General features: G+C 40.7%; 2 protein-coding genes across 2 annotated transcripts; one reads left to right on the forward strand and one right to left on the reverse strand.

Moving 5' to 3' along the window:
- Window positions 1-2,063: 2,063 nt before the first annotated feature.
- LOC126469911 (O-glucosyltransferase rumi homolog) lies at window positions 2,064-136,535 on the forward strand. The gene is made up of 6 exons (XM_050097275.1): window positions 2,064-2,440; window positions 34,656-34,824; window positions 48,873-49,074; window positions 65,078-65,356; window positions 87,325-87,557; window positions 136,327-136,535. Exons 1-6 carry the CDS (start codon window positions 2,305-2,307, stop codon window positions 136,514-136,516), a joined length of 1,209 nt encoding a protein of 402 aa, XP_049953232.1. The 5' UTR covers window positions 2,064-2,304; the 3' UTR covers window positions 136,517-136,535.
- Window positions 136,536-173,125: 36,590 nt separating this feature from the next.
- LOC126470744 (mucin-5AC-like) lies at window positions 173,126-466,766 on the reverse strand. The gene is made up of 18 exons (XM_050098750.1): window positions 466,235-466,766; window positions 461,854-462,152; window positions 374,725-374,770; window positions 347,574-348,854; window positions 346,096-346,267; window positions 344,552-344,740; window positions 331,512-331,621; window positions 321,854-322,544; window positions 310,549-310,715; window positions 290,573-290,647; window positions 276,319-279,330; window positions 266,043-266,207; window positions 236,699-236,927; window positions 234,786-235,603; window positions 223,154-223,506; window positions 206,076-206,319; window positions 197,497-197,599; window positions 173,126-180,924 (listed from the first exon to the last, which is right to left on the reverse strand). Exons 2-18 carry the CDS (start codon window positions 461,889-461,891, stop codon window positions 179,399-179,401), a joined length of 9,219 nt encoding a protein of 3,072 aa, XP_049954707.1. The 5' UTR covers window positions 461,892-462,152; window positions 466,235-466,766; the 3' UTR covers window positions 173,126-179,398.
- Between the last annotated feature and the right edge of the window lie 109,950 nt (window positions 466,767-576,716).

The raw sequence follows: 576,716 nt of genomic DNA on the forward strand, positions 1-576,716 counted from the left end.
AGTACAGTCAACTGTGGGCAAACCAAGTGCTAGGTGCACAAAGATAGTGCCGTTACAGCCCCCAACATTAAAAAAAAGGGGGGACTGCCACATTAAATTAATTACTAAACAAGAAGAATGAGCAGTTTACAATGGGAGTAGCTTCCCATAGCAATTTAAAAAACCTTCGCCAGTTAAAAACAAATGGTACCAAACTGACATAGAATAACTAAGAATGAGAAAAACAGCACTTACATAAAAGAGTTACTAGATTACGTTTATGTAAGTTAACGAGTGCCGACCTCCACTGACTGCTTAGGACTTTAGAATGAAGTAAACAGCAGTTACATGAAACAGCTAACAGATTACAGGTACATAAATTGACGAGATGCGACCTCCTCAGTAAAGGTGGTATCGGCCGTGTGGCGCGTAGAAGCACAGCTCCAAAGGCACTATGGCCAAGAGTCCCATAAGATGGCATACCACGCTGTCCCTGACGCTGTAACAGACTAAAGGCGTGTCTAAGTCGCGACCACCACTACACAACAACTCTCCCGCAGTTATGACACTCAGCGAGAAGACTAAAGACGAATAATCATTATAGTACAGACAAACTGTGGGTATCACAAAAGATGATGGAATAGAAAAATAATCGCAGAAGTACTACCGAGCATGGACTACCAAACCTAAACAGCAAGAAATTTTCTACTCAATTCGACTCCTCTCCGATTTACAAAAGCACCAGGAGCGAGAAGGGTGCGTCAGTGAGTCTCTTACACGGCCGAAACAATCACGCTCACTGTAAAAGAGAAATGTATCCTTTCAGACAAGAAGTAGGTTTCTCAGAGCCAAAATTCACATTAGGCGGACAAGCAATGTGGGAGCTTAGTTCCATGGCCAGAAAACAGCTACCATGCGCGACCAGATTACCACATGGCAAATTACTCAATTTCGGAAGACCTGAGTGGGCTCTACACTAAGAAAGCCATTGTACACTTCCCCTTAAGCAGTCGGCACGATGATAGTTTTACGCGATCGACTTTCTAGTCTTAATTGACTCTCGAGACAGGTGTACGTACTGGAGTGCCCCTGGCGTTTAATTCACGTACTTAATCTCGTCTGCTTCGAGTGACCACTTTAGTTTACACATCAGCGCCAAAACTGAGTGTGCTGTGATAACTGTCTGCTGTGCAGCTAAGCCTCTGAATGGTGAAAGTTTTTCATAAAAAATCGAAATATAGTAACAAAATGCAGGAACAGGCAATGATAATAGTGTTTATTAATGACCAAAGCAGAACTGACAGTGGAAGTTCCTCTCAAAGGTCGTGTAGTAAATGCTTTACACGTCTAAGAACTGACAGAATAGGAAAAGTGTCATCCTAACATTTCAGAATATATATATTTATTTTCTCGAAAATATGTATTTGCAAACACATTAATCGGTATCAATAACGCAGTAAATAGAGCCTTTTTGGTTTATCCTTTGTATTTTGTTTTCTTCCTAAGTACCCAAAAACATCGAACATTATTTTTCTCGTCAAATAATTCTGACTTTATCACTGTTGAAATAATTTTCATTAAAGCACGTTTATCGATTTACGGTCAAATTTATGCGTGGTGTAGGCTTTCTCCCTGTAAAAACAAAATACCATTTTTGGTTTCAGTTATTTGGTATGTCTAGAAGGAGAAGGAAGAAAATACCAGGAGCTTATTAACTTTAAAGTGTGCCACAAAACAAAGCAAACAACGAAATAAGAATTAAGAAGACACGAAAGAACAAGATCAATTTCTATAACAGGAACCAGATGGACTACGATGGGTTAACTTCTGAGACAAGGCGCGTGTTGCCGTACGTATAGTCGTACTGTGGGAGATTAGTAAACACAGCGGCTTTGAAGCTATCACATGCTGCACACTACATCAATGAACGGAAGAGAGATCGCATAACACTTTCATAATAAAAAGAACGTCATGTCATGTATTCAAGAGCGTTTTATAAAATAAAAATGCTAATTTAAATGAAAGTAGGTAACTGCGTCAAAGATATTATACCACCCTCTGGCGGCTTCTCTGTGCATACTGCATATACTATGGGAGAGGGAATTTTGTCGTGTGCTACGGTTGTTACTTTGTTGTCAAATGTTGTATGTCAACAGTAATGTGACTGGGTGGTCTCGCGTTTGGTTATTTCTTGCAGGTTATTGCGTGTGATAACGTTGGTTTATTCCCGTTATTATATCATAACGGGACTGTGTCGTGTTGTGGCGGAGTGTTTGTCGCTTTGGTGTTAAACGAAATACTACGAGAGAACGTTATTTCTTTGATATGAATTGGGTTTTCATGCTGTATCTGCTATTTACCACCGTTCATGTTGTTTCACTAGATACAAATGGCTACTGTTCGTCTGACAGATTTGACGACGATGACAAATGCACGAAATTACCATCCTCCAAGGTTAAAGGTATGGTATTTTAGTACTTTAAAGTACTTTATTTTGAGCTGTTTGCCAGGATATGAGCATTATTGTAGAAGTTGTATGCTTCCAGTACCACACATTTTTAAGATATGTGTAGTAAATTTCGTCCGTAACATAAATTGATAAACTGCTTCAAAAGTTTCGGCGTTTTATTTAATCTTGGGTTGTTGCTGTGAGATGGACGTCTCGGTACTTAACTTTGTACGTTTTAATAACTTTTGCAACGATAATAACAAGAAAATGCAATTTGAACACTTGTCTACCTTTATACCTCATTTTGTGTCTTAAATAAAAAAAATTGTTATTTGATCCAAATTGAGAAGCAAAGAAAACGACTGCCGTTCAGGAGAAAAAGTATGTTTTTGTTATCACTGTAAGCCGTCGAAATATTTGTGATAATCCCGTTGCATATTCTATAGCAATGTTGTTGTCAACATGACTGCCAGTTACGCGAAAAAAAATTAAGTGATTGTAAACTCTATAAAAATCTTTAGCCTTGCGACACACTCTTTTGTACTAGTAAGAAACTATAGCTACAACATCATAATATATTTACTTAGCACTTTCTCAACTGTATTTGTACATTATTCTCAGTAAACCATAACGATACAAAGTACCTTTTACTTGCATCATTTCACCGCCTGTGTATTGTACTGTCATTTCATAAACAAAAGGAACAATTTTCTGCATTCGTCCATAAGTACTATAATTTTTCTTGTTTTGTATTCGAGGGGAAACGGCAATGTGTAAGTTACGGAAGTGCACAAAATTGTGATCTTAGTGTTCACACTGAAGTTGTGCCACCTGTCTTGGTGTACCTTTATTTGATTCTCTTTAATGCTCTTTTGCCAGTCAGTCAAATCTTCCATTAATTGTAAAGTTGACATTCAGACCTCAGTCTCCTGCCCATATACGGTGGACAAGTATTACTCATATATAAGTGGCTCTTAAAAATAAACTACACAAAAATTTTTGTGTAATCACAGGTTCAACATTACATCTGGTTTCCTCTACAAACATACAAGTGCTGCATAGTGGAGGACATGTGGGGCTATTATACCTCATCACCATTTGTGCTTTATTCATGATACTGGGAAAAAACAGTTGCTCACATTCTTTTAAATGTTTCCATGTTTCAGTGATGTTTGCCATTGTGGTACTTTCATAATTTGTGTGATGAAATAAAATGTTCATAATGTTGCTCAGTGGTGCCATATTCCCTAAATTTTAGTGGTACATAGTTCCTTTCTTTTAGTGTCTTGGAATTTGTTGTGCATTTCTATAATCCTGTGGGACTGACAAAGTAAACCACCCATAGATCTTTGTCTAGTAAAAGACCTTGGTTAAATTCATGGTACTCCCTGGGTGTTTTCATTAATAGGTCTGTAAGGGTAGTGCACACAGTCTCGTAAGGCCTCTTAATGAACTACTTAGGCCTGAGTAAGTAGGGGTAGCTCCATTGTTTGAAAAGCTGACATCTACATGTTGCCATTAGCACAGGATCCCCTTTTTTTGTTGAAAAACTACAGACGCCCTTCCTTTGCTCATGTCTTGAATGGCATTAATAACAACATGTTTTTGTGATTCATTGTGAAATATACACACTTTTTAAAGAAATATCTCAGTGCTTGTGCAGTTCTCTTTCTTAATGTAAAGACAGATCACCACAGGTTTTTATTTGTTTTTATTATTATGAGGGGATCTTCAGATATTTGTGCAATAAAACGCAGTATTACTTGTTTCGCTCTGCCAGCAAGAGAATGACTTCAAAAGTTCTCCATCTGACTGTACCACACCACCAGGCTACGAGGATCTAAAGATGGTCTTGTTGACAGAGTGAAACTGGTAATAAAAAGCAGACAATAAGCAATCTGAGGTGGTTTGCCTCTCCAGTAATTCCTGACTCTTGCTGTGTTTCCTGCGGGTGGTGCTTCTGTTTGCTAAATTTTCTTATTATTTTAGTTACTGTGTCATCTTCATTTTCAATGAAATGTAATGTGTATCAAACAAAAGTTTTTTTTGTCATCATGTTTTTTATTTCTCACTTGTTTGAAAGACATTTCTGTTGGCTGTAGTTTCGTCCATTTAAATATATATATTATCACTTTCTGGTTATCATTTGTTTTAAACACACATTTTTTTCTATAATACTTACATGAATATCATCGTTTTAAGGCTTGGTAGCATTTACTACATTCAACTTAAAATTATCAATAACATATCAAATGAAAGAGTAACCAAAACAGTTTTCATTACAAGTGTTCAATGTGAGTACCATTCACCATACAGCACACATTAAGTCGCTAGGCAAGTTCATCCCTAACACTGATCAGTGTTGCAACAACTGCTTCAGTCCCGTTTGTTTAATTGGGTTGATCAGCAGGTAGTGGAAGCACATATGCATGATCCTTTATGAACAACCAAAGGTATCGCAGGATGTCGGATTGAATGAATGTGGAGGCCATGCAAAACAGACTGTGTCATCCAGCCCATGGCAGCCAATCTGGTGGTCGGGTACTATGCCATTTAACCAGTCGTGTACTCAGTTATGTGAGTCAGGTGTGCACACCATCTTGCTGCCAAATAAGGTTCTGTGGTTCAGCTTCTTCCAATTGAGAAAAGAGCCACCAGCTACAGTTGCTTCACCCTTAAACTTTCTGTCAAGATATGACACAAATAACATTCAATTTAGGGGTGTCTCGTTGCAACTGTACCATGTTAAGGGGATTTGTATTATGTGTGTTTACATTTCCACTTAGGTGAAGTGTCAATCACTGAAGATGACATGATTCAGATAATCTTCATCATCGTGTAGCAACATTTCATTTGCAAAATTGGCACACTAACCATAGTCTGTAGGTTTAGAGCTTTAACAACTGTAAACGATAAGGACATAGTTATAAACGTCTCCATAAGTTTCCACAGTCACGTCACCGGAATTGCAAATTCAGGACTAGCTTTCGTAACTGATTTCATAAGACTGACTCACTTGTTCAGCATGCCCTTCAGCCACTCTTTGTCATCCCACACTGTTTCCTTTGCAGAGACAGAAGGTCTCTTCAAGCTCCGCCATGCGAGTCTGAGGGTTAGAATAGGCCCGAGGTATTCCTGCCTGTCATAAGACGCAACTAAAAGGAGTTTCCCACTTTTTGGCCCTTAACGCTTTTTGGGACAGGTATTCAATGCCCACTTAACTTGGCTTCCCCATCTTCAGGACAAGCAGTGGCGGCACCTTAATATTATTTGATGCCTGAGCTACACCAACTGGGGTACTGATCTTCTTACACTACTGCAGCTGTACAAAGCCCTCTTACAGTCTCATATTGACTCTGATTCAGCATTGCCCTCCACACTATGCTTGCTGGACCCTATCCACCACTGTGGAATTTGGCTCGCGACCGGAGCCTTCCGAATGAGCCTCGTGAATAACATCCTTTTGGAAGCTGGCTTTCTTCCGTTGCGGCTCTGGTGGCAACTATTGCTTGCAAATTATACCGCTGACATTCATAGTTTGCCCCGACATCTGAATTACCGTCTCCTTTTTTCTAACACGGCAATCCATCTACCGCAACGGTGGCCCAGAACTGGGAATCCCCTCGCTGTCCATGTCTGTTCGCTTCTTAATGAACTTGACATTTTCCCCCTACCACCTTTCCTGCAGGTCCATTTCCGTACAGCTCCATGGTCCATACCTTGGCCATGACTTCAGCTAGACCTATCGCAAGGCCGAAAAGACTCCGTTCCACGTTAGGCCCTCTGTCGGCAATTACTCTCTCTTCTCGGCGAGTTCCAGGACTCAGAAATAGTCTACAACGAGGGATCAATGGTCGACAGTCTTGCTGGTTTCACTTACGTTCACAATGTACGTACTGAACAGTGCTCCTTGACAGATGGCTGCAGTGCTTTCACTACAGAGTTGATAGCCATCTATTGTACCCTCGAGCATATCCGCTCTTGTGCCAGTGAGTCCTTTTTCATCTGTAGTGACTCCTTTAGCAGCCTACAAGCTCTCAACCAGTGGTTCCCTCAACACCCTTTTGTAATGACTATCCAGGAGTATCTTTATGCCCTCAGGGACAGTGGACATTCAGTGACCTGTATTTGGATCCCAGGAATCTCGACATACCAAGCAGTGAACTTGCTGACAGCCTAGCAAAAAAAGACTACCGATAAACCAACTCTGGAGACCAGCCTGCTGGAGACTGATCTCTGATTGGTCTTCTGCTGCAAAGTTTTTGCAATCTGGGATACTGAATGGCACACCCTCAGTATCCCAAACAAACTCCATGTTATCAAGGAGACAACGAATGTGTGGCAGTCATCCATACAATCCACTTGCAGGGACTCTGTTGTCCTTTGCCAGCTCCGCATCAGCCATACTTGGCTAACACATGGTCATCTCCTCCGTCGCGAGGACCCACCTTGCTATCGTCGTGACTCCTGTATAACTGTTGTCTGCCTCTTGCTGGATCGCCCAATTTTAGCCACTCTGTGGCGGACTTTTAACCTTCCCAGCACTCTACCTACAGTGTGGGCAACAATGCCTCAACGGCCGATTTAGTTTTACGTTTTATTCATGAGGAGGGGTTTTTATCATACCATGTAAGATTGGGTGCCTGGCCTACTCTCCGAGGCCTCCACCCTCCCTTCCTTTTACGTCTTTGTTGCTCTTATTTTGCATTTTGTTTGCCTTGTTGTTTGTCTGTTCCCTATGTGTGTTCTTCTCGCATTGTCTTTTATGCTGGTGATTTTAGTATGTTGCAGAGTGACTGGCTCATCATTTTTTATCCTTGTGATCAGCCAGCCCAAGCCATCTGCTATGTCATTTTATTGCCTTCCTCTACCTTTCCATTTAGTGTATGTTTCCCCCTTTTTTTTCGCTTCTTTCATTTTCTCTTTTGGTGTGGTTCCCTGTCGGGTTTACCTCCTTTTACTTCCCTCAACTCCTTTGAGTTTGTTTTACCTTGAGACTTGTTTTCTTGAGGAACAAAGGACTGATGACCCTGTAGTTTGGTCCCTTTATACCCCAAACCAATCAATCTCTTCAAGCTGATGATACCATCTACAGATGTTATCACTTGGAGGATTACAGTGGAATGTAAAATGGAATGCATGTTGCACCATAACTACAGATTCAGACCTTACAAACTGTTGTTGTTGTTGTTGTGGTCTTCAGTCCTGAGACTGGTTTGATGCAGCTTTCCATGCTACTCTATCCTGTGCAAGCTTCTTCATCTCCCAGTACCTACTGCAACCTACATCCTTCTGAATCTGCTTAGTGTAGTCATCTCTTGGTCTCCCCCTATGATTTTTACCCTCCACGCTGCCCTCCAATACTAAATTGGTGATCCCTTGATGCCTCAGAACATGTCCTACCAACCGATCCCTTCTTCTGGTCAAGTTGTGCCACAAACTTCTCTTCTCCCCAATCCTATTCAATACTTCATCATTAGTTATGTGATCTACCCATCTAATCTTCAGCATTCTTCTGTAGCACCACATTTCAAAAGCTTCTATTCTCTTCTTGTCCAAACTATTTACCGTCCATGTTTCACTTCCATACATGGCTACACTCCATACAAATACTTCCAGAAATAACTTCCTGACACTTAAATCTATACTCGATGTTAACAAATTTCTCTTCTTCAGAAACGCTTTCCTTGCCATTGCCAGTCTACATTTTATATCCTCTCTACTTCGTCCATCATCAGTTATTTTGCTCCCCTAATAGCAAAACTCCTTTACTACTTTAAGTGTCTCATTTCCTAATCTAATACCCTCAGCATCACCCGACTTAACTCGACTACATTCCATTATCCTCGTTTTGCTTTTGTTGATGTTCATCTTATATCCTCCCTTCAAGACACCATCCATTCCGTTCAACTGCTCTTCCAAGTCCTTTGCTGTCTCTGACAGGATTACAATGTCATCGGCGAACCTCAAAGTTTTTATTTCTTCTCCATGGATTTTAATACCTACTCCAAATTTTTCTTTTGTTTCCTTTACTGCTTGCTCAATATAGAGATTGAATAACATCGGGGAGAGGCTACAACCCTGTATTACTCCCTTCCCTACCACTGCTTCCCTTTCATGTCCCTCAACTCTTATAACTGCCATCTGGTTTCTGTACAAGTTGTAAATAGCCTTTCGCTCCCTGTATTTTACCCCTGCCACCTTTAGAATTTGAAAGAGAGTATTCCAGTCAACATTGTCAAAAGCTTTCTCTAAGTCTACAAACGCTAGAAACGTAGGTTTGCCTTTCCTTAATCTTTCTTCTAAGATAAGTCGTAAGGTCAGTATTGCCTCACGTGTTCCAGTATTTCTACAGAATCCAAACTGATCTTCCCCGAGGTCGGCTTCTACTAGTTTTTCCATTCGTCTGTAAAGAATTCGTGTTAGTACTTTGCAGCTGTGGCTTATTAAACTGATGGTTAAAGCTGCATGCCCTCGGGGAAAATTACGGCCGTAGTTTCCCCTTGCTTTCAGCCGTTCGCAGTACCAGCACAGCAAGGCCGTTTTGGTTATTGTTATAAGGCCAGATCAGTCAATCATCCAGACTGTTGCCCTTGCAACTACTGAAAAGGCTGCTGCCCCTCTTCAGGAACCACACGTTTGTCTGGCCTCTCAACAGATACCCCTCCGTTGTGGTTGTACCTACGGTACGGCTATCTGTATCGCTGAGGCACGCAAGCCTCCCCACCAACGGCAAGGTCCATGGTTCATGGGGGCACAAAAAGCTTTCTTTTCACAAGTATCTCTTTTTGCTACTAGCACTTGCTAACAGAATAACAGAATACACAGGAAACAGTGCATGCACTCCGGCACGATGATACAAACAAAACTGTTTTAGTTGTTTTTTCATTTGAGCTCCCTGCCGCCATTGGATAAGCAACAGCCAGCAGCAAGTCATACTCTTAGCACACTTATTTGTTTCATAGTTTAATTCTTAATTTCTTTGCGTGTTTTTGGGTACTTGTATAGTTTAATTCGCAAATTCCGGGCGTATTATAGTAGTTGAGAGTTTTAATACCTGTATAGTGTAAATTTACATAGTCATCAGTCATCTGTTTGTTTTGAACGGCTTTTGAGATAAAAGAGAGGGGAAAATTTTTTTAGGTATGGATAGGGACTGCGCCTGTTGTGTACAGATTCAGGGGGAATTGATCACCATCTGACCAGCTGGAAGCTGTGTTGCCCGTGGTCGACAGGCTCCAGGCTGTTGTCCTGAGCGGCGGTGACATTGGGACACCCGAGGCAAGCATTTTGGCGCCTCTGGAACCTGTAGCATCACCTGGGATCTCTGATGCCACTGCACCCTCGGATTTGGGCATCTCTGCCACTCGACACGTGTCGGGGTTGCAAATCCCTAGGCGGAAGGTGAAAGTTGTTGCTGGCCGCAGAGCTGTACCCTTACACCTCTGTAACAAGTTTGAGTTACTGCCCACTGCTGGAAGTACTTCTGATCCAGCAAGAGTGGCCTCACCTGTTGCGGCAGTGGCCGGTCTTCCTAAGAGGTCCGGACAAGCACAGAGGGTGGGATTGCTTGTCATTGGGAGCTCCAATGTTAGGAGGGTGATGGAGCCCCTTAGGGATATGGGAGCTAAGGGTGGGAAGAAAGCCAATGTGCACTCCGTGTGCATACCCCGGGAGTGATCCAAGATGTGGAAAGGGTCCTTCTGGATGCCATGAAGGGTAAAGGGTGCAGCCAACTGCAGGTGGTGGCTCATGTTGGCACTAATGATGTGTGTCGCTATGGATCAGAAGAGATTCTCTCTGGTTTCCGTTGGATATCTGAGTTGGTTAAGACTGCCAGTCTTGTTAGCGAGATGAAGGCAGAGCTCACCATCTGCAGCATCGTCGGCAGGACCGACTGCGGACATGTGGTACAGAGCCGAGTGGAGAGTCTCAGACATTTCTGCGACTGTGTAGGCTGCAGATTCCTCGACTTGTGTCATAGGGTGGTGGGGTTTTGGGTTCCGCAAAATAGGTCAAGTGTCCACAACACACAGGAGGTGGCTACACGGGTAGTAGGGGCTGTGTGGCGTGGACTGGGTGGTTTTTTAGGTTAGACAGTCTTGGGAAAGACCAAAAAGGGCTCCAGTCTCAAAGGGTACATGGCAAAGAAACGACGAGAATTGACCAAGCAACAGTCGGTATTGTAGTTGTAAATTGTTGTAGCTGTGCTGGAAAAGTACCAGAGCTTCAAGTGGTGATAGAAAGCACTGAAACTGAAATTGTTATAGGAACAGAAAGCACTGAAGCTGAAATTGTTATAGGAACAGAAAGCTGGCTAAAGCTGGAGATAAATTCTACCGAAATTTTTACGGAGGCACAAACGGTGTTCAGAAAGGACAGATGAAATAAAGTAGGTGGTGGTGTGTTTGTGTATGTTGGTAGTAGTTTATCTTGTAGTGAAGTTGAAATAGATAGTTCCTGTGAATTGCTATGGATAGAGGTTATACTCAACAGCTGTACCAAAATAATAATTGGCTCCTTCTACCGCCCCCCGACTCAGATGATATAATAGCTGAATGGTTCAAAGAAAACTTGAATCTCATTATAAATAAGTACCCCACTCATACAGTAATAATTGGTGGAGACTTTAATCTACCCTCGATTTGTTGGCGAAAATACATGTTCAAAGCTGATGGTAGACAGAAAACATTTTCCAAAATTGTACGAAATGCTTTCCCTGAGAATCACTTTGAACAATTAGTTCATGAGCCCACATGAATTGTAAATGGTTGCGAAAACACACATGACCTCTTAGCCACAAGTAATCCTGATCTAATAGAGAGCGTTATGATGGATACAGGGATTAATGAACACAAGGTCATTGCAGCGAGGCTCAAAACCGTATCAACCAAAACCACTAAAAATAAACGCAAAATATATCTATTTAAAACAGCAGATAAAAATTCACTTGATGCCTTCCTAAGAGAGAGTCTCCATTACTTACAAGCTAATTATGTAAGTGTAGACCAGATATGGCTCAAATTCAAAGATATAGTATCGACAGCAATAGATAGATTCATACCGCATGAGTTAATAAGAGATGGGACTGATCCACCACGGTACACAAAACACGTTAGAACACTGTTGCAGAAGCAAAATTCAGAAGAACTCAAAATTCCCAAGCTTGGCTAAGTTTCACAGAAGCTCGAAATTTAGTGCAGACATTAAAGGGAGATGCTTTTAATAGTTTCCACAATGAAACATTGTCTCAGAATATGGTAGAAAAGCCAAAGAGGTTCTGGTCATATGTAAAGTACACCAGTGGCAAAAAACAGTCAATAGTGTCACTGCGCAATAACGATGGAAATGTTACCGATGATGGTGCCTTAAAGCGGAGCTACTAAATACAGTTCTGTGTAATTCCTTCATGAAAGAAGACAAAGTAAATATTCCAGAATTCGAAACCAGAACAGCTGTTAGCATGAGTGACATAAAAGTAGATATCTTAGGTGTTGCGAAACAACTCAAATCACTTAAGAAAGACAAGTGTTCCAGTCCAGATGGTATACCAATCAGGTTCCTTTCAGAGTATGCAGACACAATAGTGCCTTTCTTAGCAACCATATACAATCGCTCACTTGACAAAAGGTCTGTTCCTAAAGACTGAAAAGTAGCACAGGTCACACCAATATTCATGAAAGGAAATAGGAGTAACCAACTGAATTACAGACCCATATCACTGACCTCAAGTTGCTGTAGGATTTTGGAGCATATACTGTACTCGAACATTATGAATCACCTTGAAGAAAATTACTTATTGATACATAACCAACATGGATTCAGATAATATCATTCTTGTGCAACACAGCGAGCTCTTTATTCCCATGAAGTAATGACTGTCGACAAGGGATCTCAGATCGATTCCATATTCCTAGATTTCCAGAAGGCTTTTGATACTGTTCCTCACAAGCTACTATTAATCAAATTGCGTGCATATGGAGTATCGGCTCAGTTGTGTGACTGGATTCGTGATTTCCTCTCAGAGAGGTCACCGTTCGTAGTAATAGACGGTAAATCATCGAGTAGAACAGAAGTGATATCTGGTGTTCCGCAAGGTAGTGTCATAGGCCCTTTGCTGTTCCTGATATACATAAATGATCTAGGTGATAATCTGAGCAGCCCCCTTAGATTGTTTGCAGATGACATTGTAATTTACTGTCTAGTAAAATCATCAGACAATCAATTGCAATTACAAAATGATCTAGAGAGAATTTCTGTATGGTGTGAAAAGTGGCCATTGACACTAAACAAAGAAAAGTGCGAGGTCATCCACATGGGTACTAAAAGAAATCTGATAAATTTTGTGTATACGATAAATTGCACAAAACTAAGTGCTGTCAATTTGACTAAATACTTAGGAATTACAATTACGAGCAACTTTAATTGGAAAGACACATAGAAAATATTGTGGGGAAGGTGAAACAAAGACTGTGCTTTGTTGGCAGTACACTTAGAAGATGCGACAAACCAACTAAAGAGACAGCCTACGTTACACTTGTCCATCCTCTGCTGGAATATTGCTGTGTAGTGTGGGATCCTTACCAGGTAGGATTGACGGAGGACATCGAAAAAGTACAAAGAAGGGCAGCTCGTTTCATGTTATCGCGCAATAGAGGTGAGAGTGTCACTGATATGATACGGGAGTTGAGGTGGCAGTCACTGAAACAAAGGCGGTTTTCTGTGCGGTGATATCTGTTTACGAAATTTCAATCAACAACTTTCTCTTCCGAATGTGAAAATATTTTGTTGACACCCACCTACATAGGGAGAAATGATCATCATAATAGAAATAAGAGAAAGCAGAGCTCGAACAGAAAGGTTTAGGTGTTCCTTTTTCCCACACGCCATTTGAGAGCAGAATGGTAGGGAAGTAGTATGAAAATGGTTCGATGAACCCTCTGCCAGGCACTTAAGTGTGGATTGCAGAGTAACCATGTAGATGTAGATTATTTCTAATTGTAAGCTGAATGTAATAAATGCTGCAAATCCTCCACACCCTGATACTCATTTTGAAATGCCTGGTACATGTGGCCTATTTGTGTGTACCTGTATAATCTTCATTTTCTAAGCTGCTGAATTTATACCTTAATTAATCCTCATATTATTCCATATTCTTCCAAAGTTTGATCTTACCAGTTCCTTTTCCTATTGCTTTTTTGTGGAAGAATGTGTGAAGGACAAACATGTTGCTCTTCATGGCCATTGTACAGATATATAATCTGTCTCCAGCATCATAGCTAAAGTTTCCCACTGAAGACTAGACCTTTAGCTTTATCCTACTTCTGTATTAAAACTTCCACTTACCACCAGGTAAGAACAGGACAGAAACTTCAAAAATGTGATGCCACAGAACAGTACTGAATGTTAAGTGAATTATCTTGTAACTGAAGTACAGTTATTGAATCAAATCAAGGAGTAAAGAAATTAATCTTGCTATTTGGATTTATATAGTCTTGATACCAAAATTTATGCCTTTTGATCTCTTTCCTCAGTTACAATGTTTATAGTTCCCTTATACTACAGCTACACAACCTTTGCACTTTAAGATCACGTGTGTTCATTTTGTACTGATTTGCTACTATGTGGGGGACTTCAAAAGGTAAGTTACACAATAAGGAATATACGTATTGAGATGCCAATGTCAAAATACCTAGACTCGTGAACAGAGGTCGACAAGAGGTTCGTGAACTAACACCACTTATTGCCCGAACCGCCCGTTTCTGAGACAAAAATATCCTTTTAGAATGAGAAGAGTTAACCCAAAATATAATACCATATGACAGTAGCAAATGAAAATAACCAAAGTAGACTAATTTTCGTGTCGAACGATCACTCACTTCTGATACCGTTCGAATAGTAAAAATAGCAGTATTAAGTCTTTGAACAAGATCCTGAACGTTGGCTTTCCACAACAGCTTACTATCTATCTGAACACCTAGAAATTTGAACTGTCCAGTTTCACTAATCATATGCCCATTCTGTGAAATTAAAATGTCAGGTTTTGTTGAATTGTATGTTAGAAAATGTAAAAACTGAGTCTTACTGTGATTTAGTGTTAGTTTATTTTCTACAAGCCATGAACTGAGGTCATTTACTGCACTATTTGAAACCGAGCCAATGTTGCACACAACATCTTTTACTACCAAGCTAGTGTCATCAGCAAACAGAAATATTTTGGAGTTGCCCGTAATACTAGAGGGCATATCATTTATATAAATAAGGAACAGGAGTGGCCCCAACACTGATCCCTGGGGCACCCCCCACTTGACAGTATACCACTCAGACCCCACATCACAGCCGTTATTAACATTGTGAATAATGACCTTTTGCTGCCTGTTGCTAAAGTAAGAGGTGAACCAATTATGAGCTACTCCCCGTATTCTGTAATGGTCCAACATCTGGAACAATATTTTGTGATCAACACAATTAAATGCCTTAGTTAAATCAAAAAATATGCCAAGCATTCGAAACCTTTTGTTTAACGCAGAGAAAAGAGAATATAGCATTTTCAGTTGTTAAACGACTTCTAAAGCCGAACTGTACATTTGATAACAAATCGTGTGATATAAAATGATCAATTATCCTTACATACATAGCCTTTTCAATAACTTTTGCAAATACTGATGGCATAGAAATAGATCTAAAATTATCTACATTATCCCTTTTGCCCTTTTTATAAAGCGGCTTTACTATTGAGTACTTTAATCGCTCAGGAAACTGACCATTCCCAAAGGAAAAATTACAAATATGGCTAAATACAGGGCTAACATGTGCAGCACAGTACTTTAATATTCTGCTAGACAGTCCATCATAACCATGAGAGTCCTTGTCTTCAGTGATTTAATTATTGACTCAATCTCCTCTTGTCTGTGTCACAGAGGAGTATTTCAGACATCAATCTCGGAAAGGCATTTGCCAAGAGAGTTACATGATTTCCTGTAGAAACTAAATGTTTATTTAATTCACCAGCAATGCTCAGAAAATGATTGTTAAATACTGTACATATATCTGATTTATCAGTAACAGAAATATTTTTACTGCGAACTGTGCTGCTGACCAGACACTTCCTCACAACTGACCATATGGTTTTAATTTTAGCCTGTGAATTAGCTATTCTATTTGCATACCACATACTCTTTGCCTTCATGATAACATTTTGAAGCACCTTACAATACTGTTTGGAATGGGCTACTGTAGCTTTATTGTGACTACTTCTAACATTTTGATATAATTCCTGCTTTGTTCTACATGATATCCTTACCCCACTAGTCAGCCACCTGGGCTGCCCATTACTGCTAGTACCATGTTTAGAATGTTCTAATGGAAAGCAACTCTCAAAGAGCATGAGAAATGTGTTAAGGAAAGCATTGTATTTATCATCTATGTTATCGTCACTATAAACATCCTGCTACTCTTGTTCCTTGACAAGGTTAAAAACTCTCTGTTGCTGTTGGATTAACTTTCCTACATAGTTTGTAATTAAATATGACCTTGGTTTGAGTACAAAAGCCTTTTAGTGTTAAAATTTGTGCATCGTGGTCTGAAAGGCCAGTCACACTTTCACTAACACAATGCCCATCTAGCAATGAAGAATGAATAAAAATATTGTTTATGGCTGTGCTACTGTTCCCCTGCACCCTAGTTGGAAAAAATACAGTTTGCATCAGATCGCATGAATTTAAGAGATCTACCAACTTCCTTTTTCTTGCACCATCTTATACAAAATTTATATTGAAGTCACCAGTTTCTGGTACTTCCTACAAAGTGAATCAATAACCCTCTCTAGCTTGAGCAGAAATGCTCTGAAGTCGGAGTTAGGGGACCTATAAACAACAACAATTAGAAGTTTAGTTTCACTAAATTCAACTACCGCTGCACAACATTCAAATATCTGCTTGGTGCAGTGTCGTGATACGTCTATGGACTCAAATGGAATACTGTTTTTTATGTGCAGAGCCACTCGCCCACCCCACAAGGAACTCCTTGAGAAACAGCCGGCTAATCTGTAGCCTGGTAAAGGAAGCCTCTGAATTGTTCGATTATTTAAGTGGTGCTCTGATATACCAATAATTTCATGCTCAACATCTATAAGCAGTTCATCTACATCTACATTGATACTCCGCAAGCCACCCAACGGTGTGTGGCGGAGGGCACTTTACGTGCCACTGTTATTACCTCCCTTTCCTGTTCCAGTCGCGTATGGTTTGCGGGAAGAACGACTGTCTGAAAGCCTCCGTGCGCGCTCTAATCTCTCTAATTTTACATTCGTGATCTCCTCGGGAGGTATAAGTAGGGGGAAGCAATATATTCGATACCTCATCCAGAAACGCACCCTCTCGAAACCTGGCGAGCAAGCTACACCGCGATGCAGAGCGCCTCTCTTGCAGAGTCTGCCACTTGAGTTTATTAAACATCTCCGTAACGCTTTCACGGTTACCAAATAACCCTGCGACGAAACGCGCCGCTCTTCTTTGGATCTTCTCTATCTCCTCCGTCAGACCGATCTGGTACGGATCCCACACTGATGAGCAATACTCAAGTATAGGTCGAACGAGTGTTTTGTAAGCCACCTCCTTTGTTGATGGACTACATTTTCAAAGGACTCTCCCAATGAATCTCAACCTGGTACCCGCCTTACCAACAATTAATTTTATATGATCATTCCACTTCAAATCGTTCCGCACGCATACTCCCAGATATTTTACAGAAGTAACTGCTACCAGTGTTTGTTCCGCTCTCATATAATCATACAATAAAGGATCCTTCTTTCTATGTATTCGCAATACATTACATTTGTCTATGTTAAGGGTCAGTTGCCACTCCCTGCACCAAGTGCCTATCCGCTGCAGATCTTCCTGCATTTCGCTACAATTTTCTAATGCTGCAACTTCTCTGTATACTACAGCATCATCCGCGAAAAGCCGCATGGAACTTCCGACACTATATACTAAGTCATTTATATATATTGTGAAAAGCAATGGTCCCATAACACTCCCCTGTGGCACGCCAGAGGTTACTTTAACGTCTGTAGACGTCTCTCCATTGATAACAACATGCTGTGTTCTGTTTGCTAAAAACTCTTCAATCCAGCCACACAGCTGGTCTGATATTCCGTAGGCTCTTACTTTGTTTATCAGGCGACAGTGCGGAACTGTATCGAACGCCTTCCGGAAGTCAAGAAAAATAGCATCTACCTGGGAGCCTGTATCTAATATTTTCTGGGTCTCATGAACAAATAAAGCGAGTTGGGTCTCACACGATCGCTGTTTCCGGAATCCATGTCGATTCCTACATAGTAGATTCTGGGTTTCCAGAAATGACATGATACTCGAGCAAAAAACATGTTCTAAAATTCTACAAGAGATCGACGTATCAGATATAGGTCTATAGTTTTGCGCATCTGCTCGACGACCCTTCTTGAAGACTGGGACTATCTGTGCTCTTTTCCAATCATTTGGAACTCTCCGTTCCTCTAGAGACTTGCGGTACACGGCTGTTAGAAGGGGGGCAAGTTCTTTCGCGTACTCTGTGTAGAATCGAATTGGTATCCCGTCAGGTCCAGTGGACTTTCCTCTATTGAGTGATTCCAGTTGCTTTTCTATTCCTTGGACACTTATTTCGATGTCAGCCATTTTTTCGTTTGTGCGAGGATTTAGAGAAGGAACTGCAGTGCGGTCTTCCTCTGTGAAACAGCTTTGGAAAAAGGTGTTTAGTATTTCAGCTTTACGCGTGTCATCTTCTGTTTCAATGCCATCATCCCGGAGTGTCTGGATATGCTGTTTCTAGCCACTTACTGATTTAACGTAAGACCAGAACTTCCTAGGATTTTCTGTCAAGTCGGTACATAGAATTTTACTTTCGAATTCAATGAACGCTTCACGCATAGCCCTCCTTACGCTAACTTTGACATCGTTTAGCTTCTGTTTGTCTGAGAGATTTTGGCTGCGTTTAAACTTGGAGTGGAGCTGTCTTTGCTTTCGCAGTAGTTTCCTAACATTGTTGTTGTACCACGGTGGGTTTTTCCCGTCCCTCACAGTTTTACTCGGCACGTACCTGTCTAAAACGCATTTTACGATTGCCTTGAACTTTTTCCATAAACACTCAACATTGTCAGTGTCGGAACAGAAATTTTCGTTTTGATCTGTTAGGTAGTCTGAAATCTGCCTTCTATTACTCTTGCTAAACAGATAAACCTTCCTCCCTTTTTTTATATTCCTATTAACTTCCATATTCAGGGATGCTGCAACGGCCTTATGATCACTGATTCCCTGTTCTGTACATACAGAGTCGAAAAGTTCGGGTCTGTTTGTTATCAGTAGGTCCAAGATGTTATCTCCACGAGTCGGTTCTCTGTTTAATTGCTCGAGGTAATTTTCGGATAGTGCACTCAGTATAATGTCACTCGATGCTCTGTCCCTACCACCCGTCCTAAACATCTGAGTGTCCCAGTCTATATCTGGTAAATTGAAATCTCCACCTAAGACTATAACATGCTGGGAAAATTTATGTGAAATGTATTCCAAATTTTCTCTCAGTTGTTCTGCCACTAATGCTGCTGAGTTGGGAGGTCGCTAAAAGGAGCCAATTATTAACCTAGTTCGGTTGTTTAGTGTAACCTCCACCCATAATAATTCACAGGAACTATCCACTTCTACTTCACTACAGGATAAACTACTACTAACAGCGACGAACACTCCACCACCGGTTGCATGCAATCTATCCTTTCTAAACACCGTCTGTACCTTTGTAAAAATTTCGGCAGAATTTATCTCTGGCTTAAGCCAGCTTTCTGTACCTATAACGATTTCAGCTTCGGTGCTTTCTATCAGCGCTTGAAGTTCCGGTACTTTACCAACGCAGCTTCGACAGTTGACAATTACAATACCGATTGCTGCTTGGTCCCCGCATGTCCTGACTTTGCCCCGCACCCGTTGAGGCTGTTGCCCTTTCTGTACTTCCCCAAGGCCATCTAACCTAAAAAACCGCCCAGCCCACGCCACACAACCCCTGCTACCCGTGTAGCCGCTTGTTGCGTGTAGTGGACTCCTGATCTATCCAGCGGAACCCGAAACCCCACCACCCTATGGCGCAAGTCGAGGAATCTGCAGCCCACACGGTCGCAGAACCGTCTCAGCCTCTGATTCAGACCCTCAACTCGGCACTGTACCAAAGGTCCGCAGTCAGTCCTGTCGACGATGCTGCAGATGGTGAGCTCTGCTTTCATCCCGCTAGCAAGACTGGCAGTCTTCACCAAATCAGATAGCCGCCGGAAGCCAGAGAGGATTTCCTCTGATCCATAGCGACACACATCATTGGTGCCGACATGAGCGACCACCTGCAGATGGGTGCACCCTGTACCCTTCATGGCATCCGGAAGCACCCTTTCCACATCTGGAATGACTCCCCCCGGTATGCACACGGAGTGCACATTGGTTTTCTTCCCCTCTCTTGCTGCCATTTCCCTAAGGGGCCCCATTACGCGCCTGACGTTGGAGCTCCCAACTACCAGTAAGCCCACCCTCTGCAACTGCCCGGATCTTGCAGACTGAGGGGCAACCTCTGGAACAGGACAAGCAGCCATGTCAGGCCGAAGATCAGTATCAGCCTGAGACAGAGCCTGAAACCGGTTCGTCAGACAAACTGGAGAGGCTTTCCGTTCAGCCCTCCGGAATGTCTTTCGCCCCCTGCCACACCTTGAAACGACCTCCCACTCTACCACAGGTGAGGGATCAGCCTCAATGCGGGCAGTATCCCGGGCAACCACAGTCTTAGTCCGATCAGGGGATGCGTGGGACGAGCTGGCCGTCCCCGACAAACCCCCATCCGGACCCCCACAGTGATGCCCATTGGCAACAGCATCAAGCTGTGTGACCGAAGCCAACACTGCCTGAAGCTGTGAGCGAAGGGATGCCAACTCAGCCTGCATCCGAACACAGCAGTTGCAGTTCCTATCCATGCTAAAAACTGTTTTGCAAAGAACGTCTGAACTAATCTACAGAGAGCGCAAACAAATCGACAAAATTTAAACGGTTATTAAAATACAAGATTGCCTAGTAAATGCAGTAATGCTGCTACTTGCGCACTGCTGACACTGCTCGGCGGCGGAAGGAGACTAAGCGAAATTACACTATTCAGGTACTAAAACGCGATGCTACACTCTCAGATACTATAATACGCCCGAAATTTATGAATTAAGCAATGCAAGTACCAAAAACACGCAAAGAAATTAAGAATTAAACTATGTAACAAATGAGTGAGCTAGGAGTATACGACTTGCTGCTTATCCAACGGCGGCAGGGAGCACACTGTGACCAACCGACACTGGCCGTTCAAAACAAAAACAGTAGACAGACTACGCGAATTTACACTATTCAGGTACTAAAACGCGATGCTACAACTCTCAAATACTATAATACGCCCGAAACTTATGAATTAAACAATGCAAGTACAAAAACACGCAAAGAAATTAAGAATTAAACTATGTAACAAATGAGTGAGCTAGGAGTATACGACTTGCTGCTCAGCTGCTTATCCAACGGCGGCAGGGAGCACACTGACTGTGACCAACCGACACTGGCCGTTCAAAACAAAAACAGTAGACAAACGACTACGCGAATTTACACTAACTTTATCTCTAATACCTCTTATATTTTGATGAAATATGCTAATTCCTTCTCTACTTGGAAACATTACACCCTCGGTAGGTGAGCCTTTAGTTAGAGGAACTTCCTTTAAGCAGGTATACCTATCAGTTGACTTCAATCTAAAAAAGGTGCACCTCTAATGCCAACTACTACAGGAATTTTTCCATGAGTGACACCACCACCACCACCACCACCACCATCACCCACTACACTGTCACCTATAAGCTTAGCCAGCATCCCCTTCCTATACCTATTGAGGTGCAGGCCATGCCTAGTGAAACCTGATCTACTGATAGACCCAACTGGCACCACTGAGATGTGACCCATGCTCTCTGCCATCAGCGCCCTCCGCAGCCCCACGTTAATGCGCCTAACAGCTGCATTAAGGTGAGGTCGATCATGACACTGAAACAGTTGCACGAAGTGCACATTAGTCCACCAGTTTGAGTAGCTATCTTTACCAGGTCACCACCTAAATCATATTCCCTGTCCCTATCGAGACTGTTCCCTGCTCCACCCACTATCACTACCTGATCCTCCTTTGTAAAATTCTTACATAACTCCCCTATGCTGTCAGTCACTTGAGCCAACCCTGCACTAGGCTTCACAATGCTGGTGACCTGGTACTCACTCCCCAACACTTCCTGCAACTGCTGGCCCACACCTCAACCGTGAGAACTACCTAGCAGCAGAACCTTCTTCTTTCTGCTAGACTTTGCGACTAACCTAGGCCTCCTAATTGCTGAGGACTGCTGCATGTTCCCTACATCTACAGCTATAGGAGGCTCCTCTCCATTCAACTCTGACAGTTGGTCATATCTATTGCATGTACGCAAAGTAAAACTGTCTGAATACCTCTTCCTAGCTGCCTTCTTGCCAACTGCCAGTTCCCATTCCCCACCACCCTACACCCTCCTCAACCTATCTAGTTCCTCCTTTGAGCATTGTAACTGCACCTGAAGGGCACAGATCTTACTCTCCTGCTCCTCTGTCAATTTATTTCTACTACAGATTCTGCATTCCCAGGAGAGGATCTCACTAAAATGACCACTGGCTTCCCCACTACATTCCCCCCAATGAAAATACTTTGAGCAAATCCCACACCGTAACCCACTACTCACAAACCTATGACAGAGCCCACACTTCTCACTCATGGTAAAATTTTGCAGTTACTGAAAAAACTATACGTCTATGTTACCAAAGTTCAGTTACATCAGTAGAACTATTTAAGAACTAACAATAATGGTCTCAAAATTCTCTGCCTATTAAGAAAGCAACTACTCATGTTAATACACTACACAACAGCTAATACCAGTACCAACAAAATTTCACAAAATTATTAGCTGAAACCAGCTATACAGTGTTAGTATAGAGTACATGTTTTGGGTTTCCTGCACACACGGGTCTGTTGCGATACAGTTAACAGGTGCTTCACAGTGTGGGTCTGAAATGGCTCGGGAACTGGAAATGTACTCCAAAGTAGGAGTAGGTGGGACAGTGCAGTTCTTGTGGGCAAAAGTCTAAATTGCACACAGATGCACCAGTGATGAGTATGTTCATGCAGTGGTTCTCAAATGACTCCATGACCAAGGAGCAGATTTCTATCATCAAGGAACTGAATGCTCTGCAGAACTATCTGACTGTTGGTTACAGAGACTTGGTGATGATGTTGAAAAATAGTGTCATATATTTGTGTCACTTTGAAATGTAGTGCAGCATTCAATAACAGTTGTATCACTTGTCATAATAATGTGCAAGTTACATTTTGGAGTCCCCTCATATTTATGTAAATTGTAATTTAACACTCTTGCATCTTTCTGGTGTCAGTAGGTTACCATTGGCTTATGTAACACAGTGTTAGTATTATTAATTTATTTATCCAAGGATCAGTTTACAATAATATAGGATTTTTCATCTTACTAAAATTACAATTTAACTACTAAATTCTGTGTGCACGTTTGTGCGTAAGAGGTGTAACATCACATTTTAGTAACTGTAAAGTGTAGATTTGTGCAGTTTGTAGCACAGTTGTCATTTCTGTTGAACAGGCAGCTACATAGTTCAATAAGACATCAGCTTCCATCGTTGGCGTGTCAGGAAGGTAGAAAGTTTCATATTTAGCTTTCTTTGTGTGCTTTTATAGTTAATTCATGAAGACTTTGGCTTAGAGCTTAATGTGTAACAGTCTTTTCATTTTGCCTGTCTGTAACTCAGTGTATCATCTTTATGGTGAATAGCAATCTATCCTTCCCATAATTGTTCACATTCCAACGTTGACTTTCCATTGTTCGGTTACTGTTGTTATGGTGGATAGGATGTGTGTACGCCGTGTGTGGACGCAGGAAAATCTGGCCGCAGTTCCTGAACAGCTGAAGACACTTTCAGCTACCATCAGCAGTCTTCAGACTGCTGCCTCAGGGTGAAGCGGGGGCAAAGAATCTGGCACATTACATGGGACACCTCAGGTGTCACTTGTTTTCCACACGGGCTCAGCTGCTGAGCCACCTTGCAGTGTACCTAACACAGTGGATCTTCCCCCCCCCCCCCCCCCTGCAGGGTGAGTGGCTGGTGGTAGAATGTTCATGTCTCTTGGGGGTGGAGGGCCAATGTGGAGGATGGCAGGCTGTCCTCGCCCATTAACTATGTGAAAGGACAGGTGTCAATTACTTCAACATTGTCTGAGCAGGCGCACTAACAAAGGGAGGGGGAGGTTGGTAGTTATCGGGAGCTCCAATGGTAGGTGCATTATGGAGCCTCCTAGGGAAATAAGTGTCCAGGGCTGGAAAGAAATTCAGTGTGCACTCGGTATGTCTGCCAGGGGGCATCATCCGAGCTGTGGAGGCAGCCTGTTGCTACTGGGTGTTCAGGGTGTAGATGTTTGTGAGTTATGGCTCAGATCGGCACCAGTACTGTTTGTCACTTGGGTTCTGAGGTCATCCTCAGTTCATACGGCCTGCTGGCAGAAATGGTGAAGGACTACTGGCCTTGCACACAGGTTGCAAATGGAGCTCACAATTTGCAGCAACATTCACAGAATTGATCGGGGTCCTCGGGTTTGAAGCCGAGTGGATGGTCTCGAGCAAAGGCACCGTTGATTCTGTGTCGGTCTTGGCTGCAGATATCTGGAAATGTATTATCATGTGAAGAATCGGATTTCTCCCGTTGACAGGTCAGGATTGCACTACACAACGAAACCCCCCAGGGGATCCACAACTCTTTTGTGGATACGTGCGTAGCGAGCACGGGGCCCCGAGCTAATGTGGCCTTCCTTCCTTTCCGGGCTGCATACCTTCCTTTTCCGCATCCTTCCCCATCCCCTGTCTTCACCCCCCCCCCCCCCCCCCCCCTCACCTCTGGCTCTTTCTTTGACTTTCTCCCCCTCTGGGAGTATGGTTTGCGCCTACGTCCGGAGACGGACGCTTGTAAATGTACCGCATTCTTCTTCTTCCTTGCTTGTATGTCTTCTTCCTTCCTTTGTCCTTCTCTTTTCCTTACCTCTTCTCTTTACCCTTTTCTCCGCTGCGGCGTTTGAGACCCCCTCTTCTTTCCTTTCCCTTTCTCTTTCTTCCTCCCTGTGCGTGTCTGAAGGCCGACCCACGCACTTCCATGCGTAGCCGGTGACGGGGTAACGCGTAATTCCCCGCCCCGGGTAGACAGGTAGGACACGTACGTACCCCCTGGTAAAGGCCAGGCCCAGGGAGGGGTGATTACCTGAGCTGATACCTTCCGAAAGTGCCGATTGGTCCCTCCGTCCGTTTGTCGGGAGGTGTGACCTGAGGTGTGAACAATCACCTAAGGCGGGTGTGCCCTCGGTGAGGGCCCCCACAAGGGAGGAGCGCGCCATCGGAGACGCCGGTAATCATGGGGGATTCTTCCGCAATGGTTTCCTCACCTTTCACTATGTCTGCTCACAAACGTAAGTTCACTGAGTCTCAGCCACAGACGGTTCTTCCATCGTTGCCACAGTTCCTTGTTGTTTCTCGGTCTGACGAAGGTCACGACTTTTCCACGGTCAACCCTTTCATTATTCAGAAAGGTGTCGACGCAATTGCGGGTCCTGTAAAGTCTTGTTCCAGATTACGGAATGGTACCCTGTTGTTAGAAACACACAGTGCCCTCCAGGCTCAAAAATTGCTGCGTACTTCTCTGCTCCACACCTTCCCTGTCCGGGTGGAACCGCACCGTACCTTAAATTCCTCGCGTGGAGTCGTTTATACACGCTCCCTCGATGGATTGTCTGACGAAGAAATTCAGCACTACCTGTCTGACCAGGGCGTCACCGCTGTTCATCGGGTTATGAAAAGGGTTGACTCAAACGTCATTCCAACCCGCACTGTCTTCTTGACATTTGACAAAGTTCAACTCCCATCAAAAATCAAAGCAGGCTATGAGATAATTTCCGTTCGCCCTTATGTCCCAAACCCTACGCGTTGCTATCGATGTCAGCGGTTTAATCACACCAGCCAGTCCTGTTCCAATCCGGCCAAATGTGTTACGTGTGGCAAGGATGCCCATGAGGGTGCTTGTCCACCTCCATCCCCTCACTGCATCAACTGTATGGGTGACCACGCTGCTTCCTCTCGAGATTGCCCCGTTTTTAAGGATGAAAAGCTCATCCAGGAAATAAGAGTGAAGGAAAAGGTGTCGACCTTTGCTGCTCGAAAGTTATTCGCCAGTCGACAGCCCACCGTGCCTCAGAAAGGAAAATACAGCACTGTCCTTGCTTCTCCTCGGCCAACAAAGGAGGCGGCCACGCAGACTTGCGACCTCACATTTAGTACCACGGTCGTCAGATCGGCCAGCGCAAAGATCGCCCGTTCAACCTCACCACTTTCGCCTGCCCACTCTATGGCTCACCCTTCGTCGGGTTCTGCTAAATCTCGAGCCCAAAAGTCAGACGCCAAGTCTTCGAAAAAAGAGCATTCTCGTGAAGAGTTTTTACGTACTGCAACTTCACAACCATCGGTTCCTCCTTCCTCTAAACATCATACCTCCAAGAAGGCTACGAAGAAACACAGTTCCTCTCCTTCTCCGCCGAGGCGTGTCCCAACTACAGCACCACCTGGCGGAAATCGCCCTCGGCCATCTTCCGTGTCGCCGAGGCGCACTGCTGGTGGCCGGTCAACTGGCCGATCGTTGGTGGCAGGAGCTGCTCCTGACCAACCTATGGATCAGGATCTTCTGCCTTCGACTGAATGCCATTCCATGCTGTCGGTCGCAAGCTCTGAGCAGTCGTTGAGTTGACAGCACCCTTGGTCACGTTTCTCCATTTTCTGTTCACCCTATGTCCATTATCCACTGGAATATCCGCGGCATTCGCGCCAATCGGGATGAATTGTCGATCCTCTTACGAACCTACTCGCCGGTCATCTTCTGTCTTCAGGAAACAAAGCTGCGTCCCCATGACCGCTTTGTTCTCCCTCATTTTCAGTCTGTCCGATATGACCTCCCCTCTGTTGAAGGCACTCCAGCCCATGGAGGACTCATGATTCTGCTCCATGATACTCTCCATTATCACCCAATCCCCTTAAACAGTTCCTTCCAAGCTGTCGCCGTCCGTCTTTCCCTTTCTGGATACACGTTCTCTCTATGTACGGTATACATTCCATCGTCTACACCACTGGCACGAGCTGATCTCCTTCATCTTCTTGATCAGCTTCCACCCCCCTATTTGCTGGTTGGGGACTTCAATGCCCACCACCCGCTTTGGGGATCTCCACATCCTTGTCCACGTGGCTCACTATTGCTAGACGTCTTCCACCAAGCGGATCTAGTCTGCCTCAACACTGGGGTCCCCACATTTTTGTCTGCCTCCACGGCAAATTTCTGTCATTTGGACCTTTCGGTCGGTACTGTTCCGCTAGCCCGGCGCTTCGAATGGTTCGCCCTTGATGATACACACTCGAGTGATCACTTTCCATGTGTCCTTCGACTGCAGCCTCAACTGCCATATATGCGCTCGCGACGCTGGAAGTTTGCCCAAGCCGATTGGACACTTTTTTCGTCTCTAGCGACATTCGATGACCGTCGCTTTCCCAGCGTCGACGATGAGGTCACACATTTTACCGACGTTATTCTCACAGCTGCGGAACGTTCAATACCACGCACCTCCGAATTGCCCCGGCGCCCCCCAGTTCCTAGGTGGAACGAGGCATGCCGTGACGCAATACGTGAGCGGCGACGTGCTCTTCGCATTTTCCGTCACCATCCAACCTTGGCCAACTGTATCCGATATAAGCAGCTCCGTGCGTGATGCCGTCGCATCATCCGCGATAGCAAGAAGGCAAGCTGGCAATTCTTTATTAGCTCATTTAACACCTTCACTCCCTCCTCGGAAGTTTGGAGTCGGCTTCGACGGTTCTCAGGCGCGCCTAGTTTCTCCCCGGTCTCTGGGCTCACTGTCGCGCATGATACCTTAGTGGACCCCGTCGCAATTTCTAACTCATTGGGTCAGCACTTTGCTGAGATTTCGAGCTCTTCAAATTACCCGCCAGCGTTTCTCCCGAAGAAACGTGCAGCGGAAGTGCGACATCTTGCTTTCTCCTCTCAAAATCGCGAAAGCTACAATACTGTTTTCTCCATGCGCGAACTCCAACATGCACTCTCTTCTTCTCGCTCCTCCGCCCCAGGACCGGATGGTATCCATGTCCAAATGTTGCTGCATTTATCAACCCATAGCCTGCGCTACCTCCTTCGCCTTTATAATCGAATTTGGACCGACAGTACCTTTCCCAGGCGATGGCGGGAAGCTATTGTCGTTCCCGTTCCGAAACCTGGAAAGGACAAACATCTCCCCTCTAGCTATCGCCCCATTTCTCTCACGAGTAGTGTCTGTAAGGTTTTGGAGCGTATGGTGAATTACCGTTTAGCTTGGTGGCTGGAATCCCGCAGTCTTTTAACACCAGCCCAATGCGGATTCCGACAACATCGTTCTGCCGTTGACCATCTTGTTGCTCTCTCCACTTACATCATGAACAATTTCCTCCGGAAACGCCAAACGGTAGCAATATTTTTTGATCTGGAGAGAGCATACGATACCTGTTGGAGGACAGGCATCCTCCGCACACTGTTCTCTTGGGGCTTTCGAGGCCGGCTGCCCCTTTTTCTTCGCGAATTTATGGCAGAGCGCACATTTAGGGTGCGGGTTAACACTACTCTATCCCGTACTTTCTCCCAAGAAAACGGGGTACCCCAGGGCTCCGTGCTGAGTGTTGTACTGTTTGCCATTGCCATTAATCCAATTATGGATTGTCTCCTTCCTGATGTCTCGGGCTCCCTCTTTGTGGACGATTTTGCGATCTACTACAGCTCTCAACGGACCAGCCTTCTTGAAAGACGTCTTCAAGGATGTCTCGATCGCCTCCACTCGTGGAGCATCGAAACCGGCTTCCGTTTCTCACCCAGTAAGACCGTTTGTGTTAATTTTTGGCGACGTAAGGAGTTTCTTCCGCCCTCCTTACATCTAGGTCCTGTCAACCTTCCGTTTTCCGACGTCGCTAAATTCTTGGGTCTTATGTTTGACAGAAAACTGTGCTGGTCCTCCCACGTTTCCTATCTTTCGGCTCGCTGTCTGCGTTCCCTTAACACCCTCCGTGTCCTGCATGGCACGTCTTGGGGAGCGGACCGAGTGGTCCTTCTCCGCCTCTATCGCGCCTTAGTGCGCTCGAAATTGGATTATGGAAGCATAGTCTACTCCTCTGCTCGGCCGTCTATTCTTCGGCGTCTCGACTCTATCCACCACCGTGGATTACGTTTAGTCTCTGGAGCTTTTTACACCAGCCCTGTGGAAAGCCTTTATGCTGAGACTGCTGAACCTCCGCTATCCAATCGGCGGGCAGTCCTTCTGAGTCGTTATGCTAGCCATTTGTCTTCCATGCCTGCTAATCCAGCCCATGACCTTTTTTTCGACGCCTCCCTTGATGTCGGGTATGCAGGCCGCTCCTCCTCCCTACTACCCCCGGGAGTCCGCTTCCGTCAACTGCTCCATTCTCTTTCCTTCCGCTTTCCTAAAACCTTCTTGACAACTTGGGGTACAGCACCGCCTTGGCTCCGTCCCCGGATCGACTTGCTCAGAGACCTATGTCAATTTCCCAAGGATGGTACCCCTACACTTGTTTACCGTCGGGCATTTGCTGCTCTATGTGCACAAATGACGGAAGCCACATTTATTTACACCGATGGCTCGAAAACATCGTTAGGTGTAGGGAGTGCCTATATTGTTGGCGACACCCCAAATCACTTTCGGCTTCCCGACCAGTGTTCGGTTTATACTGCGGAGCTTTACGCTATTCTCCAGGCTGTCCACTACATCCGCCGCCATCAGCGGATACAGTACGTAATCTGCTCAGATTCTCTCAGCTCTCTCCTAAGTCTCCAAGCTCTTTACCCTGTGCACCCTCTGGTCCACCGGATTCAGGACTGTCTGCGCTTCCTCCACCTGGGGGGCGTCTCAGTGGCGTTCCTCTGGCTCCCAGGACACGCTGGTATCTGTGGAAATGAGGCGGCCGATATAGCGGCCAAGGCTGCAGTCTCTCTTCCTCGGCCAGCTATTCAGTCTCTTCCGTTTACCGATCTACGGTGCGGTTTATGTCGCCAAGTTGCTTATTTATGGCATGCGCATTGGTCAACACTTCCCCATAATAAATTGCGGGAAGTGAAAGCCCTTCCTTGCGCATGGACCTCTTCCTCCCGATCGCGTCGTCGGGAGGAGGTAATTTTAGCTAGACTCCGGATAGGGCACTGTCTTTTTAGTCATCGACATCTTTTAAGCGGTGATCCTCCCCCACTCTGTCCCCACTGCTCTCAGCCGTGGACGGTCAGACACCTTTTAATTGAATGCCCCTATTTTAATCCGTTACGCTCCCGTCTACAGCTATCGCCTGATCTATCGTCGATTTTAGCAGATGACACGCGCTCAGCTGACCGCGTTCTACAGTTTATTAGTGACAGTGAAATGACGTCAGTCATTTGAAGCCTTTTTTTTGGGGGACAACCAACCCCTTTCTATAGTGGATTTTTAAGCATTCCTTCTGCCTTTAGTTTCTCAAATTTTATGACTTTGTTCCCATTGCTGCTGATTTTAAATTTCGTTTTTTTCCTGTTTTCTACGTCACGGGCTGGGCGCTAATGACCATAGAAGTTTTGCGCCCTAAAACCACAAAAAAAAAAAAAAAAAAAAAAAAAAAAAAAAATACACAACGGAAGTAAGTACTTATGTAACAGAGTACTTGTGGAATGCACATAGGTTTTTTTAGGCTATGGAGTAGTTTGAGGTCCTCTGATGAATGTACGTGAATCAATATGCAGAGAGCGAGATCAGACTGCATACAAAGTAGACACTTAGAGTGAAAGAATTTTAACAGTAAGTTGTTGAATTATTCCTAACAAAGCTAGTGAATTTACTGTCCTCCAGAGAAGTTGTCATGTCGAAATTATTCTCAGAACTGAGAGTGGTTTGAACCCAAAGTAAAAAGCTCTGAAATATTTATCAAGGCATGGATTTTATGTCAAAAAAGACCCAAGGAAATCCAGTATCTGCAGCAGTCCTACTTTCAGTGCTGGGTCTTTCTCTGCTGCATCAGTGAAGAAGAAATGTGCTCAGATGAAAGAATATTGTTTACATCAGGCCTGTGTTAGTTTTGTGCTAGTTTTACATCCAGATACCACACATGAACTTTCATGATCAATACTGATCACTGCTACACTCCATAGAAGAGTAGATTTTCTTCCCTCCCCAGAATTACTAATGTGTGAAAGGACACTGAGGATCCCACAACTGACAACATTTTGAAAGGGATTTCATTCAGGAGAGCAATGGTAGGGTGTGGGGTCACGAAGGGACTAGCATCTGATTGATACTCATCATATCCATAGTCCAATTAATTGAACATATTTATTCTTACCGCAATACATGTGTACACACTCGCAGTCGAGGCCCCAGCTGCCTACTGGCTTAAGTCTGGCACAGATGTCACTAGCAGTGATGCTTTGTGTCAGGCAGTCATAAAGTGTACACGAGTGGGCCTTCAGCTCCGAAATCCCATATCGATGATGTTTCGTTGAATGGTATTCACACTGACACTTGTTGATGGGCCAGCATTGAAATTTGCAGCAATTTGTGGAGGGGTTGCACTTTTGTCATGCTGAACGATTCTCTTCCGTCGTTGTTGGTCCCATTCTTGCAGGATCTTTTTCTGGCCGCAGCGATGTCAGAGGTTTGATGTTTTACTGGCTTCCTGATATTCACGGTACATTTGTGAAATGGTCGTACGGGAAAATTCCTACTTCATCACTACCTCAGATATGCTGTGTCTCATTGCTCATGCGCCAACTGTAATTCCACGTTCGAGCTCACGTAAATCTTCATAACTTTCCATTGTAGCAGCAGTAACCGATCTAACTACTTCACCAGTCGCTTGTTGTCTGATATAGGTATTGCCGATCACAACACCGTATTCTGCCTGTTTACATATCTCTGAATTTGAATACACATGCCTATACCAGTTTCTTTTATAGATCAGTGTATATTATTATTGTTCATGTTAAAGCCAAGTTATATGGGCATTTTTGTAAAAGTCACCACTTGAGTCGTTTTTTAAATATCCCCTGTTAACATCTTGCCTTCATCAGATAACAAATTATAAGAAACAGCTTCTTTGATGTATGGGCTTTTTGCTGTTAAAATTAATTTTCTGTTAATTCCTGTTTATAACCTTAGTATCTTCTTTCATGAACATAATGATTTCCAGCATATACAGGGCATAAACCGTGAGAATATCAAATCTAGTGAATAGGCTTTTGCAAGATGTACCTTGGTTTTACCTTGGCTGTGGTCAAGGCCCTCTTTTGCTTTATAAAAACCCTTTCCACATTAGTGTGGCACATCCCACCCCACAGTACTTCATAAGACAAGGAAGGACATATTAATCCAAAATATAGAACCATTATGGCTTCAGAATTAAGGTATAGTGGTAATCTCCTTAATACATATAGACTGGATGCTATTTTTTTACAGACACGGTCAATTTACTGCACCCATGAAAGTCATTTGTCTATGTAGAAACCCAAAAATTTACATTCCAAACGGGATTTTGACACAATTTCATCCTTCAAAATGTTGTGCCTATTTGGATGACTTGGCTTAAAGTGAATAATATTTGTTTTTCAATGTTTACTTTTAAGTTATCTCTTTCAAAGTGAGTTCTAGCCTTTTCAAAAAAGTGTTGAATTTCTTCGATTAGGCTGAGCTCACTGTCTGCACAACAGGCACCAGATGTGTCAGCGCCACACACAGTGGTGAAATGCTTATTTTCAAAAGAACTTGGGTTATTATTTACATAACACATGAATAGCAGTGGACCTAAATTGGAGCCCTGAGGAACAGCAAAACATATATTTCTGATTCTTGACCGTTTCCAGTATTTTTCTGTTATCATGTATATTTCCTGTCCACTGTCATCAGTATATCATATATAATTTCTGTAGAGTGTCATCAGTAAAGCTTGGGAGTTTTTATTTCTTCTTTGTAAAGTTTTTATTCCTTTTTTCCAAATTTCTCTTTTATTTCCTCCAATGTTTGCTTTATGTATAGATTGAATGGATTATTGGGTGGGCTGTAATCCTGTTTCAGTCTCTTTTTAACTACTACCTTCCTTTCATGTACTGACACCCTTAGAACTGCAGTTTGGTTTCTATGACTGTGCAAGTCACCATTGGCGTGTGGCAAAACTCTTCTTGGAGTCCGACGGTATTTCGCCCATCTTATGTGTTTTGGTTACCTCACTGATCAGCTTTGACATTACTGGTTGTCTAAAAGTTCTTAATAATTCCAAGTGAATGTCATCCACTCCAAGTGCCTCATTCTGACTTAGGTCCTTCAGTGCTCTGTCAGTTCTTGTCACAACAGTATCTCCCACCCCCCCAATCTAATTTTCATCTACAACACTTCCCTTTCCATAATATTGTTTTAAAGTTTCTTCCTTTTATGTATTTCTTCTATATATTCCTTTTGGCATTCCATTGATTGCTTAGTACGGACTTACTATCTGAGCTCTTGATATTCATACAGCTGTTTCTTTTTTCACGAAAGGTTTCTGTAATCTCTCCATATGCAGCACCTATCTTTGTCATGGTTGTACATGCTCTACAGCTTTACATTTCTTATCTAGTAATTGTTTTGTTATTTTGCACTTTTTATCACCCTCAGTTTTTAGATTTCTGTATTCATTTTCCACGATTCATCTGTTGCATTTTTGTATTTCCTCCTTTCTTCTATTAAATTCAGTATCTTGTATACTATGCAAGGGTATCTACTGTACCTTGTCTTTTTGCCAATGTAATCCTCTGGTGCTTTCATTGTTTCATCTATAAAAATTGCCCATTTGTCTTCTACTGTATTCTGTTCCAGTGTTTTAGTCAATAGTTGCCTAGTGCTCCCTTTGAAACTCACAACAGTCTCCATCTCTTTCGACTTAACTAGGTCCCATCTCCTTAATTGCCCACTTTTCTGCAGTCCTGTTTTAATCTGCATTTAATAAATGATAAATTATGGCCAGAGTCCACCTGTACTCCTGGAAATGTTTTGCATTTTGAAAATCTGGTTTCTAAATATTATCTGTATTACCATTATGTAAATCTGAAACCATATGATGTGTCCAGGTCTCTTCCATGTTTAGTCTTCTTTGGTGATTCCTAAACAAAAATCTTGCAGTGATAAATTGTGCTCTGTGCTAAATTATACTGGGTGGCTTCCCTTCTCATTACTTTCCCCCAGTCCCAGATCTCTTCATCATTTCCAGAGTTAGTGTATGTGTATACTTGCACTACTATGGTGGACATTGGCTTTGTATTTTACCCAAGAGGAAGGTATTATCTTTAAACCATACAGTAGAGCTGCATATTTCAGGAAGTCAGTATCTGTAGTTTCCTCTTGCTTTCGACTGTTTTGCAGTACTGGTAGAATAAAACCATGTTGTATAATATTATGGTGTCAAATCAGTCAACCATCTAGATTGTTGCTCTTATATCGAATGAAAAGGCCACTGTCCCACTTCAGAAACCATAAAAAACAAGTGTGTTCTCTCCATCCACAGTACAGCTATCTGTGTTGTTGAGGCATGCAAGCCAATGCGTGTGGAAAGATTCGTGGTTCGTGTGAGTATATATAACCTACACAATATTTCTGGGCTGTGACAAAAAGTCGAGAAAGAAAATTCTCTTTTTGCTATCCATATTTCAGAGTTATTATGCTAGTTCCACACACTTTTCTGTTTTGAGGATGGGAACCAGGTGATAAGAATTTATTGTTTCAGAAATCATATAATGTTGTGCACACTATCCAGTTTGATTATTTGTAATGGCTGTGACTCTATCCTATTGATATTATTGTAGAGGAAATTTCACACTAGAAACAACACATAATTATGTTAATGTTCTCAATCCTGCTCTTTAGACATAGCATCTACCTTGTAAAAGTCAAAATATGAGATGTGCTATAATGAAGTATTCCATCAAAACTAAAGAAATGTCTTCTTTGCTTTCAGATAACAGTGAGAGTTTCAGTCACTATAAGACACTGATAAGTGATGCAGTAAAGAACTATGTTCCTTGTAAACAGGAAAACTGCAGTTGCTACTTAACAGTCATTGATGGTGATTTGAAGAGTTTTGCTGGAGGTATTTCAAAGCAGATGATCGATTCTATTGCAGATCGGTGAGTATTATTAACCCCTTTCTGTTCTTTATGTGCAGGATTTTGCGTGTTACAGGTTTTTGTTTGACAGCCGCACTACCATTTTTCCATCAGACTTTCTCATATTTGGTGTATTAATTGTGTTATCACATTGTCTATCATTCTTGCACTGTGATGTGTCCAGTTACTTATAAGCTGCTGAGATGAGTTTGGCACCACTTGCATGTGTACAAACATGTCTGAATTTAGGTTTGTGGAGAGCAACTAATGAAAGAATAAGCCCCATAAAACTAAAAAATAACTTTACTGTGAAATAAAAAGGAAACAGCAACTAAAATGAAGGCTATCTGTTTGAAGGAACACGTGTGAAATCAAAGCCTGTTGCTTGGTAACAGCCCATTCTCTGTTTTTCTACTACACAGATTCTAACGTGCTTTTAATTCTCCTCGTGTGCTGTCCAGAAGACACTGTTGCTCCAGCTCGACTTGCTATTTGATGGTAGCACTTTTGAGGTCATCCACTGTGTGGCGACTCTTGAATTCTGCAGGCACTGTTCGTAGAGTGTGTGTGGTGTGCACTCGAACAAGTGTCTCAAAAGACAAACAAATTAACTGAAATGTTAACTGTAAGGGTGAACAATAATTTGGAGGATCCTGTATTTATGTTCAACAGCCCTCAGTGTACCCTCAAGAGCGATGAGAAGCATTCAACATCTATGCATATTACCGATCCAAAATGTGACTGACACACCTCTCTGCTGAACCAGTTAGACTGCATGCCTGAGATATGCATTAGTACTTTGCTGACTCTTCTCCCTTCAGTGGTGATCATGAAGTATCAGACAAGTCTTGCATTTGTCAGTGAAGAGAACCAAATGCTGATGAACCAGGTTAAGTTACAGATACATCCTTGCCCAAAGTTTTCCTACACTACAGTCCTTAGGGGGAGGAGGGGTGGCTTGTAATGGACATCTAAAGACCAAACTGATCATTGGCTGCATATTGTCTGGGCTGTTATAGCCCTCTCAGTTGCCTCCATACTAGTAGTGCACAATTGTGTTGCATGCTGTATTGCCCCATTCACAGTTAGTCTCAGCACAGTCTGCTGAACTACTCTTAGAATAGGTACGTAGTGATTTCCTGTGGCCAGAAGACTACTGAAAAAGAGATTTCTGTGGCTGGGTTGCTTTGTTTACTTCTGTGCCTTATGATCTCTAGCTAGTCACCCTCCTTAAAAACTTTATAGTGGTAGTTCTAATAACATGTTCATTTCCTAATGTTGCTGCCCCAGTCTAGTTGCCATGTATCAGTTTTATTATTATTGACATCAGTTGCTGTTCAGAGTTATATATATGACCCACTGATGTAACTGAATCATTGTGAATTCTTTACATTTATTCTTTTCTTTGTAATTATGAGAAGCACTCATTAAGGAATTTCTACAATTTTTTTCTGAAAGCGGGTTGGTTTTTTTAGGATACCAATATACCATATTATTCCCCCATCTTTTGGCTACAAAATCATATTTTTTCAGTGAAATCTCCATTCGATGCAATGGCCTTACACCACCTTGCTAAGATGGCCTGTATGCCCACACAGTACCCTGTACGCCCACATAGTAGTCTGTATGCACGCACAGTACCTTGTATGCCTGCATAGTTCCAGTTTACTGGTCAACATTGGAGCTGACGTCTTGGTGCGTAAGTAACCTCCCCATCATCCACGTACTGCTCCCCATGGAGTGCATCCTTTATTAGGCCAAACAGATGGCAGTTGGGAGGTGCACTTTTGTGGTGATGAACATGTTGAAGTTGTTCTGAGATTGCAGGAGTCACAGCTGTATGCGGCTGGTCGGCATGCAGGAGGTTTGACAGGTTTGCACGATCTAGTTGTGATGATGACAGATACCTTGACCAGTGATTCACCGTGTTTTCGTTCACTGCCAGGTGTCCGTAAACATTCTGTGAGCACCTACGAATATCTGTAATGCTGTAGTTTTCTGCCAAAAGAAACTCGATGACAGCACTCTGCTTGGAATGCACCTCCATTACAGATGCCATTTTGAAAGCTGTATATAGTGCTGCCATCTATCGAAACTTTTGTGAAACTGTATGGGTGAAGCAGGAGTATTCCACAATGTTCCACAGCATATTATGCATTTTTTCAACCAAAATTGGCTGAGAAAAAAATTTATTACATTACTTATTGAACACCCTTTGTATAATGTGACATAAATATTAGTACAAAACAGGAAACAGTTTAGAGTTTCTGTTGTATTATGTGTGCCAGTGTTCTTCATGCAGTTGAAATATTAAGATAATAGTGTATGCAACACCTATAGGCTACATGTAGAGTGTTTTAAAAACTTACTAGCTATAAATAATTCTGTATACTTGAGGCACTGAGGCCATGCATGAAGTGTGACACATTGTTTGTTTAAGTACAGGATTAGTGTGTTTCAAGGGCGACTTTTAAAATTTGGAGAATTATTGGGTTCTGATCCATTGTTACACTGACAGGAGTAGTGTTTTCTGTAGTAAATTGGATTCTTTTTGGAATTGCATGCAATATTAAAATGGAGGAAGGGCCTCCATAGTCCAGCTTTGCAAGGTATTCATTTACTATCAGCTGAAGAGTTGAAAAGAGCATTTCTGCTGTGTGGCTTTTAAAGATTTCAGTGAGGAATTATTTGAGTGTGTGTTTTGGGCAGTTGCATTATCACCCCAAAACCTTGTGCACAATTTATTTGAAGAAACACATAGGTTTATCTGAGTGCCCAGTGACAGATGAAGTAAACCTGTCCTGTGCTTGGAGTCTGATTGCGTTGTAGCACCATTGTCATATACCAGTGCACTCCTGGGATCCTATTGGAAGTGTTTAAGATCTTAAACAAGTTTTTGAGTCACTAGGGCCTTTTAACAGATGACTGCTATACAATCTAATTAATAGAAGACTTTCGGTTCAAGTTTTTGTCAATAACTCCTTGATACGTTTAATATGGTGTCGTCAGAATTAATATTCAACGTGGTTACATGTGGCTATACAATTTGTCTCTTATGTGAAGTGGCCTGGAATTTTTTTCCCCTGATGATGCTCATCCAATAAAACTGGTGGCATTGAGGGGGGGGGGGGGGGGGACTTGGGTGTGTCTCCCTATGTGGTTTGGAAGAGTAGGGAAGTGGCCAAAGGCTGGGCTCTATAGAATCTTGTTACACCATGACCTGTGTTAGCGCAAAACAACCTAGTCACTAGCATTTCAGCAACCGCATCGCAATCCATCTGGTTTTCCTCTCTCCCCCTGCGGGTTCGGGGGCTAGAATAGGTCCGAGGCATTCTTGCCTGTCGTAAGAGGCGACTAAAAGGAGTCTCACACTTTTCAGCCTTTGTGTGATGGTCCCTTGTAGGGTTTGACCTCCATTTTTCAAAATTTTCCTGAAGAGCGAGCCAATTGGGGAAGGACGCCTTGCATGGTGCATAGTCTCCATCGTGCGCTGAGACAGCTCGCACCCTTCCTTGACGTGGATCTGCAATTCCGCTCATTCTCCAGCTGTTGGGTGAGGTCACCCTCCTGGGTGTGTTTTGTTCATGTACCCTGTCAGTTGTAGCCCCCTGACCACACAGCGATCGCTCTGCTGATGCCTGCGCAGTTAACTCCCCGTGTATGCCGAGGAGTAGACGCCCATCACCCTGGGGCATCGGGACTCCCAGCAATGGCCTTCCTGCTAGGCGGCCTTTACTGCGGCAGGTTGGTGCCTGTGGGGATGGCCCCTAGTCACAGTGGGTGGAATCAGTATGGATGACACCCCATGAAGCGTAGTACGTCATCTCCTGCTGGTGGTCAAACACCAGCAGTCTCTAAGCAGTCAAGGCCTAACTTCAGTGCTCAGAAATACGACGCCAGCCAAATCGTCATCCCCTCCCCCCACACCTCGGCCAAACCGTGGGAGGAACACCAGGCTAAGGATGGCAGCAAAGCTTATTCACCCCGGTACCTCGTATGTACGAGAGTTGATGGAGAATCTTTCTTGTCAATGAAACCTCAGTTTTTTGTGGAACATTTAGAGGTCAAGTTTGGGGAGGTGGAGGACTTGTCCAAAATGCGGTCCGGGTTGGTCTCGATCAAAACAGCATCCTCTGCCCAGTCACGGGCACAACTTGCCTCTGGCAAGCTGGGGGATGTTTCTGTTTCCACCATGCCCCATAAGAGCTTAAATATGGTCCAGGGTATCATATTTTACAGGGACCTTCTTTTGCAGTCTGCTGATGAGCTGCACTCCAATTTAGAACAGCGAGGTGTCCATTTCGTCCAGCGCATACACCAGGGTCCGAGGGATAATCAGGTTGCCACTGGTGCTTTCATCTTGGCCTTCGAGGGTGACACATTACCCGAGAAGGTCAAGGTGATGGTCTACTGCTGTGACGCAAAGCCATATATCCCTCCCCCGATGTGGTGCTTCAAGTGCTGGAAGTTCGACCGTATGTCTTCCCGCTGAACTTCCAGCGTCACCTGTCAGGATTGTAGATGTCCTTCACATCCCAATACACCGTGTGCCCCACCTCCCATCTGTGTCAATTGTGCCTTGCTCGCCAGACTGCAAGATTCTCCAGAAAGAAAGAAAAATAATGGAATACAAGACCCTGGACTGACTGACCTACACAGAGGCTAAGAGAAAATATGAGAGGCTTCATTCTGTGCATATGACGTCAACCTACACCACCATTACGACAGCGGTTCTACCACCTTCCGTTCCCCCGCTTACAGTTGGCTCTCAGAGCCATCAGACTCCACCTGCCCCCTTGATGATGGGAGGGGGGGGGGCACTTCCCTCCCTGTTGCTCCTTGTTGCTCCTGCACAACCTACTTCAGGAGCACCCCCCCCCCCCAAATCCCTCCTCCCCCCGCCCCCCCCCCCCCTCCAACCCACACCCACCCCACCCCCCAACCATCTCAGCAAAGTCTTCTTTGGCTCCTCTCACCAGGAAGGGATCCCGTGGGTCACTCCCTTCCCAGGTTCCTACCAGTGGCAAAGCTGACACCCGCCAGTGGCTGAAGCAACCACAGGTAGCTGGTTGTAGGGCTTCACGGTCTTCCTCAGTCCCTGAGACTGAATCAGTGAAGCCCTCCCAGCCCGACAAACCTAAGGAGCAGCAAGAGAAACCTAAAAAGAAAGTCCCCCAAGAACAAAAGCATTGCGGTGGCACCCACACCACCCTTACAAGCTCTGTATCTGAGGATGAGGTGGAGATTCTGGCATCCAATGAGAATCTAGATCTTGCTGGGCCCTCAGAGATAATGGCTGTTGATCGCACAGGTACTCATCCGATGGCAGCAAGTGACCCCGAGATGTAAACTGCCTCATTGAGTGTTTCATGCTTCCCAGTCTCATGATCATGTAATCCTCCAGGTGAATTGCCACAGTTTTTTCCACCACCTGGCTGAGCTACAGCAACTGTTAAGCTTTACACCTGCTTTCTGCATTACCGTCTAGGAAACCTGGTTCCCGGCAATGCGGACCCCTGCCCTCTGTGGCTATAAGAGGTATTACAGGAACCGTAGCGACTATAATAAAGTGTCAGGTGGAGTTTGCGTCTATGTTCTGAACTCTGTATGTAGTGAACCTGTGCCCCTTCTCTCGTGAAGCTGTGGCTGTCAGCATAAGGACGACACAGGAAATCACTGTCTGCAATGTATATATTCCTCCAGATGGTGCAGTACCCCTGAACATATTAGCTGCACTGATTGGTCAAGTCCCTAAACCTTTCCTACTTTTGGGAGATTTTAATGCGCATAACCCCTTGTGGGGTGGTGCCATGCTTACTGGCCGAGGTAGGGAGGTCAAGATTTACTGTCACAACTCGACGTCTGCCTCTTAAATACAGGTGCCCCACACATTTCAGTGTGGCACACGGCACATATTCAGCCATTGATCTCTTGGTTTGCAGTCCTGGTCTTCTCCCATCTATGCACTGGAGAGCGCATGATGACCTGTGTGGTAGTGACTGCTTCCCCATCTTCCTGTCACTCCCCCGACTTCATGCCTATAGACGCCTACCCAGATGGGCTTTAAACAAGGCAGACTGGGTAGCCTTCACCTCTGCTGTCACCACTGAATCTCCCCCACATGATGCAGGTCACTACAATTATCGTTTCTGCAGCGGAAAACACGATCCCTCATTCTTTAGGGTGCCCCCAGCAAATGATAGTCCCTTGGTGGTCGCCAGAAGTTGCTGAGGCAATTAAAGAGTGTCGGCGGGCTCTACAGTGACATAAGTGATACCCTTCCCTAGAGCACCTAATAGCCTTTATGCGGCTCTGTGCCCACTTTCGTCAGCTTATAAAACAACGGAAACAGGAGTGTCGGGAGAGGTACGTGTTGACCATTGGGTGCGATACGTCACCTTCCCATGTCTGGACGAAGATCAGACATCTTTTTGGGTACAAGACCCCAACAGGTGTCCCTGGCATTAACATCAATGGCATGTTGTCTACTGACACAATCGCAATTGCCGATAACTTTGCTGAGCACTATGCTCGAGCCTCTGCATCGGAGAACTACTCCCCAGCCTTTCGCACCCTCAAAGGGTGGATGGAAAGGAAAGTCCTCTTGTTCACTACAGGCCACAGTGAACCCTATAACGCTCCATTTACAAAGTGGGAGCTCGTCCCGGTCAAAACCCACTTGACGCGGATAGCTATCGGCTCATCAGCCTCACCAACTTTCTTTGTAAGCTGCTGGGGCGTATGGTGTTGGCGGTTGGGTTGGGTCCTGGCGTCACGTGGCCTACTGGCTGTATGTCAGGGCAGCTTCCGCCAGGGTCGCTGTACCACCGATAATCTTGTGTCCCTCGAGTCTTCCATCTGAACAGCCTTTTCCAGGCGCCAACATCTGGTTACCTTCTTTTTTGACTTATATAAAGCATATGACACGATCTGGCAACATCATATCCTTGCCACATTGTATGAGTGGGGTCTCCAGGGCCTGCTTCCAATTTTTATCCAAAACTTCCTGTTGCTCTGTACTTTCTTTGTCCAAGTCGGTGCCTCCCATAGTTCCCCCCGTATTCAGGAGAATGGCATTCCGCAGGACTCCGTGCTGAGTGTCTCTCTATTTTTAGTGGCTATTAACTGTCTAGCAGCAGCTGTAGGGCTGCCAGTCTCACCTTCTCTGAATGCAGATGACTTCTGCATCTCATACTGCTCCTTCAGCACTGGTGTTGCTGAGTGGTGCCTACAGTGAGCCATTCACAAGGTGCAATCATGGGTTCTCTCCCAAGGCTTCCAGTTTTCAGCCGCAAAGTTGTGTGTCATGCATTTTTGTCGGCGTGGCACCATTCATCCAGAACCAGAACTTTACCTTAATGACAATCCAGTCACTGCAGTGGAGACATATTGATTCTTAGGACTGGTATTCGACGCCCGATTGACTTGGCTACCTCACCTTCGTCAGCTTAAGCGGAAGTGCTGGCAGCACCTCAATGCCCTCCACTGCCTGAGTAACACCAACTGGGGTGCAGATCACTCTACGCTGCTGCAGTACCCCTGAACATATTAGCTGCACTGATGGATCAAGTCCCTAAACCTTTCCTACTTTTGGGAGATTTTAATGCGCATAACCTTGACTACGGAAGTCTGGTTTATGGTTCGGCGACGCCTTCAGCGTTGCATTTACTCAACCCAGTGTACCACTGTGGCGTTCGCCTAGCGACGGGAGCTTTTAGAACTAGTTCAGTGACCAGTTTGTTGGTGGAGGCCGGTGTCCCTCCATTGAACATTAGGCATGCACAACTGCTTGCCAGTTATATTGCACACATTCGTTGTTCTCCTGCGCATCCGAATTACTGTCTCCTTTTCCCAACCATGGCGGTTCATGTCCCGCATCGGCGGCCCAGGTCGGGGCTTATGACCAGTTCGAATCCGGTCCCTTCTGTCTGAACTGGAATCCTTCCTGTTACCACCTCTCCTCGAGATCCATTCACATACACTTCCATGGTGTACACCTAGGCCGCAAATTCTTGTGGACCTTTTGCATGGCCCTATGGATGCCGTTAACCCTGCAGCTCTCCGCCACCACTTCCTCTCGATTCTCAACATGTACCGGGGCCATGAAGTGGTTTACACCGATGGCTTGATGGCTGACGGTCACGTAGGCTTTGCGTATGTTCTTGGAGGACATATTGAACAGCACTCCTTGCCAGATGGCTGCAGTGTTTTGACTGCAGAGCTGGTGGCCATATCTCATGCTCTTGAGCACATCTGCTCATGTCCTGGGGAGTCATTTCTTCTGTGTACTGACTCGTTGAGCAGCCTACAAGCTGTTGACCAGTGCTACCCTCGTCATCCTTTGGTAGCAGCCATTCAGGATTCCGTATATGCCCTGGAACGGTCCCATCGTTCAGTGGTGTTCGTGTGGACCCCAGGACATGTCGGAATCCCAGGCAATGAACTTGCTGACAGGCTGGCCAAATGGGCTACACAGAAACTGCTGTTGGAGATGGGCATCTTCGAAACTGACCTGTGTTCTGTCTTACTCCACAGGATTTTTCAACTTTGGGAGACGGAGTGGCTTAACAGTACGCGCAACAAACTGCATGTCATTAAGGAGATTACAAATGTGCGGAAGTCTCCCATGCGGTCCTCTCGCTGGGAATTAATTGTCCTCTGCCGGCTCTGCATTGGCCATACGTGGCTAATGCATGGTTACCTCCTCCATCATGAGGTCCCACCTCGGTGTCGCTGTGGTTCACAAATGACGGTCATCCACCTCTTACTGGACTGCTCACTTTTAGCCGCTCTGTGGCAGTCTTTTAACTTTCCCAGCACCCTACCTTCAGTGTTGGGCGACAATGCCTCAACAGCAGCTTAAGTTTTATGTTGTATTTGTGAGGGTGGGTTTTATGATTTGATACAAGTTTTAACACTTGTCCTTTGTCCCTCTGTGTCCTCCACCCTAGTGCTTTTAGGGTGAACAATTTAATGTGTTGCAGAGTGGCTGGCTCCTCCTTTTTATTCTCATGGTCAGCCAGCCTTGCGTATCTCTGTGGTTTTCTTGTCCAATTTTGTCAATTTTAGTGTTTGTTGCCCTTCTGTCATTCTTGTGGTTTTCTCCTTTCTTCCAGCTGTGTTTTGTACGTCTCGATAATTTTACTCCCATTCTTGTGGAATTATTTTAATCGGAACGAGGGATCGATGACCTAGCAGTTTGGTCCCTTCCCCCCCTCTTTTAAACAAACAAACCAACCAACCATTTTCCTCTATTCCCAGAATCAAACAGCCTGAACTCTTGGAAGCAACCACAATTCCACACAAAGCATTTATTAATATACCTCCCTCGGAGATGCATTAAGGGACTATTCACTTAGTGGTTTCAGAAAAGTAACATCTGCACACAACTTCAAGCAAACTGTATTCGAAAATATCAAGGCAAGCACTCTGAAAAGCATTAATTTAGTCAGCTTTCAGGATTGGCTGTTGTTGATAGTACCTAAGCATTCACTTAATATGTTGACTGATAATTTGGACTAGATTATCCCCAGAAAAATAAAGTAAGTTATGTACTGTACCATAATGGCCAAATTTTGTAATTATAGTATACATGATAATCACTTTGATTTTTGGAAGAGTTTCTGAGATTGCCCTTTAAACATTCACTCAACAAATTTTATGAGCATGAAACAGAAACATAGCACCAGTTGCTATTTTTTTCTAGCTATACTAGGCCTTTCACTACATTTTCCTATCAAAATTGAGGTCTATGAACCTAATGCTGTAGTTAATAAATGATCCATACCATACTAAATTAAAAGAAGGTGTAGGGCTCTCTCCCTGTCTGGTAGAAGTCATTAATGAACTCTACAAGGTTCAGTTCTTGTATATATATTAATGAGAATTTAAATAAAAAGAAAGCATCTTGTTAAACTACACAGTTCAGCACTTTCTGCCACTGGTGCCATTAAACGTCTCAGAGAAATAAATTGGTAAAATAAATTATTTGCATTCAGTAATTCCCACTGTAATTATATTCTAGTGAAAACTCATCTCAAAAACAGAACATATTCTTTGCACAGAACTATGCAGCAAGAATATTATTGAGTGTCATCTTGTAGACAGTTTTTAAGTAGACCTTTTTGCTACTACTTCACATTTTTATAAAGTAGAGAGAGAGAGAGAGAGAGTGAGTGAGTGAGAGGTGGGGGGAGGAGGGGGGGGGGGGGAGAGAGAGAGAGAGAGAGAGAGAGAGAGAGAGAGAGAGAGAGAGAGAGAGAGGGGGGGGGGGGATCTGATGATTATAATGATAATGATGAAAACTATTTGATTTAAGTGTTCCATTGACCAACTACATAAATATGTTGTGAAGCAACTGTCTTTTCATACCACGAACCATATGATCAAGTAAAAACTCAATGGAAACTTTTTTGTCTCTTGTACCGATGACTTCCAACGACAGCGAAGAAACAATGAGAGAGTGTTGGGGTTCCATGCTAACAGGCATTGTAATATGCAAGTTGCGGAGTGCAGGGCGTAATTGCCAGTGTAGACCTTTGCAACAAAGCAAAACAGCACAGTCAAAACAGCCAATAGTTTATACAAGGGGCACTCAATAATTAATGCAACACTTTTTTTCCGTCAGTCAATTTCTATCGAAAAAATGCAGAATTTACTGTCGGACCTCGTGGAATATTCCCACTTCAGCCCCGATAATTTCATGAAGTTGTGGAAAGTGGTGGCACTATACACAGTCTTCAAAATGGCGTCTGTAATGGGGGTGTATTCCAGACAGAGAACTATAATTGAGTTTCTTTTGGCAGGAAACCAGAGCATTGCAGATATTCATAGGCACGTGCAGAATGTCTACAGAGACCTGGCAGTGAACAAAAGCACAGTGAGTCACTGGCCAAAGTGTCTGTCACTGTCACAACGAGGTCGTGCAAACTTGTCCGATCTCCCACGTACTGGTCAGCTGCACACAGCTGTGACACCTCAGTGTAGAAACCTGTGAACACTCTTATTCGAGGTGATCGACAGATCACAATCAAACAACTTGCTGCACAACTGGATGTCTCTGTCGGTATTGCCGACACACTTGTCCACCAATTTGGGTAGTGAAAGGTGTGTGCCCACTAAGTTCCTCGCCATCCAACAGAAGACCATAAAGAGCAACAAAGGACCATTTGTGAGGAATTGCTTGCACGTTATGAGACCGACCGTGACAATTTTTTGTGGAACATTGTTGCTAGTGATGAAACGGGTTCATCACTTTGAACCGGAAACAAAACGGCAATTAATCGAGTGGTGCCGCACTACCACTCCTCTGAAGAAAAAGTTCAAATCCACACCCTCAGCTGGTAAAATCGTGGTGACGGTCTTCTGGAACTTTGAAGGGGTTATTCTCTTTGATGTCTGGTGCAATGATCAACTCTGATGTGTGTTGTGCTACACTGAGGGAATTGAAGAAATGACTTCAGCACGTTCGTCACCACAGAAATGCAAATGAACATCTCCTCCACGACAACACGAGGCCTCACACCAGTCTGCACATCCGATGTACTAAGTCCGAGGCTGCCCTTCATTGAGTGTGTCTCCCAAATTTCGTTGAGCCATCGGAACACTAATATACTCCCACACCTAGTTGGAACACCGTCTGTTGTTCTGAATGTTTCACAATAAAATGAACTGAGGGTGATTGACTTGCCATCTTCTTCATACTGGAAAGTTTTGTATTTATTTTTATATTGCCTAATCTTTAACCATTTACTCTTAATGCACATTTTATTCAATTTCGACTGAAGATGTTTCGTATCCTCAAATTACTTTGGAAGTTTGAGGGCATATTATTTTTTTTTGGTCGGTATGACGTCTGACAAAGATATTTAGTATACATCAAGTCACGAAACAAACGAAATCATATGTTTTCATCGTGTTAACGATGTCGAATTTTGTACCAGAAAGTGATGATTTGCGGAAAGCATCAATTTTTTGTTTCCGTTTGAAAAAAAGTGCTGCAGAGTCGCATCGAATGCTTGTCAAGGCATACGGTGATTGTGCTCTATCAGAAGCAACGTGCAAAAGATGGTTTCAATGGTTCAGAAATAATGATTTTGATGTAAGAAATGAAGAACGTGGAAGACCACCAAAAAAGTTCAAAGATGCCGAATTGCAAGCAATATTGGATGAAGATGATACTTGGAGTCAGAAGCAAATGGCAGCAATGCTAAATTTTGCACAACAAACAATTTCTGACCATTTGAAAGCTATTGGAAAGATCCAAAAGTGTGGAAAATGGGTGCCACATGAATTGAATGAAAGACAGATGGAAAACCGAAAAACCATTTGTCAAATTTTGCTTCAAAGACATGAAAGAAAATCAATTTTGCATCGAATTGTTACTGGCGATGAAAAATGGATTTATTTTAAGAATCCTAAATGGGAAAAATCATGGGTTAATCTGGGACAGCCATCAACATCGACTGCAAAACCAGATCGATTCGGCAAGAAGACAGTGCTCTGTGTTTGGTGGGATCAGAAAGGTGTGGTGTATCATGATCTTCTAAAACCAGGTGAAACTGTGAATGCTAATCGCCACAGACAACAAATGATCAATTTGAACTATGCATTGATCGAAAAAAGACCAGAATGGGCCAGAAGACATGGCAAAGTAATTTTTTTTACATGACAAAGCAGCTGCACACAAAGCAAAACTGGTTCAGGATACAATCAAAACACTTGGCTGGGAGCTGCTACCCCACCCGCCATATTCACCAGACTTGGCCCCTTCCGACTACCATTTGTTTTCATCAATGGGACACGCATTGGCTGAGGAACACTTTGATTCCTGTGAAGAAGTCGAAAATTGGGTGTCTGATTGGTTTGCTTCAAAAGACAAACATTTCTATTGGCGTGGTGTCCACAAATTGCCAGAAAGGTGGTCACAATGTGGTAAATGTAAACTCCAGAGTACGGTTATTGGTATTAATTTATGAGCAGCCGTGAAAATCCGTATAATTTCCAAACCCTTCAATGTTAGCATTCGGCAGTTAGTGAACAGAGGATGGAAATGTTGCAAGTTAGAGAAATTTATTAAAAATAAATCTAATGGAATGAATGATACAGAGGGTAATTCAACCTGCTGTGCACTGCTGTGGCATGTTTTGGATGGACTGCTGCAAAGTTTTATTGCTCCATGTTAGTCTTCCCATTAACACCTAACTGTGTGGCTGAGTTCCTGTAGCAAACAGTGATCTTGTATCAGTTCATTTCTTTAGAATTCTTTGCAGTGAAGTGAAATGAAATATCTGGTCCAGATTTCATTTTCCGTTGTTTCCAAGCAACACTCACTATTAAACCACTTTAAAGAATTTAACGTGTACTAATGAAGCACTCTTTCTCGTAAAGCTTTTGTTGTTTATGGATTTGTATTTCAAAAGTCTTCTCTTCCTAAGCAGGCACACTGGAGTCCCATTTGAGAAGAGCAGGGTTTAAATCCATGCCCAGTCACACATATTTAGTTTTTTAGTAGTTTCATTAAATAGCATAAGGCAAATGCTGAGGATATAGTAAGTTTTTCTCACTATCCTTTCATATACACATGTTTTTCATCTCTAATGATCTTACCACCAAAGGGATATTACAATCTGTTTGTCTTCTTTTTTTCCCCTAAGCAGGCATAAAATGTCATCAGATCATCTGCTAGTGATTTGTCTGTATACACACACATTTAAAATTTAAAATAACAGTATGAGGTAGAGTATCATCTTGTTTTGTCAAATCTGAATGATAACTCATATTGTGTTCTTATTTAGTTTTCTTAATTGTCTTAGGATTAGCATAGCTTTCTTAATTGTATTAGGATTAGCAGCCCACTAGGAATGGGGATTCCTTATCTTGCAGGTACTTCTGAAGAATGTTGGCTCTATAACAATTACAAAAGTCCCATTGTCCTACTGATTCTCTCCCGTTTCTAAATCGTCAAATTTTTATTGCATCCATACTTCAGTGCTCTGTAATCTATGCCATGAATTTAGCAAATAAATGAGTTATAATTTCCTCTTAATTTTTATAATTTTGCTTTTCAGGGGCACAAGGTACCAAGTGATAAACCATCATTTGTATCGTGAGGAAACGTGCATGTTTCCAGCTCGCTGTGCAGGTGTGGAACATTTTCTTCTGGAGCTACTTCCAAAAATCCCAGATGTTGAATTTGTTCTGAACACCCGAGATTGGCCACAAATAAGCAAGAATTTTGGTGTGCCGAAGCCAGTGTTTTCTTTTAGCAAGGTTTATTTATATTTAAAATTATAGTGGTTGATAGGAGTAAATGTGAAAAAGTTTATATTGGGTGTACTAATTGTAAGTAGAGTGCTCATAGCTGTGCTCTTGACCCATTATACTGAAATTTATTTATGAGTTTTCACAAAAAAATTACCTCTATTTTTACAACACTTTTGTTATGGTACGCAATTTTGTTACTTTTTGATTTGGATATGTCATAGTTCCTGAATATGAGCGAGTGAGTGTTTGTTGCAGAACTAGGAACAGTCATCACGGAGACTTCTTTTTCTCTCAGCTTTTTGTGTGGAGTTCTTCAGAATTCTGCATCTATGTGACTACTCCGCAGTTCACACTTAAGTGCCTGGCAGAGGGTTCATTCAGCCATTTTCACACTACTGCTCTACTGTTCCACTCTTGAACAGCACACAGAAAAAAATGACACTTAAATCTTTCTGTCCAAGCTCTGATTTTCAGCAAAATATTTTCACATTCAGAAGAGAAAGTTGTAGATTGAAATTTTGTGAATAGATCTTGCTGCAACAAAAAACGCCTTTGTTTTAATGATTGCTACCCCAATTCACATATTGTACCCATGACACACTCTCCCCTATTTCGTGATAATGCAAAACTAGCTGCCCTCCTTTGAAAATTTTGATGTCCTCCATCAATCCTATTTGGTAAGGATCCCATACCACATAGCAGTACTCTATCAGAAGTCTACTTAGTGGATTTGTTACAGCTTCTAACTGTTCTGCCAATAAAACAAAGTCTTTAGTTCGCCTCCTCACAACATTATCTATGTGATCATTCCAGTTTTAGTTGTTCATAATCGTTATCCTTGGGTATTTAGTTGAATTAACAGCCTTTACATTTATGTGATTTATCATGTAACTGAAATTTAATGGATTCCTTCTAGTACTCACACATTTCAGTATTTAGGGTCAATTGACGCTTTTTGCACTATACATATATTTTGTGTAAATCGTTTTGCAATTAGCTTTGCTCTTCTGATGACTTTACTCAATGGTAATTGACAGCATCATCGCAAACACTCTAATAATGTGGCTACTCAATTTGTCTCCTAAATCACTTATATAGCTTAGGAATAGCAGAGGACATAGAACACTTGGGGAACACCAGATATCATTTATGTTTTAATCGATGACTTTACGTCAGTTACTATGAACTGTGACCTATTTGACAGGAAATCACAAATCCAGTCGCACAATTAAGTTGATACTCCTTAGGCACACAATTTGATTGGAAGCTGCTTGTGAGGAACAGTATCAAAAGCCAGAATGAGATTTTCACTCTGCAGCGGAGTGTGCGCTGATATGAAACTTCCTGGCAGATTAAAACTGTGTGCCCGACCGAGACTCGAACTCGGGACCTGGAGCTCAATTTTTGGCTCATTCCTTTCAAGATCATTCCTCCAGTAATTGCATCCACTGGCATCACAGTTCGTTGTGGGCAGTATGCTGACCACGCCGTACCAGTCCACCCTCCAGCCAGAGGACCACCCCCCAGGCAGATGGCACAGTTCGGTCTCTCAATAAACCCAATTCCTTCTTTTGAAGGGAGGGAGCAAGGAGGCTTCTTTGGCGTGCCCGCAGGTCCCGAGTTCGAGTCTCGGTCGGGCACACAGTTTTAATCTGCCAGGAAGTTTCAGTATCAAAAGCATTCTGAAAATATAGAAATATCGAATTAATTGGAGATCCCCTCTCAATAGCACTCATTTCATGAGAATAAAGAACTAGCTGTGTTGCACAAAAACAAAATTTTCTGAATCTGTGCTGACTATTTATCAATAGATAGTTTTCTTTGAGATATTTATTTGTGGCTCTGAACACAATAAGAGACACAGTGTTAAGAAATCCACTGTTTATTCAGTCATCGTGTGAAAGTGTAAACATAAGTAGACAATACAGATACTGGACACACATCAACACACATCATTGCCAGTACACAGCAATATAAAGAGCATTTGCCCACCAGGGACCACTAGCTATCAGCTGCAGGCAGTTGAAGTGCCAGACTGCATCAGCGGCCTGTGGTGGGGCTCTGGAGTAGCCAAACCCCGCAGTGCGCAAACTGTCTGGTGTGCACTGTGGTAGTGGCACTGAGGGTGTAGTAATGTGCAGGTTACTACACCCTCTCCTTCCCTGGGGGTTTGGGAGGAGGGAAGAGCAACTAGATGCCTGTGCCTCCACAATGTGCTGATAGTTGAGACATCCATAATGTCTGAAGCAGTTTTCCTGGGCTTGCACAGTTCTGGGACTGTGTTAACCAGTGAGCAATGACGGAAGTGGAGGTAGCATGAACCTGCACCTTCCTCCCCCTCCAGAAAAGCAGGCACACTACCCCAACACCCTGTAGGCAGAGGCAGAACAGTGGCATACTCATCTCCAGGTGCTGTGTGCTGGGGAGTCACAGTGTCTGGAGGAAGGACAGGCGGTGCCAACAGGAAGGTGGCAAGTACCAGCATCAGTGTGGATGGTGGCTGCATCAGTGTGGCAGCATTTGTGTTGATTCAGAAGATGCCTGTCAGTGTGGGAGGTGCTGCACTAGTGCAGGAGGTGCCTGGAGGTCCCCGCATCAGTGCAGGAGGTGCCTGAATTGGGATGGGAGGTGCCTGTGTCAGTACAGGAGGCTCCTAGGTCTGGGTAGGAAGTGCCTGCATTGTTGCAGGAGCTACCTGCATCGGTGCAGGAGGTGCCTACATCTGTATAAGAGGTGCCTGTGTAGGTGCAGGAGGCACCTGGAGGCGCACACGTCAGTGCAGGTGGTGCGTGTGTGTGTGTGTGTGTGTGTGTGTGTGTGTGTGTGTGTGTGGTAGGAGGTGCCTGTATCTTTGCAGGAAGCTGTGGGTTCAGGTAGGAGGCACCCGCATTGGTGCAAGAGGTGCCTGCATAGGTGCAGGAGTTACCCACTTTCATGCAGGCAACACCTGTGGGCACGCCAAAGAAGCCTCCTTGCTCCCTCCCTTCAAAAGAAGGAATTGGGTTTATTGAGAGACCGAACTGTGCCATCTGCCTGGGGGGTGGTCCTCTGGCTGGAGGGTGGACTGGCATGGCGTGGTCAGCATACTGCCCACAACGAACTGTGATGCCAGTGGATGCAATTACTGGAGGAATGATCTTGAAAGGAATGAGCCAAAAATTGAGCTCCAGTGTCCAAAATCACTGTACAAGCTAGGCCTGTGACAAAAAATGTTTGACAGTGCCGTGACAATCACTTCTGCTACTGTAGATCAGCAGCAAACAACATAGAAAACTTGAAAACAGTGTCAACAACCAAAAAATGCCTAAGGAAGGTCCAGCAAAGTCAATATGGATTCTGTTGCACAGTAGTATGGATGTCAGCCAAGGGGAAAAAACAGTGTGCATAACCACTTGTTGATTTGAACACTTGCAGAAGTCTGCAAAATGGCATTCCACGTCGCAATCAGGTGTTTAAGTGCTGAGTCTGCAGCTACTGGAGATGCAGTCCTAGAGCTGGTGAACATCAGTATTCTGTTTTTCTTTTGCGTCAAGGTGAAAACACAGTATCTTATGATGAGCAAACCACAGATCGGACAGCCTGGGTAGCCAAGACAATACGTTCGTATTAGTGTGCCACAGTGTAGGGCAGAGAGACAAAGAATATGTTGCAATAACAGAAAATCTGAAAGTAACGAAAGTGTTAACCAAAACAAATTCTCACTATGAGGATAATTAACAACCAAACAGGTGCTAGGACAGATAGGATAGGCTACAGTGTTGGAAGCCGTGGTGGCTCTAAAATTACCAAGAGTGAGAATATGTTGTTTAGTGTAGCTTGTCAGGCAGTGTTGACAGGAGCCGACATTTGGGAGCACAGCCATGCATACAACTGAAAGTAGAAGGGCGGAATAGCTGCTGCAGTATACACAACTAGCTCTCTCATGTCGCACAAAGCCAGTGGGGCATGACAGAAGTGCCGCACAGTGCCCTCGTTGCTGCCAACTGGGTTGTCCGTTGCGGCAAGGTTTCCTGGTGTGAATGGCAGCAACTTCCTCTTCAGCTGGCGGGCTTGTTGACGACAACTGTGGCATCCCCTCCCACTTCGATTCGATGTCTCACTCCATGGAAAATGGCATTGTAGGACAGATCCCGACAGTAAAGGATGCGCTGATAAAATAATTCATCAAATGTGAGGCAGGGGATTGCATCCCTGATCACAGAGTCTGCATAGAAGTCGGTGGAAACTGTAGGTAGAAAATGACACAGAGACTGATGTGGCTGCTTGTGGCACGGGCAAAAATTACAGGTGAGCAGCAGTGACGCGGGTGCACACGCAATGATAAGAAGACGACAAACTACACGTGACAACAAAGGAAAGTGAAGATTGCCCCTGCCAAGGGGCTAATCGACACGACAACAAAGAGACGGGGCCTGTTCCGTTCCAGAAAAGGGGGCCGAGTGGCACAAAAGCTAAGAAGGATCAGGATGGGAAAAGGAGTTGGACATGGGGCATATGGTGGTGTTAGGAGACTGAAAAGACTGTTTCCAGTCACCAGTGGAGGTTTTATTTTGCCAAAAGCGAATGCCTAAGGGATACACTAAACTCGAACTCAATACGGCAACAGGAGGCTGCCGCTGTTAAATTTAGAAGCATTACGCCCCGAAAGGGAGGAACTAGTGGACACATCCCGTCAGAGACCCAGCTGGCAGATGAGAGAGCATTCTCACCAACCCATCCAGTGTGCCCCATGTGATTGGCCCCCAGCCCTCCTATGGGTGGGCAGAGGGTGCTTCAGTGGGCGTCCCTCTGTCAGCGGTACTCGACACTGTGTCCATAGTCAGTGGTGCTACTGGGGGTCGATGTTCATGTGGGCCGAATGTGGGTGTTACACAAAATATTCAGTACTGTGCTGGCTCAGACTCAGCCACTGTCTTACCAGAGATGCAGTACCTTATGTCACGTGAAAGACAATTAAAATGAAAAATTTGAAAACCCATTTTTCCTCTGAATAAAACTGCTCACCATGCACATTTCTTCCCCCTTCTGAGAGAGCCATTTTATGGATTCCAAAAATGATTTACAAATTATAAAACTGAATGCAAATTTAAATGGCTCCCACAGAAAGTCCTGCCTACATTTATGGTAATATGGGCCCTTAGAAATATCGGGGGGATTGAATTATAGCAAATCGTTTAAAAGGGGCATAGTTTACGAATCGTATAATTCATTAAACTGATTTGGTTTTGACATTTGTGAAAGTCATGTGTAGTATGGCTACATAAACTCTTTACAAAATTTTAAAAAATTACAGAGAAATGCCCTTGAATTGGGTCTTGAAGTGGGCTCGATGACGCGATGCCATCATTGTGAGGGTGGTGTCAGGAGGTCGACTGTTGTCAGAGCCGGTGGATGGCATGAGAGTGTGGTCAAGGCGGTGAATGAGACAGTGGCTGAGCAGCACACTACAGGGTTCTGGGGCTGCGATGTAGGGCTGCAGTCAAAACCGGCAGGGCTTGTGCTACTGTAGGGGGTCGACAGGCTCAGTGAGTAAGCCTCACAGATTATGGGCAATTGTAATACTCGAGGACAGGGCTCACTCAGTGAAAAACCCTCGGAAGAATTCAGGGTGTAGGGCCATTTAAAAAGGAGCTGTAGCACAATTATTATTGACATAAATGCCATGGAATGGTCTTTGTTTGACAAAGAAAGGCCATGTCTGTGATTCCAGTTTACAAAAATGTATAATCATCTACATTTCTTAATAAAAATTGTCAGATAACCCTCGTGCCTGATATGCACAACTTTTAATGTTCAAATACAAAATTCTTTGATACACAATTATTCACTATAGTGACTCTGTGTGACCCTGTGCCAAGACACAAAATTTGACCATTTAAAGGCAACATCAGCGTAACAACACAAACCACTATTTTGTAAATCCTAACATAAAGGAGGGCCATGCCTGAAGCGTGCCAAAGGAGGGCCATGCCTGAAGCGTGCCAAAGGAGGGCCATGCCTGAAGCGTGCCAAAGGAGGGCCGTGCCTGAAGCGTGCCAAAGGAGGGCCGTGCCTGAAGCGTGCCAAAGGAGGGCCGTGCCTGAAGCGTGCCAAAGGAGGGCCGTGCCTGAAGCGTGCCAAAGGAGGGCCGTGCCTGAAGCGTGCCTAGATATTAACAATGATGTTCGCCTGATGGCTACTGCTCGGGTACTGGTTGAGGTCATGGCTTAAAACATTCATGATAGCCAGGGGTATACGAGATCCGTACAATGAGGCAAACAAGGATTAGAGGTAGAGGGACAGTTGTAGCACTGGGAATAATCCCTCAGTGTGTGTTATCTTTGTCGTTCTGTTCAGTGACATACACTATTACATGATCGAGAGTGATTTGTGCATGTTCTTTAGCTAATAATTTGTAACTGAATCTAAAAATCATGTCTTAGAATTGTTGGGTAACCCTGGCAAGCTTTCTAGCCATGTTAAAACAGTAGGTACAGTACTTCAGCTAGCAGTACATAAACGGTTTATAACTAGAATTGTGGGAGTAAGTTAAATGAGCAGAAAGCTTAACTTTGGGGATAACTGTGTCACAAGAAGAAACGTTAAACAACAATCCATTGTTAGCTATAACAACCCGATAGGTCTGAGACTTGAGTGTAGACTAATACCAGATCTAAACTACTGAGATAGGCTGTGGCACAAAGTGCAACAAACTATTTCAGACAGGGCGAACCAGTGTTCGAGTAGTGTAAGGGCAGTAAAATGGCAAATAGGGGTTTTAGTCTCTTCTAGTAATAGAGCGATTTCACAATTCCTTATCCCAGTAATTAAGTCATTTATAGAACACGTGATAATTAATGTTGGTACAAGACCGAAAGTCATTAAGAGATATCACTGCTTGTGTTTGATCATCTTTACTAATGACTAGGACATCCTGGGTTTGCCAGAGGATGTGTTTGCAAGAATATGAGGGCTATTCAGAAAGTAGGGATCGAATCCATCTAACGCCGCTAGGCGCACAACGATCGTGTATGTTGTGGTATATGCATGCTCGGCAGCTCAGTCAGCATCCATCGGTGACAGCAGGAACGTCTCTGCGTGTCTGGTTTTTTCGATATTCAAATTTGAAATGTGCGCTGCCATCGAAAATCCTGCTAGTTGTGAGGTGCGATCTGTGATACAGTTTTTGTTGGCAAAAAACCTAAAACCTACAGAAATTTATCGTGAACTGTGCGAAATGTGCGAAAACAACATAATGAGAGAATGTTATGTCTGGAAATGGTGCATTCAGTTTAAAAATGGCCAAACCAACGTTCGTGATGAAGAGAAGAGTGGACGCCCGAGTTTTGTGACTGACGGTCTTGTCGCTAAAGTTGATGAAACGATTCGTGAAAACCATCGCTTCACAATAACAGAGTTTTCGCTTTCTTTTCCACAAGTTTCACAGACTTTGTTGTTTGAAATTGTCACTCAAAAGCTAAGCTACCACAAGTGTTGTGTTAAAGTCTCAGGCGGCAGAATTTTATGTTGAAGGTCTTTCAAAGCTTGTCCACCACTATGATAAGTGCCTCAATGTGTTTGGTGACTATGTGGAAAAGTGACTTAGTTTTTTTTAATGCCAAAACGTTCCGTACTTTCTGAATAGCCCTCGTATTTCAACAGGTAATAAGTGAGGCCTAAGGTTTTGTTGTAAACTTATATGAATAATAGCGTGCAGTGTAGTAGCATGTAATTGGGTTGCGTGGGTGTTATACGATAGAATTTGTAGTGCCTTAGTTACTTCTGGGGTAGCTGATGGTCTTGATTTGGGTTTCTTGAGCGACAATCGGCATCTTGGTGTTTTCTTCCAGTCTTGTACACTATGGTAATGTCATACTCTTGAAGACGTAGTGCCCGCCTGGCGAGTCGTCCTGTTGGATCCTTTAGACCCATCAACCAACAAAGTGAATGATGGTTTGTAACAACTGTGAATGACCTTCCATATAGATACTGTCGAAATTTGTACATGTACCAGATCACAGCAAGACATTCTCTTTCTGTAGTTGAGTAGTTTCTCTCGGCTTTTGTAAGTGTCCTAAAAGCATACGCTATAACCTTCTCTTTTCCATCCGAAATTTGAACCAGAACAGCACCAATCCCATACCCACTGGCATCTGTATGTAGTTCTGTAGGTGCTCTCTCATCATACAGACCAAGTACAGAGTCAGTCGTCAGAGCTTTTCGCAGCACATCGAAAGAATCTTGTTGAGCACCACCCCAGATAAATTTGGCATCAGCTTTTATCAACTGTTCGAGTGGCCTGGCTTTTATACAAAAGTCTTTGATAAAACGATGGTAATAAGAACATCATCTGAGGAAGCTTCTCACATCTCTAATACGTTAGGAAACTCCGTTATAGATCTCACCTTTTCTGGGTTTGGCTGCACACCTTCGTTTGACACAAGGTGTCCAAGTATTTTGATTTCTTTTGCTCCAAAGAGACACTTTCTTGGATTAAGTTTCAGTCTGCCTTGTTGGAGACACTTAAGAACGGTCCTCAGTCTTTTTATGTGTTAATCAAATGTCTCTGAGAATACATTACACAAACCGAACGGTGTTACCTTAAACTCATACAGGCTCTCAGGGCTGATGAATGCAGTTTTCTCATGATCAGCTTCATCTACTCTGATTTGCCAGTATCCTGAGTACATATCCATGGTTGAGAAAAACTTAGTCCCCTTCAGACAATCTAGTGTATCATCAATTCGTGGAAGAGAGTAAACGTCCTTTTTAGTTATCCTATTAAGCTTCCTGTAATCAACACAAAAGCACCAGCTGCCATCCTTCTTCCTGACGAGAACCACTGGTGATGACCATGGGCTCTACGAAGGCTGAATGATGTCATTCTTCATCATTTTATCTTCCTCGTCATGAATTATTTGACATTCCGTTGCTGACACACGGTATGTTCTCTGGCTTATTGATTGATGGTATCCGGTGCTAATCCAGTGCTTCTCCATTGACTTGTCTAATTTGCTCTCCACCTGTGGATTGAAGCATTCAGAGAATTCTTGAAGAATGGCAAGTAGCTTCTTCTGTTGTTCCTTAGTAAGATCTGGTGATAGTCAAGCTAGAAGATCTTGTCTCGTGTTGGTAGCCCACAGACTCGGCATGAGAAGTTTCTATGATGCTCAGCTGTTCGGCAATTAACGGCTCAGCGTTTGCTACACACATGCACCTTGGAAGGATCTACGATTCTCAGAGACAGTTAACTATCCACAATTCACCGAATCCGTTCTTAAATGTGACGACAGAGGCTGGGATGACCAAGTTATTCTTCAGTGGTATGCTTCTCTTCCATTCCACTACAAGATCCATGTGTTGATGCATGGCATGACACATGACAGGTAACTTTCTAGAGCTGACTGCAGGAATGATCACTTCATCCAGCACACAGTCTCCACACACTCGGATGCGCATCTTCCTGTCCACAATATCTCATCTCGTCTAGCATAATCTTTGAGCGACCACAATCCATAATTGCCTGAGAAACTTTCATAAAGTCCCATCCAAGAATGACGTCATGACTACAGTCTTGTAAGACGATGAATTCTAAGGGCTGTGCATGGCCACTTATACCAACACGAATGACAAATCTTCCTGTAGGTTTTACATATTTCCCACTATCTGTCTTCAGCAGAGATGTTTTGTTGTCGACAAATACGGTTTTCTGCAACTGGCGACAGTACTTCTACGAAATGACTGAATATGATGCTCCAGAGTCCACAAGAGCTTGGGCTGGTCAGCCATTCCATGAGGATATCGACCTAGTTTCCTATCATTTTTGTAGTGATCAGTGGCAGAGGATTTTTCTTTTCGGCGGCCTCACCTCCAAGGAAGGTCGCACCCTTTAGTTTTCCAGGTTGCAGTGGCTAGGTGATCGGCTGGAGCTTCTAAATGGTGGTTGAGACCTCGATCGACGAATTGGGGAGCATCCTCTCCAGCGAATGGCATGCGGCGATGGTGACCTACATTGTCCTGCACCCACATCTTCTTGTTCATCTCCATCATCCCGGTCTGCTGTCTTCGGGCGCGGACGTCATCAAATATCTGCCGCCTTTCTTGACAATAGCGCACCACATGTCCCAGTCGTCCCCAGTGGAAACATACTGGTTGGTTATCCTGGGTCCTCCAGACGTCAGTCTTCCGTGGTGCCCAAACAGGTTCCTCATGTGGCATTGTAGGAACGTAACTTCACCTGGGTCTCAACTTTTTAAAATGGAAGTGAAGGACGAGAGATTGGGTTCAATGTCTGTTCCACTTCCTCCCTTATGACCTCTTGAAGCATCTTGGTTGTTTGCTTGCCGTGCAATCCAGGTGCCTTCTGAACTTCCTCTCTCACTATCTGATGAAGAACACTTGTGAAATCAGTTCCTTCCTCCATCACAGACATCGATACGGTGTTTGGAAGCCGTTCAAACTTCTTATGTGTAATTCTTTTTTGATGCATTGTCTCAATATACTGGCATCATTTTATGAATTCGTCTGCTGTCGAAACCTCCTTTAGGAGTAGAGCTTGATACATGTCCTCAGCAACACCCTTCATGAAATGAAATGTTCAACCTCATCTTCCTCCTTCATTCTAGGATCCTCTATTTTACACAGCTCCAAGACGTCTTGAATGTAGGATGATGTAGTTTCTCCTGGACGCTATGCCCTGTACTTTAATTTATCTTCAGCCTTGCACTTTTGTCATTGTGTGTCGCCGAAATACTTGCACAGTTCCACCTGGAATACTTCCCAGCTTGTGAACTTCTCCTCGTTGTTCTCATACCATTGCTTGGCAGTGGCCTCCAAGTAGAAAAATACGTTAGCCAAACACATAGTGTCATCCCATTTGTTAAATTTGGCTATTCACTCATATACCTTCAGCCACTTGTTTGGATCTTGACCATCATCACCAGAGAACCCGGAGGATGTCTCACGTGGTGGCACTGTGGTAGATTGCGATCTGTTGAATATGGCTCGAACTCGGATTTCTCGCCACATAAATAGTGGCTCTGTCGTGACCTGATGGGAGCCACTGTGTTGTCAATAATGTGTGCCATCACAAGTTCCAGTACCCAGCATCTCCACCTGAATAATGTTATGTAGAAGAAGGTGTAATTAGATGAATGACGAACACTAACTTCACTTAATGAAGGTTTATTCAGCACTTGGCCATACAAGAGCGCAGAGCAAACTGCCTGCTTCCAGAACACATACGGTATACGTACAATTACAGAACATTCCAGTACAACGATTCTTGACATGTGTGGATACTTCCAGAATCTACTCGAACCGAACATAGAAATTAAAATTTTATACTTCAGGTGAGTTTTGAACTCATGACCCTCCATGCAACAGTCTAGTATAATAACCACTACACCACAGCTACTCAGCTTCTTCTGTCTTTGGACTTCTGGAGGATTTCACTTTTTTAAACATTTTTTCCCTCACCTTTTTTGGCTTTTTAAATTCTAGTCCCAATTTTGGGTTTGACTTCCACTTTGCAAATTTTACAGAAGTGCTGTTTGGGAAAGGATACCTTACGGTGGTACATTAACTCTCCACTGTGTGCTGTTATCTTTTGCACCTACCAATCAAGTGGATCTACCTCTGCACCAAAATCCAGCACAGTAGCCAGTCCATTGTGGTGGGGTTGTCATGAACCCTCTCAGTGGTAGCCCAGTGACTACGCAGGGTTCGCACTTCAGATGCCTGAGCTGTAACCTCCCCATGTCAGCCAAGGAGTAGGTGCCTGTCCACTTCGGGGTACCAGGACTCTGGGAAATGGCTACTGTGCTAGGTGGTCTTTGCCTTGGCAGGGTGGCGTCCACGTGTAGAGCCTCTGATTGGAGTGTGTGGCATAGGGCCGGATGATCCACAATGAAACGGATCAAACTTAATGGTGGCTGTGCCAACACAGCCGTGATGGCCGTGCCGACACAGCCATCTCGTCAGTCAAGAATAGTGATTTTAATGCAGAAGTTTACAATCCTATGGCATTTCCGTCTTTGCCTCAAGCCGAGAGCCGGGTAAGCAGAATTGGAAGTGGACAGTTTGCTGAGTTCTTGGTTTGTGCCCAAAGTGACGGTGAATCTTTTGCAATGACAAAGCCACTTTTTCTCATTGAAAATTCCAAAGAACAGTTTGGATAGCTTGCGGCAATAGAAAAAACGAGAAATGGATCTTTGTCGATCAAAACATCGCACTCCAACTGATCGTGGGCACTTCGGGCCTGTGTGAAGTTGAGAGATACACCAGTCACTATTTCTCCTCATAACAAGCTCAATAAAATTCGGGGTCTTGTCTTACATTGAGACCTAATGCTACAAACTGACAAAGAGCTGCATAGTAATCTGGTGTGGTGTAGAGTCCGTTTTGCTTGCCGCATCCAGAAGGGACCCAAGGATAATAAGAGTGGACAATGGAGCTTTTATCCTAGTCTTCGACAGCAACATTTTACCTAAGAAAGTTAGGGTCACAGTTTATAGGTGTGATGTCATGCCTTATTTTCCTCCTCCGATGAGATTTTTAGAGTGCCAAGGGTTTGGACACATGTCCTCACACTGTTCTAATGAGGCTATCTGTAGGGCTTGTGAACGGGCATCTGATGAGGGCAGCCCTTGTGGCCAATCCCCTCAATGTGTCAACTGTCCGGAACCGCAATCTTTTCATTCACCGCAATGCTAAGTGTTCAAGAGGGAGCAGAAAATTTAAGAATATAAAACACTTGACTGCATGTCTTATCAAGACACAAAGAAAAAGTTTGAAAGACTTCATCTGACTGATATGGTCTCAAATTTTGTGACTGTTGTGTCACTGTCCATACCTCACAAGATTACAAGGTCTTGCACAACACCTCCTGGCCCTGGTCATATTCCAGGACATGCCGTACAGTTGGGAGAAGGAATGTTGGCTCCCTCGCCCCCTACACCTATAACACTAGCAGTTCCACCACCATTGGTGTGGCCAGAGATGCCTGGTCATCCTCTGGCATTGTCAGGGACAAGGACACGGGTCAAGGTGACCCCCATCCCCCTCTCCAGACAAGAACCAGCAGCAACAGGCTGTGGACCGATGAAAACTATGGTCCTCTTCGCTCCCAGAAGATAAAATGGGGAAATCCTTGCAGAAATCGAAGTCTCACAAGGGTAAGAAGGATAAGCAGAAAGATAAACTACTTTCTAAGGTTTCAGATGTTCCACTCCCCAACCCTGGAGAGTTAGAGCCTATGCACACTGATGATGGATCACGCAGTCAGGTGGACCACAACCTGGTAGTGAAGTAATCACTCCCATCTCTTCCATTTGCCACTTTCTCAGACCTGACTCCAATGCTCCTTCAATGGAACTGTAATGGCTACTGTCACCATCTGATGCAACTCTGTTATTTATCAGATACTTACTCTGTATTGGCATAGCACTTTAGGAAACACGGTTTACGGCAGCCCAACTCTGTGCTCTGAACAACTGCGAACCATACTGTACCAATCCTGTTAATGTCGAGAGAGTATCTGGTGGGGTCTGTACTCTCATATGCTGTGATATTTTCAGTGAGTAGGTGCCCCCTTACCACTGCACTAGAGGCCGTGGCCATTAGTGTCTACTGTCAGTTGGGATGACAATATGTAATGTTTATTTACCCCCATATGGACCTTTCAATTATCATGAGCTGCTAGTGCATTACATGCTGTCTATTGGACTTATTTACAACCGTCTTGTGATACTTGGCTATTTTGTGGACATTAATTTGGACTTTATTCCTTTCAGTTTACGTTTGGGTTCCACACCAACGCATCTATTTCATTAATGCGATGCTGTCTTTATTCGAGTCGTGTTGTGACTTCTGTGTGGAAACCAAGAGCGCGGTTCGTAGTCGTGTACCTCTCATTCAATACACTGTCAGTGTTCTGTAGCACTAACATTTGAATTATTAAGTAAATCTCCAGAGTGCATTAATGGTCAAGAGGCCTTCAGAAGTCTTTATTTCTGTTTAGATCAAGAAGAGTCAGGCTCTGTTATATACTTTGATGTATTTGACCATAATTGGTGTTGAATAATACCTGTGTTGTTGAGGGAGCAGACTTAAAACATACAAAATGAGGTGTAGATGGAATCGTGCTTGCTCCTGTGTCGAGAAAGAGGTGTGTGATAAAATGCACGTCTCTTACTGCATGTGAGGCAAGTGTAGGTGCACAGCAACTGGGTACGGAAGAACTAAGTGCACCTTCAGATGTGGGAATCAGACTAGGAGGGGGTTGTGGGAGTGAATAAAGTTGAACAATTCAGAACTGCACTAAAATTACAGTATATCAACCCCTTCACTTTGCACAGTGGAGCACCTGCAAATACATATCTGCATGTGCAGTGAACTTGAATCTCCTAACAAAGTGAACTTGGTTGCCAGAAAATGAACTGATGCAGTAGTTTGCAGTGCAAAAGTGTGATGTAGAGGGTCTGTACAAGGCCTGTTCAGAAAACAACCTAACTTTTAGTATTCAGCTTATAGATGTTTAAACCATGTCTCCTTCAGAACACTCCTGTTTTCTATTCACACTCTTAGCCTAGTAGAATTTCTACTTTATCATGCACTCCTGGAAAGCTTACGCTGGACTGTCCTTCAGTGCCCATCACAGATGTTTCTTAATGTCATGAGTGGTGTCAAAACTGTATCTCTTCAGCACTGATTTTAATTTTTCAAACTGGAAAAAGTCACTTGGAGTGAGATTTAGTCAATTTGAGTGTATAGGGGAAGACAGTCATCTGATTTCTGATACTGAACTCACATGTAAACAAATCTGAGTGGGGAAGCACATTATGGTGAAGTAAATAAAATTGTTTTGCCAGAACTGTGGACTCTTTTTGCTAATTTTGTCGAGCAACCTTTTAAAAATGCTTACATAGTAATGATAGGTGACTGACTGGGGAAAAAAAATTGAAATGCATAATTCCATTAACCCCCCCCCCCCCCCCAAAAATAAGAAAACAGTAATAAACACTATAAGCATCACTCAGTCATTATATTTAGGCTGTTGCATTTTCTTTGATGTGGAGATCTTTCGCCAACCCGCACTGATGACTGAACTACTCTCTCGATGCTGTAGCAGCAACCCCACACTCTTCTCCTTTGATGACCCTATACAAAAATGTTTTACCATTGTCAGTCTGTTCGATGCATTCCTTGAAAGTATCACTCAATGTTTCTTCTGCTCTGCAGTCATCAACTGCGAACGTTCACTGCAACTCATTCACAGTTCACATTTTTTTACTTAAAATCCAATAACATGAACAGATTGAGATTTCAGGTTCTCTGACAGGTAGAAGATGGTATATGTTTGCCAGATCCTTGGTTTTGTGAATGCAAGTGGCACCAGTCTAAGTCTTGGCTTTCCTGGTTGAGGGTCATCTTTGAGTTATTATTTGAGAGAACCGTACTTAAAGATTGTGGTCAACCTAGATGATCATCACTGTAAGCTTACTTCAGAAGTTCAAATGTTACTGAAAATGTTTGCTTCACTTTTTCACAAAATTTCTTGTTGCATTGCTAGATTTGTAAATGAAACATTACAAGAATAACAACAAACACTCTACCATATTTTACTCAAATAGCAATAGTTTGTAAACTCAAATAGCAATAGAGACATCAACAGTGTGGTTTCTTGGGCTACTGCGATGGATGCTACCACCGGCAGATTTCTAGGACATGTAATTCCTCCACAAAAAAATTTTGGTATTTTCAACAAATCTTTTATGCTTATATAGTTACTAAAAACCATTGTCATTTTGATTTCATTGAATCATTTCGCAGTCCAGTAGCCAAATTTTGCTTATTTTCCACACATTAGTCATCAATGTGAAATTTCATTAGTGCCACTGATAATCTTATCAGTTAACTTGCCCCAAAATAAATATTTGTGCCAGTTTGAGTACAAAACTGTAGTTATTTGAAAGAAAATATCTTAGTTGGAAATAGATAACATAAACAGTCGCTTAAAACATGTTTGCAGACCAGCCAGTATTATGACATAATGTATCCTGCATGGGCGTTTTGGGAAGGTGGACCAGCAATACACTTGTATCCAAGAGGCCTAGGAAGATGGGATCTTCATCGGGAATCTTTGGTGAAAGCTGCTGCTAAATGGCCTTGGGAAAAGAAGAAACCAATTGGCTTCTTTCGTGGTTCACGAACTAGCCACGAAAGAGATGAGTTAATTATGTTATCACGTGAACGTCCTGATTTAGTAGATGCACAGTATACAAAAAATCAAGCTTGGAAGTCAGAAGCTGTAAGTATTTTTCTTTATTTCTAACATATAATTTGTGTTTTCAGTATCTTGCACATGTTTCCTTTGGCTCCATTGTAAGAGTGTAGCGGCAGGAAAGTTATGTTGGGTTGCATATAATAATCTTTCCTCAGCGCTAAAAATGTCTGAAACACATTTGATTAAAACATTTCAGAAATGTGAACCATAACAAAAAAGTCAGACAACAGAAAAAGCATATTTTATTTACCCATTATTAGATTACAAAAGGAAACAAACATTACAAGAATTTTATGTTCCATTGAGCCTGCAGCGTAATACATCAGTGTAAGACATAATGAGCATTCATTTTCATTATCATAAGAATTGGACAGAGCATTGTCAGCCATTTTAATGATGAGTAAAACAAGAAAATTTTTCAAGACGAAGAATCAAACATTGATTTTCTGCTTGTTATGAGCTAGCACATTAGTCATTAGGCTAGACTGAATCAAGTGCTCATTGTCACTGAGTGTTCCCTCTTAGGTAAATTAGCACAGAACAAGAATTTTGTGAACTAATAACTTCAGTCTTGGGTTATCAGACAGGTTGTAAACCACAGTTCCTTGCAGTAGGCTACTCCCACATAAGGTAGCTTCTGCAGATATTAGACGAGGATATTTCTGAGTGACAGCAAGGTTTGAGCTCAAATTCCATGTATAAATTTTACCAGAGTTGTTAGTCACTCTGTACGAGATTTAGTAGTGTAATTATGAAAAGGTGAAAGAAGTTCTGCTACAAGAATGTTTTTTTGAAGGGTTGACATTTGATTTCTTGATTTTTTTCCTTCGGGTCTTCTGAATTTTCTGACCCAGAGCTCCTCTTTAAAGGAATGAATTAACTTTTGCATGATTACCAGAATAAAGACCTTTTTTTTTAAGGGGAGGGGGCTCAAAAACAAGATTTGCAGTAGTATTTCATTTGTTTATTAACTTTTGGAGGGGGGGGGGAAGTTGCTTATAATGACATCAAATTTGAACGGAATAATATTGAAGAGGGGCAAAACGTTATTTTGGGGGGGGGGGGGGGGGGGGGGGGACCGTAAATGCACTGTAAGCATCATAATGTGAATGGGTTCTGGCTACAAGTGACAGATGAATCGCAATACAGTGGCTAAGGTGTGAGTTGCACACTAAACCAAACGTATTGTACAGGTGTGCATGACTGCACAACTAAGGTACATGTTGGAGGGTACCCTGTACCACTATGTGTCATTTCCGTTCCTGGTCCACTCGCAAATAGAGCAAGGGAAAAACAACTGTCTATATGCCTTCATATGAGCCCCAATTGCTTGTATCGTACCATTGTGGTGCTTATGCACAGTGTATGTTGGCACCAGTAGAATCATTTGGCAGTCAGCTTCAAATGCCAGTTCTCTAAATTTTCTCAATAGTGTTTCTCGAAAAGAACGTCGCCTTTTCTCCAGGGATTCCTGTTTGAGTTCACATTCAGCAGCTGTCGGACTGTTAGGAAAGTCCATCTACTATAGCTAGTCCGCAGCTCGTGGTCGTGCGGTAGCGTTCTCGCTTCCCACGCCCGGGTTCCCGGGTTCGATTCCCGGCGGGGTCAGGGATTTTCTCTGCCTCGTGATGACTGGGTGTTGTGTGCTGTCCTTAGGTTAGTTAGTTCTAAGTTCTAGGGGACTGATGACCTAAGATGTTAAGTCCCATAGTGCTCAGAGCCATTTGAACCATTTTACTATAGCTAGGTCATACCGCATCGATGGGAAAAGTCAGCTTTTAATTGACCTGAGGCCAATGACCGCATAAAAGGCAACAGTTAAATCGGCTTTTAATTGTTGTGAGACTGGCACAAGAAATTAAGAAACAGCTTGTTCCACAACAGATCAGTGTGTCTCAGGGGTCATATTCAGAATGCACGGCACAATGCATGTCTTCATTTCAGCTATGTTTGTAATTGTAGCACTGGACATAGCATCTCCCAGATAATCCCACAGCCAGAAGTCACGCGGCTTAAGATCAGATGATGTGGAAGGCCAGGCTGTAAGGAAATGATGGCTGGTAATCCTAGTATTTCCAAAATGCCTCTGCAGTAGCTGCTTCACTGGCTGTGTAATGTGTGGTGGAGTGCCATCTTGCATAGAAATGAACCTATCCAGATATCCGTGCTGATGAAGGGTTGGAATGATGGTGTGGACACTCATAGTGTTTGCCAGTGACAGGGCAGGTAACAAAAACCACAGAGCCCACCTCCTCATAAAAATATGGCTCTATTATAAACGATACCATAAACCTGCACCGCGCAGTTCTCTTTGCAGAATGAAGCAGTATCGGTCGATGTGCCAGCAGTTTTTCCATTGCCCTTATTGTGTACTTCTGTGTATTGACATGTCCATGGAGATGGGAATGGGCTTTATATGTGAACAATAAATTCTAGAGCCAATGTTTGTCTTACTGTTAGGTCAGCACGAAGCAACTCTCAAACATGAGTAATTTTGTATGGCTAGCAATGCAGAATGTTTTGTAGAATTTTATGCACTGTGCTCACTGGCATGTCATAAGTTTGGGCGATTCCCTGTGCACTACACCTTTGCACACCACCATTCAACTCCTCCTGTAATGCCGTGGCACATCTTCTACTGATGTCAGATCAGTTGTTTCCCCCTCTTCCACGCTGCACTTCAAAACAACTTGTCTTTTCAAATTTTGTAATCATTTTCTCCAGACTCTTAGTATACATTGGACCAATGCCTTTTTTCATACCTTTGAGTGTCAGGAACTTGTGCAGAGCTATCAGTTCACACTCACAGTTCATGTAAAAGATCTATACCAGCAGCACACAATCCTGCATTGACACAGTCATGCCAAGCATCTCAGGCACAAACTGAGGAACAGTCAGTACTCTGCACCTTTTATTTTGCATATTCTGTCACTTAAGCACCACCTAGTAGTAAAATTTTCGTTTTTTTTTTTCTTTTTTTTCCTGTAATATTTTCCCCTTCTTTGATAATATTCCGTTCAAATTTTATGTCAGTCTGAGCCGTGTTCATTTTTTACAGTGTTTTGGAACTGGTATTTAAATTATAATCACCCTGTACAGTCATTACATTGAATTTCCCTGCATAATGTTATATTTATCATTCATAGCTACTATACTGTAACGTTACAGGTGGCAGTTTCACAGTAAAAACTAAAACTTGAAGTATTTACTGTGAAACTGCCACTGAAAACATTACAGTATAGTAGCTATGAATGATAAATATAACATTATGTAGGGAAATTCAATGTAATGGATGTACAGGGTGATTATAATTTAAATTCCAGTTCCAATACACTGTAAAAAATGAACACGGCTCAGACTGACATCAAATTTGAACGGAACATTATCAAACTCATGTAGAAAACAAAAGGATGGTGCCCCAAGAAGGCCTTCAACTTTAATTTGATAATCTGGGGCTTACTGACTAAATATTTCAGTCCTCCTGAAACCTTATTGAAGATGGGACCTGCAGGATAGTACACGCGATTCTGTACAGTGGCTAAGAAAAATTGGTTTTGTCTTGCGTTCCTTAAGTGGACACTATGGTTCCTTTTCAGTGAGTCTACAGTTTGTTTCTGTGAGCATGATGCAAACTTTTGAGAATGATGGAAAAGGGCAAATATATAAATTCAAGATAAGGCACCCTAGTCTGGAAATAAATAGTCAAAAGTTGTGGTTCTATGGGGTTGTGGAATAAGCAGAGGCACTTTACTTGTATTTATGAACAAATAGAAGGGTTGGGAAGTTGACATGTTGTATTGGGTCAAGTGCCTGTATAGAAGAGTTCAAACTCTCACTGTGTGTCTCAGAGTGTTCAAAGTGTTCAGTGAATTGGAGGAAGTGGTACCACAGTATAATGACAAAAAATGACAACCAACTGTATAGACTTCTAACTTGTATAAAATGGCAGTGCTTGCTTGAATGGTAGAACATTTGAATATAACACTCACTTCCCTGATCATTTGTCAGGAGATTGTCAAAAATATGTGAGTACATTACTGCTATTTTTAAAGAATTAACATGCTGTCAGAATGAAACATAGTTGTGCACTTTTAATAATTTTATCATACACAAAGCATCTAATCTTGACTGTTGTGATGAAGTTCTGTCAAAACTGAAATCTAACAGATGTTTTTACTTAAGTTGGTCCAACAGTCCCTGTTAAAATATTCGTCTGTATAGTATAAGAAGCTGCCTATCAAAATGTTTTTCAAACTCTGTTTAAACTGTGCTTTATCTTGAGTGATTTGTTTGTTCAGATAATTTCTTTAGTTCATTTACTTAAATTTTTGTTGGAAATCTAGTTTTGTAGCAGTGACAGACGCATTGCAGCTTAACACTTTCACATACAGATGTTTTTACATCATTCCAAAGAGTCTTAACTGCAAAACTAAACCAGTTTCAATTGGTAAGGCAGCAGTTTACAGTGAAGGTGCAATCTTGTCCGTCTAGATGTATTTATCTTATGGCACGTATTAGATAATATGGTTACTTGGTAAAGACAATTTTGTATTGTTAAAGACAATATTTTCAACAAAATAAGCATTCAGCATGGGAAAGTTTTTGAAGAAATTAATATTGTTGGATTGTAAGTCATGATTTAGCACCATGTCACCATGTACAGTGCCATGAATGATAATTTGTAAATCTTTATATTCGGTTGCTGCATAAGTTTAGCTTTTTTGTTTAGCATGTTGGTATTCTGGTTGCCATGGATTTATTTATTGATTATCATTTTTTATTTGTAGTTCACTGTTATTATTTGAAGTGACATATTGTCATTTTGTCACTTGGAGATAGTAAGTGCTGTGGATGCTAGAAAATGTAGTGGCAAGTGGAGAAATTGGAACATTTCTAACATATTCTTCTGTTTGAGTTCAATAGGAGGGTGACCATGCTTGCTCGTCATCAGTTGACTCATGAACAACACTGACCATTCCTGTCCTGTTGACTATTCCTGTCTTGTATCATTACTGGTGATGACAAGTGGTGTCTTTATGCTAACATAAGGAAAAGAAAGGAATGGTTCAGCTCAAACAAATCAGCAACTCCCCGTACAATGACCTGCTTGCATCCACATTTGCAATGTTATGCATCTGGCGGGACAGCGATGGTGTGGTGTACTGTGAATTGCTTCCTGAGGTGTAACCAACACTGCTGATGTTTATTGTCAACAAATGAGATGTCTTTCAGATGCAGTCCAAGAGCAGTGACCAGAAAGACTGCGTGAAGTGATGCTTCGCCATGATTATGACCACCTGCATCTGCTAGACAGACAAAAAACACCATACAAGAGTTAGGCGGGGAAGTTACTCTGCACTCGCCTTATTCACATGATTTTGTGCCCTCAGTTTTTTATACTTTCCATTCTCTATCAAACAGCCTTCAAGGCACTTCCTTTCCAGATGAAAATGGCTCGAGAAGTTCTTATCCTCAAAACCACGTGATTGCTACAGTCATGGAATTGAAATTTACCCCAGCATTGGCAGACTGTTGTAAATAGTGAAGGAGAATATATTATTGATGACTAAAGTCTCTCTTATGTGTATCTGTTGTGTTTATTAAACATATAGAAAAATGCTACAAACTTATGCACCAACCTAATATAAGTCCATTTGGTGTCCCTTCTCCATTTTATGTAACATATGAAGATCTGATTAAGTTTGTTTGTTAATTCTGTAATCTGGGCTGTTCCTTGGGCTCACAGTCAGGCAAATTGAACAACCTTCTTTATATTTCTGGTTGCGATCTTAACTTTGATACCTGAGGATTTATAATCATGTTATATTTCTTCTCACTAGCTGAGACGTGTACCATATTGACCCAATTATAAGACAAGGTTTTTTCCCAATTTGTCATTCCAAAACTACAGAGTCATATTCGCAGATTTAACTATTACTGCTGTGGTTAACATTTTTAATCTTGTTTAATAGAGTATACAGAGGTCATGTTACTTTTGAAGGTGAAGCTGTGGGTATTGAGCTCACATGCAGATTTATTTTGTTGAATTTGAAAGGATAGGGCTGGGCAATTGGTCTTGTAACAGGCTCAAGATTTCCCAGTATGCCAGAGCACTCAGTACAGTATCAATGTTGCTGGAACATTCACATGACATTTAACACACGCAGTCACACAGCACTAGTGCAAGGGATACTATGAACTAGTCACTACAACAATGTATTGCTCTGCTTAAAATTTGACTACATTGTGAAACACAGGAGGAAATAGCACCAAATTGTATGTTAGCAACTCTTGTTGTATTTTATCACGTTTGCAATAAAAGGTCTCATACATGTATGGATACCCTGTATAAACATAATGCTGCTTTTTAAGTAAATATAACATTCAAAAACAGAAATGTTGCCCTTCAAAAACGTTACTTGATTCTGAACCCTGATCAGTATTTTATTTGATTATGCGAGACTAGAATGATTCACTAAGTGAGTTGCAAATGACAAATTCAGTCGCTGTTCACATATCAGAATACTGGGTAAAAACATTACCAGCCTTTAATCAGCTTTAGAACATGATGCTGACATTCAGATGCAACAAGAAGGAAAATTTATCGAGAATGAAATGTCTAACATGCAAAATAGATCATGTTAAACTGACTGTAATTGTTGTCGCGAGAATAAATTGCAGCAGCTAGACCTGTCGTGCAGATAGTATCAACAGACGTGAGTAGATGGCGGGATGGGCACAATTTCAGGTATTGGACTGAATTGTGATTGCGATCTTTTATTTATGTTTTAGTTGCTGTGTTGTTATGTATGATTTGCAGTCCATGTTTCACAGTTGCTCAAGCAAAGCACTGCAAAAGAGTTTAAGGGAGAACAGTGATACCAGCTTGGCTGTGAGAACTAGATGAGTGCGGGGAGGAATGTAGTGAGTGATGTGTTGCCAACTATGGGAATCTATACAGCATACTTTGGGTTTTTAGGAACATCTATCATGTTTAAATTGCAGTTTGCCTCAATCCATTTGTAGTTGGAATTGAATTATCTGTAAAATTGGATGAATGCCCAACAACAGTTTTCATTTCTGCAGGAGATGGTAAAAGGATAGATTTGGGCCAGTGGCATACGTATGTGTTTCATGCTACAACATTGTCTACACTCACCATGATGTATGACGGGAACAAAAGGGGGCATGTCAGCTGCTGGTTATACAGGGTGTTACAAAAAGGTACGGACAAACTTTCAGGAAACATTCCTCACACACAAATAAAGAAAAGATGTTATGTGGACATGTGTCCGGAAACGCTTAATTTCCATGTTAGAGCTCATTTTATTTCGTCAGTATGTACTTACTTCCTCGATTCACCGCCAGTTGGCCCAATTGAAGGAAGGTAATGTTGACTTCGGTGCTTGTGTTGACATGCGACTCATTGCTCTACAGTACTAGCATCAAGCTCATCAGTACGTAGCATCAACAGGTTAGTGTTCATCACGAACGTGGTTATGCAGTCAGTGCAATGTTTACAAATGCGGAGTTGGCAGATGCCCATTTGATGTATGGATTAGATCGGGGCTATAGCCGTGGCGCGGTACGTTTGTATAGATACAGATTTCCAGAACGAAGGTGTCCCGACAGGAAGACGTTCGAAGCAATTGATCGGTGTCTTAGGGAGCACGGAACATTCCAGCCTATGACTCGCAACTGGGGAAGACCTAGAACGACGAGGACACCTGCAATGGACGAGGCAATTCTTCGCGCGGTTGACGATAACCCTAATGTCAGCGTCAGAGAAGTTGCTGCTGTACAAGGTAACATTGACCACGTCACTGTATGGAGAGTGCTACGGGAGAACCAGTTGTTTCCGTACCATGTACAGTGTGTGCAGGCACTATCAGCAGCTGATTGGCCTCCACGGGTACACTTCTGTGAATCGTTCATCCAACAATGTGTCAATCCTCATTTCAGTGCAAATGTTCTCTTTACGGATGAGGCTTCATTCCAACGTGATCAAATTGTAAATTTTCACAATCAACATGTGTGGGCTGACGAGAATCTGCATGTCATCAACACAGATTTTCTGTGAACGTTTGGGCAGGCATTGTTGGTGATGTCTTGATTGGGCCCCATGTTCTTCCACCTATGCTCAATGGAGCACGTTATCGTGATTTCATACGGGATACTCTACCTGTGCTGCTAGAACATGTGCCTTTACAAGTACGACAGAACATGTGGTTCATGCACGATGGAGCTCCTGCACATTTCAGTCGAAGTGTTCATACGCTTCTCAACAACAGATTCGGTGACCAATGGATTAGTAGAGGCGGACCAATTCCATGGCCTCCACGCTCTCCTGATCTCAACCCTCTTGACTTTTATTTATGGGGGCATTTGAAAGCTCTTGTCTACGCAATCCCGGTACCAAATGTAGAGACTCTTCGTGCTCGTGTTGTGATACAATACGCCATTCTCCAGGACTGCATCAGCGCATCAGGGATTCCATGCGACGGAGGGTGGATGCATGTATCCTCGCTAATGGAGGACATTTAGAACATTTCCTGTAACAAAGTGTTTGAAGTCACGCTGGTACGGTCTGTTGCTGTGTGTTTCCATTCCATGATTAATGTGATTTGAAGAGAATGAATAAAATTAGCTCTAACATGGAAAGTAAGCATTTCCGGACGCATGTCCACATAACATATTTTCTTTCTTTGTGTGTGACGAATGTTTCCTGAAAGTTTGGCCGTACCTTTTTGTAACACCCTGTACACAGCCAATGAGAGAGTGACGGGTAGATGATACTTTCGGAAGCAAGAGACAGTATAACATTATCTTTCCAGAACAGAAGTAAAATCCAATATGTATTTGGATCAAAAAATCTGTTATCAGGTCCCACCATAACCACAACCTCAGAAATGACAACATATTCGGATGAAACTGCCAAATATTTATGACAACAAAGATTTAAATTTAACAGCTGTACTACGAGGGGTGATGATTAAAAATAGTGATATCTCAGATGACAGGATTAATAAGTGAACATATAGAAAAGAAAATGGTTTGCTAATTAATGTAAACCATTTCTTTTCATTTATTTTATTTCTCCTTATATTATCAGAATGTAGACAAGTCAATAAATGACATTAATTTAGAATAGACATAATGTTAACTTTTTAGGCAGATGCCTTATGCCATTGAAACAGTTTTAATTTTGATAGGTCAGAAAATGTTAAAAATAAATTTTTCACAAGAAGCCTCTTGAAGAAAAGGGGTCTTCTTATAATCACGGTCATCTTATACTAGAGTAAATGTGGTACATTCACTAAAAACTATGCAGTAAAAAAACAGTGAGCAGCTAATAGAAGAAATTAAAAATATCAAGACCCCCATTGAGCCCAACTAGTATCATATGACATACACCTATACACAAACATGCCCATTACACAATCACTCAAAAGTCATCAGGTGAAACGTCATAAAACATAAACTATCATTGCCTGAAAGTGTTGAATTCATGGACGCTCTTGACCTAGTACTAAACTACAACTATTTTACATTTAATAATAAAATGTACATGCAACATAAAGGTGTGTGTGTGTGTGTGTGTGTGTGTGTGTGTGTGTGTGTGTGGGGTCGTGTGTGTGTGTGTGTGTGTGTGTGTGCGCGCGCGCGCGCTGAAGCAAAAGCTCTTGCAATAAAATCACACTCTATGGATAAAATTATTAACTATGTTGATAATACATTGCTCTGGGTAGATGGTACACAAATGATTTAACAACATTCTTGATATACCCAATAAAGAGGACAGAAGTATGAAGTTCACTTGTGAATGTGAAGCAATCGTAGCATCAGCTTCCTAGACTTAAACATCAGTAAAATAAAAATTTACACACCTTCTAATTCCACAGAAAAACATCAGATGACACCAACACACACAGTTCATCTTGCAACCTCACGACACATATACATGCTGCATACAGAGCACTAGTTAACAGAGCCAACAGGATACCATTTGATAAATATGTGAAGCTGAATGAACTTGGTACAATCAAATAAATAGCTGCAGCAAATGGATATGGTGAAACTCTTTTTGAGAACCTCTTATAGAAAAGAAGAAACAGTAATAAACCAACTGCTACACAGAAAAGTAGAAGAAACCGCTGCTTTCATACCATTCACAAGCAAAGCTCTGCTACAAAATAGCAAACGTTTTCAGACTGCTAAACTTAACATTGCCTTCACAACACAACACTGGGACACAACATAAACACACAAAAACAGGCACCTGTAAAATAATATATAAAACATGCAAAGCCCTCTATGTAGGCTAAACTGGGAGAGACTCCCAAACAAGATACAGTGAACAAATAAATGCTTACCATATAAACAGTTAAAATAAATCAGCAATAGCCACACACATTAACGACAGTGGCCTCCCATGATATTGTGAATGATATTCAAATTTTAGGTAAAAAGGAAAAGGGATACCAAATGGACTTATCAGAAATATTCATTCATGGTACTGCGGGAGTTGCTGCCGTCAGGGAGGAAACTTCACAGTACACCATGAAGTGTTGTGCTTTGGAGAGAACAGAGTTGATAGTTCAGATACTCTGTGGTTTAAATAAATTTCCTCATTTTTGTAGTAGTGATTTTTTTTTTGGAGTTTGTTGGTTGAAAACTAACAAAAAAGTTTATTGAAGCGTTCTAGCTGGTGTGCATCATTTGATTAAATCTAAAGAACTGGAATTTCTATAAAGTGGTGACCATACAAGTGAGTAAAAACAGTAAAATGGACATGTAGAACCAATCAGTATCATCAGCTTGAGACATAACTGCAGGGCAGTTGAGAAAGGAGTCGACAGCCTTCTGGGACAATTTTCAGAGTCAAATCACAGACCCGCAATTTGCAGTGTCAGAGTGAGGGTGCCCGATGACCAGTCTGTGATCACCACACTTTGGCTTGCAATGCTGGCATTTGAACAGAATGAAGTAACAGACAAACACGTGAAATGGTGAATGCATTAGATGCCAGGGCGGCTACACACACACACACACACACACACACACACACACACACACACACACTCTCTCTCTCTCTCTCTCTCTCTCTCTCTCTCTCTCTCTCTCTTCATACTCGAACCACCAGAAGAGCAGTATGCATGTTTGGGGCTCGGCACATTCAGCAAGTTTTGCATAACTGGCAAATGGGGGACAGGTCTCCCTCCAAGTATTGGTGGCACTTGCATGGCATTGTTGGAGATGTAGAATTACCAGATGGGATGCTGTGGCACATAAGGTTAGTATGGCTACTAGGCAGTAAAAACAGTAGTTGTCATTTGAGAAAACTATGGTTTTTACTGTGCTGATAGCATTAGTGGACACAGTTTGTGCAACATTAAATATCTCACATACAGCGAGTGTTGCATTAGTTGCTGATGAATTCAAAACATGAGAGGTGGCAGCTTTCCAGAGAGGGCAACAGTCGGGTGTAAGTAAGCAGCTGCATGAACTGCAGAGACAGGTGTCCTGTTTATTAGAGGACGATAAGAGCTCACCCAGGCAGTACATAAGGAGTGACAGTGGGATGAAATGGAGCAGTTTTCAGCAGCAGGTCTGTTGGTATCACAGGCAAAATGGCAACGGAGCTGTGAGATGCATGGCACCACGCACCTACCCAAATGGCATTGGCAGCCAGCAGTGGGCGCAGCAGGCTGCAAGACTTGACAGAAGCGCTTATAGCAAGGAAGTGAGTAACTTATCTCACTTACCTAGCCCGTCCCGAATGTAGTACATCAGAGACGTGAGGGCAACCACTACTGTCTCATAGATTGTGGGTTGGACCTTAGTGTACTGCCAGTAGGAAGCTACATAGCAAAGGACAGGTCCCCTCAAGTACACCTCATGGCAGCAAATAAGTTACCAATAGCCACACAGGTTAAGTGTACAATAAAAGAATTCTGATTGGATTTTTATTATAGCAGAAGTATCGGATGCCATACTATGTGTTGATTTTCTGTACCACATAGAAGTGGAGGTCAATATTAGTGGCACACAGATTTGCAAAGGCAGTGAGGTGGTTATGAGCAGGGTGAAGCACCATGCAGGCTGCAAACCGTGCAAGTGAATTGGTACCTTCAGGGTGGAGCAGTGCCAAAGTGTCACGTGTACAACAAGTGTACACTACACAGTGCACCATATTCAAACAACACTGAGTCAGCCGCTGTCACAGGACCATGGAAGTTAACAACAGATTGTTTTGTAATAGTGAAGGCAGAGTTCAAAGACTTACTGCAAGTGGGCGTGTTACACAGGTCCGACAACCGGTGGACCTCACCATTGCATTTGGCGAAGAAAAAGTGCGGTATGTGGAGTACTAGTGGTGATTGTGGGGCACTTCAAACCAGTACAGTCCCAGATCGCTACCTGATGCCCAATATCAGGGATTCTACCAACTTAATGGCAGGGATGACAACATTTGGTGTAATTGACTGCAAAAAGGCAGACCATCAGATTTGGTTGCAAAAGATCACATACCAAAGACAGTGGTGATAAAACCTTTTAGTTTCTTTGAATACATGCAGATACCTTTTGACGTGAAGAATGCAGCGCAGATACAGCAGTGGTTTATCGAGATACTACGAGGATTACAGATGATATATTAGTATTCTTGAAGTTGGCACGATTGCATGAACACCACCTTAAGGCTGTAGTCAAGCACATAAATAAACATCGAGTTGTGATTAATGAGATAAAATTTATGCTCTGGTGGCACCAAGTAACATGTTTTGTCAGGATTATCTGTTCTGGAATAATGACTGCAGCATGCCAGGAAATGTTTTATACGTGCCGTTACACAGCTATGATCTATCTTATTCGCTGGGATATGTTTTCCACAGTTATCTGTGACTGAAAGAACTTCCTTTTTTGATATACAATAGTAAATTCGACCCCAGCTGATGTGTAATATACCAAGAAAATACTTATTGCAAACAATGTATTTTCCTCATTGAGGATTATAGTGGTAGGTGTAAGATTTTGATGTTCCACTGCCATCACTGCGATGGGATCGAATAGCTCTGTTTACTTTCACTGAACCCTAAAGATAAATGTTCTGTTTCAAATAATCCCCCAGTTTCCAAAATGAATAGCATACAATTTTACTTCGTTCATTAGGAAATTTCTCAGGACACCGTGTGGGGCAATGGCAATCACAATATTTTAGCAGGTTCCTTCCATTCTGACTGATACACTTCACCACTATTTTGCAAATGTTCTTAATATTCTTCTTTCGTTTATGTTTGTGCCTTCTCCACTTTCTTCCTCTTCCATCATTTTCAGTTAGCTTAGACTGTGAATATATGTTGGGATATTCTGCAACTGGTGAAGATGCTCCTTCAGATACCAAAACAAATAAAAACAAAGTAAGCTTGGTACAGAACTCAATACCTGACAGTAATGATATTTATCAAGTAATAAAATGCAATTATTGATTTATGAGAATGCAGTGGAAGCAGATTATTATGATCATGCACATACCATCAGTAGAATCATGAGCAAAATCTCTACTTCTTGCACTGCAAACTTTATGTTTACTGCTACTGAGTTTGAAAAGAGTATCTGTAAAAAATACAAATTGTGTAAGGTCAAGCCTCAGTTGTACAATCATTTTTTGAAGTGCTCTCCTAAACGACAACAACAAAATAAATAAGTGACAAGATACACTTTAAATCAGTTTGTTAGTGTATAAAGCATAACCTCAAAATGAACAAAGATGTGTTTTCATTCTATGAAGTAATATAACTAGTAATAATTTTGGTTGACTTACCTAGGACCGAAACAGATGATGTGTTAGACAGTGAATTAGGAACATAATCTTCCTTGGTAGACATGCTATTGAACACACAAAATGCACAAAAAGATTGGGCTTGGATCACTATGGCAATGAGAGTTTCTTATAGCCCGCTTCACATAGGATGGCGCTTCCATGCATAGAGGCAGAGCAATAGGAAGGCGTGGAGGGGATAAGGTTTGCGAATGCGTGGCAGTGGCAGAGAGCGGGCAAACAAAGTCCGTGTTGTCGAACTGTGTTGCTGCGGACAACAATCATGTTCATTTGCCTTTGGTACATCATATTATATGTTCAAATCTCTGAGGGAGTAATACATTGTAAAACTGATTTTAATCATTCGTCTACATGAGAGAAATCTTACTTGTGAGTCTTGAGGTTGTGTACACTGCTCCACAGCAATTTACTGTGTGATGTCAGAAGGCGAGAACAGATGATACAGCTTTGTGAAGATGTCAGGAACAATTTTTCTCAAAATGACAATTGTCTAATGACAAGATCATTGGAAATAGTTGCAATGATTGCCATTTATTGTGATTTGGACTGTATTATAATGGAAAATGTAATACATAGCAAAATAAACTTCAAACTCAAACCGAAATCATTATCTCTGTTTGACAACTGGTTCTGCCTCATATAATTTTTTAAATCTATGTAACACACATATGTAGGTGTGTTTCACTGCTGTTCAGTGTAAATCACTATGAATGAAAGAAAATTACTGGTAGCAAACACAAGTGGAAAAGACTATCTTAAAAATTGTCAGTATGTTATCATATTGTTCAGTGTCAACAGGCATTATAAGTTTAAACTAACTCATTCTACATTACAGTGGGAGAACGCATTTATGATCCATTGAACAAGCTAACAATTAACCATCTTCTGTGAATAGCTCGATGGAATGCTGACCGATAATGTCGAGAACCACCAATATTGCAACAGGTAACCCTCCCTTTCATTTTAAGGCATTTTCCAATTTGCGCCATGAAAATGATAGGGGTTTACGTGTCAAAATATGGGAGCTTTTGACGAATTTGTGCAGCCGCCTTCTCACAAGTAACACAACAGGCTGGGAAAAGCTTAACTTCCCCTTGTACAATGTGTTGAACATTATGGTCTGAATGCTTCTCAGGCTACATATTCCTAATCAATAAAAGTTAGGAAGTTCTACAGTACAGTGTATGCAATTGATATGTTGTCAAAAATGTTTTTAAACCATGAGTCTTTTAAAACCAAGATAGATCATTACTTTGCTTTGTTTCAAAGTTTAATCATAATATCATCTGCTATCTGAGTCCATGTCCAAACCATGTGATCCTAAATTTAGTATGATACGTTCAAGGCTTTTATGCATCTTCACCTCCATGTGAAAGTCTTATTTTTGAAACTTTTCAGCGTGACACACACAGTGTGCCCACACTGAAGTGGGATGTTGTGTGTTGCTTCATGCCCAAGCCTTTCAGTGTGTGTTATCTTGAATGTTTTGTTTTCTCACCCATGTCGCTCATAACCTGTGCGCAAATTAATTCTATCAGATTATTCTGACAGTAATATGTGGGTAAACGCTAAACTGTGTGACCACATTCTCATGCAAGAAAGTCAAAATTATACAGTCTGTCATGTGGCTTTTATAAATTAACGAGCTGCGGGAGTTCACCATGAGTCTGGCTTATATTGCCCAGAATATTTTTATTTTTCTGCCAGAGCTCAGTATCCCCTCTCCTGGTGCTTGTACTTAGTCATTTCTCTGTAACATCTGAATAATAACTGGCATGGTAATTATAATGACCGACTTCTAAGCTAGATGTGGCAAGAATTGTTCAGTGAATCACTTCTTTAAAGTGACAGCGTTCATTTTCGAATGGTGGTCGCTATTGTTTTTCTTACAACTAAATACAAGTTTACTCTCGGGAAACAAATCAGAAGAAGAGGCAGCATGCGGAATAAGTATCTGAGAACCTTTTTGTAAGGGAACTTTAAAACTGCCAGTACCATCACTCATTTTCCAGCAGGTATTCATGGAATGATTCAAATCCACACATGTTTCATCAAGGTAATACACAGTGGAACTAGTTCCTCCTCTTGTATCGTGCATCTTTATAATGGACATGCTTTGTGCTGCTTCTATGTAACTTCTGTCAATTAAAAACTCTCTTCTTAACATGTTTAAAACCACTGTATTTTAAAATTCTCTACATTGATGAAGCATTACCTTGCTCAGGCATAATTGTAACAAGTTTTGTGATGTTTGGTATTCCCTTCTTATATACATTTCAAACATGGAGCGCTTTAAAACATCATTGTCAAAACCATATAGTTGTATTCAGGTTTCTTACAATTTTGATTATTTTCAGGTGGCATGAAAACAAATTTTCCTGAGGTTTCTACAGTTCTGACACTTTTGTTTGCTATTCTCTGTACAGTTCTCTTGCCGATATGTGCTTCTGCAGTTCATTCATGAGTCTCCAGAATGTCAAAAATAGAAGTATCGCTTTCAGACTCACATTTGAAGAAGTTATAAATGTGGTATATAAACCACCTCGACTGCTTGTGAACACTCCCTGTTCTGCACTCATAGGCAGCACACCGCACCTGGTACACATGGCGCTCGGGGACCACAGCTCAGCTACGCCACCTGAGAATGGGCTTGTAAAAGTCCGAAACCGATCCTGTGAAAATAAAGTAATTTACAACTGAAGCGGTATTTTCAATCTCTGCTTGTGAAGCATCTACATCTACATGATTACTCTGCAATTCACAATTAAGTGCCTGGAAGAGCGTTCATAGAACCTGTTCAAACTATTTCTGTACTGTTCTCCCCTAGAACAGCGCCCAAGAAACACAAATGCTTTTATCTTTCCTTGTGAGCTCTAATTTCTCTTATTTTATTATGATTAACATTCCTCCTTATGTAGACGGGCGCCAACAAAGTATTTTCGCAGTGTGAGGAGAAAGTTGGCAACTGAAAGTTCATAAGAAAATCCTGCCACAATAAAAATGCCTTTATTTTGATGATTGCCACCCCAATTCGCGTATCATATCCACGACAGTCTCTCCCCTATTTTGCGAAAATACAAAACTAACTGCCCTTCTCTGAAATTTTTCGATCAATTCTATCTGCTGATAGAAATACTTGAGATGAGGGCAGGAAAGCATAGTGTAAGTAGTCTCTTTAGTAGACCTGCTGCATTTTCTAAGCGTTCCACCAATAAATCACAGTCTTTGATTTGCTTTCCAGACAACATTATCCATATGATAGTTGCATTTTAAGTTCTTCGTAGTTGTAATCACTAAGTATTTAGTTGAATTTACAGCCTTTAGAATCGTCTGTTTTATCCTGTAAACCAAATTTAGTGGATTCCTTTCAGTACTCATGTGGATGACTTCAGACTTTTCATTATTTAGAGTCAATTGCCACTCTTCTCACCATACAGATATCTTGTCTTAGTCGTTCTCCAATTTGTTTTGATCTCTGTTGACTTTATAAGATGGTAAATCACAGCATCATCTGCAAACAGTTTGAGAGGGCTGCTCAGATTTTCTCCTAAACCGTTTACTGGATTGGGTAGAGAGAAGCACCTGTAACACTTCCTTGCAAACACAAGATATCACTTCTATCACATTCGATGATTTTCCGTTGATTACTACATACAGTGGTCTTTCTGACAGGAAATCATGAAACCAGTCACACGACTAATATGATACTTCATAAGCATGCAATTTAATTAAAGTTGCTTCTGAGGAACTTCACGTTTATTGCTGTCACATGACATTTTCGTTTAAAAATCACACCAAGATGTTTTGATACACATTCACAGCTATACTGCTACAAGAAAGTAACATTGACATATGAGTAAATAATTTGGTTGCTCTGTGAATGAAACTGCATTGTCGCAAAATATGGCAACAGCGCACTATCCCCTGAACTTAGCTCACAAACAGATTTCCCACACTGTATCCTCTCACACTCCTACCCTCTCACTACCCCCAAGAACACGCTACAAAGGAGCATGCCCCTATTCACGAAATACCATCCCCACTGTAGTGACTGAACCATATCCTTCACCGGGTCTTTGACTATCTGTCATGCATGGAAATCATTCCCATTCCTCCTAGAGTGGTATTCTGCTGCCCACCTGACCTATATGATATCTTGGTCAGTCCCTGTGTCACAACCACTCTTGTCCCTTTTTACACAGATTTTATCCTCATGGAAGACCCACATGAGAGACCTGTCCAAATTGTCCACCTAGCACATTCTACTCTAGTTCTGTCATGGGCTTATCTGATCCCGTAAGAGGCAGGGCCTCCTACAAAAGTAGCCGTGTCGTATACCAACTCTGCTGCAATTTTGCACAGCATTTTACATTGATTTGACTACCAAATGACAAGCCACTCAAACAAATGGCCCACTAAACTGTGGCCGTGTACAGAGTTGACCGCCTGATGGCGGAATACGTTGTCGAGAACGACAAACTCGATTCCGACAGCCGCTTTGCAACTCAGGCCATTTGGATTCTTTCCCCTGGCACCGACTTTTCATAACTGCATACTTGGGAGCTATCTTTGGAACACATCCTTCATTCCTGTAATCCTCTTGGCTTCAATCTCAGCTAACCCCCCAGCACCTGCACTCTCTTCCCCGTGGTCTCCTCTTCCACAATTCTGTCACCACTTTCCAACCCAAGCTCCTGCACCATTGTCAGTGCGCACTGCACAGACTCGCTGGTTCTGCTGTGTGTGTGTGCACCACATTCCTATCCTGTGCACCTACTGCCTCCCTCTGATCTTTCAGCCACTCTTCGCTAACTTTCCCTCTTGCTCCCTGCCTCCCTTTCCATCCCTTGTCCTCTCAACTCAACATAACCCTACATCACCCAGTCTACGTGCCAAATCACGGTATCGACAAATTTGTGTGTGTGTGTGTGTGTGTGTGTGTGTGTGTGTGTTTGTTTGTTTGTTTGTTTATGTTTTCCCTAGCTTGAAAAAGAATTCTTATGAAAGCTAACGAAGTTTGCTTGCTGTTGTCTTAACTCTTAAATTATATACATTGTGCCAGAACTTTCCATACCATATTAAGCAAAGGTCATTTGATAGATCACTGATAACCCTTATTTCAGATTCTTTTCCCCAGCTGAAGTATCAGAAAACTACTTCTAGGGATGCTCAGACTAGTTTAGATGATACTGTATCTCCTGGGCTGATTACTCCGTCAGTTCTGAATGCCCCACTGACCTGATGAAAGCTAATGATAGCTGTAACTTTGACATATATATTTATTTTCTTTGGACTCTTCGAGATGACTAGAACATATGTCCACCCTTCTCAGCCAAATTGGACATGAGGTCTGTGTGTGTGTACTGTGCATATGCTTTTCAATAAACCAAGCTTTTCACTATTTTTGTATGATATTGTGGTCACAGTTCAGTTGTACTGCAAACTCACGGATAAGCATGATATGTCTGCCTGTGGAAATTTACATATCTATTTGCTCATTATTAGTGACCAGAAAACGTAGCATCTATCTTTGGCAAAATTCACATCTGCTTTTGCAAAATTCACGTCTATTTTTGTCGAAATTCATATTTATTTTCTTTGTTTGTAAATGATTTGATGCACAAATTTAAAAGGTTGTCACGTTACGTGAGTGTAGACAAGCAAATTATTAGTTCTTTGAAATTGACTGTTAAAAAAAAAGTGCTCATTGGAAACTTTTTGACTGGAATGTTTGCTTTTGCAAAAACTTAAACACATTTTTCTTCTGAAACGGCCTTTGTTTTCTTCATTTGGCTGTATTCAAGCTTTCAAAAATAATTGTTCAGTTAAAAGGCAGCAGCATTTTCCCTCCAGTTAAGTGAAAGCGTCTCCAATATAAGTTTGGTCTGTATCACAGTTTTCCTCTTTCAGCTACGTAGTAACATCTTCATCATCAATTCCTTCTCCTCCTGGAAGGTTGTGGAACATACAAAGTAATTGATAATTCTGAATTGACTGGCTCATTACTGTCACCCACTACTGGATCCAACTTGACATCAATGGATGGCCACAATTTTCTCCAGCTCTTCACCATGGTAGCGCTCTCTGCTTTGTTCCATGTTTTGACTGCTTGGAAAACAACATCACATATGTTAGTTGCTTTCCATGTTTTCAGCATTGTCTCGATTGTGTCATTTTCACTTTTGTTCAGCAAGGAGACGAGAAGTGAATGTCGGTAATGACGTTTAATTTATTCCAAAATTCCCTGTTCCGTGGGCTGAATTAGGGCTGTCACATTGGGTAGGAGAAAGAGTGCTTGCATATCATGGGACTTCAGAGAAACATCTGAAGGATGACTGCGAGCATTGTCAGTTATAAGGATAGCTTTCAGTGGAAGCTTTTTCTTCTTTAGCTCTTTTCTCACTGCTGGTACAAACATTTCATGGAACCAACAACAGAATATTTGTCTGTCCATCCACACTTCCTTCTGGGTGCAATACTGCACTGGTAGAGTTTATGTCAGTGTGTTGAAAACAACGTGGATGTTGGGATTTTCCAATCACCATAAGCGGTAGTTTATAACTCCCATTTGCACTACAACATGCCATTAATGTTATGCACTGTTTCTGTTACTTGTAACCATGAGCTTCCTTCTCGTTCTTGGTGTCTAATGTTTTTGAAGGAAGCATTACTTGTTTTTAGTTTTATTTTTCACTGGAGTTATTTGTGTATCACCTATTCATGCATTTGTTACATTCTTAACATTAGTTTTATGTCTGTCTTGTTATAGTACTTACCAGAGTTCTGACACCCACTGCTCTTTGACCATTTGTATAGTTATCAATAACTGTGTAAGACTGAATGATAATCCTTCACTCAAAATTAGACATGGTTTTCCAAGTGTTCTTCAACATTCAAGTTATTGTCAGTAGTGATGTAAGCAAGTAACACAATCTATTTGCAGGATAAAATATTTCTCAAAAACAATAAAAAATATAGTATGGCTATTGCAACAAATGAGAGTTCAGGATGTGGAGACACCTGAATACATAACAGTGACTGGGGCGTAGCAGCATAGTTGGGCTGCCATAGGACGAGGCATGTTTTCTAAAATGGAAGCCAAATTCACAGCTGTGGTTTGGCGCTAGTAAAGCTCGCTGTCCCAGAGCAGGATATAGTTTTTGAGAAAAAGGTGACCAAATCTGTGTTTATCGCATAGCAAATGCTGGTAAGCAGCGTCACATTCTAAAGAGCAGCGTGCCAGCATCCAAACTGACGTATAAGCTTGGCGGTAACCAGCATCAGCATTAGAGAGCTTGAGTAGTCCCACAGAATAGTCATGTGATTTCTTGTGATGGGTGAGTTGCTGTGTACAGTGCCTTCTCACCAGACAGGCTACAACTACACCAAGTGGTGTATCATTGGTGAATTTATAGTATACTACCATCAGCTATGCTCTTTACAAACATTCAGAATGGATTAAGTTTGTTCAGTGATTTTTTATTTGAGGACTGGTGTAATAGAACTCCAGAACTAGAAAGAGCTGGATTAAATTTTATTGTATGTTCATGCATATAGAAAGAAGCTTGTAACACAACTTACATGACAAAACTTCATTTCACTTCCATAGTGCATACAGGAGGTCTGTGGCATAACCTATGAAGCTTTGGAATGATCTGTCTAAGAGACGTTTTCTGCAGTTCTGTTGGAAGATAATATGTGAAAATTTCTAATTAACTTTCAGATTATTAGAAGTGTATCTTTATTTCATTGTATTTGTGCTGGAATAAGTAACTAGTTTCTTTCAGTTCCTGTATTGTGCAACTACTGTCTAATTTGGAAGAAGCAGGTGCACAGTTTGTCATATTCATCTTGACTGCAAGCATAGTTTCCTATATGTCTTTCTAATTGTTTCTGTGTTATATTTAATTGGACATGTCAATTCAGTTGATTAAAAAATTACCTAGAATGGTAATGACATATAAATGAAACAACAATCAGATCATTATTCACAGAAAAAGTGTCTACTTACTAACGGCAGCAGGGAGAGATACATAGGAAAATATCCCCTGCATGACTTCTTGTTTGTACTGTCTGTGCTTCTGTCTATTAATTATGAATTTGATGCTATGTAGTTACTTTTATAAAGTGAGGCTGCTTCTTTTTCCTTCAGGACACCCTGTACGCAGAGCCAGCTGAAGAAGTATCACTAGAAAGACATTGTGAATACAAGTATCTATTTAATTTCCGGGGAGTTGCAGCCAGTTTTCGATTGAAACATCTCTTCTTATGTAAGAGTTTAGTGTTTCATGTTGGTGACAACTGGATTGAGTTCTTTTACCCAGCTCTGAAGCCGTGGGTACATTATATACCAGTTAGTAGTACAGCGTCAAGAGAAGATATCAGGTGAGTGCTGTTTCATATATTTCCTTTTATTCAGTTTATTCACATTCAACACTTTCTGGATGTGTGCCACCTCTAATTGACATAAACAGAACATTAAATTTCAACCTTGAGTGCAAGTGTGTGTTCATGGCTGTGAAGTGTGGGTGCTGTCATTTTGCTCTTAGGGTGCTTAAGATTGTGTATTCGTACACATTTCTATCATGTCACTGTTCATATGGAAGCTGTTGTAGTCCTTGGCTGCATTAGATTGTTACAAAGTGTTGTAAAAACATTACTCAGATTATTTCTTTCACTAGAATGTTCTTCTGTTGAGCGAGTTATTGATGATTTTGTTGATAATGTTGAATAGTCAGTTGCAATGGATGAGCTATTTTAGTCACAATGATGACCTGTGGTGTATACAGTATTGTGGCTAGATGTTACATTTTCATGATGTTCGACACTGTCATCACGTTGTTTTATCATAGAAAATAACAGTTCCTTGTAATAGGCTGTCTGACAAGAAAAGTGAAGCACCCAAGATAAGATAAGATAAGATAAGATAAGATGCTTTATTGCCAAATAACATGTTTTTATACAGTCATTCGATTGAGAACATTGGTGACTCGTCAGTCTTTAACCTAAGTTGTTACAGTATTTTATATACTACAGGAAATACGTCATACGTACATTGCTTATTATAATGAAAATACAACATTATATTTTAAATCTTTTCGTAACTCATCGAATCATTACTATAGCCTTCACACACCTATGTGAAGTATGGATGTACTGAACGGGATACAAACCGCCATATAATTCTATATATAAACATGAATATACAGTGAACATGTATACTTTGTTTGTATCTATATGGCTTCGAAAGTATACCATTTGTACTTGCATCTTTACTCCCTATTCCTATTTATAAATTCTTCTAAACTATAATATTGCTTTTTATTCATTTAGAAATTCTTCTAGACTATAATAACCTTTGCTTTTTAGGTATGTGCCAATGGTATCCAATGTGGATTCCCCAAATATTGACCTTATCTTATTTCTGCTCTTCAGAGCCATGTAATATGGAGTATTTTCATATACGAGTCGGTGACAAGGTAGCATGTATTTCAATTTATGTCTAGTTTCATAGGCATGTGTGAATGTATTTCCTTCAAACAGATGTGAGTTTTTTCTGTTCAAAGAGAAGTATTTCATATATGAAGATGGAAGGGATTGTCATGAAGTCCAGGCTTTTGAATAGTGGTTTGCATGAATGTCTACTATTGGTTCCTGTCATTGCTCTAATTTTTTTTTTTTTTTTGTAGTTTGAAGATTCGAAGGAAGTTTGTCTTTTCAGCACCCCAAAATATTATTCCATATCTTATAAGTGTTATGAAATACGCGTGGTATACAGTTTTCTTCACTGTTAAATCCATTAATTTGTGTAGTACCCTCATTGCATAAACTAAACTATTTAATCTCTTCAGTAAACTGTCCACATGGTCGGTCCATTGCAAGTTTTTATTTAAAGTTATCCCAAGAAATTTTACAGAATGAACTGTGGTAAGTTCTTTACCTGAATATTCTATTTGTGATATACATTCAGTAGTTTGTTTGGTCCTGAAGTGTATGATTTGGGGTTTTTTCAAGATTTAATTTCATAACATTATCTTTTATCCATTGTTCAAGTTCTTGTAGAGTTTGTTTCGTGGTCCTTACTAATTCGTCAGTGTTTTTGCAGCAGACTACAGCAGTTGAGTCATCTGCGTAAAGTATTGTATCTGTATTTACTTTGCTAGGCATGTCATTTATGTAATATAAGAACAGAAGTGGTCCTAATATCGAGCCCTGGGGCACGCCTGCTTGAATTTCTTTCCAGCTAGAGCAAGTTTTCTTTCCCTTTTGATGTATCACCACTATTTGGTATCTGTTTTTTGAGATAAGATGAAAACCATCTTATAGATTTTCCATGGAAGCCATAGGTACCCAATGTTTGGACCAGTAGCTTATGGTTTACTGTGTCAAACGCCTTTGAGAGGTCACAGAAAATACCAGATACACTTTGTTTGTTGTCAAGGCATTTACTTACTTTGGAGATTAGTTGATTTATAGCTTTTAAAGTGTTTCGTCCCTTCCTAAACCCATATTGGTTATTGAGAATAATATTACCTTCCTTATTGTACTTTTCTAATTGATTACATACTATTCGTTCAACTATTTTAGAGAAAACTGGGAGTATAGACACTGGGCAGAAATTTACTAAATCATCTTGTTTTCCCTTTTTGTAGACTGGACGGACTTCAGCATATTTCAGTCTGTCTGGAAAGCAGCCCTCATCAAATGATTGGTTTATTATTTTACAGAGTTGACTCCACAGGTTGAGGGAATATGACAGTATGAGCCCACTTATCGGTATGACATTACACCCCCTTTGGCCTAGATGTGTGGACTGCTTTGGTTAGGATGTCATAAAACTGTTGTCTCCTCTCCTGCTGCGAGTTGGCCCACAACTGTTGTAGCTGATCCTGGATATTTGGCACTGAGATGAAGTTTACACCTGAGGTCGCCACACATGTGTCCTATTTGGGACAGATCTGGAGATCTTGCTGGTGTCCTATTTGGGACAGATCTGGAGATCTTGCTGGCATTGGGATAGCCTCAGCATCATGCAGACAGTTCATAGAGTCATGTGACATGTGTAGACAAGCATTGTTGTGTTGAAAAATGGTACCACTATACTGTCACACACAGGAAACCTTTGATCTGCCATTGTGCCATTAGAGTTCCCTCAATAACTACCAATTGTGACTTGAAGTCGTACCTGATTGCTCCTCACACTGTGATGCCAGGAGTAACATCACCATGTCTTTCCAAAGTGTTGGAAGAGTGGGACCTCTCCCCAGGTTTCCGCCATACTCATTGACGGTGGTCGTCCGGAGAAGTGCAGAACTGTGATTCGTGGCTGAACAAAATGCAACTCTGTGCGTCGTCAGTCGTTACTTCCTGGTCACAGCACCATACCGAAAACAGCAGTTTGTGTTGTAATGTTAACAGCAGTCTACATACGGGATGGTAATTCCCTAGTCCAGGTGCTGTTAGTCTGACCAATGATGGAGAATGACACGGAATGTTGCAGGGAGTCCATTACTAGTTCTCAGAAGGCAAGTGCACTTATGAAGGGGTTACAAACTTGGATATTGCAAGATTTGACGAACCAGCCAAATGGAGATCAACAATGAGGCTCCTGTCAGACAATTTCGTGTGCTGATAAAGCTGTCTCACATTTGTTTGCAGCATCTCCCTGTCCTTTGTAGTGATCACTCAACATCTGATGCTGTTTGGCATTCCCACGCCAGGCACACTGAAAACACAACCCAGGTAAAAAATGCAGAATAAATTAATTGAAATGCACATAAACAGAAACTCCTCCTTCCAGTAATTTTTTTTTACAAGAACTGTTTGTAGTAGCTCTCGGTAATCGCTGATTTTACACAAGTTCATATGCAGGCAGATGGCCCTAATAATGGACAAAATTAAAGTCTGAGTTCACTATGAAGTGGAACAGCTACAGTGTAAGACAATGGCACCAGCTAATACCAATGTCTTCTGCAATCTCCAGGTGTATAGGCCACTTCATGGCATTGTCTGAGGTATCACTGGCAGCTCCACATTCAGCAGTGACCTTTTCCTTAGCGAAATCTCTGATTGATGGACTGCTACTGTGGCCACTGCCTGGCCCAGAAAATTCAAAGAAAAAGAGTTGTTAAATAGCTGAGACTGCCATTCTGTGGTAGTGTGCTGACATAAATACTGTTGTTGCACACGGATACGGCACAACCTGTTATTGGGCGTTTGATGAGATGCGGAAAAATAGTGCCTTTAATCACAGCGCTGTGGCTGTGGAAAGTGTGCTATGCTGGCAATGGACCTGAGACCTCTCTTGGTGGCTGCCTTTTGTGTGTGTGTGTGTGTGTGTGTGTGTGTGAACTCTAATGCAATCTGATGGGTGTTCTACCTGTCCTAGAGAATTGCAACTCTTAATAATTTACATGCACACTAATGGCATGTGCATGTACAAAGATAAGTTGGCATTTGGCTGTTTTTAGTGGGTACTTCACTTATCTTTTTTCAGGCCATGTATAAATTTTCCAGCTGTAGTTTCAAACACAGGGATAATATACAGTGTAATATTGTTTGTTTGGACATGAAGTGCGAGCTTTGTTTTAATACTTTAATGTGTGATCTGTAATGTAACTAACATACAGTTGAATGATTAATCGGGAATGTGTGATCTGTAATGTAACTAACATACAGTTGAATGATTAATCGGGAAGTAAGTTTCCTTGTGCTGTAAATAGAAAGAAAACATTATGGCCAGGAAACATTTATTTTAAGAGATGTTGACATACTTTTCAGTGCACTTACCATGGTAACAGAAAATTATCATACTATGGTAACGACTTGTGTATTTATGTGCCATATAAGTCTGTCACCTAGGCTTCACACTGGCTTTTCATAACTGAGAAAATGTTGATGGACAGTACTTTCTGCAATTCTTAGAACAGATGGAAACTGATGGTAGCAAGATATGCACGGTGAAATGTTGACAAAACAGTGCATCAGGTGGAGAGGAGGTGGGGGAAGTTGGGGTAGGAATAAGATTGTAGCAGGTATTGCTGTGAATTTAATTCACATGGAACTAGAATGAATATAAACTGTCCCTTGCAAAAGCAATCTGGACTTCTTTTGCTACTGCCAGGAGAGACTTATGTCCTGTACTTTAAAAATCATTAGAATTGTATTAATACCTTCAGCTGCTAACAGGCGTTGATATATATCAACGGGGACAGGTGAAAATGTGTGCCTCGACCGGGACTCGAACCCAGGATCTCCTGCTTACATGGCAGATGATCTATCCATCTGAGCCACCGAGGGCACAGAGGATAGCGTGACTGCAGGGACTATCTCGCGCACGCCTCTCTCGAGATCCACATTCTCTCCTTGTATGTCCACACACGACATTCGTAGTTGATATATATGAATGCCTTTTAGCAGCTGAAGGTATTAATACAATTCTAATTTCTTTCTAGATGGTTGCAGGTCATCAATGGTGTCTGTTCTTTCAGACATGTCCGAAAAAACAGACACCATATCCATATAAGTATTAAAAATCATTTGTTAAAACTTTTAAGCTGCTACTGTAATTATTTTATGGTTGAGCTTCAGAACCTTCCTGGCTTATTTGTAGCTTTCATCTTTGCCTTTTTAAAGGAGATCTTGGAGGGTTTGTTTTTAAACTATGAAAGACCTCAGTGTTGTAGCAAATGAGAAAGTCCAGGCAGTCATTAATGTTGAAGCATTTCAACTTTTAGATAATCAACTTGTGCAGATTAATTAGTGTTGCACAGACTTGGGGCCTTCTGCATATAGTCCGGGTCCAGATCCAGATCCATAGTGATTACGGATAATGCTGGAGAACTGGGAATGCCAGGTGACCATCACCTGGGATGTTGTCTTGGAATGGGACACCACATCTGCTGTTGTTGATCATTGGGCTGGGTGAGATGGGGTGCTCTCCTTAAAAGATGTCACTGCTTCTTCTTCTTCTTCTTCTTCTTCTTCATCTTCATCTTCTTGTACCAATGGACACTGCAACAGATACAGCAAAGGGACAGTGAGGGTGTCCGTGCAAGAATTCTACTGGGCTTCTATAGTGGTTCAGCGTTGGTCAGTAAGAGGATAAAAAGAAAGCAATCGAGAATCGATAGGTGTGGATGTCAAACAGTTTTTCCATCTGTGTTTCTACACACAAAACATTCAGCCATGCCATTAGACATAGAGTGAAACAGAGGTGCGATAAGAGTTTGATTCCATTCTGGGTGCAAAACAACTAAAAACTGGTGAATGAAAACTGTGATGTATTATTGGTGATAAGCTCTTTGGTCTCCTTCCATAGAAAAAACAGTGGCGAGGCCTTAGTGATATTCCCCTTTGTGGTTTGTTACATTTTTATGACTTACGGGAAATGAGAATACACATCTATTAAAATCGACCATGTGACCCTGTAGAATGTCACCACAAAAACTGTATGCACTCATCCCACAGTCGGTTACGTGTAGGTGATGGCTGGTAGGTTTAGGGTTGTGCTGGTTGTGCCTCTGACAAGTTTGGCAATGTTGAACCACAAGCCTATTATCCTCATTAACCTGTGGCCAGTACACATCACTGGGCCAGATACTTCCTTCTGGAAGTGCTCCCGGTGGACTGATGCAGGAGTTGCAATATATGAGAGCACAGAACTTCCTGAATCACTGCTTGACATTGGAAATCATCTTGATTTGACAAAAGGACAACTTTGAAAAGATGAAGTATCGCAAAAAGTGATGAGGAGGCTCCTCAAAGACTGCTGAAAGAAGGGCCTGTGGCCTGTTGCTAGTATGAACTGCCAAACCTGTCTCGAGAGTGGATCATTATGTGTGGCTGCTGCGGCATCTCTGGAAATTCTTCCACTGACTTTCCCTATTGTGAATCAATTTGAAAACAAACAATTATCTTATCATCAAATTCCTCATCAGCATCCATAAATAGCCATAACAGCATGTCCCCTGGGCCAGTGTACGATCGTGAGTTGAATAGTGGTAATTTGATAAGAAAAGTACCCAGCATTATAAACTCTGAGTTATCTGTTCAGACAACTTTGATTTAGGGTCAAATGCAGACAGTAGTAGCTTATGATCTGTGACCAGATGGAATTGGGCCATACAGGAAAATTCTGAATTTCTGGATACTTAAAATAATTGCCAATGTCTCCTTCTCTATCTGCATATAATTTTATTATGCCATCATGAGTGTCTTGGGGGTGAACCTGAAAGTAGTTCCAAACCATTTGGGTACTTATGTGATAGAATGGCCCTGTCATTTGTGGCCACCAAGAGAGATAAATGAGGCTGACACAAAATCAGGCAAGGAGCAGTTTAGAGACATTGCTTCAGCTTAAACAGTGCTTGGGGACAGTCTGCAGACCACTGGGAAGGGGCCCCTTGTTTCCAAAATAGATTAAAAACAGATGGGCCTCAGTTGAAATTTCAGGGATAAATCCAGCATAATATCTAACCTTGCCCATAAAAATCAGCATGTCCTTTACATTTTTTGGTGTAGGAATATGGGAAATTGCTGACACATTCTCTGACATCCGTTGAAGGCCATCCTCGCTAACAATATATCCTATTTACTGTAATGGACTGCTGAAAGGAGGACTGTTTCAATGAGTTATACTTTAACCCAGCTTGCAAAAGAAACGAAAGTACTCACAGTAGACTTGACAGATGCTCCTCCTGAATCCGTCCTGTGACTGCAATATTATCCAGATATGTGACACATTGTAGAATGCTTAACAATAGTTTGTTCTAAAAATTTCTGAAATATTGCTGGAATGCTAGCTATCCCGAAAGATAACTTGTTGTAGTGATAGATGCATTATGGAGTATTTAATACCAGAATGGCTGTGGAGGACTCACTCAGAGGAAGTTGAAAACAAGGTTCCGATAGATTGATTTTAGATAAATACTGACCCCTGTCAATTTTGAAAATAATTCACCAGGACATGGAAGGGGTATGCGTTCACAGTCAGCTGAGTGTTTACCATGTTTTTGAAGTCCCCACAAAGACGTAATGCATAACATTGTTTGTGATCAATAGAAGCCATTCCCAGGCCCATTGAAAATGAGACCATAACAAATACATAAAAAATCCATTTCTGCATATGAAAATAGTATTGTGAATTACTTCGACTGACTGTTGTATAGAAAACCCAAAGGCTATATATCCATCCAGGTCAAAAATATTTTCCACTAAGCATTCTGCTACTCCAGAAAAAGGGAGGGTGCAGTTACTTGTCAATACTTTTAATTCCAGAACTATCTAGCATAGTATTGGAATTTCATGATGAACGTAATCCCGCAGCATAGTTGATACTGAATTTAAGGGTAGAGACCCCAGTTGGAGAGACATAGACTGATTAATAATTAAGACCCAGGTCCTTGTATCAAAAAGGGAAAAAATGGTAATACTATGAACCACTGCTTACAGCATAAGATGGTGTGGTGCTATACTTGACTCTGTGATGTCATTTATTTCCATCAGCGCACTCGATTGCAACCATGTGCCCAATGACCGTGGGAAGAATACTGCTGAAAGACACCATTAGAATGTGAATAACTACATACAGCATGTATAGAAAAACAATTCAGACAACTGGGCAGTCCATAAAATTATATTGAGGCCAGGTGGAGACCATGCAGCTTTCAAAGCTGCCGACCCAATCTGTCTGCTCGTAGTACTGGTCATTCAATATAAATGAAATGGAAGTGAACACATGTGAAAATAGGTTCGTTAATTCAACACCAAACCTAACTTCAATCAACCATAATGAATCAGACAGAGGAACAGGAGTGAAGACAAAGACCACGAGAAAATTTACTGGAACGTCAGAATCATTCAAACAAATACCCTCCAATTTGTATATCTTTGCAGGGTCTCATATCTGGCTTTGTATGACATTCACTAATTCTCATAGAATTGTCATCTTTAATCAGTTTATCTGACATAACTTCTGAAGTACTATAAATACAGTGAAGGCCTTACTACTCATAGCTGGCATAAAATTTTGTATTGAAAAGTGTCTGCGGACGTTTTTTTTTGTGGGGCTATTGGCTGTATGTGTAACCCTTGTGTTCATAGCAATATTATGAAAAGCATAGGTTGCTACTCACCATATAGAAGAGATGTGCACAGCAAAAAGAATGCTATACATTTACGCTTTTAGCCAAAAGGCCTTCTTTCGAAAGAGAAAAACCACATAAATTCACACAAGCACGACTCTCACACTCATGACCACTGCCTCAGGTTGTGGCCAGACTGCACACTGAAACTGTGCCTGATGGGAGCAGCAATCTGGAGTATGTCTTGGGGGTAAATAGTAGGCATGGGTCAGGGAGGGGAAATGAGAGCAGGATAGAGATTTTTTGGGGGGGGGGGGGGGGCAGGTGTATTGTTGCTTGTGGGAGCTTGTAGACGCATGATGGGGACAGGGTAGAGCTGCTAGGTACAGTAGGGAGGTATGAAGGTAGTGGAGGGGGGGAAGCGAAAAAGAGAGAAGTGGGGAAGGGGAATAAGACTAGTCAGTACACTGGTGGAAAAGATGTCTGTGTAGTGTTGGAGTGGGAGCAGGGGTAGGGATAGGCAGGTTTAAGATCAGGAAATAGTGAAGGTTGAGGCCTGGGGGTTATGGGAATGTAAGATATGTTATAGGGAGAGTTCCCATCTGTGTAAATGAGAAAGCTGCTATTGGTAGAAAGCATCCAGATGTTGCAGGCTGTGAAGCAGTCACTGAAGTGCAGCACATCATGTTTGTTGGCACATTTGGCAAGTGGGTGGTCCAGCTGTCTCTTGGCCACAGTTTGTTGATGGCCATTCAAGCAGACAGACAGCTTGTTATTGATGAAGGTTTCTCGGGTCTTCAGCCGGGTGGTAGCGTTGATATCTCACGACGTTTTGGGAAGTGTCATACTACCCATCTTCTGGCGAAGTGTCGAGATTTGCAGAGAGCGGGCTATTTATATGCGCGGTCACACCCCTCCACTAGACCTCGGGTGGTTGTGGTGGACCAGCGGCGTGCGCGTGGTGGTGGGGATGGCGGGCTCCCCCGGCGACCGCGTTCGGTTCTCGGTGTAAGCATTCTGCCTGCGTCTGCGGCGAAGGACATTGACGGGCGCGCTCCCGACGGATTGCCGCTATCGCAGGGTTCCATGCTGCGCTGAGTTGGTATCCCTCGTCTCTGTTGACCAGATTCTCGTCAATCCTTATTTCTATGGATTCTTTGATAACGCTTTCCCAAAAGCCAGATGCTTGGCAGAGTACCTTCATGTTTTCGAAGTTGAAGGTGTGTTCTTCATTGATGCTGTGTTCTGCTATGGCTGATTTTTCTGTGTGGCCTAGTCATACACATCTGATATGTTCTTTGCAGCGTTTAGATATGCAGTTCTGTGTTTGCCCAATGTATTGCTTTCCGCATTCACATGGTGTACTGTATACTCCTGGTGTGTTAAGGTTCAGCGCGTCTTTGGAAGAACCTAGGAGCTCCCTCGTCTTCGGTGGTGGTTGGAGAATGGTTTTGATCTTGTTCCTTCATTATTTTCTTCAGGGGTTTTCACTGCAGAAGGAATGGTCTAGGAATAGTTATATCAGAGAGAAGAATGTGGGACATGAGATGCTGCATCAACCATCTGCCCTGTCACATAGCCATATGTTGTGCACGGACAAGACCATTGATACAGTATGGCTCGTAAGGCAGAGTGTGTGTGGTTTGGAAGGGGACAGGAAAGTAGAGAAAGAAAAGGAGGATACTGAGTAAAATAATGTGTTAGGGACCAGTAAACAAAGGAAAACGGAAATATGTCCTGGAACGAAAGAAAAACTGTTTGACAAAATCAAACTGTGGAAAGTCCAGGACAGAATAACAACAATATTGTGAGAAGAATGAATTGTTACTCACCATATGGTGGAGCTATTGAGTCACATACAGACACAATGAAAAGACTATACATTTAAGCTTTCAGCTAAAAGGCCTCCTCCTGAAATAGAACACACACACACACACACACACACACACACACAAAAAAGCACAACTTGCCCATACATGACTGTGCTCTCTGGCAGCTGTGCCCGAACTGCAGACTGAAGCTGCACCTGACTGGAGTAGCAATCTGGTGTGGGTGCTAGGGGCAAGGAGAAAGCACAGAACAGGGAGGGGGAGGGATAGCAGGGTAGGGGTAAGGGAGTGTGTAGTGCTACTTAGGGTGAGAGCATGCAGGGCCATGGTAGGGATGCTAGATACAGTCCAGAGGTTCGGGTTGGGGGGGGGGGGGCAGAAAAGGAGAAAAGTAGAGAAGAGGAGAAAGACTAGTTGGCGTGTTGGTAGAATAGAGGGCCATGTAGTGCTGGTGTGGGAGCAGGGAAGGGAACAAGTAGGTGGAGGACACGGAATGGTGGAGGTTGAGGCCAGGGGGGTTAGGGGAACATAGCATAAGTTGTCATCATATTACCAATTGGTGGCTGCAAACCCTCCTTCTGCAGTGATTTATATCTTTTTAAATTCTCTCTGTCCATAGCCCTCACCAACCTAACCCTGCAAAATCATGTAAATCAGGCTCAAACCAACTTGCAATATCTCCTCTCCATTTGTAAAATTATCCTGCTCTGCACTCCCAAATTCCAGCATCCCATCTCTCACAATGAAACTCATGCGCTCCAGGAACTAGAGGAGCAAGCAAAATGCCACCTCAAAAAACTCTCCAATCTGTTCACCTCCTCCTCCTGCCGCGGACTACCACTATCCATCACCTCTACAACAGACTCGAGACCTCCCTCACATCCCATCATACCTGACAAACCATGCCTCACATTTACTACACCCTCAGAAAGTCTCTCTCACCACCATACACAATCTAGAATGTAAACAGACCCAGAATACAGTCGTGAACCCTTTCTCCAAGAACCTCAGTCCCTCAGAAGTATCAGTCCTTTCCAAAGGCCTTATGTTTTGCTCCACTCCCCAATGCAATAATGCTGGACTTGTTATACATCTTCTCTCCCTCTCCTGGTCTCTACAGTGAAAACACTTTTGGCTGCCAACCCTACCATTTAGGCTCGACACAAAATCTATATTGAACCATGCCTGACTCAGTGCACTCTTCCAACCATCTAACTGTGATCCCTGCCCCTGCCCCCAATTCACCATCTGTTAATATTCAGTAGTTTCTTAACATTGAAACTTGCCTCACCAGGGTCCCCCCCCCCCCCCTCCCACCCTGCCCACCAATCCCCGCTCTCCTACCTTTTGCATGATTTCTAAAGTCCATAAACCCAACCACCCAGGACACCCCATTGTTGCCGGCGACTTTGTCCCCACAAACAGAATCTCTGCTCTCGTGGACCAACACCTTCGGCCTATTGCCCATAACCTATTCTCCTATGTAAAGGACATCAATCATTTCCCCCATTACCCATTGACTCTCCACAGTTCTTTTTCCTTTACCACACAGCTCGCTGCTCGTCACTGTTGATGCCAGTCCACGTGGCTCTGCACTAACATCCCCAATCCTCATGGCCTTGCCGCTATTGACTATTCCTTTCCCGATACCTGATTGACTCCAAACCTAGAACCTCCTTGTTGGTCACCATGACCAACTATATTCTCACTCACCATTACTTCTCCTCTGAAGGCAAACCTACAAACAAATCCGTGGTACAGTTGTGGGAAATCGCATGGCACCACCCTACACCAACCTATTCATGGACAGTCTTAAGAAATCCTTCCTAACCACGCAGAATCCAAAACCCCTATCTTGTTGAGATTCATTGATGAAATCCTCATGACCAGGACACACCCTATCCACATTCCTCCAGAACCTCAACACTATCTCCTCCATTCACTTCACCTTGTCCTCCTCGTGAAATATGGGAGAGAGTGTCACAGAAATGATACAGGATTTGGGCTGAAAATCATTAAAAGAAAGGCATTTTTCGTTGCGATGGAATCTTCTCACAAAATCCCAATCACCAACTTTCTCCTCTGAATGCGAAAATATTTTGTTGACACCAACCTACATAGGGAGGAACGATCACTACGATAAAATAAGGGAAATCAGAGCACGTACGGAAAGATATAGGTGTTCATTCTTTCCGCGCGCTGTACGAGATTAGAATAATAGAGAATTGTGAAGGTGGTTCGATGAACCCTCTGCCAGGCACTTGAATGTGATTTGCAGAGTATCCATGTAGATGTAGTTGTAGTTGTAGTTGTAGAACCCAACAAGCCACCTTCTTCGATGTTGACCCCCATCTCAAGGATGGCTACATCAGTACCTCCCCCCATATGAAGCCTACCAATCACCAGCAGTACCTCCACTTCAACAGCTACCACCCATTCCATACCAAGAAGTCCTTGCCATACAGCCTAGTCACTTGTGATCATCACTTCTTTAGTGATGAGCAGTCCCTCACCAAATATGCTGAGGGTCTCTCTGAGGTCTTCACAGACCAAAATTACCCTCCCAACCTTATACAGAAGCAGATCTGCTGTGCCCTGTCTCTCCAGCCACCTATCCCCTCCCACAGTTTGGCTATAAGGGAGCACCCCTCTCATGACCCAATACCACCCATAACTGGAGCAACTTAATCACATTATCCACCAGAGTTTTAGCTACGTCTCATTGTGTCGTGAAATGAGGAATATCCTACCCACTATCCTTATTATCCCAGTCATAAAGGTATTCCACTGGCCACCGAACCTATGCAATTTCCTAGTCCATCCTTACTCCATCCCTGCTCCACACATCTTGCCTCTTGGCTCATATTCCTGCAACAGAAGTAGCTGCAAACCTGCTCCATACAGCCTCCCACCACCACCACCACCTTTTCCAGTCTGTTAACAGGCATCCTGTAAGCCATTAAAGGCAGGGCTGCTTGCAAAAACAGCCATGTAATTTAAAAACTTAGCTGCAGCCACTGTGTTGCATTCTACATGGGTATGACAGTCAACAAGCTGCCTCTCCGCTTGAATAGCCACCAACAAACTGTTACCAAGAGACAGCTGGACCTCCCACTTGCTGCATAAGCCACCAAACATGACACGTGCATGCGCGCGAGCATGTGTGCTCTCGCATGCAAGACCTTTTGACTGAAAGCTTAGCAATCTTTTCATTGATTCCTTCCTGGACTTTCCGTTGTGTGCTTTATGTTACTACATGTACATAGCAATATTTGACGACCTTTAGCTCACCAACTGAGTCAGTCATTATGGTTCCCCATCTGATGGTTAGGTGAGAATTCCAGCAACTGTTTGTCAGACTCACTTGCATCCTTGCCGCAGCTGAGAGGCTATTACTTGCTAGGACCCTCCAACAGGTACATCACCAGCTTACTGCGGGGCTTCATTTACATCATAGTTATTTGGCAAAAAAAAAAAAAAAAAAAAAAAAAAAAAAGTATTTCCAGTTCTTTGCACTGACAGTGTTGTTGCTCATATGTGCCCGAACAACTTGAATTGCATTCTGTCTGATTTGCATGGAGCCCACATAATGTAGCTGTCTTGCAGGTCCTCTGAACTCTTTGCTGTATAGTCGTGTGACTTTACTGAATGGATACCACAAGAGATCACTAGAGAACACTGTTCTGTGTGGCAATCAGTGATGTAAAATAGCATCATGATATTGCAAATACTGGGAAACATGTTATTAGAGATGAGACAGCCCTTAATGCTTGTAAATGCAACTTAATTATAATATGTGAAATTTAAAAAGTGTTACCAGACTCATTAGAATTTGAAACTACTCACTCTGTCACAAAAATCGTACAGTAATCCATAGGCAAAATTAAATATCATTACGAACAATATCTGGTCTCCTTAATTTCTATAACAAGTTGAAGTATTTTTGCTCTCTGAAAGGCTTTTACACTCCTTCTAAATGTCATTCCTTTGGCAAGTGGTTCTGCATAAACTGGTTGTTGAACTAATACTTAAAACAAATGTGATTAACAGAGCAAGCGCTCTAAGAGAACCTCAACATTAATAAAGTATTGCCAGTAATTCACTATACTCATGATTCGTGAATAATGACTTGTAAACTTGTCTTAACTTTAACCTCTTAAGATATTGATTTCTTTCTTTCTTTTTTCAAATTATATTTCAAAAAAGATATATTTTTATTAATGAAAAACATCCTATAATGAATGATATCATATATAGACATATAAAGATACGTTATAAAGCTCAAAATAATGAGTTACAAAATTTTGAAGATCACCAATAATAAAATCCTAAGTATACACATGCACCGGACTTTAACTAAAATATCCTGAAACTTGAAGTAATTTCTTAGTTTCTGTGTTGTTATGAAGTCTAACCATATAATTCACTACGGTTTCCTGTGAACATAAATGTTGTAGGCTCTGGCTGGAGCACAGTGGATGTAGGCCCTATTTATCTTGTGCCTCAGTTGAGTACTTTCACTCAACTGACAAACTGTCATCACTTTCAGTCTCTAACACTCAACTGACAAACTGTCATCACTTTCAGTCTCTAACACTCAACTGACAAACTGTCATCACTTTCAGTCTCTAATGAAGTAACGTCACATTTTTATTCACTTTCTGAGCTGCTAAATTCAATGTCAAACTCACGATCACTATAGCCATCCTTTTATGAAAGCATTGCCTAAACATGAATATAGGATAGAGACTGAAAGTGCATATTTTGTTGTCAAGTATCCAAAGCTGCACACAGTAAAGATGATATCTAGTGGCAACCACCTCAACAAAAACATGACAGCCAGGCTACAAATGTAGGACCACATACTCTCTAGTTGCCGAACATTAAACTATCAGTGCTGTAATCGACATAAGCGGGGTTTTATATATTCGAAGGTCTGCTCTTAAGTAGGCCGAGTATACTCGGGCTTTTAAGTTTCTGTCAGAATTTAAAAATGGGTTAACTTGCGGTTTTATGTTAAAGGGTTAAATAACATGACGAACCTGTTTGTTCTGGATACGGACTGAGACCCAGCACCTATAGCCATTGCTAACTGAGCAAAGCTTTCATGACTGATGGGGTCTCAATCACAGCAATAATTGTCATTGCTGGCTAGACATCAAGAGACATGAAATATCAAAGTTTTTACTAGTATCAGTTAGCAAATCTGAACTTGGAAATAAGTGACAAAATTTTTTTTACTGAATCCTATTAACTAACCACGAAAGACATTTAATATACACTGCCATTTGTGAAAAGTGCAACACCGAGAAGGAATTACCTGAATAGCGCCACACTTGGTGGAAGTCGCAACAGGTGTGCAAGCAATACATGATAGGTTTTGCAGAGAGATGGGGTACACACAGGCCGAGCAGAGCCCTCTCGTGTCGATCCGACAGGGTCAGTGTTGCGCGTAGTGTAGTTCGTGCAGAGCTGTCACACAAGGTGGAAACAATACAGTGAGTGCCAGTGTGCCTCATCAACGTCAAAGGGAGCCATACCAGCATGTGAGTGAGTTCGAACGGGGCAGAATAATGATCGGTCTCCAGGAAACGTCATCATACCTTGGCAATTCGGCTTGCACAGGGCATGCTGCTACGACATTGATGCATGTGTGGAAGCAGTGGATAGAAGTAGGTCGTACGCAGCGACGAACGGGAACTGAACCACGGAGCATGACCACAGCACAGGATGGCCGTCATCTTGCCCACATGGCCATTACGGACCATACAGTGTCATCCACAGTGTTGGCTCGTCGCTGGAGCACTGCAACAGATGTGAACTTGTTTACATCGACGGTTCGTCACCGTCTGCTGCAGGTTGGACTGGTTGCACGTATGCCATTATGTTGGCTTCCATTGTCCAGAAACCATAAGCTCCTCTGACTGCAGTGAGAACGTGAACACTATCACTGGGGTGCTGAGTGGCAACATGTAATCTTTTCGGATGAGTCCTGCTTCAATGTGTCCTACATTGATGGCGGCATACGTGTCTGGCAGTACTGTGGTAAGTGCAACCTGGAGGGCTGCATTGTGGAGCGGCATAGCAGACAAACACCAGATGTGATGGTTTGGGGTGCCATTGGCTACAGCAACCAGTACCTAATGGAGGCTGTGGAGCCTGAGGTACTCCCCCTCCTTCACGCATCTCCACATCTCCGCATCCACATCACGCATCTCCGCATCTTCCAACAGGACAATGCCCAGCCACATATTGCGAGGAATGTACAGGCCTTCTTCGAAGAGTGACGCTTACCATTGCTTCCCTGGTGTGCATGTTTGCCAGATATGTCGCCCATCGAACATGTCTGGGATATGGTCGGTCGGCACCTCGTGTGTCACGATCCTCCAGTAACTGGTGTCATGGATTTGTGGGCTTGGATACAAACACTGTAGAGGGAAATCCCTCATAACATATTGAGAACCTTATTGACTTAATGCCACAGCATATAGCAGCTATAATTGCAGTGCATGGTGGCCACATGACATCCTGAACAGTAGGGCTCAAAGGACATGTACAGATTTGAAAAGGTAATCATTTGTTACTTGTCATGTACCTAACCTGTGATATTAAAGAAATTGAATTCATGTGTTTCCTTCTTGGTGTTGCAATTTCCACAAATGGTAGTGTACTTTCATTCACAAGTATCAAAGTGTGCACATGCTTAAATCTGAAATGCCATGATGTAAAGTTTTGTGATGGGGATTCATACCCAGCATGTAATTGGATTGTTATCTAAGTAAAATCGGATGTTAGATATCATATTTTTTTCACCGGCAGTTAGATGTTTGAATCTGAAAAGACTATATAGTTCTTTTTACTTGACAGGGAATCAAACCTAGCACTTACCACTGTTGTTTTCTATCCATTAATAGACATTAAGTATCAACTGTTTGCTCACCACCAAGTGGCCTATTATTATTATTGTTGGCAAGCACATGAAGAGACATTAAAAATGAAAATTATTTTTCACTAGTAGTCCAGTGTGCACATGGCTAGCACCAACAACCAAAGCAATGATGTTTGAACCAGTTCATGATGCGTGGGAAGGGATGTCTCAGAAAACTGCTTCATTCAGTAACTTGTTGCCTCTGTTCGCTGGTTGCTAAATGTTGCTGTAGAGGAGGATGGAAACTCGAAACGGTACTGAATCTGTTGCATTATTAGGGAGAGACATTTGTTTATGATACATGCACATTTTGTTTCCCTTTTGGTCACTTTTCTTGAGCATTTAAATTACTGAACAAAAGGAGACTCATTTATCTTATCTTAAAAAAAAGTGTAATGTAACTTAAGTCACAGTAATGTAACTTAAGTCACAAATGTATGAGTAACAATGACTAAGATATTTAATTTAAAGTGGAGGAGCAGAATATACATGTAAGTCAATCAGTCAACCTATTTCACTTTCTTCGATTTTTTGATAGACCCTTTATTTTTAATTATTTTATAACCATTGATCAAGAAGACAGTGGCCAACATCAAAACAATTTTTTTTTCACATAGAACATGACATTAGTGCAGGTGAAGGGATAAAACAGAAACCATGTAGTTTTTTACACCAAGAAGAAGGCATCATATTAATTTGTGTTTTCTTTATTTACATGCCAGCAGGACACCAATACCGACAAAAGCATAAAAGATGTAACAATTTTTTAATGACAAGCAGAAGGCACAAGACACAAAGACAGAGAGTGTTGAAAGGCTGTGGTGTAGACACAAAGTAAAGTGAGGCCACTACTTCCTTAGTTACACAATCATGAATACATAAAATGCTACTGTTGTTGTTGCCCTCCGTAACTAATGACTCTTACCACGAATGGGAATTTATGAAAGTGAGAATTTGCTAACCCATTACCAGCAGAGCAGAAATTCACTGCCATAACCTCTACACCGTTCTACCAGTCACATACACAGGTATTACCAAACAGTATGGTCTGTCCATTGCTTCAGGTTATAGTGGTCTGGTGGTAAACAATGTTAGGAAGGATTTTGAAGTTGCAACTTTACCTGTGGTTCTTTGAATCTTGGTAATTGGGCTATGCACTGCTCTGGCTAAAAAGGATGGCCTGATGAAGTCATTGGGTTGGGCTGCACATGTCTGCTTTTGTGCCCAGCAGCTCACTTGCTGCAAATAATAATGTGCAGCTGCGATCTTGCATTCAGTTGGTTTGTGCATTGCCTAGAATTGCAAATTAATAAAGTAATCAAAAATATTAAATAAAAGATAAGTGAATAATTGATAAAGGGTTCTATTATAACATACGAAATTGTTTGGGAATTATATTCAATAATGTTTATGCAAGTAACTCATCTCAAATCAATAGAAAGTTGTCCTACGGTTACCAGTTATAATACAGACAGATAGATAATCTTACAAAATGCAGTGAAGTTGCATTAAGTGCATTACAAGAATGTTAGCAGAATCCCAAGCATAAGAGTCATCCAAGACACACAAAAAATTGGGTCCATCTTGTGAGGACAATACACAAATTATTTGGCAGCTCAAATTAATTCAGAGTTCATTATGATAATTTACACATTAGCATACGAGAGGTAAAGAGGAGGAACTCATACTCTGTCTAGTCTCAATTCTGTAATACAAATGGAAAAGTGAAAGTTTTGCACTTGAACAGTCAGATCTTGTGAAAACTAAAGTTCCTTCAAAAATTAAACTTTTATAGAGGGTGTTCTGTCATTGTCTGCTTCTCCATTAGCTGAAAGCCTCCCCCACAAAAAAGTAATAATAATAATAATACATAATTCTTATGTTCTACAGATAAGATTTGACTCAACTTGACCGCTTTCCACAATGAACTAATATATCATACAAATAATTAAATAAAAGATTGTTATAAACATTCAGTCATACTTAGACCTTTTACAATAAATATAAATAATAATTTAGTCATAAATAAACCAGCATTCTTGAACATGTCTGCTCGGTAGAATCGTCTTTTGGCACCCTTTTCAATAGTGGTGTCAACTAACATATGCAAATGACAACTTTTAAACTACTATGGTTTTTAATATTGATTGTAATCATGTTTACATGAAGTCAATGGCAAAAATAGTAACATATTCCTTAAATAACTACTTTTGTGTGTCAAGATAGGAGGTATTCATGCTATATTCAATTGATGTGCTATTGTGGAGGATATAATGTTCTGACAAAAATTTGCATAATCAAAAAGATATAAATATATAGCTAATCAATAAATAAATTAGACACAGATGAGTATCTTCCATGTATGATAGCTATAGTGCTGAGCTATCTTTCAAGACATTGTTTGTTAAAATCTCAAGAAGCATTTAAAAGTTGTTAATGTCAGTGTTTACAGTGACAGTATTTAGTCACTGTAAAAATCTTAACTTTTGTAGTTTTTAAGGTACTGAAAATGATGTTGTATCATTGGATGCGCCTCATTTTTTTCTGAGATTGCAGAGGCATTCAGATTTGATTTATTGTGGAACTGTGATTTATTATTGGATTTCTAATAGTTGTAAGTAGCTATATTTCAGACTGCCTTAAACTCCACTATTTCTGGTGCATCTACTGCACACAGGCAGTGCGAGCAGCTGCCATCTGAATTCCCTCCTCTGGGATTTAACCATTTCCAGCTCTGTGCTGACCCCATTTGTACCTGGGCTGACTCGCACTGGCCGCTCAGTTGGGCAAAACAAGCTGTTTCCTGGGTCCGCCTGCTAGTGTTCAGCCGCACAAATTTTCGTCATCTTGCACCAATTTTAGGTGGCAGGATCAATTGCCTAGATATGTGTAATGTTACAAAGTCTACTCATTGTATTGCATTTCATCTGTATACTAAAATTATATGTCTAATGGAAGTAGAATCAGAATTTCCCCCTTTCCTTCACACCACTAATGGTAGTCAAATGCAAAAATATTTTTGTGATAAATTTTTAGGCTGGATATCCACTACTGAATGCTTTTGTGCCCCAGAGTCCACCCCAACATGGGGCACAGGTACTGGCTACAGCCACAGGCCCCCTAGCAGCAGGGACTGCTTGTGATCTATGGCTTATGTTGCTGCTCTCATTTCGGACAGTATAATGCTCTTCATAGTAGCTGTGTGAGTTTCGATGGGAAAATACTTAGCTATACCGAGTGAAAGCAGTACAGTGCATCTTAGATGGAAACGCAGACACACCATCTGACTTTCAATTCTGTGAGCAGAATTATGAAGAATAAAAGTTGACTGAAAGTGACACAGTAGGTATTCTGCTAAATTTTATCAGACCTGTTTGTTTTGGAGGTGGTAAGTGTGAGAACTTAATAGGTGCTAACACAAGTGTCATAAACTTTCAGCACTGGGGTGGCAAAGTTTCTCACATACCAGTTGTTCAGACAGGATATGACATGATAATGATTGAACAATATAATTTACCAACACGATTGCAATGTGTCAGCAAATGCAGTTGAATTCTACACTTATCATGTCTATCTAAGTTTGTTGTAATGAAAGAACATGGTAAACTGTTTGTTTCAATCACAGTCATGAAATTATTCAAGTACATCACACAGTAATCGGATTGTGTATTCATAAGGAAAACGTCTCTCTTCTGATGCAGATGGAAGACATAAAGCTAGGAACAAGCATGCAGTGTTGATATTCCATATGTTTGTATCTCCAGATTTACCTCAGTGTGTTCATTGCATCCATAAGTTTTCTCTGAGATGACGATTCTCTAAATGACGAACAACTCACAGATTACTGTCATTAATGGTCCCTGTGAGTCTTTTCAGAATCTATCTCATGAAGTGAAACAGTATTTCCAAAAGATACACCTACAGTGTATTGAACCAAGGCTGTGAGATGGCTTATGATGCAGAACTTCTCTTAAGATTTCATTAATATTGTAACATTCCACAAACACAGTGTCAAAATTCCAACCATTCAACTTTTATTTTCCTTCAACATGGAAGGATATACTAAGACAATGAGTAAAATAGTAATCAGTACCAACACATTTAACCATAGAGTACCTTAAGTTACAGTCATACAGTGAAGCATATATTACTCACATAAACAAGATTTTGCCCAAGGGCTGATACAACATGTGATCTCATTGTCAATACCTTGCCAAAACACATACATTGGACAGAAATGAATCTCATAGCTCTAACGACAAAAAGCAGAGCCCGGCATTGCAGGCAGTAGAGCACTTCGTCTGATAAAGATGCAAAAGGATGGAAAAGAGAAACCAGATGTTTATGATCAGTAATTAAATGAAATTTAGAACCATAGAGGAAAACATGAAATTTTTTGAGTGCATACATGATAGCAATAGCTTGTTTCTCTACGTGTGAGTTGTGCTGTTGTGCCCGATTCAGTGTTTTGGAAGTGTGCACGATAGGGCATTCAGAACTGTCCACATATTTGTGCGTGAGAACAGCCTCAAGGCCTTACTGGTAGGCATCTGGACAAAACAAGATGTTGGCCTGGTTGGAAGGTAACCGAGCTAGGTGCTGAGTGAAAATTTGACTTCGACATGGTAAAAGCACACACTCAGGTGGGCAACCAGTGACAAGGAACATCTTCACATGAGAGAGCATGAAGGAACTGAACCACTGTGCACGCATCAGGGAGAAATTTATGGTAGTATGCAATCTTTCCAAGAAAGGCTTGCAACTCCTTGACATTGGTAGATGCAGCAAAGCCACAATGGCATTGACATGCTAGTGTAAAGTCTTAATGCCAGCACACAAAACTTCATAACCAAGATAGACAATAGACTGCTGAAAAAAAATTGTGATTTGACCAAGTTACATTTCAAGCCAGTGGCCTGCAGCACTGTGAACAGGGAACGAGGGTTTCGCAAGTGTGGATATGTTGAGGAACCAGAGACCCCAGTATCATCCAAGTAGTTAAAGCATCCTGGCATGGAGGCTGTGAGTCACTCCAAAAATCGTTGGAAAATTGCAGGGGCTCTAGTGGCACCAAATGACAGACACTGACATCGCTCTAACCGGAATGGGGTATTCAGTACGAGGATACATTTGGAATCATCATCCAGAGGCAGCTGCATGTAGACTTCTGACAAGTCTATTTTGGAAACACTGGAAACATATTGCCCCCTGGAAAGCCATGCTAAGAGTCCATCCTGACAGTGTAAGGGATAAATATCAATAATAGACTGTGAATTTATAGACTTATCATCACAGAGCAAAGGTTGCCTAACATTAGGTTCTGTGACAGTTACCAACGGAGTAGACCATTCATTCGAGGTGACAGGCTTGACAACACCCAAGGATGTAAACCAGTGTAGTTCTAATTTGATTGGCTCCCGTAATGGTACTGAGATTGACGGGAGAGCACCATCGGTTTCATTGTGATGTGAGCCTCAAAATCGGTTGCACCCCCTAAACCTTCTGAAAACAGTGAGTAAAATTCCAAGCAGAGTGCATCCAGTTGTTGGGAAGGAAGTTGATCTCATACCATATGCACTTCATCAGAAACAGAGAATCCAAAAATTTTGAAGGCATCTAATCCAAATACATTTTCGGTGTTGGCATCATCCACCACTCGAAAGTTCAAAGGACAAACAACTGCTTTATACACTACAGGAATAAAGAACTGTCCCAAAATTGGTATCTGTTGTTTGTTATAACTTACCAACCTCTGAGAGACTGGTGTCAACACCATTGACCCAAGATCCACATAGGTTTGAGAATTTAACAACGTCACTGCCACACCCATATCTACTTGCATTTTTAACATCTTTACTGTGGAATGTACTTCAGTATAAAGTTTGTTAGGGCTGCTGTCACTTGGTAAACACTGTTCACAATCATGTTCATGTCTGGTGAATTAGGTTGAGAGTTGCACACAGAAACAATATATCCCTTTTTTTAATAATAATAAAAAAAAAAAAAAAAAAGGCGGTTGCATGTCACCCAGCGCTTTGGGTACGGAGCCTACTGATATTGAGCAAAACAGTAAGGGCAAGACAGGAGAGGAGCACGCAGGCACTGTCGTGATGCAAACCCCCCCCCCCCTTTCTCCCTCCTCCCATGTGGTATCCAATGTCAGCTGACAAGGAGAAGTGATGGTGGCTACTTCATACTGAGCTTCTATCTAATTTCCTGCTCCCTTAAATACCCTGATGAGCTTCAGTAACATACTGGCAACAATGGCTAAGCCCATGAAGTTGTTCTGCCTGAGACCTTTACGGCTGTTGTGGCCACTTTTGACAGTGATAGAACTTGGCACAAGCCACAATAATTTGAGTATGTTTGCAGTGATAAAGTGCAACTGACATATTTCCGTGCAGTACTTGCTGCCAATGTGCAGCAGCCTATTAGGCCGGTCATGGAGGCATGCACTGTTTAATTAAGCACACTCACTGTATAGGGTTACAAAAGAGAGACTGGCAGGTTCCTGAAGAGGAGCTAGCTGACACAAAAGGTGATTAACACGAGGAGAAATCCATGACAGAAAGAAAGCCTTACTCATGTTGGGGTCGGAGACACAAAAAGCTCGCAAACATTGCTGAAAGTGTTTTACATATGCTTCCCAGTCTTTCACAGTATCATCAGACAGAGGAATCGGTGGGGATTGCATCAGTGGCGGTGAACCATTGTGCGTTGACGGTGCTGCCTAATTGTTTAGTGCCATGGAGAGCACCTTCTGCCGGTTGGTGAGATCTCACTGCTGTTCGGCAAGAAAATTAAGAATTTCTTCCAGTGACATGTTGGCCATAGTGAACTGCGAAACAAAATTTGCCGAGTAGAATACCTCACTTGTTGTCAAAATATTGTACTGTTGTCGAAACACAGTATCAGAAAGTCCACCAACCATCTTTTATTCCCCTACCACATGAAAGGATATACTGAGACATTGACTAAAATAGTAAGCACTACCAACACATTTAACCAAAAAGTACATTCAGTCACAGTCATACAGTGAAGCATACATTAGTCACATAAACATGAGTCTGCCCAAGGGCCCGGCATGACTGCTTACGTCAGGCAGTTTTGCACAAGGTACAGCACTTGCTGCACCAATGTGCAGCGGCCTATTCAGACCAGCTGTCGAGGTATGCACTGTTTAATTAAGCAGACTCACTGTATAGGGTTACAACAGTTACTGAATTTCATTCTGGCCATTTGCAGATTGAAAAATGAGAAAAGGGCATACAAACAGCAGCATTTCTCCCACGAGATTCGAACTGATGTGTAAATAGCCAGTGCGTTAGAAGTCAAGTGTGTTACCGCTAAGATTTCAATCTACCGTTAATATGTTGGTGAAAGTACATTTTTGAAGTCAGTGGTAGGTATAAAATGCTGTCTGAAATCGTACTGAATACCTTCTCAGAAAATTATTTTGAATAACTAGTGCAAGAGCCCACTCAAAGTGTAAATTGTTGCCAAAACATATTTAACCTCGTAGCAACAAATAATCCTGACCAAATAAGGAGCATCATGACAGGTACAACGATTAGTGACCTCGAGGTTGTTGCAGCTAAACTGAATATAATAATAAAATAAACGCGAAATACATCTATTTAGAAAAGGAGATAAAAAATTATCTTGGCACCTTCCAATCTGACTGTTTAAGGATGGACCAGATGTGGTTTAAATTCAAAGAAATATTAGCAATGGCGATTGAGAGATATACCAAATAAATTAATAAGAGATGGTACTGATCCACCATGGTACACAAAACAGGTCAGAACCTGGGAACCAGCACTGGCAGTACTAAGGCATCGTCGGCCGTCCGAGTCAACACAGATGTAGAATCAAAGTATTTGCGGCCGCACTTTTCCCACGTCGCCAATGAGAAGCCCGGGGGCACTGGATGTTGCTGTGTTCTATGATTCGTCTGCGATGACGTTATAGCCTCAACCCTTGGCGCCTTTGCTTTTCTAGCGAGTCAGCGTATGTTCGCGAGCCATTGCAGCAACATGTCAGTAAGCACCGGAAGATGACGAGTGGCTGTCTCGTCGAAATATTGTGCAGCATACACAACATTATCTGACGCGACACTCGTGAACCAATGAAGCAGGTCAAAACACAATTGCAGAAGCAACAAGAAAAGCGTGCCAAATTTAAAAGAATGCAAAATCCCCATGTTTGGCCAAATTTTACAGAGGCTCGCAATTTAGCGCAAAATTCAATGCGAGATGCTTTTAACTCTGACTCAAAATGTGACAGAAAACCCAGAGAAATTCTGGTCATTGTGTAAAATACACCAGTGACAAGACGCTATCAATACCTTCACTGCGCGATGGTGATGTTATTGATGACAGCACCACTGGACCAGATTTCAGTTACATAAGAACCTAAAGGCTGTAAACTCAACTAAGTACTTAGGAATTACGATTATGAATAACTTAAATTGGAATGATCACATAGATAATGTTGTGAGTGTGTACATACACATACGGTCTCTAAGAAATTTATTATATTGGAACTGAAAAGAAATCTGCAGCAAACCGATGTTAGGGATATTGGTCTGTAATTTTGCTGGTCCGTTCTTTTATCCTTCTTATTTACAGGAGTCATCTGTGCTTTTTTCCACTTGCTTGGGACTTTGCGCTGAATGAGATATTCACGATAAATGCAAGCTACATAAGGGGCCAATGCCGTAGAATGCTTTTTGTAAAACCAAATTGGTATTCTTTGTTTCCAGCTCTTTCATTTGTTTCTCTATGGCAGGGATGCTTATTACTGTGTTGTCCATACAGGATTCTGTACGATGGTCAAACAACGGTATGTTTGTACAATTGTCCTGCATTAGTGATTTCTTAACTGCGAAATTTAATACTTCGGCTTCCCTTATGTTATCTCTTAGTGACGCACTAGAATGGTCAACGAGTAACTGAGTGGAAGCCTTGGATGCACTTAGTTATTTTAGAAAGGACGAGAATTTTCTCGTGTTTCTGGACAGAACTTTTGCTAAGGTATTACTAAGGTAGTTTAATGCTTCGCGCATAGATCTCTCTACTAACCCTTGCCTGTCGTTATTTGCGCATTCTCTTTTGAACCGAGAGTGCAACAGCCTTTGCTTCCTCAGCATTTCCAAATTTCATTGTTAAACCACGATGGGTCTTTTCCATCCTTAATGCACTTACTGGGCACATTCTTCTCCAGAGTGTGATTTACCATATGTTTAAACTTTGCCCATAATTGCTGTACGTCCATCGTACTGGAACTAAATGGCATTTCATTGCCTAAGTGAGATGATAACAACGGCTATCTGCTCTTCTTGGGAGAAACTCTCTCTTCGCCTTCTTGAATGGTTTATTAACTTTTGTAACCGTAGTAACTAGATATCATGATCACTAATCCCCATCTGTACTGATGCCGTCAGCAAGATGCATCCTGTTTGTAGCTACAATTTCTAAGATATTTTGATTGCATATGGGCTGCCAAACTAATGGCTCTAGACATTTTTCAGAAAACTTGTTTGGAAGTAATTCGCAAGACTGACTGTGTATATCCACTGCAATGAATCCATAGATGTCCCAATCTATACTCGGTAGATTAAAGTCGACTCCAACTAGTATAAAGTGATCTGGGTATTTACGTACTACTGACTGTCCACTTCCTTTGCATGACTCTAAAACTGTCACAATGGAACAGGGCAGCTGGTAAAAACATCCAACAATCAACTTGGTTTCATCTAGATCTCCTATATGCAACCAGATAACTTCACTGTCACACTCAATTTTGACTTCAACAGAGACAATATCTTTGTCAATTGCAAATAACACTCTCCCTCCTACGGCATCTAATATATCTTTCCGATATACGTTCCATGAGTCTCTAAATATCTTGGAACTTTTTACTTCAGGTTTCAGCCGGCTCTCGGTCCCTAGAATAATTTTGTGCACAGGAACTTTTCTGGAGGGCAGTAAATTTGGGAACTTTACTATGAATACTTCGACAATTTACTGATAAAATTTTGACAGTCGAAGCGTCTTTACTCTGAATGTGGTCAGATTTTGCTATCTGCATTTCATCTAACAAGTGTTCATCAGAGAATGTCAACCTACCTCTTAGCCTAAAAACCCGCTATGTGCACTCCACAACTAGTCTGCTACCTGAGTAGCTGCTTCCTTTGTGTAGTGCACCACTGACCTATTAAGGGAAGTCCTGCAATTCTCCACCCGGTCATTCAGATCCAAAAATCTGCACTCGAGAGATTCACAGAGTTGACAAAATTTCTAGTTGAGAACCGCTACACGGCTCCAAACCAAAGGACTCGATTGACTCTGGGTTCAATCTCCGCTTGCACCCAGCATGCGAGGCCAGCAGTCTTCACCACCGCTGCAAGCTGTCTGTGTGAACTTAGGGTGACCTCATAACCGAAGCAACAGGCATCGTCGGTGCTGACGTGAGCCATATCTTGCAGACAAAGGCACCATGCACTCTCGATAGCCGCACACGAGGTCGTCTCCACATAACTAACAAATCCCTTCCCACATGTGGCTGCTCGGACCCTGCTGAAGGTATTGCCACCTGTTCACTAACAGGGCGAATGGGCAAGGCCAGACGACCATTCTCCACATCAGCCCTCCACTTCGAGCTACACGAATATGTTATCACCCGTCACTCAGCCTGCTGTAAAGGCGGATCCACCACATCGGGTACACTACGAGATGTCTCGGCAGTAGAGCCCGTGGGTGAAAGAAGTGACACCTGAGATGTCCCATGCAATGCACCAGATTCTCCACTGTCGCTACACCCCACGCAGCAGCCTTAAGGTGGCAGGCCGTAGCCAAAAGCCCATTCAGCTGTTTGCAAACTGTGGCCAGCTATTCCTGCGTGTCCACACAACGTGCACACGTCGTACCCACCCTAGCAAGACTAACTGCAGAAGCAAACTATAAAAAGCAGATAGGAACCTAGATATGCAACTTCCTACCCTCCAGACATGTCACCAATGGACACTGATGCCCTAATGAGTTGTGTATCTGTCTGTTCGGAAGAAATGATAACTGTGCTACAGATTGCTTAATTTGCACTTGTAGTTAAAAATGCGAGATTAAACCACCTCAGTGGGAAAAACTTGAGCGAAATTTAAGAAAGACACTACTAAGAAACCACAGGAAAAGCTAAATAAGTGACTCACTGCTCTGGCGATGTGAATGCACGACAGCTGAGGTCTGACTAACTGCAGCAGAAGAGGATCTGACTAACTGCAAACTTTACACTGAGATGACAAAAGGCTTGGTATACCTGCAAATATTGTGTCGGACCTTCTTTTGCCTGGCGTAGTGTAGCAACTCGATGTGACATGGACTCAGTAAATCGTTGGAAATCCCATGCAAAAATATTGAGCCATACCACCTCTGTAGCTGTCCATAGTTGCGAAAGTGTTGCTGGTGCTGGATGTTGTGTACGAACTGACCTCTCGATTATGTCCCATAAATGTTTGATGGGATTCGTGTTGGGCAACCTGGGTGGCCAAATCATTCGCTCGAATTGTCCAGAATGTTCTTCAGATTAGTTGCGAACAGTTGTGGCTAGGTGACACGACATCATTGTTCGGGAGGATGAAGTCCGTGAATGGCTCCAAACAGTCTCAGAGCAGCCGAACATAACCATTTCCAGTCAGTGATTGGTTCAGCTGGAACAGAGGACCCAGTGCATATCAAGTAAACACAACCCAAACCATTATGTAGCCACCGTCAGCTTACACATTGCCTTAATGACAACTTGGGTCCGTGGCTTCGTGGGGTCTGCACCATACTCGAACCCTGCCATCATCTCTTACCAACTGAAATGGCGACTCCTCTGACCAGGCCACGGTTTTCCAGTCATGTAGGGTTCAGCCGAAATGGTCATAAGTCCAGGAGAGGCGCTACAGGTGATGTCGTGTGAATGGCGAAGGCACTCATGTCGGTTGTTTGCTGTCATAGCACATTAACGCCACATTTCATCACACTGTCCAAACGGATATGTTCGTCGTATGTCCCACAGTGATTTCTGTGGTTATTTCATGCAGTGTTGCTTGTCTGTTAGCACTGACAGCTCTACACAAACACAACTGCTCTTGGTCATTAAGTGAAGGCTGTCGGCCACTGCCTTGTCCTTGGTGAGAGGTAATGCCTCGTCTAGGCCATAATCACATTAGAAACCTTTTCACATGAATCCCAGAGTACAAATGATAACTTCGTGAATGCACTACCCTTTTATACCTTGTGTGCCCAATATTATCGTCATCTGTGTTAGTGCATATCACTGTCCTGTGTCTTTTGCCATCTCATCACTGTCTCATGACTCTTTTCAACTCATCACTGTCCCATGACTTTTTTTATCTCAGTGTACGTTGTGAATTCTTTATCTTAGCCATCACTAGTAGACAAGGGAGCAATGTGTGCTGCAGTGGGATGTTATCTATGCAATAATGTGTTCGCCCCTCAAGTGGAAGATTGCGATATTTTTCGGCTCTAATCCCACTGGAGACAAAATGTTTACATCTTCTGTGAAAGAGCCACTAGCAAGCCGATTGAGAAACAGCAAAGAAATCCTAAGATAAATTCTCTCTCGTAAGTTTTGTCACTACCAATTCTGTACCATGTAGATCTAAATGTGAAGTACTTGCTGAACTGCACAATTGTTAGTGCCTGATTTTCTTACTTCCGTCAGTTGTATTGACTCAATTGTGGCATTGAATGATTTATTAACTGAATGTTGTGCCGGCCGGAGTGGCCGAGCTGTTCTAGGCGCTTCAGTCTGGAACCGCGCGACCGCTACGGTCGCAGGTTCGAAACCTGCCTCGGGCATGGATGTGTGTGATGTCCTTAGGTTAGTTAGGTTTAAGTAGTTCTAGGGGACTGATGACCTCAGATGTTAAGTCCCATAGTGCTCAGAGCCATTTTTGAACTGAATGCTCTTATGCAGCAGGAGAACATAACCGTGACACTCGGCAAGAGCTGAAACGTCTGAGGGTGTTAGCAGTGCCAAAGTTTCTCGAGAATATCTTCCTGTTGATCACTGCTCTGCAAACTGTTGAAATGTGTGGGAATCGATGCCCGAGAAAAATGGGTCGTTTTGTTGACACCCTTTATGCCACTCCCTGAGGCCTTTTCATGTCAGTTCCTAGTGGCAGAGTGTCCGAACGTTTTCCTCGGCCACCGATAAGAAAACCGTGTGGTTTCGGTGCCAGATGTCCTGTTCTGACCTCTGTTGCAGATGTGTCAGAAGGGGTGAAATGTGGGTAAAAGAGGCTCTGATGACCTCGCCCTTGTGTGAGACGTCCACAGTGGTGTCGGGCAGATCTGTGTTGAATTTTGGTATGAATATGGCGTCATTAACCTACCTTACATCTCGCATGAACGTCTGAGCTGCGGCTCATTTCCACATGTTGACACCTTGCCGTTTGAAGCATTGTTGAGTCCGAGGGTGACATCTCGGGTCACCGCACTTTTGCACTATTGCGGAAGAAGGTTTTTAAACAGACCCATAACAAAAAGTTTGTTGTGTCATTTACAGTTAAAACAAATGCACAAATAATTATTAATGAATCATGAGTACAGTGAATTACTGGTAATACCCAGTTAATGTTGAGGTTCCCTTAGAGCGCTTGCTGCTGTTAATAACTTTTTTTTTTTTAGTTCAAGTAGTTTATGCAAAACCACTCACCTAGGGAATGACATTTAACAGGTGTGAGGAAAACATTTGAGAGAGCAAAAATATTTAAAACTGTCATAGAAACGGAGGAGTCCAGTACTTGTCTCAAAATCTCTTATTCATAACAATATTTAATTTTGCCTAAAGATTACTGTATGATTTTTGTGACAGAGTGGGTTGTCTCAGATTATAATAAATCTGGTAATGCTTTTTAAATGAAATGTATTCTGATAAAGTTAAGTTTGCAATCGTCTCATCTTTAATAACATGTTTCCTAGTATTTACATATCACGGCATTATTTTACATTCGGATTGATTGTCATACAGAATGCACCCATGCTGCTACAGAAGACGAGTGGCGAGCAGATAAAGTTAGAGAGTGGATAAAGCTAGAGAGTGAACTTGGACATCAGGGACAAGCTACTTATCACAGCTTGTCAGCTGTCAAACAAAGAAAAGGTTCCTTTGCAAAACGTTGTTTAATGTGTATTAATTTTCCATTTTTTGTAGCTGAACAACTGTATCACAAAGAGTTTAGAGGACCTGCAAGACAGCTATATTGTGTGAGCAGCATGCACATCAGGTGGAACACAATTCAGGACATTCAGGTGCTTTTGAGCATGATACTACATCTATTTTGTACTGGCCAAGTCACAATGTGGCACAAGGCAGATTGTGTGTGTGTGTGTGTGTGTGTGTGTGTGTGTGTGTGTGTGTGTGTGTGTTTGTGTGTGTGTGAGAGAGAGAGAGAGAGAGAGAGAGAGAGAGAGACACTTATTTTTAAAAACCTCTGTGGATACAGATAATGGAAGGAATAGTAACCACTCACTATTAGTTGAGGCAGTGAGTCTTCAACAGGCGCATAAACAAGATTTAAAACTTTGCTAAGGCTGCTAAAAACACACGCACGCACACACACACACACACACACACACACACACACACACACACACAGATATGCATGGCTAAATTGTCCAGGCCAGCTGCATTGTCCTGGCACTACCGCCTGATTGGGGGTGAGGTGTTAAAAGGAGCAAAGGGGTATGGAGTGGGTAAGTGGGTAAGAGAGGCAGTATGCCACACGAAGTGGAGGATTGGGTTAGATGGGGAGGGAAGGGATGTGGGAGAGGTGGGAGAGGTAGAACAGAGGAAGAGGGAGATGATGGGGTGAAAATTGTGAGTGTAGATTAATGGAGTAAAGTGAAAGTTACGGGGGCAGGGACTTGTGGAGGTTGCCACCAGGAAGAGTGCAGGCTCGAAAGATGTGTTATAATGACAATATCCATCTATATAACTCAAAGAAGTTGGTATTAAGTAGGAGGATCCAGGTGACATGGGTTGTGAAGTATCCGCAGAAGTTGAGCGTGGTATGCTCACCAACATGTTCAGTCACATTTCGGCAATGGAGATGATGGACAGCTAGTTGGTTATATTAGATTAATACTCATTCCATAAATCATAAATACAACACTTTGTAATCATGTGGGATGTGTCTGTTTAACAAAAGGTTTCTTTACATACCGTAACTCAATTTTTTTTTTTTTTTTTTTTTTTTTTTTTTTTTTTTTTTTTTTGTTGTAAGAATACTAATTTATACCTAGAAGTTCATATATTGAGTAGAAGGAGTTGCCATTCAGAAATTTTTTAAATTTGTTTTTAAGTGTTAGTTGGCTATCTGTCAGACTTTTGATGCTATTTGCTAAGTGACCAAAGATATTTGCGGCAGCATATTCACCCCCTTTCTGTACCAAACTTAGATTTAACCCAAAGTAGTGAAGCTCAGCCTTTCTCCTAGTGTTGTAGCTCTGCAAATTGCTATTGCCTTTGAATTGTGTTGGGTTGTTATTATTATTATTATTATTATTACTACTACTACTACTTTTATTTTATGGCCTTCGTTGGACCACTCTAGTCACTTATACAAAAGTTTATCCAGGTTTTGTTATTCTGTTATACAATACAGTTCAAAAATAATACAATAAGACAATTCAATAGTGTAGTGATTATACAGGGGTTATTATAATTTATTATTATATGAAGGGTGATGTTTTGCACTTCTGTCTGCCCAATACTTCTCCATTTTTCAGAATATTTTTTTTTTTTTTTTTTTTTTTTTTTTTTTTTTTTTTTTTTTTTTTTTTTTTTTTTAGAAGATCACTCTTTGTGTAGCCCTGTTATTGATCTTTGTTTTTAGTCTGGTTTGTGTGTCTTGCAGTATTCTTGTTTTCTCTGTTCTGTTTTTTGTAATTTGGAGTTCTCTTATAAATTCATTAATTTCTGTGATCCATTTAATGTTGCTCTTATTATTCCACAATTTTTCTACTATTCCCTTATTAATTCTGTTTTCTGGTGTTCTCATCAGATCTCCAGAGAATGAGATGCACTTGTTCCTGTTTGTGCTCATTATTAGTTCTGATTTCTTGTACACTGTTTCATTTGAAGGTATTCTCCAGTGCTCATTGTTTATTTATGCACGTCCTAATTATTCTTTGTCTATATTTAGTATTTTGTCAGTTTCTGCTGTATTAACTGTTTTCAAGAGGGTTTCAGCTGCTCAAATTAGTTTTGGGTGTGTAACTATTTTATAATGTTTTAGTTTTGCATCTGTGGATAGGCTTTCTTGTTGTATGTGTTTTTGGTAATGTAATTTGCTTTTTTCAGTTTTTTATTCTATTTTGCCATGATGGTTTCTCATTTAGATTGCAAGTTATGATTTCACTCAAATATTTAAACTTATCAACAATTTTTATTTCTTGTTCTCCTATTGTAATTTTCTTTCCAAGCGGTAGGTCAGTTAGCATAATATTTGTTTTTTCAAATGACACTCTGAGACCATTTTTCTGTGGTATTTTGTCTAGTGATTTAACCTGTTGCCTCGTTTCTTGAACGTTGTTGACTAGGAGAACAAGATCATCACCAAACCCCAAGCAGTTGAAGCTTATATTATTTTTAGCACTTCCAATTCTTATGTTCTTTGGGTTATCCTTGTACCATTTCTCATTATGTATTCCAGTGCACAGTTGAGCAGTAATGGTGGTAGGCAGTCACCTTGTCTTAAGTCTGATTTTATAAGGAATAGTTCAGAAATTTCTTCTCAAAACATTGCTTTTGATTTGGTGTTGGTTATAATAAGTCCTTGTAATTTAATTAGTTTTGGGTGGAGTCTCAGATTCCTTAAGAATTTTAGCACTGAAGGTCTACGCCTTCTTAAAATCTACAAATGTTATTGCAAGATGTTTGTTCCATTTCATGTAGTATGCCATAATCAGTTTGAAACTAATGATTTGCTCTGCACAGATTCTTTTTATTTATTTATTTATTTATTTATTGTTCCATGGGACCAAATTAAGGAGAAGTCTCCATGGTCATGGAATGAGTCAATACATGAAATTATAACACGATAGTAGAAACAGATAAAATGAAATATAAGTAACATATTCAGGCGACAATTCGTAAGTTTAAATAAAGAAAATCAACAATGTAACACTGGAATTTGCTTAATTTTTCAGCTCTTCTAGGAGCTCCTCGACAGAATAGGAGGAGTGAGCCATGAGGAAACTCTTCAGTTTGGACTTAAAAGAGTTTGGGCTACTGCTAAGATTTTTGAGTTCTTGTGGAAGCTTATTGAAAATTGATGCAGCAGAATACTGCACTCCTTTCTGCACAAGAGTCAAAGAAGTGCATTCCACATGCAGATTTGTTTTCTGCCTAGTATTAACTGAGTGAAAGCTGCTAACTCTTGGGAATAAGCTAATATTGCTAACAACAAACGACATTAAAGGAAATGTATACTGTGAGGGAAATGTCAGAATTCCTAGACTGTTGAATAGGGGTTGACAAGGGGTTCTCGAACTTAAACCACACATAGCTCGAACAGCCCATTTTTGAGCCAAAAATACCCTTTTTGAATCAGAAGAATTACTCCAAAAAATAATACCATATGACATAAGCGTATGAAAATATGCGAAGTAGACTACTTTTCGTGTTGAACTGTCACTTATTTCAGATACTGTTCTAATGGTAAATAAAGCAGCATTTAGTTTCTGAACAAGATCCTGAACATGGACTTTCCACAACAGCTTGCTATCTATCCGAACACCTAGGTACTTGAACTGTTCCGTCTCACTTATAATATGCCCATTCTGTCTGATCAAAATACCGGTTCTTGTTGAATTGTGAGTTAGAAACTGTAAAACTGAGTCTTACTGTGATTTAGCATCAAATTATTTTCCACAAGCCACGAACTTATTTCATGAACTACATTATTTGATACTGTTTCAATATTACACACAAGATCCTTCACTACCAAACTGGTGTCATCAGCAAACAGAAATATTTTTGAATCACCTGTAATACTAGAAGGCATATCATTTATATAAATAAGAAACAGCAGTGGCCCCAGCACCGACCCTTGGGGAACGCCCCACTTAACAGTGCCCCATTGGGACTGAACATCACTACAACTCTCAATATTGCAGAGAATAACCTTCTCCTTTCTGTTCTTAAAGTAAGAGGCGAACCAATTGTAAGCTACTCCCCTTACTCCATAATGGTCCAACTTCTGCAGTCATATTTTGTGGTCAACACAGTCAAAAGCCTTCGTTAAATCAAAGAAATCTTTCATTTAATCCGTCCAAAACCTCACAGAGAAAAGAGAATATAGCATTTTCAGTTGTTAAACCATTTCTAAAACCAAACTATACATTTGACAGCAAATTATGTGATTTTAAATGCTCCAGTAACCTTGTATATACAACCCTCTCGATAACTTTAGCAAACACCGATGGCATAGAAATAGGTCTATAATTGTCAACATTATCCCTGTCTCCCTTTTTATAAAGTGGCTTCACTACCGAGTACTCTAATCGGTCAGGAAACCGACCACTCCTAAAGGAAAAGTTACAGATATGGCTAAGTACTGGGCTAACATACATAGAACAATACCTCAGATACCCCATCATATCCCTGAGAGTTCTTGGTCTTTAGTGATTTAATTATTAACTCAATCTCCCTCTTGTCAGTATCATGGAGGAGCATTTCAGGTAACAGTCTCGGAATACTTTTTTCTACAAGCGCTATATGATTCTCTGTTGGGACTAGGTTTCTATTTAGTTCACCTGCTATATTCAGAAAGCGATTATTAAATACTGTACATATATGCGATTATCAGTAACACGGACATTCCCACTACGCACTGATTCTATATCCTCAACCTGTCTCTGCAGACCAGCCACTTCCTTTACGACTGACCATATGGTTTTAATTTTATCCTGAGACTTAGCTATTCTGTCTGCATACCACATACTTTTTGCCTTCCTAATAACTTTTTTAAGCACCTTACACTACTGTTTGTAATGGGCTGCTGCATTTAGATTTTGACTATTTCTAACGTTTTGATATAATTGCCACTTTGTTCTACAGGATATTCTTATCCCTCTAGTCAGCCACCCAGGCTGCCTGTTTGTGCTAGTACCCCGTTTTGAATGTTCTAACGTTCTGAAACCTCCTTGGTATTCCCCTAACTTCTGTTCTAGTTGTTACTTGATTCTTCCATATAGAATATTGGATAAAACCTCATATGTGCAGTGTAGGAGAGAGATTCCTGTGTAGTTGTCTGCTTGCTCTTATGCCCCTTCTTGTGTAGTGGGCATATGATGGCCACAGTCCACTGTCCAGAGAATTGTTTTGTTACCTAAGTTTTTGTTAATAGCCTTGTGTAAGGGGGTTATTAATAACAAATTTCATAAGTGAATATATGTATTGCAAAGCTACTGTGAATATCCCTAGTTCCTTAAATAAGTGTGTGCAATATGACTTGGCTGAGCTCTAGCTGTTATTCTGATTACACACTTTTGTGCAATGAATTTTTTTTTCGTTAATGATGAATTAACCCAAAATATGATGTCATACAAAAGCAGTGAATGAAAATTGGTGTAGTAAACCAATTTATGTGTATGTTTATTGCCAAAGTTTGCAATAACTCTAATAGCATAAGTAGTTGAACTCGATTGTTTCAGCAGATCGTCAGTGTGTTGCTTCCAATTCAATCTCTCATCACTGCACACACCCAAAAATTTGGAATGTTCTGCCTCAGCTATAGACTTCTGTTCGAGCTATATTTATTAAAAATGTTGTGTGGTATATTGTACACAAATGTATGTACCGCATTTTTTAAAAATTTGTTGAGAGTCCGTTTACAGAGAACCACTTAATAATTTTCTGGAAGACATTCTTTACAATTTTGTCAGCTAATTTTTGTTTTTTGGGTGTGATTACTGAAGTTGTATCATCAACAAAAACAACTAGCTTCACATCTTTCTGAATATAGAGTAGCAAGTCATTAACATATATTAAGAACAATAAGGGACCCAAGATTGAACTTTATGGTGCCTCGTTCTTGATACTTCCCCAGTGTGAGGAATCTGTCAATTTTTGCACATTATGTGAATTGTTTATTCCAACTTTCTGTAATCTTCCAGTTAAATATGAATTAAACACTGTCTGCTTAAAAGACTGTGTGAGAGCTAAGGTGGAGTTGAGGCATCCCAACCTCTGATAGGGAAGGATATGCCTATGTATGACTGGAATAAAATTATTAAAAGACTCTCAGTTTACTTCTTGCATTACATCTGGGTACAATCTTGAATTTTCAATGAAATCCTTCCTTGCCTTCATTATACACGAACAGTAGTTGCAGCTGCTGTTGGTGTGAATATTTATAGCTCATAGATGGCTTTTGATTGGCCAGCATATATCATCATTCTATTCTGCTGACAGAGATTGTATCTGTCTCTGCACTGGTGGTGCCAGAAGTCTTGTAAGAACATAAACAATTCAGCAAATGTCTCTGAATCTTATCAGTGTCGAGAGATCGCTTCTGTGTGTCTCTACATCTACATCTACATCTACATCTACACCTACATCCATACTCCGCAAGCCACCTGATGGTGTGTGGCGGAGGGTACCCTGAGTACTTCTATCGGTTCTCACTTCTATTCCAGTCTCGTATTGTTCGTGGAAAGAAGGATTGTCGGTGTGCTTCTGTGTGGGCTCTAATCTCTCTGAGTTTATCCTCATGGTCTCTTCGCGAGATATACGTAGGAGGAAGCAATATACTGCTTGACTCTTCGGTGAAGGTATGTTCTCGAAACTTCAACAAAAGCCCGTACCGAGCTACTGAGCGTCTCTCCTGCAGTCTTCCACTGGAATTTATCTATCATCTCCGTAACGCTTTCACGATTACTAAATGATCCTGTAACGAAGCGCGCTGCTCTCCGTTGGATCTTCTCTATCTCTTCTATCAACCCTATCTGGTACGGATCCCACACTGTTGAGCAGTATTCAAGCAGTGGGCGAACAAGCGTACTGTAACCTACTTTCTTTGTTTTCGGATTGCATTTCCTTAGGATTCTTCCAATGAATCTCAGTCTGGCATCTGCTTTACCGACGATCAACTTTTTATGATCATTCCATTTTAAATCACTCCTAATGCGTACTCCCAGATAATTTATGGAATTAACAGCTTCCAGTTGCTGACCTGCTATTTTGTGGCTAAATGATAAGGCAGCTATCTTTCTATGTATTCGCAGCACATTACACTTGTCTACATTGAGATTCAATTGCCATTCCCTGCACCATGCGTCAATTCGCTGCAGATCCTCCTGCATTTCAGTACAATTTTCCACTGTTACAACCTCTGGATACACCACAGCATCATCTGCAAAAAGTCTCAGTGAACTTCCAATGTCATCCACAAGGTCATTTATGTATATTGTTAATAGCAACGGTTCTATGACACTCCCCTGAGGCACACCTGAAATCACTCTTACTTCGGAAGACTTCTCTCCGTAGAGAATGACATGCTGCGTTCTGTTATCTAGGAACTCTTCAATCCAATCACACAATTGGTCTGATAGTCCATACGCTCTGACTTTGTTCATTAAACGACTGTGGGAAACTGTATCGAACGCCTTGCGGAAGTCCAGAAACACGGCATCTACCTGTGAACCCGTGTCTATGGCTCTCTGAGTCTCGTGGACGAATAGCGCGAGCTGGGTTTCACACAACCGTCTTTTTCGAAACCCATGCTGATTCCTACAGAGTAGATTTCTAGTCTCCAGAAAAGTCATTATACTCGAACATAATACGTGTTCCAAAATTCTACAACTGATCGACGTTAGAGATATAGGTCTATAGTTCTGCACATCTGTTCGACGTCCCTTCTTGAAAACGGGGATGACCTGTGCCCTTTTCCAATCCTTTGGAACGCTACGCTCTTCTAGAGACCTACGGTACACCGCTGCAAGAAGAGGGGCAAGGTCCTTCGCGTACTCTGTGTAAAATCGAACTGGTATCCCATCAGGTCCAGCGGCCTTTCCTCTTTTGAGCGATTTTAATTGTTTCTGTATCCCTCTGTCACCTATTTCGATATCTACCATTTTGTCATGTGTGCGACAATCTAGAGAAGGAACTACAGTGCAATCTTCCTCTGTGAAACAGCTTTGGAAAAAGACATTTAGTATTTTGGCCTTTAGTCTGTCATCCTCTGTTTCAGTACCATTTTGGTCACAGAGTGTCTGGACATTTTGTTTTGAGCCTCCTACCGCTTTGACATAAGACCAAAATTTCTTAGGGTTTTCTGCCAAGTCAGTACATAGAACTTTACTTTCGAATTCATTGAACACCTCTCGCATGCACTCCTCACACTACATTTCGCATTGAGTAATTTTTGTTTGTCTGCAAGGCTTTGGCTATGTTTATGTTTGCTGTGAAGTTCCCTTTGCTTCCGCAGCAGTTTCCTAACTCGGTTGTTGTACCACGGTGGCTCTTTTCCATCTCTTACGATCTTGCTTGGCACATACTCATCTAACGCATATTGTACGATGGTTTTGAACTTTGTCCACTGATCCTCAACACTATCTGTACTTGAGACAAAACTTTTGTGTTGAGCCGTCAGGTACTCTGTAATCTGCTTTTTGTCACTTTTGCTAAACAGAAAAATCTTCCTACCTTTTTTAATGTTTCTATTTATGGCTGAAATCATCGATGCACTAACCGCTTTATGACCGCTGATTCCCTGTTCTGCGTTAACTGTTTCAAATAGTTCAGGTCTGTTTGTCACCAGAAGGTCTAATGTGTTATCGCCACGAGTCGGTTCTCTGTTTAACTGCTCAAGGTAGTTTTCAGATAAAGCACTTTAAAAAATTTCACTGGATTCTTTGTCCCTGCCACCTGTTATGAAAGTTTGAGTCTCCCAGTCTATATCTGGCAAATTAAAATCTCCCCCAGAACTATAACATGGTGGGGAAATCTACTCTCTCTGAGAATGTAACCTCTGTCCGAGTGAAAATTATTCTTGCACATTCTAATTCTACTGCTTCTTTAGTAACAGAATGCTAGCATGAGAAAGCGTGCGTCAAGATTTTGGTTGGTTGGTTGGTTTTGGGGAAGGAGACCAGACAGCGAGGTCATCGGTCCAAGATTTTGGTTTTATTAAACATTAACGTGTGTTTATTTGTGGGACTGTGTTCAGAAACTGCTTATTTCTTAAGTCTTTCCTGTTTAATGTGCCTTTGGTTCTCTGCGCAGCTGCTGTTAGTGGTACAATTAGACTGACAAATGTAGTTACTTCTGCACACACAAGGAATCTTGTAACTTTCAGGGATGCCGAGATCGAGACTGTCACTAACCGGGTGCTGCATCTCCTTTTTCACAGGTGTTTGGGAAGTGGCTTCTATGCTGCTTCTTCCCATTAACTTACCTATTTTTCTAGATGTAGTGCAACAGAAAGAAAAAAAGCACGTAGGAAGATAGTCACATGACAGTTCAACATTTCCGCATTTTCATTCCTTGGAGAGTGCTAAGTTTACATTTCAAACCCCACAGTGATTATTTCATAACGCGTGCTTCTGATGAATAATCTCGAAACTGAGATGGTATGTGTCAGAAACTGTTGTAGCTGTATATTAATGTATTTAAAACATCTCTCTTCTGGACTTGGTGGTGAAAATTCTGTGTGCCAATATATGAATCGGTGTTGGTTGCCCTGCAGTATACGGAGTTGCTGAGATGTCCATCTGATATTCATTAAATGGAAAGATCTAAAAGTAGAAACTTTCCTTCTCTTTCTGTTTCAACAGTGAACTGGATGTTTAAATGCATGCTATTCACATGATTGACAAACTGCTCCAGAGCTTTGGTGCCATGTCATCAGACCATAAAATATCGTTAACATATTGTTCACTCCAGTCGATTTTATGTTATGTTTAACTATAGAAAACTTGAGCTCAATCTCTCTGTCTTGGCAGTGTTGCAGAAAATCCAAATTGCTCCACACCTCATCAAGGTGGTTAGGGAAAATCTTGCACTGGATATTCCATGGGGATAGGATCTCATTTAGCAAGGTGTGTAGGAGCTGGTCTGGCACAACGATAGTCTAGATATTGTATGGATTAGGTGGGAGAAGTTGGGAAGGATTATCCTTATTTCAAAGCACCGTGAAAGGTAGTCGAAGTGCTAACAAAGGATGTGGTTCACTTCTGCACAATGTAGGATGTAACTGCAGTAATAATAGAAAATCATGCAAAATTTATAGGTGAGTATGTTAAAAGAAACTTGGATTGTAAATCACAAGTTTATTTCATTTTACACACACAGATTTATCAACTTAAGCTTTGCATGTGATATTAATGTTTTAATCCGCTATGTTAGTTAACTTTGCGTACTCTTTCATTAATGCCATACAGAATAATGTTTTAAGGTGTTATTTACATCAAGTTGCAAAAGTATTATTATTATTATTATTATTATTATTATTATTACTAATGGTGCATACAAGCATAGTTCCTGTAAGCAAATGTTAAAGCATTTCAGTATATTAAGAACAGCCTCACAGTGTGTTTACATCTTTATGGAGTTTATCATTAATAACTGCTGACAGTTCAAAAACAACAACAGCACGCATAACACTGGGAATCAAAATTTCCCTTGTCTGTTAGAGAAATGGGGGAAATTATGTAGTTATGCAAGTATTTCAGTACATCCAAAGTGAATTAAGGACACAGAGTACTTTTTAATGGTCAAGAAACCATTCTTGTAACATTCTTAAATTCTATAGTGTTTCCTGATTACAATATACATTATTGGATTTAGAATGAAAACTAACCACTATATACCATATTTTAGAGTTAATTTCAATTACAAAAGACTCACAAGACAACCGTTAAGTTTTTGTTTCCAGCAATTCTGTGTGCGATATATTGTGTTTGTTGGTTTCAAGTATCTGTAAATGATCATCTTTACTCCTCTTTACTACTGGAGTGGTTTGTTTACATCGTACTGGAATTTTGTTATACAGATTTTTCTTTTCGTAAATATTCACTAGTATGCTGTAAATACTAACAGTGCCACACATCAGTGAACTTGATAAAAGAAAATTAAGGGGTAATCAGTTTACAAACAGAGCAGTCCATAATATTGAGATCAACCCTTGTATCAGTTATTCAGGAAACAAACACGCACATGGCTTATCTCCCCTCTGTGTACTTCTGAAAATGTGGCAGTGGAGAGAGGGATCCAGATGGCCCGGGTTGTGAAGCAGTCATTGAAATCAAGCATTTTATGCTTGGCTGCATGTTGTGCCAGTGGATGCTCAACTTTTTTCTTGGCCATAATTTTGCTGTGGCATTCATTCTGATTGACAGCTGGTTTGTTGTTCAGGGATTACATGCCAAATATTACCATGGACTGGAACAACTAAGCCATATCCTATTCCAGGGTATAGAGTATCCATCATGGTGCGGAATGAAGGACATCTTATCAAAGATGCTTCCCACCTCTCCAAAAGTAGTATTCCCTCACCAACCCAACCTGCATGATATCCTGGCTTGTCACAATGGCACTCTCACTCCCATTTCTACTCCCAACCCCTTCCCACAGGGATATGCTCACTGTAGAAGACCCAGGTTCAGTGATGTCCAGTCCACCCACCCAGCAGTTCCTACTCGAGTCACCTCACATATTTCTTCTACCCCTTTAGAGGCAGGGCCACCTCTGAAAACAGCCATGTCATAAACTAGGCCTGTTCAGGAGGTGGCTCATGCTCACTTGCCACCTGGGTAGTGATTGCTCATGGAAAAATGTGCCTATCAAATGTCATTATGTTGCGTGGGCCAAGTCCAAACTGTACTGTCTTCAGAGGAATGACTGTGTGTTACATTCGTTATAGTCTTAGACACCAGTGTATATACCCATACATAATAGTGCAGTGCTTTTAGTGGAGAGTACCTCTTCATAAATCTATGAGAAGAAGTGTTGTGACTGGGTTAGGAACTTCAAAGTGAAGGTCAGACACACCATCATAAGTCTACAAGACATCAGTGCAAGATAGCTACCTACAGTTATATCTTTTAGATATATAGTGCTACAGGCAGTTGCTTGTTAAATTTTGTAGTAAAATTAGTCTTATAGAATCATTAAAAAAATTTCCTCATTATAAATTTCCACAGCTTCACAGGTTTGCAACTATGATTAATAATTAGAATCCTTTGACATCCAGTGTTTTTATGTTTAACACGTGGATACAATAATCATGAGATATAAGTGGATGTCAATTTAAACTTCATCTGAAAATAACTTTCAGCACAAGGGGTTTTTGGCCCTGTAGACCATGCGCTGCATCAACGATCTGCTTCCACCGCCTTCTATCTCTCCCAGCCTCTCTCCATCCTGCGGAAATTCCTAATGCTGCGATATCCTTCTCTATGTCATCTTTCCACCTTGTACGAGGTCGGCCCAATGGTCTTGTTGCCTGGAGAGTTCCTTCAAATGCTTTCTTGGTGATTCTGTTGTTTTCCATTCTGGCCACATGTCCAGTCCATTGCAGTCTCCTACTTTTCAATTTCTGGATGATAGTGGGTTGCTTCATTAACTGATAAATTTCATTGTTCTTTCGAATTCTCCATACGCCATTCTCCAACACAGGTCCCAAGATTTTTCTCATTACTTTTCTTTCGAAAACATTCAGTTTTTCTCTTTCATTCTTTGTAAGTGCCCAGCTTTCTGAACCGTACAGTACTATGGGGCAGATAATAGTGTTGTATATCTTCATCTTTGTGGTGACTGACAAAGCTTTATTTTTGAGTGGGTTGCTTAGAGAGTACAGACATTTTGACCCCAAGGCTATTCTTTCTTTTATATCCATTGTTATGATCCAAGGTATTTAAACTGGAGAACTTCTCTGATTTTAGAATGTTGGTCAATTTCAAATTAAGGATTTGGGTTTATGACTCGACCTATTTCCATATTTCGGTTTTCTCTTGGTTAATCAAAAGCCCGATTTTGCTGGCACTGTGCCTGGGAGATCTGTATATATCTTTCAGTTCTTCTTCAGTTTCACTCAGTCGTATAGTAAACGTATATCATCTCCATAAGCCAGGAGTTTTACTTCACTGTGTTCCAATCAGAGACCATTGTATAGATGTAAATTACTCTGCCGAACCACTTTCTCTAATGCAAGGTTGAAGAGGACACGTGAAAGAGCATCTCCCTGTCGTAAGCCTCTTTTAATTGGAAAGGTGGGGGATATGGATCCTCTGAACTTCACTACTGCCTGGGAGCCATCCATGCACAGTTGTATCATCCTAATGATTTTACTGGGTATACTAAATTCTCGTAATGTGTTGTAGAGGCTACTTCTGTGGATGCTGTCATAGGCTCGCTGGAAGTCAATGAAGAGACAGTGGACGTTTTTGTTAAATTAACAGTATTTCTCAAAGATCTGTCGTATAGTAAACAAATTATCAGTTGTGGAATGGTTTGTTTGAAATCCAGCGTGGTAATCTTGAATAATGTTTTCTGCGTAAGTTTTTCCAGAATGGTCGTTGACAGGATTTCATATGTTATGTTCAGCAAACTGATTCCTCTAGTTTTCCAATCTTCAGGCAGTGTTTCAGTTTTCCAGATCATTGTGATAAGGTTATAAATTTCTTTGTGTAGTTTGCTTCTACCCTCTTTTAACATCTCTGCTGATATCTGGTCCTGGCCTGCTGCCTTGTAGTTTTTGAGCTTTTGAATGGAGTGGGTCACTTCCTGTTCTGTGATTCCACATTCGTCATTATTAATGCTGTCACTCTGACATAGCGTAATTGAAGGTTATGTGCAGATCAGTGCAATTTAACATTTCTGAGAAATACTCTTTCCATCTTTCTAGGATACCTTTCAGCTGCATTAGCATATTTTGATATTTATCTTTTATGAATAGGTCTTCACTTTGATAACCTCTCTTACTTTTCTTTGTATACTGAAACAACTTCTTTGAGTTTCCATTCCTGCTTCTATAGATTCTAGGACTCCAGTTAGATATTTCCTTTTCTCTGTTCGTAGAACTCTTGCTGTTTCTCGTCTAACCGCATTGAACATCTCCCTCCTGTCCTCACTCCCCTTATCATGCAGCCATAGCATCCTGGCTTCTTTCCTCCGTTCTACTGCTCTCTGACACTTTTCGTTGAACCATTTCTGTTTCTTCATTTTCTTTTTCTTGTCCAGTGTTTTTTTTTTCCTGCATCTGTTACTGCAGTCTTTATTCTTTCCCAAGCCTTCTTGATACTATATTCCTCCTCAGCTTCTTGCAATGCTGTAAACCGGTTATTTATTTCAATCACATAGGCTTCTTTAGCAGACAGTTCCTTTAGTCGTGTGATGTCTAAATTAGGTTTTGGTGTGGCTTTTGGTTGTTGATTCCAAATCATCTTAATTTTCATCTTTTCTGCCACTAGGAAATGATCTGAGCCAATTTCAGCTCCTCTGTACATTCTGACATCTCTCATAAATGAAGTGAAACGTTGATCTGTCATAACATGGTCAATCTGATTTACTGTTTTGCCATCTGGAGAGCACCTTGTACCTTTATGTATATCTATTTGAGGGAACATCGTCGAGCAAATTCTCATATTCTTTGACAGTGCAGAGTTGATCATTTTTAATCCATTTTCATTTGTGGTTGAGTGCTTGCTATGGTTTCCTATTGTGGGGATGAACATATCCTCTTTAATGGAAAAATAAGTACAGTTCATTAAGATAATTCTCATATTTCTTGTTGGAATACTTTCGACTACTCTCTCTAATTCTTCATAGTACTTATCTTTCTCATCCTTAGTGCATGGACATTTATGAATGTTATATTGTACCACTGGTGTTTGATTGTTATGTAAGACATTCTATTGTTAATGGAATGGAATTCCGTTAGTCGATTAAGAATCCTTTTCTTAACAGCAAAACCAGTACCAAATCCATGATGTTTTTCATCTCCCCCATAAAAAATGACACAATTGTTCTCCGTGTGTATCTCTTTTCCAAGCCACCTAACTTCCTGTAGAGCTACAATATCTGTCTTGTATGTTTTTAGTTCAGATATCAAAGCTGCTGCTGCAGCTGGTTTATTAAGACTATGAACGTTCCATGTCCCAAATGTGAAGCAGTGTTTCTTGTTTTTATCACGCAAATTCCAGTTCCATAGCCTATGTCTGTTTCCTGTGAATCCATTATCCGAGGCAAATCGTTGATGTGAACCAGTAAGTGTAGAATCCCCTGGCCGCATTATGAGCACTGTGCAGGTTAAGCTTGGTGATGGGGCTGCACTTCACAGCTTCCAAGCTTGCTAAGTAACATTTTGGATTACCATTTTCTAGGCAGATTGCCTTTCCCAGGCTCCAAGCTCTGCCTGCCCAGTGGAGATGCCTTCCGCCTCTTCTACCATTGAAATGCTATAAAAAAAAAAAAAAAAATAAAAAAAAAAATTCTCTTCCAGCATCCAAGCCGTTGACTTCCTCTTCACTGGTTTTGGTCGACCCTGAGTATTTTATTTCCCCAGTGCCCACCATATCTGGTGAGCATTCCCCTATCTGCTACCTGGGGAGGTGCCCGATGGGGGACCAGCAACCCCTCACGGGAGGACTAATATTTTACAAGGACTAATATTAGTGTTCACAAAATAGATTCATTGACATTAGTTTATCCTTCCAAGCTGCCTTATTCTGATTCCTCTTACCCTTCCCCCACTTTCTTCCCATTCCCCCACCATTGCTCACTGTGAGCCAGTTATTCACTCACTGCTGAGAAGTGAGTGAAAGCCAGCTCACCCAAGCAGACCAGTAAACAGGCCTGTCGTATACGAACCCTGCTGCAATCACTGCATGACATTTTATGTTGGTAAGATAACCAACATGATGTCCACCAGCACAAATGTCCACCAACAAAATGCATTTGAGAACAAAGTTGACCACACAGTGGTACAACATGAAGCCAAGCACAACATGCTCAATTTCAATGACTGCTTCACCACCCACACCACCTGAATCCTTCACTCCATCATCAGCTTTTCTGAATTACGCAGATGGGAGTTATCCTTGCAACATGTTCTTCGCTCCTTTAACCCTCCTGTTCTCAATCTTTGTTATCCCACTGCCCCCACATCTCCAACCAACAGTTTCTCCTTCCTCTGTCCTGTCACCTCCCTCCACCAATCCATGTTTGTCACCTCCATTATGCACTACATTTCACCGGCTCCATTGTCCATATGTCACATGCCTAGCCTGTGCACCTCTCACCCCTCCCTCCTGCATTCATAGCCAGCAAACACAAGGGGGCAGATTAATGAAGTTTTGTTGGTGGGGACAGTTGCCTAGAAGAGGAAGAAGGCCCAGGGGTCCTCTCCTTGACTGTTGAATAGAAAATTATAATTGTAAAGCATGCTGCTATGGCAGATCGGGAAGCCCTGCTAGTATTTAGTGCCCACAATTCAAACACAGAGGAAGCACAGGTCACTAGTACAGGTAGTATATTCTCTCAGGTACGCAAAGTAAGATGGCTTGGGGAATACTGAATTAAATCACTAAATCCACTGACCAAGACTCTAAATTCGCATGCTTAACTTTACAAAAATTACCATTTGATTTTAATTTAGTTTCAACTCTCGAAGGGGGTGATTGTCCCCTCCACCCCCCCCCCCCCCCCCCATTTAACCGGCCCTTGGCGGACACCTGCTGCCTTCCTCTGAGGTGCTAGCTACCCACCCTCAACCCCTCTGCCTGCCTCCCACCAATCTCTTACTCTACCCACCCCACACTAGTCCACGTGCCAAAATGCAATCCCAGCATTGCGTGTTCAGCCAGCACGATGTAAGACTCTGTGTGGGGGCTGTGGGTGTGGGGGAGGGTGGTGGTGGCTTGGGTGTGCATGCTCTAGTTCAAGTTCGACACAGGATGTATACTGAAAGTTAGTAAGTTTTCTTTCTCTTTTCTCTGTGACTGTCGATGGCTCAATGCACCTGCTATTCGGTGAGGGGTCTCTTTTACTCCTAAATTATAAATATAAATTGTGTAATAGGTGAATACAAATTATAACAATACATACGAATGATCAACATGTATCCATATTTTCACTTGGAAAACAAGGTCTGGAGAACTTGAAAATAACTAAATCCTTAACTCAGTGGTAGTATGTTACGGTCACAAATATTATGCTGGACTTTGTTTTACATCTTTATTTAGCTAAATATAATTTTTTGTTTGTTTTTAAACAAGAGAGACTTTTCTGTCTTTCAGAAATCTTCTGGAATTTGCAGAGAGTGAGCCAGATTTAATGAAAAATATAGCAGAGAGGGGTCACCAGTTCATAGTGAACAATCTAAGAATGAAAGATGTACTGTGTTACTGGAAAGCTTTAATGAAAAAGTATGCAAAATTATTGACATTTCAACCAAAGAGAAATAAGTCTCTGAAGGAAATAAAATGAATGTGTATTTTCTTGCTGATATCTTTGCAATTTTTGTAATATGTTCTCCAAATAGGGGAAGCCCTGAGCAGCAGACAAGCATGTAGAATATGCATTGCTTTTGTGTGTGTATGTGTGGGGGGGGGGGGGGGGACACGTAGGTGCAAGCACACACACATTTATTTTAGCTCCAGTGAAAGTCTTTGTCTGAAATCTAATAAGCATTGCCACCTATTTTTATTTGCCTATCCAATGCTCAGTGCATTCTCTATTTGGTGAGTGACAAGTATTTGATGAGTAGTCATCTATCCTGTTATACATTTGATCTTCCATCCTAGATGTATTTTTTTGCAATTTTTGCTCTTCCTGTCTTGCAGTTTTTGTAATGCAATGTTAAGTGTCTAGCATATTTTATTGTAGTAGTAGCTTGTTACTTTTTGTGTAACAAGTTTAACATATCTACATGTTCCTATGTATAAGTTACTTTGATAGGTGTGTGACATTCAATTTGCAGTTTTACATAAACTAGCTTGAAAGATATACATATTACTGTCCACTGTGTATCCTTTATTATTTATGTAATAGAGTTAAACTGTATCATTCTTATTAGTCTAGTTGTTGGCCAACTAATACATACTTTAAAAAAATGAATTTTCTCACAATGAAGTGGATATAATAGTTTTCCACTGTGTCCATGAAATGAATTGCTCTCTTGGGGTAATTGCATAATTTTTATCCACATTATACACTATTGTTCAGAGACACATACACATTCTTTCATGTCCATTTTTCCAAAAACAATCAAGAAATGAGTGATGAGAATAGAAAGTAGATTTAGTATTGATAGATGTCTGCAGGTTTTTAAAACTTAACTTAAACTCTGAATAAAATCTTAGAGGAATTAGTGTTTATAGTCAGTTGTCAGTAGGCTGAGTATTAAGTAACTGATGTTTAATACTGATAATTTATGTAAATGTGTTTATTGTTTCTTTAAACTGGACTAGAAGTTCTGCTCTCACTTAGTTATTCATTGACAGCACAGTTGCACACCACTACACAGAAATGACATTTTCTAAATATATGTTATCGTTCTCTTGTATCAAATAGAATGCATTATAAATACAAGGTGTTTAAAAAAGAATGGTGCAGTTTTAAAAATTAATAATAAGTAGATTTATTATTTTATGTGGTCAGACCTTACAGCATGACCAGTGGCAGCTGTCCAAGTTTTTGATGCATTAATCACAATCCTTCAATATGTGCACACCTGGTCACAGGACATGCGTTTACACAATAATTAAATTCTCCCCATGGGTCATTCTCACGAAAAAGGGGTCTTTTGACAAACAAGTTTTTTAAAAATAAAATGTATTAAAAATGTTTATTTAAAAAAAAATCATAGAATAATACTTATGTTATGAAACTGCATAATTTCTCCAGTTCAATAAATCATCTTGTGGCAGAAAAAAAATTATAAAGATTTTCCATGTTCACAGCCATGATAGTGTAGTTCGATGGACATGATATTTTGGTCTACAGACATGACTATAAATTAGATAATCACTTGCACCTCCTTTGTTAAATAAAAATGAGCTTTAACTTCAGTTACACACTTATTAGTCTATATATACATAACCACAGCTGAGCTTTGATTTAAGCAATATTAGGCCATTAAGTTATTTTCCATTTCATTTATACACAGCTTAATTCATTATACATTACGTTAACTACATTTACATTTGTTTAAATAAATAGTTTCCAGTTAAATCTGCTTTTAATGTAACATATTTTTTCCAATGCTTATAAATTTTTAGACCCAAGTAGTAACATAAACCTTATAAGAGTCACATAAAATTAAAATTAATTGGAAGAAGAAACATTATTCTAAATTGTACTTGTCAGTATTTACTAGCAAATATTGTTGCTTGTTATTCATAACAGGCAGTTCTAATTTTCTGACTATGTCTGCTCTATCCACAGTATAATAGTGATCAGATTCTGGCACAAAATGATTGTTCTTTAGTCTACGAAGGTGTTTAATACTATACTCATTGTCACTAAATTTTGAATCAGTCATAGCTGCGTATTGATTTATCTTCATTTTTGCAGCCAATTTAATAATTACAAAGTCACTGACTTTAAATTGGGATTCCAGCGAACATACATCATTCTGGGGAGGGTCCTCATTTGTGTCAGAATAAGTGTCACTCTAGCCCAGTTTCTTTCTTGTTTTAGGATCAGAGACACTTGGTTGAGGGAGATCAGTTTTATAAAATGTAAATTTGGCAAGTGTTTTAAAGTAATTACCGTAAATAATATTAAAATTATTTTATTAGTCATGTGTTCCTATGCATATGTCACAATTTTAACATTACAGTATCATCAGAGTAATAAATATATAAAAAGGGATACTTCTTGTAGTTTTTAATTTAATTTGCCCTGTAGTATAATATGAACAGTGAATATTAACAGCACATTTTTCTTGTCCAGATAGTTGACTTTTTTTCTGAACTTCAGGCTATTTCCTGTTTGCTCAAAGTTCCTTTTAACACAGGAAATTTCTTGGGAAGCATCTTTTCAATCTGAGTTATATCATGATCTTCAATTCTGTAAAGGATAATTCCAGGACAAGATTTTTCAAATTCTTGTAAATGTCAATATTTGTAATATTCGCACTGCAGGCAACCAAATTGTCAGCCATTCTTTTTAAACAACCTCCAACACCATCTGGGATTTCTTTACTGTGGTCTTTCTCATAATAATGCCAATGCAAACTTTCAGTACTGAGTGCCTGCACTGTCACTTAAAAAATGGACATTTTTTATTGCTGGAACTATTTGTTGTTTCTTTAATATTGATGGTTGAAAATGAGCACGTATTGCAAGTGGGTCGTGTTATAGATTACTACAGAAAGTACAGAATGACTGACACTGTGCTGAATTTTCAGTTTTAGAGTAGTAATACTGAACACAGGTGTGTAATGTAATCTGGTTTGTTGAACCTTCAAAGTGAACTGATTGTATTTCATTAGAATATTTACAGTTATAATTTTTAGAGAAATCATGGTGAAGTAAAATCTCATGCACAGACAAACTGTTTTTAATCACTCTGACTATGTTATATTGCTGTTTTATATTATGTTCCTGCTGCATAAATGAGGGCAACAAATATTTTTTTTTCTTTGTTACAAATTCTTTCTTTCCAGCACATGACTCACTGTTGTTATCCTGTTCCATAAATTCTATTACATCATTATGTGCATCACTCATTGTAGTAAACTGTGAAGTTGCTGAAGGCAGTTTATCATTTTTCATTACCTTAAGTGAAGAAAAACTTCCAACACCCTTCATTAGTAGAGGTGGTAGAGTCAGACTGGAGCACTGTACTCCATGGAGTACCCCAGGGATCCGTCCTTGGTCCATTGCTGTTTCTGATATACGTAAATGACCTACCTTTTTCATGCAATACATGCAAGTTCACCATGTTTGCTGACGACACCAGCATTTTGATTAGTAACAAACAGCTCACTGATGTAGAGGTTGATGCCAACAAATTACTTACAGTACTATTAACCTGGTTCCAGGTGAACTCGCTCACAGTAAACCTGAGCAAAACAAATTATATCCATTTCAGCCTTGACCACAAACTCCCCCAGGAGATTACTGTTTTAAATAACAATAATCAGATAGAAAGGGCACACTGCACCAAATTCTTAGGCCTCCACATAGACAATAGGCTCAACTGGGACCACCATATCCTTGAGACTGTAAAAAGGCTGTCCTCAGCAACTTTTGCCATTAGGACAATCTCACAATTTGGAGACATAAATGTCACGAAGTCCACATACTTTACATACTTCCACTCCATTATGTGTTATGGCATCATCTTCTGGGGCAATTCACCCTCATCTAAAAAAATCTTCCTCATGCTGAAAAAAGTAGTCCATATAGTGTGCAGAGTACCCACGAGAACCTCCTCCCTTACGTTATTTAAAAAACTTGGAATACTTTCCACAACCTGCCAGTATATTTTTTCCCTAATGAGTTTCTTGGTTGACAATCCCGCCCACTATGAAACCAATGAAAGCTTCCATTATCACAATACAAGAAAGAAGGCTGACCTCCACTTTGAACTAAAAAGTTTAACTCGGGTACAGGGAGGAGTGCATTACTCCAGTGTCAAAATATTTAACTTATTACCGAGCTTTCAACAGAGAAAAGTAGTCATTGTATGTATTTATATTTACTGTTGTTTGTTTATGTTCTTTTTGTTCCTATTTGTAAGCATATACTTACTGTGACAAATAGGCTTTTGCAATGTGATAAACTTTGCATAATGTATTATTCCTATGACTTTATTTTAGTACATTATTATTTTTACAAGTCTTATGTAATTTATGTCTAGTTCTGCTCTTGTAAACTAATTGATACCATGGTCTGTGAACATATATTACTCAAGTTGTTCTACATCCTAGCATCATACGCATAACAGGATCTATGGAATTTGTAGATAAAATAAATAAAAATAAAACTTATATTTTTGATAATTTTTCCACTAACTACTTTTATAAAGTTTAAAGGCATGGATTTCTTAAAATCTTTTTGAACTTGATTCATTATAGCTTCACCTAATAATAATACTCTTGTAATGAACACTTTTTTCCCCTTGTACAATTTTCTTCACAGTTTTCTTTGGAGTATTTTCTTTCTTCTTGAGAAGCCTGTGATACTTCTTCTCAACCTCTCCATTTTCTTTTTATATTTATTTTTCTCTTTCTTTGGCATTGTTATTTTACTTTTCAGACCATGTACATTTCTTCTTCTTACTTTCTTTTCCACATCTCTCCTTACAAACATTCCTTCTTTGCTTGATTCAGGAGAAGCTCAACTTACTTTTTCACTTGGTCTAGGAAGATCATGCTCATATGGTTCTGGACTGTAAGGTGGGATTTATATATTCTTGAGCATCTCTAGACACCCCCCCCCCCCCCCCTCCCTGTTGTTTTATCAGGATTTTCTGGTCTTCTTTTCTCTCTATTTGTCATGTCAGATTTTTTTCTTAGCAGTATTTTACTTTCTGTGTCTTTTTCTTCTGTTCCTCGTGTTTTTGTGGTCATTTTTAATCCTTTCCCTTGCTCTCCTCATACTAAAGTGCTTTCACTCTCTTCTTTTATTAGTTTTACTCTTATTTATTCCTGAAAGTAGACTGATTCTCTGTTAAACTTTTGAGCTAAAATATTTTTTCATTTAGTAAGTATCATATCCCATTCAAGCAATACGTTTACATAATACCCTAAAGACTAAAATTATGAAAGTTTGTGAATTGTAACTATAAGTATCTTTTTACCCCTATGAATAGCACCAAATAAAACAATCACAATAGTGTACACTTTATTGTTTTGTGAGATACCTATCTAAAATATACACAAGCATACATCCACTTGAATATTTTCTGTGACTTTTTTACTTGGTAATATATAATAAAATAATGCATTCCTACGTCGTATGGGAAGTTAAATAAAGCCTAGCAAAAAAAGTAGCTCATACAGTTAGGCTTATTTAGTTATAGTATAGGTTTATATCGTCTTAAACTCAGAAATTAGGATTTGTAAAATAAGAAAATGTGCAAAGTTTTATGACCTGACTTAAATGTTTGTCATATCCATAGACATGAATGTCATGTCTGTGGAGACACATCATGTCCATGGATGTGACATCTACGGACATGACAGATTTTATAAAATGTTGAATTTAAATTGGTACATTAAATTTATAGATAAAATGTTATATAATTAATTTAAATTAATCAACATATACCTTTCATGTGTACGTAATTACAGGTTATTTTACATCTAAATGTAAAGTGGTAGTGGGCACGGATATAACACGATGAAGTTAACCATGCACAAAAATTTACCTCAACAGTAGCGTTTCCTCTCACAAGTAAGTCAGCAACTACATACAGTAATGTCTGCTTGCTAGTCTTCATCGATATTATGAAAAATACTACTGCTGCCCTTTGTTGTGATTTATAGCAATTGACATCTGTGTCTGTGGACATGACATAAAATTTGAGGACATGAGTTTAGAATACTTTAAAATGTAGTCCCTTTTGCAAACCTCATTTACAGCTATGTTAATGTCTAATGTTTATACTTTTAGAAAATATTATTTTAACACTTGTAACATTTAAGAAATTTATTTTAAACTCATCGCAGCTGTGCAAACAGAAGCTGGGAACAGTCCATGGATGTGACATGTCACATTATGTGGTCAGTTTTTAAAAGTAAATTAAAATTAAATCATGAATTTTTTGTCAGTATAGTACCTTATGATATTTGTTTTAATAACTTTTATATATATTTAATAGCCAGTAAAGATTTCTATATCACATTTGTGCTGGGACAAGAAAGATCTGTTTTTGTGAGAATGACCCACATACATGGTGTGGCATGTCCTCCGTGATTGTCTTCATGGCATTCTTTATCCAATCACACACTTTCTCAAGGAACAGGAGCATTGGCAATACATAAACTCAGTCTTTCACAAACCCCCACAGAGAGAAATCACAGGTAGTTAAATCCAGCGAATGGGGTTGTCAAGGGAGAAGCTTGTTGTCTGCTGTTGCAGCATGTTCAGTCAAGTGTTGGTGAAGAACACGATTAAGAAGCTCTTGTGCATTCGTGTGAAATCAGGGTGGAGCACTGTCCAGTTGCAAAATTTAATCATCACAGGGTAACAACCAGGTTTCCAACATGTCTAGAAATGAGTTAACTGTCACAATTTGTTGTTCTGAGAAAAATGGGCTGTGCACTTTTTCCGCATGACACTGCACAGAAAACTTTCACATTGGAAGAGGCACATTGATGCTCCATCAGCATTTTCTTGCTTCCCCAGATATGAATGTGTATGTTTACCTTGTCAATTACTTGGAAAGTGGCTAAATCACAGAAAGTGAGTATTCCTACAAAATGAGTGTCCTCCATTTTTAACTGCAGCTCTTCAAAAAAGTCACGTCTTTTCACATTGTCTACTGGTATAAAGGCCTGCACTAATCCCACTTTGTACAGTTTAAAATATAGCCACTTACGCAACAACTTCCACACCGTAATCTCTGGCATGAACAGTTCCATGCTTGCTTTACTTAGTGACTTGCAAGGACTTCAGACAAATGCCTCGCACACTCTTTCAGTGTTTGCATCAGATACATTAGTTCAGCCAGGACTCTACCCCTTACAAAAGCATCTGGTTTCCCTGAACTGTCGATACCATATACCTATGTTATTCTAGTGTGGTGGGTCTTTCATAAAACGTGCAGGAAAGTCATACTTGACTGTAATCACCGACAGGGACATCTCAAAATGGAGTGGCCATATAAAGTAATAAATTAATTTATTCCAGAATGAGATTTTCACTCTGCAGGGGAGTGTGCACTGATATGAAACTTCCTGGCAGATTAAAACTATGTGCCGGACCGAGACTCAAACTCGGGACCTTTGCCTTTCGCGGGCAAGTTTGGAAGGTTGGAGGTGAGGTACTGGCAGAAGTAAAGCTGTGAAGACGGGGCGTGAATCGTGCTTGGGTAGCTCAGTTGGTAGAGGACTTGCCTGCGAAAGGCAAAGGTCCCGAGTTCGAGTCTCGGTCCGGCACATAGTTTTAATCTGCCAGGAAGTTTCAATCAATTTATTATTAATTTTTAAAATTGTACCATTCATTTATAAACTCTCTTTATTTATATGCTTATTTGAAGCACTACAGCTCCTTCCCCTTCTCCCCCATATGCACGCACAGTAATAAAACTGATACATACATACATACATTAATCCTTGTTCCATAGATCATGTATACAACATTTCGTAATGATGTGGAATGTGTCCCTTTAACATAAGTTTTCTTTACTCAAAATAATTAATTAATTAATTTTTTGATAGAAGCTTCATTGGCAGAACACATCTCTGCCCAGTTGAAGAGTTCTAATTCTCTTCTGAATCTTGTAATTTCTCTGTCAAGGCACAGTGAGCAGTGCTCTTTAAAAATGTGGATTATGTTGCATTGAAAAGCAGTGCTATATCTTTACATTATTAAAAAAAAAAAACATTTCTTATGTAGTCTCACTTGCTGAAACCCTTTCTAAGAAGTAACAATGTTTATTCAAGACATGCACTGGAACAATTTTTCTGAAGAAATCGAACACATAATGTGTCCTTGAACTTCTTTTGAAGTTAACTATATAATTTTAATCCTTCATAGAATTAGAATATATTATGTTATTTATTTTTACTCATGTGTTAATTATACGTGATATACATTAAACAGTAGTTATTTACTGAACTTCAAATAATCCCTTATGCTGATAAAATTATACATTAGATGAAATCTATTTCAGTTTCAGTCTAACATAGGGGTTATTCTTCTGAAATTGTTAAATAATATTAGTTTATAATTCAAAAATAAACATTACATCAATAAATACACAAATAATATTGAGGTTTCCAATATGTTTTACATCGATCAGTATAAAATAACTTTTTCACAGTTTGTGGTTTTGATGATCCTAATTTTGTTGTGAATCATCTTGCATAATATTGCCGACAAATTTGTATGCATTTTTGTGATCACACAAAACTATTCTGAGTGGGTAATATGGGTTTTGAGATGCCGTAATGTTTAATGCTGTGCTGTGTATACTTGAATGGCACTTTGACTCTGGAGCTACTCCATACATAAAATCAATAATTTTTCTTTTTTATGGCTCAAGTTAGTTTTAAGAAATGCATACTCCTATCCATACCATGTAAATTTGGCAATATTGACATTATCAAATGCTTACTTTAGTCAGCAATACAGTTATAACATCCCCCCCCCCCCCCTGAACCAATTAATGCTACTACTGTTACAGGAGTTGATTGTATCATAGATGCAGTCTGATTTGCAAAACTTGAATTATATCATAAGTTAGAAACAATGTTTTTACACTATATGTAACTCTCTCAGTGATCTTAGAAAAAAAGGCGGAATTATAATTGGAGTACTGTTTTCAGTTGTAGATGTATCACCTTTCATTAACATAACTATACAGGGTGGATTTTTTTTAAGTGTCTCATATTCTTATAGGAGACAGCACTGGTCAAAATTAGAAAAAGTCCTATAATCAGACGTCATGTTACTTGTCAAAAATGGACAATATTCAGTGATGTAGACAACCTTCCTGTTGACATTCATTGATCGTTTGTTACTGGTTGTGTTTGTCTCTGTACTTACTACACTGACTGTGATGCTGTTGACAGACATAGCACTTATAATTGTCTTCTACAACAGTTATTCAACATGTACTGTTTTGAAGTTGTATTGGCTTTAGAACAAAATTAGTGGTTTTCGGGAATGTTAAAAACATGCACAATGAAATGGATTCTTGTTATTATGCAGGAAGTGGCAGACGTGATATGCTGCAATGATTTAGCCAACAACATTAATAGATAGACACATGTCATGTATAATGAATGACATCCACAAAACTGCATTCCATCCAAAAAAATATTCAGTAGGTTGTTCCTGTGACTTTCAGACATAATGTCATCACATGATAAGGATGAAGAATCACAGTAGGCTTTGCATAATTTGCATGCCGTGTAGGCAGGAGAATGTGTTGCAACAAATGGATTATGATCCTCAAGCAAGTGTGCAAAGAATTGGAGTTGCTGAAAGCATAAACCAGACTTGCGTGGTCAGTTTTCCATGTCTGCAAACACTTACGCCACAATACCACCATTCCAAGTTATATTTTTGCTCGTGGATTGTAAGATGATGCAATGAAGATCTGCAATCCACAGCTTGCATTTTAGTTCTGGATGAGATGGGTTTCACATAGAGTTTGCAGTTAATGCAGAGCAAATCCTTCAGCAGTTGTGGATGCTAGACATCAGATTTAGTGTCAATGTTTGAGCAGGAATTTTGGGTGACAGACTCATAGACACACAGATTTTATCAGACAAACTAGCAGTCACTGCGTATTGCAAATTTCTGTGTGACAAATTACCCCAACTATTGGAGAATGTTACTCTTGCAAAAGACAACCAGTGTAGTTTTTGTGCAACAGGGTACAAACCCATTTTTCGCACCTCGTATCTCAGGATCTAACAAAGTGTAAAGAATGGCAGATTGGTTTAGGTGGTTCAGTAGCGTGGCCTCCTAATTTGCATGACCATCCCTTGGAATTTTAGCTCCCTTGGAATTTTAGCTGTCTCGACATTTAAAGGAACTGATGTATTCCACACCCTTCCGTTATGGGAGCTTGAGTCCGGGCATTTGACCAAATTTGAGGGCAGTCAGGTATGTTTGAACATGTTTGTGATTCAGAGGGATGTGTAAGAATAGAAAACAATCACTAGATTGTGGACCTTTAGGTTAAAACTTACTCTTTTCCTGGGTTCCCAGTTGTAAATAAATTTGTTTTTGTGCTTTTCATGATTAATTAAACTTAAAACCATTAATTTTATAACTGAAAACAGCATATTTCAATGTCAACACATATTTTTACTAATTTTAGCTTTAGAATCCTAGATTTAATGTAAAGTAAAATTCTTACATTTTCAAAAGATTAGAACAGCATACAAGGATCAAAAATTGGGAGGACTGAACGTGATTTAAAAAAAAAAAAAATCTGTAGCTCACAGAATCATGGTCAACTGCTTGTTTCCGCAAAGAAAGATTTTTGTAGGCCCCTGACATAATCAGTATCATTAAATCACGTAGGCTGCAATGGGCGGGTCACGTAGCTCGAATGGATGATGGCAAGGCAGTGCGCAGAGCACCTAGAGGGAAAACAGCCTGTGGGGAGACCGAGGTGTAGATGGGAGAACAATGTGAAGGCTGATTTGAGGAGCCTAGGTATTGAAGGTGAATGGAAGGAAATAGCCCAAGACAGGGACAAGGGACAGATGGTGAAAATACGTTGCTTGAACTGACCACAGATGGAAAAAAGAAGAAAAACACACATACACAAAGGGAGAGCCATTGTAGTAAAAAAAACCTCACCTCTTTCCTAGCTTATACACGGATTCTCACTGTAGGAAATCGAACCAACTGTCAAATTTTTTATCCACCTGCTAAACTAAACTAGTTTGTGGTGTATCGATAGACGTATAAAGTGTAACATTTCATTGTTCAAAATGTATTCTAGTTTCAGTGTATGATAGTTCATCAGAAGAAAATGCTGAAAACAGCTAATCCAAAGTCTAGTCATATAAGACTGTGGCTGCCATAGTTTCTGCACTATACAATAAATGAAAAAGTTATATTTTACTAAGCACACAACAAAGACATTAGTTTGGATATGAAGTTTTTCAAGGTGGATCCTTGCATAAGTAGTTCTCTGTTGACTTGCTACATCAAATACGAATAAAATTCCAAGCTTTCGATGATTGCCTCCATCATCACCGTCGTGGGGTAAAAATGACTGTTATGAACTGGAGAGGTTCGTACTTTTGTACCCACGGTGTGGCATGTGATTGGCTGTATTATGTCATGGTGCCAACACAGAAATCCATAGATTTTGTTTGTGCTCTCTATCCAGTATTGCTTGCAGTGCCATCCCCCATATCAGGTGTTAAATTGTGGGAAGTTTTCCTCTGTGATTTTCTTTATCAAGTGCATGCTTCCATGCATTGCTACATGTGTAGCCGGTGTCTCTACTGAAGTTGTTTTCACAAAGTCTAATTTCAACTGCTTCCCTGATCACATAGTTCCAGTAGGCCAATGCGTGAGCAAGTATTCTTGTTTGTTCAAACAAAATTTGTGCTCATATAACAGGCTGTTCTCTGCCGCTACTGATTTATCCAAATAACTGTATTTAAGGTGCCATGGATGCTCAACACAGTATCAGTCCGTATAGAGTCACCCACATGATTTTGCCAGACTCTCGGGCCAAGATTATCCTTGATTGGTAACAATTGTTCTGAACTTTGCTCCAGCTCCACATAAGCTACCAGTGGCCAAGATTACCAGTGGAGTGCAACAAGTGGTTCGGCACCTCCCTGAAGAAGTGCAGATGAGGTAAGGCTTGCTACCAGCTGGATTTTAGTGACACACAAGCCCTGCTAATGAGTGGAGAAACATGGACTGAGATCATTGGAGGAGGATGAAGAGGTAGTTATCTTACCAGCTGACTAGCGGAATGTTACAATTATCATACAAAAGTGGGTCTGTTACTGGAATACAGCACATACTGAATTCTCCATTGGGTTTCCACATCAGCACTTATCAGGAAGAGGGGTGAACATTAAGAATTTAAGGCCAAGGCCATCCAGGCTGTACGGCTGCCTAAGATACACAAAGGTGGCATTCCACTGAGAGCCATTTAATAAAGTTATCAGCTCTCCTACGTACAGGCTGGCAAAGTACTTAACTAAATAATTGACACCTATAGTTAGTCATTGTAAACACACATTAAAACTCTCAAACATTTGTTGATACCATAAAGCAGGTGAGGATAGAGCTGAATGAAGTCATGGTCAGTCTCAATATGGTCTCCCTGTTTACGAAGTTGCCATGGAAGACACACTAAAATTGAAACTTCCTGGCAGATTAAAACTGTGTGCCCGACCGAGACTCGAACTTGGGACCTTTGCCTTTCGCGGGCAAGTGCTCTACCATCTGAGCTACCGAAGCACGACCCACGCCCGGTACTCACAGCTTTACATCTGCCAGTATCTCGTCTCCTACCTTTCAAACTTTACAGAAGCTCTCCTGCGAACCTTGCAGAACTAGCACTCCTGAAAGAAAGGATATAGCGGAGACATGGCTTAGCCACAGCCTGGGGGTTGTTTCCAGAATGAGATTTTCACTCTGCAGCGGAGTGTGCGCTGATATGAAACTTCCTGGCAGATTAAAACTGTGTGCCCGACCGAGACTCGAACTCGGGACCTTTGCCTTTCGCGGGCAAGTGCTCTACCATCTGAGCTACCGAAGCACGACCCATGCCCGGTGCTCACAGCTTTACATCTGCCAGTATCTCGTCTCCCACCTTCCAACACTAAAATTGTTGGTTACTCATTTCTCTCCTGAAATTTTGAAATTATTTTGGCAGACTTTGACATCCACTTACTTCCTGCGTGGTGGAAATTATTACGAAATGACTGATGGAACAGCCATGACTTCACCAATGTCCCCAGATGTTGCTAACTTTTTCATGGAGGATTTTGTAAAACGAACATTTTACAGTGCTCCCTTCCGGCCTTCCAGCTTCTTCAGATATGTTAATGATACATTTTTAATTGGCCGCATGGAAGTGAAGCACTGCAGCAGTTGATTTACCATTTGAATGTAATACAACCTAACATAAGATTTGCTGTGGAGATGGAGAAGGCCAGGAAGTTACCTTTTTTACGTGTGCTGGTCGAAGTGAAGTTAGATGGGTGACTTGACCATTCTTTGTACAGGAAACCAACACATACAGACCTGTGTCACAATGGGCATAGCTTTCACCATCCAGCTTAGATGAGAGCTATGCTGAACACCTTGGTACACAGATCCAGGTTTTCGGACAAGGTCCACATCGACTGTGAGATTAATCATCTAGTGATGGTGTTCAGAAGCAATATTAGATCAACACTGTCAAGGAAACCGTGATGCGACGACATTCAAATGAGCCAAGAGAATCAACGCACACTGTAAATTTCCCTTCTGCAGTGCAACAACTAGCAAGATAGGTAGAGTTATAAACAGACAAGGAATCAGACCAGCCTTCTGGCCAACCAGAAAATTTAAAGAATGTTGCGACCAGTCAAGGATAATCTTGGTTTGAGAGTGCTGGGAATTTACAGAATTCCTTGTAAGTGTGGCAAAAGTTATGTGGGTCAGTTTACACGGTCTGTTGCCAATTGCTGCATCGAGCATCAGCATCACCTTAAATATAGCTATTTGGATAAATCGGCAGTGGCAGAGCACAGCCTGTTATATATGCACAATATTTTGTTTGAAGAAACGAGAATACTTGCTCACTCATTGATCTATTGGGACTTTGTGATCAGGGAAGCAGTTGAAATTAGACTTTGTGAAAACAACTTCAATAGAGACAGTGGCTATAAACTTGGCAATGCATGGAAGCATGAACTTGATAAAGAAAATGCATAAAGGAAGACTTTTTACAGCTTACTGCCTGATGCAAGGAATGGTGCTGCAAGCAACACTGAATAGAGCTTGCAAACAAAATCTATGGATGTAGAGGATGCCACTTCAGTACACACAATTTCTATGGATGGAGAGAGCACAACCTCAGTAGATAGTTAGTTTTAGCCCACAATGCTGATGGAGGCAATCATTGAAAGCTTGGAATTTTATCTGAATGTGATGTGGCAAGAAGCTGAGAACTTTTTATGCAAAGAGGTTAGCGGTTACATTTTGATTCTTATAAGTTTTTCTTGCCATTTTGGAATTGTGAATTTGTTCCCACATCTTTTGACACCAGAGACTTTCTGAAGCATATTGTTTTGTAAATATTGTTTAAAATTATACTAAATGCTACTGGGACTCTTATTGTTCACATGTGTTATAATTACTAAGTCGCTGAGTTCGATAATGTCAATCACTAATTAAGAAATGTGAAACTGCCGCACCTATAGGACAAAGCATAAACGGTTTAAAATGATGCACCAAGTTTTGACTTTTTTTTAAAGTTTTGAGTTGTAACAATAATATGTTCAGTGACAGGATGGTTGGAAAAATAAAAATTGCTAAACTGTATTGTATGTTTTTATTTTACTAATATTAAGTACTTGTGTCCCCGAGCAATACCAAATACTTTTTATATGCACTTCTATGCAGCATCTTGTTTCTTTCTCGTATTATGTTTTGAGTGGTGAAAAGCGGTACTTAACTCAGCATGCAAATGGAGCATTACATAAGATAAATGTTGAACGAAAATCAAAACTGAAGCAAATACCTTTAACAAAGATGTCTGATGAATCCACCAAAAAGAACCAATACTGCAGTGACTTGCGTCATGCTATTATAACAACAAACATCCCTTTTCTAAAACTAGAAAATCTGTTCTCAAAGGTTTTTCTTTAGAAATACGGCCACCAGTCTGTTCTTGCAGACTCAACATTGAGTAAAAATTATGTGAATTCAACTTACATGGACACATTGCATGGAATTCAAGAAGATCCATCCAGGACTTATTTCATTTCTTCAAAGCAACTGCCAAAGACTAACCAGCAAACACTGGCACATTGTCAACAATGGGCTGTAGGTACTATATCCAAATGGCGTGGATGAAAACAAGATGATTCTGGCCTTCACAGATGTCACTGCACATATTGTTGCAGTGTTTCAATTGCTTCAAGTATTGTACCTTTTGATGATATATCAGAGCACGTAAGGCTAAAATTCACTAAGGTAAGTAAGTCGATCCAAACAGTAAAGTAAGTTTTGTTAAAGCACAATCAAGGATACAAGCATACAAATAAAAACTCCCAGCTGTCTCCTTGCCACATGAACCTGCAGCAAAACAACTGCTCAAAGTTCCCTCGATTCAAAGGGACTTGGATTGTATTAGAGCCAGCTACAAATTTATGGCAATAATTATTTCAGAATTAGAAGGCTCAGGGAGACCTATCAATGAGAACATTTCTTAACTGGATAAAATGAAAAAGAAAATTAATGAAGTGGGAGAAAAAATATGGGAAAAATACAAAGGGTTTTGCAGAAGAACACTGCTGTGAAGGACTTATGCACAGTAGCATGCATACTTAGCAGAAAAATCCAGCTACTCTGCTTGCAGCATTCTTGTCCAACATGTGCCGAAAGTGAAGTATGCCCCTGTCACATCCATTGCTGTAGGATGTTCTTTTTTAGCATATAAAGTAATACTGACTGACAAGTGCCATAGTTTTTCTCTGGAAAACTTAGAAAAGGTTTTAGTGATTTAAGGTTGAATATTAAGTACACTTGTTTTTGTTCTACTGATCTGTGTTTATTAAAAACTAGTTTTCGTCTTATTTGGCCATCTTCAGGAAACAACTGACTAGCATCTGCAAGGGACACTAGTTCTTATGTAACCAAAGATTATAGGCAAAGATACAATCCCTTACATAGTGTTGTGCCTCAAACTTGTTTTCTTAACATTGAAATTACACTTTATGCAATGGAAAATGTAAAGCACTATAAATAATTGAATTACACAATATTACAGGTTAAATGGTTACAATGTTTTTTGTGGTCTTGGCATCGGCTGAGAAACTGTTAAACTGAGTACACTTCATTTATGTTGTGCAACACACGTTTTTTAACATTGTAAACTAAACTTTAGGTAATGGATAGTGTTATACTCAGTAATTAGAATACATAATTGTACAGTATTACAGGTTGTGTGGTTATAGTGATATAATTTATGAAGTCATGACATTGGTTAAGAACCATCTTACTGAGCACTAGTAACGTATGTTGAGCAACAAAACATGTTTTACATTGTAAATGACATTTATATGTGATCGGCACTATTAAACATAGTACATGGTTAAAATATACAATATTAAAATGTTACAAGTTATATTGCTGAAGTTATTTACTGGGAAGCCAACTATGGTCTGAATGTTTGAAACCACTGGTTTCTCTGGCATTTATTAAATTACGTAATACACGTATTTAAATATATGGCTATATTTGTTTTATACTGTATATTTATCTTGGAAAAACTAGAAGGTTTGGGATCAGTTGGAACATTAAAGTAGTGTGTTTGTTGTGTTGTGCAACTGCAACTGCGTATTTTCATTTTCCTTGTTTTTAATGAATAAGAATGTGCTCATGTGTCAACATTGTGTATTTGATGCTATGTTTAGTTTTTCTGCATGATACTTTTTAGGGCCTATTTTAGGTTTCATGTAATTTAAATGAGATACTGAAAGAGCTTATTTTAGGCACTTAAAATGCACTTCTGACAACCTTAAACTTTGTGGTCTTGCAGTGTCAACAGACAGATGGCTATCATAGGACAGAATGGTGTACATCTCAACAAGCATTTGCTTCCTGGGATATGTTTATAGAAAATTTTTCTCCTAGTTCTGACTAGTTCCCTCTTCTGTATGAATATTACACTCTTGTTAACACCTTGTGTAAGATACATTCTGTTGGGTGTATTGTGGCCATTTCATTATCCAGTGTACGTTCAATATTGTGTAATTTAAAAGCACCACACTTGTCATTTGTGTGTGTTTATAAGCCTCAAGACATGGTCTCAATATTAGTTGAGGACAAATTAGTGTACCTTTCTTTCCATAATAAGCCATGGGTATAATATTTGTTACTAGTTAATGTTCTGTTAAACCTATGACAGTATGCAGACGACAGAGTGTATTTGTGACTTAAGTGTGTGTAATATGTATTTCACCTACCTGGTTCGTAAGCCTGTGCCTCTTAAGCATTGTGGATTTCCTACGTCAATCTTCTTCCTGTTGCTATTGAAGGTGGATCATTGTTTTTAAATTATGTACACAACACTGTGGATTTTAATTGTCACTTCTCGTTTATTATCACACAGTTCATTATAATGACCAGTTTAGTAAATTACTGAACATCCAAATCTTTGCGTAGGTCAATAAGCTACACAGACTCATAGACTGTTCAAGAAGTTCACAAGTGGTAGTAATGAACAGAAGGGCAGCACACTTTGAAAACTTGCTGTGCCATTTTCCATACTGACACATTTCAATTGTACACATTACACAGTAGTGAACTTTTTTGCTGGTCGAATTTTAGCCACCGACTTTCATAGAGATGTTAACCAAGCACTAACTTGATGTGGAATACAGATGTGTGGTTGAGGCAGGTCATAGAAAGACTGGCATGGTGATATGTTTGAACTGGGTAATCATGTTTTGGTTTATAATGCTGCAAGGTGACTGCTTTACTAGTGGTGGTGTTCTCTTGATTCAAACCATAATTTGATTTAGCTACATGATATGTGATTACGATTGTGTAAAATTTCCAGGTTCATAATTTTGCTAATTTAGGATATTTCTTAATCGGTGAATGACTAAAGGCACTAATCAATTCAGGAAAATCAGGGCAACGGAAGTATGTCAAATCTGGGAAATAAACAGGCTTAAGGGCTCAAATAACAAGTATTTTAGTGTGTGGCATGAATTTAATTACAGATAATTTCTTAATTAAGGAGTTCTCTGAAAAGTTGAAGTGGTTGCTGTAATGAATGAAATTATGGCTATCCAACTAACTACATCAATGTCCTCATATTTACTGATTAGCTCATGACGTTTTTCCAGCTACATAGCATAACTTTTAGTTACTGAGTTATTTCAAATAAAAACGTTTTATGTAAATAAGAATTTTGCATTTCTGTATATCAAATACAAAGACCCCAATTTGAGTATCACCAAGGTGGCACTGAATGTAATTAGCTTGTGTGTAAGTGAAGAAAAGTGTGTGTTCTGCTGGCATTGCAATCAATTTCATGATGTGTTATCTAATATTAAAAATAACAGAGAAAACTGGTCATAAATTTACAAATTGTTGTAAAGAAACTGCCATACTGATGTGTGTACAAGAGAGAATCAACTCCACAAACAAAGGCAAAGAATCTGAAGAAATTTACTTTAAATGTAAGAAGTTTGACATATTTTGAGACAGGAAATGTATCTCGTGTAATATAATTATGAAGGTTATGGAAAGAAACAAGGATCACAGTGTTTGTTGACCATCAACTTCATTATACAGCCACAAAACTGCACATGAAGCAGCAGTGGACAGAACCGGGTAACGTTTCCAGTCATCAGCAGTCCAATGTCAGTGTTGACAGGCCCAGGTGAAGCATAAACCTTTGTCTAATGCAATCATCAAGGGTACACGAGTGGGCCTTCGGCTGCAAAAGCCCATATTGATGATGTTTTGTTGAATGGTTCGCATGCTGACACTTGATGACTGCCCAGCACTGAAATCTGCAGCAATTTGCAGAAGGGTTGCACTTCTGTCACGCTGAACGATTCTTTTCAGTTGTCGTCGGTCCCGTCCTTGCAGGATATTTTTCCGGCTGCAGTGATGTCGAAGATTTGATGTTTTACCGGATTCCTGTTGTTCATGGTACACTTGTGACATGGTCATTCGGGAAAATTCCCACATCGTAGATGCTGTGTCCCATAGCTTGTATGCCAACTATAACACCACATTCAAACTCACTTTAAATCTTGATAACCTGCCATTGTAGCAGCAGTAACCAATCTAACAACTGCACCAGACAGTTGTCTTATATAGGTGTTGTCGACCCAGTGCTGTATTCTGCCTGTTTTAATATCTCTGTATTTGAATATGCATGCCTATACCAGTTTCTTTCGCACTTCAGTGTATTTTGAAACACCACATTGCTATTTCTAAGACCTTTCTGATTTGATAATGTGCTGGCCATTAAAACTGCAGCACCACAAGGATAGCAAGTGACAAAATTTTACTTATTGTGATGGCAGAGGTCATGGCACACATCCAGTGGTGCCAGTTGAGTCTGTCAATAGATCGGGTTTCACTAGGCATGGCCTGCACCTCAGTATGTATGGGAAGGGGAGGCTGGCAAAGCTTAGTGGTGACAGTGTAGTGGGGGAGGCGGGGGGATCACTCACGGGAAAATTCCTGTAGTAGTTGGTGTTAGAACTGCACCTTTTTTAGACTGAAGTCAGCTGATAGGCATCCCTTCTTAAAGGAAGTCCCTCTGACAAAGGAATCACCTTCAAAGGAGGTCAGGTATCCAAGTTGTGAAGGAATTAGCATATTTCATCAAAAGATAAGAGGTATTAGAGAGAAAATTGGTGAACTGCTTATAGATGTTGACTCTGACATTACTGGTATATTGGAGCACCACTTAAGTCCCCTTACTCAGACTTCAGAGTATTTCTGCTCAAGGTAGAGTGTTCTTGGTTCACTTTATAGGAAGTACCAAAAATTAGTTATAGGTGGTGGCCTTGATATTAATTTTGTATGTGATTGTGGAAGAAAAAGCATGCTGGAAGATCTTCTAAATTCATATGATCTGATGCAGACTGTGTTTCTTGCAGCTAGGGTGAAGGGGAAAAATAGCACATCTGTTGCTAAAAAAAAACCTGACTTTGATTTTCATCATGGATCCCATGTGTCAGTAAATGTTGTTCCAGCCATTCGACATAATTGGACCATGGTTCGACCTGCCTGATCTGCTGTAGAGTTTCCGTCAAGGTCTGAAGAAATTCCTCAAAGGAGGCCATTTCATCCATAAATGAAAGTTTAATCCTCGTCGCCGATAACTGTAATGTCCTGCGGTTGGTAGGAAAGATCTAAGAATAAAGTCTGAACACTGTTTTTTAACTAAAACACCTTCTTGGCGTGCACTAATTTCCACACTCAAGAACAACAAGAAACGCAATAATTCTTGTGATGGCAAAAGCCAGATAAGAGTACAAGACAATGAAAAGAAATAATAACCAAAATACTATGCCACCCAATTACAAAGTGGCATGACGCCCAATAAGATACAACTTTCTAATGAAGGCTACGACGAGTGTCTACAAGGGCCGAAGTTGTCCTAGCTGTAGGTACACACTGCCGGTCTTACTTTGCTGGCATGCTTATAACACTGATTCGGCGGAGTGCTACACGTGGTCCCATTAGTTCCAATTGGTGGATCTCTGTCACATGGCTTTTCACGAAGTAGTGCCATGTTTATGCGGAAAGTCTGTTGATGTTCAGATCCACTGGCAATGTTTCGAACAGAGCTCTTGAAGGCAGGTTGGCAGCCCACCTCGCTTGTCTGTTGTGCAGCCCCTCTATCTGATAAGGGGCCACTATGATAGTTTTATTTACTGTAATTTGCTATCAAATGTACAGTTCGGTTTTAGAAGTGGTTTAACTACTGAAAATGCTATATTCTCTTTACTGTATGAATTAAACAAAAGGTTTTCAACACTAGGCATCTTTTTTTAAATAACTGAGGCATTTGATTGTGTTGGTCACAAAATAGTGCCCCAGAAGTTGGACCATTATGGAATATGGGGAATAGCTCACAATTAGTTCGCTTCTTACTTTAACAACAGACAGCAAAAGATCATTATCCACAGTGTTGAGAATGGCTATGATGTTATGTCTGAGTGGGCACGATCAAGTAGCAGGCGTCCCAATGTTCAGAACTGGAGCCACTCCTGTTCCTTATGTATATAAATGATATGCTCTCTAGTATTGCAGGTGATTCTAAAATATTTCTGTTTGCTTATGATCCTAGCTTGGTAGTAAAGGATGTGGTTCGCAACATTGGCACTGTTTCAAATTGTGCAGTTCATGACAAGTTTATAGCAGGTAGAAAATAAATTAATGCTAAATAACAGTAAGACTCAGTTTTTACAGTTTCTAACACACGATTCAACAAAACCCAGTGTTTTAATTTCACAGAAAGGGCATATGATTTGTGAAGTTGAACAGTTCAAATTTCTAGGTGCTCATGTAGATAGTAAATTGTCATGGAAAGCCCACATTCAGGAGCTTGTTCAAAGACTTAATGCTGCCATTTATACTATTGAAAAGGTATCTGAAGTAAGTGATAGCTTGACACAAAAAGTAGTCTTCTTTGCTTATTTTCACTCGCTTATGACTTATGGTATTATGTTTTGGTGTAACTCTTCCCATTCTCAGAGGATATTTTTGGCTCAGAAACGGGCAGTTTGTTGACCCCTGTTCACTAGTCCGGGTACGGTATTCTGACATTGGCCGGTCAATATATATATTCTTTACTGTCATTTCTTGTTAACAATATCAGCTTGTTGCCAATAATTAAAAGGTTTCACTCACTTAATACCAGGCAGAAATTCAATTTTCATTTGGATCGCACTTCCTTGACTCTTGTGCAGTATACTGCTGAATCTATTTTCAATAAGCTACCACAAGAATTCAGAAGTCTTAACATTAATCCACGCACTTTCAAGTCGAAACTGAAGAGTTTCCTCACGGGTTGCTCCTATTCTGTTGAGGAGTTCCTTGAAAAATTAAGCTGATTCCTGTGTTATATTGTTGACTGTGTTTATATAAACTTATGGTTTATCTTTTTTGGGTTCATAAACATTTTATTTTATCTGTTATTAGTTTTATGTTATAATTTCATGTACTGACACGTTCCTTGACCTTGGAGATTTGCTCCTCAGTTTGGTCCTACAGAACCAGACATGTAAAATAAAACACGAAATACAGGGCCATTCAAGGTACCACTCTACAGAGCACCGTGATTCTGCTCTTTGCACCAGCTCCATCAGAGCTCTGTGAGCGGGAGTGTGGACCACTCGGCTGTTCGTGTGACAGTGACACGAATGCTTATTTCCCCGACTGAAAATACATTCCATTCCAAAGTTATTTGCTCCGTATCGCAATCAGCCAATGACGACAGAGGCTACAATCGGCCAAAGAAAACATTCTGATATGAGTGGCGTACTGTATTATTTTGGTTCGTGTGGTTTAAATACAGATCATACGAGGTGTGGCTCTGAAGTTTTAAGAATGTATCCGCTACTGCTTACTGGTTTGGCAGGCAGGTATGCAGAGGGTGTGGAGTGAGTCATTGCCTTGTCCTTGAACGCCCACTGACAGGAAACTGCATTTCCTTAATTCAGTTCATTGTGGCAGCTGGTTGAGTGCGGGTCTGTTAGGGCTTGCTGCCGGATTCTGTCTGTGTGAAAATGGACGGAAAAAATGGAGCAATCACTTTGTGTGAAATTTTGTTTTAAAACCGGGAACTCAGATTCCGAGACTTACGAACTATTAAAAACAGCTTTTGGAGATAATTGTATGAGCCAGTAAATGTTTTTGTCTGTTTCAACAGATTTAAAAATGGGCACGAATCATTTGAATATGAACCACGGTCCGGCTGTCCTTCCACCGCAAAAACGAATGCAAATGTTGTGAAAGTTCGCGACTTAGTGCGCTTGATTACAATTAGGGAGATGGCTGATGAACTTAATTTAAGTTTCTATGAAGTTTAGTCCATTTTAAATGAAGACCAGAACATGCATTGAGTGTTCACAAAACTCATTCCAAAAGTGTTGTCAAGTGAAAAGAGACAATACCGACTTGAAGTGTGGCAAGAACAGATTAATCGGACTAAAAATGACACGTATTTGTTAAATAGGATAATTGCAGCTGACAAATCTTGGGTATATGGATATGATACTGAAACCAAAGTGCAGTCTTCAGAGTGGAAGACTCAAGGTTCACCACAACCGAAAAAAGCACGGCAAAGTTGGTTGAAGGTAAAGACAATGTTGGTGCTTATTTTTTATTCTACTGCTATTGGGCATCATGAATAAGTAAGAAGGTGCTTAAAACATGTGTAGGCCTGTGCAGGGATAGTGCCATGCAAACAACAAGGGGTGCAAGCCCCCTTCATGAAAAAGAATAACCACACCATAACACCACCGCCTCCGAATTTTTCTGTTGGCACTATACACACTGGCAGATGACCTCCATCAGGCATTCGCCATACCCGCACCCTGCCATCGGATGACCACATTGTGTATTGTCATTTGTCACTCCACATAACGTTTTTCCACTGTTCAATCGTCCAATGTTTACACTCCTTACACCAAGCAAGCCGTTGTTTGGCATTTATCAGCATGATGTGTGGCCTATGGGCAGCCGCTTGACCATGAAATCCAAGTTCTCTCATCTCCCGCCTAACTGTCATAGTACTTGCAGTGGATCATGATGCAGTTTGGAATTCCTGTGTGATTGTATGGATAGATGTCAGCCTATTACACATTACGACCCTCTTCAACTGTCGGCAGTCTCTGTCAGTCAACAGACGAGGTCGGCCTGTACACTTTTCTGCTGTACGCGTCCCTTCTCTTTTCCACTTCACTATCACGTCGGAAACAGTGGAACTAGGGATGTTTAGAAGTGTGGAAATCTCGCATACAGACATATGACTTAAGTGACAACCAATCACCTGACCACGTTCGAAGTCCGTAAGTTCTGCGGAGCACCCCATTCTGCTTTCTCAAGATGTCTAATGACAACTGACGTTGCTGATATGGAGTACCTGGCAGTAGGTGGCAGCACAATGCACCTAATATGTGAAACATATGTTTTGGGGGTATCTGGATACTTTTGATCACATAGTGTGTGTGTGTAGTGTTCTGCAATGTATGTATGAAGATTTTTGTCCACCGTCATCACTTATGGCAACATTAGTTCATTTGCCAGTGTCAGCAAGGCATAGAGAACACAATGTCGATTTTTGACGGCCCTCAAAACACATGAAAACACACTGGTGTGCAAAAAGAGAGGCACAGAAAGCATTCAATATGACGTACTGTAATGTTGTCTGTGTATGTATGACAGTAACATATTAGATTGTTTAAGCACATGCTTACCACGTATTCCCTTGTTATTAACGTATTAGTTTCCTTGTTTTTTGAAAATGCTTGCCACATATCCCATTTCTTTTTTTAGGAGCCATGCAGAGTGTGAAGCTTACACATGCTCAAAATGCAGGAATTAAGATCCCACTTGGAAAATTTGCACACAAAAGAAATGTTAATAAAACTGGAGTTTGTATATGGCAAGTAAGGAAACATATTTACAGTGTGAAGCTTCCTGGCAGATTAAAACTGTGTGCCAGACAGAGACTCAAACTTTCATGGGCAAGTACTCTTATCAGCTGAGCTACCCAAGCACGACTCATGCCCCGTCCCCACAGCTTTACTTCTGCCAATACCTGTCTCCTACCTCCCAAACTTCACAGATAATGCAGCAGATGGAGGTTTAGTTGTAGGTCGAGATAATTGCCCCATACATATCTCGTACTCTTATCAGGTCTGGGGAAGAGTCAGATGAAGCATCAGGTAGAACCATATTGACATGATCGGACGATTTACCACTTGATTTTACTTGCTGTTGCTGCTTTATAGTAGCTTTTCGCAGTTTTGTGGGTTTTGCTGGAGTAGGAGCAGTAATGGTTGTGCTAGGCTTCTGAATAGCCTCAACCATTGGAGGTGCCAGGGGGTCGCCCAAGTTGCCACTTTACCTATGTCTGCTGTTCTAGTGGGGGCTAAGGGCTCTGAAACACTTGCTGCCTTGCAAGTGCACTTACAGATGCAGGCTTTAGTGCCAATACTCACCGCCACCGTGCACGTAGAGGCATCAGCTTTTGGAGTAGGCTTCTGAAGTGTGGATGCAAAAGATATAGCAGATGTGGGAGGCTGTATGGACTTGTAGATCTTTTTGGCCTCACCATGGGGGATACACTTGGTTGTTTTTATATCCTGTACTTAGGATCTACTAGAAATATTCTGCAGTCCCTACTCCAAAGAATGGTGGTTTCCAGAACAATTGATACATTTGGCTGGAGGTGAGCAACCACTCCTTCACAAATGGCCTTACCGCAGTAGCCACACGTTGCGTCTCCTTTACACCCTAGGGTTGTATGCCCAAAACATTGGCATGTAAAACAGCGTATTGGGTTTGGTAAATAAGGCCTCACACTAAGGTGTAGGAAGCCAGCCTTAACATGCTCAGGAAGTTTTGTGCTACTGAATGTCAGGATAAAGGAGTCAGATTTGATATCATTCCCATCAACCACTTCATGATATGTTGCACTTCAACTACACTCCTGGAAATGGAAAAAAGAACACATTGACACCGGTGTGTCAGACCCACCATACTTGCTCCGGACACTGCGAGAGGGCTGTACAAGCAATGATCACACGCACGGCACAGCGGACACACCAGGAACCGCGGTGTTGGCCGTCGAATGGCGCTAGCTGCGCAGCATTTGTGCACCGCCGCCGTCAGTGTCAGCCAGTTTGCCGTGGCATACGGAGCTCCATCGCAGTCTTTAACACTGGTAGCATGCCGCGACAGCGTGGACGTGAACCGTATGTGCAGTTGACGGACTTTGAGCGAGGGCGTATAGTGGGCATGCGGGAGGCCGGGTGGACGTACCGCCGAATTGCTCAACACGTGGGGCGTGAGGTCTCCACAGTACATCGATGTTGTCGCCAGTGGTCGGCGGAAGGTGCACGTGCCCGTCGACCTGGGACCGGACAGCAGCGACGCACGGATGCACGCCAAGACTGTAGGATCCTACGCAGTGCCGTAGGGGACCGCACCGCCACTTCCCAGCAAATTAGGGACACTGTTGCTCCTGGGGTATCGGCGAGGACCATTCGCAACCGTCTCCATGAAGCTGGGCTACGGTCCCGCACACCGTTAGGCTGTCTTCCGCTCACGCCCCAACATCGTGCAGCCCGCCTCCAGTGGTGTCGCGACAGGCGTGAATGGAGGGACGAATGGAGACGTGTCGTCTTCAGCGATGAGAGTCGCTTCTGCCTTGGTGCCAATGATGGTCGTATGCGTGTTTGGCGCCGTGCAGGTGAGCGCCACAATCAGGACTGCATACGACCGAGGCACACAGGGCCAACACCCGGCATCATGGTGTGGGGAGCGATCTCCTACACTGGCCGTACACCACTGGTGATCATCGAGGGGACGCTGAATAGTGCACGGTACATCCAAACCGTCATCGAACCCATCGTTCTACCATTCCTAGACCGGCAAGGGAACTTGCTGTTCCAACAGGACAATGCACGTCCGCATGTATCCCGTGCCACCCAACGTGCTCTAGAAGGTGTAAGTCAACTACCCTGGCCAACAAGATCTCTGGATCTGTCCCCCATTGAGCATGTTTGGGACTGGATGAAGCGTCGTCTCACGCGGTCTGCACGTCCAGCACGAACGCTGGTCCAACTGAGGCGCCAGGTGGAAATGGCATGGCAAGCCGTTCCACAGGACTACATCCAGCATCTCTACGATCGTCTCCATGGGAGAATAGCAGCCTGCATTGGTGGATATACACTGTACTAGTGCCGACATTGTGCATGCTCTGTTGCCTGTGTCTATGTGCCTGTGGTTCTGTCAGTGTGATCATGTGATGTATCTGACCCCAGGAATGTGTCAATAAAGTTTCCCCTTCCTGGGACAATGAATTCACGGTGTTCTTATTTCAATTTCCAGGAGTGTATATCTGCTGCAGCCCACTCATGTTGCAATTCCTCCTTGGGAAAGTCTACTAGATCCCTGTATGTGACAACACCTTTGCTATAATTCAAGGTATTTTACAGTTCAGTGCCTATTGCATACTCCCCAATGCATTTACCAGTTTGGAGGTTAGCAGCTTGCTGGGAGTTTGAAGGGGGCCCATTGCACAAGCGTTTTACTGATTTTAAGGAGTCACAGATTCCCTCCAGACCCTTTTGTATATACAAGGGCGAAACCTTCTCAAAACTACCCTCCTTCCGTTTCACTATGAGAAACACATTCTGAGGACCAGCATGAATTGTGTCACTAGAGACTGTACTTTTTGAACAAATTCCGGAGTCAGGAGGACTGACTACACGAGCCCTCTTCTTAGACTGGGTGTTAGTGACTTCCAGCAGCCCACCCTACCCACTGGGAGGAGGAAAGACTTCCAGCAGCCCACCCTACCCACTGGGAGGAGGAAAAGACTATTTCGGTCCCACAAGCAACTAAGGAAATAACGAGTTCACTCAGACAGAGCCCCGCATGCCTGACTAAGCCTTATACAACTGAGGTGTGTAAGGTTACCCAAAAGTTGCCTGCTAACGACTGTTCCGTCTCAACAGCCACACACCCCATCAGCGTGCAGCACACTTTAAGATTTATTTCACCCTCACGATTTGGGCAGTCAACAATGTTTCACCACTACGCCGCACAGTGGTCGCTGAGGCATGCCCAGAGCTTACGGTGACAGAGGACTGGCAGTGTTCACCAGTCCCTAGCTCAGGAACCAGAGTTGCCAGGCCCGTACAAAGCAGGGCCATGCCAAACCGAATTGCTGATCTAATACATTTCCTGTTAAGCAGGTGGTCATAATGTGTAAGCTCACGAGTGTATGTTATAGTGATTATTTTCAATAATTTGCAGTGCCTGTACAGGTTGTTATTAAATGATACTGCACACCATTTTTATTATGCACATCAGCTGCTATAGACTTCCCATTCTAAGAGTTATTTTGATGATAATCTTTGCATGACAGGAAGATTAGAAAAAGGAGCATTACTGATGAAATACCCTGAGTGAATGGTGTGCTTAGTAATGCCAGTGAGTCATCCCTTATATGTAAACCTTGTATGGCATTCCTCAACACCACACAAGAAGCTGCAGTGAGGCAGGCCTTCTGTGAATATGGATGCCAATTTGAGTCTGACCTGATCTCTATGCACAGATTATTGTATTATATTTCTTCCAAGTCCTTTGACACTGAGGTTCCCATCACATTTACATCTGTGGTGTACTATTGACGGCCTGATGGAAAAGTCTGGTTCTCAGTATGAATCACATTCGACAGTTGAAATACAAAAAAATTATTACCATATTTACCCAAGTAAGAGACGATCCTGATTATAAGATTACTCCCATTTTTTTAAGAGGCTCCTTGAGAAAAATTTATTTTTAACATATTCTGATTAATCAACATTACAAACTTTATTCATGTAAGGGTCTGCCTAAACCGTGAACATTACATTTTTATCTTCATTGCCTTTTTTTTGTTTACTTAGCCTGTCTTGTGTGGTATCACTATTTTTAATAATCATGTTCAGCATCCTAACAGGACTGCTGTGAAACTCATATCTTCGTTGTTACAAATATTTGGCTGTTTCTACCAACTATGTCACTATTTCTGAGAACGTGGTTCCAGCGGCAGATTTAGCTTCTATGCTGACATGAGACTTCTTGCTTCCAAACATATCATCTGCCTGTCTGTCTCTCACTGGCTGTGTAGATCCAGTAACTGACCCACCCCCTATCATTCCCGTGATACTTTACAGTCAGTATTAACAACATTGCTGTATAAAACATAGCTATGCCACTGGCCCCAATTGTCCAATTTTAAAGTCATTTCGATTTAAGAGTCTAACACATTCAGGCAAACTGCAGTTTGAACGTGGTATACATTCATTAAGGTGTCAAATCAAATATTAAAAGAAACAGAGATGAAACAGGACTGAACTCTTAATTTCATTCAACATACAGTGGAGCTTTGATTTTACATTTTCTGATTTTACGTTTTTCACAATTCTAACCCGTAAGTTTGTAACCCTTGTGAAAAACCAATAAAAGCAATGCAAAAAATTCTTCTTAGTAAAGTTTACCTCTATTCTAAATTCTTACTCCCATTTTCCTCTTATTGGCATTTGATGTGAATGAACGAGTTATAAGTGGCACAAAAAAACATGGCTGTGGCCAAGCGGTTCTAGGCGCTACAGTGTGGAACCGCGCGACTGCTAGGGTCGCAGGTTTGAATCCTGCATTGGGCATGGATGTGTGTGATGTCCTTAGGTTAGTTAGGTTTAAGTAGTTCTAAGCTCTAGGGGACTGATGACCTCAGATGTTAAGTTCCATAGTGCTCAGAGCCATTTGAACCATGCTTCCTTGTTCCACTTATAACACAGTCTCATCTTTTTGCATGTATTTCCGATGCACTGTATTCAGCGACAATATAAACTGTCAACCTTTTAAATTCAAACACTGAATCTCAAAGAACATGCTTGGTCATAATCAAGGAAATGTTGCCCATTTCTGGCTACTGAACTCTTATTGGCTGGTGATTTGTTAAATCACCCAATAGCCAACACAGCCACCACACCACACTAACACACAAAATGAGCTCATCTACTGATTGTGGTGGAGGGGGGAGGCCCTCCAGTGATGGGAATGCAGGTAGGTGTGAAAGCATTTTGTGCAGTGCTGAAAATATACTTTTCGTGCAGATGATGTGCTATGACAGAGACGACACATGGAAATAGAACAAGGGTTTTGTGATAGCACATTTTAAGGACTTTTGTGTTCAAATTTGACATGATACAGGTGTAACAACTACATACACTACTCGTGTATAAACTTTACACCACACACATCACACACCGTAGATTGTAAAGATTGGCAACAGTGATAGAGGGCATGAAGCAAAACTGTAGTACCTGGGCTTTCTTTCAGATTTACAATTCACACAGTGTACAGAAATTCACTGAGCCGACTTCTAGTGAGTTTATAATGACAATTGGAGAAGTAAACTCATTTCTCATGTCTTTGTTATCGCATCATGCCTAAAATAACACTTTAATGGTGGTGAGCAAATGAAGTTCTGCTCATAACAACAACATTGAACAATAACAGCAATTCTGATAAAGTACATCATTAAGCAGGTGACTGCATTTCTACTTACAGTTTAACCACTTAGCTGCTGTAATGTTCATTAATTTTTGCTTTTTTGTGGGTGAGCACAAAGGATGATCTCTCAAAAATATATGGTTTGAAAATACACTCCTGGAAATGGAAAAAAGAACACATTGACTCCGGTGTGTCAGACCCACCATACTTGCTCCGGACACTGCGAGAGGGCTGTACAAGCAATGATCACACGCACAGCACAGCGGACACACCAGGAACCGCGGTGTTGGCCGTCGAATGGCGCTAGCTGCGCAGCATTTGTGCACCGCCGCCGTCAGTGTCAGCCAGTTTGCCGTGGCATACGGAGCTCCATCGCAGTCTTTAACACTGGTAGCATGCCGCGACAGCGTGGACGTGAACCGTATGTGCAGTTGACGGACTTTGAGCGAGGGCGTATAGTGGGCATGCGGGAGACCGGGTAGACGTACCGCCGAATTGCTCAACACGTGGGGCGTGAGGTCTCCACAGTACATCGATGTTGTCACCAGTGGTCGGCGGAAGGTGCACGTGCCCGTCGACCTGGGACCGGACCGCAGCGACGCACGGATGCACGCCAAGACCGTAGGATCCTACGCAGTGCCGTAGGGGACCGCACCGCCACTTCCCAGCAAATTAGGGACACTGTTGCTCCTGGGGTATCGGCGAGGACCATTCGCAACCGTCTCCATGAAGCTGGGCTACGGTCCCGCACACCGTTAGGCCGTCTTCCGCTCACGCCCCAACATCGTGCAGCCCGCCTCCAGTGGTGTCGCGACAGGCGTGAATGGAGGGACGAATGGAGACGTGTCGTCTTCAGCGATGAGAGTCGCTTCTGCCTTGGTGCCAATGATGGTCGTATGAGTGTTTGGCGCCGTGCAGGTGAGCGCCACAATCAGGACTGCATACGACCGAGGCACACAAGGCCAACACCCGGCATCATGGTGTGGGGAGCGATCTCCTACACTGGCCGTACACCACTGGTGATCGTCGAGGGCACACTGAATAGTGCACGGTACATCCAAACCGTCATCGAACCCATCGTTCTACCATTCCTAGACCGGCAAGGGAACTTGCTGTTCCAACAGGACAATGCACGTCCGCATGTATCCCGTGCCACCCAACGTGCTCTAGAAGGTGTAAGTCAACTACCCTGGCCAGCAAGATCTCCGGATCTGTCCCCCTTTGAGCATATTTGGGACTGGATGAAGCGTCGTCTCACGCGGTCTGCACGTCCAGCACGAACGCTGGTCCAACTGAGGCGCCAGGTGGAAATGGCATGGCAAGCCGTTCCACAGGACTACACCCAGCATCTCTACGATCGTCTCCATGGGAGAATAGCAGCCTGCATTGCTGCGAAAGGTGGATATACACTGTACTAGTGCCGACATTGTGCATGCTCTGTTGCCTGTGTCTATGTGCCTGTGGTTCTGTCAGTGTGATCATGTGATGTATCTGACCCCAGGAATGTGTCAATAAAGTTTCCCCTTCCTGGGACAATGAATTCACGGTGTTCTTATTTCAATTTCCAGGAGTGTATAATGTGTGGTCATAGCATGTAAGAAAACAGCTAGATTATATTGTACTCAATTTTTTGATGAAGTTTTACTTGCTGTTACACATCTACTACTTTTTAAGAACTGATGAAATACATTACCACAAACTACTGTATAAACATTGTATTGTACATTTAATTTCCTTCACTTACAAGGGAATGATCAGACTTGTCATTCTGAAACAAGTATTGTTTTGTTTTTTTTTTAGCACTGTTATTTAACTGTGCAAAAGGTCTGTATGCAAAATTGTGCTGCTGACATGAACTGGAAGTCACCTAATAAAAATCACGAACATGGCTGTGTTTCCTCCTTGGCGCTTGCAGTGACGGCTTGCCACCCCTGGAAATGGCGAGTCGCGAGCGTTGTGCGCATTGTCGGGAAGTGAGGCCGTCTTATCGCGGCGTTCACTAAAGAGGAATATCGCTGCACGGTTTTGGATTAGTCGCTTCAAAAGATCACATAAAATTGCGGCAAGAAAAATAACAAAATTTGTATTGAGAAACAGGTTGGAAAATGAAGTGACACAAATCGAAATGATAGAAGCTTTTCTTACAAATGCAAAAAAATAAGATCGCTAGTTTTAGTGAATCGTACGTGTACAATCTTGTATGAATATCAAGAGCTCAGATGGAAACCCAGTTCTAAGCAAAGAAGGGAAAGCAGAAAGCTGGAGGGAGTATATAGAGGGCCTATACAAGGGCAATGTACTTGAAGACAATATTATGGAAATGGAAGAGGATGTAGATGAAGATGAAATGGGAGATACGATACTGTGTGAAGAGTTTGACAGAGCACTGAAAGACCTGAGTCGAAACAAGGCCCCGGGAGTAGACAACATTCCATTAGAGCTACTGACGGCCTTGGGAGAGCAAGTCCTGACAAAACTCTACCATCTGGTGAGCAAGATGTATGAGACAGGCGAAATACCCTCAGACTTCAAGAAGAAGAAGAAGAATATAATAATTCCGATCCCAAAGAAAGCAGGTGCTGACAGATAAGAAAATTACCGAACAATCAGTTTAATAAGTCACGGATGCAAAATATTAACGCGTATTCTCTACAGACGAATGGAAAAACTGGTAGAAGCTGACCTCGGGGAAGATCAGTTTGGATTCCATAGAAATGTTGGAACATGTGAGGCAATACTGACCCTACGACTTATCTTAGAAGCTAGATTAAGGAAAGGCAAACCTACGTTTCTAGCATTTGTAGACTTAGAGAAAGATTTTGACAATGTTGACTGGAATACTCTCTTTCAAATTCTGAAGGTGGCAGGGGTAAAATACAGGGAGTGAAAGGCTATTTACAATTTGTACAGAAACCAGATGGCGGTTATAAGAGTCGAGGGGCATGAAAGGGAAGCAGTGGTTGGGAAAGGAGTGAGACAGGGTTGTAGCCTTTCCCCGATGTTATTCAATCTGTATATTGAGCAAGCAGTGAAGGAAACAAAAGAAAAATTCGGATTAGGTATTAAAATTCATGGAGAAGAAGTAAAAACTTTGAGGTTCGCCGATGACATTGTAATTCTGTCAGAGACAGCAAAGGACTTGGAAGAGCAGTTGAACGGAATGGACAATGTCTTGAAAGGAGGATATAAGATGAACATCAACAAAAGCAAAACGAGGATAACGGAATGTAGTCAAATTAAGTCGGGTGATGCTGAGGTAATTAGATTAGGAAATGAGACACTTAAAGTAGTAAAGGAGTTTTGCTATTTGGGGAGCAAAATAACTGATGATGGTCGAAGTAGAGAGGATATAAAATGTAGACTGTCAATGGCAAGGAAAGCGTTTCTGAAGAAGAGAAATTTGTTAACATCGAGTATAGATTTAAGTGTCAGGATGTCGTTTCTGAAAGTATTTGTATGGAGCGTAGCCATGTATGGAAATGAAACATGGGCAATAACTAGTTTGGACAAGAAGAGAATAGAAGCTTTCATACACTATAATGCCCATAATTAGTCTGGATGGTTCATTGCTGCCTAAACTATATGTGTGTCTTCAAGACCCAACTGGACGTTTTGGACCACGTGTCAAAAGAACAATGTTCTACGCAAACACTCTTGTGGTAGACGCATCGAAGTCTGGAAAAATGAGAAATGAAAACGTTACACTTTTCATGTGTCATGCTTTTCTTCCGCTCTGCGGGAACAAATCTCTTCTCCTTCTAGATTCGTGGTCAGGTCATAAAAGGTCTGATTCATTAAAAGCTGTATTTCGAGCCCACCCTGACAAAGTAGTATTGATACTTCAGATTCCACCCGGCACGACGAATGTAATTCAACCTTTAGACAGAGAATTTTTCCATCAGTGGAAGTCATTTTGCAGAAAACTAACAGAGAAAATTATTGTGTGCAGATCACTACAATTTCCTGTCTATCAACGTGACAATATTCAAGCTGCAATCAGTAGTACATTATCAATTTTCTTCCCCACAGTTTCAGAATTTGATTAAATATGCGTGGCACTCCTCGAAATATACTGATACTAGGCCTGATTCATTCCTAACACCAGCCTAGTTTTGTCTACGGACATCTAACAATGTCTGTGATTCGCAGGGCTGCCAGATGTTGTCTTTGCTTGTATGTTCTTGGTGCACAAGAAACCTATGTTTTGAACATTGTATCAATATTTCTCATTTTTGCGGTAATTACAAGAAATAAATTTTGGATGTGTTATAAACTGTATATTTATTTGTGTCTATTTCATAGCTATTTGGAAAGAATGTTGTAGATAACATGTCAGCCATATTTGTCAAAGAATGTTTAATTATCATACGATCGCTTTCACTGGGGGAATCAGCTCTCTCACTGCTGTGGCAAGAGAGCGGCGCGTAGCTAACGCCACCTTGTCCCTAGATGGCGTTGATATAACATAGCGAGAGAGATCAGGGTTGTACAAGAGGCAGTTATAAGTGCGGAAACCATGCGACAATAATGTCTTACTTCAGAAAATTGTTTACAGACTTCCAGGTCATGTCAGCGGCTAAAATTCTGCATACAGACTTCTTGCAATGTTAACTCACAGTGGTAAAAAAAGCAACACAGGTTTCAACATGAAAAGTCTGACCATTCCCTTGTTAGAAAGATTTTATACAAAGTACTGGAGAGGATTGGGATTTTTAATCATATATGCCATTTACATGTGTGCTCATATTTCTGGGAGGAGGAGGGTGTTTAACATTTTCATTGAATCTACATTTTCCTCAGTTCTGCGTTTTTTAAGTCTGGACCACAAGAAAACATAGAATAGGGGTTCCACTGTATTCTTCTCAACTACAGAGTGCAATATTTAACTCAAGACTAGGCTGGACAGTCTAAAATTTGGTAATATTAGTAGAATAATTGTTGCATCTGATGATAGCCTAAACTATACGAAGCTCAAACAGAACCATTCCACTAGTATTCTGCTCTTGTATTTTGAAAACAGGGACAAATTTGGAAATTAAAATAACTTAGACAATCAATATTACATGAGTGTGTCATTTTTCAGTGGCTGAAATTTCCTTTGGTTCTTTCTTGGTGTAGAAATTCATGACATACATGTAGTATTCTCCAATTGTCACTGTTTCAGACAAATTGCAGGGAGATAGATGAACAAAAGTATATGGTAAATCACACTGAAAGTCAAATACTGTATATAATTACCTAAGGCTGCAGAACCATACCGATATCATAAACTTAGAAACAGTATACCATAACTACAAAATGCTGCATTGTCTTCTCTGTCTGTTGTTGACACATTACTGGCATATATTGGGGTCTCTTAGGATGACCCTCATGAACTTCGCACCTAGTATCTTCAGTATAATATGAAACGAGTTTGCAGGAACATGGCATTTTCAACGCTGCTAAATTTGATGAAATTATTAGTTGGTGGAGGCATGAAGATTTCGGAGATCTTGTTCAAGAAATATACAAAAAAGAAGACAATTTTCCAATAGCAAGTGATCACAGTTCTGCTAGCAAATAAGACAATCATTCAGAGGAAGAACTTCAGGGCAGTTGTGGTGGGGACCTTTCTCTTTCTCCAGAATGTATTAAAAGTGTTAGTTCAAATCAAATGTGTTCTGAGTGGCGATAAAGAAAAATTTAGATCCCAACAATGAATGTCAATTTTGCAGACTTTCTTTTTGTGTCTATCAACTGTAGTTTTTATGTGCAAGTTTAAACCCTACAATTTTGTTTTGTGTGAACATTTAATTGCTACAGACATACTACAGTTTGTCAGAATGTAGATTCAGTTGTGTAACAATTCCTTTACGTGTACTACTTAAAAAAATTGCACTAAAGTACTTGATTCTGTGTGATAAAAAGTAAAAAACTGCAGGCGTTATTTAGTGCAATAAAATCAATAACAAGTATTTAAGTAACATAAGTGTAAAAATAATTCTCATATAACTTAAATGAAAAATTTCAAATGATTTGCATCCTACATCTTGGGTTAAACATAGGATTCCCAGGGACCCCACCTCATAGTATAAATTATAGAAAATCACATTATGTGTTAAGGTATACAAGAAATGAATAACCTGCACAATTTACAGTCATCAGAGAATATAAGCAACTCTGTTCTTTGGGCTATTTCTGGTTATTAACAGTCAACCAAATTTAGTTTCATTCTGCTGCCAGAAATAATGTGTGCGCACTTTTAAACACAAATAAAAACATTTCTTACATTTTCCTTCCCCCCTTTTGGACTCATACACAGAAACTACCAAAATCTAAAGCAATAACATCACAAAAGAAATAAAGTATATAAATCCTGATAGTACATGGATTACAAACACGAGAAAATTAATTTCTTTCAAGAAAGATTAGAGAAGTATCAAAAGGTGCATGTGTTTTATTGAAAGTAAAAATAAATGAACATTTTTCAAGTTTTTGTAAAAATATTCCTACAACATTGATATCTCTATTTATTTTCATAAATATTTTGCATGGATTAAAATGTTCTCACTTTGTACATTAAATAATACAATTTCCAAGCAATAAACAGAGATCAAATGTATGACCCCAACACTGTTATCAGTTCTTGTAATTACTAATTTAATTGAAAAAATGTATAAGAAACACATTTAAAATATTAACACACAATTATTTGCATCTGGGCACTCCAAAATCTAAACTTTTATTTATATATATATATATATGTATATATATATATACATATATATATAAGTATATACATATGCACACAATTATACATACAAATATTACAGTCTGAGTAAAATAGTTTTATCACTCTGAAAAATGACTGGCAGGTAATAAATAAATACTATCTACAAATGCCCAGTTCCATAAATTAAAACACAGTTTCTACACTGTTCCCAATGTACAATGTGGATAAACACATTTAGCTTGGACTTGCAGTTACCCGAAATACAAAACACCGTACATTATCTAGGCTTCAAATTTGGCGAGGCATGTTCCACAAATCTTATATTTACAGAATTTTCATAGGAACCAATAATTATATCAATTACATTTATGCACACATGGAATTGCTGCAGTGTACAACAACATTCATACAATTATATCAGATTATTAAGTGTGAACCAGAAAAAAATATATTTCATTGTACAGCCAATTTCTCTAAGCACTTGAGTGAGCTTGCAAAATGATATCTCATGCAAGTGATCTCAGTCTTCTGCCAACAGAAAGGGGACTCACTTACACTGAAGTAATTGAAAGAAGGCTGATGACTAATGATCAATTAAAAGTCTTAAACTTCTAGAAGTGGGATGGCTGTGCATTATACAGTACTAATTTCTAAATCACACTCGCCTATTTAAGCAGTGCATTTGTGTCCCGTTATCTGCTTTATATGCAGCCACAAACAAAATTAAATGTTGCAGGGACAAATAATTTTAGAATCAACAGAGGTTTGGTTAGGAGGATGCACCATTTTCATTCTAGCTATACAGCCTGTTAATCAAGTTAGTTATGTGAAGTGGTCTCTACTACCACAATAAGTGTGTTAAAGCACTTACAAATATGATGGCATTACCAACAATGAATTTCAACTAAAAACTGAAAAAGTTTGCAAAGTGAGAACACTCAGAGAAATTTATTATTTATGATAAATATTTCTGCACTACAGCACATATTAAACAAACTATTTGGAGAAACACAACACTTTTACTACATAATGAAAGGCCAATGCCCTCCACTACTTACTACCCAGGAAGGGAAAAGTGTTCTACATATAAACAGGCTCATCTCCCATCATACTGACAAACTGAACTACCGCAGAATTATGAGCAGCAAATAATTAGTCAAAATACTACACAATAACCTGTCTTAAATATTTGTGATCACAAAGTTTATAATAGAGACATAATCATTTCACTATGAAACAACACAACAGTGCATTAAAAATGGTGCAACCTTCTCCTTACCACAGAAAATTAAGTGTGCCTCTCATTGAAAAATCATTAACTACATACAACAAATAATGTAAAAATGACCACATATTATATTACCTCATGGATTACTTCTTGTGCAGTATGTAACACTGGGTACTTAAACACATGTAGTAGCAGTTCTCTACATGATATACAAACAAATGTACAAGGTAAAAACAGTGTCATCAGTCTCCAAACATTTACCTCAGATTTTACATCGGTGGTCTGGTAATCCTGAATATCAATCACTTAACTGGCTACTACTGATTTCAATATGTGTAATCAGAAAATACATTTTCTTGAAAGCAAAGAAAGAATTTAATACATAAACTTAAGTAACAATATTACACAGCAAAAATCACAACACTTTTGCATCACATTATTATATAATAAATATTAGCTCCTGTTCAGAACCAGAGAACATAATTTCAGGAGCAGTAAGTGTTACATATAAATCATTCTGGCTCCTCTGCCAATGCCTCATATACTTTTGTACTTAAAAGATTCCAGACATTTTGCAGCATTTTCTTTTATTTAAGAAATAAAATAAGAAAGTATTCCAAGAATAATTACAAAGAGAGGAGAACATAAGTAGCTAAATTTACTGGGGAAGGAGGGGGGGGGGGGGGGGGGGAGATCTATAAAATCGGCAACCACAGTAAATAAACAGACTAAAAAAATGTGAACGGCATAAATTGTGATTGGCATTTGGATTACTCCACTTTCTTAAAGAGTGAATGTGGTGTACTAATAGTATCTACATTCCTGCAAAAGACTGCTGAATACTGAGAAGAAGATGCTGTCAAGCCTGTTACACTGATGAAGTTTTACATTTACGTGAACTGAATGTTGCAGTGCTACAAATACAACTACAGAGGAATATCTAAAAATGAGTTAGGACATCAAATTTGTTCCCCATGAGTGACACAGTATATCATAAGCACACAAAGGCAAAACCAACAGGTTCTAAGCCAAACAATGCTATTAATTTAAAACTGGATAAATTCATCTCTTGTACACTTTCCCTCATTTAAAATTATGTCACTATAGATGTTTTTAACAATTAGTGTGACTATACACTCTGGACATGAAACGGTGAAAGCAAAAATTCACCAGCTGTCTCTGGATTTAAGTAAGTTAGTGAAGATAAAATAAAATACATTTTTGACATATGAGTACAGGTACTAGTCATCCCTATGAAACTATGGCAAAACGCTGTATGTTTAGTTTTAATGCAATAAAGGAGACAAATATTTAATGAGTATGGACAAAGGTTTGGGTCTAAATGTTTGACTGCCATAGTTAAATAACACAATGCAAGCCATCTTGATACCTTCAAAGTGCAACATGTTTTAAGGATGAACTTGAAACCTTTCTCCATAATATATTTAAACAATGCTGCAATAACTGTCAAAAAAATTTCAGTTACTAAGGAAACACCCAGTGGAGACAGAAGTAATATTTTTGAAACTTTTCCCTTGCCCATAATGAATATAATGTAACAGAACATGTCTGATGGTTTTGATATACAAAAGGAATGTTCAAATTTCATGTTCCATTGACATCTAGGCCTTTAGAAGTAGAGAAATAGATCATATTGGGCAAGTGGAAAGAAATTCATCACAGTCGCATTTAAAAAACTACCTTGACATTTGTTTGAAGTGATTTAACGTAAAAAATACAAAACCTCAATGAGGATGAACAGAAAGGGATTTAAGCTTCACTTCTCCTGAGTACATGTCCAGAGTCTTCACCAAAGGAACTGTAATAATTTGTTTTCGATTTGAGGGAATCATCTTCAAAAATAATCATTAAATATCTTAAAGATAAGCAACTATCATCACAGCAATGATCCAAAGAATTCGCCATCAGTTGCATAGCCACTTAGTTAGGAGAAAGGAACCACTATTATAAGTTCATTTGAATGTTTTCACTACTCTAACTATGTTTGACATGATCAAGAATGTGGAACACGTACTTTAATTTTTTATATAACTTTTATTTGTCTAGATCACAAGTTTATAAAATGATATTACTGGTCCTGGTTGTGATAGTAATCATATTAGATACAAGGTTGAGATTTGGGCAGTGTACATCTCTGATGTATTGAGTAAGATCAAATTTTAATGAAAATTTTTTGTCAGTCTCCACAAACCAAAGTCTAGCTCTCTGTTTTGTCTGACACACTTAATCCATACGAGTTATGTTTACCATAGGGCTTCCTCTCACAATCTTGTGAGACAAACATCTTTTCTCTTTAACATGTGAAGTATTTCTATCACAGTGTTTGTGTGCTTGTGGTTCAGGATTACATGCAGCATTTGCTGTGTGACCTCACTGATTTTTGCATAACCCTACACTTAACACTAGTGGATGATTAATTATTCTATAAAATCATAACATCACACCGTAAAACGTAACCATGGTTGCTTACATTTTACATTGCGCTGGTTTATGTTGAGAAAGCAATTTAATATCTACCAGCATTAAATCGAGCAGTATAAAAGATCAACGAGGTCGCGCAGAATAAACAAGGGCACAGCTAAAGCTATGCTTTGCATGTTCTTATTGATCTTTGCATAATGCTTGATTTAACACTGGTAGATATTTAATTACTCTGTCAAAGCACACCATCACACTGTAAATTGTAAACAACCATGATTATGTTTTACAGTGTGGTGGTATGAACTGATAAAGCAATTAAACATCCACTGGTGTTAAACTTAGGGTTATACAAAATTCGACGTTGTCACACAGTATAAACCAGGGCACAGTAGAGGTAGCATGTAACCCTTAACCTGAAGCATATGAGCAATATGACAGAAACACTTCACAAGAGAACAGATGTGTGTGACAGAAGGTTGTGAGAGTAAGCCCTGTGGTGAACATAACTCATCTGGATCTGGGTTAAGTCAACCAGAAGAAACTTAAAACACCATCTTACTCGACACATCAGAGAAGTGCACTGCCCAAATTTCAATACTGTATGTAAGATCCGATGATGACTGCTAGCACAATCAAAACCACTAATGCTTTATAAATTGTGATCTAGACAAATAAAAGATATATTTATTTTCTCTACTCTACATTACAAAAAAGAACAATATTCAGTACTTTACAATATTAATTAGATTGCAGTTGAGATAAATAATCTATGCCTTTGAAAGCATAGAAAAACGTATACATGTTCAATTTACTTAATAAAAGATGGGTTCTTCTTAGCTTGGGCTATAATGTTCTGTCCTTTGAATAGCCACTTTTGCATGATAGAACAGGCTGACTATGCTGTACAGTGATTTAACTAATATGGACAAATAACTGATATATGCATAGAGTTAGTTTTTTTACCTTAAGGACAGTCTGCTTAATTCTCTTGTGTATCATTTGACACCATATTATTCTTTCTGTGATAGAGCTACAAAATGATTTTTTATAACTGATATGAATGTATGAGTATTCACCTTAAAGAAAATATCTGAGTGGCTTTATTTGAAAACAACATATAGGCCACAAATTACAGTATGCTGAAGGGGAGGGGTAGAGTACTGCACTGCAGCACCACCCTCATGTTGTATGTCCAAAATGTGACTATTGGATGGCACATGTATGTACTCCTCATTATAATTGTCTTAAACTCAGAGCAAAAACCAAGGAATGTGATGACACACAGCTTCCAACTCTATATTCCATCTGATGTTCCTGTAACCTGTAGGCAAACTTTCTCTAGATACAGAAACTATTCTCTATTGCATGCAATATGGACATTTTGTATGAATCTCATAAAACCTCAGCACTAATATTCTGCCTAAGAACAAAGAAGACAAAAACTGATCCAGAAGTGTCATCTACATCTACCTACACAGTCATTTGTATCTGTACTAGCACTGCAACAAAACAGTTATGGTAACAGTGTCTTACTGGAAGTTCAGGAATCACTCCACATGAAACTATTGATAATGACTAGATTACATTCTGGAAACAAATATAAAACATGTTTCTCACCCACTGCAAGAACACCGGTAATACTTAAGTTTTAAAACCAACTTATTATTAACTGCCATTCACATAAGAAATAACAATGCTACAAAATGCCAAACAGTGAGCAGATTCGCAAACATGGGTTCCAGCATTAATGTGTGCAGTTTAATGTTCACCCATGTGTTTACCTCTCTCTCTCTCTCTCTCTCTCTATCAAACACACAAACTTCCCTGTTGAATCAAACAAATCTAAGTAAACAGTGTAATACCATACTTTCTACACAAATATGGCCAGCATAGATGACGACATTATTTGAAACGTTAGCCATAATATGTTTTCAGAAATTAAATATTGTTCAGTAATGTACAAATTGCCAATAAAATAAAAACAACAAAACCTGCAGGTTTTCATTGCTGGAGCATAATATTTATGCAAAAGATTGGTTTTACACTTTAGAGCTGTTAAACGAAGCTTGACTGACTGCCTGTCACAGACTTCCTCACAGATCATAGGTGGTCAATTTTCACTAATAAAATAAATACTGATTTATGTTTTAGAATAGTGAAGAATTTGTGCTTAAATGACATTTTTATAGAAGAACGTACATTATAATGAATTTATTCTAAAATAATGACTCAACTTAGCAAAAAGTTGACCAATTTGAGCTGAGAATGGAAGTCAGTGGTGCATTTGCAAAGGTCAGCAAAGGCTGTGTCATGCTTTGCAAAGGTCAGGATGTCAATATACTTCTTACAGCCTCATCTAAAGCAGCATCACCATTTCCACTGCTGTCTTCTTCGATACCACCACCATTAGTAATAACAATGGTAGAGTTCCTATTTATGAAAGGATCTGTTTCACCACTATACTCAATGGACACTGGAGAATTAACACAAGAATTCACAACTGATCCTGTAGTCCTTTTTTGACACTTAAGAAGCTTTGTACTTCTCTCTTCCGAAAATAATTTATCTTCAGCAACTTTCCTAGAATATTTGTGATCTATTTCTTCAGAGTTTACATCTACCGGCAGGTTGAGTACACTCACATCACTCACGGCACCAACACTCGCAGATGGTAATTCGTAGCCGTCTTCTGAGCGTTGCAGATTCAGTATGCTATCGATAGCACTTTGTACTTGAGCATTTAAAGCATCATTTTCTTCCTCCTCCTCCTCCTCCTCCTCCTCCTCTTCCTCCTCATCATCTTCGTCATCGTCGTCATCATCATCGTCTTCATCATCATCATCATCATCATCGTCATCATCATCGTCCTCATCATCATTTTCCTGTTCACTTTCACAAAAACTCCTATTTCCACGTACCACATTAGACAGTCCTTTAATACGTTCACTGACAAAATGAGTATCATGTTTGTGGCGTTTTCTTTTGTGCACAAAAGTTGTGGTACTGTCAGTGGTATCACAGATATCTCGCCTGTCTTTCTTTTGCACTTCAACATCACTACTTAAATTGTTCACAACACACTGGCTCAAATACTTCAATGGCTCACTCTCCCCAGCCACTCTTTCTCTAGAGCACCTACTTTTGAGACCCCCCGACACCACTCCTAACTTTTTCTCCCAGTTTGGATCTTCTGGAATTTCAGTATCTGAAGTAACAGATTTAGGAATATTGTGGTTATAGAGATCACAGAGTTCACCATTTGATGCACTATCACAGGACTTTTGCACTGTGTCCATATTTTCAGAGTTAGGTTCACATTTTAACGCATCTGTAGAAATGTTCTGAACACTATCGTGAGTCCTGTTGTACTCAGGAGTCCTACAATTCAACGGATCTAAATTTTTTAATCCGTGTGACACGTCATCATCAGCTTCCATTTTAATGTGGCGGCAACAACTGTCGACATTCTCATTTTCTTCAGATTTTACAACAACAGAGGTCTCCTGAAGTGTACACGAAGATTGAGAGGTGGGACAAAATACTCCTAGCTCCTTTTGTATTTCTTCCCATTCATCATAATTCTGATCTACCTTCGGAACAAGTGCTGATGTAGACTGTTCCACTGGCATCGCTTCATCACTGTCTATATCGAAGTCCAACTTTTCCTTCTTTATGACAGTGAATTTGTCTTCTTCCAACTCTCTCTTTATTGATTCATTTTTCATGACATCCTGGATGACTACTCGCACATCTCTAATGTCAGCTAAATCGGAATTCAGATACCTGCAGCTCTGGCAATCAACTGCAGGCTCAGTTTTCAAAGCTGTTACATCTGCTGTCACTGGTTCTTCTGAAAAGAAGTAAAATTTTATTATCTACCCAGAATTTTTTTGAACAAACATAATATTTTCATTGGTACTATCATGTACACAAAATGTGAATACAAGACAAAAGTTTGTATTAGCAGCTGCCTATGGGATTTGTGGAAGAAACACACGCTTCAGTTACAGTCAGTGTAAAATATTACATATTTTATTAATATTGGAACTGCGATTTAACATGGATAGTGAAAAGGATTTTTTGGACCAATTTCTGTTGTAACTGGGCTTCTGGAAGAAACACTGAAACAAACATTTGGTTTATTCTGTTCAAAATTACTTTAGAATTGACAGCTACAAAGGGAGAAGTGAGGGGAGGCTCATGCAAGAGGAACAGCAACACTCACGAGACCAATATCCACACAGCAACCGTGTAGTGTTGCCAAACTCCCACCCCCACCATTACAATATTGCATTATGCACTATGCTTCAAGCTGTAGGTAGTTTGATGCCTTACAGGATAGTTTGTTGTGTGCTAAGATTGTTTTGTTTGTTTTCATTTCTTACAGTTGCGGGGCCATTAGCATTGCATGCTGTGATCACTGAATGATGTCAGAGGCAAGTCTGTAAAATGTTGTTAGGAGAAAATCTCAACACTGCTTTCCTGGACAGGGGATTGCTGCACAAGGTCAGCCGAGAGAGATGTTTTGTGCATTATGTTCCTGCACTGGCAGCAATTATTCTTAATGATGTTCCTAGCTAATCTGTTGCTGATATGTAGTGATGTCAAAGTAAATGATAATCTTAAAATGGTGGAGCTTACAGAACTAATCTCTCTCCACAAGCAATGGTTCACAAGATATGAAACTGACAAGCTGACAAACACACACGGACACACAGTCATTAGGCTGCCACTTCATCACTGCCATTTCGACCCAGCAGAATTGATATGGACCTAAATTGAAGGTCATGTTGCAATAATAATCATTTAAGAAATACTCTGTCTACAATCCAAGCACTCACCAACAAAGCTATTAGAAAAGTCACCACTGAAGAATAGAAGAAAGCAGTCCATCATACGAGGGCGGTTCAGAAAGTAACCTCCGATTGGTCACAGTGCGGGTTGTGGGGGGAGTAGCGACGCCATCTGTGCGTTCACGCGCTCAACAGGTCAGTCGGCATCAAGCCGTGGTCGAGTGAACGTCGTACCTGCGCTAGTTTAGTTTTTGTGGCAGTTTGAAATGTGTGCTGCAATAGAAAACCCCGCCAAATGTGAAGTGCGTGCTGTCATAAGGTTTTTTACAGCCAAAGGATATTCTGCAGCAGCTATTCATCGTGAGCTTTGTGCCGTGTACGGACCAAGAGTTATGAGTGAAGGAGTTGTCCGTGAATGGGTATGTTTATTTAAAAGTGGACAAGAAAACGTTCATGATGAAGAGAGGAGTGGTAGACCATCATTGGTGACTGACGAACTCGTTCAGACAGTTGATGCAAAAGTTCGTGAAAATTGACGTTTCTCAATGTCGGAGTTGTCTACTGGTTTTCCACAGATTTCTAAGACTCTCTTGTACGAGATAGTGACAGCAAGATTGGGTTACCGTAAGTTCTGTGCACGATGGGTGCCCAAAATTCTTACCGACCACCACAAAACTCAAAGAATGGCCTCTGCATTAGACTTTCTGTCACGTTATGAGGACGAAGGAGAACCATTGTTAAACAGAATCGTGACCGGTGACAAAACCTGGATTAAGTACGTGAACCCTGAGACAAAAGAACAATCAAAGATGTGGGCACATTCAAATTCGCCTACCAAACCAAGAAAAGCCTCGCAAGATTTTTCTGCCAGAAAACTGATGGCAACGGTGTTTTGGGATGCCAAAGGGGTGTTGTTGGTTGAATTCATGGAACGTGGTACGACCATTAATCAAGACGTGTACTGTGAAACAATAAAAAAGTTACGACGGGCTATACAGAACAAACGCCGTGGTATGCTGACTTCCGGTATCGTTTTTTTGCATGATAACGCCCGTCCTCACTCTGCTCGCAGAACAACGGCCCTTCTTGAGTCCTTCAAGTGGGACGTTATCAACCATCCACCTTACAGCCCAGACCTGGTGCCAAGTGATTATCACCTCTTCATGCATTTGAAGAAATGGCTCGGGTCACAGCGGTTTGATGACGACGAAGAGCTCAAAGATGTGGTCACAGGCTGGCTCCAGGCACAAGCGGGTGATTTTTATGCAGAAGGAATTTCAAAGCTTGTGAAGAGATACGATAAGTGCCTCAATCGCTATGGAGACTATGTAGAAAAATAGTGCAAATATGTAGTTGTAAGATGTATATATTAAAATATTTTTATTTAACTTGGTGTATTTTTTTAAATCAACCGGAGGTTACTTTCTGAACGGCCCTCGTACATAGCACATCCATGTAAAAAATATGTCAGAATGAAGCTATTTTAGAAAAGTCCATAAAATAAATTATCATATCATTTAACAAAAACAGTGACAGCGGTCTTTTCAAGCACTGAGTTTTTTTCACTGTCATTGCAGAAAAAGATGCACAGTTGGATTAAGAAGAATATTTGTTGGATGGTTGGGGGCCAAAGGTGCTATGCTTGATGAAGCACCAGCACTGCCGCCAACCCGTCCCGATCGCCACACCATACCATACCATACCGTGATCATGGCAATGGGCCAAACACCAGGGGAAGAAGACAAAGAAAACAGGAAACAAAATCATAAAAAAGACCAGACAAAATGTGGAAAAGAGGAGAAGAACGTGGCTTGTGTGGAAGCAAGGCCAAAAGCCTCCCAAACAAATGCCAATGTTAACCGAGGGACTCCAATTAACATAGGACAGACATAGCCATAAGACCGTCATCCACTAACATCCGAAACAAGAAAGATGGGAGGGCATTATTAGTGCGAAGGGCCAAAAGGCAAAGGCAGTCTAGCAAAATATGGATCTTCATGACAGGGGCCCTGCAACTACAAGGGGAGCGGAGGGCAGGCCTCATTACGGAGTAAAAAATCAGGGATCAACCTGGTATGACTGATACAAAGAAGACAGAGGATGGTATATTCCCACTGGGAGAGGGGGCGGGGGGGGGGGGGGGGGTTGTGGGGGGGGGGGAGTGGGGGGGGGAGAATGGCATGTGGTGGGAGTCCCCACGATCACATAAAGATTATCAGACAGTGGGGTGGGCCACAACTGAGGTCACAGATTGAAGAGACCAAGGGAAGTCTGGAAAAAACACTGGGCAACTGCCTGAAAACCACTCATCGAGCCCATGCATACCAAAACCTGGGTGAAGGAGGACTGTTTAATAAAGTAGACGGCCTAATAGATTGTCATCAGTTTTGCAGTAAACATCCCACACATGGAAGGCAAGAGATAGTGTTCTGTGCCAACAGAAGACATGAAGGCATATCCCACATGATCAGCAGATTGAGAGCTGTCACTGTAAAAAAACAAATAGCATCCCAAATCTCCTGTAAGAGTGGGTGGAACAAACAACAGAACCACTGCGGCAATGGAGACTTTTGGACACTGGAACAGATCCATCAGAATTCTGGACCAAGGAAATAACCAAGGAGGGGGAGTGGGGGTGTTTCAGAGAGAACATGGGAAACAGGACAAAGAAGGAAGGTGGCAATTGCAGCAGAGAGAAGCAAGGCAGAGCCCAACCAGTAAAGCCACCCGAGGTCGGGCAGTGGGTGGGTGACATTTGAAAGCCGCAAAAAGAGGTGCGTACAGGGAAAGAATGGATAGCGATGGTATTGGAAACAAGGAGCTCGGCCTACCAAACTGAAAGAGGGCAGGGAGGGATCCCAACATTAGTCAGAAAACTATCGACAGGGGAAGCGCGGAAAGTTCTGGTGACAAAACGGATAAGTAGATAAATGGTCCCGAGATTCGATCAGAGCAGATGGGTCACCATCCATACAAATACACTACTGGCCATTAAAATTGCTACACCACAAAGATGACGTGCTACAGACACAAAATATAACCGACAGGAAGAAGATGCTGTGATGTGCAAATGATAAACTTTTCAGAGCATTCAAACAAGGTTGGCGCCAGTGGCGACACCTACAACGTGCTGACATGAGCAAAGTTTCCAACCGATTTCTCATACACAAACAGCAGTTGACTGCCGTTGCCTGGTGAAACGTTGTTGTGATGCCTTGTGTAAGGAGGAGAAATGTGTACCATCACGTTTCCGACTTTGATAAAGGTCGTATTGTAGCCTATCGCGATTGCGGTTTATCATATCGCGACATTGCTACTCGCATTGGTCGAGATCCAATGACTGTTAGCAGATATGGAATCAGTGGGTTCAGGAGGGTAATACGGAACGCCGTGCTGGATCCCAACGGCCTCATATCACTAGCAGTCGAGATGACAGGCATCTCATCCGCATGATCCGCATTGCTGTAACGGATCGTGCAGCCACGTCTCGATCCCTGAGTCAACAGATGGGGACGTTTGCAAGACAACAATCATCTGCACGAACAGTTCAACGACGTTTGCAGCAGCATGGACTAACAGCTCGGAGACCATGGCTGCGGTTACCCTTGACACTGCATCACAGACAGGAGCGCCTGCGATAGTGTACTTGACGACGAACCTAGGTGCACGAATGGCAAAACATCATTTTCTCGGATGAATCCAGGTTCTGTTTACAGCATCATGATGGTCGCATCCGTGTTTAGTGACATCACGGTGAACGCACATTGGAAGCGTGTATTCATCATCACCATACTGGCGTATCACCTGGCGTGATGGTTTGGGGTGCCAATGGTTACACATCTCGGTCACCTCTTGTTCACATTGACGGCACTTTGAACAGTGGACGTTACATTTCAGATGTGTTAAGACCCGTGGGTCTACCCTTCATTCGATCCCTGCAAAATCCTACATTTCAGCAGGATAATGCACGACCGCATGTTGCATGTCCTGTACGGGCCTTTCTGGACACAGAAAATGTTCGACCGTTGCCCTGGCCAGCACATTCTCCAGATCTCTCACCAATTGAAAACGTCTGGTCAATGGTGGCCGAGCAACTGGCTCGTCACAATACGCCAGTCACTACTCTTGATGAACTGTGGTATCGTGCTGAAGCTGCATGGGCAGCTGTACCTGTACACGCCATCCAAGCTCTGTTTGACTCAATGCCCAGGCGTCACTCAAATTGCGCGAAAATGTAATCACATGTCAGTTCTAGTACAATATATTTGTCCAATGAATACCTGTTTATCATCTGCATTTCTTCTTGGTGTAGCAATTTTAATGGCCAGTAGTGTAACTTAAAGGGGATGTTGGTCAGACTGATTGGCCAGTAATTATCTAGGGATGACAGATTTTTACTGGGCTTAAGAACAGGAACCATAATACTGTCCCTTCACTGAGATGGAAAAACGCCTTGCAGCCAAGCACGGTTGAACACCCGGAGGAGATACTGTCGTTGTGGAAGACTGAGGCATTGAAGCAACTGGTTATGAAGGGTATTGGGGGCCAGGGGCTGAATTGTGAGAAGAGGAGAAGGCTAGAAGAAGGGTTCTGCACGACCAGGGATAAAACATAAGTGCGAAGCTTCAGCCCGCTGTTCCTGGAGGAGGAAGGGAGCTGGATAGGAGGCTGATACCGATGCCGTCACAAAATGGGCCGCAAGGTACTGCGCAAGAACTGATGGACCCTATAAAGGTCATCCAGAAAGACAAACCCTTGGATGGAAGACTGCCACTGGAGCTATGGAGGGTACATAGTGCAGTCCACAACTGTTACAAAGGGACAGAAGAACCCGAGGAGGAAACAAAGCGTTGACAATACACCAACTTGCTCTGTTTGGTTAAGTAATGGGCACTGACACAAAGACATTTAAAGGTAAGAAGATTGGTGGAGGATGGATGCCACTTAAGGCATTGCAAGGCCCAACGGTGATCACAGATGGTGATGGCTAAGGCAGTGCTCCACCACAGGATCAGCCGGAAGTGAAAGGAGCCCACTGAGAGGGGGGTAGGAAGTTAGGGCAGTGGGTGTAGGTGGTCTGTCAGGAAGGGGTGTAGGTGGTCTGTCAGGAAGGAGACAGAGATTGTAAACAATGACCAGAGTTCAAGAGAACCTGGACAAAAATTGCTTCCAATATTATATGAAGGGGGAAGCCATGTACCAACAACGTCTGTATAGGCCAACATGCAGACACCACCCGAAGACCTCAAATGGCCAACATGCTTCTGACAGAAAGTGCGGAACCCACGAACGATTGGAGAGTGAGCATCAGCAAAACAAGATTCCTGGAGGACGACACAAGCAATGGTCACCATCCACCACTAACAAGGAATATGTACATGTATAAACAGGAGGTCTGATTCAGGTTGCAAGGGGGCAGATGATACCTCCGGGGGCACCACAGGGCCTTGTCCAAGGACTTTTGTTTTTGTGTTTCTTCTTCTCTTCCTCCTCCTCCTCTTTTGTAGGTCAAGGAGGGCAGGGCCTGGAGAGAGAACAGGCTTCAGCAAGATCTGGAACTGGGAGAAAGAGTGGGTAACCTTGGGTCACAAGGACTGTGGGTCCCACAGCTGGCTTATGGCAGCAGGCCTCCAGTCAGAGAGATGTTGGGGGTGGTGGCTCCTTAGAGGGGCACCCATCACCGGCAGATGCTGAAAAAGGGGAACTTCTCCAACGAGGTAAGGGGAGTGGTACCTGGAGGGGATGGTGTGAGAGCCGCAGAAGAGTGAGACAGGAGAGGGGGCAGGACTAGGGTACTGAAGAGGCTGAAAAGATGTGACAGAGACAAAAGTTAGATACCACAGACACAATATGAAGATGGCCATATATCTGATGAGCCTCAGTGTAGGATAAACGATCAAGGGGCTTTTATTTCCTGTATCTCTTCTCCTTCTTATAAACCAGACAATCTGGCAAGCGTAATGAGTGATGGTCGTGACAATTAATACAGAAGACAAGGGTTTCCCTCATGGAGCGGGTGTCCACATTCACTGCATAGTGTGTGCAAAACAATCAAAAACATTTTATGGGTGACGGGACATACAGCTTCACATCACACAGGTTAACACACAAGGAAAAGGGGGGAGATTTTCTAGATTTTTTCCCCAGATTTCCCGGTTAAAAACACAGTTTTTTCCCGGGTGCAAATAAACTATACCCTGGATGAAAGGGCATTTTTTTTCTGTGTTAAGAAACAAGATTCTTATCAATCCTTTACATGGTAAAGGTTTTCTACACCAGCGTAGAACTTTCTGGAACTTTAGGAAATTAAACCCAGCAAAAAACAACACATTTCGGAAACATCTTTAATGCGCAGCAACATGTACACTACATATTTTAGTATTATGAAGGTATAAATGCAAATTCTGCCAAGTACAGTATGGTAGTTTCTGAATCACTGAAATTGAGATTCTGATGCGCTTTTCTCAGATAATCATAGTTCATGTCATGATATTGCCAGCCAATGACAGCAAATATTCAGAACATTGGACATGTGATGTACTCTGCCAATAGCAACTTCACTTTAGTAGCGTGAACACACAACTAGGAAAAATTAATGGTTTCAATTTATATACATATATACAGTGTAGCTAAAAGAAAAGCTAAGCTTTTGCATTAAATATTGGTCATCAAAATTTGTTTGCTGTTTTTTCTGAGAATGCGATCAGGCAGGATCCTAACAGCACATCTTACATTGCATCATCAGCTGAATATCTCTGACAAACACGATTACAAATTTCACTACTGTGCACCAAACATTTTGTGGGTTACCTGGTTGAATAAATGTTACAGCAAGCATTTTTCCATAGAAAAGTCAATTACATGTGAAAGTGTACAGCCGACTTCCTTCCCCATCCTTCCCTAATCCGATGGGACCAATAACCTCACTGTTTGGTTTCCTCCCTTTAATCAACCAACCAACTGTGTGAAATTTCTCAAGAACTGAACTCGAACCTTTTTTTAAGGATAATTTTTGCATCATTACTGCATAATTTGTAATCTATGAAAGAACTAAAATAAACATGAAAAACTGACCTTGAAGCTTGGTATTTTATAGCATGTGTTGCCGTTTAAGATGTATCAAATAGCAATACACCACAAAAATTTTAAAGAATGGCATAAATGGTTCGTGTTCTGCGCCCAAAATTGTTTCTAAGTGGCTGGTCCTCAAGGTATTTAAGTTTTAAGTTTTGAATGACATTCAAACACACTGTGATTTAAGAAACTCACCGCACATTCTCACACATAGTGTAATTCATCTTGCATAAATAGAAATTTACTTTGAAAGTAACACTTCTCAAACCGCCATTCGCTACATTTTCCCATGACATATCAGGACAGTAAACATTTTTGACATCACACTCATTGAAAACAGTTATGAAGTATTGCACAGTCTTCGTTCTAAAGCCTTTGATACTTGTGTGTGCACTGTTTTTTGTTCAGGGTGTATAGGTGGAAAAGGAAAAAACATTCCCGGGTTTTTCCTGATTTCCCGGTTAAAAAATACACTTTCTCCCGGGCCAAAATACGCTTTTTCCGTGTTAAGTGACAATATACCTTCCCTCGGGATCGTAAAACTGATCAATCCTTTGAATGGTTAAGGTTTTATACACCGATGTAGAACCTCCCGCCACTTTAGGAAACGAACATCAGAAAAAAAATGTGTTTTGGAAAGATCTCTGATGTGCAGCAACATGTATGCTGCATATTTTTGTATTACGAAAGTATATAGTCGAATTTCAATAAACACAGAACGTTAGTTTCCAAAGCATTGAAATCGTGAGGTGCTTTTGTTAGCCAATCATAGCTCATGTCATTTGATCTCGCCAGCCAATGATAGAAGATATTTATTGCGTTTACATGGGGCTCTGAAAACTGTATTTAGTAAATTGATCTCCAAGTACCGATTCTGCGTGGTCATGTAAACATTTCAAAACCGATTTGGAAATCCACTTCTGGTTGTCTGTTCTCCAATCCTGCAGTCGATTTTCGCTCCCATGTAAACACAACTGGTTTTGAAACGTGCTTGGGCTCTCAGGCTTCATTTTATTTTTAAAAATGTTCAGGTAATATGGACAGAGTTGCTTTTTGTAGAGTGAACAATAAGCAAAAATTTAGATTCACTATTTACAACTAGTCTAATTGAAGAGAAATAGCGATTGTGCTGACTAAATAGCTGTTTTACAGGTGCCGTAGTTAACTGCGCGAGCAAATCAACTTCAGACCTTAACGTACAAACACGACAGTGAAAAACAGTTTCTGAAACTTGGTTTTCGTCTTTCGGAAGATGAGTCGCATGTAAAAATAGTGATTCAGAGCACAGGACACGTGATGTAGTCAGCCTATAGTAACATCACTGTTAAGTTGTTCGAACACACAAATAGGAAAAGTTGATGGTTTAAATTAATGTACATAGTGTAGCAACAAGAAAAGCTAAGCTTTCACATATAACATTTGTCTTTTTATGCATGTGTTGCAGTTTGATACATCACACAACTGTGCAAGTATTTCGGTGACACACAATGAGAGAATTGCGAGGCTGAAGATAAATTGAAGTGCTGGGCACTGTGTCCAGGAGAAACTACAGCATCATACATTCAAGACGTCTTGGAGCTGTGTAAAATAGTGGATCCTAGAATGAAGGAGGAAGATAGAAGATAAGGTTGCACATCTCATGATGGGTTTTGCTGAGGATATGTATCAAGCTCTACTCCTGAAGGAAGTTTCAACAGCAGACGAATTCATAAAATGGTGCCAGTATATCGAGACAATGCATCAAAAAAAGAATTACACGCAAGAAGTTTGACTTCCAAACATTGTATCGATGTATGTGATGGAGGAAGCAACTGATTTCACAAGTGTTCTTCGTCAGATAGTGAGAGAGGAAGTTCAGAAGGCACTTGGACTGCACGGTGAGCAAAAAACAGAGATGCTTCAAGAGGTCATAAAGGAGGAAGTAGAAAAAAAAATTGAACCCAATCTCTTGTCCTTCATTTCCCTTTAAAACAGTGAAAAAGTTGAGACCCAGGCGGAGTTACGTTCCTACAATGCCACACGAGGAACCTGTTTGGGCACCAAAGAAGACTGACATCTAGAGGACCTAGGATAACCAACCAGTATGTTTCCACTGTGGACGACTGGGACATGTGGTGCACTGTTCTCGAGAAAGGCGGCGGATATTTGATGACGGCCGTGCCAGAAGATCTTAGCTGACGTCAACTCTGGGATGACGAAGATGAACAATAAGATGTGAGTGCAGAATGATGTAGGTCACCATCGCCACAAGCCAGCCACTAGAGAAGACGTTCCCCAACACGCCAATCAAAGTCTCCATCGCCGTTTAGGAGCTCCAGCCGATCACCTAGCTGCTGCAACCAGGAAAACTAAAGGGTGCGACCTTCCTTGGAGGTGAGGCTGCTGAAAAGAAATATCCTCTGCCGTCAATCACTACAAAAATGATAGAAAACTATGTTGATACCCTCATGGAGGGCCAAACAGCCCAAGCTCTTGCGGACTCTGGATCATCATACTCAGTCATTTCGGAGAAGTACCATCACCAGTTGCAGAAAACTGTATTTGTCAACAACAAAATATCTCTACTGAAGGTGGCTAAAAGGAAATACGATGGGACTTTTTGAAAGCTTCTCAGTCAATTATAGATTGTGGTCGCTCGAAGATTATGCTAGATGAGATGAGAAACCGTGGATAGGAACAGGCGGATCCAAGGGTGTGGAAACTATTTGTGCTGGATGAAGTGATCACTCCTGCAGTCAGCACTAGAAAGGTAACTGTTACATGTCATGCCATCCATAAACCCATGGATCTTGTAGTGGAATGTAAGAGAAGCATTTCACTGAAGAATAACTTGTTCATCCCAGCCTCTGTCATCTCGCTTAAGAACGGATTTGGTGAGTTTTGGGTAGGTAACTGTCGCCAAAAACAGCAGATCCTTCCAAGGCGCATGTGCATAGCAAATGCTGAGCCATTAATTGAAAAACGGCTGAGTGTCATAGAAACCTCCCATGCCGAGTCTGTTGGCAAAATTAGCGCAACCACTACGAGACAAGATCTTCTAGCTCGACTACCACCAGATCTCGCTAAGGACCAACAGGACAAGCTACTTGCCACTCTTCAAGAATTCTCTGAATGCTTCAATCCACAGGTGAAGAGCAAACTAGACAAATCGAAGGTGAAGCACCAGACTAGCACTGGAGACCATCAACCAATAACCCAGACAGCATACCGTGTGTCAGCACCGGAACGTCGAATAATTCGCGATGAGGTAGAGAAAATGATGAAGAATCACATCATTCAGCGTTCGCAGAGCCCATGGTAGTCACCAGTGGTCCTTATCAGGAAGAAGGATGGCAGTTGGCGCTTTTGTGTTGATTACATGAAGTTTAATAAGATAGCTAAAAAGGACATTTACTCTCTTCCACAAATTGATGATACTTTAGATTGTCTGAAGGGGGCTAAGTTTTTCTCAACCATGAACATGTACAGGGGATACTGGCAAATCGAAGTAGATAAGGCTGATCGTGAGAAAACTGCATTCAGCACCCCTGAGGGCCTGTATGAGTTTAAGGTAATGCCGTTTGGTTTGTGTAATGCACCAGGAACTTTTGAATGGATGATGGATAATCTTCTAAGTCACCTGAAGTGAACAATGTGTCTTTGTTATTTAGATGACATTATAGTGTCCTCCAGAGACATTTGATGAACATATAAAAAGAGTGAGGGCCGTTATTAAGTGACTCCAACAAGGCGGACTGAAACTTTAGCCAAGAAAGTGTCTCTTTGGAGCAAAATAAATCAAAGTACTTCGACAACTTGTGTCAAACAAAGGTGTGCGGCCAGATCCTGAAAAGGTGAGATCTATAACAAAATTCCTGATTCCTAAAAGTATTAGAGATGTGAGAAGCTTCCTCGGGTAATGTTCTTATTACCGTCGTTTTATCAAAGACTTCTGAATCAAAGGCAGGCCACTTCAAGAGTTGTTAAAAGCTGATGCTAAATTTATCTGAGGTGCTGCTCAACAAAATTCTTTCGATGTGCTGCGAAAAGCTCTGATGACTGACCCTGTACTTGGTCTGTATGATGAGAGAGCACCTACAGAACTACACACAGATGCCAGTGGGTATGGGATTGGTGCTGTTCTGGTGCAAATTTCAGATGGAAAAGAGAAAGTTATAGCCTATGCTTCTAGGACACTTACAAAAGCCGAGAAAAACTACTCAACTACAGAAAGAGAATGATCTGGGCCATGTGCAAATTTCAACAGTATCTCCAAAGAAGGCCATTCACAGTTGTTACAGACCATCATTTACTTTGTTGGTTGACAGGTCTTAAGGATCCAACAGGACAACTCACCAGGTGGGCACTACGTCTTCATGAGTATGACATTACCATAGTGTACAAAAGTGGAAGAAAACACCAAGATGCCGACTATCTCTCAAGAAACCCTGTGCATGACTATCAAGACTTCGATGAAGATAGTGACCATCTCGCTGCACTCCAGGATCTCTCTGCTGAGCAGAAGGACGCTAAGATCTCAAATTATGCTTGCCTTAAATCGGTCAGAGGATATGAAAGGACAATTTAAGGTAATTAATGGATTACTTTGCAAGAAAATCTTTGATCCATTTGGAAAGACGTGGCTAGCAGTGATTCCTAAACACGTGCACTTAGATGTTATACAGAAATTCCATGACACCTGAGGCCGGACATCTAGGATTTATCAAGACATACGATATAACCCGCAAGAAATTTTTCTGGCCAGGTTTATTTAGGAGTGTCCATCACTATTTGTCGCACTGTCGAGAGTCCCTGAGGAGAAAGGCAGTTCCTCAGAAACCACCTGGCTCACACCAATTCCACCAGCCGAAACGCCTTTCCAGTGTGTTAGGATTGACCTCCTCGGATGATTTTCAATGTCTGCTAGTGGCAATAGACGGATTATTGTTTGCACTGATTACCTGACATGCTATGCCATTACAAAAGCCGTGGAAACAGGAGGAGGAGGATATTAGTGTTTAACGTCCCGTCGACAACGAGGTCATTAGAGACTGAGCGCAAGCTCGGGTGAGGGAAGGATGGGGACGGAAATCGGCCGTGCCCTTTCAAAGGAACCATCCCGGCATTTGCCTGAAGCGATTTAGGGAAATCACGGAAAACCTAAATCAGGATGGCCGGAGACGGGATTGAACCGTCGTCCTCCCGAAAGCGAGTCCAGTGTGCTAACCACTGCGCCACCTCGCTCGGTGCCGTGGAAACCGCCAAAGCGTTCGAGGCAGCCAAATTCATCATGGAAGACATTGTATTAAAACACAGTGCCCCAAGGTCATTAATTACGGATCGAGGGAAAGTTTTTCAGTCGAATCTTGTGACACAGATAAACCGTTGGTGCAACGTTACTCATCACACGACGACTGCCTACCATCTGCAAACTAAAGGGCTTACTGAACGCCTTAATAAGACCTTGGCCGACATGCTATCAATGTTCTTCAATGTTGAGAAGAGCAATAGGGTGAGATGCTACCTTTTGTGATGTTTGCCTATAACACTGCCAAACAAGACACCACAGGATTTACGCCATTTGTCCTGGTGCATGTGCTTGAGGTGACTATGATGATGGACTCTGTATTTCCGTTACATCCTGATGACGTGGATGATGACTACGTAGGCCAGGTGTTAACCAGAGCTGAGGAGGCTCGGCAGTTAGCTTGACTCTGCACGCTGCAGCCTCAAGGAAATGATCACCGAAGGTACGACACAAACCACTGGCCTGTTATCTACTGGCCTGGTGACCTCGTCTGGATCTTCACTCCTGTTCGGAAGGTTGGTCTCTCTGAGAAGTTGTTCAGGCGCTACTTTGGACCTTATAAGGTTGTAAGACAGTTCTCTGATGTTACTTATGAAGCTGAAGATTTCGACCCCGACACAAGACGACGAAAGGTCAGAGATACAGTCCACGTCCTTCGAATGAAGCCCTATAAGGATCCTGCAACCCACGATAAATTCGTAGCTCCAGCGAAAGGCAACAAGCGGAAAGGTAACTAAGAGCATAGTAGCAAAAGAACTTCTAAGAAAATCACCGCCAGGGCGAGAATCAGTCATCAGGAGTCAGAGTATGCAGGACCGATGACTCGTTCCCGGACTAGGAGGACGTAACACCGAGATGCTGTTCTCTTAAGGAGGGAGCAATGTCACAGAAGAAGCTGATCAGCTCTGTGGTGTAGTCGTTATGGTACTAAACTGTTGCATGGATGGTCGCGAGTTCAAAATTCACCTGGACAAAACAAGTTTAGAAGTATCCACAAATGTTAAGGATCATTGTATATATATACTCTGTGTGTTCTGGCCAAAGGCAGTTCGCTCTGTGCTCTTGCATGTGCAAGAGCTGAAAAAACATTTGTTAAGTGAAGTTTGTGTTCGTCATTCATCTAATTACACTTTCTTATACGTGACAATATTTTAGCCTTCCATAATTATGTAAAGATTTTAATTCTCTTCATTGCTACCGGCCACAGAAATCCGTTTTGTTCTTGAGGGCTGTAAACCAAGAGGAAACAGCAAACGTAAACACGGTTCACGTTGAGACTACCCCTCATCCCACAACAACTCAGATTGCTTTGTGCATGCACAAATCTGGCAGCTTGGGTATGTCAGAAAAATGTTTCCAGGTACAATCTGGCTGCTTGTTGATACTGTCGATACCACTCGTGTCTAGTTATCTCGATACAGCTAACAGTCGCACTTGAAGTAGCCAGACGCGGGACAAGGTACTGTTCATACGCGACTGAACTGCGCATGCGCAGACGCCCACTGGCAACTGCTCAAATGAACCTAAAGTTAACCGCTGTGCCATAACGCCCATCAGAAACAGTATGTTGTTATGAAGTATTGCATAGTCTTCGTCATAAAGCCTTTGACACATTTTGCTGTTGGCAGACACTTGTGTGTGTGCTGTGTTTTGTTGCTGTAAAAGGCGCATTTCCTTTGCAACTTAAGTTATATCTATTTCTTTTCCTCGTATATGTTTTATTGCTGCAGTATTATATTGCGGTAACGGGCTAAAGTGTAATTCTTTGTTAGAGTATCAGTTCTTACCAGTAAAAGCTACAAAATTTAACTGAAAACTAAACCAATGAAAAATTCCCGGAATTCTTAAAAATTCCCAGGTTTTTCCCAGTTTTCTCCCAGATGAAAAGTGTCTCAGGTTCTTCCCGGATTTCCCAGAGCATATACATCCTGTTTGTTGTTGTAAATGGCACATTTCTTTTGCAACTAAAGCTCTATTTTGGTGTTGTTATCTTGTTTTTGTTTTATTGCTGCAGTATTATTCTGCAGTAGCAGGATAAAGTAAAATCCTTCGCTGAAGTATCAGTTCTTACCAATTAAAATTACAAAAATTCAGTGGAAAACTGAAGCAACAAAAAATACCTGGAATTAAAAAAATCCCAAATTTTTCCAAGATGAAAAAAATTCTGGGTTCTTCCTGGATTTCATGGTTGTCCCAGCGAATATACGCCTTGTGTAAAATGAATCATAGTCTGCAAGGAAAAAATGGGAAACATTGCTTGCGATAAAAACAATGAACTTAACCTGTGTGTGATGACAACTGAGACCAGCCATGTGAAGTCTGAATGCTTTCAATTCATTCCAAAAATGCTGACTGTGTCTAAAAGCAGCACAAGTGGACACTTCCAAGTGGCTCCGAACCTGGGATGGGACCCGACCATTGGGTGTTTCGGACTGTTTGATGCTGGACTAATGGATGTCTACTTACTGCTCAAAGTTAGGTAAAATAAATCTACTGACAAAGCTTTCTGCAACTTGCAGCAAATCCTTACTGTTACACACAAAGATAAATTTAACAGTGGGCTGTTTTTAGATTTATTTATACCTTTGAGCTGATCGATAATCATCTTCCGCTGCTTAGGAAATTATACAAACATGGTATTCATGGCACTATCCATAACTTGTCTGTCATATCTTTCTGCCAAGCAACAGTCGTTAGAAAATATGTCATGAAAGTAAAAGTTATGTTTCAGAATAGAGGAAAGTTAGTTCTGGAGTATCTAAAGACTCCGTCTTTGATCCTAATAATGCTCTTAATTTTTATAAATGATTTACCATAACACCTGTCAGCAACACAGGCAGTGTTGTTAGCAGATGAGTTATTAAAGTAAAGGCATAATGAAAATGATTTGCAGTTGGAGGTCTGTGACAACAGAAGACGCAGCAAGATGATTTAGAAGCAGTTGGGGAGTAGTAAATGAGAAGAAATTGGTATGGGTGAGATTTAGCAATTTGAATGTTTCTGCTCTGTTTTGAAGTGAGCAATAATAGCTGTGTGGGTGAAACTATGTGAGTGAGTGGTGACTGTGTTCTTTGTGTGTGTGTGTGTGTGTGTGTGTGTGTGTGTGTGTGTGTGTGTGTGAGAGAGAGAGAGAGAGAGAGAGAGAGAGAGAGAGAGAGAGAGAGAGAGGGTGAGGGTGAGGAAATTATCTATCCCTTCCTAAAGAATAAAAACTATTGTTTCCTACAATATGTAATCTAACTCATAATGTTTATAGATTGCTTAATACCTTTTGCCCTCTGTTCCTCTTCCTTTAGCTTCTCCAGAATATTATGTTCCTCTGCCACAAACATCCGATCAATCATTATCAATTCTGATGTGTTTACTTCACGCTGAAAAAGCAAACAGTATGAAATTCATAAGATGCATGGAGGGAAATGGAATACAGACACTTAAAATGCTGTTATATCATTACACATCCAACTTCTCATGCATGACAACACATACATATCTGAACCAACATGAGTCGTACAGATATAGTGTAATCCACAAGGGAAAATTGAATAAAATACTTACATAATTATAGAGATGTAAGAAAATGTGAATATAGTGCACAAAATTCTGATTTCGATCATTGTGTGACCATTATTTGTGCTAGTATTAAAGCCCTGTGGACTTATAAACACAAGCAGTAAAACTGTAATATCTGTACATATCAAACAAACATACTAGTCAGACCGAAGGTACAAAATCAACTGGGCTAGGGCTTTAACAATAGCACTGATGATAGTCACACAGTGATTGAAATCGACTGGCAACTGTAAAATATTTACCAAAAACCTAACTTTGGAAGTAGCACTGTTTCATTTATACAAAAATGACAACAAATAACTTAACATTCCTCAGTATTTGGCTCTCCATTTCCTTCTTGTCTGATCTTATCATGGCTACCAGCCTATCTGCACAGATTCCATTTGTGTACTCCCAGCCTCAAGGCAACACAGTGCAAACTTATACTGATCCCCCCACTGTACCTGACAACGCTACATGTGACCCCAATATAAGAGGCAACACAGTGAGCTCAGGGGCCCTGAGGGCAGCAAATGGACAACTGCTGGACCCTCCCACTTTACCCACAGTAATGTCAATCACTAATATATTTTATCAAAGTTTAACTTCTGTACTGATTCAAGCCAGAGAAATTATATCAATGATGTGAAAGGCATCACAAGCTATAGATAACACATCAGCATGGGCTGCTCTTCCTCCACAGACATTTAGACACCTTACTGAAAGTGTCGGGAGCAGAGTTCAAGATGTCATAAAGGCGAAGAGTTGACACACCTCATATTAACATTCACCAATAGGTGCCCTGATACTTACAATCAGATAATACGATTTAAACAGGAATGAGTAACTGGAAGGAACACAGATTTATCTATATCATTATGAAATTAGCACTTCCACAGACTTTCCAGTGTTGGAAAAATGCAACAAAATTTTATCAGGAAATTATTCCCAAACACCAAAACAGTCTTGTATTTATCAAAACCGACTACAGACAGCCAGTCGCAGATCAAGATTTTGATAAGTCTACAGTAGAAATCTCACTCTTTAATTATCCAAGGTTAGAATGGCAGTTTCAGCTTCAAATAGTCCTAAGGTTACGGAGATGAGCAAATTTCTACATTCAATTCAATCTATGTTGGATTTGCTCTAACAGTTTTACTGACATTAAATGTTTTATTATAACTGCCACTCCAGTTTAGTAGCAAGTCTTTCTGATGCTTGGTTTCACAAAAAACAGTCTCCTATGCTGTCTTGACAGCTTTACTAGCCGTCTTCTTTCTACTGTGGCAACCCCTGACATCTGTATTTACAAAACTCCAGCTGTTTTCTGCTCTACTTTTCAATTATGCATCAGCATTCAAAATGTTTCCTATAAATATCATGTCCAGGAAAGTCACAAAGTTAAAACTAAAAATCATAGTGTCTTCATTTCAAAGGAAATTAGATGTAATGAAATGTAGAAAGATACTGACAATGCCAAGAAACTGTTCTGTTGCTGGCGAGCAGTAGATGTATGAGCCTTTTGGATCTCAAAATTATGGCTACGACAAAGGTACTGCACGAAAAATGACGTCATGAAAAAGAAAATTATTGCCAAATGAAGCATGGATTAACAGGTAAAAAAACAACATATTACACGGCATAGAAGTTATAATTCTTGGGTGTTCTTGGGTGAAAATTTATCAGTTGATAACATAGCAGCTGTTCTGTTTTGTGAAGGCTTCAACATTTAGTGGAGAAAGATGGACAAATAGTATAGCACTTATGGAATGGGTTAAATATTAAAATGCTACCTACAAAATTTCACACCTAATAAAAACAGTAAAGAGCTACTGAGTGTACTAACAGAAGCTGATAGTCATTGGTAGAACTGCCAAACCAAAATCTCTGAGAAAAACCACTAATGTCCCCATGTTTACTACAACAATCGCAGAAACACAGGAGTATCTGTAGAGGTTTTTGTGGTTGGTTTCATAATGAGGATTTCCTAAACACCGAAAATACCTCATGTCTATAGGGTTTCAAGCAAAGCTCTTCGCTTGCTGCACTCAATGAGACAACAACTAAGAAGAATCTACTATCTAACGTATCAGTCCTAATTCAGGCCATGAGCTAAAGAGTTACTGAAACACTGCCATTGGAAAATTGCTACTTCTGAATCACAGTCACAACACACCATTGCAAAACAGATACATGCCAGCATCACAAAGCACACTATATACTGGGTAGTTGAAGCTCAAAGTATAGTGTGGGAAAATACCTTAAAATTATCATGGAAAAACTTGCTAAATGTTTTGGAAAAAACAGAAACTGATAAAACTTCTTTCAAACTTAATAATGGTGCAGAACTCTTGCTCAATGACAGTGAGCGTTAGAGATGGCTATCAAAGTTGTTGGTAGCAAAATACAGGTCGACGAAGAGTCTGGTGATGTAAGTGCTACAGAGCAGCTTGTTTTGTCAATGAAATGTTTTAAAGCATTTGTAACTGTCATGGCATTTGTGGAGCTGTGGCCCAGTTTGTCAGCCCCACACAAAGGGAAACAAAAAGTTTTTTAATACTATTGTGTGAATGTATATACAACGATGAGCCAAAACATTATGATTATCTGCTCCATTTGTCAATCTACCATACATTCGACAAGTCCCCGATGAGTTCCAGAGATTTGTAGCACCAGATGTCTATGCACAGGTCACGCAATTCCTGTAAATTACGGGGCAGTGACTCGTGGGCACCCAATAACATCCCAGATGTGTTCTATCGGTTTCTGATGGGGGGGGTTTCATCGATGAAAGTTCGCTATAATGCTCCTCAAATCACTGTAGCACAATTCTGACCTGGTGATGAAGACAGTTACAATGTAGGAAGATGCCGTGGCTGCCAGGATGGACATCAAACATGAAGGTACATAGGTGGTCACAATAATGTTTACAAAGTCCACAGCTGTCTCCGTGTCTTCGATTACTGCTACAGATACAGTAGAAGCTCACGTGAATGTCCTCCATACATAACATTATCGGCTCGTGCCCGTAGCACAAGGCACGTTTCAAACATGATCCACTCGCATAATGGTGTAACTGGACACAACCATTGAACTGATACAGCAAGAAATGTGATTCGTCCAATTGGGTATCATATTTACACTGATGCACAGTCTAATGTTGATGATCCTGTGCCCACTGAAATTGTAACTGATGACGGATCGAGTTGATGTAGGAAAGTGTAGGGGTCGTCTGCTGCAGAGCCCCACATTCGACAATGTACACCAAATGGTGTGCTCTGAAAAACTTGTGCCTGCACTGACACTGTACTCAGTAGTGTGGATGTCCGACAGCTTGTTACCTATTCATGGTTCTACCATCCTTTAACCACTTTTCGCACATGCTTATGACAGTAATACGCAAACAGGCAACCAGTGCAACCATTTCCAATATGCCACTTTTCGTACACTCAGTCATAACAATATGTCCTTTGTAAAAGTCACTTATCAAAATGTTATGGCTCATTGGTGTCTGTATGTTACAGTGGATCTGTATACAATTTAACATTTGTTCATTACTACCATTACATATATACATATCAGTTCTTTCAGAAAATGATGTTTTATGCTTCAATTATGTACAGATGTCAATTGCACACTGTACCTTCCAAATTCAAAGTCTTTGTATCACGTGAGGTTGTTCATGACCTGAGCATCTTCGATAGTTGGCGTTCTACAGTATTTCACTTGAAGAAAATCCTTTCCCTGGTAAATGAAGTGTTTCTAGCTTGTATGTTCTACACGGAAACTACATCTAGCCCAGATGCTTGTTCCTCTGTTTTCTTTTCCTTCCTAGGTGAACTTTTGGAATATTAATTTTAACAATGTTGATTTACATAGTACTGCTGCTGAATTAATCAGTTAGTCAACTTAAAGAAAATGAGCCATTTATATAACATATAACTAATATTATGAGGTTACAATGAAATTGCAATGGCATATTAGAAATCAAGCCACTCAAAGTGACCACAAGTTAATTATTTTTCACAGATTAGTGCAACGTAATTGAATTAGCTGTGATGATATCACAGAATGCAAGACAGAAACATTGGAGAGCATTATAGCAATACCTGCTTAGTGTTACAGGTTGTTACACAATATTGTCCATTAGCCCTACCTTTAGGAATTGTCATAAACACGAATGCTATGATTATCCATTTCATTTCAAGAAATAAACAATGTAACGAGTAGTTGTGAGGTAAAGCTACAATACTACTATTTCCAAGGGAATAGTCTCACAGTATGAGAACTAATCTTACATTTATGGGCCAGATACAAGAATTAAAATATTGAGCATTTGATAAAGCAAGAATTCATTCCAATACCTGCCATACTCCCATCTTCTGTTCAACAAGAAAAACAAAAATTGTTGCTGCTCTTATCATAAGTATGACTGAGTCATTTAGATGAACTACTTATAATGGAATGGTCCAATAAGACATGTTGAAACCTACCCTGAAATTTGTTACACAGGAAGAAAACAATGAAAGAAATGTACTGCCAAAATTTTAGCTGCTAAGAGGCACTGCAAGTATTTTGTAAAAATGTTGAAGTTACACATTTTTGCCATGTGAATAACAGCTTACAACAGCGGTTTGCACAGCCCTGCCCACCTAGCGCGCAACTCGGTGAATCACTCATGCAGCACCAACACAGCGGAATTATCTGGAGTTGACAGACACCAATGTTAAGCATCTCAAGCCTGGTATACTATGGAGCGAATGGAAGAGAATCCATGCAAATAAACATTTGCAGAAAATTCACAACAATGCACTTGTATATGGGTAGAATTGTTTATACTAGAGGGAACAGAACAGAATAAGAGGTAGCGAACATTGCCTATGAATGCTGTGTTGTTAGTTTTTGGAGCTAATATTTGGCATACAGGATACAAATCTATCTTGTTACAGCCACAATGCAAAACTTTGCTATTTAGTGAGGATTATTTTGCAAGGCGAGCACACTGTTCTTGACGGAGTATGCAAAATGGCGCAGGGAAGAAAGAATTAAAGTGTCTCAATTTGTATGGAAGTGTGACATGTGGAGATCATGCACTTTACATGGACTTCCATTTCCATCTCTCCTTATCACTGGTCCAAAATTTTCCTTGTATGCCGGCTGGCATTTTTCCCTTGCTTCTCATCAGCACTGGGGGGAAATTTATAAACAGAACACTAATTACCAGCATAGAGCACCATCTCAAGAAGTGACAAAGCTAGCATTTCCATTACATGTGCAAGGTCTACTGGTTATTAAAAATAATAATAATAATAATAATAATAATAATAATAATTTTAACAAAAATGGTCTAGTGGCAAAGCACGCACTTCATGATCCATAGAGTGCGGGATCAAATCCTGTTTAGACCACAACTTTTTTCCCTATGATTTTTAACCAAGCATTCACCTCTCACAGATGTAGGAGTGGCCACGAAAGACATGTGGTTTGGACTCCACGTTACACTCCAGGTCTCCATATTCCGATAGGTAACTGGGGAAAGTTAAGGACACGTAACTAGCTGCAGTGGGGTCCACTTGAAAGATCTGCAAGTAAATCTGATAAAAGAGGTTACCAGAGGAAATAAAATCACGGCAGTGTTTGATGTCACAGAAGACTTCCATAATTGAGGACTTGTAATTTGTTGAAATGAAATGTGTCTCGCAGTACTACATTTTATAACAATTCCTGTAGACCATTCTTTATAATAATGTCTGAATGTTGTACATTTGACTGTCAGTGAAACAGTTCTTTGTTTATTCCCTGTAGTCGTCACAAAAATGCGAAGTGTGTATTGAATGAGAAAAACGAACATTTTTCTTGCACCAGGCACACCGAACAAAGGAAAAATTAATGCAGTCAGGCACTTTGCATATCGCACTGCATATCAGGCCTACTTGATCAGATTCGTAAAGCGTAGTGAAGGAAACTGGTAATGCACAAATGACTGGAGCTTAAGAATACTGTTCCGCCGATAAACCTGAAACGAGGGAGAGGTATCGGAAATTATGTTGTCTGATAATTTACTGAAAAATGCTTTCCATTGTTGAAAAAATTCTTTATTGATGGGTTGAATCCCACTAGTAGTTCCAGGTGGAATCCACATTACATCTACACATTTTTCGTCTTCCTCCACAAAAACAGAGGCGTCGTTATGTCCAGACCATGAATCCAACAAAAGCAATGAATTAGTTTCTCCAGCTGGTAGAAATACGTTTCAAATGAAATGTTGAAAATTATTCTTTCCCATTTTTCCAGATTTTGATATGCAGATTACAAGATTTTTGCAACTAAACAGTCCATTTTTTTATTTTTGGTCCTTATTTGCCCTGCAGTTCTAGAGACAGATATACAGCTGCGGAGACAGCAAACCACTCATACTTATCAGTGGCATTATCGTATATGAATGTGTCATTGTATTCATTGATTGGGCAACTGACTCCGCCTTTTTTTCATCCTGAAATGATAAAGTGCAGTGTGTATGCAATTCTTTCATGAAACCTGACTGATCAGCATTATAAACAGCAGTCGCAAGGATAACTGGCAGCTGTTCTACATGTTTATGAGACTTAAACTTGGTAATTTTGTGATTTCCTGTTCTGTGTGATTTCTTGAAACTGCGTAGCCAGGTCAACAAAGTCTGGAAATTAGTAATGTTCATGTCAGATGCAATTTGAAGGGCCCAGTCTCGTACGTCTCTATCGGTAATGATGCGTAGGCTCTCACGAGTAGTTCTAAATCTTTTGCACAGCTTTTCATTCAGCTGACTTTGGGTTTCTGTTTGGCGCATATTTCTTACTTAATGTAATTCATTCTTCCAGATGTACAGTGGACGCACAGATTTTACGAAATGAAAACTCCTTTGCACACTGCTTAACTTCAAGTGTTTTTTCCCCTCCATCGTTTAATCAATATTTCACTGCCTTTTCTTCGTCGCTGAGAGCTGTTGCAGTATATGTTTATTTTAAGGCTTGGGAAGTATTCTTCTTCAGAACTGTTACTGGCACTACTGACGTCATCTGAAACTACAACTCATGGAATTGTCACAGTTATTTTCTATTTCTCTTAACGTATCCACACTTTCGAACAAAATGTCGATATCATTTGGATGAATGTCAAGGAAATCAATTAACAAATGACACATAAGTATGTCCTCAGGAGAAGTAAGTGATTTCGGCTGGAAACCATGCTCTTCACATTTCATCATTGAGAACGTTAACTGGATTCCACATTACTGTGGAACTAGGAGGGGGGGGGGGGGGGGGAGACAGGCATGTCTCACGAAAGCACAATAAATATTAATTCAGCTTTATCTGTAATTCCAATACTTACTAATACTGCAAAAGGCAATTGATGATTTGTAATAGATGTTACCTGGGTGGCTCATTCGAGAGAATAGTGACTGGGTACTGTAGTGTCAGAGAAACTATCAACGAACGGCAACCTGAAATTTCCTTTCCAAATTACGATCGGGTAGTGTCGTGTTTTCTGTTGACAAATGTACCTGTGTAATAACTTTCAGGGTAGGTTTCAACATGTGTTACTGGACCATTCCCTTGTCAGTCGAATCTATACCACGAGCGACTACCATCATCATTTCAGATATTAGTTACGTTAGGAATGGGAAATATGACAAAGACTGTAACTGGAAGACACTAGAAAGTAGAAAGGTTAAAAGTTCAATGTCTGATCATCAAGGGAGGGAGACAGGGTGATGTGTGTGTGGGAGGGGGGATGAGGGTGGGAGTGGCTTGTTACACAGCTTCCTTAAGGAGATACAGGGAATTGGTTGGATTTAGGAAAATGGTCAGCTGGATATATGATCCACACACCTTCCGATTACAAGTCTAGCAATTTTACTTAAGTCAACTCATTACATCCTAACATTTTCTTCAAAATCAGTGCAATTAGACTGCAGAAACTTGCCTGACTTGCTACATTCCTCAAAGGGTGTAATCTTGAGATGTCACTTTCACCTCAATGTAATGTTATTTTAAAGTGCAAATCACAAATACAACATTTCTTCTAGTTTCTTGTAACTTTCAAGCATGGTATCCTAAAATTACGAATGCAATAGCCTGACAGTGCAAATAATGAGGATGACTTAATGACCAATTAATTAAACAGAAAATACAAAAATTCCTTTCATAAACAGCAGTACAATTTCACAGAACTATTTCCTACAAGTTAAGAAGGGAAACACAAATTCCTTCTCCTCATTTAGAAATATAATACATGTCCATCAATTGTTCACATGCTTACCATGCTCTCCATCAACAGCAAATAGTTGTATTTATTCATCATTTGCCGAAATTTATCTAACAGATGTTTCGCAGTTGCTTCAAATATTTCATCAGCTTTCTCCAAATCTTTCTGGCTCAAGACCTTTTCATTATACACGTGATACCGAATAAGGCGCTTACATGCATCGCGAGAACTTGAAAAAGGTGTCTGCACATCAGGCATTGAAGCTTCAGTTTGATCAGTTTTCAGCTGATGTTCAATGCTGTCAATCAAGAGTTGAAAAATAAATTAACAATCTATACATGCAGTTCACATCATTTGTTTCACAAATATACATTTTATTTAACAAATATTATAACAGTATATTTTCACAGAAAAATTATTTACACAATTTAATTTGAAACATGACCCTCCAATGATTTCACAATGGCTTTGACGTTTGCCTCAATTTTTATCATAGAAAAACAAAAAATTAGCTTTAAAGTGTTATTGGTCAGATCCTACTCTATGATTATTTAATGTTCCATTATGTAAAAAGTTGGTTCACATATACAGGATGTCTCTTCTTAAAGAGACATCAGCGCATTTTCTCTGGTGTTTTGGCAGATATTTGCAATGTTTAGCCACAGTCAGTCCAAACAAATAACACTCATCACATTTCATATGACACCCTGTGCCAACAAAAAGCTTCAGTTTGTTTCCTACTGCAAAGAAAATTATTTTCAAAGTGAAATTATAAGTTCCCATTAGATAGAGTGGGCTTAATGTTAGTCTTGTGCGACATTAATTTTATCGACATGTATCCAGCACGAGGAATAACCAGTACTCCAGTAACGACTCATGTGCAGTCCTGGCGCATGCTGACTCCTACTGCCATGCAGAAGCACTGCTCAGTTGCTGCCAGATTACTGGTTATTATTCTTGTTTTGCTGCCCCTGTTAATAGATACTGATAAAACAAATAAGGCACTAGGCCAATTTGGGACCACTCTATTGAATGGGCACATAAAATTCCACTATAAAAATAATTTTATTCGTAACAGGAAACAAATCTACACTTTCCATCAACAGTGGATGTTGCATGAAAAATGCAATGTGCAGCATTTATTTGGACTGACCCTAGCTACACAATGGGGGGAAAAATACTGCAGATATCTGCATAAATACCAGAGGAAATGTGCATGATGACTCTTAGGGAGGGACGCCCAGTATAAGTTGACCCAAAGAGCCTCCCACATTTTAATTTACTATCTACCAATAACTTATAATCATTTCAATCAACACGGACTCAAAAGGACTAAATTATACAAGGGCCTGCTCTCTCCTTTTCAGTAGGGGGGAAAAATAAATAAATAAATAAATAAATAAAAAATAAAAAAGTGAGAGCCAGGTTGCCATCAGATCAATGGCGGGCTGCAAGTTGTCCAAACTCTGTGCATCCCTGTTCTGCGTAATTCCACATCAGTTCAATGCAGGATACTAACATTTTCTACTTGACAATCTCGGATTTCTTTCACGTTTTGGTGGTTTCACTGATCCAAATATGAAATAGAAAACTACCAATTTGTAGAGGTATATGAGAATTGTGGAGAAAATTATAGGTTTGCAAAGTTTGGAAATTGTGTGAAATTTACTAGTCTGTCTATACATAAATGACTAGAATTCTGGTTCTAATCCGGATACAGCAATGCAACTTATATCATTGAAAAATTAAGCAGTAGAGCTTCACGCTGATTGCAATTCATAAGGAATGTCATACAAAAATAGGGTTTACATTACTGTGGCGGTATTATGAACCATTTACAGAGTAGCTTCAATGTAAATGCAATAAAACTGGTTACATCTCTTTTCACATGTCTCCAGTAATTAAAATATTAATGTTCGACTGATCTGACAAAGGGAAATGGTATGTCCTACCAGTTGGTGTCACTGGATCCAGTCTTCTGAGAATGTCACATCATCTTATAACACAAATGCCTAGTATGGCAGGAAACACAACTGATGAAGATGGTCCATGTAGATGCAAGATGCTGTTCTGTTTCTTCATAAGTTTGTAAGACCTGTGCAACCCATCAATGACTGTCATACATAGCTGCAACATATCCATGTATGTTTGTTAATTTGTTAACAGCATTTCTTTCCAAATAGGAATCAGTGATTGTTCTCTGCCCACGAAAGAATGCAATATTTACATTTGGATCTTTGAAATATGCATACAATTCTGTAAGATTGTGCAACCCTGGCTACTTATGTATCCTAACTCAATTTTCTTTCACATACACACAGTCTTTCCTTTTTGGCATCACACAGCCTCACATCATGATCACATGTAGCTGAACAGTCTTTTCACAATATGTCTTACCTGGCTTTGAATTTGGCATCACTAAAATACCACGTTCTGCTACTAACTGTTTTGGTCTTTGCACCATGTGATCTGAAGTGGAAAATTCTTTCATAGTTTTCCATATACTCCAGCTCCTTCGAAGTGATGTCAAAATCTGTATTGTCATACATACATACATACATACATACAGATATTGTGAAACTTATCTTTCCGCTGGGCTACGATTTTTCTTTCTCCATTTTTTCACGCTCTTCTTTTTGCAGTTGTGCCACATAAGTATGCTCCAATGCTGAGGCAACCTTTTTCAGTTTTTGATTTGGGTACTTTTACTCACACAGCACCCTCTTTTTCTTCACAGGAGATTCTCCTAAGAACTGAGTGCTAGTATTTAAAGAGTCTAGTGCCAGATCCGATGCTATTTCAACTTTAGATAAAGTCTTCTCTGGAAGTACTTAGCATGGCTCAGACAACATTGCAGGGGTTTACAGACCTATTTGCTTTCTACATTTGCTGAAAATTTTTCCGCACAGCAATACATCAGGACACTATTTTACCATCCACTCCTTAATATTCCTCAAATTCTTGTGTACTCTTGCATGACCTCCCTTTTTAAACGAATTTCAACAGTAGGAGGATTTTGAAATGAAATCCATTTTTTACAAAGTACTATTAAATATTACTTTACAGCACATCTACACTGCAGTTTGAGTAAAAAATCCACATCCATGAAACAAGTAATGATGACTGACTGAAATAAAAGTCTTTCTGGTTGCTCATAGCAAGAAATTTTCACCAATTTCCCAGAATAGCGACTGCTATTGGTTGCTGTTCTTGGAAACAACTATGTACATAGCCACTTACTGCATTTTGTCAGTATAGTGATGTAGATGGAATACGTTTTTGGTCATGATGCCTTTGGCGTGCCACCATGACATTTGCCATGTATTTAGTAGCATACCAAGGTTATAAACTGAAGGTTTTTTTTAATTTTATTATTTTTTATTTAGATAATCAAGATCAAAATTTAAGGTCAGTGACCTTGAATGTGAAGATTCAATAAACCCATTGCTGTATCTGGATTAGAAACAGAATTACAGTCACTTATGTTGAGATAGACACATGCAAGTTTTCACAAAATTTCTAGACTTTGCAGATCTGTACATTTCTTCACAATTTTCATACACCTCCACAAATTGACATTTTTCCATATCTTATCTGGATCATCAAATGCGATCAACATTAAAAGGTGAAGCAAATAAGCAGATTATCAGAATGGGAAAAAAACTGCTGGCACATAATTCAAAAACGTAAGTAATATTGATGTAGGCTAATTCTCCAAAAGCAGCAAGAATGTGAAATAAAAATTCAGAGAGACAGTAAACTAGTGCATGATGGCACATTTCCAGTGAATTTACAAGTACATTGCAGGACATGGTCCTATTTGTATCGGAAGACACAAGAAACTCAGCAACAACTGTTATTGAGTTCTGAAGCATAAACTGAGATAAAGTAAAATTAACACAATAAATAAACTGCACACACAGGTAGTTAGGAAATAATTTTTTAGTAAAACAGAAATGCTTAAGTCTAAACATATAATCATATTATCCTGAAAGACAAAATGACAAATGCAGCAACACAATCACACACCTCTAAATGTCGTTAACAAGTTAAACTACAAGTGCCAAAGAAAATCAGAGAAATAGTAAGAGGAAACATGCACAGGTGAGAGGGAGCATTATGAGCATCTGCTTAACAGCATGATGGTCCACCTTCGGCATGCAATAAAGCAGTGGCTCTGCATGAGGTATGTAGCTCCAGATGTCTAAACACAGGTCACATAGGATCAGTGTACAAGTTTATGCCATTTTTACAATACCATGATTTTATTTTATTAGCATAAAAAACACTACACTATATTACATTGCAATACAAAATAACAAGACTGGTACACAGCTCAGCGATGTAATCATCATCTTTGTCAATGACCTCCTGCCAGTGCTCAGTCAGGAATTCTGTGACTCTCCTGTAGAATAGTAGTGGTTTTGAATTGAAGAAATCAGTTAACTAGCTACTAAGAGAGACTTCATCATAAAGCACTTGACCCTAAACATTGTTAAAGTGAGACCAGAAAAGATGATAATCAGAAGAGGTTAAGTCTGATGAACATGGAGGGTGAGGAAATTGTTCCCAACCAAGTTCAGCAATCAGACCTGAGGTGGTTCTGGTCGTATAAAGGCATGCATTATCCTGGAGTAACAACACAGATTTATTGGATATACTTTTTTCGATAGCAACGACGAGATGTCTTAGCGGTTCAGTATACATAGCAGCCTTTACCACTACATTTCTGGCTAACAATTTGTGATGAAAAATGCCAGTTTGATCCCCAAAATGCACAACATCATTTTTTGAGGGTGTGCACCACCCCTCGTAGGGGATGTTGCTTTTTTCACTGGGTTGAGCCACTCTTCCCTCCTCTTTAAGTTCACATACGAGAACTTTCTCATAGCCTGTAACAATGTTCCTGACGAATGGCTCGCATTTACGACAAGTCGACAGGCCAACAGAGATGAATGTATGGTTATTCACCAATTTTTGTTAGAGTTGCTTAAACCGTGTACCAAATTTTGGCAACTTACCCAATGAATGCAAATGGCACAAAAAGGCTGTGTGATTGTATTCCACAATTTCTGCCAATTCCCACATTGTTTGGCGAGGTTTATTATGAATAAACTGATTTAGGCAGTTTTCACCAAAAGATAAGGTCTTCCGCAACGCAGTACATCACACAAGACCTATTTTCCACATTGGGAAGAGAAAACCATTTCTGCACCATCCTCTCAGCAAATGCTTCCCTCCTGTACACACCACAAATTATTCTCATCCTCGATTACACTCAAAACAGTATTTTGTATCACAAGTGTTCTTTTTTTTTCTTTACTTGACACTCATTGATTAGCCTTGAAAATGGCCAAAATGAGCTGTTAATAACACACAAGTTCCTGTTGAAAATAATCAAATGCCAAATAGAAGAAAATCAATCAAATAATCACAAGTAAATAGCACAAACTTAAGCACCAACCCAATAATTCCTGCAAATTACGGATTGGTGGTTTGAGGATGAGGAGCTGGTGTCAAATAGCATTCCAGATGTGTTCCGTAGGGGTCATATAAGGCAAATTCAATCGACACTAATTCACAATTGTATCCCTCAAATCACTGAATCAAAGTTCTGGTCTCGCGAATCGGACAGCCTGCCGGAAGATGCCATCACCAACATAGAAGACATCAAGTATGCGGGTACTGCAGGTAGCTCACATAATAATTTCCAGGTACCCAACTGTCACAGTGCCTTCATTTACTACCACAGGGCCCACAAAGCTCAGGTAAATGTCCCACCCACACCACAATACTGGTCCCACTGGACTGCACTTGTGGCATAGTGCACACTCTAAGCATCCATTTGCCCAGATGATTACGTTTCTGGACACAACCATTAAACTGGTGTAAGCAAAATGTGATTCATCCAATCAGGCAACACGTTTCCAACAACCCACGGTTCAATCTCGACAATCCTATGCCGACTGTAAATGTAGCTGATGACTGTCGGATCTAGAAGGGAGAGCACAGAGGTTGTCTGCTGCAGAGGTTGACATTCGACAAGGTGTGCCAAATGGTGTGCACCTTAACACTTGAGTGTGTATCAGCATTGCACTCTGTCACTGGATCTGCGATACATCACTGCCTATTTTGTTTTACAGAGTGGTCAAGCCAGCAACCTTCACATTCCATGACGAGGCATGAATGTCCGACACCCTGTCACCTACTCACAGTTTTGCCATCCTCCAATCACTTACCACTGATATTCATGACAGTGACACGTAAACAGTAGACCAGCTTTGACATTTCTGAGTTGCTCATTCCTAGGTGCTGTGCCACAACAATTTCCTTTTCGTCAAAGTTGCTTGTATCAGTCGAATTCCCAATTTGTCTCTGCTCTACTTATATACTTTCCTTACCACTTCACATTCCCACTATGCCACCAGACATCATTCAGTATTGACTTGAGCAGAAGTAATAATGTTTTGGTTCATCAGTGTAAAATGAGTTCAGGCTATTTCAAGGTTTAACCAAATTGCCTGTCATCTCCCTTCTTTACAACATTCTCTGAAGTGGAGTAAACAAAGTGCAACTTGTAATGTGTTCCTGAAATATTCAGTGTCAAAAGTTCCTAATTCAGCAATTACACAGATAATTTTCCTGGCATCACAGACTGATGACGACATAAAAATAAGTTTCAAAGACTTCTATTTCCAAGAGACAAAGGATGATCACTGAATAAAATCACATACTAATCAAAACTACTATCTCCATTTTATACTATATTATTATTACGTGACTTTTACACCAATGACACTGTTTCTACCAGATTTTATGGAAACTTTGTACACACACACACACACACACACACACACACACACACACACACACACACACACACATTTGTAGGCGTATCTTTTCTTCTCAATGGCATCATAAATAATCACTTATGATGCAATATGATAACAATGAGTGATAGTATGCCACTGATAAGCCAAGCCTGTCCTTTAGGTGACCCCACAGCCAGAAATCATCCGGGTTCAAATGCAATCTCGGTGGCCACGCAATTTGGAATGATTGGCCAATGATTTGGTTTTCTCCACATGGATTACAGAGTAATCGACTGACCACCTCACAAGCAATATGTTGATACTCGCGAAAAGCAGCAGCACTACTGCTGTTGTTTTGATACAACAGCTTTATGAGTAAAGCCCTGCTCACCTTGTGCATACCCATGTTCACTGTCTGTAACTGTAATGCACACTGATGCTCGTGTTTTAACTATGTCGCTGAACCAGTACTGGTACCTGAAGTCAAGCCATGACACAAACACTGCTAACAATGCAAATCCTGCAGCACACAGTCTGAACATCATTCCCATTGAGTTGGGTCCCCACATGGTAAATAGTTTTCTGTCTACACTGATACAAGAAGCGAAAGTTTAATTATAAACACCCTGTGTGTAATGAGTCAAAATTTATCAATAAATGAAGATGATGACCCAAATGAAGAGCATCCTAAACTCAACCTGAGATGAAAATACACTGACCAAGTACATAACACTGTATCGGCAATTAATGATACGTGAAACAGCTAAAACCTAAGGCATATTTGTAGGGCACTCAGAAGACGCAAAAAATCTCAGCAATGTCTGGGCTGTGTTGCGAACAGATCTGTTACTGTAGATGAGAAGTTCGCCACTTCACACCAGAAACAAGACTGCAATCTAAGCAGGGGAAGGATTTCGATGGCCCTCCAACACAAATGGCAGTCTTATTTCATTCATCAGGAAAATTACGGTCAGAGACGAAAACGGGATTCCTTTTACTGATTACCTTTCATAGAATTAAAAAATACACAGCAAATATTACACAGACATTCATGACAAACTGGATGAAAAATACATGAAAGGATTGGAAATCAAAGGAATCAGCGCAATGGACCTGCCGACAAGGGTGTTTTCACAAAGGAAAAAAATACAGCATTTGAAGCATGAATTGTTGGGATATCCACTCTGTTCACTACATTTGGTACCCACTTATTTCCATCTACTCCCACATTTAAAGAAATCTGTGTACGGGATTGAGTCCAATTGAGGGTTTATTGTAACCACGTACGGGCATTTGCAGAACTTCCAGAATTACATTTTAGGGATGGAATCGACTCCCAGTAAAAGCACTGTACGAAGTCTCTTTTAGATGAATGTTATAAGTTGAAAAGTAAATTGATTTTTGTCCAGAAACACACAGTCTTTTGGTGGCAAGCTGGGAAATTTTCACATTGTCTATATATCTCATCCAGGAACTGCTCAATCCTACTAGGCTGTTTTTTATGATTATTAAAACTGCCCATTTTATATAAAGCACCTATACCAAGTGACATGTCTTGGCACACACATTTCCTATTACCCAAATGAAAAGCTCTGTTTAACAAACTGTCTATTCCTAGAGTTAACCTTTCTTTAATCTTAACTAGATCCTCTCTCTGGTGTCTTTTCTTTTCTTTCTTTCATTGTATTTAATATAAAATTTAAGAGTAATGTAATTACAGGAATCTACCCTTGTGACAGAGAGCACTTTTGTCACCATTGTGACTAGAATAGTTTGCCATGTTGCGACTAGCGTGTTGTTGGAAATTGTAGTTGTTTTTGGGCTGCAGTTTTCTATATATTAAGTGCCTGTGCTTTACATATAACTTTATTCAGCCCATTTTCCTTATGATCTCACTTCAATACACTCAAATCCAGTACTTGCACATAGTAAGAGACACTGCTAATACTTGTGGAAGTATAACTACTGCTTAAACAATGTACAAGATGTTGACGTATGAGAAAGAGGAGGAGGAGGAGGAGGAGGAGATAAATACAATTCATCCATTACAATTCTTATTTGTCGTCAACAGCATAATTTGTATCTTACTAAATATCTTGGACATACTGTAAATAGTTTATGAAATGAAACTGAGACACAATGCAACTATTCAGTTGCATTAATAATAAATATTCCAGCATTACAGAAGGCTTGTAGGGACATGTTGCTCCAAAACAACAACAAATGTGGTTCTGATTGCATTTCTACCAGCCAAAGGTTTTCATGCAGATAGCCTGATTTGATCAGAAATTATGCTTCACAGTGACAAGTAAAAGATTTAGCTTTTCCTTTGTTTTCTTTCTAGTATATTTCTTAAATTTCATGTTTGTTCTTCTGTTTAAGAGGTTTAATCTCACATTTTGTAACTGTAAGAGAATATTCAGGCAGTCTATAGCGCATTAGTTATTCATTTATTTGTTTTGAAGAGCCAGGGATCATTCATTTCAGTCTAATAAGCTTATCAGGCAGGCCACAACTGTCACCTGGTACACACCTGCAGAGCAGCAAGTTACATATTTTGCTTTTACTGTGTTTTTTTAGCCTATACTTTTAAATTTTCTGCACATTACTCTATTAATAAGGTTCAATCTTGCATTTTGTAACAGTAAAATGTAGAATCAGGAAGTCAGCAGCACAGTTGTCATTTCTTCTGAACAGCTAGCTACACAGCTCATAAGGTGCCAGCCTCCACTGATGACATGTCAGGAGGGTAGAATGAATATCTAGGTTTCTGCCTGTGCTTTTATAGTCAAGTCTCAAGTTTAATTTGCGAACAGCTGAATGTGCTTTTGGTTATATCAGTAGTCTCCCAGCTGTTGCCTGGGGGGTGCAGCAGTGGCAGAGCATCTGGCACATCACTTCGGACGCCTCAGGTGTCACTTGTTTGGCCCATGGGCTCTGCTACCGAGGTACCTCCTAGTGTACCCAACAGTGGATCCACCCTCACAGCAGGATGAGTGACACTTGGTAATACGTTCGCACCACTTGAGGTAGAGGACCAATATGGAGACTGACTGTCTCTCCTCTACTACTTGCCCTGTGAGTGAACAGATGGCTGTTCCTACAGCAGGGCCTGAACAGGCAAACTGTGGCACAGATTTGCTACGTACAGGGAGTTCCTATATTAGGTGCATTATAGAGGATATGAGTTTTCAGAGATGGAAAAAGTGGATGTGCACTTAGGACATCTGGCTGCAAGCCCCATCTGATGTGAGATGTGGCATCTGATGTGAGATGTGGTGGAGGTCTTGTCTGTGGCCATTGAGCATGCAGAGAGCAGTTGTCTGCAAGTCGTGGGTCACATCAATCCCTACGACATCTAAATCTACATCTACATGACTACTCTGCAATTCACATTTAAGTGCTTGGCAGAGGGTCCGTCGAACCACAATCATACTATCTCTCTACCATTCCACTCCCGAGCAGCGCGCGGGAAAAACGAACACCTAAACCTTTCTGTTCGAGCTCTGATTTCTCTTATTTTATTTTGATGATCATTCCTACCTATGTAGGTTGGGCTCAACAAAATATTTTCGCATTCGAAAGAGAAAGTTGGTGACTGAAATTTCGTGTATAGACCTCGCCGCGACGAAAAACATCTTTGCTGTAATAACTTCCATCCCAATTCGCGTATCATATCTGCCACACTCTCTCCCCTACTATGCGATAATACAAAACAAGCTGCCCTTTTTTGCACCCTTTCGATGTCCTCCGTCAATCCCATCTGGTAAGGATCCCACACCGCGCAGCAATATTCTAACAGAGGACGAACGAGTGTAGTGTAAGCTGTCTCTTTAGTGGACCTGTTGCATCTTCTAAGTATCCTGCCAATGAAACGCAACCTTTGGCTCGCCTTCCCCACAATATTATCTATGTGGTCTTTCCAACTGAAGTTGTTCGTAATTTTAACACCCAGGTACTTAGTTGAATTGACAGCCTTGAGAATTGTACTATTTATTGAGTAATCGAATTCCAACGGATTTCTTTTGGAACTCATGTGGATCACCTCACACTTTTTGTTATTTAGTGTTAACTGCCACCTGCCACACCATACAGCAATCTTTTCTAAATCACTTTGCAACTGATACTGGTCTTCGGATGACCTTACTAGACGGTAAATTACAGCATCATCTGCGAACAACCTAAGAGAACTGCTCAGATTGTCACCCAGGTCATTTATATAGATCAGGAACAGCAGAGGTCCCAGGACGCTTCCCTGGGGAACACCTGATATCACTTCAGTTTTACTCGATGATTTGCCGTCTATTACTACGAACTGCGACCTTCCTAACAGGAAATCACGAATCCAGTTGCACAACTGAGACGATACCCCATAAGCCCGCAGCTTGATTAGTAGTCGCTTGTGAGGAACAGTGTCAAAAGCCTAATCGGTATACAATCTGGACCTGAAGACTTGCCCGTATCAAGCGATTTGAGTTGCTTCGCAACCCCTAAGGTATCAACTTCTAAGAAACTCATGCTAGCAGCTGTTCGTATTTCAAATTCTGGAATATTCCATTCATCTTCCCTGGTGAAGGAATTTCGGAAAACTGCGTTCAATAACTCCGCTTTAGCGGCACAGCCGTCGGTAACAGTACGATTGGCACTGCGCAGCAAAGGTATTGACTGCGTCTTGCCGCTTGTTTACTTTACATACGACCAGAATTTCTTTGGATTTTCTACCAAATTTCCAGACAATGTTTCGTTGTGGAACCTATTAAAGGCATCTCACATTGAAGTCCGTGCCAAATTTCGCACGTCTGTAAATTTTAGCCAATCTTCAGGATTTCGCGTTCTTCTGAACTTCGTATGCTTTTCCCGTTGCCTCTGCAACAGAGTTCGGACCTGTTTTGTGTACCACAGGAGATCAGTTCCATCTCTTACCAATTTATGAGGTATGAATCTCTCAATTGCTGTTGCTACTATCTCTTTGAATTTGAACCACATCTCGTCTACATTTGCATAGTCAGTTCGGAAGGAATGGAGATTGTCTCTTAGGAAGGCTTCTAGTGACACTTTATCCGCTTTTTTAAATAAAATTATTTTGCGTTTGTTTCTGGTGGATTTGGAAGAAACGGTATTGAGCCCTAGCTACAACGACCTTGTGATCACTAATCCCAGTATCAGTCTTGATGCTCTCTATCAGCCCTGGATTGTTTGTGGCTAAGAGGTCAAGTGTGTTTTCGCAACCACTTACAATTCACGTGGGTTCGTGGACTAACTGCTCAAAATAATTTTCAGAGAAAGCATTTAGGACAATCTCGGAAGATGTTTTCTGACTACCACCGGTTATGAACAAGTATTTTTGCCAACATATCGAGGGAAGGTTGAAGTCACCACCAACTATAACTGTATGAGTGGGGTATTTATTTGTTACGAGACTCAAATTTTCTCTGAACTGTTCCGCAACTATATCATTGGAGTCTGGGGGTCGGTAGAAGGAGCCAATTATTAACTTAGTTCGGCTGTTAAGTATAACCTCCACCCATACCAATTTGCACGGAGTATCTACTTCGACTTCACTACAATATAAACCACTACTGACAGACACAAACACTCCACCACCAATTCTGCTTAATCTATCTTTCCTGAGACTTCGTAAAAATTTCTGCAGAACTTATTTCAGGCTTTAGCCAGCTTTCTGTACCTATAACGATTCCAGCTTCTGTGCTTTCTATTAGCACTTGAAGGTCGGGGACTTTCCCAGCACAACTACAACAATTTACAACTACAATTCCGACTGTTCCTTGATCCAAGCACCTGTCGCTCGGGTTCTGGGGCCGTCCTCATTTCATATAGGGAGCTGGTGGAAGTGGTGAAGGCTACTGGCCTCGCATGCAGGGTAGAAGTAGAGATCACAATTACAGCATTGTTCACAGAACTGATCGAGGTCTTTGGTTTGGAGCCGAACAGAGGATCTCAACCAAAGAATTTGCCGATTCTGTGGTGATCATGGCATTACCAGGTGGGGAATTGAAGGCCTCCCCTTGGTACGGCAGGTAGGCTCTACACAAATGAAGCAGCTACTTGAGTAGCAGAGTACTTGTGTAGTAGACATGGGGATTTTTTAGGCTAGGCAGTAGGTTTGAGGTATTCTGATGAACATACGCCAGATGACATGCAGACAGCAAAACCACCAGATTGCATTCAGAGTAATGACACTTTGACTGTCAAAATTTTATCAGTAAACTGTTGAAGTATGTGTAACGAAGTTCCTGAATTTACCGCCCTAAAGGAAATTATTCTTGCGACTGAGAGTTAACTGAAACCCGAAGTATAAAGTTTTGAGATATTCAGAGATTCATTGAACTATTGAGGTCAAATTTGAGCCTGACAGTGAAGTACCTGGTTGGGTATTAAATGGTCTAGGTGAAATTGAGTTAATTGTGGAATGCCATCCAATTCTATTGTGACAGCTTTAGAGTCATTTTAAAAAAGTCTACAGTCAGTGCTGCAGAAATACCCAGATCATACAATATTAGCTGGAGGCAAATTTAACCTACCATTATAGACTGGGGAATTTACAGATTCATTGCAGGAGGTACATACAGACAGTCTTACGATGTACTTCTGAACACGCTTTCCAAAAACTGTCTGTAACAGCTAGTGAGACAGCTCACGCAATGAAAATATTTTAGACCTTTTAACTATGTACCGGCCAGACATTATTGACGGTATCATTATATAGAGAGGGAATAGTGACCTTGATATCATAGCAACAGTGGTTAGTAAAGTTAATAATTCAATCCAGAGGGCTAGGAGAGTATTTCTGCTACAAAGAGCACATAACCAGTAATTAGCATCCCACTTCGACAATGAATTGGTATCATTTACTTCCAGTATAATGGACTTCAAGAAAGTGTGGACAAAGTTTACAGGATTGTAAATCCTTCTCTGAAGAAGAATGCGCCGAATAAGTGATTAAACATGTTTCGATCCACCCTGGTTTAAGAACAAAATTCAGAAAATGCTTAGGAGGCTGTTGCACTCTCAGTTCAAAAGGGAATGCGCAAATGCTGACAGGCACAAGATAGTAAAAATTCATGCGGCTGTACGAAGATCAGCGTGGGAAGCATATACAACTACCACTATCATACCTTAGCAAAAGATCTTAATGAGAACCTGACAAAATTCTGGTCCTATGAAAAATCAATTAAAACATATTAGAAGATAGTGAAAGGAAAGCCAAAGTTTTAAATTTCATATTTAAGAAATCGTTCACACAGAAGAATCATCAAACATAATGTCACTTGACCATTGCACAGACTCCCATGTGGAGGACATAGGAATAAGCCTCCCTGGCATACAGAAACAACTCAAAGGGTTAAAAGCAAACAAATAACCAGATCTGAAAGGAACTGCAATTCAGTTTCACAAAGAGCACTCTAAGGCATTGGCTCATTACTTGGCTTCCATTTAGCACAAATCTCTCACTCAGCACAAAGTCCCAGGCAGTTGGAAAAAGGTGCAAGTGACTGCTGTATAAAAGAAGGGTAAGAAAAAGGGACCCACAAAATTACAGACTCATTTCCTTAACATCACTTTGCACAGAACTTTTAACACACTCTCAGTTCCACTATAATAAATTTCCTTGTGGTAGAAAAGCTTCTGTCCAAATTTCAGCATGGATCTAGAAAGCACTGCTCATGCAAAATTAAACTTACCCTTTTCTCACATAACCTTTAAATGAATAATGGGGGTGCAAGGGAGTGGGATGGGAAAAAGATAGGAAGGCAATAATGACTTCCAGCCATGCATCACATTGCGGCAACGCAACAAGAATTGAAAATTTGTGCCAGTCCAGGATTCAAACCCAGATGCTCTGCTTCTCTGGAACAACTGCCTTAACTGCCTCAGCCATCTGGACATGCTTCCCATCAGACCTTAATTCCTAACTTCTTGCTCGCCGCACCAAAGCGACCCCTATTCATTAACATCTCATATCTATGATATTCTATGAACCAAGGATGAGGGGCAACAGACTGATTCTATATTCCTAGACTTCTGAAACGCATTTGACATGGTGTCTCACTGCAGACTATCAACAAAGGTTCAAGCATACAGAATAGGCTCACAGATATATGAGTGGCTTGAAGACTTATTAAGTAACAGAACCCAGTATGTTGTCCTCAATAGCGAGTGTTCATCAGAAACAAGGGTATCATCACAAGGGCCCCAGAGAAGTGCAATAGGATAGCTGTCACATTCCACATACGTACATGATCTGGCAGTTAGGGTGAGCAGCAATGTGCATCGCTTTGATAATGATGCTGTGGTGTATGGGAAGGTGTCATCATTGAGTGACTGTAGGAGGATACAAGATGATTAGATAAAATTTCTAGATGGTTTGATGTATGACAGCTCACTCCGAATTTAGGACAATGTAAGTTAATGCAGATAACTAGGGTAAACAATCCCATAATATTCAACTACTGCATTAGTAGCAATTAAATACCTAGATGTAACATTACAATGTAATATGAAATGGAAAAAGCACGTAAGGACTGGACTAGGGAATGTGAATGGTCTATCTCATTTCATTGCGAAAATTTTGGGAAAGTGTAGCTCATCTTCTTTAAGATGGCATATAAAACACAAGTGCGACCCATTCTTGGTACTGCTGGAGTATTTGGGATGCCCACCAGGTTGTACTGAAGGAAGACATTGAAGAAATTCAGAGGCAGGCTGCAAGATTTGTTACCAATAGGTCTGAGGTATTACAGAGGTGCTTCATGAACTCAAATTGGAATCCCTGGAGGGAAGGTGATGTTTTTTTCGAGGAAAGCTAGTCTGAAAATTTTGAGACCTGGTATTTGAAGCTGAGTGCAGAATGATTCTGCCCCCGACATATATTTTGCATTAGGATCCTGAAGACAATCAAAATTAGGGCTCTTACAGAGGCATATACACAGTTGTCTTTCGCTCATTATATCTGTTACTGGAATAGGAAAGGAAATGACTAGTAATGGTACAGGGTACCCTTCACCACATACTGTAAATTGGCTAGCGGAGTATATACGTTGACGTAAATGTGCTGAACTACTTATGTGATAACCATACATTTGTAAACAAATGAAAGAAATCTATTGATGAAAGAACTACTGTTAAAACTCCCATACCACTCTCCTTCCCTGAACACACAATATTTAATGAGTACTATTTACAGTACATAATACACTACATAAAATTATTCACCACTGTGTTTACCTGCTAGGAGTTTGCTTTATAGACCTTCAATGTAATTCTTCTATTTCTTGATGAACAACTTCCAAGAAGTGTCTGTAGACCTGGGTGTGTATTGTTATGCAAAACATAGGAGCAACCCGCAGCAAAAAATAGCTGTTTTTGAGAATTTTTCTGCACAACTAGTGCATGTGGCCACAATTATACACTTCAATAACAAATGCCCCACATACCAATTTGTATCATGAAGATCCCTCAGTGAATGCAATGAATAATAATTTGTTTCACACTGGAGCACACTTGGTAACATATATTTCATCCCAGAACCGAAAAAAACTCTTCACTCAGTTAACTGACACTTCAATGCAAATTCAAAGTTTTTGTGAATCAATGGAGGCAGTTTGTAGTGAATACCTGATGCCCCTGTAATTTCTTCAAGTTGATCAACAATCTTTGGCTACCCATCACACTGCACTGATTTTTCAACACTTTTTTTGGCATGTGTATCATTGACTCATTCTTTATGCTGACAAGAGCCCCAGCATAGATTGTAAAACAGTCAGACCATAATGTTTATATTCTGTTGCACACCATTTGTTCATCTACAATCACTTTCTCTGAGACCAAAAGGCTACACTTCATGCAGTTATCAGTTTCACACCGTTTTGTCACAAATGACACCTGTGTCAACAGGACATTCCATTTCACACATACTTCCTCCCTCCACATTAAATTTGTTGCAAAGAACGTGAAAAACATAAGCTGCTTTCTCTCGAAGTCATCTAACATTCTCACCTAAGTTACGCCTTTCACAGTGCAGCAAATATATATATTATTTTGGTAACTAACCTGAATATGTTATGGTATGACATACAACATGCTTTAAAAGGAAGCTGTCTCTCTAGGGTTGATATATTACACACAACCAGAAGAAAGTAACAGGGAGTAATAAGTCGAAATGACAGATTTTTGTGCAGATTACACACACACACACACACACACACACACACACACACACACACACACACACAAGTTGCTCAAATAACTAACAGGAATTTCATTCACACATTATTTTAACTAAAATAAGAAAGTACTCACAGGTCGCTTCTGCTTATAGACCGCAACGGACTTGTAGCAGAACGTTTAGTACCACGTGGTGGAGACGCAGGAGAGGAATTCGCTTGGGGCTTTGGTCCACCAGCACATGATACTGCATGAGACTTGCTGCCATTTGTAAACACAGTATTTGGTACGGATTTTAGTGCTGCTGACGTGTGATTAGGTAGAATTTTACTACTAGAGGTAAGCGCAGATTTATTGTTGTTTAATGGCAGAAATGTGTTTGATGTACACTGCTGGCCATTCGGTGATCCATTACAAGATGTTCTGTTACTCATATGCGCAGAAGTTTGAGGAAATTCTTCTGGTGGCATGCATGTCTGTGTTCCAACCTGCAAAAAAAAGTTATCAACATAAAAATGTTTTCAGAAAATGTATTAATATATGAAGGAAGACTTAATCTCTAATCCTCAACTGATAACAACAACAACAACAACAACAACAACTTACTCTGGCAATATATAAAAAGCCCTTTACAAAAATTAAAAAGGGCTAGTGGGAAATAGCGATAACATTCAAATTTGAAAGGTACATTTGCCTTGACCACACAAGTTCTTTGAACCATTTATATTATTGTTACATCATATTTATTAGTTGTAAGTCATATGCAGACATTTAAAAAAACCTGAGAAGGGCAAAACCATCACAGTGAATTATGTTCAACAAGCAATCAAAAATTATGTTGTACTTCTATCTAAGAAGTTTTTACTCCATATCTTACGTAAAGCATTTTGTTAGAACAAAAATCATACAGATCATGCAATACAACTTATGGCAAACATATAATACACATTCAAGCAAAATTTTCAAAGAAGTCAGCTTCTCAGTTTTGAAACTTGGGAGCACTGACAGTATTATTCCTAACTTGCAAGAAACAAATTACACTACAAAAAGTCTTAATGTCCATGATTTTTAACAGTTTTATGATGCTGCCTCCCATGATTCAGTTGCCAGAGGTTCAGTGCATGGCAGGAGGAAAGATTTGTGGAATGAATTATTTGTGGGGGAACAGAGAAAGATAAAGCAATTATTAGTCGCGTGTATGCAAGCACCAACAAACTGTTACTGTTGACGTTTTGTTCATATGGTGATTAGCCTTTGAATCTTTTCACACTTCCCCTGCGATTCATTGGGAGCATACCCTGTGACACATCAATCAGTAAGGCAAAGAAGCCCATACAGAGCTCCACAATACATGAGAATACATCTGTTACTGTCGCAGTGCCAAAGTAACACAACATTTAGTCATTACTGTTGGGAGTGCCAATTTAACATAAAATATAGTCAGTAACAAAGATAAAGAGACATTATCTTTCATACCTCTTGTAGACTGCAAGTGTGTGACATCATTCACACTAGTTCTCTGTTTACACACATTTCACTATGAATGCTAGCACACTGTTTTCTTTACACTAGTACTCAATGAGATCAGATGCAGCAAGAGTTAAGCTGCATCATGTACCTGATCCACAGCCATGGAAAATTATGCCCTCTTGGTGAAATACCACTATCAAATAGTTTTTTTCTTTTCTCGAAATAGCAGTTCCACAGTTAAACTTTCTGCTTTTATTATATTTATTCCTATTACACTCTTTGGGGTTAGTTTTGAGGTCGCAGCCCCATTCAAAAGTGCTCATTCTTTTTATCAGCCAAACTGTCAAGGTGGAACCCGGAATCATCTAAACTCGACTCGAACAGACCTCGGAAAGCCCAGTGTTTCCTACCTATCATCAATCCTCTGCCTTTGGATGCAGATATGGAGGGGCATGTGGTCACATCTCACTACCAGCCCAATGTCAGTTTTCATGACCAGAGAAACTACTTCTCAATCAAGTACCTCCTCAACTGGTCTCACAAGGGCTGAGTGCACCCCAATGGCCAACAGCAGTCGGCAGACCCAGATGGTCATTCATATAAGTGGTAGCCAAGCCTGACAGCACTTAACTTTGGGGATCCGACGGGAACTGGTGTTACCTCTGTGGAAAGGCTGTTGGCGGGACATCAAAGGTCATGAATAAATTTCTCCTTTCAAAAGAATGGTGATAATGAAGTATAAAATAACATATTCAAGACAAAAGGCTAAAATACACTGAAGTGCCAAAGAAGCTGGTATAGGCATGCGTATTCAAATACAGAGATATGTAAACAGGCAGAAAATGGCGCTGCGGTCGGCAATGCTTATATAAGATAACAAGTGTCTGGTGCAGTAGTTAGATCGGTTACTGCTGCTACAATGGTAGGTTATCAAGATTTTAGTGACTTTGAACGTGCTGTTATAGTCGGCGCACGAGCAATAGGACACAGTATCTCTGAGGTAACGATGAAGTGGGGATTTTTCCCATATGACCATTTCACAAGTGTATCGTGAATATCAGGAATCCAGTAAAATATCAAATCTCTGACATCACTGCAGCTGAAAAAAGATCCTGCAAGAACGGGAACGACGACAACGGATGAGAACTGTTCGATGTGACAGAAGTATAACCCTTCTGGAAATTGCTACAGGTTTCAATGCTGGATCATCAACAAGTGTCAGCATGTGACTCATTCAACGAAACATGATCAATATGGGCTTTCAGAACTGAAGGCCCACTCGTGTACCTTTGATGACTGCATAACACAAAGCTTTACACCTCGCCTGGGCCCATCAACACCGACACTGGACTGTTGATGACTGAAAACATGTTGCCTGGTCAGATGAGGCTCATTTCAAATTCTATTGAGCGGATGGACGTGTACGGGTATGGAGACAACCTCATGAATCCATGGACCCTGCATGTCAGCAGGGGACTGTTCAAGCTGGTGGAGACACTGTAATGGTGTGGGGCATGTGCAGTTGGAGTGATATGGGACTCCTCATATGTCTAGACATGACTCTGACATGTAACACATATGTAAGCATCCTGTCTGATCACCTGCATCCGTTCGTGTCCATTGTGCATACCAACAGACTTGAGCAATTCCGGGAGGATAACGCGACACCTCACATGTCCAAAATTGCTACAGAGTTCACCCCTTCATACTCTTACGAATGTATGAACACTCCAGCAGGATTCATGGTGTCAGTTGCCTACAACACTACATCAGACATTAGTCAAATCCATGCCACGTCGGGTTGCAGCACTTCTGGGTGCTCGCGGGGGACCTACACGATATTAGGCAGGTGTACCAATTTCTTTGGCTCTTCCGTGTATAAACCATGCTCGATCTGTGAATTGCAAGATACTTTTCTAGTGTCATTTAGTTTTGTACACCGTTTGTAATTTTATATCTGCAGTTGTTTTACTTTAGACATTATTACATTGTCATCTTGTGACACCACACATAGACTACCAAATTTCCAAATTTCTTCATAACATGTTTTAATTCAGTGTACTTTAGTCACCCATAGACTCTGCACACGACACAAGTAAATGACTGGTTGCTCTTCAACTATTCTGGTATCCTAAGCACTGTTTTGTTTTATCAGATGTACTGTAAAATATTAATTAGATATGGTTATGCTTAGCATACCTTCCATTTATTTTTAACAGATCTGAAAATGTTTAGTACTTGAACGATTTAAAAAATTTGGGGCATTAGACTGCAGCAAACAGAGATTTCAATCTTTTTCTAAGCACGGAATCTTTTAAAAAAACTGTCTTTAACCTCACTTTGGTATAACTACAATTATGTTTACTACAATACACGTGCATCTTATCCTTATTTTTTGACAGACAACTGTGAAATCAGTGCCTACATTGTTAGCTGTGTGATATGCATGTACATTTTTGCAGATTCTGAATATCTTCCTGTTTGCTTCGAAGTAAATCTGTATAAAGGGCAGGCAAACTTTGTACACAGTTTCTGAATGAGACTGTACGAGCAATCATTTTTGTTCACTTTAAGCAGTCCATTTACTGTTACTTGTTAGGCACGGTTCTCACTGAGGCAATACGATACGCATTGTGACTAGTGATACAATGCAGAAGCAACCAGCATTGGTGGAGTGCATACAAAAGTAACTGAAATGACTGAACTGGTTCACAATGGGATGACAGCGATACGACATGGACACACATCCGTATCATATCGCCCGGCAAAACAGGGAATGCCAGTTGCTCTGTGCAACTGTATTGTACGATACAAATTTAGGGTCATCAAATGTGCCTAGAGAAATTGTTTTATGCAAATGAAGCAAGCTACATCCGTCTCTCTTCTCAGTCTCTCAGCAAATCTTAAAAACCATGGTTTTTTGACTTTCATGTTTTCTCCATTCTGCCGGCTCTCTCATTCAATCTAAGGAAACTACTTGGTAAAAAACTTATTTTTTCACATCTTATAGTGCCACACCACATCTTTTTGCTATTGCCCAAAGTTATTGTGATACTTCACAAATATGTAACCTACAGTGCATATTTTGAAAGGTTTGCAGTGAAGACAGAGGTTGTCTGCGTCAAGGTCGGCAGCTAAGTGCCACACGCAAGACTACTGCCGCTTGCTATGCGGAGTGTGAAGCTGCCTCGTGTTTCTCATTTTCGTATGCAGCCGCTATAAGCTGAAGCTGTAAATGAAAAACTTACTGAAATATTGAAATAAAAAGACACAAACAGTCACCAGTTGAGCTAAATTCCGATTCTTCCGGTTCTTAAAACACGTTGTCTACCGCTCTCAGAATTCACCACCCACTGCTACACTATCAATGGTGACTGATCTCACTTCAAATCCAGTGTTTCTTCTGAATACTCTTCAAGCTTAATCGTGTACTACTTTGTCAAATTGAGCAGTTGTAGATATACTATCCTGGCTATATTAATTTGTTACTATTATTTATAAATCTATCACATCAAATAAAGTGCCATACTAGGTGGTCTTAACAAAAACAAACTTTTCATGGTGGCATGTTACACATCATTCAACACGATCACCAACTTACCTTATTGTAATGAGTAGCTTCTCAGTAGGAGTAGCTGACATTAGTTGCGCCAAAAAGTGGAAACTGCCTGGACTCATTTTGGAGAATTCGTGTTCATGCTGAGAAGCCTCATGAGAGACCACAGCCAAACTATGTTTGATACTTATAGCATTGTACTGGTGCATCCAGCACATCCTTTCTTTTTCAGTTTTATGAGCATTAAAAAATGATAAGTCATAATAATGTCCTCTTCAGAAGAGCTCATGATTGCAACTGAAACTGAAACGTGATTCGTGCAGTCTTGTCACTTGTCATATCGCGAGTCCCATCACGTATCTTATCATATCACATATTGTATCGTCCCAGTGGGAACACAAATATCTCAACGGTAAGCATCGTGTTGTGTGACCTTTATCGCAATGTGTCGTATTGCATGTTGTATCGCCTCAGTGAGAGCCGCACCTTTAAATTGGATAGAAACTGAAATCACAGTGGCACAGCATTTCCACATTTCTTGTCTAAACAATGTGTCTTACAATTACTGCTAGCCTACTGGCATTCTACTCTGGCAACCAGACTTCAAAAACCTTGCATACGAAATCACAGTTCATGTCAAGTAGTTGGTTGGCCAATTTTAATAGCTATTCTTATCTTCTTCTCATTAGTAAAGTTTCTGTTTAGTAGCCATACATAGTTTGAAACTAATGGAGACGCCAATGTCATTTAGTGGTTCTGTCACACTGATCTGTTGTGCTGTCCAAGTCATACATAATGGCTGTATGCTGTGTTAGATGTCTCTTTAGGGGTACTCATCTTGCCAACAAATACATAAAAAAGCCATTATTATGCAAAGCACTACAAATAGTAAATAATGGTGGTAAAATTTAGATTTCTTTTAATATAAATTGCAATAGTTAACACATTTTTATCCTTTCTTTGATTCTAGCTTTATCCTACTGTATACTCAAAGTGAAGTATTGTTATATTATTATTATTATTATTATTAATGATGTGCATACGGAACTAGTGCTACATGAAATAGATTATAAAAAAGCAAAGTTTTCAGGGCCAAGGCATGGATAATGATCTGCACATGGCTGTGGACGTTTATAAGGGACTACTTCTGATGTAGATAGCTAATGTGATCCCAGTCACCAAGAAGCTGAAGGCATGTGATAATCACATGCACATTAAGGAGTTTTGTCCAACGTGTATATACATTTTATCCTTTTTCCTTCCTTGATTTTCTGTGCCTGTTCCCTAAGAGTTGTCACTGACACAGCAACAGCACTTTACACAGCCCTAGTGCAGGTAATCTACATTAATATTTCAAAATAAAGTATGTCTTCAGCAACTATCTTCTGTAGTGTCACCCTAAGTCTTAGGCCTAGCAGGGTCTTATGTCTGTTAGTTGTCACTATTTTCAACTGTGAATACATTTTATGTATTTCACAATGGTTGTAGTCACCACAGTACCAGTTCCTTCAGACAGGCATGCATGTCTGAAGGAACATTGCATTGTATACCTGAACAACACAGGCACTACAATATTGTGCTATCTTCACTCTAACATGGGTCTTTCCTAAAGTAGTTTAAAAACCATGATCAGTTGTATTAATAAATGTTGTCAGTGCAACAGCTACATTAATTTTCCATAAAATTCCCAGCTCATGACAATTTCCAACACTGTATTTGTGAAGCAAGCAACCGATTGTCACAGAAATATATCACTCAGTGTGAAGCTGTAGCTTCATTGAAAAGGCTGTGGAAATTAGGCTGCGTGCTGACACACTCAGTAATGTGTAGCCTGTATCTCAATTAAAGATGCCATGCAAATTAGAAACCTTGTTAATGGGAGGCTGCATAAGAATATGCCCCATACTATACATCATGACGACGACAAAGATGTTGCAGATGACATATGATTGTTGGTGCCAATGTTATCACAGTGGGCACTACTATACCACTTGCACCTGTGTGTCTCCATTATTTCTTTGATAACTTTTATCGTCACAAAAATAAGGATCGGCATTGTTGACAGTTTTGACTTTTATGGAGAATTTGTGTGAAATGCATGACAACATTTATTTACAACAACTGAACATTCAGTCTACTTACGACAGACTGTTCTCATCTGTAGAGATTTCCTTACCAAGCCCAAATATTATGTCAATGAATTACACAACATTACAAAGTATTTATTATAAGACATAAAAATAAAGATTATTATGAAATGACCCCCATTTTATTGTTTAGTAATACTGTCATATTCTGTTAGACAAAATATAAATGATGACAACACAAATCACATATGGAGAAATGGCAATCCATTCAATGCCAGGGCTACACCAGCGATAGTAACTAACAGCCAAAACCACTATTTGAAAAATTTAAGTGAAAACTGTCACTTGTAAACAGGTAAATCAGAAGTTTTGTTGCTTTTGCTTGAACACATCAGTCAGCATTACTGAATGAGTAACTGTGACATTTGAAATAAAATCAGAAAATGTAATACAAAACTTCCAGACAACATTTCCAAAAGCAAACTCCCAAAGAACATTTCTGATATATGAAAGTGAGTTAAAGACAGCAACAACATAGAAAGACTAACAGATTTTCAAATTTTCCTCTGAGAACAAGTAGAATATCATGAAAATGATCACATGAGAAAATTGAACATTCAGAAAACTCTCTAATCCTCTTATCACAATGGGCCCAGGATACTAAAGGTACCTCATTATAAGACCTACACAATCAATTTCCTTGATATTCTAACTGACATACATTAAACTTTTTTTTCCATTTCATGGCTGGTAAAGGCTACATCTCTGGTCTGAGAGATTATAACGTCTAGTCTAGATGAGAGGGGATATGAATCAGTAGTAGTAGTAGTAGTAGTAGTAGTAGTAGTAGTTGTTAGAATTACACTACAGATTTAAAATCTGAAACAGACTAGTGGGCAAACTGAAATTAAATTAAAAGTATTGGAAGAAGAATTCTACATTTTGAGTTTCCATCAAATTTCACAAGTCAATTTAGGCAATTTTGTGTTTCTGGGGATTTTGACAAATAATAGTACACAAACGACAAAGTACTTAGATGTACAATTAGTACTCTTTGATTGTCTTCACTGCCAAGGCAATGAAACACTTATCCTTTCTCTCCAAATGGTGTGATCTGCTTTCGTTATTACTATTCAAAGTTTCATTATTTGATGGTAGCTTGGCAACTGAGACGAAACTGCAATGTACACTGCAGCTTCAAACATCACACATACAGAGTGAGCATAAAGTCTTTTCCTGATTACTAAAATTTATTCGTAAGTAACTATGTTAGACACAGGTATGTGATTAGTCGCAAATGGTAGTTTTCAAAGTTATTTTTTATGGATATGCTTCCACATGTGCTCTGTTTGTTACCCACAGATCATCTAGGCAATAATAATAAATTTATCTCCATATTGTTGCAACATCTATTCCATCACTGCCTATACAAGATTCCCATATTTATGGTGGAATGAATATTTTCACACAACCCCACAAAAAGAATGTCAAGAAATGTTACAGCTGGTGAATTTGCTAGCCACGAAGTTAAACAGTCTCTACTGATAACTGTCAGGAAAGGTTTCATCCGAGAATTGGTGAATGAATAACCCTCAGTGTGGTAGGGCACCATCTAGTTAAAACACAACCCATAGTTGAAATTCACAAAGCTGAGGTGCAACGTTAAGTTCTCACACACCCAGGTAAAACAGTTTCTGAGAGTTCAGCAACCATTCGCAACAAATCACATAGCTGTATCTAGCATAGCTCATTAGAAGTAATTTTTTGTAATCGGGGAAAAGACTTTATGCACAGCATGTAGATAATTTTCCTTGTATTTTTTTAACATTAATACATTTTGTACTACTTAAAACTCCTATTTAGAGATATTTAATATTGTTAAAAATGTGACGACGACATTCTCAAAACCATAAACATTTCAATACCATCACAAAACAAAAAGTACAAGTACTAACCATTATAACTATACGGCACTACACAGAAGTATCGCCTGAGTTTCAAAAGATGTACAGAAAATTGGCATGTATCAGCGTACAGAGCATCTTTCCAAATTTCAATTAATGATAAATGCCATGGCGTAGGTGCGAAGTGCATCACTAACGGGCAGGTGTGTTAGAATACAGCGTATAATGGAATGATGTGTATGGTTAGTGTCCTCATGCTGTGTGAGTAAATTGTGGAGGTTCAGTGATGATTTCATTCCAAATATCAGATAAAAGTTCTACCAGACAAAACAATCTCTGGGTGGTACAACACATTCAATGAAACTGGCTGCTTATGTAATGTGAAGAAAACAGGCCAGCATGGACAGCCAGCAAAGAAGATGGGAGTGTATGCAGGAATCATTCATCAGGAGCCCAAAGAAACTGATGGCAGGCTTGAGTAAGGAACTACCCCCCAATTAACTGCCTGGCACATTCAACAGAAGTGTGTGTGTGTGTGTGTGTGTGTGTGTGTGTGTGTGTGTGAAACCATATTGGCTGCAGTTGTTACATGTGTTAACTACTCAAGACAATGAGGTTCTTTCTTTTGCAATAACTTGCAGCAGCTACTGTACAAAGTTTGTTGTGCACAGTAGTCAGTTTCCGGCAAAGATGCACCATTTTGAGTATTTAGACAGATGAAGTGTCATAATGTGCATGTTTGGAACACAGAAGATCAACACAAGATTGTGGAACACATTCACGAGTTAACTAAAGTTAACATCTATTGTCACATTTCCTCTTGAAAATATAATGGACAATTTTTCTTTGCAGAGAAAACTGACTGATTTTGTGTACCTGCAGATGCTGCAGCAATGGCTTATACCACAATTACAACAAGACAGTGGATACTTTATACATATATTCTGTACGTCTCTTAGATTTCACGTATTTGTCGTCTGAAATCCTGCAGGTACTTATAAATAACCCTGCATTTTCCACTTTTGTGTACTACCTCTTGTTAAGAAAATAATTTTACTGTCTTGAACTGTTTATGAAATGCTAGGATTATCAACGAAAGTTACTGGATCTTGTATCACCAGTTAAATTTCAGAGTCCATACAAGAAACTTGCGCCAGGAAATAATTGGTTATGCAACATTGTACATTAAGAAAACAGAATAGCACATACAACTCCAATACTTTCATTGTCCTTTCCACACAACAATAATAAACTGTCCTTTTTGGCACAAGGATGGCTACCACCGATACATACAAAATTTTTCAATCACTCCTGTATGCTTCATCACATACTACATGCGAAGTACTGAAAGCACTAAAATAAACTCTGGCAGATTGTTTTCCTGCTGCATACATACTTTGTTCACAGCACAAAGAAATATAGAATAGGAATTAATATTCAGCATACTACGTAAAAAATATTCAATGACAAGTTATAATAATTCATTCTTCACACGTCAAGTAGTGTAACACAGACTGTAGTTGAAATTTAACATGAAGTAATAGTATTACAGCAGCAGCGAAAACAACAAAAGTTTGCAATGCATGAACATCATTATTTTGTGTAATTCAAAGTAAATTTTTAATGACCGTGATTATTTACAGATGTGAAGTGAACAATAAAGTAGATATCATGATTTCACCAGTTATCCAGATAAATTAAATATAAAAGCAACTACACACCAAATAAGCATTTGCTTTATTACATAACACTTTTCTAGAGTACAGCACTTCTACGCAATAAAAATGGAAAGAGCATATATAAAAACAGATATCACTATAGAAATTCTGCATATCATCTTAAATCATGCATTTCACTACCAAAACAAGCATATACAAACTGTTAATACTCATGCATGCACCTGTGCAAGTCTACACCGCCATCACCAACACCACAAGCACAAAGATATCAGAAGTTTTGTAATAAGATGTTCACAAACAACAAAGGGTGGAGATGATAACAGATATTATCTTGCCACCACAGAAAATTCACATTAATATTAAGTGGCATGAATATGTTTGAAATGAATTGGCTATTTATCATTTAATTGAGTACAGAAATGTAAATCACTGATAAATACATAATAAATTAATGTGAATGAAGTTTAAAACCACGTGCATCTTGTATCATTTATTTAATAATTAAACAAAGGGAGTGGGGCAGAAATATATTGCTATAACTCAAAACAGGATACCCTCAGCAAAATCAAAAAGGGGGAAAAATACAATTTAAGCAGTTTGAAACTGAATGAATACACGAGTATTCTGCATATTGTACATATTATTTCATTACTGTCACTAAAGTAGCTGTAATAGTAGAGGAAGTACAAATATGAAGAGGAGGAGGAGGAGGAGGTGGAGGTGGAGCAACAGCAACAGCAACAGCCACCTATAGTCGTCGTCGTCAACAACAACAACAACAACAACAACAGAAGATTTAAAGGTACTAAATTACTACCACAGGCTCCAGCCTGCACTTAAATCTTAACAAGCATCTGAAGACCAAATGTTTCTTCAATACATCTTAGCTCTGTCTCTGTGTTATAAAAAATATAATGGTTGACTACATAGAGCCTGAGGATACAATGAAATGTAAAGGGAAATACTACCCAAATGAAGGCAATTATTACAAACACCCATTCAAGATGCTACACAGACCTCTAAGATTTCTACTGCTATGAATACACAAATTTGATGAGTAAGATTATATACCTGTACTTGGATTGGTGACGTTCCTTTTTCAGAAACTGCTGACGATTTTGTTCCGTGCAGTACTGGCACAACAGATTGCTGAAGCTGCTGCTGTTGCTGCTGCTGTTGTAAATGAGGTTGCTGATTGGCAGGGTGATTATGAGGGAGGTTTGGATGGTGGTGATGGTGATGGTGGTGGTGGTGATAATGATGGTGGTGGTGATGGTTGTGATGGTGATGATGGCTGTGACGAGGCAGCTGGGGTTGTAACGTGCCGGATGAATTTGACTGCTGCAAATGCAACTTTGACTCTGCATCTGTTACTTTGCCACTAGTAATGTGAGAACTGATTTGTGCTGATACATCTACCAGCAACAGATGCTGCTGCTGTTGCTGCTGTTTTTGAGGATGTTGTTGCTGTTGCTGCTGTTTCTGTTGATGATGCTGCTGTTGCTGCTGCTGCTGGTGTTGTTGTTGTTGTTGTTGTTGTTGCTGCTGCTGCTGTTGTTGTTGTTTCTGAGGATGGTAGTAATTAAGCTGCTGTGGTTGCTGTGTTGCTGTGTGGCGCACTGTCTCCAGCGCTGTATTTGCAGAATTGTGTGATTGATTAAAGCCATTAACGGTACTGTTAACACCACGATTAACACATCTGCACTGTCTGTCTGTCATAACAATACTGTCACATGAACATATGGAAACTAGGGCAGGAGAACTGATATTAACACTTATCATGGCAGAGCCACCAGTGGTACTTGCACTGGTGGCAGTAAATTTCATAGTAGCATTAGCAACAGTGGTGGCTGATGAGATGGTGTTTGGAGGGATGTTAATGGCAGCAGCTGTAGCAGTGGGTATGGTTGAGGTACTTGTAGTACTAGTGTTGGTGTTGGGGGTGCAAGTAGAAGCAGAAAGAGAAGCAGGATTATTATTAATATTATTATTGTTAGTAGTAGTAGTAGTAGTAGTAGTAGTAGCAGCAGTTGTTGTAGTAGTAGTAGTACTTGTTGTTGTTGTTGTAGCAGCAGCAGCAACAGCAGGAGCAGCAGGAGTAGTAGTAGTAGTAGTAGTAGTAGTAGTAGCAGCAGCAGTAGCAGTAGCAGTAGTAGTGGTTGTGGTGGTAGTAGTAGTAGTAGGAGCAGCGGCAGCAACAGCAGTAGTAGTAGTAGGAGCAGCGGCAGCAACAGCAGTAGTAGTAGTAGTAGTAGTAGTAGTAGTAGGAGCAGCAGCAGTATCAGCAACAGCGGCAGTAACAGCAACATTACTTCTAGCAGTGGTGACTGTCGCTGCTGTGGTGATGGTGGTGGTGGTTGTTGTTGTATTAGTGGTGGTGGTGGTGGTGGTGGTGGTGGTGGTGGTGGTAGCGGCAATAGTGGTAACTGTTGCAGCGGGAATAAGGTCACCTGCGGTGGTACCTTTAGCCATGACAATGGTAGTGGAAATAGAGGCAGGTGTACCAGTAGCAGTGTTTACAGTATTTGATACAGCTAGATTATTAGTAGTAACTGCTAGAGAGCTGGGAGAGGAGTCTGGAGTAGGTGGAGGTGTAGTAGTAATTGTTGTAAGAGCAGCAGCGGCGGCAGCGGCGGCGGCAGCAGCAGCAGCGGCGGCAGCAGCAGCAGCAGCAACAGCAACAGCAGATGCAGAAGTGGTAACTGTGGTTGTTACAGCATTATTAACAAATACTTTATCATCATTTATGTTTGAATTGAAATTAGTTAATTTATTGGCAATCACATGAGGGCTTGTGACCACACTGTTGCCAGCACTATTGGTGGTATCTACAATAGTGGTCACTGGAGTCACAGTGGGTAAATTGCTAGTTGCTGTAGCCGAGGCAGTTGTATTAATGTTTATGGTAGAGCAGGTGACTGTAGAAGCGAGGGTAGTTGAGGTTACGGTGTTCGCAGATGTTGAAACAACTGTGTTAGTATTACCAACAGCAGCAGCAGCAAAACCAGCAGCAGCAGCATAAGCATTAGCGGTGAATGTAAAATCAGTGGTAAAACAGTTACTAACACCAAGATTGGGAGAGGCAGCAAGTGAGTTAAGAACAGTTACACCGCTCGGATTTTTTGGAGGAGTCGACGGGGTGAGAGGTATAATCTGATTTCCAATCTGATGGTGATACCTTACAGCTGGTAACTGTGTGCTTTGTGGGGTTACCTGTAGGGAAATAATTGAAATGAATATGCATATTATGCCTCTTTCCTGTAAAAGGTAAACAGCCACAATAACAACAACAACCACAAATAAAAACCTGTAAGTACTTGTGAAACATAAAACATACTGATTACAAATATGCTGACATGTCACAACCAGACAGCCCAGTAATGGAAATGAATGCTTACTCCAAGATTAAGGACACATTTATTTTAAACATTTTACAGGAAATTACAGAAAAAAAGTAGTCTAACAAAATTGTATGAAATCCTTGGACTGTCTTTCTAAGCTTCCTCTTTCAAAACTGACTGTAAACATTATTTATCCACTCCCAGTATTCATTTAATGACTTCAAAATAATAATAATAATGACGATGATGATGATAATAATAATATAATAAGTCTTGCTTTTCCTAAGTAACAACAATACTTTATGGTGGTGAAGCTATCACAACCATAACAAAGTACAGCATCATGAAATAAGACAAAATGCTATATTAGCTGAAGTTCTTAACTTCTACTTATAATGACACAGACAATTAACACACAATTTTTTTTACCAGATTAAGCTGACTAATCATCACTGTATTACAATGTTAATGGCATTCTGGTCCGAGCTGCCGGAGATGGTGGTTATATGTGCACGAGGTGTGTTTGCTTGTGTGAATAAATGCCTGTGTGTTTATTTTTCTGAAGAAGGCTTTGGCCAAAAGCTGAATATGTAACAGTCTTTTCATTGCGCCTGTCTCCTACTTAACGTGTCATCTTTAAGTAAGTAGCAAGCTACACTACTGGCCACTAAAATTGCTACACCACGAAGATGACGTGCTACAGATGTGAAATTTAACCAACAGGAAGAAGATGCTGTGATATGGAAATGATTAGCTTTTCAGAGCATTCAAACAAGGTTGGCGCCGGTGGCAACACCTACAACGTGCTGACATGAGCAAAGTTTCCAATTGATTTCTCATACACAAACAGCAGTTGACCACCGTTGCCTGGTGAAACGTCGTCGTGATGCCTTGTGTCAGGAGGAGAAATTCATACCATCACGTTTCCGACTTTGATAAAGGTCGGATTGAAGTCTATCGCAATTGTGGTTTATTGTATCACGACATTGCTGATCGAATTGGTCGAGATCCAATGACTGTTAGCAGAATATGGAATCGGTGGGTTCAGGAGGGTAATCCGGAATGCCGTGCTACATCCCAACGGCCTCGTATCACTAGCAGTCGAGATTACAGGCATCTTATCCGCATGACTGTAACGGATCGTGCAGCCACGACTCGATCCCTGAGTCAACAGATGGGAACGTTTGCAAGACAACAACCATCTGCACGAACAGTTCAATGACGTTTGCAGCAGCATGGACTATCAGCTCGGAGACCATGGCTGCGGTTACCCTTCATGCTGCATTATAGACACGAGGGCCTGCGATGGTGTACTCAACGACGAACCTGGGTTCACGAATGGCTTTGTCATTTTTTGGATGAATCCAGGTTCTGTTCACAGCATCATGATGGTCGCATCCATGTTTAGAGACATCGCGGTGAACACACATTGGAAGGGTGTATTCGTCATCACCATACTGGCATATCACGCGGCGTGATAGTATGGGGTGCCATTGGTTACACGTCTCGGTCACCTGTTGTTCGCATTGACGGCACTTTGAACAGTGGACGTTACATTTCAGATGTGTTACGACCCATGGCTCTACCCTTCATTCGATCCCTGCAAAATCCTACATTTCAGCAGGATAATGCACGACCGCATGTTGCAGGTCCTGTACGGGCCTTACTGGATACAGAAAATGTTCGACTGCTGCCCTGGCCAGCACATTCTCCAGAGCTCTCACCAATCGAAAACGTCTAGTCAATGGTGGCCGAGCAACTGGATCATCACAATATTCCAGTCACTACTCTTGATGAACTGTGGTATCGTATTGAAGCTGCACGGGCAGCTGTACCTGTACACACCATCCAAGCTCTGTTTGACTCAATGCCCAAGCATATCAAGGCCGTTATTACGGCTAGAGGTGGTTGTTTTGGGTACTGATTTCTCAGGATCTATGCACCCAAATTGTGTGAGAATGTAATCACATGTCAGTTCTAATATAATATATTTGTCCAATGAATATTCGTTTATCATCTGTATTTCTTCTTGGTGTAGCACTTTTAATGGCCAGTAGTGTATATTTTACCTTATATTGTTGAGATTCCAAGCTGGCATTTCTAAAATTTAAGTAACTAACAAAGTATTTTCTATCTACAAATACAAAAACTTCCGTTTGGCATAATTTGCTTTTCTAAGCACCAGACTAAGGTTATGCCATAAATTAAAGACGCCATTTTTGTTTATATACGTTACTGTTTTCAAACTGTGACATATTATTAACACGATTAATTGCTTAAAAAATTATGGATTGACTACAGACAACCATGTAGTGACGACAGTGAGTAGTGGACAGCCGCACAAAAAAGAGCTTTAAAATAACAGCTCAGCTTACGAACTCATGCTCCCAAGTATGTTCTCACAAATGCCACAGAGGCAGTAACATTGTGATACCATCGTAGCACAACAAAAGCCCCACTCAGACCACAATGCCAGGATAATGTTGTGTGTGTACACACATCCATTCTGAAGAATAAAAGCTAGTAAGCCGAGCCGCTAAGCTCAAGTTGTCATTTTACATGTCTTCCTACTGTTCAACTGTTGTTTTTACTTATTTAACTGCTTGTATTCCACCCATCTTTTTGCAGTTTTGTACAAATTACTTTTATTGTACATCACACTTTATTCTTGGAGAGGCTTTTTATGCTATACAGTTTCTATCCCACAAATTAGATATAAAACAAGTCTTTTCTGTTTGTTCTTTCAAGGCCCCACATGTTAATTTCTTGTTTCATGGATTATTTGCATGATATATCATAAAAATGGGGAATGAGTCAGTTTACATTCACATCATAATTTATAGGTTTACTTACACACACACACACACACACACACACACACACACACACACAGGGAGGGAGGGAGGGGGAGGGGGAGGGGGAGAGGGAGAGGGAGAGGGAGAGGGAGAGAGAGAGAGAGAGAGAGAGAGAGAGAGAGAGAGAGGTATGTGAGTTAGTAATTCATACCCTTACACATTGCAATAAGAGAAATTTTCAGTTGTTTTTGAAATTTTACTTTGCTGTCACTGGGTATGTTATCAAAAATTTCAGATGCAGCATTGTGCACCCCTTTCGTGCTACAAATAACCTTAACGTGGAGTAATGAATGTGTTTTCCTCCTGATAATGCAATTATGTACATTATTGCTCCTTTTTCTGAACTGCAGCAAATTATACACAACATACTTCATGAGGGAATAAATATACTGTGAAGCAGCAATCAGAATGTCGAACTCCTTAAACAGATTTTGAGAAGAGGATCATGGGTGAACACCACACAATATTTTTACAGCACATTTTTGAGTAATGAAGACTTCCTTACCCCAAAACATTATTCCAGATGACATTGTTGAATGAAAATATGTCAACGTACTCATTTGTTTCTCTCATAGAATTATTCTAAGTGCAAATGTGGCTGAACTAAATTGTTTTAAGAGTTTCAACATGTGTTTTTTCCACTTTAATATGGACACCTAAGAATTCTGAAGCTTCCACCCTATTTATTATTGCCTCACCATGTGTTACAGTTATCATTGGTGTAGTACCCCTATATGTGCAGGACTTAATATGTTGTGTCTTTTTTAACACTGAGGGTGAGACTATTCACAGAAAGTCACTCAATGATACTTTTAAGAACACTGTTTCTGTATGTATGGTTGGATTGATTACAATACTAGTGTCATCTGCAAAAAGAACTAATTCTGCTTCTTGTATATTAGACAGAAGATTGTTTACATTATGAGGAATAATAGTGGACCTACAATTAAGCCTTGGGGCACTCCATACATTATTGCTCCCCAGTCAGAATAATGTCCCCAGACTACACTGCTTGAATCACTATTGTCCATTCGTTGGCTATACTATCAATCCCTTAAAGCTTCAATCGCAGAAAATACCAGCTGGTGCTATTTTATTTTTTAATGCTTGTAAAATTTGGTGAGTGAAGATGTAAATGGCATTCTCAGTAGAGCAACTCTTCAGAAACCCAAATTGTGATTTGCTGAGGATATTACCGTAGCTCAAGTGAGATACTAGTCCAGAAATTTTGAAAAATGTCAGCAGCAAAACAGGTCAGTAGTTACTGACATCTCTCCCATCATCTTTTTAAAATAGGGATTTGACAATGGCATATTTCAGTCTCCCTGGAATATTTGATTTTTTTTTTTTTTTTTTTTTATTTAAACAACAGGAAATGAAAACAAATATAGATTACCATATTTGAATATCTACTTTATATGTTACATTATAGATTTATTTCAAGTATTCTCCAGAGGACTAGCATGTTTCTAAATGCAATCAGCTTCAGAAAAAGCCCAATGTAAGCAAGCATTGCCGGAAGTTTAGGAACTGTCCACAGAAAGAGCAAGTGTGAAGCACCATAATTATAAAAACGTCCAATAATACCAAAAATTTTCTACTGTACTTTTTTACAATGTGTTTCCAATACAGCTGCCTAAAAATGGAATGTTTATTATGAGTGGAATGACATCAAATGCACAAGGACCCATAGCATGCCACATTGTACCATCCACTCAGAGCTTATTCCTTTGACACAAGTGAACATAAATGCGCAGCAATTACTTGTACTGGTATCATTACATCCTTATTAAATGAGAAATAATGACGGTGTTCTTCAACAAAGCAGTGTAAAGTCCCTTGTTTAGATATCTGTTAAAATATTGTAGCATATTTCTTCAGACCGATCACAAGCATAACTGTATCCCATGCTGAATTTTAACTCCTGTGGCATTAATATGAGCTCTAGATACGAGGACCACCAAACTACAAAGTCTTCAACAAGCACTGTGTAATACATCGGCTCACCCATTTATTCTGTGTTTATTACCACTGTTTGGTCTGCTGGTAGCACTCGCATGTGAAGCACCAGGAGGCTTGTTTGCATTCTTAGTTTAATTCCTAAATTATTTCCACACTTTTTGGGAGGTTGTTAAGTTTGTGTGTGTGTGTGGGGGGGGGGGGGGGTCGTGCACAGAGACGGAGGAGCAGCTCGCCACAGTCTACAAACGGCTGAAGACACTTATGGCCATCTGAGGGCTGCTGCTTTTAGGTGTGGTGACAGTGGAGAAACTGGCACATCACATGGGACAAGTCAGGTATCACTTGTTTTGCCCACAGGCTCTGCTGTCAAGGCACTTTCCAGCGTACCCAATGTGGGGGATCCGCACTAACCACAGGGTGAGTGGTGGCTTGTTACACAGCTGTGTTGCTCAAGGCAAATACTTAATCTGGAGGCTGGCCATCTGCTCTTAGCCATTAACCATGTGAGTGGACAAATGGCTGCTACTTCTGCAGGGTCTGAGCAGGCACATGGGGAGAGGTTTACTAGTTATCGGGAGCTCCAATGTTAGGTGCATTATGGAGCCTCTTAGTATTCCAATGTGTACTCTGTGTGTATGTCGGGAGGCAAGGACCCTCCATTGCTTAATAAAAAAAATTCAGAAAATGCAGAGTAAACAGAGATGGTTGACCTCTAGGTTCAAAAAAGAGCACACAAATATTGACAGGCAAAAGTTAGCAGGAATCAGTTCATGTATAAGAACAGCAATGTCTGAAGCAAACAAAAACTTCCACCGAGATACATTAGCAAAATATCTTGCTGATAATCCAAGAAAATTCTGGTCATACATAAAATCACTAAGTGGGTCAAATGTATCTAACCAGTCACTTGTCGACCAGTTTGGGATGGCAATAGATGAGAGCAAAAGGAAAGCTGAACTTTTAAATTTTACATTCGAGAAATCATTAACCTGAGAGGATCGTAAAATGTACCATTGTTTGACTGTCATACAAACCACTGCAGGGAGTACATAGAAACTGACACCTGTAGCACAGAGAAGCAACTGAAAGAGTCGAAAACAAATACACTGATCATCCAGAACATTATGACCACCTACTTAATAGCTGTATGTCCACCTCCTTTGACATGGATAACGGCGACGCGTCTTGGCAAGGAAGCAATGAGACGTTGATAGGTTGCTGGAGGGAGTTGGTGCATCTGCATGTACAAGTCACCTAATCCCTGTAAATTCCAGGGAGAGGGGTGATGAGCTTTGATGCCACGTTCAACCACATCCCAGACCTGTTTGATCGGGTTCAGATCTGGAGAGTCAGCACACCAACTGGAGCTCACCACTGTGTTCCTCAAAACACTTCATCACACTCCTGGTCTTGTGACGTGGCACATTATCTTACAGAAAAATGCCACTGCTGTTGGGAAACATGATCGCCATGAAAAGGTGTACGTCGTCTGTAATCAGTGTATGATACTCCTTGCCCATCATGGTGCCTTGCACGAGTTCCACTCGACCCACAGATTCCGACATGAATGTTCCCCAGAGCTTAATAGAGCCGCTGCTAGGTTGTCTCTGCCCTCATGTGTCACGGAGCTGCTCCCCTGGATGACAACGGATTCGCACTGTCCCATTGGTATGACGTATCAGGATTCATCAGACTGTACAACACACTGCCACTGCGCCAATGTCCAGTGCGGATGGTGATATGCTCATTTGAGTTGTGGATGGTGATGTCTTTGATGTTAACATTGCCACATGCAAGGGTCATTGTCTGTGGATTCCCTTTGTTAGGAGCATTTGGTGCAATGTGTGTTCAGACACTCGCACTTTGCCCAGCATTAAAGTCTGATGTTAGTTCCGCCACAGTTCACTGCCTGTCCTGTTTTAACAGTCTGCCCTGCCTACAACACCAGACATACGTAGGTCTGCCGCCCAACCCCAGGATGTCTGGACGTGGTTTCACTTTGGTTTCATCACAAGCTAAAAACACTCAAACACAGCATTCCTCAAACACCTGACAAGCCATGCAGTTTCTAAAATGCTTGTGTTGAGCCTCCAGGTCATAATGTTCCGGCTGATCAGTGTAAGCCACCAGGTGCAGAAGTAATCCAAATTCGATTTTACAGAGGGTATTCTACGGCACTGGTCCCTTAGCCTGCATTTATTATGACTCTCTCAGTGACTCCTCTACATAAGAAAGGTAAAATAACTGACACGCACAATTACAGACCAATATGCATAACAATGATTTGGAGCAGAATTCTTGAACACATTCTGTGTCTGAATGTATTAAATTTCCTTGAACTCAGCTTGCCATTTTCTCATATGATATCCAACAAACCACAGACGGAAGGCAACAGGCAGTTTCCATATTACTACATTTCCGGAAAGCATGGTGCCACACTGCCAATTGAAGATGAAAGTTCAAACTTATTGTTTAGGTTCCAAGATTTGTGGGTGGCTTGACAATTTCTTGGGTAATACAACCCAGTACATTGTCCTCAACAGCGAGTGATCATCAGAGAAAAGGGTATCGTCAGGTGTGGCCCCAGGAAGTGTGATAGGACCACTTTTTTTCTTTGTAAACATAAATGACCCGATGGACAGAGTGAGCAGCAATTTGATGCTGTTTGCTGACGATGCTGTGATGTATGGAAAAATATTGTCATTGAGTGACAGCAGAAATTCACGAGATGACTTAGACAAAATTTCTAGTTAGTGTGGCGAATGGTAGCTTGCTTTAAATTTAGAAAAATGTAGGTTAATGCACAGAAGAGTAAGAAAAATAGTCCTGTAACATTTGATACAGGATAGCAGGGTGTAGCTTGACACAGTCACTTCGATTAAATATCCAGACGGTATACAGAGAGCTGGTGCGACATCCTGTTCAGTACTGTACAAGTGTTTGGGACCCCACCATGTCAGTTTTAAAGAAGACATTGTAACAATTCGCAAGTATTATGGAGATGTTTCATGAACTCAAATGAGAATCCCTGAAGGGATGACAATGCTCCTCAAGCTAGGCACTATTCCACAGATTTAGCGAACTGGCATTCGAGGCTGACTGCATACAATTCTCCTGCCACCAATGTACATTTCACGTTAGGACCACGACAATAAGATGTGAGAAAGTAGGGCTCTTACAGAGTCTTTGAAACAGTAGTTTCTCCCTAGCTCTATTTATGAGTGGAATAGTAGAGGAAATGACTAGTATTGGTACAAGATACCATCTGCCATGCACTGTACGTTGGTTTGTGGAGTATGTATGTAGATGTAAATTTACCCTATTTTCTATAGTTGATCTTTATTTTAAAGTAACATGTTAAGTTCAAAAACATTTTGTATTATATTTCTGGAAAAGTGTATCCCTCATATGGATGTAGAGGAATTATGGTCAAAGTTTAAGCAAACTAAATTGTGGTCTGGAGAGTTATGTGCCTAGTAAGTGGATGGAAAAGACCCACCATCGTTTAATAATGAATTTCGAATAATACCGAGGAAGTGGAGGCTGTTGCACACTTGGTTAAAAAGGGAATGCACAAATGATAATAAGCAAATGTAAGTAGAGATTCAGGGATCTGTGAAAAGATCTATGTGCAAAGCATACATCAACTACCACTCTCACACCTTAAGTGGGTCTAAGGCTTCCATTCAGTCCTTTGTTGATCAACCTGGTGTGGTAGTTGAAGATAAGGAAATGAAAGACGAAGTTTTAAATTTCACATTCCAGAAATCGTTCACACACGAGAATTGTAAAAATATACCATCATTTGACCATTGGAACGACTCCCGTATCAGAACGGAATCCCAGTTCGATTTTACAAAGAGTACTCTACGGCATTGGCTCCTTATCTAGCTTGCATTTATCATGAATCTCTCGCCCAGCACAAAGTCCCAAATGACTTGGAAAAGCTGCAGGTGACTCCAGTATATAAGAAGGATAAAAGAACAAACCCTCAAAATTACAGACCAATATCCCTAACTTCAGTTTGCTGCAGAATCATTGAACATATTCTCAGTTCAAATATAACAAACTTTCTGAGAGACTGAGAAGCTTATGTCCACAAATCAGTAGAGCTTTAGAAAGCATCGCTCATGTGTATCTTAGCTTGCCCTTTTCTCACATGATATACTATGAATCTTTGATGAAGGGCAAGGGGCAGATTGCATATTTCTAGATTTCCGGACAGCATTTGACACGGTGCCCCATTGCAGGCTGTTAACAAAGGTACGAGCATATGGAATAAGTTCACAGATGTGCCAGTGGCTCGATGGCTCCTTGAGTAATAGAACCCAGTATGTTGTCCTCCATGGTGAGCGTTCATCAAGAAACAAGGGTGTCGTCAGGAGAGCTCTCCACGTAAATGTGATATGACCTTTGTTGTTCTTTACATATGTAAATGATTTGGCAGACAGTGTGGGCAGCAATCTGCAGTTGTTTGCTGATGATGCTGTGGTGTACAGTAAGGTGTTGAAGTCGAGTGATGGTAGGAAGATACAAGATGACTTAGACAAAATTTCCAGTTGGTGTGATGACTGGCAGCTAGCCTTGAATGTGGAAAAATTTTAATTAATGCACACGAGTAGGAAGATCAAACCTGTAATGTTCAGATACAGTATTGCTTGTGTTCTGTTTGACACAGTCAAGTCGTTCTAATATGTGGGCATAACATTGCAAAGCGATATGAGATGAAACGAGCGTGTGAGAACTGTGGTAGGGAAGGCAAATGGTCAGCTTCGTTTTATTGGAAGAAAATTTAGGAAAAATCGGTTCATCCATAAAGGAAACCGCATATAGGACATTGGTGCAACCTATTCTTGGGTGTTTGGGATCCATACCAGGTCGGACTGAAGGAAGACGTTGAAGCAATTCAGAGGTGGCTGCTAGATTTGTTACTGGTACGTTTGAACAACACGTAAGTGTTACGGAGATCCTTCGGCAACTCAAATGTGAATCCCTGGAGGGAAGGCGACGTTCCTTTCAAGAAACACTGTTGAGAAAATTTAGAGACCTGGGATTTGAAGCTGAATGCTGAACGATTCAACTGCTGCCAACATACATTGCACATAAGGACCGTGAAAATAAGATACGAGAAATTAGGAGTCATATGAAGACTTATAGACACTTGTTTTTCCCCCCACACACTATCTGTGAGTGGAACAGGAAAGGAAATGACTAGTAGTGATACAGGGTACCCTCCATCACGCACTGTGCCATGGCTTGTGAAGTACTGATGTAGATGTTGATGTAGACAACTGTATCCTATTCAAACTGCAATGTATTTAATTGCTAAACAATTTCATTCTTGCTACACTACTTGCTTGCAGAATAAAGACTGATAAATTGCTCCACAGCTGTTTTAGCTGTCTGTAACTATTACATCTTTGTTCAAAATCATCATTCTTTTGCAGAGAAGGGATAGGGTAGAGAGCTGAATAAAAGGAAATGAAAATAAATAAGTAAATAATACCCATGCAAACTTAACACTGCTTATGGTCTGGCATAACCACAATGTGAATTTTGCAGTCATTACCACAGTATGTCACTTTTCTAACATTCTTCCCTATAAAAAAATTTTTATGTGTGATCAACCCCTCCCTCCCCCCCCCCCCCCCCCCCTCTCTCTCTCTCTCTCTCTCTCTCTCTCTCTCTGTGTGTGTGTGTGTGTGTGTGTGTGTGTGTGTGTGTGTGGGCGCGCGCCATGCATGCACACTGACAGGAAAGCCAGCATGTGAATTTATATATTTATATCTTCCTTTACACGTGTATTCCGCAAGTCACTATATAGTGCATCACAGAGGTTACCTCATACAAACATTATAAACTTTCTATCCTATTCCATTTGCACATAGAGCAATGGGAAAATGATTGTCAATAGTCTCAGTACATATCCTAATCACTAATTTTATTCTCACAATTCTAACACAAGTAATGCTATGTAAACAACACAACTGTAGCACAGTCCTACTCCAATATCAATTATTTAAATTTACCCCAATGATGTCTCCTTTCTTCGAGATGTTTTTATATTAGTTTCCTGAGCACCTCAGTCACTCTGTCAGATGAGCTATACTGACCCGTCAGAGTCCTAACAGCTTTGCCTGAGTTTGTCCAGTTATGAGTGCTTGATAAGGATTATAAACACAAGAGCAGCAGAGTAGCAAAAGGAAACAAAGAAGGAAGGACGGAAGGAAGGAAAATTAAAGTGTAACAACCAGTCATTTACAAGTTCATTTCAGATGGAAACAAGTTTAGATTGGGTAAAGGATGTAGAAGGAAACTGGCTGGGTAATTTTTAAAGGAGCCCTATTTGTCATAAGTGATTTAGAAAAAGTAGGGAAACCTAAATCTGAATGGAAGGAAGGAGATTTAAACCACTGGTCTCTCCAGTGTGAGTCAAGTGTGCTAACCATTGCACCACCTCACCTGTCACTACTCTATGAATAGGCTACATATGTGTCTCGCTTGTGGTTTCATTTACATACACACCATATTTTCCAAGAAACCATAAAGAGTTGCTATGATGAAGACAGTGAAATAAATTATGGTATCCTAAATCGTTTTCACTCTTCCTTTATTTAAAGTAGTAATTTAATGTTTCAAACTGACGTCAGCACTGCTTGTCAAGGTTATACTAAACAATGTTGCATAACAGTAGCAGAAGCCAACTTTCTAGCACAACAATCAAAGATCGAAGACTGTTCGTCAATAAACTCTTTTAGGTATATCGTTGTGTTAATTTGTAGCACACATGAATAGCCCATACATACATATTTAACATCTTAAATACCAAAAATTTCCAGGATGTCATCCATTGGTCAAATTGTAGACACTAAAAGAAATTTAGCAGCAGCTTATAGTAATTCAGAGCATGAAACACCAATACAGTTCCAGTTACTGTGGACAAACTGTAGCAACTGAACAAGTTACACGAATCAAATAATCAGTGAATTTTGGAGCCACAAGCTTCTTCGTTAGGAACTAAAAGAGAAATTGAAGAATGTGACAGATATAGTTCACAGGATTTTACTCTAATTTTCCATCCAGTTACCATTCCCCTCATTCTACAAGTATTCCCAACACATCTAACTGGGCCATCCCCACACATTTTTTTCCGCTTTCATCTTTTAGTTCCCAAAGAAGGAACCCTTCATAAGATGTATATAGTTAACTGCTGTACTCCGATGACAATGTCAATCCATCTGTTGAAGTATATCTGATAAATTAATGTGATCTGTCTCTCAGAATACATCATCCACTTTTCATTTCTCACTTTGTCTTTCAGAAAATAGAGATAAAAAGCTATATGACGAGAACTGCACATGTTGTCACCAAGTTAGTTAGCATCACATACACATATCAATGGCTTGTCAGCATTAGTTTCAACATTGCTTTTTGTGTATGGCTTTTTGAAGAAGAGATGCCTAGGGAAAAAATTAAGAACACACAGAATTATCAATGGAGCACACTGTTGAAAACTGACAACGAATGAATGTTACAGCCATAAAACAACAATTACAAGTTTGCAAGCCATTAATTTGAATTGTTCCTATCTGACAATTCCTCTTTTACATTTAATACAGAATAATGTGTGTGTTTCAACAGCTACAACAAAAACTAATGTACAATAAATGTTATTAAGAATGAAACTGCAAGCATCGGTGACTGAAAAGGTACGAAGATTGCAGTTTAACGTCCCACTGATGTCGAGGTAATTAGTAGCAAGGCACATGCCCGGATTTGGTATGGATAGGACAGAGAAATCGGCTTTGTCCTTGCCCTTTCAAAGGAACCATCCTGGTAGTCCCTCACAAGATTTAGTGAAAGTGTGGAAAGCCTAAACCTGGATGTCCAGATCGGGACTTGAAATGCCCTCCTCCAATATGTAAGTTTACTCCCATGCCCTGCCATAACACAACACAACACAACTAGGTGGGGTGATTGGCATACAATACGAAGCATTAAAACTCTTTGGCAACTAAGATAGCAATCTGATATTAGCCCCAGTCCTCATAAAATACATTCACTCGTAACAGATAAAGTCTAGCTGCCTACAGCATCAATCTACAGTACCTCGACAAAAAACTGTATATATGTAGCAAGGGCAATGGTGGTTCTAAGAGTTGTAAATTTGAAAATATCTGCAACTAAAGACATGTCAAACTCTCGCTCTTATTTAAACTTGGCTGATTCACAATGACTGAACAAAAGTTGTATAGCTGGATGACAATCAAGACTTTTACTTCACTTGTCCCTAAATTGTGAGAAAACTCAGTGACTACAGAATATTCTTCTGTAATGGACTGGACTGCTAGCACTGCTGCTTGAGAAAGCGATTTTCTAACGTTTTCCACGGAGATACACTGTTCAAGTAGTACACTAGAATGACAAGAACCTTTGGGAGACCGACTTTTCGACACACGAAAATCTCTCATTTTGGCAAGTGGCTAACTACCCTTTCTCCTTGGCCTGAAGAGTATGCTGTGTGAAGATAGCCCTCATGCAGTACTGGAAAAATGATATTATCACATGCCTCCCACATCTAACAAAACGTGAGTTCTTGTGCTAGTAAGAGGTTTATTTTAAAAATAATTTCATAGTTGCAGAAAGTAAAAAGCTGTTGATTCAGCTGGTGATGCAGTTTGCACTTACAATTTGTGAAACACATCTTGAGCATGACATTTATTCTCATCTTCATCTTACACAAAGTATCTTGCAATAATTCAAATCTTTGGATTGGTTCTAAGCATGTAAGCATGCAAGGCATTGCTGTTTTATAAACCAAATCTCTTTTTTTACTGATATAAAAGTTCAATATCAAAAGGCTACCAACCGACTGACGAATTTTATACATCTACTAATATTTGGCACAAATCTCACACACCATTAATCAGGCTTTTGCTAAATTAGAAACCTACCACTTGCATCAGTCATTCACAAAACCAATAAACCCTACATGAGAACAGATAGCTTTACCCTTGTGATTACAACCAGAAAATTATTGAAACCCCACGTCATGCCATTTCTTTAAATACATAACAGCCCTGATTTGATATATCAACAGTGTTCAACACTACACTGTCTTATTAGAAAATACAGTCAGGCCTGATGTTACTGTGATGAAACGATTGTCAGGAAATCAAAAGGTCAAGGGATGCAATCCTAATCAGACAATAGATTTTTCTCAGTATATCTTCTCCTCTAAACTATGTGAAGATTCACTAGGAATGAGATGGGGTTCAAATTCTACGTTGAACTATAGGCAGGTAGGATTACCAGGGCATGTTAGAAACTTGCAATTCGCCTGAGTGGCGTACAAGTGAAAGACTTACATCAGGCCCTTAAGCCAAACAAAAGATTATTATTATTGTAAAATACAGGTTCCCATTTTTTTAAAAATATATGAAAATTAAGGAAGACAACTACACAAACTTTTTTTTGCAAATGTAGCTTTTTCCCCTTGGAAATTATTCCCACAACTAAACCTGAGTGTGAGGACAATTTACAGAGATGAATAAAACAATTTTACTGGAGACAGAAATTCACAATTCACCAAAAACTTAAAAATTTTTTATTACCTACTCCAGTCCCTTAAATAGCACAAAATGCATATATTATATCTATAGATTTATTTAGTCCTATTCAAGAATTCATTTGTGGTATAGAAGGAGTTGTCAAGGAGATCTGATTTCAATTTGTTTTTTAAACTATTACTGCTGTCTGACATTTTATTTCATATGGTAATTTATCGAAAAGTTTTACAGCAGCATATATTACTCCTTTTTTGTGGCAAAAATAGGTTAAGAAGAGGATAGTGTAAGTTTTCTTTCTTATGGTATTATAATCATTAATATCACAGTTGTTTTTAAACTGGTCCATGTTGTTGAGAACTAATTTCATTACTGAAAAAATTTCCTGTGAGGCTGTTCTAAGAATTCCTAACCTTTTAAACAGATGCCTACACGATGTGCAACTATGAGCCCCACAAATAATTCTAACCACTTTCTTTTGAACAGTGAATACTTTTTGCCTATTTGTTGAGTTGCCCTGAAATATTATTCCGTATGACATCATACAACGAGGGTATGCAAGTATGTTGGCTTACTAATTTCTATATCCTCAAAATTCACAATTATTCTGATTGCAAAAGTTGCTGAACCTAGACACTTCAGGAGGTACAAAATATTAATTTTCTAATTAAGATTCTCATCTATATGCGTACCCAAAAATTTAATATGCTCTACACCGGCGGCTACTGACTTCTGATGATGTGTTATATTTATTGAAGGAACTGTACTCCTTGCAACAGAAAATGGGATGTACTGTGTTTTTTCAAAGTTCAGAGCAAGCCCATTCACATAAAACCAATTAATAACTTTTTGAAAGACATTTTTGCATCATTTTCAATTGGAGCTTGTTTTACTGGGTTAATAATGGTGCTTGTATCATCAGCAAACAGTGTCAATTTAGCTTCTTGTTTCAGATAAGAAGGGAGGTCAGTCATTCACGTATATCAAGTACAGAAGGGGACCCATGATTGAACCCTGTGGAACACCCAATGTAAACCTCTACATCTACATGGATACTCTGCAAATCACATTTAACTGCCTGGCAGAAGCTTCATTGAACCACCATCACAATAATTCTCTAATTATTCCAATCTTGTACAGAGTGTAGAAAAAACGAACACCTATATCTTTTGGTGTGAGCTCTGATTTCCCTTATTTTATTAGTGCGATTTGGCATCAACAAAATATTTTCGCATGCGGTGGAGAAAGTTGGTTATTGAAGTTTCATGAGAAGATTCCACCACAGTGAAAAATGCCTTACTTTAATGATGTCCACCCCAAATCCTTTATCATTTCAGTGACACTCTCCCCTCTGTTTCGTGATAATACAAAACATGCTGCCCTTCTTTGAACTTTCTCAATGTACTCTGTCAATTCTATTTGGTAAGGATCCCACATCGCACATCAGTATTCTATAGTAGGATGGACAAGCATAGTGTAGGCAGTCCCTTTAGTAGATCTATTACATTTTCTAAGCGTCCTGCCAATAAAATGCAGTCATTGGTTAGCCTTCCCCACAACATTTTCTGTGTGTTCCTTTCAATTTAAGTTGTTTGTAATTGTAATTCCTAGGTATTTAGTTGAATTTATGGCCTTTAGATTTGACTGTTTTATCATGTAACCAAAGCTAATGGATTCCTTTTACCTCTCATGTGGATGACCTCACATTTTTCGTTATTTAGGGTCAACTGCCAATTTTTGCACCATACACATATCTTTCCTAAATCATTTCGCCATTTGTTATGATCTTCTGAAGACTTTACTAGTCAATAAATGACAGCATCATCTGCAAACAACCTAAGACAGCTGCGCAGATTGCCTTTTAAATAATTTATATAGATGGGAAACATCAGAGGGCCTATAACATTACCTTGGGGGAATGGCAGAAATCATTTCTGTTTTACTCATTGACTTTCCGTCAGTTATTACGAACCGTGACCTCCCTGACAGAAAATAAAAAATCCAGTCACATAACTGAGACAATATTCCATAAGTATGCAATTTCACTACAAGCTGCTTGTGCGGTACAAGCCTTCAACAAACCTAGAAATATGGAACCAATTTAAAATCCCTCATCAGTAGCACACAACACTTAATGTGAGTAAAGAGCTAGTTGCGTTTGACAAGAATGATGTTTTCTAGATTCATGTTGACTGTGTATCAATTAACCAATATCTTTGAGGTAATTCTTAATGTTCGAACGCAACATATATGTTCCAAAATCCTGCCACATATCAACATTAATGATACGGGCCTATAATTTAGTGGATTACTCCCACTACCTTTCTCGAATATCGGTGCGAACTGCACAACTTTCCAGTCTTTCATTGAGCAGACAGTCGTACGTGATTGTCAAGTATGGAGCTATAGTATCGGCATACTGTAAAAGTAACCTAACCGGTATACAGTCTGGACCAAAAGACTTTCTTTTGTTAAGTGACTTAAGCTGCTTCACAACTCTGAGGATATCTACTTCTACGTAACTCACGTCGGCAGCTGGTCTCGATTCGAATTCTGGCATACTTACTTCATCTCCTTCTGTGAAGGAATTTTGGAAGGCTGCATTTAGTAACTTTACTATGGCAGTACTGTCATCAATAGTACTTCCACTGCTGCCATGCAGATAAGGCACCAATCGTGTCTCACTGCTAGCATATTTCACATACGATCAGAATCTCTTCGGATTTTCTGCCAGGTTTCGATACAAAGTTTTGTGGCGAAAACTATTATAAGCATGTCGCACTGAAGTCTGCGCTAAATTTCGAGCTCCTGTACAAGATGGCCAATCTCGGAGATTTTGCGTCCCTTTAAATTTGGCAATGAAGTGGCAAACTTCCTTAAATCGCTTAAACCTTATGAAGAAACTTTTTGCTTCCTGTTCTGTAGATATGACTTAAACCATTCATATGCTGGTCCATTTATACCACAGAATTGCAATTTCTGTAACATAATGTCACGGTTCACACGGTCAAATGCTTTGGATAAGTCACAGAAAATTCCTATCAGTGACATTTTAGTATTTAAAGACTATTACGTGGACAGTAAAACTGTATATTCCTGTCTCAGAGGAACAGCAGTTTTGAAATTCGAATTGCTATTTACTAAGTATCACACTACTGTCGAGACGGCTAACCACTCTCGAGAACGTTACTTTCTCGACGGTTTCTGAAAATGTCATAAGCGAGGATACAGATGCTGTAAGCAAAGATACGGTAATTATTGACATCTGTGGTGTCCCCTTTTTTGTAAAGAGGCTCAAAAATGGCATATTTTAATGTGTTTGGAAAACGCATTGAGTTACTGATGCATTGCGTATGTGACTCACAACCTGCAACTGCTCCACATTGTTTTAATATCCTGTTAGAGATGTCATCTACTCCAACAGACCATATATTTTTTACTGATTTAATGATTTTCCTTATTCCACAAGAGGTTGCCAGGTGAAAATTAATTTAAGATTTCTCAAAATTGACTCTTCCATGTACTGCTTGGCTTTTTCTTTTGAACTATTCTCACCAATTATTTTCATCTACACTTAAAGAAATGGTTGTTAAATACATTAGCTATTTGTGTACTGTTGGTTCAGGTTCTCCTCCTCCCCCTTCCCTATGGTCACCCCCCCCCCCCCTTTCTCCGTCCATCTTCTCTTCCCCCTCCTTCTGACCTCGAGTCTCGTTTATTGTTACTGTGAGCGAAACCTCGACTGGGAATTTATGTCGCTTAAAATGCGTGGGTAAATCCATTAGGATCATTGGTATACAGGGTATGAGACAGATCTCCTGCTACTGGGTCTGTAAGGGTAGTAGTTTCAATGATGGTATTTTGCATATTTTTAATCAGCAAGTGGGTAGGGTAACAAAATTTTGGACAATTCACATTCTGCAGTAGTATTCTAATAATAAGCTGACAAGCTACAAATGCAACGTCCCTGTTTTCTATTAAAACCGACTGCAAGGAAGAAAACGTAACAGCACACAGTTGTATACCCAATATTTGTTTAAAATAATACATATGGAGAAGGAACATATATGGGAGAAACAATTTCACTAATGATTTAAATATCCTGCTATCAAATCTAAAACTGTCTTTGAGAAAGAAACCAAAGCCACACATTTTTACACACAACATAACAGAGGATTTTCTTTCTTGCAGTCATTTTTAACAGAAAACCTGTACAATGTTGTTTCAACAAATGTATATATGTTAGGCCCATCCAGACATTTATTATTATGTTAAAATCTGAAGTAAATATTACAGTAACTAGCAAACCCGGCAACACTTCACAATTGCTAAATAAGTATGGGAATCCTCCCCCTTCTCTCTCTGTTTGTAACCTCCTCCTCCTTATCTCTGTCAATTTCCTCCTCCGTTCGTTTCAGTCCATGTCCTCCCATTCCTTTCTGTCCATTTCCTCCCCCCTCCCACATCTATGATCATTTCCTCCTTCCCTGCCCCTCTGTCCATCTCCTCTTCCACACTATCTCCGAACTCGTGCCCCATTTACTGTTATCGAAAATGAAACCTTAATCAGGAGTTAAAAATCTCTTAACCCTCGAGTGGGCACCTCATTTTTCACGACATGAGTGTGCACGTGGCACACGGTGTGCGTGTATAAAGAATGGCCGTCTTTATATTACCGAGATAAATATATAGGAGCAAAATTACAGTTTAATCTTACTTTAGTTGAACAGTGGTAAAATAAACTTACATAATGTGAACTAAAGCACTGTTTAATTAAAAAATAATGAAATAAATTTCCACTATATCACTCTGTTGCCACGGACACGTGTTACTGCCTAGTAATGACCCACTCAAAGCACTAAATGGCGCAGTTGTATCAGGTCACAAAAAAACTACTCGATCACTTACTAATTATCTCGTTGTGGAATTGGGCTGTCGGTCATTTTCTCGCACAGATCGTAAATCTTTTCTCACATAGTTCGCTGTTTATTTTACATTACCACTGCTCACTCGGGCGTACGATGACAGAATTTATCACTGTGTTAGCCGAAGCAATAATTAAGGAATAGGTGTGGGCTCACAATTGTGAAATGACAGTGGAAAAGTGCAAAACAACAGTGTGTAGTTGGCCCACTTTATACACAAGGTCACCTGCTCAAGGGTTAAAATGAATGAGAAAATTGTTGGTATTGCTGATGTACGGGATACAAGAGAGACCTCTGCAGCTGCTGGATCTGCTTCAATGACAGGATTTTTCACAGTTTTAGTCTGCGAATGTATAGTATTAAAACATTTCAGATGATTCAGACTTCATAACTGAGCCCATAAAAACTACTTTCCTATTCTCTGTTAAAACCAACTGAGGGGAAGAAAACAAAGCAGTACAATTTTGTTTCAAATTGTATACAAAGAGGAAGAGTATATCTGTGAGAAACCATTTGTCTAATGGTTAAAGGCCCGGCTATCGCAGTTAAAACAGACTGTTAAAAAGTTAACGAAACCACATTTTCACAGGACAGCATTTTCCTTCTTGCAGCTGGCATTAAAAGAAAACCTGCAAACTGTCATTTTCTCTTGGAGAGGTCACAGTTTGTAGTAACTAACGTTGAGTAAAACGGAAGTGACTTCCGGCATTCCCTGAAGCAGTGTTATATGCCCTCTCCTGTTCCTTATCTATATAAATGATTTAGGAGACAATCTGTGCAGCCATTTTACGTCATTTGCAGACAATGCTGTCATTTATCGTCTAGTAAAGTCGTCAGAAGATCGAAATCAATTGCAAAATGATTTAGATAAGATATCTCTATGAAGAGAAAATTGGCAATTGACCCTAAATAATGAAAAGTATGGGGTCATCCACATGACTGCTAAAAGAAATATCTGTTAAACTTCTGTTACATGATAAATCAGTCAAATCTATAAGCTGTAAATTTTACTAAATACCCAGGAATTACAATTACGAACAACTTAAATTGGAAAGAAAATGTAGAAAATGTTGTGGGGAAGGTTAACTGAAGACTGCTTTACTGGCAGAACACTTAGAAGGATTCTACATATCTACTAAAGAGAGTGTCCACACTAAGCCTGTGCTTCCTCTTTTGGAATACTGCTGCGCTGTACGGCAACCTCACCAGATGAGATTAACGGTGTACATTGAGAAAGTTCAAAGACGGGCAGCACATTTTGTATTATCGAGAAATAGGGGAGAGAGAGCATCACAGACACGATATAAGATATGGGGTGGCCACCATTAAAAGAAAGGCATTTCTTGTTGCGGTGGGATCTTCTCATGAAATTTTGATCACCACCTTTCTCCTCTGATTGTGAAAATATTTTGTTTATGCTGACCTACATACAGAAAAAAGATCACCGTAACGAAACGAGGGAACTCTGAGCTGGTACAAAAAAAAAAAAGTATAGATTTTTTTTTTTCCGCACACTGTTTGAGGATGTAATAATAGAGAATTAGAGTGAAGGTGGTTCGATGAACCCTCTGCTGGGCACTTAACTGTTGTTTGCAGAGTAGCCAGGTAGATGCAGAAAAAAATATATATAGCCTATGTCAGTATAAATTCTTGTTAGAGCATCACGTAAAAATTCGAAGTAACTTGGTCAAGAATGGCAAGATTTTTGCTAAAACCATTTCTCCTTTACATATTACATTTATATTAAAAAATAGGCAGCATATACCCATCTTAAACATTCACAAGAGTATCGTGAAAAATCTGAATTAATCAGTCAAGAAGTTCTCAAGCTCTTTGGTAACAACATTAACCCTTATCTCTATATACACTATGTGATCAAAAGTATTTGGACATGTGGCTGAAAACGACTCACAATTTCGTGGTGCCATCCATTGGTAATGCTGGAATTCAATACAGTGTTGGCCCACCCTTAGCCTTGATGACAGCTTTCACTCTTGCACACATACGTTCAATCAGGTGCTGGAAGGTTTCTTGGGGAATGGCAGCCCATTCTTCATGGAGTGCTGCACTGAGGAGAGGTATCGATGTCAGTAGGTGAGGCCAGGCACCAAGTCGGCATTCCAAAACATCCCAAATGTTTCTATAGGATTCAGGTCAGGACTTTGAGCAGCCAGGTCCATTACAGGCATGTTATTGTCGTGTAACAACTTCACCACAGGCCGTGCATTATGAACAGGTGTTCGACCGTGTTGAAAGATTAAATTGCCATCCCCGAATTGCTCTTCAACAGTGGGAAGCAAGAAGGTGCTTAAAACATCTATGTAGGTCAGTGCTGTGATAGTGCCATGCAAAAAAAACAAGGGGTGCAAGCACTCTCCATGAAAAACACGACCACACTATAACATCACCATGCCCAAATTTTACTGTTGGCACTAAACAAACTGGCAGATGACGTTCACCGGGCCTTCACCATATCTACACCCTGCCATTTGATCACCACACTGTGTACCGTGATTCGTCACACCAAATTTCCCACTGTTCAATCATCCAATTTTTATGCTCCTTGCACCAAGCGAGGTGTCGTTTGGCATTTTCCGGCGTGATGTGTGGATTATGAGCAGCCGCTCAACCATGGAAGCCAAGTTCTCTCACATCCCACTTGACTGTCATAGTACTTGCAGTGGATCCTGATGCAGTTTGGAATTCCTGTTTGATGGTCTGGATAGATGTGTGCTATTACACATCATGACCCTTTTCAACTATTGGCGGTCTCTGTCAGTCAACAGACAAAGTTGGCCTGTACACTTTTGAGCTGTACGTGTCCCTTCACGTTTCCACTTCACTACCACGTCGGAAACAGTGGACCTAGGGGTGTTTGGAGTGTGCAGATCTCACGTACAGACATATGACAAGTGACACCCAATCACCTGACCACATTCGAAGTCCATGAGTTCTATGGAGCACCCCATTCTGCTCTCTCACTATGTCTAATGACTACTGAGGTAGCTGATATGCAGTAGCTGGCAGCACACTGCAACTAATATGAAAAACTTATGTTTTTGGGAGTGTCTGGATACTTTTGACCATGTAGTGTACATCCTATGTCCATCCAAATGTTTATTGGAGTAATGCATAAAAATTTGAAGTTCACTGCCCAATAATTTTTCGAGATTTTTGGTAACAATGTCTTGTATTTATATAGGTAGGTAGGTAGGTGTGTGTGTGTGTGTGTGTGTGTGTGTGTGTGTGTGTGTGTGTGTGTGTGTGTGTGTGAGAGAGAGAGAGAGAGAGAGAGAGAGAGAGAGAGAGAGAGAGAGAGAGAAAATATTTGCTCTATATCTGTACAAATGTTTATTAGTGAAGTGAGTGAAATTTGAATTAAGTTGGTCAAGAACTTTAGATTTTTGCTAAAAATACTGCATACGTGCTCTAATAAAAATTTAAACTGACATAGGCAACACATTTTTTTAAACAACAATTTGCAGGTACTCCATTAATACTGAGTGCAAGAAAGAAAATGCTGTGCTGTGAAAATGTGCTGTTTCTTTAAGTTTTTCACAGTAAGTTTTAACTATAATATCAGGGCATTTAAGCCATTAGACAAATGGTTTCTTCCAAATATATTATTCCTCTTTATATACAATTTTAAACAAAATTGTATATACAACAATGTGCTGTTTAGTTTTCTTCCTTGCAGTTGGTTTTAACAGAAAATAGCAAAGTAGTTTTTATAGCTTATGATTAGAATACTACTACAAAATCTGAATCGTCTGAAAAGGTTTTAATGCTACCCATTTGCAGGATTAAAACAATGCACAAGAACTTTTCAAGATTTTTAGTAACAATGACTTGTTTTTATACTGTAGTATTATTGTTGTATACGCATTTACATGTAACTATACTGGGATACATTTTTGCTAGACACCATAGTTTTCGCAAAAGTTGAGCACTGACAAACTGTAAAATTAATGTTTGCATAATTTTTACCTAACAATTTTGTAAATTTTAACAGCATAAAATAAACAATTACAACATTGTACTCATCAGGCCTTCTGACCATGAAACTGCTGTGCTTGTACGGTTTGAGTTTAGATCAAACAGTCAACATAATTAGTTTCAGTGCAACGTTCACAAAAGTCATATTTCTTTCATTACTGTCACGGGCATAGTTAAATTAATAATGTTAATGAAATAGTCGACTATGCTTGTGGTGTAAGAACCCAATCAATAGCGACCAAAAAAAAAGGTTGAATACGGGAATGGTTTGCGCAGTTCAGAAATTCTTGGGCACTGGTAGGAAGGAGTGCCACGAACAACATACTAGAAATCATGATTGATGAGGGATGAGTGTGGGGTTGGAGGTGCATTTGAAGGTCACTTTTATGCATTTTTCTTTAGTAACTCTAAAACTGTGGCCTCCAGAGAAAACGTATCCCACAACAACATTCAACCACATTAAATTTCCTACAAAAAGATCGTGTTCATTTCTTCTGCAGAACTCATAGTTTGTGCATAGAAAGTGAGAAAATATGAAAATTTTGCATGTGGTTTTCGAAGGCCAGACATAACATTGTGGCTGCATAAAATGACATTTGTTGGGGCAACTGAATCAGGCTGTATATTAAATATGTAGCCTAGTATCCAAATATTTATTAGACTATCGTGTAAAAATTAGAAGTAAATAGGACTAGAACTTTTCATGAATTTTGGTAAAAAAGGTAACAACAACTTTTATTTATATAGTAGTATACAATACTTTTTTTTTTTTTTTTTTTTTTTTTTTTTTTTTTCTAGCCAATTTTGGTTGAAAACTTGGACTTCGTTGTGGGACATTGAGTAATATTCCTGCTTCAGCCCCTATAGTATCATGAAAGTTCCCACACGTGGCAGCGCTACATGGAGCCTTCAAAATGGCATCTACGGTATAATGGAGCTGCATTCCAAGCAAACAGCTGTCACCGAGTTTGTTTTGGTGGAAAACCAGAGCATCACAGATATTCACTAGTGTTTGCAGAATGTCTACGGAGACCTAGGAGAGAACAAAAGCATGGTGAATCGTTGGGTGAGGTGCCTGTCATCATCAAAACAAGGTTGAGCAGATCTACCGATCTCTCATGTACTGCCCACCCACACACAGCTGTGACTCCTGTAACATTGTAATATGCGAACACTCCATTCGAGGTGATCAATGGATCACATCTAAATGCCTTATTGCTGAACTGGATGTCTCTGTTGATAGTGCTGACACACTCATCCACCAGTTGGGTTACTCAAAGTTTTGTGCCCACTGGGCTCTTCACTTCCTAACTGAAGACCATAAAAAGCAACAAAGAAGCATCTGTGCGGAATTGCTTGCATGTTACAAGTCTGATTATTATGATTTGTTTCAAACATTGTCACAGGTGATGAAACATGGGTTCATCACTACGAACTGGAAACAAAACGGAAATCCGTGGAGTGACACTACACCACCTCTCCTCCGAAGAAAAAGTTGAAAGCCACACCCACAGCTGGTGAAGTCATGACGACGGTCTTCTGGGACTCTGAAGGGTTATTCTGTTTGTTGTCCTCCTCCATGGTGCAACAATCAATGCTGCAGTGTACTGTGCTACCCTCCAGAAATTCAAGAGATGACTGCAGTGTGTTCACAGTCACAAAAATGTCAATGATTTTTCTTCTTCACTATGACAATGCAAGGCCTCACACAAGTCTTAGCTCCCAGGAGTAGCCCACAAAACTTCACTGGACTATTCTTCCTCATTCACTCTACAGCCACCTTATGACTGCCATCTTTTACACCCAACGAAGGATGCACATTGCAGGAAACAATACATGTATGATGGGGACATTATTCGTGCAGCACGATGTTAGCTCTGATGTCAACTGGTAGAGTGGTACAATGAGGGCATACAGGCCCTCTCAGAAAGGTAGTGTAAGGCCATTGCCCTGAACAGAGATTGTGTTGAAAAATGGTGTTTTGTAGGCAAAAGAGTAGGGGACAGCATGGTGTAAAGGAATACTGAATAAAACCAGCCTGCTTTCAGAGGAAAAATGTGTTGCATTACTTATTGAAAACTCCTTAAATAGATATAGATTATAATGATCCCTAAGCTGCGTATCCAATCATGTGCCTGGTGAGGGTTCTGTTGGAAATTATCTTCAATTTGGAGGAAAAATGTTGCACATATAAAATCAATGTTTTAATGGAGAAAGAACAACGTAATAACCACATCAAGAAATAACACTGCCACTGGTACACAATTTTGGAGAGGTATGTCACAGTGCAAACAAATGCAACACTTGTCAGCAGTGCAAACTGAGACAGCATCAAATTATTCCCATCATCAATAGCCCACCCCGTATCCACTTACATCATCATTAGAGATCTATTGTGAACTAGTTATTAGTGACACCAGTGTCTTTTTTTTGTGCCAATCTATGAAATTAAATGAACTTAGTAGTAGGGACATCATCTTTAACTTGTCAGTTTTCACTCAAATATCCACAGAACAAACAGCTGGCAGTGAAGTCTACTCAACATTTGGTTAGGCAGTTACTGCTTCAACCACACCACAAGTAGCATTCTCACAGGTTATGGTTTCTCACAGTAATGAAAGATGTGCCTGCATCTCACTATTAGCACCATTACATTGCACTCACTATGTAATAAGAAGAATTAATATCTGTCTACTAGCCAATAATTTCTGTATAAATTTCACAAATTAATAATAACAATGATCAGAAATTCATTTTGTTTTCTTCACATTTGGTTTTCACATTTAAAACGAGACTGTTGCACATGGAGCACAGTGCACCTCCCTAATCAATAGGGTAGGAGAGGAAATTGACCAAGTACTGGCTAAGAAATCATTGCATAAATTACATTCTATAATTCAGGGAAATTATGTAAGAATACTTTCAAATTAAGTAAGAATGCTCTGAATTTAACTTTTAAGTGGAGAATTTCAAATTATTTTTGTAAGGTTTCAACATGTAATAAAAGTGGGCTTTACTGACGTTTCGCCAGCACGAGTGGCTGACATTGTCAAAGCTTCACGCTCCATTGCCGGTGGTGAACTGGAGCCGAGCTCGCAGTCGCAGACTATATGTACCTGGCGCACCAATGTCCGAAGGCTTCTCCACGGTCATTTCCGGTGTGGTTCTCCTCTTGCTACCTGCGACAGTCGTTCGCTGCAGTACGGGAAGCCAGGATCCGTTTACCTTAAGGCTTTCTTTTTGGATCTGTTCGCGTGTTTTTGTATTTCTACAGCTTCTCTGAACAAGTGCGTGTGATGGTGCTTCTCTACAGCCAGAACTTCCGTGTTGGCGAATTTTATTACATGGTCAGTCTCACTCAGTGCGTGCTCTGCCATGGCTGATTTCTCCACTTGCCCCAACCTGCAATGTCGCTTATGTTCTTTGACCCTGGTGTTGATCGATCATCCAGTTATTCCGACAAACTTTTCTGCATGTGCATGGTATATGGTATATTCCCAACATTGCAAGTGGGTCCCTTTTCTCCTTTGCCGATCTAAGACACTCTTTGATCTTCCTTGTCGGTTTGAAAATCATCTTTAAGCTGTGTTTGCGCAATATACGGCCGATTCTGTCCGTCACTCTGGGAATGTATGGCAGAAAGGCCATACCCGACATTTCTTTTTCCAATTCCTTACTTCGCCGAGTGTTTGGCTCTGTTACACTTCTAATATAACTTGTGGAGTACCCATTGCTCCTCAGAACACTTTCCAGATGTTGCATTTCGCGTCTGAGCTGCTGCGGCTCACATATTCGTCCTGCTCGCATTACGAGCGTATTAATCATGCCTCTTTTCTGGCTTGGGTGGTGGTTTGATAGTTTGTGCCGGTTCGTGTGTGTCGGTTTTCGAAGACGCTGTGTCCCAGGTGTGCTGGTCACATGGGATGGTGAAAACCTGGGACACAGCGTGTATCGAAAACCGACACGGACCGATACCTGCACAAACTATCAAACCACCACCCGAGCCAGAAAAGAGGCATGATTAATTCGCTCGTAACGCAAGCAGGACGAATATGTGAGCCACAGCACCTCAGATGCGAAATGCAACACCTGGAAAGTTGTTCTGAGGAGCAATAGGTACTCCACAAGTTATATTAGAAGTGTAACAGAGTCAAACACTCGGAAAAGTAAGGAATCAGAAAAAGAAATGTCGGGTACGGCCTTTCTGCCATACATTCCCAGAGTGACAGACAGAATCGGCCGAATATTGTGCAAACACAGCGTAAAGATGATTTTCAAACCGACAAGGAAGATCAAAGAGTGCCTTAGATTGGCAAAGGAGAAAAGGGACCCACTTGCAATGTCGAGAATATACCGTATACCATGCACATGCAGAAAAGTTTATGTCGGAATGACTGGACGATCAATGAACACCGGGATCTAAAAACATAAGCGATATTGCACGTTGGGACAGGTGGAGAAATTGGCCGTGGCAGAGCACACACTGAGTGAGACTGACCATGTAATAAAAATCGCCGACACGGAAGTTCTGGCTGTAGAAATACAAAAACAAGCTAACAGTTTCAAAAAAAAAAAAAAAAAAAGAGGAAAGTCTTAAGGTAAATGGATCCTGGCTTCCCATACTGCAGCGAATGCCCGTCGCAGGTAGCAAGAGGAGAACCGCACCGGAAATCGTGGAGAAGCCCTCGGACGTTGGCGAACCAGGTACATATAGTCTGCGGCTGTGAGCTCGGCTCCAGTTCACCACCAGCAATGGAGGGTGAAGCTCTGACAATGCCAGCCACTCATGCTGGCGAAACGTTAGTAAAATCATTAGATGAACGTTGGCTGAAGAACCCGAGACAGAAGCCAATAGGCAGTTTGTCAACAAGTGGCCACGAAAGTCTTAAGGTTTTTGTAAAAATGGGTTTTATGAGAGAAAAGAGATTTAAATACACGTTCAACCTGTCTCAAAATACTTTCAAAGCTTACTTGGAAAGCACCTAGCCTGAAATGAGTGACTGTGGTACTGGGGAAGGTATAAAGCAGACAGATGCCACATATAGTGACCAAAAGGATCTTGAGAAATAGCTTTTTATTATACCCCAACCTTCATGCAATGAAATTTTTTGTAGCTAGTTGTCTGCCTGTGGAGTCATTTCATTTGAAGTTAGTACACCTACACCTACAGGATTGCTTGCAATAACCACTTCGTTGATTACCACACGCTGTGACATAGTCGCAGATTAAACCAGTGATCCAGGAAGTGTAGAATAAATTTATTTTATTTCCGTCAATGATCTTTGTTTTATAACATGTCCTAAAAAATCCTAATATAATTATGTCATAGTGGCATTTTCATACTGTATTACGATATGTTATAAAACAGATCTCAAGATGGGCAGTGCAAACTAAAAGTAGTAGTTTAAGGACCAAAGTTTTATCATTCATCATTGATGGAAATAAAAGATGTTTATTCTTTGCTCATTATTTGTGTGTGTGTGTGTGTGTGTGTGTGTGTGTGTGTGTGTGTGTGTGTGTGTGTGTGTGTGTGTGAGAGAGAGAGAGAGAGAGAGAGAGAGAGAGAGAGAGAGAGAGAGAGAGAGAGAGAGAGATGGGGGAGGGGCAGCAGGGGGAAGTGGAGGGCAGGGCAAGGGGTGGTGGGGCAGAGCACTACAGCTAAACATATTACAACTTTACTTACAAACTGCAAGCCTTGTGCATGTTGCCCAGGAATAGTAGGAACAAGTATCCCAGTTGCTAAAATTCTCTGCTGCTCCTCAAATAATTGTTGCAACACGTGGTCATTTGGAATAAGTGTCTTCTTTGTTATATAAGACTGGATCTGCATCTGTATTGCTTTCAAATGCTGAACAAAGAAAACAAAAACAACTAATGATGGTTCATTAATATAATTAAATTTCTAAGCAATTCATGTTTGTTTATAGACAGGACAATAGTTTTGTCTAACACAACTGAAATTAATGTGTTTTGATTCCCCCTCTTTTCTTTGTGTTTGACAGCACTCAATAAAACGTAATATATGCATTGAAATGAAAGAAAAGTCCTTCAGGTGCTTTAAAGTGGGTAGTTTTTCCTCAATGGCTGCACAAAAGGAAATTCCAATCCAAGCTGAGAATAGTGTTTTACTACAACTTTCTTATACCTGAGCAGAACATGTGCCGACACGCATTGTGAGTCAATAAAATGTGGACTGTCTAATAATTTAATTAATCAGTGACTCTGTCCTTTCTAGTCTTCTTAGCTAAGCATGTTGAAAACTGCTTGGGTGTGTAATTCACGGTGAACACACTGACAGTGTATTTTATTCAAACAATTCCAAAACATACATTTACCATGGAAGACACTAAGCACGTGTAATGATTAGAATGCCAATATTTCCAAGTTACAAAACATTACAGTCGGCTGCAGTTACATAAATGTAATTGTTGTTATCTAAAGCCACTGCTGACGTTTCATCCTATTTGACAACAAATGTCTGTAGAGTTTGCTTCTCTGTTCCCATTCCTCTCCCACTCTGTTCTCCAACTTAACTTTTCTTCTATATAGGTGACTTTGGTGGGCAAGAGGTGTCAAAAATTAATTTTCCCTCCTTTTCTGCCTCTTGATCCAGTGTTTGGAGCAACTTTCCTTTCTTCACATCCACCACATCTTACATTACATGTTTCCTATATATCTCTTCTTCGTAACACAGGAGGTTTAAAGGTTTGTAAGTACAGAAGCTTGGTCATGCATGCAGGTCACATACAACAAAAATATAAGTGGATCATCATGCCATAAACTCAATTTACAGAGTATATATTCCACACTTTGACGTTACTTTACACTTCCATCCATCAACTCATGAGTTGCAAATGACAGCTCATTGTTGCATGAATGGAGGGGGGGGGGGGGGGGGGGCTGTAACAGCCAGCCAGCCTTGCAAAAGAGGCAAAAGGAGGCAGTGCAACATCACACTCCTCCTAAATGGTCACAACTCTACTAATAGATACAACACATAATGTGACACTCAAAATCCAAAATAATATTTCGAGGGTAAAGTTTCTATACTTCATGATGGTTTTTAATGCTTTCCCCTGCCAACTTTTCAAAAATGTAACTTTTACAGGTCCCATGCAGGCTCTCTTACATACCTCACAATACTAACATCACTATGAGATAGGACATACAATAGAATGAATGAATCTTTCACTTACTACTGGTGCGAATACTGTAATAAAACTTCTTGATAGAACAACACTGTGCACCAGATCAAAATCAGGACTGAAACAAACCCAGACAGTTTTGTTGCTCATGAAAGGCAAAGCTATGAATTTAGGTGCCAGTACGCTGTACGGTTTCTGTCTGTCATGAAGTTTAGTGGTGGAAAATGCCGTAACCATGGCCTACAGTTATTTCTATGGAGAAACCTTTTATTCCAGAGTAGAGGCTGCACTGAAGTGAATTTTTCTGCCAGATTAAGACAGCAGCCTATGCTGAAGAACTTCTGTGGATTTTGAAAAAATAAGAATGTCAAACAGCATACTGCAGGTATCAAGTGGTTGGTGTGCCATTCTTTGAACATGTCAGTTAATGATAAAACAGCCCACGAAAACCAGCACCAAGTACCAGAATAGCACTCAGATAAAATTATTTAATAAAGTTCTTCTCAGTACATGCTGTCTATAATGTTCAAGGTTTACTCAAGAGAAAAAAGGTTACAACAAAAATTCTATACAGAAGTGCTTTACACTATGGTGACAGAAATATCCACAGGGAAAATGTAAATAGTTATATCAAAATGAAGCTGGTAGGCAATGAATTTCAAAGAAAAGAAATTGTAATGAGGAAGAGGGGAAAAAAAACACTCTCTCAACAGCTTTCATATAGCCTTTAAAATATCCATACAAAAAACTGAAAAGTGTTGCAGCTGTTGGATTGCCGCCGCCGCTGCTGCTGCTGCTGCTGCTGCTGCTACTGCTACTGCTACTACTGTTTTAGTCCTGGGTTTTTATATAATTTTTATCACTATCATCATTATGTGTGTATTCCTACTGACAGTGCAACATTTAAGAAATGTGACATAAATCTAAAGAAAAAGTAAAACGTCACAATCGCAGCTGTATGGATAACATAGCATGTAGGCAAGGAGGCCACTTCTTTTTTAATCAAACCATGAGATATACTGTGTTAAAACATGTCATACCACACGCTTCAGGCCTAGTGCTTGAGGACAATACCCCACCCATTACAGAGGTGGAATACCAAAACTGTGGATGCACAGAATTGCACTATGTTGATTTTACTGGGTGCAGCATGTTGACCATTTCTTATAGTCGCACATCCTCTTTAACAACTCAGAAGTCAGGCTGTTAGGGGCATGATATCTGTGTGTGTGTGTGTGTGTGTGTGTGTGTGTGTGTGTGTGTGTGTGTGTGTGTGTGTGAGAGAGAGAGAGAGAGAGAGAGAGAGAGAGAGAGAGAGAGAGAGAGAGGGGGGGGGGGGGGGGGGAGGTAACCTACTCACTTACTTCCACCAATTCACAGATTTTCTTGATAAATGTCGGTTGATGCTATGAATGGTACGAGGGTAATCCCAAAAGTATGGTCTCCTATTTTTTTTATAAGTACATAGACCTGTTTATTTCTAAAATGGTTTCCATCAGTTTACAGCTTGAACATTTAGCTATTTTCAACATAATCACCATTTCTGATGAAGCATTTTTGTAGACGCTGTGGCAATTTTTGTATGCCCATGTAATACTAGCTCGCCGCCATGCTGTTCAGAAAGTTATGAACCTCTTCTTTCACTTCATCGTCAGAGCTGAATCACTTTCCGGCCAAATGTTCCTTTAACTTAGGGAACAGGTGATAGTCACTGGGCGCCAAGTCAGGATTATAGGGTGTGGTGGGTGATTATGTTCCACTGAAACTGTTGCAGGAGAGCAATTGTTTGCCGAGCTATGTGTGGGCGAGCGTTGTCATGGAGAATGTGTATGCCCTTGCTCAACATTCCTTTTCTCCGGTTCTGAAATGCCTGTTTGAGTTTTTTCAGAGTTTCACAGTACCTGTCAGCGTTAATTGTGGTCCCAGCGATTCAGCTCCGACGATGAGGTGTAAGAAGAGGTTCATAACTTTCTCAACAGCATGGTGGCGAGCTGGTATGATATGGGCATACAAAAACTGCCACAGCATCTACAAAAATGCATCGACAGAAATAGCGATTATGTCCAAAAATAGCTAAATGTTCAAGCTGTAAATTGATGTAAACCATTGTAGAAATAAACAGGTCTTATAAAAAACTAGGAGACATTACTTTTTGGGATTACCCTCATATTAGGAACATACTGGGTGCAAATGTTATAGGACACTGTGGGAAATGGAACAAACAGATAGGGAAATTTAAGGTACTTTGCTGCTACTGCTATTATACTCCCCTCCCACCAGTTATGTTAAAAAGAAAGCTGTATCGAAGTATACTGTTCATGGAACAAATCATTACTTACAAGAGGTAGTCAAAATTTTAATTATCACCTCAAAAATAAAAAATTACGTAATTAATCTTCTGTTTGTAGGCACGTCTGCAATCCTGGAACACTGTATGGTGGTGGCTTGTGGACTATCTATGTAGATGAAGATAAGCAGAAATCTCTATTTCACAGTAACATAACATACTGTTAGAGATGACAAAAGAAAATGGTGCAGTCCACTGATAACGCAAAGTATCATGAGGGCGGTAATTCATTAATGGCAACAACTGCAACATTTCTGTTGCTGCCAAAAACTAATTAACACATGATAATCCACATTATCAATGGGTTGCATAAATCTCTCTCTCTCTCTGCCCCCTCTAGCAGAGTGCTACGGTACTGTGGTGCAGTGATTTCAGTATGCACCCTGACTGCAGAAAGCCAGAAAGAAACAACAAATAAATAACATGACTCTTTTAGGTGCTAATACTTTATGACTACCTCTCATATATTGTTCACTGAATGTTGGTTAAAAAGCATGAACAATAACATTAATTTGCAACAGTATACACATATGATGAGTATACTACAAAATGTATACCAAACTGCCATGGTGAATGCCTGTAAAATAACTACACTGTGTAGAATAACCTGTAACGTAACCATCACCACCTAGCAAGAGTTTCATGAATTATCATGGTTATTTGTGCGAAACATGTCCCATTACCATTAGTTGCTAAGAATTTCCTTGCTCAATGACTGTTTACAGAATAAAGTGTGTAATTAGCAAATTTCTTTTTGTGTTTTGTGCCCGAGTTTTTGTGAATTTAATTTTCTTCCAAATAACTATAGCATACCGCGACTCTGAAACCAAAAATAACATGAATTCAGTGTGCAACCGTTTAGGTAAAAATTTTGAACTTGAGTTTGGAGTGAAGGAACTTGGTGCACCCAAACCTGATCCAAACATTAATCAAGAACCAAAACAATGAAAATACACACACACACACACACACACACACACACACACACACACACACACACACACACTCAGAGAGAGAGAGAGAGAGAGAGAGAGAGAGAGAGAGAGAGAGAGAGAGAGAGGGGGGGGGGGGATCTCCGCAATTCGTCACAAGTCTTTCAAATCTGTGCAAACTGGTAGCAGATACATCACAGAAAGACAAGCACAAGACACTACTTGGATGACATGGTTTGCTATGAAAATGTTTGCCTTTAAAATTGTAAGAGTGAACATTCCTTGATGAGCTAAACATATTATTTAATCCCGTATACATCCTATGTAATGACCAAAGTGTTAAATGACAGAAATGCAATCTTATACATGGTTGTACTGACTCAACACTGCCGCTCAACTTCCACACATGGAACTTAAAAGGGAAATAATATTGTTACACTATGAAATCTGTACCACGCGTCACACAGGGGTTTCAGAGCACAAATGAAGATTCAAATACATATATGAGTGAGTATATGTTATCTGTAAAAAGAGTTTAGAGCAGTGCAGGAATTTATGCTTAGTCCGTAATTCATTAATCTCTGTATGTACTCTCATTAAGTTTACAGCTGAATGACAGTTATTCAGTATCAGTGCAAACAAAATGTACACACTCGTGCCAAGGGAAGTATGACAGAGACACCTTTCAATAATCATTACTCACACTTTCCAACACACACACACACACACACACACACACACACACAAAGCTTCTGTGTGTTAAAATCTAATGTTAACACTTGTCATGTGTGCCAATCAATTCCGCTTGACCAACGATCGACTCCAGCAACATCGTTGGTAGGTAACTTGGGGACACATGATGGAGGTTTTCTTAAGCAGCATGCTACAGAGAGAGTTGCTGAATGAGGTGTGAGGTGGTGCGGGAGGCTGTGATGCTGGCAATGCCTTTTTGGCGGTACGGAGTAAGCACAACTTACAGCCACTATGCAAGCAAGGTGCACGAGATGAGATGCCTTGTTTTTGTGAGATGGAGTGTGCGGATGGCCTTGTGAGGTACAGGGCTTTCTGTAGCACCTTTGGATGACAATTAATATGGTGAGGTGGAACACTGAACTGGGGTTGCGGCTCATAAATATTATACAGTGCCTTTGCTGCAGCCATTGAATTTTTGATTTTGTGTTCTGGATATTCCAAGGTTCTAATTGACAGTTTTAATCTCACCTTATAGCCTGGTGAAGTGGTTGAGGGTACATTTTTTTGCTAATATTTGAAATTCAGAAAGAAGCTGTTTTGGCAGTGAGGACATATTTAGCCACCAAGTCTAAATGTGTAAAAATGGATATATGATTGTTCTAATTCCCTATGTTATTGTCCATCGGGCACATTGCAGCCGATCATAAGTGCACTTCAGTTAAGTGTTATTTCACTTCCCTGTTTGTTGTAGAATCCTGATTACACTCTGTGGTTTGGTTCCCATACTTGCATGAGATTGTTTGTAATTGCAAGTGCCCTGGGGCACGTTTGACCAGTCTTGACTACGCGACGGAACAGTGCATTGTCTGGTTGCACTTCTATAATGGTAGTACCCAAATCCCCCAGGATTCTTTGTATTTCTTTAATGTTATTGGAACTACTTGTCAATGATTAGAAGTTTTGATCAATGCCAGTATATAATTATTAGATTGCTATTTGTGTCTTTTGTGAACTGTAAAGTATTACTTAAATGATGGTCTAGGGATGTATTCTGATGATGAAAATTTTGGGTCAATGGATTGAATTTCTGGCAGTAACTTCAAACTACAGACAGAGGTTCCATGAAAGTTGTTTAATGTTACAATGTCTTATGTGGTTTGCTGTACAAGAAGTAAAATGAAACTGTCCTTTTTCTATTAAGGAAGGAGGAAAAGGTCACCACAGGACAATAGTTTTCTTTGATTGTTTTATTGCCTTTTACACTAGTGTTAATATTACTGGGGTTTGGTCCAGTGAGTCACCTTTAAATGAAAGATGTTACTGAGCTGAAGTTTTACTAATATGTGTTTTAAATACCAAGAAATGAAAGTTTTATTGTAATAAAGTTTGTGTTAATAACTCTAATACCTCTAGAGAAGGCCCAGCAGCACTCACCAAAGGAACCCTGTCTCCTAATCAACCTGCTCAAGTGGCCTACAGGTTTTAACAGAATGCCTATTTCACCTTTGACTGCTACAGACGTGTTCTCTGCATTCTGTGCTGAGTGTGGCTTTGTTGTTTCTGTACAGCTCCCCTAACGCTGCTACCTGTGCTGTGAGACAGTGTTCTGGCCACTATGAAATACTTACTGTCTGATTTTAAGAAAACTAGTCAGTGAAAAAGATTGATTTTTGCTCATCTTACAGCCTGATACCTTTGCCCAATAAAGGACTTGATTTCTTTTCAGTGTTTGTCATAATTACTGTGCTGCAGCAAACTAAGTTCAAGCACACTACGAAATTTTAAAGAGTTTGCAGAGGTAAAAACACATGTGCAGATTTTGTGTATGGTTGATTTTAGCTCACACATTGTTGTGTATGAAATGTATATAATATATCAAAATTTTATTTAAGATTGAGAAAAAAATGGTATCTCATTTTGTTCTTGAGATATTGGTTTTTATACCTGGTGGATGGTCACATGCAGCATGCCCCAGTCCATCCTGTGGTCATAAAACTGTCATACTTCATAAACAGTTCAAGATACTGAAATTAGTTTTTTTTTCAAATTATAGCATGGAAAGAGACATGTATATTATATGATAAATGCTTTAAACTTTTATTAGCAAGATAAGGAATTAACTCGTCCACAGCAGTGCGAGGGTTGGCGGATCGGGGCGCATAAATATCTCTGTAGTGCTTGAGGAAAACTCACAGCCTTCACTTAAACATGTCTTCAGGAACAGGGGGAGTGGCAGAGCATTACGAGTTAACTCATCCACAGCAGCAAATGAGCTCAAAAAGAATGTGGTGACTGAGGAGCTGTTTGACTGGAATGTTTGCTTTTGCAAAATCATCCTATAGTTGTTTCCCCACCCCCCTCAACCCCAATTGGTCTTCTCTCATTTTGTTCTTTCGGGTTTATTTAAGCTTGCAACAAATGATTGTTTATGTTAAGCATCAGCAGCATTTTCCTACAGGTGAAGTGTGCTTCAGCAGTTTAAGGTGTTTCTAGACTTCTTTCCTGGCCCAATTTAATAATTACGAATTTGGCAGAATATTGATTGCAACCTTTCATGGTCATTCACACCTGCCCAAGCCCTACTTGACAATGCTTCAGACAGGACTGACAAGGCACTTAGTGCAGAAGTAGAACCAAAAATAACTGTATTTGCATGATAGGGGAAGATTTCCGGCATGGTCAAAATATGATGACAGATTTTGTTTTCCAGTAGCTTTAATGTGGACAATATGAACTTGCAGTTGGTTGTAAGCCTAAACAAACTACACTTATGATCACCAGGGAGGATTTTCATAGGGATTGCTGATCCCTTCTGGTGTTGTGAGGGTCGTAATCGAATTCCATGATGGACCAGCAGCTATACAGTTGCTTGCACAGCTTGGCAATATAGTAAATGACATAGTTTAGGCTCAAACTCTACCGATACCAGACACGACAATAGTTCATAACACCTGCCACCTAAAATTGCCTTCTTAAAGTGTCTGCATTCACTATGTCACCATAGGAACTCCCAAAATTGTATTTCGTAAATCGATTTTCCAATTCCGCTTCTGGTGGGTCATGTAATCACTACAATATCAATTCTGGCAGTGCAGTTCTAGTTGTTGGATTTCAACTTCAAAATCTATTTTTTCTTCCCTGCAAACAAGCAAATGTTTCTGAAACATGCTTGGATTGTCAGGATACATTTTACCACTAACAATTTTCAGCTAATGCAGATGAAGGGAACTTTCTGTGCAGTGAAGGAGAAGTAGAAATACTAGACTAAGCATGAAATTGTCTACCTCCAATATTCAACTGAAGAGAATCAGCCATTGTGCCGACTAAATCAGAAACCAGAAAAGCTGAGCCAAAATATTTGACCAGTTTTGTAAAATCATTTCATTCCTTAACATGTAAAAAATAAAGCAAAAAGCATTAAGTTGCGTCACATGGAAACATAGTGATTATAACAATTTTTGAAATGTAGCTAGTAGATAAATGTACATGCTCCTTTGTTCTGAGATGCTAGGATGGATGAGTCGTAGATTGCATTATGCGGTATGTATAAGAGGCCATTCAACCACTCATAACTAACACAGCATTCAAGAACATCGAGCACACTGATACGCCATTTTGCAAATGTGTTCTTATATGCAATACCAATAACTGAAAATTGTTTACATTTTCAAAACCTATATAGAAAAAATAAAGCTACTTCAAACTATCTCTGATAAAATATTTCATCTGGACACATTTCACTATGAAATAGCATTTATTACATGATTTTGTGTTTCTGAATTTTGAGGCTGAATTAACATCTATATTCACATTTATTGCAAAATGTGAATTTTTAAGGTCCCTAATATTGTGTAATCACATATGGCACATATTCCAGCACAAGTCTAACTTTTCCTCTCAATCTTTTACCTCTGCTCTCATGACACTATTTAATACTGGGCTGATGGCTGTGCATGTGTTTGGTTGTTTGAACATGAGCATAAGAGAAGATTTTCAGAAATCATGCCAAAAGAAAACTGAAATTAATATGAGAAAAATTTCAGTTCCATAGAGTGTTACTGACATTATCTCCTGCATGTAATACTACTTTTACAGTTTTCAGTTGGAATGCATTTGAGATCAAATCTTCATAATTTTTACAACTATGTACAATAGCTACCCTTAAATAAATATTAAGGCTCGGTTCTCTTCCAGTATTCAGGGCTGATGTGTCAGTCTCAACCTTTGAGAAGGAATATGTAAGTGTTAACAGGGTCAACTCGTGAAGCTAACACAAAAAAATTCAGCCATAACGTAACACCACCACCACCAAATTCAGCAGATTTCTAACTAAAGTTCTCTCCTTGGAGGCTAACTAAAGGATATCAATAGGATGTGGTAATAAGGGAGCTGATAAAGAGGAAACTGGTCCAAACTAAACCATAAAGCAAAATGTTATGAGCTAATACTCAGTAAGAGGAAAAATAGATTAATGTTATTAAGAATTTTAGTGAGAGATTAATGACTCTAAAGCACCTTAGGAACACACATTGTCATTAACTACAATTTCAGAAACAATTTATAAGACACTATCACAGTAAAATGCGAAAAATGTTACATCAAGAGGCTGTTAGAGAAACATTCACAAGTGAAACAAAAATAATGTGGTGATATAAAAGCTAAAGACATTTAGAGTTCATACAAATACATTTAGTGAAATCAATTTTGTGTGGATGACATGCTGTTTTTTCTTAATTAGATAACATGAGAAAGTAAATGAAACTAAACACTGTGGCACAACATGAAGTGTTGTGTCAAAATTTTCTTATTTCTACTTCATATAAATAATAATCTTGAATTTACCTTCTGATTCTGAGGAGTGAGTTGAATGGTGTGCACTTTCTGAATGATGCTTCCAGGCAAAAGACCGTGACTCCCTGTAGTTCCCGCTGCTTGTATCTGAAGACCATGTGATGATCCCGGATGAACCGCAATGGAGTTAGAGGGAATTGGCACTAGATGAGGCACACTAGGATTCATATTATTCAGAGATAACTGATTGTTCAGTGTTTGCTGTGGGTTTCCAATAGAACATGCTGTAGGATTTGCATTTTGTGTTGCTGGTGCCTGCTGATGTTCATCTTGTACAGTCACAAATTTAACAGGGCTCTGTCCACCAGTAGAGTTAGTTGTCTGCTGGGAGTTATTAACCTGCACCACTGCACGCTGATTATCGCCTTGCTTCCTTTGAGCAATTTCAGATGTGCTTGTTATTCCATTACTTATAACAGTAACTGAGCTAGAAGAAACCTGTAAAATTTCAGGCTGATTGCTTATCATCAGACTATTCGTTGATAAACTCGTCTGTACAATGGACGGAACTTGATGTGATGATGAATTTCTCATTTCCTGACTTGAAGTAAAATGACTGTTACCTTTATTTACATTTGTTGCAGGAATTATGTTTGTCTGTTGTAATATATTTTTATTTACATTAGACATAACACTGGCAGGAGGCAAATTTCTATGAATTATGTTGGAGGAAGGAGTAATATTGCTTTGCTGACAAAGCGCAGCTGAATGGTGTGACGATTCTGGCTGCACCACCGAGCCGGGGGACGCCAATGTTGATACTACTGCTGCTCTGATGTTCGACGTAACACTGAACTGTGGTGAGGAAACAACATATGAAGGTGAAGATGAAGATGAAACAGGTTCTGCAGAGAGTTTTTGAAAATTCTGACCCGGCACAAGAAGGTGACTACCACACGGTTTCACTGCAGATCGTTCTTGAACCACACACCTGCTGGAATCCACTGACAGGAGAACACGGTTCCCATTTTCCACATGTTGAGCAGTGTTCCTCACACAATTTGTTGATGACAGTGTATTATTGCTTGAAATTCCTGCTGATGACACACACGTGACATTTTTTGGTGGTGTTCGTTCATACCTCTTCTTCTTCTTCTTGGCAGCACTCATAGTAGGCGACACACTAGGAATACTATTATACTGCACCGATTTTGTAAATTTATTCAAAACAAAGTTATTGTTCGTATGAGATGTACTTTCCAGCACTGTATTCTGAAATCCTTGCAATGAACTGGAACTGCTTGAATTAGAATTTTGCACTCCTATTGAGACAGTCTGCGTTTCAATAGATTCCTGTGATGGGCCCTTTTTTATAGGCTGACTACTAGTCTGCTCTGTTTGAGAAGCTGTCTGTTGACTGATTAAACCAATCACAGATGGAGGACTTCCAAGGGAAAGTGAAGAATTTGAATCACTCGAACACCTTCGTAAGCCAGTGTTTAACTGCTGGAGGAGAACAGATGGTTGAGGAATAAATTTTGCACTGCTTATAACTGCTGCAGCGGCAGATGTCGATTTTGGCTGACTAGCATTTGTGAAATTTTCCACAGGATTTCCACCAATCAAAATTGTTCCCGTACCAGCATTGAATGACAAGCTAGATGTAGAGCTCCCAATAACTTTGCTGATTGCATTTTGTGTTAACTGTAAATGTGACATATTAATTAAACCTGTCTGTTGGCCTTGTGTTTGTTGAAGGCACTGTAGCAGTTGTGGTCCTGTAATTACAGACGGCAAGCCACTCTGGTGGTGTGCTATTACCAAAGGTTCAGCTCCAGTATATGTCAACGGTCCTCCATAGCTGGAATTTGTTGTAGCTGCATTTGAAGTGATTGGTGGAATAGTTGCCATCAATGGTGTTGCAGATGAGACTAAACCTTGTAAACTGTGAAATGCATGGAGACCTAAAATAGTTGGTGCATTATCTACTGAAGGATAAGTTTTTGGAGCACTGCATGTGTTTTGAGAGCTAGCTGATGAAGAAACTGGCAAGAAGGTGGACTGTCTATCTGAAACTCTTGTAGTAGACTGTTGGCTATTTTGAAGTTGTGCCTGTGGGCCTATTAATGCATTTCCTGATGAAGTTGAAACTACATCTACATTTTCTGTTTGTGTCGTGGCAGCATTCCCTGTTGCAACACGTTCTACACTAGTGCTCGTACTGTGGCTGACAGAACTAAAGATTCCGGGAGGATTTGCACTTACAGCTTTATCACATGTAGCAGATAGTGTCTGTTTGGATGTTTCTCCATCTGTACATTTTGAGGGCTCTAGTGGCAGACAACTTCTTGATGCTGGTATGACAGAATGTGATATGAAACCTGAAGGTGGAATGGCTGGGTTCCCACCAATTAAAATGCTGACACTTTCATTTTGTGAATTTCTGCTAGATACATTACTGGGAGCCACTGCCGTACACAAAACCTGTGTCGATTTTCCAACTGGCTGTGAACTAGGTGCCGAACTTGCTTCTCGAGTCACAGTAGTTAAAGTATTTGTTGATGTAGTAACTGCTGGAATTACAGTACTGACAGCATCTGCAACAATTACATTCATATTGCTTGGAAGAGAATTAACTAATTTATCACTAATAGCAGACTGATCTGTTACCGAGACTCCTACAAAAATATCCTCAAGTTCATTTCCACTGGATTTGTTTTGTATTGCATCACACGTCACTGGATTTGAAGCACTGGTTATTGCTGCTACTTCTATATTGCCTCCAACTTCAGAGGTGATGTCCCTACTTTGCTGGTTTCTTAGAGACAGGTCAGAATACAAACCACTCACACAACTATCATTCTGTTTTGCTGGTAATTGATACTTTTCAGACTGTGATGTTTGTGTGTTCTGAGAGGTACTTGAACTGTAGCTCGCAGTCACGAAGTGAACAGGATTTACTTGAGATGTGGGCAAGCTTGAGGATGAAACAGAGCTAGGTTGTGCCATAACAGTATTTGTTCCTGTGGACACAAGATGTGGTGAGCCCGATGGAGAGTTCTGCTGTGGAAAAATACAATGGTATATATTAATGTATGATTCATCATTAAGTAGTTCAAACTCTACTTTGGCTTGCCTTAATATCTAAGCTACATGACATACAGGTGGAGTAATAAAACAGTACACTGGATAACCAACATGATGTAGTGATATTCCTGTATTTTCCAAGTTCAAGAATATGGGGATACTTACTGTGCTGCTGTGATGTCCATTATGAGCCAAAGATAGTTCATTTATTAACTTTCTAAGTATCTCAACAAAATGGATAAATCACCATAAGAGAAATGAATGCTACAAAACTTCTGCAGTTGTGTAATTTCGAATGCAACAGTGTTATGCCTTGCCGACAAAGAAGTCATTAGCAATGGAATACAATCTCATATACGACAAGGATGGAGAAGAGAATCAGGTGCACCCTTTTGAAAATTAGCGTCATAGAATTCACCTTATTTGACATAAGGAAACAACAGAAAAACTAAATCTGGGTTTCTGTATGGGGATTTGAAGCCGACTACTCTTGAATGCAAGTTGAGTGTGTTAACCACTGCCTTTGCTCAATGAAACATTCAGGATGGATTATAATCGTGTACATGAAGACAGATCACTATTTACCATGCATAATTAAGAAGTAATTTAGTATCAAAGTTCAATACAGAGCTTGCAGATAACCTCCTATATCCGGTAGAACATACTGAAAATATAGTGATCAGCATTAATTGCAATATTTCTATGTACACAGCTTCCCAATAACTTAAGTGGCAAAACTTAAATTACAAACTGTGCATGTAAACATTTACTAACCAATTATTTGAGAACTCATGATAAATACAGCATGGTTGAATTTGTTTATAATTCCTTTTCAGTAACCTATATGATAAGAATATTTTACTGAAAATTAAAACTGCAAGCCAGGTCAGTAGCTCCACTAAATGTCTGGAATTATCAATGTAATAACCAAGAGATTCTCTAGTGTACCTCAAATTCTAACACACTGCAGTGATTTTGTGCTTTTAATTCAAATATCTACAAAACAATCAACACTGAATGTTGATATTATAACCAAAATAAGTTGCTTGAAACTTCTTTAATTGGACTCATCACAGCTTTCAGAAAAATATCCACTGTAATTATTCAAAATTTGTCCGTGTAAAAGCCAGTAAAACAACAAAAAACTAAATTAATTACAAAAGCAATGACTGTCGGAGTCTAACTCCACGTTTCTGTACATTTAAGGATAAAGATAAGGATGGTAATACTGCAATAATAACAGCTTTTAACGAAATTCTAAACTATAATATACACAGTTCAGTCACATTAATGTGACCACAGCATATGTTCGATGTCAAAGTGTAATAACCACTCTCAGATGGTGTGTGTCAGCACTAGCAGTGGAGCACTTTGTGGGCAGGTAGAGGGGGGAGGGGTGACACTGAAAACAGTGCAGTCATTGTCATAATGCAGAAAGGGAGTGATTTATGCAACATTCAAATCTGCATGATCATTGGCTTTCAAGTAAAGGTTGGAAGTATTTCCAAAACAGCTAGCTAAATTTGTTAACTGTTTAAGCACTATGTTGATTAAAGTATACTGAGCAGGGGAAAATGGTGCTGTCCAAAACTGGCACTGATGCAACTGTGGTGCATCATGAGCCTTAGATGGCAGGGGTGAATGACGACTGCTGAAATGTGTACGGGCGAATAACTGTGCAGCTGTTAAGCAACTGACCGTCTAGATGAACCAAGGAGCTACCAAGAGTGTCTCGTCAATGCCCACTACTGCATATGGGCCTCTGCAGCAGCTGCTTGGCTCATGCACCCATGTTAACTGTGGTTCATCAGCAATTAAGGCTGAAATTTGCACACCAATACTGCATTTGGATGTCCAATAAGTGGCAACATGTGGCCTATTCAGATGAATCACGTTTCAAGTTCCATGAGACAGACGGCTGTTGGCGTGTATGATGTGAAACGTCTGAAAGTGAACATCCTGCACATGTTATGGTGTGGGGTATGCTATCATGGCATTGCTTGAGTGATCTTGTCATTCTGAAAGGCACAATGGATCAACCCAAGTATGCATGTATCTTTGGGGACCATGTCCACTCCCACATGCAGTTTGCTTCACCTTGGCATAATGACATCTATCAGCAGCAAAATGCAATGGGTAACACAGCTCGCACTGAACATCCGTGGTTTGAAGAGCACCAGGATGAATTTACAGTACTCCCATGACCACAAAAATCCCCAGATTTAAACCCAATCAAGAATATGTAGGACCACCTTGATTTGATTGCTCATGACACAGATCCTAAATCGAAAAACATAGTGCAGCTGGCCATGGCTCTACGTCCCTATTGGTACCTTCCAGAACCTCAATGACACTCTTCCTGCACATCTTGCAGCTGTCCACAGTGCAAAAGGTGGTTACTCAGGATTTGGACCAGTGGCCACATTAATAGGACAAGAAAAGGGAAGGTGGGGGAGAGGGGGGGAGGGGGAAGTCAGGGGGAGGGGGGAAGGCAGGGGGAGGAGGGAGGGGGGAAGGCAGGGGGAGGGGGGAGGGGGGAAGGCAGGGGGAGGGGGGAAGGCAGGGGGAGGGGGGAGGGGGGAAGGCAGGGGGAGGGGGGAGGGGGGAAGGCAGGGGGAGGGGGGAGGGGGGAAGGCAGGGGGAGGGGGGAGGGGGGAAGGCAGGGGGAGGGGGGAGGGGGGAAGGCAGGGGGAGGGGGGAGGGGGGAAGGCAGGGGGAGGGGGGAAGGCAGGGGGAGGGGGGGAAGGCAGGGGGAGGGGGGGAAGGCAGGGGGAGGGGGGGAAGGCAGGGGGAGGGGGGGAAGGCAGGGGGAGGGGGGGAAGGCAGGGGGAGGGGGGGAAGGCAGGGGGAGGGGGGGAAGGCAGGGGGAGGGGGAGGGGGGGAAGGCAGGGGGAGGGGGGGGAAGGCAGTGGGAGGGGCGAAATACAGGGGGGAAGGGGGAAAGGCAGGGGGGAAGGGGGAAAGGCAGGGGGGAAGGGAGAAAGGCAGGGGGGAAGGGAGAAAGGCAGGGGGGAAGGGGGAAAGGCAGGGGTGGAGGGAGGGAGGGAGGGGGGAGGGGGGAGGGGGAGGGGGAGGGGAGGAGAGGGGGAGGGAGAGGGGGGGAGAGGGAGGGAGGGGAGGAGAGGGGGAGGGAGAGGGGGAGAGAGGGAGGGAGGGGGGAAAGGGGGGGAGAGGGGGAGGGGGAGGGAGGGGGAGGGGGGAGAGGGAGAGAGGGAGAGAGAGAGAGAGAGAGAGAGAGAGAGAGAGAGAGAGAGAGAATGAAACAACTGTCGACATCTCAAACTGGGGATGGTCGTAACACTGTAGTACAACTGTTTTAAAGGTAAAATAGATTCTTAAGTAAGAAACTTGGTAAACTATCATTACATTAAAAAACAAAATGTTACTTTTTATTTAATATTATCCATTGCAGATGTGAGGTAATGGTTGTTATGTTTTTACAGTAATAATTGCTAGCATTCACCCATAATTTTTGTTCTACACACAACTCAAGATAGCGTTCAAGAGAGAATGCTCCCTTCATCAAGCTGTAAAACTCACCTCACGGGGTTAAAATGCTTAAGAGTCTACCAACCCAACTGCAGCAGTCACAAAATAAAATGGAATAAAAATACATTGGATCGTGTCCTCATCTCACATTAAAACTGACGACTTCTCTCAGTTGTCATCCCATCTCATACCGCACACTGCACCAGGCCATGTACTATTGATATGCTGTGGGCTGTAGTCCACGACAACTCCTGGAGCTCTCCACAAGTGTCAGCTTGACAGTAGGGGAGCCCACAGCAGATCAGCATGACGTGGCCTGGTGCAGTGTGTGGTGTGCGATGGGATGACCACTGAGAGAAGTCATCAATTTTAACACTGTGGACATGTATACACGCACAGCTCGAGTTTTCCTACAGTGCTGCGGACATCTGTACGCGTCCGAACTGCCGATCTCTTGCTGCTGCGGACTCGATACTTCCATACTTCTGTGAATAAAAAGGTTTCAGGTACTTATTGTACGGCACATATGCCTCTTTGTGTGCTATTATCTGCAAAAAAACTAGTTTCAATATCTCAAATCGTTTATGAAGTATGACAATTTTTATAACCACAGGATTCCCAACGCAAAGGAATGAAACTGGGCATGCTGCACGTTACCATCTGCCAGATATAAAAATCGATACCTCGAGAATGAAACAAGACATTTCACACTCAATCTTTAATAAAATTTTTGTATCTTATCTACATTTCACATACAGAAATGTGCGGGCTAAGATCGACAATATACAAAATCTATGCAATGCGTTTTTACCTCTGCAATCTCTTTAAAATTACGTGCACTACTGTACTTAGTTTGATGCAGCACAGGAACGATGGCCTATCATGAAAAATAATTCAGTCCTTTATCAAGTGAAGAAATCAGACTGTAAGAGGTGCAAAATGTTTTCACCTAATAGTTTTCTTAAAATCAGACGATTCGTATTTCATATCGGCCAGAATGCCATACCTCAGCACAGGCACTAGCTTTTGGCGAGTAGTACAGCCATAACAAAACCCGCAATCAGCACGGAATGTAGAGAGCATGCCTTAAGCAGCACAAGGTTTAATGTGAGACGAGGGCACACAGTCCAACATGTTTTTATTCAATTCTGCAAACACTGAAATTGCATTGTTGACTTTTTAGCATTTTCACCTCATGAGCTAAGTTTTATTTATGTATTTAACCTGATCTGATTAGCACTATTAGGTCCTGCCTAACATCAGATCAGGATATTACACATACAGTGCCATTTTTACATCATAATTACCCAACAAATAACAATTTTAATATGACAAATATTATTAAAATGATTTGAGTGTCTCTAGTGACAACGTGAATAAGTAATACTGACTATGAACTAATGAAGTTAATACTGGCAGTACTCTACTACTGCTGCTGCTACTAACATTGATGATGATGACAATGACGACGACAACAACTACAACAACAACAACAACAACAACAATTATACTGGCAGATATAAAAATAATATATATTGTGTACAAAATAGATCTTTTCTGATATAGTGAGTTCTGGGCAAACAATTTAAGGAGACTGTACCAGCTAAGAATACTGGGAAATGAGGAAGATCTGGTTGGAAAGAAGGATGAACAGCGGCAACGAGTGCTTACAGCAAATTGGTAGACACTATTGTTGCTTCAGTAAATATCTCTCTAACTGTCTTCTGAAGCTGGAGATGTTATTCAGTTCTCTAATATAATGAAGGGGGTTATTCCAGATTCAAGTTCCTGCTACAGAGAAGGACTTCAAGAAAGTGGTTGAACAATGGAGTGGGACAGAAAGGATTTTACTGTGATGTGAAAAAGTGTTCTCAAGACAAGAACATTAAGGTCAAGGATAGATATGAGGGACAGTGTACGTTGACAATACAGATGGTATGGAAATCTTTACGCAGTCAGGATACTTGATGATGAGAGCAAAGTCTCTCGAAACACATTGTTGAGTTGTGTGTGGGACAAAAATTATGATTGAAAACTACCAATTATTATTGCAAAATGTTTCTGCTCTATTGCATGCTATGGTAATATTTACACACACGATAATTTTAACAAGTACATATGTATATTAGGAGATGAGTATCAATAGCAAAATACTGAACAAGATTCAGAAACAATGTGCTCCTTATGAACAAGTTCAGACATGAACAACAACAACAAAAATCTTATGTTTAGGTAAAAAGATGTCTACCACAGAGACTAACTTATAATCAGTAGGTAATAAACACTACACAATAGTATGATGAAAGAGAACTATTTTCCATAGAGAAAAGTGTTGAGTAGCAGATTTACTCATATTATGCGCACACACACACACACACACACACACACACACACACACACACACACCCTGCTCTCTCTACCTATCCAGCTTATGACATCAGAACAACACATTCCATGACATATTTAATGAAATATGTACATACAGAAGCCTTTCCTCTGTTCTAACATTTAACAATTTTAGCAGCACTGCTACTTTTGCTCCGATTCTGTACAGTTCACGGAAGTAACGACTGCTTTATTTATGAAGGTGGTGCTCAAACACTGCTGGCCCACACAATGTAACAATGTTTTGCTTGAAAATATTATTAATAAAAGACGAGGAGCAGTGCTGAGAGTAAGTATATGTAACATGAGGAAGGGAGGATAATAAAATTTATAAGGCTCAATACACATTCATTTGTACAGCCATGGTAAATGAGAACGTAATATTACAATGGAATCATCATCATCATCATCTACTGTGCACACTTAAAATGAAATTCATTAGTTCAGGGATGCAATTAGCAATTACAACTGATTTATGCACAATACGTGTAGTGTACAGTTGCTTTGGACAAACATTAATACAGTTTCAATGTTGCAAAAAAATCCGTTAACTCCAGATCAGATTACAATGCCAGTGACATATACATATACTTTATTAAGAAAAGTCTCCTGATGCTCTACTTAGCGTACTCTACATGATGTAAGGCGTGTGTGTGTGTGTGTGTGTGTGTGTGTGCGCTCATCCTCAATGGGCAACACTGCAAATACATTCCGTCAGAAAACAACAGGAGAACTGAGTGTTTCCAAAAGCGATTAAGGAAATGCTGACACTTTCAAAACCTCCCAGAGATTTTACAGCAAATAAATATACCAAGGTAACTGCGAATAATGTTACTATAAAGTGAAAGTGTCACGGTAACACTGAAATCAAACACTGAATTCCTCTGGTAGGCCAAAGCAGTTACGCAACAGGAAATGCCCAAATATAATGCATACTCTGCAAATCAATGGTCATACTATCTTGTCGACTATTGTAGACAACTTACAATGTTGTTCAGGGACAGGAACTCGGGATAGAATCATTTACCACAATGCTCTCTAGCAGACAATTATCAGAAAAAAGAACATACATCACCACTTAGAATTGCACAAAAGAATGTTTCTGTTAGTCTGTGGAGTAGTGGAAGGAGGTTTTATGGACTGAAAAGTTACAGTATGTTGTCACTCTCGGATGGATATGTCGACATAGTGAGTATACAGCAATGGATATTATCTGTGTGTTGCAGCAGAAATGAAATTCAGTAAATTGATGAGCTGAAGGTTTTTTGCTTGGCTTTAATTATTATTTCTGACTGACAGCAAAACTGGTGCCAATGCTGCTGGCCACAGTTTAAACTATAGCAAGGTCCTTCAACTGTGGCAACGTTCTCTGTGTTAATACAATGCATTAGTCCACAGAGCAAAGGACCATTGCATCACAGTTCTGCAGCATACCCGAGAACTCCAACAATTACATTATTAATTTTATTTTCTTATTTATAACACATATAGTTCCATAATTACAAAAAGTTAGAACCACTGCAGAAGTCTGTAAACAGAGAACAATAGGTAACTCTTACGTGAGAATCAAGCTCAAGAGCTGTTGTAAATGTGGCAATTATCAAGGCCACTTCCCTACACATCTCAGCAGATGAGGGTGGGACTGAGGAAGTATCACTACCTTTGTTCAAAACAATCTTTTAAGCTTTAGGGTGATCATAGGGAAAGGTCAAAAAATGGCCTTTCATAAAATCATTACTCTATAAGTGATAAAAAAAGGTAGAAATTGCAAAATGCTGTCATAATCAGATTTATTTGTGTGCTGAACCACCCACTTGTTAGTTGAAATAATTTTTGATGAACTATCATCCCTATATTTTCATATCTTTTGATCCCAACTTCTTTTTATTCCTGAAATGAAAAGCTACCTGATCAAAACTATATTGTCTTAGCACCGATTACAATGCAGAACTAGGTAAGATTAGGGCTTTCAAAAGCATCTGCCACAATTTAAGCCTGTTACGGGAATAACACGTTAACTTTAGTTTTTTAAGTTCTTGTTATACATTTACTGCACACATCACATTTAACATATTAGATTTTCTCCATAGCCCTGTGACCATAAGTAAAACAATCCAGGAAAATACTTCTGCCACCAAACATGCAAAATGCTAATCTTCCTTAGGCTTTCAAACTATGATGTTTCTTCAATTTTCTGTTTACCGTGTTTTGCTGATAAAGTTGGCATTACTGATGGAAGAAACCAGTCTGTATTAGTTTCCACCTATTCTTTACAACAATGAAAAAGAGGTTTCATAAATTCTCACTCACAGCTGAACAAATACTTGTGTTGTTGATAATGACAATAATGTCTCCATGTGAGTGAACCTGCTTTGTCAGCAGTAGCCCACAAATAATTCACCCATCTCCTTTCCATTGTAATGTATTGTAACTTGAGCACTGCAGTGGCACATGTTCAACATATCATACGCAAGCCTAGTTTTATGAATTGTTTGATTCCCACCATCTTGCCAATTGTGATTTACATCACAATTGAGAACGAACTGATCTTTCCGCATTACAAGAAATTGTTACAGGAACAGGCAACTACCTACTTAGAGCTACACTTGCATCAGATGGAGTTGTAATAGATATTTATGGAAATTGCATCACTAGAAGACACTGATTGAAGATACGGCAAAAATCACTATTATTACTCAATTTACAGTATCAGGTACAGGACTTGCTACTAATAATTTGCAGTGGCAGACACATAGGCTCAGTATTATAATTATGCAATGAAGGATACAATCCAAAACTTTCACTATACAGAAATAATCAATTCGCATACGAAGTCCTGTTCACATTCTGACCTTGATCACACAAATAGATAAGTAATTTATTAAATAAATAGATATGAAACTAAAGGAACGAAACAATGAACACAAAGCTGTATTACATTAAAATGAAATGTACAAAGGAAGTTTATTTAAGGTGGAAACAGGTTTATCTGTACCCATGGAAATACAGAATATATGTCAAATGTAACATAACAGCTTTAGTTATTTTACATTCAATCTAAATGGAAATAATGCGTATCAAATGACGAAGGAACAAGTACCCATGAGCATGCATGTATGTATTTATTTATATTTTTTACATAAAAATGTACACAGTGATGTGAAAATGTAATATGCATTTATAAACTATGTCATTGTCACTTACTTTGAGCCAATTCAAAATTGAAACTTCTATTTCCTATATCCTACTATCTATGAATTCAATCAGAAGATCAAAAGTTAGTGTCTACAAAGCATTACGAAAGATAAAAAAAGAGAAAGAAAGGTCCAACTTTACAAAGAGCAAGTGTAGATATTTGCTAAGGTTCAATCAGACTATTAGAAAAATAAGCTTTCACATTACTGCGAAATCATACAAACCTATTTATTACATGCTTTCTACAAATTTAATAATTAAAATCAAGTTTCAGACAGCAAAACATCAGCACTGTGGAATAAACAACACTATGCAGTTATCTGATTACGTTATGACTTGGACAGACTAGTGCTCGAAGGGAGTGTGAAATAGCTCCAGATGTACTTGTTTCAGACCCAAATAAACATTCTGTATAGACACCAAAGCTCACAATGTTTTTATAGGTTAGCATTTACAGTCACATGATAAGTTCAATGTTTAATGGGATGTTAACAAATCATGCACCACATCAGCAAATCAGTTACAACCCATGCAAAATTCCTTTAGTGTACTGCAAAATGCATTCCCACAATACCTCATTGATGGGCCACAATCCTGCTCTTAGCAAATTGATTTAAAAGTAAACATACATTCTTAAGTCAATGTTTGTCATAAACAGACAGTTAACAGCCCTTTGTATTCATTCAGCCATACTTTTCAAAAATTTAAGTACAATACCACTCTTGAATATTAAATTGAAAATATGTACATCAATCTTTCTGAGCAAAGGGTTTGACAGCAGTTATATCACAATTATTTTGGACCAGTTTCTGCAATAGTTCAACATAATCTCTTCATAATTTTCAGAACTTTTGGAAAAGTTTATCAGTCATTGATGGAGATTACAGAGAAATGATGCTACATGCAACAACTGTAGGCATTCTATCTCAGTTTTTACTGTCAATTTCTGACATGTGATGCATATTCATATTTCACTTCACAATATAACACCACCTTGTCAGACACACCTTTTTCACGTATTTCTACATAGTACACTGTATTTCTACATAGTACACTCATTACATGCATTATAACCAATCCACTTACAAAACAAATTACCTAGGCAACTTAACTTCAAGCTTAATCACTTATGTAAACTCTTTCATTAATTCAGAAGTTCAAGGAAACAAGCAACACAACATTTATCTACATCTACATAGATAGTTCTGCAAGCCCCCATAAGGTGTGCAGCAGAGGGTGAAGTTATATCACCAGCCTCATTCGTGTGAAAATCCTTAGTTTGAAGTATCTTGTTTCTGTGTGGTATCAGATTCAGTTTCTTCTGTTTACTCCACATTGTTGGCAGTAACATAAAGCTTATCAACATTTTCTCCCACAAATAACTTTTACTCATAGCCAATGAAAATTCCTCTAATAAATAAAATTAATTAATTCAGTTTGCACTAGACTCAAATGAGCTTCTCACACTCAAGCACCACATTTTTTAACTGCTACAGTAGGGACTGCAGATTGAAATGATTGTCTCCCTCAGCCCCTACCTCTGAAAACTCTCATTAGTTTAATGGACAATAAAGTCTTAAAGTGACTTATGAAGGGAGATAGTGGGAACCACACAATTTCATATGCCTATGTATCTGTCAATTAGACTCAATCGTATTCTGTTACCACCAAAAGATAAGTTTTGTTTGTAGTTTTGAAATGTATGAAGTATATTGCTATGTTAAGTGTTGCATTTTACGATACAAATTTCCTAATGGAAGCAATGCTTCAACCATTTGTCCGGTGTAACTTAGAAAAACTGCCGAGAATATGAAAAAACAGTTTTTTCTCCTAAATGAAGTTTGGTCTTTAATCTCATATCATGAGTCTCTGTGAGCAGCAAATATGTGCATGCACTCATGCACTGACATGCGCGCGTGTGCCGCCCCCCCCCCCCCCCCACGTGGATACGCACAAATATGCACAGAAACAAATATAAACACAACAATAATGGGGACAGAGTAGAATGCTGGGAGCTGCCACTGGACTGGATAGAGAGAGAGAGAGAGAGAGAGAGAGAGAATTAACTTTTTTTCTAAATTTAATCATAGGAAGCAATGAGAAAATAATGTTAATAAATGAAAGAAAAAAAAAATTATGCTGAATGTACCTGTGTTTCAGATGTTGGCTGGAACACTACCTGACAGTCCTCTAGTGAAACACGTAGTGATGCCTGGCCATTTGCCTGTAATTAAAAACAGAATCATTAACATAGAGATGACAGCTGACTGTAGAAAATGTACATGGTTCCATAAATTGGGGCAAAATAACAAATAAGTAAGGGAAACAAAGCATTTGAAAATTGTGGAAGGAGTAAAGATAACAACTTATCATACAGTTAAGGCATGGAGGTTTCGGCAGGCACACAAATGAGACTGAAAGCATCACTAAGCGTCCTATCGACCACTACATGTCACAAAAATATGACAAGTTGTTCCTCAGGCCTATTATTTATATTCCACCACGAACTTTGTATTATTAATTGTTAATAAATTGTTTTAACATCACTTTGACAACAAATTCACCAGGTAGTTTGCAATGGAGCACAATGAAAGGAAATCTGACTGGTTCTGTTCGAGGGAACCATCCCAGCATTTGTCGTAACTGATTTATGGAAACTACTGAAAATGTATATCTGGATGGCACGAGCAGGGCTGGAATCACAGTCTTGCCAAATGCAATTACAGTGTCTTAACCACTGCACCATTTCAAGCCGTACGAGCACTGTAGCACTTCAAAAAAGTACAATATGCAAAACAGTGATGCAGAACTTACTTGTGTCATCTGGCATACCTATCCAATGGTTGCATGTTGGATGGCAGTTAGTGCTGTAAGACAAGAGAAAGCTGTATGGGCTGGCCAACTTGGGCTAATGACACTGAGACAGATGCACTTGAATAGTGAAGCTGGACCAGTACTGGTTTAAGACATGTAAACTCATAGAGTATTTAATATTCATCCTCCTGTTATTGACAAGCTGTGGATATAACTTCTAACAATAGCATTGGCATCCAGAAGATGCAGCCAAGAGTAGCCTAAGGCTGTAAAGAAGTCAAATTTTATTAAATGACTTTCACAGAGGTGTTTAATAACCATCGGTTATAGCCATTGTTAGATATGTAGAAGAAAGGAATATTTGAGGACAATTTAACATACTGTGATGCACTACTCCTGTAGAAAACATCTACAGTGATCTGAAGATAGCAATTACATACCAAAACCAATTATCACAATGTGTACCTATGCAATCTAGAATGTCAGTACAAAAAGGTAACTACCATCTACTCCAGCAACAACTGTATTAATATGACACTGGAAAGTCCTGATTGCAATAGTGAATGGTTCTTTTTCCATTATTTGTATTCCAAACAAGTTATTGGATGTCAACAGTTACAGTTACATTACCCCAGAGTTGCAGCCCAACAACGATTCTGTCATTGTTTAAAATGGCCCTCGATGTTGGGGTAAGTATTTGGACACAAATCAGACATCTTTCATATCACCAACAATCTCCATATATGTTAAGTGGAACTAAAACTACCAAAAACTCATAGTTGCACTCAGCATCAATCTTCTACACCATTCCACTATCTCACAATGGTCATAATCACCCTTGTTCTTACCATTAAGAGAGTGTGTTACATCAGAAACCATAGCAAATCCACTAAAAATGGTGTTTTATTCTTTCCAAATTCAGAACTTCCATCTTTTCTAGCCTTTTGTTCTGTTTAACTCTATTTCCTCTCCTAGTAGCATTATAGTCATTATGCAACCATACAGTTACATATAATACAGGGTGTTTCAGAAGTGATGGTCAAGATTCAGGGATATGACAGGAATGATGATTCGAAACAAAAAAGTCAAGTAAAACATGGCTCTAAAACACATACATTATAGCTATGAGCAATTATTGCTCTTTAATACTGTGAAACAAATCTTGTCTACTGCAAGCTCTCTGCTTTCCATATTTTGGGAAGTGGTTGTATGCGCCAAAACAAGAAAAAAATGTCCAGTAAACATGTGCTTTAAAATGGATACGTTAAGAGCTACGAGCACTTGTTCATCTTCACTACTTTGAAACACAACTCCTCTAATGAACAAGTGCTCATAACTTTCAAGGTATGCGTTTTAAAGCCTAGGTTTACTTGACTTTCTCATTTTGAATGATCAATCCTGTCATATCCCTGAATATTGGCCATCATTTCTAAAACACAGTTATAGTCTTCAGATGCTGGTCATATAAAACAACTCTGTTATTCTCTCAAAATGACAACTTCCCATACTCAAATCGCTGAACATCTGACAATTCTCGTAACTGTCATTAGAGAAGGCAGTACCTACCCCAAATCACTTTGATTAAAAATCTGAAATACATGTGACAGTATAAGTAGCAGTGTTCCTCCATCCTACAGTCATAAAGGCAATAATAACAATTTCGTGCATGTTTCTGTTTAATCCATCCAGACTTGATTGAAGATGCTATGATTGTAACACACAGAAATTAAGAACCTTGTGAACTATTAGTACGTTCAGGAGGTGGCTAAGCGAACACGAGCGCTCACACTTGTTCTCTGTCTGAGTAGTGAGTGCTTGCGGCAAATATGGCTGTCAGACATCTTTATGTAGCGCAGGGGAAGTGCAAACTGTGCACTATCTTCAGAGGAATGACAATATGTTGAGTTCACTGTAGTTTCAAATGCAAGCATATATACTTAACAGCAAAATGCCTAAAGTGGAGAAAAGCAGCATTATGCCCGGGTTATCAACTTCAAAGCACAAGTCAAACACACAACTGTCAATGTTCAATGTACAACATACCAGAGCCGGATGCCTAGCTACAGTTAGAATTTATAGTACTGCTGTGTGACTAGCAGTTGAGAGATAAGTTTCATAATAAAGTAAGTTTCCCAAATGTGTAAAAAAAAAAAATTTTTTTAAGACATAAATTTCCACTACTTCACAAGTTTGCAGCTACGATTATACTGAATCTCTGACCACTGTATTTGTGTGAGCCTACAGAAGCTCAGTGACAGACTTCAATTTAAAAGCTTATCTTTGAATTAGTAGTGCTCAAAAAGTGATACCAGACATTGATGTTTTAGTGAAAAGCAAAATAAGAAATATACATTGACATGCAGTGTTTCTATGTTTCACATACTGATAAAATAACAACAAAATACATGTTTATGTCAAATCAAAGTTAAAAAATGACATTCGTCATGAGGCTACATTAAACAAACAAACATTAAAAGAAATCTAAGTTTCATTTTACTGTTATTTTTCAGCGATGCAACAGTTTTAGGAAATAAATTTGCCACGAAAGGCATCAATTAGCCACTGTGAAGTGATATATCTCTATAGAACTATTAACAGCCATGGAATAGACACTCTGGCAACAGTTTCTCATGCCGAGCTGTCTTGCTCCAATTCCCCCCCCCCCACCCCCCCCCCCCCTACATTACACACCATGAGCTGACTGATTGTTCACTGCTGAGGTGTGGGTGCGAGCAAAGTAGATTGGTAAACAGACCTGACTTAATATACAAAATGATGCCGTAATAAGAAAGAAAATGATGCCGTACATAGAAATAACTAAAAGTGAAAAAAATTAATAGATTTCTGATGTTTCTAAATACAGGCTAACTACTTAAATAAAAGCAATGGCATCAAAATTGGTCCAACTGCCAACAAGCTTACAGACTTTAAAAAAAGGGGAAAAAGGGGGGGGGGGGGGTTACAGCTTGTCACCATTTCAGCATCACCTCAATGATTTTGTTCATTTCTGCAAACATTCCTCCGAATGTGCAGCCAGACAAAAGATGTGGCCAATATCTTTATTTTAAAAAATGGGGGGGGGGGGGGGGGGGGGGTTGTCAGGTCCAATTTGTGAAAGAAGACTTTAACAAGGCTCATGATTTTCATTTATTCTGAAAACAAGTTTTTTAATTTTATGTACATAATTTGCTTTCAGGAGGCCTTCATACAAATAATATTTGGTCCATAAAATCAAGCAACAAAAGCTTTTCTTAAAAATGTATAACATATACTGTCAACAGCATGTAAAAATGCTCAAATCCGCAATTTAATATTTCTTTATTTGGCAATATGATAACTTTACTCTACTGCCAAATGAATTATAATTCTAATCTAATGTATTGCCTCTTTGCTATCAAAACACAGCTGAGTCTTCTAATATAAGGTTCATATCACCTTCCCAAATCCCAGAAGAGGCATGCTAATGGATGTGACTATCCATGCAGGTCGGATAAAACTCCATTCATATTTAACAACTCATTACCATTCACACAATACCATTGCAAGAAGCAGTCTCAGGGTTTTCTCATGCATATTTGCATATTTTGACCTTATAGGAAGTAACTTCATACATATTGCATACTTTGTTTTTTTTTTTAACATTTAATATGACATATTTTACACTTTAGCCCTACATATTAATCACCTTTTCCTGCCTTTAGTGCATGATATTGCACTATTGTGTCTGATAATGGTTTTCTCAATTTTTCTGTATAAAATATAGAATTTCCATAAGGAATGATTTACCATTTTCTTTGACAATCATTCCAGAGTTTTCAGCAAGCAGACATATAATCTTGTTCCTTATGAGTGCTGTATTTTGGCAAACAACTTAGATGCATTCATGCTCTAATCTCCCTTCACGCTCAACGGTCTTATTCTTCCAATCTTGATTTGAGTTGGGAGGTGATCAGGAATCAATGAATGTCAATGTTTTTGCACACCATGATTGTAACTGGCAGGATTGTTGGAATAAACAGATCTGATACTGTTAAGACAGAGGAGCCGGAACAAATTCTGGTGGCAAAAATGGAACGGATCAGGAATTATTAAACTTCCCACTTTTACAAATTTCCTCATTTAAGCATTCATCTGTCACTTCCTGCCATGGGGAAATATCATTTTCTGCAGATAAATGCCTCAGCTTAGATGAGGAGATTTTGCATTATTATCTACTAGTGGAAAAATGCTCATATCGGAAAACAAAAACGGCGAATATGTTCTGTTTAAACGAGTCTGATTGAAAAAAGTAGTTGTCTTCATTCTACCTTCCTCAACACCTTTAAAAATGTTCCCCATTCTCACATGCAAACATATTTGCCCACTTTTTAACATGCAACTTACCTTTCACTCTCACACATTCCCCTAACTCTAACTCACTCACACCCGCTAGTCCATCGCTCAGCATTGCTCCTACCCATCCACTTCCAATTCCCATTCACACTAACTCGTTCAGCCCAACTCATGATCATTATACATTTGCGTCTCTCTGCCACTATCTCCCGTCTCACAGACACAGTCTCCTTTATTCTGTCCTACTACTATTGTCTCATCTCACTGTCATTGTCTCCCTCTTGTTCTCTCTTACTGCTCCTATCTCATTTATTCCTTCCCACTGGTGCTGTGTCTTCTCACTGCCATTATCTCTCTCTTGCTCATTGTCACTGACTGTGTCTCTCATTAGCACTGGCTCTCGACCCTTTCCGCTTTCTGCGTCTCTCTGTTCCTCTCCCACAGGCACTGTCTCCTTCATTTGTCCTAGCACTGTTCTGTCAATGCAAAGTATGTTTCACTGCTACTGTGCCCCCCTCCTCCTCACACATTGCCATTGTCTTCTTTGCTCCTTCTATACTGCAACCACTGTCTACTATCGTCTAGTATTTATAAGTTTTCCATGTCCCTGGCACTGTCCCTGTTCCCTTCTCTCTCAGTATAAAAAAGTGTGAATATGTTTGCATAAGATTTTGGGGAAAATTTTGAAGGTGCTGAGAAAGGTAGAAAGAGGCAGCTGGTACCCCAACTTTTTGGTCAGAATCTTTTAAACGTGAGCATATTGGTCTTTTTTGTGCTCCAATAGGAGCAGTTTTCTGCTGGTTACCTTTCTGAACCTCTGAAATAATGCAAAATTCATTTTACACCTCATACCACATTTTACACGCACAAAAAGTTTGCTTGTACTTAAGTGCTACAAAATTGGGTTCCCAGAACAATTCTGATGTAATGGAGACACTTTACAGCATATTTCTCCATGATACTTAACTTCATGAACTATGTTTTTGCCTAACACCTGCACATGTGTAATTTACATCTACAGCTACCTCTGTATCTCAAAAACAGGTAAAGATATCAAGAAAATTTTCAAGGTTGCCTGAGATCAGGATCTTAGGAATATAAAGCAAAAATTACACCCATTTGCTGTGCATAAGTGTCTCGGACTCTGCAGTTCTGTTATGGTACCGAAAAAAATGTGTTTTTGAGGTATTTTTTGATAATGAATAAAGACTTTTGAAAACAGGAAGATGGAACTTCTAGATAAGTGCTTAGAGAATGTAAAATTAAAATTTGGGTAATTTGATGCAATTATTTATTATTTAGATTTTGCCTCACACTCAATTTTATGTGCATATTTTACATGTACATGTAAGGTAATTCTGAACCTCTGTATCTTGAAAGTGGATAAAGATACCAACAAAATTTTCAGGTGTGTTCACGAACAGACTCTTACAAACATATTGTAAAATTTCAGCCATTTTCAGTGCATAGCAGTCTCTGAATCTGTGTCTCAGTTTTGGTATGAAAAGTAGTAAAAAGCCCTTTTGTGGGGATTTCTAAGAACCCACCCATGAACTAATGGTATAAGTGCCTTAAGGCCTACTGTAACCATATGAAATACAAAAACAACCCATCGATGTGCTCCATTTGCCTAAGCAGGAGTAAATGTGTAATATTTGTATTTTTACTCTGTATTATGGAAATGGAAAAGGATGTAGATGAAAATGAAATGGGAGATATGATACTGCGTGAAGAATTTGACAAAGCACTTAAAGACTTAAAATGAAACAAGGCCCCTGAAGTGGACAACATTCCATTAGAACTATTGATAGCCATGACAAAACTCTTTCATCTGGTGAGCACATGAATACACTAAGCAGATTCAGAAGGATGTAGGTTGCAGCAGTTACTCGGAGATGAAGAGGCTTGCAGAGGACAGAGTAACATGGAGAGCTGCATCAAACCAGTCTCTGGACTGAAGACAACAACAACAACAACAATTGTAGGATAGTGACACTAAACCAATCCTCCTGTTGGCTATACAAATGGTCCCTAATTCAAGGGTTATGGAAAACAGTTGATTGTGCCATTCTATCCCCAATAGAACCCAAGGTATGAGCCACAGGAGAATCCCATTTTTACGCGCAAAGTTTTGGAACATATTAGGTAGTGGATGCTCGTGCATCCATACCCATTTATCATGTGGATTTGAGTGCTGCGAGTCTCTGAAGAGGTATTCTATTCACCTTTTAAGAGAACTGGAATCTGCTAAGAAAGAATGGAATTCAGAAGGAAATGGCTGTGGCCTATATTATGGGACCAACACTGGCATTCACCTATACTGAAAATGGGAAACCACAGAAACACGTTTTCAAGGTTGCCAGCATACGGATTTGAACCACCTCGCCTCCCAAATCCAGGGTTTGCTGGTTCAGTGCTTCAATGTACAGAGCTTCCCCAGTTAGTGGAGAATTTGTAAAAACTACTTGTTTACATTGTTTTCAAATAAAATAAAATGCATTAAAACAGAAGTCGGAATTCTGATATTGCATGTTTTCCCTTTAATTGCACATGTCCAGTCATTTCATAGTACGGTACACAAATGTGTGCATATTTTAAGATTTAATGTAATTGAATTCCCGGTTTTAGTTATTATGACATTACAAGACCATAAACAGATTTTGACTAAAACAGTTGGGGGATGGGGAGGAAGATGCAGGTCACAGTTGGCTTGGACGAATTCTAGGAGCCCGCTGAAAAAATCTTTTAGAAGCAAATGAACTATAGAACTCAAAAATCTTAGCAGTAGCCCAAACTCTTTTAAGTCTAAACTGAAGAGTTTCCTCATGGCTCACTCCTCCTATTCTGTTGAGGAGCTCCTAGAAGAGCTAAAAAATTAAGCAAATTCCAGTGTTACATTGTTGATTTTCTTTATTTAAACTTACGACTTGTCGCCTGAATGTTTTTTTATATTTCAATTTATCTGTTTCTACTATCGTGTTATAATTTCATGTATTGACTCGTTCCAAGACCATGGAGACTTCTCCTCAATTTGGTCCCACGGAACAATAAAAAAAAAAAAAAATAAATAAATAAATAAATAAATAAAATAAAATAAGAATGTGCTATCATCGTACATCCCTTCTGCTTTCCACAAACCCCTTTCCATTGTTCTGTATCGGTACTGGTTGGAACAGAGTGGGTGATATTTTGCCATCTGGGGTACTAATGATAGACTATCGAGCAAATTTTTTTAAAAAAAAATGCAACCATCAATGTTTAGTCGATATTTTTGCTGATCAACGCAATATTTGGGCGATGCAGTTAAGTACAAGTGTATTTCTGTGCACTGATTTAAATATAATGTAATTTGTAATGTATCTACCACTCCACTGTCTTGTGAAATACTGCATTATTGCAACCCTAAGGATCTAAAAATGAGGAGGAATTGAATAGGATTGGGGAGAAGAGAAGTTTGTGGCACAACTTGACTAGAAGAAGGGATCGGTTGATAGGACATGTCCTGAGGCATCAAGGGATCACCAATTTAGCATTGGAGGGGAGCTTGGACGGTAAAGATCATAGAGGGAGACCAAGAGAGGAATACACTAAGCAGATTCAGAAGGATGTAGGTTGCAGTACGTACTGGGAGATGAAGGAGCTTGCACAGGATAGATTAGCATGGAGAGCTGCATCAAACCAGTCTCAGGACTGAAGACCACAACAACAACAAACAACAAGGTTCTACCAGTTTCCAAATAACGATTCCAGTGCTAATGTTAAACAGCTGTAGATAAGTAAATGGGCTATCATAGTAATGTGTACATATTTTTAACTTATCGTATTGCAAGTGGATGAATCAAAATCAGTTTTCTGCATCTTCCTTGTTACAAACTTATCCATAATTAGAATCTATCATAACAGGGGGGATTTAAAAAAAAAAATAATAATAATAATAAAAAAAATGGCAGCACTTCCATTAAATTCAACTGAAAGTAAGAACTAAAATGATTAACAAAACAACAACTGAACTGAAGTAACGATAACACTGTACAGTAATTGGTCTTGGCTAAATTAGGCGATAGCTGATAGTGCTGTCAACATATACAATTAAATCTATCAATGACCTTGTTAACTATCACTATCACATATCTCTTTTTCAGTGTATGACTGAACATCAAAATATCTTTCAATTACACTACAGGACAACTAAGTCATGTGTAATTTCAGTTAGGTGACAGGAGGCACTTGGACACCCCCCCCCCCCCCCCTTTCACTGCGTCCTTGAACCAGACGGGATGCGATAATGTGAAGTATGGGTTGTAGGTTCGATATCTCAAAATTTCAATTCACACAGTATTACTAGGTGCAGTAGTGTGCAGCTCATGTTGGCATGGGGTAACAGTACTCATTGTAAGAGAAGACTCTGGGATTTTTATCAAATGTCAGGTTCCAACTGCCTTACTTACATCTAACTGTCGTGAACACTAGTTATAGTTTGACCCCTCTCCTGAAAATGTAACAATACTGGGCCTTTGATATAAATAAACATAAAGGATGCTTCCATAATTTACAGCATCTTTTAAAGTTTCTGGTTTGTGACTGCGCAACCAGTAGCCATATACTGCCACAATTTAAATGAGACAAGAATCTCCTACATGTTCATTGTTGTCCTAGTGCTCCTTTGACATTGCATGTTTGTGATCACTGGAAAGTCATCTTAGTGCCAATTGGTTACACAATTTGCTATAGCCTATGGATGACCTAGTTTGAAAGGTTCTCGGGAGATGCAGCAGACAGTATTATCTAAGCTGCACAATATTTCTATGAGGAAGCTGAATATCGGCTACTGGTGCAACTGGCTAGCTGTTGCGGCTTGCCAATTTAGACGCTGGTTCACTAGAAAAGCACAGAAACCAAGAGGTGGGGCTATAATGTTACTGCATGGTAGTTTGACAATCCAGAGGCCTTGACCAGAGAAATGAGAAGCAGACTCAGCATGTGTATACCTAGCAAATTATCTGGCTTCTCTCTTGAGCTCTTTGGTAAGGGAATGTGAACACCATATTTGAAATTCAGAAGATTTCATATGGTGTCTCAATAAACTTGCATCTCGAACAATCCAAAATATTAAAGAGCTTTGATGTGATCTTTTTGTTCACACGATTGTCTCTGGTGGGTTCACTGCCACTGACAGGAGCTAAGCTAGATGAGGGCACCCTACATCTGTTCAAACATTTGCTTACCTCAACTTATTTTTTATTCAACAACCAATCTTTTGAGTAAACATGGTTTTCCTTTGGGTAGCCCTCTGCCTTGCATGACAACTAACCTTTTTATGGAAGACTTTGAGGACAAAGCACTTCAGTTATGATTTTGAAACATAAATGTTTTTGGGTACCTTTGATGTATGGCCACTGGGTGCAATAACAATCCTCTGATTTTGGAACATTTAAACTCCCTCCACCCAAAACAATTTTTCACTGTGGAAATGGAGAAAAAGAAAGACATCTCGTTTATTGGCATCATAGTTTGTAGAATAGAGGATGACTTCTTGACCCACTGTGTGTTTCATTAAGCAACATACACCACCCTGTATCCATGACCTACAAGCTGTCATTACCTAACGCAACACAGTGGTGTATTACATATATTTATTTATTCACAGTGTTTGGGGTACCTCAGATTTGGAGAGTTAGTCAGCAAAGTTTAGTCATATCAGCAAAGTGTCAGTCAAGAACGGGTATTCTGATACGCAGATATGCAATGCATTTTCACTAGCACCCATTAATCCTCAAGAACAACCAGAAGAAAGAGATGAGAACTCAGCTATGGCAGTTTTCCTGCCTTATGTTGGCAGTGTGCCCTTCAAATATAGTGTACAAGGTATGTTAAAAAAGTTGTGGGAATTTTCATTTTTTGAAAATAATTTTATTTATTTGTCTACATTATATTCTTCAAGGTAGTGCATGTCAGATATTATACACTTACGAGGTCTGTTCAAAAAAATTCTGGAAAGTTTGTAATTTTGTGACGATGGTGTTCAAATGGTTCAAATGGCTCTGAGCCTCTGAGGTCTTCAGTCCCCTAGAACTTAGAACTACTTAAACCTAACTAACCTAAGGATGTCACACACATCCATGCCTGAGGGAGGATTCGAACCTGCGACCGTAGTGGTCGAACGGTTCCAGACTGAAGCGCCCAGAACTGGACAATGGTGTGTTGGAGCGAAATACGGTTGGCATCCCTACACATACGTGTGTTTAATGTGTAACTGCCGAAAGTTTCTCTGTTGTACGTCTGTTAGTTATTGTTCAGTGCTGTATTGAGAAGAACGTTGTGTCACACAGTTTGTGAATTTTGCACAAAACTCAAGGTAACATTTACAGAGACACACCAAATGGTGCAGAGAGACTATGGTGATGAGTGCTTAAACAGTACTCAGTGTTATGAATGTTTCACACAGTTTAAAAATAGCCAGACGGAAGTTAAAGATGATCCTCCTCCAGGATGCCCCTCGACATCTACTGGCGACCCTCATGTCAGGAATGTCAATGAAACTGTGCACGCTGATCAAAGACTGACTGTCCAAGAGATTGCAGAAGAATACAAAAAATGGTTCAAATGGCTCTGAGCACTATGGGACGTAACTTCTAGGGTCATCAGTCCCCTAGACCTTAGAACTACTTAAACCTAACTAACCTAAGGACATCACACACATCCATGCCCGAGGCAGGATTCGAACCTGCAACCGTAGCGGTTGCGCGGTTCCAGACTGTAGCACCTAGAACCGCTCGGCAACCCCGGCCGGCAGAAGAATACAACATTTCAGCTGGATCACATCATGAAATCCTGACACAGTGTCTTGGAATGCATTGCGTTGCTGTCAAGTTTATCACACGGCTCATGAGTCAAGACCAGAAAGACCTTTGTCTCACAGTCTGTCAAGTATTTTTTGATTGCGCAGATGAGAACGAGATGTTACTTAAGAGAATCATAACTGGTGACGAGATGTGGGTCTATGGTTATGATGTCGAGACCAAGGTTCAATCTTCAAAATGGGTCACGAAACGTTCTCCAAGACTAAGAAAAGCTCATTAGATCATGTCAAATGTCCAAGCCATGCTGATAGTTTTTTTTCTTTTACTTTGAAAGGTTACACCTTCACGAATTTGTGTCACAGGGACGAACTGATAATCAATGGTACTATCGGGACGCGTTGCGATGCCTGCGAGAAAATGTGAGAAGGAAATTGCGTGAAATGTGGTAAGACAGTTCACGGCTCTTGCATCATGATTATACACCTACATATTCATCCCTGTTGGTGCGTAACTACTGTACAAAAAACAAAATCACTGTGCTGCCTCCTCCTCCGTACTTTCAAGACCTGGCCTCTGTGAACATCATTACAGTGCTGTTTTTCACCAAAAGTTCAGAAACAAGCAAGTATGAGCAGGTGCATATTGCACAAATTTTGTTGCCACATGTTTCTGTCACAAAACATCTGCAAGGATTTTATGACATGAGTCAACTGATATGTCAACATCATCATCAAATTCTCTGATTGTGATTTAATGATCATTCATAATCATTTCTTTCACTTATTTCATCAGTTATTGATGTGAAGGGGCACCCAGAACACTCGTCATCTTCAGTGTCTTCAAGGCCAACTTGGAAAATGTTTATACCACTCATAAAACCTAAGTTTACCCACAGCACAACCATCAAAAGCGATATTCAACAGTTTAATCAAACAGATCCAACCTTCTTGACAACTGATGACAGACTAAACATCCAATATGGCTACCAGTGTACAGATACATTTCAGACACATTTACTTAAACAATGACGAAAAATCTTATGAACCGGACTAATACACCCCATGAAATTCAGAATTCCTGATACTTTTTGAATACACCTCGTATTTTGCATCCTCTGGTGCGAGTAAGAATGATGATGAGTTCTGTAAAAGATAACCTTGGTCACAGGAGACCAAGAATATACAAGCTCTTGTGTGTGTGTGAAAAGTCATACATTGGCCAGACATATGACAATTCTGAAGACAGATATGATGACTACATTCACATAGATGTGTTGAACATAAACATCACACCAGACTAGGTCAGCCACAGAAATTTGCTACTGTTGAACATTGTCTCAATATGGCAAATTACGTGGAACTACAGAGAGCAAGATCCTCTTGTTTACCTCGTACTGACACTGTAATTAAAGAACCAGAAAAAATAGATATTGCTAATGATTTAATTAACAGAGACACAAAATTTCAGTTCAGCAAAGCGTGGGAACCATGACTGGTGTCTCTAAAGAATAATCATTTGCAGGCAAATGAATTCAGCGAGACAACATCAATGGCGAATAGAAGTCAGACACTGACGCGTAGTCCGTGCTCATTTACTGGGGTCTGAAACTTTTGGCTGCGCATTCCAGTGCCATGAATACGTGGAGTCTGTAGTTCCTTTCTCCAACAGGGTGCTCTACATGTCAACATTCCCTGCAATGACATTATAGCATTGCGTCTCGATGGCTGTGCTTTTCTAGCTAACCAGGGTATAAATTAGTGAGCCACATTAGCTAGATATAGTCACATCTGGAGGTGAGAAGTAGCCGCCTTGTAGAAATATTGTACAGTTTACCCAGGATCATCCAACGCAATAGCTGAGAAATAATCATCTACATCTGTACTCCATAAGACAGCATATGGTACGTGGCAGAGGGTACCCTGTACCACTACTAATCATTTCTTTTTCTGTTACGTCTGCAAACAGAATGAGGGAAAAACCACTGTCCATATGCCTCCACAGGAGTCCTAATCTCTCTTATCTTATCTTCATGGACCTTACGTGAAATGTACATTGGTGGGAGTAAAATCATTCTGCAGTAAGCTTAAATGCCAGTTCTCTAAATTTTCTCAATAGTGCTCGAAAAGAACGTCACTTTCCCTCCAGTGATTCCCATTTGAGTTTCCAAAGCATTTGCATAATACTTGCATGCTGTTTGAACCTATCGAAAACAAATCTAGCAGTCCGCTTGTGCTTCAATGTCTCCTTCAACTTGAAATGGCCCAGGTCCCAACCCCTCAACAATGGGTCACACTAGTGTCCTATATGCGGTCTCCTTTACAGATGACCCACATCTTCTGAAAATTCTCCCAACAAATCGGAGTTGACCATTCACCTTCACATTTCCCTGAGGCATTCCTGATGACACCCTTCTCCCTGATGAACACTTGCTGTTGAGGACAACATACTGGGTCCTATTAGTTAAGAAGTCTTCAAGCTACTCACATACCTGGGAACCTATTCCGAATTCATTAAGAGTAGACAGTGTGGCACAATGCCAAATGCTTTGCGGAAATGTAGGAATATGGAATCTGCCTGTTGCCCTTCATCCACGGTTCACAGTATATCATGAGACAAAAGGGCAAGCTTTGTATCTCACAAGCAATGCTTTCTAAAATAGTACTTATTTGTGGACAGAAGCTTTTCCTTCTCGAGGAAATTTACTATATTCAAACTGAGAATATGTTCCAGGATTCTGCAGCGAACCGATGTTAGGGATACTTGCTTGTAATTCTGTGGGTCTGTTCTTTTAACACTCTTATATACAACAGTCACCTGTGCTTTTTTCCAGTCACTTGGAATTTTGAACTGAGCGAGATATTTGCAATAAATGCATGCCAAATAGGGGGCCAATGCTGCAAATATACTGTGAACTGTGGATGAAAGGCAACAGGCAGATTCGAAATTCATACATTTCCGTAAAGCATTTGACACTGTGCCACACTGTTGACTGTCAATGGAGGTACAAGCATACAGAATAGGTTCCCAGGTATGTGAGTGACTCGAAGATTTCTTACGTAAAACCAAACTTGGATTCCATCACAATCTGGCGACTTATTTGCTTTCAGCTCTTTTAGTTGTGCCTCTACACCAATAATTCTTATTACTACATCCTCCATATGGGAGTCTATGTGATGGTCAAATGATGGTATGTTTGTATGATTCTCCTATGTGAACAATTTCATAAAAGCAAAATTTAAAATGTTTACTTCACTTTTGCTATCTTCTTCTGCACACCAATCTGGTCAACGAGTGACTGAATAGATGTCTTAGACCAACTTAGTGATTTTATGAAGTGTTTCAACATCTCAGTTCACAAGCATATGGTCTTCTGCTCCACTGTTCATAGTAAACATCATCCCACAGTTTTCTCCAAACTTAACCTCCACTTTTTTGTTGATCTTAGACAAGTTCACTCCCTGTCACGAGAATAACAAACACTGCCTCACTGTTCTTGTTGGGTGTATGTCAACAATGGTGTGGTTGAGTTGAAGGCACTATTATGCAACCACATAATACACAATCACTGCAATACCTTTGTGGTGTTTTGTTAAGGAGCATCTGTTGGTCTTTTTAACACAATATTTTGATGTGCATATTTCCCCACCACAAAAGTTATAATAAAATTATTGTTATTTAATTACTTATCATTGTACTTGGTATAAAACATCTTTCATAGTAGAGTTCATAACGAGTAAGTAGAGCTGCACAATATAACTGATGTATTACAGAATAGTTGTCATACCCAGATACCAAACTAAGAAATAAATTTCCCAACTCATTTAAAGAGGACGTTGTTAATATGAAAAACTGAATAGCAAATGAAAATAAAGAAATGGTTATGGAGGACACAGACTACACACACACAATGAGGTTGGTGTCAGGGTACCGGTCTATGGAAGACAATACTCTGCTCATACTCTCTCTGCATGGCAGTCAGGCAAGGTGAGGGAAGGTAAATACCTGCTATTGTTTAAATTACTTATGAAACAGTAGGAGCTGTGATTAACAATTTCAAATGAAGCTGCAACATAACACACAAACAAAAATTAAATGCTACCCAATTACTATAACATGGGTTGTAAGAAAAGTTTCCATTGAATATGACAGCAAACCTCTATCTGCTGAACAAACAAAGCAGCAGCACATGAAATTTTGTCTTATGCTAATTTTATTAATAATGTTCAACTGTCAATTTTGTTACCTGTTGAGCATATAGGTACATAAATGGATGAGGAAACCTGTATCAGGCCACTTTTACTGTTTCACAGTACTGATGTACTTATGTCAAAGACTATATTTTAAGTAACACCCCCCCCCCCCCTTTCTATCCCTGGATTAGAAAAATAATTAACTATCATAAGGGATGCACTTCACTCTCTTCATCTGTGATTGTCACTAGAATACAGTAGTTGCATGCTCACTGACTTGTTCCCTGACTTCAAGATGGTTTCAGACACATATGAACTTGCAGAATAGTAGTGAGTAGGGCATATTGAAATAATTTGACTGTAACATCATGTGTGCCTTTGAGAACTATGGCAACATCATTGCTATTAAAACACATAAAAGAATTACCAAAAAGTGTGGATTGTAAGCACATTACCATGTGAAAAACAAGGTAGTGAAAATGTCCCCCAGGGTATGGCGAAGCAATGTCTATGCAAATACTTTTTTCCAGAAGTGCTAGTCTTGCAAGTTTTGTAGGACAGCATCTGTGAAGTATGGAAGGTAGGAGACAAGCTACTGGCACATGTAAGGCTGTGAGGACAGATTGTGAGTTGTGCTTGGTTATCTTAGGCGATAGAGCACTTGCCTGAGGAAGGCATGGGCCCCAGTTTGAGACTTGGTCCAGCACACAGTTTTAATCTACTAGGAAGTTTCCAATCCTCATACTGTTTGAATGCATCATTAGTGTAAGCCATGAACATAAATTGCTTTGGTCCCATACATAGAGCAGTAGAAACATAAAATATTTGAAGTGATATGAAATGGAACAAATGCAAATTGTGGACTCTGGTTAACCAGGATAATCCTGTGATGGTCTAGTGCATCTATGAAAGAGGCAACTAACCAAACTATCAACTGATCTGGAACCTATGCTCAAGAGCTAAGTAGTACACACAAACACTCCCTACATGCATTATAGCCTAAGCTCCACAAGATCAGAATGGAAAATTTTGACATACCTAAGTGTAGATGATCATTAGAAGTGCAAAATAAAGCTAATAGGTCACAATGCATGAATAACGCATAATGAATAAAAAAAATAAGAACGCAGATAAGCTACTACGTACGACATAGTGAACACATTATTGTAGCCAAGATAGACATGAAGCCCGTACCTACCACAGTAGTACAAGTTTACATGCCAACTAGCTCCACAGATGGTGAAGATTGAAGAAATGTACGACGACGTAAAAGAAATCATTCAACTAGTTAAGGGAGACGAAAATTTAATAGTCATGGCAGACTGGAATTCAATAGCAGGACAAGAAAGAGAAGGAAAAGTAGGAGGTGAATATGGACGGGGGGGTTAAGGAATGACAGAGGAAGCCTCCTGATAAAATTTTACACAGGGCGTAACTTAATCATAGATAACACTTTGTTTACAAATTGTGAAAGAAGATTGTATATGTGGAAGAGACCTGGAGACACTGGAAGGTTTCAGTTGGTTATATGATGGTAAGACAGAGGTTTAGGAACCAGGTTTTAAATTGTAGGACATTTCCAGAGGCAGATGTGGACTCTGACCACAATTTATTGATTATGAACTGTAGATTAAAACTCAAGAAACTGAAGAAAGGGCAGAATTTAAGGGGATTGGACCTGGATAGACTGAAAGAACCAGACATTGTAGGGAGTTTCAGAGACAGCATTAGGCAACGATTGACAAGAACAGGAAAAAGGAATACAGTAGAAGAAGAATGGGTAGCTTTGAGAGATGAAATAGTGAAGGCAGCAGAGGATCAAGTAGGTAAAAAGACAAAGGCTAGTAGAAATCCTTGGGTAACAGAAGATATATATTGAATTTAACTGATGATAGGAAAAAATATACAAATGCAGTAAATGAAGCACGCAAAAAGGAATACAAATGTCTCAAAAATGAGATCAGCAGAAGTGCAAAATGGCTATGCAGGGATGGCTAGAGGACAAATGTAAGGATGTAGAAGCATATTTCACTGGGGGTAAAATGGATACTGCCTACAGGAAAATTAGAGAGAGAGACCTTCAGAGAAAAAGAGGACCACCTGCATGAATATCAAGAGCTCAGATAAAAAACTAGTCCTAAGCGAAGAAGGGAAAGCAGAACGATGGAAGGAGTATATAGAGGGTCTATACAAGGGCAATGTACTAGTGGGCAATATTATGCAAATGCAAGATGATGTAGATGAAGATGAAATGGGAGATATGATACCGTGTGAACAACTTGACAGCGCACTGAAGGACTTAAGTTAAAACAACACCCCAAGAGAGGGCAAAATTTCATTAGAACTACTCATAGCCTTGGGAGAGGCAGCCACGACAAAACTCTTCCATCTGGTGAGCAAGACAGACGTATGAGACATGCGAAATACCCTCAGACTTCAAGAAGAATATAATAATTCCAAAAAATTCAAGTGTTAACAGGCGTGAAAATTCGAACTATCAGTTTAATAAGTCATGGTTGCAAGATACTAACACGAATTCTGAACAGACGAATGGAAAAACTGGTAGACGCCAACCTCTTGAAAGATCAGTTTGGTTTTCAGAGAAATGTAGGAAAACGTGAGGCAATACTGACTCTTCAACTACTCACAGAAGAGAGGTTAAGGGAAGGCCAAACTATGTTTCTAGCATTTGTACACTTAGAAAAAGCTTTTGACAATGCTGACTGGAATACTCTCTTTCACACTCTGAAGGTGGCAGAGGTAAAATATAGGGAGCAAAATGCTATTTACAATTTGTACAGAAACCAGATGGCAGTTATAAGAGTCGAGGGGCACGAAAGGAAATCAGTGATTGAGGATGGAGTGAGACAGGGTTGTAGATTATCCCCGATGTTATTCAATCTGTACATTGAGCAAGCAGTAAAGGAAACAAAAGAAAAATTTGGAGTAGAAATTAAAATCCATGGAGAAGAAATAAAAACTCTGACGATCTCCGACAACATTGTAAGTCTATCAGAGACAGCAAAGGACATGGAAGAGCAGTTGAGCAAAATGGACAGTGTCTTGAAAGGAGGATACAAGATGAACATCAACAAAAGCAAAATTAAGATAATGGAATATAGTCGAATGAAATCAGGTGATGCCGAGAGAATTAGATTAGGAAATGATACACTTAAACAAGTAGATGAGTTTCATTATTTGGGATGCAAAATAACTGATGATGGTCGAAGCAGAGAGGACATAAAATGTAGGCTGGCTATGGTGTGGAAAGCGTTAATGAAGAACAGAAATTTGTTAGCATCAAATATAGATTTAAGTGTCAGCAAGTCTTTTCTGAAAGTATTTGTATGGAGTGTAGCCATGTACGGAAATGAAACACGGACGATAAATAGTTTGGACAAGACAGGAATAGAAATGTTCGAAATGTGGTGCTACAGAAGAATGCTGAAGATTAGATGGGTAGATCATATAACTAATGAGGTAGTCCTGAACAGGATTGGGGAAAATAGTAATTTGTGGCACAACTTGACTAGAAGATGGGATCAGTTGGTATGACATATTCTGAGACATCAAGGGATCACAAATTTAGTACTGGAGGGAAGTGTGGAGGGTAAAAACAATAGAGGAAGACCAAGAAATGAAAACACTAAGCAGATTCAGAAGGATGTAGGTTGTAGCAGTTACTCAGAGATGAAGAAGCTTGCACAGGCTAGAGTAGCATGGAGAGCTGCATCAAACCAGTCTCTGGGCTGAAGACCACAACACACAAGGTCACAATGCACCTGTACCTCACATAAAAACTGTGTAGTATCAAATAGTGCATTTTTTGTGGTGAAGTTCTTTTCCATTGAGTTAGTGTCATTTTGCCTTTCACCACTGAAATGCATACAACTGCTGACATACAATAAGAACTAGCACCCACTTAACTTCTTCCCCTCTAGAATCCATGAACAGGAGAATGATTTATTCATTATGTAAATCTTACTTACCTGCATAGGAATCTGTGGAGCTGATGGGATGTTGTTCAACATTTGTGATGGGTGAGTAGTGCTATCAGACTGCAACTGGTCAACTGAATGAACATGACCAACAGCCGACGGTGTAATTGGCTGTTCCTCTGCTTCATACATGGCAATATCATCTTCATCTCCAATACCTGCATGTGATTGCAAAACACATAGCATTCACAATAAAACATCTGACTGAGAACTGATTAAAATTTGGTTTTTGTTTTAATTCTACTATCAACTCTTTCATTCATCACAAAATACAAGAAGTGAGATATTAAGAAAAGAATTAACCTAATCAATAAATGTCATACATCTTTCCTAAAATCTGTCTTTGGGCAGTTCCTAAGTTAACTTTTATAGCTACGAACTACATAATATACTCCAAATTGTTGATCCATATTAGTCAAAAATTAACTACACAATAATATTTGTTATCTGTGACATTTCCTACTTTAAACACACCATGTGAATGAGGAGATACAATACAAAGTAAGCAGAATTTATCACTGAAACTACCCGACAGATTACAACTACATGACAGGATAGATATTTAACCCTCACGTTTATCTTTCATATGTAATGTTGAAATTTTAATCTTTCATGTGTAGCCTCCGCAACAGTTGACCCATTCAAGCAAGCCTCACAGCTGAAAACAAAATTTCTATCTTCCACTACTACTTGCCTACTGTCTCTGGTACATCCTCCATCTCCTTTGTCTCCTTTTCCTCCAAAACACAGGTGACCTGCCTCTCCTCTCTAACATTCCCTGACTTATTCTGGTTCTACTTTTGTAGATGTTTATCAGTCATACTCAGAATTTCACCTTTGAATGTTCTGACCAGCCGTCCTGCCTCCTTGTAATTTTACAGTTTTTTCAAGTCAGTTTTTTATATTTGTGCATCAGAGAGGATACATTTATCAACGAATTCAGTTCACCCAGTCACTATCCTCTTAATCATTGTTTACAATGGAGAAAGCAAAATTCCATTTTATTTGTACGTGGCAGAAGGTTCACAACAGTCACCTAGTGCAACAACACTTTCAACCAATGTACAATTAATTAATTATCAACCAATGCCTGTCTTTAACAAACAATAATTAATTAATATGTTGTACATATTACAAGGGGTGTCAAATAAGTAAGGCAACAGTTTTTTTTAAAAAACAGGTTGGCCTTATTCAGAATTCCAATACACCATATAATTTCCCACTCTATTGGCTACAAAACCCTGGTTTTCAACATAAGCTCCATTCAATAAGACGCCCGTACACCACCTTACTGGGAAGGCCTGTATGCCCACATGGTACCACTCCACTAGTCAACATCGCAACCGACGTCTTGCTGCATTAGTAGCTGCTTTCCGCACAGATCAGGTGCGAGATCAGGGTTGTAGGCTGGATGATGATGAAGAGTCTAATGAAGTTTTGTGAGCTCCTTTTGGGTACACAGACTTGTGAGGCCTTGCGTTGTCAAGGAGGAGGAAGACTTCATTTGAATATTTATGGCAATGAACATACTCTCAATGACTCCACAACAAGCAATACCCACGGTAAACCATCCATTAAAATGACTAAATTTATCACTGTTAAAAAGTGCAAAATTCAAGCTACCACCAACAAAACACAAAGACCATCAAGTACAGCATGGGTACCAAAGCCTTTCACCGACAGTTTTTCATCTTCTTGATCCCTGTGATGATTTCAGTATTATAGACGGCCTTGTAAACAGGTTTGCATTAGCGCCGGCTCATGTTATAATGACACATCTCATGAGTCCTTCAAAGCAGTTGCCTGTGCAGCTGCTGGATCCAGACTTGTAGCCAACCAGAAGTGGTGTAAAATTCAAGATACCACCTACAAAAGAAAGCCAGTCTGCACTTGGTATGCCTGCTGGGAGGCCTCATCCAAGGTGTGGCAGTGGCCTGGCCCGTGGCTATCGAGCATGCAGGGTGCAGTTGTCTGCAAGTTGTGGCTGACAATGGAACCAACAACCTCTGTCGCATGCATTCTGAGGGCATCCTCAGGTCGTAGAGGTGGCTGGTGGAAAGGGTTGAAGGCTGCTGCCCTCACATGTGGGGAGCAAGCAGAGCTCCCAATTTACAGCATTGTCCCCAGAGATCATCAGGGTCTTTTGCTATGGAGCTGAGTGGAGGGTCTCAACCAAAGGATACGCCAACTCTGCGACGGTCTTGACTGCAGATTTATAGACCTGCATTAGGAGGCTGAGGATTTGTAGAACTCCCATAGGTAGGTCAGGGGTTCATTACACAAAGGAAGCAGCTACTTGAGTAGCAGAGTACACGTGGAGTGCACGGGGTTTTTTAGGCTCGTTGATAGTTTGAGGTACTCTGATGAACACTTGCCAGTTGATACACAGTAAGGGAAGTCTGAATGCGTTCAGAGCAAAGACACTTCGACTGTCAAAATTTTATCAGTAAAGTGTCAAAGTAGTTGTAACAAAGTCCCCGAATTTATTCCCCTCCAGTAAAGATCTTGCACTCATACTGTTCTCGGGACTGAAAACTGACTCAAACTTGAAGTGGAAAGTTCAGATATATTTAGCGAGTCATGGAATGTATATTGGAAAGACATATAAGAGACCACTGCTGTTGACAAAAGTATTCTCACTATTGAGATCAAAGTTGAGTGTGACCGAATTATCTGGTCACGTAAAACAGGTCTAGGTGAAACCAAGTTAATTGTTGGATGTTTTTATCAGCCACTTGATTCTGCTGTGACAGTTCTAGTCATTCCAACACTGTCTATGGTCAGCAGTGTCTAGGGTTCAGTGTATACTGAATATACACTGGAATGGCTATGGTTTCATTGCATAGAGTACAGACAGACAGTCATGCGAAATACTTTTGAACAAGTTTTCTGAAAACTGTCTTGAGTAGCTAGTTCAGCAGCCCCCACAATGGAAATATCTTACACCTTTTACCTACAAACAGTTCAGACCTTATCAACAAAGTCAGTATAGAAATGGCGATTTACGACCATGATGTCATTATAGCAATTATGGTTATGGAAGTTAATAAATCAGTTAAAAAGGTTATGAGTGTGTTTCTGCTAGAAAGAGCAGACAAGCAGATGTTCGCATCTCAATTAGAATCCTGACATCACTTAAGTTTCCACAAAACGGACGTAGAAGAATTATGGCCAAAGTTTAAGCTGAGTGTACATCTACATTTACATGGATAATCCACAAATCACACTTAAGTGTCTGGCAGAGGGTTCATTGAAACACGTTCACAATAATTCTCTATTACTCCAATCTCGAACAGTGCGCAGAGAAAATGAACACCCATATCTGCAGAAAAAACAAACACCTATATCTTTCCATGTGAGCTCCGATTTCCCTTATTTTATTATGATGATCATTTCTCCATATGTAGGTTGGCGTCAACAAAACATTTTTGCATTCAGAGGGGAAAGCTGGTGATTGCAATTTCATGAGAAGATTCCGGCGCAACAAAAAATGCCATTGTTTCAATTATGTCCACCCCAAATTCTATATTATTTCAGTGACATTGTCTCAGCTATTTTGCAATAATACAAAAGTGCTTCTCTTCTTTGCATTTTCTCAGTGTCCTCTGTTAATCCTATCTGTTAAGACCCCAGACCATGCAGCAACATTCTAAAAGAGGACGGACCAGCATAGTGCAGGCAGTCTCTTTACTGGACCTCTTACTTTTGTAAGTGCTCTGCCAATAAAACACAAAAACACAGTCTTTGGTTTGCCTTCCAAACAACATTTTGTGTGTGTTCTTTCCAATGTAAGTTGTTCGCAATTGTAATCTAGGTATTTAGTTGAATTTAAGGTTTCTAGATTTGACCGATTTACTGTGTAACCGAAGTTTAACAGATTCCTTTTTGTACTCCTGGATCACCTCACACTTTTCATTATTTAAGATCAACTGTCAATTATCGCACCTTAAAGATATCTTATCTAAATCATTTTGCAATTTCATTTGATCTTATGGTGATAAACGACATCATCATCTGCAAACCACCTAGGACAACTGCTCAGATTGTCTCCTAAATCATTTATATAGAGGTCCTATAACACCAAACTGGGGAACAGCAGAAATCACTTCTGTTGTACTCGATGACTTTCTGTCAATTACTACCAGCAGTGACTTCTCTGACAGGAAATCATGAATCCAGTTACATAACTGAGATGATATTCCATAAGCATGCAATTTCACTACAAACTGCTTGTGTGGTATGGTGTCAAAAGCCTTCTGGAAATCTAGAAATATGGAATTTGAAATCCCTTGTCAACAGCGCTCAACACTTAGTGTGAGTAAAAAGCTAGTTGTGTCTCACAAAAATGATGTTTTCTAAATCTACGTTTAACATGTGTCAATAGACTTCTCTTCAGAGTAATTCATAATGTTTGGACTCAATATATGCTCCAAAATCCTGCTGAATATCGACGTTAATGATATAGCCCTATAATTTAGTGGATTACTCCTATTATCTTTCTTGAATACTGGTGTAACTTGTGCAACTTTCCAATCTTTGGGTACGGATCTTTTGCCAAGTGAGCAGCTGTACACGATTGTTAAGTATGGTGCTACTGTGTCAGTATACTCTGAAAGGACCCCGATTAGTATACAGTATGGACCGGAAGATTTGCTTTTATTAAACGATTTAAGTTGCTTCACTACTTCGAGAATATTTACTTGTAAGTTACATTGGCAGCTGTTCTTCATTTGAATTCTGGAATATTTACTTTGTCTTCTTTGTAACAGAATTTCTGAAGGCCGTGTTTAGTAACTCTTCTTTGGCAACACTATCGCTGACAATATTTCCTTTGCTATTGAGCACAGAAGGCATTGATTGTGTCTTGCTGCTAGAATACTTCACCTACAACCAGAATCTCTTTGGATTTTCTGTCAGTTTTCGAGACGAAGTTTCATTGTGGAAACTATTATGAGCACTTGCATTGAAGCCCACGCTAAATTTCGAGCTTCTATAAAATGTCACCAATCTTGGAGATTTTGCATTCGTTTAAATTTGGCATGCTTTTACTGTTGTTTCAGCAACAGTGTTCTGACCTGCTTTGTGTACCATCAGAGGTATCAGCTTTGTCATTTGTAAATTTATTTGGTATAAATCTCTCAATAGCTGTTGATATCATTTCTTTAAATTCAAGCCCCATCTCGTCTACACTTACATTGTTAATTTGGAAGGTGTGGAAATTGTTTCTCAGAAAGGAATGATGTAAATTTTTATCTGCCTCTTTTTTTAATTTTCTTATTTTTTGGAGGATCTGTTCGTTACAATATTCAATCTCGTGACGACAACCCTGTGTTCACTCACAGAAACTATCTACTTCAATTTCACAACAAGATAAACTACTTCTAACAGCAACAAACATGCCTCTGCCAACTGTGTTTAGGCTATACTTTTGGAACACCGTTAGGTTGTTCGCAAGAACTTCAGCTGAACTTAACTCTGGTTCAGTGCCTAGAACAATTTGAGCATCAGTGCTCTCTATCTGCACTTGGAGCTCTGGTACTTTCCCAACACAATTACAACAATTCACAATTATTATTACGATAGTTCCTGTATGTACAGTCTTCCTGTGTTTGACTGTACCCTTTGAGACTGAAGCCCTTACTGTGTTTCCCCGAGACCCTCTAAAAAAAAAAAAAAAAAAAAAAAAAAAAAAAAAAAAAAAAAAAAAACCGCCCAGTCCATGCCACACCTATGTAGCCGCCTCCTTTTTGTAGTGGACTCTTGACCTATTCAGCGGAACTCGAAACCTAACCACCCTATGGTGCAAGCTGAGGAACCTGCAGCCTACGCAGTCGCAGAACTGTCCGAGCCTTTGGTTCAGATCCTCCGCAGTCAGTCCTTTCAACTATGCTGCAAATGATGGGCTCCGATTTCATCTTACAAGCAAGACTGGCAGCATTTGCCACTTCTGATAGCCACTCGAAAGCAGAGAGAATCTCTTCTGACCCAAAGTAACACCCATCATTGGTACCGACGTGAGCCGCCAATGGTAGTTGGCAGCACCCTGTGCTTCTCGCGACATCTGGAAGGACCTGTTCCACATCTGGAATGATGCCACCTACTATGCACACAGAGTGCACATTGGCCTACTTGCCATGCTCCTAACGGACCCCATAACGTGCATAACATTGGAACTCTCAATTAACAACAATCCCACCCTGTGTGACCACCCAGATCTTGCAGGCAGAGAAGTTTCAGAGGAAACAGGACACATGATTGCATCTGGCTGTGTGACAGTGTCAACCACAGACAGCACATGGTACCTGTTTGTCAGACTAACTGGGGAGGCCTTACATGTGGTGCCCTGGAAAGTCTTTCGCCAACTGCGACCACAGCAATCAACAGTCCTTATCCATGCTAAACACTGTGGAAAACTACACTACCCAGACACACAACAGCCATCGATATGCGCTACAGAAATCTACTGTAGACACTGAGGAAAATGCAAGAACTATGTATAATAAATTAAGTTAATATGACGAGATTCAAAAACTGAATTACCAAACCACTCAGGTAAGATAAATTAATTTGCTCCTGATTAGGAACTTGTAATGTGTCACAAAATTGATTTACTTTCCAACACAAACGAAAATGCAAGAACTGTATCTATTAAATATTAAATTAGCACACAGAAACTCAACAAACTAAACTACTAAGGCACACAGATGAAATTATAAAATTCTCTTCTGGTTAGGAACTTGTAAAATGTCACAAAATCGGTTATTTCCCAGTTGCTGCCTTTGTCTCGGCCAGTGGCTACTGCCTGTAAATCGTGGGCTGGGGAATTATATACCTAGTAAGTGGATTAAGGATGGAAAAGACCCACCATGGTTTAATAATGAGATTTAGGAACTGCTGAGAAAGCAGAGGCTGTTGCACTCCTGGTTCAAAAGAGAATAGGCAAATAACAACAGGCAAAGTTTAGTAGAGATTTGTGCATCTGTGAAAAGATTTGAGAGTGAAGCACACAGCTACCACCACCGTTACATGTTAGCAAAAGATCTGCCAGATATCCCAAGAAAATTCTGGTTCTATATAAAATCACTAAGTGGGTCTAAGGCTTCTACCCGGTCACTTTTTGACCAGTCTGATGTGTCAGTTGAAGATAGCACAACGAAACATAAAGTCCTAAATTTCACATTCAAGAAATCGTTCAGACATACGGCTGTTTCACCATCAACAGGCTCCCGAATAGACAACATAGTAATAAACATCCCTGGTGTAGAGAAACAACTGAAAGAGTTGAAAACAAATAAATCACTAGGTCAGAATGGAATCCCAATTTGGTTTTTCAAAGAGTACTCTATGGCACTGGTCCATTACTTGGCTTGCATTTAGTGTGAATCTCTCACTCAGTGCAAAGTCTCAAGAGACTGAAAAAAAAGCATGTCTCCTGTGTATAAGATGGGGAAAAGAATGGACCCACAATATTACAGACCGATATCCTGAACATCAGTTTGCTCTGGAATTCTTGCATGTATTCTCAATTTGAATATAATAAATTTTCTGGAGACTGATAAGCTTATGTCCACAAATCAGCATAGTTTTAGAAAGCATCACTTATGTCAAACTCAGATTGCCTTTTTCTCACATGATGTTCTGTGAACTATGGATGAAGGGCAATAGGCAGATTCCATATTTCAAGATTTCTGGAAAGTGTTTGACATGGTGTTCCATTGTAGGTTGTTAAAGAAGATACTAGCATGTGGAATAGGTTCAGAGATATGTGAGTGGCTCGAAGATTCTTAAGTTACAGAACCCAGTATGTTGTCCTCTATGGTGAGTGTTCACCAGAGACAAGGGTATCCCCAGGAGTGCCCCACGGAAGTGTGATAGGACTGCTATTATTCTCTATATACAAACGTGATCTGGCAGGCAAGGTAAGCAGTAGTATGTGGCTGTTTTCTGATGATGCCATGGTGTATGGGAAGGTGTCAACGTTGAGTGACTGTAGGATGATACGAGATGACTTGGACAAAATTGATAATTAGTGTGATTAATGGCAGCTAGTACTAAATGTAGAAAAATGTAAGTTAGTACGGATGAGTAGGAAAAACAAACCCATAATGTTTGGATACAGCATTAATAGTGTCATTTTTGACACAGTCATGCCGTTTAAATATCTGGGTATAACAGTACAAAGCAGTATGAAATAGAACGTGCATGTGAGGAGTGTGGTAGGAAAGGCGAATGGCTGGCTTGGGTTTATTGGGAGAATTTTAGGAAAGTGTGGTTCATTTGTAAAGGAGACCAAATACAGAACATTAGTGGGATTTATTCTTGAGTACTACTTGAGTGTTTGGGATTCGTACCAGATCAGATTACAGGACAAAATGGAAGAGATTCAGAGTTAGGCTGCTAGATTTGTTACTGGTATGTTTAAACAACATGCAAATCTTACAGAGTTGCTTCAGGAACTCAAATAGGAATCACTGGAGGGAAGGTGACATTCTTTTCAAGGATCACTATTGAGAAAATTTAGAGAACCAACATTTGAAAGTGACTGCAGAATGTTGCCTACACGATATAGTACGCATAAGGATCACGAATGTAGGAGAAATTAGGGCTCATATGGAGGCATGTAGAAAGTTGTTTTTTCCCCGTTCTATTTGCAAGTGGAACAGGAAAGGAAATATCTGGTAGTGGGACTGGGTACCCTCCACTATGCACCATAAAGCGGAATGTGGAGTATCACTGTAGATATAGATGCAGATGCTGAAGTCGTTTCTTCAATTTCCTGAGGATAGAACAACACACTTCACAGTTGATCACTTTTCCATGAGGGAGGACATGAAACAGAATAACCCCTTCAGAGTCGAGGGAAGACTGATGCCTTTACTGGCTGAGGGTGCAGCTTTGAACTTTTTCTTCAGAGGAGAGGTGATGTGGCACCACTCCAAGAATTGCTGTTTTATTTTCGGTTCAAAGTGATGAACCCATGTTCCATTGCCTGTAATAATGTTTGACAAAAAATTGTCATAGCAATCAGCCTCATAATTGTGCAAGCAATTCCACACAGATGGTCCTTTGTTGTTCTTTAAAGTATTCTGTTATGCAGTGAGGAACCCAGCGGGCATACACCTTTGAGTACGCCATGATGGACAAGTGTGACAGCACTACCAACAGAGACATCCTGCTGCGCAGTGAGTTGTTTTATTCTGATTTTTTCACTCGTCTTGAATGAGAGCGTCCACATGTTCTAACACTGCAGAAGTCACAGCTGTGTGTGTCCAGCTGACACATAGGAGATTAGACAGTTTTGCGTGACCTCGTTGGGACGATGACAGACGCCTCGCCCAATGCTTCCCTGTGCTTTTGTTCACTGCCAAGTCTTCATGGACATTCTGCAAGCACCTATGAATAAATGTGATGCTCTAGTTTTACAGCAAAAGAAACTCAATGATAGCTCTCTGCTTGGTATGTACCTCCACTAGAGACACCATTTTGAAGGCTGCAATATAGTGCTACCATCTATCAGCACTTCCTAAACTATAGGGATTTAAAAAAGAATATTCCATCACATCCTCAAACAAATTCCACATTGCTTCAATCGAAGTTTAGCAAGAGAAAAAATGTGTTGCACTCCTTACTGAATGCCCCTCGTATATGTTTCTCCCAGTATAGAAGTTTTACACATGAATGTCTATAAAACTATACATTATGGATAATTAACACTAACTGCTTAATTCATTTAAGTAATTATGAATTAAATTAGTTCTTTAAGCTTCAATATGATTGCAAATGAGCTGAAACTTCATGGTGTTAACATGCAGCTTGTAAGTGCTATAAATAGTAGCCACATGGCTCATTAACAAAAAAACACTTTAATAGTGGGTTCCTCCACCACCTCTGTCCTCGAGATTTTTCTTCATGCACTAAATCTAAATTATCTTAGGCAAAAGATGATAATCTACCCCAAATACATAACACTTAAATTAAAACTAAATGGAAGCCTTTTTGAATGTGAATGTATGAAAAAATGGATTGCTCACTTAAACAGAAATGCCTCCAACAGAACATCAGAAACAATCACAATAAAATGTACACCCAGACAATGGCTCACACATTTAAAAAAAAAAAAAAAATAATAATAAACTCTCTGCAGATGTGGCTCAGACAGGGTTGGCTTAAGGCCCTTGCCGAGAGAGGTGCCACAATAGTAAGATCTGTGTACACACAATTGGTAGTGGCCACTCAGGGCACCTGAGCACAAGATTTGTATACAATACGTATGACTATTAGTAATGAAAACTGACACAGTTCAAAGTGCTTGGGAAAAAGGTGGGTGTGAGATGGAGGGAGAGGAAGGGAGGGTGCCAAAGTTGCTCGCGTGGAAAAACATTCGCGGACCAGCCCTGGGTTCACAACATATATCACACGCACAGTTTCTTATGCTATGTTCATAAATGAATGAAATCACCAGTGGCAGCTTGTGCAAAATTTTATCAATGTGCTACAATGTGGTGGCCTATAGCCTTTTCATTTACAAGGCTACTAATCATTACTAAATTGAATGTTAACTTCACCTATATAAATTGAACTGTTGAAACATATTTAAATTTTACAATTAATAGTTTAACACTGCAAGGAATAGAATAAAAAAATGTCAGCAGTGGTAACTGAACCCAAGCTGATGAATTGATGGTCAGGGTACTTACCACTCGGCCATGGCATAGTTACGACAATCACTCCTCAAAAATCCCTCATACTCTATAAACACACGCACGCACGCACACACACACACACACACACACACACACACACACTTTCAAATAAAAATACTGACATTGAGCCGAGAGCAACATAGCACTCGTAATGCTGGAAGAGATGGTGTCACATCACAGCAGGTACAGTTATAAACAGACAGGTGTGGCCCGCCCCTTCTCTGCAGTGATTGTAGAATGGCTAACCATCATTTCAGCACTCGACAACGGTTTCTATTTACCACGGAGAGAGTACTACAACACACGTTTTCATCCATTTTATTTTTATACCAGCACACATTCGAAGAGAAATGATGAAAGTTTAGTGTAATTTCTGGCTCATATTTGAAGAGACACCACATAATTTCAGTGGGATTTACAGCTTGTATTCGAAGAGATGTAACATCATTTTACTGTGATAGTTACAGTGTGCTGTAGCATATGAGCACATGATAACTGGCCACCACTGGAAATCACCAGAGCTAGGTAATACATCAAAAAACTGTCACTGAAGTAAGAGATATAAATACAATGTTAGAAATGTTTAAGTTTACCTGACAACTTCATGATGTTGGCTAAATCCAGTTTATTTTTCTTTTTCTTCTTCTTAGACTTTTTCCTGTTTAGAGGCAGAGGAGTTGGAGCCACCATTTGGTTTCCATTTGATTCTCTAATATTAACTGTTTCTATATTTTCTTTGGCCACCTCGGGAGTATTATGAAGTCCACTGGGTGAGTTCCTCTTTGAAGCACTTTCACTTGCATTCACATTCAAGTTCACATTTACAGGCGACTCTGACACAATATTTGAACTATTTGGGGTCTGCTGAGTGACAGAACAACTCTGGCAGGATGGTAAAGAGTCTCCTGAAATATCACTATTATGAGAGCATGTTGCAGAATTTGCATTTGTAACATTCAGACTCAAATTGTGCACATTAAGGTTCAAGTTGGTAACTGCTGCATTATTCTGGAGACTTGTTCTTGATGTATTCTGCTGGAAGGATTGTGGAATATTATTTAAGACAGCTGGAAGAATAGTATTTGATGTCTGTATAGACACATGTTGATTTGTTAGTTTGGATGTTTGCTGTGACTGAGTCTGCGGTTGCTGTGGTGAAGTAAGTTGAGACACCGGTTGAAAACTCAATGCTGAGCCTGATGGGACTGCAATAAGTGTGGGACCACTAGGTGTCTGAATTGACTGCAGTTGCACTGTACCCTGTGCTGCTACAAGCCTTAGAACCTGAAATGAAACATAAAATACTTCAGTATATCTTAAAAATAATTAGAACAATATGTTAATTCTCACTGCCATTTGCTCCACAAAACAGCTGATAAAGCCATTACATTTCACATTTCCTGTGGTATGTGGAGGAATTTTAAATTCTGAACCCATATTTATTCCAACAGTATCGCATAAACAACAGTAATTTCATAAGCCACCAATGTGTTGTCCAACTGAAAGACTTGCACCACTGTGTTGAGCCGCATGGAACAGTCATTACACTAAGAATGTGGAAAAAATTTGATTTTTTTCCCCATCTTAAATCAATATTTACAGTTTTGTGAAGAAAATGGAAGTTAAATGAATTGATTCGGACATCAGGAACATCTTTACAAACAAATTAAAATATATGTTGGTATGCGGCAACGACCACGTTTCCGCTGCGGTCGGATGTCAAATGGCGTCATTATTATTTTGCACTTTAAAAAGATACACTGCGTAATCGTTTTTTGAGTTGGCAGCCCCGTTAGCACACACGCTTTCCAATGCTCCTTTGTTTTCCTTTGGGTATCTATGGTTTTCAAGAGTTGTTTGTGTTCAAACTTCCGTACGTTGTTGAGTAGTTGGTGCTGTGTCATTCACGGAAGTAGTTATGCCTCCAAAAACATGTTTTGGAACGGAAAAATGTAAGTTTTATGGTAACTGGTTTACTTCGTTGGAAAGTAGACTGTGTAATTACATCCACAAACCAACTGGTTGTTATGTTGACTCTGCCAAGTGCCTCAAGACAGAAGCTAAAATATTTGAGTACCCAGAGTGACATTTCTATAAAATATGATCAAAACACTGTAACGGAATGTGTTTCCATAATGGCTGAATTGAGTGCTTTATGTTCGCTTCTAAAGAATGTTCCTGTGTGTGCACTTTGAGGAAAGGTGGTACTAAATTGTCAACAATTTTGAAGGCAGGAAAGGTGTGGCTAGTTAAGTTACAAGTGTTTTGTGATTTCTGTGGGGTAACTAAAACTGGGTATTCTTCTGGACTGTGCGAAGGAAGAGTTTATAACACTTGCGTAGGGAATGAGGTGTATTGGGAAGAGTAGAAAGGCAGTTCAAACATTTTGTGCTATCATGAATTTGCCCCACCTACAAGATTTGAGAAGTACACACAGCTACTTCTTGAAAGTCTTGGTCAAGTGAGTGCTGCGTCAATGAAGAAAGCAGTAGAAGAAACTGTGTTATGCAATGAAGGTGGCATTGATATAGCTGCAGCCTTTGATGGGACATGAATGTGGTCATTTCTCACTGAATGGTGTTATCACTGCAACATCCCTAGAAAATGGAAACGTGATAGACATAGAATGTATGACAAAGTACTGTACTGCCATGGTTGCAAAGGAAATAACCAAGATCATGTTTGTGTTCAGAATTTTTCTGGGTACAGTGGTGGAATGGAATCAGAGGGAGTTCTCAGAATATTTCAAAGGTCAGAAGAGAATTATGGTGTACGGTATGTGAAGTACCTTGGAGATGTAGACTCCAAAGGGTTTGCAAATGTGTAGGAAAATATGCCTTGTGAAAGAACTGTAAAAACTGAAAAGTTACAGTGTGTTGGTCATGTCCAAAAGAGGATGGACACACATTTACTTAAGCTAATAAAAGACATGAAGGGGAAAAAGCTCAGTGATGGCAAACCAATTGGTGGTTGGGGTCATCGAGGTGGACAAACTGCAGCTCTATTATGGTTTAGCCATAAGAAGTAATCGAGAGAATAATGAGGCCATGAAGAAAGCAGTATGGGCTACCTTTTTCCATAAAGCTTCTATGGATGATCATTCACAGCATGCTCTCTGCAACAGTGGTGTAGACACATGGTGAAGATCCAAAAATGCAATAGTAAATGGCAAGACTTATGCACACCATCACTCCCTGCCATTTGAGGTATTGGAAGCAATTAAGCCCATATACAGGGACCTAAGTGACACTAAACTATTGTCACGGTGCTTACATGGAAAGAGACAAAATGTTAATGAATGCTTCAACCATGTGATATGGGAACACCTGCTTAAAACTGTGTGTGTTGGTTTCAATACCATGAGATTAGGTGTATTAGATACAGTTATTTGCTTTAATGATGGGGCAGTTAGCAAATGTGATGTTTTAGAGTTGTTGGGACTAATTCCTGGTTTCAATATGAGACAAGCACTGATGTCAATCGATTCCTTGAGAGTGGCCAAAGGCAAAAATGGGTTCTTGAAGCAACTAAAGAGGCCACAATAGCAAAGAGGAGCAAGAAAAGAAGAGAGAAGATGAGGAACACACAAACCAAGAATATTATGCAACTGGAGGGTTTTAAGAACAACAGAGGTGAGTAGCAGAGGAAATGTACCTTTAAACTGAATTTCCCAAGAATCAAATTTTCTGAAATGTTTGTTTTATGGGTGGGGGAAAAAAAAAATATTTCAGTTAGAGATCTGAAATTTTTTGTGATACTTCAGGCTACCATTTGGAGAAAAGTAGACTACAGACACCAGCTTACTATCACCGGGAGGAAAAATATACCCTTATTAACTACGAAAAAAATTACCTTAATTTTGATTGTCTAATTTATGTATTTATAGTATCAAAACTATTGATTGAAATAATTTGATTGTAGTCTGCTTTTTAGATAACAATGTCATAAATGTGTGCACAAAGTTTTAAGCATCTAAGAAAAGTAGTTAATAAGTCTATAGACTTCAAACTTAGACTGGCAGGAAAAATTTTAAATTACTGACCGACATAAATGTTTATATAATAAAGTTTATATCAAAACTATCCATCAATCGAGAATTAGATGAGTGATGGCAATAATGATGTGTCGCTAAGTCTACAGCTTTCATTTCTCATGCAGGTAGTATTTCAAACAAATCAGATGTATTCTCAGAAAACATGGTGCGAGTTGTGCTTTTTGACCACCAGCTAGGATTAGGACACTTTAAGGGTCTGTAGAGGACGATCTCAGTTTGCATAAGGCGATTGTTTACCACATCCCATGCAGCTGTGGCATTTGTACATAAGTTGGGCCATCAATGGACCTGGAGGGCCAGTGTTTAAAGCATAAGAAGCATATATGCCTGGAATCCTGTTCTGTGCCAGGTCAAACCACAGACAGAAAAAGTTAACAATTACTTGCTTATTTGTTGTTAGTTAACATTTAATTATCAACAACATCTGATAATGGTTATCTTGTTGTCTTTCAACATACGCAGTCTTTTGGTTCTTGGTTGACACTGCCCTGTACACAAAGAGTTTACAACGGCATGCTCAGTGATTTCTCGTTTCATTTGTGCCTTAAGTACCCAACTAATGACAGTGTGACTATGTTAACTATGCTGGTGTATTAACTTATAATGATACACAGTGATAACAAGAGTCACAACATATTAATGATTTCTGACAGTCACGGACATCAATAAGCAAATATTATGAACAATTTAACAACCCAACATGCTATGTCTCATCTATTATGAAAACCTAACACTCAGTTAAAGGACATTGTTCTAACAGAGGGGAAGAAGAGAGAATATACAAAAAATGACAGTGTCATCATTCTAGGTGGAGAAAATGTCATCACAAAGAAATTTGAGGATTTCAAATGCACCATAACAGATTATCTTCAAAGGAGAGTCCACACAAATGTTATCTTGTGCACAATTCCTTACAGATAGGATCTACAAAAATTGAACAGCCGAATCTATGCTGCAAACAAAATCACAATGAGCACTGTGGAAAATTATGGGGCCTATTCAGAAAGTAAAAGACATTTTGAAATTAAAAATTAACAATACGGAAAACCAAATTTTATTATATATCTGGGGTGTTTTGCGGAAAGAGTACAGCTAAAGGTTGCAGGATAAGGTTGCTAAAGTTCCCCCTCCTCCTCCTCCAGAAAAAGGAACCTGAAAATCTGTACTTAATTACAAGCATGAAGCACAATTAACACATTTTCAAAAATGTTTGCGAAACTGTTTTACACCAGATTGGAAAGAGTTATTAACAGATTCTTTTTAATATCAAAGCAACAGTATAGGGTGGGAAAAGCAAAAATAACAACCACAACAGTGAATGAATATCTCAACACAACCTTAAAACCATTTAATTTCTTCAAATGACTTCTGGTTTTTTTTTTTTTAAAAATCTGTGTAAAGCTTTTGATGGTACTGATGACACCAAACTCCTTAGTAAGCTAGCTAATAAAGGCCCTAAAGGAATTGCAAACCGATGGTTAGAATTACAACTTTCAAACACAATACTAAATGTTGAAATGAAATTTGAAAAAAAGAATAATAATGTTCATCGGTGTACTTCACTCTCCTCCGAGATAGATACAGTGTACCACAATGCTCCATTCTGCGGCCCATACTATTTCTGCCATATACTGATGACATAAACACCAAGTTTACTTCACAGCATATTAGACTATTTGCTGATGACACACATATTCTGTTAACAGGTACAGACAAAGATTACCATGACCAAAAGATTAAACCAACTATGTCATCACTAAGTGAATGGTTCAATGAGAACAATCTCATTATAAATGAATAGAAAACAATGCACATTAGTGTCAGCCTCTCATCTCAAAAGCAAGAAATCCCTAGAATGCTCTTAAGCAAGCAAGAGATGTCTGATGTAAGCTCTGTTAAGTTTCTTGGTGTATGGCTTGAGGAAAATCTTAAATGGAACACTCAAATCAAATCAACTATATCTCGAATATGCTGTCAACTGTGTGTTTATATTCTAAGGGTGCTTAGCAAATCAGTCATCAAATTGGCTCTTATACAAGTATATTATTCTTACTTTCACCTCATGTTACAGTGTGGAATCATATTTTGAGGAACTCACCCTGAAGTAGAGATATCTTCAAAATGCAAAAAAAAGGCAATGTCACTGCCATCTGTTTGTATTTATAATATTATATCATTTGTTAAGACCTACCTATTAAACAAAGACACATTCATAGCTGCGAAACAAGATAGCAATCTCACCTAAATATGATTCGGCCCAGACCAACTGGTTACCAGAAATTCATCCTACACATTGAGATATGGAAATAGAAAGAAGAAACATGCCAAGAGCTTTCACATATGAATTAAAAAGTTCTTTTCGAGCAATACTTTTACACAGAAAATTATTTTTTTGAGAAAGGTGATAAATGTTAACCACCATATTCTACAGCATGTACAACGTGATGTGTCTTACTTTCTTGTAATATTGCACAGACTTTCATGTAACAAAACTGTAACAAATAAATTGTAAAACTTATTTGTAAAAATGTATACTTGACTTGCCCAATACCATACGTACAAATTGTACAATACTGTGATATCTTGGATCAACATCACTGTGATATCTTGGATCAATACAATACAATACAATACAATACAATATTCTTGTCGCATCTACAGCCAAATTCTATAATTATCTAGACAACATTTCAGTAGTCCATCATCTTCAGGTGAGAACACTTTTTGCTACTCTCACTGGAACTGACTTGTACTGTGAACAGGGGCCCTGTCATGAATGGTGCAAGTTGTTTGCCTAACCTACGTTTTTCCATAATGGCATTGACTACAGGCTCCACAGGTACTGACTCAAATGCCTCAAGGGTCACATTCGACAATGCAATCTGACCAAAGCTTTCCACACCTTCCCAATCATCTTTATGCAGGCAACGATGTTGAAGTGATATTTCCAAAACTCTCTCAGTAGTTTCAGGCAACTCAAAGCAATGCTCGGAGAGTGCTTTAGTGCAGAGCTTCTTAAAGGTAGAAATAATCTACTGGTCCACTGGTCCATATGCTAGAGTAACGCTGTGCTGTTGCGAGGCAGAAATTGGATCCTGATGAATTGAAATTCTTCACGGAGGTGGTCTTGTAGGCCAGGAGAATGGGCAGGAGCATTGTCCATAACAAGCAAGACATGGAGTGGCAGATTCATCTCAAGCAAATATTTTTTCACTGAAGAACCAAACACTTCATTGATCCAATCACAAAAAAGGTCATGGGTCACTCAAGTCTTGTTGCTGGACCTCCACATCATGTTTAACCTGCTCTTCTGGACTTTAGGCCTTTGTGAAGGCTCGTGTAGTTCCTGAATGGTAAACAAGCAGTGGTTTAATTTTCAAATCTCTGCTTGCATTGGCAAAGAATAGCTGTGTGAGACAGTCTTTCATTGGCTTGTGACTGGGCAATGCATTCTCCTCTGCTGTTATGAAGGTACACTTCAGCATCTTTTTCCAGAATAGACCTGTCTCGTCACAATTAAAAAATCTGTTGTGGCAGATAACACTCAGAATCTATGAGAATCTTAAACTTGCTGATAAAGTTCTCTGCTGCCTTTGTGTCGGAGCTGGCTACTTTGCCATGCCTCCCAATGCTGTGGAGGCCGGTTATTCTCTTAAACTTCTCGAATCACCCACTGTTTCCCTTAAACATTTCTGCAGCTGCTGATGACCCTGAACCTACTGAATGAGGTCAGCGAAAATCATTCTCGCTCTTTCAGAAATGATGTTATCATTAATAGTGTCACCTTGCAATTGCTTTTCATTTATCCATATAAGGAGCAATCTTTTGACATTGTTTAGAATACGAAACCATTGTTTAGATACTCTTGTCACTCCCTTTGAAGCATCTATGTCCTTAATCTTGTCCTTGGTCCTGAGGATAGTGCAAATAGTTCATATAGAACGATTGTATGTGCGTGCTGAATCAGCATTTTTCAATGATTTTACATTTTATTTCTCTTGTGTCGTCATCTCGTGGCTTTCTCTTCGGGGCATTTCTACTAAGGTTATTAAAATTTGCAGACAAAAAAAACGGTGTGAACACAAAAAATGTGTGATCACAAGCTGCACTAAGATGGTAGCAGAAAGAGTGCTAAACCCAGATTGCAGTAAATACTAAAGACATTGTTAATATGCCACTGCTGACAATGAAACGTGTTCATATAGTTGAGCATTTCCCCCACTGCATGGCTGTTGTCGTCACATTAAATCATTGTCACATGTTATGCGAAACATCGTTCATTAACTGAGTCATTTTTTTACAATTTATTTTGCTCGTTATGCAAATTGCACGTTACTTGCCCAATCTAATGAAAAGACACACCCTTATTGAATTTTACACACTAATGTTTTATCAGTTTGTGCCAGATATTATTTCTCACATGGTTCTCAGTTCTAAATGCAATTTTCTCATTGGGTCATCATATTATTCGGGCTATCTTGTGTGGGACAGGCCATACATATGGTAGAACAGCAACTTCAATTTTATTACTTTTTGCTCTAATATTCTATAACTTTATTCCTCTATTATTGTTGTTATTCAGAGTTTTCACTTTTTCTTTGTATTTTTTGCCAACTATGTTGGCATGATTACTGTTATTACGTGCTATGTATAGAAGTATATCTAGCTGATAAGTTCTATTCTCTTCAGACATGAGTCCGCATTAACCTATCAATAATTGCTGTTGTGTGTGTAGCACAATGAAGCATGAATGATGATGTCTGTGGTAGAAATTTTCCAATATATGCTGAAAGCACAGGTCAAGTGCAGACTCTTTCCTGTGAGATAATATATAATTCTTTTGGCAGTTAGCAGTTCTTCAGAGGAAGTGGTAGCAGGACTCAACATAATGTTGAGTACATCAGACTTCAACCGATCAAGAATGTTTCAGAGAACTGAGTGATGAGGATGTTTATAGCTTCATTTTATAGAGTTATGTGATGACAGGTAAAGGCAGCAAAATTTCACCTTTCAAGGAAGATACACTGTGAGACCACCTACTTGCATGCTAGTGTAGTGGAGAAGAGGCACCTATGGTGTTTGTTATTAATATAGATAAACACACAATCTTCAGCTGCCCTCTCCAACCCCCAGTTGTTGTTGTTTTTCAGAGTCTATTACTCATGGAGGCATCAAATTATTGCAAATGAATCTTGAAGGTCGAAATGCAAGAACCTGGTTTATGGTAGAAAATTCAGTTGTTCTGCATGTATTGTGAATCCTACAGGGCTACACTGGAGAAGAGCCACCTTAGCAGTAAACTATTTCTCTATGATTTACTTTCCTGGTGTCCTGGAAACTTCCACAGCTGGTAAAAGGGGGAGTAAGAATGCTTGGTGATGTTGGTGAGAAGCTGAATTGTTCATCTGATGCTAGATTAAAATAACTGGAATTGTGAGGAAATAAAAGCATAGAGTTTAAATTTCATTGAATTCTTAATGTTCTGGACATTATTTAGAACGAAATTTCCTGACAGATTAAAAATGTGAGCAGGACCAAGAACCGATTAAAAATGTGAGCAATACCAAGAATCGAACTCGGGGCCTTTGCCTTTCACACTCCACCAATACCTCATCTCCTGTCCTCCAAACTTCACAGAAGTTTTGCTATGTAACATGCAGGACTAGCACTCCTGGAAGAAAGGGTATTGTGGGGTCATTAGACTTAGCCACAGCTTGGGAGATGTTTCCTGAATGAATGTTTCACTCTGCAGCTGAGTGTGCGCTGATATGAAACTTCCTGGTTCGGGAACTCATTTGGTAGAGCACTTCCCACAAAAGGCAGAGGTCCCAAGTTTGAGTCTCGGTCCAGCACATAGTTTTAGTGTTCTAGGAAGTTTCAAATCAGTACACACTCTGCTACAGAGTGAAACATTCATTCTGGAATTATTTAGAATGGTTACACTTTTAATTGCATACATGTGAAATCATCACATTACATTCTATTGAACATTACTGCAGATCATTCCCTCCCCCCTTTCCCTTTATGAGAGAATAATCTACAGGTAATGTTATAAGCAAGCGCTGGAAGATTTAAGAAAACATGCAAGCACATTCATGAAGTTAATCTTCCTGTTACTTTCTATCTAAAATCATAATGGAATTAATTCTTAAATTCTAGACAGAGTACTCAAAGTACCATATCACACTGGGCTTTACCTGATTAAGTAGCAGAGTTCCTCCCTGTGCAGTTGGTATCATTGCCGCTTGATTTGTTTGACCAATGACGACTTGAGTTCCTGCTGTACTGTGATTCTGTGTATGTAAACCTAACAAAATAGAGCACAATGATAGAACGCAATTATATCATTATCACAATCTTTCTTACATAAAAATTAATACATTAAATCACAATAAATGAAAAAACCTTTACACATTTTGCTTCTATTTTGGAGGACAGCCATAATGACAATTTCAATGACAATGATGAAGATGACAGTGATGATAAGGAAGGAAAGAAGGAAAATTATAGTGTGATGTTTTGTTGATGCCACTCTCATTAGTGATGGGGCATAAACTTGTATCGAAGGAAGATAGTGAAGGAAATAGGCTGTCCCATTTTTAAAGGAATCTTCCTGGCATATGCCTTAAGCAATTTAGAGAAATGATGAAAAACCTAAATCTGTATGGCTGGATGGATGAATGACAGTCCAATGTCTTATCACTGCAGCATCTTGCTCTCAGTATGATTAAAGACAGCCATTAATGAGATGAGTGTACTTAAAAAGTTTAAAATTTTGAACTGAAATTCATGAAGCATGAACATGCTTTCACATATAAGCATACACACTTACACCAGTGATAAAAAGACTACAACAAAATCCCTTTTTAATGAATCTATGAGAACCTACACATTTTTTCCTTAAATGGGGGTTTTACCAGAGTACCAGCCTTTTTAGGTGTGTTATTTAATTATGAAATTACCAAAATGATATGCTACAAATTTAAATGCAGCAGGTATATAATTATTACACTTTTCACACAACATTTATTTTTTTAAAAATCAAGAAGCCTTCTTCATTTCGTACTTTCAGCATATTGTACTGAAAGAAGACACTCCAGTTTGTTGATACAGTATAAGTTACAACTGATTCACCTACACTAAAAAAAGGAATGAAATTCTCGATGTTTTCAATTATTTGCACAGCAGCAGCAAAACTTGGTGCAATGGCCTTCATTTCTTCTTCAAAAAACCACAACCACCACCACCACCACCACCACTGCTGCCGTCACTGTCATAATTATCATCACCACCAGCTCCTACCTAAGCGTTCCTTCGCAACCATTTCACATATTTCACTTGCCTCAATCTCAGATGTGGAGGTCTGGACATCATCATCACAACAAATTCCTGGAATATTCCATTTTCATACATGTCAGTGATAAAACTCCATTCTTCTCCTGGAACGTCATGATTAACAGCAACTGGTGTACCACAACCAGCCTTTGTGAAGTAATTTAACACAGGCTGTTGTGTTATAGAATTCCAGGCAGTCTCCAAAGAGACTATACTAATGCCACTGTCAAACCCCTATTTACAAAGATGATAGGAGATAAGTCAATAACTGCTGATATGTTTCACTGCTAACATCGTTTTCCAAGATTCCTGGGAAGGTGATGTATTCTACAATAGTATCTCCTTGAGCAACAATGTAATATCCTCCGCAAATCACAGTTTGGGATTCAGAAGAGTTGCTCTACTAAGAATGCAATTTACATGTTCACTTAGCAAATTTTACAGGCATTAAATAATAAAACAGCACGAGCTCAAATTTTCTGCAGCTTCTCCAAGGCATTTGAGTGTGTGAATGACAATATTCTCCTAGATAAATTGAAGTTTTGTGGTGTTACTGGTACAGCCAAACAATGGATGATGCCCTATTTAATCAAAAGAATGCAGAAAGTTCTACTCAGTAATTCAAACAATATAGTCCAGGGGTGTAATTCCAACTGGGGATAAATCACCTACCGAGTTCTCTAAGGCTCAATCTTAAATCCACTGTTGTTCCTCCTGTAAACGATCTTCCATCTTATTTACAAGAAGTATAATTGGTTCATTCCGCAGATGACACTGTTACTGTAATCGATCCAAGCACACATACGGAAACAGAAGACATGCTAAAAATGTTCTTAAAAGTATCACCGACTCACATTTTCTGTAAATGGTCTCACCCTCAATTTTAAAAAAGACAAGATATTCAGTTCTGCACATACAGGGGTACACACCAATGATAAATGTAACACATGGTGATGAAATAATAAATGGGGTGGAAGCTTCAATATTCTTGAGTGTCCATACTGACAAGAATTTAAACTGGAAAAAGTACATGTTAAAACTCCTAAAACAATTTAGTTCAGCCACATTTGCACTTAAGAGTAATTCTTGGGGAGAGACAAATGAATATGTTGACATATTTTCATTCAACAATGTCACGTGGAAGAACGTTCTGGGGTAACTCATCTTTAAAAAAGAACATTTTCGTAGCTCAAAAATGTGACGTAAGAATAATATGTGGTGGTGTTCACCCACAATCACCCTGTAGACATCTGTTGAAGTAGTTGGGTATTCTGACTACTGCTTCACAGTAAATTTATTCTCTCATGAAGTCTGCTGTAAATAATCTACCACAGTTTTGAAGGAACAATGACATACATAATTAAAACACCAGACGGAAAAATGACATTCGTTACTCCACATAAAGGTTGTCTTTAGCACAAAAAGAAGTGCACAATGTTGCAACTAAAATCTCTGTTACTCAGTGATATAAAATGTCTGGCAGACCAGCAAGGGATGCAGAGAGTGTAAGGTCAATAGTAAGTACAATTTTCCTTCCTGCTGCACCCAACAGCCTGAAAAAATGTCGTAAAAATTTCCAGGCACTGCTGTTATATTCAAAATTACAATGCAGTTACTTTCGTTTTCTTTCTTTCTTTGCTGAAACACCTGCAAATTTTACATTTTCCTATCATTGAAGTCTGGAGGCCATTTTCCTCTAATTACAGAGTATGATTTTGTGTGAAGTGAATTATAAAAAGACACCAGTTTCATCAGTGCTGAAAATGTCCAAGGGCCAATAACCCTGTATCAATCGTGGAAATGTAGTGTTCATCTAATAGCTTACACACTCTTTGACCTCAGCCTTATTTTCTCTCTCTCTCTCTCTCTCTCTCTCTCTCTCTCTCTCTCTCTCTCTCTCTCTCTCTCTCTTTCTTTTTATCTAACCAACCATTCAATGCACTGAAACTTGACAACACTGATCTTCAATATGATTTCACGAGTTTTCTGCTGCAAGACATTTCTGCTTATAGGAATGCTGCAGATTTTCATTACTTGAAACTACTTTGAAATCCATCTCTTTAATGTAGATACATGAATGTTCTTCCTTTCTGGTTCCACAGGTATCTTTAGCTTCGGCATTTAGAAATGCCTTTTTCTTTTCTTTCTTTTTTTTTTTAAATGTGGCACACATGTAGACAGCACTAAATCATAGTTATTCACCATGTTCAAATGATTTTCGTTACAATTATCATCGACATCATGGGCAGCTGTCAGCTTTTGCTGAAGTGCAGGCTTCCAACATTTACAGGCCACAACTCCACAAAAATAAAATTTATAACTTTGGCACTTCAATACACAAACAAGTACTTTTCGAGCTTTGTAGACTCACTGACTGTGACATCAAACCACATAATGTAAACTGCATGGAAATTATTTCCAATTCATTCAACCCATCTACTAGGGCAACTGTGCCTATTACCATTTATTGCATCACACGACACAAAGTATGATTTCTGTGTCATGTGAAATGGGAAGAAATCTGAAACTGACTAGGACATGTTATGAAAACATAAACACTGCATTTCAATTTGCAGAATGTTTCATGTTTATTTCTTAAATGTCAACTTTTTCTTAAAGCAGGGAATATTTGTTAAAATTATGATTTACTTAAAAGTGGGTTCATTAATTTGTGGTACTGTACTAAGTGAGGAATACCTAATAAAACGAGATCAGTGGCATACTTGTGCGTTTTACATGTCCTATTTGTGTCAGCTGTGTCATATTTTGAACGTCAATCCATGTACATGTGTTTAATCTTATCCTTAAATTGTTTATTCAAACAGATGTATAGTGGTTGCACAATTGACATCACCCCACCAGGAATTACTGCAAAATCAGTTTTGCTTTCAAATAATTTTTGTTTTACTGCAGGTGGCCTGCTACCCATCTAACACCAGCAGACTGCATAAATCAAGCATTGCGCCAGAACGATGATTCCATACCAGCTTAATCAATTCCAGCACCATATCCTCCAAAAACCACCCACTTTATCTGCTCGTACAGTTACAGATTTTGAAAACACTTCTAATGTTGGTAAAGTCTTTTACTTGAAAACTATGAATGGGAGCAATTTATGTCCACTTGCTGTTTTCACCCCTTGACGTAAGAATATTTGTATCTTTCTCTCCTGTGGTGTCAACTGTATAATTTGACGGCATGTCAAAATATACGAGAGTTTGGTCAGCATTCCCTATCTGGCCAAGAAGTTACTGGTTTTCAGTGTGCCACTTGATTATGAAGCACTGAAATTTCACAAGTTTTTCTTCATAATCTTTCAGCAGCTTCTACACAATTGAAGTTCGCCTCTGAATTGAATGCTTCATAAAAAGACCAATGCGGTTGCAGCTAACCTTAAAAATTTTTATTTTTTGAACTAGAGCAATTTCGTGTTCCTTAATTTTTAAAATTTCAGTGTTCACAGGTCGGCATTTCTGATGCTGTTCCTTAACAAATTCATTTAAAATTACTGCAACAGCATAATACCACCCATATTTTGTGTGACTAGTACACTAGTACACTGCAGTCGCCCATGTCTGAAATTACTTTCATGAATTCCATATAGGAGATCTGCAGCATTATTAGCACTTTTTCCTGTAAAAGAAATAACTTCCTTCTTGGATCTGGCACTACAATGAAAGTGTTTCATTATAGTTCACTGACACATGCACTTTGCAAAATTCAAAGAAACAATATGTGAAATCAGAATGAGCCACAGCTTACCAACTCATGCATCAATCCTAAAGCTTTAAGCATTTTTCGTATTTGCATTAAGAAATTTATTTTTATTGCTATGAATTATTTGAAAGGGTGCTACATTCAAAGATGAATTCCTATTTTCTTGGGGTGGGGGGGAGTACACCCATCTTCTACCTTTTTTTTTAAATACTAACATAGAAGTTTTACACCAGTATTTAGCTTTGAACCCTGCAAAGCATGCCTATGTAGCACTGCTTATATTCAATGGAAAAAGTTTGCTGTGGTGGCTGGCTCCTAGCGCCATGTTTCACAACTCCCACTTGCTTTGCATCTGATTGATTCTAAGCCCTAGACTGCTATTTGGATCTCAAAAACTGGAAAAAGTGTGGCTCAGATTCGGGTATATGCAGTAGTTTCTTAAGTGAAATTACAAATAGTTCCAACTGTAAATGTTATGTTAAAAAACATTTCCGACCGTGAAAAGACAACCCTGCATAATTTAAGACTCCCACAGTCACACTGTGATAAAACTAGTGCTGGTCACTTGAGATCATGAAGCCTATTAACACACAGGCAGCTTCTAGACAAAATACTAGACAGTGATCTAAAAGTACTTACTACCCCATTAGGGGTTTCCTGCAGTGAACACAAAGAAAATAACCTGTGGCTCACATTTTGACATGATAGTATCTCACTCATGAAATGAAACTGCCTTGAATTTTGGAGGAGACTAGTGACCTTGATAGGCAAAATTTGCACTCGTCCTTTTCAATTTATTTGAACAGATGGAATGAATGAAATAATCCAAAAACTGCAACCAAGACTGCACATTCTACATTTTATTTATCTTATTCACTTTAAACACCCCTCACAACTTTTAACAAACAGGAATTTGACAATATAAACCTGGCAAAACAATTTGTAAGATGGTGTCAACATTTATCACAGTGGTATCTTGCAACAGACAAGGATTAGTGTTCTACTCAGTTACCTGTGCACCGATTCTTCCAGGTGTAGTCAGTTCACAGGTAGATTAAAATACTCTTAAATAAAACCTCTTTATAAAAAGGGAGACATCATGTAGAAAATTATTTTACAAATCCGTTCTCTGGCAAGACTCGACAAGGCCACGACCAACTGCCTGTCCCATCCTCGCTAAATTACACTGGTGTTTTAAGCTGTAATGCCATGTAAATGTAAATGTCGTGTGACTAGGGCCTCTTTTCAGGTAGACTGTTCGCTGGGTGCAAGTCTTTCGATTTGATACCACTTCGGCGACTTGCGTGCCAATGGGGATGAAATGATGATGATGATGATGATGATTAGGACAACACAACACCCAGTCTCTGAGCAGAGAAAATCTCCCACCCAGCCAGGAATCGAACCCGGGTCCTTAGGATTGACATTCTGTTGCGCTGACCACTCAGCTACTGGGGCGGACGCAGTGCCATGCCATATTCAGTACCATTAGTAAAAGTGATCCACAGACAAATAAAAACCACCACCACTACTTCCCTTCTGTGCCCAACAATTAACCTTTTCTTTATTGCCAATCTCTTTTTATCTGCATCACAATTCCTCTATTTGCAATCTCTGATTATATAATAGGGTTATTCGTAATTACCTCCAGGGTTTCAGAAGTTGATTATGCAAAAACCACAAGACATACAAAAAATACCCACACATTAGTGGCTAGACCATTTCTCCAAGTTTTTAACTCACATTTTACAGTTGCTAAATATGGACACGGTTTTTGATTCGGCAAATGTCAAGGTGTGCGTGGAATCCATTGACATTGCTGCTGTACGCCACCATGAAAGATGTCAGCACTGGAAATCTGTTCATTCAGCTGGCTATCTGCAGGCGCGAAATAATTCGATGCAAAAATACGATCTTTTTATTTTGTTCCAAAGTACACAGCATTCACATTAGGACGACAAAATAGTTCTAGTTGGGGAATGATGGATCAGCCACAAACTGTTTAACTGTTTTATTTCAGTGCATTAACTGGTTTTGGGCTACCATGCCCCTATTTAGATGGCTAATATTTTCAGTTACAAAGATGTTTTGGTCAACAGTATGTCATCTGCTCCCACACAGCACAAAAATATTTGAGTATTTATCGCCAGTTTATAAGTTATTTCATTAATAAAAACACATTGAAAGTGTCTGCAATTATTTAGATATAATGTGAAATAGTTGTGTTCACTTACACAAGTTCCAATTTGTTTTGTTGTAGTCCACATGGTTTTCCAGGTCACTATCTACTGGAACTTATGTGAACACAACTATTTCACATTATGTATTTATAAATGCAAGCACTTCAGCATGTTTTTATTAATGAAATATAAAGTGGCGCTACCTACTCAAATATTTTTGTGCAGTGTGAGAGCAGATGACACACTGTTGATCAAAACATTATGTAAATAAAGATATTAGCAATCTGAATATGGGCATGGTAGTCCTGAACTGGTTATGGCACTAAAACAAAACATTTAAGAAATATTTGTGACCAGTTGTGTCATTCGCCAAGTATAATAAACGGTCACAGCATTCACAAGATACAACATGGATAAAATTAAGTAGTTTTAAATGTTTACAGTAATAATAATGCTGGTAAGATCACTTGCACATCTGTGATGACACATCACCGCTGAAAGTGCTTCCCACAAATCCACATATTAGTGTTGTAACATGTTTTTCAATGTCAAATGAGAGGCTTCTTTGAGCATTTCTTCTGGATTTCTTCAAGAAATGGGGGAAGGGATACTCCAACACACCAGTTTGTGGTTAATATTCTGGTTACTTGCAGTATGACAGTGGAAATTTGTCCACTTATAGAAAAAAACTGTGTATAATTCCTTTTTCCCATGTATCTTGATATCTTTACTTTTAATGGACGTTCTAAGGAAATGAAGAGACACAACTGCTGCTTTCATTTGGTTGGTTACTCCTGGAAGCAATATTGCAAGTTAGATCATTGTACAAGGGTTATCGGAAACTTGCACATGCATTCCTGCCACTGTGGCTTATCAGTTTCCCGTGCAATAAAGATGTATCTCATTCACCTATTCCCTAAAAGATACCCATCAGTAAATTACTGCATTATTACAAACATTTAAATAGTTTTGAGGAATGCAATGGTGATATATAAACACAAATGTCTTCTTTGTCTTTTATATGTTACAAAATATAAACTATCCACCTTCTTATATAAAAGGCACTCACATGAAAAAACATATACTGTTTTGTTTTCTGTTTAGCACTAATAATACAGTGAAGAATACAGTTCTTGTAAGTGCATTTATTTGAAGAAGAAACAACAGTGTTACTTGTTGTATAAAAAAACATTTCAAATTATTACAAAAATATAGGCAGTACTGGGTGAGGAAGACTAAAAATGCCTAGCTCTGGGGAGAGGAGATTGAAATACAAGTGGAGGTAGCTTCTTGTTCTGCTACCAGAGGCTCTCTCATCCTAGCAGTGACTGAGGGAAGTACAAGGAGAGAGTCTTTTGCAGTTTGTTCACAAGTCTTTACAAAGATAGAAAAGGTGCATAGCAAGATGACAGGCTCAGAAATTTTGGAAACACTGTATGGAGCTCCAGAATCGGAAATAGAAGATACTGACAGAGAAGATTCGTACTATCCAGACAGAAGTATGAGTGATTAATCAGGTACACATGTGCTTCCATTGTCTGTACACCAAGCAGCTCATTCTTGTGTTCTGTATTGTGAGCAACATTCACGTCTTCATTTCAATTTGTGACTTCCGAGTGCTTCTCCATTCAGACAAAGGTACAGACTATCAGTAACTATCTGTAGTAATGGTAGTGCGAGTCTCTCGAAGGAGAGTGAGCAAAATTGGTTCTAACTACACGATCAGCCAGAGCACCCAGTTTTCCAGAGAGAAATGGATGCAGCTTCACATCTGTCAGGGCTCTAGCCAGTAGTATGTGTTTATTTTCTGTATGTCACGTAGTTTTCACACAGATGCCACTGAGCATTCTGACTACTGTATTTGTCTCTTTGACAACTGCTTGATTTGATGCATCAAAATGAAACATTATTGCAAAATTAAATTTAAACACAATCTAAAATTAAAACTCTATATGCCATAAAGTGCCTGCAGTGAAATTACATGAAACTTATTTTGTAAAATTTTGAATGTGTGTGTCCTATAAGACCCAAAACTCAATGATTGCTGGTCAACAGACCAATGTTTGCAATCAGGATTTGCAAGTAAATTGCTGAGTAGCAATAGATTTTGTAGTATGATGTCAACGTTATATTTGAATGACAGTGATACATACATCAGCAAAGATAAAGAAAAGCATGACCCACTCCATACAGTGAGCCCATTTATTTTTTATTTTTCTATTAGTAAATTTAGTTTTCATCATGCCACTTACAATAGATAATGCTAAGTGTCCTTTTTGTGACAGGGCATTTAGTTACTTCGATTGCCTCTCTTATATTCTACTACTGAGTTCATGGCTGCTGAACAAGCATGGAAGATTCTTGAAACTTTACAGAATGGCCACATTTCTGGTGGTGTTTTGCTATAGCTGACTTTTTCTGCTCCATTGGTATGTTACATTCATGCTCCAAAACTTGAGTGCTAATGGGTCTTCCAGTTTCATCAATGTAGATTTCACTGCATTCACCTCCAAGTTTGTAGATACTTGCATTATGGAGAGCATCTAAGAGTGGGCGTCAACACATCTCAGATCCTGCAGCCATCCTGAAATGAGGGCTCAATTCCCTGTGCCATAGAACCTTGCGTACACCATCGCTGATTCCTCAACATGTGGTAAGCGGGCAATAGGAAGATTTTCTTCTGTATATTTGTGGGTTTTGTCTTTGATGTACCTCATAACTCAATGTATGTCTGCACTGCTATATCCATTCACACAGAAAGTCGTCTTGAGCTTGCTCAGTTCACACTGCACGTGTTTAGCACCGCTAATCCAGTGAACTTGGGCTGTCAGCAAATGCAGCATAATGACTTTCATGTTGGATGGTGGTGCGAATTCACATGCACGTACCTGTTGATGCCATCAGTTTTGAACTACCATGCTGCACAGAAGAACGCTACGCAACATATGCTGACAGCCCAAGCTCACCAGCTTAGTGACAATAACCACATACGACATGAACTGAGTGAGATCAAGACAACATTTAGTGTGAATGAATATAGCAACAGAGACATACAACGAGCTATGAGGCACAGCAAAGACAAAACATACAAAAGTATAGCTGAAAATCTTCCTGTTGCTCACTTCCATTACGTGAGAAATGTCAGCAACCATGTAGGCAAGATACTGCACCACCGATATTCCTCCAGAGTGGCCACAGGATCTGAGATCTGTCAAGGAACAGAAAGGATCCCATAGATGCTTTCCACACTGCAGGCATCTACAAACTTCACAGTGAATGCTGGTAAAACCAGGAAACCCATTAGCACTTGCATAATGGAGCACAAACATTACGTATGACTGGGGCGCAACAGCAAGTCAGCTGTAGCAAAACACCTCCAGAAATGTGACTGTTCTATAAATTCTCAAGAACCTCATGTGCTTGCTCAGCAACCATGAATGCAGCAGCATAAAATAAGAGAGGCATTCGAAATGATCAAATACTCAAACAGCATGAACAGGGAGGATGACTACAAGTTACCTATGGCCTGGCTGCCAATAATTCCAACCCAGTGGACCACATGTGTTCACCAATAAGCTGCACCACTTGACCTGGGTTTGGCAGCATAAATGGTAGCCATGAGAGAACTGCTGTGTGGCTTCAATGCTTTGCTGTAGACGAACAATACTCCCTGGGTTTGAGCTACCAAGTTGCTGTTGGCAACCAATCACCTATGAGACTTACCCAGCAATCAGTCACTAAAGTAGCCCATACAATAGCCTACCAATTCGCTACTGCCTACCAATCAAGTACTCGAGTTTCCTTCCAATTACCTACCAGAGTAGCACAGGCAGTAACCTACTGTACAGCCATCCCCTACATAGCACCCTCTCTTCGAAATTTCCAATGATTTATGATGTCAGTAGCCACGGGATAACCAAGAGAGATGGTATACAGGCGGAGACATATGTCAGCACCCAACAAATAACTGCCCCAAAGAGGACATCGACACTTTCTCATGCACTATATTGTCATCAACAAACAGTTGCAAGTTGCTGTTTGCTCTATCCATCACATTATTTATAGAAAACAAGAGCAGTCCTGCTGACACCCTCATCTCTGGATTCTATTACTCAAGAAGTCTTCAAGCCATCCACATATCTGAGAAACTATTCCATATGCTTAAACATTCATTAACAATCTGCAGTGGGGCTATCTGAAAAGCTACGAATGTAGTATCTACCTGTTGCATTCCATCCACAGTTCACAGGATATTGTGTGAGACAAGGGCATGCCGAGTTTTACAGGAGAGATGCTTTCTAAATTGATGCCAATTTGTGGACAGAAGCTTTTATGTCTCAAGGAAATATATTATACTTAAATTTAGAGTATTATCAAGAATTCTGCTGTAAACCAATGATAAGGATTCTGGTCTGCAATTTTGCAAGTTGGTTCTTTTACCCTTCTTATAAATAGGAGTCAACTATGCTTTTGCCAGTTGCTTAGGACTTTGCACTAGGTGAGAGATTCACAATGAAGATGAGCTAAGTAAGGGGCCAATCCCAAAGGGCACTCTGCATAAAATTTAATTAGGATTCCATACGGACCTGGTGACTTCTTTGTTTCCAACCCTTCTAAATGACAGGGATGCATACTTCTATGTCCTCCATACGGGAGACTGACTGTCAAATGATATTATATCTATAAGGTCCTCCTATGTGAATGATTTTCAAATGTGAAATAAATTTACAACTTTGGCTTTCTTTTGCTATCTTCAATCGCCACACTAGACTGGTCAACGAGTGACAAGATAGAAGCCTTTGACCCACTCCCCCCCAAATATAAGACTTGGATTCTCAGCAAGATGTTTAGCTAAGATGTGACAGTGGAAACATTTGCATGCTTTGCGCATCAAACTTTTATAGACACAGGAATTTGAAACTTTGGCCTGATGACATTTCCACCTTTTTTGGAAAGAGTGCAACAATCATTGTTTCCTCAGCATTTTCCAAATTTTGTTATTATATGACAGTGGGTCTTTCCACTCCTTAATACATTTACTTTGCACATAGCACCCATGTCTTCCTCACTAATTGAGAGGACACTTGTATGTTATTTTCCACAGAAAGTTCCACCTACTGCAAACAAGGTGAATACAATGCACTACTGCAAAGTCTGTTTAGACAGAGGGAAGAGGGAGACAGGTTATCACATTAAGGAGGAGAGTACATGGCAGTGGAATGACTGCAATGTTGGCCTTTGCGTCCCACAGTGCTTCGCTGATTACCATATTAAAATTAATTACATCTGAACCATATAATATATTCTTTTTCATGAATCCACTTGTGAATGTTCCAATACTACTTTTTGCATGCTGACAGAATCATAATTACAGCACTCAACGGAGAGAGCAAGTCAAACATTTTCCTTATTTCTTTTTTGAGACTTGTGTGTGTTTCTTGTTCTCATTATAAGGTCTGTTTGAAATGTATATTCCTGAAAGGTACATTCTTTCTCCTTTTAAATGAAGCAAGAATCATATACCTATAAATTCATTTGCTTTACAATGTCATAAAAGAGTAACCCAAAATTACATCATTTCACAACCAAGTCTTAGGTATGACAAGGACAGTGTTGAAAGTGTTAAACAATATTTTAAAATTATCTTGCATCACACACGGGCAAAAATTCTGTTAGCCAAACTTCCTGTTCATTCTATTTCACTTCTTTGTAATGTAAAAATGGCATGTGTCAATTCCAATGAAATGAATGCGCAATCAGAAAATATTACCGACACTAGAAAAGCAAATCGCAGTTGGCAGTATATAATTTGTTCTAATGTTTTACCTCAACACACATGGACCTTAGTAAAGAGTCTCCTGGTTTACATGTTTCAATGCCCACAGGGCTTTAACAACATTACAATAGTGGAAACTAAAACTCAGCCCATTACTGACCAACAAACCCTCATATTCATATATACTGCCACTTTCTTTTCTTTTACACTTCAAATGTTAGATACAAACCTTGATGAGGTGGTGTTGCTACATTTGGAATTTTTACATGTCCCGAACTTGCAGTCAGACTCGAAGTTCCTGGTGGTTTAGGCAAAATTTGTGGTGGCTGTTTGGTTTTGGCAGCGGCAGCAGCTGCACCTGCATTGGCTGCAGCAGCCGCCGCTGCCGAGTGAAGGTGAACGGGGGCAGCAGCACCACCTAAAAATTAATGATTTATGAACTGCAGCCAAATTACAAGTCTAGGTTATGAAACAGCAAAAGAAATTTAAAGAAAATAGCAAAAAAGCACAAAGTTATGATCAAATCAGAGATCAAAGTATAAGGAAAAGTCATGGCAAGAGCAAGCTACACACTATGATGACAAGTGCATTCACAAACTTGAACAATTATTCAATGCAATGGTGTCAGTACACATTTACTAACATTTCCACTGTGGAACTTCATTACATGTTATTTTAAATATTTAATAATTGTTTATATAAATTTCAGTCTCCGGTTTTTTTGTTTTTGTTTGTTTTGTTTTTTTAAGAGAAGACATGAAAAGAAATATTACAGCATACAAATATAATTTAGAAACTATTCTTAATGTATGCTGCCCCATTAAGAAAAACTGATTTATCAGTATTTCGTTTCATTTTATGCTCTTCGGTGTACGTACATACTAATGTATTGTAACAAAACAAAGAGTTAATGGAATATTCAATTCCAGGGTCTCATCAACAATGAAGTCAGCTTTCGTTAGGAGGCCTGGAGAATGAAAATTGTCTATAGTCTCACCGTAAGGAACACCTTGTCATTTGTCAAAAAGAAATCACAAACACCTATACCAAGGAGACCTAATAGGGAATTTAAAAAAATACCACACCCCCACTCCCCAAATGTTAGATTCCAGTGTGTTAAGCACTGCAGCACTTCACTCATACTCAGAGGAGACGAGAACAGAGGGAGATATATAAAGGTAATGATTGTTTTACTTAATGTACAGTATCATAAATACTGTGCCAAAAATTATACCCAAAAGAAGAATGAATTTGATGGGGCACAAACTGCTGAAAAAATACAAATAAAGCATTTCATGTTGAGTCTTTCATGTATGAAATAGTCACAATATATTTTCTACAGCTCGTACATAATTTAAGAACATTATACTTAAAGGAACACCAAAATCTGCTGATGAAATAAACATTCATTAATAAGATTAACTATGATTATTCAACTATATTAATAGATTTTAATGTCAATTTATTACAGCACTTTGTTACTGAATGCAGTTTCAGTGATACAAGATGACACGTAAGAACAATACCATACAGGGCGATGCAACTAAGTTTACGATACTAGTGATGACAGGTTGACTACAGCTGATAAATATTTATTTCATCAGAAGCTCTTTGTGGTTCTTAAACATGTCCTTCTCCAAAAATAGTCTGCTTTTGTGTATTGTTACACGTTATAAGAGCCCTATAAAACTACCATGAAGTGATTCAGTTATCTTATTCACATAACACACTTCTAACTGTGAAAAATTCTTATACTGGTACAAACACACAAACCTGTTGTTATAATCTGTGTATGTGCTGGAAAGCTTGCACCTTGCACAGCAGCAGACTGATGAATGATCTGAACTAGCTGATGATTGGTAGTCTGCAGAACAGCTGTACCACCCTGCGACATCACTGCGGGAAACTGTTGTGCACCAGGTATTGCTAAGCCTGCTGGCAATGCCTGTAAATGCGATACAACTACATGGTGGAACTTTATTTGCTCGAGTTAGAAATTTCCTATCCTATTATATTATTACAATTACTTTTTCTCCAAATTTATGCAAGAATAAAAGTAAACAAAACTTCATGAAAATGAGATGTCACCGAATTATTGCTGGGCATAACAGCAGATCCAGTAGTAAAAGCTGTTTATTATCGAGTTTTGCACAAAATAAAGGATTAGTGATGGCCTGAAAGGCTATGCCACCGGATACATAAAAACAACTAATGAGTAAGCGCTAGGCTAAAAAAATAAAACAGAAATAGTTATTTTCACACAACATACGAAATCACGAACCGTTGCTAGAACCTTATATGACAACTCTTGTGCTGCTTGTGTTAAAAACACTAACATGGAGAAAAGAAACAGAAATAGGAAAATAAATGCAGAAGATTACAGACACTAAAAAAGGTGCTTTACAGGGAAATCTGCCTTTGCACTTTGGGGAAAAAAAAAAAAACTCTTTAAAGATATGCTATTTCCCCTTGATTTTGCAAAACATAGTAACACATTCATTTATTATGGCACACAAACAAAGCCTCAGAACGGATATACTTGAAATCTTTATGACTATCATAATGACAGCAAACGAAGTGCATGTGAAGAAGAAGAAGAAGAAGAAAGATAATACATAAACTGAGGCTGATAGGTGGCTGTGGGGTTGCATATTGGATAGTGTTCCCCAACAAAACCCAATCCATTCCCTTGCAAGTAACTGATAGGAGCTCTGAGAACATGCACCAGTGAAGAAACAGGAAATTATTGATTGCAGATGACATAATCAACAAACACTTTGTGATGTACATTTATTTTAATTGAAGGTAAACATTTTTAAGATAGTGAATAACTACTTTAGATACTTGTTCTATTAGTGAGATGGATGTCTTCATGACCTGTGATGCGAGTCAAACACACAGTGATTTCCACAAGAAGATGTTCATTATCTTTGCCTTTTTCAGAGAGTGTGACTCCTCAATCACATACACGTGGTGATCAGTCAATAAGAACAGTGAGGAACCAAGTGATACGACACATAGATATGGCTCAGAGCCTAATATGGAACAGTCAACAACATCCCAACAAAGGATATTGACATCTACATTCTCATAAGTGCTCCATATTCTTTCAACACAATATTTGGTAGAAACATATCTTATTTATTTATAATATGATCTTTTTCTGTACTGCCATCATAAAAGTACGGGGGAAGTGAAACAGAGAAATACACCACTATTTAAAAAATTGTCAAATCAAAGCCACGACTCACCTGATGTATAACAGGAGTTGGTGTTGTTGATCGAATAACAGGGCTGTGCACAGTGCGATGCTGGGGAGACGGAGATGGTGCTGGAGTGAGAGCCCCAGCTGGTGTAAGAGGCCCACTGCCACTAGTAGCTGGACCGACAGGACTGCTGTTCTTGGCACCGTGGGTCAACACCTGGCTGCCCGGGCAAGCCTGCAGGCTCGCAGACTGGGATATCAGAACAGGCTGCGGTGTCTGGAGATTGACAAATGATTGGACAGACGGTGGAGAACTCGCATTTTGCGGAGACTGCAAACTGTTGCCAGTAGCCGCAGACAGTCTCTGGGGTAAAACGACAGTTGAAGTTTGCTGGTGCACACTCCTGAAACCCTCTTTTACAGAATTCCCTACACTGTAGTTGCCAGCTGTCAGTGGGGCATTAATGTTAGAGCCCTGTACAGTCTTCAAGGATGGTGGCTGTAGTAGAGGTAAACTGGTGATAATGTCTTTCACCAAATTTGCCTGCGGGGCAGTTGCAGATAGGACAAAACCAGCTGTCGCTGTGGCAGCACTGTTTTGAGGAGACTGCAGCTGCACATGATATGGAGAAGGAGCAGGTGACGGAGGGTGCTGAGGTGCAGGTGATCTCCTCGGAAGTGGGCTCGGAGATGGAGTAGGGGGTGCGTGTGGTGACCTAGTAGGAATGGAGAACGGTGAACTCGGAGACGCAGTAGTGCTTTGAGGTACAGTCATTTGTGAGAGTGATAAATTTGCCGAAGTAAAGACTGTACCGGGTGGACCGACAAGTATATTGGAAACACCACTAGATCCGACAGGAATGTTCGAATTATTAAGTACTGTCGCTATGCTGGAGGATCCGGAAACATTTGAACTTGCAGAAACCGCTTGAGCGAGTGCTGGAGGTCCAACAGGGGCACCGGATGGCCCAGATGGCATTCTGGAACTCCCAATCTGAATACCAGAAGTTTCCAGGCACAAGTTGTTGGAAGAGTCACTAAAGGATATATTGGAAGAACTGATAACAGCTTCTGAATGCCCAAAAGCTATGCTGGAAGCTACAACTGCAATTCCCGAAGAACTGCTCGAACTCTTAACTGGTGTACAAATAAAACTTTGGGACTGTGAAGTGGAGACAACAGTCTGAGATGTAGGGCAACTAACAGAAATATTTGCCGGAAGTGCGTGTGGCGAATGTGAAATTGGAGTGAGGACAAAATGTTGCGTCGACACGGGGACTGGCGCAGCAACTGACCGAGAGAGGTTACTGTTGGCACCTGAAGCACCCTAAAAGAAAAAGAAATGAAATAATTCAATACATGAACTTCTGAATTTCCGTATTTTACACTATATTAGGATTTTCGACAAGTTGTGAAATGTCAATGGAAGCAGAAAAAGTTGAAGTAATGCACAAAAAATATCCTAACAAACATTCAAATAATCTGCTATAGCAGTAGAAACAATAAAAGCAAGTAACAAAGTCCTGCCCATTAATTTGTCTGGTAACAATTCAAAATAAAATTAAATGAAACATCACCTGCACACACAGTGTAAATTCAAAAATGGCTGAAAAATAGTCAGAAACAGGTATTAACACAAAAACAAATTCTCCAGTGTGTCCAAAAACCAACATATAAATTTATTTTACATCTTCCCATGAAAGCCACTCAACTATACAAATTATTTGTAAATACTGAGGCAAGCAATTTTAGTCAGTCACAAATACACTTTTATCTACAATTTGTCATAAAAAGTGAGGAATGATTTCAGCATTTCTCCCAGTCATTATATGAAGTGATTTTAACAGTAATTGTATTACATACTCATGACAGAAGATAAATAAATATCAAACAACTTCCTTCGAAGTCCTTAAATAATTCAGTCCACTACTGTGTTTTAACTATATAGAAGTTTCCATTTTCAAGTAACAAATGTTTTCTGGAAAATGAAATGGACAGTGCTTGCTTGTTAGCCAATATGCTCAGAAAGGCTATCTAAAGCAAAGAGCACACAAGAAAGAAGCAACTGAAATACCAAAATGAAAATAGTATTAATAACCTTTCAGTCAAACAGAATGTATGCATAGTGTAATATATACTTCCAGGATCTATCTTGTCATTCAAACACTATAAAGCATTAACTCAAGACAGCAGAAAGTTTACAACTCTTATGTCAGAAATAACTGCTAACAATGAATATATTCTCAAATATATTTCATAGCTTGTTTTGTTTTAGGGCGCAAAAACAACTCCATCATATGCACCCATGTCAAAAGTGTAGAACAAGAAGACAAAGAGAGGAGTTGAAAAAGATTGCACCTCAATCCCAATCAATGGAATAGACGACAGCTGAAAATGGGGACATGGAGAAAGGTCTATAAAATACGCCATAGAGAAACGGAGGTCCAGAACTAAAAATTAAATGACCTTCGTCATATAGCTACAATGGATAAAAAGTAAAATGTGGTCGACAGCCCGCTCGTTGTTTCCTAAAACAGCCGATAACTCAGAAAACAAACACATACGAGAACTTAAGTGGTTAAAAAAGGGTCATTCCGTCAGGAAATGGTGGACCGTCAAAAGTTGAGCACAATATTAAGCGATGGCAGAGCACCACTTAATGAATGGCGATGGCTAAAAAGACAGTGCCCAATACGCAATCTAATTAAAATGATCTACTCATTGCGAGAGGGCCGAGAGGAGGTTGTCTAAGCCGCTGCGAGAGGCATAATGACCCGGAGCTTGTTCCCGTGAAGGGAGGACCAGTGGTGATGCCAAAGTGACATCATCTATTAACACACATCAACACAGAGATCATCGGATGGAATGTAAGAACTAGCGGGCTGAGGTGCAAGGACTGCAGCCTTGGCAGCAGTGTCAGTGCCCTCGTTTCCTGCCAGACCAACATAACCAGGAACCCACATAAACATCACAATGACTTCAACAAGAGTGAGCAAATGACAGCTTTCCTGGAGCCGCTGCACTAAGGGATAGACTGTGTACAGCACACACAGGCTTTGGACACAGAGTCGGAGAACATGACGCAATTGAAAAGCCTGTGACTGTGGATGTACTGAGTGGCCTGATACAGAACAAAGAGCTCTGCTGTAAATACTGAGCAGTGTTCCAGAAGCCAATACCGAAAAACGTTGGCACCAATGATGAAGGCACACCCAACACCACAGTCAGTCCAAGAGCCATCATTGTATACAAAGGTACTATTGCGAAGTTCTATGTGAAGGTTGTGGAACTGAAGGGGATAGAATGAGGCTTGAGTAGTGTCCCTAGGAAGTGAATGAAGGCCAAGGTGAACACGGCCCACCACACAAAGCCAAGGTGGTGAAGGGTTTACACCCACTGGGAAAGTTGCAGGTAACATGAAGTTTAGCTGCCAGAGAAAGTGCTGAAAGCGAACTCCAGGAGGTAACAAAGAAGAGGGACCTGCCCCATAATGCCGATCAACAAGTCATAAAAGAAGGGGGCATAGGATGGGTGGCCATGCATGGCAGACAAACGGCACACATATCTGCTGAGGAGAAAGTCACAGCAGTAGAAAAGTGGTAGTTTTGGAGTTTCTGCATACAGACTCTCAACCAGGCTAGTGTAAAAGGTGCCAGTGGTCAAATGGATGACATGATGGTGGGTAGTATTGAGACGGCGTAAGAGGGACGGACATGCAGATGCGTAAACAAAACACCCATAGTCTAGTTTCGAACAGACAAGGGATCAGTACAAACAGAAGAGAGTGGTCCTTCTGCTCCCCACGAAGTAGCACAGAGGACACACAGGACAGTTAGGGACCGCATACAGTGGGCTGCCACGTAAAACACATGAGAGGACCAAGAAAGTTTCCTATCGAGTATGTGCCCCAGGGATTTTGTAGTTTCAACAAATGGAAGAGCAACAGGCCCAAGATGTAAAGACCGTGGACGAAGCCAATTGCACTGCCAGAAATTCATACAAATGGTTTTGTCACTGGAAAAACTAACGCCTTTGTCTATGCTCTAAGAGTAAAGATAATCGAGACATTGCTGAAGACGCCGTTCAAGGAGCCATGTCTTGCCCTGGGGTGGAGGATGGGGATGAAGTGAGAGCATAATCCAGCTTCCTCATAGTAAAGGCAGCATTGTAGCACTCACAATTCTGAGAAGAGAAGGATATCACGCAAGCCTCCTCTGCTCTTTGCAGATGGGGGAAGGCAGGGTGGGAGTGGCTCGAAATCTCCGCAAAATGGCAGCCCAAGGTGTCAGAGATAGCAATAGGCTCCATGATGACATCACCTGCAACTGTCAGGCAGGAAATTGGGGAATGGATCTTGGTCCCAGAGTGCCATCAGAAGTTCGCCCACATGACGGAAGAGGGAGTGGAACTGTTAAAAGTACTGGTGAATGAAATTCAGCTAGTTTTTTCACTGTCCCGAAGGATGCGATAAAACTGTTCACGCAACTTTTTATAATGAATGAAGTTTGCCATAGTAGGATGATGGTTAAAAACGCAGTGAACACGTCTCCGCGAGCGAATTGCGTCACAGCATGCCTCAGTTCCCCAAGGGACCAGGATACGGTGTGATAAAAAGGATGTGCGAGGAATGGAACATTCTGCGGTGGTAAGGATAATGTTTGTAAAATATTCTACCTTGTCATCACAATGGGGAAATGTTGTTCATCAAAGGTTGCCAGGGAGGAGTAAAGCCTCCAGTCAGCCTTAGTAAGCTGCCAGTTGGGTGTGGTAGGAGTCAGTAAATGGATAGCACATGGGGAATGGTCACTCAAGTATGCATCAGAGAGAAGGGACCATTCGATATGATGGGCAAGCTGGGCATATCAGAAAGACAAGTCCCAATGGAAATAGGTGTACGAGGAGTCGGAAAGGAACGTGGGTGCTCCAGTGTTAGGGCAGAAGAGGTTAAGTTGATTAAGAATGTCAGCCAAGAGGGCACCACTTGGACAGATTCTGACCCAAAGGGGATGATGCACATTAAAGTCACTGAGTAGCAGAAATGGGGGAGGTAGCTGCCCAACAAGCTGAAGGGAGTTTGCCTAGGTGACATCGAATGACGGAGGGACATAAATGGTACAGACGGAAAAAGTCAGGTGAGGAACGTAAAGGCAAACTGCAACAGCTTGAAGATAGGTAGTCAGAGAGATGGGTTGACTATCAACGTCATCCAGTATGAGCAGCATGACACCACCATGAGATGGAATGCCGACCTCTGGGGGAAAGGTCAAAACAGACCGGGAAGAAATGCGAGAGCTCAAAGCGGTTGTGAGGACACAATTTTGTTTCCTGAAGGCAGAGAACAAGTGGACGCTGCAATTCTAAGAGCAGCCATAAATCCTCTTTGTTGAACTGAAGACCGCAAATGTTCCACTGGAGGAGAGTCATGATGAGGAAAAACACGAAGGGGTGTCACCTTGATGGCTGATGAGTAGCAGCCTTCAGAAACTCGCTGATAAAGGGCATACAGGCAGGTGGCTCCTGCTCCATGTGATCTACATAAGCATCAGCATTCTCCTTCTGTCGGCCTATGGATAGCTTGTCAAATACTGAGTTTTGGTAATACAAGGTGTATAAGGGCCAGTAAAGTAGTTGTAGCCACAAGTCAAGACAGAATAAGACTATCACTGAACAAGGGTTTTGCAAACTTTCTAAAAATATGAGCTGACAAAGGCTTCAACAAACTTTATGACACATATGAGATGTCATATCATGCAACTGTTTACATTGAACACTTGCAAACGAAAACACCATCATCTGATTGACATTGTTCTTTGACAAGAAAATAATTGTTAGTGTCAATATTCACAGATTCAATTTCAGATACCTGCAAACATGCCCATGGATAATACACACCCACATGCATATGCATATTAACCCTTAATCATGAGCATTACTGAACAGTTACTGAACATTCACAATGTGCCGTGATTTCTTAGCTATGCAAGTTAAAAGGTATATGGCCAGCAGACCTCAAACAGTTCAAAATATGACAGTCATAGCTACAAGGAATAAAGTGGTGTTCACTTTGTGAAAGACTGATGTCTAACAGCGTGGCTGCAACAATGGGGGCATGGGATGTACTTGTCTTCCTATTATTTAAGAGAGAATGAGTCACCTGAACCTTAGTAGCAGAATGATGAATTTCACAATAACAGTTAAAATAACAGAACAAAAACAAAAATGATAAACTGAGGTAATCCTGCTACCCAGTTAACTACTGGGACAGACAGTAATCCTGAAATGCATAAAAATGTTACCCTCAAGTCATTTAAGGGAATCAGACACAACTGTAAATTTTTCAATATTTAACCCATTTATCTCCCTGGCGGTTGGTTGGTTGATTTGGGGGAAGGGGCCAAATAGTGAGGTCATCAGCCCCATCGGATTAGGGAAGGAAGTGGGCTGTGCCCTTTCAAACAACCATCCTGGCATTTTGCTGAATTGATAAGGAAATCACAGAAAACCTAAATCAGGATGGTTGAACGCAGGTTTGAACTATCGTCCTCCTGAATGCAAGTCCAGTGTGGTAACAATTGTGCCACCTCGCTAGGTTATCTCCATGGCACTTAAAAATTGCATAGTGACAGGCAACATAATTACTGCAACAAGTAATATCAGGTGTCCCACTCTTAAAGGGTCCCACGGAAAGTGTTATATAAATCTTAAAAAAAGGAGTTATGAAACCAAATTTGAAAATGACATACCGACCAGTGAGAGAGATAAAAGCGTAACCCGTTCTATACTTGGCTTTAGGGCCGCCAATGTAAAAGACGGCAGCACCCTAATACTAGCAAAGAACTGAAAAGAGCAGACACTGAAAGGTCAAGGGGGCAACTGAGACTTAGTGTCTTTGAAGTATATTGGTCCTAACTCATGGTCCGGGTGCCAGAAACGGGAGAGGGGGAGGATGGGGGTGCAAGTAAACACAACCCCACTCGAGAGCAGATGTATAAGGGTCGATACCCCCTGTATGCAAAAGGAAGATCAGGATGTTGTTCAATGGTGATTGGTATCATCAGAAATTGTCTGTGGAACTAGTCCGGAAGACACCAATGGCCATATGGTTGACTGGGTTTAACACACACACACACACACACACACACACACACACACACACACACCTTTTTTTTTGGCAGGGGGCAGAAGGGGCAGCAAATGTGGTACCATGTGCAATTTTATTTCAGATGAGTCATCATAACTTGAAGATAATTGCACTGAAGATAGCTACACAGTAGCTGAAATCAATCTGCAATAAACAGATTAACAATTTACAATTGGTGATGCCCTGCCTCCTGTCTCTGAGAGTCAGTGGCGCCACTTAGCCATAAACCTGGCAACAAAAGTCCAAGCAGGGCTGCACCAGCGCCTGGTACATGCTATAGTAACATAATACACACCTCAAGAGTTGTGCTCAAGAAGGCAGGAGTAATTAAGTAACAGTCAGATTATGTATCATCTGACAGTGAGTGGAATCACGGTCCATGGCTGTATTATGTGGACAGTATATCGTGCCAGTCGGCCACGACCGTGAACAAGCGAGAATTAGGTTGCCCGATGGGAAAGACGCGGTCCAGGGGAATAAGCCAAGCCTCCCTCTCGGAGGGCTGCCGTCCAAAGTCTGCATTCCTAGTGCTTCCATGAAAGCAGAACTGACATAACAGTTATAGGCATCGCCGATTTCTTTTGTTGTCGCGAGAGTCGTATTTGAATTGCTTTATGCACCAGGATTAGTCTCTTCACTCATTTCAAAATAAGAAAAGAAAACAAGCAATCCGCAATGCAAAGTAAATTGAAGTACACAAAGTATTTGATAGTGGCTACAGCGCAATGGTTTGCTGTAATTTGCATTGGTAGTTCAGGCCCAACCTCCACCAGTATCTTATGCAACAACAGTTCATAACACATTCTACCTAAAACTGCCAGGATATGGTGTCCACATAATATCATGAGACAAGGCAGGAGACTGAAGCCATTCCCAGTCAGTGAATGGTTAATTATATAATTATAATATTCTTCATGTGGGTATCATAATCGTATACTTGTTAAAGGACATTTTGAAATTTTCCACCTCTGATGTATCTCACAAGTATTCAATTTATTTTATGTAGCACAAATGACCAATTCTGGTCATACAGACCATTTTTAAGTGCAGTATGTCTCAAAGTGTTAGTGTTAAACAGCTGATATAGCTGATCTGAAAGTGGGCACATAACGGGCTAGCATCAGAATTAAAACCAGAAAGCTTACTGTGTTGTTGTTAAACAATGAAAGTGAGCATATATAGTGTCCTATAACGTGGAATTAGTTATAAAAATGTCTATTATTGGACACAGTAAGTTTCTGGTTTTAATTCTGACACTTGCACATTATGTACTCGCTTTCAGATTGGCTAGAGCCACCGTTTGATAACTACCCATCAACACCTACTACACTCGGAAATGGCCTGTGAGGCCAAAATATGTCTGTCATAAAAGATACAATAAACTAAATACTTGTGAAAAACAGTCGAGGTGGACAACTTAAAAATGACTTAAACATTATATAATTTGGCATACCGAGGGGCAGAGGAGAGGGGGATGTCTTCAATTCGCCGCTTACACATCTGGAAGGCAGCCTTGTAAGAAGAGGACACTGGCACTCTCACAAAATGGCTCACATTGCGTTCAGCAAGAGCTGACACATCAGTACAGATATCATCCTGAAGGAAGCGACCCAGTACTGTTGTGTGTCTTTGGCAGCCCAGAATAATATGGAGCTCGGCCCACACCAGGGACGAAAAGGCACACATTACCAGGGATAAGACATAGTTCTCCCAGCATTCCTCCTTACTGAATTTAATTAAGACAGCAAGCCTTAACATCAAGTCCCTAAAAGTAATAAGGGTAGTCTGCGAAGGATGTCACTTGAAATGTTCTTCAGCAATCCCGAACAGCTATAGCAATAGCTTTGGTCTACCATCCCACCAGTTGGCGATGGACAAAAAAGAATAGCAGTTCCAGTAGTGTTGGTGATCACTTCAAAGATGCGTTTCACAACCTCGTTGATGCAACCTGTTTTGTTTTGTTTTAGGGCGCAAAAACAACTGGGGTCATATGGGCCCAAGTCAAAACTATAGAGAGGAGTTAAACGATTATACATCAGTCCCAATGGACAGAATAGGAGACAGCTAAAAACAGGCACGTGGGGGGGGAAACACCACGCAGAAATGGAGGTCCAAAGCTAAAAATTAAATGGCCTTCGCCATATTGCCTCGGCGGATAAAAAGTAAAACGCGGTAGACAGCCCGCGCATCATTCGCTAAAACGGTTGATAAATCAGACGGCAAACCCCAGCTGGAACTTAAATTGTTAAGAAATGGGCATACCAGCAGGATGTGGTAGACAGGTAAAATTTGGACACAATGCAATCAAAGTGGTTCGGTAATGCCACTTAGCAAATGACGATGGCTAAAAAGGCAGTGCCCAATACGTAGCCAGCAGGAGGGCAGAGAGAAGGTCGTCCAAGGCGCTGGGAGAGGCTTAATGAGCCGAAGCTTATTCCCGTGAAGGGACGACCATTGGCAATGCCAAAGGACCACCACTCCTGACAGACGGCAACGCAGCAGAGATCATCAGAGGTACTCGTAGGCTGTTGTACGAGGACTGCAGCCTTGGCAGCTGCGTCAGCAGCCTCATTTCCTGGCAGACCAACATGACCAGGGACCCACAGAAATATGACACTGACCCCAGGAAGAGTGAGCAAGTGACAGTTTTCCTGGACCCGCCGCACTAAGGATGAGCAGTGTACAGCACACACAGACTTTGGTGGGCACTGAGTGAGTCTGAGCAGAGGACACAATTGGAAAGCCGATATCGAAAGACACGGGTGCCAATGACGAAGGCACAGCCCGACCCCATGGTCAGTCCGAGAGCCATCAGTGAAGAGAAAGGTACTATCGCGAAGCTGAGGAGAAAGTCACGGCAGTAGGACAGTGGAAGTTCAGTATACAGACTCTCAACCGTGATAGTGTAAAAGTCGCCTGTGGCCAAATGGATGCCATGATGGAGGATAGTGTGGAGATGGCGTAAGAGGTATGGATGTGCAGATGGATAAACAAAGCACCCACAGTCGAGTTTAGAATGGACAACGGACTGGTACAAACGGAGGAGGGTGGTTCAAATAGGCACCCCAGGAAGTACCATTGAGGACACACATGAGATTGGGGAACCGCATACAGCGGGCTGCCAGGGAAGACACATGGGAGGACAAAGAGTGTTTCCTATCGAGCATGAGTCCCAGAAATTGCGTAGTTTCAATGAACGGAAGGGCTACAGTCCCAAGATGTAGAGATGTTGGGTGAAACCATTTGCACCACCCGAAATTCATACAGACAGTTTTGTCATGGGAAAAGCGAAAGCCATTGTCAATGCTCCAGGAGTAAAGACGATCAAGGCAGCGCTGAAGACGCCACTCAGTGAGACAGGTCTGTGGAGAACTGAAATTGATGGCAAAATTGTCTACAAAAAGAGAGCCTGAGATGCCCGGTGGGGGACAGGTCATTATAGGGTTAATGGCGATAGCAAAGAGGACGACGCTGAGGACAGAACCCTGAAGCACAACATTTTCCTGGATAAAGGTATCTGACAAGGCAGAACCCACATGCACCTTGAAAACTTGATCTTGTAAAAATGCCCGAAGAAAACAGGGCAGGTGCCCACAGAAGGCCCATGTGTAAAGAGTACGGAGGGTACCAGTTCTCTATCAGGTGTCGTAGGCCTTCTCCAAATCGAAGAACATGGCCACAGACTGGGATTTCCGCAGAAAACCATTCATGGCATGTGTGGACAAAGTAATGAGATGGTCAACTGCAGAACGCTGTGCTTGAAATCCACATAGTGCAATCGTTAGTAGATGTCGAGACTCAAGCCACTAAACCAGCCGGGCATGAATCATACATTCCACCACCTTGTAAATGCAGCTGGTGAGAGAGATGGGGCAGTAGCCAGAAGAAAGGTTTTTGTCCTTGCCAGGCTAAGGTATGGGTATGATGGCATCATGCCAGCATCCAGGAAATGTGCCCTCTGCCCAGATGCGGTTGTATGTGTTAAGCAGAAGGTGCTTGTTCGCAAGAGAAAGGTGCTGCAACATCTGAATGTGGATGGCATCCAGCCCTGGGGCAGAGGACCAGGATGAATTGAGAGCATGATCGAGCTCCCTCATAGTGAAGACAGCATTGTACCACTCACGATTTGGAGAAGAGAAGGGTATCACCCAAGCCTCCTTCGCTCATTTCCGATGGAGGAAGGCAGGGTGATACTGCGAAGAGCTCGAAACTTCCAAAAAATGGTGGCCCAAGTGTTGGAGATAGCAATAGGGTCCACAATAACATCTTCTGCTACTGTCAGGCCAGAAATTGGGGAATGGATCTTGGTCCTAGAGAGGTGTCGGAGGTTGGCTCATGCGACAGAGTAAAGGGTGGAAGGTTGCCAGGGAGGAGTAAAGCTGCCAGTCAGTAAGCTGCCATTTGGACGTACATGTGGATGCAGTAGGAGTCAGTGAACGGAGAGCACACAGGAAATGGTTGCTGGAATAGATGTCAGAAAGAACAGACCACTCAAGACAATGGGCAAGCTGGGCAGTGCAAAAGGATAGGTCCAAATTGGAATAGGTGTGTGAGGAGTCGGAAAGGGAAGCGGATGATCCAGTGTTAAGGCAGAAGAGGTTGAGTTGGTTGCGAAGGTCAGCCAAGACAGCACCTCTCTGACAGGTCCTGGGGGAACCCCAGAGGAGATGATGCGCATTAAAGTCACCGAGTAGCAAAAACGGCGGAGGTAGCTGCCCAAAAAGCTGAAGGAAGTCTGCCCTGGTGACATCGAAGGATGCAGGTACATAAATGGTACAGAGGGAGAAAGTCAGGCGGGGAAGGGAAAGGTGAACTGCAACAGCTTGAAGATGGGTAGTCAGGTAGATTGGTTGGGTATGAAGGTCATCCCGTACAACTAGCATTACACTGCTATGAGACGGAAATCCAATCTCATGGGAAAGGTCAAAATGAATCAGTAAGTAATGTGAAAGCTCAAAGCGGCCATGAGGGCGCAATTTCATTTCCTGAAGGCAGAGTAGAAGGGGATGCTGTGATGATAAAAGCAGCCGTAAATCCTCTTTGGGCGACCAAACGCCGCGAACGTTCCATTGGAGGACAGTCATGAGAAGGAAGAGATGGAGGGGTGTCAACTCGGCAACCACCGAGTGACAGCTAGTGTAGAGTTGCTACTACTACAGGGTACAGGAGCAGGAAGATCCAGCTCCATGGGGTCCACAGAAGCATAGGCTTGCTTGTGAGGTCAGTCCGTGGAGTCCAACACTGAAAAATGATTGGCGATGTGCACCGGCGTGACAGAGGCCGGGCGGGCTAAGGTAGCACACGGCAACACTGCCGAACAGGATCGAAGAAGAACAGTTGGCGGAGGAGAAGAACAGTTGGCGGAGGAGAAGACCGTTTGCCTTTAGCGGACTTCTTTGAGCCTTTCTGGTTAGAGGATCACTCGGGTGTTGTTTGGCTGGAGGGACAGAGGAAGGCTGGAGGGACAGAGGAGGTCTTCACGGGAGTACTCCTCCTGTCATTTCCTGCCTATTGGTTGTGTAGTCATGGCTTTGCCCCTTTAGGCAAGAGTTTGACAGTTTGTTGCACAGTGGGACAGGGGGATGGCGATGCTACCTTGACACTGGGCGATTTCACAACCTCCGAGCCGAATTTGAGGGCGCATGTCTGCATGGCCATGGCCTTCATGGAGCGAGGGGTAACAAGAACAGAACTATATGTACCAGACGGGAGAACACAGGGTTTGCGACTAGCCAGTAACTTGCGAGCTACTGGGTGTGGCACTTTTTCCTTTACCCGAACCTCTTTGACAGCCCACTCAGCTAGCTAGATACACGGGACAATCCCGAGAGAAGGCGGCATGGCTGCCATTGCAGTTGATATAGCGGGGAGGAGGAGGTGGACAATTGCACTCGTGTGCATCCCTGCCACAGGTTGCGCATTTGGCAGGGTGTCGACAAGATGTTCTAGTGTGGTTAAAAAACGATGACATTGGTAGCAACACATTGGGTTCAGAATGTACGGCCGGACTGTAATAATTTCATACCCTGCTTTGAGCTTGGACACCAGCACCATCCTATCAAAGGTGAGGAAAAGAGTGTGGGTGAGCGCTAAGGAGGAATCTACCTTTTTCATCACATGATAGATGGCAATGAAATCCTGATCGGAGAGGTAAAATTGTATTTCGGCCTCAGTTAGACCGTCAAGCAGCCTGGTGTAAATTACACCATGGGAAGAACTCAAAGTTCTGTGGGCCTCAACACGAACAGGTAGCTGTGCAGAAGCCAGGCAGCAAGCAGGTGTTGCGTTTGGGAATCAGAAGCCATCTCCAAAAGCAAAGTGCCATTCCGTAAACAACAGCAGGATTTCACAATGCCAGGACCTGCATCAACATCTTTCTGAATAATAAACAGATTGCCTGTAGCGGAGGACTGACTGTCTTCAGTACGAGAGACCACAAGGAACCGTGGTGCAGTAGGAAGGGTCTTCGAGTCAATAACCTCATTACGTTTACATTTTGTAGACTTCGATTGGGAAGATGAGTGACTCATTGCGAGAAAATTCCCCACAATTGCCAGCGTCTCTATCCGTCTAACTGGGGGCTCCCTTCACAAGGGGGCACACCCACCTTAGGTGACTGTTCACATCTCAGGTCACACCTCCTGAACATCTGACAGAGGGACCAATTGGCATTTGCGAAGGTTGCAGCTCAGGCAATCACCCCTCCATGGGCCTGGTCTGTACCAGGGGGTATGTGTGAACCCTACCTGTTGACACAGGGCTGGGAATTACACGTTATCCAGTCACCTGTTACACGCTAGACGTGTGGGCCGGCCTTCAGGAGTGCACAGGGAGGAAGAAGAAAAAAGGAGATCCTCAAACGCCGAAACGGAGGAAAGAGTGGAGACGGGAAACAAAGAAAGTAAAAGGGAGCCAAAAATAAAGGTGAGACTGTTCGTACATCAGCGACAGAAAGCAGAACATTCCCAATAAATCCCCAAGCGTGGTCCCCAAGGGAGGGGAAAAAGAATAGGAAGAGGATAGACATGCACCACGGAAGGGAAAAATGCTGCAACGCCTGGGGTCCCATGGCAGTCAAGCACAAACCTGCCAGAGTGGTGAGCCCCCTGGGAGGGTCGATGCAATCTGACAGAGTTGGGGTGAGAAGATAACAGCAAAGGCATACAACTTGCAGTTGGCTCTTCAAAGCACCCAATGTGGTAGTCTTTCCATCTGGCGGCAACAAGAAAGCGACAGGATAATTGGAAAGTGGCCATTGTCACAAATATCGTCATTGGGGTGGTGGTAGTGTTGTGTGGGTGCACTGAAGTTCCCAAGCAGTAAAAAAGGGGAGGGGGAGGAAGTGGTTGGATTAAGGTGTAATGTGGTCAACTCAATGTAGGTTGCCCACCTGGACTTAAAAAAAAAAAAAAAAAAAAAAGTTTCAATTGATGATCACCTATCTCAGTTGCATCAGCACCACAACTGCTTCCAACGTGGAATGCAGCAGAAGCCACTCGCTGATGACATCTGTGCGGACCAATATACAGATCCCTCTAGAAGCCCTCTCGAGGCAAGCACAGTCCTGACACAATGGAAGATTACCACAGAGCACTAGATGTCAGGGGGCTCAACCAAAAGTGTACATAATGACCCCATCAGTCAAGTTGACTACCACATTGACTTTGAACTACTTATAAGAGTCTATACACATACTGTGCACATGCGATCATTAACATTGCATGCAGTAGGCACTATTACAAGTATTCTTCGCCAGTCGATCCATGTTAAAGAGAAAAATCTGGAAAATGGTCACTCTAAGAAGAGACCCAAAAATTACTACATCAAAAAGATGATATACAGTAAATGAATGAATATTGCTAGAAAGGAAAGCAGAAACTAGGGGACATCAAAGGCTGCCAAAACGAGAAAGACAGTCAGAGAAAGAATGATAGAGATGAAATACTATAGCACAGTAAGGGCTGAAATAGCTTGGGGCTTCATCCTCATCATACACGTGCTCACGAAGGAGATGTGAGCTCCCTGAAGGGAAGCAGGCTGTGAAACGTTATATCAAAGAAGGAGAAAATTCTCACTAAATGTTCTTTACAAATGCTAAATACAAAAAAAAATAAGGAAAGAACTATTAAAAAAATTAAACTGCCAAAATACATTGGAAATCTGAATCAAGAACAAAATTAGAGCTAGTGCTCAAAGAAACAATATAAGAAAGTATTCATTTATGAGTGAAACAAATAGTGTGTGAAATAGACTGCCTGCAAAAACCCCACTTCTACTCCCAATGACAATATGTAACATTTAAAACAGACCTGCGAACCCTTTGTCACGCGTAACTTGGGGACTCTCTAATTTGGGCACAATAAGCTTGATAGGCAATGACAGAATCATCTATTTTTAAGATTCACAATTTAAGTGCCCTAAATGTAATCAGTGACTTTCATGGGGTTGCGTAGAAAGAGAACATACGAAACTGGGTAAAAATAAATAAATAGCAAATGCAATAAAACAGAAAGGACCGAAATTTTTAAGTCGCTACCAAACAGTTGTAGTTTCAATACATGCCTTTTATTAATCAGGAAAATTACGCAAAAAATTTCAGTTTTAGGGTACTTATAAGCTACTGGTATCTTTAGCACTAACTTAGCAGTAAGAGAAAACTGGATTAGTGCACAGAGAAGCAAATCTGGCAGACCATATTTGCATGGAACATGCACATCACATTGCGAAATTTTCTACATTCATTGTTTGACATCCTTCTGAGACTTGTTTCTGTCATGCAGGTGTTGCATCTACATCCTTTGGGATGGGAGAGAGTTGGCGATTTCTCTTGTTCTTCAATGAGGAGAAATATTTTCAACCAGCTTTGCAGGATACAGGGTATTCCAACCCTTTCCAATCTTCTTTAGCATAACTCTCCAAGAACCAGTTAATGAGCCAACATTTTTATATACACTCTTCTATGCAGTTTATACAGTTGCCTTCCAAGATGAATAACCTGGGGATTGATACCATCACATTCAACATTGTGAAAAAGATCATTAGGCAGCTCTTGGTGTTTCAGTTCATGTTGTAACACGTGATCTGTAGTATCAACGTCACCTTTTGTTGAACTTTCTCCTTCCATATTTGGAATCAATGGCATCATAATTATGAATTGAAGATACACAAATTAAATTTTTGTTTTCATGCAGTATTCTCTTTCCCCTTTTATAGCAATTAAATGTGACAGCAATTATCTTTCATTTTGTTTCCTGATGGCTATATAACATACAACAGAAACTTTGGTCTCACGTAACCGTTGAGCTCCAAATCAGAAAAACAGTTAGCAGAAGTGGTATTGGGATTGGGTCCAAGTGTGGTAGGCTTACACGTTCCCTGTGTATGTTGACTGTGTGAATCCTCTAAGTGTCAATTAAAACAACAAGTTTTATTTCATATTTGTTTGTTTTTTAGGATACATGCTACTGAAAAACACATTTACTGTTAATCCTTGATACAATAGGTCCTCTAACAATTTTCCACAAACCTTTCCGAACACATTACAAATCGGAGCAAAGGAGTCAAATTCTTTCCTTTGAGCTTTGGTTGTTAGGTCTTCGAAACAAAGGAAACATATCAGGGTCTTAAACCATTTGAGATTCTTCACGAGGATGAATTTTTCCATGCTGTTGCCTTCAATACCCCAAAATTCATCCAGACTTTTGACACACTGTGCCGCCCTGCTAGGTACAATGAGCCAATAGAAGGCCTTACATCAATGACATGTTGAACTAATGTCCCTCCCTCTGTATAAATCATCTTCAATAGTGTCCATGTAGCGGTTCTTGTATCTGACAATCATATCAAGTATGTCATCAGTGAATAAATTATTCCAACATTCAACTGCAGTTTGAGCATTCTTAGCATTTCTCACACCTCCATGAAGGCAAGTGCTGATGCTTTGAGAGCCCATGCAATGTCTTTAGCCAGCTGGCTCATTCGTCAACACAGCCATATTAAATTTTCCGAAATGAAAGTTTCTTGTTTTGTTGTCACTTTCTTGATCTTTATCAGTCCCCTAAACATCTCGTGCCGATACAGAATTGCCTTTACTTTCTTCCACCTCATCTTGTGGATCGATGTCACTCTCCTCCCTCAAATCCTCAGACACAGAGAGGGTCTTCTTCACTGCACAACAGCAAGTCTTGTATGTCTTTGAGATGACATAGGTTTCACTGATAGTGGCAATTCCAAGCCATATCTGCACAAAATATTGAGCATAAAAGAGAGAATATCAGAATAATTACGTATTCGAGTGCAAACTGCATGACCGGTCAAATTCAAAATACTATATATTTCCACAAATTATTCACAAGCCTCACATTACACTTCGATTAAATGAGCAAACCTACAATTCTCACAAAAAAGAAGATAAAATACAAAGTTCTTCAAATGGAAGATCTTTGGACACAATCAGCTCGAGAGGCCATGACAAGGGTCATGTGAAAACTAATGGAGGGGGTTGTAAAGAGCACCTGAAGATAGGAAAGTACTAGCAGGGGGAAAATCTCATGCAGTCTGAGAGAGGGGAGGGGAAGAAAAACATGTCAGCTGCATATAAAACATTGTTCTCTGTAATAATTTCCTCTCCTCCATCTCCTTTCTTTCTCACATGTGTACCATGTAACACTTGTGTCAATAGATCAGTAACAAAAGGCCACTGGGATAATCTTTCAACTGCAAAGATAAAACAAAACAAAATAAAATAAAATAAATAAGAAAACACACTCACTTCATCTGCCACATACTCACTGAAAGTTAAAGATGTATGCTTTCTAAGCTTCCTCGTAATCTGAGCAACAAGCAAAGATTCCCACTCACAGCAGCGGTCACAAAAATATGCACCGAGCATATGCGAACAGAACTGAAAAAGATATGTTCTGCTTCTGGTTCTTTAAACCAAAACACAACAAAAACTGGACAAGTTACCTGGAGAGCTTACCATTTGAGAGCATTACTCAAAATGCCCCACAGATTCTATGGAATGCTAGTAACTTGATACAAGAGGAAATCAAAAGTTTTAATTACCACCTAAAAGAGTTTAATAGTTAATCTTTTGTGGGTACACATCTGCAGGCCAGGTACACAATGAAACTCCCACACTACAGTGCCCAAACAAACAGGTACAGTCCATCAGCAGTTTGTGCAATTTTGTGGTGTGGGAATTTCTCCATGTACTACGACTGCAGACAAGTACCTGTCTATAACTTTATTTATGACTACCCCTCGTAATTATTACTATGAAAAAGCATCTACGTCTCTACTAACGCACCAACTAAATAATAGTAATAGGGAAAACAATCTGTCATCTGACTATAACATTCTGAAGGAATTGTTTAATCTGTCACAATAAATGATATTGATAAAATTATAGGAGATTTCAAACAAAATTACAAGTGTACATGGTCACGACAATGTTTCATTTGAGGCTTTCTCAATGTCGTGAATAATGTAGTCTCTCAGGGATCGCATTGGATGGTGATGTCTATTATTACTGAAAGATCCCAGCGCAGTGTCAAATGTCTTACAAAGGAACTTCATCAACTAGACCTCGTATTTTCTTGACAAAAAAACACAAGAGGTAAATATCAACCCCAGCAATCTTATCTCAAGTGAACATTTGGGCCATTATACAGATACTACACAGGTACGGCCCTCTCAACGTACAGCTTCTAAGCACTCGCATGTTCGGGTTGTTTGTCACATGCCCATCCTCACTGTGGCCTGTAATGTCAGAACGCAAAGTACTGCATGTGGAGTTTAGCAAGAAGTTTGTGTTTGTGATGTCGGTGAACCCACAAGCCGTTGTGCGACTCCTCCGGAAGCAGTATGGAATGATGGTTTAACTGCAACAATTACATGTCAAAGAACCAGAACTCTTGAAGGTCATGACCAGTAAGCAGCAATATTCGCTTTTTGGACGAACTTCTATTCAAGGTAAACAAAAGCACATGACATTTTCTTTATGCTTTTCCTTATATCTTTCAACTTTGTTGCAGATATGATAGACAACTACACGGACCTCCGGACAAAGACACGCTAATACAGGATTGCCACAAGTTTCCCTAAGCGGAATTCCCTGATATGTCCCTATTTTCCAAACAAGTTTTAGCATCTCAAGGATAAGCTAAGACGTAATTTGAAAATCTGTCTTTGCAGCTATGGTACCAGACACCATAGCGCAAATGAGGGAAAAAAAAAAAAGGGGGGGGGGGGGTCTTGCAAGCATACAGCGTTTTCTGATGTGAGCAAAAATATAAGTAATACCATGAACGTCTTTTGTAATGAAGCAAGCCAAATGGTATGTGTGTTTCATTGACCACTGATAATTTGTTTCAACAAAACGAAACACATTTAGTGACAAAAATGTGCATTTCTTTGGAGTCGCAATACAGATTTAAAATACTTTCACTGATTTCAGAAATAACCTTAGCAGAAAGTAGGCCTCTTGAAAGAAGTGTACAAGGCAGGGAAGAATTATGTAATATGTTGGTTCCACTATGTTCGTTATTGTTGGTTACTATCCTCTGAGTTATATCTTATTATTTTACAGGTTCAAATGGTTCAAATGGCTCTGGGCACTACGGGACTCAACTGCTGAGGTCATTAGTCCCCTAGAACTTAGAACTAGTTAAACCTAACTAACCTAAGGACATCACAAACATCCATGCCCGAGGCAGGATTCGAACCTGCGACCGTAGCGGACTTGCGGTTCCAGACTGCAGCGCCTTTAACCGCACGGCCACTTCGGCCGGGCATTTTTACAGGTATTGTGTGATTTTTGTTTTGACAAATACTTGGGTACATAGCATACAAACTGTCAGCGACTGACCCAATTTTCTTCTGCTTATCGTCCATACTCTCTAACATATTAACTACTTTTGAAGTGCCAAAATGTACTAGAACAAATAAAATGTCTATAAAATGCCACACTGTACAACATACTTGCGGTTAAGTCGCAATTCCTGAAATCCACTGCCCATGGCCTCTGGCCTGCCAAGGAGCACCACAGTCCTGGGTCCACGGATAAACTATGAAAATCCGCTGCATTACACCACACACAAACAGACCCGGGCTGCGGGCAGATTGGTGAGACTAGATCCGACAGGCAGCGCCTGCACATTAGTGGGAACCGAATGGCTTCAGATTGGCAGAACCGACCCATTACAGATACCCGCAGAAACAGCCAGCTTGTGGTTTTGGTCCGTTTTGGAAATCCACTTGTGTGGCCAACTATTCACAAGTCACCGACAGCATGTCGATGAAATGAGACAGCGATGATCAATCCATAAAACAGGTAACTTGTTTAACCCTGCTGTTCTGTTCACTTTTACTTGACATATATACTGTTCGGGTCAATATGACCCGACATATCAAAATGCTTTAGAAACATAAATTTTGGTACAGTTTTAGCTATCGACATTGTTGTTCTATTCCAGTACCTTGTTAGTAATAATAATAATAATAATAATAATAATAATAATGGTAATAATAATAATAATAACAATGCATACAACTTTATTGAGGGATATTTTTCATTTAAATATGCACATAAATTTGAAACAACAGACAGTTTCCATTACAGGCATTCAACTTAGAAAGCACTACAGTTTTTCCATACTTCTATTCTTATTGTTGACAGTTTAGACGTAAGTATTGACATTTTCTAACAACAGACAGTTGTCATTACAGATATTCATCTTAGAGCACACTACAGTACAGAACACACTACAGTTTTTTTATTACATTCCAACATAGAAAGCACTACAACTTTAGAATCCTCTCTTCTTACTGATTGTAGTTTAGGCACAAGTATTCACATAAATTTGAAACAACAGAATTTTCAATACAATCATCTTATAAAATACTACAGTTCTTTTCTTACTGCTTGCACTGTGGACACAAGTAGGTTACATGTTTCTTGCAAATATGTTTACTACATTTTCCACACACCATGTTTGTTTTATTGTCATTACTTGATGGACAGAACTTACAGCGTGCACGTTTTGTAGATTTTCTTGTTGTTACCGATTCTGACACACCACCCACATCATTCGGGTTTTGGATGCTTGTGACCATTCTCAAAGAATCTTCTGTTCTTGGGAAATGCGTTCTTGATGCAATATGTTCTTTTATCAGTGACTTTCCAAGTTCCTCCAAGAATATTCTCCTTCTAGTCAATTTGCTTGCATTCCAATTAGGGTCAACCGAAATCCACAAAACGTATGCATTATAAGCAGAAACATCAAGAATATTGTAGAAAACTATCATTGGCCACCTATTACTTTTTCGTTTGCATGTATATGTACCTAATAACTGATCAAGCGTGTCTACAGCACCTTTGGTTGAATTATAGTCCAAAATCATTTTTGGCTTCTTATCAGCCCTGTCACTGATTTCCGCATCATGGTGGAGAGTGCTCATAAGTACAACATTCTTGTGTCTCTTAGGAATATAATTAACCACAGTAGTGTCATTTGTGAAGTAAAATGAAGAGCTGTGTACCTCCTTGTTGGTCATTTTGTGTGGAAGCTCCGGCTTATTTTTCCGTATAGTTCCCAACATAGTCAATTTCCTTTTCAGAAGCAGCTGCCCCAAATTGTACGACGTAAAAAAGTTGTCACACGTGATATTCTGACCACGTAACTCAGAAGTGAGATCAGATACCACCCTCATTCCCTGATTTCTTTCTGGTGCCGCTCCACTCACCTTTCCTGTATAAATTTGGGCTTTCAGTACGTATGAAGTTTTGCTGTCACACATGGTCCATATTTTGATCCCATATTTTGCCGGTTTACTTGGGATATACTGCTTGAATGGACAGCGACCTCTAAATGCTACTAACTGCTCGTCAACAGTAACATTTTCTCCTGGATTATACAGTTTAGGAAGGACCTCTACCCACTTCTCCCAAATACTACGAATTGCGGCAAGTTTGTCAGTACGTCGTCTTTCCTCTCTAGTAGATTTCTTGTCAAATCGCAGGACACGTGATATCTTACAGAATGTTTCATGAGACATGGTTGCTCGAAATATGTTTCGCCCAGTATCTTTATCCCACAAACTTTTTGTAGACTCCCCATGAGATCGATATACACCCGCTAGGAGTAAGAGTCCTAAGTATGCATGGAAAACAGAACCATCAATATCTGTCCACTGTTCACCATAAACTCGCTGCCCTTCAATATTTGTCATCTCTATTATTTCATTTTGAAGCGCTGTGTGAAATACTGCTTCAAATGAACATTTTACATCAGATATTCTGCTGACTGCATACCTGGTAACTCCTGGGGTACTCTTGATGATGTTCGAAGCTGGTAGGCGACCATGTTGTGCTGGTGGATGCAACTGCCATTCTATATTCCCATTTTTAGAAAGAAAAGTCTCTACACTATTTTGTATGGGCTGTGGACTGTCGTAACTGTCATCGGAACACTCGCTTTCAGATGCATTGCTGATGTGATCTTCAAACTCAGAAAGTGATCCTTCATCTGGTGAGGCATTTACTATTTCTTCCAACTCACGATCATTCAATGGTCTCATCGCCATGGTGTCACAAGTCAAACTGGGCAGAAACAAAGCATTCCAATTATTGAGAACTGCCAATTATTATTTCCTGGGGAAAGCAACAAACAAGCCCATTGTTGTGAACGCATGGAGCTTTAGGTGATTGTTGAGAGTAAGTTGGAATGATGCAGTCACTATTCCCACACAACACAACAAAAATAATTTTCGCCATTTCCAGATTTTAGAAATAAATACGAGTTACACTAAACATATTTGTGTCGGGTCATTATGACCCGAACATTACATATGCAACTATTACAGTTGAAGCCCAAACTTCTTAAACTTTTTTAAAACCTTTTAAAACACATGCTGCTCATCCATTTTCAGACAAAGTCACAAAGTTTCATAAATATATATTGGTATTTACATAATGTAAAATAACGTTCATATTCGTTTCGGGTCATATAGACCCGAACAGAACAGCAGGGTTAAATACTCTGAGAATCAATACTAATGAAGATAGGCAGCAACTCACTGTAAAGATGATCGCTGAGCCGCAGCCAGGCACGTAGAAAAAACCATCACACTCTCACAACAAAATTTTCAGCCAAAGCTTTTGATATAAAACAAGAGCACACACACAATCACTCAGACACAACTCATCCACACATGACTGCCATCTCTGGCCAGTGTGTCAACAATCTCTGAGAATCAGATCCAAACAAACCACTCATGCCTCCCTGCCTCTCATCAGCAGCTGCTAGGCTGGCGGCAAGAAGCTGTGGCAGCACTGACTGCAAGCCAAGATGAGTGGTAGGAAGGGGAGAAGTAATAAGAATGAGGGAGTAGGCGCACGTACTCAGTTGCACCCAGCCAGCGACAATGCATGACACCTCAGTAAACAAACCATTTCATCTACCGAGACACACATGAAATTTTCCCAGTGTTTCTTTTTTTTCAAATTTTTCTAATATTTTTCTCTGATGTGTTTGAAATTCCCTAATTTCCAGAACCTGTAGCAACCCAGTAAATATAGAAGAAAATAGTTGGTTGACGTTCAGTGCATGTATACAAATGGAAGACGATGGTGATAATGAAGCTGCCATTTCACCATAGTCACACTCGTCGAACATTTTCATTGTTTCGAAGGGGTTGGGACGTGCAACTGGGGATGTCAGTGATGGTGAAGGCTGCTTTGACAATATAAAATCCTTGCATACGACTTTGCCCATGTCTGTAACAGAGCAATATATGAAGCGGGCCACTGCCTTATGGAAAAGTGGAAATAAGAGGACTCCATCTTTGAAGACCATCAAGAAGAACTTTAAATTATTAAAACAGAAAAGGGATCTGTATGTTTAGAATAGATACTCTGGTACCGCGCACCGTGGAATTTGAATCCGCACCAGACGTCATGGGCTTCGAAGAGCCATAGAGGTCTCTGCACCATCACGCAGTAAGCTGTGGCAGCGCACGCCTCTTGGCCCACTTTTAGTGTGAGGGCGCCACAGTGGAACACGTGGTCCCAGCAGCCAATAGCGGCGCCCCCGATAGTGTACATAAGCACCTGCCTCGCGCTCAGCCAGCAAGTCTAATCTCGCGTACGTTGGTTTACACCTCGCTTCGCGCTAGACAGTTTACTTCCTTGTTCTGTGTACGAGTGGACGTGTTTGTTTCCTTGTGACTCAGTTGTTCAATCTTGTTGTATTCGTTCTGTCCTTCGTTGGTTGTGTCCATCCTCTCCTGTTGTGTTGTTGTTCACAGGCCTCTCCGGAGGTCCCACCATGCTTTCCGTCATTGCTACACCGCGACCATCCTGGCCGCAGTTACAACAAATACATTGAAAACCATGGTATACATTGTCAAAAGCTTGTAAAATAAAATACTATCTGTTTAGATAAATGTAACAATGCATACTGTGACATTAATGAACAGTAGTGGGGCATTCAAGCTACAATGGAGGTCAACCTAAATAACTTCAATGCCTCTGGTTTAAATGCATCTGCTGGGTGGATTTACACCTTCAAGAAGAAATATTGTATTGTGTCATGAAAGATAACGATGTTACACCAACATAAAAGCTACGTTAACGAAACAGCCGTAATTACTGTCTGTGAAAAAATTTGTTGCTGAGACCAGAGCTGTTATGGAAGTGGACAGCAAAGAGAATGTTTACAATATGGATCAGAGTGGGTATGATTTAGAAATGACATCAGGTCAAACTCTTGTGAAAAAAGGAACAAAAGATGTCTACATCTACATATATAATCCGCTAGCCACCAAGCGGTGTGTGGCGGGAGGCAAAATTTGCACTGAAGTCATATTTCCCCCTCTCTGTTCCATTCGCGGATCGCACAAGGGAAAAATGATTGTCTGAACGTCTCAGTATGAGCTTTTATTTCCCTTATCTTTGAATGATGATCATTACGTGATTTGATAGTTGGTGGTAATAATATATGCTCTACATCTTCGATAAAGACTGGATTTCGGAATTTAGTGAGCAGTCCCTTCTGTTTAGCGCGTCGTCAATCTGCAAGTGTGTCCCACTTCAAACTTTCCATGATATTTGTAACGCTCTCAAGATGGCTAAATGTACCAGTCACGAATCTTGCCGCTCTTCTTTAGACCTTCTCGATTTCTTGAATCAGACACAACTGGTAAGGGTCCCATACAGATGAACAATGCTCTAAGACTGGACAAACTAATGTATTGTAAGCTATATCCTTTGTTGAAGGACTGCATCGCTTCAGGATTCTACCAATAAACCGCTATCTAGAGTTCGCCTTACCCATTACTTGTGTAATCTGATCATTCCAGTTGAGATCATTTCGAATAGTCACACCCAGATACTTGACTGATGTTACCGCTTCCAAATACTGATCATTTATTTTGTACTCATACATTAATGGGGATTTTCGCCTTGTTATACGCAGTAGGTAACACTTACTAATATTGAGAGATAACTGCCAGTCATTACACCACACATTTATTTTCTGCAAGTCCTCATTGATTTGTTCACAACTTTTGTCTGATACTACTTTCCTGTACACTACAGCATCATCAGCAAACAGTCTAAGGCCGCTGTCAATACCATCAACCAGATCGTTTTTGTAAATCAAGCAGAGGACCTATTACACTGCCCTGGGGCACACCTGAAGTTACACTTGTGCCTGTTGAAGATACCCCATTCAGGACGACATACTGCTCCCTGTCTGTTACAAAACTTTCTATCCAACCACGTATGTCACTGGATAGACTGTAAGTATGCACATTTTGTAACAAGCAACAGTGCGGAACTGAGTTGAACGCCTTTCAAAAGTCGAGAAATATGGCATCAACCTGGGAGCCGGTATCTAGAGCCTGTTGTATATCATGCACAAAGAGGGATAGCTGTGTCTCGCATGACCACTGTTTCCTAAAACCGTGCTGGTTTCTGCAGATGAGCTTCTCAGAGTCTAGAAAGGTCATTATCTCTGAACACAAAATATGTTCCATGATTCTACAACAAATTGATGTCAGTGAAATTGGCCGGTAATTACGTGCATCCGATTTTCTACCCTTTTTATAGATTGCTATGACTTGGGCCTTCTTCCAGTCCTGTGGAACTTTCCGCCGTTCCAATGATCTCTGATAGATGATGGATAAGAATGGTGCTATATTTGTAGCAGAGTCAACATCACAGTCATGCAGTTCATCAGTAATAGGACTCATAGTTACACAATAATGCCAACGATACCGGCAAATGAACACTCAATCACCACTGATTATTGTTTTAAAAGACCCAACCGGACTGTTTGGGTTGCATGTCAAACAAGTTTGTTTCACATGGACAACACTGTCGTCACCTCACTTTCTGGGAACGAGAACAAGGAATTCTTATAGAAGGGATGAGAAGAGGTGTTTTATGAAATCATCTAAGGCGATAATAAATCAGTTTTAACAGTCGACTCGTTTTCTGGTTGCAAAAGTTTATCAGTGCATGGAGGACATGGAGCAGAAGACATCGTCACTTCTGTATTGACAATATCATTAGATGGCACAAGATACTACCAACCGCTAGATGTAATTGGCTCCCGTGTATTCAAGGGCCTTGTCCGGGCATTTAGCAATTTGGTATGACTTCTGGGTGTCAATGTAAATTTCAGTCTGCAGAAAACCATCCTGCAAATGATATTCACTTCTTCACAGGCAGTGCAAAAAATTGATACAGAAACAATATCCAAGCTGTATGCATCTATCCAGTGATTAATCACAGTTGTACGATTTGCGCATATACACAATTTGCTTGAGATGATCCAGCACCATGTCAGCCATTTTCAATAAATGGTTTCCATATTTTGTTAACCATCTGTGAGCAGTTATGACAAAACTATACTCCCAAGTTGCGTAAATTTCCAATAAAATTGATGTTTAAGCCCAAGGTACTACACAAACAGTTTCAAAATTTGTGCTCTAAATAATTATTAATTTCATTAATAATATCTAGCAAAGGGTGAATGAAATAACTTACCCCTGCAGCTGCAATTCCCAAAAATGACTCGAGAGCTGTTGGATCACTGAAAAAAGATAAAAATAATAATTACACTAACATGTATTTAATTTGTTTTGTGATTACAAACAAATATTGTACAAATAACCAACACAAACTCGTACATACACTCTGAAATAGCGCGCTATGAAGGAATTATCTGAATGGGACGGAAATCGGCAGGTGTGGTTTACATGTACAGACAAACAAACGATTACAATTACAGAAAAATTGAACTGGATGATTTATTCAAAAGAAAGAGCTTCACAAATTGAGCTACTCAGTAATGTGTAGGTCAACCTCGTGCCGTTACGCAAGGAGTTATTTGGCTTGGCATTAACTGTTAAGAGCTGTTTGACGTTTCCTGAGGGATATAGTGCCAAATTCTGGCCAATTGGTGCATTATATTGTCAAGATCGCAAGCTGGTTGGGGGGCCCTGCCCGTAACACTCCAAATATTATTGATTGGGGAGAGATCCGGCCAAGTCAGGGTTTGACAACCATGAAGACTAGCAGTAGAAATTTTTGCCATGTGCAGGCTGGTCTTATCTTGCTGAAAAGAAAGCCCTGGATGGCCTGCTATAATGGGCAACAAAACGGGGTGTAGAAAACCATTGATGTATCACTGTGCTGTCAAGAGCGCCACAGATGACAACCAAAGTGGTCCTGCTATGAAAAGAAATGGCATCCCAGACCATCATTCCTGGTTATCGGGCTGTATGGCGGGCGACAGTCAGCTTGATACCCACTGCTGTCCGGGACATCTCCAGACATGTCTTTGGCCTGGAATCGCGTTGACTGGCATTGAAATGTCTTCAGTGATGAGTCCAACTTTGAACTGAGCCCTATAGGCCTAGATATGTGTCTGGTGTGCAACAGACCGCTGTGGGTTACAAACCTGACTGTCGCTGTACGGCCCAATAACTTGGACTGATGGTCTGGGGTGCCAGTTCTTTTCATAGCAGTACCCCTTTGTGGTCGGCACAATATTGTCATGAGCATCTATGGAAAATGGTTCTACATCTATACTTTGCAAGCCACCTAATGGTGTCTGGCAGAGGGTACTTTGTATAACACTGTTTCTTTCCCCCTTTCCTGTTCCAGTCACTGACAGTTTGTGGGAAGAATGATTGCTGGTAAGCCTTCATGTGGGCTCAAATGTCAAATTTTATCTTCACAGTCTTTTGGAAGCTTAACTAGGACGAGGCAATATATTTGTTGACTCTTCTAGTAACGTATGATCACAGAATGTTCTACAGTAACCAAAACTGCAATGCAGAATGCCTTTCCTCCAGCATCTGCCACTGGATCTGAGTGATCATCTCTGTGACACTTTCATACTTACAAAATGCACCCGTAACAAGGAAAACTGCACTTCTTGGGATCTTCTCTATTTCCTCTATCATTCCTATCTGGTATGGATCCTGTACTGACAAATATGCAATTATTGTTCGAACAAGGATTTTGGAAGCTACCTCCTTTGTTGATGGACATTTCCTCAGGATTCGTCCAATGAATCTCAGTCTGGCATCTGCCTTTCCTGTGATTAATTTTATGTGGTCGTTCTACTTTAAATCACTCTGTACGCGTACTCCTAGGTATTTTATGGAAGTAAATGCTTCAAGTGATTGTTCTGAAATTTTGTAATCGCACAATAATGGGTCTTTCTGTCTATGTACACACAATATGTAACATTTTTTGAGAGTCTCCATGCACTTGTCAGGTCTTCATGCACTTAGCTACAATTATCTACCAATGCAACTACTCTGTATATAAGAGCATCATCCATGAAAAACCTCCTGGAATTTCCTACACTTTCTACTATGTAATTTGTGAAAAGTAATGGGCATGTAACACTCCCTTGGGGTACACTTATGTCTGAAGCCTTCCCTTCATTCAGAATTCCATACTGTCTCTCTTCAATCCAGTCACACAGCTGGTCTGATATTCCACACATTTTGTCCATTATGCAGCAGCGAGGAATTGTATCAAATGTTTCCCCGAAGTCAAGCAACATGGCCTCTACCTGGGCACCAGTATCTGCAGCTTTCTGGGTCTCGTGGGTGAACAGAGTGAGGTGGGTTTTACATTATTTTTGGAGCCCATGTTGATTCCTACAGAGGAGACAAAACATGCTCAAAAATTCTACAACAGAATGATGTCAGAGATATAGGCCTATAGTTTTGTGCATCTTTTCGACAACCCTTCTCGAAAACAGAAATGACCTGTGCTTTTCTCCTACCATCAGAAACAGTTCACTTCTCCAGGGACCTACAGTACACTCCTATTAAAAAAGGGCAAGTTCTTTTGCTTACTCTTTGCAGAATCATATTGGTATCCCCTCAGGTGCGGTGGCCTTGCATCTGTTGAGCTATTTCAGTTGCTTTTATATCCCACGGTCATTTATTTCGGTGTCAGCCACTTTCTTGTTTGTGTGACAATTTGAATGAGGCACAATAGTGTGATCCTCTTCTGTGAAAAAAGTTTGGGAAAAGACATTTAGTATTTTGGCCTTTTCTACATCATTCTCCATTATAGTCACAGAGTGTCAGGGCAGATGGCTTTTGACCCATTTATTGGTTTAACGTAAAACCAAAAATTTTTTGGATTTTCTGTCAAGTTAATAGACAGAACTTTACTTTCAAATTCGGTGAACGCTTCACGTATGGTTCCCCTTAATTTGTTTACTTTTTGTTTGCCTGTAATACTTTGGTTACATTTAAATTTGCAGGTGAAGCTCTCTCTGCTTTTGTAGCAGCTTTCTAACACAGGTGTCAAACCACAATGAGTCTTTTCTATCCCTTACAACTTGGTCGTCCACACCTCATCGCAGGACGCTCTGTAAAGCATGATCTCTCTCTCTCTCTCTCTCTCTCTCTCTCTCTCTCTCTCTCTCTCTGTGTGTGTGTGTGTGTGTGTGTGTGTGTGTGTGTGTGTGTGTGTGTGTGCACATGCGTGAGCGAGTGCACGGGCATGTGTCATATAAATGAGACTCCACCTTGCTTTAAGAGTTTCAGACAAATGCTAACTCAAAATGAACTAACACACAAAGGTATGTGAGCCGTATTGGTGCTAAACTTTACAGCAGACTGCCAGTCTACAACAGAAATTTGCAACATGAAAATAAATGAAGGCAAAATTTAAAAGAATTTCTACTCTAACAATGCTTTTACTTGTAAGTGACTATGTTGACCACTAATAATTTTTCTAATAATGTTTATATTAAGCCAAAACTGGGAAGACTGTTTTTTGGTCCTTAATGTCATCATTATATTAAATATAACAGACAGTTGTTGTCTAGTCTGCAGGTCATGGTCTCACAGTCGCGTTCTCCCTTCCCGAGCACGGGGTCCCGGGTTTGATTTCTGGTGGGGTCAGGGATTTTCACCTGCCTCGAGATGACTGTGTGTGTGTGTGTGTTGTTATTCTCATCACTTCATCATCATTCACGAAAGTGGCGAGATTGGGCTGAGCAAAGGTTGGGAATTTGTATGGGCATTGATAACTGCGCAGTTGAGCGCCCCACAAACCAATCGTCGTCGTCATAATCATCATCATCAGCATCAGCATCAGCATCATCATCAGCATCATCATCATCGTCAGTTGTTGTCTAGTGTAAAACCCTTGCTGAATCACTTTTGGGTATAAAAGGATTTGCTGGCTGGGTATGGTAAAAGTAAAGGCCTTTGAAGAACTAAGTATTCGATTTAAAAAAAAAAGAAGCATATAAGTCAGTATTACTATGTACAGGGTTATTACAAATGATTGAAGCGATTTCACAGCTCTACAATAACTTTATTATTTGAGATATTTTCACAATGCTTTGCACACACATACAAAAACTCAAAAAGTTTTTTTAGGCATTCACAAATGTTCGATATGTGCCCCTTTAGTGATTCGGCAGACATCAAGCTGATAATCAAGTTCCTCCCACACTCGGCGCAGCATGTCCCCATCAATAAGTTCGAAACCATCGTTGATGCGAGCTCGCAGTTCTGGCACGTTTCTTGGTAGAGGAGGTTTAAACACTGAATCTTTCACATAACCCCACAGAAAGAAATCGCATGGGGTTAAGTTGGGAGAGCGTGGAGGCCACGACATGAATTGCTGATCATGATCTCCACCACGACCGATCCATCGGTTTGCCAATCTCCTGTTTAAGAAATGCCGAACATCATGATGGAAGTGCGGTGGAGCACCATCCTGTTGAAAGATGAAGTCGGCGCTGTAAGTCTCCAGTTGTGGCATGAGCCAATTTTCCAGCATGTCCAGATACACGTGTCCTGTAACGTTTTTTTCGCAGAAGAAAAAGGGGCCGTAAACTTTAAACCGTGAGATTGCACAAAACACATTAACTTTGGTGAATTGCGAATTTGCTGCACGAATGCGTGAGGATTCTCTACCGCCCAGATTCGCACATTGTGTCTGTTCACTTCCCCATTAAGAAAAAATGTTGCTTCATCACTGAAAACAAGTTTCGCACTGAATGCATCCTCTTCCATGAGCTGTTGCAACCGCACCGAAAATTCAAAGCGTTTGACTTTGTCATCGGGTGTCAGGGCTTGTAGCAATGGTAAACGGTAAGGCTTCTGCTTTAGCCTTTTCCGTAAGATTTTCCAAACCGTCGGCTGTGGTACGTTTAGCTCCCTGCTTGCTTTATTCGTCGACTTCCGCGGGCTATGCGTGAAACTTGCCCGCACGCGTTCAACGGTTTCTTCGCTCACTGCAGACCGACCCGTTGATTTCCCCTTACAGAGGCATCCAGAAGCTTTAAACTGCGCATACCATCGCCGAATGGAGTTAGCAGTTGGTGGATCTTTGTTGAACTTGGTCCTGAAGTGTCGTTGCACTGTTATGACTGACTGATGTGAGTGCATTTCAAGCACGACATACGCTTTCTCGGCTCCTGTCGCCATTTTGTCTCACTGCGCTCTCGAGCGCTCTGGCAGCAGAAACCTGAAGTGCGGCTTCAGCCGAACAAAACTTTATGAGTTTTTCTACGTATCTGTAGTGTGTCGTGACCGTATGTCAATGAATGGAGCTACAGCGAATTTACGAAATCGCTTCAATCATTTGTAATAGCCCTGTATTGTATTATTTTTTTGTAGTATTTTATGTCTATATTTGTAGGTTCCATTTCTCTGAAATGATTTCACAGAAAATTTACGTGTACATTTGGACAACATCCATTTAACATTTCTGTATGTGGATGAATAAAGAAATAAATAAATAAGTATACCAAACCCCTTCCCCCTGTAACTTATGAGAGTTTTTTGCTATAACATACATTTAAAAAACACCCACTACACTAGTCTGTCAGCTAAACCAGAGGACAAAAATTCTCTAGTAATATTTGGGAATCTGTGTGCAAATGACGTATACTCTGTTACTATTTGGCATATCAGAACCACACGCCCACAATGTGTCAATGTCACCTGCCGAACTCTATTCAAAGTAAAGCAAGTAATCCTTCACAGTAATGTGACCTTGCAGAGTAACCATGGGGCCCACGGAGTACTATTACATGGCTGCCCAAATCACCACTGAGCCACCACCATGTTTCACTCTTTGGATGTAAACCTGGCTAGAAGTTGAACTCTGTGTGAAACAATACCCATCCAATCAAATTACTTTCTTTCATCACTCCACAGTCCCCAGGCTTCGGCACCGTATTTTCCTGTTTTGGGCATTTGCAACACTGATGAGCTGTTTTCGAATTCCAGCACTGCCCTGCTTATGAACCCCATGTTGTTTGATGCTGACAGGATGCGAAAGTGCGACATTTAGTTCTGGAGTGACTTTTGCAGCTATTCTTATTTTTCATCACAATCCTCTTCAATGACCAACTGTGACAACCATTAAATGAACACTTTTGTCCACATTGTGACTTAATGGATGATATTTCAGCTTCCCTGTATACAGTATAAACCTCGATAAGGTACCTCTTGAAATACCAAGCACTTTGGTTACCTTGGTTATGGATGAACGTACCATACGAGGACCAACAATGTGCCCACTTTTGAATTCACTTAACTCTGACATATTGAGCTACACAGAACGCTGTTTTGACCAGGACACAACCTATTGAGGATATTACACAGGGGCCATTTGTGGTCAAATACAATAGTGCAACCTTCAGACTTGGCTAGCATCTGCATTTATGTTCCAGTACACATTTCTTGTGAGTTTCCATATTTTTGCCCCACCACTGTATCTATCTGTCGTGAACTTATGCACATAACAAGATATATATCTGTATGCAGCAGGATTCAATAGTGCTACATGGGTCAATGATAGATACGTATGTTTCAATGTTTAAACAGAACATAAATACACACCTTTATCATTAGCACTTCATGAAGTTGTTGATCATACTAACAATAACATCAGCAGTACTCACAAATAGTAGAATCAAGGTCTTGTACTCCTTTTGCAGGGATTACGGTTTAAGGTTGTGTTGTGAAGCAGTCTGACAATCTTTACTTGCGCATCTTCAAATGCATATGTACAAAAGTTACTTATTTCTAGTCCATGAACCATGGACCTTGCCGTTGGTGGGGAGGCTTGCGTGCCTCAGCGATACAGATGGCCGTACCGTAGCTGCAACCACAACGGAGGGGAATCTGTTGAGAGGCCAGACAAACGTGTGGTTCCTGGAAAGGGGCAGCAGCCTTTTCAGTAGTTTCAGGGCAACAGTCTGGATGATTGACTGATCTGGCCTTGTAACATTAACCAAAACGGCCTTGCTGTGCTGGTACTGCAAACGGCTGAAAGCAAGGGGAAACTACAGCCGTAATTTTTGCCGAGGACATGCAGCTTTACTGTATGATTAAATGATGATGGCGTCCTCTTGGGTAAAATATTCCGGAGGTAAAATAGTCCCCCATTCGGATCTCCGGGCGGGGACTACTCAAGAGGACATCGTTATCAGGAGAAAGAAAACTGGCGTTCTACGGATCGGAGCGTGGAATGTCAGATCCCTTAATCGGGCAGGTAGGTTAGAAAATTTAAAAAGGGAAATGGATAGGTTAAAGTTAGATATAGTGGGAATTAGTGAAGTTCGGTGGCAGGAGGAACAAGACTTTTGGTCAGGTGATTACAGGGTTATAAATACAAAATCAAATAGGGGTAATGCAGGAGTAGGTTCAATAATGAATAAAAAAATAGGAGTGCGGGTTAGCTACTACAAACAGCGTAGTGAACGCATTATTGTGGCCAAGATAGACACAAAGCCCATGCCTACTACAGTAGTACAAGTTTATATGCCAACTAGCTCTGCAGATGATGAAGAAATAGATGAAATGTATGACGAGATAAAAGAAATTATTCAGGTAGTGAAGGGAGACAAAAATTTAATAGTCATGGGTGACTGGAATTCGTCAGTAGGAAAAGGGAGAGAAGGAAACATAGTAGTCGAATATGGATTGGAGGGAAGAAATGAAAGAGGAAGCCGCCTTGTAGAATTTTACACAGAGCATAACTTAATCATAGCTAACACTTGGTTCAAGAATCATAAAGGAAGGTTGTATACCTGGAAGAATCCTGGAGATACTAAAAGGTATCAGATAGATTATATAATGGTAAGACAGAGATTTAGGAACCAGGTTTTAAATTGTAAGACATTTCCAGGGGCAGATGTGGATTCTGACCACAATCTATTGGTGCAGATTGAAACTGAAGAAACTGCAAAAAGGTGGGAATTTAAGGAGATGGGACCTGGATAAACTGAAAGAACCAGAGGTTGTAGAGAGTTTCAGGGAGAGCATAAGGGAACAATTGACAGGAATGGGGGAAAGAAATACAGTAGAAGAAGAATGGGTAGCTCTGAGGGATGAAGTAGTGAAGGCAGCAGATGATCAAGTAGGTAAAAAGACAAGGGCTAATAGAAATCCTTGGGTAACAGAAGAAATATTGAATTTAATTGATGAAAGGAGAAAATATAAAAATGCAGTAAATGAAGCAGGCAAAAAGGAATACAAATGTCTCAAAAATGAGATCAACAGGAAGTGCAAAATGGCTAAGCAGGGATGGCTAGAGGACAAATGTAAGGATGTAGAGGCTTGTCTAACTAGGGGTAAGATAGATACTGCCTACAGGAAAATTAAAGAGACCTTTGGAGAGAAGAGAACCACTTGTATGAATATCAAGAGCTCAGATGGAAACCCAGTTCTAAGCAAAGAAGGGAAGGCAGAAATGTGGAAGGAGTATATAGAGGGTTTATACAAGGGCGATGTACTTGAGGACAATATTATGGAAATGGAAGAGGATGTAGATGAAGATGAAATGGGAGATACGATACTGCGTGAAGAGTTTGACAGAGCAGTGAAAGACCTGAGTCGAAACAAGGCCCCGGGGGTAGACAACATTCCATTAGAACTACTGATGGCCTTGGGAGAGCCAGTCATGACAAAACTCTACCATCTGGTGAGCAAGATGTATGAGACAGGCGAAGTACCCTCAGACTTCAAGAAGAATATAATAATTCCAATCCCATAGAAAGCAGGTGTTGACAGATGTGAAAATTACCGAACTATCAGTTTAATAAGTCTCAGCTGCAAAATACTAACGCGAATTCTTTACAAACGAATGGAAAAACTGGTAGAAGCAGACCTCGGGGAAGATCAATTTGGATTCCGTAGCAATCTTCGAACACGTGAGGCAATACTAACCTTACGACTTATCTTAGAAGAAAGATTAAGAAAAGGCAAACCTACGTTTCTAGCATTTGTAGACTTAGAGAAATCTTTTGACAATGTTAACTGGAATAATCTCTTTCAAATTCTGAAGGTGGCAGGGGTAAAATACAGGGAGCGAAAGGCTATTTACAATTTGTACAGAAACTAGATGGCAGTTATAAGAGTCGAGGGACATGAAAGGGAAGCAGTGGTTGGGAAAGGAGTAAGACAGGGTTGTAGCCTCTCCCCAATGTTATTCAATCTGTATATTGAGCAAGCAGTAAAGGAAACAAAAGAAAAATTCAGAGTAGGTATTAAAATTCATGGAGAACAAGTAAAAACTTTGAGGTTCGCCGATGACATTGTAATTCTGTCAGAGACAGCAAAGGACTTGGAAGAGCAGTTGAACGGAATGGACAGTGTCTTGAAAGGAGGATATAAGATGAACATCAACAAAAGCAAAACGAGGATAATGGAATGTAGTCAAATTAAAATGGGTGATGCTGAGGGAATTAGATTAGGAAATGAGACACTTAAAGTAGTAAAGGAGTTTTGCTATTTAGGGAGTAAAATAACCGTTGATGGTCGCAGTAGAGAGGATATAAAATGTAGACTGGCAAAGGCAAGGAAAGCGTTTCTCAAGAAGAGAAATTTGTTAACATCGAGTATAGATTTAAGTGTCAGGAAGTCGTTTCTGAAAGTATTTGTATGGAGTGTAGCCATGTATGGAAGTGAAACATGGACGATAACTAGCTTGGACAAGAAGAGAATAGAAGCTTTCAAAATGTGGTGCTACAGAAGAATGCTGAAGATAAGGTGGGTAGATCACGTAACTAATGAGGAGGTATTGAATAGGATTGGGGAGAGGAGAAGTTTGTGGCACAACTTGACTAGAAGAAGGGATCGGTTGGTAGGACATGTTTTGAGGCATCAAGGGATCAAAAATTTAGCACTGGAGGGCAGCGTGGAGGGTAAAAATCGTAGAGGGAGAACAAGAGATGAATACACTAAGCAGATTCAGAAGGGTGTAGGTTGCAGTAAGTACTGGGAGTTGAAGAAGCTTGCACAGGATAGAGTAGCATGGAGAGCTGCATCAAACCAGTCTCAGGACTGAAGACCACAACAACAACAGTGAGGATAAATTTAAATTTCTGTCATATTCATCTAAGACTACTACGGATATTGTCAATCCTGCACTTTCAGTATCTCAGGGCTGAGAAAAACGTTCATTTCCTGGGGGAGGGGGTCCAGTGGAAGGGGGAGGCGGAGAGTGGGAGGGGGAAGGGGAGGGGGAGAGTGGGAGGGGTAGGGGAGGGGGAGAGTGGGAGGGGGAGTGGGAGGGGGGGAGTGGGAGGGGGAGAGTGGGAGGGGGAGAGTGGGAGGGGGAGAGTGGGAGGGGGAGAGTGGGAGGGGGAGAGTGGGAGGGGGAGGGCGGGAGAGGAAGGGGGAGGGGAAGGGAGATGGGGAGGGGAAGGGAGAGGGGGAGGGGAAGGGAGAGGGGGAGGGGAAGGGAGAGGGGGAGGGGAAGGGAGAGGGGGAGAGAGGGGGAGGGGAAGGGAGAGGGGGAGGGGAAGGGAGAGGGGGAGAGAGGGGGGAGGGTGAGGGAGAGGGGAAGGGAGAGGGGGTGGGGAAGGGAGAGGGGGAGGGAGAGGGGAAGGGAGAGGGGGTGGGGAAGGGAGAGGGGGTGGGGAAGGGAGAGGGGGTGGGGAAGGGAGAGGGGGTGGGGAAGGGAGAGGGGGTGGGGAAGGGAGAGGGGGTGGGGAAGGGAGAGGGGGTGGGGAAGGGAGAGGGGGTGGGGAAGGGAGAGGGGGTGGGGAAAGGAGAGGGGGTGGGGAAGGGAGAGGGGGTGGGGAAGGGAGAGGGGGTGGGGAAGGGAGAGGGGGTGGGGAAGGGAGAGGGGGTGGGGAAGGGAGAGGGGGTGGGGAAGGGAGAGGGGGTGGGGAAGGGAGAGGGGGTGGGGAAGGGAGAGGGGGTGGGGAGGGGTGAGGGGGAGGGGGAGGCAAGGGATCGGGGAAGGACAAGGGAGCGGAGGAGGGCAAGGGAGAGAGCGGGAGGTGAGAGGGAGAGGGGGAGGGGAGGGAGAGAGGGGGAGGGGAGGGAGAGAGCGGGAGGGGAGGGAGAGGGAGAGAGCGTGTGGGGGAGGGGGAGGGAGAGGGAGAGAGCGTGTGGGGGAGGGGGAGGGAGAGAGCGTGTGGGGGAGGGGGAGGGAGAGAGCGTGTGGGGGAGGGGGAGGGAGAGAGCGTGTGGGGGAGGGGGAGGGAGAGAGCGTGTGGGGGAGGGGGAGGGAGAGAGCGTGTGGGGGAGGGGGAAGGAGAGAGCGTGTGGGGGAGGGGGAAGGAGAGAGCGTGTGGGGGAGGGGGAGGGAGAGAGCGTGTGGGGGAGGGGGAGGGAGAGAGCGTGTGGGGGAGGGGGAGGGAGAGAGCGTGTGGGGGAGGGGGAGGGAGAGAGCGTGTGGGGGAGGGGGAGGGAGAGAGCGTGTGGGGGAGGGGGAGGGAGAGAGCGGGAGGGGGAGGGAGAGAGCGGGAGGGGGAGGGAGAGAGCGGGAGGGGGAGGGAGAGAGCGGGTGGGGGAGGGGGAGGGAGAGAGCGGGTGGGGGAGGGGGAGGGAGAGAGCGGGTGGGGGAGGGGGAGGGAGAGAGCAGGTGGGGGAGGGATAGAGCGGGTGGGGGAGGGGGAGAGGGGGAAGTGAGAGGCAAAGGAGGAGATGGGGCTTGGGAGCTGGAGTGAAGGAGAGAGAGTAGGAGAGGGAGAGCATAGGGGTAAATGGTGGTGGAAGAGGAGATAGGGCTGGGAGGAGGGGACGGGGGAGAGGGAGTGTGTGCTAGGCGGGGACAGTGGGGAGGGAGGGTGTGCTAGGAGGCAAAGGTGGTAGAAGGAAGTGGGTGGGAGGTAGAGGAGGTGTGCAGGTGGGAGGAACGGGAGGGTTGGGGGTGGTGGATGGGCGGAGGGAGGTAGGAGTGAATGGAGGTGTTGGGGATGGGTGGAGGGAGGTGTGGGGGAGGGGTGGAGGCAGCGGCGGGGGGGGGAGGCGGCGACGGGGGGAAGACTTGGGGGGGGGGGGAAGATGGGGGTATGAGAGAGCGGCGGGAGAGGGATTGGGGGGGGGGAGTCAGCGGCGGGAGAGGGATTGGGGTGGCAGTCAGCGGCGGGAGAGGGATTGGGGTGGCAGTCAGCGGCGGGAGAGGGATTGGGGTGGCAGTCAGCGGCGGGAGAGGGATTGGGGGGGCAGTCAGCGGCGGGAGAGGGATTGGGGGGGCAGTCAGCGGCGGGAGAGGGATTGGGGGGGCAGTCAGCGGCGGGAGAGGGATTGGGGGGCAGTCAGCGGCGGGAGAGGGATTGGGGGCGGGCAGTCAGCGGCGGGAGAGCGATTGGGGGCGGGCAGTCAGCGGCGGGAGAGCGATTGGGGGCGGGCAGTCAGCGGCGGGAGAGCGATTGGGGGCGGGCAGTCAGCGGCGGGAGAGCGATTGGGGGCGGGCAGTCAGCGGCGGGAGAGCGATTGGGGGCGGGCAGTCAGCGGCGGGAGAGCGATTGGGGGCGGGCAGTCAGCGGCGGGAGAGCGATTGGGGGCGGGCAGTCAGCGGCGGGAGAGCGATTGGGGGCGGGCAGTCAGCGGCGGGAGAGCGATTGGGGGCGGGCAGTCAGCGGCGGGAGAGCGATTGGGGGGGGCAGTCAGCGGCGGGAGAGCGATCGGGGGGGGGGCAGTCAGCGGCGGGAGAGCGATCGGGGGGGGCAGTCAGCGGCGGGAGAGCGATCGGGGGGGGCAGTCAGCGGCGGGAGAGCGATCGGGGGGGGGGCAGTCAGCGGCGGGAGAGCGATCGGGGGGAGCAGTCAGCGGCGGGAGAGCGATCGGGGGGAGCAGTCAGCGGCGGGAGAGCGATCGGGGGGGAGCCAGCGGCGGGAGAGGGATTGGGGGGGAGCCAGCGGCGGGAGAGGGATTGGGGGGGGGAGCCAGCGGCGGGAGAGCGATTGGGGGGGGAGCCAGCGGCGGGAGAGGGATTGGGGGGGAGCCAGCGGCGGGAGAGGGATTGGGGGGGGAGCCAGCGGCGGGAGAGGGATTGGGGGGGGGAGCCAGCGGCGGGAGAGGGATTGGGGGGGAGCCAGCTGTGGGAGAGGGATTGGGGGGGAGCCAGCGGCGGGAGAGGGATTGGGGGGGAGCCAGCGGCGGGAGAGGGATTGGGGGGGAGCCAGCGGCGGGAGAGGGATTGGGGGGGAGCCAGCGGCGGGAGAGGGATTGGGGGGGGGGGAGCCAGTGGCGGGAGAGGGATTGGGGGGGGCGGCGGCGGGAGAAGGATGGAGGTGGGAACCAGCAGAGGGAGAGGGATGACGGGGGGGGGGGAACCAGCAGAGGGAGAGGGGGGGGAACCAGCAGAGGGAGAGGGATGACGGGGGGGGGGGGGACCAGCAGAGGGAGTGGGATGGTGGGGGAACCAGCAGAGGGAGTGGGATGGGGGGGGAACCAGCAGTGGGAGTGGGATGGGGGGGGGGAACCAGCAGAGGGAGAGGGATGACGGGGGGAACCAGCAGAGGGAGAGGGATGACGGGGGGGGGGGGGAACCAGCAGAGGGAGAGGGATGACGGGGGGGGGAACCAGCAGAGGGAGAGGGATGACGGGGGGGGGGGAACCAGCAGAGGGAGAGGGATGACGGGGGGGGGAACCAGCAGAGGGAGAGGGATGACGGGGGGGGGGGGGGAACCAGCAGAGGGAGAGGGATGATGGGGGGGAACCAGCAGAGAGAGAGGGATGACGGGGGGGGGGGGAACCAGCAGAGGGAGAGGGGGGGAACCAGCAGAGGGAGAGGGATGACGGGGGGGGGGACCAGCAGAGGGAGAGGGATGACGGGGGGGGGGGGACCAGCAGAGGGAGAGGGATGATGGGGGGGAACCAGCAGAGGGAGAGGGATGATGGGGGGGAACCAGCAGAGGGAGAGGGATGACGGGGGGGGGGGAACCAGCAGAGGGAGAGGGATGATGGGGGGGAACCAGCAGAGGGAGAGGGATGACGGGGGGGGGGGGAACCATCAGAGGGAGAGGGATGGGGGGGGAACCATCAGAGGTAGAGGGATGGGGGGGGAACCATCAGAGGGAGAGGGATGGGGGGGAACCATCAGAGGGAGAGGGATGACAGGGGGGGGGGGAACCAGCAGAGGGAGAGGGATGGGGGGGGGACCAGCACAGGGAGAGGGAGGGGGAGGGGGGGAACCAGGAGGGATTGGGGGGAACCAGCACAGGGAGAGGGAGGGGGGAACCAGCACAGGGAGAGGGAGGGGGGAACCAGCAGAGGGAGAGTGCTGGGGGGGGGACCAGCAGAGGGAGAGTGATGGGGGGGGGGACCAGCAGAGGGAGAGTGATGGGGGGGGGACCAGCAGAGGGAGAGTGATGGGGGGGGGGACCAGCAGAGGGAGGGGGATGGGGGGGGACCAGCAGAGGGAGAGGGATGGGGGGAGGCAGCAGAGGGCGAGGGATGAGGGGGGGAGGCAGCAGAGGGCGAGGGATGATGGAGGGAGGCAGCAGAGGGCGAGGGATGATGGAGGGAGGCAGCAGAGGGCGATTGATGATGGAGGGAGGCAGCAGAGGGAGAGGGATGGGGTGGAGGCAGCAGAGGGAAATTTCATTCTGGATCTATATGCTCTGTATGAGGACTAATTTCTCACATCTTATCTTCATGGTGCTTACACGAAATGAATGTTGGTGGCAGCAGAATCTTTCTGCCGTTAGCCACAAATGGCAGTTCTCCTCAAAAAGAATTTTGCCTCCCCTCCAGTGTCTCCCATTTGGGTTCCCAAAGATCCCCATAATATTTGCACTTTTTTTGAATCCACTGGTAACAAATCTAGCAGCCCGTCTCCGAATTGCTTTGATGTCTTCTCTTAATCTGACCTGGTGCAGATTCCAAACAGTCCAATAGAACACAACAATGAGTCACACTAGTATCCTACATGCAGTCTCCTTTACAGATGAACCACATTTTCCCGAAATTCTCTCAACAAACCAAAGTCTACCATTTGCCTTCCTTACCTCAATCCTTACATGCTCATTCCATTTCATACTGCTTTGCAACATTATGCCTCGATATTTAATCGGTGTGACTGCGTTGAGCAGCACACTACTAATGCTGCACTCTAACATCGTTGGTTTCTTTTTCCTGTTCAACTGCATTAACTTAAATTTTTCTACATTTATAGCAAGCTGTCATTCATCACTCCAACTACAAATAGTGTCTAAGTCGTTTTTCGTCGTCCTACAGTCACTCAATAATGATATCTTCCCATACACCAAAGCATATCATAAAACAGCCCCAGACTGCTGTTTACCTTTTCCGCCAGACCATGTATGTATATAGAAAATAACCATAGTCCTATCACACTTTCCTGTGGCACTCCTGATAATACCCTCATCTCTGATGAACACTCACCATCGAAGGCGATGTACTGGGTTATTTAAGAAGTCTTTGAGCCACTTGTATATCTGGGAACCTATTCCATACCTTCGTTAGGAGTCTGCAGTGGGGCACCGTGTCAAATGCTTTCCGGAAATCTAGAAAAATCAAATCTGCCTGATGTCGTCCATCTCTGGTTTGTAGGATATCATGTGAGAAAACAGTAAGCTGAATTTGACACAAGTCATACTATCGAAATCTCTGCCAAAATGTGGACAAAAGCTTTTCTGTATCAAGGAAATTTATTATACTTTAACTTGGAATGTATTCGTAAATTCTACAATAACTGATGGTCTGTTATAATGCGGGTCCATTCTTTTACCTTTTTTTAATACAGGAGCAACCTGCACCTTTTTCCAGTCGCATTGGACTTTGCACTGGCGGAGAGATTCACATTATGTGAGCTACATAAGGCGCCAATGACCTAAAACCGAATTGAGATTCCATCCAGACCTGGCAACTTATTCGTTTTCAACCCTTTCAGATGCTCCTCTACACCATGGATGCTTCTACCATGTCATCCTTTTCGAAATCTGTACGACAATATGTTTGTACAATCGTCCTGCGTGAATTATTTCTTAAACGTGAAATTTAAAACTCTGCCTTCCTTGTGCTGTCTTCTACTGCCACCCCTGACTGGTCGATGAGTGACTGGACAGAAGCCTTTGACCTGCTTAGTGACTTAACGTATGACCAGAATTACCTCGGGTTCTTTGCAAGCTCTTTCACTAAAGTATGATGGGGGAAGTAATTGTATGCTTCATGCACTGATATTTGTACAGAATCATAAATTTCTACTCACTTTCGCTTGCTGATATTTGCATGTTCTTTTTTGAACCACATGAGCAACAATCTCTGATTCCTCAGCATTTTACAAATTTGATTATTAAACCATGGAGGGTCTTTTGCACCCTTAATTGACTTACTTGGCACAGACATCTGCAGATCGCGATTTACACTAAGTTTATAAGCTTGGCTCATAATTCCTTTATGTCCATCATATTGGAACTAAAAATGTTAGTCACTGTGAAATATTATCTTTTACAGTTTTAAAGACATTGAAAATATTGTTGTGTCATTGGTTGCACACCTCATTTTTCTGAGATCGCGATGTATTCAGATTTGCATTAACAGTTGGCTGCGAGTTATTGTCACCTCGAAGAGCTGTACCTTTGCCATCTTGAAGATTCTCTGACGTTCTGCCAGTTTTGGTGCACAAACGCCATGTGAGCATCAGCCGTCCAAATTCCCAGCTTTGGGATTTGCCAATTTTTTAGCGATGCTGCTTGTATTTGGACCTGGACTCGCCCGCTTCCCTGTACGAGTCACCTACCCAGACCTGTTACGTGCCCTGAGCCCTTGGCCCGCTAGCGTTCAGCTGTACAATTTCACCTCCCCTCATACTACTACCCAGGCAGCCAAAGCACTCGCCTACATACACTTATGTTACACACCTCCACTTAGCTCGCTCACTTGGCACATTAGCACAAGTCACACCAAATTTAACATACTTAAATAAAATAATAAATACATACTTAAGATAATAAACAGAATACACTACTTGCATACCGGAACAACAGTGTGATTCTCTATGAAACAACATGTTCTTCCTAGGATATGTCCTAACACAATATTGGCATAAATTAACTAAATCTAATACAAATTATAAAAATTATGGCCTTTAATTAAATGCCAAAATAAACATAAATCAGATAAATTTCAGTAAAACTTTGAGACAACTCAACTTCTGCTCATTTGAAATTACATTTTGCGTGGAGCACTTATTTGTAGCACTTCACTTCACTAACACAAATACAGCACATGATGGGTTTTCTGGCATCGAAATTAAGATCATTCACAATCCAGCAACCTCTGCAGAACTTCAAGACCTCCTCGGCCACACACAGCATCGAACACAATGGCCACATACTGCATCAAACATGTGTCAATCTACAGTTACAGTCAGTGCTGAAGGAAGATAGCTTTCAAAATATGACGGTGATAACCAATAATCATATGACTTCCCAAATCCCATATATCAATCACTGAACACCCTCCCCACTAGAACTGATAATTTCACAAACAGGATAGCAAGCAAAAATTGGTTTATAGGGCAGGCAAAATCCATTTTTAGCTTGACATTTCAAACAGTCTGTCCATGTTCCCACTAGGAAACGTATCTTTAATGCTATGAAATTTGTCTGACACCATAAATCAACCAATATTTTATCAATTTTCTTATTTTGCCGCACGTAATTGGAAACTAAAACCATTACTACCTTGTGCAGAAATTGCCCAATTAACTTTCAACTCGGCAGATAATTACACTCTAAATTCATCAATATCCTATTTGCATTACATTACACTACATAAATACTTATTCCATAGGTCATGAATATGACATGTTGTAATTATGTGGAATGTGACAGTTTAACATAAGTTTTCTTTAGACAATATTTTTTTCTTTTTTTTACAATTACTACTTCATATCTAAAAATTCACCTATCGAAGAGGAGTTATCATTCACAAATTCTTTTAATTTGACTTTAAATTACGGTTGGCTATCTGTCAGACTTGTAATGCTATTTCGTAAATGACCAAAGATTTTTGTCGCAGCGTAATTCACCCATTTCTGTGCAAAGGTCAGATTTAACACAGAATAGTGAAGATCAGCCTTTCTTCTGGTGTTGTAGCTATGTACTTTGCTATTATTTTTGAATTGGGATGGGTTATTAATGACAAATTTCATAAGTGAATATATGTATCCTGAAGGTACTGTGAATATCCCTAGTTCCTTAAATAATTGTCTGGAAAGCGATCTTGGGTGGGCTCCGGCTATTGTTCTGATTACATGATTTTGTGCAATGAATGCTTTTTCTCTTGATGACAGAATAACCCCAAAATATGACGCCATATGAAAGCAGTGAATGAAAATAGGCATTGTAGGCTAATTTACTTAATATGTTTATCACCAAAATGTGCAATAACCCTAATAGCAGAAGTAGCTGAACTTAAAACATTTCAGTATTTCATCTATGTGTTCCTTACAATTCAAATTCTCATCAATGCACTCACACAGAAATTATGAATATTCTCCCTTAGCAACAGATTTATGTTTAAAGTCTATATTTATCAATGCTGTTATGCCATTTACTGTACAGAACTGCATATAACTATTACCTTTTCTCAAAATTTAGTGAGTGTCCATTTGCAGAGAACAAATTAATGTTTTTCTGAAGGACATTATATACAATTTCCTCAACTAATTTTTATTTGTTGGGTGTGACTACTATACTTGTATCAGCAGCAAAAATGAATAGTTTTGCATCTTCATGAATACAGAGTGGCAAGACATTAATATTTATTAAGAACAAAAAGGGAGCCAAGACTGAACCCTGTGCGACACCATTCTTGATATCTTCCCAGTTTGAGGCCTCTTCTTATTTTTGCAGACTATCTGTACTGTTAATTTCAAACTTCTGCATTCTTCCAATTAAATATGAATTAAACTTCCTGGGATATTAAAACTGTGTGCCAGAACGAGACTCCAACTCGGGACCTTTGTCTTCTGCAGGCAAGTGCACTACAGACTGAGCTACCCAAGCATGACTAACAGCCCGTCCTTGTACCTTCAATTCTGCCAGTACCTAGTTTCATATCAGTGCTCATTCCGCTGCAGAGTGAAAATCTCATTCTGGAAACATCCCTCAGGTTGTGGCTAAGCCATGTTTCTGCAATATCCTTTCCTGCAGGAGTGCTATTTCTGCAAGGTTCGCAGAAGAGTTTGTGAAGTTTGGAACGTAGGAAACAAGGTATTGGCAGAATTGAAGCTGTGAGGACAGGTCGTTGGTCGTGCTTGGGTACCTCAGTCTTGGTCTGGCACACAGTTTTTATTTGGCAGGAAGTTTCATATCAGCGCACACTCCACGGTAGAATGAAAATCTCATTCTATGAATTACAAGATTTGTGCACTGTGCCTCTCATACCACAATACTTAAGCTTATCTAGAAGAATTTCATGATTCACACAGTCAAAAGCCTTTAAGAGATCAGAAAAAAATCCCAATGGGTGATAGTCGGTTATTCAGAGCATTTGATATTTGATCAGTGGGAAAGCATATACAGCATTTTCTGTTGAAAATGCCTTTCTGAAAACCAAACTGACATTTTGTCACTACTTCATTTTTACAAATACAGCTACTCTTAATTACGTAATTTTGTATTAAGCGGTCATAAGTGAGATTGAGTGGTAGTTGTTTGCATCAGACCCATTCCTTTTTTTATGTAATAGTTTAACAATTGCATATTTCAGTATTTCTGGAAAAATGCCGTTTCAGTGAGCTACTACATTTGGGGCTGAAAATCCTACTGATCTGTTGGAAAAGTCATAAATTCCACATGAGCTCTTACTTTAAAGTGAATTTATTGTTTTCCTAATTTCAGTATTCAGAATTTCAATTTAATCAAACTGCTTACGTATTGCCTCTTCCAAATACAGCCTTGTATTTTCTAATGAACAGCTGGCTCTTCTTTTCTCTACAACACTTAATAATAAAAATGATTATTAAAATTTTTTTCTACTTCTGATTTCTTTATTGTATTGTGTTGTATTGTATGTTAACCGGGGGCCTAGAAACGACAGAGTGTCTCCGTCCCCGCCGTAGCCGCAGAGGTCCCCAACCCCATAATGACTACTGCAGTCCACTTCACCCCTCCGCCGCCCCACACCGAACCACTCTTTCAGGGTTATTGTGCGGTTCGGCCCCAGAGGTGTTAATCTCTGACATAACGCACATACATCTGGACTTTTTAATAATGTGAAGCAGTTTTTATAATGTTTAAAAAATATCATTACTCCTTATAGCTATAAGATACATTTTCCTTTTCTGTTTACAATATTTTTTATCCCTTTAGTAAGCCCTGGCTTTTTTAATGGTTTCTTACAATTACGTTTCAGTGTTTTCTTGGGGAAATTGTTTTCAAATATACTCACAAAGGTATCATGACATAGGTTACATTTTAAATTAGCATCAGGTTCCCTGTACACCTCATCCCAAGCTAACTATTGCAAGCTTTCTCTAAAATTTGCTATTGTTAAATTTTTTCTTGAATGCACCATTTTGGAGGACTGTTTTGCACTACTGTATGGGACTATGTCATATATTATAACTAGCTGTACATCAAGATCAAAAAGACTGTTCTTAACAGGAAAAGTTTTTATTTAATTTATCTTGGTCTATAAAAACATTATCTACCAGTGTGCTGCTTTCCTGTACTGTCCAAGTTGGAAAATCAATAACTGTTGTCAAATTGAAAGAACTAAGTAATACTTCAACGTCATGCTTTCTATCAGACTCTTTCGGACGATCTACATTGAAATCCCCACTAACAATAATTTATTTCGCCCTGTCTGACAGTTAGCACAACAAACAATCCAGGTTTTTCAGAAATGGCTGAAAATTTCCCAATGGGACCTATACACAGCTACAATTATAAAAGTACCATTATTTAATTTAAGCTCACAGGCACATGGTCATTATGTTTCTCTACACAATTTTTTTTAGTTTCTAAATTTTTCACACTATGATAAATTTTAACATATATGGCAACTCCTCCTCTCTCCATAGTGTCTTTACTTACATGTGCTGAAAGCTTGTATCCAATTACATGTACCTTTTCCGTATGTGTGACTATATGATGTTCAGACAGACATAGTACATCTATTCCTCATAATAAAACACTTATACCTAGAATTATTATCTTAAACATATTACAAAGTTAACCCCAAAATTTTACACACAAATCTATTGAGGACTCTTCCAAGATAGCATCTCTTTTAGAATACTGCTGAGCCTTGTGGGATCCTTACCAGATACGATTGTCAGGATACATGGAAAGAGTTCAAAGAAGGGCAGCATGTTTTGTGTTATCACGAAGAGAGAGAGCGTCACTGAAATGATACAGGATATGGGGTGCACGTCATTCAAACAAAGATGTTTTTCATTGTGGCGGAATCTTCTCATGAAATTCCAATCACCAACTTTCTCCTCCAAATGTGAAAATATTTTGTTAACACCGATCTACTACGGAGAAATGATCACCATGATAAAATAAGGGGAATCAGAGCTCACACAGAAAGGTATAGGTGTTCATTCTTTCCACGCGATATACAAGATTGGCATAACAGAGAATTGTGACAGTGGTTTGAACCCTCTGCCTGGCACGTAAATATGATTTGCAGAGTATCCATGTAGATGCAGAACATACATAATAGAAATTAAGCTACATAATATACCACCAAACACATAGTTTATACTCTGCACATAAACACATGTGTGAGCAATATAAAATTTTACTGAGTTCTGATGGGCGGCCTGAGAGAGGCATGTCATCGACAGTTCCTGTCTCTTCATATCTCCTCCATGTCCAAACAACATTGCTTTGGTTCACTCCGAGACGACTTGACACTTCCCCTGTTGAGAGGCCTTCCTAGCACAAAGTAACAATGTGGACACGATTGAACTGCGGTATTGACTGTCTAGGCGTTGTTGAACTACAGACAACATGAGCCGTGTACCTCCTTCCTGGTGGAATGACTGGAACCGATCGGCTGTTGGACACCCCCCTCCGCCTAACAGGAGCAGGTCATGTATGCTTTAGTGACATTTCTGAACAGTCTGAGGGACTGTATCTGTGATACAATGTCCACAGTCAACGTCTATCTTCAGGAGTTCTGGGAACTGGGGTTATGCAAAACTTTTTTTGATGTGTGTACTTCATACCACCATGACTAGTTGGAAGTGGCCTGAAATTCTCTACAGCCAACAGCTCACCAACTTTGCAAGGGATGATCCTTTGAATTCCCCCCCCCCCCCCCCCCCCCTGGTGCGAGGTAGTGCAACGTTTTACCCACTGCCATTTGTCACAAGCGGCCAACTGAGTGCGCACCCATATGGCTAGATTGGTTACCTGCACATACTCAACGATTTCTACATACTTTTGTGCCCATTAATACCCATAACTTAAGTAGACAGTCTATCAGCTGCTCGACATACTTTTTCGGAGAGCACAGTCTCTAATACTCCGTTTTTCACCTTTCCTATGAACACTCTTATGAGTTTTATATATCAGGGCATCTTTTTGTAACTCTAGCTGACAAAATTTGCATTTATATTTTTCAATTCGGGGTCATCATTTTGTGCTCATTGCATGTCTTTGCAGACAGCATAAATCTCTCTTTCCCCTTTTACTCTTTTCAAGCATAAGAGCCAGAACTCTTCACTTACTTTATCCTCATGACTGCCCTCTTTTTCCGACAGGTAGCCATAACAAGTGCATCAGTTATGCTGTGTTCAGTTTCTTTTACATGTCTTATTCTATAGATGAACTGCTGCAAAAACACTGCCTACTGCATAAAATGATTGTTTAGGAACCTACTATGTTGTAGAAAACTAAGAGCTTTATGATCGGATAGCACAGTCACATCATGACCCTCCAGATACAGCCAAAACTTTGAAGCCGTACACAACCATAACAGTTTCTCAGAAGTGCTACAGCTGCGCTCTTGTTTGTTTTAACACACGGCTGGCAAAAGTTACACTCCTGTGTTCTACCTCTCCTCCTACCAAATTTTCCTGGAACAACTTACATCCCATGCCATAATCTGAACTGTCCGTAGGTAGTCAGAATGGCAATGACATGTCAGGCTAATATATCATTTTACTACTGCAGAATTTGCTCTAACACTCATCACACAATACCCATGTCGAGTTGTTCTTTAGTAGGTTGCATAGGTTTGGAATATTCATCCCCCCATTACCCAAAACTTTTTGATAAAAACCATTTAACTATAGGTACAATTTTAGTTATTTTCTGGTAGTTGGCTTCTTGTACTCTGAAACTGCCTCAACTTTGTTAGTGTTTGAAAAAACACCTTCGCATGAGAATTTATGACCTAAACACTGAATCACTGCTCCAACACATTCACACATAGAGAGTCTGAAGGTCATTTCTCCCTTTCTTACAGCCAAGACTACTTTCTCCAACAACTCGCAATGTTCACGTCAATATTCCATGGCAATCAAAATATCACTGACATAAACAAAAAGTTTGCTCATTAATTAATCTCTCAGTATGTGACTTAGTGCTTTCATGAGAACTGCAACAGATATCGCTCTCCATCTACACACACACATAGATACTCTGCAATCCACTGTATGATGTGTGGTGAAGGGTACCCTGTATCACTACTAGTCATTTCCTTTCCTGTTCCATGCCCAATATTTAAATGACATGACTGTGCCAAGCAGGAAACTACTAATGCTGTATCCAAACACTATGGGTTTGTTTTCCCTACTCATCTGCATTAACTTACATTTTTCTACATTTAGAACAAGCCGCCATTCATCATGCAACATCCTCCCCCCCCCCCCTCCCCCTCCCAAGCATTACTATAATATTCAATAGCCAGAATTTGTAGCCGAGTACTTTCTGTTACACAAAGAATAAAAATCATGCCACTATGGCACCTTTTCCTGTTATGTAATTGTACTATATAATACTATGAATGATATTTAAACAAAATTTACGAATAATTAAATCATATGTAAATATGTAACATAATAATCACTATGAACCATCAACATTTACTCAGAACTATAATAATCAGTATGTAATTAATTTGATTAGAAGTAGTTATAAATGTTAGCATCATTATTACATCCGTTAATTAACTGCAATTAGATCTCGAAAGTTCAGTTTGGAAAACGTTATTGTAAATCGATCAAAATGCAAGAACCAAATTTAAACTCACGTAATTTCAAGTGATATGTAATTTCAAACCCAAATTTGTAAACCAGAATTAATACCATTACTAAAATAATTAGTTGATCACTGTTAGCACATGTAATTAACTCCATTACTTACGTTTGGATGCATATATCAAAGTTATGAGCCATTAAAGAGGTTAAACAACTTGTGTATATATTACATAAATGTTAGCAATGTTTTCCGATCGATAATTGAGTTGTATTTATTAAATTAATGAAACGCATCACTGTAAAAAGGCCTATTCAATTTTCAATCTTAAATTGTACAATTTCTAACCTACAGCTCACCTGTAATGAACTAATATTTTTTGCTGTAAGTAATCTGATTGTCAACCTTTTGTATATTTGTAACTTTTAATTGTAACTATTAAATTCATGATGGTGTAATAACTGAAGTAATGAACACATATATAGTCAAAGAAACTATATGTGAAGTTTGATGTATTCTGCAATGACTTTGGAAAAATGTTATCATCAACAAGTAAACCTCTGCAAATTGTATGACCTGGAGTTTTAATTAGAAGGAATCACTGGCTACCCGACTCAGGCAAATTACAAGATAAGTACAACAAAAATACTTTGTTATGCATCGCCCTTACTTACGTCCACTCCAGGTGCAAATATATAAGTAATTATATTAACGGACCAGTAATTAAATCATATGCATTCATAAAGTAAGGGAGATGTCATAATCACACCTACTAGAAATTTTGTCTAAGTCATCTTGTACCCTCCTACTGTTACTCAATGATCACACTTTACCATCCACCACAACATCATTAGCAAACAACTTCAGATTGCTGACAAAGAGAATAATAGCAGTCCTATCACACTCCCCTGGGGCACACCTGATGAAAACTCAGTGTCCAGGACATCATATTGGGTCTATTACTTAAGAAGTCTTCAAGCCACTCACATATCTGTGAACCTATTCCACATGCTTGCACCTTCTTTTAACAGCCTGCAAATGGGGCACCGTGTTCAATGTTTTCTGGAAATCTTGAAGTATGGAATCTGTCTGCTGCCCTTCATCCATACTTCACAGTATATCAAGTGAGAAAAGTGCAAGCTGAGTTTCGCACAAGTGATGCTTTCCAAAAACCATGCTGATCCATGGACATAAGATTCTCGGTCTCAAGAAAATTTTTTTTTTTTATATTCAAACTGAGAATGTGTTCAATGATTCTGCAGTAAACTGATGTTAGGGATATTTGTCTGTAATTTTGTGGGTCTGTTCTTTTGTCCTTCTTATATACAGTAGTCACCTGCGCTTATTTCCAGATGCTTTGGACTTTGCAATGGGTGAGAGATTCATGAGAAATGCAAGCTAAGGAAGGGATCAATGCCATAAAGTACTGTTTAAGAAACCAAATTGGAATTCCATCCTGACCTGGTGCCTTACATGTTTTCAACTTCAGTTGTTTCTCTATGCCAGGGATAGTTATTACTATGCTGTCCATACGGGACTGTGTGCAAAGGTCAAACAATGGTACATTAGAATGATTCTCCCGCGTGAACCGTTTATTGAATGCACGATTTAAAAATTTGGCTTTTGTTTGGCTACCATCAACTGCCACACCAGACTGGTCAACAAGTGACTAAGTGAAAGTCTCATAACCACTCAGTGATTTTACTTAGAACCAGAATTTTCTTGGTATCTCTACCATATCTTTTGCTAAGGTTAAATCCGGACTATAGGGAGGGTGAGGAATGCCTTCACACTGATATTTGCAAGATATTCTGCAACAACATTGGCAATATGTGGCCCCGCATTACTGTGGTGCAGCATTCAGCCTGCTCCATGGAAAGGCGGTCTTTCGTGCCTGATATGTTTTCAGGACATCCCTGTAGTATAGTCCAGTTACTGATGTGTGTGAGAGTGCAACATGCTGGTAAACCATTCCATGAATATCAAAGAATGAGATGACCATAACTTTCCCAGCAGAAGCAACCACTTTTGCTTTTTAGGGGGTTGGTGGTGAAGGAGATTTCCACACTGAGCTTTGCTGTTTGCTCTCAGGATCAAAATGATGTAGCCAAGTTCCATCAGCAGTGAATACATCTGAAAGAAACTCGGGATCTTCCTCTAACAACAACTTTAACTGCATGCAGACCTGCACACGAATGTCCTTTTGTTCAGGAATCAACAGTCTTGGAACCAATCGCGCACTTAAACATGTCGTGTAATTTTTCTGCCTCCAATGTGTGGGTGGCACCCAATGAAATGTTCAGTATTTCAGAAAGTGATCATAAGGTAATTCGTTGATCCTCTCTCGCAATGACAGCAGCATTGTTGATGTTTTCTTCCATAAGAGCAGCAACTGGAGCACTGGGTCCACCTTCCTTTGAAACTGATTGTCTCCCCTCTTTAAACATTTTAAACCAACTTTGAGCTGTGCTGCAGGTGACTCTCCATAGGCCTCCTGTAACATTGTATAGGCCTCAGCTGAAGATTTGTTGAGATGAAAGCAGAATTTCAAAGCCAGATATTGTTCCTCGCGTGTTACCTCCATTGCAGCGGTACACGATACTGAACATGTGTGACCTAGCCTGCCTCTCAAAGGCGGGAATCAGGAGTCCCAACAATGAAACCACTATGGTGTGTTTGTTGCACCTTAAGCTAACAGAATATCATAAGATTAAATTTTAGCACGAGAAATTATGTCCATAAAAAATTATGATAATTTTTTATTGAACAGCCCTCGTATTTCCATTGTGTGGGGGCTGCCAAACTAGCTGCTCAAGACAGTTTTCAGAAAATGTGTTCAAAAGTACTTCTCATGAATGTCTGTCTGTGCCCCCTGCAATCAATCCATAGACATCCCAGTCTGTACCCATTAGGTTAAAGTCAACCTCCAACTATCAAAAGCATGATCTGAGTATTTACGCGATACTCATTGTAGACTTTCTTTGAATGGCTCTAGAACTGTCACAGCAGAATCAAGTGGCCAGTAAAAACATAAAACAATTAATTAACTTGGTTTCCCATACACAGACCTGTTTCACGTCACCAGGTAACTTCACTGTTAAATTCAGCTTTGACCTCAATACAGACAGTTTTTTTTGTCAACTGCAATGAACACTCGCCCACCTATGGCCTCTAATCTGTCTTTCTGATATACATTCCATGACTCGCTAAATATCTCAGAGCTGTCCTCTCTGGGTTTCTGCCAGCTCTCGGTCCTGAGAATAATTTGAGCACATGGGCAGGAAATTCATAAACTTAGTTACAAATACTTCGACAATTTAATGATAAAATTTTGACTGTCAAAGTGTCTTCACTCTGAATGCAGTCTAACTTCCCTTACTTTATATAGCCTGACAAGTGTTTGTCAGAATACCTCAAACAACCCCCAAGCCTCACGTGCACTCCACGAGTACTTTGCTACTTCAGTAGCTGCTCCCTTTGAGTAGTGCACCCCTGACCAATTGAGGGGATCCATACAAATACCAAACCAATAATGCACGTCTAGAAACCTGCAGCCAAGACAATCACAGAGTCGACAAATCCTTTGGCTGAGCCCCTCCACTTGGCTCCAAACCAAAGGACCCCAATCAACTCTGGGAACAATGCGGCAAATTGCTGCAAATTGAACCTCATGTGTGAGGCTAGTTGCCTGTATGAACCAAAGGTGGCCTCAGAACCCATCCGACAGGTGGTGTTGGTGCTGACGTGAGCCACAACTCGCAGACAACCGCACCCTGCATGCTCAACAGCCACCTCCACACCTCGGATGAGGCCCCCTGCAGATATATCAAGTACACTTCGAGTTTCTTTCCGGCCCTGAATGCTATCTGCCTACGGGGCTCCGTAACATGCCTAATGTTGGGGCTCCTAATAACTAGCAAATCACTCTCCCACCCCTGTGTGCCTGCTTGAACCTGACTGAAGGAGCAGCCACCTGTCCACTCACATGGTGAATGAGCGAAGTCAGGCAGTCAATCTCCACATTGGCCCACCACCTCGAGTGAAACATATGCATTACCACCTGCCACTCACTCTGCTGCGAAGGTGGACCTACTACATCGGGTACAATAGGAGGTGCCTCAGCAGTGGCCTGAAAGTGACTGACCTTCACATTCAGATGTTTGCTAACTGCAGCCAGTTCATCCTGCATCCGTACACAGCATGCTCTCATCCTACCAAGACTAACTGAAGAATTCTACTACAAAAGTTCCACTCTGAAGCAATAACTTCACCCTTAGGATAGGAAAGCAATGTACTGCCTACTCCCTTCAACCAACAGAATTTTCCAAAAGTCAGAGCTCAATTTGATATTCCACTCTGTTTTATTTTGGGAAAATTCTGTATGACTTCTTTAGTGTTGCCTTAGTGATCTAGTTCTCTTACTATAACCTTATTCCATTTTTGTTAGTTTACAACTATTCCAACAGAGTCAGTCCTTCTTTTTAACAATTACAATTGGACTGCAGTAATCACTCCTACATTTTCCCACAATGTCCCACTTTAGCATCTGATTTAATCTAGCTCGAACTGCCTCCCCATCAGCAATAACCATCACTTTTGATCTTGATCTGATAGGCATGTGTCGCCTCACCTTTACTGAATATTCAAAGTCCACCACCCTACCCGGGTTGTCTGCGAAAGTATCCTCATATCAACTCAAAAAATTACACAATTCCTCCTTTTCTGTGTTCGAAATATCTTCAGCAGCTTCTTTTATGCGATCATACACAGAATTACAATCATCCCAACATTCAGTAATTACTGTATGAGCAATTTGTTGGGCTCCAGTTAACAGAAATTTTAATTTTACTTTCCTTTTCTTACCCTCTAGTTAAAAATTCAAGGTATTCCTCAACACAATTCAAAGAAGTTTTATATTTAAACAGGAAACCCATACCCAGTATGACATTTTTAACTAAACTGTTCACTATAATACATCTCATACGGAAACTGTTACCACTACACCTAAACTCTAAATGCAATTCATGCTTTATGGGGTTGTTTAGCCCACAAACTGTGTCTTAATCTCAATTTCTTATTCTTATTTCCATTTACTAATTGCTCTGAAATGGCCAACATACAGGGTGTACATAAAGTTCAGGAACAATCTTCAATTATTTATTGCACAATAACGAAACATTGTACAGATATCATACATATGTCATTTTGAAGAGAAACCCTGAAAGTTTTTCTTTTTTTCATGTAATGTATACTGCCAGAGCACAGTTTGGTAACTTGCCGATAGTCTGCGCTAGTCGCAAACATGGCGAGTTCAGGTGCTGAGCGAGCTTTCTGTGTGTTGGAGTTCAACAAAAACAAGTGTGCTACAGCTGTTCAACGGATGTTTAGAACCAAGTGTGGTAAGAAGCCATCAACCACTGGCACAACAAATTCATTACGACAGGTTGCTTGTGCCCAGCAATGAGCAGCAGACGTCCCAGTGTGAGTGAAGTGAATGTGAAGTACGTACGAGAGACATTCATAAGGAGTCCAAAGAAATCGGTGAAATCGTGCATCCCGTGAACTTGAAATGGCTCTAATGACAGTGCGGAAAGTTCTGCGACAGAAACTGTCTATGAAACCATTCGAATTGGAGCTAGTGCAGAAGCTCAATGATGAAGACAAGCACAGGTGCCTTGAATTTTGTTTGCAGTTGCAACAATTGAATGACAATAGGGATGGCATTGTTGATCGCTTAATTTTTAGTGACGAAGCCACTTTTCATACTAATGGGAAAGTGAACAGACTTAATTGTCGAATCTGGGGTACAAAGCATCCACATGAATGCACTGAATTGGAGCATGATTCCCCAAAGGTAAATGTTTTTTATGCCTTGTCACGTCGAAAACTGTACAGGCCATTCTTCTTCGCCAAGAGCACTGTCACTGGATATTCCTACTTGGACAAGTTGCAGCAATGGCTGATGCCTCAAATGCAATCAGACTCTCTGTTCATCTTTCAGCAGGATGTGCCTCCACCCCATTTTCATCGTGAAGTTCGTGGGTACCTGAACAAGGAGCTGCCACATTGATGGATCAGCGGTGCTACAAAAGGGGACAGCTGTTTCATGAAATGGCCTCCCCAATCACCAGATATCACTTCATGTGACTTTGTTCTGTGGGGACACATTAAAGGTCTGGTGTACGAACTGCCTCTACCATGTGATGTAGCAGAGCAACAGGAGAGAATACGGGAAGCGACTACCACAGTTGACGATGCCATGCTGGGATGAGTATGGCAAGAATTCAATTACCGTATTGACGTCTGCCAGGTCACTCATGGTTCGCATACTGAATGTTTGTAAAAAATACTTTCAGAGTTTCTCTTCAAAATACAACATGTATGATATCTGTACAATGTTTAGTTCTTGTGCAATAAGTAATTGAAAGTGTCCCCGGACTTTGTATACACCTTGTATTACTACCGGAATCTAAAAGGGCAATCATTTTTTCATTACCCATATCGATTTATAATAAATGTTGCACATTGATGATTTATTCCTTCTCTAAACACTGCTCACTCAACACATCATTTTAAATGTCCCTTCCTTTCTGCTCCATATCTATTGTAAACATTACGTCACACAAACATTCAATTTCATGATCACCATCAAGCAATTCATTAAAAGTTTCCTTCACCCCAGTTTTTTTGTGTTTCCTCCCTTCAAGTCCTCTTGCTACTTGAAATTTCTCCTGTGCTCACTAGTAAGGTAGTAACTACTTCAAAATTTTACTGTCTCATTTCCAATCATTTATAGAACAGTCACTTTCTTCTTTGCCATACCATTCAGTAGCTCCTAAACAAATACTTCCCTATTATTCACATCCACATTCCCTCCATCCACCTTTAAGTCATCTGTAGGCTTTAAATTACCCTCAAAATCCCTTGTTTCATCATCCTCTTCAGAATCAAATATGCTGTATCCGTCCTCCAAATTTATGATAACAGTAGCTGTGACATTTCCATAATTAGTCATACAACTTAAAACTTCATTCCCCTTACACAAATATTCACTTATTTTCACCAAATCACTGCAAACTTTATCACAATTAACACCACTAACATCCACCTATAATAAACTTCTTCACTTAAAACACCCATTACATCATTATAGAAATTACCACCAATAACTCTGCCAACCTCCACCATAAACTATATAAATTGCTGTTACTGCATCACTCCACATCAGAATTCACAGTACACTCGAATTCAGCAAAATTTGGAATGACCTCTGTCTCCTTAACATTTTCTCTACTCTCAGATTTCTCCAACACTTTGGATTCTGATATACTACGTAACACATTACTTTCACATACACCCTTCCACATCCACTCACATTTCATGCTTTCATCAAGAGCCATCGGTTCAACTTCATCAACATAAATAAATACACGAAGTCCTCCCTCCAAGCTATCTTAAATCACTAGCTTCAACCTTTGAGACTTCAGCACCTAAAACACTATCTTTACCTCCCTTCAACACTAAATCACCCACTTCCACTGATACATAATAAAATTCATCACCAGCTGACAAAGACTACTGCCACACTGCCTTCACAAAACCTTCACATACTTCCATCTACACATCACTAAATTAATCTCCAGCTGATAAGGGCTACAGCTTCACTGCCTTCACAAACAGCTCCATCTACTTCCTCCAATACAAAATAATCTACATTAGTTTCACCTACATTACTATACTTGTTGCTACAGAGTAGTGCCTCATCAGAATTCATCACACATTGCACATCCAGCAAATTTAGATCCACTTCCCTCTCTCTCTTCTGATCACCGAATTTTCCACAAAACATACATTCATTCCATCATTCACTTTCATTTTACAACAAATATTTTAGCCCCTACCCTCACTGAATCTCTCAACATGTTTCACTATATTCCTTGCACTTTCTTTATGGTCCATTTCCAACGTTTGTGGCTTCTTTGCTGAATCTTCGACACCCACATACTTTTTAAAGTAACGTGTCCTTTGCAACACCTGTTTGTTCTGCCACCTCCGGACCTGAGATGTGGTGAATCTCTAATTTCCTGACCTCGTATTCTGGCATTGCATTTCATGAGGCTCCTGCCCCTCAAATCTTCATTTGTGGTTTTGATTTCTGTTGTGAGAATTCCCATTTCCATTTAGCCCTTTGAAAATTATTGTTACCATTGTGGTGATAATTATTTTGATGGTTATTATGACTATTGTGGATACTACTACTGTTCTCATTCTGGTACCCATTTCCTTGACTACTGTTCCAATTTTGTGGCTTGAATTTCAACACCTATTGAAGTTTTTCAATAAAATCTAAAAACTCATCACTGGAATTTATTGGACTGAGGGCAGAATCCTATTGTAGAAATTCTGGTAGTCATCCCTTGAGGGTAGTAATCTTCATCAACACTCCCAGTGGACGATTTATACGCATCAACTTAGACAGTTCACGCACACAAAAATCCTGCATCGACCCACTTCTGTGTTTGAAATCTGGTCTGTTTAGGAACTCATTTGGAAGTTGTATTTGTTTCACTTCACACCCAAATTAGTTCAGCAAAAAATTCTCAGTTGCTTCAAGGTAGTGAATGAAGCACTTATTAAATTTGCCCATGATTGTGCATTGTCCTCAAGATGCCTTTTCATGAACTTAATTTTTGCCTCTTCCGATATTCCTCACACAAAACCATCTCTACAACATGTAGCAAGAAAATCAACTGGATGGAATTTTCAATCATTTTCAAAACATTTTGTCGTTTCTGAATTAACCCACGGAACACCTATCACAGTAGTGGCCTGATTTGACACTAAAGGAGTTAATTCTGCCCTTCAGGTCTTTAAACTGCCATTCATGCTACACAGCTTCTACAATTAGTACAGATTCAAAATGTTCTCTATTCTTAAATACCTCTTTCTCACATTCTACTACTCTACTTGACAATCGGTAACTGACGTGGTGGTCACTTCCTCAGCATAAAATTCTTAATATTACTACCCAGCTCATCCCGTATTTTCTCGAATTTTTCCCTGAAATCTTTATATACTGATCGACCCTGGTGTCAACCACGCCAACCTCCCCAGAAATTCTGCCAATGTCTGCCCTTGTAACTTCTAATTGTGCGTCAAGAACCTCTTCAACACCTGATTTAATTTTTTCCAATTAACTTTTACATTTTTAATATCTAAATTGAGATCAGAATTGCCCTGTTCCATTTTTGCAGTCAATGCCCTCATACTAGATTGCATTTCCCCCATATTAGAGCTCAAATTTAACAGAACTTCTTTTAACTGTGCCACTGTATCAAACATAATTATATCTCCTTCCTCTGATTTCAGACTACTTGCCCCACTAATATTGTCCCTATCAGTACTACTACATTCAGATTAAGGGCTAAGTGGTACACTAAAATTATCTGAACTACACAGGCTGGGTGACTGCTTAATCAATGCAAGTCCCATCATTGACAAATACCTTGCAGGTTCACATGTAATAACGCTATCATCATGAGTACTTAACTTATCGGTCATGCAGACTGCTTCTGCTGTACTGTTGCAGCTAATGTCATTGCCAATGGACTAAGTCACCGCCAGTTGCCCGTGCTACCATTGCCACCGCCACCGCAGCTGCTCACCGTAATATCGAAGTCTCTGTTGCTGCTGGCGACTGCAGAGTCGAAATCAGCATGCCTCTGAATGCCCTAATTCTTTCTTGAAGTTCCAACTTCCCCACACCTAACTTTTGCTATCAATCCTCACACATGCCACAGCTGCAAGACCTTATGCTCTAAGCCGCCACACAAACTGTGTATCATGCAACAGGTTCGGGACAAGGATCCCAAAACATTGTTAACGTGATACAATTACAGTTTTAATTCTAAATGGATAACATTTGAACCTTGATGGAGAAAAACCCAATTGAGACGGTACCGAATGGTTCCTGCTAAGTAGTTACTCGCTGCAAATAATGATCAGCAGCTGTAATCCTGCAGTCAAATAGTTTATGCATTGGCTGTATCGTGAATTGATAAAATACACAGAAATATAAAATAAAAGATAAATGAATAATTCAGTAAAAAGGGCTTCAATCTAATGCCTGTAATTGTTGTTGAGAACAGAGAATTATACTGAATAATGTTTATTCACGAAAGGACATCTCAAATAAATGGAAAGTGGTGATCGAGTACAGTACATACAGAAACCCTCTTCTAAATTCCAATTAAGTTATGCTGAGGGTCTCACAAGAATGGTAGTAAACTCCCTCAACTAAACTGTTATCAAAGATACGCAAAAACTAAGTCCGTTTAGTGATCACACTACATGAAATATTCACCAGTTCAAAATAGTTCAGAGTGCAACATGATCGTTCCCAAATTAAAACACTCAAAAAGTTGAGTCCTACTCTGGAGCACATTCAGACCTCTCAAAATATGAAGTCCCTTCATAAATTAAAGTATAGTAGTGGCCATTCACCTCCCAGAGTTAATCACCAACATGACTGAGTGCCACACATTATCACTGGCAGGTCTGCCTTCTTCCAGCACTTGGATAAAAGTCTCAAGATTCATTCATTTGAGATCTTCACTTGAAAACTTGTTCATCTCCACTTGACTCCCACACTGTTCCGTTACCGTCTACTTTTCCATTGGCTGAAGGCCGTCCCCTCCAAAAATACAAAGTTTTTAAGTTCTACAGGTATGATTTGACTCTTCTGTCCTTTTCTTGGACTACACTAAGATATTACAATTTTATTTAAATAAAGAAATGTTTTAAACATTTGGTCACACTCAGACAATTCACAATAAATATAAATAAAGGTTTTTCCATAAATAAATATGCCAATATTCTTGCACAAGAATGCTCATGATAAATGACAACAGATCGTCATTAATTATGTTTAAACAATTATTCAGGCCTGCTTGTCAGAAGCATCATCTCTTACTCTTTTACAAAGATGGTGTCAGTTAACACATGTGATAGAGTAACTCTTAAATTGCCACTTTGTATTACCAACTGTAGTTAATATTCAAATAAAGTTACTGGTAAAATAGTAAACTATTCCTCAAGTAAATACACAAGTATGAGAAAATGTGAGGTATTCATTCTGTATTCATTCGCCGTGTAATTGTGTATATGCTATGTTCTGACAAATATTTGTGTAATAAAAAAATGTCTAAAAGACATCATAAGTCGATAACTAAAATAGATATGGATGAGTGGATTTCAGGGACGATAGCTACTGCGCACTGTATAAACAGCATTTGTTTAAAGTGCATGAGGTGTTTAAAAGTTGTTACGTTACAGGTTCATGGTGAAAATGTTAAGTCACTGTGAAATATTAAATTTTATAGCTCTTTTTTTTAATTTTTTTCTGAGATCGCAAATGTATTCAGATTTCCATTAATAGTTGACTGTGAGTTACTGCCGAATCTCAAAGAGCTGTAACTTTGCTGTCTTGAAGATACTCTGACACTCCACCATTTTTGGCGCATCTTGTGCATAGAGGCCACGTGAGCATCAGCCATTCAAATTCCCAGCTTTGGGATTTACCCATTTCTGTTGATGCTGCTCATCTTTGTACCTGGATTCAGCTGCTCAGCTGCACCAGTCATTTAGCCAGACATGTGGTAGCGCGCCCTAGGCCTCGGGCTCACTAGTGTTCAGCTATTTAACAATCTCACCTCCCCTCATACAATTTCCAGGCGGCCCAACCACTCGCCTACATATGCACAACATGACATCCTGCACGTTTACTGGCTGCAGGCAAGGCCATTTCCACACCTTTGACGACACCCCCAGGCAGGCACAACGAGCGCACTTTGGAATTCTTTCCAGCCCTGGACGAAATAATGGGTCACCTGTCGAAATATCGGTGGTTGTCGACGTCACCCAGGTGTATTCCCGTAAGCTATTTGAACACTGTATATGGCTGGAGAAACTCAGGTTTCACATACACTCTTTGTTTGACTTCATTAAAGAGCTGAACAGAGGCAGACTAATTTTTCCCTCTGAGGAAGAAATGTTTCGTATAGCACTGGTATAGCACACAAGATATTTTCTTTTAAAACATCACCTAACAGTGAACTATATTAGGTATAAGCTTGTGAATGAATTCAAATACTTTGGATCAATTTTTACTGATGTACTGAGGCAGAGATTAAGGCAGGTCTGCAAGCAGGAAATAGATGCTACACCACCAGATCCATCAGATCAAAAAATGAAAAAATATAAATAAAAACACAACACAGATTTACCAAACAAACAAAAATGAACATCAAATATGTGAATAAAAATGAATACATTATCTAAGAATTTTGCAGTGACACACTGGTGCACAGTCACTGCAGGAAAGAACAGGAGCAAGGAGTGCATATTTATACATTACATGAAGTTTACAGTCATCACAATTGTTGGCATTTTTAAATTACTAGTTACAGACAACTAAAAACACATGTATATAAAAACATAGTGTATATTACGTTCTCTCCTCACATATTAAACAAATTGACCTGTAGCTTTTAGATAATATTAATCTTAGTATCTATTTTTTGTCCATCTCCACCTCTTCTGCCCCCTCTCTGTTAAACCACCCCCTCTCCCTTCTATCTGCCTACCTCCCTCCCCCCCCCCCCCCCCCCACCTTTGTCCACACCACCTCTCTCCTTTCCATTTCTCCTCAGCCTACATCTGCCCGTCCCCCTTCACACTCTACATTATTACGCTCACCGCAGATAGGAGGCTGGTGGCTCTTACCCCCACAGTATTTCTTTACAATTTGTAGCTTATATGTGTATCAAATTTGGTTAAACTCATGAAAGAGGTTTAGGACGCGATTTCTACCCACTGCTTTGCCCACATACGCACATTTCAAATACACTGATCAGCCAGAACATTACGACCACCGACCTATTATCGATATAAATACATCCAGGTGATAACAGCAACACCTGGTGAGGAATGACTGCTAGTCAGACACACGCATGGTGCACATAGGATCAATGAACATGCTGTGCAATCTATCTGAGATTGACCAAGGACTGGACTGGAGGTTGTCCACACCACCTCTCTACTTTCCATTTCTCCTCAGCCTACATCTGCCCGTCCCCCTTCACACTCTACATTATTACGCTCACCGCAGATAGGAGGCTGGTGGCTCTTACTCCCACAGTATTTCTTTACAATTTGTAGCTTATATGTGTATCAAATTTGGTTAAACTCATGAAAGAGCCTTTCAGAAACTGCATGACTTGTTGGGTGTTTGAGGAGTGCTGTGGTGGTTGTCTTCAACATGTAGTGAAACCACATCCAGATGTCATGGGATTGGGTGGCCAACCTTCATTAAACATGCCAGACATCACAGGCTGGGCAGAATGGTAAAACAGGACAGGCGGCGGGCTGCAGTGGAACTAACATCAGATTTTAATGCTAGGCAGAGTACAAGTGTGTCAGAACACACAGGGCACAAACCACTCCTAATGATGGGCATCCACAGCTGATGACCTATGTGTGTGACAATGACACCACCACATCGGCAATCGTACGCGACCATCCGCACTGAACGTTCGTGCAGTGGCAGTGTTGTAGGGTCTGATGAATCCCAATACCCCCTCCATCATACCAATGGGAGGGCGCTAATCCATCGTCTCCTAAGGGAACAGTTCCTTGACACATTTAATGTGGGACAGAGACAAGCTGGCAGCTGCTCCATTATGCTCTGGGGAACAGGGGGCATCCATTGGTCCAGTGGAGCTTGTACAAGACACCATGATGGCCAAGCAATATTGTGCACTGGTTGCAGACTGTGTGTACCCTTTCATGACAATCATGTTCCCCATGGCAGTGGCATTTTTCAACAAGATAACGCACCATGTCACAAGGCCACGAGTGTGATGGAGTGGTTCGAGGAACACAGTAGTGAGTTCCATTGATGTGCTGGCCCCTCAACTCGCCAGATCTGAACCCAACTGAACACATCTGGGACGTGATTGAACGAGACATCAGAGCTCATCGGCCCCTCCCTGGAATTTATGGGAATTACGTGACTTGTGCGATGTGGTGCCAATTTCCACCAGCGACCTACTAAGGCCTCATTGCTTCCATGTCGTGGTGCATCGCCGCTCTTATCCATGCCATAGGTGACATCCTGGCTATTAGGTAGGTGGTCATAATGTTCTGGCCGATCAGTGCATATTTCGCATGTATTTAACATATTTCACATGAACTTGTACACATATTTCACATCTATCTCTAGCAAATTTTATGCTGCAGTTTTATTTTTATGTAGCTCCATGTTTATGACATTGTACCTCTTTAACTATATGCTGTAAAATGATTTAATTTTGCAGGTACATTGAGTGGTACATGTGGCTCCAGGCTGCGAAATGTGCTGCAGAGTTAGTAGCAGAAGTAATAAATTAAAATGTCGTACATGATGCCTCAGTTTTTCAAGCATCTCACTATTTGACATCGTATCTTCTGAACTGTGTGTTGTACAATGATACAACTTTTCTGGTACATTTGGTGGTGTATGTAAATGCTGCCCACAAAATGTGACACAAATACAGTTAGCAGTGGGGTCCTAATACATTAAAATGTCATGCTCCATGCGACAGTTTTACTGCACGAACAGTAAAAATGTAGTAAGCAATAAACTTACTTCTTTCATCATCCTGTGGCGGTCACTGGTGAGAGAAAATTTCATACATGTCTGAAGTAATGTGTAAAGTTTTTTGCAAGCCTCTAAATTCTCTCAGCCTCAAATACCCCTTTGATAGGTAGGTGGTTCTTACCCTCACTGAAATGATTTCCAGACAGTAAGTGATACACACACTAAGTTTGGTTGAAGTTGACCTAGTGGTTTAGGAGATGAGGAACAAACATACACAAATACATTAATTATTATAATGTTATAAAAGTATTCCATTCTGAATATTGTAATATACACAAATTTTGTATATTTTATGTACATATGCTTTCCATTGCCTGTAACTGATATTTTACCAGCACCACATGCTTCCATCATTATGAACTTTATTTAATATAAATATGCACTCCATGCTCTTCTTCTTGTATGCACTGACTAAACTTAAAAATTTTCTATGCAGTCCTGATCTTTCCAAATGTGATTTCCTTATTTCTGGAGCCCTCAGAAAAGACATTTGTGACTGTCCACTTGCTTCAGACGAAGAAGTGGATGTTTGGGTACAATAATGGTTCTACACAACTGCAAACATTTTTCCATGAACGCACTGACTGTTTTGTCTCAGAGTGGAATAAATATATTAACTGTTAAGGTGATTAGTCTTGTAATAATAAACAGTTGATTACTTTTTCCATCTGCCTCATTTTAATTTGATTGCCCCCCTTATAAATAAACCACTAAGCCCAGCAATTCTTTGCAATTGCTAAATATGTATTGGAATTGTATATACATCCTCATCTCCTCCTCTTCCCCCTCTCCTTGTGCATCACCCTTCTCCACTCCCATTCTCACTGACCATCTCCATCTCCACCTCCACCTCCCCCTTCAATCTCTCCCCCTCTCCTCCTCTGTACATTTTCTCCCAACCCCCCTCTCTGGCCAGCTCTTCTTCCTCTCTCTGACCTCGAGCCTTGTTTATTGTTACAGCAAATGAAATCTCAAATGTGATATGAAGTCACTTAAAATGAATGAGTAAATCAGTTGTGAATATTGACATAAGGAGTGCAGGAGAGACCACTCTAGCTGCTGGATCTGTGAGGATAGTAGCTTAAACAGCAGTATTTTTAACTGTTTTAATCTGTGAATGGGTGGGAATGCAAAGTTTCAGATGATTCAGATTCCATGTAGTAGTATTCTAATCACAACTCAATAAGCAATAAATACAACATTCCTCTCTCCTCTTAAAACTGACTGCAATGAAGAAAGCAAAACAGCACACTGTTGAGAATACAACTTTTGTTTAAAATCATATATATGGAGGAAGAATATTTGTGGAAGAAACAATATGTCTAGTGGTTTAACTGCCCCAATATCTAAGTTTAAACTGACTGCAAGAATCAAAACAAAACCACACTTTTTTTGCAACACAGCATTTCCTTTCTTGCAGCTGGTTTTAACAGAAAATTCATACATTGTTAGAAAAAAATATATATATAGTCTATGTCGGTCTATAAGTTAGTAGAGCATCAGGTACTAATATGATGCAAAACAGTGAAGAACTTTTTCAAGATTTTCGCTCGCATTTCCCCTTTACATATTGGGTATATATGTCTGTTGGACAGTTTATTAGGGCATTAAAAACAGGAAACGAATTTGTCAGTAACTTTTTGAGCTTTTGACTGACAACTTCTCCCCTTTATGTCCTATTCATGCACATTATATACCACATATATTAAAGAAATATGTAACCTATGTCCACATCTCGTGCTCTCGGGATTCTCGGTTCCTGAGCATGGGGTCCTGGGTTCGATTCCTGGTGGGGTCAGGGATTTTCACCTGCCCTGAGATGACTAGGTGTTATGGTGTTGTCTTCATCATCATCATTCATCCCCATTACGGTCGGAGGAAGGCAATGGCAAACCACCTCCATTAGGACCTTGCCTAGTATGGCGGTGCAGGTCTCCCGCATCGTTTCCCTACGCTCTGTCAAGAAGCATGGGACTTCATTTCCATTTCCATGTAACCTATGTCCACCCTAATGTATATTACAGGTGTCATGCAGACACCTGAATTAAACTGGTCCGGAACTTTTCAAGATTTTTGCTAACCAATGTTTCCTTTTTATGTATTATATATATAATATAGATACCTTATATTTTGAAAAACATGCAGCCTATATCCTCAGAGTATTTATTAGAGTAATCTGAAAAAATTGAGTAAATCGCTCTTCAACAATATTATGAAAAGGACAGTTGCTATTAGGATACAGCAGAGATGCTGTCACAGACAGGCACAACAAAATGACTGTCACAAAATAAGCTTTTGGCCAGCAAGGCCTTTGTCAAAAATAGATTTCCCCCCCCCCCCCCCCCTCACACAGATGCAGCTCCCACTCTCATGGTCACAAAGTCTGGCTTCAACTACCAGAGACACCGCATGTGTGTGTGTGTGTGTGTGTGTGTGTGTGTGTGTGTGTGTGTGTGTGCGCGGGGGGGGGGGGGGGGGGGGGGGGGGGGCGTGCGTGCTTCTCTGTTGTCTATTTTTGACAAAGGGCTTGTTGATCAAAAGCTTATTTTGTGACAGTCATTTTGTTGTGCCTATCTGCGACTCAGCATCTTCGCTACGTGGTGAGTAGCAACCATCCTTTTCAAAATATTGCTAGAGCTTTTCAAGGTATTTATTAATAGTATTTCCCTTTTATGTATTATATATATATATTTATGTACCACATACATTAAAGATATACGTAGCACATGTCCATCTGAATGTTTATTAGTCTTGTGAAAAATTTAAAGTAAATTGGCCAAGTACTTCTCGAGGTTTTTGGTAACAACTTTACACAATGATTTGTCTATATAGCGGTATAGATTTATATACTGAATATATTTTTAAAAAATGTAATCTATGTCTTTCTGAATGTTCATTACACTATCGTGTAAAAATCTGAGTAAATTGGTCCATTCATTAGAGAATCATGTAAAAATTGGATGTAAATTGGTGAGCAACATTGAGTTGTATACTATGTTTCCTCTTTATGCAGTATATATTTACATACAACATGTATTAAAAGTATGTAGCCTGTGTCTGTCTGTAGGAATTGCCACTTGAATTCACAAAGTCAACTGAGTGTCCAGAGGGTTCAAATACATTTGTCATCAGAAAATCTTGTACTCGTGTATCACATATTGCTAAGGAAAGTATAAATGTCGTATTTGTATCCAGTATCCACCATGATGACAGTGTTGTTGAATATATGGGCAATTCTACCAATTTTTCCCTTCTTCTGTGAAGAATTTGTCTTGGTATTTTGCAAACCTGACTTATTAAACTGGTAATTCAGTAACATTCACATCTGTCAGCATGTGCTTTCTTTGGACTTTTACATTCTTCTTGAAGTCTGAGGGTATTTTGCCTGTCTCATACATCTTGCGCACCAGATGGAAGAGTTTTGTCATGGTTGGCTCTCCAAACACACTCACTCTCAGTAGCTCTGACGGAAGGCCGACTACTCCTACGGCCTTGTTTCGACTTATGTCTTTCAGTGCTTTGTCAAATTCTTCTTGCAGTAGCATATCTCCCCCATGTCATCTTCATCTACATCTGCTGCCGTTTCTACAATACTGCTCTAAAGTTCATCCCCCTTATACAGACCCTCTCTTTTACTCCTTGCTCCTAAATCCTTACATTTGTTCTCTACCCACTTCTGCCTTGTCATTTTGCACTTCCTGTCAACCTCATTTTTTAGACATTTGTATTCCCTTTTGCCTGCTTCATTTGCCTTGTGTTGCCAAGGATTTCTAGTAGGCCTTGTCTTTTTACCTATTTTATTCTGTGCTGCCTTCAGTATTTCATCTCTGAAAGCTACCCATTCATCTTCTACTGTATTCTTTCCCCCGTTCTAGTCAATAATTGCCTAATGCTCCCTCTGAAACTCTCAACAACCTCTGCTTCTTTCAACTTATCCAGGTCCCATAAAATTAATTTCCAACCTTTTTGCAATTTATGCAGTTTTAATCTACAGTCCATAACCTATAAATTGTGGTCAGAGTCCACATCTGCTCCTGGAAATGTCTTAAAATTTAAAATCTGGTTCCCAAATCTGCTTTTATGATTATAGATCTTAAATTACAGCATAACACAAAGTTGTGTGTTTCGTTGTAACACTAGTAGTTAATAAGATTCTCTAAATAGTCCAGTCCGGTACTAAATGCAATTCTCATTTGTATGTAAATACTCAGTTATGAAATTTTAACAGGTTTGGAAATGCTGATAGCCTATTGGTCTGAGTGAGCAAACAAGGCCTATTCATACTGTGCGACATATGTGCAGGGGTCTGTCTTCTGGGTGTTACCAGATTACTACAAATGCTCTCACAATGTGGAATTTCTGTACCACCACTTGCTCTGAGCCTATCTATGATAAATTGAGTGTACTTTCCACAGTATTATATATTAGAGTTAGTGCCCATTCATTTTTGCACACAAAATGCAGGAAGGAGGACTGCTTAACTGCTTCTGTGCCTATAGGAATGACATATAGGAGGCTGTACTGGTCAATTCACAGATTCCTAACTTAACTGTGGTTTTCAGAACTTCGTAAGTATGCTTCCTTTTCAATCGTCTGTCAGTTTAGATTTTTTCACAATTTCCACAACATATTCCCATTGGTCGAACAAACCTGACACCATTTGTGCTCTCTCTCTCTCTCTCTCTCTCTCTCTCTCTCTCTCTCTCTCTCTCTCTCTCTCTCTCTCTCCCCCTCTCCCTGATATTGAATTTCCCCTATTACTTCTATCTGATATAATAGTTCCCACATGGATGAGTAATACCATAGGATTGGTCACACAAGAATTTTGCAAACAATTTCCTTTGTAGACTGATCATTTTACACTCACTGAAGTCTACCACATGCTTTACGCTTAATATCCTCAAAAATTGTTACACCCAGTTATTTGTACAAGTTGACTATTCCAAATGTGATACAAGTGAACTACTCCAACTGTGGTGGTGTTCAGTTTCTATTATTTTAGCCGTTTTCACCACCAATGACACTAATGTCTACATCACCCACATTTGCAATTGCATGGGAATTAAACTGGGACAGTAATCCTGGGACCTAATTTGTAAAGGAACATTTCAACGCTGATTTCAGAATGTCTGCTTTTGTTTTTCTACTCTCAACTTCAATTTCTGAGTCATCTATGAGTGTCTGGATACTAACTTCGGTGCAACAAGTATTTTGTAGTTTGATAATCATGGATAGAAATGCCTCACAGCCACTAATACCAATTTAATTGTGGACATCCTCAAGGAGGTCATATTTATTTGTTGCCAGTATTTCCATCAGGGGCACACTTCCCAATTATCTGTTTGATGTAATTTTAAGAGAAAAGATTTAGTACTGTTTTGCAGGATGTCTTGCCTCCCCCACTTACAAAACTGTAGTTTTCTCAACTGATTCTTGGATGATATTAAAAGTTTCCTCCAATGATGATGGTATGATTTGGAAAACTATATCTTAGCAAGCAGCCCCCCCCCCCCCCCCAAAGTTAATGTTGTCGATTATGTCTGGTGATCGAAAGAAGGATCCCTTATTAGTTTATGTCCACCCTTCATGCTGATTCTTGACCCTGTCTGACATGGTTATTTTCCATACAATCCAGTATGGGTAGTAATGCATTAACAAGTTTACATCATTTAGCCAATAACAGTGTAATCTGGATTAGGTATGTGAATATGTATGTGTGTGAATGGTGTATATCTGCAGTATGGCTTCTCCAAGACAATCTCTCTGACAGCACAATTCTTCAGGCCCCATTTAATGTGTTTATAAATGAGAACAAATTTGGGAGCAGCTCCTAGTGAATAGCTAACATAACAATCATAAAACTTACATTAATTTATGGATTTCTACTACTTTACACACATGAGCATGCCTTGGAGTAGAATGAGAAACTTTCCACACAGGAATGTTAACAGACAGGGCAGTATAAAATGTACGTACGAAGCAGTGATTCAACCAGAACACCTCTGGCCATGCAGTACAAGAATACAATATTAGATACAAGCAACAGTTAAATAAAACATACTGCAGGAACTGACAAAATCTGAAAAAATAACTGATTTCAAACAAGAACAATTTCAAACACATCTAACAAAATTCTTATTGGTGAAAATAATACAAATCAGCCCTCAAAATTAGCCCTCTTCTGCATTGTGATATAAAACTGTGACATTACTGCATCAGAAGAGGTTTCTTTATTCTACTTCTGATGAATATATAGATCAGCAGTATTATGCTCTTTAGGACTGTTAACAAGACAGGTCCATAAATCCTTTTGCATTCTGTATTCCCCAAAGAAATTATTTTCCTCCACACCCCAACTCAATCTTTTGTTATGCACATAGGGGCAACAAATCTTTTTTTACTTAAAACTGATGTCATCGTTCTTATTCAGGAAAAATGAGCACTGTTAACAAAAAAGATAAAATTACGTAATCAGTAGGGACACCTTAAAACAGAAGATAAATTTGAGATTTTGTTTTAGACATGTTGTTACACAGCTTACAAAAATGTTCAATGAACTAATTATGTCAGCATGACCTGTTACTGAAAAAAGTCCAGCCAGCTTGATTGTAGGAATGTACAAGACAAGCAAAGAGGCAGAAAGAAGGAGTCCTCATACATACTTGAGTAATAAGAGTATGGCATTGGTGGCCGGGAGACCCCTCACAGGGCGGTTCGGCCGCCGCTCCACAAGTTCTTTAACGCCACTACGGTGACTTCCGAGTGAATGAGGATGAAAGACACACAACACCCAGCCATCTCGACACAGAGAAAATCCCTGACCCCACCGGGAATCGACCCCGGGACCCCGTGTGCGGGAAGCGAGAACGCTACCACAAGACCACGAGCCGCGGACCATACTTGAGTAGTTAATCTTTTCAATGCTTTCTTAAGTATCTCTTATGTCTGTTTCTTCTGCATTGTGCTTTGGTATGTAGATATCTCTCATTGTCTGAACACACAGACAGTACACAGTTTGTATTTGCGTTTTAAATAAAAAAGATATTAAAGCAGATGCATGGATAATAAGCAGTAGGTACAGCATCTTTAGTCATCAAAAAATGCATTCACTTCAAGCAGGACCAATTACATCTGAATGTCACATGGGATGCAATATATAAGAACAGAGATGACTGAATCAAATACCGTGGCTGAGAGAACAAGGATCTGAAAATTACCTGGAACATTTAGTTAAACTTTCCAATTATAATGACAGCATTACTTCATCAAGAGAGCTACAAAACATTCAACAACAAATAATTCACCTTCAGTATTTCGAAGATGCAGTGAAAATAAAGCATGTTACCACTACAATTCGAATTATGTCACTGACTGGTAAAATTAAATGAAATGAAGACATGAGAAGGTCACTGAAAGTTCCAAGAATGAATGAATGGGTTCTGGCACATTGTTAAGTACAAACAGCAGTATCCAATCTTATCTCTAGCCATATGTTTCATTAACGTCCAATCATTAGACTACAGTGCAGTATTTTATGCCATAGCAAGACAATAACAAGAGAAAAAATTGTGTCACCCTGCGGGAATCATGTTAATACAGTGCGAGCACATTGAAGAGTAGGCACCAGGACAACTGTAAATTTGGGCCTCTCCTGGATGTGTGCTCAGTTAGCCGAAATGGTTAAGGCAACTGCGGACAACAACTGGGAAATCTGGGTTCAAGTCCGAGTCAGGCACAAATTTTCATTTGTTCTGGAATATTCTACAGCTGATGTGGAAACATAATTGCAATTTGCAGCTCATTTCCCATTATTAGAAGTTTCAAGGTCATGTTTCTTACTGTTTCAACAAATCCAGACAAGAAAGAAATTCTCTTGTAGATGAAAGTCGATCTGGTCATCTACAAACTGCTAGTATTGAGATAAACATATTTTGAGGTAAGAGACTGACTGATCATGTCAACTTTCTCGTCTATCAGTACATTTGATGAACTCTTTTGTATCCGTCCTCAGTGTCAGTAAGGTTTACAGCCATTTCTTCACTGAATGTTAGCACATAACAGTTGAAGGAGATAGAATAGTAACTGTCTGACAGGTTGTTAAGGCATGACTACACCTCATCTATTAAGACAGACCCTGTGATCTAGTTCAAGGCAAGCCTATTAAGGTCTTGTGTCCCAGTATAGTAAACTTCCCGGTCACAGTCAACCAAAGCACACGTATTACTCTATGAGTCTGCAATTCTGATTTTTATACGTAAAAATTACACAGTTCACATAGGGTGTCATGCGTTTTATTTCTTTTTTCAAAGGTGTATAAAAAATTTAACAATGTGATTTTGAGTCTGAAAGGATATAGCAAATTAGTAAACCTTGACAATATTTGGAGATAATGTGAAACAAAGGCTTCTGCTGGCAAGAACTTGTGCTTCTCTCAAAACTTTCAAAGAGACCCCTGTAAATAAAAAAGCAGCCATTGCTAGATCGGTAAGGTGTTTCACGGATCAGTTCTAATCAGGGAATTGTTACAAGAAAACAGCAAGGAGAAGAATGAAGTCATAGCAGTCTCATAAACAACATAAGGCAACAAACATGAACAAATTATGATGGTCTTCCATGTAGTTTTTACTCTGGATTTGCACCAGGTGGTGTTTACAATAGGTTACTGGAACAACAATGTATCCCACTACTGGATGCCATGATCCTTAACTTCTAAACGTCTTAAATACTACAGCTCAACACAAAAACAGATTTTTAAGGAATATCTACCCAGATATGTGCCAAGCTGGGGATTCCATGACCAGCAGAGTTCAGTACGCTGTTCTAGGCAAATGGTAGTCATTGGATGTGCCTCATGAGGTGTGATGGACCTACTGCCATTCCTAAAATACATAAATAACTTAGCAATTCTATTACTGCAAGATAGTTCACAGGCTGTGAGTATAATAAGGTGGTACAAAAAAATCAAAAAATATACAAAAACTAAAAACACTTCTGTATAAATGCCACTAATTACACAAGTTCAACATATACTGTGGTGTCAAAAGCAGACTACATATAATGAATACAAATCTCTAATATTGAAAATATGCTGCAGAATGTGATTAATTGGCTGAAGACCAAGACCACAGAAACAAAACATGCAAATATGTGCTGTAATCTTTACTTTAGTAATCTTCAACAATGTTTAAACTACAGGACGTTGAACTGAGAAGAGGGGCTGAGGAAACTGCAAGATTCAACCCAGAGAGCTTGTTCTCAGTTATAATTTTGTATATGTTTTGCTATCCATTACAAACAATCCATGCACATAACACCAACCGACAAGTTGGATTAGAAATAAAACCAAAATTAGGGTAAACAAGGAGTTGTGCTGACAAATGATTTGCAAAAAAGCATTACAAGTATGAAATAGTGCAACAAATGTTCAAGGAAGGAAGTTCAGTGTTCTCTAAGGAGGAGATAGTCCTCAGCAGTAAGGAAGTGAATTCTGCATAGTTAACCAAATAAAATTCATTTCATGTACATTTGTTTTTCTGCTAATTGCATGTAATTTCTTTCTTATTCACTCAATGTTTTGCGTTCTACTGATTTGTGTCACTGAGTCTGTGAGGGTATTAAGACTGTACAGGAGCATGTAACTGTGAGTGCATCAGTATGAAGCACACAAATAGCTGCACAAATGTCTGCTAAAAATGTGTTAATTTTTGTTATGTCTGAATACAGATACATTTTAGGTTGCAGAATAAGGTCCCCTACCAGTCACCATTGAAAGTGAATTAAGATATGACTGGTTTCAGGCTTGTGCCAGTCTTCAGTTGATTATACATTCATTTTGAAGTGTCCACATTCAATGTCTGAGTTTGCTGTTTAAATAAAAAGTACACTAAGTGATGCTGACTAAATACACAAAATTCTTTCAATTGGGACTGTTTAGTCACCACCATGTAATTTGTCTTTTATTTAAACCAGGGCCACCTCCGGCATGCCAAACCACATGTGAGACAGATGTGCAGGCAAAGGCTCGGCCACTCTCGTCTTTGCTTGGTGCTCAGAAGTACCCGCTACAGTGCGACATTTCATTTAGTATCATGGTGTGGCATTTTTTGGTTAGCATAACTCTCTTCAGTTCGGCATAATTGTGGTGTCAACACTGTTTAACATTCGATATTAATTTTGCAATATGAAGTACATTTGCATGTTCGGTGGCTGTTTGCATGGAAAGAGTCATTCTGGTGATATATTGTCGCAAGCCTTTAAAAATGAATGCGAATGACAAAAAGAGAGGGACGAGAATTCTAAAGATATATTATTCAGCTGCATAATCAACGGGTACTGAAAATTTGTATGGAATGACAAAAGTTACGACATTCAACAGATGGGATTCACTGTTCTGTACATCAAAAGGCACTTCGTGCTAAATCTGCAGGCATGGAGTAAGTGAAGAAACTGTTGGTATGAATAGTAAATTTCTGAAGTCACATGCATTTTTCCACTGCCAGTTGCAACATCTAGCAGCAATTCAGGCCTGACAGTGTCAGGAAATGCTGTTAGTGATGTCGTCAGTCTCACATTGAGGTAATAACACCCATTCCTCCTGTAAAGCTGCTGGCACAACTCTTGGAGAGTGATTGGTGGATGCTGATGTGATGCAAACCTCTCTAGTGCATCCCAGACATGCACTATGGGATTCAAATATGGAGAGTGAGGAAGCTATGCCAAGTCTGCAACACCTCCAATTTCCAAGAAAACATCGACAACCCGTGCTGTATGAGGTCCAGCATTATCGTCTGTCAGTACGGAGTCTGCAATCACAGCGCTGTGCAGCAACCACACGTCTCAAAATCTTGTCACGGTACCTGATACCAGTTAAACCTTGCCAATTCACCCATAAAATTTCCTGAAGAGCTGTTCGACTGGTCAATGTAATCTTTGCCCACACCATTAGGGGTCCTCCTCAATACCTGTTCTTTTTCCACAATTTTTGGGTCCTGAAATGATGTTCCACATTCCCTACAGATGCGAATCCGTCGAGAATCATTCTCCAGGCGAAATTGGGACTCATCTTTGAAAAGAACACTGGCCTACTGTTCGACCGTCCAGGTGGCATGTTGACAACTCCACTCTGGACTTTCCCTTCTATGAAGATGCGTCAGAACTACAAATACAGCAGGTCTCTGACAATAAAGGCCACTCTGCTGAAGCCTTTTGTACACCATTTGCCTCAATACACCATGTCCAGTGGATACTGTGAGGTCAGATGCCAGTTACCATGCAGCACTAAATTGATAGCGTTGTGCTCTTACAGGCAAATAATGGTCCTCTCCTTCTGATGTCACACACGGTCGCTCTGCCCTGGTCTTCGGGATACTGTTTTGGTCTTTCTAAACTGTCGCCACATCCGAGAAGCAACAGAATGATTCACACTAAGCTGTCGGGCCACATCGACTTGCAACTGTCCTGCTTCCATTCTTCCTAATGCCCTCCACTGCAGAAAGTCTGGTAGGCGTCTTCTCTGTGCCATACTGCACCGTCTGTGACTGTTTACACAGCGATTGTGGATGTGAGACTGCCCAGAAAACATTACCCCATTTGGTTGCCCGTTGACCGGAATGCCATCTTCTGTGCAGGATGGTAAAACAGTGGTTTGTTGCTTTACTTTTTGACATCAGTGTAGCTTCCAAAACTCTTGAGGACCGGTGTACTTCAGAGATGAGAAGAGGAAACCGGAAGTACTGGACATGTGTCCTGATATGAAAATGGGTGGGGTGATGAAGGTACCAACAGCATGTGGGCTGTTCCCTTCAAGGAAGGACGCACTTGGGAGGTCACTGCCATGAGTGGCAGCCTGTAAGCAGCGCTCTATTAATACTTGCCGAAGGTAGGTAGCGTCTGAGGATCGAACTACCTCACTTAAATACTCCAAACAGAACAGGATAATGTTGTTGGGTAACTCTGCAAATAGACAGTAGAAACACACACACACACACACACACACGCACACGCACTAACACTCACTGGGGCCAACCAATTTGAATAAAACGAGATTCACGATAGAATACGCTAACACACCCATACAAAAGTCTGGAGGACAGCAAGACAAGCCCCAATGTTTAAACTGTTAAAGTACACAGAGCGGCCCTGTGGAAGGAGGAAGAGGTTTAGAACCTACAATAAGTTGTAAAAGAGAGCACACTAAAATTGGGTGAGGGACACAGGGGGAAAAGGGATAACTGAAAAACACCATAGATAGTTATACGATCGAAACACATCGCGAAAGTAGTGAAACTGGGTATCGTGACTTGCTAGTCTTAACAAAAAACAGTGTAAAGCCACATGATAATCGAGTCAGTCCAGAACACCAGTTCGTCCAGCGATTCTTAGAGATTGAGAGAAATTAAACAATATTACATATGGAACAAGCACCCTTGAAATCAGAAGGCGTTTGACCAGCAAGACAGTTCAGCAATGATAATCTAAGATAAGAGGAAACCAAAGAAGCAGAGAGACTAAGAGATGATCAAGACCAGCAAGACAGTTCAGCAATGATAATCTAAGATAAGAGGAAACCAAAGAAGCAGAGAGACTAAGAGATGATCGCAAAGCATTTATTGAAAAGAATAAAAAGGAAAGGAAAATGTAAAATAATTAATCGAACATTATTAATAAGGGACACTGACAGAGGGATTTTTTCAAGTTGGGATAATGTAAAAGATTCACGATGTAACTGCACTTGTGCTGAGCACTTAACTTCAATGTGTTTTCATGTATGTTCTTATTTCAATTCCTTGTTTCGAGCCCAGTCTCTTAGATTTGTGAGTGCACGTTGTAAAACTTGTGACAGGGCTGCCTCTCATTCGTGTCTTTTACTGCAATGTACATGTGTATTTTAATCATATTTACTACTATTATGTACTGGAACTTTCTAACTGGCCCTCTATCTTTAAATGAATCTATCAATTACGCAATGAAACACCTGTAGAGAGATGTTGTCAGACGCCTTTATGGTTCAGAGACTGCAGATCACCAGCTGAGTATAACTTTCTGTCTGAGTGTCTGAGGGGGAAAGGCAGCAGGCAGAGGAAGACCATACCACATTAGTCACCCAGTTCCAACCACAGACCAGCATGTATACACTATGTCTTATAATAAATGTTTCCAAATTGGGCTCCTTAGAAAGACAAAAATAGTATTTGATCATCCAATGTGGTGTAGCAATGCTATATAATTTCAATCAAAGTTAGGTGCGAAAATCACAGCACAAAAACGAAATCAACTTTAGATTCTTATATCTCACAGAGTAAACCTATGCTGAAAATGAAATTTAGTACACAATAGCTCATAGCACAGGGATGTGGAATACAAAATCCATTCATTTTCTATTTTCCAATATCTGCAAATTTGTTGGGAAGATTACAACTTTTGTGAAATGGAGAAAATAGGGTATAAATTCAACACTTCTTTTATAACTATTGTTTTCTATTGAAGCTTCAAAACCAGTCTCATTCAAAGCTCTCTCAAAACAGTGGGTAAAATTTGCAGCACAGGCTAACAACAGAGGCAAAGTAGCCTGAAAAATCGCATTGCGAATAAAGTTTTAACTTTGGCTTCTTATATGTTGTCGATTGGAGGCAAGATAGACATGAAAGTTTGGACACAACAACATAATGTTTTCCAGTATAAAATATCATTCACATACTGCTTTTTAAATTCTTCAAAATCAGTTATCACTTGATATTCGTAAAAATTACAAAAATAGATCCATTCAATTTGATTTTAAAAAATCTGTTCTCAGTAACTGATTTCAAGCTGATCGCAGTTGGGAAGAGCACATTTTCAAGCATTCAGAAAATCACATTTGATTTTCAAATGTGTGCTGATAATACCCAAAAATAACCAACAAGTAATTCCTCAACCCCATCGCCATAGGGGTGCTGTGCAATACCAGCCTCAGGTGGATTTCTTCAGCCAGGTCCTTAAGTCTCTAATTTGGTTTCTTTTTTGTAATTTTGATTTTAAACTTGACAACATTGCAACATTATTGACATACCAACAGAACAAAATGATGTAGTGATAAAGTTTATGCATCCTCCACACCTGACTTATTCATTTTATTGGCTCAAAACACAGTATGCTTGTTGGGTGCCAGAACCTCATTTCCATACTCTCTCTTCCTTCACTACCATCATCCGACAGACAGAGTAAATTTCCATAAAATGAACTGCAGAAAGTGAATCAAAAATTTCGAAAAATGTAAACCACAATGTTAAGAAGTTAAAAATAAAAATTGATATTACTTCTTGCTTGCCACCAATGTGATATCCAAACATAAATACCACCCGAACAGGCCGTGAAGTCCCAAGATTACCAACCGGTTGCTGTGTCATCCTGAGCCCGTAGGTATCACTGGATGTGGATACGCACTCCCAGCTGCTGTCAGTTTCAGTGACCAGTGTCACTATTTTCCCATGAAGTAGCTCCTTAAATGGCCTCGAAAGGGCTGAATACACCCCACTTGTCAACACCACTCGGCAGACCCATACTGTGACCTACTTTCTGAATGTGATTCTTGAGTTTCTCCCGGCATATTTGGTAATCAAAATATCCACGGGTATGCTGCCGGTCTATAGTGTCCAACGGGCACAATATTTCGGCGATCAAACATGTCGCCATCATCAGGTGAACTGACGGACTGAGCTCCTGTGAACGTGCCGGCACGGAGATCCGTACGCTATGGCTGCTCAGAGGGAACTGGGTTCGGTCGCGGCGGCGGCCGATTTAAATACCCTCCGCCCGCGGCGCGCTCCCTCCGCCGTCCGCGCCCAGCGCAGAGTGGCAGATTCAACGTGCTCTCCGCCCAACTACTGCAGCACAACCTGTTGAGATGGATAAAGTCACGAGGGAGGAGGTAGGCACTGCATTTATTCCATACACAGGCGCACTCTCGGGGGAAAATCGCCCGCATTCTGAAGAAACACCGGGTCGGAACTGTGTTTTGTCCTCCAAATAAAAATCGTGCACTGGTGGGGAGCGCTAAAGATGACCTCGGTTTGAGGAAGGCCGGCGTGTACCAGATTCCGTGTCAATGTGGCAAGTCGTATATTGGTCAGACGATGCGTACCGTCGAGGATCGATGCCGTGAACACCAGAGGCACACTCGACTGATGTATCCGAGCAAGTCGGCGGTCGCTGAACATTGTTTGTCGGAAAATCACGCCATGGAGTATGACCGCACGAGGATTCTGGTACAGAAGTCGAGATACTGGGACAGCGTTGTTAGAGAGGCCATCGAAATTCGCACCAATGACGACCTCATAAACCGTGACTGTGGCTATAATCTTAGCAAGGCTTGGGAACCAGCGATCGGGTTAATCAAGAGCAGACGTATAGTTGTGACGACCACGGCGGACAGAGCCATCACACCGACGTCATATCCGCCGCGGGCGGAGGGTATTTAAATCGGCCGCCGCCGCGACCGAACCCAGTTCCCTCTGAGCAGCCATAGCGTACGGATCTCCGTGCCGGCACGTTCACAGGAGCTCAGTCCGTCAGTTCACCTGATGATGGCGACATGTTTGATCGCCGAAATATTGTGCCCGTTGGACACTATAGACCGGCAGCATACCCGTGGATATTTTGATTACTTTCTGAATGTTTGAAAAAATCCCATTTCCAACTGTGATTAGTTTGAAATCAATTACCAGGAACAGATTTTTTAAAAATCAACCTGAATGAGATCTATTTTTGTAATTTTCATGAATACGTTAAAACTTTACTCACAGCACAATTTTCCAGGCTGCTTTGCCTCAATTTATGTAGTATTGTTATCCCATGTTGGAAATTTTAGCCATTGTTTGCTTTTTTTTTGGGGGGGGGGGGGGGGGGAGGGGGGGGGGAGGGGGGGGGGGGAGCATAAAACATGTTTTGAAAGAAACTGGTTTTTAAGCTAGAACAGAAAACAGTATTTGTAAAAGAAGTCAGTTAAGTAAGAGTGTGGTTGGCATTACACACAGGTGGTGAAAGATATTGTCTTGGTTCTTTCAAAGCCCAATGAAGGGACCCTTTGTCCTTCATGCAGTGTACATAACACATTAGTTTACTTTGAATTCTTGATTGAGATTTGCATGTGTTTACTGACAATTTAAATACAAAGACGTTATAAATTCTATCAAAGATGTTTGATGACGACTACCAAACATTGGTTAGTTAACACAAATGAAGACTGGATTCTGCAGGAGGACATTGATCTGAAGCACCATAGCAGGCTTTGTAGCAACTGGAAAAAGGAGAATGGTGTGCGGGTACTGGATTGGCCCTCACAGTCACCTGATACTAATCCTATTGAAAATGTATGTTCTTAGATCAAAAAGAAGTTGCAAGGAAAAAAAAGATCTTCACTTTCAAACAGCTGTCACCACAGAATGAGATTTTCACTCTGCAGCGGAGTGTGCGCTCATATGAAACTTCCTGGCAGGTTAAAACTGTGTGCCGGACCGAAACTCGAACTCTGGGCCTTTGTCTTTCGCGGGCAAGTGCTCTACCATCTGAGTTTGGAAGGTAGGAGACAAGGTACTGGCAGAAGTAAAGCTGTGAGGACAGGGCGTGAGTAGTGCTTGGGTACCTCAGATGGTATAGCACTTGCCCGCAAAAGGCAAAGGCCCCGAGTTCGAGTCTCGGCCCGGCACGCAGTTTTAATCTGCCAGGAAGTTTCAGTCGTAACCACAAATTCAACATATTTGGAGGTGCCTTCCACGTGAATGCATAGAAAACTTGGTTTCAAGCATGCCTTCGAGATGTCAAGCAGTTATCGACACTGCAGGTGACAGGAAGTATTATTAAATTTAACTGCATTTTCTTTTGTTCATATATGACGTATGTATATGTTTTAGTTTGTCATCCAATTTTTCTACTGATTAACCAGACCACAATCTTACTTAGCAGACTGTACCTATTTTCACTATTTCACAAAAATCATTATCTTTTTGACAAATTTGGAGATTATTGGAAAACAGAAGGTGAATGAATTTTTTATTCCACAACTTTGTACTACTGAGCTATTGCATATTACGTTTCATGTTCAGCATACATTTTAACAGCAACTTTCAAGCCCAACTTTGATACATATTATCTAGCACTGTTGTCTCGCTTTGGATAATCAAATACACTCTTTCTGGCAGTTAAAACCATGGTCTTTCTAATGAACCAAGTTTGGAAAGTTTCACAGAACACAGTTTTGTGCAAAAACAGGTAGAAAATACCGCATTTTTATCTTTTTACTAAATCTATATCTTCAACTTGGAAAGTCGTTCAAAACAAACTTCGTACACTTCTGGAAAAAAATTAGTACACCTGCACAGATGATGTCATGTTTACCTTTATCCGATGACTGTACAAGCCAACTGGTGGACAGTAGACGTCTGCCAACAGATAGCGTAATGTCATAACTACCACAGTGCCATCAATGTCTACCCTTTCATAGTGAATGCTTACAGCCAGAAGGCAAAGCAAGCAGGTGACCATGCCACAGAGTCTCACTTGTGCTTCCTACAGCAAGTCTGAAAGGGGTCAAATTGTGCCCTTCCAAGTGGTGGGATGGTCCTTTCAGAGAATTGCCACACAAGTTGGATGTGCTGCAATGATGCTGGTATCAATGATCACATGAACATTTTCACACCTGCCAATGAGTTTCTGAATGTCAACACAGCATAGACGCCCACCAGAATCATCATACTGTACGGGGGGCAGTGGCAGATCGGGCAGCTATTGCAGCACAGATAAGGGGGCTTGTGAGCCCAGACATGTCAACACAAACTGCTGCGAATCTGTTATTAGCAGTGGGATTACGGGCACACTCGACTGTACCAGTCAGAAGATTACTTGGAAGATGGAATGGCACCATGGTTTTCAGCGATGAAAGCAGCCCTCCCCAGGTCTTATGGTCTCGGATGCGATAAGCTAAAATTCCCATTAAAATTTGGTGTTTCTGGAGGGGACACTAACCAGCACTCAGTATGTGCAGAAGGCTGTTGCACCCATTCTTTTGCCGTTCTTGCAACAGGAAGGTGATGTGTTGTTCCAACAGGATTCTGTTTTCTCACACAATGCTCATGACACTCAACATGCTCTGCAAGACATGCAGCAACTTTTCTGGCCATTGATCCCCAGACTTGGCACATGTGGGATATTATGGGACAAGAAGTGACTCGTGTGCCTTGTCAATTAACAACTCTTACAGAACTACATGACCAAGTCGAGCAGGTGAGGCATAATATATACTGCAATGGTATTCGCCATCTGTACAATCAACTGGATGGCAGAGTCTGCACTTGCATTGCTGCCCATGGAGGCTACAACATGCAATAATATGGGTGTTTCAATATGGGTCAAATACCCGGTCCCTCAAAAGCGCTACTGCTGTTGGGATCTGTAAATGTAATCATTTCGTGTGCTCCATATGCACTTCTGCAACAATAAATCTTGGGTGAACCAGAAATCTCTAAATGGCAAATTTTTTTCTGGCAGTGTATTTGACAACTTTGTGTTGTTAGGTTACTGTGTGCCATGTTTCATGTTTGTAATACTTTTAGTCCCTCATATACAAGAAGCCAAACTTTGAAATTTTTGGGGGCCAATTTTTTCTGGAAGATTTTGTCTAAAATTATCTGGCTGAGTATGGCTTGTAAAATTATTTTCATTATTAATCTTAATACAAAGCATAAAGTTGTACAAGACGACCAAATTTCATTTCTTTCAACAATATACTAGCTGAGATATAACAGCTCAAAGTCGCCAGAAACTCGGGCTCGCTCTATGCAGAGTCAGGTGTGTAGTCAAACAAGTGGCTATGTTTTCGCCAATGCTGTTTCAACGAATGTTAAACTTTGCCAATGTTCATCAAGGACTTGTGCGAATTTTCACATTAAATACCATCAAAGTCCGTGATAGTTTAGCAGAAAATTTTTCCAAAGTTAGGCTATTTTTATATGTAATAACCCCAACATGAAACCAAGTCATATGCAGTATGACTGCACTGCAATCTAAATACGGAACATTTGCAGTTTCCTCCTCCCACTCATATAGTGTGTTGTGGCAGTGGGGGAAGTGTGCAGCCATGCTGAGCACTATGGCACGTGAACCAAAGCACAGCTCACAAGCCAAATTCTTGGCCGTCGCTGATTTAAACAGTGAACTGCAACACTGAATGTGGAAACATGAAAAGAATTGTATAATCACCTGAAGATGGACACAAGCCTGAAACTAGCCTTGTCTTAAATAAATTATCTTCAAATGTGACTGGTAGTGGCTCTTATTCGACACCCTATTAAGGAACAGCAGCAGCCATTATGGATAAAAATCACACATGCATACATGTTAATTACTTAACTGTGGATGTACTAGCAATGTTTGGGAACTGTGACTGTGGAATAATTATTTAGGTTTCTGTAAACACAGTCCTACTCCTGTTGCCATTAAAAAATGCTGCTCAGAGTATTCTTACAATAAACTCCCAAGTAAAATACTGTCAGTACCTTCCTACACAAATCACTTTAGATCTCAAATGTATTCTTCAGAATTTTCAGCACACTGCTCTTTTCAGAGGTAACACTTCATGTCAAGGAATATCATCATCATCATCATCATACTGACATGGTCCAGTGTAGTACATGAATATTTCCAGCATAGTACAACGTCTCACAAATATGTGAATAGTGGCAATTACATACATTACATCCAATAACTGTAAAAACAGTTTTTATGTTTGGAATGCTTTACATGGTACATAAATGATGCCTGTAACCATTTCAAGGACACCATATGCCAAAAACATGATAATATACACAATGTCAACAAATTCAGTTTAATGATTGGTTAAAACATAATTTGTGATGTGATTCCATCACTACAGATGAAGTCATATTTACATGACTTACAATCACATTCACTGAAAACTGCAAGGAAATTCTCATGGTGTACTAAACATACAGGTATGTTTCTCCATGAAAGTGTTGCATGGCAAGACCAGTAACATGCTGATGTGTCTTGTTAGTTTGGAAAAAACTAACATGAAAAGTGAGTATTCAGTACATACCCTAAGTGTATGATAACAGACTGTCAGTTTTCACAAACAAGTTAACAATGAATTATTGTATAGGTATTATAAAGTCTTTTATAATATTTTCTTAAGAAATGTTTCTCTTGGAAAATATTCAATACAAAGCACTTTGTCACATGATTTATTGCTTCAAATCTCCTGCTGGAATAATGATATTTTCTCCTGAAATGCCTTATACAGGTGCAGAATTGTAACAGGAAGAAAACATATAATAAGTTGTTTACTGAGATTTACACAGTAAGAAGCACCAGTGGTTAATTAAATCAACTATGGTTAAAACAAAAAGAAATGTCATACACAGACAAAATATGTAAATCATGTGAATGGCTATCAGAAGAAATAATTAATAACTTTCTTAAAAATACTACATACTTCATTATTACAGAGCAATTAGTAATAGGTAATGAATTACACTTAGTATTCGTTATGTTTAGTATTACTATCTGTATCAGTTTCTTAAATGTTTCATGCAAATTCTCAACAAAACTGATTTTTCCATCCCTAAAACTGTGCTTCTCAATTCCTTAACAAACACAAAAAACACAGAAAACACTTACAATGATTAAATACTTAGGTTATTGAGCTGGACAGGCGAGTGTTGATCAGCACAAGTGTAAAACAAAGGAAGGTTAGACCTTTGGCTTCACTGATGCTGAGCTCATTAGACACAATGTACTTCTTCAGTTGAACAGGAATGGAAGAAGAAAATGACCACTGTCTATTTGAATGGGCATACTAGCTTTACCCAGAAGTGATTTATGGAAACCAGGCAACCTTAACAAGTACAGAGATTCAAACTTAACTTCCAATTGGAACACAAATCCAGAGTCTTAACCACTGTGCCATCTCATTCAGTGATATCGATTTATTGCTATCTCTAAGATTGCATGTCTGTTAGGTAACTGCATTTGTAGCATGGGGCATTTTAGGTTCTAATCCATTGAAATTTCTGCGAAGCCAATTACACTCATCGACTAAATTACGTAACCACTGGAAATGACACACTACATGCTGAAATGCTATAGCACTGCAGTGCATTATTAACAAATCACAAAAGATTGACAGTGGAACTGGAAGTACAAATACGATTTGCTCACATCATCAGCTAGACTTAGCACACAATCATAAAGGATTTAAAACAACAGGCACTTTGTACATCGTCAAGACTATTCACATACTGGAGAAACTGACTTCCATTTTATAAAATAGTGTACTGCATCTTTTTTGCAGGCATAAAAATCAAACTAGCTACATTACCCATAAGATAACTACCCACAGGTGGTGCTTATATGCTTTCAGTATCTGGGAGAGCTTCCTGAAAAGCCATTACTGAAACTTTCCTAGATATTTGCTTGTATTTTCTGTTTATTTTTCTGTGACATTTAAATTCCTGAACAGCAAACCTTTAAATCTGCTAGTGTCTTAACACAAAGACTTTTCTGCAGATGGTCTCTGATGAGCAAGTTTTTTTTCTCCAGTCTCATTTTGTTTTGTTTAGCTTTGCTTTAGGGCGCAAAAAAGAGCTGGGGTCATATGCGCCCAAGTCAAAACTAGAGAACACAAACACAGAGTGGAGTTAAATGATTACACGTCAGTCCCAATGGACAGAATAGGAGACAGCTAAAAACAGGCATGTGGAAAAAGGGGCTAATAAAACACCATACAGTAATGGAGATCAAAAACTAAAAATTAAATGGCCTTCGTCATATTGCTGCGGTGCATAAAAAGTAAAATGCGGTTGACAGCCCGTGCATCATTTGCTAAAACGGCTGATAAATCAGGCGGCAAACCCTAGCTGGAATGTAAATGGTTAAATGAAAGGGCATTCCAGCAGGAAGTGGCAGACAGATAAAATTTGTGCACAATGTGGACAAAGTAGTGTTGTAATGCCACTGAGCAAATGACGATGGCTAAAAAGGCATTTCCCAATACGCAGCCGAGTTAAAAAAAATCCCCTCCCGGCGGGAGGGCCGAGAGGAGGTTGTCCAAGGCGCTGGGAGAGGCTTAATAAGCCGAAGCTTATTCCTGCGAAGGGAGGACCATTGGCAATGCCAAAGGGACACCACCTCCTGATAGACAGCAATGCAAAGATCATCGGGGGGAATACAGAAACTCATGCACTGAGGTATGATGACTGCAGCCTTGGCAGCAGTGTCAGCAGCCTCGTTTCCTGGCAGACCAACATGACCAGAGACTCACAGAAACATGACACTGGCTGGAAAGTGACAGGTTTCTTGGACCCACTGCACTAGGGGATGGGCAGTGTACAATGCAGACAGACTTGAGGGGCACTGAGTGAGTCTGAGCAAAGGCACAATTGGAAAGGCTGTGTCACTGGATGTACTCTGTGGCCTGATACCAGGCGAAGAGCTTGGCTGTAAATACTGAGAAGTGTGCTCGAAGCCAATATCGAAAGACACGGGTGATAATTACAAAGGCACACCCAACTCCGCGTTCCATGCAAAGGTCGTGAAACTGGAGATGATAGACCGAGGCTGGAGTAGTGTCCTTAGGAAGCAAATGAAGGCAAAGGTTAACATGGGCCACTTCACTAAGCCAAGGTGGTGAAGGGTTCACACCCACTGAGAAAGTTGCAGGTAGTGTGAAGTTAAGCCGCCATAGGTAAGTGGCGAAAGCAGACTCCAGGAGGTAACAAAAGAGGGACGAGCACCATACTGACGATCAAAGGAATCATCACAGGAGGAGGCATTGGATGGGTAGCCATGCATGGCAGACAAATGACATGCACACCTGCTGAGGAGAAAGTCACGGCAGTAGGACAGTGGTAGTTCAGCAGCTTCAGCACACAGACTATCATCCCGGCTGGTGTAAAAGGTGCCTGTGGCCAAATGGATGCCATGATGGTGGATAGTGTTGAGACAGGGTAAGAGGGATGGGTGTGTAGACGCATAAACAAAGCACCCATTGTCGAGTGTCAAACGGATAATGGACCGGTGCAAACTGAGGAGGGTGGTTCGATCGACACCCCAGGAAGTACCAGTGAGAACACGTAGGAGATTGAGGGACTGCGTACAGCGGGCTACCAGGTAAGACACATGGGAGGACCAAAAGAGTTTCCTATCGAACATGAGCCCCAGAAAAGTCATAGTTTCAATGAATGAAAGGGCAACAGGCCCAAGATGTAGAGATGATGGAAGAAACCATTTGCGCCACCATAAATTAATACAGACGGTTTTGTCATGAAAAAGCGAAAGCCATTGTTGATGCTCCAGGAGTAAGGATGATCAAGACAGCGCTCAAGACGCCGCTCAGCGAGACAGGTCCATGGAGAACTGCAATAGCTGGGAAAATTGTCAACAAAAAGAGAGCCGGAGATGCCCGGTGGGAGACAGATCATTATAGGGTTAATGGCAATAGCAAAGAGGACAACACTCAGGACGGAACCCTGAGGCACACCATTTCCCTGGATAAAGGTGTCTGACAAGGCAGAACCCACACACACCCTGAAAACTCGATCTTGTAAAAATGCACGAAGAAAACAGGGCAGGCGACCATGGAAGCCCCATGTGCAGAGCGCGGAGGATACCAATTCTCCAGCAGGTGTCGTAGGCCTTCTCCAAATTGAAAAGCATGACCAGTCTGATATTTCTGCAGAAAACCATTCATGACATGGGTGGACAAAGTAACGAGATGGTCAACTACAGAACAATGCACACGAAATCCACACTGTGCATTCGTTAGTAAATGGCGAGATTCGAGCCACCACACCAGCCGGACATGAATCACACATTCCACCACCTTGTAAACGCAGCTGGTAAGAGAGATGGGCGGTAGCTATAAGGAAGGTTTTTGTCCTTACCGGGCTTAGGTATAGATATGATGTTGGCTTCAAGCCAGCATCCAGGAAATGTGCCCTCCGCCTAGATGCGGTTGTGTGTGTTAAGCAGAAAGTGCTTGTTCGCAAGTGAAAGGTGCTGCAACATCTGAATGTGGATGGTGTCTGACCCTGGGGTAGAGGATCAGAATGAATTAAGAGCATTATCTAGCTCCCTCATAGTAAAGATGGCATTGTAGCACTCATGACGGGGAGAGAGATAAGTGTATCGCCCAAGCCTCCTCCACTTGTTTCCGATGGAGGAAGGCAGGCTGATAGTGGGAAGATCTCGAAACTTCAGCAAAATGGCGGCCCAAGGTGTTGGAGATAGCAAGAGGGTCCACGATGACATCAGTGACTGTCGGGCCAAAAATTGGGGAATGGATCTTGGTGCCAGAGAGCCATCGGAGATTGGCCCACAAGACAGGTGAAGGTGTGAAACTGTTAAAAGAACTAGTGAATGAAAGTCATCTAGCTCTTTTGCAATCCCGAAGAATGTGACAACACTTTGCACGCATCTGTTTGTAATGAATGCAGTTTGCCAGCATAGGGTGGCAGTTAAAAATGTGGAGAGCTCATCAACATGCGCGAATTGCGTCGCGGCATGCCTCAGTCCACCAAGGAACAGGGACACGACATGGTAAACAGGAAGTGTGAGGACTGGAACATTCTGCAGCAGTAAGTGTAACGTTGGTGAGATAGTCCACCTGGTCATCACAACAGGGGAAATATTGTTCTTCAAAGGTCGCCAGGAAGGAGTAAAGCTGGCAGTCAGCCTTAGTAAACTGCCATTTGGGCATGCATGCAGGTGGGGTAGGAGTCAACAAACGGATAGCACACAGGAAATGGTAGCTCGAATAGGTGTCAGAAAGAACAGACCACTCAAGACAATGGGCAAGCTGGGCAACAGGAAATGGTCGCTTGAATAGGTGTCAGAAAGAATGGACCCCCCAGACAATGTGCAAACTGGGCAGTGTAAAAGGATAGGTCCAAATGGGAATAGGTGTGCGAGGAGTTGGACAGGAAAGTGGGTGCTCCAGCACTAAGGCATAAGAGGTTAAGTTGATTAAGTAGGTCAGCCAAGACGGCACCTCCCTGACAGGTCCTCGGGGAACCCCAAAGGGGATTATACGCATTAAAGTCACCGAGTACGAAGAATGGTGGAGGTAGCTGCCCAATAAGCTGAAGGAAGTCTGCCCTGGTGACATTGGATGACGGGCATTCATAAATGGTACTACAGGGGGAAAAAGTCAGGCGGGGAAGCAAAAGGCAAACTGCAACAGCTTGAAGACGGGTAGTCAGTGAGATTGGTTGACTATGAAGGTCATCCCCTATGAGCAGCATGACACCCCCATGAGATGAAATGTCGACCTCAGGGAGAAGGTCAAAACGAATTGATAAGCAATGTGAGAGCTCAAAGCAGTCATGAGGGCACAACTTTGTTTCCTGAAGGCAGATTACAAGGGGATGCTGCAATGCTAAAAACAGCCGTAAATCCTCTTTGTGGGACTGAAGGCCGTGAACTTTCCATTGGAGGACAGTCATGAGGAGGAAGAGATGTAGGGGTGTCAACTCGGTGGCCGCCAAGTGACAGCCGGTGCGGAGTCGCTACTTCAGGGCACAAAGGCAGGAGGATCCTGCTCCTTGGGGTTCACAGAAGCACCGGCTTGCTTGTGCAGTCGGTCTGTGGAGTCCAATGCTGAAAAACAGTTGGTGGTGCGCAACGGTGAGACAGAGCCCGGCCGGGCTAATGCATCATGTGGCAACACCGTCAAACAGGATGTTCAAGTTGGCAAAGGAGAAGACCATTTGCCTTTAGCAGACTTCTTTGAGCCTTTCCGGTTAGTGGAAGACTTGGGTGGTGTTTGGCTGGAGGGACGGAGGAAGTCTTCAAGATAGTACTCCTTCTGTCCTTTACCTCCACTGGTTGCGTAATTAGTGGCTTCGCCCCTTGAGGCGAGAGTTTGGTGGTTTGTTGCACAGCAGGACGGGGGGATGGCAATGCTACCTTGACACTGGGGGACTTCACAACCTCAGAGTTGAATTTCAGGTCGAAGATGGGAGAATACAGGGTTTATGACTAGCCAGTAACTTGCAAGTTACTGGGTAAGACATCTTTTCCTTTGCCTGAATCTCTTGGACAGCCCACTCATCTAGGCACACGGGACAATCCTGAGAGCAGGTGGCGTGGCCGCCATTGCAATTGATAGAGCGGGCAGAAGGAGGGGGACAATCGCCCTAATGTGCACCCCTGTCACAGGTTATACATTTGCCTGGGTGTTGACAAAACATTCTAGTGAGATTGAACCGATGACACTGGTAGCAGCGCATCGGGTTCGGAATGTATGGTCCGACTGTGATAATTTCATAGCCGGCTTTGATCTTTGACAGCAGCACTACTCTATCAAAGGTGAGGAAAAGTGTGTGGGTGGACACTAAAGAAGAATCTACCTTTTTCATTACACAATGGACGGCAATGACACCCTGATCGGAGAGGCAAGATTGTATTTCGGCCTCAGTTAGACCGTCAAGCAGCCTGGTGTAAATTACACCATGGGAAGAATTCAAAGTTCTGTGGGCCTCAACACGAATGGGCAGCTGTGCAGAAGCAAGGCAGCAAGCAGGTGTTGCGTTTGGGAATCAGAAGTCATCTCCAAAAGCAAAGTTCCATTCCATAAACGAGAGCAGGATTTCACAGGGCCAGCAATTGCATGAACACCTTTCTGAAAAATAAATAGATTGCCCATGGTGGAGGACTGGCAGTCTTCAGCACGAGAGACCACAAGGAACCATGGTGCAGCAGGAAGGGTCTTTGAATCAATAGCCTCATTACATTTACATTCGGTAGATGTTGAATGGAGAGATGATTGACTCATCGCAAGAAAATCCCCAGGATTGCCAGCATCTCCGATGGCGTGCTCCTTCAACTGGGGGCTCCCTTCACAAGGGGGCGCACCCACCTTAGGTGATTGTTCACACCTCCTGAATATCTGACAGAGGGACCAATCGGCAATTTGGAAAGGTTGCAGCTCAGGCAATCACCCCTCCCTGGGCCTGGCCTGTACCAGGGGGTATGTGTGAACCCTACCTGTCAACCCAGGGCTGGGAATTGCTCACTACCCAGTCACATGTTATGCGTCAGACGTGTGGGCCGGCCTTCAGGAGCACACAGAGAGGGAGAAGAAAAAAAGAGGATCCTCAAACACCGAAACGAAGGAACGAGAGGAGAAGGGAAACAAAGAAAGAAAAAGGGAGCCAAAAATAAAGGTGAGACTGCTCATACATCAGCAACAGAATGCAGAACATTCCCAAGAATTCCGCAGACATGTTCCCCAAGAGAGAGGAAAAAGAACAGCAAGAGGATAGACATGCAGCGTGGAAGAGAAAAATGCAGCAAAGGCTGGGGCCCCGTTGTAGCCAAGCACGAACCCGCCAAAGAGTGGCAGGCCCCCTGGGGGGGTCCTCCAGTATTGAAGTTCCTCACTTTCTTTTCCAGCTGATGTCATTTCAATGCTTTTTCCATAGCCACTGCAACAAATATATTTGTCTAGTGAGAATCAGCAACTGTGTTGATATTTAAGATAGTTCTCATTTATTGGTCCGTCTCAGTTACACATTATTAACTAGATTACACGTGCCGATCTCTCAGGATCACCTTCAGGTGTAAGTTGCAGCATCAGTAGCCAGTCATATCTACTCAGAACCACATATCAGAGTACAGAACTCAAGTATTTGGTTTTTTGTAGATATGAATTTTTGCCAGCACAACCACAAGGGAAGGTCATGATGTCAGGATCACAATTTTACTTCGAACTTTGTAAACATAATGTGCAAGTAGTAATGCGCACTACTCGCAATTCCAAGAAAATAACAAGAGAAGTTTTACACAACTGTTATGTACCTGACGTACCTGTGCATAGGTGCTGGATCTTGCAAGTTCATGGTGGTGAAGTGGGGTTGAGTTTCGTAAGACAAATGTGTATTAGGCAATGATTTGACTCCCGCACAAGTTTAATTTTTAATATGTAGGTTTTCGTCACTGATCATCTTATTTAATTTATATGACATTTGAGATGTAATGTAACTGGTGCAAATGAAACGGAGCAATAAATGAGAATTACCTTAAATCTTTCCATAGAATCCCACTCTTCTCAATACACGACCGTTTTCTTTCTTTCTTTCTTTTCCATTTTCAATCATAATTTTCAGTCATAATTTTACTCTACCTCTTTTTATTCTTTTCCCAATATCGGTCATGCATATTACTCAGCCAGTTTTCTCATTTCACTGACGTTAGTTGCAACCATTTTCTGCAAGAGGGCTCAGAATTGTAGAGCATAACACGACGGTGTGTAATGTAATTATGTTGGTGTGTGAGAAACAAGTGTGCTGTAATTGACTTTTTAACTGAAGAAGAGTTTGTCTACACAGGGAGCACCCTCTCCTTCAGCATGACAATGCCATACTACATATGAGTGCTGCAACATTTGCCACAATATGACCCATGATATTGACTGTTACTGATCACTCTCCATACAGTCCTGATTTGGCACTTGAATCTAGGGACAGTAAATCTTCGTGGCAATCGGGTGCACTCGGCTGGCTTCGGATCTGCAGCCCTGGTGACAGACAGCAAAAGCTTACTAACCCTCGAGCGGGCATACGTATGTATAAAGTGCGCCAACCACAAATAACGTTGTCTTGTACTGTTACACTGTTGTTTTATAACTGCATGCCTCTATCTATTCCTTCATTATTTCTTCAGTCAACACAGGAATAAATTGTGTTGTCATACATCCAAGAGTGCAGTGGTAATATAAAATAAATGGTGAGCTAGGAGAGAAAAATTTTTTGCGATCCATGACCCAGATTCTGCGCTAGCAGCACAATCTGCACTGATGCAGTTGCCTACAGGATAGTTAGCAACTGAATAAGTAGCTGACTGGAGTCTGATGCAACTGCGCGTTTAATGTTTTGAGAGGGTCATTACTGCGTAGTAGCACTTGTATGTGGCAACAGAATGGTACAACGAAAGTTTATTTTATTATTGTTTAATTAAACAGTGATTTAGCTCATATAATGTAAATTCATTTTACCACTGTTGAATAAAACTGAGATTAAACTGTTACTGCTCACACATTTTTACCTTGGAAACACAAAGACAGCTATTCTTAACACGTGTACAAAGTACACCATGCACCCACTCGTGTTATAAAAAATGATGCACCCACTCGAGGGCTAAAGGACCCTCCACACGTTGTTTTGTGTTGGTCATGTTCAATGTTTATCGACAATACTAGTTTGTCAAACCTTCAATATATTGAGGCGACTCTCACACGAAGAATAATACTGTCAGTTGGCACTGAGATTTTACAAGGTTAAGATGACTAACATGAAAAAAGAACATTCGTGCCATAATTAAACAATGAAAATGAGAAAATGGGCCCAAGAATGGCTTAAAAAAGGAGCTACTTGTATGTTAATTTTCTGAATAATTATGACCACGGACCTGACAGGTTTCAAAAACTGTTTTTGCATGAGCCCTACATCTTATGACAAATTGATGCAACACAAAACATAGAAGCAAAATATGGTAATAAGAGAGACAATCATGTTCGGCAAGATATTAGGTGCAGCTCTGAGATTTTCTGGTGATAGGCAGGTCATTCGAATGTTGTAATATCAGCAACATTACTGAAACATAACCTCATCCAATTTTCATCTATTTCCATAACTAAGAACAAATTTGAGGACTTCACTTTCACAGTGAGGAAGTGGAGCAAGCAAAGGTGAGGCTATGGCTCCTTCAACAAAGTCAAACATCCTACTGTGAGGGTATCAAAAAACTGGTGTCTTGTTGGGAGATATGCGTTCATCACCAGGGTAACTGTGTTGAAAAACAAATATGTAGACGTTAAGAATAAAGGTGTACAACATTCCTAAGGTTTGTTGTATTTAAAATGGTTCAAGAGCTTTTCTCATAAAAAAAAATTTAGAGTCATTACTTTTCAGCACACCCTCACAGTTTAAAGTTTAATCTTCTGATTAGCTTGCTTCATGGATTTAGCGGTGAAAATAGGGAAAAAATGTGATTTACACCAGAAGGAAGTTTAGTAACATGGCCTCTACTCTTCCAATTACAAAGCAAGTCCTGCTTGTGATCGGGATAATTTCACGTTACACTTTCGAACACTTTTTTGATCAAGACTCCTTTGTCAACTACAATCAGCACAAAGCTCTATTTCTTGTCAATAACCATGCTTTACAAAGAATTATGCACAATATGTTGGATTATTTATTGGATAGATGTTTCTTGGATTTTTCATTTCCTTCTGTTTTCTGGGTATTGTACAGTGTATCAGAAACATACTACTACAGCACACTTGGGATGGTCATTTTTTTCTGCACATTAGCTACATTTTGCAAATATTTAAAGTTGGTTTGGGCAGAACAAGTGTAAATTCTGAGGATGAAAAGAAATTACAGTCATAACACTATCTACTATGACGCAAGTTTTATGTTACATTAAGCATCCTTTCAAATCTAAAATGCAATAGAAATAGGGCAAAAAGTAAAAGTTTAAATAATGGTCTATGAGAACGGCAGAGAAATAAAAATATTTCTGGGTTTTTCAAAGAAAAGTGTTTGGAAGTAAGCTGCAGGCATTATTTGTTGCAATTAGTGCCGGAAAACTGCTTGATAACTAAACTAAGTCTCCTTGCACAATCTTAAACTTATTGAAAATGTAGAAGGCAAAGTTGATTGCCTTGCTCTGTCAGGTGTCTCCAAAAGGTCATGGACTGCAACGTTAGTTTTTTAAATGCAACATGAAACCTATACTTTATTAAAAGGTAAAGATGCTACTTCAAGTAAATGTCCAGCAAATAAGGTCAACTATTTTATGAATGACCTACAGTATTTGACATATTCTGAAGCACTCAACTGGGCACGCCTATTTACAAAGAGGGCCAACCACTTATAACGTTGTCTTGTACCGATCCATTGTTGTTTTATAACTGCGAGCCTATACCTAAATCTTCCTTTCATCTCAGCTAAGATAGTGATACGTTATATTGTCATATATCCTAGTGAGGAGCTGTAATATAAAATAAACAGTGAGCAAGGTGAGAAAAAAAATTATGATCCGTGCACAAAACTGACCCAGATTCCGAGCTAGCAGCACAATCCCACAATGAGGCAATTGTCTACGAGACAAATGGTAACCCAATAAGCATTTGGATGGGATCTGATGCATCTCTACCATTTAATGCTTACTGTGGGATGACACTTGGACGCAGCAGCAGAGTGCAATAATGAAAGTTTATTTTGTTATTGTTAAACCAAACAGTGATCTAACTCGTATAATGTATGTTCATTTCATCATTGTTTAATTAGACTAAAATTAAACTGTGATGTTGCTCATACATGTATACCTTGGTACCATAAAGTCAGTTGTTCTTTGCACGTGTACCAACTACACTGCACACTCACTTGTGGTATGAAAAATGGCATGCTTGCATGAGGGCTAATAAAAGCGATTTTCTGGCATGTTAACTATGGTTTTGACACTTTAAGAAAACATAAAGAGAGTAGGTTCAAAAAATAAACATCATAATTCACAGTTCCTGAGTAATTCATAAATGAAGGGAGAAAGGAAGGAAGGTTAGAATTTAACAGTCCATTGACTTTGAAAACATTAGAGACAGAGTCATAAATGAGATCATTCTGCTAACTAAGAAGTTGAGGTGATCAAGAATGAGTTTGTTTATGAACTAGAGTTTATCATGGATCAACTGAAGCCTTCAATACTGCTTCACAAACATACAACCAAACTATCAGCTACCAACATGACCTAGACCTTGGGCAATGCTACAGATCACTATACCATCACAACCTCCATTCTAAAAAATTTACAGATGGAAAAAAATGTTGCCAGTGTTTGTTCATTTTCTGTTTTCACGTGCCACACAAGCATTATGTTGCAGTACGAAGCCTACACCTGTTCAGCTGATTCTTTATCACTACTTTCCTCCAACAATGATGTATCTAGTTACAGTAATATTACGTAACACAGGTGTGTTGGACATGATATGGAGTAATGTGATTTTTGTCAGTATCTAAAGCCACAATGGAGGGCACAGTGGCTTCTCTTGGTCAACTGAGAGATTGAAATGAATGGAAATTTAAATGGCAGATTCCATCGATTAGCTCCACTCTCATCCTGGGGTCTGAGTGACCAGTCATTCCTTCCTAACTTTCCCCAATATACCCCTCTCGCCTATCTAAGGAACAACCAAATAGTTCAAATAGTTCTGGAAGGCAGGACAGTGGCTTGTACTTTTGCGTGTGTGTGTGGGGGGGGGGGGGGGGGGGGGGCAGTATAATGAATTTCACATCCTGAAGACCAGCCATTTTGTATTATTTTATAGTTTTCTAAAGATAGATAGTTCCATGTTCCACAGATCATTTTGCACGAAAAATCATAATGATATGCTGAACATTTATATGGCTTCTTTTCTTCGTTTCTTGCTTGTGTGTAAGTATAGAGATGTGGGTTGGTAAATCCTACCCACCACATTTTAAATATTACAATAAAAGAAATTATTCTACGGAATAGAAGGCGTTGTCAAGGAAAAATTCTTTAGTTTGTTTTCAAATTTTGCTATGCTGTCAGACATTTTATACCACTGTGTAAGTGAAAAAAAAAATAGCAGCATTGTACACCCCTTTTTGTGCTAAAAACAAGTACATCATTGTTTCTTTTGAACTGTAGTGGATTATTTTCAACAACTTTTATAAGGGAATAAATATACTGTGAAGCAGTAATCAGAAAGCCCAAGGACGATTACGATTTTGTACCCTCGACGACGAGTCTATTAGAGGAGCAGCGGAGACTTGGATCGGTGAAGTATGGTTCAAATGGCTCTGAGCACTATGGGACTTAACATCTGAGGTCATCAGTCCCCTAGAACTTAGAACTACTTAAACCTAACTAACCTAAGGACATCACACACACCAATGCCCGAGGCAGGATTCGAACCTGCGACTGTAGCAGCAGCGCGGTCCTGGACTGAAGTGCCTACAACCACTCAGCCACAGAGGCCGGCGGTGCTGCAGGACCTCCACAAAACTCCCATTCATGTGTTTCATTGATACTTTATTTCATTCGGGTCAGTCATAATGCTGTAGGAAGTTGAACACTTAGAACATTACAACACTGACCATGCAGCAACTTCTTTTACTACACAACAGGACTAATATACAGGTTATGTGCTACACCACAACCCCTTTGCAGTCATTACTATCAGATTCTTTAGGAACACTGCTTTATTCAATAATTAAGTCTGGATTGGGTAACGGAGCACACAATGGTGGCTATTTCTCCATGACAAGTATCAACTAGCTTTGCAGACATAAGCAAAAAGCCTGATAACTACTTCACTAATAACACTTGACTCTGACTTTTGAGCTATATTAAGGAAACAATTATTTTTGCAATACAATAATCTCAATAACTTAAGTGAAGGAAATATGTCATGATCTTTATGGACAGATAAAGAGAACACACAGAGAGATTCTGTGACATCAACTGCACATATGTTTGCAGTGAGAGATGGCAGAAGTAGATTCCGATTCTCTATGAAGTACGCCTCTACAAATATACAAAACAGTTTACTGGATGGGCGTCCACAGCTGAACTTTTGCATATTGACTAAAAACTGCTGCAGCTGTTGTAAATCCTTTACTAAAGACAAGATCAGTTTCATAATTTAAATTGCATCATTGTTCATTATCAGAGATGTGAATTTTGAGAAATACTTGTTTTTGAAATGCAAATACAAAATGCTTCTCTTGAGTTTTTTATTTCATACTTTGTAATTTTCATTCATTTAATGAGCCATTTGTTTAAACAAAAATAGTTCCATGATGTCAACAGATGGTGCCAAAACGAATATAACCCTAATTACTAGAAAAGACAGTGAGACTTGAGTAAACATTATATGTTCACTATTCTTGTTTGCTTCATGTAAAACGTACTGAAGTCATCTGATAATGCACAAAAATCTCAAAAGGAAATGAAGGAAGAAGGGAGCAAGGTCAGTATTGCATTTTTGTGAAATCACGAGTTTACTCACCAAGAGAGTTTATGAAATGTGACAGTGACAGCTAGATCTTTGTAAACAGTCTCTACATATATGGAGTACTTGAAAAACTGCTTTATCTTTTCATCGGTTAGATTCTTTTTTGAACTGTGAAGAGGCCATCTGATGACCATGTTCCAATTTCAATTTTTCATTGTTTGTTTTTTTCTTTTCTTCCAGTATGCTTTCATCTGTTCACCACATTTCTTCTACCTGTCTTCAGGCCATTTTGAAACAGCCTTTTTAGCTACCCTGCCTTGGAATCCTTCCATTTTCAATACTTCTTTCCAAAAGGTTTCTCTGTTATTTGTATATTGTTTTTATATTGGTTCTTTCTAAATCCTTTTTTACTTTGTTGACCCAGCTTGTTGTGGACTATTTACCCAACATACATTTTAAAATCACATTAGTTAATCTACTGTCTTGCATTCGAAACTAATGTCCAAAAAACATGTCTTCTTTTTCTCATTATGTTTGAAATATTTTCTACATTTTGGTATATTTCAGCATCACTTCATAATTTCCAACCTACTGCTGTGTTTTGTGGTCCTAATTCACCGTAGATTACTTATTTCAAAGGACATTGTAGTTATGTTTGTGGATTTCAAAAAGGCTTTTGATTCTGTTAACAGAGAAACTATACATTAAATATCCAGAATGAGATTTTCACTCTGCAGCGGAGTGTGCGCTGATATGAAACTTCCTGGCAGATTAAAACTGTGTGCCCGACCGAGACTCGAACTCGGGACCTTTGCCTTTCGCGGGCAAGTGCTCTACCAACTGAGCTACCGAAGCACGACCTTCCAAACTTTACAGAAGCTCTCCTGCGAACCTTGCAGAACTAGAGCTTCTGTAAAGTTTGGAAGGTAGGAGACGAGGTACTGGCAGAAGTAAAGCTGTGAGTACCGGGCGTGAGTCGTGCTTCGGTAGCTCAGTTGGTAGAGCACTTGCCCGCGAAAGGCAAAGGTCCCAAGTTCGAGTCTCGGTCGGGCACACAGTTTTAATCTGCCAGGAAGTTTTATACATTACATAATTCAAGAATATGGCATAATGTTTAAACTGGCAAACCTAATCCATGAAACACTTACAGGTACTGGAATGAGATTTTTCACTCTACAGCGGAGTGTGTGCTGATATGAAACTTCCTGGCAGATTAAAACTGTGTGCCGGACCAAGACTCGAACTTGGGTCCTTTACCTTTCGCGGGCAAGTGCTCTACTATCTGAGCTACCCAAGCACGACTCACAGCTAAGCCACGTCTCCGCAATACCCTTTCTTCCAGGAGTGCTAGTTCTGCAAGGTTCGCAGGAAAGCTTCTGTGAAGTTTGGAAAGTAGATGAGGTACTGGTGAAAGTAAAGCTGTGAGGACACGGCGTGAGTTGTGCTTGGGTAGCTCAGATGGTAGAGCACTTTCCCGTGAAAGGCAAAGGTCCCGAGTTAAGAGTTTGGTCCGGCACACAGTTTTAAGCTGCCATGAAGTTTCACTTACAGGTCCTGTCTATACAGTAAAATTTATGGGAGAAATTTCAGTCTTTCAAAATAAAAGAAGGTGTACAACAAGGTGAAGGCCTATCCCTAATTCTTCTTCCTTCATTTCCTTTTGGGACTGTTTGGTATTATCAGATGATTTCAGTTTATTTTACATTAAGAAAACAAGAATAGTAAACATATAATGTGTACTCCAATCCCTGTTTAGTATTGATAGTTTTTATTGGCCACCAATAATTTTTATACTATTGTTTTACTAACAGCATTTATCCAACACTACATTACAAACGCAGACAAAGATTTGACCATGGTGATCGATAGCTTCGTCAGTGATGTCAACTATATCTAAACTGTGTAAATGAATCCTTTAAGGTTCATATTGAATGCACACAGCAGTTATATGTACCACCAAAAAATATGTGTTTGGGAAACATGTAATAAAAAAATTGTAGAACACCACACAGAATATGTTCAGAGAACAAATGGAGCTTTGAAAAAGGTTGATTTTGTATGCACCCCTACTATCTGGGTGTAGCAGCTCAATAGATTGATTACACCTGAACAAAACAGTTTAGCTCCAGTTTACAGGAGGTTTACAGCGCAACGTACAGTTACAATAAAGTAGCTAAAGAAATTGTGGACGCTCATTCTCAATTTAAAAGCTGACAAAAATTGTGAAAACTTCTACTGGCAATGGATCAAATATGCCCAAAGCTTATAAAGTGTATGGAAAAGATTCAGATACAGGAACAGGTGAGAGAGATTTAGCTCATATTCAAAGTACTGAAGTCGTGCATGATAATATTATTGGTGATTATGTGTTAAGACTAAGAAAATTTCCAGAGACATCCAAAGATTTTGAAGAATTGCAACTGCCTAATTATGACAGATGCAACACTGCTACACACACACACACACACACACACACACACACACTACATTTAATAGCAAAAACTGACGTGGATAAGGCCATATCTCAAAATAATTTATACAAAAAACTGCAAGATGCAGCCACATCAAAATGTCAAGCATTATGGAATCTGTGTTCAGCGTGCCCTAAAGCTTGTGAAAACAATTTAAATTTAACTGGAAAATCCCCTACTTACCCATGTTGAACACAATGGAATTCGTACCATAATTCTATTCAAGGTCTACTCAAAGTCAAGGATGCTCTAAATGAAATTAAATAAGGAAATCATGATTAGCAGATCAAATTAAAATAAATTGTCTTAGTGAATACATACACTGTTAAAAACATGCATGTTGCTGACAGCATTAGAAGTTTAGAAGGGGACAAAGATGCTTACTATGGATATCTTCTACCAGAACTAATAAGAATTCAAAGAATGCTAAGAAGATTGCAAATGAATAACACTGCATACTGTGATGTGATGATAGAAATTATTTAAAAAAGTCTTCATAGGCATTTTGGGAGATTCTTCAAATTAGAGGGACCAAAAGTAAACGATGGTATATTTGCACTCATATCTTACCCTCTTTTCAAAACAAAATTCGTACCAAAGGCTTGCAGATAATACCTTAAAGAACCGTTTATTTCAAAAGTGCTAGGGATGAAGCAAGAAGAAGAAGAAGAAGAAGAAGAAGAAGAAGAAGAAGACCTTGCAAAATTATGAAAAAAAAGATGAGATTGAATCTTATAATATGTTTGTTGAGGACGCTGATTCTTCCGTAACCAGTGATAGTGGCCACATCTGGAAACACAGCGGTATTTAAAATACAATGAAAATAAGTTTATATTCGTTGAACAAATATCCAACTGTAAAAAACAAGCTTTTCCTTAAATAATACTTGTTTACCAAGTTCTGCTCCTGTTGGATGAGCATTTTCCTTTGATGGAATAATAATGAGGCTACCTACATGCAACGTGAAAGATTTTAACAATACCTGGTGTTAAAAATCAGTGAAACAAATGGCATCTAAACTGTTCAGTAATTTGAGGCATTTTCTTTGATTAAAGGTATTTTGAAAATACATATTTTGGATTTAGTATTTAAATACTTTTATTTAAAACCTTTTTGTATTTACATTTGAAGCAGAATAAATAAAGTATTTGCATTATGAATTTAAGTACTTTTAATAAACTATTTTACACATCTCTGCGCATCATATTTGCACCTGATGATGCAATTTAAATTATGACACTGGTTGTGCCTTTAATGAAAGGTTTACAGCAGCTGTAGCAGTTTTTATTCATCATCTACGAATGTAATTTCCAATACTAGTGTCTATAGTAGTATGAGTAATGTGTGCCTTCAAGGCATTAATACCAACACACGCAGATGAGTGAGTGACATTCATTTACAGATCAGTATATGTAAGATTATAAACATCCAATACTGTGATTCTATTGAAATAACAATGAAAAATGTGTTAATGTACAATTTAGTATTGTTCTGTGAAATAATATTAGAACAAGAAAGAGTGTTACTGTGGACACATTTTCTTCATGTTCTAATAGGTAATTTAATACACAAAGTGTTGGACAGGTTTCAGCCTAAAATTAGATTAGATTGCAACATATCACCTAATTAGCCATTTTATCAAAGTATTATTAATATTACAAGTATTGTTCTTGTGCCGTCGTCGTCATCATAAGACTCCAGTCTTTAGATATGGTGGGCTATGGCAGCAAGCATGTCAATTATTTAATTTTATTAAGAATTTTCTCATTTTGCTGCACAAGGCTGAGTGGACTCCACTGCAGACAACAATAGAAAAACTGAAGGTGCTCACTGGGAGCTGATGAAACTACTATTGATTCCATAGCACAATGATAGAATTCTGGCAATAGTTTGTAACTATGAACAATGCTTATATATTTTGTCAAATCATGAGTGTCCTAACCCAAACAGCAGCAAAAGTGCACTACAAAAATTGATGTTCAAGACTTTTCCTCTGAAGAATAAACACACCAAATGTTTACCTCCAACGTTTTGCAGTTCTATCTTTACCAGTAAGGAAAGGGCAGATGGAGTAGGGCAGGTGAGAGACAGAGAGAGAGAGAGAGAGAGAGAGAGAGAGAGAGAGAGAGAGGTGAGTGGGAGGTAGCAAAAAAATGAGTACAATGACTTTGCAGAAAACTATTGAATAACCTTGGCTCAATGTTCATTTTGCACGCTCCAAATGTGGGGTTCCATTTCCTATTTACAATTTAAATAAAAGGTCTATATCCTGCTTAAAAACTACTTCTGAACCGAACAAAGAAAGACTGAAAATGACTTTGATTAAAAGTTTGTAAACATTATAGAAACAAGAATACCTGTGCAATGATGCTTGCCGAACTATGAAACTGGATGGAATAATGGTAAATATACAGTGAATAGAACTAAAATAAAATCTGTTTGTACAATGAAAGGCAATAAAAAACTAATTATAATGTACCACAGCAAATCTGACATTTATTTTCTCTACCAGTAGCTTTTCAACATAGATATTTATGAACAATTATAATACTGAAATTATTTATGTGCCCTGTGCCAAAGTGTTTGTGGGCAATATATTATCAATTTTATCCACTTCAAGAAATTTACAGGGCTGTTTTTCTTTTCTTTTTTTTTTTTTTTTACATATTTTAAAAATATACACAAAGGAATTTATATATAGGTAAATATTTCTTCGCCTTTTTCCTATATTTGAAATTTATAATTATTGAGGAGAAAATTTGAAGTCTGAAGTTTTCCTAAATACAATGCTCCCTTGCAAATGGAATGAAGGGGAGGGGAGGGTAGGGGGAAATTTAACACACATCTTGACTAAAAGGAGGAGAGAGAGAGAGAGAACATATTCTGAGGCATCAAGGATTAGTTAATTTGGTAATGGAGTGTAAAAATTGTACAGGGTGACAAAGACTTGTTTATAGTAGGGAGGTTCAAATGGACGTATGTTTCAGTAATTGTACACAGATTAAGAGTTGCACAAGATAGACTCATCTGGGCAGTTCTATCACAGGCTGACGACGACGACAAGACTATGATATTTGAAATATAATGATCCTGTGAAATATGAGGAGACTTAAGAAAAGCCTACTAAGCAATAAGCTTTGCCTTCACTTGTGGACTTCAATACTGCAATATTGCAATATACCAGGTGTGTTCTTTAAGCAAGTACCACTTTGAAATGAAAATTAAACAAGTAGACTTTTTATTAGTAGTTTTACTTTTAAAGGAAAGCCTGTACTTTAATTTACTTCTCTACATAATTACCACAAATATTAAGGCACTTATTGTATTGTACAATCAGTTTTGAGTACCATCCTCATAAATATCTGTCGCCAGAGCACAACTTTCGGTAATTTAAATGTTCTGTTACAATTTACTAAAGCATAATTGTTGACACTTGAGGAAACTCTTCAAATAATGTCAAAATCGTAAAGTGCCTGTTCTCTCTCACTTTTTAATCAAATTTCTGCACCAAATTGTCAGTCATGGCTGAAGGTCGTCCACTTCATTCCTCATTGTGTACATTTGTATGGATGTCTTTAAAAGCTCTCACCCATTTCTCTACCATCCCATCATTTGTAAGTGTCAAGAAATGTGCTTTATGCCACTGTTAGAGAGCATTTAAATGATCTAAAGTTATGCTCAGGTGGCAGATTTCTACATGTCTGGTATTCAACAGTTGGTTGTAACATACCGTAAGTGCCTTAATACTGGTGGAAATCATGTAAAAAATTAGCTTATATTATGCAGAAAATTGCTAAGAGAAGTCTACTTGGTTTATTTTTATTTCAAAATGATACTTAAAAAACCTGCCTCATACTATCCCTTGTAACATGTACTTTATTTCTATATTTGAGAATGAATACAAAATAGAAATCTTTGATACACTTGCACATCATTCATCCTCAATATGAGAAAGTAATGCAGACTAAATGTGACAATTTACAAACTGCTTTTCTGCTTTAAAAACTTTTCCAAATGGTTTAGACATAAAACCAGTGTTTAACAACCTTGACACCACAAAAGGATTTTACATCACAGCCATTTAACAAATTATACCGAATATTCCTTTTTTTATGTGTGTGTGTTTGGACTTGGGTAGTTATGATTGTCTTGTTGTTTCTTTCTTTCTTTCCAAATTCTTTTCATGTCTCTGCTGTGCTCTCACCAGTGTTCTTCTGACCATACATTTACCATTCTCTTTTTGATAAGTTTTTGTTAAAGTCTACATTTTTTATTATGTTTCTGAACTGTTTCTGGTCACTTACGTTATCTTGTGTAATATCTTCTTTTATATATTCTTCTATTTCAATGATCTATTTTGTCTTGTTTTGATAGTTTTTGCTGACTCGAAGATTTGCTTGTGAGTAGGTTCTTGTTCACCCTGTGGATATGTTCATAAAATTTATCCGTTTGTAGACCCCTCTCGAAAGCCTCTTTTTCCAAAGGACCTCATGAAAAAATGGTCCAAATATTTTGCTGAGCCTTTTTCCCCTACTTTTCCATCTTCTTCTTTTTTTTTGACCATGAATCATCATTTTCATTTGATCATGAATCACCATAGTTTCTGCAGCGTACAATGCTTCCAGCAGAGGACCCTTGTTGTGACGACTTAGTTTTGCATTGACAGAGAGAGATTTTTTATTGCAGTGACTGTACAAGAGTTTATAAGCTTTTTTGTAATTGTGATATTCTTTTGGCATTGGTTATTGTGTCTAGTGCCAATGATTGGATGATCCTGCCTTGATATTTCTAAGTGCCTAACTTGTGACACTTTTCTGTACTAAGTTATAAAGGGGAGATTACCTGCAGCTTCCTTTTCATGAATTGAGTTTCCTCGTAGTACATTTGTAAGACAATTTTCTGTGAGATTTCATAAAGTTTATACAATGCAAGTTTGGCTTCTCCTCTTAAGTGTGTTAGAACAGCACTGTCATCTGCTAAAGATGGACATTTCATGTGGATTCTCTGTCCTTTTTCTTTTAAATCTAGGACTGGTTTCCCATTATTTTGTTCCCACATGCCTCTACAATTTTTTTCCGAATTATGTTAAATAGGAGAGGCAAGAGTCTATCTCCTTGGCGAACACGGGTGTAGATTTGATATGCTTCTGTAATTTCTCCCATGAACTGAACTTTGGAGTTTGTACCTGTTAATGTCTGTTGGATAATTGGCATTGTTTTCCTGTCAATTTTGAATTCCTCTAAAGTATATATAGACACACACGCACACACACACACACACACACACACACACACACACACACACACACACACACGCAGGGTGAGTCAGGAGGGAAGGTACATGCTTTGAGGGGTGATAGTATTAGTGATTCTGAACAAGAAAATTTCATATGGATGTATGCCCTATTCCGAATGGTTTCCGAGATGGAACGCTTTTAAGATCACTTGGGTATGTTTTTCTTGAATAACTCGCAAACCGCACCCTCCAGCAAAAATGTGTCACAGTACAAAAATGTGCTACAGATTGCCACTATCCAACATTTCTACTGCTGCTTATCATATGCCATTATGCAAAGAGGTTACCATGGACTTATGGATGCAACGCATGCTTGAAGCATGGAAAAATGTTGCTTGTTCTGATGATCTGTTGTACACACACTGATTGTGGTACCACAGAAAATCTTATGAGGTGATGCATCCTGCATTAACAGGGCCACCTTCATGCAGATATTCTCATATGGAGGGATGTTTATATTGGGAAAATGAACTATTTCTGTGTCTGTCACCGTTCTCATTGATGAACAATGCAGGAACCTACTATCTCAGTGGTTTCAGACCTGGAGGTGATTACCCATAGGGGTAAAATGAAATTTCCTGTAGGATAAAAACAGAAGGGTTCTAGTATGTTTCGGCCACAAAACTAAATTATTTTTAAAATATCATTCTGTTATCACTATTTCATGAGACTGTAAAACAGATTATGTAAGTTATAAATAATTACATTTTTTACATACTAGAATAGATTTGACACGCAATGTGGTAGGTGTTACAGCTTGTGAAACAAATGCACCATCACCATCTTCACATAGCCCACTCACTACACACATGCTTTGTAGCAAGCATCTATGACGGTAAAACTGAAACATATGCATCACATATGCTTAAATATCTCATGAAAATGCCTTTCACAGTAGTAGGTAGCCATTGCAATGGATCACAAATTGCTTCACTATTCATTCCACAAGAAATTAACTGACAGCACAGCACAACACAACAATAATTGTAATGCCTACTACACCACTACAGTGCTTACATATTATTATTATTATTATTATTTGATGATGTTAGTTGCACAGGGCACACACAAAGCATTGGCAACCTGAAGTCTTCAATTTCCGCCAATAAAGAAGCAAGATGTCCCGGAATCAAGTGGTTTACAAACAATAAGTATAGTGCGTATAGTGCACACATTTGAACTAGGTCGATTTTAAATGAGAGTGCAGGTGCCAATGAAACTAGGAAGAGGAATGGTGCAGAAGAAGCATGTTTCATAGTGAGTGTCTATCCTCAATGTGAATAGTTTGTTTCTTTTTCTATGAAGGAACTGTAGGAAGCACTCATGATCCAGAGACAATTGCTTTGTGTGTGTGTGTGTGTGTGTGTGTGTGTGTGTGTGTGTCGCTAGTTCATTGTTTATTAAAATACCTACAAAAACTAAATATTATTTACTTTTTGTCATTTTAAAAATAACACACAAAATTCTTTTATTTTAAAGTTTAGTTAGGTGCTAATATTGATGACTGGGAGTATCTAATACCTGACTGCATTCAAGAGTAATGGTCTCAGAAAGATTGAGAACCACTGTACTATCTGATCAACCACATCTGTCTGTCTGCCTACAATACTTTGCAGTAAACTTTAAATTTAGCAAGACTATGTACCACTCCATCATTCCTGGATAGTGTCAGAATGGTTTGAGGAACACTTCACAGACACAGGATACTTGTTTGCAACCCCTCACCAGGTCATCTAACCACAATCTTGTTGAGCACATCTGAACACCAAAGAGTGAGAAATGCAGGTCTGGGTTCCAGCTCTGGCCAATATCCGTTAAGTGGAAGGAAGTGGTCATGGATCGGAATCTCCCCTTGATAGGGGCTTTATGCAGAATGGAGAACTATCTTATGTACATAACAAGTCTGACAACACAATAAGTCGTTTTCAATTCCATAGGATTTGGTGTTTATCCGGTAAAAGTGGTGTGAACTTTACTACCATAAATCTATTATGTAACACAACGGCTTAGTAGGGATGGAAAAGAGAGAGAGAGAGAGAGAGAGAGAGAGAGAGAGAGAGAGAGAGAGAGAGAGAGAGAGAGTGTGTGTGTGTGTGTGTGTGTGTGTGTGTCTGTGTGTGGGCGCGCGCGCCCTGTTAATGGTACATGCACTTTAAGCACCCAGAGAAGGCGACACTTACAACTTCAAGCACACAATTCAATATTTCTGTTCTGAAAAATTAACTAAATATATTACCTAACAATGATGTGCACACAGATTTACACTAAAAAGACACACCAAGAAGGTGTTATGCAAATTGATCAAAAAGTGATATTCATACAGGTATGTCAATGGACAATACAAAACTATAACCTTTGGCAGCCAATGGCTAAATGTGCGATGCTGCAGCTCAATTTCACGGCACAAAATGGCTCTGAGCACTATGGGACTTAATATCAATGGTCATCAGTCCCCTAGAACTTAGAACTACTTAAACCTAACCAACCTAAGGACATCACACAACACCCAGTCATCACGAGGCAGATAAAATCCCTGACCCCGTCGGGAATCGAACCCGGGAACCCGGGCGCGGAAAGCGAGAATGCTACCGCACGACCACGAGCTGCGGACTTCACTGCACAGCTGGCAAGGATAGTAAACAGGAGAAACACTGATACCAGGCATAAAGTCTTTATGAATTCATTCCGTGGACTCAGCTGGACAGTAACTATGTCTCGCAGACAACATACGCAGATTTCAGCCTATGAAAGAGAAAGTGCAGTAGGACTCAAGGAAGCCAGTTGGCTTAACAATCCAATAGGAATGGTGCCACAATTAACAATTACATGATGATGTGCAGGAGTGCACAAACCACGGCTGAACACAACATTAAGAACCAAGCAGTTCACCTAGAAGGATGACAGAACAAGAGGAGAAAGCTATCATCAGAGAGCTCAGAATTCATCATTACCATCAAAACAATGTGCAATTGGTGCCTCAGTGACCGTAAGGGCCATTAATAGGACGCTAACACAAAGGAGGCTGAACTCACAGCCCAGTTGCCATTGAGCTCTGTACACAAACAAGTCTGTTTGCAGAGGTGTCTGGCACATGCCACCTGGAATAACATTGACTGGAATAGAATTGTCTTCTCTGAAGGGCCACACTTCAAACTGAGCCTCGAAGACCAGTGAACATGTGTGGAGATGCCCTGGACAGCTGTGGGATACCAACCTGCCTGTTGCCTGCCATACGGCCCATCAATTAGAGTGATTGGCTGGTGAGCCATTTCATTTCATAACAGGCCCCATTTGGTTGTCATCCATGGGACCCTCCGTGGCACCCTTACAGCAAAGTGGTATGTCAACAATGTACTATGCCATGTTTTGTCATCCTTCATGGAAAGCCATCACAGGCCTACATTTCAGGAAGATAAGGCCCGCCCACTCATGGCGACAGTTTCTACTGCTTATCTTCATGCTTGTAAATCCTACCTTGGCCAGCAAGATAGCTAGATCTGTCCCCAGTTGAGAACATTAGGAGCATTATGGGCAGGACCCTACAACTAACTAGGTAGTTTGATGATCTAACACTTCCTCAAGAGGATTCCAACAACTGTATCAATCAATGCCATGCTAAATAACTACAGAGGTGGACCAACACATACTGAGAAAGACACCTATGTCCAATAGGCTTAACAGAGCACTACAGTAATGACTGCTTTGCCAGCTGTCTCCGAAACATTAGGTTCTTGTATAGCTAATTCCACAAATAGACAGCATTCTAGAAGAAAATGTTTTTCAATTTCAGAACATTCAACAACATAATGTTCATAATTAGTGATTAAGTTATAAATGAAATTTCACAGTTTTTTTTTGTGCTGTAGTCCCCAAAAAATATCAATTCCAAACACCACTTGTAATACACAAAAATTTGAGCTTTAATTTACCATTGAGAAACAGGTGAACAACCATTTGTAAAGTTCAAAAATTACACTAACAATATAAAAGTCTATTACTTAAACAGTGCACATTAACATAATCCATTTAATTTGTTTGGTTTTTACATCTGACTGAGGTAATAACTGTAACAATAAAATGATAATTTCAAACAGAGCACACAGTACAAGTTGAAAAAGGGTCTAATGTAGGAATGATTTATTTTTAAGAAAGTAAAAATCACTATAAAGAAAAATAATAAAATTTATATTTTCTTTCAACAGAAATGTGGCTAAAGTTATCATCTTTTTAAGTCTCGACTGTTTTGATGATGTCGTCCACCCCTGGTGGATTCAGCCTACCAATACTGGCTATCAGCATTGATCAGGGTAGTAATAATGATATGAAATGTGATATCACAAGTCCGCAGATGATGTCAGATTAGAACAGGACATATTTATTTTACTTCTATAATATATTAGGACTAATGAGGACCAGTTCAACAGAAAGAAAATCCATTAAAGACGTTTTGAAAGATATCAACAGAAAAAAATCATAGCATCCATTGCAACCTAGGGAACTAGACACTTTGGACACTGATTTAACAAATATGTTTTAAGGAAAGTTTTGGGAAAGAAAACCTAATGGAAGCAAAGAAAAAACCGACCTATTACAGGCAAGAAAGGGCCAAAATTGTCAAGATATGTCGGAGGCAGTGCAAAATAGAGCAGTGTGTTTGTAGAGACAGGGAAGAACATTTAGAAGAAGATGGTAATTATTGTATTATATGAATGTAGGTTGGTAAGTTGTGGTGAGTGATCTTTAGCATTGTTCGATGTCTAGGTTAGGCTAACAAGAGACTGACAGTGAGTAGACAATGAATGTGATTTCATGAGAAAAACAGTTACAACTCTCATATTTTTCTTTTTTTTCCATGCTGTATTCCAATGAGTGATTTATGTCTACCATTTTGATGACGTTATACATACTAGCAGACTGGTGGTATTAACAGATCTCCTTCCATCTCCTTATATCTTCCCACAATAATTGTCTCCCATACCTATGATATGTAAAAGCTTCAAGAGTCTTTAGCATATTCTAATATTTATTTGCTGCCAGGAAAAAGTGAACTAATCCTGGATGTAATAGCAGACAGTTGAAGTTGGGAGACTGTAGGAGGATACAAGATGACAGACAAATTTTCTAGTTGGCGTGCTGAATGGCAGCTAGCTCTAAACATAAAAAAATATAAGTTACTGCAGATGATTAGGAAAAACAAACGCGTAATATTCAAATACAGCATTAGTAGTGTGGTGCTTGACAGTGTTACACTGTCAAATATCAGGGAGTAAAGTTGCTATTCAGAAAATTTAGAGAACTGGCATTTGAAGCTGACTGGACAATGATCCTACAGCCACCAACACACATTTCGCATAAGGACCACGAAGATAAGATAAGAGATATTTGGGCTCTTATGGAGACACACAGACAGTTGTTTTTCCCTTGCTCTATTTGAGAGCAGAACAGAAAAGGGATGACAAGTAGTGGTACAGGGTATCCTCTCCCAAGCACCATCTGGTAGCTTGCAGATTATTTATGTAGAGGTAGATATTATATTAATCAGTCTCATCTTCTGGAAAAATGTCTCTTATCTCCTTCTTGTGTGAGCCATATTTTGTGCTACCTCTTCATGTCATTTTAGCATCTGCCATAAAATCAGTACAAAGGCTTGTTACATTGGACATTTTGTATGGTTTCCTTGTGTTTTAACCCCATGTTAATGCATATTTTGGATTTCCCAGCAACAAATCTCACCATCCCCTGGCAGAAAAATGAGACTGTGGCAAGTTGGAGAATGGATGGAGAATCATCACTGACTTCATTGCAATAAAATCAAAATATGACTGCCTGTTCATGCCCACAGACATCCTTACATAGCTCAAGGCCCTTGTCTTAAGATGTTAGCTGTTTTTCAAGGTGATGAAGGTTCCTTGTGGTGGTGCCTCACAGCAAAAAACAATATAAGAGAAACGGCTATTTTAATTTAATTGTACCTAATCATGAACTAAAACAATGTTTGTTAGTGTCATGTTCCATGAGTCAGTTCGCATGATTAATCATAATGAAGTGGAACAAGTCATTTCACATTCACATAGCAAATTAATTTGTAAACATGACTACATGTTGAACATCTAGAAGATTATTATTTATGTTTTTTTGTTTTTTTAAATAAACAGATGTGGGTTAGTAATTCCTACCAACCACAGTTTACACAGTACAATAATGGAAATTCTTTTACGGAACAGGAGTTGTCAAGGAGATACTTTTTCAGTTTGTTTTCACAGTTTCTTTGCTGTCTGTTAAGTATTCAAGGTACTGTTTTACACCAGACGGCGAAAGCTAAATGCATATTAATATAAATTGGTATGTGTCTCATGTTCCTGTAAACCATCTAACTACATTAGCCTTTGATTCTATGATGGAGAAAATACAAAGAAACAGCTACAAGGCACTTTCCTCAATTCCATTGTGAAATAGTTAGGATGTACACTATGTATTATCTATATGCTCGATCTCACAAAACTAGCGATGATACACACATTTTACAGCATTGCAAACAGATAACATGTACAAATATATGTCAGAAAGAGGAAAAATGGTACATCCTATTCACTGAAAATAATTTTACACAGATATAGGACATAGTACTTAAAAATGCTCATTGATATAGGGATTGATGGCACCTCAAAAGCAATACTGTTGAATTAATACAAAAATCAGAGACACCACAGTTACACACATGAATACTTGAAGACTGTGTCTAAAATGTACTCACTCAATTACATCCAGCAGTTTTTGTGATCCATCATCCATTTCAGCCACGTTACTTCAGTAAACAGCACACCTTGGCAGGTTCAGCCATTTTATGTATCATTCTTCTCTATAACACTTGGGTGTGGTATTCAATCACCATTCAAGAAGTGAAATTACGTAAACAGAAACTGCATGCTACAGCACGTTAGAGGTTATGACGCAAAAATATATTTCTGTTTATATATGTACATATAGTTAGTCTAACCCATTATTGCTTCGTTGATGTGGTCTTCTAGTAGTAGTAACTAAGGCCTCGCTTTCCTGAAAAAGAATGGGTAGATTGTTAGAAATCTATTCAAACTGAATAACTATACAAAATAGAAAGACTGTACTTGAAAATTTAAATATGTTGTCCTTAACAACCTAATTTAGTAACAAAATTATAAGGCTCTAAACAAGTGTCCAGAGTAATATGTTTGTTTGCATGTACATCTTCTGCAGCAGCTGTTAAAAATCAGCTTTGTTGTTGTCAGTCTTGAGCTTACTGCGATTTAATTAGAGAGAATTACATCAGACACATTTCGCTTTTATTTATAAAGCTCCTTCTGTGGTTATTAGTTTTACTTTACATATTCATTGCTTCTTCCCTCCTCGCTAGCAGGGGCCGACATCGAAAGACTTCATTTCCCATATGTACTTGGCAGTTTTTGCCATTCTGCAGTATTTCTTGCAGTGCATTTAGGTTATTTACACTTCAGCTTTGTAAATTGAACAGATGTGTGTGTCTTTTCTTTTTTCACTTTGCACGGCGTTACACTATAGTTTTGTTTCTAATTCTGCACAGCAATACACTGTAAGTGAGAAACACATATAACTTCAGTTCAATTTATATAGATGAAGTGTAAATAACCCAAATGCAGCACAGGAAATACTGCAGGATGGCAAGAACTGCCAAGTGCATATATGACATGAAGTCTTTCGACGTCAGCCCCTGCTAGCAAGGAGGGAAGAAGCAGTGGTTTAGAGAATACGAAAAGAAACTCCAATAACGATGGAAGATGCTTTATAAATAAAAGAGAAATGTGTGTGGCATAATTCTCTTTAATTAAACTGCAGTAAGCTCAAGATGGAACACCAATACTAACACCGAAGTGCCTAGAGACTTCATGCAGCCAGTAAGAAAAGGAAAATCACCAATGTTTACAAACTTTTAAGATGATTGATGGAAACCGGTAAAAGTTACACAATTGACCCCCTCGTATTTTTTGTAGTTTATTTACGATATACATATATAATATGCATCAAAGTACTTGCTGGAGACTCAATCATCTAACATATATTTTCTGAACACATCTTGTTGTTTTAGTTTTTCTGGTGAAAAATGCATTAATTATGGAAAAGTGGATTTAAAGATGACATAAATGCAAACATTAGTCTACCTTACACACCAATCTGTCAGCACAACTTTTATTTGAGAATTGTATTGTTGGCTTCATCAACTCCTGAATAAATTATCACCTTTCTAACTAATTCAGACATTGGATGACAACTGATCAGTCGGTAAGGGCCAATCACAGTCTAGCCTACAAACTAAAAGCAATTATGTGAAATAAAGAGGGAGAGGGTGCCAAGACAGTGACAATAAGACTTCTTGCTATTTTTTAGTTATCTCTCTTTTATTTTAATAAAAGAAACAAGTGTACCCAACTGGCACAGTGAGATGTAAACTCTTTTGAACATAAATACTAGTAAACCTGCACTCTTCTGCCACCTGTATTGACTCACAAATGTGAAGTGCAGAGCATGAATACACAAAATAATACCTGGTGTTTCAATGCAATGACCTTAACATTCCTATAGTGCTACCTCAACCACAATTATACATAGATGACTACTAGTTTTAGATATAGACTGAAGTGACAGCAATTAAAGTGCTGGGCTGTTAAGTAAGAGTAGCTGTTAATGTATGAAACTAAGTTTCCCTATATGACTTTAAGTGAATGCTGAAATGTGTGTCTCAGTTTCATGTTCCATGGATCATTTGCACAATAAAGTGTAAGGTTTACATTCACATCACAAATTAATTTGTATACATAGCTACATACTGAACATTTATAAGTATTTTTAATTATTACTATTATTATATATGAAAACATTAGTAATTCCTACCTGCTACCTTTTACACATTACAATAACACAACACAGTTATAAATTTCAAGCATTATTATAGTCCACTTATGACTGTCTCCTTTCTAATAATCACAGAATCAGTGGGGGCATTGAAGTGTCTAACTCTCTTGCTGTTTCAACACCAATACCTTCTTCCTGATTCTACATGTCTAACACCAAGGGAATGTATCACTGGTGCACTATTTTGTCAACTCTTTCCCTTCGTCCCTCTCTTACCCCCCCCCCTCGAGAGAGAGAGAGAGAGAGAGAGAGAGAGAGAGAGAGAGAGAGAGAGAGACTAGAACTTTGTAGTACAAGGTTAAGGATTACAATCCACAAACACAACCATCCATAACGTAAACTTCAAATATTTTACACGAAAGTACAGTAACTGGTTTCAGGGTTTGTTTCTTTCTTTATTTTCTTTTTTACATTGAGACCTTACATATGGATGATTGCTGCTTTCAAGTTATTATCAGTATAATTATTCGTTTCATAAATTCTGGGCACATAGTACAAATATGCCGAGTTGTACTGTTTCTCTTGCTGTGAGAAAGGATCTGCTCACAACATAACAGTTTGCATTGCAGTTATGCACAACTGCTAATCCTAAACATTGTGGTTCAAGGGTTATACATATTTCCATTACATATGGACAGCCTATTGTTAATGATACACTAGGAAGAAATTCTATTTATCCTGATATAAACCTAGGTGGTGCACCTTTCTCACAATGTGTTTAATTAAATCTCTAAAGCTTTCAAATATTTACATTCATTATAATTCGTGGAAGTCATTGTATTGCAAACTTTCTGAAGTGACAGGGCACAGAATATTGAGCAAGCAGGGCATATTTCTGAGATGAAACATAAATAGTTTTCAACTCTTCAATCTGATTATGGATTACTATGGGTGTCTAAGATAACCATACACTAAAGAGCTACATACTAATTATGAACTCTGATCACTCATGTGGTAAACGAAAGTTACTCACACTAAACTATACATTGCCTCAAGAAACTGATCACAGTAAAAGATTATAAGACAACACACTGGTAAGAATGGTGGTGGTGGTGGTGGTGGTGGTGGAGGGAGGCACAGGCTCAAGCAGTTTGTCATATTGTGCCACACAACTGCAAACTACCAAAATAAACAATTTTTCCCATCTTCACATTATTTCACCTGCTTTCATTATCATTTGAGGTAATAAATATGGAATATTACACTTTTAATACTCTGAATTTAATACAAATTTCTCTGTAACTTTGTTATGATTGAACAGCTGATACTAATGCTTTGTACCAGAGCAGCTGCATCATAATCATAATCACCAACACTACAACTCTGAAATCACACATGCAATACTGTGCACTGTATCACATACAGAACCATGGCATACATTGAAAACAAAAAAGAGACCAACTATTGATTAGGCGACTGCATATTCTGTAACTCACAATAACATTTTCAGGACGACGTTTATGACGGGTTTATACCACGAGACATACCGCTAAATTTTCATGAAAGAAAGTGATTTTTGGGATGATGAGAATTCAGGTTAGATAACCAATTTAAATGCTACTAACGAAGTATCTTTTATCGATTAACATGACAGTTTAAAAAACTAAAATTACGTAAGTTTTTCACTACAAAGTCTCTGGAGACATTTACAAACTATGCTTCTGCATAGTACAAAATCATGGTGTTCCTCATGTAACTTGATCAACAATGAAGTTATCTAGTTTTAACTGCATTTCGCGTCTGGAGAAATTTAAAAACTAAACAGGCGATGTTTGCTTCCCTTCTCTATGTAAATCTCAAATGCAACATTAAAGATGATGATGATCAAATATATTAGAATGTGAGTTAACTCTTCAAGAATAGTTTAAAATGTGCAAAATTGTTTCAACTCTGAAAATGAAGAAATAGAACATTTTCTGTATCATAAATCCTTCACCATCGGTCTTTACTCTTAACACCTTCATAAAGAAGGGTGTCATTATCTCACAATGGAACAGCTATCAGCAAACAAATACTAATAACAAATACAAAACATTTTGTGTTATCGCGAATTGCTACGATATGCTACGTAATAAATATGTATTAGTACTGCCTAGTATATATGTTTGTACCTGTTCGGCATGTTAACGTTTTGGAAGCTTTACTACGTGTAAGAACGCAAATGCAAAACTTCACTTTATACACTCTAAGAAACACCAACAAATTTAACTTACGTTGATCAGTATTTTATGTTAGCGGCGATGTAAATGAAAACGTAAAACCACTGGGTGACAGCATACTAACTGCCGTCATAACGTTGGGAACACAAAACACTTATTTGCCTTCGAGTCTACACGACTCATGGGCTGAAAACACTATTGCGACATTCGTTGTAAACAGAAGATCACAAATCTTCGGCATATCACAGAACACTATTCTACTCTTTACTACAAAGTAATCACTAAAGTTATCACAACCGTTCTCATTCAGTTTGACACTATGTTCGAAGAGTAAAACGAATAACAACTTGTGTAGACACAGGAGGCACGCACAATTCAGTCTGTCAAGAAAAAACACGCCGAGCACTACAAACATTTCAGATATCGTGACACCAATATATAACGGGCAATAAATTAAGTTAACAAAACGAACTTAAAATCGAATTCACACATTCCCGCACGACGTTCGTCACATCTCCGTTATGCAGCCATCGCCAGAAAACACACACAACACCTTTGGCAGTACTTAAGCATGGCTACCATTTTTAACTCTCCACTCCAGTTAACATTCAAAAACGTCATCCATTCAGCGGAAACTCCGTAACAAGTGTTTTCCGTACGGTCGCTACAAATTATTTAGCACACAAGATAACATAAAAAAATATAGATACCCGTGAAGACAAGATGTTATCGATTTAATAAGCTGCTAACAAAACAGGTAAGCCAGAGCGGTATATTTCGGATTTACTGCTCATGGGTTGGCTGCGCTACTGTGTACTACCCATTCCGAAAGCGTCACGTGAATCAGAGCACAGAAGTCTTTGTCGCTCATGTCAGTTACATCATACAGGGCGTAAAGAAAGATGCATTTATTGATTTTAATTGAACTAGTATATGCAGCTAAGTTCCTGCTATAAATCCACAACATGAAACGTTATTATTATTACGCAAGATCGTTCCGTGGACTGATATATAAGGTTAAAATCAGACGAGCATTTAAATGATTCCCGGAAATACGAAGTTAATTAATTATTAGAATTAATTTTTCATATGCAGTACGGATATCGTTCGCGCATTACTGTCGGTTGATTTGTTATTTTACTGCATTTCCTCCGATTACTCGGAGTAAAAAAACAGAAGTTTGACACGCTTCTCCACAGAGCAGATTAATCAAACGAGATTGGTAACAGCGGGCCACTAGGCAAATTCGACTTCTCTATCCGAAACATCCTTGTTTCTATCGAAACATTTATGTTAAATACTTCTGACTGAGGCCACAGCACGCCCAGATCTGTCGTAAAATATTAAAACTATTTCTAGTCACTCATCGCAAAGCTAATATAATTTTATATCTCTACTTTGGCCGCTGTCAGTAACTTTGCTGCCAACAAAATAAATCTTACCGACTACTTTTAGTGTCTCATTTCTCCAACTAATTCGTTCGTCGTCGCCTGATTCAATTCGGCTACAATTCATTACCCTTATTTTACGTTTGTTGATGTTCCATCTTATAACATCTTTTCAAGACACTATCCATTCCGTCCAGCTGATCGCCCAAGTCATCCGCCTCTGGCCGAATTGCAATATCATCAGCATACTCATTTTTTTTGTATTTCTCCTTCCTGAACTTTAATTATCTTTCCAAATTTTTCCTTGGTTTCTTGAACTGCTTGCTTAGTATGCAGATTAAATAACACAAAGGATTGGTTACAACCCTGTCTCACTCCCTTTCAACTACTGTGTCCATTTCAAGTCGTTCAAGTTAAACGGCCGTCTGATTTCTGTAAACGTTGTAGAGAACCTTTTGCTGCTTATCTTTAATCCCTGCTACTTCCAGAATTTCAAAAACTGTATTCCAGTCAGCACTGTCAAAAGCTTTCTCTAAACCTAACATCTCACTTATATTTTATAAATTAAGGAAAACAGTCATGCGCGAATAAATCGAAAGCAGTCTACCAGGAGAGACAACGCGACTACTTCCAAATGGATACAGAAAGAGTGTGCCATGGCTCGGCGGTTGATTTTTACAGCTACACTGTTACATGACAAGACTGTTTCAACAGCTAGGTAACCATTTGAACCACAACCGTGTCTTTTGCATGTTTGCTTGTGGCAATATCAGACGTCTCATTTTCCAGGATTACTGCGTTCCACAATTATTCTTTCACCTTTTTCGTACCAGAAGAAGGAAGTAGAGGCTATTTTGGGCAACATTATCTAGAATCTCTTGCGAGGGAGAATGGAAATACAGTGCAAGACTCAAATCCTTCAGTTCCTCCAAGACCGTACACATCTTACCGCTGAATACTGTGAACGCGCTTGCTCAAGACACAAGTGCCAACGACTGCGATGCCAAGGCAGCTACAGGTTCCTACCAGACGCTTTTTAGACTAATCGACGAGCGAACTTGTCCCATACACTTCCTGCCGTTGGCACAGCCTCCAAAAGGCGAGCAAGGAAAAAAAAAAAAAAAAAAAAAAACACATTCATTGTGCAACAATGGGGCTTCTAAATATTGGAATTAATTGTACTGCTGAAATAGAGGCTTGGGAGTTCTGTTATGGAAACGCATGACTTTGGGCCGACGCGCTGGAGCGTTATTGCGGCCAAAAGAACCAACAGTCACATTTCGAATTTTGATAAATGTCTGCAACTCTACGAACTGAGGACGACCCACTTCCCAGTGAGTGTCAGCCGCATGGACAAAACACGGCACACACACGGATGCTGTGCTACAGCATCACCTTGTAAAACTTTCTTATCATCATTTTGTATTGAAGCTTCATTGTCTGAGATGCCATATTCTGTCAGTCATACTTGAGAGTTACAAAATGGTTCAAATGGCTCTGAGCACTATGGGGCTTAACATCTATGGTCATCAGTCCCCTGGAACTTAGAACTAATTAAACCTAACTAACCTAAGGACATCACACACATCCATGCCCGAGGCAGGATTCGAACCTGCGACCGTAGCGATCGCGCGGTTCCAGACTGAAGCGCCTAGAACCGTTCGGCCAATGATTCCGGCCTGAGAGTTACACTGGATGAACAACCCGGTGGGTAAGGTGGGGGTTTGGGGGGGGGGGGGGGGTGGACACAGTAGTTACTAGTACGCTCTCTTCATTACACTCCTGGCACTACCTATTTGGCGGCCAACTACATAGACCGAAGTAGCCCATAAGGCAATATTTTACATAAACATATAAAATGACTTTTATTTAATGTTATGACGGAAAACATCTTATTTAAACAATATTAGTGCGAGAAAGTAATGACTATTAAAGAACTATTTATTTCTTCTTCGTCTGTTGACTGTTTTTCGGCCTCGTTTCATGGATGTACTGGACCAACTGTAGTCCCATCTCTTGACTGGTCGTTTCCCTTGCAGCAGACCATGTTCACTAATTTTAATTAGTCTTGTGGGGTTCTCCCTTATCACATGGTCCTTCCAATTTCTTTTTCTTACCTTCATCCATTTATTAATATCTTATGTTCCACACGCACGCCTTATCATGTTCTCTTGTCACACACGATTACTATATGGAGTTGCCTTAGTACCTTCATTTATATTGTCGTAAACTTTTATATCGTCTATGATTTTCACTAAACCTGTTGGCATTCTCTTATTGATTAAGGTTTGAAGTATATACTTTTTTCTGATCCAATCGACAAAACACATCTAGGCTGCGAAGTTTCCCCAAAATCTGCCTTAGAGCGAAAATAGCATCTATTGTGCTCCTATTTTTCATGAATCCTTGATGTTGTTCTGCTATTTTTATATCATTCTGTATTCTGACTCTAATTACTGACGTTAACAGTTTTGAGGTGGTATCAAGCTGGGTAATTTCCCGATAATCATCTAATACTTTTTTATTTACTTGCATGTTAGGACGAAGATATATTAATGACGATTGATAGCCGCCAGACATTAATTCGAAATAAATTCTCTGACTGAAAATATCGTGGCATCAGGCGCGTTAGGTATACACGTACTACCTATAATAGCATACCTATAATAGCACTGGTTGCTGCAAAAGGCAGCAGACATGCTTTGTTGGTGCTGCACATTTTAGCGATTTTGACCGAGATAAACTCATGCTGCAGTGCTTTTCTTCGGCACAACAGTGTAGAAGTGCGCAAAAAACAGCTAAGTGAAGAATCCCTGCAATACGTTTATTTATATACGAAAGCCGACTTCGCAATTTTCCTTCGTGTAAGACTTCGTATACGAGATTGTGCACCGATACGGAGTTCTACACTCACATATTTTACTGTTCGCAAAGCTTCCACATAATCTTTCATTGACTGTATCACTACCGTTTGCGTTGTGATATACTGTGAAATTTTCAACTTCCGCAAGTGTCGCGATAAACTCATACTGTTATCGTGAATTGTAGACTTAAACTTCATTGTGCTCTTTTAAAATTTTTGAGAACAGTGGGTCTATCCTCGTTCAAAAGAATCGTTCTTTAAGTTCAATGTATAATTACGTGAGAAATAAATTATTTTTGAGAACTTTCGTACGTTTACAAAATTATACTTTCGTAAGTTATTGGTACGAGTGTCTTGGATACGTACCTTATTTCGTAGTAAATCAGTGTTTGTGGTTCACAGTTACTGCCAAGGAATACATCACCCCTGAATTTAATTGTATATAAATGGGCATAAACATGCGTTTTGTGAATTTTCGGAAGCTACCACTGTCCTTTGCATAATCCACGAGTCATTTGCAGTAAATGGACGTTTGTGATTTAGCTACTGCAGCAGATATTCTAACTAACATATTGTGTTACATCTAGTTTTCCCTTACAGAGCAGTATTCCTATACATTACCTACATTTATCTTAAATTAACTCTATTCGAGTTTGGTAACAAATATAATTAATCTCAAAACCTATTAGGAAACCAGTAATTTTAGCACAGGTTTTTGTGTTGCCGTAACAGAAATTTCGTTTTGTGTATTTGCTTCAATTTTTAGGGCATTAGCAACTATTTAGCGCAACAGATTAAAAGATAATCAGCGGGTTTAATTAAAGGTTATTTGTTCACTGTGCTGTAACACACTGCACCAGCCAAAATGTAGCACCACTGTGAATGTTGTTCTTGAACACAAGATGAACTGGTTGACGTTCGTAAGCACCTGGAAATCGCTCTGGCAACTGACAAAACGTTTGGCAGATGCTGTAAATCGGTGTGTTGGAAGGGCTCCCGAGAGCCGTCTGCCTGCGATACCGGTACCAGGGGTACCTAAAGTACTATCTTCTCCTGCGGATCCGGTCTCCTCCGCAGATAGTACAGGATCTGTCATTACTCGTCCACTTGTCTGCGAGTGGTATGTCACTAGTAGATCTAGGCGTTCTGCACAGGGTGGACGGTTTCCATGGTGTTGAATCAATCCCCCTGACCAACGAGTTTGAGATGCTGTCTTTCACTGAAACTGAACCAATGGGAATCACTTCACTTGTTCTGGAGAAACCTGTAATGTTCGGCATCAAAAGGACGCAAACTCAACAAGTACCTTCTCTAGATTGTCGCACAGATGACAAAATGGTAGATATCGCAATAGACGACAGATGGATAGAGAAACAATTAAAATCGCCCAAAAGAGGAAAGGCCGCTGGACCTGATGGGATACCAGTTCGATTTTACACAGAGTACGCGAAGGAACTTATCCCCTTCTTGCAGCAGCGGTGTACCGTAGGTCTCTAGAAGAGCGTAGCGTTCCAAAAGATTGGAAAAGGGTACAGGTCATCCCCGTTTTCAAGAAGGGACGTCGAACAGATGTGCAGAACTATACACCTATATCTCTAACGTCGATCAATTGCAGAATTTTGGAACACGTATTATGTTAGAGTATAATGACTTTTCTGGAGGCTAGACATCTACTCTGTAGGAATCAGCATGGGTTTCGAAATAGACGATTGTGTGAAACCCAGCTCGCGCTATTCGTCGACAAGACTCAGAGGGTCATAGACACGGGTTCCAGACACGGGTTCCCAGGTAGATGCCGTGTTTCTTGACATCCCAAGGCGTTCGAGACAGTTCCCCACAGTCGTTTACTGAACAAAGTAAGATCATATGGGCTATCACACCAATTGTGTGATTGGATTGAAGAGTTCCTAGATAACAGAACGCAGCATGCCGTTCTCAATGGAGAGAAGTCTTCCGAAGTAAGAGTGATTTCAGGTGTGCCGCAGGGGAGTGTTGTAGGACCGTTGATATTCACAATATACGTAATGACTTTGTGGATAACATCGGAAGTTCACTGAGGCTTTTTGCGGATGATGCTGTGGTATATCGAGAGGTTGGAACAATGGAAAATTGTACTGAAATGCAGGAGGATCTGCAACGAATTGACGCATGTTGCAGGGAATGGCAATTGAATGTCAATGTAGGTAGACAAGTGTAATATGCTGCGAATCCATAGAAAGAAAGATCCTTTATCATTTAGCTACAATATAGCAGGTCAACAACTGGAAGCAGTTAATTCCATAAATTATCTGGGAGTAGGCATTAGGAGTGATTTAAAATGTAATGATCATATAAAATTAATCGTCGGTAAAGCAGATGCCAGACTGAGATTCATTGGAAGAATCCTAAGGAAATGCAATCGGAAAACAAAGGAAGTAGGTTACAGTACACTTGTTCGCCCACTGCTTGAATATTGCTCACCAGTGTGGGATCCGTACAAGATAGGGTTGATAGAAGAAAGAGAGAGAAGATCCAACAGAGAGCAGCGCGCTTCGTTACAGGATCATTTAGTAATCGCGAAAGCGTTACGGAGATGATAGATAAACTCCAGTGGAAGACACTGCAGGAGAGACGCTCAGTAGCTCGGTACCGGCTTTTGCTGAAGTTTCGAGAACATACCTTCACCGACGAGTCAAGCAGTATATTGCTCCCTCCTACGTATATCTCGCAAAGAGACCATGAGGATAAAATCAGAGAGATTAGAGCCCACACAGAGGCATACCGACAATCCTTCTTTCCACGAACAATACGAGCCTGGAATAGAAGGGAGAACCGATAGAGGTACTCTAGGTACCCTCTGCCACACACCGTCAGGTGGCTTGCGGAGTGTGGGTGTAGATGTAGAAGTAGCTGTCTATTAATTGTCGGCAGTTCAAAACGTGCGGCAAATTATGGTATCCTTAGGGAAATGGCAGCAAGGGGCAGTAAAGGACATCAGGTCAGTCAGTGAGCATGTCTGTGACCCTCATTCCAACATGGATTGGAAAACAGCTAGGGACAGGAAAATAACCGAACAGGAAGGTATGGTTAGAGCCCTTAAGGCTGAACTGGATGGTGCGAGGGAAGAGCTGATGAGGTTAAGGGGAAGAAGGGTGAAGACAGGTGGGAAGTGGCAGCGAGGATTAGGAGCCACAGAAAGAGAACAGTATCTGACAGTTTCATCATTGGCACAAACAATAAATTTGCCTCACTACTTCAGTTAAGTAAGGAAGAGGCTCAGGTAGATGTACGTGTAGTTAATATTCAACGGACTTTCACAAGGAAACCAACTGTTTCAAAAAAGTAGAAAGTAGGAGGAAAGTTCTGTTGTTATGCAGTAGCCATGGAAGAGGTGTGGGCCAGATCTCGCAGGAAACAACTTTTTTTTCGAGCTCAGTGCATGTCTTAGGCAAGTATAGGGGATGCAGGATCATCGTGATAGTGGGTGGAGCAGGAAACATCATTGATGGGGACCAGGGCTACAATACTGAGTGTGACCTAGTAAAAACAGCATCTGCAACAAACTATACAAATGTTGACTCGGTTCTAGCTTTCATGTGGTATGAGGGGCTCCAACTGACCAGCTCTGTCAGGAAGGCCAGTATGCAGTTAGATCAGTTGTTTCAGGCGGTTACTTTGTCAAGCATAGGTTTGGTTCCTGTTGATGCTATTGGTAGGTGGGACTTCGAAAGGCACGGCCTGCATCTCAATAGGAAAGGGAAGGGTAAATTGGCTGGGATGATAGCAAATACTTTAACCGAGGGGGGGGGGGCACTAAAGCTAATGGGAGTACCTCCTTTTTACGCTAATCTCAGTGTCCAATGATTCAACATTGAATGAAATCAAGCTTAATGATAAGCTCAGACAGGCAGGTACTAGATATGTGAAGATATCACAATATTCTCAGAAAAGTACAGTGAAAATAATGTTAGTATGTAACAAGATTCTCATAAAAGCACAGTGAAAAATAATGTTACTATATTGCTTCAGAATATCAGGGGATCAAAAAACAAAGTAGATGAGCTTCTTATTTGTTTAGAAGGTTTAGAAACTGAGGGTGGAATATATGTACTACACCTGTCTGAACATCATATAGTCACAGATATCGAAAAGGTAAATGTAGGTGGACATAAGCTTTCAGCACGTGTAAGTAGAGACACTGTGGAGAGAGGAGGAGTTGCCATATATGTTAAAATTTATCGTAGTGTGAAAAATATAGAAACTAAAAAATGTTCTGTAGAGCAACATATAGAAGCAAGTGCATATGAGCTTAAACTAAACAATGGCACTTTTAGAACTGTAACTGGGTATAGGTCCCAATTGGGAAATTTTCAGCTATTTTTGAAAAACTTAAGATTCTTTGTTGTGTTATCTGTAAGACAGAGGGAAGCAAATTATTGTTTGTGGGGATTTCCATGTAGATTTTCTGAAAGAGTCTGATAGAAAGCTTGACCTTGAAGTACTAATTGGTTCTTTCAATTTGACATCATTTATTGTTTTTTCTACTCAGGTGGTACAGGAAAGCAGCACACCAACAGAAAATGTTTTTATACACCAAGATAAATTTAATCAAATAAAAGACTTTTCCTGTTAAGAATGGTCTGTCTGATCATGATGCAAAACTAGTTGCAGTATATGACATAGCTCCACACAGTAATACAAAACAGTCCTTCAAAACAGTGCATTGAATTAAAGATTAACCATTGAAAATTTTAGGAAAGTTTGCAACAGTTATATTGGGATGAGGTGTACAGGGAACCTGATGTTAATTTAAAATTTAACCTATTTCATGACACCTTAGTGAGTATATTTGAAAACAGTTTCCCTAAGAAAAGAGTGAAACATAATTGTAAGAAACTTTCTAAAAAGCCATGTCTTACTAAAGGGATAAAAACTGCTTGTGAACAGAAAAGGGAAATGTACAGTAATGATCCAGAAACAGTAAAAGATTATAAACTACAGCACTGTATTAAGAAAAGTTATTAAAAAGTCCAGAAGTATGTGCATTATGTCTGAGAATTTGGAATATTGTTAAAAGGGAAACAGAGCCACCGAGAGCACAAGAAGATTGGTTTCCTATCAAACTCAATGAAAAGTTAGTTAACAAAAAGTGAGAAGTACAAAATACTTTAATAATCATTTTTAAGTGTTTTAGAGAAAATAGGATCCCGCTATCTATTAGATAATGCAAGAATGTATATGTAAGAGGCTATACCTATGCAAATTGATAAAACTGAAATTCAACCCATCTGACCTACTGAAATGAGGAAGATAATAAATTCAGTCAAAAGAACAAGTCTGTGTGGAATTGATGGCATGTCCAACAGAGTACTACAAGCTTGTTCCCAACAGAGAGGCAGGATTCTCAGCCACATACGAAGTAGCTCACTGAAATGGGAAAGTTTTCCTGCTAGACTAAAATATGCTATTGTTGAAACATTGCATTAAAAAGGGGATGCTAACAACTACTGCCCAACCTCACTTCTAAGAACTTTATCCAAAATTCTTGAAAAAGTAATGTATTCAAGAGTAGCTTCTATATTTGTAAAAATGAAGTGCTAAAAACATGTCAGTACGGTTTTCAGAGAGGCTTTCCAACAGAAACTGCTATATATGCTTTAACTGATCAAAATATTAAATGCTCTGAGTAACTGAACACCACCCATTTGGATATTTTGTGATCTCTCAAAGGTTTTTGACTGTGTAAATCATGAAATTCTTCTAGATATGCTCAAGTATTGTGGTATGAGTGAGACAATGCAAAAATGGTTTAACTCATATTTAACTGGAAGAATGCAGAAGGTTGAAATTAACAGTACAGATAGTCTGCAAAAATCAGTAGAACTCTCTAACTGGGGAGGTCTGAAGAATGGTGTCCCACAGGGTTCAATCTTGAGTCCCTTATTGGTCCTAATATATATTAATGACTTGCCACTCTATATTCATGAAGATACAACGCTAGTTCTTTTTGCTGATGATAAAAGTACAGTATCACACCCATCAAGCAAGAATTAGTTGAAGCAATTGTATATAATATCTTTCAGAAAATCATTAAGTGGTTTTCTGTGAATTGGCTCTCATTACATTTTGAGAAAACAAAGTATATAGAATCCTGTACAGTAAATGGCATAACACCATTGATAAATATAGACCTTTGAACAGAAGTCCGTTGCTAAGCCAGAATATTCAAAATTTCTTGGTGTATGCATTGATGAGAAATTGAATTGGAGGAAACATATTGATGATCTGCTGAAATGGTTAGGTTCAGCTACTTATGCTATTACTGTTACTGGAAGTTTTGGTGATAGACATATAAGTAAATTAGCCTACTATGCCTGTTTTTATCCTCTGCTTTCATATGGCGTCATGTTTTGGGGTAGTTCACTATTAAGATAAAAACTATTCATTGCACAAAAATGTGCAGTCAGAATAATAGCTGGAGCTCACCCAGGATCACCTTGGAGACATTTATTTAAGGAACTCGGGACATTCACAGTGCCTTTGCAATACATATATTCACTTATGAAATTTGTTGTTAATAACTCATCCAAATTGATAAGTGATAGCGAAGTACATAGCTACAACAGTAGAAGAAAGGATGATCTTCACTATTGTCAGCTAAATATGACTTTGGCACAGAAAGGGGTTAATTATGCTGCATCAAAAATCTTTGGTCATTTGCCAAGTAGTATTAAAAATCTAACAGATAGCCAACCAACATTTAAAACCAAATTAAAAGAATTTCTGAATGGCAACTCCTCACAGTTTTACTCTGTATCCCCACACCAGTCAGAATGACACAATGGGAACCGACACACACAATACATGGTTTGATTATAAAGTTTTAAGAATGGGCTTGTAATTGTACACTGGTGGTACTTACATGCTACTGTGATGCATCTCCTTCAAAACAGTCCCCCTTCTGACTGAACACACCGACTCCAACGGTGTTTACACTTTTAGAAACATTCCTGGATTTTTTTTTTTCCCCTGCAGTGTAGTGTGTTACGAACGCTCTCCGTATTTGCCTGGGTCTCTTCAATCGAGTCAAATCGCTTCCCTTTGAGTGAAAATTTCAGTTTAGGAAACAGGAAGAAGCCCGCAGGGACCAAATCAGGAGAATATGGCGGTTGTGGAAGCACAGGAATTTTGAATTTGGTCAAAAATTTAATGATGGAGACGGCACGATGAGCCGGAGCATTGTAATGGTGTCTTTCCACAATGCAGGCCTATTCTTCCACACCTTTTCGCGCAAACGCTCAAGGACACATTTGTAATATTCCTGGTTAATTGTCTATCTTCGAGGGGTAAATTCATGATGCACAATACCGGTAAAATCGAAAACAATCACCAACATTGTCTTCACCTTCGGCCAACTTTGCCGTGCTTTTTTCAGTCGTGGAGAACCTGGAATCTTTCACTGCGAAGACTGCAAAAAATGTTCAAATGTGTGTGAAATCTTATGGGACTTAACTGCTAAGGTCCTCAGTCCCTAAGCTTAAACACTACTTAACCCAAATTATCCTAAGGACATACACACACACCCATGCCTGAGGAAGGACTGCCGCGTCCTTGACCGCTCGGCTAACCCCGCGCGGCCCGAAGACTGCACTTTGGTTTCAGGATCATATCAGATCATATTCATATACCCACGATTCGTCACCTGTAATTACCCTATTTAACAACTCTGGGTCATTTTTAGTCCGATTAATCAGTTCTTGGCACACTTCAAGTCGGTATTGTCTCTGGTCACTTGACAACACTTTTGGAATGAATTTTGCGGACACTCGCCGCATGTTCAGATCTTCAGTTGAAATTGACTGAATTGCATACAAACTTAAGTTAATCAGCAATTTCCCTAATTGTACGTCTAAAATCAGAGCGCACAGAGTCGCGAACTTTCACATTTTCATTCGTTTTTGAGGTGGAAGGACGGCCGGACCGTGGTTCATCTTCAAATGATTTGCGGACATTTTTAAATTTGTTGAACGAGACAAAAAAAATTGACTGGCTCATACAATTATCTCCAAAAGCTGTTTTTAACAGTTCGTAAGTCTCAGAAGTTGATTTCCCGGTTTTAAAACAAACTTTCACATAAACTCGTTGCTCCGTTTGTACGTCCATTTTCACGCAGACAGAATTCGGCAACAAGCCTTAACAGACCTGCATTCAACCAGCTGCCACAACGAACTGAATAAAGGAAACGCAGTTTTCTGTAAGAGGGCTTTTAAGGACAAGACAATGACTCACTCCCACACTCATTGTACCTGCCCGCCAAACCAGTAAGCAGTAGCGGATCCATTCTTAAAACTTTCCAATCAAACCTCATATGTAATGTAGCGATGAAGAGTACTATGGTATAGGGATGCAGACAGTGTGACATGTGAAAGTTTGGATCAGTACGGGAGTCGTGCACGGCCGAAGTGGTTAAGGTAATCACCGGTGATTAGCGGAAAATCCGGGTTCGAGTCCCAGTCCACCACAAATTTTCATATGTCACTAACACATCTGATTCCAAGACAATTACAGTCAGCGAATTTATTTCGAATTAATACTTGTTTACCTCCCTTTTTTATATACTGAAACTGTAATACTTCCTTTCCATTCTCTTGGTATCCTACCTTCCTTTGTCATAGTGTTAAATAAAATATGACGCTATTGGTGAGCTTTGCCCCCCCCCCCCCAATTTTAGTAATTCAAGTCTCCTTGTGCTATAAATTTTTCTTCCCCCACACCCCCGACTCGATTCATTGGCTCAAATGGTTCAAATGGCTCTGAGCACTATGGGACTTAACTTCTAAGGTCATCAGTCCCCTAGAACTTAGAACTACTTAAACCTAACTAACCTAAGGACATCACACACACCCATGCCCGAGGCAGGACTCGAACCTGCGACCGTAGCGGTCGCGGGGTTGCAGACTGTAGCACCTTGAACCGCTCGGCCACCCCGGCCGGCCTCGATTCATTACCTCTTCATTAGTTACCTGATCTATCCATCTAATGATTAACACTCTTCTACAGCACCACATTCTCTTCTTTTCATGTTCCTACTATTTCACTTACGGAAGAGGCTACATATAAATACTTCCAGGAAAGACTTCCTAACATTTGCATCAATATTTGATCCCAACAAATTTCTCTTTTTCAGAAATGCTTTTCTCGCTATGCTGAGTCTGCATTTTGCATCTTCTCTAATTGGGACATCGCCAGTCATTTTGCTCCCCATATAACAAAACTCGTCTAATATTTCCAATGTCTCATTGCCTAATAAAATTTCATCGCCACATGATCTGATTCAGCTACATTCCATTACCCCCACTTTTACTTTGGTCGATTTTCATGTTATAACCTCATTTTAAGACTGCTTCCGTCCTTTATAACATAACTGACATCCGTAGTTCTTTGCTATCTTTGACACAGTTATGGAACGTTAAAGTCTACGTCTCCTTCCTAGGAAAGTACTATGGTAATTTTCACTAACACTACCGAAGACAATTAATAAATGCCACAAGCGTTTCCACGAAGACGTTCGTGGCACGACCCGTGTGAAGTTTTCCTGCTCGTCAGAGACTGTTAAAAATACTATTTCACGGGCTGGTGACGAATTTATGGTAGGTTTCTGAGCAACTACGAAATTCCGTGTTTGTCACCGTATCGAGCTATTAAGTGGTGGGAACGAGAGTCGTAGAGTCGAAGCTAGTGTTGGGGTTCGTCCTAAACGCACCTGTGGCCGAACGCATATAGGGTCAGCGTCTACCATGCTTTACTGATTCATAAGTCGTGCGTGCATAATGGGCTCCACTCCCCAGCTCCCGCATTTCGTTATAATAGTCCTGGGGAACCCTGTACGCAGGTGCCTCACATGTGGAAAGCTTACTGCGCTCCTTCTTAAAACATAAAACTGTCACTCTGAGCTTGTGTTACGCAGATCGACACACGATTTGGACTTTTGGGATATAAGACAATGATTTCTGAGCTAACAGATTTAGAATCAGTATTATCAAGTGGCCTACCATCAACTTAAACCGACAGCCCACTGATGAAGACAAGAAGAAGCGTAGAAAACACAAAACTAATTCGCAAAGTGGATTCTTTACCCTGATAGATGTAGAACACCATAATTCTAAAAGTAACACGAAGCACGTTTATTTTGTTGTTGTACTAGACTGTGAGAATCGAAATCAGTAGCCCGACACCTAGAACGTAGAGACAGCACATACTGGAATGAAGCTCACTGACGAAAATGTTGAAGCATGTTATGGCTCCACATAAAATATTAGCCTCCTGAAGATATGAACACGCCTGCTTTTTGGTTTTACCAGTTGCATAGCTACTTACAGTAGGTGGTCACAGAATAATCCCCTGCACCCGCGCTACACCAAACTAACACGCTTTATGAATGTTACAATGACTTCCTCGCGCAATACCGGAAGGCAAAGCGATGATGATTACTCAGGCAATGACGATCCCGTCGTGGAGTACACAAAATCGCTTCTTTCCAAAATCGGTAAAATGCCGTCAGCTATGTTTACTGTTTTCGTTGATGGTTCAAATGGCTCTGAGCACTATGGGACTCAAAATCTGAGGTCATCAGTCCCCTAGAACTTAGAACTACTTAAACCTAACTAACCTAAGGACATCACACACATCCATGCCCGAGGCTGGATTCGAACCTGCGACCGTAGCGGTCACACGGTTCCAGACTGAAGCGCCTTTAACCGCACGGCCACACCGGCCGGCGTTACGTGAGGTCAAAAATGGCTGAAGTTGGCTGTTCCTTATTCGCGACAGTCCATTGTCTGATACACCAGGAGGCACTTTGTGCGAAGATTGTCAGCATAAAAAAATGTTCTTCAAACGGTTAATTATCATCGCTCGCATGGACTCACACATCGCCAATTTAAAGAATTTCTACTGAGATCGAAGCGGAATACCCAGACATCCCCTACCACACCGAAGTAAGATGGCTGAGCAGAGGAAAGGTGCTTCATCGGTTTTTCTCCTTGAGAGGCGAAATAAATACCTTTTTGGAAATGAAAGGACGTCCAGAAGAATTACTTTGTGGCCGGCCGAAGTGGCAGAGCGGTTCTAGGCGCTTCAGTCTGGAACCGCGCGACCGCTACGGACGCAGGTTCGAGTCCTGCCTCGGGCATGGGTGTGTGTGATGTCCTTAGGTTAGTTAGGTTTAAGTAGTTCTAAGTTCTAGGGGACTGATGACCTTAGAAGTTAAGTCCCATAGTGCTCAGAGCCATTTGAACCATTTGTCAGCTTTTCTGTTTTGTAAACTTATGAAGTGAAGCGCCTAGAACCGCTCGGCCACACCAGCCGGCTTTTCGCTGATGAGACCTTCAGTCTGAAGACTGGTCGACTGCAGCTCTCTACGCCAATCGATACTGCGCAAGTTTCTTCACATCTGCGTAATTACTGCACTCTAAATCCATTTGAAGGTGCTTGCTATCTTCAAGCTTTGCTCTTCCCCCTGTTACCAAATTGCCTTTCCCTTGATGCCCCAGGATCTACATCTACATCCACATGGCTACTCAGCGAATCACACTTACGTGCTTGGCACAAGGTTCATCGAACCTCATTCACACTAATTCTCTGTTATTGCACTCCCGAAAAAAGCGGAAAAAACGAACTCCTATATCTTTCCGTGTGAGCTCTGATTTTTATTATTTTATTACGATGATCGTTTCCCCTTATGAAGGTCGGCGCCAACAAAATATTTTCGCATTCGTCGGAGAAAGATGGAGATTGAATTTTCGTGAGAAGATCCCGCCGCAACAAGACACGCCTTTGTTTTAATTATGTCTATCCCAAATCCTATATCACGTCCGCGACTCTCTCTCCCCTATTTCTCGATAACACAAAACGTGCTGCCTTATTTGAACTTTCTTGATGTACTCCGTTGCTCGTATCTGGTAAGGATCCCATACCGCGCAGCACTACTCCAAAAGAGGACGCACATGCGTAGTGTACGCAGTCTCTCTAGGCATCTGTTACATCTTCTACGTGTTCCGCCAATAAAACGCAGTCTTTGGTTCGCCATCCTCACAACATCTTCTATGTATTTTTTCCAATTTAAGACATTCGTAATTGTAATTCCCAGGTATTCGGTTGAATTTACGGCCTTCAGACTGATTTATCGTGTAATTGAAGTTTAACGGATTCCTTTTAGCACTCATGTGGTTGACCTCACACTTTTCATTATTTAGGGTAAATTGCCAATTTTCACACCATACTTATATCTTATCTAAATCGTTTTGAACAACCTAACATGGCTGTTCAGACTGTCTACTAAATCGTTTACGTAGATGACGAACAACAGCCGGCCTATAACACTGCCTTGGGGAACGCCAGAAATCACTCCCGTTTTACTCGATGACTTTCTGTATATAATCACACTAAATCTACCTTTACTCAGGTTACAGCAGGCCGATGTGACCGAGCGGTTCTAGGTGCTTCAGTCCGGAACCGCGCGACTGCTACGGTCGCAGGTTCGAATCCTGCATCGGGCATGGATGTGTGTGATGTCCTTAGGTTGGTTAGGTTTAAGTAGTTCTAAGTTCTAGGGGACTGATGACCTCAGATGTAAGTTCCATAGTGCTCCGAGCCATTTGAACTCAGGTTACTATGCCGCCCAGCGTTCTTTGGCAGCAACAACCTTTCATTCTCTTCTTCTCTGTACTGTTTTTCACTTCCGTACAAAGCTACTCTCCATACAAATACTTTCAGGTATGACATCCTCACATTCAAACTTATGTTAGAAGTTAACGCATTTACCTTTTTCAGAAAAGCCTTTCTTTCTATCGTCGATCTGATCACATTTATTACATTACAGTTTGTGAAAATTGTAGCAGACTGAATAATCGCCAGAAATGAATGGAATTCACTGCACATATGGCATAGTGGTACAAAGAACCGATGAAATGTGGAGGGAAATAAAAATCAAGATATATGTCAGAAATTAGTAACTGCCGAGGCGGCTACACACTACAATATGAATCTCTATTACGTCAACAGTTGAATGAAAGATACTCTAAATGCGTCACTGAGGAATGGCATTCCAGATGGCTTCTATCTCAGGCCCAGTTTTCTGTTGTATTCGGCTTCTCGAGGATCACCACGACAGAATCCCCGATTGACGAGTCCTCCAAATAAATGTACTTGTATGATCGCCTGATAACAGCAGGAATAGCTTATTGTGAAATAGACTAGTAGGTTACCAGTGTAGTAATGGGCGAGATACAGATCTTATGTCAAGGTCACTGATAAGGATTTCCGGTGTCAGGTTACACACTTGGGCGTCTTACTATCGAAGTCGTCGCCACTCTCCTCCCCCATTGAACAACACGCTATTAATCAAGATCACAAAGGGGAAATCCCTTCCGTCCTCCCCCTCTTCCCCATCCTGCTGGACGAATGAGATTCAAGCACCCCCTCCCGATAGTCATCTTTCATAACTGGGGCACTTCAGTGAGTGGGGGTTCACTCTTGATCTGTACATCGTACGGAAAGGATCAGACTGTGTCTATTTGTTAATAACAAATTATTGTAATTATGTTAAGTCATATTTCTCTTTGTCTATTTGTTAATAAGAAATTAAATTTAATATTTCGTGATTTTTGTCATTCGAGGCACTAGGAGCCCCTTCCTAGGCAGATATATGAGTACCCTCATTCTTCACCAGCTTTGTGTATTTTTTACCCATTTTTACATATTTTCCACATTTTCATAATTTTAAGTATCTTTCCTCTTTTTTCATATTTTTCCAAAATTTTATGCATTTACATGAGATCCACCCAGCTGCTCTCGAAGTCATATCAACATAGGATCATGCCGATGTCTTGATGCTCTCAGCCACACACATAATGCAGCATGTGTCCACAGTGTTTATCATTGTTAAGCCACCACTTCATTATATTTATTTGTGTGTGTGTGTGTGTGTGTGTGTGTGTGTGTGTGTGTGTGTGTGAGAGAGAGAGAGAGAGAGAGAGAGTGAGAGTGAACAGAGCCATGTGTTACAAATGACCAATTGGTAGAAATAATGGTGTAATGACATTTAATGACGTTATAGCCAATTATATAAGCACTGCAGTTATACCAATTTCCAGCTAAAGATACTATATGCATAAGGTATATCCCTCTGTGATAGATCAACCCTCGCTAAGCCACGGCTACATTTTTCAACATAATCTCTAATCAATGCGGCGGTCTTATGCCACCTTGCTGGGAGGGCCTGCATGCCCGCAAGGTACCACTACACTGGTCCCAAGTCGGAGCCGATGTTTTGTTGCATCAGTAACCTTCCCAACATCCATGTACTGCTTCCTGTGGAATGCATCCTTCATTGGGCCAAATTCATGGAAGTCAGAACATGCAAGATGCGGTCTGTAAAAGTAATGACAAAGAACAGTCCAATGAAGTTTTGCGAGCTCCTCTCCAGTGTGCAGACCTGTGTGATGCCTTGCATTGTTTGGAGAAGGAGAAATTCGTTTCCATTTTTATAGCGACAAACATGCTGAAGTAGTTTCTTCGATTTCCTGAGGATAGACAATACACTTCAGAGTTGATCATTGCATCACGATGGCAGGGCATCAAACATAAAAACACCTTCAGAGTCCCTAAAGACCAACAATATAACTTTTCCATCTGTGGGTGTGGCTTTGAACTTTTTCTTAGGAAGACAGTTGGTGTAGTGCCGCCCCACGGATTGCCATTTTGTTTACAATTTGCAGCGATGAATCCAAGTTTCATTGCCTGTGACGATGGTCGACAAAAATTAACACCATCAACCTCATAACACGCAAGCAGCTCCTCACAGATGGTTCTTCACTGCTCTTTACGGTCTTCTCTCAGACAGCGAGGATCACCGTAGGCACACCTTTCAGTCCCCATCCAGGTGGACGAATGTATCAGCACTACCAACAGAGATGTCCAGTTGTGTAGCAAGTCGTTCGATTGTGATCCGTCGATCACCTCGAATAGGGGTGTCTGCACGCTCCCACACTGCAGGAGTCACAGCTGACTGCCACGTGGGGATCACCCCGTTGTGACGACACACGCCTTGCCCAATGACTCGCCGTGGTTTTGCTCACTGCCAGGTCTCAGTAGACATTCTGCAAGAGCCTACGAGTATTGTAATGCTCTGGATGCCTGCCAAAAGAAACTCAATAACAGCTCTCCGCTAGGAACGCACCTCGGTTACGGAAGCCATTTTGAAGGCTACGTATTGCTCTGCCAAAAATAACTTCGTGACACTACAGGTGCTGAAGCAGGAATATTCCACAGTGAACCACAACAGATTCCACATTTTTTCAACCGATACTGGCCGAGAGAAAAAGTGTCGCATTACTTATTAAAAAACCCTCGTATACATCGAAGAGACAAGTCCCTGCAACACAAATGCGATTGAGTAATGGCCACACTGGAGCAAAAATAAACTATTTCTACATACAAAGTCAACAGCTCACAGAGGTCACGACACCTCACAGTAAAATGTGATCTCTGAGAGCTGCGGGTTTCGTGCACCATCTGTCAATAAGTCGACTCTCCAACGAAATACACGTAAATACAATTAATCTGCCATAAACAACACATGTGCAATGACTGCTGGAAAACAGTCTGCTTGTACCTGATGACAGTAAGACCGACGCCATTTCTTCTCGATTTCTGAAACTACCTCGAGTGAATGCTGCCTGCGCCACTGCAAGGCCCCAGGTAGCTAAGACATGTTGTTGCAATAGTGCTCGTAATGTGAATGAAAGGCTTAGGCCCAGGGAAGAAGCACCACAGCCTCAGCATGCGGCCATTGGTTGATGGTAATCTCTGAAGAAAATCTTACACGAACTGCTAGAGGGGTGGGGTGAAGGGGAGGGGGGGGGGGGGGAGGAAGGGGGGAATGCCCGATCTGTGTATCACTAGAGATAAAAGCCAACAAATTCAACAGCTCAAAACACGTACAACTGCCTTCATCAGATAACTCACATCACCTTCTACGACGACTGCCAGATAGAGGAGGCCGTGCACTTAGAGATGCTCTTGGGATCTCCGAACGCTGTATGATGGTGACCCTAAAAACTTTCAAAAATTATTTTCATTATATGGCTGTGAGTTGTTGGATTTACCCATACAGGCTTATTAACAAAAAATATCACCATCTTGTGTCAAACAAAATGCATTATTTAGTGACAAACACACCCATATATGTACTCGATACAATAAAACTGTCACGTATAAAGTGTTGGACGCTAAAATTTAACCACAAATCCTCCTCTGTCCCCCGTGACACGCTTTTTATATCATCCACTCCTAGTGCTATCACCTGCCGTCTGTGAGCGGTTATTGCGAACATGGGCGGCAGTCACATTACTGAGACTAGATTGACTAATTAACATAGGCAACACAACACCCAGAATGGACGAATAAAAGTCTCGGAAAACAATAAAATAAATATTATTATTAGAGCTGTGTTAACTAAAGGACATAGGTGGGTGAAGGCACTTAAATGCAGAATAAAAGACGAACATCCTACCTCTGGAGTTACTACGATTAACCAAACAAAATCGTAGAACGGTTACAACTGCTCATAGCATTGGCCACAACAGGGGCACAGCTCAAACGAATGATACCATTTCAGTCACTTCAGATCTTCGAGAAAGACGTATAATTGAGTAATTGTGGAAAGAGATGGTAGTGGGCTGGGCACTGCCTGTGAAAGCAAAGACTGGGAAGAAGCTGCACAGATGTTTGAACAATTACTGCAGACGGAGAGGAATTCGTGTCCTGACAACCTTCAAACTGACCGTGAGGTTGTATTTTACAACACACATTTCAAGTTGGTACTGGAACCATATACAGGGTGAAGCGAAATTCGCGCACTCGGGCTTCGCAGCGCGACCCCTCACATGCCAGCGATAAAAAAAATGTCTGTCACAAAATTTCGTCGGGCGAGTACACCCGGCAGAAAGAGGACGTTAAAAAGTGGCAACACTGTAACCACATGTATGGTAACTACCTCTGTCAGCACACATTCGTTATGCTGTGCACTTGGTGCACTGGACAGAGTTTTGGGTTAGCATGCAGGAGGTCGATGGTTCAATCCAGGGTTGTGAAAAATGTTTTTTATTTGGTAAATATAGTCCAGGTGTTACGGTACCAGGCATCTGAATCGTCATCAGCGATGGCAGCGGGTCCTCTAGAAAACATTTCCACTTACTACAATCTTAGAAATGGAAGATTAGTAAGCTTTGAAAGAAGTCCTTTCCACTTCGCCGGCCGATGTGACCGAGTGGTTCTAGGCGCTTCAGTATGGAAATGCGCGACCGCTACGGTCGCAGGTTCGAATCCTGCCTCGGGCATGGATCTGTGTGATGTCCTTAGGTTAGTTAGGTTTAAGTAGTTCTAAGTTCTAGGGGACTGATGACCTCAGATGTTAAGTCCCATAGTGCTCAGAGCCATTTGAACCATTTGAACCTTTCAACTTCGTGGACGTGAATTTATTCGCACCATTACATCTAATGGATGAGAAACCTGTTTTCTTTGTACCCTCCTCCAGTGGTCACATAGATTAGTGCCAACTATTATTCTTGCCTCGTTCAGGTCCATTACATTTCAAAAAAATGGTTCAAATGGCTCTGAGCACTATGGGACTTAACATCTTAGGTAATCAGTCCCCTAGAACTTAGAACTACTTAAACCTAACTAACCTAAGGGCATCACACACATCCATGCCCGGGGCAGGATTCGAACCTGCGACCGTAGCAGTCCCGCGGTTCCGGACTGCAGCGCCTAGAACCGCACGGCCACCGCGGCCGGCCCATTACATTTCGTTAGGGCCTTAGGTCACCAGTAGGACTAGCAACGTGCTTTCCGAATAATGTTCAAACTCGATTACAATTTGTATGTATCACCACGGTCCCAATTATTATGCATTTCGACATTGAGTCTGGTAACCGCATGCTGTTTAGTACATATCTCAATGCATTATTATTATTATTATTATTATTATTATTATTATTATTATTACTATTATTATTCTATCGATGGGATTGTGGAAACATCACGTCTATTGCCGTTAGGGAAACAGTGTAATTCGAAACTGAACATTTCACAATTAGCGGTGTCAGGATGAATCATGCAGAACAATATCTGACAGAGGGGTAATGCGTGTTAGGTGAAACAGTGTGCATAGGTGATGATGTGTTACACTGTATGTGCTGTCCACCAGACAGGAACTAGTTGTGAGCGGAGTAACGCACCCATGACAGACTCCAATGTACATGCGTACATGTTTCGAATTTTCTCATTTTAAACCTCTAAACCAGTGTGGCAGACGCATGGCATTCACAAATGATGAGACTGTGGATATGCTTCTCGTCCTTGGTGCATCTGGTAACGGGGTTGGCGTTGCCACTTGTGAATATGCTGCTAGATGTCTTCGTTGACTCCATCCAGATAAAAATGTGTTTCGTCATCTGGAGCTGCACCTCCGGGAGTCAGCGCCTTCCACCGTCATATGATAGAGATCGTCCACAGGCTCGCCATACTCCAACTATTGAGGAAGCTATCCTGGAGGTCATACACTAAGAACCTCAGCAAAGTACACGTAGTGAAGCAAGGCAGCTGCGAGTCTCCCAACAAAATGTTGTTAACGTGCTGCACAAGCATGAGCTGCACCCCTATCATTATGCTTTTAAGCAACACCTGCATCTTGCAGATCACCATCAGCAGATGCGATTCTATGAGTTAACCCGCACGTTACCCACGACAGTGGATATCAAGTTCGCTCTGCTATCAATGTATGGGCCAGAATATTGGGCTACAGGTGTTTGGGCCCGTACATGTTTCCTGACCGGTTGACTACAAGAAGGTATCATGCATTCCTCTCAAACTATCTGCCTGATGTTCCACTACATGTTGAGCAGAGGATATGGTTCCAACATGATGGTGCACCTCCACACTCAGGAATTAATGTGCGACAGTATTTGGACAAAACATTTGCAGGAAAATGGCTCAGATGAGGACGTCCAGTTGTGTGAGGACCGCTTTCACCTGAGCTGAAGCCCCTGGATTTCTTCCTGTGGGGACACCTGAAGGAGCACGTGTACTCTACTATGCCGATGAATGTGAAAGAATTGGTAGTGCGTGTTTATGCCGCTCTTGTTACTTTGGACACAGCTTTGCTGCGAAGGGTCCAGAGCTGTATGATCCGACGGGTTGCGCAATGTTCAGAGTGTAAGGAGGTAGCATCTGTTATTCTGAGGACAACGTATTCTGTTGTGAAGGTCATGCGGTCATTAATATGGAAACTATTATTGTCACTGGTTGGTAATGTGTGACATCTGAGCATTCATATTACACGTAGTATAAGTAACAAGTAGATGTGTTATTGTGCTGTGCTATAATCTTTAGCATCTCGAAACTGATTTTGTTTTTTTAGTTGTTCTGTCCTATGAGAGGTACATTCTTATTTTAGTATTTTCAAATACCTTAGTATATGTTTAATAAATAAACAAAAGTGTAAAAATTACATGTGATTTTTTTACTTCTGTATATAATCCCTTGTCTGCCAGGGTCATCTTATAGTCATCACGATGGCTGAGTGGGTGAAACACCCTCGTCACGGGAACATAGTAGTAATCGAGTGGTCCAGCAGCACTATCAAAGACCAGAAGAAGAAGAACGGAACGCTCATTTCCAATCATGTACGTGTGATAATTGTTGGCCCATCTGTTTGGGGCAAGATGAATGTTGTCCGTCACTGCTATCACGTCCATATTGGAACTGCTTCGAGCATGTGTCTATATTTTCAAAAATGTTATTTCAACCAAAATAACAGGAGGTATGGCATGGTATCAGTGATGTAACATATACTACATGCAGCGGAAACAACAATATTCTGCCACCTGAAAGAGTAAAGATGAACAGTGTGTGTACATTTGACGATGTTGCATTAGAAAATCAGGATCAACAATTAAAATATTTCTGTTTTAACTGTCATACAAGAGTTGATGTCTTTTATTTGAGTCGGACACGGTCTAGGATTACCTTATTACCGCTTTCACACTGGACAACATCAATTTAAAACACATTTATCAAATGCATGTAGGAACTGACATGGTATTCAATCAACTTTCTCTTACAAATGCGAAAATATTTTGTTGACGCGATCTATACAGGGAGGAAAGATCATCATAATAAAATAAGGGAAATCAGAGCTCACACGGAAAGATGCAGGTATGTTTTTTCCGCACGCTGTTCGAGAGTGGAATAACAGAGAATTATTGTGAAGGTGGTTCGATGAACCCTCTGCTAGGTACTCAAGTGTGATTTGCAGGGTAGCCATGTAGACGCAGATGTAGACGCACCTGAATGTTTTTGAGCCAGTAAATGGAGGGTCCAGCTCTATCCTTCTCCCACATGATATTGTCGACAAAGAGGTATGTATTAATGTACACAATACTGATTAGGGCGATGAATTGCTTTGCAAAGTCTCTTCTGGCTTGCAAAAGAAATTACAAGGAACACGCTTATAGTATGGCAGTATACAAAACGTCTAATGTTTGGGAGCATTTTAACTACAGTGACCGCCGGCCGAAGTGGCCGAGCGTTCTAGACGCTACAGTCTGGAATCGCGCGACCGCTACGGTCGCAGGTTCGAATCCTGCCTCGGGCATGGATGTGTGTGATGTCCTTAGGTTAGTTAGGCTTAAGTAGTCGTAAGTTCTAGGGGACTGATGACCTCAGATGTTAAGTCCCATAGTGCTCAGAGCCATTTGAACTACAGTGACCAATATTTGAAAGGTAGACTTGGATTATTCAGCTGACCCAGACAGACATGCATGTTAAATCACCACTTTGGGGGAGGGGAAGTGCGCTGGCCGAGGACTGAATATACTTGGCAGATTCATGTCGAAGGCCACTATACTAACCAGCGTTGATGTGGTTTGTTTGCCACATCTGACTTGGTGAATACTGGGCTGTCATCCAAGTCCCCACCTAAGTTACAAGGTCCGCAAATATTTAGAAAACTTTCGCTCAATTAACATGAATAACACTATATGCAGTGTTGGGGTACACTTATTCCATCCTGTGCGATTAACAGGGTGGCGACAGCAAGGGCATCAGGCCACCCCTTATATGAACCATGCGAAATCCGTTAATAACAATGCCGACCCTGCACTGGTACAGGACGAAGGCACAAGGAATAGCAGAAGAAGAATCTGGATTACTCACTTCACGTTTATGGCCTGGCAGTAGATGAAAGCGAGCCAGCAGAGCAACAAGAGCACTCTGTGCACAACGAAAATGATACGCAGCATAAAGTCGTTGGACCCGTCTGCTTTTCAAAAGTAGCTGCTCAGCACTCCAAACGTGTACGTTTGTTCCTATTCTCTGAGGCAAAGAAACAACACAACATCTAGAGCAAAAATATGTCAGCCTATTTTCCTCCCAATTGAATGGAAAACAAAGGGGCTATGCATTTTTGTCACAGATATGTCATCTCGTTTATTTCAAGCGAATATTTAGAGAAGAATCTAAGTCACGGCTCTAATTAGCACTGGTTCACGTGGAGATGCATACTGATGCAAACAAGTTCTTAAAGTTTAAAGGAGCACTGCCTCTTTGTAGTTTATGCAGATTTCGAGGTCCTCCTAGCTCCTGTGGTGCACTGTGAAGGTGATTCCACTGCCTCTCATTGTAATTTCACAGAATGGCACATACCACACGTGGTGGCATATATAGTTGTATATCATATGACCCTAACCTAACCTCAATCCTACGAAATGGTCGCTCATTGTGCTCGAAGAACTTACACAGCATGTTGACAGATTTACTGCACCACTATTTCTCTGAATGACTCACAGGACAATGATGCCTTACAGAATAAGGTAGGTGAATGTCACATTTTTGGGCTGCCATTAGATATTAGAGCTGAGCCTCAATAGGGAGACTGCTGTCATGTAACGGGGAAGTTCCGAAGTGCAGCACATAATACATGCACTCTGAAATACCAACTGCCATGACACATACTCATTTTCTTCCATTATTTGAGCAGGTATGGTGCTCATTTCATCACTGATCATGTGTGGGATTTCAGCTCGTGAAATGATAAGGTCGGTGTCCTGCCTGACAGTGTCAAAAATACAATTCATTTTCCAAGTGAATCACACTAACAATAATGTCCAGCTTCCATGATTCATTAGGTTTTATTTACACCAATTAGAACCACGCTGAAACAATGCATGAGGAGGACATGCCTATCACTAGAGCTGCAAATGCCAAAGATGCAAAGTTCCAGTTTGTGACAAAGAAGGGGGTTTCTCCTAGAAATACATGGAGAGACTCAATGAAAACACATTGCCTGGCATAGGTGCATTCACCTGTAGACTTATAGGCACTAGCACATTTGGCAAGAGTTCAACAACCCTAATTTAGGGGAGTAAGCTAGATTACACATGGACACAGATATTGTAGATATTGATGAGATATTCTGGAGTGAATGCATACATACATACATGTTGGTTTCTGCTTCGAACTATTGACTGATATTGACTTGCTGCTCTTTTTCGAAATTTAGACTCACGGAGGGACTCTGTCAATACGTACATAGATACGCCAAGGCAAATAATGGACGACTAGTTGAGAGGGAGTATAAGGCATCTGACAATCCGAATTACATTCTATACATGGATGTAAACAACGTACACAGGCATGTCATGCAATAATCTCTGCTCATTACAGGATTTCAATGGCTTCTGTCTGAAGCTTAGTTTTGTCGAATGCAGGTCGTTTTTATCAGTTATTGGTCTTCTATCATTTGTTGGCATTCATCCAATAATCTGTCCAGAAATTAGAAATTTTTATTAATTGGTCTTGTCTTTTCGTTTTACGCCGCAACACATCATAATTGCTTATTACATAACTAAACAGGGATCTGTTTTGATATTTATTGAATTTTAAAAATATTGGACATGTTTCACTACTGCACCAAACAACTTTGTTTTTTTCAGTATGATATCAAATAAATTAACAAGTAATTAAAGAGACAAAAACTATTAGTACATTATGGTTTACTGAATATCATGAGTCTGAGAATAATAACAATAAAAAAAGAAAAAAAAGACATGGGTATCCTAATGAAAGTAATACGTGAGGAAGGTTAACAAGAAGTTCATAATGTTTCTCCTTCTATTGAACTGTATGTAGCATCTGTAAGAGTTGTCATAGAACAGCTTCTAACAAAGTTCCATGTCTGACGCTGGCACATACTTCTTGGCAAGCTTCAAGACATCTTTACATTTCTCAGATGTAATTGGCATAAGTACTTTCTCAAATTTTTCCTCAGGAAAAGTCAACGTTCTTCAGGTTTTCTGAATGACGAAATCATGATAGATAAGTTTTGCTAATGACGCACCACAAGGAACTACATGCTTGTCTTCAGTGGAGCATTCAAAGACCCTGTACTTCGAAACACTAGACGTCTCGTTATAAGCACTCTTAATGTTAGACGGAAAAGCTTTTCCAGGTGGGACTAGGGTCAAAAGACAATTCTTGTGTTACATCAGCTGCAGGGAACTTCGTGGGTGTATTTCACATGCCAGAATCTGACTACTGTTTGGTGCAATGATAAGGTAAGCCCTGGACATGTCTGGTTCTTGCGGCAAACACCTGAATTGACGTCCATTCCGTATGTTATTCTGAAGTTTGTGAATCGGTGCCATGGACAGGTCTTATTCTTGCACCATACAATCGAGCGATTTTCAAACTATGCAATGGCAATAAAATTTAATTTTCGGAGAAAGTGGTCATATCTGATTATTGCATGAATGCCTTGATTTATTTTTGTGTGTCAGCGTCAACAAGTGTTTAAATGGAGTTACAAAACGTGATGTTTCAAATGTATCATGCCGTTACAAAGACGTGAATAGACGAAAATGCAGGAAGGATCGCGATCGTTACTTGAATCTCCGTTTTATGCCAACTACTGATGGAAATTACGAATAACCACACTGTTTGTTTACAAGTACTAGTAACAGAAAGCATGTTTCCTAATAAAATTAAAAGATATTTGGTCCAAAATCATGGTAGTTTTTTTAACAAAAGGAAAATTTACCTGCAAGTTAAAAGAAATTACAAAGGAAACAACTTTCGCTGAACAAGCTACATTTCCTACAAAGGCTCTTCTTTCATCTTACATAGTTGCTACCCTGTAGTAAAGAGTAAGAAACCTCACACCACAACAGAAGACCTTACTTTATAAGCTGCTCTGTATATTGTTTCTATAATGACCAATGAGTCAGATACCAAGAAATTGTCAAGTAATCATTTCTCAGACAACACTATTAGTCGACGAATACTCTGTAGGGGTAAAGACATTAATGATAAAATCAAAGGTGATGGTGATTTCGCTGTTCCTTTGGATGAAGCTACAGACAATGTCAATAAGAGGCTTATACTTCCGTTACATGTGATTTTTACCTGAAAATAAAATTAATATCTTCTTTTCTGCAGGAAAATAATTCTCAGAACAAAAGCAAGAAACCGCTTTGAAATATTACATTCTTTAATAGGAAAAGACAATATTAATTGGGAAAATTGTATATGCATGTATACAGATGGAGGTCATAGTACGGCTGGCTGTTATGCCAGATTGCAAACTCTGCAAGCTCCTCATACTATATGACCATACTGTTTTATTCACTAAGAAGAACTGGCATCAAAAACTGTCACCTCTGTTCAGCTTGATGTTCTGAAATCAGTGATCAAAGTGGTAAATTTCAGTAAAAGTCGGCCACTTAAGGCGAAATGCTTTCCACAACGTTCACTGGTATACAGTAATTCTTATTGGCCTCACTGTTAGAATATCTTGAAAAGGGTGCATCAACTTAGACAATAGTTAGTTAGGTTCACGTTCCATGGATCATTCTGTATGATAAATCGTAATGATGCGGAATGAATCATTTTACATTCACATTGAAAATTAATTTGTAAATATGGCTGCATGCTAAACATTAATGAGACTTTTCCTCTTTTCTTTTTTGTGTATAAATATACAGATGTGAGTTAGTAAAACCTACCCACTACCTTTTACACAGCAGATTCAACTGAAATTCTTCTACAGAACAGGAGTTGTCAATGAAAAACTTTTTCAGTTGGTTTTCACATTTTACTTCGATGCTTGTCAGACATTTTATATCACTGGGTAAGTGATCAAGAAACTTTAGCTGCAGCGTTGTACACCCCTTTTAGCGTTAATGTGGAGTAATGAATGTCATTTTTCCTTCTGGTGCTGTAATTGTGTACACCATTGTTCCTTTTGAACTGCAGTGAATTATTTACAACGAACTTCACGAGAAAATAAATGCACTGTGAAGCAGTAGTCATAATGCCCAATTCCTTAAACAGATGTCTACAAGATGATCGTGTGTGAACGCCATGTTTGCAATGATTCTAAGTGGAAATGTGGTTGACTTTAGTTGTTTTAAGAGTTTCAAAATCTCATCAATCTCATCAATATGGACACCTAATAAATTTGAAGTTACTACCCTATCTATTATTTCCCCACCTTGTGTTACACTTATCACTGACGTCGTACTCCTAGATGTTTAGAACTGAATATGTTGCGTCTTTTAAAATTGAGTGTGAGACCACTCACAGAAACCCACACAATGATACTTTTAAGTACACTGTTTACCATTTCTTCTGTTTCTGTATGTGTCATTGTGTTGATTACAATGCTAGTTTCACCTGCAAAAAGAACTAATTCTGCTTGGTGGATATAAGACAGAAGATTGTTAACGTATATGAGGTACAATCGTGGAACTAAGATCAAGCCTTGGGGAACCCCAAAAATGATTTTCCCCAGACAGAATAATGTCCCCAGCCTATACTGGTTGAATTGCTAAGTACAACTTTCTGCATTTAGATATGACACTGTCCATGGTTGGTTCTACCGTCGATCCCATGAAACTTCCATTTATCTAGGAGAATATTGTGATTCACACAGTCAAATATCTTAGATAGGTCGCAGAAAATACCAACTGGCGCTGTTTTATTATGTAATGCTCGTAAAATTTGAGTGGTCCATGGATTCATGAGGTTTTCTCCATACCCGTACACGTCCATCTGCTGGATACAATCTGAAACTGGACTCATCTGACCAGGCAACATGTTTCCAGTCATCACCAGTAAAATGTCATTGTTGACGGGCCCAGACGAGCCGTAAGGCTTTGTGTCTTGCCGTCATCAAGGATACACGAGTGGGCCTTTGGTTCCGAAAGCCCATATCGATGATTCGTTAAATGTTTCGCCGTATTCTGCCTGTATACATATCTCTGTATTTGAATACGCACGCCTATACCAGTGTCTTTGGCGCTTCAGTGTATTTAAGAAATGCAGGACCTCCACAAAGCGCACATTTGTGTGTGTGTAGCTGCTACTCCTGTTTTATCCAGGTGACCCCAAATGTTGTAATTACTGTCCTTATCCCGGCTCCACCTACTACAAGAACCTGGTCCTGCCTGCCAAAATGTTGTACGAATTTCCTACGTCCGCTATCACCTGGCTAAGACCGGCACTTGGCTTTACAATACTTGTGACCTGGTACCATGTTCCTAATTTGTCCTGTACCATCTGGTCTACATCCCTCCCAAGAGTTTTCTTCCTATTCTCTTTTGTTACCGACCTACACTGAGTTTCTTTGCCAGAAGTCTACTGCATCCTATCTACTATGACCTTCAGCTGGATGAGGCTCTTCCCATCCTACTTCAGATAAATAAATTTATTCGACACTGTTAGCTCATATGTAGATTATACTAAAGAGCTGTTTCCCTTCCATCCATTGCTTGTTACCTTTGCCCAGTTTCCACCATCTTTTTCCTCTTTCAACCTATCTACCTAAACTTTCGCGTTGCTAATTCATCATAAACGACACAAATATTTGCTGCCTGCTCAGCAATTATCTTATCTTTCCCGCACAGCCTACAATCCCATGGGAGAGCTTCACCGAGTTTCCCATTCACTTCCCCACAGTTTACACATACCACTCTCTCTTTGACTGTCCCATGGAAAAATCCACTTTTATCACTTACTGCAACACAGAAATGAACTTAACCATTTCTTTGTCCAAGAGAAACATTTTATTTCCGAGGAGCTCAAAGACAGACATTGTTTTGAATGTGGCATACCTTTGTGACACCTTTCAAAAAACTCGATTCACTGAATGTATCTCTTCATGGTAATGGTCATGAGACTAACATTCTGCAACTGTCAGACAATATTGTGGAAGAAGAAGTTGGATGATAAAGATATATATTTCCGTTTCGCTGCTCATCACACGACTTTAGAAAACATCGCCTTATAGATGAGTGAAGAATTGAAATCTGTGTTTGTAGATCATTTAACTGAACTGAGTAAACACTTTCTGAAGTACTTTCCAGAAGAAATTGATCAACACAGCCGGATCACAGATCCTTTGTAAAGAACTTCCATCAACATTTACCACTGAAGAACAAGAGCAACTTATTGATATTTCTTCACACTCCACAGTTTATTAAGTCACTGCCTGAGCTTTGGTGCCTGGTGAAGCAGGAATATCCGTAAATAGGTAACAAGGTCCTACGAGTTTTGATACGTTTCGAAACAATCTACTCTCACTGGAGTAGATTGTTTCGAAAGGTATCAAAATTTTTTAGCGCTGCCAGTCATCAACACGAAATACAGATCGCGAATACATGTGAGGAGGAAAGAAATGCGAATCGCAATTTGAACTCATCTGCGGAGATTTAAAGAACTGATGATGATGAAGCAAGCTCACCCTTTCCATTGATTTCGTTGAAGACTAAGATGTAATAACACCAAATGCTGATTAAAATGTGTTAAATCACCAGTTAATAAAGGGATAACTACTCTTCTTCATTTTTACGAAACTCATATTTATTTACCCCACAATTCGAGTCAGATATCGAGTGCAAAAGGAGCAGCAGGTGTTGAGGTCGAGGGAGCTGTGGACCCGAGAATCTTGAAATGGGAGGGGAGATTTGATTTAAGCCTTCTTGCTACCCTAAAGAGAGAAGGAGAGGAGGGAGACCTCGTCTTAGATGCTTATCTGGGCTAGAAGCCACACAGAGGACGAGTAACATCGATTTTGCCGCCATATTTGTCACGCAATTGCCCAAAGTGTGTAGACAACGTATCTGGTTACATCATGACTTGGAAAGTACCTCACGCAAATGCCCGACCGGAAGCGTAGGTGTGACTTCGAGATAAGATAGTTATGTGGCGCAGAACCCACACAGATATACTACTACCATTACTGAACTCACGCCACAAGACATTAGTCATCCCCTTAACAGAGCGCACTGGTTGCTTGGTGTAGATCTGGTACCAGAAGATCATGTGACCCTCCACCACAGACGCCGAGTCACGGCAGTGAAGTGGTGTGTATGTGCCAGTCGGTTGTATGTAACCGGTGCAGAAAAATGACTCGACGTTACAGATAGGCAGGAAGGAGGTTCTTGTGTTCGGTCACACCCGCAACCAAAACATTAGTGACGTTGCCCGGCTTGTCGTACTGTCCACTGTCGGTACGACGAATTGTGTACCACCAGCAGCTGTGCAAAATGGCGTGAGAACTGAAAGATCCTGACAAGGACTGGAGACAGATGTCACGCCTTGTCAAAGACAATCGGTTTCAATCCGAGAGAAATCACTACTGTCAGTTGAACCAAGTCATCTCGACCACCTTCCGTGCAAAAATTGCCAGGGGAAGTGTGTACAATGGACATTTGAAGTGTGGTAGCACACTACGAGCCACTGCTCACAGCGGCACGTGTTTAGTGGGCCAAACAACGCAGAAAGCTTACTGGAGGTCCGAGGAGTCGCCAGCTTTGCCTCTTTTCCAGTGCTGCGATGTTCGGCGCAGTAAGGCTTTTAACACCAGTCTTTGGAATGTGTAGGTCACAGGTGATTCTGCAATGCTTTAGGGGTGGTTTTCGTACCTTTACATGGGTCCAATCGTTCAGGTTGCAGTGAACAGGAACCAGGATGTTTATTTCGGCATGCTCGGTGACGAAGCGTTGCCCTTCCTTCTAAATCTTCACGTGGACATTTAGGTATTCCAAGACGGCAACAGGCGTGTTCCTTGGGTTCCACGCAAACGTTCCTGATTTGAGGAACACTCGGGAAATCTATCGCACCTCGACTGGCTCGCTAAATCTCTCGAGGTTAATACCACAGAAAACAGATCTAATCATCAGTGAGTGGCTTCAGTTGCATATGGTGTACCTGAAGAAACTTGTGAACGCTTTTCCTAGCCGAACTAAAGCCGTTATCGAGACTAGAGGCGGCGCTTACTTTCACCTTTTCATGCCTGTATTCTTGTTGTGTATCAAGGGCTATGTGCATAACCCTTTCGTCTTCTAATTTATTGAGTTTAGAGTTAAAGTCTATGCCAACGGCCTTGCCGCAGTGGTAACACCGGTTCCCGCTGTCGGGAATGGCTAGCAGTTGGATGGGTGACCGTCTGGTCTGCCGAGCGCTGTTGGCTAGCGGGGTTCACTCAGCCCTTGCGAGACAAATTGAGGAGCTACTCGACTGAGAAGTAGCGGCTCCGGGAGAGCGGTGTGCTGACCATACGCCCCTCCGTATCCGCGTCCACTGACGCCTACAGTCTGAGGATGACACGGCGGTCGGTCAGTACCGTTAGGGTCTTCCGAAACCTGTTCGGAAGGAATCTAGTAATAGTAGAGCTTAAATATATATGTGTACAAGGTGAATCACCTAAAACTTGCACCGCAAATATTGCGGAAATGGTAAGTGCTATTGATCTGTCGTATTTCACAGAATGGATTGGTAATCAGGGGCTCATTTTGTTAGCCAATCAACAGATTGTAATAATACTTAAAGTATTTTTTGTGCACTGTCAGTGGAACCAAGTCATCTCGACCACCTTCCGTGCAAAAATTGCACACATACACTTTTTAAATGGAACAACGCCTACTGACACTAACAAATTAAAAGCAGGGTAAATTAGAAAGTCAGTGGTTTTGTTTTCTAGTGTGAGTTGTTTACGAGAAATCGTATTTCGTAAAGTTTACACACCAACACTTGCACAATACTTGTGGTAGCACACACTAACGAACAACGCAACTGCATACACTAGTTATGTGGATTCTGACCAGTAACGAGACAACTGACCATTGCAGGTTGTGTTCAAAATGACCACGGGCAGCGGCAATACGCGGCTCCACTCTGGCGTGGAACGACTGCTGCACACGTGGTAGCATTTCAGCGGAGATGTCCGAGCAGGCAGCAGTAATACGTCTTTGCATGTCCTCGGGTGTGGTTGGTATATTCTTGTACACAGCGTCTTTCAGCGTTCCCCACAGAAAACGTCTACGGGCTTCAAATCCGGAAATTGGGCTGGCTAAGGTACAGGTCCCCTGCGTCCAATCCAACGATTCGCAGACAACTCGTGTAGACATGCTGTACTACTTCGTGAACTATGGGCTCGACAGCTATCATGTTGGTACAACAGGATCCTCCCAGTGTGCAGAGGAACGTCTTCTAGCATCCGTGGAAGATGGTCTGTTAGGAGGTTGCGATACTTTTGCATGTTCAGTGTTTCGTCTATGAAAACGGGCCTATCAGCTGAATGTTCACTATCCCACGCCATACGTTTACACTCCATGGACGATGATGTAACACCTAAGGAAGCCAACGGGGACCGTCAACAGACTAATAGTATATGTTTCAGCGGTTTACCTGACAATGGTTGGTAAATGTGGCTTCATCACTAAACAAGATACATATGCAGTATCCTGTCTTAACGCCCATGTACAGAAGCTAACACGATTCGCATAATCTTTCCATGCAGTTCTTGACGGAGAGAGATGTCATAGGGATGGAACGTAAGCCGATGGGAAATGCGTAGGACACTTGCCTGACACATGTCACTTCCTCGTGCGGTTGCGCGGGAACTAACGTGCGGATCAACTGCAACAGCAGCAAGAACATTAATTTCCTCCTCTAGTATCGTCTCTTGTTTCCTTCTGTTACGCTGTCTAGGTATTACACTAACAGTTTCACGTAACTGGTTGAAGATGGTAATAAACAATTGCCGAAATGGTTGACGTCTATTGGGACATCTTGTCGCACACATATTACAAGAACGAACTGCATTCTTCCAACTTTCTCCGTACACCACGAGCATGTCGGCTTTTTCTCCATTGGTAAATCCCATCGTGGACTGTACTCGCTGCTTGGACGGTCACACACTGACTAACTAGCAAGTAGCAAAAGCACTAAAGGAACACACAAGCACACTGTAAGTAAAGGTAACAACATCGTACCAAGCAGTTACGGAGATTGAATGGCACAAAAAAGTGTCGATGTGGAAACTTTTCAACATTCGATCTCTCGTAAACGACTCGCAAAAAAAAGTTCAAATGGCTCTAAGCACTATAAGACTTAACATCTGAGGCCATCAGTCCCCTAGACTACTTAAACCTAACTAACCTAAGGACATCACACACACATCCATGCCCGAGGCAGGATTCGAACCTGCGACCGTAGCAGCAGCGCGGTTCCCGACTGAAGCGCCTAGAACCGCTCGGCCACAGCGGCCGGCAAATGACTCGCAATCGTTGGTTGATTATGTGTTGAGTCTGCTCTATAAGTATAGACTGTGCGGCTTATGCACTGTTACCGTAAGTTATTCCTTCCGACTGTAACTGCACTGGTGTGATATATTTGTTACTCGTGGTATTGTCATACATTTTTACTGTAGAGGACGTGTTTACCTATGTTCCTGTGTAATTTTTTTTTTTTTTTGTCGTCTCTATAGTAGGGAACGGCGCAAGGCATACTTTCAGATCTTTGTTCGTAGCTGTTTTCTCCATAGTATTTGTGGTGTCGTGAGAAGAGTGAGGTCCCTGGTTACGGTTGGTACCTCACGCAGTCACGCCCTCCAGAGGTCCCACACAGTGCCGCAGGGTGGAGTGCCGCTCTTCCCACAGAGTACTGTAGTAGTCAGAACTGTGTTCAAAAATGTGCATCGACACGTGACTGTCCTTCAGGACTATTCGGGTTCTCTGCGACATTAATACATACATATTGTCATTAGAGTGGACACGGAATGCATCTAACTTATAGTAAAATGTTGAAACATTCTGTGTGTGTTTTATTAACAGCTCGGCCTCCTACTGAAGTAAATCTAGGCTTGCTACGACACACAAAAGTATTTTATATATCCTGATACCTGTCGGAATGTGTCTGAGTCAAATCTAAAGGCCATACATTCAACAAAACACCTAGGACTCACCCAATACCCCTCAGATCGCAGCTCCTTTGAATCGTTTGCTCTGCAAGGGCGTTCCTTTTGTTTGGTCCATTGATCGTCAGATAGCTTTTCAGCACTTAAAGGATGCACCGTTAAGTGAATGCTGTTTCATACACTTCAACTCCACCAAACCTGTCGTTGTGACAGTGGTCGCCTCTTAATATTGCATCAGTATGGTGTTGTTACACTGGCTAACTGGTTGGTCCGTGTAACACCCCAATGACCGTGGTGTAACTGCTTGAGTAATTCTTACTGGAGGGACTGAGGAACCATTATACGAGTTTCGCTGCTTTCTGTACGTAGGATGAGGACACCCATCTGCACTGAGATGGCTCAACAATATGCAAAGTAGTGGTGTACCACAGGGTGGCTGATTCCACTAATGCTACGAGGCCACCTGCAGCGAACAAAGTCGAGAACAACACTCAAAATGTTCTCCACATATAGGACGAATGCCTTTGATTTGAAGAAACTGAAAAAGGCACAACACAGTTACAACCAATTGCAAGAAAGAGGGTCTGGCCTGAGTACGTGGATCTGCCACAGCATTTGCGATTCAAATTGGGATGGACTGCTTTCACTGACAGAAGCAATTCCTGCCGGGCTTTACCGCTCCCTGTCGGTTAGGATCATTTTCCGACCCCTGTTCTTACGCCATGTTACACGACCGCGAGCGGTACACATTCCTTGTAGACATGCTGGACAGTTGGTGTTGATTCACCATCAAATCGGGCAATGCGCAAATCCAAACACAATTGCTGCGTTCTTTTTTGTAAAAAATCTCCACGTCGAGCTACCTCGTGGCGCTGATTTAGTACAATCGATTGTCACTTCACACCAGTTCGCTACAATGTCGTGTGTGTTACCACTCCTACACCTTCTACAATGCTCCAAAGTGACCATCGTGCTCTTTTAAGCAGGTCATTAATATTTTTCCAAAATGAAAACCGTCACGTGCGGAGGTCACGAGGACGCATCTATCGAGCTGTAGAGGTCAAATATCGAATGATGATCTTGTTGATAACCATAATCTCGTCTTACTTGCATTTTGCAGCATAATTTCACATGTTTCACAATTTGTTTCTTTTTTTTTCTTTCAGTGGTTTCTGTCGCTCCTGTCACCTACGAGGGCGTTCTGAAAAGTAATGCTTCAAAATTTTATGTAACAACTCTTAGAGCTTTTTAAATAAAAAATGTTATTAACACTGGGCATCCATTTTTCTTTGTGTCTATATACACTACTGGCCATTAAAATTGCTACACCACGAAGATGACGTGCTACAGACGCGAAATTTAACCGACTGGGAGAAGATGCTGTGATATGCAAATGATTAGCTTTTCAGAGCATTCACACAAGGTTGGCGCTGGTGACGACACCTACAACGTGCTGACATGAGCAAAGTTTCCAACCGATTTCTCGTACACAAACAGCAGTTGACCGGCGTTGCCAGGTAAAACGTTGTGATGCCTCATGTAAGGAGGAGAAATGCGTACCGTCACGTTTCCGACTTCGATAAAGGTCGGATTGTAGCCTATCGCGATTGAGGTTTATCGTATCGCGACATTTCTGCTCGCGTTGGTCGAGATCCAATGACTGTTAGCAGAATATGGAATCAGTGGGTTCAGGAGGGTAATACGGAACGCCGTGCTGGATCCCAACGGCCTCGTATCACTAGCAGTCCAGATGACAGGCGTCTTATCCGCATGGCTGTAACGGAACGTGCAGTCACGTCTCGATCCCTGAGTCAACAGATGGGGACGTTTGCAAGACAACAACCATCTGCACGAACGGTTCGACGACGTTTGCAGCAGCATGGACTATCAGCTCGGAGACCATGGCTGCGGTTAACCTTGACGCTGCATCACAGACAGGAGCGCCTGCGATGGTGCACTCAACGACCAATCTGGGTGCACGAATGGCAAAACGTCATTTTTTCTGATTAATCCTGGTTCTGTTTACAGCATAATGATGGTCGCATCCGTGTTTGGCGTCATCGCGGTGAACGCACATTGGAAGCGTGTATTCGTCATCGCCATACTGGCGTATTACCCGGCGTGATGGTATGGGGTGCCATTGGTTACACGTCTCGGTCACCTCTTGTTCGCATTGACGGCACTTTGAACAGTGGACGTTACATTTCAGATGTGTCACGACCCGTGGCTCTACCTTTCATTCGATCCCTGCGAAACCCTACATTTCAGAAGGATAGTGCACGACCGCATGTTGCAGGTCCTGTACAGGCCTTTCTGGATACAGAAAAAGTTCGACGGTTGCCCTGGCCAGCACATTCTCCAGATCTCTCACCAACTGAAAAGGTCTGGTCAATGGTGGCCGAGCAACTGGCTCGTCACAATACGCCAGTCACTACTCTTGATGAACTGTGGTATCGTGTTGAAGCTGCGTGGGCAGCTGTACCTGTACACGCCATCCGAGCTCTGTTCGACTCAATGCCCATGCGTATCAAGGCCGTTATTACGGCCAGAGGTGGTTGTTCTGGGTACTGATTTCTCAGGATCTATGCACCCAAATTGCGTGAAAATGTAATAACATGTCAGTTCTAGTATAATATATTTGTCCAATGAATACCCGTTTATCATCTGCATTTCTTCTTGGTGTAGCAATTTTAATGGCCAGTGGTGTAGTAAAGGGCAGAATACGAATAATCAGCCATTACAGTCCATGGTAATCCCAGGGCCGCTGTGTGGGGCTCCCAGTGAGTTTAATGCTGCCAAAACGTATGCGGAGATGAAATGTTGCTTAATTGGAGCGGTGGACTGTATGGAGCAAAAAAGTCTTTGTTAGATGCAGGTGCTCAAGTATCTGTCAAGTGTGGACCTCATGGGAAAAAAGGTAGTTGACCTCTCTGTGATATACAGGGTGATTCTCATTAACGTTTAAAAACCTCCGAAGCGACGTTGATGACACTGAGACAAGTAATTTAATATAAGAAACATGGGGGCCACAAATGTTGGGAAATAACCAAAAAGCGGATGTCAGAAACACAAATTAAGTACAGCTTTTGCAGCTTCTACTTTACAACAGATCACATTTACAAAAGGTGTTCGAAATATCCACCGTTATGCAGCGGTTTGTAGCACTGCTGTCTACCGGCGAGTGTAGCATCAGAAAGACCAACCCCTGCACGTTCGGCGAGGTACGTCATCTGGTGACGTCACATGTTCAACATTTCTCATCCACATTTGGGATATTTTCATACATCTGTGGTCCCATGTGTATTATATTAAATTACTTGCCACAGCAGAGTCTACATTGCTTCGGGTGTTTCTAAACGGTAATGAGACTCGTCCTGTATGCTAAGTGGATTTGAGTGTAATCATTTGTAGTCGCTAGGTTCCGTGATATTAACTGTTCAGGTAGGAACAGAACAATTCCAGGAAAATATGGAAGATTTGTCATATATTGCTGAAGAGTACTGCATGATCCTAGGGCTATATTTCCCATCTTAAGCATCATGCTAAGATTGACCTTGGACAAAACATCGTAGAACTCGGGGGAAAACAGTTCCATAGTTCCACATGGGAGAAGCTGTTGCCAGTGACGTATTGCTGCAAGGTTCATCTCTGATGAATCTGTTAAGCTTTGTGCAAGATCAGTAAGAATCAATTTCTGTGACAAAATACTACAAGGTACAGGGAAACTGTTGTGGGTGACCGAGGCAGCAGATCTACCTGTAAAGAACTAACGGAAACTGATGAGCTAAATAGAGCATGGTGTTTTGTGTACAGGAGGATTGTAAGGTTCTAAGACAGTGAGCCAGTAATTCCCATCAGTAATGATAATTTCAGGATCGAATACATAAGTTTGTCTAAAGGATTAAGGATTGTTGGCAGTCAATTTTGATGTTCTAGACAAAGATGATCTAGAAAGGGCTAGGTCAGACCCTACCCATGAGCAAGCTGCCAGTATGACTGCATTACATGTGACGGTGAAGCATTTGCAGAAAGAATAGCTATGAAGAAGTTAATGTTAGAATTTTAGGACCTACTTCATCTCATGGGGCGTTATTAGCAACCCTGCTGATGCAGCACAGGATCCCAACTGGGAATCAATCACATGTACACCATAACCCATACAGAGTGCCTTATCAAATATATCTGGTAATGGAGGAATTCATTAACCAATACTTACATGACAGTATCATTGAGGAAACTACCAGCCTGTAGGTTCTGCCTGTGGTAATAGTGCCCAAAAAAAGCTCAGATGAAACGAAGAAGTACTGATTCTTCTGTGACTACAGAAATATCAAGATTCATATGATTACAGATGTGTATCCAATATCAGAAATCCTTGATAGCTTGGGACAATGTAAGTTTTTTCACTGTGGATCTAAAAAGTAGCAATCATCTACTGAAAGTACTGCAAAGGGTCAATCCAAAACTGTTTTCATGATCCTTCGGAGTCATTACCAGTATCATTGAATCCCATTTCATTTTAAAAAGAATCTTACGGAAATGTAAGTCATCCACAAACAAACTGGCTAAGAAGGCACTTGTCTGACCGAGAGAGAGAGAGAGAGAGAGAGAGAGAGAGAGAGAGAGAGAGAGAGAGAGAGAGAGAGAGAGAGAGGAGGAGGAGGAGGAGGAGGACAAGAAGATGAAGAAGAAGATCTGACAAAGAGCAGTGCATTTCAGCACAGGTTCGTTTAGTTGGCACGAGAGTGTTTCAGACACGCTCAACAAACTCCTGTGGCAGACCTTAAAAGGTGAGGTCTTGTGCATCACCGAGAAGTTAACTGTTGAAATTTTGAGTGAGCTCATTCCAGGAAGAGTCAGACAACACGTCAATTCCCCCCACATACATTTCATGAAATGACTACAAAGAGAAAATTCAAGAAATCGGAGCTAATACAGAGGCTAACCAACAATCCTTCTTCCCCTGTGCCATTTGCAAGAGGAACAGGGAAGAGCAGATCAGTTAGTGGTACCATAAGTTCAAATGGCTCTGAGCACTATGGAACCTAACTTCTGAGGTTATCAGTCCCCTACAACTTAGAACTACTTAAACCTAACCAACCTAAGGACATCACACACATGCATGCCCGAGGCAGGATTCGAACCTGCGACTGTAGCGGTCGCGTGGTTCCAGGCTGTAGCGCCTAGAACCGCTCAGCCACTCAGGCCGGCATACCAGAAGTACCCTCCATCATACACTATTAGGTGGCTTACAGAGCATGATGCAGATGCAGGTAAAAAATGCACCAACAATGTTTCAGAATTTGCTGGATGGGGTGTTCAGTGGACTAAAGACAAAAGAGTGTATGGTGTATCTAGACAACATTATTGTGTTTGCGAGGGATATGAAAAAGCACATAAACAGTTGAGGGAAGTTTTTGAGACGTTGAGCTCAGCACACATAAGGCTCGCATGAAGAAGTGTCGTTCTATATTATAAGAAGTGAATTGATTGTGATATACAATAAGCTGAGATGGAATAAGGATAGATGCCAGATTGATAAATGCTGTACAGAGTTTTCCTACACCTCACACAGGCAACTAGTTACAGTCTTTTTTGGGTTAGCAAATTCCTATAGGAAATTTCACAGGATCTGCAGATACAGCATGACCCCTCACGCATTTATTAAAGAAAAGCACAGGTTCCATTGGAAACAGAGTGCAAAAGTGCATTTTAAAAACTGAAGAAATTGCTGGCAACTAGTCCAATACTGGCCTTTCTGGATTACAGGAATGAATTCACATTACGTGTGACACTAGACAACCACGCAGTTAGCTGTGTTTTCAATCATGATGTACAGGGTAAGGAACATCTATCGCTTATGCATCATGGCAACTGAAAAAAAGCAGAGACTAACTGTTCTAGAACAGAAAAGGAGATGTTAAGCTTGTAACATACATCCGCTGCTGTTTGTATGGTAAAAAATTTAAGGTCTTAACAGGTCATGCAGTGTTGAAATATGTATTGGGATTAAAAAATCTGAAGAGTAGTCTTGTGCTGAAAATGTACGAGTTTTATTTCAAAGCAGTTCATAAACTGGTAAGAAGCATGGAGGATGGCCTTAGTAAGAAAATTGGTGTAGTATGGACAGTAGGTCATAGCACTGCAGAGTGACAGTGTGTGAATGCCACTGACACAGATTGCAAGTGATTTCCAACACAAGCACAGTTCGCCATTCACACTTGTGCAAGACGACAAGGCTCGGGCCTCGTGCAGTGGTTCCCGTCATGCTGTGAAAAGGAGTGTTAAGATGAGCACATGCTAATATATTATCAAGTTATGTAGGGCACAGAAACATGGACTGAACAGTAGCCCAACACTACTGGTTGAAAAAGCATAGAAATGATGTAAAGCGGTACGCCGAAAACTGTGTGGCACGTGCACAACATACAGAATTGTGCCATTAACATGCACCACTACAGAGGTTGCCACAAGCTAGTAAACCTTTTGAAATAATAAGGTGGAGATTTTGGGGACTTTTAGCTAACACAAATGAGAAACCACTACTTTCTGATCATTACTGATTATTTCTCATGCTATTCCCAATAGCTGCTGACGTGAACCAATACGACAACATGGCAGCCCATACTATAATTGGTTAGTAAAGTTCGGTGTTACAGAAGTGGTAATCAAAGGTCGAGGCACTAACTTTATGTTGGAATTAATGAAGCAGTTATGGCATTTGTTGCAAATTCACAAACCGAAAACAAGTCCATTACATCCCGAAGCTAACAGAAGAACACAGTGTGTACATCGAATGAGAGAGAGAATGCTAAGCCACTATGTGAGTAGCCTTTCCAATGATTGTAGCTGTTAATGGTAGCTATGTATTATTCTAAAATCCATGAAAGTATATGCCTATCATCGTACAAGGTGCTATATGGCCAGAAAATGTTGTCTGCATTTGAGTGAAAAAACACGTAAGGAAAAATGGTGAGCAGTGCAAGATTTCACAAAAATGTAAGAGGTATGAAAATGAATGCAAAAAGCTGTTACCGAGGCCCTTGCGATTCAAGAGAATTTAAGACAATTCAACAAAAAACTATCACACTACAGTGTGGATAAGTGGGTGATGCTGATAAGACCATACACCCCAAAGGGGAAAATGAAGAGATATGTCACTTGGTACCAAGAACCATTATCATGTTATTGAGACGATCTCATCAGTGACTATCTAATTATAGTTATCAACATGCACAATCATTGTGCTTGTTGGATGTATTAGTCCCTTTAAGGTCACCCCAGATTCATTGCCACTGGTAAGAGTGGCACTTCCAAACAAGGTGAAGGGGAAAAAAATAAGGAACCAGATGCTGTCACACTCATTGCAATGTGTTAAGATCACAAAAGTAGTAGTACATTACGATGTTTCCTATGTGTATATACCGTGTCATGTACCACGAAAACAAATGTTCGCGAATTTCATGCCAATGGTAAAATAATTAATTTTGGTATTTTAGATATTAACAGCGGATGGTAATGTACAAGGAAGTTATCATAAATCTATGGTTATTTTGGAATATCGTTTATGTCGGTGGTCATTAAGTTTTTGTTAAAGAGCCAATACTGATATTGTGCGGCAACACCTTGGTCCACATATTTCGTGATCTTATTATTAATTGGCAACCTGCATAAATTAGTATGTTGTGAGCCCCCAATAGACCAGCTATACTATGGCTATGACAAATTGGTTGCCAACCTCCAAATACTGATCGTTTAATGTCAGCACCACTCGCAACACTCTGTGTCAACCATTCTGTTTCAGATTGCTGCCACCCTCAGTGACACAGTTGTGCAGTTGCCTGAAAAAGTGTTCTTGCCTTGTATTTGCAACCAGATGGTTAATTGATTAATAGCAATAATTATACTTAAATGCATTATGCAACAATTGACACAATGAGAAATGTTAACTAAATGTTAAGAATCTGTACGTCCATCTTTTTAGCAATGGTCGCAGGACTCGGCAGTTCAATAGGGGATGTCAAATTAAACACCTTTCAACCGTCAATTTTTAACCTTATTTCATTAGGCAACCAGTTTCAGCACTTTATTACACCATCTTCAGGCCTTCTGTACAAAAACAATGGTACCAGTATTAAATAAATAACCAAAAAAGGGGGCGTGGTGCAAGTCTTATATACAGTGGTAATATGTAATAACATAACAATAATGTTAAGAATGTCATTTCTCTTCTGCTTGTTGCATTGTAATACAAAAGCCTTAACTTAATGTCATATTCCTTGCTAAAAATATGTATTGCATTCGTGGCCATCTCTATAACGCACATTCATGAATCCACGTTACTTCTGTTTGAAACTTGTACCATAGCGGGTGATAGATATGAGTTGTGCTCGCCCTTGTCAGTGCTGGAAGACAAACAATAAAACATTTCCCTTCTCACTTCCTCTAACTCCCCAGTGGCCATGCTACTTAAGCTCACAACTGCGATCACCAATGTCAATCAAAATTAAACACATATTGAAATATAGTGTCACTGCCAGTATTTTTGTTTGTTACTGAGGAGGAAAGATACATTCTCAAGAAGCTCTTCATGTTAGTTGACTTTTTGGATTCGGCTATTAGTTGCGAGATGCATACTATTATTAAACACAGCCTGAATACATGATTCAGGATGCTTGTGACCCGCAGTTTGAGGACCACTGGTTTATGTAGCTCACTTATATTAATTTGCAAAGTAATATGGGGGTCATTATGTTAGAGAGAAACATAAAATGATGAGAACAGCCCTTTTCTTCTTTTCTGGGGAATTTTTAAGCAAATCGGCTATAGATGGTAGACTTAGGCCGAGAGAGGAAGAGTGCATCCTTGATGAAGGATTTTGTTTGCTTACATTTTTCGTGTATATTAATTTTGCTTCAGATGTTAAATCTGTGTGGTGACTGGAGATGTCAGCAATAGTATATAGTGTATAGTAGAATGTGGGTTACGAGAGTCATTGCTGACTAATGGAATGATATATTTGGTATTTGGGGACAGTTGTATTTCGTTTTGTGAATTTTTTGCTACAAATATCGCTTGTCTGTCTTGTTGGGGTAGTGAGTGGGGCATGTGACTCATTTGGTTTTGCAATGTACATGAGATGTTTGTTTTTTCCCGATAGCTGTGTGTATGATTTGGAAGGGCATGTCATAACACACTATCCTCGGCATGGAAATAATGCACCATTCAGGTTCAGTATACTGCCGGATGGCAGGTGATACAGACTGCCACAGGAACATATGAGGCATAATTGTTCTTAGCAAGAACGATGCCCATGGAACATCCTAGCACCACAATCTTATTTTCAGAGATTGGATCCATGCTGGACATACTCTGTATACAACCAGAGGTAGTTATTGTGAACTGTTATGAGCAGGGGCGACACAATGGTACTGAATGGATGGAACTCAGAGATAGCAGCAAATTGACAAATGGTATGACTTGTGATGTTTTCATCTCCCAGCAAAGGAAACAGGGGCTACGATTCTAAACATAACATATCCATTCTTTACTGGCCTTACAAAACTTTACATGTACTACATGCCCAAAACAACACTTTCTGAGTGGCACCTTAGAATCCAACTTCCTTAATTCCCTGGGCAAGTTGACAGCAGCACAGAAGGGGCTTATTAGTATAGAGACAATGCTACAGCATGTTTTAAAGCAGTCGGGTCAATAACATAATAAGAAACGTACAATGCCAGCGAGTATCAGTCTCTTCTGTTGAATATAAATAATTTAATATTTTTATATATACCTATTCATAAAAAATTAATTGTCTCATATTTAAATATTCACATTATATATATTTGAATTAGTGTCGATGCTTTTTCTTTGAATTTCTGTAAATTATTATTTTTTAATTATTTCAAAGTGTACAAGCGGTTATTATTGACAAAGTTGTAAAACCTTTGATTTTGTATATCTCTGTTCTTCCAGACTGTGCCCAGTCTTGGCAGGAGAGTATTTGTAAATGAACACTCTTGGTAGGGATGTCATGTAAATGGACGGTCTTTACAGAAGAGCTACTGCAAATGGAGTTAACGTATGTTTGTAATACTGCTGAAAGCCGTTTGATAATACTGCAGTGTGCACAAAAATTAGTGAATATAGTTGTTTCAAAATTCAGAAACTTTATTACATCGAACATGATTGGAACCTCTCTTAAAGTACTGGAGAGACTAGGAAATGTCGTCTCAGTCCTAGACTCGATGAGAGGAAAATCCCAATGCTCACCTCCCCATGGTAGAGAGTGGGCAACACTTGTGACAGACAGCTAATGAGCACAGGGACTGAATGATTCCCTGGATATGGAATCCCACTGCACCAAGTGCCAACGGCCCCAACTAACATGACAGAGGCCCACATCCTGGCACTACAGTGAGTTTGGTTACCACATGTCTAGCCCCACAGCCTCCTTATGAGGCTGGAACACTATCGACACAACATAGTACGAGGGCCAAACCATTGCAATGGTGACCTAGATTACACCATGTATGGACCTGGCAGTGCTCTACTTCCACGGTTTATGCAATCAAAAATGATGTCCTGTCACAACAGGGCCAGAGCCAACAGCCATAAATATCATCCACTCCAGCTACACAATACCCATCAGCATCTGCAGCCTGCACTGAGAAGTACTCCACGCTAGTCATCAACCCGATGTGGGCCATCCACCCTCAACTACTACTAGATGCTGCCTCCACTAGCTGCAGAACTACGGGGTGTGCTAGCCCTCTTCCTGAATGTATTTCCAACATAATAATAAAAAGGAAATGGCGAAAGTGGAGCCAAATTTAATGCCCATTCGTCAAAATGTACCATACTCAAGTTGTCCACTGTAGGAGACAATGGAGAACCCATAGCTCTATGTTGATTATTTCATAAAATTTACCTCTATACAAGTAGGTGGTTGTCATAGTATACCAGAACAATTTTACAGTTTCACAAGAAAATGCTCTGCCAGTTGTTTCAATGTACTTTTCACAGTAACTTTTACAAATAGAGGGGCCACACCCAGGGTGACTAAAATATCATTTGGCTTGACCCTATTTTGTCTGATTTTTCCCAATGCATATCTGAGAGGGCAGAGAAGGGCCCCAGTGTAGGAATTTGCAAGTTACCCTCCAACAGCGAAGACACTTTGCTATGATATTCGGTAGCATTAAGAAAGACAGTAGCTTTTCGCTTGTGCTATTTGTTAATGAATGTTAACTACAAAACATAATTGTGATAAATTTTGGAGTGAGGTTTCTCATGAGAGTGGCCATTAAACCATCTGATTACAGTGGAATCAGTCTGTTGTCACATCAGACAAATAAAAGAATGATGTGCAGCATGCATCCTCTGGGAAGCCTTTTAAAAGGAATGTACGAAAGCTTGAGGAGAATGTGTGTTCTTGAGGAAAAGCAATACATGGTGAACCCGAACTCCACTGACAAAAGTTTGGAATTGGTTCAGGGATATTTTCTGAGTATTTCGATATAATGGATCCACGGTCCCTGGCACTTCATTGTAAAATAATAATGTAAATACGATTTGATCTGGTGCAGTGCCCTGCCTACTGTTAACATGATTGTCACTAATTGCATGTGATACATTCTGTTCTAGATCAGGTTTTCCGACATACCTCATGCAACCACTATCTTCTATTCTAAAAAGGAAGGACCCAGTTTGTTACATGTACAGTCAGTTCCACAAAAAAAGTGTACACCATTATCTGTATGAAATAAAAGACACTATTATAAATATGTGTTTACATGAAAATACATGTTATTACTAATTGAACAATTACCTAATAGCTAACCCATTCGCTGCCATTATCGATTATAGCTTGACATACTAGCCCTCTCTCCGGTAAATCACCCACATTTCCAACCTCTAAACATAATTTGACCCAATTTCCAACAATGTCTTTGACCTTGTGATGCTTCAGATATTTTGCACTCATTTTAAACTGCAACTGACAAAACAGAACATTCAACTCCCACACTGTTTATCTATTCACTGTTCAAAAGCGCATTGACTACAGATTTGAACCACTACCAGAGATGTCGCTGTGGACGTTACATTTAAAAACCATTCCAAAACGGAGCTGAACAGCATTGAATGGTAAAAGTTTGTAAAACAAAAAATGCACACAGCACATTCCATCAACATCTGTACTATTGTGCAGATGTATTCAGTGCTATATAGGTACAGGTAAACTGGGGTAAGAAATGAAATGAAATTACATTATTTTGTAATCAAGCACCAGAGAGCACAGCTCCCTAATGTCAAAATTCTCAGAAAATACCACTGAATAACCTCTGAAATTTTGGCAATGGAGTACATGTTCACCTCCAATGGGTTCTTCAGTTGGGGTTGCAGATACGTTTAATCAAAATGGCTGGTGGGAAATCAGGTTATGGTACTGGCCCACCATATTAACCCTCAAGCAGGCATGGTACGTTTTGTAAAATGATCAGGGGTGCAGCGTAGTTTATACATGTCTTTATGCTAACAAGGTAAACATGAGTGAGCAAAATCACAGTTTAATTAAACAATGTTGAAGTAAACATACATCATATGAGCTAAGTAACTGTTTAAATAAACTATAATAGAATGAACTTTCATTATATCACTCTGTTGCTACGTACAAATATTACCCCAAATTAATGATCGACTCAAAGCATTAAAAGTGCAGCTGTATCAGATCCCAGGCAACCACTTACTCGATTATTGTCACTTAGATGACTATCATTGTGGGATTGTGCTGCTGCCTCAGATTCAATTTTCTTGCACACTTCATGATTTTTTTTTTTTTTTTTTTTTTCGTGTAGCTCAATGTTTATTTTCTATTACTGCTGTTCATTTGGACATATGACAAGACAACTTACTACTGTGTTAGCTGAAGTGATACTGAAGGAATAGGTACAAGCTCACAACTGTATGGTAAAAGACAACGTTATTTGTAGTTGGCGTACTTTATACACAGAAGCACCCACTCGACAATTCATGAGAACCATGCTATTACCAAACCTAACCTCCAAAAACTTTTATAGCTTGACAAGATGAATATTTCAGAGCACACGCTCTTCAGAATTGGACCACAAACTCTTCAGATTTCAACCCTGTGTCCACGTAATCTGTTACGGCACAAATGTTTGGAAATTACTGTTTCCCACAAACAGAATCTTGCTTAGACCATTTTACTATGCAAAGATCGTTGATGTCTCTGAACACTATGAAGACGTAACCTATCCAATTTTATTTATTTATTTATATTTTTGTGCTGGGTGCTCAAAAAGTTATTCGCCTACACCGAAGTGCACAATTGTTTCAGTATGTAAGACATCAAGGCTGATTTGCAAGATGCAGGATCTTACTGATCAAAAACAAGTTATAAGGAAAATGCCATTTACACATTAAATACGTGAAAGAAGAAAACTTACAAAAGCATTTTCGGCCAATATGGGCCCCACTCATTTCTGTGCGATAAAACAGCAACAATGCTTCATCGACGTAGCACCACAACATGAACTCTCACCAACTGGGAACTGCTCGTCCGGACGTGCGGACGGCAGTCTAGCCCAGCTGATGTGAACAGCATCTGAAATGCAAAAAAGAATCTTCACATTTCCAGAGCACACGGAAATGCATGCAGTTATCTGCATCTTTCTAAACCACACAACAAGCCTGAACACATAAAGAGTCTGCCACAAGTGTGCAAAGCAATAGTTCCTAGCTCCTAAAAATGCTCAAGGCACTGTATATCAGATGCGAAAAAAAAGCAACACAATAACAAGGTCGAAACTACGAGGTGCATTCAAGTTCTAAGGCCTCCGATTTTTTTTCTCCGGACTGGAAAGAGATAGAAACATGCACATTGTTTTAAAATGAGGCCGCTTTCATTGTCAACACGTCCCAGAGATGGCAGCACCGTACGGCAGATGGAATTTTACCGCCAGTGGCGAGAATGAGAACTGTTTTAAATACTTAAAATGGCGACGTTTTCCTTACTTGAACAGCGTGCAATCATTCGTTTTCTGAATTTGCGTGGTGTGAAACCAATTGAAATTCATCGACAGTTGAAGGAGACATGTGGTGATGGAGTTATGGATGTGTCGAAAGTGCGTTCGTGGGTGCAACAGTTTAATGAAGGCAGAACATCGTGTGACAACAAACCGAAACAACCTCGGGCTCGCACAAGCCGGTCTGATGACATGATCGAGAAAGTGGAGAGAATTGTTTTGGGGGATCGCCGAATGACTGTTGAACAGATCGCCTCCAGATTTGGCATTTCTGTGGGTTCTGTGCACACAATCCTGCATGACGACCTCAAAATGCGAAAAGTGTCATCCAGGTGGGTGCCACGAATGCTGACGGATGACCACATGGCTGTCCATGTGGCATGTTGCCAAGCAATGTTGACGCGCAACAACAGCATGAATGGGACTTTCTATTCGTCGGTTGGGACAATTGATGAGACGTGGATGCCATTTTTCAATCCAGAAACAAAGCGCCAGTCAGCTCAATGGAAGCACACAGATTCACCGCCACCAAAAAAATTTCGGGTAACCGCCAGTGCTGAAAAAATGATGGTGTCCATGTTCTGGGACAGCGAGGGCGTAATCCTTACCTATTGCGTTCCAAAGGGCACTACAGTAACAGGTGCATCCTACGAAAATGTTTTGAAGAACAAATTCCTTCCTGCACTGCAACAAAAACGTCCGGGAAGGGCTGCGCGTGTGCTGTTTCATCAAGACAACGCACCCGCACATCGAGCTAACATTATGCAACAGTTTCTTCGTGATAACTTTGAAGTGATTCCTCATGCTCCTTACTCACCTGACCTGGCTCATAGTGACTTTTGGCTTTTTCCAACAATGAAAGACACTCTCCGTGGCCGCACATCCACCAGTCGTGCTGCTATTGCCTCAGCGATTTTCCAGTGGTCAAAACAGACTCCTAAAAAAGCCTTCGCCTCTGCCATGGAATCATGGCGTCAGCGTTGTGAAAAATGTGTACGTCTGCAGGGCGATTACGTCGAGAAGTAACGCCAGTTTCATCGATTTCGGGTGAGTAGTTAATTAGAAAAAAAATCGGAGGCCTTAGAACTTGAATGCAACTCGTACCTGATAGAATGAAACTGTGTGTCAGCCAGTTAGCAACATCTCTCAACCTGATCTAAAAACTTCAGTCTGCCAGTATCGCTGTGTCCTACACATATTACTGAAATAGCACTGTGAGGACAAAGGACATTCCACAGGAGAGCTTGGCTACAGCCAGTGCTATATTTAGAGGATGAATCTCTCATGGCTACTACAAGTACTGTTACAAGGTATACAAGAAATGCACGCACCAATCAATGTAGCTCTTAGGTCAACACGCGAGTATGTTTGGATAGCTCAATTGGTAAGGAAACTGCTCATACACGGTAAGGGTTCAGCTGTGGCCACACTTTTAAACTATCACGTAGTTTGGTTATACTGTACATCCTGCTGCTAGATGAAAAATTAATTCTGGTAATAACAAGTTTCTTAATATACATTGTCGAAAAAAAATTAATACACCCTTTTAGATGTTTCCAGCTCACTCAAGATTTAATGTTGCAACAATGCATATGAAGTACATGAAATGATTACATTTACAGATCCATAGCACAAGCAGTACAAAGTATCAACCAATGCTGAAACACCGATATTCGTATATGTGGCGTAGCCTCTGGCATCCAGTCGATCGTACAGATGACATCACCCCCATATATTTGTTCACGCACATTTTCAAGTGCAACAGGTGTCGATGGGTCATACAATTATCCTGTTAATGGCTACATCATGATTTGTTGATGGGGATAATTATACAATGCATTGATGCCTTCTGTGCCGGAAAAGTCCCATAAGACCAAAATTGGTCAATGGTGTAAGGTATAATAAATTGAATACTTGTGAGAAACAAAAAAGGTGGAAAACTTCAAAATGTTCTTAGACAGATAATATTTTGCATTACACCCCCATCAGTCAAACAGTTTGATTTTTCGTACTGATAGCAAAAACCTGTTAGTAAAGACCCAAGATGGCAGCACTTTCAGTCACATACTCTAAATGTATATGTAATAACACTATTTTGTGTATGTGCTGCAACCTAGATACCCCAGATCCATTGGTGTAGTGGACGTGACCTTTTTCCTTGTTTTGCACAGTGTTACTCAACACACCAAAACACATACTAATAACAGAAAATCATTTCTTAACACGGCCCAGGGCCACTCTATAATCCATGATGGTAAGATTTTAAACATTAAAAACCATATGATGACGACAGGACTTCGCAGGCTGCAAATAACGATAGTGGGTGACCCTGACCTATTGGGCGAGGCAGATCCAACCCTTTCCAATATACCGATTAGAGATATGAACAGCAATCAAGCGGACCCCATCTCAGAAGGACCACCCCCGTCTCTCTCCCCCTCCCCCACCAGTGTGTATTAATTCTTTTCTAAAACAGTCAATTGCATATTGCCGAAAGCAGTATATTTCCTATAACTGATACTGCTGGACAGAAAACCCAAAACAAAGTTAAAAACAAGATAAACCGTTTAAAAAATTATACAAACATGGAGCAATAGTCTTAGCCCAAAATCTAAATAATATACCTAAAATGTATGCTACCTGTGATCAGGAAACTTCTCGTAGTTTCATCTGTAGTAGAGTCCATATATGAACCACATGTATCGCTTTTCAGTTATGGAATCAAGTCAGTTTACATTGCATCCAAATAATTTATGATTTCAAATACACATGATTTGCAATTCACATGTATTAGGGGGGTGAGAATACTACAAAATTCAGAATAAGTCTACAGCTTCTATCTCTCATTGACCTGTCTCGTGTGACAGTAAAAGATTGCAGAAGTAAAGTTGAAGTTTTAAATTTTCCATTTAAGAAATCGTTCACACATGAGAATTGTGCAAACATACCATAATTAGCTGATCGCACATACTCCCGTATGGAGGACACAGTAATAAGCTTACCTAGTGGAGAGAAAAAAAACTGAATGAGCTGAAAGCAAATAAGTCGCCAGGTCCTGATGTAATACCATTTCGGTTTTACAAAGTGTACTCTACAGAATTGGTCCCTTATTCAGCTAGCATTTATCGCGAATCTCTCGCCCACTATGAAATCCCAAGTGACTGGAAAAAAGCGCAGGTGACTCCTGTATATAAAAAGGGTAAAAGAACGGACCTACTAAATTACAGACCACTATCCTTAATATCTGTTCACTGCAGAGTCCTTGAACATACTCTCAGTTCGAATATATCTCCTTGAGAGGGGAAAGATTCTGTCCACACATCAGCATGATTTCAGAAAGCATCGCTCGTGGGAAACTCAGGCTGCCCTTTTCTTGAGATATATTGCGAACCATGGACGAAAGGAAACAGGGGGGTTTCTTATTCCTAGATTTCAGGAAAGTATTTGACACAGTACACCACTGCAGACTGTTAACGAAGTATGAGCATACAGAATACGTTATGTGAGAGGATTGAGGACTTCTTAAGTAACAGAACCCAGTACGTTGTCCTCAATGGCTAGTGTTCATCAGAGACTAGGGTATCGTCAAGAGTGTCTTAGGGAACTGTGATACGACCACTTTTGTTCTATGTATACATAAATGATTTGGCGGACAGGGTGGGCAGCAATCTGCGGTCGTTTGCTGAGGGTGATGTGGTGTACGATAAGGGGTCGAAGTTGAGTGACTGTAGGAAGATACAAGACGACTTAGGCAAAATTTCTAGTTGGTGTGATGGATGGCAGCTAGCTCTAAATTTAGAAAAATGTAAGTTAATGCAGATGAGTATGAAAATAAAACCCATAACACTCGCTGTTTGACACAGTCACATAGTTTAAATATCTAGCCGTGACGTTGCAAAGCAATATGAAATCGAATGAGCATGTGAGGACTGTAGTAGGGAAGGTGAATGGTCGAGAATTTTAGAAAAGTGTGGGTCACCTGCATAGGAGATCGCATATAGGACAGTAGTGCAGTCCACTGTTGAGTACTGTTAAGAGTGTTTGGAATCCACACCGGATTAAAGGGAGACATCAAGGCAATTCAGAGGCAGGCTGTGAGATTTACAACTGGCAGCTTCAAACAACACGCAAGTGTTATGGAGATGCTTCAGGAACTCAACTGGGAATCACTACAGATGTTCTTTTCGACTAGCACTATTGCGAAACTTTAGAGAACTGGCATTTGAAACTGACTGCAGAACGATTCTACTGCCACCTATGTACACTTCATTTAAGGACCACGAAGATAGCATTAGAGAGATTACAGCTCGTATGGAGGCATACAGACAGCAGTTTTTCCCTTGCTCTATTTGTGAATGGAACAGGAAAGGAAATGACTAGCAGTAGTACAGGGTACCCTCCCGCTACACACCATATGGTGGCTTGCAGAGTATGTATGCAGATGTAGATGAAGAATTAAGTAACATTACCATTTCCTAACACACACAGAAATAGTGGGAGTATGACAACTTCATTTTGACACCATGTCTCTCCACACCAAAAACGTCTCCCACTATTAAAGCATATGCAGTGTAAATCCATCTAATGTCTAGTCGTTACATTAAGGATCTACAACCTCCCTTTATCGCATATTCCGCTTACTCAATTTGTATATAATGCTCTTTTATTTCTAAGTGTACATGTATCATCATGTCCCTCCCTTCCTTTGTATAAATAACAAACTCCATGTATAGTTTTTCAAGGGATCTGAAAACTCTCTCAACCTTTAGTGCATATCTCTCAGTCATTTTGGAAGAAGATGGTGCTGTAATTGTAATACACTCCTACTTTGGTAAAAACTTTTATCTTTCTAGGAAAGTACCTAAGATCTACAGACACACTGATCTAGCCCTTAGGTCACATAATTTTGACTACTTCCTATGTATAAACACACATATCCTGTATGGCCATGTTGTACACCAGTTTTGCCATATTTTTCATATTTTTCGCATATTATTCAATAATTTTTCCATTTTTTGATTTTTCCATTTTGTAAATGTACAACTGTACAGTGTACATACACTCTTATTGCTTACATTAAAAGGTGTAGGTTGCTATTTCTACCACCCAACTGTGATACAGAGCCCAACCCAGTCAGAGTATCTACAAACTATACTTCTTCCAAATGCCAGTCTACACACACTAAGTGCCAAAGTCAATGCTAAAACAAAATGCACAAATGTGGAGTGATGTAAAAACACATATAGCTGAGTTACGCAATTTCGTGTGACAGGTTACTCTTTTCTTTTGACAGTCGATGCACCATCCATGTGATGAGGAAAAGAGCAGCGTCGAAATGTGGAGCAAGAACTGGCATGGGGTGGGTCAACTGCACAATGGTCCAGAACTATTGCCAGGAGCGTAGCGTCATATTGGACTCGTTTCCCGAAATGCAGGGAAGTGGGTCATGTGAAGCAGCCAGCCATGTACTCCACCTTGATATATGAGGCTCATCCAGAAAGTAAGAATCCCGATATTGTTTCCTTTAAAGTAGACGTATGCAGCCGAGAAAATTGCACATGCGCTACAGATCTCTATGACATGACAATCAAATGACAGCCGAACAGGTCCTGCCTGGTGCCACTACCACCGAAGCAGGAGTGATCCGAAATGCGTCTTCTATTCGTTCTCCAGTCTCTTGCGAGGTGTTGTCAGTGATAGGTTCCTTAATGCATCGTCAGCTCTGTCAGGCCTACAGGCAGAACATTATGGGTGCACAGATAATGCATCACTGGTGCAGGCTTTTTTCCAAATGTCATCAGAGGGGCATACTGAACATATACAAAGAATGGTTACAAGAAATGTCACAGCATAAGCTCCTCCCCTATTATCCTCTATTATGGAGCAAGCTCATAAACTTTGGCAGGATGCAGGTGAAGATATAAGTCAAGCAATGAGGAACAAATACCAAATTTATTCATAGATTCGACATGACATTTATCACAACAATCAAACCATTTCCCACTATTACATACATAAATTGGAAACATAGCACTCAATAAATGTGCCTGACCATTCCATGCATCTGCATAGACGCATACACTCCTGCATACTACTGAAGCATGCTGGTGTATGCCAAAAACCTGGCCCATTGTTGTGATACACAAAAAAAGAAATGTACTCTCATATTCACACAATAGAAAACTCACACATTGGCTGATACAAAACTGGAACACTTAATTAAACGCTTGAAGTTAGATGCAAACTATCCCACAAAAACCTACTTAGACAGTTTCAAGAACCAGCATAAAGAGAGGAATCTAGGAATATTCTACAACCCCCAACAAATGCTCCCAAAGGGATCTCAAAGACAAGGTTATGCTAATTAAGGCGCCCACACATGCATTTATGCATACATTCTTCACACACTCCATATGAGATTGGAACAGGAAGAAGCCCTAGTAACTGGTACAATGCGGAGTACTTTCTGCTATGCACTTCACAGTAGTTTGCAGCGTATAGATCTTACAGAAAACAGTGGAACTATTCAGCCATCAAATTGTACAACGCACACTTCAAAGAAATTACAGGAATTTGGGCATGTGCGGAAGTGAACGGCAATAATTTTCGACTGCAGCTCCAGCAGAGAGTAACTTTTCTGGCCGAAATACACTATGTGATCAAAAGGATCCGGACACCACCAAAAACAAATGTTTTTGATATTAGGTGCATTGTGCTGCCACCTACTGCCAGGTACTCCATATCAACGACCTCAGTAGTCATTAGACCTCGTGAGACAGCAGAATGGGGCGCTCCGCGGAAGCCACGGACATCGAGTTAGATACAGATTTTTAACCACCTGGTCATAATTCCAAACTGCATCAGGATCCACTGCAAGTACAACACTGGACAATTGAACAGTGGAAAAACGTTGTGTGGAGTGACGAATCACGGTACACAATGTGGCGATCCAAAGGCAGGGTGTGGGTGTGGTGAATGCCTGGTGAATGTCATCTGTCAGCGTGTATAGTGCCAACAGTACAATTCGGAGGCAATGGTGTTATGGTGTGGTCGTGTTTTTCATGCAGCGGGCTTGGACCCCTTGTTGTTTTGCGTGGCAATATCACAGCATACGCCTAAATTGATGTTGTAAGCACCTTCTTGCTCCCCACCGTTGAAGAGCAATTCGGGGATGGTGACTGCATCTTTCAACACGATCAAGCACGGCCTGTGGCGGAGTGTTTATGCGACAATAATATCCATGTAATGGACTGGCCCGCACAGAGTCCTGACGTGAATCCTACTGAACACCTTTGAGATGTTTTGGAACGCCAACTTCGTGCCAGGCCTCGACCGACATCAATACCTTTCCGTGAAGAATAGGTTGCCATTCCCAAAGAAACCTTCCAGAGCCTGATTGAACGTATGACTGCGACAGTGGAAGCTGTTATTAAGGCCAAAACCATACTGAATTCCACCATTACCAATGGAGGGTGCCACAAACTTGTAGATAATTCCCAGCCATATGTCCGGATACTTATGATCACATAGTGTATAAGAGGCTGGTGCAGCTGTGGTAGCTACTTGTACATGATCTGCATGGTGCAGCCAGCAACCCCACTTCCAATTCTAATGCCGCGTGCATTTCATACCACCACTTCACTTTCACCAGTAACTACTTTTTTCACACGAGATGCAAGTATTGTTTGTAGATCATTCTGTGAAGCACCAAGACGCAAAATAGTACATGTTTCGATCATGTTTTGCACAGGTGGAAGGGAGGGTAGTCATTTATGGTTTTTACGTACTGTCGATGATGAGGTCATTAGAGATGGAAGAGAAGACCTAGGTATAGGGAAGGAAACTGGTTGTGTCCTTATCGATAGGCCCACATCAGCAGTTGTCTTAAGTGATTTCTACGAAGCACAGATCACCTAATTCAGGTTATCCAGATGGCTTCACCTGTCTAGTCTCTATGAACAATAGTAGAAAAATAAGAAACAGTATAAAAGTACATCTTGTTGTTGTGGCTTTTGGTCTGATGACTGGTTCTATTCAGCTCTCCATGCCAGCTATCTCGAGCAAGCCTCTCCATATCTGCACGACAACTGCAACCTTCATCCATTTGAACCTGCTTACGCTTTTCAAGTCTTGGTCTCCCTCTAGAATTCTTAGCCCCAACACTTCCTTCCATTACCAAACTGAAAATTCATTGATGTCTCAGCAGGTGTACTGTCCACTGATCCCTTCTTTTAGTCGAGTTGGGTCATTAATTTCTTTTGGCACAATTCGATTCAATGTCTCCTCAGTTTTTATTGGATCTACCCATCTACTCATCAGCATTCTTCTGTAGCACCACGTTCACCAGCTTCTCTTCTTTTCTTGTCTCAGCTACGGATTATCCCTGTGTCATTCCCATACAAAGCTACACTCTAGACCACGGCCAGCCGCATTGTGGATGTGCTGGCCGAGGTTTGGCTGAGCGACATTTTTCTGTCAGCACAACTCTCTTCTGTTCAGTGTCAGTGCTGTTTACCCTTCTCTCTTTTTTCTTGGTATGAAGGACGTTCACAGGTGCAGTGGCTGTTTGCAGAAATAGAGGCAATCTAGCGACCTATCGCCACAAGCCTATAAAATGAATGGGAATGACAGAAGAGAAGGATGAAAATTCTCACTATCTATTAGACAGTTGCATAATTGACAGGTTGCTCAAAGACTTTAAAAATCTAGCTGACAATGAAGGATCAAAAAATTACGACGATTGAGAATGGGATTCATTGTTCTGTACATTAAGAAATTTGCAGACATGGTGCAGGTGAACAAATTGATGGTACAAACAGTAACATTTTTGAAGTCGCACTCATTAGTCCACTGTCAGTTGCACCAGTTTTCGATGGAACTGAATGAGGAGTATGCAGACTTCATGCATTACTGCCAAGAACGTTGGTTAAGTGATGGGGGATGCATGGCTCGATTTTTCGATTTAAATCCGCTATTGTTGAACTTATGAAGGAAAAAGGAGTGCAGGAACGAAAATGAGAACATCTGGAATGGACTGCAGACCTCGCATTTTATATGGACTTGACTGTATATTGCCCAGAGTAAGACACTGCAAGGTGATAAACATCTTGTTTCTGATCTGATGGAGCTGTATTTAGAGACAATCGCACTGTAGAACGGACAAATTCTGACAAACACAGTCCAGTTCCCTAAGCTCACTGGTGTTAAAGACAATGCAACATTTGAAGAATTCATTGTGACCTTGACAGAGTTACAACAATAGTTCCCTACACGTTTTGAGGACACTACCTGTGGTATCATCAAAGCCTACACCGAGGCGCCTCCCACCACGCAGCTTCAGGTCACAGATGACACAAGACCATGGCCAGCAGTTTCCAACTCGTGCAACATCCAGCTGGACAGCGCAAGAGCGGCCCCTGCACCTGGTATTGCAGTAGCACTCGGTCGGCATGCCTTCGAGAAATAGCTGCACGCTGATGCCGCTGCAAGTAGCTGGCATGCTCTCAAGAAATAGCTGACACCAGTGCAGCTCCAATCATAGTGTGCCACGCCACCGCAGACTCACCTACTGGGGCATATTCGTATGCCACCAGGACATCATAAGTGCACAAGGCACTACACTCAGGAAGCCTCTTCCTGGACTATGTTGTTCCTGTTACCTTGACGCCATACGACTCACAATGACCTCGTATGGCCTTCGACTCTGCTTCCAACTGGACTATTCTGGGATTTCTTTGACTCGGCACTCCGACCACTGGTTTCATCCACGGACTTTGCTAATCACTGTCCTACTGGCAGTGCTAGCCTGGACATTTAAGTGCTGTACAGTTTTGTTTTCTGTCTTCGCCTATGAGAACCTCTGCTGCCTTCCACCTTTCATCTCTCAAAGCTACCAGTTTGTCTCCTATTTTATTCCTTTTCCCTGTTTCAGTACAACATTGCCTTTTACTCCCTCCAAAATTCTCAACAACTTCTGGTACCTTCAAATCATCCTGATCATATCTCCTTAATTTCCCACGGTTTTGCAATTTCTTACATTTTAAATTGAAGTTTCCAGCCACCACCAGTGCCTGTGACCATAAAAGAAAAGAAAAGAAAGCTGCCTCTGTAGCCGAATTTGCAACTGCAGACCTGTACAGTAATGCTCAAATTGGGGATAAATTGGTTTGAATACTGGTGGTGGATGAAACTTTTCATGGTCTCTATTTAGCCTGCAATGGGACGAAAAGTTATGGTACAAAGTTCCTAATCAACAGTCTTTGCAAGAATGTCCTGCTTTAAATTCACCACAGTGTCTCACGAACTGAGGGCATATGGCTCTTGATGGCGAGATGTACACTGAATGGGACGTTCAGCTTGGCAGTCCCCTGTGGTGCTATTGAAGATGTGCCAACACAGAGTTTCACCCTCTCCCTTCCTTCACAATCATCTTATAACACACACTACACCCACCTACACTCTACAACCACCTACACTCTACAAATACACATACAACACAACCCTCACATACCCACAAGAAAAAAGGCAACTAGTATGAGGAAGGACACCCTTTCTGTTAGATGGCCAAACGTACTCCTTGAGACACCCCAGCCAACAACGCTGTAAGACATTCACATTGAGAAGAAATAATTGTTAGGTTTTACCTTCTAATAAGCAACAAAAATTAATAGAGATGGAACAGCAGCTTGAATTGGGGATCATTTTCGTAAAGAAAAAGATAAGCCATTACAAATGTGAAATGCTGGTACATTAATAACTGTTGTAACTGCCAGAATGTTGAATGTGAGCATGCAAATGTGCATGCACTGTGTTGTACAGGTACCGAATGTCTCTGTGGGATGGAGTTCCATGCCTGTTCCACTTGGTCTCTCAATACATGGACGATTAATGGTGTTTGTGGATGATGCTGGAGTTGTCATCTGATGATGTTCCATATGTTCTTGATTTGAGATGGATTTGGTGCTCAAGCAGGCCAAGGCAACATGTCCACACTCTGTAGAGTATGTTGGGTACAATAGTAGTGTGTGGGCGAGCGTTATCTTTTTGGAAAACACCACCTAGAATGTTGTACACGAATGGCACCACAACAGGCTGAATCACCAGAATGACATACAATTTTGCAGTCAGGGTGTGTGGGATAACCACAGGAGTGCTCCTGCTGTCATCCGAAATTGAACCCTGGACTGTAACTCCAGGTGTAGGTTCAGTGTGTCTAGCATGCAGACAGGTTGGTTTCGGCCCTAAACTGGCCTCCTCCCACCCAACGTAGTCATCACTGACAAAGAGGCAGAAGCAGCTTTTATCAGAAAACGCAGCAGACCTCCATCCCGATCTCCACTGAGCTCTCACTTGACACCATTGACGTCGCAAATGGCGGTGGTTTAGGATCAGTGGAATAAATGCGAAAGGATGTAAGGGCTGGAACTGTCCTTCAAATGGTTCAAATTGCTCTGAGCACTATGGGACTTAACATCTGAGGTCATCAGTCCCCTAGAACTACTTAACTCTAACTAACCTAAGGACATCACACACATCCATGCCCGAGGCAGGATTCAAACCTGTGACCATAGCAGCCATGTGGTTCCGGGAACTGTCCTTGAACTAACTGATTTGTAACAGTTCACTGTGTCACTATTGTGCCAACTACTGCTCAAATTGCTGTTGCAGAAACAGTATGATGAATCTGAGTCATAAGCCTAACACAATGGACTTCCCCTCGGTAATGCCACATGGGCGTCTGGAGGCCGGTCTTCTTGCGACTGTACGTTCTGGCGACCACTGCTGCCAGCAATCATGTACAGTGGCTACATTCCTAGCAATCCAGCTTCTCGTAGCTCTATTACACAACCTTGTTCAAACTCAGTGAGGTGTTGATAATAGTGTCTTTGTCACCTTAAAGGCGTTCTTGACTAACATTAACTCACCTTGCCCAATCTCAAACGTAACTAATGCTCACAACCATTACAACCTATATTTAAAGCAAACCTGATTTGAATTTTGCTAGTTGTGCTACTAGCTCTATTCCTATATGACTGGTACAAATTTGAACAGACATCCTCTCTCAGACGTAGAAACACACCTACCAACTTTCGTTTATGTGAGATGTGATCCCCAAAAGGGCCTGCAATCACAGAATAGTCCAACATGGGCATATAACTTATGTGGAGATCATTAACAGCATAGGCCGATGACCTGCTGCTAAGTCTATGACGATGGTGATGAGGTGATCCAGGGTCCAGGGAGTGTGGTAAACATGTGGTATCATCAGTCAGTACCATCATGATGATGGTGGTGGTGATGATGATGATGATACTGATAATGATGATTGGTATGGGGAATATGTCAATGGGACCACTTGCAGCACCAATGTTGTCAGTCCATACAGGATGATGGGTTGATGCATGGTATTGGTGTTGTCGGGAGCATCTGCAGTGCTGGCACTGTCAGTGGTGGAGAATACTTCGTAAATGGGCCTGCTTGGTGTGCTGATAATTAGCGTTTTATCAATAGTGTTGGTGCATTCCCGCCTCCAGTTGCTTCCATCACTCCCGCTTTGGAAGAGACCACATTGGTAAGTATTATGTAAGGGACATATACAGATGTCAATAATAATCATAACAATAGTAATTAATAATAGTAGTAGTAGTAGTAATAATAATAATAATAATAATAATAATAATCACGCACACATGCCCAGAGACAGAGGGATACTTACGTTCACAAAATTCACATTTAATGGTTCTGGAGATGCACCAAGTAGCTGTATTCGATCTTCTAACTACCGTTTAATAGCAGTGACACTATGTAAATGCTCACAATGGGCATGCTTGCTGGACAAATCACAGTCGTCTGCAGCACTACATTTCATCTTTTCAGGTGTTATCTCAGTGCGAACTGTAAAGTGTTATCTCAGTGCGAACTGTAAACTAAGTGATGTCTCCGAACAAATCATCGCTTATATGTAGACCACAGGGTGACAAGTTGGGACATGAGGAGATAAATAATGCGGCCGCCATCTTATCTCCCTTCCCACAGTACCACATTGGCAGTGATCAAAGGATACTATCATCATACTATTCCCTCTCCCACATGTGGGGCCTCAAATCTGTGACACCAAACCACATTTCCCTTTCTGTAGCAAAGGGGTTCAATAGTGTACAGTTGGATAAGATGTAATAGATCTCTGAATCGTTCTGACAGTGATAAGATAGCAATGATGATCAACTGACATTAACTGTCATCATACAGTTACAAAAAGGCGGTCACTATGCTTTCAGCTACTTTTCAAGGTCAATCAACCACCCATCCAAAAGTCACACGTAGATCATTGCGAATATGAGGTCATTTACGACTTTTGGAAGGTTAGCAAATAAGAAACGAATTATATAGAAAACTTTATTAATTTTTTTGAATGCACATTGACACACAGAAAACAACACTATGTTTGTTTGGTATAGTTTTAAAAACATCTAGCCTAATTTTTAACTTCTAATTTACCTCCACATTGAAATCACCAACTTCTTTCTCCAACCAGTAAACTGACACGAACAAAGAAGCAATACTCTCTAATTCTACTGTGTATCTAATTTTCTTCCTGTAAAATGTCTATTTTTGACTTCTTACAGTCCCAGGCTACAGCATTCAAGGGTTTTAGTTTTGCCTCTTGTTGACTGCATAAAACTGCAGTTGAAATACTCCACATCTTCCTAGGTGTATGCTGACAATGCTTCTGATCCACATTCTTGCGAGTTTTCCATATAGAAACTTAAGTTTACACTCTACAACTGGAAGTCACCCAAATTAAGCAGTCTATTCCAACTGTCTTATCGTTGCTACATTCACAGTGCTGATTCCCTAGCAGCCTCCTCCCATGCAAAAGTTGTGGTTTGATATTAGGTAGTCGCACATCTCTTCCATTATATCCAAAATCAAAAGATAATAGTCATCTACACATAGCTGCTGTAATATTTCTGGCTGTTGTTCCATTAGGACATCCATTTTGACACTGGCTAATTCCATTTCGTATGGCACAGCCATAAGGGCAGATGTAGACTCTGATGACAACTTGTTATGAACTGTGAATTAAAACTTAATAAATTGAAAATTGGTAAGAACTTAAGGAGATGGGACCTGATAAGTTGAAAGAACCAGAGGTTTAAGTGATTGCAGGCTTTCTTGGCGTGTTTCAGTTATGAACTCATCTCGGGTTATCAGCTGAGTGCCATCATCGTCTTGTCACAACGTTCCGATGGATTCTATATCCATCATCCTCAGGCGAAGTGATGGATGAGGAATCCACTGAAAAATTGCAACGAGACGACGACGTCACTCGTTTCATAACCTGAGATGATTTCATAACCAGAGGTTGTTTAGAGTTTCAGAGGGAGCACTAGGCACCTATTGACTAGAACAGGGGAAAGGAATACAGTAGAAGAAAAATAGGTAGCTTTAACAGACGAAACAGTGATGGCAGGAGAGGGCCAAACAGGCAAAACGATGAGGCCAAGCAGAAACCCTTGGATAACACAAGGGATATTGAATTTCACTGATGAAAGGAGAAAACATAAAAATGCAGCAAATGAAGCAGACGAAAGGGAATACATATGTTTTAAAAAACAGAGATTGACAGGAAGTGCAAAATGGCTGAGCAGGACAAATGTAAGGAAGACACATACTGCCTACATAAAAATTAAGAGGCCTTTGGGGGAAAAAAGTAGCTGCATGAAATATCAAGAGCTCTGATGGGAAACAAGTAGTAGCAAAAGAAGAGAAAGCTGAAAGATGGAAGGGGCATATAGAGGGTCTATGCAATAAAGATAAACTAGAAGGCAAGATTATGGAAAGGGAAGTGGCTGTAGATGAAGATGAGAAGGGAGATATGATACTATGAGAAGAATTTGACAGAGCTCTGGAATAACTAAGTCGAAACAAGGCCCTAGGAGTGGACGATATTCCATCAGAACTACTGATAGCCTTGGGAGAGCCAGCTATGACGAAACTCTTCCATCTGGTACGTAAGATGTATGAGACAGATGAAATACCCTTAGACTTTAAAGAGAATGTAATAATCCCAATTCCAAAGAAAGCAGTTGCCAACAGGTGTGAAAATTACCGAACTATCAGTTTAATAAGTCATGATTACGAAATACTAACACGAATTCTTTACAGAAGAATAGAAAAACTGGTAGAAGCCAATCTCGGAGAAGATCAGTTTGGAATCCAGACAAATGTAGGAACACGCAAGGCAATACTGAGCCTACGACTTATCTTAGAAAATAAGTTACGGAAAGGCAAACCTAGGTTTATACCATTTGTAGACTTCAAGAAAGCTTTTGTCAATGTTGACTGGAATATTCTCTTTGAAATTCTGATGGTAGTAGGGGTAAAATACAGAGAGTGAGAATCTATTTACAAGATGTAAAGGAACCAGACGGCAGTTATAATAATGGATGGTGTATGTAAGGGAAGCAGTGACAGAGAAGGGAGTGAGGGAGGGTTGAAGCTTACCCTGATGTTATTCCATCTGCACATTGAACAGCCGGCCGAAGTGGCCGTGCGGTTAAAGGCGCTGCAGTCTGGAACCGCGAGACCGCTACGGTCGCGGGTTCGAATCCTGCCTCGGGCATGGATGTTTGTGATGTCCTTAGGTTAGTTAGGTTTAACTAGTTCTAAGTTCTAGGGGACTAATGACGTCAGCAGTTGAGTCCCATAGTGCTCAGAGCCATTTTTTGCACACTGAACAAGCAGTAAAGGAAATCAAAGAAAAATTTGGAGTCGGAATTAAAGTTGAGGGAAAAGAAATAAAAACCTTTCCATTTGCTGATGACACTGCAATTCTGTCAGAGACAGGAAAGGACTTGCAAGAGCAGCTGAACAGAACGGATAGTATCTAGAAACGAAGAACTAAGATGATCATCAACAAAAGCAAAACGAGGATAATGGAATGTAGTCGTATTAAATCACGTGATGCTGAGGGAATTAGATTAGGAAACGAGACACTTAAAGTAGTAGGTGAGTTTTTCTATTTAGAAGGCAAAATAACTGATGATGGCCGAAGTAGAGAGGATATAAAATGTAGACTGGATATGGCAAGAAAAGCATTTATGAAGAAGAGATATTTGTCAACATCAAACATGGATTTGTGTGTTACGATCTATTTTCTGAAAGTATTTGTCAGGAGGGTAACAATGTATGGAAGTGAAACACATACGATAAACAGTTTAGACAAAAAGAGAATAGAAGCTTTCGAAACGTGGTGCTACAGAAGAATATTGAAGATTAGATGGGTAGATCACACAACTGATGAGGACGTACCGAATAGAATTAGGAAGACACGAAATCTGTTGCACAACTTGCCCAAAAGAGGGGATTGGTTGATAGGACATATTTTGAGACATCAAGGGATCACCAGTTTAGTACTGGAGTGAAGTGCGGGCGGTAAAAATCGTACAGGGAGATCAAGATGCAAATACAGTTAGCACATTCAGAAGCATTTAGTTTGCAGTAGTTACTTGGAGATGAAGAGGTTCGCACAAGATATAGTAGCATGGAGAGCTGCATCAAACCAGTCTTAGGACTGAAGACAACAACAACGCACACAGGATTTCCACATTTCTTTGAAATGTTTTCTGGTTCTTTCTTGCCAATATTTTTCTGGTATTCCTCTTGCTGTCACACTGTCGTTCCTGTGTAGATGAAATATTAGCTTGACATTGGCAACACGCCTCCCAGTAATAAAGTTGGAGAATCCACTATGCATATAATACAAGGGCGTGGGGAAAAGTACTGCCTCGGAACTTTTTTATCCTGTTCTTACTATCGGTTGAGGTATTACATGTTATGCATATTACACAGTCAACTCACCCATTTCACTGCAAGTTGCAACCCTCTGTTGCCAGACTGTTCCAAATTGTTGCACGCAACATTGCTGTGTTCAGTATAACTACACTGGTGCATGAGAAACAGCATGTTGTAATCGAGTTTCTAACTGCAAAAAACATGCCTTGATTTGAAATCCACAAATGAATGAAAGCTGTGTACAGTGATGATTGTATTGGCATTAGTAATGTGCAATGATGGGCTGTCAATGCTTGTAATGAAGGAAACGGTGGTACTATGCTCAACATGTATGTGGTAGAGCTTGTAGTGGATGACTGCATATGACAATCGAAGACACCCATTGCTAATGGGTTGATGAACTCATCAGAGATTTGGATAACATACACACAGCTCTCAGGTAAGTGTGATATATGAAGAGAATATGTACATCAGAGCAGAACTGTGGTACAGAAAACTGTGTGCATGGTGAGTGCCTCAAATACTCACTTCTGACATGAAACAGAGAAGATTGGAGATCCGTCAACAATTTCTTTTCCGTTTTGAGCGTAAGAATGATGCATTCCTTGACAAGAATGTGACAGATGATGAAAGCTGGGTTCAACATTTTTACTCCAGAAACTAAAGACCATCAATGGAGTTCTGCCACAAAGGATCACTGACACGAAAAAAGTTCAGGCAAAGTCATGCTCCAGTGTCCTGGGATGTTCAAGATGTGGTGCATTTTGAACTCATGTCTTAAGGCACCACCATAAACTCTGCAAAGTACAATGAGACTCTCAGAAAACTGAAAGCATGAATCCAAAGAGTTCGTCCACATGTGGATGACCCTCTCCTTCTACATGACAATACCAGACCACACACAACTGTTGCAATATCTGCAACTACCCAATGTCTTGGGTTCACTGTGACTGATCACCCTCCATACAGTCCCACCTTGGCCTCATCTGTTTTTCATCCGTTTCCAAAACTTAAAGAACACTTTCGGGGACTTCATTTTGACAGTGATGAAGTGGTGCAAGCAGAGCTGAGATTGTGGCCCCATCTAACATTCTACAGTACGCATGTCAACAAAATGGTCTCTTGTTGGGAGAACTGTGTTTTTTTGCCATGGTGACTATGCTGAGATATAAATATGTAGACATTAACAGCCAAGATGTATAATGTAAACAATGTTAGTTTTATGTAAGAAGCTTTAAGTGTTTTCTCATAAAAAAATCGGAGGCATTACATTTCTGCAGCCCTCATAATTAAATGACCCTCACATCTCCTCCTCTAACATTACAGACTGTCCCTTCTCTAACTGGTGTGACAGTCCATTTCATGGCAGATTTTAATTACCATAATGTTACAGCAAAACAGTTCTGTAATCAGCATAAGCACATTTAAATTCTTTGTGCTAAGGAGCATACCATTTTCAGTGTAATTTATGTTGTCAACGTCAGTAGCAAGATTGTCCAGGTTCTTGTCATGACCACAAACCAAAGCGTTTGTTGACTGGTCTCGTTTTGCTCCCAATAGCAGGGAAGTTTACCACATTGGAGCAATTCATTATTACCCTCTCAGCTACCACGGAAGACTGCTCAGTTGCAGCTATCAGGCCTCCTTTTATACTCTAAAGAGCCAAGATGATGGCAGTTCTGGTGACGTGATCTTCTGGATATGTATCCACGGATTCCAGTAATGCTACTTTTGTGGTGTCACCGCCAGACACCACACTTGCTAGGTGGTAGCCTTTAAATCGGCCGCGGTCCGTTAGTATACGTTGGACCCGCGTGTCGCCACTATCAGTGATTGCAGACCGAGCACCGCCACACGGCAGGTCTAGAGAGACTTCCTAGCACTCGCCCCAGTTGTACAACCGACTTTGCTAGCGATGGTTCACTGACAAAATACGATAGTTAGCATAGCCTTCAGCTACGTCATTTGCTACTACCAAGCAAGGCGCCATTACCAGTTACTATTGATACTGAGTCATGTACAGTCAAGAGCGACGCTCATCATTCATGGATTAAAGTTAAGTATTCCACCAGCTACGTCCGTTTTTCTAAAGTCTAATTTCCTTGTCCTGTTCCAGACCTCACGCCAGCCTGCGTGAGCTAAAACGCGTGCCTTTCGGCTTCCTCTCATAACCCGGTGTTGGCTCTCCTGCCAACCAACAACAACTTTGCGTCTCAGGTTCTCGTGGGGGGCCCCCCACAATCTGGAGTAGGTTAGGATGATACGGGTTCAGAAGTCATCCAGAGATAGATCCACTAGAATTTCCTTCACAATATTGTACAGTGTGGATCCGAGTAAAGTCTGAGGTAATGTCTGATGGTGGATCCACTAGCAATACACCTGAGATATTGTTCAGGGTGGATCTGCCTGTCTTACATAGAGTCTGAAGATGGAGCCACATGTGTTAAGTCCAGGTAGCATCTGAATGTGGATTCATTTTATGGTAGGTCCGATGTAGTGTACAGAAGTGGATCCTCCACCATATGATCCAGTAGCATCTGAAGGTGAATACACTGCTGCGGGTCCAGGGGGAGGGACTTAGGAAATGGGGGCCCACGCCAAACTGAGACACAAAATAAAGTAACTGGAACCTGTGAGTTGCAAGTACAGCCAAATTTAGAAGGCATGTCCAGAAGATCACATGACCGGAAATGCCCCAGCTAGGATCTTTATAATTTAAACGGAGGCTTGATAGCCACAACTGATCAGCATTCTATGGTAGCTGAAAGTGTCAACATTGATTCCTCCTAAGTGCTAATGATATGTGCCTTAGAAATAATTTAAATGTGCTTATGCCTATTACAGAATCGTTTTGCAATAACGTTATGGTAGTTAGAAACTGCGATCAAGTGGACTGTCAAGAACAATGAGAGAAGGGAGATCTGTAATGTTAAAGATGGATATGAGTGAATCATTTAACTATGAGGGCATAGTGACAAGTAATGTCTCTAAATCTTTTGTGTGAAAACTCTTAAGCTTTTTAAATAAAAGGAACTTCACTAACATTCTACACCTTTATTCTTGATGTCTACACATTTATATCTCACGTCACCTTGGCCAAAAATACATTTCTCCCAACAAGAGACCAGTTTGTTGATACCGTCCCTGCAGAATTTTTGACAGAGCCACAATGTCACCTACGATTGCACTGGTTCATCACTATCTAAGTGAATTCCTCAAAGGCGTTCCATAGATTTTGGAAACAGATGAATATCAGCTTGTGCCAAGTCGGGGCTATACGGTGGGTGATCGACGATAGCGGATCCACTGGTCAGGTTACTGCAAGTGTGTGTGTGTAATCACCACAGCTTAGGATTCTATTTATGAATTAATTACAGTGACAATAGGTATTGTATTATCTCTTAATTCACATTCTAATACTGACTGGCATTTCATGGTGATTATTTCGCTACAAAGTTCAGACCTCAAAAGAGAGACAACACTTGCATAAATCGGATAGCAAAGGAAAGGGAAACGGGAACTTGATTCGCTGTGACCATGACATATGAGAAAAATAGCCCTTTGTTTGAGTACCAGCCGGTGAAATCACCACATGTCATGAGGAGGGGCTCCTGTCTTACTGACGACCTTGCTACACTAGAACAATGGGCCTCTCTGTACCAGAAACGGCACTGATACACTACCCACAATTAATAAAAGATCCAAGGAAAGAAAATAGGTTCACAAATATGTCACTTGGTTGAAGAGTTTTGACTAACCGAACCCAGTGGGTTGTCCTAGATGGCCAGTGTCAATTAGAGAAAAAGGTAACATCAGGGGTGCCCGTGCAGCTGTCATGGAACTGATCCTGTTCTCTGCACACATAAACAATCACTCTGATGGAGAGGGCAAAAATCTGAGACAGACTGTTGATGATGCTGCTGGGAACAGGAAAGTGTCATCATTTAGTGACTATTAGGGAGGTCCAAGGTGATGTGCACTGAATTTACAGTGACGAAAAAAAAGAGGGGGGAATGAAAGGAAACTTCAAGGGTTGAGAGGTACTCAGTGATTACAAAATCCAGTCAAATTTACAAAGTAATTGGCAGTATGAGCCCATCTACCAGTATGACAGTACAGCTCCTATGGTCTGAGGCAAGCTGACCCACACCTGTTGTAACTAGTCCTTGATAGCCTGGATAATGGCACCTGGATGGAACTGACATCCGAGATGGTCCCACACATTCCATTGAGGCAGATCTGGGGATACTTTGGGCCATGAGAGTACCTCAACCTCAAACAGACACATTACAGACACGTGCCATGTCTGAATGAGCATCGTCCAGTTGAACAATGCCACTACAATACTGCTGCACAGGAATTAACATGAGGCCGCAGGATGTCTGTGACATACCGTTGCACCATCGGAGTACCCTCAATCATTATCAGCAGTGATCTGAAGTCATACTGGATTACTCACTACATCATTTGTTTTATGTCAAGAGCAGCCTATGAATGGGACAGTAATTCCTCAGGTCTGCTGCTGCTAGTCTCTGACAAATGGTGCGATATGACATAGAATGTTCCAGGTAATCTATTACGTGTTCTCAGATGACAGGCACAGATGTGACTGGGTCACACTGTGCTGGGTACACAAAAGGGTAATACATCTGGTGGTCAAACTGGTCGCCTGTTACCTTGACAACACGCACGCCTGTCCCCATATTACCATCCAGTTCAAGACTGGACCACTATCAAGCCACTGGGCTCCATAAATCTGCTTATTGTACGATTCCACCAGCAGGCAACTGGAGACCCACAAGATGCACTTCTAAACTGTCATATGCTGCCAATGCTGTCGCACACAAGTACATGGCTCTTCCGTGTCGTTCACACTAATTATTCAACAACTGATACTGTTGCCCCATATATAGCCTACCAGCCCTGATGGTACCATTTAATACACACAACGCTAATGCAATGGTCGGTTTACCAGTAGAGAGGATACAACTCTCATCATTTACATACTCGCATATGGTGTATGCGTGCACTTAGGCTACACTGACATCCAACCATGTCTTCTGGGTGCTTCACTTTTTTTGTCAAGCAATGTATATTTAGCACAATGAATGGCAGTTTGATTTCAATGTGGTCTGATTTAAGTTAATGTGGATGGGTAGCAGAGAATTTTCTGTAATTTTGGAGAAAACATAGAATGGTCTGCTTCTATACCAGTCGCATCTATTAAATATCTTGGTGGAATATTGCGAGACATGAAAATAAACAAGCACATGGTGTCAACTGCAGGGAAGATGGATGGCAGACTTCGTTTTATTAGTAATGTTCTGAGGAACAGCACATCAACAACACTTGTGTAACTCATTCTTGAGTAATGCTCGAGTAGGATGGAAGCGCGGGTATGATAACAGGTAAACATTGGATGATGTATCACTTCCAGTGGTATTATAACACCATAACTGATAAGTACTACGTCATAGTGGGCCATCTGAGCGACATAACATCACTTCTGGCATCAGGTTACTCACTTGGGCAACTTATATTCAAGATCATTCCGCATTACCCTTCGCTGAGCAACCACCGAAAATTTATCAGTGTCACCTAGGAGAACCTCCCAGCAACAAACCTTACCCAATTCTGCACATTATATTCAAAAGTCATGACGTAACTTCAATACTGATCACATTGTATAAAATTGGTGGGATACCCCTGGGCTAACAGTAGCACCTGAAAATGGTGGGAAACCCAATGGACCAATACGATTCAAGCTCATCCTCCTCCTCCTCCCACTTATTATTTATAACTATGTCAACTGTGCAGGTGTCTTCATTCGAGGTTTGAGCATCATGGGCCGTAGATTCAGGTTTGTTATCAACAATCATTCTATAGTGACAGGATTTGGAAATAAGAACAATGATATAACAAATTAACTTTGTGGGTTATTATTAACCATCTATTTTTCCTTATACAACATTTTACAATAATGTTTGTTGCTTATTAACTTTTTTTGTTTCTTATGACACACCTCAGAGTTTTTAACAAAGGTGTTTTTCTTATATACAATAACTTCCAAAATTAAGTTTTCTGATGACTTATGACTCACAGACAAATTTGTTTACACTAAAGTGATTATAAAGAAGAGGAACTTAAATACTACTACTTCCATTTTGTTTGTATATGCCCTTGATACTCTTTCATACAATATTTTTTCTGTATAGGGTATTTACATTTTCTTTCAATATATACAGCACACACACACACACACACACACACACACACACACACACACACACACACACACACACACACAAGACAGATGAATCATCGAACTATTCTGCATACAGTGGCACATATACATCAACTATTTACAAATAAATACAGACACACACACTCAATCACACCAATAAATAGTGTAAGTATAGGAAGTTGCCGATAACGTCCCCACAGATCATCCATTTCTCATCATGTTGCACGACCCCTACTTTCAGTTACAGTGCAGGAAGTACCACATCTCTTGTTAATAGACTGCTTGACGCACCAAATGTGGAACAGCACCAACGCCCTGGAGCAGACACCTCTTGTAACCCTGAATGGAGTCAGTCTTTGAGACAGCACGATGCACAGCCTCGAGCTGATAACTCAAGACTCCACAATCTGTTAACCATTCGCCTCATCTTTCATCAGGCTAATAATCTTCTTGTTTTGTGATACTATTCAAAACAAAAATTATCCCCCCAATATCCAGATGTCAAATTGTTCATAATTGTACCTAATTACTTCATACAGATCGCAGTATTTCACCCAGTAGATGGAACTGTTTGTATCCATATAAAATAAGTTGGGATCGGCGAAGTTTGTACTCGCAAACCTGTAGTGGAATCGGTACGTGTTGAGTCTGGAGAGGTCCGGAACACAGATACCGATATAAACTGGCTTCGTGAACTGTACTAGTCCTTCATTGAAGATGGCGACCCACTAGAAATTTCATCTGGCATTGTAATCTCTTGCGTCCCAACGGGTAAACTAAACGAATTTCGCGGTAGTCTATAACATTTTCTGCAAATAGAATTGTTCATTTGTGTGTTAAAATCTTTTACAAAATCACTCATCGCGAGAGCCCTGTGTTTGGTGTTTACATCAACATACTCCCCTTCAACTAGCAACACTGCTTGTAATACTAACAAGTTCCATCCTCAGCCTGAGGCACTGCTGGAGGTTTCTGTAGTGCAGAATATACGGCCATTTGTTCCCCAGCATTAGGATGGAACCATTTCACAGGACTAGTCACTATGGACACACTGTGCACATAATGTAACTGGGCAGGATATGCCAGTTTTACCTCCAGAAATTTTCACTCACAAGAATCCTGAGACAGAGCATCACCGAGCGAGGTGGCGCAGTGGTTAGACACTGGACTCGCATTCGGGAGGACGACGGTTCAATCCCGCGTCCGGCCATCCTGATTTAGGTTTTCCGTGATTTCCCTAAATCATTCCAGGCAAATGCCGGGATGGTTCCTCTGAAAGGGCACGGCCGACTTCCTTCCCCATCCTTCCCTAATCCGATGAGACCGATGACCACGCTGTCTGGTCTCCTTCCCCAAAACAACCAACCAACAGAGCATGGATATTGTCCTACAGTCTGGTGATTACCCACTCAGACAGCCACTGGGACCCACACAATGGCAGAGTTTTTTGCATGGCGTACCCACAGAGGTTGTTTATGTCCATGTGAGGAATGTAGCCTGAATCGTCAGATGGTCTGTGCTGCCCCTCGTTCACTCGCGGGTCATTCGCTGTGGCATACCTGTGCGTACACTGGCAAAGTCCCCATCAAATACAGCATTCGAAGACGAGCAGCACGTCAACATCGGTTGACAGCTCAATGCTGACACACGTCTTCCATAACATCATAACATTTCATCGCATGAAAGCCTTGGCAGGGCGAAAGGGCAGGATGCTGACAGTATGTACCCAGTATACATTCTGGAACTTCTCCAAAATATCTGTGACCTAGTGTACATTGGTGTTCATGTACAATCTTGCATATTCTCCTAAACTACGGATACTGAACTCAAGCCAAACATTCACCAAGGTTACATACTCTGCATTCATTATTTTAGTGCCTGTTGGTTTTAGGGAGTATGCAGTTGTAATGGGTAATGTGATTGCATGGAGTCTCTCCATCGAATCCACACGTTCATATGGAAAAACCTCGCTTCTTCGTCACAAGCTCCAACTTTGCATCATCAGGATATGCAGCTCTGATGATATGCATGTCCTCCTGACGCATTGTCTCAAAATGGTTCAAATGGCTCTGAGCACTATGCGACTTAACTTCTGAGGTCATCAGTCGCCTTGAACTTAGAACTAATTAAACCTAATTAACCCAAGGACATCACACACACCCATGCGCGAGGCAGGATTCGAACCTGCGACCGTAGCGGTCGCTCGGCTCCAGACTGTAGCGCCCAGAACCGCACGGCCACTCCGGCCGGCCGCATTGTCTCACCAAGTTTCTAAGATGCGTGCATGAAATGGAGTGAATATAGGAAGCAGAGCGATACTTTTGGAATGATTCTCTCGGAAAATGTTATTTCCATTGGTTTCAGGAATGACACTTACATTGTCGTCTTTGAAGCCGAAATCACTCAAGTGTTCAACAAGGAAGTGAGCATCATACCTCCTAAAATTGTGAAAGAAGATGGATATGTGCCATGGCAGCTGTTACTTCAAGTTGAATGCGTTCTGAGCGGTGACGCAGAACGTGCCTCTTGGATAACAGTGGTTTCTATGTGGAGTTTCCACTTTTCTATCCAACAGCAGCTCACAAATACTGCCTGCTCATACGAGGCATCATTCTCCTGCGGGTTAGAGAGCACTGACCTGCTAATTTGGAAAAGTAGAAAGCTCCAACTACTTTATGCTTGACTTCTTTGTTCTGCGTGGTGTGCTCATGGTCATTTTCTTCTGCATTGTCAACATCCGAGGTGTATATGTGAAATTAATAATCTGGGTTTTGGCTTGCGTATTTTGGTAGCTCCTGGAGTTTTATGGGGAATGAGATGCTTTGGAAATTGGATGTCCAGGAGCATGGGATGGTTTGTATTATCTTGTACACTCACGATGAAGACTACATTTCTACCCCTAGCCAGAAGCGGCAATGTGATGCAAAATACAGCCTTCTCATCCAGCTTTTCAACATTAATACATACCTTTTAGCGTCAATATCTTTCGGAAGAGGGATGAAATTGGAGCCGCCATTAAGTGCATCGCAGAAATGAGTAAACATTAAGGTGGAGTACACAGCTGAGTGGACTATCTTCTTCTCCTCATCAGCATCACTGCCCTGTACCTGGGGGTGCACGAACTCACAGAGTACAGTTGTGTTACACTTAATAGCAAGATACCACGGGTCACTGAAAACTTTGAGCAGCATCATTTCCAAAACACTTTGCTAGATGTCTATAAATGTGGTAGACCCACTCTACTTTGGCAACGATATTCGGAAAATGCTGGGGAAGCAAAGGCTGTTGCACTACTGGTTCCAAGGACAACGCAAAAATGACGACAGGCAAAAGTTATCACAGATTCATACATCTGTGAAAACATCTATGTACTAAGCATACAACACCACCATACCTTAGCAAAACATCTTGCAGAAAACTCGAGAACATGGTGGTCCTATGAAAAATGGCTACGACGATGCTAATGCTTCCATCCAGTCACTCGTTGGCCAGTCTGATGTGGCAGTTGAAGGTAGCAAAACGAAAGCCGAAGTTTTAAATCCCACATTTAAGAAATCATTCACGCAGGAGTATTGTAGAAACACACCGTCGTTTGAGCACTGCGCAGAGTCCCATATGGATGAAAGTAATAACCATCCCTCGCGTACAGAAACAATTGAAAGAGTTAAAAGAAAATAGGTTGCCACATCCTCATGGAACTCCAAATCAGTTTTACAAAGAGTACTCTATAGCACTTTGCCCTTACTTAGCTTGTCTTTACCACGAATCTCTCGCCAAGCGCACAGTCCGAACATACTGGAAAAAACACAGGCGACGCCTGCACACAGGGTGTTCATTTTAACTGAAGACATTGATACCATACTCAACCTCCACCCCACCCCGTGCGTGGGTGGCAGGGGGCAACTTTGAAATCTTCAATGGAAACGCCCATTTTTTATTGCAGGTTAAGAATCTATGGTAAAATCTACATACGTTTTGTCTGAAGCATTTTCTTCATTTCGCCAGAGACAGCACTGTAATCGGAGGAATAGAAATGGGTAAATAATTGTAATTTACAATATGCTACTCAGTAGCCCTTGAATATCCAATGGCATCTGGGAGGATAAGACGGGCCACTATTTTCTAACTTCTAAATGGAAATCCCATTAGGAACATTGTGTTCAAATGGTTCAAATGGCTCTGAGCACTATGGGACTCAACTGCTGAGGTCATTAGTCCCCTAGAACTTAGAACTAGTTAAACCTAACTAACCTAAGGACAACACAAACATCCATGCCCGAGGCAGGATTCGAACCTGCGACCGTAGCGGTCTTGCGGTTCCAGACTGCAGCGCCTTTAACCGCACGGCCACTTCGGCCGGCGAACATTGTGTTCCTCCCGCATATCTAACAGAAGAGTACTCGTCATGCCACTATTAATGTGGCTCGACGTGAACACTGCTCTAATTTTCCAATCAGAATGAGTGTTCAAGTGTAGCAATACCAGCTTCAATACACTTAGTGATCTGCTTTTCAAATGACCACACACAAGACAGAAGCATGTCTGCAGGAATGTCAGCACAGATGTTTCTTATGCGACTGACCATGTTTTCATGGCTTGTTGGCACTTTCTGGTACACCTTATCTCTTAAATATCCCCACAGAAAGAAATTCCACGACGTCAAATCCGACGATCTAGTGGGCCAATTAATAAGGCCACCCCTGATGATCCACCAACCAGTGCAAACATGGACTAACACTTCCTGTGTTTCAACTGGATAATGCACTGGGCAAGCCCCTCTTGGAAGTCCCCTCACCTATAAAGGCACATTTTTTATATCAATCTGGTGGACTAATTAATTATATCAATCAATTAATTAACCCTCCCCATGTGGGAAATTCCCAGCCCTCCCCCACATGGAAATTGTCGGGAAAAAGACTCAGTTGATTGGCCATTTGGCATGAAATCGATTGCAGTGTATGGAATATTGTTTAAACGATTTAGACAATGTGTGAAATAGTGTTTATTTAAACAATTAATGTGATAGAATGCGGTGTTTGGAATAGTTAAGGAATTTGTCGGGAAATTGACTGCAGCTTATGGAATACTGTTTATTATTTACAGGATACCAGGTGGTGTATGGAATACAGTTTATTTAAAGGATTTGTCAGGAAATCCATTGCAGTATGTAATATTTAAACAATTGCGGTGTTTTTGTTATTCTGATCGTGCATGGAAACGCTGCATAGGCTTAGTTTATATTTGCTGCTGGAGTCAGGGATGTTAAGGTTCTTATTTTTTATTTTCCTCACTTTTCGAAGCACACAGATGTCTAAGCACAGACGAGAAAATCAAAACAATTACATATCTGAAAGTTCATAAAACATTTCGAAACCTACCGCCACCTTCTGCAGATGGATAAATTACTAGAATCTCAGGGGCAAACTAATTTGTACAGATCGAGAAACATACAGCAGTCACGTTGCACTGGCAGTTATACCCTACAAAAGGAGTCTACCGATCACGAATGGAATGAAATGAAATGCGGTATAGTAGTCACCATTTGTGGTCTGTCGAGAGTGCGTCTATTGTCAGGGCACCAACACGAATATCAAAACCGCCCAATGGCTTAATTACAGATCTTGTTACTAAATACCACCGACCACGATCGCATATCGACCTCCTTTGACCTCGCAGCCCCTAAACAAAGCATTAACTGGCGCCATTCGGTTGACAGAGATATTTCAGACTCGTTTCATGTCTCTGTCTTTCTGAAGAGGCCACTCCTTGTTTGTCTGTGTGAACCAACGTCCCGAAACATCAGACAGAGGTTTTCGTCTCTCCTCAGAATACAGTGCTCCTATTGACTAACGCGTGAGACAAAGGGAGAGATGACGCATTTTCGATATCAAAAATTGAATGAAATAAGCCATTAGCACTGCACTATCAAATTAATTGTTTAACAATTTACGGGAGTCAAATACTCACTTAAAACACTCACCTGCAGCTTATGATGATCTTCTTCATAATAAAAAAAATTTTCAATGTTTGAGTATGACACGCAAACATTATGCAAATCAAGTAATTAAATTTCCACCACAAATAAATCATAGCACTAAATATATCCAAGGTCTTGTACGTACCAATGTTCGCGAGAACAAACACAAAAAATGGCTCTGAGCACTATGGGACTTAACATCTATGGTCATCAGTCCCCTAGAACTTAGAACTACTTAAACCTAACTAACCTAAGGACAGCACACAACACCCAGCCATCACAAGGCAGAGAAAATCCCTGACCCCGCCGGGAATCGAACCCGGGAGCCCGGGCGTGGGAAGCGAGAACGCTACCGCACGACCACGAGATGCGGGCAGAACAAACACACTCCTCCACCACAACGTTTCCACTTAACATATCTAGTGTGATGGGATCCTTACATGTGAAGTTCTATTACGTGGTTGCTGTTGTACTGTTTGCTGGGTGGATAATCACATTTAATTCTTCAGTGTATATTTCAAACATAGGATGGAGATGGATACGACTTGGAAATTCTCTGATTTACATGGAATTTTTTTTTTTTTTTTTGTAGTATATTCGACGATTTCAACGTAAGACTGAATGTTTTCGATACAGTATTCATTGTAGTGAGCATACGATCACAAAACTGATTATTTTGTGGTATATTTTCTGATTTCAACATGTTAAATACAGTTCGAATATGTCACAACATGATCAAAAGACGGAAAGTTTATGCAGGCATTGTGATTGAACTGATACGTTCCCATCAAGTATCATGTTGCTCTTAATGGTGGGGACTTACTCTGTTTGTTAACAACCCTGAAAGACATAACAAGCCTTAGAAAAGCGGAAATGTACACACCGCACGCCTTTATGCAGCAATGAGTCTTGCCAAGACTCGTCAGCGACAGCTCTCTGCCCTGTGAGTTCGAATGCTGCCTGCGGCGATGGCTGAGCATGAATGATGTAACCGTAGTGTCTTTACGGAGATGCGCCGCCCTGCCTCTTACTGAGACAGCGTGCTGGGGGCTCTTGACAACATATTGTGCCCACTAGATGATGACAGACTCTACTCGAGATGACAATCCACTTTTTTGTCTTCAAATTGTTATACAAGTAGGGTATTTACCACTACTCTCATACAAAACATAATTCTTTATCGTCATATGTACTTGCTGCATTTTTGATAGCTATGATTCGACTTGTAAAGAAGCGTAAGTATGTTTCATTCTCAAATGTTGCTGCTACATGCCTGGTAAATGTAAGTTCACGTATTTGACAATTTTCTGATGGTTGGCTATGTTACTGGCGATGACATAACCACCTGAATCTATTTTCTAGGAGTCTGGAACCGCGCGACCGCTACGGTCGCAGGTTCTAATCCTGCCTCGGGCATGGATGTGTGTGATGTCCTTAGGTTAGTTAGGCTAAAGTAGTTCTAAGTTCTAGGGAATTGATGACCTAAGAAGTTAAGTCCCATAGTGCTCAGAGACATTTGAACCATTTTTTTTGCTTTTTTATTTCCTAGGCTTCATAACCCCCGCACAAGTGTCCACCACCAGGAGGACAAATGTGCATTTTTAGCCTTTTCAACCTACATGTGGAACAGGTGTGAGGGTTATAGGTTATTTTCAACTTATCTGAAGTTTGACGCCCTGTCATTTGTGTTAAAGCACAATTGCGCTTCATGCATTTTTCAAATTCCCTGTCATTTTAATTCAGGTCATGCAAGTTGTGGCTGCAGTGCCGTCACAACAGCATATTAGTGATGGAATCTGAACTTCTTAACCGCATTCCACATAAGGTTAATAAAATCGTAGAGAAAGAGAAAGAAAGGGAGAGAGGGGGAGAGAGAGAGAGAGAGAGAGAGAGAGAGAGAGAGAGAGAGAGAGAGAGAGAGAGTTGTGTGTGTGTGTGTGTGTGTGTGTGTGTGTGTGTGTGTGTGTGTGTGTGTGGGCGCGCGCGGAGCTATCACTGGTGCACAGTGGCTTCATTCCAGGGCAAGTGGGGCGCTTTTGTCTAATGCGGCACTGCGACCCTAGCGGCCAATGGTCATATCATAACCAACCTTCTGGGAGCAGCAGAGGTGCACTGTGACTTGGCTTTTAGTGGGGAAGCGCAGTTGGATTGGTGCCAGACTTCTTGACTGGTCTGATGATCATGAACTTTGCGACTGTAGATTGGGAAGCTCCCCATGGCAAGCTATTCATTTAAATAAAGACAGAAGTATTCCTACTATGCAGCATACAGTATTAGAGAATAGAGCAGCGGCATGGGAGAGAGTCTGAAAGCCCCCCCCCCCCCCCCTCGGTGTTTGGTTAAATAATGACACAAGCGGGAAGATCTAAACTTACTCAGGAGAAGCAGTATGCAGTGACTATACACCTCTGAGTGAAAATCGGCTTGGGGAAACGTGACATAGTATGTCCTCTGTCCAGCAAACAGGCTTGGACCTCCACAAACATCCTTTGTCTCGGGAAATCTGACGTCGTAGTGCCAGTGTTCAAGAAGTTGGATTCTGATGTCATAGAGCCAGTGCCAGTATTCTAGTCTAGGATTCTATCACCTTAGTGCCAGAGCCAATATTCCAGGTCAGCCAGTACCATCTTGTATTTTTTAACTTCCCACCAATTTATACGTACCAATCTGAGTGAAGGGAAGGAGATGCCCCAGGAAACACCACGATGTCATCGGTGACATGCATTGCCGCAGGACTCTGCTTGTGTACCTATTTGCGTCTATAACAACTACTCCACGACCTGACGAGATGATGAAGTGTTTGTCACCCTAGGTCAATCCGTCTACGATGTATTTGCTGCATCTACAAATACCACGATATTCCAGTTCGTCAATGTCACCATGGTATGGACTGATGACATCTGCTAGTCTCCCAATGCCACCATGCACTGGACCATCCTGCAATGAACAGGGACCTTAGTATACAGACTCACTATATGATAATATTGCGATGGATCAACAGGATAGGATATTATCTGTTATTGCTGTATGTAACGATGTGACTAGTGGCTCATGGGCTTATTCAGATGCTGCTAATTTAAAAAGTGTGTTAATCATTACAGATGCCTACATCATAAGGCAGTTGGACCCCCCTACTTTTCCAAATTAAAAGGTCAGCGCCCTAAACATGTAGACTTCTTGCTATTCTCCAAATGTGACAAGCAACACTATGTGTGGATCAAAAGCAAAATCCCAGTTGAGTACACAAAAAAAATGTGCAAGATAATTTTAACATTTACCAAGAGCGACAAGAGTGATTACGTTGAAAGTCACCTCACTGACAGCTTGAGCGAGGAGCCATCATGTGCAGGAAACGTCTATGTGGCGCATTGTGAAGACGACCCTTCTGCCCACCATACTACCTTCACAGAACGGCAGACACTGTTTGCAGCATCGTATCAAGTTGTATGCTTGTGTGACTCGGGTCACAATAAATTCGAATCTTATGTTGGAGATAATCCTGCAAGGTGGCTCACTGACGTCGAAAAACTTGTGGGAAGCTGATAGGATTTATCATAACAATGTACCCATGACCAACTCACAGGAGAATGATGTCCCGTATGAGCAGTGGAAACTCCACATAGAAACCACTGTCATCTAAAGTGCATGTTCCACAGTGCAGGTCAGAATGCATGCAACTTAAAGTACCAACTGCCATGGCACATACCTGTCTCCTTCTACAATTTTAGCAGGTATGACGTTCACTTCCTTGTTGAGTACTCGGGTGGTTTTGGTTTGAAAGATCACAATATAAGTGTCATTCCTGACACCGTTGGAAACTACAATCCATTTTCCATGACAATCATGTGAAAAATGTCGCTCCACTTCCTGGGTTCACTCCATATCATGCACATGTCTCTTCAGAAACTTGCTGAGACAATGTGTCAGGAGGACACACATATCATCAGAGCAGCATATCTTGATGATGCAAAATTTCAACTTGTGTTGAAGATGGGTGGGTGGGGGGTGGAGGGGGTTGTCTTTCCATTCTTTCCATACGAATACCAGACTTGACAAAGAAACCCTATGATCCATGGTACCCAATGTAACCACATACTCTAGAAAACTAATAGGCACTGTCAAAATGATGTGGAGTATGAGCACATTGTGAATGTTTGGTCTGAGTTCAGCATCTGTGATTTTGGAGAAATATGTAAAACTGTACACGAACACTAATATACACCTGCTCCTGGACATTTCACGATGCCAGGGATTTCGTGGGACGCAAGGTTAAGGAAATGCTTGTCAGCATCGAACTGTTGACCAATGTTGACAAGCTGTTCTTCTTCAAACATAGAATTTGGGGAGGACTTTGTCAATGTGTGAACAAGAATGCCAAGGCGCATAAACCACGAATGAGTGAGGGAGAGTACAGGCCATCAGAGAATTTAAGTTACATTCTTTACCTGGATGTAAACAACCGCTATGTGTATGCCATGCAACAAAGTGTACTGGGAGAGATCCAATAGCTTCCAAGTGGGATACTGCCAGAGTAAAGGAAAAGATCCGTGACGTGGGTCAGGATGCTTGTGAGTGAGATGTTCTAGAGGTAGAGCTGGCATATCTAGCCCATTTACACGACATGCACAGTGACTTGGCGCTGTTGACAATGCTGGTGAACAAACAGAAATATATTGTTGGCTAAGTTTCAGTACAGTTCACAAAGACTGTCTGTATCGGTATGTGTGTCCTGGAGCTCTCCAAACTTCATATGTATCAATTCCACTATACATTTGTGAAGTCAATCTTCGCCGATTCCAAGTTTCATCTATTGCGAGAAAGGTTGCGATCCATATCACGTAATGAGGTGCAATCATGACGAATTCGATATGTCTAGATGTCTACGTTTGTTAGCTGTCAGTTTGATCAGTGAGAGTGTTTCGTAGATGCTAGATGAGAATTATTATAGAGAAGGTCCTTCTGCGAAGTGCTACACTACAAGACAAGAAGGTTATCGACCTAATGAAAGGTGAGGCGATTGGATCACAGTGTGTGGAGTTTCTAAAGCTGAGGTCGAAAATGTAAGCATATCGTATACATGCACATGCCACCGAGAGAGGGGCTAAGGGTATGCATTGAGCTGCCTCAAAGGCTATCTCTGTAACAAAATGGTCAAATGTGTGTGAAATCTTGGACTTAACTGCTAAGGTCGTCATCAGTCCCTAAGCTTACACACTACTTAACCTAAATTATCCTAAGGACAAACACACACACACCCATGCCCGAGGGAGGACTAGAACCTCCGCCAGGATCAGCCGCACAGTACATGACTGCAGCGCCTCAGACCGCTCGGCTAATCCCGCGCGGCTATCTCTGTAACAGATTGCAAGGTGTGTGTGCTCGAGGGTGTTGAGGCTGCCCCACATTTGGTGCGTCAAATATACTTTCTATCAAGAGGTCATGAGGTATACATTGCACTGCAGCCGAAAGTAGGGCTGTCACGTCATGATGACAAATGATTCACCTGCTGGAATGGGATCGTCCCTCCTGTACTCGTACAATTCACTGGAGTGGTTGGGTATTTATGTGTAAGTAGTTGATGTGTATGTGCGGTGCGATTGTATGTAGAATAGTTGGATGAACCACTTGTTGTTTCTTCTTCTGTTTTGTGTGCACATGCAAGGGAGGGAGGATTGTGGGAGGATTCTACCTTCTCCTGGTGCTGCTAGTACCCATTTATATACTGTGCATAGAAAAGAAATGTAAATAGAAAGAAGTCATTAAAACGTAAATACCGTACACAGAATGATCAGAAATAAAACTTAAATACTGTAAAAAGAGTAACAAGCCTCTACAGAAACAAAATTGGTCAAACAATATTTAAGTTCCTCTTCTCTACACTAGCTTCACTGTATATAACTGTATCTGATAGACATGTCATCAGAAAAAACTTTGCAAATAAAACCCATATACATATATGCAACAAAAAATGGCTGCATAAATACAACAGAAAGTTAACTTTGCCAAGTACTGTACATAAGAAAAAAATCGCTTTGTAGAAAACACTGAGGTATGTCATTAGAAGCAAAGAGCTCAGTAAATAAAAATTGTATTGCAAAGAAAAGAACTCGTTAATAATAAACCATAAAGCTAATTTGTTATATCATTTTTATCATTTCCAAACCCTACCACTACCGAGTAATTCTTTACAACAACTGAACTTCTCCCCCATCATGCTTAAAACCTCGAATGGAGAGGCTTACACAGTTGAGGTAATTATAAATGTTAGTCCATTAGGTTTCCCGCCACTTTAATGTGCTCCCATTGATCCAGGTGTTACCCAGTAGTTTTATATGAAGTGACCAATATGTAGTTACGTCATGATCTAGTCCACGTGCCTAAAGGGTGTGGGTAAGACGACGTGATCAGTACCGAGTTACATCACGACCCTGAATAAAACTCGCACAAGTGCCTAAGGTGTATGGGGGGGGGGGGGGGGGGGTTCCTACGGGCGATATCGATCAGTTCCCAGAAGTTTCCCAGAGGGAGGAAAGTTGGGGGCGGGGGTGACATTGAATGTAAGTCGCCCAAGTGGGTAACCTGACACTGGAAGTGATAAGATCTTTATCTTGCTCAGAACGCCTTCTGCTTTCAGTTACGCCGTTATCATGATGTGTCGTCTGATGTTTACCTGTCCTCGTACCCGTCCTGCTATCGTACTTGCTCTAGCATTTAGGCGAATTAAAGGAATACAGCGAAGCAATTCAGAGATGTGCTCCTACGTTTGTTAGCCGTCAGTTTGAGCAGTGCAATAGAGTAACGTAAATTCTCCAGATTGACCGTCCTTACGGCGTAACAGACAGCCGCATACACAGTTTTTTCGTCGGTCAACAGATGTTGCAGGCGACGCTACGATGCTGGTTGCGTTGACTTCAACGTGTCACAGAATTCTTACGGTGAAATGTCTGAGGGTGGGTTTGTTGGCATTTAGCAAAAGGCCGGTGTGCTGCCCGCCGAAAGTATTCGCCCCGTAGCTGACTCTAGCGGAACGTCGGAGAATAGCTTCCGTTAATTCTGCAACTAAAAATTATTTCTACTGTAGGAATACATCTTACAATTATAAGCGGAACAAATGGATGAAATGAATCGAAAGCGACGCTTATAAATATTTCTCCCGATTTAGTGTCTTAATGCAAGCTGTATTGCCATAAAAGCTTTCTGATAAATTGGATTTATTCAGTCGCGTAGTTTACAAATTCGTCATCCTCCATGTTCTCTGTTCAGCAGCTCGTTTGATATGGATTATAGGGCAAAAAAAACTGTAAATAAAGAATTGTTAAATGTCGAAAGTCGATTGGTTTTCATTTCGAAGTCTTACAGAAAATTCTATTACAACTGTCTAAGTAATTTGTTTTCTGCTTTACTCTTTACTGCTGTTAATCGCTTGCCAATACGATCGTAGCGATTCTTTCTTATTCCTGCTTATCAAACGAAAACAACAGTACAAATACATTTATCCGAATACAAGCAATCATCCGTGAGCTGCAATGTTATACAATAATTGTGGATGACCCACGTATACAGGCACCCACTACTGTTCTAATTACGGTGGTGTTTTTTTTGTTTTTTGTTTTATTATTTATCCGACTGCTCCTGCCTGACGTTAAAATGGACAGTTCAACAAACACACTGATTTCACTGCACCAAATAAAAATTTAACTGATGAAGAACATGTGTAGAAGACTTATTACAACCGCTAATCAAGTAAATGATTGGAGCACAGTTCCAGTAGAGTAAATACAATTTGGGTATATTGGGTATCATGTTCTGATGGGATGGACATAAGCCTATATTTTGCATACTGTATGTATAGGGATTAGCTAAATTATATGGCAATATATTCTTCACACTGAGACAGTAAACAGGATTAATAAATAGCATCGACTGCCTTTGTATTTTGGTAGCCATTCTTAGCCACAATCACATTTTGCACCTGATTATATTTAGATGTAAATAAATGCCATTTCATCTATGCACTGAACAACTGTATCTTCAAGAATGTTGTTAAAAAATAAACTGTCGGACTGTAAACATCTTTAATATACTATCAGCATATCTACCGGTATTACTGTCACAAACTGTACTGTTTTTCTCAGATTTAACATTTTATCCCCTTTGAGTCACATGGGGTAGAGTCGTGAAGGATAGACAACGAAATCGATTAGCGCAGTGTATAGGTTTTGTGTTTGTTATTTCAGCACAATATAAAGAAATTACATATTTTTAGTACCTTCAGTTTCGGGAGAGTTTTACGAAACTTCTCTTTAAACATAGTTCTGCAACTGTTATACAACTTGTATTTAGCAAAGGGATTTAAGATCCTCATCTGATGAAAATTTATTTTCAGCAAGTCAAAGACTCAACTCAGGGAACGTGAAGAAGTCACTTGCGGCTAAGTCTGGTGAGTAGTGTGGATTAGGAACCAATTCAATGCCCATTTCATGCATACGTAAAGACTTTTTTAAATTACCGCTACCAGTCACAAACTTTTTTAACTATTTTATTACTTATTTATTTAGCTACATGTTTCGAGGGAATACCTCATCTTCAGGCTAAATGGCATTACAAAAACAACTTGTAATGCCATTTAGCCTTAAGATGAGGTATTCCCTCGAAACATGTCGCTAAATAAATAGGCAATACAATAGTTGACAAAGTTTGTGACTTGTAGCGGTAATTTAAAAAAACATGGGAATGTTTCTTGACACAGTCACGGTCGAAAAACAGTCAAAATGGCTTCAAATTCCATCTCATGCACTTTCCCAATTGTTATCGCTTACGTGTGGGACGATGCATAATGCAGGTGAAAGAGTAGTTTTCTGCGTGCCAACCACAGTCTTGTTTTACAGCCAATGCAAGGTTCATAAGATCCAGCAATGAAGTATAGGCCTAATACGGTCCAGTTATGATTCTACCTTGTTCCAAGTAATCTGCGAGGACGTCTGTGTCCATTGTTTTGACTGCCGTTATGACTCTACTGTGTAATGATGAATCCAGGTTTTATCAGAAAGTCTTGGCGAAAGTAAATGGTCTTCAATGATGGGCCTAGTCCGCTCAATCCTTTAGATGAAATTGTTTAATAACAGCACGAAACTGCATTCTCTCTGTTTTCAATCGCAGTCGACACATTGGTCAATTCAGACGGCTGTCAACTATGAACTGTACGCTCTAAATTGTTGAAATACATTATACGATCCTTGGAATCATTAAGCCTACCGACCGTGAAGGTGTAACAAGAATGTTCCACTCTTTCATGGAAATTTACCACAGTCATCAAACCACACTCGTAACTCTCAGAAAAATGCGAAGTGTACATTTATATTTCATTAATAACTTTGGTAGCTCAAGTACCGTGGGCTTAATAAAAAGAAATCATTCATCAAGTGTTTACTAGCAGGGCTCTTTATTTTCAAGCTTTCGTGGAATAATTTAAATACATTACATACAGATCATTACGCCTGCCGCGGTGGCCGTGCGGTTCTAGGCGCTCCAGTCCGGAGCCTCGCTGCTGCTACGGTCGCAGGTTCGAATCCTGTCTCGGGCATGGGTGTGTGTGATGTCCTTAGGTTAGTTCGGTTTAATTAGTTCTAAGTTCTAGGGGACTAATGACCACAGCAGTTGAATCCCATAGTGCTCAGAGCCATTTGAACCAGATCATTACATAATTTATCGTGTATTTAAGATACTGTTCCACATCACATTTCAGGCCTGAAATTCTACGAATGGTGTCTCTACTCCAAGAATATCTTAAACTTGGCTAACACTAAGAGAACGATCATCATGGCAAACTGCATTCTGTCATGTGCAAACGACAGTCAGTCGTGTGTAATTCGTAGTTCACTCGCTATCCGCCGTGTCTCTGAAGTTTTTCAAAACATTTAGAAACTCACGATTTCTAATCTCTTCTTTTTCGTGACATTATTTGCTTCGTAAGTGAAACGAATCGTATCTATAATGTTGCTTTTCCTCTAGTGCTTAGCTTTTTCACACGGGGAAACAACTAACTAGCGTGTGCAAGTATTTGCGTGATGAAATTCTGGTTCTGTTGTGTTGTGTTCACTTCCATTCACCACTGCGTGACGCCTCATGAAACATACGAGAATGGCAGAGAGCACTAGCGAATTGTTCACTTGGGCCCAGTTTCCACCGGAGCGTGGTGTAGACGGTGGGCAAGAGCGGTAAAGTGTTCGGCCTTTTAGCGACGCATCAAAAGAAGCTCGCGTCCCTCTCCGCTTCTGAGCTAGATTAACTCGCTGTTTAGTGTGCGAACATCTTTATTGAGATCATCGGTAATTAATGGACTGCTTTTAAATTTCCTCGTCAAGTATGATGAGTAACCATCGAGAGGCGTCAACCGACATATGTGCAAAGTTTTGGAATAATGCTAAAGAAGGCTGGAGCTGCCGTTCAGGTGTAAGTGCCCTACTTCGACGCATTTCACGATTACGTACCAAACACCTACATTCTTATTTTCCTACTCTTTTTAGCTTACTTTTGTAAAACAGTGGACAAAACTATCCTACCTCAGTATCAAAGATTTACATCTTAGCTATAACTAGCTCTTTTATCGCGTGACACCTCTGTGAGGACTATTTAAAAAGGAATACGCAGTGTTAGTAGAGCTGGCACGCTATGTTCGTTCTGTCGTGTTCTCTCCCGTGTCGTTTGTTCACAGGTACAAACGAGTGGTAGTGATCGCTGACGAACTGTCTGAATGCTCGTTCGCTTGTGTTCGCTTCCATTCGCTGCAGTGTAAACGAGGTAATTACAATAGTACATTGAATTTCGCTTCCGTTCGCTTTAGAACACGGAAACGATACCATAATACGATGATTTTTACTTGTCTGGGGACCACAGTCTTAATATCCTTTTTGAATGAAATCATTGCCGCCAGTACACTGTGAGTTTTTATTATTAATTTAGGCGCTACAGTCTGGAACCGCGCGACCGCTACGGTCGCAGCTTCGAATCCAGCCTCCGGCATGGATGTGTGTGATGTCCTTCGGTTAGTTAGGTTTAAGTAGTTCTAAGTTCTAGGGGACTGATGACCTTAGAAGTTAAGTCCCATAGTGCTCAGAGCCATTTGAAACATATTATTCATTTAGCGATTTTTCAGCTGTGGAGCTATTTTCGAGTGCAAGTTCACAACTACGTACTGCTCCTTAAATTGTGTTGTTTATGAAATATTATCACATTACTCTTTGCACTTTGCTATCCGTGAGTTTTGTGTGTTTCAGTTACCTTGCACTTGAAAATGGCTCTGCAGCGCGATAATGAAACAAGTAAAATAATTTCAAATGGCGGCAACGATTTCATTTAAAAGTATTGTACGGTTTCTGTGCAGGATGCTCAGTTGCTGCATTATATTAACATGTAATTTTTAAAATTTGGACAGTATCGAGTACTTAAGGATTTTTTATTACTTCTTACTCGTATGTAATATATTCATTCGTCTGATTACAGTATCCACTTCCTTAACCTCTCTTCATCTTTGACGGGAAATCTGAACATTTTTAGTTCAGGACTTGTCCGTCTGCTCCTTCCACAGCTGATGTACTTGCAGGCACTCGCGAAGATCACTCGATCGACTATATCTCAGAAATTGCTGAACTTCGCAACCGCCAGCCAGTGGAATGCGACCGGGGCCGCTTGTGGTAGTGCAAACTTGCCATAAATGTCACCGAGCAGTATGTCATCTAGTGGTTGATGCCACTAGTAAGGCTGTGGCGCTGTCGCCGCCTGGCAGAAATGACGCGCTCGGACAATCCGTTTCTTACACGATCTGGGGTGCTACCGGTGAAGTTTACAAGTAGCAAGCGGCTTACTACGTCCTACATTCATTCAGAATAACAGCAACATAAGTGAGATCAGATATTGTACAGAAGCATAAAAGAAGCATTTTTTTTCTTCAATCCGTTTGCGAATAGAACAGGAAAGGGATTGACTAGCAATGAGATACGGTACTCTTCGCCAGGCACTGCACAGTGTGTCGAGCCCTATGTATATCTGAAACCTCTGGCGACAACAACGCGATTACGATCGACACTTTTAAAAAGTTCCTTACGCTGTCGTAAAGGTTATGAAATGCGCGACAGTTAGCGGTCAAGTGACCTTCACATTCCGTACTGCTTCCGGGAAATACAGAAGCAGCCTTGCGATGTCCCTGAGGTATCGAGCTACAGCCACACTCGACAGAAGTTCCGGAAGTGACAAATTCGACGCTTAAATACCGGTCTGTAGAAGAAGAACTGAGACGACAGAAGTCTGACCAGACACCAACTGCGTCATCAGTACGACGGCTGTCCGTGTTTCACACGAGAAAAGTAAAGGAAGAAAGGACGATTACGATTTTGTACCCTCGACGACGAATCTATTAGAGGAGCAGCGGAGACTCGGATTGGTGAAGTATGGTTCAAATGGCTTTGAGCACTATGGGACTTAACATCTGAGGTCATCAGTCCCCGCGACTTAGAACTACTTAAACCTAACTAACCTAAGGACATCACACACAGCCATGCCCGAGGCAGGATTCGAACCTGCGACCGTAGCAATCGCGCGGTTCCGGACTGAGGCGCCTTGAACCGCTCGTCCACCGCGGCCGGTTGGTGAAGTATAAGGAAGGAAATCGGCCGTGTCCCTTTTAGATAAACCATCTTGGCATTTGCCTTAAACGATCTACGAAAATCACGGAAAATCTAAATGTGAGTGGGTGCACGAGAATTTAAGTCAGGGTACTCGCACATGCGAATCCGGAGCTGCTTTGACATTCTCGAGCTTCAGAAATAATGCACTGCCGAAAAAAAAAAAAACACATCCTCAAAGACTGTATTTAGCGGTACCTAGGTGTAACATGTGCATCCTGATGAGTTGTCGTGTTACTGATTAATATGCCATGGTCATCGAATATCAGATGGCGCTCAGGAGGTGTGTCTGTGCACACTCTGTCTTGATTCTGCAGACAGTAACTGTGATGAGTTTAGAGGCGAACAGTGTTGGCAATGTTCATTCTAGGATACAACCGTGTCCCTCTGTCGAGTACGAACTCCTGTTGAACAGCTTCTATCAGCTGAACGGGGTCACACTGTAGGCCAACAGAGAAGCTGGATGGCCAGATTGCTGCAGATGTCGGTGGTTTCAGTAGTGGTCTGTGGAACTGGGTGTGTGTGGGGAGGAGGGAGAAGGGGGTGGCGGGCGTCAGTTACAACTCGTGGTCACATTTCGTGTTTCTGGAGGGTAAAGTACCAGTCCCCGTGCTACTACCATTTCTTCGACAAGGAGGTGACGTGCTTTTTCAGCAGGACAATGCACGTCCACATACGACTCTTGCAACGGAACGTGCTGTTCGTTGCATAAAACAACTGCTCTGACTAGCAATATCTTCAGATCTCTAGCTAATTGAACCCGTACGGGACACGATGAAGCGGGAACTAACTTGCTCTCCAGAGACTGCACGAAGCATTGCCGAATTGCAACAAAAGACGCAAGACTGTCTCAACAATTTATTGCAGAATGCCATTCGGCAGCTTTATGATCATTTGCGTGTGAGAATACACGCTTGCGTTGCCGTCACTTGTACTGCTGCAACTATTTGGACACCCTTTACAGTAGGACATGGGTTTCATTTGGTCTGAGTTTGTTCTCGTATATTTCTACAATGATGAATTACCCGTCACACCATTCTAATTCTAGGTATAAAAAACGTCAGCAATGACATGTACCAAGATCCTTTACTCGTCGCGTATTATTACTTCTACAAAACTTGTTTCGGTATCTCCAACTGCTCCTGAAATATTTAGTAGTACCATCTCAGGTGACTCTTCTTATATAGACGGCTGGTTATTAAAGTAGGAAAGATGGTAAATAAATTTTACTTGTGCATATTCAGCACAGCGCGAAAAACACACGATCATATCTGAAGGTGATTTGCGGGCGTACAGTGTACTAAATTTAGTATACCTCTGCAGCAACATACGCGTACGCCATGCCATGCTCCTGCAACTAGGAACCAAAGTTCGGCATTTATAGAGCTTGGCGAGCGGCGGCGTGCTAGTCTCCCGCCAACTCGCAATGAACACCCTATGCATCGAGGCAGGTCAGGATAGTGCTTACGACATGGACTCTCGCGTTATCTTGTTGAAAGATAACGCCGTGGAGACCTCAAAGATAGGACACAGTCGGCGGCCTTAACACGTCAGAAATTTAACGACTATGAGAACCAGAGGTGACCATGTTGCACCCCATAGCATAACGCCCCCCATGGTGCTCGAGACGTACTTACACTTTCCGTGCGGTTTCTCGTCTCGCTGCAACCCCCCCCCCCCCCCACCCCACCCCACCACCCTCGCCCATGAGACTACGTGCTGCTAGAGAAGTGGTTACACTTTCCGTGCGAATTCTCGTCTAGCTGTAGAAGGCCCCCCTTAACTGACTCAACTTACATGACATTGCTCTACGATCCTGCAATGCTACAGAACAACAGGCAGTCTAGAAAGACTACGATCCTACCACTGCCGAATTCAGACACACGCTAGTAGACGGTTCTCCTCGTTACACGGGGAATAACACCATCTTCCCTCGACCGACCAACATTCAAATGCGATTTCTGAAAGAGAAACCCACTGCGTACTCTTTCCTTATAGGCAGAATGTAGATGGCGTTACCCAATTCCTATCGATTTGACATTTATTGCATGCTGCCTAGAGGTTGTAACAGTGTTTCCAAGTTACTTCATAAGTTTACAAAACAGAAAAGCTGACAAATGTTTCAAATGGCTCTGAGCACTATGGGATTTAACATCTGAGGTCATCAGTCCCCTAGAACTTAGAACTACTTAAACCTAACTAACCTAAGGACATCACACACATCCAAGGCAGGATTCGAACCTGCGACCGTAGCGGTCGCGCGGTTCCAGACTGTAGCGCCTAGAACCGCTTGGCCACCAGCGGCCGGCCAAAAGCTGACACGAAGAGACTATTTCACTTTGATTTTGGTTAATTTTTTTATCTGCCAGGCACTCTCCATTATTCGCAGCAGCACGGTTCTATACAGCGTACTATACCGCCAGTTGTTATTGCTTGCTTGCTGGACGGTGTGGCCGAGCGGTTCTAGGCACTTCAGTCTGGAACCGCGCGACCGCAACGGTCGCAAGTTCTAATCCTGCCTCAGGCATGGATGTGTGTGTTGTCCTTAGGTTAGTTAGGTTTAAGTAGTTCTAAGTTCTAGGGGACTGATGAGCTCAGATGTTAAGTCCCATAGTGTTCAGAGCCATTTGAACCATTTTTTGTTATTGCTTACAATTAGATAGCGTTACGGTAACACTAAATAGAGGCACACGTCGAGTGGATCCCACTCCTCATGAGTCATACGACACAGGGAAAAAATACACTAACAAAACTGGTAACCTGTAGCTTTTCGCTACTGTATATATTCAACTGAACAAGGGCAACATCCAACAACATGAACCATACCACAGTATTAAGGTACGTTTCACAAATGATCTGGAGTACATGTAACTAAAACATGTTAGGGAAAAAAAAGAAAGAAAGAAAAAACTTCTAGCCCAACAGTAAAAACGATTTCAGTTCTCAGTTTTCGTTGTTGATCAAGTTCACGGAATTAAACAAATCTATGTGAAGACAGTAGCTGTTCTCGAAAGAACAGAATACTGTTGATGACTGTGCAGCTTTTCCCTAGAATAAATGATGACTAACTGAAAACCCTCAACTGCCGACAAGTGTTGTTGATATACCTCGATGTGGACAGTTGAAAATGTGCACGCATCCCGTGAGACTCAAATTCACAACTTTCCACAATTCTACATATGTAATGTACCTCATAGACATTTGCCCATCCACAACACCTGTCGGCAGCTGAGGGTTTTCAGTTAGTCATCATTTATTAAACAAATCGCCTAAGCTGCAATGAACTTCTCTAAATAGTCATCGGGTGAGGTGGCACTGTGGTTAGCACGCTGGACCCGCATTCGGGAGGATGACGGTTCAGATCCCAGTCCGACCATCCAGATTTAGGTTTACCACGATTTCGCCAAGTCGCTTCACCCGAATATCAGGATGGTTTCTTTAAAAGTGGCTGTGAGCACTATGGGTCTTAACATCTGAGGTCATCAGTCCCATAAAACTTAGAACTACTTAAACCCAACTAACCTAAGGACATCACCCACATCCATGCCCGGGGCAGGATTCGAGCCTGCGACCGTAGCAGTCTCGCGGTTACAGACTGAAGCGCCTAGAACCGCTCGGCCACCGAGGCCGGCTTTTCTTTAAAAAGAGCACGGCCGATTTCCTTCCCTCAACTTACGTAATCCGTGCTTAAGCTCCGTCTGTGATGACCGCGCGGTCGATGGGATGTGGAAGACCGGGATTCGAGTCCTTGCCAGCCGTATCGTGCCTCGTATGGGGCCGAAGTAATGCTTGTCGTTACATCCATTCAGTACAAGCATAAAAATCTCGAAACGCGCAGTTGCGTGTTAACATTACTTTAATATGTGTTGTATCCTGAATAAATACAAGACGAGCATAAATTCTTTCCCCGATTACAAATATTTATTTCTAGGAAATTATGCTCGAATACAGCTATGGGGTTTCTTGCAAATGGTGGCTTAACTCGAAACGTTTTTTATGGATACACTTCCACATCAGCTCCAATTGTTGCCAGTAGATCGTCTAGGCGATACTGAATCTCTCCATGTCTTTCCCAACATTTCTTCTGTCACCGTCTCTAATGCTTCTCGTATTCGTGCCGTAAGAGTTTGCTAATCGAGAAATGGTGAACTGCACACTTCATCCTTAAAGAAGCCCCACAAATAAGTCAAGACGGGTTATGTATGGTGAACTTGAGGGCCATGATACTGGAGTATCAATCCATCTGTTCGGAAAGCTTTCATCCAAGAATTGACGGATGTATAGCCGCCAGTGTGACGGTGCAGCATACTGTTGAAACACTATCCATAGATGAACTAGAGAGAGAGAGAGAGAGAGAGAGAGAGAGAGAGAGAGAGAGAGAGAGAGAGAGAGAGAGAGAGAGAGAGAGAAATCAGATGCTGTCAAATCAAAGGTAAAAGTGTATCCAGAAAAACAAAACTGTACGAGTTAAACTACCGTTTACAACAAAACGCATAGCTGTACGTAGAAATACATTTCTGTAACAGGGTAAAGAATTTATGGTAACATTGTATAGCTATAGACTTAACAATCTATACCTCCTACACATATGACAGATCATCTTAAAGCACTTCTTGGCACGGTATCGAACATCTGTTCGAAGATTTCCCCATGAACAGCCAGGTAAGAGCGTGGCGCTCGACACGCGTAGATGTGCGTTAACACTGGTTTTTCTTGTATGCAGATATCCAGATTTGCCTTCCGTAGAGTCCGTAAATAGTTTGGGATAAAGATGGGATGGTTCCTTAGTGAAAGAGACTGCCGATATGTTTCTAGGTGCTTGTCCCGACCGAGTCTGTGATCTATGGTTCAAATGGCTCTGAGCACTATGGGACTCAACTGCTGTGGTCATCAGTCCCCTAGAACTTAGAACTACTTAAACCTAACTAACCTAAGGACATCACACACACCCATGCCCGAGGCAGGATTCGAACCTGCGACCGTAGCAGCAGCGCGGCTCCGGACTGGAGCGCCTAGAACCGCACGGCCACCGCGGCCGGCTGTGATCTATCTCTGATGGCATCGTCGTCGACGGGACGTGAAACCCTAATCTTCCTTTCTATTCCCTCGAGTGCCTTAACTACTGCATCACCATGCTGCCACAAACACAACATGTAGACGGATCACAAGTTGGAAAAAGACAAGGATGGAGAAGGAAATCGACCGTATCGTGTTCGCCTAAACAGATTTAGAAAAGTGTCGGAAGCCCTACATTTGAACAGCCGGACGGGGAATTTTCAGAGGCGAAAATCACGCAAAAAGTGAAAAAGACATACGGGTATCAGAGGATCACACGATGCAGAATAATTTCCACATCCTGCAATATCAACATAGCAGTACATACTGTCTACTTCTGGCGTTAACGTCCCATATTTAATAGACTGTACGGAGTGTACATAAAGGCCTACTCTTATTACCCACAAAAAATCTGCGTCAGACAGGATGTTGTAACGCACCGAGAGCAGAAGGCGCGCCGTTGTCAGTTCATTAGAGAAATGATAAGGCTACGGGTATACGCTGTTTGCTCGTAAGTCCGGCCTCGCTGGCGTGCAACTGCAGTTGTGCTCGTTTGATACGACGGCCGTCACTGAGAGTCGTTCGAGGGAGCTTCCGTTTCGTCGTCGTATAAACGTTAAATTGGATATCGCCGCCACTCCCGTCGTACAATCCTAGGCGACTTCGAATGTGAGAGACGCGTAACATCAAAGATCCTCCTCCTCTTCCTTCTCTTCCTCCTAATCATCCACTTTTCGATAAAGGCCTCCTCTAGACTCTTTCACACATTACTGCCACGTACTATGCGCATTAGGGTTGCCCCTGTATGGTTTTTAACGCCATTAGGTCGTCATTTTGGTTTTTGGAATTCAGCAGAACAATTTACTTCGATTTAGCAGAACAATTTACTTGGTCCATCTACCATGCAATCGCCTGGCTACATGTTCTGTCCTCTTGTCTTTGTCACTGCAGTCATCAGGTCTTCCATTCTAGTCTCTTTCCCGCACAGTTTGTCCCCCTACCTCTCTACCGCTCCATTGGTAAACCTCAAGCTCTGAACGATTTTCGTATTAAAGGAGTGTGTCTTACTGCCATAAGTCAGAACTGGTGGCAGACTGGTTGTGAACCTCCCTTTTCCGACACGTGGGAAGATTGGTTTTGTTAATCCAATTTAGTTCACCAAAAGCACTCCACCCCATTTTTACTCATCTGCTTGCTTCTCTCGGTGTGCAATTGGTCGCTGCCTTCAGTTACCTCAAATAAAACAACTCATTCGCAGGTTCTATGACTGCACCATTAATTTATTCTACTTTCTTTCCCATCTGTTGATTATACATTATTTTTGTCTCATTATAATTGATATTCGGGCCTATTTTCAAACTACCACTGTTAATTTATGTCCTTTGTTGTTGCAGTTTACCTGCTCTAGAAACAGACAGTATAGTAGTATCACCAAAACGAACGAGATTCAGATATGAACTATTAAAGTGTGTCCATTAAAAGTTTTAGCAATTTAAGGATCTAGAAACTTTTAAAAATCTGACACATGATGATGTGTTGATATTTTTGGAAATATACGCAAACATGACTTGTAGAGAAATGGTTCATTACTTTTTGTGCGAGGAAAACATTCCCAAAGGATTTTATGACTATCACTTCTCTAGAAAACAGAAGCACGTCCACGACGTTAGAAAAAAGTGTCCCATACTCTTACAGGAGATACTACTGGTCAATAAAAAATTCTATAAACATGACCAGAAAAACATACTTGTTGACATAAGGATCCTTTCACTTTTACATCATCTTTACTGTGGATACCAGAGATAGAAATTTATAAAATGTCTTTTTATTGTCACTAAGGCTGTACTTATTTAAAGATGTTCTTCGTTCCACAAATTTTTAAATTCCCCGTTCGGTACATCATATTTTTCAGTAATTCGATTTTTTATTTTTTTTCATTACCTCTTTTTTATTTGGCTATACACATACTTAGACGTAAGACTTACTTAGACTGCCTCACATTTTATTTTTGCGCATTTTCCGCCTTATTTCCACTATCTGCCAAACTATAAAGAACAGTCAATGTAAATCAAAATGAACGGACGCACATAATGTAAACACGTTGCCGTTTTTATATGTATGGCAACTTTTTTCGGTAACTATCTTTCCCTTCATTTACATTCACACCATTGTGTTCCCATGTCGTGTGTTATATATATAACTAAAGACTGCCTAATGGCTTCAAAAGCCGAACATTGTTATGGGACCAACAAGTTTCAGAAAATATCGTATTGGTTGTTTTTCTCTCTCATCGACGGGCCGTTGAACCCCAATATCCCTTCCTTTGCTTGGAACAACTTTCATTCTTTGGCTCAGTGATGTAAGCACAGTTGTGGCTTACAGCCACTCGCAAAACTGCCTGCCAAGCGGCACTCAGCATTAAGTTGACTTTGATCTCAGCAACAACTCAGAATCACATTAAATTTCTCTTCGATTTGTTATATGAGCTGTCGTTGTTCTTACTTCAATTCACGGTCACTTCTCATAATACACATTTTCCGATTTTGTTTTGGTAGCGCTGATCTCACATCTGCCTCTCTTACCTGCATCATCATTAGTTATCTGTGGCTCCATTCTTCACGCTTCCGCAGAGAATATAATTGTACGCTCGAGGCGATAACGTTTTCGCGTTTGCGCACGAGCCGAATGAAATACAAAAAATTGTTCAAATGGCTCTGAGCACTATGGGACTTAACATCTGAGGTCATCAGTCCCCTAGAACTTCTAACTAACCTAAGGACATCACACACATCCATGCCCGAGATAGGATTCGAGCCTGCGGTTCCAGACTGTAGCACCTAGAACCGCTTGGCCACCCAGGCCGGCGAATGAACTACAGCTGCAATCAAAACTTGGTTTCGCCCTTCTGTGCTCCAAATTTTATCTCATACATCAACTACGATTCTGCAGTCAATGCGAATGTTAACTTGATGGGCTCCAATCCATTTTCTCTCCGAGCGTCTAAGTTGGTCGTGCGTGGTGCTCGGCCAGTCCTTTACATAACAAACGGCGCAGGACGCGCACATAATATTCAGCTCGATGTCCAGAAACAATGCCGCAGCACAACAGCTGGCCCTGACACAACAACACTATGCTACTGCGGATAACACCAGCGCGTACCAGGCCCACACTGACCACAATACCAAATATGAGTCGTATGGAGGTGTCAGCCGAGCTATCCTGAAGGTTTTTTTTCCATTCTGTCTAATCGGCCGAATATCAAGATACAGAACGATTTTGTGAAATAATTTACAAACATTCTGAATTTTTCAGCTGCACTTGATAATGGCCTAAGGCCGAAATTGCAATCGTGAAATAAAGAAAGTATTACAGTCACTGGCGTAAATATGTCTTTTATAAACTACCCTGAAGGGTTTATTCCTCTGTCTCACTGGGACAGTTTTCTTTCTTCGTGAACAACGGAACGTTTCTTTCGCTAAGTGTAGGTATTGTGTTTGACGTATACCCGTCGAGAACTACGGCGAAATGCAGGAAGACCAGCAGAGGATCGACGCTCTGTGCAGGGAGCGGCAACTGACGCTCCTCATAAATAAAAGTATACATAGACGGAAATACTCATTATTGTACGGTTACTCGAATGCAAATCACAGGAAGCAGTTACTTCCATAAAATATCTATAAGTGTGTGTGTACGAAGCGATTTAAGGTGGAACGACTACATAAAACTAATCGCAGAAAAGACAGATGCCAGACAGATTCATTGCAACAATCCTCTGGAAATGTAGTCCATCGCCGAACCGCACAATAACTCTGGGTTCGGTGTGGGGCGGCGGTGGGGTGGTTGTACTGCTGTGGCCTGTTGTGGGGTTGTGAACCACTGAGGGCTACGGCGGGACGAAGCCTCTCCGTCGTTTCCAGATCGCTGGTTCAATACACACACCCTCCGTCACACACCGCAAGGTGGTTGGCGGAGTGTAGATGTAGAAGATTAACAAGCTAGATACCAGGTTAATACAGGTTAACTCCGAGATAACAATTAGCCAAGGAACATACATAAAGGGCCTAGCGACGTCCTGATTTGGAGAATGCTGTACAACTCTCACACTCGACAGCTCATACATATACTAGAAGAGAAAATTGTTCTTTCCTATTTATTCCCTTTTTTCCTCTGTGAAAAATATTCGTTTGTATTTTTCTGATTCCAATTTTCTCTAAGCTCAAAACTGTTTACATATCATGAATCAAGCTGGAAAATACGAGTATTGTGAAAACTGTTCATGTGTTATGACACTCCCTTAATTTGGAAAGGAAGAGGGTCCACAATTTTCTTCAGGACGTTACTCGTATATTCAACTACAGCCACTCAGCTGTTCGAAACAGTCGCACATAATTTGTATGTGATTACGATAACGCTGAGGTGCGATAGAGTATGAGTGGTAGTCAAACCAGGAAGCTCTGTTGTCAAGGGAGTGTCCACAGCATATATAGATGAATGGGCGAGGCTCAGTTGCAGAGAATCACCTCTGTTCACTTTGACGGTGGCCTGGCGAGTGGGGGCAAGTTACGGTACGAGAAACACCGAGGCCTCAACTACACCCTGGGTGCTTTACACCGTACTGGTGCACTTGAGGCATTGCGCCCTCCAGAAAAAAGCCAAATCGAGACTCGTCCGACCCCACACACTAAATCACTCCGTTCAGCTACTGTCCAGTTTCTGCACTGTTCTACCCGAGGAATACGTACAGCATTTTGTGTCGCTGTGGGCAGTACCCTTTCGTGAGATGCCGTTATACGCAGTTCGCACGACAGACATTCACCGGCCACAACAATTCCTACCGACACTTGACTCTGCCCTCTACTGGACAGGATCTTTTCGCGACCTCTGTTCTTATACCGTGTTACTTGGACGCAAATGGTATAACTGGAGTAGTAAAACTAATGTAGGCTACCATAGACTATCGTAAATAAACGTAGATTACGGTAGTTTTCCTAGTAGCTTTGGTCACTTAAGATCGTACAGCGTTACGTGCACGTTAGGAGCGTTGCATACCTATTGGGGCGTTATCTCGTTTCGATTGCTTTGTCTGCGCATGCGATCAGTATCTTACTAGTACCTTTGAATGTAATTCCCTCACAATACGTACTTCCTATTTTTTTTGTTATTTAATGAACAGATAACACTTAGTGTTCATTTACTCCAAATGTACTGACTGGAATACAATTTTCGCATTTACATAATGCAACCATCTTCAGTCGATGTTTTACGTAGCCATGACGTACACCTCAGCCCGTCTCCAACTCATGTCACACACAGTCTTCCTTGTCCTGCGACGAATATTATAAGTGTCAGGCTGTTTACATCTACTCATGCACCATGCAACCATCATTGCTGTCGATCGTTTGCACACACGTGTGGCAGTATGGGCACTGTAGCAATATTTGATTATTAATTAACTTTGACAATTTACATAATGAAATACAATTTTTCATTTCTGGTTAGATATTTCATATCACTCGCAATACATTTTGCACGTTTTATTTGCCACATTTTAATATTGTTTCCCATTATACCTACATGCTGTTTGTTTAACTAGGACGACTTAGCTCTTAGATTACGACGTTGTGTAATGATTGTCAGACACTGAACAGTGCTTTAGATTGATACGTAATGCGTAATGGAAATTCAGGTATTCAATGTATTTTTTATTGTTCGTTTTTAGATGCCATTTTCTGTATTTCAGATCTGAGGATGACTCGTTTATGAGCTGAAACCGGTGATCAATAAAGAAAATTTTCTATGTTGACGTAGGATTCTATTCACACATGTTTTGATTAGTATGTTGACGCTCTCACAATAATTGTGGAAAGCGACTTTTTACATCGAAGATTTATTCGGACTGCATCAACGAGCTTATGGAAAACGACGGTAGTTAAATGTCATCTGCGAATAAAATGGTACTTGCAATGTCTTCACGGCAAAACATCGAGTTTCCTCGGCTTTTGAATCCTCGCTCTAAACCATATACAGAAATGAAAGTTGCTCAATCTTTCTCCCTGTTCTGCGTTGTATATTACTCGTTCCATTATACTCCGATATTATCTGTTCTTCGATTTCACAGACCAAGTTGAGTTCCTTCGACGAACATCTCATTAACGTTCGAAATGGAGTGATGAATTATGAAAAACTTTTTATCCACTCGGAAAATAAAGTTCACGTAAATTCTGTTTCTCACGTGTAAAGCATGATTTTAAACTGGTAGGTAAATGGCAAAAGTCATGGGGACGGGGAGCACAAATGTTCCTTTTGGAGTTTTGGTTGCATTCTATACGTCTGTAATATCTTAGACGTGATCTTCACAAAAGGTAGAACTTAGCAGGAACGAATGCTTGTGTGCAATTTACTGGAATACAAAATACAAGACACTTCCTCCAGTTTGTCGCTCTTGCTTCACCATATACCACAGAGGAGCACTATCCGCTGTATCTGCCACCAAATTTGTATGTTTCTCACAAGTTGCAGTGTAATTTCTGTTGGACAACTATGAATTGCCTCTCATATAACGAACAAACCTGGTGCCAAACGGCTTTGCCGTGCTTATCAGTGTAAGTGATTGCTGACGTCATAAGACAGATCTACATCTACAGTTATACTCCGCAACCCACCCAACGGTGTGTGGCGGAGGGCACTTTACGTGCCACTGTCATTACCTCCCTTTCCTGTTCCAGTCGCGTATGGTTCGCGGGAAGAACGACTGCCGCAAAGCCTCCGTGCGCGCTCGAATCTCTCTAATTTTACATTCGTGATCTCCTCGGGAGGTATAAGTAGGGTAAAGTAATATATTCGATACCTCATCCAGAAACGCAGCCTCTAGAAACCTGGACAGCAAGGTACAACGGGATGCAGAGCGCCTCTCTTGCAGAATCTGCCACTTGAGTTTGCTATCTCTATCTCCTCCGTCAACCCGACCTGGTACGGACCCCACACTGATGAGCAATACTCAAGTATAGGTCGTACGAGTGTTTTGTAAGCCACCTCCTTTGTTGATGGACTACGTTTTCTAAGGACTCTCCCAATAAATCTCAACCTCGTACCCTCCTTACCAACAATTAATTTTATATGATCATTCCACTTCAAATCGTTCCGTACGCATACTCCCAGATATTTTACAGAAGTAACTGCTACCAGTGTTTGTTCCGCTCTCATATAATCATACAATAAAGGATCCTTCTTTCTATGTATTCGCAATACATTACATTTGTCTATGTTAAGGGTCAGTTGCCACTCCCTGCACCAAGTGCCTGTCCGCTGCAGATCTTCCGGCATTTCGCTGCAATTTTCTAATGCTGCAACTTTTCTGTATACTACAGCATCATCCGCGAAAAGCCGCATGGAACTTCCGACACTATCTACTAGCTCATTTATACATACTGTGAAAAGCAATGGTCCCATAACACTCCCCTGTGGCACGCCAGAGGTTACTTTAACATCTGTAGACGTCTCTCCATTGAGAACAACATGCTGTGTTCTGTTTGCTAAAAACTCTTCAATCCAGCCACACAGCTGGTCTGATATTCCGTAGGCTCTTACTTTGTTTAACAGGCGACAGTGCGGAACTGTATCTAACGCCTTCCGGAAGTCAAGGAAAATGGCATCTACCTGGGATCCTAGAGGAGGGTAAGGCCAGCAAGCCCATTCAGAACAGACGTCACATTGTGTGTTCGTTATATTTTCCTAAATCTGTCGCGAAAAACCCGTCCTGTTCATAGAGATAACCTTCAGTTAGAATAACGGGTTCAACCAACTCCAAAGAAAACACGGTGCTTGATGAATAAATATGATTTACTGCTGTGTTTACTACCACTTATCAACAAGCTTGGCATCATTAGCTGCAACTATGTTTTAACGCCGCTCTGCAGCTTGACGATACGGCGTAACAAACAGACCGCTATCCACGAGCATTCGCCTTCCTGGATGATATCGGCTGTGGCTGCAAAACGATCTCGCTACAGCTACGCAGCCGCGTCGACACCTGCAAACCCGACCATCTTCCCCCCTCTGCACCCCCACCACTACCATCCCCACCACCCACAAGCTCGGCGCAAACTCACTCTCTCCGCCTCCCTCTCCACAACACGAAGGTCACGTCTCCTTATTCCTCTCAAGGTCAGATCCGATGTATGTCTAATCAGTGCCATATTATTATTTACGTTCTGTACGAATATTATGCAATGTTTCCAGTTCACTGATAAATTCACAAAATATCGTATCTCAACTAGTAGCGATAGGTGAAGTTGTCATTGTTCGTCGATACTGAAACTGGTATCACAATTTCAAAGGGCGCCACATTTAGAATTGTTACAATGTACGTCATATTTGGACTGAAAAATAGTATAAGCATTCTCGGAGTTTATAGATGCATGCGATGCATATTTTATCGTGAAAACATAACAGCATTTCGAGAAATAAAATAAAATCTACATCTACATCTACATTGATACTCCGCAAGCCACCCAACGGTGTGTGGCGGAGGGCACTTTACGTGCCACTGTCATTACCTCCCTTTCCTGTTCCAGTCGCGTATGGTTCGCGGGAAGAACGACTGTCTGAAAGCCTCCGTGCGCACTCTAATCTCTCTAATTTTACATTCGTGATCTCCTCGGGAGGTATAAGTAGGGGGAAGCAATATATTAGATATCTCATCCAGAAACGCACCCTCTCGAAACCTGGCGAGCAAGCTACACCGCGATGCAGAGCGCCTCTCTTGCGGAGTCTGCCACTTGAGTTTATTAAACATCTCCGTAACGCTATCACGGTTACCAAATAACCCTGTGACGAAACGCGCCGCTCTTCTTTGGATCTTCTCTATCTCCTCCGTCAGACCGATCTGGTACGGATCCCACACTGATGAGCAATACTCAAGTATAGGTCGAACGAGTGTTTTGTAAGCCACCTCCTTTGTTGATGGACTACATTTTCTAATCACTCTCCCAATGAATCTCAACCTGGTACCCGCCTTACCAACAATTAATTTTATATGATCATTCCACTTCAAATCGTTCCGCACGCATACTCCCAGATATTTTACAGAAGTAACTGCTACCAGTGTTTGTTCCGCTATCATATAATCATACAATAAAGGATCCTTCTTTCTATGTATTCGCAATACATTACATTTGCCTATGTTAAGGGTCAGTTGCCACTCCCTGCACCAAGTGCCTATCCGCTGCAGATCTTCCTGCATTTCGCTACAATTTTCTAATGCTGCAACTTCTCTGTATACTACAGCATCATCCGTGAAAAGCCGCATGGAACTTCCGACACTGCGTGAAATTGTTTCGCCTGAGCATAAGAAAAGTGTCAGCGTTGATGAATTTGCGTTCTGGTGGACCTCGTTCAAACTTCCTGCGAGAAAGTTGTTAGTAAATTTAATGTTGGTAACATCTGTGACATCGTTGTATCGTGTCACCTATGAACGCGATTGATTTGCTACAGATTTGATGCGTGGTAGGGCGCGAGTACTTTGGTACCGCCGGACAATGGGCCAACTCGCTTCAAAATGACTTCAGTCCCGCTAAATCGCGTGTATACTGCACTGGTGCATGCTCGTCCAATGCTGCGGTGTCATTCCAGTGTCAACTCGATATGATACGTGCCGTGATAGTTGGCGGTAAACAGCGAATGGGACACATTTTTCAGTTCAGATTTTGTTTGTGTGCCGCTGCAGTCTGGAACCGCAAGACCGCTACGGTCGCAGGTTCGAATCCTGCCTCGGGCATGAATGTTTGTGATGTCCTTAGGTTAGTTAGGTTTAACTAGTTTTAAGTTCTAGGGGACTAATGACCTTAGCAGTTGAGTCCCATAGTGCTCAGAGCCATTTTTTGTTTGTGTGGCCTGTTTTAATATATAACAGCTATCCTGCTTACATATCAGAATAAAATAAGATGGGCAGAATTCCAGAAGGTATGTTTATGACTTTGTTAACTGGTGTGCTGACGTATATCGACTTGAAACTAAACTATTACTGATATTACCGAAATCATTGGCTACAAAATTTCCTCTGCGCGGTTCCACTTTCGTAAATGGCTCTACTACCACCTTACAAGCATAGTTAATGAGTTCAAATGTATTTGCGTACACCTATTTGCACATTTTTAGTGGACGCTTAATTTCTTAATGAGCAGCAGTCCCACGCGGTAAAAATGGGTCCCTCATTATCGCAATTATCTCATAAAATATTATCAGAATAAAAAATATCATTTTCCGTAAATTCTTGGGGAGCTATCCGGAATAGTGATCATATTTTTTTCTGCAAACTGACACTTTTTTACATGATTAAAATTTCCCCGAGCAATATTTTTTTCGTGAAATGCTGCAGAAATACATGAATCTTGTACAGAGGACTCTAAAACTAAAGCATAACAACAACTCTGAAAAAAAATATTCCGTTCTCGAAGGTCGTGTGCCAACATGATCGATGCAGACATCTGTCCACATAGTTCTGATGCAAGGATATGCCATAATCGAAGCTGCTCCGTCCCTAATTGGTCGGCTATCTGAAAACGTGCAGGAAGCTTGGAATAAGAATGCCGGCGTTACCGCGAAGATTTTACACGCAAATATTCCCGTGAGAAAACGATGCATGTTGTATTCCATCGGCTTCTGGCATTTTAGTATCCATTCTTCTCGAGAGTCCATAAAATGGCAACTGAAGAAGATAAACTGATGCCATCTTAGGTAAAAGATCTGCTTTTCGAACCAACGGTGAAACGTAATTATAAGAAACCATCTAATAATCCATGGCTTACTAAAGGGATATAAACACCTTGTAAACAGACAAGGGAAACGTATTTTATGGCTAGGAGTAGTAATTATCCAGAAACAGTAAAACATTATAAAAACTATAGCACTGAATTAAGAAAAGTTATTAAAAAGCTCAGACGTATGTGCATTTTGTCTGAGAATTTGGAATATTGTTAAAAGGGAAACATGGCCACCGAGAGCACAGGAAGACTGTTTTTCTATCAAACTCAATGAAAAGTTTGTTAAGAAAAAGTCAGAAGCAGAAAATATTTTTAATAATCGTTTTCTAAGTGTTGTAGAAAAAATATGATCCAGCTGTTCATTAGAAAATGTAATGCTATATATGGAAGAGGCAATACATATACAATTTGATAAAATTTAAATTCGACCCACCTCTCCGACTGAAATTAGAAAAATAATATATTCACTTAAAAGTAAAAGTTCGCATGGAACTGATGGCATTTCCAACAGAGTACTAAAAGCTTGTTCTCAACAGATAAGTAGGATGTTCAGCCACACATTTAGTAGCTCACTGAAACGTCTGACGCTTAACAACTACCACAGAATCTCACTTCTGATACCTTTATTCAAAATTCTTGAAAAAGTAATGTATTCAAGAGCAGCTGCACATATTTGTAAAAATGAAGTACTAATTAAATGTCAATCTGGTTTTCAAAACGGCTTTTCAACAGAAAATGCTATATATGCTTTCATTGGTCAAATATTAAATGCTATGCCGGCCGGAGTGGCCGTGCGGTTCTAGGCGCTACAGTCTGGAACCGAGTGACCACTATGGTCGCAGGTTCGAATCCAGCCTCGGGCATGGATGTGTGTGATGTCCTTAGGTTTAATTAGTTCTAAGTTCTAGGCGACTGATGACCTCAGAAGTTAAGTCGCATAGTGCCCAGAGCCATTATTAAATGCTATGAATAAGTGACAATCACCAATTGGGATTTTTTCTGATCTCTCAAAGGCTTTTTACTGTGTGAATCATGAAATTCTTCTACATAAGCTGAAGTATTGTGGTATGAGTGGATCAGTGCACAAACGGTTTAATTCATATTTAACTGGAAGAATGCAGAAGGTTGAAATTAGCAGTACAGATAGTCTTCAAAAATCAGCAGAGTCCTCTAACTGGGGAGGTATCAAGAACGATGTCCGACATGGTTCATCCTCGGATCCCTCATTGTACTTAATATATATTAATGACTCGCCACTTTATATTCATGAAGATGCAAAGCTAGTTCTTTTTGCCGATGATACACGTATAGTAATGACACCCAACAAATACGAATTAGCTGAGAAAATGGTAAATAATGTCTTGCAGATAATCATTAAGTAGTTCTCTGCAAATGGCTCTCAAAAATTTTTGGGAAAACGCAGTATATGCAGTTCTGTACAGTAACTGGCATAACACCATTGATAAATACAGTCTGTGTACAGTAGTCTGTTGCTAAGGGACAATATTCATAACTTCTAGTTGTGTGCACTGATGAGAAATTGAATTGGAAAACACTCATTGAAGATCTGGTGCAACGTTTAAGTTCAGCTACTTATACTATTATGGTTTTGCACATTTTGGAGATAAACGTATCTGTAAATTAGCCTACTATGTCTATTTTCATTAGATTGCTATCATATGGCATCATATTTTGGAGTAAATCATTATTAAGAGAAAAAATATTTATTGCACATAAGTGTGTAATCGGAATAATAGCGGAAGCACACCCATGACCTCCTTCAAAACTTTTGGTAACATTTTTGGGAAAACAGCTATCTTGTTAGCTACAGAAAATTAGTGAAAAAAGTCTCGAACGCGATGGTCATTTTATTAAAATGACCTGTTTCGGCCTACGCTAAAGCCACCTTCAGACAGCACCATCAGCTGAAGTTGACGATGCGTGGAACAGTCAGTTGACCTCAGTCGCTCAAACTGAGTGACATCAGCTGATGCTGCTGTCTGAAGATGGTCGAAGTCTGGGCCGAAACCGGTCATTTTAAGAAAATAACCATCACGATCAAAACTGTTTTTTCACTTATTTTACAAGATCACCTTGTAGACATTTATTTAAGGAACTCAGGATATTCACATCACTCTCGCAATACATATATTTACCTATGAAATTTATTATTAATAACCCACCCAGGCCGGCTGGTGTGGCCGAGCGGTTGTAGGCGCTTCAGTCTGGAACCGCGCGACCGCTACGGTCGCAGGTTCGAATCCTGCCTCGGGCATGGAAGTTTGTGATGTCCTTAGGTTAGTTAGGTTTAAGTAGTTCTAAGTTCTAGGGGACTGATGACCTCAGATGTTAAGTCCTATAGTGCTCAGAGCCATTTGAACCATTTTTTAACCCACCCAATTCAAAAATAATAGCAAAGTGCATA

Source organism: Schistocerca serialis, chromosome 3 (assembly GCF_023864345.2).
Source record: "Schistocerca serialis cubense isolate TAMUIC-IGC-003099 chromosome 3, iqSchSeri2.2, whole genome shotgun sequence".
Lineage (NCBI taxonomy): Eukaryota > Metazoa > Arthropoda > Insecta > Orthoptera > Acrididae > Schistocerca > Schistocerca serialis.

Excerpts from the sequence above, each read along its gene's own strand:
- LOC126469911 (XM_050097275.1), top strand. The coding sequence starts at position 2,305 with ATGAATTGGGTTTTCATGCTGTATCTGCTATTTACCACCGTTCATGTT. Across the intron at positions 2,441-34,655 it reads ACCATCCTCCAAGGTTAAAG|ATAACAGTGAGAGTTTCAGT; the intron begins GTATGGTATTTT and ends CTTTGCTTTCAG. Across the intron at positions 49,075-65,077 it reads CAGTGTTTTCTTTTAGCAAG|ACCAGCCAGTATTATGACAT; the intron begins GTTTATTTATAT and ends ACATGTTTGCAG.
- LOC126470744 (XM_050098750.1), bottom strand. The coding sequence starts at position 461,891 with ATGGATGATGGATCACAAAAACTGCTGGATGTAATTGA. Across the intron at positions 223,507-234,785 it reads CGTCACCAATCCAAGTACAG|GTTGGAACACAGACATGCAT; the intron begins GTATATAATCTT and ends TTTTTTTTGCAG. Across the intron at positions 206,320-223,153 it reads TCTATAAGCAGAAGCGACCT|CATTGAACATCAGCTGAAAA; the intron begins GTGAGTACTTTC and ends CTTGATTGACAG.